We start from the raw sequence: 576,716 nt of genomic DNA, 5'->3' as shown, positions 1-576,716 counted from the left end.
GTCCAGGACTGAAGAAGGATCCTGATGTCACCCAGAATCAGCACGAGTTGGGGGTGGACAAGACTGTCCTTCTAGAGCATCCTCTTCCCCCTGGCACGAGGTCTCAGAAGATGCTACATGCATCCAGCCATGACTAAGGTCCTCATGAGAAGCACTTCCCATCCTTTCAAGCAGAAGGAGCCAAACCCTCCCCAGCCACACTCTATGTTAGACCTCCCCATGTTTTCTTCCCAACGCTGCCGCTGCCTACTCACGGTTTGGACCACCAGTTCTCAGCTGCTTCTTCAGCCACTTTTCGCACATCCACAGCAGCCTTGCTGTCCTACGCACCTATTACATAGGACCTGGCAATGATGTTAGCCCTCTTACATCACTTAGTGAGCTAGCACCCAAAGCTAGTAGAGCAGATGACCCTGTAAGGGAAGGAAAAAGCATTAAAAGTGTCCCCACATTGCCAGAGGCTGCCAGTAGGTCCAACAAGGTCCTTGTCCCCTCAGCTGGCCATGCTGCCCTGGCACTACAGGGGAGACTTGTCTGACTTCAGCCAAATCACTGCTGTAACCCAGGCATCTGGGTTTTTATTCCCTGCCTACTCATTGGATCCCTGCATCAGTATAAATTACCTGCTTATCTCACAGCATGCTGAGAAACGGGAGCTTCATGCCCATACAAGACCTCCTCGTACCATGCAACATCCCATGGACTTGTGAAATAATATGTGGTCAGAACCAGGAAATAGAGCAAGAACTATTGAAAGCCACTGCTGGCTCAGCATTTTTGTTTTCATCAAAGCAGCGGGTTTTTTTGGTAATAGTTTTTCCCCCTTTTGGCATTTTCATTAGAAAACCAACAGGGAAAAAAAAAAAGGAAAGGAAAAAAACCCTCAACAATCTCTGAATAAAAGTTATAAGCAGCCTGACACCTGGTAATGAGATATTTCAAGCCATGGCCTGGCACTTTTATAGTATTTCTAAACTATGCACTCAATCAAGTGAACTTCAGAAGAATGGAAAGTCTGTTACTCCCAGGCATATGTCTTAAGGTTTTTCATCTTATATTTCAGCAATGGAAGAATACAGTACAAATAAGGCAGGCAAGTAACTGGCAAGTAAATACTTTTGCCACACTATAATTATTTCCCTCAACAAAAAGACTTCCAAGACAGCTCCTGACACAGTACTCAGCACTCACAGCCAACCTGAGAAGATCCTGGCTCCTCTCATTTAAAATACTTCATGACTTTTCTTAAGGAAACAGAGCTCAAACATTCCCTTTGTCTGTCCAGCCTGTTGTCTTCCCTTCCCCAAGCAAATCTGCAATCCCCTAGCCAATTTCACTCAAAGTTTGAACAAGGCACTAGAGGTCCAAATTTTCAATTTCTGCATGTTTCCATTAAATCATATGCAGAAGAGAGAAGAAATCCTAGTGCCACTGCAGAAAAGCAACTGGAAGACGGGTACCCATGGAGCCACTTGTCCAGATTTGTCCAGAAGCTGCTGCAATGGGACCCGATGCCCCACACCAGTGTGGGCACAGTAAGGTGCCTGGCTGTGGCAGGGATAAACTCTGCTCCAGAAACCTGAAAACAAATGGCAAATATAGTAGGAAGCCCTCATTGAACCAGGCAATACTTTTAAGATTAATCTCAGGGATCAGGCCAAAACCCTGCAAAATCAGAAGGGGAAGCTCAGCAGCAGGGCTGACAGATCCCAGCACAGCCGGCAGGACTCGGCAGGCTCTGGGCACGCAAGCAACAAGCGCCTCCCTGCGGGGCCCCAGCACTGCTCCTGGATGCTGAGCACTGGGGACAGGGGCATCTGAAAGCACCCAACAGAGAAAAGCAAGGCAGGGAGCAGGAGACGAGCAGGTTCCCATCAGCAGAAACATGGGCAATGGGCGCACTCAAGCAGCCAGCCATATCGTCATAACCAATCTCTACTTGGAGCATGCAACTCATCATAAGACTTTTTTTTTTTTTTTTTCAAAAAAAATGTTTGTGTTTTCTCAAAGCACAGCCGTGCCTAGGCCACTTGCTCAGATCTCGCACGTGATGCCATCCATTGGTGCTAATTGTGGAGACAGAAAATCATCCGCATTCTGCCCATAACGATCCATTGTTATTTTTATGCATGCACACATAGACACGAGTAAAGAACCCTTCTCATTTCAAGCTGTGCTATTATGCTAACTACAGAGAAATAAATATGCCACACTGTAGCTAATAAGTGTCATTCACATCAGTATTTATTCCAAACATGCTTCCCCCATCACGTCTGCTCTGCCTGGAACTGCTCATCACTAAAGAGGAGACCTTTATTTCTAATGATTTAAGCAGACAGGAAAGAGTTAGCAATTAAAGCACGCTTTTGTACAGTTTAATGCTTTTTATTTCAGCTATGAGGGAGCGTCACCTGCCATCACGGTATCTTTCTATTTTTGAGCCACTGCCTACTGGCACTGGGCTCTTATTTCTCTGATTTGCAGGTTGGGTTCTCCCCCATGTGTGGGTGCCTACCATGAAGATAGGCTCGAGGTCATTTTTACCCAAGCCCTGGTATGCTCCCCATACTGCTGCCACCAGGTCCCTGCCACCAGGAGGTTGCTCAGTGATTCCCTTGCAGGGTTACTTCTCCACTCTTCAAAGGCTTGCTGGCAAGGACTGAACATCACTCAGGAAAAGTGTTTCAGAGCTGAAAATAGAGTCTCCTGATTTTTGCTTTCCTCCCAGAACAAACGTCTTGTCTGCCTTGCAGGTAGCAGATGACTTTAGTGGTCCTACCACCACAAACATCTCATCTTTTGCCTGACGATGCTTCACAAACACAAGCATTGCACCAAACTCAGAAACTCCCTCTGCCCGGACTAAACTATAATTATTTCTTCATTTTTTAAAATAGAACCAAGCCAGAAATCTTCCACCAGTTGTGGAAAACAAGCAAGGCTTTGACTCCTGCCCAGGAGGGACAGATCCACCTACCCATCCGCACCAGAGCAAGCACCAGCCTCTGCACAAACACAGCTCCTGGATCTGCAGCCTGCCCAAATGAAGTAAAAATGGCTTCAAAATCGAGGACTGCAGATGCTCAACTCAGGGGCTGATGTTGCAGCCCTAAGGAGTGAGTCTGAAGGACTGAAGGAGGGTCAGCACTAATTACCTGCTCAAACAGACCTGGATTGTATATTCAGGATCCTGTTAGGCAAGAATGTAGCTGGGCATGTTGCTGCAAGTGAGGAGACAAGCAGCCATGGGAACTGCAGAGGTGTAGGGAGGAAAGAATGAAAAGTTATGGGGAAAACTATTTTTTTTCTTATTATTAAAGGCTTGATTTATAAAGGTATTAAAAAGTATTTAACCCCAAAATTCTCATTGATTCTCCTGGACTTTACTTTTTAAAACAAACTCATACTGCATGAAACAATGGACCAAACTATTAGGTTAGGCTCCATCCATAGAGTTAATAAGACTGGGGAAGTCAAACAGAGGTGGGTTTCAGCAGCAGCTTTTATTTTAAACTCTCGTTGACTGCTTTTCTCCTGCTGCTCCCAAACATAATCCTTACTCCTTCCTGCTCACAGCCTGGTCCAGCTGAAAACACAATTTATGTGCATCAGCGGAAAACAACAAGAACGGCTACACTACGTTTCTTCCCCACAACAGAACAGACAAATCCCACCCTAATCTAGCTGTGGAGAAGACAGGCAGATGTTGCACACACATGTTTCTATCCAAGATCACTTACCAAGTGTTTTGCTAGCCCTGCCTTTTTCATATTTTCTTGTGTTTGGGCAACAGGGACATCTAGAGATCACAGGCAGAGGAGTGCAAGCTTCTGGAAAAACAGCAGTTTTCTGTAGAAGGGGTAGCACAACGTGATTACAGAACTGGAATAACAAATAAAACGAATGGAATTTGAAAGAAATCAACTGGTTATAACCAATGGGACTCATGGCTTGCCCCGAAGCTGTGAAGAGAAGCACCCCCCTGGCAGACCAAGCTCAGGTTGGGTCGCTCAGTGCACGTACCCTGCTAGGGAGCCCTGTCCAAAAGCAGCCGATATACAAGGAGTGCAAATGCAATGAAAAGTGCAGCACTAGTAGACATAACACCTGATAAAACTTAGCTAAACTAGACTCAGTACTTGAATCCTGCTCTTTCAATTCCAGTACATCTCTGAGAGCATCCCTTTGAGCTGCTGTTTTCAAACCAAGGCATTTTCACATGACTTTCTTACTGGATCAACATCTCCCCTGGTAGAAGAAGCCCAAAACTCTTCTAGAGCCATTTCGCTGTCACCAAGTTTGTGGCGTGTTAGTGCAGGTGCAGGATGTGGGGGGTGAGGATGCACAATGGGACTGTCACATGGGGCCAGTGACACCCCACAAATCCAAGCCTGAATATTTCATTGCCCCTGTAGGGTGCTGGGACTCCTCCATGAGCCGCAGGAGCTACAGAACTGCGAGCTGCCAGGAAGGCCTGGGCACTCATGAAGAGCAAAGTTGTTCCATATGTAATATTTTGCAAGCAGTCGTGGACACACAGCCTCATTTCCGATCAGCTACTGGGTAGCCAGATATATCCGAAAGCTGAGCATGAAAACGAGTATTGCTGCAGTGTAACAGAGCATTGTGCTGGGCACCAGGTAATTATATTTGCTTTTAACTAACTCAAAGAGTAAAAAACTTCCTTCAGTTTACTCATTTTTATATGCCTACAGCCAAACTCACAAGAAAAGTCATCAAGCAGCCCAGAGCAGGTAGAATAAGCTACCTATGTCATTACAATATGCACCAAGCCCATTTGCTTTTATAGAGCGTTCGGCATCGGCTTTAGCAATGTTTTATGTCACTATAAAAACCTAAGTGGTGGTTGCTGATCTCAAGCGCCCTGCATTATGCTGTTGCATGGCACTAAAATTTGATCAACTACAACCGTGCAGTGACTGTTGTCCTGGTGGCAGCCCAAGAACAAAATACATGTCCCTGGAGGTTTGTCTTAAGCAGCTGAGTGCCACAACCAGCACATGAAGGAGCAGAAGCAGGGCTGCAGGACACACAACACGGTTGCAGCACAGTCAGCTACAGCTAATCCATTACAAAGAGCAGATCTTTGATTACCTTGTTAGACTGAAACTTGTCACCAGCATGTACAAGACTTTCATAAACTTGCTTGATGCTTTCTGGGAGTAATTCCTGTAGCTTTGCTCTGCTTGTGAAGGTGGCTTCACCACTACAATATCTTCCTGTTCGTGCTCACACCTGGACGGCACCAAATGGGGTGAAATTCAACAGGAGTGAGGTCTGGGGCCTTTGTTACACAAAGTCAGAGAAGGTAACTGAGTGTCTCTTCTGGACTTACTTCCTAAGTCAGATGTTAGGAGGAGGAACAATTATCCTAACAACAAAAGTTTTATTTTCCCTAATTTTATGTGGTGTGCATTTTTGGCCCACAGTTTTCCTTCCTCCATCCTCAGCAAAACTGCAGCTGGAACGTGCGGCAGATGACGAAGGAAACCCATTTCCCTGCTTCAGGAGAACTGGCACACCAAGGAGTCAGCCTTCCTGAAGCACTAGAATCCAGCTGAAACTGGTGCTACACAGACTGAGCTTGATGAAAGTACTGTCATATCACAAGTATCGCATTTTTCCAGGTTGCAGTTTGGTTGTTAATCAAGTATCTGCTCATCCTTTCATTCCAGGTAAGGCATGGGGAAAAAGCAGGCCCAAAGATATTTTTTCACTGTTGTTTTTGAAGCATCCTAGCGAAGCACACATCCTAGCCACACACACAGCACCGAGTTATATCACAAACTCTCACAACGTGCAGTCCCATCTGTTTCTAATAGACACAACAATCCCGCCCTTCCCCAGCTAACAGCGGTGCCTCCCAGCCTTCCCAGGAGCAGGCCGAGACGCTCTCAAACACCACAAATGAGCAGGAAAAGCCACCGCTGTTAGCTGCAGCCTGTACAACAGTGGATGGAAAACCCTACTGATGTTCAAGCAGACGGGTCTGGAGAGCACTGACACAGACAAAACAAGCCCCTATCCACAGGAAAAGCTGCCTCTGTTTTGAGACCCCTGTGCTTTTGCCTCCTGGTGCGTCTGGAAAGCCTTCCTCACTGACCAAACTCAAACTGAAGACTATCATGGGCAGCCTTCAATGTTTTTTGCTGCTTACTCCAGCTGCAGCCACCATCCACCATCTCCGAAGCATCCCCTCCCCGACAGCTCCCCAGTGCCTCCTCTCATCTCCCAGGCCCTTCAGAGATAAATGAAGCCTCTTGTACTTCACCATCAGGTTCTCCTGCACATCTCCATGACGTGCCCAGCACTGCTCCCTATTTCTGCACCCTTCACTCAGTGCTCCCCACACCAACCAAAAGCAACTTCTCACTCTTTCACTGCCACAAAATTACTCGGTGCCAAATCCATTGAGGCAACTTATAAAGCCTTGTTTGTCACTTCAACCCATTTTGTCTCCCTGCTTTCTGTAGCACAGCAACATGCGTCCTTGTCTGTCGCTGCTGGGTTTTGTCTCAGCTCCAATAGGTGTGAAAGAGTCACTAAAATAACTGTGCAGACATCCACGATCAAGGTTTAATTACTGCTTGCATTTCTGGTGCAAATAACTGACACACAAGTTTGAGAAACAGAACACCCATGCTCCACTCAGAACTGAGCTGACTGAATTACCTGTGGCAGAAAACAAACACGAAGGAAACAGAGGAGAGAGGGCATTTCAGTGAACTGTCACATACGAGGGTTTACCCTGGTGCAGTATTTTGAAGGTCCATATTTATTCTTATCTCTCATATTATCTCAAATTAGGCTCTGTTGGATCAAAGCGAAGAAATTTCTTCGTGGACCAGAGTACAGGCCCGGATATTTAGCTCTGTACAAAGAGCAGAGGCCGGCAGCAATGCCAAAGCCCTCTTACGACTCCTCTCATGATACAGATTGCCTTCGAAGTCTCCAGTGATACAAAGCTGGATGCTGCCATCTGTTGACAACTTCCCACTGCAAAAATTGGTTTGTATTTCTCTTAACGCATGGCAGGCTGTTCAAACATGCTTTATTCTGTTCTTAAACAGCAGCATAACAGGAAACGGCAGTCAGCATCAGGAAACACTGACCACGTATCTGACAGCACCAGTGTGGCTGGGCTGTATGGGTGATGGATCACCAACCCTCTCCCGACTACACCCCTTAGTAAGCAGTTTTCCTAACTCAGACCAACTTCTGACTGTATCACCACGTAGGGCTCAGGCTGCTGATGCTTACTTACCTTGTAGTCAGCCAAACAGAGCAGGTACGGAGGGACCGCAGACAGCACAACGTTGCCACACACTGTCCGTAACACGGCAGCAGCCTCTCCCGCAGCACAACAGCTGGGCAAGCAGGCACTCTGCTGTCCTGCTCACACAGAGCTTGGCGTTGAGTTTGGGCTTAGCAAGTAGAAGCAGCACTCTAGCCAAAAGGCTAAGACCTCTCTCTACATCTTGTAGGGTATGGAGGTGAAACAACCGCTTCCAGATGGCCAGGGCAGCACCAGAATTAAAACTGTTAAGAAAGGGGTTTGCAGCACATGCACTTTCTGCAGCTGTCACTCACCCTCCCAGTTTTCCCCATATGAAAGTCAACTGCATCTGTCCCACCAGGGTCTCCTCCATCAGCACGCCCTTCCGCTCCATAGGTACCAAAAACCTTCTCTCAAATTAACGCTTTGCTTTCACTGCCAGTTGCAACCTGTACTGAACTTTCAGGTTTGTGCCATCCTACCTGTCACCTGTTAATCCTTTTGTTACCCCAAACGACAATGAACTTTTACCTACAAACATTGCTTTCCCAAGGTGTGCAGCCTCAGCTCAGAAAACATCACTGAGGCTTAAAAAAATACCCCTTTCAGGTTTTAAACGTCAGAAAATGAGAATTTCTGCCGACCCACATAAAGCAGCTGCATTCCAGGGCACGTCACAATCCTGGTGTCAGCTCCTGAACCCCACTTGAGAAGTTTCCTGGACCCCAGCAAGCAGTCACCACCCAGGGGCAGAGAACTCTCACTGGAGAGCTGCAGGCAATGTACTCAGAGAACATCTTATGAACTCAGACCAGCCGCATTAGATTCCACGTGGCAACTCAGCATGTAATTTAATTACCTTTGTTAGATACACTGCGGAAAAGGTGCATCTGCTGCTGCATGTTTCCCTGCAAGTCTTTCTGTTTACATTGGAGCTTTCATTTCCATTTTCTAGTTCTAAAAAAAGGTGTTGGGCTGGCCTGTGGAAGAAGTTAACACAGATTGGTCAGTTGAGGATATTAGAAACACTCTTGCTTCAGAAGTCTCCATGCTGGGGTCTTAACAGAGAGTGCACTTGTGCGGTAGCAAATCACGTACGCAGGTAAAGTTGTTCAGAAAAGCTCATGTGTTGTCACTAATTGGTTTAGAACATGAATGTCTGGGAATCATAGAACCATCATAGACGGGGTTGGGTTGGAAGAGACATTAAAAATCACCTATTTCCAACTGCCTTGCCATGGGCAGGACACCTAGCATGTCCTTCAACGAACTTGAAGCCCTAGCAAATTCATCTGAAGCCTTTTTGATGCACCTCTGATCTTCTTCCATCAGGGGTCAGGAACATTTGTTCTATTCGGGTCTGATACAAATCAAGATTTTATAAAAAGGAACAGAGGAGTCTGGGTACGATTTTCAGGGTTACTTTGAACAAGAAATGTAACAGCTCAGCTTATACTGCAGTCAATACTTCAGAATTACCTCCACTGTGGGTACCAAGACAACAAAAATGTACCAAAATAGCTTGATCTGGCAATAAAAAGGACCAAGAAATATATTGTTTTACTTTGTAACAACTCTGTAATAGCTTCAGCTACGCAAATTTGTCTCAAGTTAAACTGAGAACCATACTGATCACATCTGCATGTTTTAATGCCATCTGCAATTCAGACTTTGCAACCTTTAGCTGAATGTGACAGACAAAGCAGGAAAACCAGCTTTTTTAACCATTTCCCTGCTCTTCTTAGGTCAGTTGCAAGTCTCTACTACAGGACACTAGTGCACACCACGCTATTATTGTAAGCATGCTTTTGCAGCTCAGTTGCTAGCTTCTTGTTCCTCAAAGATCCACATTAGGCAAGACTCTATGATTGCCTGGAAAGAGTTAAGACCAGTTTGTTCATCAGCCAGCCACCACATCCTCCTCTGTAAAAAACAACAACAAAAAAAACCCTAACAGACTAATTTGAAATAGGTTACATAGTTACAAACTATAGTTTAAAGGGTTGTGCCTCCATCCCAAGCCTCTCTGAAAGCTCTATGAGGAAGCATTGCCTTCAAGGCACAGTACATCTACCCAAGCAATTGTACTCCTGACCAGAACTTATCACCAAGAAGGAAAATTGTGTCCAATGGTTTCTATCAAGAACCACAAATTCAAGCTGTTTTAAGCTGTTGAAACAGGTTTGCTACATTTCAATATGAGCATTCCTAAAAAATACCCCAAAAAAAGCAAAATAAGGCAAAGATTTCCAACTGGTGTTGAACAAGAAGCCTGCTTCCCATTCTCTACCATCTGCAAGCAGCTCTTCAGCAGTAGTCATCTGCTCTGTGTGCTGCTCTGAAGGAAGTTTGCTGATACTTCTGTATCGAGCACACTACACTGTCACACATCACATGCCTGAAACAAAGACTAACAACTCATTCCATACAAAACACACTTTCTTCCTCACTATGACAAGTGACTTACAGAAATCCCAGTTCTTTGCAATCATGCAAAGCAGACACACAGCAATTGCACTGCCCAAACTCTGATGTTTCACAGGACTATCAAACCAGAAATGCAAAGGAAAAAGAACACTTCCCCCCTGTACCTTAACTACTCCTTAACACTGTATGATTTAAAAGAATTCTGTGATCTCAAGTCAAATTTCAATCATCCAATTACTCCACAACCCCACATCTCATAACTTCTAAAATAATCTTAAACCACAAGCCTTGCCAGAACGCTATTTCCTGCATCTTCTATTACTTGGCCAAAAAGTGAAGCTATGGAGTTGCACTTTTGTAACCATGGTGACCCACATATCTAAGAGCTAAGAGGTGATCCCACCAGCGGGTAGCAAAGTGCAGTTTTGCACTCTGGTGCAAATGTGGTAACTATTAAAGGTATGTTGTATCATTAACAGAAATTAAAGTTGTAACCGGGAATGTGTGGAAACCAAGTGTCATCTGAAGTACAGGCAGAGCTTAAGCACTGTTGAAGAGCTTGCTGTTACAAGCACTATTGCAGATAGCATTACAAGTCTTTAAAATACCAACTGGAAAGACCAGAGTCCATTTGAACAATTTATTAGTAACCTCTTTTACAAGTTTTAGAAAAAGAATCCCAGGATTTTGCCTCCTGTGTGTTTTCGCCTAGCCTCCTCATGGTCCATGATGCCAGCTGAGGTTGTCAGAACTATGTACCTATTAAGAAAGAACAAACATTCAGTTTATTGTCAGTTTTGTTCTGTGCTTATGCAGAGCTGATGGCACTAACTTCATTTTTGTATTACAATAGTAAGATTTGATTCTTTCAGTAAGGGCCTAACATAGCTAAGATCGTGTTATCAATGAAAAAGAAACTCCTCTCACAACTCTGAAGCACACACAGCACATCCGCAGCCTTCTGTTCTCCAGTGAAGTTTACTGGCACATTCCTACCAGAAGTCAGGTTAGCTGTTCCAGCAGTAGCAAGTAACAGTACTCAAAGTCTGCTTCTATTTCACGCAGACATTTTTCTTGGGAGCAGGTAGAGTTGCCATGGTGCCAGACAGCTCGGCTCCGAGTGCTCTGTCACTCACTGTTCTGAACACTGCTCAGCCTGATGCAGATGAATATCTGGACCCAGACTGACAACTAAAGCAGCCTGAGTCATTTCTAATGCCATCATTTGGATTATCAGCATACTTCACGCATCTTCGTATTAAAAAACCTCCTGTCCTACCACTCTATAAATACTCTTGAAAAATCTCCATATGACAACACACGGTAGTAAGCCATATAGGTACAGCTCAACTAAGCAGCTTATCACCGGAGCTTTAAGAGAAGTGACAAGGAACTGTTAATCCTGCCTTTAACGGGGCAGAGTAGCTGAGCCACTGCAATTTATTACTCTTGACTTAGTGAGTCTGGGGAGTGAAAAACATACTGTAACATCTACGTTTTGGAGGTTCAAAATGCATTGAGTCTTGCATCACTTAATATCTAATTCAACTTGTACACAATCAGGAAGCGTAAAGCAATGCAACCTACTTCCAGTCATCTACTGACTTCCACTACTCCTCTCCCGTCTCTAAAGGGCCATTCATAAAATTAAAATGAGCAAGAGAAAAAGCTTATTTTCTTGGTAAACTACAGAAATGGTGAAACCAGAAAGTACCAAAGCCAAGCAAAACAAAAAAACTGTTCTTGCTTCATAGTGCCCCTTTAGAACTGGTTAAAAGGAGTATTTATATGGAATTTGAATTTTTAGGCTCTTACCTACTTTCAGACTAATGAGAGATGAGAGGTATCAGGTGACTAACTCAGGCAATATCAAAGTGTAATTTAAAAAAAATCAGTTTCACGTATGCCAGCCATGGATTCAACTCCTCTCCATACTTACCCAAACTGACGCGAAGGCAATAGGTTGTTCTGCCACTTTTCCAAATCCTTCAGCTGAACATCAAATCTGGGACTGATTACACCACACTATAAAAGAGAATTCCATTACAAACCGGAGAACTGTATAAAGTGCATTTGTACAGCTGTCATTCTAACTCATTATATGAAAGAATTAAACAACTGCAATTAAAGTATTTTGGCAGCAAAAGATAAAGCATGTTATCATCACCGTAGTATGAAATAGCTTTCCCTCAGAGAAACCACGGCTCACGCAGTCATTCAGCTTTTATTTCCTTAGCCTCGCCTCCTTCCCCTTGCCTAAACAGAGTGACACACACTGCCGCTGATGCTAAACAATTTAATGACTAGACCTGGGAGAGCACAAAAGCATGCTATAAACCATTAAAGATTAAGTAGTATCCTACTTCATCAAAAAGCTGAGATTATTCAAGGACAAACTACTTCTAATCATCATACGGAGTTAGCAAAACAAAACCTAGGTTTTAAACAGGGAGAAAGTAACACACACAAAGTCACCAGCATTGCCAAGTTAATCGTATTACTTATTGACCATAACCACGACTACCACCTCCAGTTACCTCACTGGCTCCAATTTTCTTAACTCCTAAGAGCAAAACAGGACACCTTACTGCAGTGACGGACATTTTCCTGAACCAAACAACTGTTCCCTTATTGTAGCTGTTGAGAGAAACATCACATACAGCTGCACCCTGCAAGATCTGCTACAAAATCATCCAGAAAGAGTTCAAGAAACACTAGTCTCTATTCTGACACAGATTATTCTTATGACAGACACACAAAACTAGTAACTGGGGGTTGGGTCAGAATTCTCTGCCACTACGCTGAGGCAGTTTTCAGCCGCATTATCTGTTCATCATGGAGACAGACCTCAACATGTTTTTGCAAATTAATTTTAGCTTTCTTTACTTAAAAACCACCTCTCATTCAAATAGCATAACTGGAAACAATGGTGCACGGCATGTCATCACAGAAGTAGAGAACTACTCAGCATCTTAAGTCAAATGCATTTAAAAAATGCCAAACACCTATAAGTACCTCACAGACCCCAGGAATCTGCAAAGCACTAATTAACATTTACTTTTCTCTCAGCCACAAGCAATGCCCGTCTGGCAGCAGCAGGAGGGCTTGTCTCTCACCATTTACAGGTATTAAACATCAACTGGAAAGCAACTCAGTTGCTCTCTCTTATGACAAAAGTCTCCTAGATAACTAAGGTGTCAAATAAACAGAGAAATCACTAGGTAGCAAGACAGTCCTTAAGAGAAACACACCGTACCTACAAGCTGACCTCCCTGAAGATGTGGCTTATTGTATGGTGTGCTTAAAAGAAATGTAATTAGCCAACTGAGCTATTATGAATCTAAAGTTTAGCATCTAATAACTACTGGTACCACCCATATTACTCTCGTTTACATGGACTTAATTAAATACCCTCTCCTCACAAGTAATTAACTCAGAATTGGAGCAGACAAACAAAAAAGCCTCATTTAACCAATCCCCCCAGAGAAATGAATCCAGGAAAACAGATCCTACCTTGTTGAGTCTGCCTGTGAGATTGACGACAATCTTCCCAGCTCTGTGATCGTCAATTATCTCAAATTCACCAATGTAACCTACAGAAGATCAGAAAACAGACAAATCAAAACATGGTAACTAGATCCAGTACAGCTTACTTAACTCACTTCAAGCATCTTGATTTAAGTCAAAAAACCACCTTAACGCTACAGCATCCGCAGAATTCCAGAAGTTTTTAGCAATTATGCTTTAAGTCCCTTTACGTGTGCCTCTGGTATGGCTCAGCTGCACCCAAATATTAATTGCTGTCTTTAAGTACACTCTGTAAAGGTGGAACCCAACTGAAACAGTGGAGAGGGAGGCTGGTTGGTTGGTTGGTTGGTTTTTTCTTCTCCAGAACTTGTCCTAGACAAGGACACTTGTGGTAGTTCTAATATCTGGAGTTTCTTTATAAAGAATACAGTAATCAATAAACTTATCCCCCCCAAAACAATTAACAGGCCATTCACCTAAAAACATGCCTGCATATGTAATTTATAATCATTCTAGAGCAACAATTACCACCAATTCACTGTGAAAATCTGAACAGAACCAAATCAATTCCACAAGATGCTCAAGTTTTACCCAAAGATCTCCTTCACTAAAGCAAACCAGCCACAAACCCTGAACCAGAGCAACATCAGCGCTGCAGGGTCTACACTCACCATGTTTCATCATCACAGTTAAAAACCGGACGATTACTTTGGAGCACGGTCTGATGAGAACTTGGCGTTTCCCACGTTTCTCTGCATTGTTGATGCTTTTGAGAGCATCGGCCAGTACGTTCATGCGCACCATGGTGCCTGGGGGGAAGGAGAGAGCCAGTTACGTACGCCAGGTTTCCACCAGGACCACACCGACAGCAGCACACCTTTTTAAGACTGATTTTAGATCTAAGAAACCTAAGACTGACAAAAAAAAAAAAAAGAAGTTGCACTAAACCTCAAAAGCAAAAAAACTGAAGCAAAAAAGCAAGTCAAAACATGCACTCAGGTGTGCTCAAGAGAACTCACAGCTACTGTAACTTGGGAAATCTGACAGTGTTGTTTATACTTGGACTTTATCAATAAGCACGTGTGAAGATGTGAAGACCACCATGCAGGCACGTCATCCATGTGACATCTCTCCCAGGTGGGCATTTGGGGTTTTAAAACCCAGTTACGCACTATTAGCCCCACTCAAGGACCAGCACGCGCATGGCATTAAATATGCTAGATGGTGCTTAGCTTGCTCATCACCACGAGAGCTACAGGACATCAGTAACACACTGCTCTTCCACCCAGGAGCGTGGGCATCAATTGTTGCACTCCAGGGACGAAGACAAGCCCCACAAGCCATGACATGCCCACCGTGCCACCCCCTAACCGAGCCAGCGCTGCCGCAACCCCCCGGGCAGCCGCCGGGCCCAGGGGCCGCTCCCCGCGGGCCAGCTCCCGCAGCGCTCGCGGCTTCACCGCGGAGCCGGGCAGCCCCCAACGCCCCCAGGGCCGAGCGCAGCTCCCCGCCGCGGGCCTCCCCTCACGGCCCCGCTCCCGCCGCCTCCCTCAGCGCCCTCCCGCATCCCCCCCCCCCCCGGTTCCCCGCGGGCCCCGCAGAGGGCCGGGCGGGGGCGGCGGCGGCTCAAAGCGGCCCAGGCGGGTCGGGGCCAGCCCCCGGGTCCCGGCGGGGCGTGCGGGGGCGGCGACGGGGCGCGGATGGCGGCGGCGGGCGGCGGATGGCGGCCGGGGGCGGCGGCGGCCCCCAACTCACCGGCGCCGCAAGATGGCGGAAAAGGAAGGGGCCGGCCGCGCCGCGCGGGGTTATGGGAAGGCCGCGGCCGCGGGGTGGCGAGGGCCGCCCGGAGAGATCTCGCGAGAGCGAGCGAGATCCGGGCTGGAGCCCGCGGCGCGCGAGGCTCGGCCCCTCCCCATTGGTCGGGAGGCGCGAGCGGCGCTTACGGGGCGAGGCGGCTGCCCGCGTTCCCGTGGCGACCGGGACGCTCCCGCTACGGCGGCCCCGAGGGGCCAAAAGCGGCGGCGGACGGCAGCCCCACCTCCAGCGCAGCGCCGGGACGGCAGCGGCAGGGGCAGGGGCAGGCGTTCTGCTTGCCGGCAGCCACGCGGGGTAGAGATCCCTGCCGCCTCCTGCTCCCACCGAGGCTCCAGCAGGGCCACGCGCAGCGCGGAGGCACGCAGCCACTGCCGCTGGTGACGCGTTACCCGCGGGCTGAAGGGTTGGGGGTAACCCAGCCGCACCGTGACGCGCTCATCCCGCTGCACTTTAACCCCAAATGGGCTGTCACGGACAGCTCACGCCCTCTGAGCCAGCACCAGAGGTGCCAGCAGAGCTCCCGGCTCACGGCCCCAGCCCCGGTTGCCTTTTCACACTCACCCTTCCTCCCCGCAATGGTTTGCGCCAGTTAAGCAGAGCATTTCCCAAATAAATACGTCTCTGCAGCTGAGATCTACTCTAAGTTTTACTTACTGAGCCTGTCTGTCCCCAGCCCCAGGGGCTTCCACCAGTGTTAATTAACCGCAGGCGGCGCTACAGCCTCACAGCCCTCCCCCTCCCCAGCAGGAGCTGGCCCTGCACTGCCAGGCAGGACAGGAGCTGTGCTGATCTCAGTGCGGTATGTCAAGAGGACCCAGCCACGCATGGGACTGCCACATGACACAAACACCACTTCCTCCTCCAGTTCTTCAGATGCACGCATGGGATTTTTTGTATGGTCGCAAAGAACAAGTCTGAGAGAAGTTTCTTCTTAGTCTGTATTTGCCTATTCAACAGTTACAATACACCAAGAGTTCATTTTAAAACAGTCAACTTTTAAAATGCATTAACACAGGTTTTAGCTTTTCAAAGAAAAAAGTTCGGTTTTTAAAAAAGAAGGGAGGTCATAGAAAAGCACAAAACTCAGACAGGCTTATTTACAACAGACAAACTTAGGATATTCAGGGTGATTTTGTGTACAGACAACATTCATAAAACCAAACGTGCTACATGGCTCCGTGACAACAGCAGTTTCAGAACAATCAGCTGTTAAGGTAACACACCTTACCTCATTATCTACAGTCTCAGTGCAATAAATTGAGGTTTACACTACAGCTACATAACTACAATTTATATATCCAGACCCCAATCTAGCAGACAATCTGGTCTATGCAGCCAAAAAAGCAGACATTCAGTCAGACAACTAGCTCACCTTCTGCCCCAGATGCGGGTACGCCCCCTCAGCTTTGGTCATTCTTTCCCAACTAGTTGTGCCCCTTCCACAAGGCTCAGTAGTAGCAAGCTTTCAAGAAGCATAAGCTTTCAGAACTTTCACACTTGCCATAACTACAAGACATTAACACCAGTGAAGCTACAGGTTACAAGAACGCTGTCGCACATTACAGTCGGGATGGGGCACTTATTGAAGGGGCCTCTCAATTTGCTGAAGAAACTAAAGCTCCGCATGGCAAAGGCCAGGATCCTTCCTATGAGACAGCTGCAGAACCTTAACCTGGACAGCAAGAGAGAGACAAACCCAGAGCAGCTGCTTGAGTGACATTTTCACTTCATCATGGAGCCAATAAAAAAAAGCAAGCCAGTGAGCAATACAACTTCTATTATCTTATGTATACATTAATTCTCAAAACTCTTTCCAAGGAAACCTTTTACAAGAGCAAACAGCAGTCAAGTCTTCATTCATTTTTCTTTTCCTTGTGCTTGAGAAGCTTGTTTATCTCCCTTTTTGCCATTCCAACATACTTCGTAATGATCCCATGCTGGTTTAGTCCAGGAAACAGCAGCAAGAAACTCACTGGAGAAACAAAACCAAAAATTATTTACTAACCCTTTAACAAGCCTCTGCCACCTTGCAATTCCTCACTTCCCTTAAGCCCCACTAACTGCTGGAAAACAAAAATAAAACCCCAGGCCAAAGTCCCCCCACAAATCAGATCTTACTTCCACCAGCCTCGTACCATTTTAGGAAGCTAACAAACCCAGTTTTGCTTTGCACACTACACACTTACCAATAAGATAGGTCAGAAAGAGGTTGTGAACTTGCTGTCCAATCCAGGCAACCACAGCAAGGGAACAAAGCATGGTCATGAAGTACTGAAAAAAGAAAAGGGAACAGTTACCACAGATCTCTTGGGAATTTTCCGCCTTCCCTTCAGCATTCAGCAACATGTCAAAGTATAAAACCTGCTAAAGCTCCCTGGGTCATCCCCATGCAATACTTACATGCAGCCTCGTTAGAATTGTGATTACACAGACTACATCTGTACATTCCCCTTTATTTTCAGACCATCACTATTACAGTAAGGCAGCTCTTTTCTATCCAGATATCCCTCACGCTTTGCTATCCCCATCGGTAAAGCTTCTGCTTCACTCAGCACCTGAAGCTTTATTCTGATCAGTGTACTTTGTAGCTCCTGGACTTACCCTGACACAGTATTAAGGTCTTGTTTTTCAGGCAGTTAGCGTGCAACCGAAAACACACCTATTTTACTGTGCTCTTTACAGGCTGTTTCTAAAAACTGGCCTATCCAAAGAAACCCAATTTATCTTTATTTTAACATCAAGGGTATGCTCCTAACTGAACAGTATTGCAAGTTTAACAACAGGTATCCTGCCACTCAGGGTTTGAATAGCATGTGTGACTGGCATTAAGCCACAGGCAGAATTGTTGGTTCTTGCTTCAGAATACTGGTTTATTCAGACATGTTCCTTGCTAAAGTACTTAGGACTGAACAAAGCAGAGATCATTTAAAACCAGCTCCCAGAACTCATTACCATTTTAGGCTTCTCTTCCTTTATTGTGAAGAGACGTTTCCACCAGCCAACAATTCGGCGACGAGACTTGACCAGGTTGCTGCAAATTTCATGAAATCTTTGCTGCTGTTCTGTAGTCCTTTTTTTAAAGAAAGGAAGACAGGAATAAGGATTCAAGTTCTTTTTTTTAATGTCCCATACTATTTCCCAGTAGAAAAAAATTGTCCAATACTTATCCTGACATTTGCTTCACTTTGTTTTGTACCCTATTTTTAACTGAGCATTATAATGTCTCTCAAATCAACTCCGAAAGAACAACCCCTATTCAAAACAGGAGAGCGCTGCTTTTAATTATTCAACACCAATGAGAGTTACTTTGGTACGCTAGACAAGAACATTTATCCACTAGTCAAAGTATACTAAAAATTTTTAACACACAATTTAGTTCAAATATGGTTCACCTCCAGCATACTGTTTTTATATAAGCCTTGCCCTTCTTTGAATCCATTTCAATCACTTATGATCACATTCACAGTCTTAAGATCCCTGTGCATCACTTTATCTTCTTCATATTTACAGCTACTACTTTTTCCAAATATAGAATACAATCCTCTTCATATTCTTAGCAGAACTAGAATCCTTAATGGACAGCAAAGAATGCACCCTGCCCCTTCAACAGGAACAATAAAGACATGTTGCAGTAGTTACATTTCAAAAAAATAATGCAGGACATTTTACACGAGTTCTCACTTCATATACTATAGGGATTGTCAATTGCAATGACTATATAGGAATCATTTGACACTTGCCAAGTGGGAGATATCCACTTTGCTAAAATTAATAATTTCTTTACACTCAAGCTATTTAAATTTGAGCTTTCCTCACCATTTATTAGAGCCAAAGATCCTAGGTGCAAGAGCAGGAACCAGGTAATCAGCCAAACAGAGGAACATAACGAAACAGGAGACACCTGAAAGAACTGATGGATCCAAGTAGTAGATCATCCTGGAAAAAAAAAAAAACAGCAATAATAAATACTCAACATATTCAGCCATCTGGACAGATTGGCTAGGGACTTCAAATAGCAGACCTACCCCCTTGCCCAGCCTCATTTTTTTCCAAATTTGCTTAACTTACTAATAAAAAGAGATTTAAGTACTTCAACTGCATTACAAGCAAATTCAGATGAAAAGATCAAAATACAATTTTCTGAACACACTAGAACATAAAATGCTACAATACAGCAAGCACAGTGTGATGTTTACTACAAGTAAAAACTCATTATTGCTCTCCCAGAAGTTGAGAAGTTGAGTTTGGGATGAGAATGAGTTAGGAAACACGTGAAACAACCAGCCAGGGTGAAAGCTCTCATCTTGTTGGTTCTTAAGTAAATCACAGTGTCCAGATCCACTCCAGGCTGCCATTTACTGCCTCACCTGTGACAGGTAACCAAACCTGTTTCAGACAAGGAGTCATAAGCCTCCAAGGAGGACAGCGCTGTGCTCTTATATACAAAGTTTGCCACCACTTAAATGCGGCTGTACAGGTAGTGGCCAAGAACTAGCTTTTCTCATAAGCCTGTTAACATTCCATTGAGCCCTGTGTTACTTATTTGCACTTTGCAGAACTTCTTGAACAGTAAAGAAGTAAAGAGACAAACCACTGCAGGGCCAGCCTTTCTACACATCTGGCACAGTGCTGCTGTGCTGAACATTCATCTTCAGTATAGCACCAATTAAGAATTCGAAGCTGTTCTATTTCCTCCAAGTATTATTATTCAACACATGGTATTTCCTGCAGTCACATTACTTTTTAAAATTACAATTTACAATTACTTTTTAAAATTACTCTTCAGTTTCATTTGACTTACACCCTCCTCACCTCTCAAGGGCTGTAAAATTTGTATTAACCAGAAGACAGACTGTTCCCACCTCACCTCATTTGATATTTGTTCATCCCCTCTTTTCCTTAGTCCAACAAACCATGCAGCTGCAACTCTCCAGCTGGTACAGACACTTACCTGTACAAGGTAGCTAGGAGCCACCTTGACCACTACCCCGGCACACAAAGGCATGTACACAGGCCTCCAGCAAGCCCATTTTGTATCCCCACTCAAAAAACAAGTAACATCCTCCCACTTTGACTCAATGCTGCATTCAGCCTGTCCTTCTCTTCTCTTTCTTTATCAAAGGAGAAAAGAGAATCTAGAAGGATCAAGTTGTGTGAAACCAACTGAATTTGTCACTAAACACCAGAGCAAAGATACAGAATAGCTAGTACGGAAAGTTTGCCCTATGGAAGCAGGTTTTCCCTTATGACCATAATGACATTGCTGGTAGCTTAGGGAAGAAGGCCAGAAGATGACCAGATCTGACAAGCAGAATACAAACATACCAATGAACAGCATACAGCTGAGCATGCTAAAGAGATACGGCAACTATGCCTGCCAAACAGCTTTTGCAGAATGCAGTGTCCCCCCAGGTAGGATACAACTTACGTTACTTCCTGTTCCCAATACTTCTAGGTTTTTCTTTTCAAAGTTTACACGCATTCAGAAATAGAACCTGAAGAACCTTCCCAGTAGATTTTTTAAGATGTCTTAGTAGTCTTCTCTTAGCAGTTTTGCTACTAGCCATGAGAGCACAGTGCTCATGCTCTCTCCATGAGCTACTTACAGGAAAGAAAAGGAAACAACACTCATCAGTGCAAGAGGAAACCAGGCCCTCTCCCAGCGAAGAATTTTATCAGTCATCAGAATCACTTCTCCCCATCCTTGCAACTGCTCTTCCAAGCTAGCAGTTTCCGCAGCCTACACAAAAAGAGAAAACGTTATTACTAATCAGAATCAGGTTAGTTCCCACACAGAGTAGCTGAAGAAAATGTCAGAGACCCCAGCCACAAATCCAAGTAATTAAATTATTAATAATGCACTAAGTGATGACACTGTAGGAGTGAAGCAGTAGCATATCTTATCAGACTAAATGATACCTCCTCACAGATTTTATCAAGGTATTCTCCTTGAATCTTCCCTCCATGGTACTCTCTTCCCCCAGTTTAGTGGGAAGTCAAGATTTAAAGCCTAGCTAAAACCTCTCAAATTTTCAGTGTCAACATCAGGAAAACACGTATTTTAAACAGCTCTCACATTGCAGTATTTTCAAAGATAACCCTAACACATTGAATCAGTTTTCTAGTTGTTGTCCAACACTAACTTTTTGCTATCTGGAAGATGGTTGAAAACACTCAGAAGTACAGTACGGAAAAGTTATCCAACTGATCACATTGGGCATGCAAAGAGATAGTTTTCCTACCAGTCGCCCACGACAGTGACCAGACAAGCCTTTAAATTCCTGTTCCCATATTATTCCTCCATTCCTCTCCACGTACCTTTTGCAAAGAGACCCTGTCTGCTCTGGCAGCAGCTTGCTAAGCAGTTCACCTCAGGTGTGCCACATTTAGCATGGCTTAATAGTTTGCCCTCAGGGGGACAATGGATCTCACAGATTACAAAATCCATGTAAACATGAACGGAGCTGACTTCCCCCACAGTAACGGGTTAAAAGTCTTCGAGACCAGCACATGTGCTGTGCAGAGATAGCAGAGCAGATTTAGCTCTCAACCACATGATACTCTTATCTTAAGTGAGAGGCCTGACACCACTAAACAAAGACAGCTGAGTGCAGCTACCACTGTAAGGCACAGTTTACTTTTGTCATACCATCAGAATTATTTGAAAACCACAGTTCAGGGCAAGAAAAAGAGCAGAAAACTATCTCCCAGACTGCTGAATACCCTTCAGTCATTACATCTACTTCATGTTATAAACACAAAACCTCACATAAAGAAAGCTGCTTTTCTCCAGAAATCATTTTATGACAAGCTGTTTTGGTTTTATTACCTCCGGCTGCGTGCGTTTATTGCAACCAAGAGAAAACTTAATGGGAAGCATACTGGGATGTAAGAGCATTATTGATCACGGTCAGACTACCACAAGTTGTCTTCCCACTACGCCAAGTCAGCTTTTGCAAACACTGCTCCTGTCCTAAACATTCCTGATGGCCAGGATCTAAAATGGGGTTGTTGTTTTTCTTTCCCCTCTTTAAACAAAGTTTCTATAAACATGAATTTCTGTTGTGAATAGGGCATCCACTCCTCTAGAATATTTGCATCTAAAACATAGACTTTTTCTGCAATAAGTCAAACTTCCCTTCCAGCTCTGAGCTGCTGAGGGTTTCCTTCACCCCTTCCCAGCTGAGGAACAACAAACACTGATAAATAATGCACTAGGAAGCTTCCCTTCTTCACCTGCTTTTGTATTTTAATGCTCCTCCAGCACCCATCGCTTCCTATTACAGACGCAAACGCATTTCTCTAAGTTTATGGGTATTTCAGCCCACCCCTACGCGTTTCCCGCAGACCAACGGCCCGGCCGCTGCCCCCTCCCTCAGCCCCGGAGCTGACAGGACGGCCCAGGGAGCCCAAACAAAGCCGCGGACGTTAAACGCTACACCTCGCGCACCGAGCAGGGCGGGATATCACCACCAGCTCCCGCCCGGGCGCCAGGAACACCACGAACATCACCTCGGCAGCCCCGTTACGCCCCCGGGAGCCCCCCGCCCGCTCACCAGCTGGTAGGCGCTGTTGTTGTCGCCCTCCGCCATCTTGTGCCGCCCTCCTCACGCCGCCGCGCCCCCGCCCCCGCCGCCTTTTGTAGCCGCCGCAGCCCCTCTCTCCGCGTCCTGACTGGCCGGCTCAAAGGCCGCGCGGGCCAATCGCCGAGCTCCCGCCGCAACCCCGCCGCAGCCGGTTGGGCGGTGAGGTTTGAAGCGAGGCTGCCGCCCAATCAGCGCGCGGGGGGGGTGCCTCCTCCCTTCTCTCCGTCGCAATGCGACGGCGGCGGCGGGCGGGGCCGGGCCCGGTGCGGGCGGGGGCTGAGGGGGCTCGGGGGGGGGGGCGAGGCAGCAGGGGGACTGTCAGCGCTCGAGGCGTGTTTTTAGTTTAAAACTTGGCCCCCCAGGGCCTGAAATGTCGTTTTTAAGAGGCAAATAAGTGAAGGTTCGGTGTTTTCTAAAATTCACAGAATCATTAGGGTTGGAAAAGCCCTACGATATCATGTGGCCCAACCATCCCCCTACCACCAACGTCACCCACTGAACCACGTCCCTCAGCACCACGTCCAACCGCTCCTTGAACACCCCCGGGGACGGTGACTCCGCCACCTCCCTGGACAACCCGTCCCAGTGCCTGACAGCTCTTTCTGAGCAGAAACGTCTCCTCGTTTCCAACCTGAACCTCCCCCGGCGCAACTTGAGGCCGTTCCCTCTAGTGCTGTCACTAGTTATCTGCGGGAAGCGTGGCTCCTCCCCTTGGCGCACACGGCTTGGGGATGGGTTTGGGGCTTAGGAACTGGAGGGCGCATCGCTGAAATAGCACGCTGCCCGAGCTGCACCGCCACGCTGCCCTTGGTGTAAAGTTGGCACAGGTATTTAACCAGCTCGCAGGGCAGCACAGCAGCTGTAAGGCAGCCCAACGCCTGTGTGTGAGATTCCTGGATTACCACACAGGAAGGCTGCCCGGCTCTGACAACCGCAGCTGCCTGACCCAGCTGGGGTAATTGACACCTGTCCAGCAACTTGCTATTTTTTTTTTTTAAGAGGCCAGTGCAGCATGGGAACAGACATAGGAGAAAGGCATTAGGATATAAATATTTTTTTTCTGACACAGCTTCTTAAATGTTTCAGTCACACACAATACGAGCTTAATCATAGTCTCTGCAATGCAGTGCCAAAAGGAGAGAAAAAAAAAACCCACGTTTTTAATTATTTCCAGCACAAAAACTGCAGTGCTTTTACACTCTTTCTCCCCAGCTTCATATAGCAGAAAAAATGAAGGACAGAGAGCAGGCTATCATCTCAGATGGTGCCAAGCATACTTTAATATGTGCCTGTGCTGAACTGTTTGATCTTTTCCAAGGTTCTCTTTGGACTCACTCAAGATTGTGTATAAAGAACAGATATATATTTTTGAACAACTTTCAAATTCATTTACATGTTATTGAAATCTAAGACTATCTTAGCGTACTGTTTTGCACTAAGAAATGGTGGAATCCACTCTCAAAATCCATAATTGCACCACAGCAAAGCTCAAACAAAAGCTAATTTCTTAAGGAAACAATGCCAACGGCGATTTTGATGAAAGTATTTGAGGAAGCATGGTCTCACGCAGAAAGCAAAGCCTTTACCATTCCTAGGAGCATGTGCAGCCTCCATAGCTACTTGATATAACAAGCCAGCTCCTGGTTTCATCCATCTGTGTGATTCTTGCTGAAAAACACAACTACTTACCACTGAAAAAAGCAGGAACTTCCATCATCTCTTCCGTCTCTTTCATCTCTTCCATCATCTGCCGCTGTCAGATTCATCATCTTCCAACTAGTCTTTCGAATGCCAGCGCCCGCATCAGTCTCCCATTAGAACTTTCCCCCCATCCAAGTGAACCCCCGCAGATGCCGTTTCCTTGTATGCTTCTCCGTGGCTGAGGGGCAGGTGGGACAGCGAGCCTCGTGGGACAACCTTGCCACCCTGAAACAGCATGCACCAGCATGCTGCAGAGAGCAGAGCACAGAGCCCTGTCCCACTGTCCAACGCTCCCCTCACTGAGCAGCCAGACTGTTGGAAGCACAGTGTAAAGCAGGCATTAAGCATCACCAATGCTTTTATAGAAACTTCATTCCAAAAACTTAGAGGATATTTTCTCATTTTCATTGGAGAAATGGTTCCCACCCTGTTTTTTTTCTTTTAACTGAAAAGAAAAATGAAGCAACTTAGTCTTAGTAAGAAACATATTACCTTTTAGAAGACATGCAATTAATGCAGTCTTATTTAATATGCAACATGCAAGTACAGAATCTACATTTTAGGTTTAACCAAGTCTGTACCAGTGTGCCATATTGTCACCCTTTACCAAGAAGAACATGTCAGCTCACAAATGCTGACAGTCCTACTAACTCCTAAGCATTAGGTGTTTAGGTGTCTCTTCAACATTAGGTAGGCAAATAAGTCTCTGTAGAATGCTGTTCTAATTTGGGATTTGTTTTAAATTAAGCATTTTATGCTCCCCTATAATTTTCAAAACCACAAGTAGTTTGACATAAAAGGAAATTATGAATACATATTTTATTTTTTAAAATTTTATTAAATTACGCAGTAAAGAACCCATCTCCACACAAGTGTTTCATTTCTGGATAGCAGAGGTATAATACATGAACCACAGGTGAGTGCATTACCCCTCCCTTCCCCCCAGCTTCCAAGAAATAAAACAGCATGTATAATACACTCTTGTTACTCCGGTACTCCAAACAGATTGTTCGTAAGGTCATTTTTAACTGAAGAAAAAGTAAAAAAGGACCAACAGTGTAAAGTGTCTTGTTCTGCATATGAACGTTCTTCACGCAACATTCAAATGCCTTCTTTCTTGCAATACTGGGCATGGCAGAGGGTTCAGGAAGCAACGACAGTGGAATGCATTTGCAAGGGTATTGTTAAATATAAAGCCTGTGATTTCCCTAGAGTTATTCAGGCAATCAGAACGCAAAAAAAAAGGCCGTATGTCTGTTGAAAATTCTTACACTTCAAAGTGCATGTCCACAAAAAATTGGCAACGGAGTAGAAATTGAATCCTAAGACCTATGAGGAGGCAGAGCAGTTAGTCAGCATAGTGCAAATAATGAAAATAATACAAGTTCTATTACTTATGCCTGGTGTTAATTTATATTATCTGAAACTAGCCACGCTTTCTACTCAGATGAACCGCTGCAAATCCATTCAATTGAATGAATATGTTGCCAGTAGTGAGCTTGGCTCAAATCTTTTAATACTTAAATTTTGATTGAAAAAATGCTGTATTTAAAGTGTGCTTTTACTCTGAAAAGTGACTAAAATGGCATAAAGGATCTTCCCATACCTCATTCTTCAGCAACTGCGTGTAATGAACTCACAGAGTTTACAGAAAAGAAACACTTTTCATATATAGCTATGCAAATTTATCTTGGTTGAGAATGCCAGTGTGGATTTCTGCTTTAGCTATCAGCACCTGTAAGATTCTGTTGTTGTAACTGAATTGTTAGATTTATCTGCTGTAAGAAAAAGAGGTTGCCTTTTCCTAGAGGTGTCCCACTTAAAAAAAGGAAGCAAGAAGTATTTTAGACAACTCTCAGACAAGCAGGACATAGATCTAAGAAGATGCCATTTTTAGAGAGACTCTTCCGATCATAATCACACTTTGTGTGCAGAACTGATTTGAAAAAACTTGGTGGAAGATTCGCTATGGATGCATTATTGAACAACCATCTATAAAAGCAATATGGCAAAGCAAAATTACTTTGCAGAAATCTTTACAGATCTGGTTGAACAAAAAATCTGAGAGTCCTTCATTTCTTGGATTATATGTATACCCCTGTGAACTGAAACACTATAATTTACAAGTGTGAACTAAAAGTATTAGGAAAGTGAAGTAAAAAGCGTATCACTCTACCTCCACCAGAACATCACTTTATTGTTTATCTGTCATCAACAATGTAAAACTCTACTAGATACTCTATCCTGGTTTTTAAAAAGGTAAAGATTACATTGGATTAGCTACGTCGTACGAAAGAAACTACAGCAATCACAGTAGAATGAGATTGGAGGGACAATTTGAATTACAAGAAAGTGTACACTGCAAGCAGAGGGAAGTGCACATTAAATCAAATGCCTGTAGGATTCATTACTTTTAAATGCACAGTGACAATTTTGAGAAACTGTACATAATAGAATCACAAAAATGACTTTAAAATAACCAAAATTACATTTTGCATTTGACCATCCAACTCATAAGTAATCATTGATGTTCCATATTTTCAGTGCTTTTGGAAAATTTGTTTACCAAACAAAATTTAAGTTGTTAATTTGACTAAACTGTGAAGTAGAAGGATTGAAATAAAAAGTATATTGGAAGTACGCCTAACCTACAAGAATAAGCCAAGAGGGGTGTATGCAAGGAGAGGCTGGGAGGGAGGAAAGAAAGGAAAGAGGAAAGGGAGAAGAGAACAAAGGCTTTTTCTTCTATCTCAGAAGTTCTTCCAATGCAGCGTATTCCTGATGTACAGCTCTTTGCTTTCAGTCCATTTCTGAAGTTTTGTAGCCTTTTTTCCATACTAACTGGTCAACTCAACCAGCACTGTTGCCAAGCAACAAGAGTAACAAGAATCTGAATGCATCAAATCTTCCTTGCTGTGATTTCTTCATGGCCCCATTTTTTCTGTTTTTCTTTGAACAGGGTTCGGTGTTTCCTGAATTGTTCACAGGGTCAGGTGGAATTGAGTTCCAAATCACTCTGCGGTTTGTAGCATCCCGATTTCTTTCTGCAGCTAACCCCCAGACACGTTTGCAGTTCTTCCAGAGCAGAAAGACAAACCGTGTTGTTCAAGCGGTGAACGTACACCCTTGACCTTGGGGGTTGCAGACCATTGTGTTTAGCGTATCCCTGAGTGCAGCTATCCTGCAGGATTCACTTCCCAGTGCACCGAGATTTCCTAGGTTTCCTCAGATTAAGCCCCAGTATGCATCACCACCGACTGTGGTGCGGCTATGGATGCCTGAGGCCGAGTTGATTCTGGTGGATGTCTGACCTCGCTGAACCAGACTGATCTGCTTTCTCCCTACTCATACCCAGGCAGTCCAACCTTCATACAGCTGAGCCAAGTTATCTAGATTAGTTGCTTCCTTAATCACAAAGTCAACCTATTAAAAAGGTCAAACAAGTAATTAAAACATGCTTTTTTTTTTTTTTTTAAGAACACAAGTGATCTTAACATTTACTGTCAAATTTCTTCACCTGCCCATACAAAATTTCAGTAAGAAAATCTATAGTCGCTGTAAACTTATATAACTTTCTGTATTCCAGATAAGAAATAAGAACTTGTACTGGAGGACCAAAAAGAGATCAAGCATCATCTTGTTCATAACCCCTATACTGAAAAGTCACAACGTTCTCAAATTTATGGGTCCACTGAGAACTTCTCAGAGAGAAGCGTGGCTGTGTTTGTTATATGCCCGTGAACAGATAAAGTCTTGTCCTTCACGCAGCTATAGAAAGCTAATATTCTCACTGGATACCAACAGCTGTTTAACAAATGTTAGCTTACTCGTGTACAAAAAGCCATTTCATCATTTCATTCGTTTATATAAATCTGATACAGGAAACAAAAATATTGGATAAAAAAATATTGGATAAAAATGCAGCAATACAAGGGAACAGCCTACCTTCGCTTGCTTTGGAATTTAAATAGCTTATCTCTAAAGGAACCACAAAAGGATTTCAGTCTTTAAGACTGAAATGTATGCATGTGTGCATGCATACCCACATACTTACTATGAAGTATCTAAAGCAAGGACTGGTACTTTCCAACTAACCTGTTCAGCAACAGACATTCTCCTGTTGGGATCCACATCTCGGCCCTCTAACTTGGCTTTGACTCGCTTCCACACGCTAACAGCATATGAATTCCTTTCCTGCACGGCTAAAGGCACAAAATAAAATTCAGTTTTACATTCCTGCATAGAAGCCAACCGAGGGGTTTTTGCTGCTGTTGCCCATGGTACTCCTGTATTTACCTTTTCCTGTTTTAGGGTCCCTGGCTGTCTTTTTGGGACTACAGGCAACACTTTTGCCAGTTCCTGGGACTGTGCTCGGAGGAGTATCTGCTGACGTGGCAAGATTTTTCTGAATTAGCTTTCTTGCATTCTGTGACATCACCTCTGGCTGAGTTTTCTGCCCCGTATTGCTACGTACAGCTGTGAAGAAAGTTTACGGGTGTTTAAGGCATTTTAAATAAATATTAGATAAAAGAAAGCACAATTAAATGTGTACCAAATGCAGCTACCAGTACTTCATCATAAACAAATGCACTTTACACGTGTAGTTTAAACTCTGCACCACTTCTCTCTTCAGTCTTACCATTTTCTAATTTCTTCCACTTTACGGAATTAAACAAGAGGTTTTATTCTATTGCAGAACATTTTCATTAAGCAGGGTTTAATGGGCTCTCTTAACCTCTCTAACTTGATTGTTTTATACAGTTCTAAAATGCAGTTATTGCTCTTAATGGAAGTCAGAAACTTGTGTTTAGCCCAAATATTCAGAGTAGAATAAGTTTTTAAATAGGAAGAAATCCGTACTTCAGAGAAAGTTTATTCATATTTTTAACTGTGAAGAAATGAAATTATTTTGGACATGAATACATTTGTTGGGTTTCATGATTAATTCTAAAGTTTAATAACTTCAACAGGAATTACAGTTCAGTTTATATACGTGACAACAGCTTCTGTGTATTCTGGGCTTTGTGGAGCAAATCCAGATCTCAAAGACTAAGATCAAATGGTCGTTCAGCCTATAAAATTCATGTCATTCAGCATATAATCGAATAAATTTTATGGAGACTGCATTTCAAAAAGTTAACTCCCTCTCTAATATGAATTCCTAGTATCTGCACTTCTTCAATATTACCTGCAGCAAATGTTGGTTGATATGTAGCAGCTGATGTTGGGCTTGAGCATTCATTTGATGTATCCGTGACTAAGGGTGATGCAAAACTCACTAGATTATTGTAGACACTAGAAAACATAATGGAGTTGATAAATATTCATGGCACTAAAGTTATTGAAAACTCAAAATGAAAGTTATAAGTCAAACTTAGCAAACAGATTTCTGCATTTTAAGACAACCACCAACTATGTACTCCTCATTGCGTTTCTGCTATATACAAATAGATTTGAATAATGCCTTCAGCTGACAGAAAGTGCCTTTCTTACCTTTGGCTCTGTGTTTTTAGTTCTTTCAAGGTGGGAGTTATTTCCTGCAGCATTTCAACATGTTCCTGACTGCGGACTTGACCCATAACCTGAACTAATGTAAACAAAACTGTCTGAATATTATCTTGCCACGATTTATATTCACCCAAGAACTGCCTAACACTATTCTCATAGGGAACATCTTCACCATCTGCCAAAGCCGCTTCTTCATCCTGCAACAAAGATGTGCAAAAAGATTAAATACTCACTATATCTTGGCAAACAGAATGAAACTGAACATTTGTTAGCCTTATTGGCCTCTCAGTTTGCCATTTGATTACAAATAACCATAACTTTCAGTAGCTACATTTCAAGAAAACAAATTTGAAAATGATTAAACGTTTTCCTGATGAAAATCCAAGAGGATTTTGAAAGCATGAAGAAAATCTTTGAACTAATAGATGATGAAACAGGATTTAATTTAACTGGAACCTGATTAACCTAACTGCAGAAATAAAAGCTTTACAAAATTTATTTAATCTTTAAAAAAAATCATGTATTGAACTCCACATGCATGAATGCATTTCACTGTTTTTATATACTTCAAAAAGCACAGTTACAAGTGCTATTTTTCTTCAACTGTACTGACATGGTTTTAAGCAATAAGTTCAATAAAGTTTCAGGCATACCTTTGCCATAGCTTTCAGTAGATGCTTGACATCTCCAAGTTGTCTATTATGACCCGTGAGCACAGTTTTAATACTATCCACCAGATTCTGAATTGTTTCACAAACTGTTTCTATTTGTTGTTCTCTCTCTGTCTGTACTGTTCTCTGCGTAGATATTTCTTGGGTCAACTGCTTGTGAGCCGAGTGAAGCCATTCAGAGCTGCCAATAGGATGTTCAAGACCAGTGCCCTAAAAATAAACAGAAACATTTCTATATCTCTATCCAGAGATAAAACTCGATTATTGTGTCAGTGCCACTGCCAAGTGTTTAGCAGCTGATGGAATAGCTACATAATCCACAACCCATTAGGAGGTACACATAATATTGACTTAGAATGAAAGACAAAATTGAGAACTCTTGATTATGGCAATTCTGTAAAGCTACATATTTTGTTTTGACTTTTACTCACCACTCTCTGAAGTAACCGAAGCTCCAGTTCAGAGACTGAGCTGTTGAACTGCGATGCAAACGAACACATTTGTTGACAGCGTTTGAGAAGTTCAAATAATGCAGCATCAAGATTTAAGGCTTCTGCTGTTCTAGTACGTAAACTTTCAAAATGGATGATATTACTGCAGAGGAAAGTAACCTGAAAATGAAAGCAAGAGTGAGAAAGAAGACATTCCAGTTAAGCTGCATATTACACAAACTGTATTTGTTCCATATCCTTAGGAGGGAGAATTTTAAATACAGAAGTAAAGCTGCCCTGTTACAGTAACAGTTATCATTTGAGGGTAATCCAGCCCTGTGGCAACTCTCCCTTAGATGATTCCCATTGCTTTTAAAGTGGGATTCCCATAAGTATTTGGTTGTCTGTGCCTGCTCTTTAAATGCTGAGTAGGCAAAATATCTGCTATGTAAATTGGTTACTCTCAAATAGGAAATACAAATTGAATGCACTTATCGAGTCTGTACTATACATATAGTACCTGACTTGCTCTTTGACTTTCTTTCAGGACAAGGTTTCTTCTTTCAGCAATAGTGGCATCAAAATCTTGCAAGACTGGTGCCAGCGCAGGATTAGCACCTCCTGCCCATTTTAAACGCTGCTCAATACTTGCTTCGAGTGCTGCTAGTTTCTCCTGCAATGGGGGAGGAAAAAAACCACAGGTATATATCAATAAGTATCCACTATATCATATTAAGCCTAACTTAAAGAGAAATTATGCATATGTAGCACAAGCAGATATATTTGCAAACGCATATGTTTAAAATACAGAGGCATTTATTAATGACAAATATTAGCCTATGCCGTTTAAAGGTTTATTTTCAATACACATCACAACTGGATTTGGTTGTTAGGGAAACTAAGTCACCTGTCTATATTCTACCCTGCCAGAAAAGAAAACACACAAAACCAAGTTACAGTAATCACGTTTCTAGACTAAAAATTAGATGAAAACTCAAGGAGTCCTAGACTGTTTTACAAATAAACTTCAAAAAAATAAAGAGGGTCTTCAGAACTAAAACCAAAATCAGAATTCAACAAGCTAAACAGTATACATACATATTTTTAAAACAATTAAATGACCTATGTTGCTGGTATCAAAAAGTCTAAGAAGATGAGCCAAGCGAGAGCATACAGGAATCTTAACGCAGAGTAAGTGATTTGCCCAGACCTACAAATGAAGCTTCTGACACTTGATAGCAATAAAAATAATAGTAAGGATGATTTAAGTCTGACATTCGAAGACTAGGGGCATGATCAGCCTTCAGAATCAAAAGTGTTTTGTTTATTTGTTTTTTTAATGTATCAGGGATTTTGCTCATGAAACCGGTATTCCAGAGAGAATATTGTGTATTAGGAGACAGCAAAACCAAACAATGTAAAAGTACACATAATCAAACAGCGCAACACTACACAATCAGAGCATGACAAAGTAGATAGGAAAATCCATGAAAATACCACTAATTTGTGCTTTGAGAGCAAGAGAATCTGAAGGTGGCAGATAAATCTTGCAGCAAGCACGTGGTTAGAGTCACATTCCAACGTGCTACTAAAAAAACTCCCCAGAAACAGCTGTACCTGGACTGTTGCAATTGAAGCTTCAATCTGACTGAGTGTATGAAGTTTCTTCTTCATGCTGGCTAAAATTGCAGAACGAGGTGGAGGAGTAACAGAAATGGCTTGAGGGCGACTAATAAGGAGATCTTCATGCTGCCACTTTAAGGAAAAAAGAACAACACTTGACTGTCAATAACTGTGAAGCAAAATATGTTGCAATGAGCAGACAGCAGTTCTAGTACTCTGGTGCACCTTTTAAAATGCTCTTACTTTTAAAGATTAGGTGTCAGAAGATGGAACCAGAACATCTAAAATTTTAAAACATTGAGTACTAAATTATGTAAGTAGTTGCGATCCATGTTTTGTTTGCTTGGACACTTATATCATTAATCAGTCATTAACTTAATAGGAGTTGTTTACTCACATTTCTTTGATCATCAGTATTTGGAAGCAATTTACTTGCGATGCATAACAACCAAAACAGACAAATTTTCTTACCAGTCTATGAAATGGCTTAGTAATCAACTTGGACAAAGCCTCTGACCTTAACCTACAAATCACTATAAAATGAAGATCATTGATACTACGATACAACTGGATACCAGCATAAAGTTCAAGGTACACAATGGTATTTAACTAAAGTCTCAGAACAATGCTTTCAGGATCAGTCCTGCTACTATTTATGTTTTTCAATGAGGCAACAAGGGGAGCAAGGAGAGATTTCACACATTAAGACTTAGAAGAAAAGGAACAAGATGACTTTCAACAACACACACCCTCTGTTTTAAGCAAGCTCCTCCTCTACAGTCATACTCTATATAAAAAAAAGCAGGAGGGAATGGGACAATATTGCTAGTATGAAAGCCAATGAATTGCTTCTTTTTTTCTAATAAAAGACTTAATGGTTACTGAAAAAAATGTGTATTCGCTCAAAGAGAATTTTCACATTTGCATCTTACAAGACAGGAAGTCTTCCAAAGAAAGGAGAAGTGTTACAGCTAGTTATGTATTTACAGAATAGTCTAAAATCTAAATATGTGATAAAGTCCATAAAAATACTCTAAAGCTCATTCAGCAAAATATACATTTCCTGTAGTGCTTAGACACAGTAACTACAGCTCATTTTCCACAGGCACAATCTGGAAATAAACACATGGTGTAGTCTTACCTGGAACATGGCAATATGCAACTGCACTCTCTGAAGACTGGTCTTGCAAGATGAAATACTAGTTTCAAGTCTGCGCACTAGATCATGCTTCTTCCATGCTGTATCATATGAGCTAGCTAATACTGTTGCTCTGTTCATAACCAGCTGTGAGAACTTGCCAATTTGGATATTGTGCTCCACAGCTTTCTTGCACAGGTCATCCACAGACACTTTGCTTTCTGCTCCGAAGTCTTTAGCTTCTACCTGAGCAATGATATCTACACCCAAAGCACTGATGAAACTGCACAAAGTAAGTCCCAAAGCTTGATTTGGAAGGCCAATTAAAAGCTGTCTCACAAAGTCAGCTGTAAAAGCCTTGATTGGTTTGGCCATTTGGTCTTCACTAAAACAAGAGTTTCTGTAAAGGGCTTTCACATTGACAATCTGAACAGGTCCATTTACTGCATTCTGGTCTTCAAGTGAACTGATTCCTTTTAAAAGAGAAGAAACATTTTTGTTATAAACATTTGATGCATCTAGAAAAATATTATCAGACATAAAACCAGCAAGATTACAGGAATGTATTTTTAACTTCTAGGTACTTGCCATATATGAAAGGGGAGTTACAATAAAAATGACTATCACTTTATGTTCTCCTCAAAAGAAAATGGGATGAACAGCAGACAAAGTGATGCTGCGTATTGCTAACATGCACTTACCTGACAATGTTTTCGAAAAGGTACCACAGAGTCTGAAAAATTCTTTAATTGTTTGCAATCTCTTCAGAAAGAAGATTTCCTCTAGAACTTGCCGATTGTTGTCATCATCAAAGAAGTTAACTTGAGTGCTGCGGGCTTCCCTAATTATGTCAATCTTACGCCAAGCAACAGGTATTTCCATCTTGTTTAGCTGAGCAATGTAAAGGAAAAAAAATGTTCTGATTTATAAAACTCTCATACTCCTGGCTTAAAGAGTACTTTAAAGAGCACTTAGAAAAGAACAAATCCATACCTTTTCAATTAATAAACCAAATGCAGTTTCCACTTGAGCAAACATTCCATCAAATGCTACCAAAAGCATCTGACCAGCTGACATTTTGGGAGTTTCATCAACAGAACCATTCCTTGGCTGAATCAGCTCACCATACTGCGCATGAAGTACTCTTAAAATAAATATTTTTTTAAAAGAAGGAAAAATTACATGTCTTTACTTAGTCTCCAACAAATAAACAGAAATAGGATTTTCTTAAACTCATTGTTCCTACAGCTAGAGCAGTTTAGAATTAAGCCAAATTTGAAAAAGGTGAATTTTTCCCCAGGCTCTTTATCCTCCCCTTTTCCATATGATTCTGTACATGAGTTCTGATGCTGGACTTGTGAGAATAGTCGAAGATATTATGTAATACAGGATTGTGTTAAAGAATCAACTATAAAGTCAAATTATAGGTAAAGGATACAGTCTGCACTTCCTCTGAGCATGGTAAAAAAGTTAGGAATAGTAAATAATGCAAATATTACCTTTCCTTCCTTAAAAAACAAGTACTGACTTTGACAACATACACATATATAATTAACTGAATGACATATGGGCTAGAAGTGTGGAGGATGAGATCTTAGGTTATGACTGAGATGGTTTAACAGCTTGCCACTCCTGAAAGGATGGTCTTCTTGTTTCCCTACCTTATATCACTTTTGACCCTCACCTACCAAGCTGAGGAGGCTTGCCAACAGGTTAAACAGGAAGAAAATTAACTTAAGAAGGAAAAAAGTAAATTGTTTTCAACTGGTATAGCAAGCTTCATTATACCGCTTATGGAGCCACTGTAACTGGCTCAAGGGAAGCAGCAAGACCACTCCTTTTACTCAGCAGGAAGCTTTTGAATCAGCTCAGTTGACCAGCAAGCACTTTCCTAGAAAGGTACTGTCCCACATTATAAGATGCATAGGCTTTTGTTTGTTTTGTTTTTAAATCAAGTCACTGATTCATTATGCAAAAGCTGCTCACCAAAGCTCCAAATGAGAGGAGAATGCCACAGTTGCATAGTGTCACAGTTACAAGCTCTCCTTTTTGCAGGTTTCTCCCACAAACTAAGGGGACCAGTTCCTATTTTCAGCATCCCTCAAAGACTTCATGCAAAATCCTAACTACAAATTATGGAAAAAGTCAACTACCAAACAACTCAAAAGTCTGTTTTAAGTAGATGTAAATGCACCTCTTACCATAAGCTCTGTTTTGCCGTAAGAACTATGCATACATGTGTGTAGATAAATATATGCACATGCACCCAGAGGAAACATACACATTTCAGACGTTGCACTTTGCTTAAGGTATTTTTGGGCAAGAAAAGTCTGCACTTCAAACAATCAAATTCAGACAAACTAATATGATTCTACTGTCTTCATTCTCTCTCACACTAAAAGAAGTAAATTACTTACCTTGCAACATCAATGTAATGAGTATGTGTTTCTTCCTCTAATCCCATAGCTGCATTTCTTAAGTAGGCTTGAAGAGATTCAACCAGCGTTTGCAAAGGGACCCCATCAGTCGTTTGTTCAATAAGGTTATCTAATTCATGGAGCATACTTTCTAAAGTATACTCTCCTTTCATTAAGCACCTCAGCGCTTCAGGAAAAATAATCTGCCGGAAGTTTGAGTTCAATTCCTGTTGGAAATTCAGCAGGAAAACATAAGAAATCTCCACCCTTCAAAAAGTATCATATGCAAAAGCTTTCTAAATTCAGTATTACACCTGCAGTAGATATTATCTACAATCTAACATGATGCTGGTCAGCCAAGGGTCTTTTTTTTTTTCCTGAACAATCAGGAATATTGTTCTCTCTAAATTTAGGTTTAGCAGCAGATTTTAACCACAGCATATTATAACCCAAACTAGCGCAAAGGTCTAACATTTGCACAATGCAGCAACAACTACTACAACAGCAACAGCAGCAATACCTTACAGCAATCCTCAGCAAAGGATTAGCGGTGCATAGACCAACCACACTTTGCAAATCAATTTTATAAAATGACATAGCTGCACCATAGAAAAGAAAATGTGAGTGAGTTAAATTATTAAATGTACAATTTGCTAAACTGTCTGAACTAAGCAAGGGAAAAGAATAAAAAGTTTTCCAGATAAAGACCTACTCATGCCACAGTAATCAATGCAGGTAAGAAAAAATACCTTAAGTGACATAAAACAACCTTCTACATGCAGAATACATCAGAAAGCTAAAGGCAGCTACAGAAAGGACCAGCCAATGCACCCAGTCTCCAAAGTGAGACAAGACACCAAAAAGATTAGTTATATTGGCTGCTTAGTGAGTGACACATCTTATCCCAAGAGCTCAACAGGGACTTCTTAGACACAACGATGTCTGGGTGAAGCATCTCAGCTGCAACAGTGAAACTGCATGCATGTTTCTGAAAAGAATCTGAAGTAGTAAGAAAATATTTTTCAGATATAACACAGTGGAACCAAAAGCCTCAAAGCACCATTTATAGCAGCCACAGTTTATAAAACCTAAGTCTTCAGCAGATATTTTACTCAAGCTGTCACTCATTGTTTTTGTTGTTGCTTAAAAGGGAAAATATTTCCAAAACTCATGATAAAAAATGAATTTTTTCTTCCCAATCTTGGAGATAGGGGCCTGTAAAACAGGTTTTCAGGATTTGCTTCCAACTACTTGTTTCAGCTGAGAATAAGTAAGGCTTGGCAAGAGCACAAAACAGAAAGGGCACAGATTAAACAATCTGAGAGCTGTTCTCGACCACCAGAGTAAAAGAATGAAAGCAACACATGAAGCCAGTGTGTCCACAGATCTGCCACTAACCTCCTGCTTGTGGTTACCTGACAGCAGTTTTTATAACTTGCCATATAAAGATCAAAATGGTTTCCTTCGACCAATGAAAATCTAAGTGGTAGTAACAGTAAATGGCTGGTAAACTCAGAAAAGTAGAGCAACCAAGTCTAAACCCCCCCCCCCCCCCCCAAATATCACAGCAGCATTGTAAACAATTATTTAGCTGTTTATAAGGACGAAGCTGTTAAGAATGGCTTAGATGAAGGCCTAGAAGGTTGAAGATGAGGGAAGAAGATATAACATAAAAACAAGTATCACCTGAAGTGAGATGTATACTCCATTAGCTAAATGAACAGCTTCTGATGCTTCAATTGGATTAGGAATATCCAAGTCCTGGGGTACAAGATGACACTGCTTCAGCAACTGCACAAGGCACGTGACATTCCCACTCATGCTGCAGAGCTCCTCCAAGAACCAGGCTCCGTCTCTTGAAGTCAGGTCAACTAGCTGCTCTCCAGCACTAGATGCTGCACCTTCCATCATCAGATTTCGCCTAGACAGATTATGACAGTTAAACAATCTGTCCGATACTGCATTCTCTGCATAGCTATGAATATTCCTTTTACGTGGTCTCAAGCATGAATGCATACAAAAAATTCAAAACAGGCAGCTCACCTCGTCAGTGTACAAAGAGCAGAGATGATAACGCTTGCTAAGCTCAGTGAGCCCTCCTCTCCATTTTCATGAAGGAAAACTTTTATGCAACGTTCGATTTCTTTCAGCTGCTCTTCACAGACAGGTACAGTAACTGCTTCCTGTTTCAAACGCTCCACTTGCCTGATAAGCCTGCTATTTATATCTGCTGCGTAGCGCTGCAGAGTCATTTCTGTTGCAGTTATGAACTGGCACATACTTGGAGGTGGCTGAGGAGCGTACTGCATTTCATACCTGTAAAGCAAAAACGCAATGACAAAATTTGCCCTTCTCAAGCTCTAGCATGCTGCATTCTGCTCTATGGGGAAGAAAATACTCCACATCTGAGCAATTATTTATATCACCTACTCCGTATCAAATCTGAAATACCACAGTTGACGGCTACCCAAGTGACACAGTTAAGTTCTTCAAACAATCCGTTATTCTGCCAACTTACTTCCTAAAGATATCCTGACAACGCTCTATTGTCATGTTACAGATGAGTTCTTCCATCCAAGTTTTCCACTGCTCTATTCGGTGCTTCTGAAACACAGCTTTTGGATACTGAAGAGCCACTGTTGCATAGTTGTGCAATTGTTCAAGACAACCACGTAGAACAGATCTTCTCTGCTGGAGAAGAGCACCAACCTCTCCTTCTAATTGCTCACACTGACTGATTAGATGTGCTTGGCCTGCATTTTGCAGAAACGCTGTTGCTGGTACATAACTTGGAGGACCTTTAAAGAAAGGCATTTAAAAATTAGGTTTTACTTATCTTTGAAACATACACATTTTACAGCATACAAATAATAAGCATTAACATCATTAAAGAAAACAACAGTCTTTTACCTGTGGTAAAGGACACATTAAGAATTCACATTGGTAATTTTGCTCTCAACACAAGTGAATAATCTCATATACAGCTAGGGCAAGATGGACAAGTTCCTTCAGACAGCTAAGAAGAGGAACCTTGAAGTACTCTAAATCACTCTTTGAAGCACCCCATTTTTTCATTTCATATATACAGGTCTTTGCCTTTAAATTAGAGGATACTCAAAGTCTCCTGATATTAAACTCTAGTTATTTTCAAACCATTAAGACAAACAAAAAAACCCACCACCACCACTTTATACCTAGGTCCATTTGTGTGCTGATTTCTTGAAGTAGACTTGCAAGTTGTGTTGCCTCTAAGTTATTGAAAGCAGCTTGGTAATGCGTTATCCACTGCTCAAATTCATTCAGCTTCACCTGAATTGCTTCCTGGACAGCTCTTTGTTGAGTTTGCAATTGTGTGTGCTCAGAATACCTGAATTAATGAAGCCAAAGAATCAAGTACTACAAGAAAATAACGCTTGGATGTACTAAATACAAAACTATATTGAACAATACTGCACTACCTTGTTGACTAGAAAATTAATACATTCTCACCTATTACATAAAAATTAAGTGTTGTTAATAATTGTGTTCCTACAAAACAACTGCACGTACACATCCATACAATTTTGAAATCATTGATCAATTACAACTAAACTTGAAGAATAAAGTTAAGAATTACAAACAGATGCAAGAACTTTTGTACTATATATCAATAGATGCATGTATCAATAGATGCATTATGCAGTTAATCCAATGGTAGCCAGCTTTCAACATACTCTGTCTTGCCTGGTGAGTCAAATGTGGAACATGGAATGGCAGAGGTTATACTGATGGAATATAAAGTCTAGGACATAAGAACATTCATCAGGAAAATGGATTTAATAGTTCTTTTGTAGAAGGAACAACTTGTTTACTGTAAGAATAGCTTTTATCCAGCTATTAATCTCTTTCATATACGCATTTTTAACATTTAACTTACAAGTACATACTAAACTAACAACTGTATTAATATGAGATTTCCAACAGAATTCCTAGCTCAAATGTACCTGTGCTGAAGTGTGTGAGAGGGATGATCCACTCCTTCTGCACCTTCAAGAAATTCTATCTCCTCCAGTAGTTTTCCTTGCAATTTTTCTACATCTGTCAACTGTTCTTGCAGGTTCAGATACTCTTCTAAACTACTGTCCAATTTTGGAAGCACGGCCAGCATTTCATCTCTGTTCTTAAACCAGTTAACCTATAAACAAGATACAGAACTTATAGAACTGCACTTAATTCAAACAGTAAGAGAAAATGTATGACAGCACTTAACTTCAGTGATGTAGTTCATCTAGGATTACCTCCAGTGCCACAGGTCTAAAGCTTAAGGGAAATTATTTAGATGGCTCTCTCCAAGCATCTATTTTTTATACCCCTAGCCTCAGGCCAAACATTAAAAAACACGTTTTATAGTTAAGCACACAAAAGTGAAAACTAAACACTGTCGAGTTCCGTATAAGCACCTCCCTAAAAAACAAATGCTGTTTAGCTCGATAAATTTTGTCAACTACTTCCAACAAATGACCACCTGTTCCACCACCCTCAAATGCAAATAAACCAAGTGTGAGCACATGGGCTACTTCAGTTATATAATGGAAAAGCACTGTAATGAATTCACCTTTATCTCAGCCACTCTTGAAGAGAAGAGACTACGTGTAATATCTCTTTCCATTTCTCTTTTGCTCTGTTTGTTTTCAGCCTGCTGGCCACCACCACCATAGACAGCTCCTGCAAATCCTGCTTCACCTCCTGCTGTCCAGTCCACCAGAGGATCATAAACAAAAGCTTCAAGCAACGTAAGCAAAGTCTCTCTCCCACGCCGCATGATATGAAGGACCTGTATCATGTATTTTAAACAGGCTCATTTTGATCTGGAGTTATCCTTGCAGATGAGTGGAATTTTGCATTTAAAGTATCATGTTTGAATAGGTACAGAAATTCATCAATTATTCCTAAACACCTCAAACACAGGGAAAGCACCACAGTACATACAAACACAGCTAACCTGTACTAACATCACTAAAGTTTGCATTCTAGCCTCCCACACAAACTCTAGCAACAGCCACTTGAAAAAGACTTTTGTTCAGAGCTTTAATAAAAAGGAACAACCTTCTGTCACATTTATAAAAGAGTCCTGAAAAACTTCAAGGCATTTAATCTTTATTCGTTTGGTGTCAAACAGTAAAAAGATAAAAAATGCTCATGTCACATCCCCTCTGTCCTCCCCCCACTACCTTTTTTTAAAAGCACATCTATAAGGCTAAGCCACAAAATAGAAAATTGTCACAGCTACAATCCTTATGAAAAGCCACCTTATCTACTTAGCATGGACGAGAAAAGAATAAGAAAGATATTACCAAGACTGAAAACACCTTTAGGGAAAAAAGAAAGCCCTGGAATGCACTTGTTAAGACTTGATATTAGAGCTCAGAAAAATACTCCCTTTAATGTGGCATGAATCAGTATTTTCTTAAATTACATTCCATCTGAATTCTTTTAGTAAACCTGAATATCATCAGAAACTTACCAATAATTTTAGCTACTTAGTAGTAGTAATTCACTCAATTTACATAAAAGAATATAGAGTGAACAGTCTAGTTTTGGGCCATTACGTTTTCTTCCAAGTTCATCTTAATCAAATGACTTATACTTGGCCAAATATGTGCTTTCATCAAGTATATATTCCAGAAGGGTAAATCAACCTGAATGTCAAGGCTTCTATTAAGCATTCTGCTGTTGATATATAAAGGTATCTAAGACAATATTTGCAAGTGATAGCCCTTTTTTTTTTGTTTTTGGTTTTTGTTTTTGTTTTGTTTTGTTTTGTTTTTTGCAAATTTTTGAGCTTACCTGTTCACAAGAAAGCCTGAAAACCCCTTCTACTCCTGTCACTCCAAGTGCTGTTTCAATATTGTGTGTCATCCGGAACGGAACCTTCTCTGGTACCCTAAGGCTTTTCCCTTTAAGATAAAATTTTAAGTTGCTTCTTTTAATTAAAAAGAAAGGAAACCTTTATTAGAATAACATAAGGCATTTTTTTAAGTTACCTTTTTCAAAGCAAACATTATAATCTATGTGGACAACTTCTCCTGTAGTCATATCTATAAGAACATTATCCAGATGTCTGTCTCCAAGACCAATGATGTAGCCAACCATGGACATAACTGCAGTGGATCTTGCATACGACTTTAAAGAGAGTTTCAGGAAAAAATTATTTGTGGGAATCCTCTGCCAACACACTGGACTGACTACCATCTTAAAACATTATTTTAAATGTAAGACAAATCAAAACCAACTTTTTCCAAGCTGTTTTCTATTTGATGCTATCTTACAAGAGTTTTCATTTCTTAGGCTGATAAACCTAGTTTAATACTGTAGAGCTATCAGGTATACACCCACTTTTTATTCCAGATGGTACAACTACAACACTTCCTACCAACATTTCCTGTTACTTGAAACTTCAGCAGTGCTAGCTCACCTAACTCAGAAGCATCAATTGATTGAACACATCCCAGGCCTTTGTTGCCCCCATCCCATTCGAAACATAACCTTTCAAAGGCAACAGATAGTTGTTTTAACTTACCTGTGTAACTCTCCACCATTCATCCGGCGTAGTACATGATGACCAGAGCTCTTTAGCTAGGAGGTTTGGGGGAGTTGCTTCCATCAGTTCTTCTAGAACGGCCCTCATGACATTCAAGGGCCAGTCACGACGTGACACATCAAGACTAAGCCCAACTGCCTTTAAAGCGGGTCCAATTTTACTGTAGTAAAGTTCACTGGGCCTAGGCACTATTCCAGGATTCTGAGGAGTCTGATAAGAATCCTGAGCCTAACAGAGGTTAAAAAAGTGTTAGTTTACATATCACAGCTCACATTACCACAGAGAAGTTTCCAGCATTCCACATGAGAATAACATGAAATAAACTCCTCTAACAACGACTTTTATGGCTCAGAGAATTATTTTAAAGTTCAATAGCTAAAAAAAACTCGAGATACCGATAACACTATGTTTTGGCCTGACTTTACTCTTGCCAAGGTCAATTTTGGAAAGACCACCATAAAAACTACACTGAAAATGGAAAAGGAGTGGAGAATGAGATGTGAAATTAAAACAGTTTAAACCAATTTTAACTACTTGTTCAAAAACAGTTGTCCTTGAATTGCCATCACAGAAAAGTATATTTATGTTAGATACTGTAATACATATAATACACATGTATATATATGCAATTTCTTTGACATCTGGTAAAATCCCAAGACATATAAATACACAGAACCATTCTGCCTAACTGTGAACAAACCCCACATCTTTTAAAACTGTGCTGTTTAGAATTGCAAAAGCAAACAAGAATAAATGCTGCCCTTCTGATTTGTCCTAGATGTCAGAGAATACTGCCATTACCTTTTGTGCTTGTAAAGCAGCTTCCCGCTGTTGCCACCGCTTGTAAAGACCAAACAAAGGTGTAGCTCCATCCACCCACTGGATCAAGCCAGATCTTGTTCCCAGAGGCGTCACAGAGTAGTGCCTCGCGTGGAACCTTGGTGTCTCTTGACGGTTAATGGTAGCAAACATTGTGTTCACAATTGATAAGAATTGCATAATTCTTTCATCTAGATGCAAGTCTTCCAAACCTGTGTTAATTTAATTTAAAAGTTAGTTTCTAGGCAAAAAAAATCCCTTTCTTGATGCCTAAAACTTAGTATTTTTTGAAATCTTATTTCATTTCAGACTATGAATAGCTTTATAAATTATGCAGATTAAGGGTGAGTTATTCAGCCTAAGCCAAAATGTTGACATATAGCATTTACATACTTGAATCAGTTTATCACAGCTGTCTGTGAACAGCACACACAATAACTGACTCAGTGAATAGGTCTTTCCCTCATGGGGAAGGCATGAAGTCTCAAAAATTCTCTTCTGGGTGCTACCTTAAGCTTCTGGAAAAGTGTGTCCAGATACTTTAATCAGTGTGCAGGCAAAGCACACTGATGCAACCCTTAAAAAAAAGATCTGGAACAACCCTGACTTACAGGTTTGGAAGGCAAAAATCCTTAAATATATGAGGCAGAACGAAGTGAAGAGTGAGCAGATAGACCAAACGTTTATTCTGTATTATGCAGGTAGATGCAACCACGCATCTTTCTAACTCTAATATAGTCTGTGTAGTTTGCAAAAAGAAACAATAACTTGTATGAGAAAAATAATTTCTTACCTTTGAACAGGTAAGGATAGTTCTTCCCATCTGAACCCAGGAAAAGAAGCTTTTTAGGTTTGGTTTTGGTAGGCAGAATTGTGATGGTGCTGCCCACACTATGAATTGTGACTGTGTCTCTGGTTGATACTTCTCCAGGGAGTGCTATTTCAGTATTCATCATGGCAGCCAACCAAGGACTGATTTCTTCAAGCCGTAAAATGTAACTAGCTCGTTTCTGTGCTCTTTGCTGCAAACTTAGCATAACCTATTACAAAGAAATTTTTTGATTTAGGTTGAGGTTCACCTTAACAGCTAGCACTAAAATGGAAAAAAAACTTATTGGTCTTATTGATCTCTCTCTTCCAGAGAGCATGGAGATTTTCTTAAACTGCTTTTTACCCCTGGCACCCTATTAATCTCTTTATAACTTAGGATGAAGGTGACAAAATCTAAGAGAATATCCTTTAAGCAGCAAGTGTATCCTGCCTTGTGATAAACACCAAAGTCACAGTAAACCAAACTCCTCAAGAGCTTTGCTCCTGAATTTCAGTTGTGGTCAAAGAAAGCAACCTTCAGCAACATCCTGTTTACGTATCTGCATGCCTGCTTGTTATGCAAAGCAGAAGGAACTACGAAAGAAGTCTGTTTATAAAACAAGTTTTATCAGTTTTTTTTTTTTTTTTTTTTTTAAAACACCTTGTTGGCTATGGATATCCAAGTGGACACCAAAAATACATATTTGTTGTAGTTTATTAGGGAACTGAAGAGAAACAAGATCACATAAACCTGAAGCTCACTGCCCTCTGTTCTGACAGGATCCCAGATGCCAGAAGACGGAGAATTTTAAAAAAGTAAAATAATTACGCTGGCTAGAGAAATGCAGTAAGGCAGACAGTCGAGGCATCAGTAGCATTCATTATAGAGTTAAGTCACTGTGCTTCAGTGTGAAGCATACCTATATGGTGATTGCAGAGGAGACAAAATTTCAGGCTGCAATTTTGAGATGCCAAGACAATAGCAATACAATACTAAGGAGCGATACAAACACATGCTGCAGCAATAGTGTGGAGAGTTTCTACATTACACTCTTAATCTGTGTATGTAATACCTCTTTAAATGGGAGCCAGCTGCTTCCAGGTTTAGCAGGATTCAAAGGATTCTTAAGTTTCTCTAGTGCATTTTCAATTGCATCTCCATAGGTATCCTGAAACCATTTCTCATGAGGAGTTTCTGCAGGAGCTGCAGTGATGCTCCGTACATGTTCCAAAGCAAATACAATGGGCTTCATTAGAGCTGTATGCTTTTCACGCATGATTGCTATCTTCTCCTCTCTATTAAAAAAATAAAAATCCTCTTAGCTCCATGAAAACAAGTTACTTCAAAAGCAGAGCATTAAAATAGAGTGCAAATGAGACACATCTGAGATCTCACAAAAAAATTAACCCTCTACAATGAGGTCTTTAAGAATAAGCATATTAAAATGGAAAGCAGTATTTCTTTCCACGTGAAATGACTGTTACACTGAATCATACTTTGTTTTTCAAACTGAAAATTTTGATTATTTTTTTTTAAACCACTGGAGACCTAAAGGAGAAGCCCAGGGAGTTTAAAGCATCCTAAGCAACTGATTACCATTATTAAAAAAGCTCTTAACTACTAATTCCTGAAGGTGTACCCCATCCTAAAGAAGGGAAAGAGGATGACTGATTGCCCTGTTCTCCCATTCCATGTCAGACTTGACTGTAGAATTCAAGAGGTGTTTTTAAGCTTAGCCAAGCGTCCAGTGAATGGCTTTCCTCTTCCATTAATCCATTCACAGGAGAACCTAGAGAAAGACCTGCTCAACACTGAAAACCAAAAGCAAATTATGATGTTCTGTTTACTCCAACTATGTGCATTTACTGTAAACTCCAAAGAGGTCACACCCATCAACACATTTGTCCTCATCTCAGCTGACTTATAAGAAAAACTGTGGAAATGGGGAACTATAGGAGCACAAACCACAACTCAATACACATTGGGTTCTAACACATTATTACTAATGAAATCCTAACACAGGTTCACAGACAGACTCTGTTGTTGCTTCTCATTTCACTGGAGTACTAGATGTATGTAGCTTCAAAATGCTTTCGAATAAGGTCAGTAGCTTACAAAGCAGCAGCTAGGACAGCAAAATTTAGGAGCAACAGTTGATCAGTTTGATGGTATCCTTCACTAACAACAATTTTTAGTTACTATTTTTACTTGAATTATTCAAAAAAGACCTACTTCCTTAGAGTGTTGTTGTTTTGGACCCTCTTGACTTCATCTTCCAGTTGCTGAATCCTTCTGAGGACATACATATGCTGCTGCAGTAAAACTCCCAACCAAAGTTCATCCCACAGAACTGTAACTCTGCGCAGCTCAGCCACTAGCATCTGAACCTGTATAAAATAAAAATCCAATCACTTTTAAGTACTAGTATTATGACTTATCATTGTATATGAACAACTTGAGAAAGATGACAGCCAAAAAGCACCTAAGATGCACCAAGCTTTCAGCAGCCCTACACAAGTTACACAAAGTATGTATTTTGTGGTTCGAAGTAAGAGCACAAGTAACATACATTTGGGTTATTTACCTGCAAGACCATTGTTGGATTTGCAGCAGAGAGTTTCTCAACAATTTTGCTGTAACAATCTTGCATCATTGCTTGATCTTCATTTAATCCAACTTTTGTGTCATCCTTACTGCTTTCTTGGGAAGCTGGGGGGCTCCCTCCATCACATTCACCACCCAACAGTTCTTCTCCTTGAATATTACCTAGCAAAGTAGGAATGGCAGAAGGAAGCTTGTTCCCTAAATTTGAAAAAAATGGAAATAAAGGACGTTAAAATATTATCTACATCAGGCGATACTTCATTTAGTATCAGGACCCCATGTTATATCATATACTTGGCCAATAATTAACGATAAAATTGAGAACTTATTTGCCAAACTGGTAAATCAAAATACAAGGCTTCAGTGAGGTCCCAAAATACCGAAGTTCTTAAGATAGAAAGTATCAAAGTCACTGAAAAAAATTAATATCACTTTATCCAGTATATTCAATATGGCTAAAGTATTTTTGAACATTTGATCTTTCCTCCTTACCTGAGGCCTGGGATTCACTGCTAAGTGAAATAGTTCCCACTATTGCAGGATACAGTATGAGATGAGGAGAATCTTGAGCCACTCGACAGAGTAGGTTGCAAATACTCTGACGAACATAAACTTCTGGGTGATTGAGGCGGGAGAAGAGCTGAGGAATAATACCTTTATAAACGAGAAAAAACATACTGAATCATTTCTGTACACTTCAAATCATGTTTTATTTTTTTTTTTTGCTTTTTAAAAGCCTCTCATGCATTAAAAGAATGTAAATGTCTAGTTTTCCAATAAAAGCTTTTCCTGGCTTTAAATAATTGTCTTTCACAATGTGGACAATTACTTGCTTTCTCCTTCAACTCAAACAAGCACGACATCAGATGAAATTTATAAATCCTTTAGTCAAACACTAGAAATTCAATTTCACACATTGCATGTCTTACGATTTTTCAAAAAAAAAAAAAAAAAAAAAAAGGGAGTCACACTAGTAGTTCCTGAAGTTAACATAACCGGATGTTTCAAACGAATGCCTGATTTTGCAATAGTTGGCCTCCTTCTCTGCTGCCTTCTAAACTTTGACTCAATAACGTTCTGTGGGAAAGTTCCTGATCAATCTGAACCAGTAGTGCAGTGACAGACAACTACTGAGACATCTGGCTTTAGCCACATATCTTTCTTGGAACTGTAGCTGGGAGAAAAAAACAACATTATTTTCAAGTGGTAAAATTATGTAATGCTTCACAAACTACACTTTCTCCTTTCAATGTCTCAAGACAGGTGAAGAATCAGTGCTGTTTATGTATTCTACAATCAGAATGCACGCCAGAAACTGGAAGAGCACCATGAATAAAGTTATTTACTAGAAAACATGCTTTCCCTCCCTGAAGTTTAAATCAAAATTTTATGAGAATGCAATGAATAACTTCCTGCTTATATTTAGTGAAGGCATGAAAAAATAATTTAACAGCTAAGTAACATATACCTACCTCTCCAAGGAGCAGTAGGTGTAGTTTCTAGCCCATGCTCTAGATACTGTCTAAGTTCTCCAGCATGTTTTACAAGCAGCCGCAACAGTCTTAAGGTTGCCATCACAATAACATCATCAGTGCTTTGTTCAGAAGTATTTCTTAAATGCAGCCTAGGATCATCTTCATCAAGTGGAACCTTGAAAGAAAGAAATACTTCTCTAAGCTAAGTATACAGTTCACATAATCATTTAGAAATGTTTGCAACTGAACTTTCCTCATCAGCACGACACTAACCTGACCAGCATTGAGTTTGAGGAAAGTAAAATATGCACTGCAGGAGAGCTTATAGAGACTGAAGATTCTGTCTACAACTTTCCTCCACACTTTAATTAACCCTTCTGTTGCATTTTCATCAAGATCGGAAAGCCAGGGACAACTTGTTAATAACAGACGCCATATAACATCCACCATATCATCTTCTTCATTGTCTTCATTTTCAGTGATTTGTAGAGTCATATCTTCATCCTAAATGCAAATAAAGAGAGAACAGATTTTTGACTAAATCTTCCAACCTTTTCTACAAGCATATATTAGTTGCGAATCCATTTTTTGTTTGGGCAACTCACCCAACTGTATTACATCACTGTTCTACCACAGTCCTTAGAACAGATGAGTTACCACTTAGTTAATAGCTGGTTTCTTCGAGAACTTGTGTATTTATCTGAATTTTAACTACAAAGCATTTACAAGTGTTAATACAAATGACAACTAGAGGAAAAATAAGTTTCACAGCAAAGTTGAACATTTAAGCAACCAAAATTTACACTCACTTGAATCCCAGCTGGACGACACACTGCCTGACCGAGAATCCCATAGATTTTCTCTCTATCTTCCTCTGTGATGTTGTCTGGAAGCAAGCTCTGAACCTCAGATTTTTCCCGGGGCAGCAGACGAACACCTTCTCCCTGACTGTAACATGTAACAAATTATTGATCCCCAGTATATTCATATTTGCAGAGCCCATGCACATTGTATATAAAGAACTTCTTTGAGGATAAATCCTCACCCTAGAACTCAAATAAATTTTTTGGAAAGGGCATAAGAATAGTTCCCTGCTCGTATGTGTCTTCTGACCACAGAGAACTGTAATAATAAATACAATGCTAGGTTTTATCTTAAAAAGGAAAATCAATTATGCTGCATATATTTAATGTTAGGATGAATTTACCTGGCGTTATCAACTACTTTACGGCCCCATCTATAAGCCCAACTAGCCAGGGCTGCCCAAGACTTGGCCACTTCAGGTGCCTGTACTGAAGACAAGTGATACAGCTGCCCCAAGATAAAGTCAGGTTCTCCAACTCCAATATTTACTGTAACAGAACAAACAGAACAACATATTTTATGATGCAAAACATACTTCTAATTTCCTCAACTTACAAAATAATAGCGAAGTATTATAAGTACGTAATTCTTTTTGGTCATGCTAGTTCCCAAAGAGTCAAATTTTCCAAAACACAATTATTTTTCAGTTCTGACACTGGCTGCAAAACACCAGTTTTCCATTTGCTAAAAACCACTGCCCGTGCTCTACAATTGCTTTCTCTTTCACAGAAAGCAATAGATTCACAACCTTCAAATGCAACAAATTTTATGCTTCAGAAAGCAGACTTCTATGAAGTACCTAAGGCAGCGTGTATGTTTACTTGCATATTTCATTTTCTTCTTCAGCATCAAATCAAAAAGCACCAACTACTTAATATCTAATAACAGTTCTACAAATTCTGACCCTGGAAAAAAGGTACTGAATTATAGGCTAAATCCACTTTTAAACAAAGAAAGAATTATCTTGACATTTGAAGAAAAGTCTGGCAAAAATTGGGAATTAGAGTGCATTTGATGGGAACACGAAAAAAGTTCAGATTAAGCGTAGATTAAAGATTATGAGAAAACCTAAGATAAATACTTCTCACATTTATCAGGGTTTTCAAAATATAGGTGTTTCAATGCTTAACCTAAAAGATCTCCTCTCATTCAAACTTTAACAAATGTAGAATCTGACAGGAGACAATCATAAAAATATTTGATATCCTCCTTCTATAAACAAATTCCAGTTTTTCCTTCTAGCACAAAATGACAAAAATACCAGAAGATATCATCTCATATTTTCTTCTCGTTACAAGTAAGTATCATTTATTTTTATTTTTTAAATTGTGGATACTTACCTATAGACAGAGGCACATTGTTTGTATGTATATTAGTAAAATAAGTACATAAGTGATGGATCGCTCACTATCGATATAACTGGTGCTATCCCTCACTGGAACCATCAGTAACTATTTATCAAAAAACGAGGAAGTAGGAGAACACTTCTACCTGTAGATTCACTTTCAATCCTGGGATATTCTTCTTCTAGTGTATTAACAGCTGGGAGATCAATCAAAGTATATATGTTTTTAGACAAGGTAGACAGACCAGTGTGATTCTGCTGCTGTCGAGCTCTATATACTTGTTTCAACTGTCCTGAGATTTCTTTCCATTCAGCTTGAATCCATTTAGCCAGCGTAAGAATAGATTTAGCAACTGCATATTCAGCCTTGGCAGATTTGCAAAATGATATGGCACAAGAACTCAGCATTTCCATGGCATGTGTTGACTGACCTGCACATCATGAAAAGTGTATTTTCAGTAGTGTTAACTTAATTCCAAACAAGTCTGAAATTCAGCATAATCAGATACAGCTTGTAACAACATATTTTACAGTGAAAAAGTCTCTTTTAAAGTCAAAAATAGAAAGTAAGAAAGGATTGTTTGAAGACACTAAGATTGAGACAACAGTTATAGGATGAAAGCAATTCCTAATGATACTGTCCTATTATGATTTACTTAAGGTCAGGAAAATTAGCCTGGTTATGAGGACAAGAAGCTCAAGAATCTACAACAATTAGCAAAAACTCACCTGCTGTGTATAACAATTTTGTTTTCTCAATATCAAGTTCAGGACCCCATTTTTCATCTATCTGACCTGGCACAGACAACTTTTTAAAGTGCTGGACTAAGTCCTGTGCGGTGGTGGTTTTTCCTAGCTGAACTTCACTGCATTGAGCAAGCAATCGTGTAGCTAGGGCAATATTTCCTCGCTTCCGTGCAAATTTTGCTGCTGTTAAGCCCAGCTCCATTAGATGACTTTTAATTGGGACTGTTGGTTCTGAAGAAGAAAGCAAGACATTCTAAACAAAATTATTAAACAAACAATATTGGACAGAAACTATGCCCCAGGTACAATTATATTCTGTACATGGCTATCAGTTAAAAAAACTTGCTCAACCCTTTTTTATTTCCTAAAAATTCTTTAAGAAATTTCAACTACTTCGTTTTTATCTAGAATATTTATCTCCTCTGATGTTATCTCCTCCAGACTGTCTGCTGGACGGAACTTTTGACTACAAGCACTCTTTTCAATTAAGAAATACACCTGTCCAACATTTTCCTTCCATTACCTTTTAACAAACTGCACATTTAAATCACTTTCACAACCGTTTTTAAAATCTCATTGATAATATTGAGGCATTCAAAAGTGAAGCATTTAAAGCATGAAGAGATGAGCAAGCAAAGCTTGATTAGAAGAATAAATGCAAAACTTTTTTAAAAACAGTGTTGGCATTACAGTACTAATTGAAACCCCTGGATGTAACGCAAGACACCCACAAACCTTGAATTTAAAAAGGAATCTAAATAATACAAAAGGATACAGATGCAGCTTTTAACAGAAGTTTTAAGTTCAAATTCTGCATTTACCTTTTGTAACACTAAAATAAGAGCTTAAATACCTTTAAGTTTTTCCATCAGTTGATTCTGGTACACTGTGTACCTCAGTGCATGCATCCATGGCCTTACATCATGCTGTTTGCACGACCTCAAAGCATCATTGAAGAGAGGTATAAGACAGTCCTGAAAGAAGCATAAAGGTTGTATAGTTGTCACAAGAAATATTTATTAAGATGCATTTTCATTTGTTAAAACCAAAGGCCATTTTAGTGCAAAGTAAACTTTATCATCTGTATTTGTAGCAAAACATTTGTAGCCATTAACTAGTAAAAAAAATTGAAGTAACTTTTAATATTTGAAGGTTACTTTAATCTTGTTTTTAAAGCTTTGTGAGCTGTTTTTTAAAGAGGTTGATGTATTTATTCTAAATACCACGTAACATTCTTATCACATAGCTGTCATTTACTGTAAATGCAACTGAAAGAAATGATATAGCTATAGAAGTAAGTCCAACTCAAGTGTAAATTGAAAAAAAGTCCAACAGTTTTAGAAAACTAAATGAGATCTTTTTACAGTGTGATTAACAAGGGTCAAAGGAAAGGGTCCCAAGTTGCGCTGGGGAGGTTTAGACTAGATATTAGGAAGAACTTCTTCATGGAGAGGGTAGTCAAGCATCAAAACAGGTGCCCAGGGAAGTGGAAGAGTCCCCATCTCTGGAGATATTTAAGAGACATGTGGACATGCCACAAAGGGACATGGTTTAATGGTGGGACTTGCTGATCTTGAAGGTCTTTTCCAACCTCAATGACTCTGATTCTGCATTCCATATTCAAAACTTCATTACATAACTACTCAATAAAAAAAAATACTCAAATTTAGGTTTTAAACACATAGGCATACCTCTGATGTCAGCCTGTTGGATACAGTGTTTTCTAAAGCAGAAGAACAGTACAACTGAAGAGTGCTCAACACCGGTAAAGACTGAGATACAGTGAGTGTGGAAAGTCTTAAAGGTCCAATAGCTATTCGTGATGTTTGCTTTAAGTACTTTATAACATTTCTGAAATAAAAGTTATCGGAGCAGTTATTTTCATTAGACTATTTAAGAGGAAATAATGATACCAAAAATACTGAACAAAAGCAAATTCAACATCTTAATTTGAATGATGAGGAAAGCTTGCAAAATCATGCACAAGTTACAATATGATACTACTATTTAACTGACAAGAAGCAGAACTCAAAGACCTTATTTAACTGACAAGAAGCAGAACTCAAAGACCTAACAATCTCCAAGTTAAAGATCAATTTATGTCCCTCAGCCTAAGCTAGAAACAATAACATAGATGCTGAAGTACAAAGCAGTGTATGTTTTTAATAGTTATGTTTAACAAACCAGAACAGCTTTTTACAGAATCTTATGTTCATAGCACAGCACGTTTTAACCTACTCAGATATTGACTGCCACTTTTGCTCCTGTTCTATGTGGTTTACAGCTGTTGCCAGACATACTGAACTTCTCAAAAGTTGTACTTCGACTGCTTTTTGAAGTTCTCTTGGGTCAGGACTTAGCATATTAGGAAGGAGCTTCTTCATGTCTACAAAGAGATTAAAAAATTGGAAACAACCAGAACTGCCAAATGTTGCAGTTTAAAAATGCATTTTTGAAAGCAGGGAACTTTGGAAATAAACTATTTTTATGTGTATATATTCATATTCATTGATGACATGTTACTTAAAACACATTAACTCCAGAAAACACAGATCTAAAAAAAAACCTTGTGACAACATTTAGAATTACCATTGCCAATCATTTTGAAGCTTGATTCATAAAGGTTATAGGTCAGTCCACTGAACAGAGCAAACTGCATTCAAAAATTTCAGTTTGTCATTTATACATACACACGTGAAAAAATATTTCTTATTCGAAGTAATATACCTATTTTTTCTTTGGATCCTCCTGCAAGTAGGTTGATATTTTCTCCTGGCAATAATTCTAGTTGTTCAGTGCATTCAGCAAGTTCTCCAGACTCAAAGCTGCTCAGAGATCTGCAATTCAATGTTTATAGGTTTATTTTCACATTTCTTTCTGCATTCCAGAAGCTTAATAACTTATATTCAAACAGCAAAAAATAAAGACTCAAATGAAAACCCTGAAGTTTTAACAGAGCATAAGTGACCAATTCTAAGCAAAAATCCACGTTTTGCAAAATGAAAGGCAATAATACTGTACCAAATGGTTAGATTTTCTCTCTAAATGAATGGAAGAATATCCTCTCCAGCTAAGCAGCTTTTCATGTTATCACAGTATATATACTACTCTTCAGGAAGGAAAGGAAAGTCTAACTGTGCAAGACTTTTAAAGACAAAAACTTTTTTTCTTTATGCATAGAAAAGTAAGCTTTTAGATAGAATGTCATGATTTTAACTTTTGAGTTTACATTAAGCTGAAATTGCAGAAATATTGCAATATTGTACATAGTTTTACACTAAATTGTAAGTATTACCTTGTAAAAACTGTACCATGACACGGATTTTTAAAAATTAAGTTGTATGAAGGGATTCATCTTCTGCCAGTAGAAGTAAATTAAGTTTGCTAACTTTTACTTCCAATTGAGATGTTTTTCTTGAACAATAAAAAAACCTCAATAGTCAGAAAGCCACAGCAACTATTCATAATATTAACAAGCCATACAGATAAGCATATTTGTCCCTCCTAAGGATACATTTTTCTTATCATAACTCTATTTCAATGACATCACTTCTAAAAGCCACAAAAACTTCAGTATTTCAGTAATCTAAGATACAGTTGAATAAATCGATTATATTCTTACTTTATGTAGTTAAAATCTGCTTTCAGATTTATTGAGGTATTACTAGTGCTTTTCTTCATTTCATGGACCATATTTTGCCATTCCTGAACAGCAGACCAATCAGCAATGGAAATGTAACATTCACATGCTTTGTTACCCAAGTAATTTATAACTTCAGGTGAAGAGTCACTTGGCTTAGTCAGAACAGTTTTTCGACTTTCTCCTGTGGAAAAATATAAATATATATTTGAGAGTACGTAACATTTTAAAGTATGTAACAAAAATTAACTTTATTATTTAAATGTAATTTCCAAATCTTTTCTCAAGAAATACACTTTTACTTAATGTTACATAACAGTTAAATACAAGTGGAGCAAGAATGGTTGTTTTTTGTTTGCTTTTTTTAAACACACAGAAAATTTTCAAAGGAGGTTTTGGAAAACTTCTGTCCATATCTCTAAAAAAGTTTCAAAACAGGAAAACAGAAGAACTAAATTAGGAACAAAGAACGTCTCTTCTCAAAGATGAAACAGAATACTGAAGCAAAGTCTCAGTTTGAAAAACCCTTAATAAATAGCACAGCTATAAGATTATGTCATAAGTACTAAGTCTTAAGTTATGATGATCTAAATAATTTGGAATTAAGCTACAAAAATACAAAATATTTTACTTATTACTTTTAATTTCATTCAGCTAGACATCTGTGTTGCAAAGCCTCATGTATAGATAATATTGGTTTCAATGGAATTAAGTAGTTAACTTTAACTGCAGACAGAAGCAGTTCTTCAGATTTTAAGAATTCAATGCTATAATTACTACATCTATATTGATGAATGTTCTACTTCTACACACATACTTTTCAAAAGAAACCAATAAATACTCACCATTCAAGGAATGCTTTGGGCTGGCATTGTTCACACTATTTGAATTGGCCAACTTAAGAACAGTTTTGTCAAAGCCTGTTATGCAGCAATCCACTCCTGTCATGGCACACAGGTGCTCCTGGTATTCCACAGTTGCTTTTTCAAACCTTAAGTGATTTAATATTTTAGTTAGCATTTTACAGTATCAATTTTCTTCTCTGGTAAGCTGAGTATATTTTAAGCACTTCTTTACCCAAAATAATGTGTCACCTTCAGCAAAAGAAAGGTTGATTAACATAGAATACTAGTTTGTGAGTTGAATTTCCAGGTTTTAAGAGAGGATAAAAGCTTTTCCATTCAGATTTAATGCCAACTTCAAACTAAGTACAGGCTGAAGGAGATGCACGTGTTAAATTTGACTATCACACCTTCTACCCGAATGAATGTGAGTTAAATATTATTTAATAGAGGATTGTAAAATTGGGTCTAGGACAACAATTCATATCTTAAATTTGACATTTCTGAGCAACTGCTCATGTATTATTACAAACCTGCACATTATTTAAGAAAGTTTATTTTAAGAAAGTTTACAAAGATTTTAAGAAAGCTTACAAAGACAGGAAAAATACTTAAATACTAAAACCTCAGGTGTGTTTGTTAGCAGATTGCAGCTAAATAATTAAACGTGTCCTTTTTTCATTTCACACAGGAGACAGTATACATTGCTTTAAAGAGATAACATCACAATTTAGGTGTACACTGTCTTGAACACTGACCCACCTATTAGTATTTGCAGCCAAAGATTCTACTTTAACAGATGTTGAAGCCACTTTTTCAAAGCAGACCTAAAAGTGTAAAGCATCTCCCTCTCGGCAAACTGTGTCAAATAATCAGATCTTGCCATGCGCCAGAAAGTTCAACAAGCGATATATACATTAATAATATTTTGCAATGGAAAAAAAGAAAAATAGTATTGCTATGTACAAGAAACTAAGAAGAAAGTTTATGGAAATTATCAGGACTTGAGTATAAATGATGTTCATAAACTATCTGAAAACCAATGCATTAAATATCTCTGAAAAACACGGTGACTTTAACATGGAAACTGTATCGACAACATCGATTCATGCCACAATTTAAAAGATTCAGAAGTATGATTAAGCGTAAGAAAGAAAGCCCAAATCTGTAACATCCCACTATCTGGAAGAAAGACTTACCGCCCTTCTGCTTGTTGAGCTACAGAACTGATCCAGGCAAGACTCTTCCCAACTACAGCAGAAGACCAGACAGCTATACCCTGAATAGCTTCAGGACAGTGAAGCTCACATAATGCTTCTACCAGCATCATAATGGTCACTTCCAATTCATTTCCCTAAAACAAATACAAAAAACCTTTAACAAATCTTATATGGAGTAAGAGTTATATGCGTGGTTAAATGCTTGGAAATGGTAAGGTAGTACTTCACTTCACTATAGAGGGATATAATGAAGCGTTCTGTGTATCCATCCATCACACTGCTTTTGGAAAAGCACAGATGCTCAGGGAAGAGTTTGTGCTATGAATTCCCAGCCTGAATGTCAATAGTTAGCAAACACTGTATGGTGGGTCTACTGCTATTTAAAAACACATACAAGAATTCATAAAGCAGCAGGAAGGTAATTAACAGCAAGTTTTGTTAAAGTATTTAAGCAGATCAAGTCACATACTGTAGGAACTATTCAACTTTTTAAAAACACTTAACCACTTTATTCCCTCATCCCACCCCTGCACTTATCTACTGCTTACTTCATATCAGAAAAATTCCCTCATGATACATTCCCCTCCTGCTCAGAGGAGCAAGTCAAAGACACTACCACAGGACTCCTCACACTAATACAACAGGAGCATCAAGCAGAACTTTCTGCTTAAGCAGGAACCACTCAGTTCAAATTCAATGAACTATATCATCCATTCATGTGAAGTATTTGACCAAATGCACACAGTACACCCTAATCTCCAACCTACATTATCACCTAAACGCAGAAATCTGTCAGTACAGAAGCAAGAGTTTAAAATGTTGCTTTTGTGTAAAATATTAAACCAGATGTTTTGTAAGACATTCTTAATAACTGATTACCTCAGCTTAGTTTTTATAATATAGTGGGAGTATTTTCATGACAGTCTACAAAATTTGAAAGAGATAGTACCTGAGATAGACTGTTATTAGTTTTCATTTCTGTGAGTAAATCAAAACCATGTCTGACTGTCACAGCAGGCTGGCCAGCCAGCAATCCAACTCTCATGATGGAAAGTCTAATCCGCGTCAGCCAATCTTGGCATGTCTGGCGATTAGTATAAAAGAACGTCCTGATAACCTTTTAAAACAGGAAAAATGTAACAAGTTTTACAATATTGTTCACGTGTATGAATCAAAATAATTACATTAAGTACTTAATATTTATAAACAAAGTCATAATAGGTTTTGCTGCTGCCATTGACTTCTCAACTGAGGGGTGAAGGAACAGATTAAGTTCTGCATTTTGAATTTTTTTGAATACAGGCATTCTGAAATCTTGCACAGCATGCAACTGGCCAGACATCTTAGCAAGCTACAAATCTTGAAGTGAACTAACTATAAATTATATTTTACTGTCACATTGAATTCTAGTAATTAACTGATTTCAACAGTGAAGAATGTTTTGCAGCTAAAACTACACAAAAATGTATGCTGTTTATAAATACTTCAAATGACAAGCTGGTCTCAAATAATTGTTTCTTTATACTGCTGATGACCTACAAGTTAGAGGTACTACAGAATTGCTTACTATTGTACCTCTATGCAAGTTGATATTCCGGAAATAAGTCCTGTTTTCACATGCTTTCTCAGAATAAAATTACAAAGCCAAACAAATTAATAGTCTCAAACTTGCGTTAGAAGCTATTCTTCTCCTTTAATTAGGGTATGAGATTAAATGCTAGGAAACAAAGCTTAACTGCAGCATCCAAAAAGTTCCACAGTTAAGACCTAGACAACCCTGAAAACACCGTTCATTCAATAAGACTGTTTCAAGTAACGTCATCACTGTAAGACAGACAAACCTTGGGTGGAGAAGTGAGAGCATTGGCACATCCTTCATATGCATTGTACATCAGTTTTTCCAAGTTCTCCAGATACTGTAGAAGGAGAACAAGCCGAAGCTGGTTGCTGCTGTGTCCTTCATCATTGTCTGCAGTAGTCCACTGGCTAACATCTTGATCTGGGTTTAATGTATGGGCTGCAAGGCTCCTAATAATACCTATGTATTTTTACCAAAACATGGAAAAAAATTACTAAATACACTTTAGAATTGCTATCTTGTGACACACTTAAAGTAAAATCTCTCAAAAATTAATAGTACTTATGCAACTGCTATTCTGGCGTTGCATCTCTTGGTATGTCAAATACATGCTAAAATCTATAATCACTGAAAAAATAAAGCCACTGTGCTTCTTGCCTTGAACATGAAGTTCTTTAGCTGCACAATCTCTTACATAAAAAGAAATTCCATGAAAATAAGCTATATTCTTTACATTACCTTCAATTGTTTGAAATGTATCTTGGGCTCTACCCAGAGGAGTTCGTAACTTCGAAAGAACAGTAAACTGAGCTGCCTCCCAAACAGCCCATTGCCAAAGAACAGCATCAGTCTTCAATAGATTACGAGGGATGGTTGGTTGATCTCGCTTATCTAGCCTTTGACAGCTGTAGAACAGCCTTTCTAACCAGTTATCTTTCCTGAAAAAAAAGTATCGGTACATAAACAGAAGTTCATATAGTAACAAAATTGTAATGTACACAGATCAACTATCTATTGCTATCAAAATCTCTCACAAGAATGTTTTCAGCAGCCATGTACATAATGCAAATATTTACAAAGTTGTATATTGAGGCTATTTATAAATACTTAAAGAGAAAGGTAAAGAACTGAAAGTAAAGCAATATAACTTGTAAAATAGTTATAAAATTTAAACTAGATACAGTTTGGAATTCTTCACTATCAATTCAACAATGATGAATTTCAGTTTTAAAAGAAGTTCTTACCCAGTTCGATGAGAGCTTCCATACAAAATAAAACTAATGACATCAGAGAAATCCTGCGGATGGAATGTGTTACTTGGAGCTTTGCTCATGTGACTTCTTATAGCCAACGAAATTTCTTGTATTTCTGTGTGGGTACGGTTACTGCAGGAAGAGGGGAAAAACAACTCATGTTATTGAATAAATCAGACACAAAGTTATACAAAAGAAGATATACATATGCATATATAATGACTGGAAATAAGTATACTCTTTGGCGATAAGACAAAGTGCTTTAAGAGTTCAGGTCTTTGAGACAGACTGCAGGGCACAGTATTGCTGAAGCTCTGAATAACATGGACCATAGAAGTATTCATATTTGCTGCAAGAAGCATTGCACGGTTTATCAAGTTTGTTAACCACTTTGTCATATCTACTGTTCTTAAATCTGTAACACAGTAGAAGAGACATTAAGACATTGTTATGCTTTTTGATTTTAAATTAGGAAAATATGGTAACATTCATCTGGCATTTTTCAGATAAATTTCAGGGAAGAAACCAAACCATTCTCTTATATTGAAGTTAATCTGAACAACTTACCTCAACACCACATCTAAAGGAATTGACTTCAGAAGTTTTCCAAAGGTTTGCCTTACACGAGCACCACTATGTACTAGTTGAACACGACACACATCAACACATCTGCATCACCAAAAAGGGTGGAAAAAAAAGGTCATAATATTTCCATTAACAGTATAATTCAAATCATATACATAATTCTGTGCCATTACCTTTGTAAAAGGTCATCTGGTAGAGACGAAGACAGGGCGTGGAGGCTACTACATGCTTGAAGACAAATATTCACATCTTCCAAAAGTGCTGAATTAAGGAATTAAAAGGAAAATGTCACTTGGCTTGAATTAGATAATTTACACATTACTCTGGTCATAGAGGAGCATCTAGACATTTTTACAGCACAGCTAGTATAGACACAGGCTTTATGTTTTATTTTTATTTTGATTTAGTTGACTGGTTTTACTGTACCAGGTAAATACTTAGTAACAGAAAGTCACTTGTCTTACATGTTACTTATGTGGCCTTTTCTGACCAATGACAAGATTAATTTCCTTATGGCCTCCATACACTGTCATTATACATAATATATTTTCAGAAAGAAGAAACTAAGGCCAAGTTAGTTAACTCCTAGCCTTGGGAAGTTATTGTTCTTGCTACTACTATAGGAACAAATGCTTTTGGTAGAAGCTCTCTATATTCAGGTTATTTTGAGATCCAGAACAATATAACAAGTTATGGAAATATTCCACTGCTTTTGATTAATACAAAATCTTACTTGCAGGATTTGGCACGTCACTGATGGTTTTGGAGATTAACATCACAATCACAAAGTATTATTTTAAGAAAATAATCGTTTGCCTAAATAATAGGTAGGGATGTGTTTGAGAAAAAGGACAGAAGGAGAGTGTAAGTTTTTGTGCCACACAAACCGGAGGTACCCCTAAAATTAATCATATAATCACAGTCCCTTATGTATGGAATCATGCCATATAAAAGACAGTTAATAAATACAAGTTTGTGCTATCTTACTGTTTGCTAAAAGTCCTTTACAAAACTTATGGAAAGATGGAAGAGAGAATAAAGGTGCATATGTCTCTGATTTTTTCATCAGAACAGCCACTTCCAAAGCCCATGTCATTAGTAGTTTCCTACAAAAAAGGAAAAGTATTAGTCGCTCTATGCAGTTACAGAAAGCTATCTTTCAATATAACTTAAATTACACTTCAGGTTACAGATCAGCATCATAGCATAGCTCTTGTTTTTTAAAAAAAAAATGGTTCTGTAACATCGAAAACATCCTTAAATTTCACATCATCTTGGTAATACAGGTTTGCAGTTATTGTAAAAGAGTTCAATTAGCAAAATCCTCCTTTCAGTAAAGTTTGATGGCTCTGCTTTTAATATATAGATCTTTACTCCCCCCGCCCCCCCCAATATTGTTATTTGTATTTCATACGAAATACATACTTCACTGGTTAAAGTTACCCTAAGCTTTATGGACAAAAATAAGACCTATTTTCTGAGTTAAGATATTCTATTTATTGATAAGAACACCTCCTGATTAATAAGAAAATGATAGTTACCTGGTATCTTGAGTAAGGTTATCCTTCTTAAGCAGTAGCCCCAAAAGGTTTAGTATGATTGAGAAATGTTTTTTTGTTGCTGTGGTTACAGTACTTATAACTGCTCCATCAAACAGCGAGGGAGAGGAAGAACTGAGGCTACTGGATATGAAATGGTCATGCCTGCATGGCAAAGAAAAAAATATAAAAAACAAAATGAATAATTCCTTCAAATGTATAAGAGAAAAAGAAAGTTGCAGAAGTTATACAGACACGTGGCATTATACGGACATTATGTCAAAACTCAAGTATTTTGATGCCTGGACTAAAAGAACAAATCTATAGTTTTACATCAGTCCATGCAGTCCAATAACCTGGTTTCAAAGGTGGCTGATATCAAATGCAGAGTGAAAAGTCACCCAAACTGAGATACGTACAAAGTAACTTTAGAACTAGCGTACTTCCTTTAGTTTTGACAACATTAACAAGGTCCAAAGTGTGTTTAAATCTGTTGTTTGCTTTTCACTGACCCTCCTAGATCTCACAGTAAGCAAAATAGTAACTAATCTTTCTTTATTCACTTTCATCAAAAAGTTCTCCCTTAGTTATCTCTATTCAAACCCAAGATTCTTAATCCCCACTTTGAATAAAATGTCAAATTTTAAGCCAGGATACACTTTCTTGGCATTTATCTACAAGTTATGGAAGTAAAAACTGATTGGGCTAGTTTGGGAACAGTCTCTTAAATTTATCCCCCCAACAATATATTCCATTCAAGTAAGTCCATCCTACTCCTCTTAAAATACTGATGAATTATTTGTCTTCATACCTTGAACAATGCGAATATAATGTATACAGTACTGCATACTGGACAGCAGGAAAATGAACTGCTATGTCACCATGAACAATCATCAGATTTTTACTCAGTAGTGCAAACACGGTTGGTGAAAGGGCCCACATCTGTAAGAAAAATCGCAACATAAGCACAGAAACATAATAATTAGGATCTATTTTAAACTGTAGCTTCCATACTGTTAATCATTGTATTTTATTTATAAAATGCTATTTTCTGTGACAATAACTCCATTAATTTTGTAATCTTCTCTGTTTAAAAAAGGGGAAAGAAAGTAATCACAATCTGTTAAAAGCAGATTCTTTTTATTTGGAATAACCTGTAACAAATATTTTCACGTGGCTGATATACTACCAGCAGACACACTGAAGATGCTTTTATCTGTCTCGCTTTTCACGAAGTAGAATTACTCTGACAATATTATAATCAATCCAAGAACAACCCTGGTAAGATACTCTTCCCTAGAAACTACTTCTCATTATGCACAAACTAGATATAAAAACCACCTGGTCCATTTCCTCCAGGTTTTAGTTCTGAAAGTCTTTTTCTATAACCTACTAGGAAACAAATATGATCATTTTAATTATACATACATACTACTAGTGAAATGTATTATGATATATTTTAAATTAAAGTGAGTTTGCACAAGAAGTATTAAAAACAATCTGTACATTTTTTACTCACCCCAATTAATGAATTTTTAGCATTTCCAATAGTACTTAGGGCACTGAGGTCAAATATAACAACAAACTTTGCATTGTCCACACTGAATACATGCTTCTTGAAAGACTCATGCTGGATTTCAGAACAGGCCTCGGGAAGATGTAAACTATAGAGAAGACTATTTAGGGCACAGGTCATTTCTCCTAGAATCAACCTGTATGCAGTCTCCAGAACAGGAATGTTCTTCAGGCTCAGTACTGCTTGATATACAGCATGGGCTGCTGCAACAACCTTGGGAGTATAAAAATACAGAAACAACTGCTTAGTCTGAAATTATGTCCTGGTTTCAGCTAGAATAGAGTTAATTTTCCTCCTAGTGGCTGGTATGGTGCTGTGTTCTGGGCTTAGGATGAGAATAGTGTTGATAACACGCTCATGTTTTAATTGTACAGCACTGCTTACGCTAAGCCAAGGACTTTTCAGCTTCTCATACCACCCTGCCAGCAAGGAGGCTGGAGGTGCATAATGAGTTGGAAGGGCACAGAACCAGGACAGCTGACCCAAACTGGCCAAAGGGATACTCCATACCATGCAATGTCATGCTGAGTAATTACATGGGGTGGCTGGCCAGTGGGGGAAGTGGGGACTGCTGCTTGGGGAAGGGCTGGGCATCGGTCAACAGGCAGTGAGCAATTGCATTGTACATCATTTGCTTTGTACATATTATTATTACTATTATTATAATAATTATTATTGTTTCTCTTCCTTTTCTGTCCTATTAAACTTTATCTCAACCAACAAGCTTTTTTTTTTTTTTCCCCTTCCCAATTCTCTCCCCCATCCCACTGTGGGGGTGGGGGACGGTGAACAAACAGCTAAGCACTCTGCCAGGTTAAACCACAACAAATCATAAAACATACTAATTGCCAACACAGAATTAAAAGCTGTGATTCTTTATCTATGAATAGCCTAGTCTGGTACTTGCACCTATCTTCATCTCTCTGTAATTAAGTACTACTCACTCACAGAATCTGTGGATAGTTTTCTAGACCACCCACATAGTGCACACCAAGTATGAATGCCACATTAACTACAGACCTCTCTATCTGGTATGACAGTAAACTTACCAATTCCGTATCAAATCTAAATGCCAAAAGCAAGAACTAGCTACATCTGTTTTCTCATAGCTTATTTAAGATGAATAGAATTTTCCAGCTTAAATATATTTTAACAAATGCACGAAGACTGTTGTAATACATCTGTAAAGTCGCTCTTACCTCTTTCTCCTTATGATAACGAAGTACAAGTAGTTTAGACTCTGGTATAAATAATTTCTCTACAAACGAAGATGGTAGTTTTGTATTTATTTGTTCAACGATCTGGAGAACAAACAAAATAAATACTTTTAATTATCCAATTTTTTATTACAACAGATTATTAAAGTTGAATCAAAATACTGTTTTTCTAGCCTGTATATGCTATATTTAGAAAAAAGCTTCCCAGTAACAAGTATTTTGTATTTGCTTTCCCAAATGCACATGCAGAGAATTACTTTCAGGCTTTAACGTGACAGCTAAGAGAGAAAATTGCTTGATTAATCTGCATCCATATAGGCTTTCAGAACTTATGGCCTACTTTTAAGAGCTATGTTTTGATTTCTCAGGTCACGACATAAGCAGATATGCAATAGATAAATAGAACATATTAGCACTAAGGTTCTGAAATTCATCAGATGGTGGTATCGACTGCAGAGACCGACATTCAAGCAACACAGAGGAAAAAAGCACTCATACTAAAAACTAAAAGCCATGTTAACAACCCAATAGCATGAACAAGCTAGCAGCATAAGCTATACAGTAAAGAATTAAAACAGAAGGATTTCTTGCTTGTGGTCAGGAAGAGTTTTAAATAAATATATGTAAAACATATGCAGAAAAAAACATTTTGCTTAAAAAATAACATTTTCCAATGGGAAAACATTAATAATAATAAATAAGTACAAACCAGTGTCAACAGATTCAGGACTGAAATGATATAATCAGTGCCACAGGTCTGACAGTTTTCCATTTGATCTAATCCGTATGTGATAACCATGTCACAGTGTATAGTCATACTTGGATCTAGACTACCAAGTAAAACACCAACACATTCATTGGCAGCTGTGAGTACTGCTTCAGAGAAGAACACTTGGTTTGCTGCAGTCACACATCTCATTACTCTGTACAGAACCTGGAAAATTAAAAAGAAAACACCTAAATTAAGATCAATTTTTAAAAAAAGAGTAACTACTTGCTATTTAATTATACTGAACTTCCATTTGATATCCTGTCTCACAATATCTGCGGCAAGGTATATTCTGTCAAAAGAATATTCTGAATAATGTACATCACGGCGTCACGCTCCAAAGGTGTAAGAAAATAAATGTACCTTTGCTTGATTTCTTACTCAGTTAAGGGCCTAGATAAACCTTCCTGCATCACCAGAATCCTCTGCAGATTAAGACAAGTTACATAACTATCTTGGCTTTAATTGGGAAATCCATACTGTTATTTATTAAAGAAGTTTTTCTGTCTCTAACAGAATTCTGTAGAGGAATATATTCCAATTGTGCTGCTCATCCAACAACAGCAACAAGATACTTTTACTCTGTTTAATCTATTTAGAAGTCATTTACACCCTCTACAGGTCCTGTTACAAAAGTATAGAAGTGACTTTTCATGTTGTACAATATCACGTAGAATAACGAAAACTCAAAAGAAGTTCTCTCTAGAACAAAAGGACTTTGCTGTTATACTTAGCTTAGATACAATTTCAGCATGAATAAAGTAAAAACTACATTTTATAAATCACACAATTTGAATTTGAATAAATGGTAACAGTATGGTTACAAAGACAAATAACACAGACACAAACCTTGCTACATAAAATCAAAATGCCTACAAAAATTGTTGGTTACTGCTACATGATTATTCCAATATGTCACTGTCACAATGTATGCCTTAATATTTAATACAATTCCCACAGCATATTTCTTAAAGGAAATACATTTGCTTAAAGCTGAGAATACACATTTATCAACTATCAAACATGCACACAACCTAAATAAACTCAACAGTAAAAAAACCTGTCATTGTATGGTGATAAATCATGTCAGCAACAAAGCAAAACAAAAGCTTGAATTCTTACGTCAGTTACATATGCTTCCGTAATTGGAGGTCCTCTAATTGGGCTGAAGCGTTCCCCAATACTCCTCACCACAGTACTGAACACCCGAAGAAGCGCAGCCAGTTTAGGCAGGGACACGGAAGGAGGAGGAATATCTTCATCTACTGATTCCCCAGAAGCCACATGGCTGAGGTCCTACAGTGCACGTTTTATATATCAGTATACATAATTAGCAGTTATAAATGCACATAATTATTTTTAATCACAAATTTTGATTTTTTATGTCTATTTCCCACACACATTATAGATATTACACAGTTGTAGACATATTTAGCCAACATATTTAACTTCACAGAGACAGGATAGAGGCACACAAAGATAAGCAAGTCACTGAACAGTAATGAAATTGTGTTCAGTAGTTTAGCTGCTGCAACAGAGTACTCTTAGACTGTCTTGTAAGTGAAAACAGAGGTTTATTTATAAGCCACTGTAGCACGTTCTGCTGCAACAGTTGCCTGCACACTTTTACCACTCTCCCAGGCAATTCCCAGCTTCAGGCTGGCATCAGGATGTTTGAGAGGCCATTCCCAATACACTGCTTACGTGCAGCTACCTTCATCTGGAGACTGAGTTTACTACCAGGCTATCTCATGCCAGCTGGCAACAGTGCTGGGAACCTTCCCAGAAGCACTGCTCTCCTTACGACAGATATTGCCTACCCCTCTGCAAAATAAAACACACTAGCTTGAACCACCTTCTCCGTGATTTAAGGTAACACATTACCTTAAGGCTCTTCCACAGATAATATGCACATTGCCCAGTTCAGTGGACAAGCTGATAAGCACTGACTTACTGTGCTAACTTAATAAGATAAAATCTAAGTGCACATATAAGTACACTAGCAGAACTGAATGATTTATTCTGCTTTTAGTGAAACAGACTGCGTAGGAAGCACAATCTTACCCATAGAATCTGCAGGTAAAAACAAGGCAATAGCACTTCTGTTAACATATAGACTGTAGCCCAATCTAGTTATAAGCATATATACATGAGCACACATACATTAAGATCCCTTTCAACAGTCTTGGTTTAATGACAGCTTCAAATAAACTGCATGCTGTATTAACAAGCAAAGGTTACAGTGTCAAAGCAAAGTATCTGTTAATTTGTGTTAGTTTTCTAACAGGTTTCAAAGCTCCTGCTACCTTATTTTCGCACTATATATCCTGTTACTTTGTTTAAAAAACAGCTTTACCATTAACTATGGAAGTATTAAGAATCTCTTTCCCCATGAAGAGTCACTTCTTCCAAAAAACTCTGAGGCTGGACAATTAGAAAAAATTACCAAGGAAAGATGGCAAAATGTCTTCACTTTAGGTTTTTAAAAATAAAAGTATTCCTGTTTTGTTAATTACTTTTATATACCTAGCTCCCCAACCTCATCAGGTAAATGCATATTCTTACTATAGGCAATTAATAATCTAGGTGCAAGGAAACAGCCTCAAGTTGGGCCAGGGGAGGTTTAGATTGGACGGCAGGAAGAATTTATTCACAGAAAGTGTTTTGGCATTGCAACAGGCTGCCCGGGGAGGCGGTGGAAGTATTAGCCATCCATGAGCATTCCAGAATTGTCATTCTATGCACTTTGAATACGCTCTGAATTTGATCCTGTTTTCCCCAGAAACATTCTATAATTTCCTTTTCTACAAATGTAATACATCCATAAGTCACATCCATGTATTTTTTTAATAAAATCTATAATAGTAAACACTGGTGTGTTTATATAATAAAGCCTTACTTACCTCAGCATATGCTTCCATATCTTCTAAAAACTGACCCAAGAGTGTGGTAGAAAAAGTAAGATCAGCCACCCAGAAGGGCTCCAAGCTCTGCAGCCACCCTGTATAAAAACACCAGGCCAATTAAAACAGGAGTACAAGTTAATATACAAAAACGACATTTTTGTAAAGTACAATATCGTCACCACAACGTATTCTGCAGGTGCATCGGACAAGCTCATTTTTTCCTAGTTTTTGAGGATTAAGACCTGTAAACCTACTAAAAATTGCTAAGGAGTCACACAAATGAACTGACGTTTACATGTAGTCTGAATAAACATCCCATTTTTCCATCTACAACATGAAATGGCAAACACAAATTTACTAAAACGTTAGGACCAAAATGTATTGTTACACAGCCATTTTGGTTTTGTCAACTTCCACATCAGTAGGACCCAACCTGTGTAAGTAAACCCACATCTCCTGCAAGCCAGACTGGACATTAGCAGCTGTGGACAAACTCACCGGACACCTGTTGCGTCAACGAAGGTTTCTGAGTGTGATCTATATGCCACCCAACCAGTATGTCCACTGTGTCCTGAAAAGCAGTTTTGGGGAAGGGGAAAAAAAAAAAAAAGAAGGCTGGTTACCCAATACGTTACAACAGCTTTTCTAACTAAGAGAAAACGAAGAGGACAGATTAAGCTTACCCTAAAATTGGTGCTGAAAATGTGTGGGTAACATCGTGACACCAAAAGTATGCACTTGACACATTTGCACAGTAACTCTGGTGTATCCACATTTTCTAGAATGGACTGCAGGCTGGTCATTACAAGCTAAAAAGTAAAAAGCAAAGCAAAGCTATTAGACGTTTCACTTCATTAACACATGTGAAACAGTTACAATGTAAAGACATGGATTTACTCAACATTCAACAATTTTTAGCAAGCTCCTTGAAGTCAAAAACTTCTCAACACTCTTTTTGCAGGGAGGAAAAGAGTAAAAAGCATCACATATAGGGCTTCAAAAGAACCATTTCAACTGGACATTTGCTTGAGTTATGGCATATCCAGACTCAAGGTTTGCAAATACAGTTTTCTTAAATTCCTTAGCCACAGAACAACTAGTAGTTTCTAAGTTTGTTTCTCCTGCTGGACCTTTTTGGCTCTGGAACTAGAATATTAAACTGGAGCACAGACCTGAATGCAGTTCTACACCCAAAATAAGACCCTAAAACTAGAACCATGGGATCAAGGATGCACACATCCTGTTCTGTCCCAGATCCAGAAAAAAATCAACCTAGACACTACAAATAGGAGGTGGCAAATCAAAGCAATTAACACACTAGGCTGTGCGTAGCATTCCACTTGTTTTTTGTGTGTTTTTGTTGATCTTTTTATTATTCTCAACAAGATTCTTCATCTTGGATCTGCAACATACACTAAAAAGTAGCATCACAATACGTACTAAGACTGACATTTTCTTCTAACAAAACCAAACAACTCCATTCAAAGTTCCCTGCCAGTTTTAATTACACTTATGTCAACATAGTATTACTTACTGGTCATCCTAGTTTAAGAGTTAATTCAAGCATTGCACTGGAAAAATCATTAATATTCCTGCTTAAACTTGTAGTCTTACCTGCATTAAAGATGAAAAGGCTTTCTTTTCTCCTACAGTCTCTAGTGCTTTGTAGGTTGCACACAAATAAAGAAGTTTAACTTCATCTTTTGTGGATGAGCTGAATTTGCTAAAAATCCATTTGAAGATCTTCTCAGCCTCGTAGCTCAGAGAAGCACAAAGAAGGCCAAGACAGCAAGCTCCTTCCTGTCTCAGTTCTTGAAGCAATTTGCTACTGTATTTTCAGGGAGAGAAAAAAGAAATGTAGAGTCTCCAGACATTAAAGCAGAACAAAAGAAACCAAGAACAAATTCAAACATTTTCTCAAGCAGAAAAATATATGCATAAATGAAGTTGCTTCCCTCCTATTTAACTGCTGCAGTGACCATAAAGTTAAAATAAAAACGTGAAATAAATTTTCAATGAAATACTGTTTCTATGAAATAAATCAAATTTAAATAAAAGAATAAATTGGCCTACCTACCTGCAACATGTTATTCGAGAAAGAAAATTCTTAACACAGAGCTGACTTCGGGTAACAGCACTGAACACTGAATACCAAAAGTTGTACAAAGCCTTAAGTTCAATTCTAAAACTAGATAACTACAGCAGCACAATACTACACCTAACCAGTTAAATGTAGCTGAGAATTCATTCTACCTACAGCATAAAAGCCACACATGTACAATAAAATTCTCTCCATGAAGTGTACTCTAGACAATCTAACAGTATCATTGGTATGCCTATGAGTCTTAACTTTCCTCCATTACTGTCCCGTTACTAATTTTTATCATGCCCAAGCAAAACTAGGGAATGAATTTCTTTTAACCTTTTCAATTTTTTGAAAATCAAGAACTTAATGCCATTACTTTTTTTCTTCTTTAAAACCTCTAAACTGCTTAAATTTTCTAGCTTACCTTTCATTGAGTACATCATGAATGGCAGTCAGGATATTATCCAGTTGTTTAACTAGTACCTATAATATAGGATACATAAAAGGCATAAACATCATAATGCTACAATAACTTGTGCAAACTAGGTCCTGTTTACACCCATATTAAAAACACCCCTGGCAATTCTGTTTGCTAATAGAATGCTATTATGCTTTCCATAGCCACTGCGGACTAGCAGGAACTATATTAAGCAATACTGCAATATTATCCTACATGTTGTATTTCATATTTATTTCCAGTAGCCACGAAAATACACTGGCAGCCTGCTATCAAGTCTTGTTCTAAATTTAGTTCTTGTTAATAACATTACATCATAAACGTAAGACTCACCATACAGCTCATCAGGAACGTCTCCTGAAGACCTAGTCTCCTACATTAATAACTGAGTGTATCAGCAGAATATTTAATTGATCTGATAATAGTCTAGAGTATTAGAATTTCTCCTTAGGCAACACTTACAGAGAAATGGAGTACTATTTTCTGGGGATGAAACATTACTGATGAACCACCAATTCTCAGTAAACATAATCAGAATTTTTTTCTTAATATGCACTGAAAAAACATTAGAGTTAAGTTGCAAAACAATACATTTAGCTACAACACTATTACAAACAAGGTATTATCAAGAAGCTCTTTTGACAGGTTAATGAAAAGGTCTGTTCTGTTTTGTTTAGAAAGACATTAATCTTCTAACAAAAATTAAATAACATCACTGTGTTAAGTTCTGAGCACTGGGGGGGGGGGAGGTCCACATACTTGGCCCCTTAAAACTCACACAGACATTTTAAAAGAGTACCTGATGCCTGCAGAAGCGGCTACAAAAAGAGAGGGGAAAAAAGACATCTATACAATTCAGAAGCTGGAGCACAATGCCATTACATGGCAATGGCACAGCCTAGTTACTTTTACTACTTCACTTTGTTCAACACACCTACATTTTGACCCCAAGACCGACAAGAACTCTGTTAAACTACATTTAATGATGTAAAGAACTACAAGAATGACTGCTAGGTTAAGCACCATCCTTTATAAAATGTTACGCTCAACATTGTGGGATCACTTGATAGCTGATCTTGTTCTCATTAGCTAGCTGGGATAAGTTTTAAAAAGTTTTTCAGTGACAAACTTTTAACATTCTGCCTGCTAGTGAGTACAAACTTTGTCACCACTGAGTTAGGCATCAGAATGGCAATTCCCATATGCCCCAAGAAATAAAATAAAAACGAACCTAACTTACAAAAAAATGTTTTGTGAATATAAGAACAAAATTTTTAAAAAAATAAAAATAAATTTGGAAAACATTTACTTTCCAAGCCCCTGTATTAACAAAGATTTTGTTTGAAATCGAAGCTGAACTACTAGCTAGGCTTGCACACAGTCTGTCTGCTTATGTCTATGTGCACAGAATCCAGGTCTTGCCGTTTCAGTGTCACACCTTTTGGAAAAGAGCAGAATTACCAATGGTTAACTGACTTAGAGAAATAATCAGCTTCTTTTAAACATGGATAGAAACAGTCAACTTTTGCAGACATTTCAGACAGGCAACTAAGCTATCACAACACTGCCTACAAGTGTGTATCAGGGTATTTAAACTTGCACCTCCTGCTTTTTAAATAATACAGAGGTAACTCCTAAGTTCCCAAAAAAACAAAAAGGGGGAGAGGTGTCAGAAAAAAACCTCTTAATACTTTACTTCAAAATAAGTAGTATTAAATATTCATACCCACACTAGGATATACTTTTATCCCCCCTGTATCCTTCAGAAACACTTGAGGATATTAGAGTTCAACAACCCATTAAAAACAAAACAAAGGCCTAATGAAAACAGACTGACTTTGTTCCTTCCACACAAAAGAGGATCCACATACAAAGGTGTTTTTTTCTTTTTTCATTTTACACAATGCCAAAAAATTGTGGGCTCCCTTTCAAGTTTAAAGGACTCGAAATACATATTCACCACCTGGAACATTACATCCTAGTTTTTTCCAAAGAGCACATTTTGTTCTCCTCAGATGCTTGATAAACATCAGGAGTCTTTAAGGGTTCAAGGTTTCCTTAAGTTCATTTATCAGTATCTAATAAGATGATTGCTATAACCAAGACAAATGAAAAGCAGAAGCCAGTACCAAACAATTATTTTCAAAAGATACTGCAGTTAATTTTTAATACCTGTAGACAGAGTTTAAGCTCACAAATTTCAAAAACAGATGGCAAAATAGATAAGTATGCATCAATTACTGAAAAACAGGGGCTGCAACTGTCACACTTTTACACTCCTCTCACTGTAAACTTATCTTTCTACATAAATATTGACAAATTCACTGCCTATGAAACAGCAAACCTGTAGCATCAAATCTCTGCAACTCCCAGTGTTAGGAATTGTTCCTCTGTCCAAAAGCAACTCAATGGAAGCAAAGCGATTTTTTGTATCAGCAAAGCTTTTGTGGAGTCTTAGCCAAAGATGTTACATGCAACAGACAGTTTAACAAAGATGCTGCCATCTTCCTGGAAAAATTCTGTATTTAAGAAAATTCTGCAATATTCCTGGTTTTAAAAAAGCTAATCAAAATGCAATTTCTTTTCCATGAGATTGCAGCTTTCTTCATGAAAACCAGTAACGTGCTGTCAGACTTGCAACCCAAATCTGGACAAATACCCATTAAAACAGCTGATTTAAAATAACCGTACACATGCCTTGAACTCAAATTGCCAAAAAGATGACCAAAAAAGTGGTGTGAAGCCTCCTACTTGCTCTACCAGTCTCCATCACAGTTATGAGCACACATTGACTATGTCACAAACTCTTCCTATTGAGCAGTTATTGAGGAAATACTACAGCAAAACAGCACTGCTCACTTCTCGTGTTCTCTGAAGTTAACCTCTGCTTGCAGTACCTTAATGGTACAAAGGCTGACAGTTAATGGTCAGTTAATTAACTGACAGCTAATTGCTTTGAGCAATTTTATTCCAGGTGAGATTCAGATTTAAGTGCAAATTACTGTAAGACTAATTATAAAAAGACTCTTTACTTGAATATAAACCATGGAATCAAAGTATTTTTAGTATTTCCATTCTTCCTCTCAAGAGAGCCTATTGGCTTGTACCACACAAATAATCGTCCTTCCAAAAATAAGGTTTCATATTTACTCCAAAGGATTAGACTGACTCTTCTTCTTCCTTGCCCAGCATACAGGAAGCTACTGAAAGAAACATTGATGTTCATCTGAGGATGCTACACAATCCAAATGGGGATAGCATGCTCCTGGATAAGACAGTGAGAGAATTTCTCCTGTAAATCAGTTTTTGTATACATTTAGCCAGAAAGCTCAGTAACTATAAGACAAGCTATGTGCAAGACTGTAAAAATATCTGCACATTTTTAATTTAAAATACAGAAAAAGTTCTTGAACAAGATAGCAGCATGTTTGGTTTGCTTTTTCCTTATTTTCTTGCTAAAGGATCTAGAGGATATTTAAAAGACCAGTCAAAAACAAACAAACGAATGCCAGATTTATTTCTGCAGCTAACATACTCAGTAGGGCAGTTTGTCATAAATAATCAAGCAAAAGTTTACTGAACGCCAGAGAAAGAACAGACAATCCAGGAATACACTTCCCTTTACTGTATATAAAATATTCCCCATAAACATGCCCCAATACTCAAATTATAAAAAAAAACACTTTTGTAAAAAGATAAATGCCCCAGTGCTGTGGAAAAGTAAAAACTACTAACCAGTTTGTTTTCTGGTTGCTGAATGAATTCTTTCAGTTGCTTTACAGTAGCCAGTCTTCGGTCTCTGTCGTCTTCCCGAGTAATCCTCCGAAGAAGATTTGACAGTCGAGACTCGTCAGAATAAGACAACGATCGCTCTGAAAAAGAAAAGGCAATTATTTCTTGTTTCTACAGTGTTCTATCAACAATAGATATATTGCCTGAAATGGGCATTTGCATACTCAGTAAGACTTAATAGTAATTTAGGAAAAAAGCCAATAAACTTAATTTGTTTTAAAGCTAATATGAGGAAAATAAAAAACAATTTAGCTACCAATATACTTCATCTCTTCCAGCGGACAGACTAGAACCTGGGTAGAATGATTTAACCTCATCAAGGTTAAAATGGATTTCTGGCTGAACATATGAATAAAACAGTTCAACAAATAATATTTAAAGCAAACCTTTTGGAAAAAAAAAAAAAGAAAGCTGTTTCTTGAAGCAACGAAACAGATTTAAGCTCAAGCAACCACCAAGAAACAGCGTTTTCTCTCATTTTGGCATGAGAAGACAGATTACAGTTAGACTTCTGAAACCTAGAAGGGTTCTGCTTAGAAAAGGAAAATGTATACACTTGATCTGTAGAGGAACAGAAGCATACATCTGTGCAAAGGTGCAGTGGCTACTCATTTAAGTCGTTTATTTTAGTGGATCATAATACAGGAGAACTAGCAGCATCCTAAGAAAATGGATAGCAGCATCTTAATAAAACACTTCCTGTAAGTTGACCAGCAGAGCTACTCATACTAGTGAAGAAGGTCGCAACGCAATTTCCCTGATTTACATATCAATTGCAATACATTCTTCCTGAAGTCATATGAGTTAACTCCTCTCCCTTTTTCGCAAAAAGGGAGCAAGGTTTCTTTTCAAAAGATTGACATTAGATATTTTTGTGGTGATAAAGATCAGAAGATTCATGGAACATGAAGATTTTCTTAGTCACTGTGACTATTACGAGAACACAGAGGGCTACCACAGATGACTGATCTCTCTGCTATGTAACACATCAGTCATTCCCACGAGAATACCTTCTGCATTATGGTCATTAAGAATATTCTCAACCTTACTTCCAGGTCTTTATTTTTTGAATTTTAAAAGAGAGTGCGAATAAAATCAGCTTTAATAATCAGTTTGTCACCAGGCATCAGTTTAAGCAATGAACTTTGAAGACACCTGACATTCTGAAAGATTAGGGAGGCTTAGCAAACATTAAAATAGCAAGATGAGTATGAGGATCAAATATACATTTTGTTCCTAGCTAGAACATCTACATAACACATGCTGAGATGTTATCTGACAGGTATGAAAAAAGCTTGTTTCAAGATGTTACTGATTTTACAGAAGACTAAGGCATTCATATCCACTGAGGAAGAATTACGTTTATTTTCCCTTGCTTTATCTTGAAACTGTAGTCTTCGGTAGTGGAGGGAAAGCTGCGTGGCTGGTGAGAATCACACAAGGAATCATGATCAGAAGAGAGATCTTCTGAAGCTATATTTGAGGTCTTCCTGGGTGATGCTGCCATCCCAAGAACTACAATCCACGCTAGATGATTGCTCGTCTGAGGATCACCTTTTATTCCTGCCCAGAGTTCAGCTAGCAGCTGTACCTGAAGGCTTGCCTGCCAATGGTCAATACATAGCCAAACTTCAGAAAAAGGGAGCTGGTATAGTGACCCATATGGGAAAAAGAATTCAAATCAGTCTTGGAAAAGAAAGGAAAGGACTGATACAAAGGAAGCAGCCTGCCCAGCAGTATCCCACGTCTACCATTTTCTTTAAAACTTGGGCAGTAGTAGGAGGTCACTAGACATTTAGGGAAAAATTGTGTTTTTTTGAAAGTTCAAATGGAATTGTTTGGAGACAAAACATACATAAACAAGAATGAAAGTTCTTTAAAAGCTTGGTTAGGGTGGAAATTAATTCAGACTACAGTACGCATAACAAAATGTGCAACTGCTATCCATAAATAATTCCATGTGAACACTCTACTAGGAAAGCATCTTGTCATACATTAAGCTTTCATTCAGTAAGCTGAACAGAATCTACACGTCCTTCACTGAAATGATGAATCTATCCTTGAACAATTCAATGCACTGACAGCCCCTCAACACAGTCCTCTCCTCTTCAAGAAAACAGATGTGGCTCATGAGAAAGAGAAATGTCTACTCTACGGTGTTTCCAGCTACACTCTGCTGAACGCTAACCAGGACCACAGTACGTGTCACCTGCCTCTTCCGTAACTCCCAGCTTGTGCTGACCCCTGACACTTCGCAAGCATGAGGGAAAGTACACCAGCATCAGCTGGGTTAGGTCACTAGATACTGCTCTTGAAGGGCAAAACAGGATACAGTGATTTGGAAAATACTTAAAGTCAGTATTACTAAACTTTTTTTTAATCAACAGACTCTAGATCTTTGCAAGTTATCTCCTATCCCCTGAAAAATGTTATTTGGCTCTTCAGTTTCAGAAGAGCCAATTTTTTGTTATTTTTTCCTGAATTAGTCCAGTTTTCTTGGAACCTTGAATTAGTTAAATTCACATCTTGCAACTTCTTAGCGTTGTCTTCTCTGTGTTTATCTTTTTGCTTATAATCTCTTCATGGAAAACTGTCTAATTTATTTTGAAAACATTGCAGTGTCCTACATTAAAAAAAAAAATCCTAAAACCAGAACTGTATAAATAAACCCACCAAGGTTACTGGTAGAAGAGAAACATTTCACTGCTGCTAGAACAAGACATCCTGTTCAAAACTCTTTACTAAAAGCAGCTTTTTTTTTTTTTAATCAGTTACTGCCTGATAAACATTGACATTACTCCATAAAACAATAACCATTAACTGTCTGTTGAGCCATAATCATAACCTAAAAAAAAAATATCAGAAGAGAATACAATAACCATCAACATGACTGACGCTACCCTATCAAAGCACTGGCCAATGTATAAGACTTTAATTTCAAGACTTCCATTTTGTGAAAAATCTGCAAAGTGTCGGCCATATGTAAACTAACTCACAGAAGACAACTATTTATATTTAAACTTTCTGAATGCACACACCTATCAGACAGGAAAATATAAAATTATTTTCAAGGATCCTGTTGCAACATAACCCCAATTTATTTACAGAAGCTATCAAAAAAATCAAAATGACTTACTGAAACCTAAAAGCATCATGAAGATACCCCAGTTAACAAGCAGACTCAAAAATCTGACATCTAGAGAAGGACAAAATACATACACAAGCATACAAGTCATAGGTAGCGACTTCAGCCATACAAGATTGCTAACATTTTACTGATTAAAGAGGTGCTCACATACATAGAACAGTATGAATTTTCTGCCAATACTAACAGCAAATTCCCTCACAATTTCACTACTACAAGTATTATTTATACTTAGTTCTGTTGGACAATTCTCTTTCCTCTGCATGTATGTGACTTAAGACACTAAGAACACTGAAAAATTTTAATATCAAGACATCAGAACAGGATTACAAAATGTGAGTTTAACCCATTCCAAAGATCAGGCCTTTGCGGCAGTAATGTCACTGCTTGCACCTCAGCTCCTCCACCTGCAAAGCACACTGAATAGGCCTTTCTTTCACTTCTAAAATGTAAAACCCCACGTACCTGTACGTTTAAAAAGTATCTGGCATAGAGTAGTCATAGTTTTTTTGTCAGTGGCTCAGCTACCGCTTATAAATTATAAGTGATGCAATAAATGACAGTGCTTAGTCATAACTGAGTTTCTACTTTCTTTCAAATGTCCTTGGAACAGCTTTTAAGAAACAAAACAAAAAATGCACTCCATGATTTAGACCCAAACAGTGGGAAAAGTAAAGCCTTCCTTCTCAAAATACGTGCCCAGCATTCTTGCACCCTCTTGCAAGATCCTTCCAGATTTCCTTTCGTTTCCTCCTCTTATGCCTCCAGCTCCTCCCTGATCTCTAATCTTCAGCTGAGCAAGAGGTAGCATGAATTGTGGCTGGTTCAGGAGTACACATCCACTGACTAATCAGTTAGTACGATGCGATGACTGTTGACCTGCAGGCCAGTGAGAACAGATAACGGCTGAGCTCGCCGTTATGCATTTTCCCACACTAGGGCCACTTAATTGGTGACTTTTTACCAAAGCATCAATTTTCAACAAATCTAAGAGCATATTCACTGCCCTGGAGCCCTTGGTCTCTTTGCCAAATTTGGCCACATTGATTAAGGTTTCAAAAGTTTTTAAAAGGAAATTGAAAAACTGATAGTATAAGCCTTCTAGGTGAGAGGTCTAACCCATGCAGGAAGTCTCGGTGCAGGGAACAGTAAATATACCTCTTTTAGCCTTTCTGAAATTCTACTCCTTACCTTTACAGAGGAATAAAACAATTTGAAGTTTTTTTTTCTTGGTGTTTCTTTTAGAAACATTTCTAAAGATGACAGTTTCTATCAACATCATCAAATTGCACATTACAAAAAAAAATCCACACAGGTTGTCTAACCATAATGAAATTTTCACATTCTGAACACGAAAAGTTGCCAAAAGAAAACCACCTTTTCCAGAAAAATTGTGGAATCCTTACCCTGTGATTTCCTCATGTCTTTTGTGGCTAAAGCACGATTCCCATGCGGAACACTGGTAAAATCAGGATTGGTCACATTGTTAACTCTCAGCTCTTGCCCCAACGACTTCCGACCATAAGTATTTTCCCCAGATCCTCCATTGACACTGTAGCCACCTGTGGGAAAAGCAATGTGAGATTAAAACAGGCTAACAAACTATATGTTTGGTAGGGTAGCATGTTCTATTTAATTCATATGCACAGCAAAGTTTCCCTTTTCACTTTCATATGCAAAATTGTTTTATCTTTTAAGTTTCCAGGTCACACATTCGGAATCTGATCATTCTTTCTTTGAAGTAAATATGAAACTATTGCAATAGCTTATTTTTAATATTTTTTTCATATAGATTTTGTTGTATTTTACGTTCTTATTACTTTTGACCTTTTTTTTTTTTTTACAAGACCTTTCACATCGACCTGCTATTAAACAAGGCCTAGATGCATTCACTTACTTGCTCCTTGATTATGCAAATCAAATTTCAACTCCATTTTCATTATAAATTCACAACACAGCGTCAGTAAAATGGCCAAAATAACAGAAAGCTTTGAGAAAGTCGTGGATTATTCAAATGATGACACACAAATTGAACAACTTTCCTTGAACATACAACAGTCAGTATTTTCACAAATTAATACTGACATTATCATAAATAATTGCATGCAATCCTACATTCTCCCACTTGAGATAAACAGTAAATCTTCAGTAATGATGCAAAATAGAAATAAGTGTGTCGTTTGGAGTAATGCGATCGTTTTTACTCCTAGATCCCCAAGTATTTACATACTCAAACGGTGAAACCAAGTGTTGTTTTTTTTTCCAGTCTGCCACACCACTTTGAGGGGCAAGTCCTTCCTTTGCACTGTAGACAAACGAAATTGCCCACTGAGCCTCTTCAGTACTTCCCTCCATGTGTTAGAGCTCACTTTTGAGGCCAGCCACAGAGCCAGCTTTCTAAAGTGCCCTCCCTGCTTGAGACAGTGAAAAATCACCTAAAAAATGAAACCCGGAACAACAAAAGATATGCAAAATTTCTTTCAAAAAAGGTATTTCCACAATTTCACCTGCAGTGATACATAAAAGTAAGCCTGGGGCAAGGAGAGGTGGCTCTGTGTAAGAGGAGGCAACCTTGTGAGACTGAAGGATGGATAAAAAACATCCAAACATCAAGGTGAATCTGGACTTCAGTAGACGTAAAAAGAAATGTCATCTTAAAGGCAAATTTTTTGATAAAAAGAAGCTGAGAACTATCAGTAGAAGTTTGGGCAATTTTACACTCATAAAACTACCTTACCATTACAGAGACTCATATTCAAAATCTCAGTTATAGTTAGTTACACCTACAGTAAATATAAATTGTTTATTTTGATTTACATTAAAATACACCTACAGTAAATATAAATTGTATTTTAATGTAAATCAAAATAAACATTTTTAAACAAAGTAGCACGTATGCCACCTTAACATCATTTTCTCATAACAAACCAACACCACCCTATGAAGAAAATGACTTCTAACAGCAATAATTGTATTTATGAGTGTAGAGAAGTATATCACTAAAATTCAAAGCAACAAAGAAATTAATTTAACTGGAGATGTCAGATAATCATGCATTCAGAGCAGATATATCAACTGTCAAAAATATACATGCTACCAAGTACAGAGTTCTTGAAGTTATTTCATACACTCCCTCTAGCGCACAAAAAAAATCCCAGTTGTTTTTGGTTGCTTGCTAAGGAATTGGTATTTGCTACAGCATTTTTGACATTATCTTAAATGAATTAAACCAAAACTACATTATCTCTTGATGTATACATAGTACATCTTTGGTAACAATATCAAACAAAATTGCCATTGTTTTGAGTAACTAGAAACAGCAGTCAATTAGGTTTCTAGGCATTAAGGCTCTAAATATTACATTATTATTCTCTTCAGACAGTTATCTGCTGGTCTGAAAAGTTTCTCAAAATCTTAAATTAAAATTACTCTTAAATTAAATAACTCAAAATATCAAATCTGAGACCAAATAAGAATATGATGAGCTATGTCACTTATTAATTTTAGCAGAAATACACAGATACCACAACATGGATACTAGTGTATTATCTTTTTTTGCAGTAAGGACTGAGCACATCATATAATAATAAAACCAAAAGGCAGAAAAATGATGCTGAAAGGGAGAATATCTCATCTATATAAGTAAACCCCAGGAGGCCTTTGATTTAGTTTAAAAAACTTAAATCTGCCAATTCACCTGTCTTATTTTGTAAAATAAAGGAGGGAGAGAAGACAAAGGGGAGAGATCTAGATGCAGTCTTCCACTATTTAATGTGAAAGATGGTTTAAAAAAAAACACACTGATCTTAGAGATGCAGAGCAAAAGGACAGGAGTCAGTCATAAGTTGTAACAAGGGAAATTTGAACTGGTTATGAGAAAACAATTCTTTACCAGGAGAACTAAACAAGCTGCTAAGGGAGGCTGCAGAACTGCCCAGCCTGCGGGGTTTTCAGAACAGAACTTCCCGAAATTATCAACTTGGAAGTCATTTTTATTATCAACACCAGTAACTGGAAAAGAGAAGAAGTTTCTGAAAGATTCTATGTCTATTATGACATACTGTCATCCCGGAGAGAAAAGCTACAAGTTCTTAAGATGAAAACTCCATGTTAGCAGACTCCAGCAGAATAACTGAAAAATCTCAACTAAAGGCACTACTCAGCATCTGTAAGCTTACAAGTTTCTCCCAAAATAAAAATGAATTAGATATACCTGAACTCTGGTTTTACAGCACAGAATATCCTAATCATCTCTTTTTAAGTCACAATCAAACAAAATAGCTGAGATAAGGTGCTGAGCTAGCAGAGCCTGTAAAATACAGTACGTGAGGGAGAGAGAGGTACATTTTCTTCTCAGCTGGTACTTCCCCAGCATCTTCACAAAAAACTACCTTCCTGAATTCGTATAAACCTTACCATTTCACTATACTCCTACCACACTTCTAAGTATTTAAGAATAACCTAGCACATTTGAATCACAGTAGAACTCTCCATGCTAGCAAACACACTGATAAATAAATGTATCTGCTTTCTAATAAGTTTCTCTGCTAAAATTAACAAGCTCTGAAGGTTCACAAGGTATGCATATAAACAAATACCTGTTTCATGCTCATTTATCCTACCTCACAGAACTTATTACTTGTAAAAAATAAATTTGCATCACTGCACTCAGCTATAACTTTCCCTGAGATGCAGAATGCAGTTGTTTACAGAAGTTACAGAGTAGACAAGATGGGGGAGTGTAAATGCTTCTGAGGTTCCAGAACAAAAACTTGCACACTAATATTACTCTGAGATTTGGAGTTCACTGATCTTGCATGTCTGAAGAAAACGTGGCCTAGGAAGTGATTGTGCAAGTAAAAAAATCCTCATATTTCATCTCTGTATTAGAATTCAGAATACAGGTTTATTTTTCATAATGGATACTATTTTAAATTTTCAGCTGTTTTCTAGAGAAAGTATTCCCCCCCTCCCCAAAGAAAAGACAGGCAGAAAAAAAGTAGAAGTCTCCATTCACGACAAAATATAGACCTGATCCCCAAACTAAGATTCCAATTTGCCGCAGTAAAGCTGCAAAAATAGTATATCTGAGTAGTAGTCCATTTAATCAGGCAGCCCATTTTCAATACCAGAAGCACTAGACACTATGCAGGAAAATATTACAACTTCCAGACCAGACATATCCAGAATACTCCTCAGGAAAACGTGCTTAATCTGTTAACATACTAAGACTTCTCTCATATTCTTCGCTTAATGTGATGGCATATTGTCTCACCACTCACATCAGCCACAGCTTTTCTTTGATCCCTGATAAAGGGGATTGTATCAGCTCACTGCATTTTTTTTTTTTAAAGGAAATAAGGTTTCTCAACCATTTCAAGTTTACTGCCTTTCTCTGAATGTCCCCTCATTAATTACACATGAAACAGCAATCTGTGTACCTTTTTCTTCATTCTGTATGTCAGTGTGGACTCTGATATCATCGTGTCTTTGTCGAGACACCACAGCTGAATTTGAGGGTTGTAATCCATAGGAGGCAGAACTGCCCCGATCTCTGGATGAAGAGTATTTTAAATTGTCCTGGTCAGCTGATGCACTGTCAGTTCTATAAAGAGAAAAATATTTTTTTTTATGTAGGGGTATAACAGGAGTGGGATTCACATTTTCACTTATAAATGCAACATACTTAAATGACAATCCCAAATGTATTTTCCTGTGTTAAAAAATTTGCATGTCTAACCTGCTTTTTAAAAGGTGACCTTAAATTCACATTGGGATTAGAATTGATTAATTAATACAACCGCATGCAAAGGAAATGCACTCCAGTGTGTCAGTGCCATGTGTCAGGACATTCTCAAGTATATTTTCAGTTAGATGTCCACACGAGATATAAGGACAAGTTACTTCCAGAAGTGAAAAATAAAATACAGTTAGGAATAGCTCTATACCACACTGTCTGCCATTTGTTAAAGTCATTACTAATCCACAAATGAACATTTACATAATACAATATGGGCCTTAGCGAGCAATGCAAAACCAGTTAGTAAATGGAGGTGTTACTAGCATGTAACTGATCATCAATATAGGAATAACATACTGAGTTTTCACAAAAAAAAACCCTGCAAAACAAGAAAACAGGCTTTACTGCGGAAAAAAATGTTATGTAAATTAATAGTTGTTATCCTTTAGAACAACACCTGCAAATAAGTGATTTCAAAAAAAAATCTGCATGAAGCTTATACAACTCATATCAGAAAGCCAGTTTATATCCCAGAATAAACTTTCAAGGAATAAGGTGAAAATTATCACGACAACTGGCCTCCCTGGACATACTAAATCATTTTGTTTTTAAAAATACCATTACTCTAATGTAGAATGAGAATAATGTTTGTATGCATGCAATTTCAGAGTCTGAATTCAACCAACCACTGTAAGTTCATTCTTACAAGCAATACTGGAGGTTTTACATTAAAACCAGTAAAACAATACCCATCCGAAACAAAAACTGGCAGAAGTTTGTACATCTCAAATATATCTGGAAGCACACTATTGAAGTTACTCACAGCAGTTTGTGTGTTTTGTTTTTTATGCGAACTCTAAAGCTTTGGATAGCTCATATGGTTATTTAGCAAAAAGCAGGACATGTAATTCCTTTTTGTTGCTGTAAATTAACTACAAGTTGTGTAAGGACAAACACCGCAAGTTCTTGGGAAAAAATATTTCATCTTTACTTTTTAAAAGAACACTCTGATTAGAACCGGTAGCAAAACTCGGGGAAAAGGAGTTAAATACATCTCAAGGCCAAAAGGGAAAAACAAAGTGAGATAAAGATTTTTGAAAGCTACTGGTACTTCAGCTATCTCAAAGGCCTGCTATTTTCAAACACTGTTCTTCCTCAGTACGACTGGAAGAATAATATCATGAGGGTTCATATTTGCAAAGACACTTGAAGAAAATCTCCAGCTATTTTACCCCTTTGAAAATGTTAAAGACAATACACTATCAAATTGGACAAGGGCTCAAAAGAAGAAACTTGTACTTTTGCCCTTTTCTCTAAATCACTGCATTCAGATCCCAGCTAACACTTCCACAGTGAAAGGCTGACCCTAGGTTAGCTTGGCAGGTGTGAGTGCCTTTTGCTCTGTAAGCAGGTTCACCTTTAGATATAGACATTAAGGCTATTTTCTTCATTCAGTAGTCACCCTGGCATCACAACTACTGGTCTGTCGAACACTTGCTGGGACTACCACATACAGCAGGCTGCTCCACTCAAGAGGCAAAGCCTTGCTGCAACTCTTGGCTCGTGACAGTCAACCAGGACTGCAGAAATACAGCTGGACCTCCATCACTCACCTAAACTATGTTGAACAACAAAATTCTGCGGGGTTTCTTCAAATGGTATGAGCTTTAAATGTGCTTACAGTGTGTACAAGTTCTCCTACCAGTTACACAGCCCCCAGATTTTCTCCCTGCCCTGAAACCTCGAGGGACTCCCAGCCCACTTTGAGGATGGGCAGTCTCTTACAGAGAACTCAACTTGGTTTAGCCTTTCAATGAAACAGACGGACAGATTTTCAATTAATAAACTTAAGTACTAATGGGTTCTTAATACCACACCTCCCCAAAGAGCATTGCCTTTTTTTTTTTAGGTGATGTGCTGTATGCTGTATCATCTCCAACTGCCAAGCACAGTCTGCAATTCTCAAGGCTGACCGCGAGCCATTAAGCATACAACTCGAGACTGCGTACCCCAATCAGCTAGAGGACGACACGTGTTCTCAGCTAACCTCAGCACTGCCTTTCAAAAGTTTGTAGTATTTCCCATTGTGGCAAAGTACATAAGGGTATTGTTTCTCTGGGAAGAACTCCACACTTAATTAGTCCTGTCTTTGGGAACAGCTTTCTGCAAGCTACCCAGCTCACAGCTCCTCACCCAACCAAAAAGGTAAGATCTTATTTAAATTGTATCGTTTCCCTGCCACATATCCCTGTAAGATAGGCTAGTTCCCACTGAAGACATTTTTCCCACTACAACAAATGTGCAGTTTAGATAACCAGCAGTTTCTGCCCTTTCTTTACGACACAGAAAAAAAAGCCATAGAAAGATATTGCTTTCCGCAGAACCAGGTTCTGGGACCCAGCTGCCTTCTAGGATCCGCAGTGACCTGAATGATTCTGCACGGAGAGAAGCCTGGAGTAAGATTCACCCGCTGCAGGCACCCCAGTGGACGCCAGGCAACACAAAGGACTGTGTTCCTGGCCACGTGGTGCCTGCCCGTGTTTCAGGACAGCATTTCTCCTGCCCACATGGCACGACTTCCACTTCCACTGCGCTGTGCCAACCGGCAGGTGAGGTTACAGGACAGACGCAATACTCACTGTCCTCTTTCAAAAGGTGTCTACATAAACACGGATTTATCACCTACATACATTGACACTGTCACTGAAGTGAACACACACGGCGCACCAACAAAGCCAACACACAATGCTAGCAACAGATGAGCAGAAGTACAAACACAAGCATGACATTAGACAATACTGGAATGGGAAACTGCAAGAATGAACATGACGTTATCTTGTACTGTAGCTTCAAAAGCTTATTTGCCACTTCATGAGATGCTATGTACCTTTATTTCCACTTAAAAAGCTCTCACTGATGAAGACCAAGCAAGTACTTCAAGACCTCACGTGAGCTTTTGGTTGTGCCTGGTCCTGGTGGAAGGCTTCCCGACACCCACCAACACAGGCCCAGCTTTCCACATAGGCTGTTTTCACAACGTCACTTACACAGAAGGGATTGCATTCAGTATTTCCCAGGGGGCAATTTTTAACTCTGTTTTATCTGTCAGGAAATAGTTCTCCTGCCTAAATACACGGAAACAGCCACTGCAGTTCCCTCAGAGAAGGCCACTTAATTTTCTGTAGTTTCGAGGACACGCAATAGGAAACCTACACACCTATTAGTGGACAAATCCATCCGATCCCATCAAAAGTATCGGCAAGATTTGCCTACACCAATTTGTACGACTGAAGAAAGCATGGCTGAGAACAGTTAGCTTTAAAAAAGTCTTTATCTAGAATAAGCAAAAATAGGCTGACCAAAAATAGTGTTTCTTTGGTTGTATGGAAACCTTAAGAATTTTGGTCCAAGAAACTTGTTACAAGCAATCTGCCATACTATTCATTATCTGTAACTCTTTCTGAGCAACTGTACCATATGGATATTATTTTGAGACAAAAATTGCTTAATTATTCTATTCTATTTTACTTTATTTCCAAGTACACACTTCAGATGAATGATTTATTCTGATACATCTATCGGGTACTAGAGATCTTATTTAAGTCAGTCAGTTTGATTATTTGCCAAGTTTATTTGCTATCGTGCCCATCAGTTCTTCACTACTTAAAATGTTTATCAATAAAACATCTAAAACAGAGTGACTGTACCCACTCAAGTTAACAGCTTCCCAGTAAGTTTCCAGCCCTCCTTCCACTGGCATGCAGAGCAAAGACAACCCTCTTTTGCTCTCCCCCTGCATTTACCTATTTTGCCACACTCTTCTCTCATAGCTTGAGCCAAGCCCCCAAGCCTGGCTGAGCACACCCCAAAGCCTGTTTTTGTTTCTACTCTTGTGCTCAGAGAAGCTTAGCAAAATTGTAAACGGCCACGTTTACTGAAGTAACAGCGAGTCCCCTCTTTTCCTCCTGCAATCCTGCCACCTCCACTGCCGGACAATGACCTGCAGCCACAGCAGCTTTTCCAATCGGCTCTCAGGCTGCATCACTGCTGCTTGCTCAGTAGCTCACCAAAACTCCCTTCTATCCTGGGATGGACATTAGGAGGGAAGGTCAGGGAAACATATTCTGTCCTTATTCTCCCACAGGCATCTTCTGATGGCCCCTTTTTGGGCTGGTTAAATTCCTGGCCTGCTCTTGTCTGGCTGCTCTTGCCTGGAAGACTATCTGCTCTCCAAGTTCCCTTTGCTTCCTGCTGACACACTTTCGTGTTCTTTCATCTTTCGCACATCTCGGTCTCCCCTGGCTTCACATTAAAAACAAAGGCTTTCACATTACAAACTTAGGCTCCCCCATTTTACCAAGGAAGAAAAAAAAACAAAAAACAACCACCTCCCCAAACCAAAAAAGCTCTTTGATCTCACACCTTCCCATCTTATCAGCATATTCAACAAACTCAGATGTGAAAGGAGATCAAGAATTACTTGTTACCGGTTCAGAAGCGAACCCATTCCTGTTCAACATCTCCCACACAGTCCACTGAACCTCTTCCCAAGGTTTCCCTTGACCTTTTCATAATTACTTGTCAAAACTGATACTGCAACTCATTCTCTAGCCATAAGCTTGCCTTTGACATCTGGGACTACATGGTCTCTCTATGTATGTACATATACATTAAAACTCACTTCCTTTTTTATTGCAATATACACAGTTATGAGTTCTTGCTTCTTGTAAAAGACCCACCTCTGCCCTTTACAGTCACAGAAAATGCACTGCTCCAAATATTGTTTTCTTAGCCCATTTCCTCTGATGGGTCTCTGCACTCTCTGCTGATACCTCCTGCTCTGACTCAAGTTAAACACAGGGTACTTGTCCAACACCGCTCTCCTGCTTAGGAGACAGCTACCTTGAAGGAGAATCATATTTTCCTGTCTTCTCTTATGACTTCTAGACTGATGGGGACCTAGAACGTAACTTGGTTTGTCAGGCGCTGTGGTAACAGAAATTAGGAATTCCTAGCACTGACTTACATTTCATGAGAAGGATACACTTCATTTTCAGGAACAAATTCCGAGACTGAATCTGTGTCTAATAAGCCACCTCCAGATCTTTTATCACATGTGCAAGACTTTCTTTTTCACCTCTCCTCCACATACACCCCTGCTAACCTGTATTATTGTCAGAGAGCCAGAGGTCCCGTTAATTAAAATCTTACCTCCTTTTCTCACTTTGGCCTAAGAACAAGAAAGCCATGGCGCACACAGCACTGGCTGCCCTGCCACCCTCCACTCTCCCTCCTGCTTAGTACTACAACAAGTGCATACGAACTGTTTTGCCACCCAGAGCATTTCCTATGGAAGAGAAGTATTACTTATTCCGCTGTATAATCAATCTTCAGTACTACATTGAATCTACTCTGCCATACCTTGACCTTTGCACTGACATGAAGTTATTTTTTTCCCCCTGAAGTCATATCTGGGAAAACACAGGACAACCTGTCAAACAAAAAAGAAAGGGAAAAGAATGAAAGGTCTAGAAAGCTGTAAAGATTGGAAGAGGGGGACAGGATCTCATTAGGCTTTCTCAAAACGGAATAAAATCCGCAACCACTGCCTTATTGTTCTGTCACATACACCCAGCATTTGTCCAAAAAGTTTTGTGTTGCTATTAATTTAGGGTACGGCACATCTCTGTGCACACACTAATATGTCCATATATATGAGCACAGCTTCTTCCTCTGTAACACTTGTTACTCTGTAAGGATCTATCAGTACACACACCGCAGTAAGACCAGTCCATATGCACCTGACAGATACAACTGCATTTATGCAGGTACAAAAAAATGCTCACGTTCTGATCAAAAACTACTCTCCCTTAGAGAATCGTCCAAGCTCCAACTTTCAGTTTGACCATTTTCACCCCAAGCCCCGGTGCTTATTAGCATTACTAAAAACTGAGGGGAGTCTAGACCTATAATGGCAATTATCTAGCCATTTTTACACACACATGAATGCGTTTGAAAACACAATCCATCTGATAACACATCCAGGCATCAGGAGCTTCCGTCTCCCCCCTCAGCAACTTGAAACAACAACATTTTTCATTATTTTAGCCACGTACATCCCTTCTTCTATGCCCTGCAAGAAAGCATTTACCAGCAGTATCACCTGTGCCAAAAGAAACTAACAGCCAACAGAAAAGAAAGAGGAAGGAAACTATACTTGGATATATGCTGCAGTGGGGGGCTGTCCAGGAGCACATTCAAAACAGAAGAGAAACACTCACTGCCCAATGTATGGAACACGTGTCCTTTCAACAGCCCATGTGAGTCACTTAAAAATTAGTTAATGTCAAAACAACAAAGATTAAATTAATCTCTAGTTCAATCTTAAAAGTTAGTGTAGACTCACAGGTCCCATACAGCCAAAGTTATCAGTTTGAGATTTAGAAACCCTACACAAAACACAAAGAAATGTGAGATCTGTGTTTGGGACCAGGTGAACATTTCTAATTCCTGGGTTCTCTCACCTGACTAAAAAACACAAATATTTAAAGGAAGGGGTAAAGTGAAACTCTTACAAGTATCAGTGAAGAGATGTTAGGTGTTTCTCCACAGAAGACCTAATAACACAACCTGATGGAAACAGACCTAGACCCCATCCACACACCATGAACTTCCCCTTCCTGATGCACTTTCTGTAGTGCTTTCAGATTTGTTTCTCACGTGGCTTTTTGGACAGTTATTTTAGCAATGCCATTTACAGCAACCGTACTTGAAAGTTAAACTACAGCATGAGGAAAGGAACAGAATCAGACACACAGGGAAGAGACTAACTTCTTAATCTAGCCTTATCACTGCACAAAGCATTTCTGTGGCTAGGTCTTTATTCTCACCCCTAACGCAACTGAAACCCCTGCAGGCAATGGTTTACTGGAAAAAGTCTTTTTTTCTAGATGCTGCAAGACATTTTTTAGGCTAAAACATAAAACCTGTGATAAGTTAATACATCCAACCAGGATGCATTTATAGAAGCCATCCACTGCAAAGACTCAAGGTGTACACATGATTTCTTCGACATGGGAACTGCAGGTGAACGGTTAGGGACTAGAACCCCAGGCTGCAGCCCACAAATCTGAAGCAAGGCAGTAGGAGAGAGACCAGACATCATACATGCCAAAAAATCTTCACTAAGAACTAGATGCTGTAAGGTGTCACCAATGAAGTTTGCTCCTTTTAAATGTGGAAAAAGTTATAAAACCATAGACTATCCCGAGCTGGAAGGGACCCACAAGGATCATCAAGTCCAATTCCTGGCTCCACACAGGACCACCCAAAAATAAGACCCTATGTCTGAGAGCAGTGTCCAAATCCTTCCTGACCTCTGGCAGGCTCAGGGCTGAGACCACTGCCCCGGGGAGCTGTTTCACGGCCCGACCACCCTCTGTGTGCAGAACCTTTCCCTAACATCCAGCCTGACCCTCCCGTCACAGCTCCATGCCGCTATGGTAAGTTATTTGACCAAGCAGCTCAACAGCAGAAGAAATTAGAATTTAAATGACCATGGCACACACACCATTAAGAACCGAATATTTGAGTCCTTAGCATTACCCCCGGAGGTGGCACCGCTAGCTGTTCAACCACAAGGCAAGCTTCTTTCATAGTAAATACTGAAGTGACATCTGTGTTTCGCAAGATCTACCTTCATACCCACCCGTTTTCCCCAGTCCAAATCACACGTGGGTAGGACTGTCATCAGTGAGTACATTCCCAAGCACATGGCCCTCTGTTCTGTGCTAGCAATTTTAAAAGCAGGATCCCATACCCCATTAGTTTCAGAAACAGTAAAAAAAAATTCCCCAAATTTCCACATTAAAAAAATAAATAAGAAACACCAACAATTTCTCCACAGGAATGTAGACTCCTAAAATAGCAATGCTGGGTGGCACAACAAACACACCGGCACAGTGTATAGCCGAGGTAATCGAGGCCCCAGCCACGCTCTGTACACCTGACCGAAGATGTCAACAGACCTGGAGTTTCACTTACTATGAATTAAAACACTGGGCACAAACACACCTTTAAACCCAGCGCATTGCACAAGCTCCCACCCTGCTCTCCTTACAGCTCAGCCACTTTCCCCAGCTAAGAAAACAATAATCTGGCGCTATTTCGTTAACCCGCATGAGCGCTCCTTTGGCCTCCAAGAACCAGCCTGCACAAAGCCCCCCCGAACCCCCCAACCCCTGTAGGCCCCCAGGACCCCCCCCACACCCTATGACACCCCATCCCACACCAGGACCCCACCAGCACCACAGGACCAGACCCCCGAGTCCCCCACCCCATCCCAGGACCCCCCCCACCACCACCCCAGGACGCCCCTCCCTCAAGACCCCCCCCCCCACCCCAGGATCCCACTTACCCGTCCCCCAGGACTCCCACTACCAACCCCCCCAGGACCCCCCTCACCCCCACCAGGCCCCCCCCAGCCTCACGGGGACCCCCGCGGAGCCGCAGCCGGCGGGGGGCAGCGCTCTCAGCGCCCTCCCCGCGACCCTCCCAGGCCGGCCGCGCTGACAGCCGCGGCCCGTCCCCGCGGCCCCGGCTATCCGCCGCGCTGCCCGGCTCCCGCCGAGCCCCACCGGCGCCCACCGCCCCCTCCACAACCACCGAGACCGGCCCGGAGGCCCTCACCCCCCCCCCCAGCCCCGCACCAGGCCCGACAGCGGCCGCCGCCCGCCCGTAGGCCCCGAAGCCAGGAAGCGGCCCCGCCGCCGCCCCGCTCCCTTCCCCGTCCCCCCCCCTTCGGCCTCCCCGGGGGCCCTGCCCGAGCCCGCAGCCCCGCGCCGGGCCGTGCCGCCCGCCGTGCCCACCTGGGTTGCCAGTCATTCCAGCCCCGCGGGTGGTAGTGCTGCCTGCTGCCGGTGCCGCTCAGCCGAGACCCCGGGGCTCTGCGGCTCATTACCTTGCCCGAGACGGCATGGCCGGCCGGGCAGCGGCGCGGGGCGAGGCGGCGGAGGAGGAGGAGGAGGACGAGGAGGAGGAAGGGGAGAGGCGAGGCGCGGGCGGCTGCTGCTGTCTCACACCGCAGGGAGGGGACGCGGCCGCCGCGGCTGCTCCGGCTGCTGCCCGGCCGCGCGGCACGCCGGGATGGCGGACATGGGCCGCCCGCCCCCTCCGCGGGGCAGGCCGGGAGCCAGGCGGCGGCCGCTCCGCCCTCGGCCCCGCGGGGACGGGACGGCCCGCCACGGGGCTGCCCCGCGCCTCAGCGCCGCCCCGAGCCCCTCAGCTCCTCGTGGGGAGGCGCTGGGCTGCCACAGGGGTCCGCTCTCCCCTCCTTCAACCGCGAAGGTTGAGGGGGGGGGTCGCCCTCATGGCGCCAGGGTTGCCAAGGGGTGAGAGGAGGCAGCCCCAACAGTGCCCAGACCGTGAGGGGAGCAGAGACCCTCCGGGGGGACTCTTGGTCCCTAGGGAGGAGCGGGCTGCTCTCAGCCCCCCGGTTGTGAGGGGAGCCAGCCCCCAGCTGGGGTCACTCCCTCATGTCCCTATGCTGTCACCTCTCCTGGGGCTGCCTCTTCTCACAGATAAATAGCGATAGGACCAGAGGGAATGGCCTCAAGTTGTGCCAGGGGAGGTTCAGGTTGGAAATGAGGAGACATTTCTCTCAGAAAGAGCAGTCAGGCATTGGGACGGATTGCCCAGGGAGGTGGTGGCATCACCGTCCCTGGGGTTGTTCAAGGAAAAGTTGGACACGGTGCTTAGGGACATGGTTTAGAGGGTGATGTTGGCAGTAGGGTGATGGTTGGACCGCTTCCCTCTCTTCCCTCACCAGTCACCCGTGCCCAGGTTTGTCCCCGTGAGGACATCACCCATGCATGGCTGCCAGGGGAAGTCTGATGCTTGGCAGTGGTCAGCAAAAAGCTGACTAATCCCATACTACTAGTTTCTCCTTCTTCCAGCTGCCAAAACGTGTTTCAAAAGCAGACCAAAAACACAGCCTCTTTCGAAGCCAGAATGACCTCTGTGTAAAGCAGCCGCCACATTTGCTGGGAGGGCGTTTGATGCATACTGTGTCAAAAGCCTACCTGTAAATTGGGAAGGCAAACAAATCTCAGGGGTGAAAAAAGTCTCTTCAATTTGTTAGATATTCTGGGCACATTTCCCAAAACATGATGTGAAGATTGTCTCAGGCGTATTTTTGTTTCTCCTGCAAGACCTGAAAACTTACATGAGTGTGTATGATAAACTATATTCCTGACTGCAGAATATTTCCTTATTTATGAAAAATTATAATAGCCTAGTCAGATATTCAGCAAAGAGACCTGAGTAGACTGAACTATTTTAACTACAGTATCCCAGATTTGCCATCGCTGAAGGATTGAAGGAGCCCTTTAAATTCCTATGTGCTTAATAAGCCAGGGTTCTGCTGGTGCTTTGGCTGAGACAGATGGCATACTGCCGCCTCCCTTGGCTTCTGCTGGGCAGCCATGATCCCACTGATACGGGCCTGTTGGCTTCTAGTCCATAAGTAATGCTTGCAAGACCTGCATGGATTTCAGAAACAGTTCCAGAACAACAAAAATTATATCACGAGGCTTCATTGTGGCACAAGTCTGTTTTGATGCAGTATGACCCAATGCCCATCAGACTACACTTCAACTGTCATACGCTTGTATATCCTGATTAAGTGAATTGGTTTTGCGAAAAGAATCAATTCCACAGGCCATGATAAATAATTTTATTTTTCTTTTTTACAATTGAGATGGACAGCCACAATTACACAACATGCAGCTAAACAAAGTTTTCATAAGTATAGCAACAATATCTGCTGCAAAGTTACTCACCCTTTCAACAAAGTCTAACAGATCCTCTGCCACTGGTGATGCAGCAGGAGGGTTTTTTTTTATTTCTTGACTAAGTAGTATCCTAATGGTAACAACATAAATTGCTTGTAGGGAAAGGTAATATCAGAAATGTATTTTTAACTACCTTTCAAGCTGATTTAGTGAGCGGAGGCAAGAAGGAAAGCTGGCACAAAATGACCAATAACTGCCTGCATATAGCAAGAGTTTAAGAAACACTGATTTATTGTTTGGTACAAGAAATTTTGTATCAGGAATCCTGTATTCTAGTGGTGAATTTGCTGCAGTCTTGTGGTCTAATGCAGATCACTTCTGAGTGTAGTTGTCTCTATTTGTCTAATGGATTGGTGATGTTTAGCTCTCTTAACTGGTGTTATACGCAGCCTTAAACACGTAAAATGTTATAGAGTTGCCAAATGCCATTAAAGGCATACTTGATCTGTTTCTACAAGGATGATTATGTTGTGAATTTCAATAGTATTACAGATAGTAGTTAATATTCTCATCATGATCTGTGACGTAGAGCAACAATTATTTGTATAGCGCTTTTTCAGTTGCAGATTTCACTTAGCCACTTTGCAAAGATGGATACGGCCATTCAGGCACCACTTTATGGATGAAAAAGTGCAGGGAGGCCAAGGCCTGGGTTTTCAAAACTGCCTTCTAATTTTCTGTCCTGAATTTTGGGACTGCAATTTTAGATACTTAGGGGCCAGCACTGCCATCAGTTGAAGCTGCAGGTCCTTGAGTCTTGCTAAATAAATAAATAAGATGTCTAAATGCGGACCCCCCAAAATAGAAATTTACAGACTTAAAAAAAATCCTAACTCTCAGAATGAGTCAATGACACTCACAGATACATCTCTGGTCTCTCTCCCAAGTGTGTGCTCAATCCACTCCATCAAACTGTCCACGTCCATCATAATGAAGAACTCTGGAGTGATGGAAACTGTGAACCACACTTTTCATAGTTTATAATTCACAGTAATGATTTCTCTTTTAGTATTTAAAAGCAGGCTGTATTAATCTGAGTGTTATTTTTAGTTGGAATAAAGTGTAAATTGTATATATTTAATGTGCTTAAATAGGGCATTAAGCACCATATTGGATCTTTTACCCCTTTCTGGTTTATTTCCTTACTGAGCAAGTATGTCTAGAAAAAATTAGCTAGTGGTGAAGATTACAAGTCACTTCCGGCCCTTGGCTCGCTCTGATCCATAACAAAGCTACAGATTGAGAAAAAAAGAAAAAAGAAGAAAAAAAAAAGAATCAGCAACCATGAGAGGGAAAGAGATGCTATTTCCTCTTCTAGAAATAGGACAGGAGCCAAGGAGCAAAACAGTACTTAACTAGAGCAGAGAAGGACCAGATGCCAAGATCCTGTGGCTTGAATATTGCAGATGGATGCCTCTTAAAAATTATAAAAAATTCCTAGAACAGTTGTTTCCTATACCTGCCAATTCTACCGCTTTGATGGTAGAATCCTGTTTTTATCAGTAACCCACCAGATTTTCAGTTGAATGGCCCCATACCCCACCAGCCCACTATTTTCTTGACATTGTGGACTCAAAGCACGTGTGATGTGTGGCCAATCTGCACAGGCATGGAGAGCCCAGGGTGTCCAAAACATATTGTACCGGTGGTGCAGGCACAGCTCGTCAGCGCATGCACAGGAGGTCCCTCAGGACTCCTACTGTTCTCTTCATTAAAAATGTCGGCAGGTGTAATTATCTATGGAGATAGTAGTGCTGAGCAAAGGTACTGTGTATCATGAGCAAATGGTGCAATCTGCATTGGGGTCTACTTTGTTTCATCCCAAACTGCTTTTCTTCCTGCATCCTTCAGTGTGTATTAATACAGAAATACAAGGAAAAATAGTCCCCAAAGCAAGGTATATTGAACCATTCTAGGGTTTTGTGTTGAAAATCTTTTTAATGAAAAGAAAAAAAAAACACATCAGTCTTACATTTTAGAATTCCCTAGTAAATGCACCGTGAATAGAATACTAACAAAAATCACTTACCTTCTTTTCTTTACATAAAAGACAAAGGAAAATATTTTATTATTCTGAGTATTTATTAAGCTACTTTGAGTGTAAGTGGGATAGCACATGGAGCCATCTGCTCTATTTCCTCAAGGTCTTTTAGAGGATACCTTTTACTGAACAGCATTCTTCTACATCAGTGCAATAGATATAATAAATTAACTTTGTTGCAACTCACATTTTTGCTTTACTGGATTTCTTTAAGGCTATTATTTTAAGAGGTGAGTGTTTTACATCTCTAGGTAAGGTAGCATTAGATACTTCTGTACACAGAATATGAGAACATATTTGAGTTCCTATCACAGATGTTCGTTATAGTGTTGTTACACTACAGACTACAGAAGTCCTTGGTTGTGCATATAAGCTGTTTCTTGATGCTCTGTTTATTATCTAGATGTTTTGCTTTTTATTATTTATATGCTATCTTAAGTGTTCTAGACACCACTTGCATACTACCAGCAGTAGTCATCAGTCACATATAATACATGAACTGAGCATTTCATTTAAGTGAATGGTACCTAAACAAGTAGTCGTTCGAGTTACGTTGACCTGACAAATCCATAGCCTGTAACAGGTTTAGGTCTTGCAGTATTTAGGTCTTGAAATGTCTAAGGAAAAATGGCAGAATAGCAACTTTTTTTGTTCATACAGTTGGTCATATTATGTCTGTTAAATTTCAGCCAGGGCAAAAGCAGAAAGACAGAAAGCCCAAAGTAGTAGTTTCCATACTGGTCTTCAGGAGAGCATAAACTGCAACTATTCTCTTAAGAGTTTTGGAACTCACACAGAATGCCTCAGAGGAAAGTCATGGTATGCATGCAGTGTCTTACGTAGTTCAATTGACAACATCAGAGCAACTCAGCTAAAAAAAAATTACCAACATCTCAGAAAAATCAACCTCTTTGTGAAACAATTTCACATACTGTTGGTAGACAACGCTGGTTGAGAATAAAGTATGCTTCTACTCATGCCAAATAAACGTGCGCCACAAGCAGCAGTCCCCTCTCTTTTGTTCCGTAGGGCTCCAACCACACTCTCTTTCCTGTGCACCATACCCATGGCCCTGCCCAGGGTGTTCTCTTACCTGCTGCAGGTTAATTCATATTACTGCACAAGTTGGCTCTTTTGATGGTCAGTTTGGGGAGATTTGTACTATTTGCATTATTTCTGGGGAGCCTAGACTGAAGCTTAATGAAATACATGGCATCCTGCAAGAATGAGAAGCTGAATCAGGACTTATGAGAAACTGCATATTACGAAATGCTGCACAGAGCTGGAACAGAGCTGGTGTTAACTGTACTGCACTGCAGAAAAAGACAAAGTTGGAGCAAGAAGCACTTTTCTCTTACTGTGGATGCCAAGAGTACAAGACTTACATAGTGAAGTCCTCCTCAAAAATTAATAGTGTACTTGATGCTGTGTTACCTTTCCAGGGAATCTGAGAACTTCCATCTAGTGAAATAGCTGCTCTCCCACATGAATTTTCAGGCTCAGTAGACCCAAGTTTATATCATGTTTGCTGAAGGGGCAATTTGAAAGAGGCTGCCAGGAAAGTATCAAGCCCTTAAGGCATAATAAGCCTAGGGAAATTTGTTTGGATGGTGTAATGAATCCAACTTGTTAATTTAGCTCAGTTTGGTGCTGATAGCAGAGAGCTGTGAAAATTAAAAGAAAAATTGGTCTAAGAGGTGTTGTACAATTAAAAGCAAAACACTCAGTAAACTCCCCCAAGGTATTTGTCCTTTAATCTTCTCTAATTTTAATTGCTTTTTCCAGGCTTATTTTCCTACCTTTTTTTTTTCACGTGTTCCAGGTCTCAACATTACCAAGTCCATATCTCTCAGTCTTTGCTCAGTCTCAGGAAAAGACATTGGTGTTATCACTAGAGACGTCACACAGGGTCATACTTCGAGTGACAGCTGGATAACCAGGTTTTATGACAGAAACAAAACAAAACAGTATTAGAGCACAATAGGGAGGAGTCATGGGGTGAGCCAGAGAGAGAGAAGCAGCAGATCCCCATCCGCCAGAGTACACTGCTCCAACCTGGGCAGCCTTCCATGGGACTGATTTTCTTTGTGAAATACAACAAGAGCATCTGCCAATTCTGCACACATTTCTCAAGCCCCACTTAGCTTTTCTCACAGTCCTGAACAGCGTTTTGGTGGAAACACACGTCGAGTCTTTTGACTACAGAGCTGGCAGTGGGTGTAAGCATTATTATCAGAGAACCCATGGCCCGAAAGTTGGTCAAGGGACTACGTAACTTCTGCTTCCTTAAGAAAGCAGCCAAAAATCAGCCTTTTATGCCACTTTGCATGGTCATGAGCTACAAGGATGTCAGTATGGGCTCTGGTGGACAGATGTCCCTGTGGTCATGGCCACCTGGCTCAATCCAGAGCAGCCCCAGGTGGGCTCAGAGTCTCCCCAGGGGGAATTATGGCCCCAGGAACAATCTGACTGAAATGTCACCTGCATAGCTGTTATTGCATGTTATTCTTGTGAGGAAGGCTGCGGCCATATCTGAATAACGACACAAAGCAATTCAAACTGAACCAAAAGAGTAAATTGTCTCCCACTGCCAGATACATTCAGTGCAAAGACTATACCAATTTAAGCCCACAAAAAGCTTGGTTTGAGGGAGGTGTCTAGCAGTAAATGAAAGAGAATCTGATTTCCTAAATAACACGCATGCATCATAACCACCAAATCATCTTCCTGGAGTACTCTATCTAAATCACTACAATTTCCAGCTTCTGCAACAGCAGCCTTACAAACCACAGCTTCCTCCAATACACAGCTTTGACTCATCCCCAGGCCAGGATGAAAAAAAGAGTAAGTGGTCTTGCACATAAAAACTCTACATTATTGATTTTCAACCTCAATTCTGGCTTTTTCCCCTATTTGCAGGTTTTGATTTGGGAACCCTCATAAAATTCTCTTAATTCAGCTTTTGCGTGTTTACAGAGAAAACTCCAAGGGTTTAATCAGAAAGAAACAGAAGGAAAACAGCGGATCTCATCATGCTATATTTACACACTCTTTTAACTCCTTTTGGCAATTTACACCTAATTGATATTCCTCAGTCCCCACTAATTTTAATCCAAAAACAGGTTATTCTGCAAAACTCTAAATTTTAAACCTTTCTAGGCAGAAGTGACATCTTTGCTTATGTTTAGCAGAGCAAGACCTTGACCTAGTTGGGATCTCTGAGCACAACATAACATCAATTTTAATAATTCTCCTACAGAAGAGCTCAAGAGCCTGGAGACAGTGGGAGCCTCATCGTTTGGAGCAGAGTGAGCTCTTAAACACAGCCTTTCCCTCCCTCCCTTTGTTTTTTTGGACTGTAGACTACGCCACACTTTAGCCCCATTCCTTGCAGTACAGCTGTCCTCCTTGGGGTCGCAGCTCCTGGAGCTGATGCACACGGCAGTTTGTAGTCCTTTAACCCATAGGACCTTTAGCAAACATGACCGGCCTTTCATTCGGCTGGAAAGTAATCAGTAAGTGTCATAAATTTATTGTCGTCTGTCATCTAGGTTCCTCCAAATTCTTACTTGAGATATTAATTAGATTGTTTTCAGTCTGCAGTTTCTAATTACTTAATTCTCTCAGCTCCTTGAACTTGTTGTTCTTCAGTCTTACAGATACGGAGACCATTCAGAATGAATAAATTTAACCTTGAAGTAGTCAGTAGCGTGCAAGGATAGTGCTTCATCATGGTGCTTTTTCTTGTTGTTTTTGCTTGCTGAATATAAAAACACAATGTTTTCCTCTCCCAGCTCATTCATTCAGATGTTTTTGTAAAACACTGACACTGGGAGCTGCAATGCATTTATGCCATGTCTGATGTGCCCATTAGTAAAACACCTACTCTCCAGATAAATGGATTTCAGCTTCATGCGTGCAGACCCAGACCACACACCCCATTAACGACCTGCTCACAAATCCATAAATCCTTTCACCAACACACGGTACCAGACAAGCTAAGCATTTAACCATGGAGAAGAAAACCCATGATAAGACAGAAGAGTGACACAGAAACGCAGCAGCACAAACCTCAGCTGGACAGGTAATTGCTGTTTCAGCACAGGTACCACTCTGAAATGCATGCAGTTTACATACATACACATACATTTCCACTCACACTATCTGGAGCAACATAATCAACTTTAAATCTGGAATACAAATTGCAAAAACAAAACAAAATGAAAATCCCACATCTGTTTGAATGAAATGTCCTCTAAATTTTGAACTTCATATAATTAAAAATGACACTGCAGCAAATTACAAAGCAACCCATCGTTTTTAAGATCTACTGAAATCAGTTCTTCAGGGGTATATTTTTAATGTGTTTCCCTCCTCTTTTCATTTTCTTCTGCCTGTGAGTGTCAACTGCAGCATGGTGACTCCCTGAGGATAACTCAGGGCATGCCTCCTAGACCAGCACAGCTGGGTGCTGAACTTTGCTGACATGGCTACAGTCCGGTGTACATAAACGCAGCCTGATGCACTTCAGGGAGATGCATATCACCACCTTAAAGCAGCTTCACATGTAACTCACTGATTTTTTTTCAATCAGTGAATAGAGAGCAATTTGCATAAGAGGCAGGATACATGTAATTCCTCTTCGTTCCCCAAACCCTACTTCATTACAAATCACATGCCTTAGTAAATATGTAAATTTAATGTATTTTTTTAAAATGCCTGAATTGATTAATTACATCATTTTATTTATATATTTAAATTATTTTAGCAGGCTTCAGCTGTTCATAATACCTGCTGAATATTTATAGGTCTGTATAGCACTAAGGTGATGATTTGGAGAATATCTGGCTCCTTATAGATTTCTGGATATGGGTTGGCTCTGATTTGTCCAGGGAGGGTAACGGAGTTACTGTCCTCACCTCAGAGCCCTCCTGTGGTCTTCTAGCCCAGTACCCAAATGACAGCATATCTATTCCTGAGTTACTGCAGGGCACAGACCAACATATTAATGTAAACTGGAGTTGAGGATTATGTTAATATGTCAGGCTGGGCACTGGAGTGGGGAAATAGGGCAGGGAGCTGGGAACTGCAGCCTCAGCTGCCATCTCTGTGAGAGCTGCAGAGCTCAGGGAAGGAGCTGGAACTCCCACCTTGAACGTGCAACTCTGTTATTTAATAGGCTGCCCTATTTATATCTAATTTTTGCCTGCTCACTTGCATATGGATTGCAAAGGGTCTTTCCATGGTATTGAGTCTCTGTTGGGCTGAGTCGTGAGGATTCGTCTCTGGTATGTTCAAACCCACTGCTTACTGACCATCAGCCCAGCAGTGCCTGCTTTCCTAAACATCAACTGCTGTAAACCCCAAATGATAACTTTACTTATGTCTTGGTTTTCTAAGTAACAGCCTACACTTTCTTATGGGCCGAAGTGGTTTAAGTGCACGCTGCCAGCACAGTTAGGTTTCTCCAGCCAGCCCCTGCCAGGCTGTTGCTGCTTCCAGTGCAGCTGCCCCACTGCTCACTGGGGGTCAAAGCACCACAACTTTACAGATATAACCCCACACACTGCCCTGAGCAGGGTGCAGCCTCTGCCTGCAGCATCAGGACGCTGACAGTCTTGGGAACTGGTGAAACCAACTGGCAGATCCTCGTGCCACTGCGTACCCCATGCCCCAGCCCTGCTGCGTGCCTCCCTCTCTCCTACCCTGCAACATCAGCCTACAGAGTCATTCTGTTTCATACTTTTACACCATCATCTTGGCATTTTCATTGGTTTGCTTCCCTGTTTTGCTTCATGTGGCATCCGTGAAGGACCATCACGCCTGCATTCTCTGTCCTGATCCTTGAGTCCGCAAGCTTCTCTGCTATTACCCCAGCAAGTTCAGTCCCTCTTGCTGTCTGGAAGCTTGTCCCTTAACAACTTTTCCTGTTTTTACATGCTCCCAACACGAATGATTAGGAAATCCTTAGTGTCTCCAGTCCTACAGTTCTCCTACACCATGCAAACACGTATTTGCTCGTCTGCAATGGCTTCTTTACCAGAGATAGCAACGGCACGAGAGCTCAGCAGAACACAAGGTGACAACCTGTAGAGGGTTTTGTATTTGGATAGCCATGCTGAGTAGCCAGGACAACTCTCTGAATGCCTTCCACACGTAAGGTTTGTCCCAGCTTCAGAACTGGCCCTGCTGAAGCCACCCTTTTACAGCCCAGCCCTTCGAGTTGTGCTGTGCCGGTTCAGAAGGTCTCAGCACAGACGGCCCCTTGTGGAGCCAGGCTGGGCAGTGCAGGTGAGAGGCCAAAAATTAAACAGCACTCCACGTTCTGAGCAGTGAGTTATGAAATACACATCCCTAGTGGGGCGCTGGGAGTTGCTAAATGAGTTTTTGATAGTCTCCATAGCAATGGAAAAGCATGCTAAGATGAGAAACCACAGAGATGATGTATGCCAGAGATAGGTCTCCTTGACAACAACCGAGGCATGGGACCGAGAAGCTAAAGCTGGATCCTCCCGTCCTCCCCTGCCACAGTGACTCAGGACGCCGTACGGGGGCTACTCTAAATAAAAGCAACAAGCACCGAGACGAGAATAGATGGAACTGCTAACATCAGCGAAGAAACCACCCATTTATACCGCTTGGAAATACGTGTGTGTCTGCATGTCAGTTCCTTTGCCTACCCAGAGATGTTGCGTGTTAACAAGCTGCAAAATCAAGTATACAAAAATTGCCAGGCTTACTATAAGCCCTGCAATCATATGCATTCCTCCTGTTTATTTGCCTTATGAGACATTCCTTAATTACATGATCAAATGAGATTTTTCTATAGGAACCCTGCCTTGTTCAGCATGCTAGGCAGATGATGCCCACTGAATTGGTGAGTCAATATTTTGTCTTTTCCTTGTTGTTCAATAACTTGCCTCGGGCCTTCTTTATTTCATGCTATACAAACATATTCACAAAGACAGAATAAATTCCCCCCTGACAATTTCTGCAGCAATTATTATAGCAGCAAGGTTAAATACTACCGAACTGGAATAATGCTAAAAGCACTAGCTAAAAAATAAACTCCAACTACAAAGGCAAAAAAGCAGGAAGAAGCAAGCCAAAAATGTTCTACAGCTGTGCTGTTCCCCAGCTTGCACGCAGCACTCCAGCAACCAAATGATCCAGCTGTTCCTTTTGTTCCCGTTTCCCTCCCCACTTCCCCAGATTTCAATAAGGTTTTATGGCACAGGCATGCCCAAATGTCCCGCTCACATCCCTTTGCCATGCCCTGCAGTCAGCAATGCCCTGCAAGGGACTAGGATACTTGGGGTGTGTGTCTGTGTGTTTAAAAACCGTAGTTAATAACTGATACCAAAACAAAAAAAAAGAGGTGCTGGGTTCTCAGTGGATGTTGGCACTGGAAACAGGTACTGCCATGCAAGCTTGGGGCTATAATGTAAAAACAAAGCGTCAGTCCCTGTTTGATTCTTCAAGCAGGTGCTGGGTATTGAGAAAAGTCCATGCCGTGGTTTGTCACGTCAATGGCAAGGATAAATAAAGCACAGTGTTCTCAGGCAGGTGAAATATCGCATAGCACAACATACTGTCACTTTTGTAATAAATAAAAATCATAGTTGGGTTGCTTGAAATTTTATTGAAATTAAATCATATTTAATTCCTCCAGCTTTCTTGTAATTAAAAGAAGTAATGGCCCTTTGATTGTTTAGGCAATTTTAAATTAATTCCATTGTTATATCCTACTTTGGTTGTTAGCTGAAGACTGCAGATCCCACAGGGCAGCTGAGTAGCTCTCCCTCTCCCCCTCCCTCTCTCACCAGCTGACTATACCCTGCACTGAGGATTTCAGTATTCCCTGGAAACCAAGAAGAATCTCTGAATCTTTCTGTAGTAATGTCAGCAGATGGGTTTTTCACCTTTGTAACCAGCAGTCAGATGAAATTAAAAAAAAGTAAAATAAAAAAGAAAAGGGGAATCAGGTCAAAACCCGGGGCCCAATAATCTCTAGGCTAGAAGCAACTGGTTCCTAAGACAGGAGGCCTGCCGAGGAGCTGTACCTTCCTCCAGGCCAGCTGCTGCCTAACATTGGAAAGTAATTTTGGGCCACAGTTTGCCCCCATAATGGGGAAAGGGCCACCAAGGTGCAGGGATGAATCCAGTGACAGCTGGGCCTCATCCTACGGATGTAGTTGCTGGTGCAGTGCAGAGTGTAATCACGTTGACTTTGGGCTCATCCAATGCATCATCTTCTTGTAGTCAATGTTGTTAATCCCTGTTACCTTTCTAGGCATATTTTTCCATTTCTGCACACACACAGAGAAGTTGTTTTGTAATTAGCACAAGGCTGCAAGTGCTGCCCCTGCTCCTGGAGGAAGTTTCTCTTCCAGATACCAAGGTGTCTCAGTGCCTTGGCTTTGGCCATGCTGGGCACCGCATGCAGACACTGATCTGCCAAATTAAAAAGAACAAAGGCAAAATATGTCACCGGCCACCAGCAAGACAGACTGCATCACATGAGGTGTCTGCCTGTGAAGCCAATTAAATGCACACCACTGGAAGAGAGTCTCAGAGTGCCTTCAGCATGAGAGTGAGTCCCAGAAAAGACAGCGCGTCTGAAAAATCAGCGAGATTTTCCTAATGCCTTTCATCCAGGTGTGCAAAGCTGGCAGCCTTCACAAGCCTTGGAAGAGATTTTGTCCGTGTTGTGTGAGGAATACCATTTGTCTCCTGGCAAGAAGTGCCTTGACATAGGCTTCAGTTTGACCTCACAGTTCTCCACGCTGTGGTTTCACCTGCTGTTGTGCAGTGCAGCCACCTCTGGATCAGAGAGCAATAGCCTGAAATACAGCTCAGCTGCTCCATGCAGCACAAGCAGGCAGGACACCTTTCCCTGCAGGGGGCTGCTCATGCCCTTCAGAAATCACAAGTTCTTCCTGAGGCTAGAAGAATCCCATAAACATCAACATGGCCCAAATAGCCTGACACAGACGGGGTTCTATTTCAAGCAGACCTCAGTGATCATTGGGATCACTAACACGAGCCCACAACTACCTTTTCTCTTCCCCTTGTTCTTCAGAGTATTTCTTTAAAAAAAAAAAAAAAAAAAAAAAAAAAAGAATATGAAAGGAGAACATAATTATATCAACTACGAACTCAGATTAAAATAAAGTATTTGTGAGTATCCTAATCTCAGGCTTTGTAACTGATAGACATTTGTTCTGTACCAGACACGACAAGTGTAACAGCAGGGTTAAATGCTACCAGGCTGTTATTAAACTACCAAATGAGAGAGGAAATCAGAACACAATTGGCACAAATGCTCTTAGGCTGCAGGCTGATCTTAGCCACGAGTGAAGACTGCCCCTTAGGATTACAGATTGCGATAAGACAGGATGCACAGCTTTCCATCCAGCAGTAGGGCAAAGGAATTGCAGTTTTTTTCTCAAAAGGAAAACCCCATCCCCAGAGGTCAGACAGTGAATTTGTCCCAGCAGCTCTATTCAATAGCACAGACACATCCTGTAGCTCTGAGACATGTACCTCGCTCTTCTGTATGATATCTCTATCAATTCCTCTGATATACAATGTATTTTTACTCTAGGAAAAAAAGCAACAAACAGACAAAACAATAAAGTGCCACGGGAAAACCAGCTGAACTTCATACTAGAGGGAACTCTGAACAAAACACAGTCCTGGCTGCGCTCATTTTAAACAGCATCTGGATCCAAATTTTTCCAGTCATTCACATCTTCAGAAAAAGCCAAGCTAAAAGCCCTTGAACAAACATCCCCATCTGAAGTGTGCAGCTCCAAGTCTGAGGATCTTCCCCATCACAGGGTGCAACGGATTGAATAGCTTCCAGAGAGACGATGAGAAATGTTAAACGAAAAAAGAGTTGGAAAGCAAACGAGCATAAGTGAGCCAACACGCTGCCTGTCAAATATAAAAGCAGTTTTCAAACTGGTGATGGTTGAAAGAAAAGAATTAAATGCACATATTTAACAGACACAACAACAGCACCCCTACCTGACATGAATTCAGTGCAGCAGTGGATGACCCTGGCCTCAACCGAGCTCTAAGGGTCTTCAGGTGGTAACTTTTGACAGATGATGATGATTTCTCCTTCTGCCCCCAAGAAAGCCAGCAGCAATTCACAAAATTGCTCCTCAAATCAGAAACGCCTGGTGCTGGCCAGCCCACTGACCATGTTCCTATTGAACTCCTCCAGTCCAGCATCCCTGCCACGTCCTTGTCCCCTTCCCTGATGCTGTGCCAGCTCTGGCTGCAGGAGTGCTCCTGTGTTTGTGACTCACGGCCTGCAGCTGAGCCCAGGGAGTGATGGATGTGTGCAGGACAGGCAGTGAAACCCGTGCCAGATGCCCCTCTCTCTGCTGGGTGGTTTTCAGGGCAAAATGCTGACTGTGCTGAGAAAATTCAGGAATAATACAGCAGAGAAAGATTTGAGGAAATAAGGAAAGTTCTGAAGAAAATGGCTGTGTTATTATTTGGTCTGTCTCTTCTAGAAACCTTCCCTGACTCGTTATGTTCGTGTGGGTGTAAAAGGCAAGTCCTCGTTTTTCACCTCCCTGGTACCTTGGGGTGGCAGGAATGAGAACCTCTGCAGGCTCCCTCTAACGGGAGGAGGATGAAATAATCAGATTTTGCCAAAGCTCACCTGACTCCATCCACTGAAGGGCTGTAAATTCACATCCCCTTATGGACCCTTTGGGATGTGCCCATTTTGTACAAACACAATGCTAACGTCCTGCAATGCACACATATGATAGGGGGAGAGCAGGAAAGGATTGTGAAGGGCATAGCACCGGGTTTCCCCTATGTGACATGCTGGCATGTAAAATGGGACAGCGGCCACAGGCAAAACAAAACCAGCAACTAAACCTTTACAAATTCCTTTCAGTTCTTCAGTGGAGTTGGGCAAATTTTGCCTGCACTACTGCTGTATGGTTCTTGTAGCTCTGCCCTCAGCCCAGCTCCTCATCACCCTCTAGCTCAAGGGTGTCAGAGCTCAGCCCATTTTCCCCAATGTACAGGGAAAGCCAGGAAGCTAGGATGGTGCTGAGACACCCCATGGTGCCCCGTGGGACAGGATGTCCCACAGCCCCAGAAATACAAGCATCAGTGCTGCCAGGGCTTGGACACGAGCAGAAACATCCTCCACCTTCTTCCCATCCCTGCTATCCCATAGCCTGTGCCCATAGGGGAAGCACAAGGGACTTCTGTTCACCTGTCATCCCACAGATGCTGTTACCTCCATGGACGCCTGCTCCCAGGACCCCTCGTCCTGCCCACCCCAGCACCCTCTGCTCCCACAGAAGCGAGCAGGAAGGGGCTGCTATGCCATGCAGTTCTTGCTATCATCAGCAGATGGCCAAATATTACCACACATTCCTCACATTTACATCAAAAAGGCCACCTAACTGGGTACAAAACTCCTTTCCCTGCCAGAAGCATTTATTTATAAAATGGCATATGTACACTTGGCATTTACTTTTCTATAAGCAATATTACAAAACGTGTGACAAATGTTAACACTCATTTCCTTTCTCACTCTTGGTGTGCTTGCCAAAGTAAAAAGCACTAAGCAAACAAGGAGTAGGATAAAGCTCTGCCCTCAAACACCTAAGTATTATTTCTTATTCCAAATGGATTTCAAAATCAAGACAAAAGCCAAGGCCCAGGGCCGGCGCCTGTGTTCTCCCAGCTGGCAGGAGGTGGCAGAGCAAAGGCTCTGTCACACAGAGCTGAGAAGCAAGAGGCATTTGAATGCAGAAAGTGTTTCATTAAAAATGTGGAAAAGGCCCAGTTAGGGCTGGTTTTTGGAAATACGTGGCCTGATCACATGTGCTGCTTTGAAGAAAAGCAAGCGAAGCGCCTACCACACTGCTGCACCAGGGTATAGGGGCTCCAGCTTCGTGCTTTAACATTGCGTGGTGTCTGAAAATAATCAATACGGGCACCGGCACCGATGTGACTAACAGGAGCAAAAAGCCAAGGAGTAACCTTTCCAGCATCACCTCGGGGCACGCCTGTGCAGACGGCTGGGCTGATTCAGCTGTGGCACGTGATGGGCAGGGGAAATGAGCAGCTGTAGCTCGCAGAGCACCAGGAGCTCAGGTCCCACATTGTCTGATGCTATGCCGTCTTTGCAGGCAGAAATGCATGGCTGTGGCCTGGGCTCTGGGGCCGTTGGCCTGCCAGATTCACCTTTGCTGGGGCTGGACAGGAAAAGCAGCTCAGGACCTGCCTCTGCATCCCGCCATCTACCTCGGTCCCAGAGGACAAAGGGAGAAGAAACAGCTCTGTCACTCAAGCGCACTTCAGGAGATTGATTTTCCTGAAACGCTGAGCTTCCAGTAGCTCAGGAATTGCCATTTAATGTCTAAGTGATGAAGGATTACTCTAGAGTGCCAACTGTAAGCAGACTGACATGACTCCCCCTTGGTGCAGCACTCTATTTCACTTCTCCTCAAGCTGCATGAGCTCTGTCCCAGCCAGCTGGGTAGTGATGGGGGCACAGGGAAGGCTTTTGGTGTCACCATCACCCGCAGGAAAGGCATGACTGCCCCACTGCCATGTCCCCACCTTGGTCCTGGATGATGTTTGTCAAGGCTGGTAGCCCATCACTCTTAGTTACATGGAGGAGGTGGGATGGCTTTCTGGAAACACAAAGGACCTAATCTGTAGACTGAGATGGCAAAGCAGGTAAAAAAGAAGGTAAAATTCATACTTGGGTTCTGCCTGTTGTGCTAAACCGTTAGGATTACATATATGTCCACAGGGCTTTCATGCTGGGAGACAGTGCTCCCACCTCTCATCCCTGCCTGCAGCCCAGGAGGGACTTGGAGATTCTCCAGGTGAGGAACTGGGCATAAAACACACGGACTGAACAGGGAGAGATCTTCAGAGATCACCTCCCTTGTATAGGAACCTGATCCCTGGCCTGGATTTGAATGCTGCAGTCATGCTCTGAGACATGAGTACTGCAACAGGAGTTACGGCACTTCCCGAGGCTCTTGGACTCCTCTGCCAGCAGGAGCTGGGATATGCTCACAGCGGTACATCATCTTGGGCTCCTGCCATTTTGGAAACCTGTCCCTAGAAGTCCTTTCTACCTACCGTAACTCATTTCAGGATTTTCTAGCTTTAAAAGAAGTCTGTCATGGCATGGAGACTTAAAAGATTTTTTTCTTCAGCTTAATGTATTTATAAGGTTATCTGTGGCTCAGCAATCTGATTTAATCAATTTGGGCAGATATAATTTAAGTACCAAACTTTTCAATTTGAGAAAATAACTCCCTTTGTCTTCTGAGAGCCCTATTATGACTAAGAGCATCACCGACTTTACGACAAACATAATTCCACCCAGAGACACCAGCAATCTTGGTAGGCAGTTTTAGAAACATGCAATTCTATATATGTCAGAGAAAACAGATGATCTGAAAGTAAAATGGCTCACTAAAGAATAAACAGAGCATCCTGCCAATCTTTTGTGCTTTGTGTTTTCTTGGCTGCAGGTTGGGGACTTCCAGAGGAATATTTGGAGCCCGAGCCCTGTTTTGATGCCTGGCCCCAAGCAGGGAGGAAAGGGGTCTGCTGTGCTTAAGGGGTGAGCACGGGACAGGGGACACTTAGACTCAAGGAAGGTGGGATGGAGGCAGAAAAGCATATCCCCAGCCCTGCACACCTGCAAGATGCTAGATTTTCGGACGGCGACTGAATGGTGGAAACCGCAAGGTAATCTCCGCACATGTGCATTAATAACCGCCTGCTCCCGTGCTAATCACGCCAGCCACGAGGCGGCTGCTAAGCAACTAAACCCCGGTGAGGAGGCACTTCTGAGATAATTCTAAAAATAGGCTCTGGCAGGCGAGACAGCATGAGCACCCGAAGCGGTGACGTCAGGCTCCTTGCTGCTGCCCGCAGCCCGGGCAAGCACCTCCGGGCATCCCCAGGGACTGGCAGCAGGGACTGACAGCGGTCCCCGACACGGCCAGCAGCCTCTGACATGCTGCTTCTGCACATCCAGCCCCAGCCTGTGCCCAAAGGTGGGTGCAGCCCCACGGCAGCCTTTGGCAATGCTGCAGGCCACAGGGATACCCCTGCTGCATCCGTGCCTGGATGGGAAAGGATGCCCTGAGCAAATCTGACGTTACAAGGAGCAATTGGATTAAACTGACAAAACCATACACGTGACTGGAAATGAGAAATGACATCTGGGACTTTGGCAGAACCTGTCCTGCCCTGCAGGGCTGTGGCGGGCGAGATGGTGCTGTGGCAGGAGCTGTGGGCAGGGAGGGCCGGTTCCTCACAGGTGGTGGGCATCCTCCTCCTCCTCGCTACACCACCACAGGAACAGGAAAGTCCGAGCAGCCACCACCCACACTTCAGGATGACTGCTGCTTTCAGCAATGCAGACGTTTCTCTCCTCCGAATACCACTTTCTGGTAAAACGGGAGCCTGAGGGAGCTGATAAGCAAAGCTTCTTGACAGCAGTAAGAGCCCCATGGTCAAAGGAGAGGAGGCAGATGAGCACCCCAACAAGCAGCAGGTCCTGTGCCACCCCCATGCAGACAGCCACAGACCAGTGCCTCCAGGAACCCCAGCAAGCACCTTTGTCATGCTTTCTCCTGCTCCATCACTTCTCCTGGGAGAGCAAGGTGCGGAATTTGGCACCAGCCATTTGGCTGCCCACTCTTCCCAACAACTTCCTCACCGAGCATAAAAACACACTCAAAAGTAGAAAGAGCAGAGCTAGAAACTTTCACACCCCTTGCAGAGGAAATGACCTCTGAGCTGTGGAAAGGTCCATAAATTTCTCAGCAAACATACTCTGGGCGTGGGTGTGCGTTCATCTCCCAAATACCAGCGTTGCCTCCAGTGGGAGCGAGAGCAAGCCCACCATTAACACACAGCGCTTGATCTCGGCGCCTCTTGTGCATCAACACTGCCAGTGAAACAAATACCAGGCTTTGATAAAATGAGTATGTGTCAACATACTTCTGACTCACAAGGTTTCAAAGGGAGAGTCGGGAGGATCCTGTTTCAGCGCTTTTTATCAGGCCATGACACAGACATCCAGGCTGGAAATCCTGCCGTGCCCTGGGCCTGCCTCGCTCAGAGCGACACTGAGATCTCAGCGCACTTGGAAGGAGATTTCCGAGTGAGAAGCCCTGTACCTATTCACTCTACACGCACCATCTCACAAAACCTCTCTACAAACCCAGAAGGAGGGCTCAGCCAAAATACAATGCCCATAAACATTTTACAGAAGGTTTCTCATCACCCATCCCTGTCACTGATGTGACAACATGACAAGTATCATGCGTGGGGTGACACCAGGATGCCCAGCTTGTAGCTGCTGCTGCCATGAATGTATTCACTGCTCCCCTTCATGGGTTACTCTGATTGCTTGTTAAAAAGCTGAGGGTTTGATACCTCCCATCTGTGAAGTACAAAGAAAACCTTCTGAGAGATCTTGAACCGCAAATGCACTTGCCTGTGCTGGTCTGTATCTGGGTGATAAATGAAGCCCAGCACACTTGAAAGAGCTTCTTAATCTTTGAAAAGCAAACCAAACCCAATAATCCTTTGTACTTTCATTATACGATCCACCCAGTTTCTTCTGCTCTCCTTCCAGAAGCGCTTGTGTCTCATGGACAGCCTGGCCTGGTTCCCTCGTGGGGTTGGTCGCACAGGGGCACCGGCACCTGGGAAGGAGAGGGGAGAGGAGGGCAAGAAAGGGGAGAAAAAGGGACCTGGAGGGACAGCCTTAGAGCAAGGAAGAAAACAGCCTCTCTAGAACGCAGGCACGGTCTGGCTTGATGCACAGCACCTACAGGCAGGTTTTTGCCCCGTCCCTCCTACCTGGAGGTGGAAGCACCGCGGAGCAGAAGTCCCAGGGCAGCCGGAGGGACCTCGCAGAGGTTCACTCCCCACCTGCAGTCAGCTGCTCTAGCAAAGGGTCTCCCCAGCACCCCTGCCAGCAGCACAAGCAGCGTGGTTTCTTTTTTACAAATGCCAGTGATCTTTTCTGAGAGATATTGTGGAGCCCTTGAGGCCGCCTCCGAACGTCCTGCTCCCCCCAAGGCCTGAATTCAGCAGGCCGAGATCTGCTGGTGTCTTCTCCAAACTGCCTTTGCCTGCCACAGCCTTGACTCATCCCAGGCAGCCAAAGGGCTTCTGCTCTGCTGTCTTATCACTGCTTCAGGGAATATAGGAAGAGATTTGAGCTCTCTGGCCTTGGGATGTTTTGAAAAATGACTCAAGGGAGCAGTGAGTTTGGCAACTTTTCCCTGCATCTCTTGGTTGAAGGCATTTTTACCCTTTAACCATCAGGGCAGGTTCAGGTTCTCAGTGAGTAGAAGGGAAGGAAATACTCCTAGGGCCAGTTCTCCATGTGTTTGCCAATAAGAGGCATTAGGATGACCATAAACTTCTACTTGCCAGAGCTTCCCTGGCCACCTGTGCTCTCCTGGTGACTCCTCATACATGTGCACAGGTCCCAGAGGCCCACCCCAGCCTACAGCTGTCCACAGCTCCCTGCAAACCCAAACCCAGCCACAAAAAGGACCTACCACCACTGCACCCCTCCAGCACAGTGGGAGGATGCTACAAAACCAGGAGCCTGTTGCTAGGCTTTATTTCCCCCCTAGGCTCCACCATGAAGTCTCTTCAATAACATTTTTATGGCTCCATCAATCTTATTTAAACTTCAGTATAAATAAATTGCAGCACATTCACAGTCCCATCACGGTGCTCTGACTCACCCAGTCCCAGCAGACGTTGTATATTAAATTAATTTTGGAATGTATTCCAAAGAAATTGTTTCAGCTTCTTCAGCTGGAGAACTCCCCATGCCGTTCATCAGGGCAAGGCAACACAGGATAGCTAATAGGAGGACTTTAATTAGGTGGTAATTAGCCTCATTAGGACTCAATTCATTAATAATGTAATTCACCCCCCTCTCCCTTGGCTCAGTAGAGGAGGGGGAAATAATTCTTACACTGATGTGGGGGAAAATGCAGCATGGGTTCACGGCTTCCTTTCCTGCAAAGGCCATGGGTCCCTTGTTGGATGTGGGGCCAAACTGCATCCCGTTACACTTGGGACAGCTCTAACACACCAGACAGACTTCATATTTACTTTGACATTACTCAGAGCAGGGTTAAGACCACAGACTAAAATGTTTACCAACTAGGTGGAAAAAATGTATTTTCCCGCTATTAATTTCTGCTTCATCCAGCACATGCAGCTTCACTTACACCCATGGGAAGCATATGAGACTGATGAGATCAGGGACAGAGGTAACCAGGCCACCTGCTGAACACAAAAATTTCTGTACAGCTGGTTCAGACCCATGTCTCTCATTAAAAATATTTGGGCTATTATTTTCCAGCTAGCTTTGGCCCTTGCAGACTACCACCCTGGTACAGCAGGCTGAAAGCTTGTTTGCTTGAGTTTTGTCTTTTGGTTCCATCCTTGAGATGTAAGTCAGGGTCCTGTGGAATGTAAAAGAAAATATATATTTTTTTAAAAGGAAAATGTAACCTGAACCCAACATTTTGTCCTGTTTTGCTCTGACACAAGGGTGCAGTGTCACCCCCGGGACCACGGGTGGATGCCAGGGCACCTTCCTGCAGCTCTGGGTGAACGGGCTGCAGCACCACAGTGTGCAGGGAGAAGCCGAAGTGCCCAACATGCTTAGAAATAAGAAAAGTGTGATTAAACTGAATCACTATTTGACTGACTGGCTGACAAGATAATTAGCTGTCCCACACAGCTAATTAGCAAATTCCTGAGGCTGCAGTAACCAGCAGACCTAAAGCATACCAAACTCCTTGCTAATTTGGCCTTGCTGCACATCTCCTCTTCTGACGCAGCCTTATCTCCTCCGAGCGAAGCCTGTGCGTGAGCAGGAGACACCTGCCTGCTTGGCTGCCAGCTCTATGGTTCCCAACCAGGGGACATCAGCCCATCACTTTCTCCATGGGGAGACGCCTTCTCCCCGCACCCTGGGCTGTGCAGCTCTGCTTGGGGTGCAGACACAGACAGCACCAGTGCTTCCACAGACCAGAAGCCAAGCTGTGCCTGGCAGCTTCCAGCTCTGCTCCCTTAAAGCCAAGCCCGTTTCCCAGCAGGAGATGGAGAGGTGCTGCAGAGACAAGGACTTCCCAGGCAAAAGGGCATTTCGACCAACCCTGACAAAGCTACTGAAATACATCTCAGTGCAGCGAGCCGAACCGTGCCCTGCCAGTGCGTTTCATCATGGTTTGCCATCTCTGGCTGTGCCCCAGGTACCAGCCTGTACTGCACAGCCTGCCAGCCAGCTCCAGCCACCGCCTGACCTTTGCTCGGCCACGCTGTTCGATCTTGGAAAACAACTACAGGCACAGAGGCTTTCTGCTTTTCCCTCTACATCACATCAGGCTGCTCGGCAAGGGCTGCTCAGCCGCATCCACCTCCTGCAGCTTTTCTGATAGCCCCTGGTCCCCTCTGGAGTGCAGGAGGCCGGGAGGAGAAGGCTTGTCCAACCCTGCTGCTCTCCCCATGAGGCACCTCCATGCCCTGCAGGTGTCCCAAACGCATCCTGGGGCACCACTGGGAGAAGTCCCCGGTTCCCCACCCTGCCTCCAGGCCACAGGGTGCTGTGGCACAGCCCAGCCAGCCTCGGACAGCTCCTGGCTCCCTCCCCTGCCCCATCTCTGCCCATCTCCCATCCCTGCGCAGGAGTAGGGCACTGCTTGCTTTGCAACTGGAAATAAAACCCAAGGTCTCTGGCTCCTGAAACCACACTTCAGTTAACCAACAGATTTTTTGGTGCCAAGTGTGGCCAGAATCAGCCCTGCTCCTGCCAGCAGTGCTGGAAAGCAGCGGGTTTGGGCAGCAGGCGCTGCGAGACACTGCGAACACCATGGCAGCTGACAACGTCTGCCCGTGATGACTCACCGCTGTTGATTTGGGCAGAGGCAAGAAAAACAGCCTGAAATGTGCCTGTTCGGCATTCATATCCTCAGCGATGGGATATTAGCTCTGAGCACGTTGCCGATCCCCCTCCCTCTTTCAGTTCAGCATCGCTGAAATTTGTTTTTCTGCATTGGAAAGGTGATACATTGACAGCCACGTATTTGGGGAATCAGTTTGTGTCACGGCCAGAGATGTCACATTCCAATGGATCACATCTGCATCAACAAAATACCTGGCACCGTTTGACCTTCTCATCTCCCCAGGCAATTTTTCTTCCTTTCTTTTTGCCCCCGAAGCTGCTCAATTATTAGCTTTGTCACCATAGGGGTGACTGACAGAGCCAATGCTCCCGATGGCTTTTCAGGGCTGTTTTTGCAGGGCCGTTCTCCCCAAACAGGGGGGCAAGGTATTTTGTCACAGCTGCCGGGCAGGACCCCGACCCCAGGAGCTGCAAAGGGGACCAAACACTGCTGCCAGCACATCATGGCCAGGGACGGGGTCAAACAGCACAAAGTGACCTCAGACATCTAACCACCATGCTGCAGCGTGGGCAGCAGCTCATCTCAAGCTGTCAGGTCACATTTCTGGTGCTCAGCCTCAGCGTACTGAGTCCTCGAACATTATTTTTCAGACACTGATATTTTTCCCCCTCCGAGAAGTAGCATCTCCTAAAACCATGGGTGTGAATGAGCCAGGGCTGCTCATCGCAGCTTGCCCTTTCTCAACCTCACTGCTCACCAAGAAATCAGGAGCTGCTGCAGTGACCACGTGGCGTCACAGGGGCTTGTGCTCCTGGCTAGCCCTTTGTCCTCTTCTCCTCTCCCTTTCTATCCTCACTTCAACACGTATAGCAGTGCTGTGTGAGCACGAACAGCCTCCCCATGGGAAGGGCGCAATGCAAGTATTCCAGCTTTAAGTACTAACAGGTTTAAAACAACCATCCAGGTGTAAGCATCAAAAAGTATGGATGGAGGGAGTTTTTCAAGGGGCAATGATTTCAGCTATGCCTGGAGAGCCCTGGCCATGATCCTGCAAGTCCGCATCAGCAGCCATGCTCGTGTTCTGCCCAAGAAGTACATGCAAGGTTAATGTTTCTCATAAAAAACTTATTTTTGCAATTATAAAATTGAAAACTTAATGATCCTTGTATTTGAGCAAAACTGGCCACAGATGAGCCACAGCCATAAAACCTTACTTGCAGGGAAAAGCAGCCTGTCCATCCAAATGACCATTTATCTTGTTATTACACGCATCCCTATTCATTTATATTTTTTTCAATAATTTCCATTTTCTTTTCCCTTTTCAAAAGCAAAGAACCACAGAGGAGCTATCTGAAACCACATGAATGAAGAAGAAAGGCTGCTGCACCAACGAGCACCCTCTGCAGCTGTAAAAGCATACATAACCTGTTCTCTTTGACAGAAATGGAGCTGGTGGGGCTCGTGGTTATCGACGGAAGGGAGGATGCAGAGCAGGATGCGTGAAGTCTCTGGTGATCACCAGAGGGGGCAATAAAATTCATTTCTGAAGTCTGTTGTACTTAGTGGTAGCATTTGCCATTCAGCCCTGGGCAGCACACACAGAGCAGCCAGCACACGTACCACGCAGCGCTCACTTCTTGGGTGGAAACTCCATTTACAAACCCAGGGGAAAACGCTTGCTACATGCTGCCAGATGTGCCGCCACACCAAACAGGAGTTTCCATCATCCAATAAGTAATTCCCAATTTTACACAGTCTTTATCCACGTTGGGGTGAAACACCAGGATAGGGACTTGGTGAAGCATTTTGCTTGGAAGGAAGGGGACGCCGGTGGTCTCACACAACAGCACGTTTGCTTGGAGGCACAGCCAGGGCTGTGTGGAGCCCCTACAGAGCATTTTGGTGAGCCCCCCAGCCAGCGCTGGGCCTGGGGCAGGGTCTCTGCCCCCAGGGTCACTTCACACAGTAAAGAGAATAACACATGGCCATGGGGATAACGGGCAAAACACACCAAACACAGCAAGGCGGCGCACAAGCAGCAGTCTCCCAGCCAACACAAGTAGCTGCAGGACTCCTGTGTATCTCCTCTACGCCTCACCTGATTTGCATAGCCAAAAGATGGCAGCACTTTCTCACATATGTGCCGCCGCAACGCTCCCTCTCCCCTAAAAATGCACATACATGTGTACAGCTCCAGACCAACCCAGCTGCCGCCACGTCCACCCATCTCACCTACTGATGGCCACAGGGCTGGGTGGGCTGCAAGGGGCAGCGACGAGGCTGGTGTTACCCACGGCCACTGGTGGCGGAGCCAGTGGTAACGATGGCACGGGCACATGGGCGTCCGCACCGGCACCCCGCAGGCACGGGGCTGCCCAGCCAGGCAGCTGCAGGAAAGGACTCGCTCTTGGTCTTCTGAGTGCTATTTGACCTTTTTACTATTATTTTTTAAAAAGGGAAAAAATTCAAACATCATTAGCCTCAGCCTGATTTGACATTCAGGAGATGCTGCATCCTCTGCCACGCTGCGTGGTGCGGCTCCCAGCACAGTCTCTGGGTTAGGTGCAGTGGCAGACAGAGAAAATGCTCAGCTTTGATTTTCCCCTTTCCCAAGGTGGCAAATCCACCCCAAGCTGTGAATGCAATTAATTCCACTTGCCTTTCCTCTGCCCCTCCTCCTAACCTGCATCCATTTCTTGTGTCAATCTGCTTCACTCATTTGCTGAGCATTTCCCGGCCGACCCCTGCAAACCCCCTGTTACCTGCATGGCTCTGCCAGGCGACTGCTAGTGCCCAGGACCAGAGCAACGCCTTCCTCAGTCAAACAGCCCCCTGCCACCAGTGGGAAATTTGGGGAGAGAAGCACCTGGGACAAATCAATTAGTGACATCACTAATTAGGAGCAGCAAGCATCCACAAATACTGCTGTGTTGTGGCCACCTTACCTAGCACTAAGGGAAGTGCTGCCTTGGGGCTTTTGGCTTAAAGAAGATGCCTCAGACACTTTCATCAGAGTGAAAACTTGTCACAAGCCAGCTGCTCCTTACACCCAGCTCCAGTTTTGGTTTTCTGCTCCGTGAGGGTGTCACAGCTTGAACTGCTACTCTCTGACTTATGCACATACAAGTGTACAGATGCATGTGGGGAAAGACAGGCTGAAAGCACAGATTTTCTTTACAAAATCAGAAATCTGGGGTTGGGACTAACTGTAAATCAAAGGGGGCAGAACATCCTGAGCCTACAGTGTGTAGTATTTTCTCCTTGATTCCTTGCAGATGAGCTGAATTTCCATGAGAGCACTCCCCAGGCCAGGCAAGGCATGGGCAGCAAGCAGGACTGCCACACAGTCACTGGTAATCTGTTCCCCTCCTTGCTCTCAGCATTTTCCATGCTGGCTGAGCTGCCCAAGCTGCTGGACACTAAGCTCCCAGCAGTGACCAGGCTGGGGTGGAAGCTGCCTTGCCCGGAGGAGCAGCAAAGCCAAGGAGAGCCCAGCGCTGCTCTGCCAAACCCAGCTGACAGCTCAGCAGCATTGCTAGGGGACAGGCAGCAACAAACATTACAGCAACCTGCACAGGAAACATGATCTGTACTGTGTCCCTTGCAAAATGAAAGCGCAATGTCTCTCAGCCTCACTCGTAGGGGCAGGCATTTCGTTTTGGTCCTGGTGGTGCTCGGGGATGCATTGCTCGCACAAACCAGGCAGCTGAGCTGCTTGCTTAACAAAAAGCTGCAGGGAAGCAATTTTGCTCCAACCTCCACCCCAGCACCTGCAGGTGATGGGCACCACACCCTGGATTTTGGGGATGTGTTAGCAGTTTTTGTGTTGCATCTGAAATACACGTTCAGAGCATAAGTTTGTGACTCCTGCCGTGGCTGCAAGGGTGTTAATCCCCAAAAGGGCCAAGGCAGACCTCTGGGATAAACATGGGTTCCCCAGGAACCCAGCCTTCTGGGGAGACAGAAAGCCCCAGCAGGGAAAATTGTTATCCTCTGCCACAATTTATAACCTTCGAGAACAGGCAGAGGCCAGCAGCAGTCATGGCTTAACAGCAGTGATTTCAGGCTTTGTTTTCAAACTGCTTATTTAGTATCATGTTAGGATGCAGATAGGAGCCTTTCTCAGTCTGGCACCATTTGACGCCCTGGGTATTTCCAGGGAAGTCAGTGGAGGGGCACAAAGTAAATCAGTGCAGAATTGGGCTCCATGAAAAAAACCTGTCCTTAGTGGAGAACCCAGTTCCCAAAATCAGCTAGCAGAGACAAACCACTTAACTAAAATAAATCACTGCAAAGGCAATTCAGAGAACAAGAGAGAAAATTGCTTTTGTTCTCCAGTCACAAACTGCAGACTGACAATCACACTGGGTACTTCCATGCTTACTCGCTGGCTGGCCCTTTCGCAGCTATAGGGTCTTGTTTACACCTAGTCTTGCAGTCCTCACATAGCAGAAAGAGGCCACTGGGCCAGATTCAGGTCACATAACAGTTTGGGTGATGGCAAAGGAATAGGAAAACAGGTGGCCAGAGATGCTGCAAGTATGACCCCACTCTTCCAGGGTTACCTTCCTGGCCTGACCTGGATCCTGCGGTGCTGGTCTGACCGCCCCGTTGCTGCCCATAAAGATCATATATGGTGATGACGAGATTCAGGATGGAGGCAGCCTCATTTCAGCAGTGGGAGCCATGATTCGTTTCCTGTGGCCTATAGCTTGTGCGACATATGGCAATGGTTTTTAAAACCCTGGGATGGAGACAAGGAGTGACAGCATGCGCTCAAGGAGGGTACACGACCACGTCCATCTGACAGCAAAGCTGGCACATGGCTGCTGATGGGCTTCTGCCTCCCTCCCTGCCCTGAGGAAACATGTGGACCCCATGAGAGCCACCTCCGATGCTCTCCATCCTGGCATCCCAACCTTCTGCCTCACCCAGGTGACAACGGAGCTGTGCTGCAAGTGCTGGCTTGGGTTTGATTTTGTGTTTTTAATGGTGAGTCCAAGCAAGACTCATGGCAAACCGTGTATCTTTTGGTGAACTCAAGGAGGTTAGGTTCCACCTTGAAAAAAGTATTTGGGATGCTTCTTGTCCTGTCCTGGGTGATCTCACTTCTCCTGAGATGCCAAAAGGTGGATTTAGCCACCCTGTGGAGTGAATTTTATCTCCATACAGGACCACTGCCTGGGCAAATCTGATGCAACTAGAACCTCTTGGGACTCCAGACTAAATCATTTAAAGAAACTTGAAAAAAAAAAAAAAAAGGGTAGCAAGAAGTACAGAGTGCAAGCTCTAATAGATTCAATAAGTCATTGGTGACAGCTGAAACTAACTTAACAGTGCAGTTGTGGAAGAGGTACTTAATTAACATTCTCATGGGTTCCTGCTCTGAGCATCCAGAACTCCATTCAAAAAGTGGCTGGAGGAAACTGTGTTGATGCTAGGGATGCAAGTATTAAGCATGTTGCATCTAAAAGTGTCCATAAAAAAATCTAAAAATAATAAATAAATAAATAAATAAAAGAAGCAATCTATCCTTCAAAAAATCCCTTACATAGATACCAATTTAGTTGCAACGGGGCGCAGCCATTTAGCATATGCTATTAATTGTGCAGGCTCCGTCACTGAGCGGAGACATGGCCACTGCCGGAAAATTCAGACATATTCCCCAAATGGCATATTAATAATGAGATCTTTCATAGGAGGATCCATGACTCATTTGAGAAGAAAAATGGGTCATTCACTGCACTGAGCCATCTGAAGAAAACGGCAGCTTTTTTGGGAGGGAGTTTTTCAGTTTCAACCAGAAAATGGAGAAGACAAAGGGGGAGAGCATGTGTGGCTGGTGCTGCTGGATGACATTAGCAGTGTTTCCATTTTAGAGTTAAAATCCCCACCCTGAGAGGCATTTCATGCCTCGTAGGGCTGGATGCTAAAAAAAATAAAATCAGGAATGGAAGAAACTGCGAGTGTCACTCAGCATCACTTCGCCCTGCCTCACCCAAAGCCACAAGCTGGCCCATCTTTCCCAAAGTCCCGTCCTGGTGGCCCCTGGGGTTGAAGGCACCACGTGCACAGGGATGCTTTGGATGCCTGCAGGTTCTCAGCTACCTTCCCAGGTAGCTGAGGTTCCCAGGTTTCTGGAATAATGTGCAATAGAGGAAGAGTTAATGGTAGATGCTGAATACACACAAAAATGTCAAATCAGAGCGAGCCCTTTCAGTGTCCTGCCTGTGTTTCTGCCTGCACTCACTCAAGCAGGAGCTGCTCCCTGCTCCTGTGTGATGCTGATTGCATGCATGTTGGGCCCAGGGTGATAAATAATACAGAAATCCTCATCGGCACAAGTATGTAGGGGGGATTGGATGGGTTACATGCAAAATGACAGCCAGATCCCCCGCACAGCTACAGCAGAGCCTTCGTGAGGAGTTAACGCATAATAACAGGGCAGGTTACAAAGCTGGCGTTTAAGATTTCATTATAGCCATAAATCTTACTGCTGCTATAGAATTGTAATCGCTTTCACAACCCAGATAAATCCAGGGTAACTTTCCGTATTAGATGAATGCATTCATCATTCCCATTCAGCAGTTACTTGGGCCCATGACTTTCTGTGATGCTTTGGAGATTAACAAAGACCACAAGCCCTTCCCGAGGGCATTTGTCCTCTGCCCTGATGACAAGACTCACATTTCTTTGCTTTATCCCTCCCTTCTGCTGTTGCCTTCCCCTCCCTCTGCCCTCGAATTCAGATCCATGGGCCCAGCCAGAGGGAGGAGGCGATGGGGAAAGGATGCCCCTGTGCTGCAGGCAGGGTGTTCCCTCCTCACACAGACACAAAACAACCTCTGTCTGTAGACCTGCTGCAGTGTCCTACCTCCCAATTTAATTATCTCAACAAGATAAAAGAGAAATTAATGGCAAGTGGATTTTCTCGGTTAAACAAGTACTTGACAACCAACACTGAGCTCTTAAACTGCCACTGGACTGTGGATAAATTGATTCTCATGAACCAATGGCCACTGAGTCTAAACAGCATCCAAATCAAATTAATTTCCTCTTCACGATAAAAACATCTTCCCCATCCCCTTCAACTGCCACCTCTGAACATTGGAGCTGGTCCTACAGCACCTTTTTCCCCTGGTGCTCCACAGCTTTGCACCACCAAGTGAAAATCAGTGAACATTTAATCCAGGCTGGCTCTTTCCCAGACCACAAAGCCTTCAGGCACTCTGGAAGCTGAAGGTGGTGGTTATTGCCCCTGAGAAATAACCCTCCAGCCCCTAGCTCCTGTCCCCATCACACAGGTGATGGTTATCCACCAACCTGCCTCCTGGTTAAGCCTCCCCACCTTCCTACCCTGCAGCACGCCCAGACCTCTGAGTGCACCAAGATGAGGATATTTTATTGCAGTCCTCTCCATGCTAACAGGATGCAAGAAAGAAATCTCTTCCTGCAAACCCTTTCCTTTCCTTAGCAAGGTCTCCAGCAACTTGGATTTACTGTTATCCCAAGCAACTTCACGATACAACGAGCAGACTTCAGACAGGACGTAACACACATCACACCCCAGCAAAGTTTCCATTTGGAAATGTGCTCTGTAGCCGTACCAGTCACTCGTGCACAGCCCTGACAAGTGCCGGTACATCGGCACCCTGACAGGCAGCTCCACAAACACCGCAATCAACAGCCGAGAATAATTTTCAAGAAATACAAATGAGCAAATATCCGGTTGCCGTGGCAACCCCAAGAGCCGGACGGTATTTTAACAGATGACAAAACACAGCTCCGATTAGCCAGTGCAGCAGGATCTCTGCATGCACAGCCCCCTCTGAGGACACCACCCAAAGGAGCCCGAGGAGCATCACCTCCCCCTGCTGAGAGCAGCCCCAGCCAAGGTGGTGGCACAGCGGACACAAAGCAGCAGGGTGGCTGCAGCAGCATCCTCATTAAGCAGCTCCGGTGAGTTCACTGTGCTGGTGCCAGTTGCGACTCCCTTCTCTACCACATCACCTGCCTTCTGGCACAGTGACCGTCAAGGATGACCGACTTCACCAGCAGGAACCAATTACTCTCTCATTAGATCTGATCAACAGCGCCTTGATGATTTGCAACTGGGAATGGAAGTTTCCAGCCAAGGTGCCAAGTCCCTGCCAAGCGAAAGCATTTAGTAGAAGAGCTGGTCACCCTGTCTACACCACACCAAAAAGGGCTGCGAACCCAGGGGCTGGTGCTCTTCATCATGTCAGATTCCACTGGAAGCCCATGCCTTCCCTGTTACTCCCTGGTGTGGGCAAAAAACACCACGACGCAGAAGGGAAGCCCCCAATACACTAAAGTCTGTCTCCTGCTCAGGAGCCACATCCTACTCAATGCCTTCTTGTAAATGGCTCCAGAACATGGCCGCACCCCTTTCCTGGGGCAGCAGCAGTCTGAAGGGCTTTAAAAAATGCACTTGCCTTCTCAGAACCCTGAGTTTGGCTTATCGACCTTGCACATAAGTGCTAAATGCTTGTGTGATGCACAGACCAAAGACAAACCGGACTCTGGGCAGGTTTTATGCATAATCCCAGGTTTTCAAAATGTAATGGTATTGACAAAGGGTGGTGCAGGCTGCTCGCAGCTGTACAAACCAAATGCACTGAGCCCAGCTCCTGCCCCCTGCCGCCCTCCCCGCATCACAGCGCCCATGAGCTGTTTTGGTGGCTCAGAGGCTGGAGCTTGTCGTTACAGCTTCCTCTCCTGGACATCCAGCAGTGAATTTCAAGAAATAAAAATAAAATAATGATAGGAAAAAGAGAATTAAAAGGCAGTTGGTCCAGGCAGTCCCATCCGTCCTGCCTGTCATGCCAGAGCTGGGGGCAACATCATCTCTACAGACCAAGAAATGGGGTACAGGAGGGCAAAGACATTTGTCATCAATAGGTGATTATTTTGTTTGCTCCCAGTGTATGCAACTGGCTTATCCTGAGTTTCACGTGTTACAGAGGAAGATATTCAGCTCCTAAAAATCTCAGAGGTAAGAGGAGCCTCCTGCATACACTGCTTGCAAGTGGGGGAGTCCCCTGCCTCCAGCCTCCCAGTGCCTGCAGCCAGCAACACAGAGACAGCCAAGGCAAGAGGGCAGCTGGGGATCACGGGCAGGGGCACAGAAAAAAAAAGAAAATAAATGTTCAGAAAAATTAAAATAAATGTTCAGCCTGAGGAGCTGCAGCTCCTCCCGGCCAGGAAAGCACCAAGGGCACGGGCACATCTCATCCTCCACCAAGCAGACCCCATGGATCCAGGAGTTCATCTGGGAGATGAAAACTCCCTTTTTTGTTTCACGAATTGGATTTGACTGCTGTGAAACAAAAGACACCAGCAATGGAAGAGGTGTGGTTTCTTTTTAAAGTAAGGATCCTGGAGCCTGGGGAGAAAGCAGGGGAGGTTTGCAAAACAAAGCCCCTGTTAACTCTGGCCCCAACTTGCTGGTCACGCAAGTTCACTTCTTTTTACCTGGAAATGAAGACATTGATTGGAGCTGACAGCTTCCATAGGCTCTCCCCATTAGCAATATTTTTAGTCACTGTAGGGTCCAACTCTTCAAACATTTTCCCAAGGGAACTTGTCAAACCTTTCCTTCAAAATGTCTGAAGCCACTTGCAGGGAAAAGTGGGGTTATTGGCTTGAGGGGTGCTGAGCCCCACGGTGCTGAGCTCCCAGCTCCTCTGAACAGGAGCACAGGGGAAGCAGCAGTGGGGAGGCAGCACCAGCCCCAGGCCCAGCACCGCCCACACCCAGCTGTCTCCTTCAGTGCCCAGCATTTTGCTAAACTTGTCGGAACCAGGAAGGCCCTGTTTCCACATCTGGTTCTTTACAAACCCTTGTTATCTGTATGCATTGTTTTCTGATAGCAGACGAAGCACAGGCCTGGAGAAACCGCACACATTACTTCCTGCCCCGCATGCCAAAACCATCCTAAAAACTTTATTTTCACACATAAAAGGAGGAGGAAAAGCACAGAGAGAAGGTAATGCATGCATGGTATCAACAATAACTGGTATCATTTTATGGGTTAACCCATGCATCGGTGACCATGGTGCCTTTGAGGAGTGGGGCTGCTCAGAGCACCCACCCAAGGATGCAGCCCCCTCAGCCCAGCTGCTTTTGCTTCCCTTCAGCACCATTTGTTCCTCAGCCACCAATTCCAGGAGACAGCAATTTGTCTAACCCACTAGCCACTAAAAGAAAAGCAAAGGAACCAACCCACAAAGGCTGTTCTCCATGGGGAAGCAGGGTGAGTCTTCCTCAGTTGACTCACTCCGGTTATGCAGCAGCAATAACTAACCAAATAACGGAGAAGGTTTGCTCTCCTGGAGGAAATAAATGGGCTTTGTCTTCTGGAATCTCACAGGCTGACAAAACATTGAGCGTGTGCCTGCCTCCTGTCCGTCTCATGTCTCAACCAAGAGTTCCTGCTGGGGTGCGAGGTTCCACATGCACCCGTGACTGAGGAGACACAGCCTCCAGCCCAGCGCCAGGACAGTCCAGCGGCACGAGGCATTCCCCACCTCACACCCTGATGCCAGAGGGGTTGATTTTCAGGGTGGATTATGGCACTGAGCCCCGGTCCCCGGTCTTGGGAAGGGCAGAGGCCAGGGCCAGCCAGCAGGTTCGACATCACAGCCTCCACAGGCCCAGGAGGACACAGTCCTTGGCCTCCTCAGCCCCTGTGATTCCCAGAGCATAGGGGAGCTGGAAAAGCCTGAACAGCACACACTTTCTCCCTATATATATTTTTCCCTTCCCTTCCCTATATATATATTATATATAAATACAAAATTATTTTATATATATATAATACATTTTAAAATGTATATCTTTTAAATACATACCAGGGATGATAACATTACCTCATTTTAGAAACTGGCTCCTACACACGTTCCCACCAACAACCACAGCCTTACCCCCACCAGCTTTCACATTTTCACTCCAAGCTCCCAGTTTAGCCAAAAGCAGCAGTGACACTGGGGGAAGCTGTGTCAGCCCCATTGCCCTTTACCTCATTGCACCCAATGTAATCACTCCGGAAAGTGTGAGCTTTCAGATGTTATGTGTTTCAGATGGTGACATCAGGGGCGACCAAAGAATTTTATGTAGATGCTTTTACTCATCTTCACAAGGGATTTGCCTTGGTTTTGTGTCAAGAGGTCCCTGCCCTGTCTGGGACACCCTGTGGAGAAACTCCTGTACCTCCAGGGAAGCCACCATGCCTTGAAGCTGGTTTTAAAAGGAGAAGGAAATTTGGTTTCTTACTTTATTATTGTGTGGGGAAAGAAATCTGTATCTCTATCTATCTATCTATCCATCCATATGTCCTATTCAAAGGACCTGTGAAAACGGTGATGTTTTATATGCCAGTGACAAGTTTATAGGAAGCAACTAGGAGGAATTAATATTACATTTTCTCTTTAACAGCAAAAAGTCGAACCTACCCACAGCTGAGAGGCACAGACATGCCGTTTAGCACGTGTGTGTGTTATATGCATACACATGCACGCAGATATCCCCTTACAGCACAGCACAGCTGCTCCAGGCACTTCCCTTCCACCCACACCGAGCTGCTTCACCCTGACTAGGCAGCGCCCAGCCCCAGCCCCAGCCTTTCCCTGTGTCCCCTGCCTCCTGCTCCTCCGCTTCTGCCTGAGGTGCCCTCACAGAGCTGCATGCTCTGAGAGAGAAGAGCATTTTTTTTTTTATAATTCTCTTTTTATTCTATCATTATTTGTATTTTTTTCTTTTTATTTCTTATTTTGTTCTTTTTTTTTAATTTAGTCTTTTGTTATTACTATTATTAATTTTTTATTAGTTTATTTGTCTATTTTATCTTTTAATTCTATCTTTTTTATTTTCTCATTTTTTATTTGATAATTTAATCTATCTTTTAATTCTATCTTTATTTTCCTTTATATTGTTTTTCTTTATTATTGTTATTATTTAGCTGTTGATTTTACGTTTTAAGGAAGCTCAACAGCGCTGCTCTCCCCTCAGGCACCCTGCTGGGCTCCCCCACAGCCCGTTTCACCAAAACCCCACAGATCCCCACGCACATGCAAGAAGCAGGGTGCCAACCCCTAGCAAGCGACTGAAACACAACCACCACCCCCAGATGAGCCTCCCCCATAACGATGCCCCTGCTGGGTGAGAGCACCCCGCTGCCCCCAGCTGGCACATGTCAGCCCCCTCCCACCCTCCTGTCGCACACCCAGCCCAAATCGGGTGTTGGTGGCCCAATGCTGCACACCTGCCCTTGGCCCTGGGGGGCTCCAGGTGAGGCAAGGGCCAGGCATGAGGCTTGTCCCGGGGGGGCAGGTTGGGGAACCCACTGCTGCCCCCCAGCTCCTGCTCACGACAGAGCCAGAGCCACCTCCATCACTTACTTCAGCAGGGAGAAAATAATGCCCACAATACAAAGGCATTTTGTGTAACTTAACAGAAAACCAACACCTTTTCCCTGCTCGTCTCACATCAGCAGACAAAATCTTTTTTTTTTTTTTTTCCTAACGGTTTGGTGCATTGATAAAATAACAGATTTCCTCCAACACGGTGCAATAGTTTATTTAAAACCCAACCCCAGGGTTAAATCTGGGTCCTCCTTTGCTCTGCAGCACGCCTCCTGTCACCGCTTCCATGAGGGGAGAGCTCCACGGCTCCAGCCTGCGCACGAGGCCTCCTCCATCCCGTGATGTCCCGGCCGGCTCGTCCCCGCTGAGGTGGCACAAAGCCGGGGTGCAGGATCAGTCCAGGGCCAGTGAGGGGATTTTGCAGACAAAGGGAAAGGCTCGGCTGCAGGCGTTGTCATTCCAGGAGCGCAGCGCTGCCCCAAAAACAAGGCGTTAGTGGGGACTGAGGTTCAGGGCCTTTAGGGTTTTGGCTTGTGGCACAGGCAAGGCCTCGCTGTGCTTCAGCAAGTGCCCGTGGTGTGAGTGAGGGAGGGGACACTGGCCAAGGGACAGGTTTTGCAGCAGGCCATGTGCGGGAGGGAGAGATGACAAAATTTGACCTTTGACTAAATTTAGGGATTCTCTAAAGTGATGTTCCCCTCCTGCTCTGGGAGAGGAGATGGGCTGTAAGCAGAAGGAAAACGTGTGTGTGTGTGTTTATAAAGAAAACACCCTTCTCTACAAAGAAAAAGAGAAAATAATAATAATAAAGATTTAAAATGCAAATCACCACCCTGCCAGCAGCCTCTCCAGAAAAGCCCGAGCAGCAGCTGGAATTTATTCACATGCAAACAGCACTCAGCGCGCCCTTGAGCGCCGCGCGCCGCGCTTACCGCTGCTGGCCCGGTACCAGATCTGCACGCAGTCCTCCTCCTCCGGGATGGAGTGGATGCCGTCGTCGGGCTGGCTGCCGTCCCAGTAGTTATAGTCGTAGGAGGAGCCATCCGTCCACTCGAAGTTACCCTCCTGCAGGGCATGGGCAGAGGGAGAAATGTGGCCACTGCAGAGCTGCCAACCCCCAGGCACCCATGGCCACGTGCCCAAGCAGAGATGGGTGCAAGACAGCCCAGGGACATGGGGAGAACTGGCCAAGCAGGGAAGTGAAGTTTTACAATAAATTTTGCGGGTGATGCCCGGGACCGCTGTAGGAGCAGAGGCAGGAGCCACTCACCTGCCGCAGGTCGTTGAGCCCCGTCCAGATGTCGGTGGGGATGCCGGGCACACGGCTGTTCACCAGGTCGTACACAAAGACATTTTCTTCCCAGCTGGCAAAACAGCACAAAACACAGCAGTTGAAAGGTTACAGGAGGCAAAGGGTCGTGAACATGCCCCCTCATCTTCCACCCCCGGGCTGGACAAATGGGCTCCTGTTTTGTGACTGCTGGTGATTTGGTGCTGGGTCTTTGCAAAAGGTGTGTAGGGTGAGGGAGAAGGAGCGTGTGTAATCGTATTAGATCTCTACCCCTTTTTCAAGGATAAAAAAATGCACTTTGCAGGGAACTTGGGGAATATAATAGCACTACTCCTGCCAGCACAGCTAAAGGCATTTTCTACACCATCTTTGCATGCCCAAGGCATCGGGCCTGTCCCAGTTGTAGCACAAAGGTTGTGCTGCCTCGGTGGCACCGTGCCTGCATCCCTATTTCCCCAGGAGGAGGACATGCCCGTGGCTCTCACCTGTGAATGGAGGCCAGCTTCGCTGACCTGATGCCGATGGAGAACTCAGCACAGTAGAGGTCGGCTTCAGCCCAGGTTTTGTTGATGGGGAAGTACCGGTAGCAGTGGCCTTCATACTCCGTCCAGAAGAGAGGGCAGGAGTAGGCGTGCACGGGCTCCGGCAGGGCTGGGGCAGAGCAGAGGACATGCAGGTGCTACGGGAGAAGCAGCGCCCAGCCCTGCTCCCCACCAACAAACTAAAGCCACATGCGTGGGAAAAAAGCAGATTTTACAGAAGCCAGGCAAAAGGTAGCTAAAACCCAAATAAATTTTGCAATAGCCACAAGTTTCCAAATTTTAGTGAATGCCTAGGAAAATCAGGAGGCTTGCAATGCAAGCCTGTTTGATGTGGCTTCAGGCAGTGGGTGCTTTAAATGGAGGCACTCACTTGTGGTACTGCAGATAACAAGATAAGGGCTGCTCTCACCTCCATCAGACAGCGCTGGGGCCACCGTGCTAGGACAGAGCTGGCGCTGGGGCTGCAGGGTCGTGGCCATGCGCTGCCCTCCTGCTCACACCTCCTATAAGACCAGATCGCATCTCTCCTCCCCAGCAACCACCCTCGCCGCCCCCTCGTCCTGGCCTGGTGGCAGCCGTGCATGTAGGCACGCCTTGGATTTTAGACCAAAAATAGCCCCGTGGAGGCCGCAGGGAGCGGTGCCGCCCTATCTGCCTCCCTGGGAGATAAGAGCTGGGGCCCCACAGAGCCACCACAGCTCTTCAGCAGGACAGGGGAGCTCCCCTAGATGAGGCTATTTTGGGGGTGCAGGAGGCATTTCTGGAGCCTTTGCATAATATAAACACTGCAGCAGTGTTAACAGGTCCCTCTGCCAGCCTCCTCTGAGCAGAAGGGAGGACACAGAGCACACACTATGCCCCGACAAATACTAACACATGAATGGTGCACAAAATCATGTAGTAAATGAGCTCCTGGTTTTTGAGCCTTGGGGCGTCACCAGTTCCCCCAGAGATGGCTCCTGCATCCCTGCCGGGTCCTGCCAGAGAGACCATGGTGCTGGGAGCAGGGGTTAGGGCACACCCCCAGTCCTTGGGAGAGGCAGATGCCACCAAGCTACCCAAGCAGGTAACAGACTTAAGCCCAAAGAGGTCAGGGCGCTGCTGAAGGGCCTCCTGTGTTGAAGGGCCTGGGGGAAATCGCTGTGACCGCGGGTCATTGGTGGGCAGAGCGAACCCCTGCCAACAGCCACATTTGATGTAGTAGCAGTGAAGGCAATGTTGGTATGGAGAAAAAGGAGAAATGAGAAGAATTCAAAGCTGAGTGGAGCTGAACTCTTCTCCAGCAGCTCCAAGTGGTAATTTCATGTTTCGTCAGCTCTTTGGTAGAGGGTCTCTGAGCATTTCCCAAACACCCCTCCTGAGGCTGCTTTAGAGCACACAGCAGAGGACAAGCCACAAAGGCAAAGAGCAATTTTGTTCCCCTGACGTCCGAGGCAGCCCCGCTTCACCCCCCTGCCCAGCTCCCTGCAGGAGCTGTGGCTTTGGGCAGCTCAGAGGGGCTGCAGAGCTTCTGAGGAGTAACCTCAAGGCACGCCTGGTTGGAAACAAGGGGAGAAGCCTGGCAAAGCCAAAGGCAGCTCAGAGGTGGTGTGGGGCTCAGAAACACATCCAGCCAGCCTTTCCCTGGAAAACCCTTAGAACAGCCCTCAGCAGGGCGAATTATTGCTGTTGTGCCAACAGAGCAGAAGGAGCAGGAATGCCACAAGCTGATGCGATTTCCTGCGGCATGGCACTGGTCAAGGGCCCCTGTCCACCGCCAGCAGCCCAGGGCAGGGGCAGAGGGCCCGATCCAGGAGAGGGGGCTGCAGCAGACAGACACAGCCAGCAACTGGCTCTTTTATAGAGGTGTAAAAAGCCCCGACGAACTCTTCACCTCCAGCAGCACAGTGGCAAAATTCACGGGGCTGAGGCCAGCGGCTCCCTGCCTTCCCATGGCACTGTGAATCACAGTGGGCCCCCAGCACCCCCCTCCTTGTCCTGAGGAGCCAAAACCTAGTGCGAGATGGAGACAGTCCTCCTTTGTTATTCTGCGCTGCTTCCCATTAGGTAGCATTAATTTGATGAGCTTCAGCGAACCAGAGGTGCCTGAAGGAATTTAAGGTTAAATATACCAAAAAGGAAAAGAAGGGAGGTCAGCATTTAATTAGCATCCTCTCTGTCGGGTCAGGATCAGAGGCTTTGGCACTCTCTTTGGAGGAGGACTTCTGCTCTTACATTTACAGGCAGCAACAACTGGGGGTGCTGCCCTGATCTGGGAACTGCAGGGGCTATTTTTAGCAGGAAAGCTGTAAGAAATTGTATGCATGTGTGTATGAGCATACTCACAGCTCTGCAGGAAAACCTCATAACCTAAGCCAGCAGCTGATAGTGATATTTGATGTAAAAAGAAAGGGGGGAAGCATTGGGGGGGATATTCAGACCAGATTCTCACCTTTAAGTGTCCCAGTAAAACATTGCCCTCAGCAGCATCAGCTCCTCTGGGCTGGAGCCGCACCTGCAGCAAAGCCACCACCCATGGGACCACGTCCCTGCCATCTCTTTGTCCCCAAATTTCTGGCAGAAAATGAGGGCATGAATCCTTCTGTCCTTCCTTCGCCTATTTGCAGTGCAGCAGTTTTATGGCCAGGGACGTGTTTAAATGCAGCAGCAGCAAAACGGTTGTCTAAACTTGGCTGAAGATAAGATCTGTGTCAGGCAGATAGTACTTACCCAGAAAAGCCGGAAAACAAGAATTTGTGGTCAGAAAAAGAGCTCTGCGTTCTCTGAATTTGTTTTGGTGCCAATACAACTGGATTCTTCCTAGTTAGTGATTTGCTGAAACCCAGCTCAGAGGCACCAGGATCCCCCTAACTGGGAAAACTCCGTGTCAGAGCTGTGTAGAGTCTGACTCAGCTCTGGCATAAAGTTTCACTTCCCCGAGTGGCTGCTTTCCAGTGACAAATTAATGAGGGAGAAAACCCCGGGCAGTCCAGTCCCATCAGCCTTTTTGTCCCGGGATGCTACTGAAGAAGCAAAGCACCGACTGCGTGACCCCCTGACTCATCAGTGAAGGTGAAGGGCAGGCTTTTCCCTACCAGCTCCACGCCAAGGCTGAGTGCTGCTTCGCCGGCAGCCAGTAGCTTTGGGAGACAAAGTCTGGGGCTAGGACAGGGTCGGTGAGAGATGTCCGTGTAGGGAAGACCCCTGGGGGGATGTGGCTCCACTGAAGTGCTTTGGACAGTGGGTAGGGTTGGTTCAGCAGCTGATGGCTTACCAAAAGCTTGTAGGTGCTAGGAGAGACCTCACTGACGTGCATGGTCTTAAAACTGCGTTCCTGGCACATCCGTAAGCTGATGCTGCCTTCTGACCTCAAAAAGAAAGCTACCCTGCATCTGAGCTGCTGACTGATGGGCAGTCAGAGGGGGGGCTGAGACTGCAGGGCCGGGACCAGGCAGCCCAGGACCCTCCAGGATGGCTCCGGCTGAAGCATGGCTGGGGGTGGGGGGGCACAATGCCACCTGAGGCAGAGCCCACGTCCTCCTTACTGACTTAAACCAAAGAATAAGGGGAGTTCGAGGGGCAGGAGCACGTAGCAGGGGCTAAGACAGTGCTACCGTGTGATGCTGATATGCCTCAGGTCACCAAGGGCTTTAGAAGCACGCCCTTAACACTGACACCATGCTCGTTACTGACGAACAACCCCACCTTCGTGCCATTTGTAACACAAATCTTTCATTAACAGATAAAAAAGTCTCATGCTCAGTGGCCACATTCAAAACAAGCAGCTCATGGAGGGTTTTTGGTCTCCTAGTGTCTGGGGGATGCAGGGAGCTGGAGGGGAGGGCAGTCGCTGATGGACACGGAGACCATTTAATGACCCAATGGTACCTTACACACACTGAAGTGGGGTTTTTAAGTGCGTGTTACAAATGTCCAAGTAAAACTTTAAACAGCTGTTGAAGCACGTTGGAAAAGTGACTTCCCTTCACGCAGAGTGTTTTGCCTTTTAAATCCCCGTAACAAAACCAAGCTGTCTCTACAGATTAAAATCTTCTGCCACATCCATTTGGAGATGCAAGGCTGCCACAGCTGCCCCCCTGCAGCTCGCAGTAACAGATAGGAATTATCTTGCATTTTTTCTCCTTAATTAGTGCTGGTGAAGATCGGCCAGCTGGGAGGAAACCCATAGCTCCTTTTTCTCACAAAGTCTCTGAACGACACTTAAGGGTCCTTTTCTGCTCTCAGCAGCCATAAATGTGACGGGGCACACCACGCGATGAGCACAGGCTCCCGCTCCCCCCAGCCCCATCAGAAAGTTTGCAGGAAACCAAAGTGACACAGAGCGGCTGCCGCCACACCGTGCTTCAGGCTTACAACCAGTTCAGGAAAAACAAACGGGGAATGGGGAGGGGATCTCACATCGGTGACCTTTTTTCAGGGACAGGAGGTGCTCCTCTGGCACCGTGGCACAGCAGCTCACATCACTACGGGTGAAAGCCCAGCTGCCTGCACACAAAGCCAGCGGAGAGAGCCTCAGCGTCCAGGGGAGATAGCAGGGCTGCTTGGGGCACCCAAGAGAAGAAAGTTGATTTCGAGGCAAGCCTGAGATTTCTGGAGCGAGACAAACTGCCGAGCCAGCTGCCGCCCCTCCAAGACCCCCAAAACCCCCCTACGAGGCCATCCCCATCCTGCACGGGCGGTGCGGGATTACATCCCCTCCTGGCGCTTTGCACTCACCTTGGCTGATCTTGATGTTGGTCTGGGGGAAAGCCCCGGCGGCCAGCAGCCCGGCGGCCAGCAGCGCGCACACGGCGCGGCCCCAGCCCATCACCGCGGCACCGGGCGGCTCGGCGGCCGCTGCGGGACGGGGGCGGCTGCGGGCAGGGACCGCCCCGCACCTCCCCGCTGCCGCCCTCCGCCCTCCACGACCCACGAGCGGGGGATGGGGAAAGATGCTTTTTGTAGGTCCCCCCCTACTCCAGAAGCAAGGCAGAGATGCTTTTCGTAGGTTTCTCCACCCCAGGAGCGAGGCGGAGAAGCTTTTTGTGGGTTTCTCCCCCCTAGATCACGGAGGACATGGTTTTCGTGGCTTTTACTTCTTATTTTTAAATCCGTTGCCGCCTCTTTTTGCACCTTCTTTAATTTTTTTTAGTGATGTCACAGGAACAAGCCTGCTCCATTCGCTCACACGCTGCCTGCGCTGTGCTAGTGCAGCCCTGTAACATCAGACAGCCTGCAGCAACAAACAGCAATGGGACGGAGGCTCTTCCACTTCTTCCTTCCATGGTCAAAACTGTATTTGGAAATAAACTTCAGTTTTTAAAAATCTTGTGTCAAGTCCTTCTTTAGGAACAGCACGCAGGTAAGGGGAACAGAATACACACACGTGCTATGAAATGCCACAGCCCTGCTCCACTTCCAATTTATGCCTTCAGCCAGCACTGAAGGAGCTACTCGGGAACACAGTCAGTGCCAGTCCCATTCTATTCTCATCCACAGATTAACATTTTCAATTTTTTCTGGGACTTGAGTTGGGATGACTCCTGTTTTTACAGGCAGGATTCAAGTAGAAAGAATTTGGGATGACACAAAGCTTTCAGTAAAGTATCCAGGCTTATTCCAGAGACAGCAGCTCATGAGATCCTATATTAGATTTTTTTTGCATTAAATAAAACGTTTTAAGAAAACTCCTTACCCTTTTCATTTTTAGTTCCATATACTGATCCAAAACTTTACTGCTCAAGGAAAAGTCTATTGATACACCAGACTATTACAAATGAAAGAGTTCAGACTTAACATTAGAAGACCATCGCATGCCATCTCCCTTCTCAGCTGTGTGCAATTCCCAGACAAAGCTGATATTATAGGCAATTATCAGCAAACTGTAGAACAAAACTCTGGTACGTGTTACTTCACTCAAAGTTTCCATCTCCAGTGCTTAAGCAAAGCACACAGCAGGTCTCAAGTTGGCTTCAGTGAAAGCATAAATCTCATGCTGCTGCCCATAGACCACAGGTGGAAGAACAGTGAGGCCAGTGACTGCTGAAACCACCAGCCCTTGCCCGAGCCTTTGCAAGCTGCAGGAACAGGTCAGCATCCTCCAGGGTGTTCGCCCAGGGCTCCCTCTGCACCGTGATTTAGCAATGAGATGAGCCGGGAGGAAAGCCAGAGAAGAGAAGGATTTGCTATTGCCCTTGCTGTGGGACAGGAGAGGAATTTCACCTGCAGAATTACCATTAACTCGCAGAGACAGACCAGAACTGAAATCCATCACCCATGGCAGAGAAGCTCGGCAAGGACACCCACAGGCAGCCCAGCAGCAACCACTGTCCCTGCAGTTGGGGCTGCCAACGTGCCAGCTGTGCTGGAGAGCAGCAGGGAGGGATCCAGGCATTGCAGCTATGCCATGAGGGTGGGCAGCCAGGGGCTTCCCCACGTGCAGCACGTGAGTGATGGCACGGCAGCGAGGCCACCACGGCCCTTTGCCACCCTGTGCCTGGGGACGCACGGCGCTCTGCCCTGGAGCTGCTGCGAGATTGCTTCTTGAGGCAGGGAGGCGAGGACATCTCCTGGAGGAAACCACAGGCACCCAAATCATCCCTTCCCTGCTCAAACCCATCATGGCTGCTGCTGAAGAGCTTCTGTTTAACAACATTCAAAGACAGTGGGCGCTCAAATACCAGAAAACAGACACAAGGGCTCACAGCTCCCAAGGGGTTTGGCTCCATCCGATGCCACCCTGCCCACATGCCATGAGAAAGATCTCCTGGTGCAGTGTCTCCGTGCTTGCACTTCGTGGCTCCAGCATGGAACTGGGTGCCCCTATTCCCCAGCTGCAGAGCACTCATGTTTGCGTTGGCTGTCAGACAGCTGATGGGGTTCCTTCTCCAAAATGAATATCCAGGAAGTCCTGTGTTGAGCCCTGCTGCCTTGCAGGTGACATCCTTCTGTAGTTTGATTTGTGAATGAGCTGTAAGCAAGATACAGATTTTCATGCAGACACAATGTTGATAAATAAAGCAATTTTAAAACTACATAATAATTTGGGGCCTACTCCTGCAGAGGACAAACCCACAGCCCCGTGCAAACGCACACATTGGACCCCTCTGCTTCAGGTGTATGTACACTGGATGGGAGCCCTGCCCAGCAGGAGCAAGGCACCGGGCTGGCCATCAGGTCACCAGCTCTGCCCCAGTTTCCCCTAAATAATTCCGGGATCACTGCAATAAGAAGGGGTGAACTCCAACCTCCCAGCTTTCTTTGTGCCATGGATGTAACTGAGCTCAACACAATGATGAACTCTGCCAACAAGTACCACCTCAGCATGCATGGCACAATTAAATAGATTTTTATTTTCAATAAATATACAGTCTGCATCATACCAGACAATATGCCGTGGAAAAAAAGAAAAATGTACAGAAGCAACCAACAGGACAGCCTGACTGCAGCTAAGTTCACGTGGTGACCTCGAAAACTACCTCGGTTAACACATACAACACAGAAAGAGCCACTGCAGTCTGTCAGGGAATTAAAATTGTGCATTTTGGGTGTTCTTAACCGCAAAAGTCCCCACAGCAGGTTTCTTTTGCACAACACAGGGAAGTATTGGAAAGTATAAGTGCTACTGGAGACGTTTACTTCGCTATATCGTCACGGTATCTACTTGACACACACAGACTGCTATGGAGAGTGGCAGACCTCACTGCTGACGGTACATCAGACCCACGTGCACGGGGCTGCGTGTGCCTGGCACGTACTAACAGGAGCTTAATTCTGTAGAAACGAGTACAAGGACAAAACTGGAGCCAGAATCGGTTTCACCACAGCTTCTACCATTTAAAAAAACATCCTAGCCTAATTACCACGTTCACCAACGAGAGCACACAGGTACGTATATCTCTGAGAGGACGAGTCATGGATTTGGACCGTAAGGAGAGCAGAGGAAACTCAAAACTCTTCCCCATCTTGGCATGTCCACCGGCACCTCCGCCTGCAGCCCGCCCTGCTCTGGACGATGCTCTCCATCGCTAAAAAACACCGGAGCCGGACACGGGTAGCAACAGGTCCTGCTGGCCAGGCCACTGGTGGCCCCAGGGAAGCTGCTGGCATGGGACCCGGTGGGACATGGTTGGTGCTGCAGAGGTTTGCACAGAGGCCAGTGCAGCCAGGCGGGTACCGGCAGTTGCTTCAGTCCAATAGAGCTGCTGTGGGGTGGGTGTGAGGTTGGGTGTTTTGGTGGTTGGGGTTTTTTCCCCCACCTCGTCCGCCTGCTTGGTTTGGCTGCCGCTGGTGTCACAGCTCATGTCACCTCCAGGGACGCAGGGGAGACGCGGTCGCACTCCTCCCGGGAGCGCAGGCTGTGCCACTGCTCCACGGCCGTCCGGTGTGCGTTGAGCATCCGGCGCCAGTGGTTGGACTCGGGGGCACCCGTGGAGTATTGGCCGATGACGATCCTCCCGATGAAGTCGTTGCTGCTCTTCACGTTGTGCCCGTACACTGCGGGAAGCAGAAATGGGGACAGGTCAAGGTAAGCGCACCACCCGTCCAGTCTGAGCCCTGCCTGCTTGAGGATGGCCATCTCCTGTGGCTGTGCCACCCCAGCACCACACGGGGAGGCTCCTGTGGCCTCCCCAAGACCAAATCCACCCTTAATAGTGGGCATCTCGCCTGCCACACACGGATGGTAGAACACCACAATTTTCAGCATGTAGCTCAGCACCTCAAAATCATTCAAAAGACCCGCTGAGCAGTTTGGAAGCAGTAAGAGAAACTGTACTACAGATTAAAATACAGCTCAAATAAATAGGGCCCACAAATCCAGGGTGATATTTAGCAAGAACATGGTGAACAATTACACCTTCTAAAGAACAGCCGGAATCTTTGTCCAGGCATACCGGGATGCTGAAACACGCGGAACAGCCTAGACCTGGGTGAATGAACAAGAATCATCCTCTGGAGCATGACATCCTTGTCATCCTTCAAATGCAAACGTTAATGACTCCTTCTAACGATAATCATATCATTCCCAAATTAAAGACACGAATCACACACACACAGGCTGTCAGCAGGATGTTTATACAGAACCAATTTTCCATAATTATCACTTGTTAAAAGTCCAGGGAAGTAACCAAGAGAGAGATGCAAGCCTAACACCCTGTCCTTTGTATTAGCCCAGCCTCGCGGAACAAAAGCTTGCAGACAGCCACAAACTATAATTACGGGCCTGATCCTGGCAAATGCTGCACACTCCTGTTGGACAGGCATAAAAGCACTTTGTGTTTTGAAAAATAAAGCTTCATATCATTAGAAAGTTGAACCAAAAGTCTGCAAAAGCTGAAGCCAGGATATCCACAGGCATTGGCTAGAATATTAAAGATTAAAAACCTTTCCCATGAAAGTGGGGGAGTTTTAAGAACAAACGTCTGCAGGGACTCCAAAATCCATGCAGGTTTGTGCAGCCAGAGGAGGTTCAAAGGTGGGTGCTGGCACAGAGCCCCTCCAGCACTGCCAAATCCAGGATCCCTCATGGCAGTACCAAATGCGCCCTTCCAGGCAGGTAGGTCACTGAGCAGCAGGCACCTGGCCCCTATTTAGGGGTGCATCTGCTATCATAATATATCCGGTGATTAATTAATATTGCTTTAATATGCTACCTAGCATATCTGCCATCTCCATCCTTACGCAAGTGCTGACTGCAAGCTGCTGTACCAGGATGGGACCTTGCTCTGGGTGACTCAGGTGCTGCCTGCTAGTACAGTCCCAAAATAAAGCCGCACAAGCTTGCATCTCACTTCATGCCTTCTGACAGCTCTGACACATGCAGTTTAAGGGCTGAGATGCTCTGCTCATCAAATAACCTGGGGATATTTTTGGCAACAGCACAGATGGTGCTCTTGTGTCCACGGGAGCCATGCAGGCTGCTCTGTGCCACCATGGCATGTCCAGCATCACGGCCAGTCCACTTACTGCTAGCTCAGCTGTCTCTACACCACAATGCTCTTGGCCACGTAAGCAAAACCGTCACATGTCCCCAGCAATTCTCCAAGTTAATGCAATAACAACATTGCATTAAAACTCAGATCATGTTAAAGAGGTACCTCCCCACATTAGGAAGTCCACGTCTGCCCAGATTGCCACCACCAATTATCTCAAGGTGATGCCATCAGCTCTCTGAGTGCATCTGCAAGTGCCAGTGTCCAGAGGACAGCTCTGTGCTCTTTGGAAAGGCCACCTTCTGAGGATGTGGTGAGGAACTTTAAGCCATCCATTCCCAACCAGTTTGCAGCCTGCCAGAGTTAAAAATGAGCTCTCCTACAAGGCAATGGATCACAAATGTAGCTAGCATGACTATGCTAAATGACCTGCTATGATTTATTATCCTAGTGAAAACAAGTATTATGATAAAATCACATAGAAGTACCCCCAAATCTTCCCTATTTTTTTCCTTTTTTTTTTTCCCCTCCTTCTTTATTTCAAGCATGAAAGAAGATGAAGCTTAATCCTAGGAGACGATATCAAATCAAACTATGAAGTCTTAAAGCCACCAACTACTCAGTTTAAATTAGCAATGGAAAAGTATCCCAGGCATACTGATTCTTCACAAATAATCCACGTCAGGACCGTAAAATGAGAAGGTGTGTTACAGCTCCTCATTTTGGGACAGTTTATTTTACCATTGATCCAAGTGTTTTGAATTCTTATAATGTAAAGCACCTCACCAGAAGTGTTACCTGTTAAACAGAGAAGGCTTTTTACATTTCTAATGGAGCTGTTTGAATCCATAGGACTCATCCCCTCATCTCTACTGGAGAATGTGACCTCTAATATCATCCTGTTGGGTAATTAGCATGCTGATTCCTTCAGGGTATTAATGTGCTAATTATACAAGAGTCGTTGCTTCTATCATTAACTAATTTAGATACCACAGAGGTAGACCTACTGCTGAAGAACAGAGGAGATGTTTTTCAAGGCCAAATGCTTATTCACAACACATCTGCGGAGCGTAAGCAGCAGCACTATATCCCACACAGGTTTACAGACCTGCAGTTTCCCATGGCAGCTTTCCCAAAAGATGACCTGCCATTTGTGTGCCCACAATCCAGATCCACAAGCCTTTAAAATTCTAGGACATGCCTTTCTTGGAGGTTAATTGCTTTATTCCGCTCTCAAAAAGGCCATTGTTTGCTGAGCAAGTTTGCTTACAGTTCAGATGCACAGAGCTCCTGCATGGACCTTACCCAGGAGCAGGTGCTGACAGTACCATCGCAAAAATAAGCCCTTCCCTTTGCCCACACTCAAGAGCACCATTTCCCCCGTTGCTGTCACTGGTTCTTCCAAGAACAGCTCAGAAAGCAGAACTGCAAAAGCCCACAAAGGCAGGTGAGGAAAGCTGAAAGCAGAGCCTGGCTCCGCTGGTCGTGCACGATGTGCAGTGGGCTGGAGCAACCCACTCCCGTTCTTCACTCCTCTTGCAGCCATTACTTTTCTCAGTCAAACAAACAAGGAACTGTTTCCTCAAGCACCAACCAGCGTGTGCCGACCACCACCTCGGGAGGAGGAAAGCCCTGGCTCTTCCTTTTCACCTCCTGCACCAGGCAGAGGAGCCCCTGCAGCTCCAGCCCCACAGGCCAGCGGCCGGGCACTGCTCCAGGCTGTGGGTAGGCCACGAGCAGGCTGAGCCACGCTGCCTGAGGTCTGAGCACTGCCTTCCAGTGGCCAAAGGGAGTTCAGAGGAGATTTCAGACTAAATGTGCTCCTAACTCCGTGGGGCTGCTCGGAATCAGACAATGAGGTAATTGCCATGTGGGTCTTTCAGAGTGACCCAGCCTCTGGTTGCGGACAGGTAGGCACTGCTTTCCAGTTAAGAAACCTATTTTCCTGACAGAAGCCACACACCTGATCTCATCAGCTCTCTTTCCACCATCACAGTAATTTACACAATAGCAACATCCATTTCCAGGCCAACACAGAGCAAAAAGCAATTAAGGAAGCAGAGGTCAAACCAATTCCTTCTGCAGCTGCTCTTTACTGAGGGATGCATTTGGAATCAGAAACACTTCTTAAAAAAAAATAAAAATCTCTTTCTAGTAGAAATGCTGGAATATAAAAGAAAATTGGGTTCACTCATGTCCATTAAAAGGGTTGAATTCTTGAGGACAAGCACTGTGATGTAAATCAAACATTTCTATGCTACCTGCTTATCGATGCATTGATCCTAAGTGATCCATATCAAACTAGTGGCAGCCTGCGTGCTCAGGGATGCTTTGCCCTGGGGCAGGGACCAGTGCAGCAGCCACACGATGGCCCATTCCCCACGGGGCTCCTGCACAGGACAGGCTGGATAGCGCCCCAGGGCCAGGCTGGGCACAACCACACAACCACAACTGCCATCAGCCTGATGCCATCGCTCCAAAAATTGGCTCTGGTGTGAGCTTTCCCTCCTCTCCTCCCAGCCTTTGTCACATCAAATTGCTTTTAACCGGTTGACAGCTTTGCCTGTTGCTATGCCACCAGGCACTTGCCTCTGACCCCTGAGTTTGCCTGGACGGCGTCAGCCCAGGCACTGGATCCAGCCAAAACGCCCTTTGCCTTCCTCTGCCTCTGCGCTGACACTTCCACACAAGTTCTTGTGAAGAGCATGACTGCAAGATATTAGTGATTTATGACTGATGCACACAGTAAAGTTTAAGCTGGCATTTCAAATATAAATTCCTCCTTTAACTGAGCATAATAGCAGCCCTGAAATAGCCGGGAAGGCGTACTAACTCGGAACATTTTCTTAAGCTATCTGCAGAAGCATCTTGCTTAGCTGGGTCCATGCAGCATCTGCATGCCCTGAAAGCCCCAGGCCAGATGTGCCCGAGCTTTTCCCAGCATCGTGGTGCTGAGCGCCTCTGCTGCCACCTGCAGGCGTGCTGGGCCCAGGGCCCCAGCCCCAGAGCCTCCCCCCAGGCACTGGCCCCAGACCCAATCCCAGAGCTGGCAGACAAATCCCAGCACACAGCAGCAGGTGGGCACAAAGAATATAACTTCTCCAGCCTCCTCCATCAGTTACCTGCAAGGCAAGGGGAACCTCACCACTCCGAGAGAGGGGACAAATGGCAAGCAGGAATCGGCCTCTGGTTTTTCATCTGTGTTCTCCTTCAGGTTAGACATCAAGCAGAACACCTTGACCCAATTTATACGTCTGCCATCAGCTTATTTACAGAATATTCTCTAACAAATAACCCCCAAAGCGTGGTGGTTTCACATTTATCAATTTAATCTCCACCAGGCTTCAACTTGCATGGGAAACTCATTTCCCAGCATCTCCTTCATCCTCTGTGGACGCCCAGCTGCAGCTGCAATCTGAACCAACTGAGCGTGTGGCCAAAGCCTAGCCATGCACGTACCCATCTGCTGCTTCACAGGGAAACCACCACCAATTCAAGGGAACTTTCTTTGGAAAACCATTTTCTCTCCTCATCCTGCTGCAAGGGCAGCCCCAGTGCTCCAGCTGGAGCATGTGCAGACAACTGAGAAGAGGCAAAACCAATTTACAAACTCCTGCATGGCTTTCTCCTGGTAAGCAGCACTTTGTGGCATTCACAACAGCAAATCGATTATACAAAGCCCTTTTTTTTTTCCCTGCATGTCCAATCATTTGTTTTCTAATTAAACAGATCTAATCAAAGCAGAGCTCCAAGTAGCCAAGTTACATGCAGAAATTAAAGCAGCGACCAGAGAAGCGTGTGCTGTCCCAAAGGGCGCTGCGGGGCTCAGCCCCCTGGCAGCTCAGATCCTTTCCAGGTCAGGGGCATTTAACCAGCACAGTATTTCATACCCAGTGGTTAGAAAGCAAATTCCTAACCTGTGCCAGCAAGGCAAGCACATTACCAGTCTCCTCACCTGTCATAGATGGCCCATTGGAAACAAATGAGGGGGAAAAAACAAAACGAAACAAAAACACTAAGACATGGAAATACAGAGGTCAGATTTATGCACAGAGCATTATGCCTTAATGCAATAGAGTTTTCATAGCTTTGGAGGCAAAGCAGACAAGGCAGCAAGCCCCAGCGCAGAAGCATCCCAGCTGGGAGGGGGGCAGCGTGCTCCCGCACCTCCAGCAGCCACGGGCATTTCATCTCCAGGCTGCCCCGCTGCCTCAGCAGCTAGCACCAAGCAGATTTCTCTTCATTTGATACACAGGAAGATTACACCCAGTGAGACGCTTCAGCAATTTCTTTCACCGTGGCATGAGCAAAACAAGATAAAGGAGCAAGGTTGAGAGAGGCGTGACTGTTTAAATTAATGGGCTTGGGAAAATCAGTGAGTGCTGGAGGTTGGCCTGGAGAGAAGCAGCTTTGGTTCTTTCCTTAGGAGAAAAAAGATTCCTAAAAAATTCTAGAGACGTCCAGAAAAATACTATTCTGCCATGCCTGCAGTGATGCACAGACTGAAGGCACAGACTTCTTATTAACAAGGTCAGTCAGATTGAAGAGTCTTCACTCTGCCTTGCTTGCAAGCAACAGATTGGCTTGGGAAGCAAAAACATCTTGGTGCTCTCGCCACTATTAATCCTGTCTCACTCATGAAAGTGGACAGTCTGTGCAAAAAGCTAAACCCAGCCCCTAGCATCTTCCCTGAGCAGCCCAAAATATGTGGTACAGGCAGGGGCTGCCGGACCCCTGGCATCACAGGGAGACCAGCATCTTCTCACCACAGCAGCTTGCCCACAGCCTCAAGGTCGTATCTGATTATTTTTATAATAATCCTGGGTGTGGTTGCTTGGTCCCATCACCCCAAGAGCGGAGATGCCCTCGCAGGACCTGCTGGGTCACGTTGTGCAGAGCAAAGCAGCAGCACCGTTGTTCTTGCTAGAGCTGGGCACAGACCATATGGTGCCCAGTGCATAAATGCATTTAGTATTTTATAATGCCAGACACAAAGGCCAATTTCTGATCTAAATTAAACAGGTATAAATCCTGAGAAAATCCTCTGCTGACATCAATGTTTTTCTTTTTATTCACTTTGACTAAGAATAGGATTACACAGATTTAAACACAGATTAGATTCCACTGCTGACCTGCAATATTTATATATTCCTGACATATGGAATATATAGATACCACAGTGCTTCAGAAGCACAGGTCTAACAAAAAATTTCTAGCATCAAATTACCTATCTATTCATCTAAGAGAGATTATGGTACCCAACATGATACCATTAAAAATCAGAAGCCACCTCTTATTCCTGTGCACCAGCACAGAGAAAAAATCATTTGATTCTTATTAAAGGGGACAATTTTTCCCCATACATGTGTGCAAAAGACAGTGCCTGAATATATATATATTTTAATAAAAAGCAATAGGAGAAACAAGAGATCAGCATTTGAAGCAACAAGTCAGAAATTAGATGTATAATGACCCCAAACAGATTGGGTTTTCCATCCCTGCAAATGGACACCTGAAGATGATGAAAGCATGATCTTCAGATGCCAACAAACAGCCAGGCAAATCAAAATTCACACGTATTTCCAGAGAAGCCTGAGGCCAAATCCATTATTTACCTTCAACCTGGTCAGCTAACTCGAACATTTGGAAATCAGCCTGTTAATTAAAAAAATACCACTAAAAAGCCTTGATATGTCTCCATCCCATTCCCGGGACTCTTAAAGATCTCATGCAGTCCCAGCAAAATCCAAAAGCATCACCCTGTCTCCAAAGCCTACACCATGAGTCTGACCACTCATCCAGAATGAATGAGTTAGTTTTATTTCAAGCTGCTTTGGGTAAACGTGGGTTTGGGATCTCTAAGCCTTCAGTACAAGGGTTTGCCTGTCTGCCTAGCTTTGGCTTGCCTGGAAGGTGTGGTGCTGATGAAGACCTTCAGCTTTGGCCCATCTCTTCAGGGTTTCTGCCCAGTGAAAGTTGCTCTCCCCTTCATCTTCACCAACAACTGTCCCAGAAATGCTGCCGTGTGGATCAAGAGCACCCCAAACCATTTTCTGCCATGCAAAAAATACTCAGTAGACAGTGTACAAAATCAAACGGATTTGTACCAGACCATCTCCACCAGCCACAAGAGCAAAGGGCTACAGTCGTGAGCCTGTGATCCCAAGTGTCTGTTTGTGCCTTTAGTGACTGCTTATTCCAGATCTTGATCCACCTGAAATATCCGCCTCCAGCAAGAAGTCAGGATTTCAAGGGAGACCCTGTTCTTCTCTTCTCATGCTGTAATGGCACAGAAGGAATGAATATGCTCCAGCAGGCAGTATTTCCTCAAAAAGAAATAATTTGAGCCAAAGCAAACTGAACTACCCCAAACTAAACCATTATCAACACATCCTGACAAGGATTTTTCTTCCTCTAAAAATTCAAATTTCATTAAATGGTCCTTAAATTTTCCCAAAGGCCAAGGGAAAGGGAAAACGAGGCAGTAGAGGAACAAGGTATATTGCTATTGAACAGCAATCTGTTATTTTAATTAAGCACTCTCTATTAACTGGAAGTTAATTAGAGCCACGGGATAAAGCATCAGCGTGATCTTGTGGGCTGAAGACATGAGTTGTAACAGCACTTGGTGTTGTTGTCAGAGCCCCCATGGTGCGTGGAAGCCCTTGAAACCACGGGTGTAGGTGTTCAATATCCCTCTGTTCAACAACAATTCCTTGAGAACTCAAAAAAACAAACAAACAAAACAAAAAAGAACAAAGAAAACCAGCTTGGTCCTAAATCATCATTAAAGCATACTGAACAGTGAAGAGACTCATAAAATCCTACAAATGGTTCAGAAGATAAAGTGCCTGCAAGCTGTAAGCGTTCAGAAGATGTTAACGAGTCACCAAGATGCGGTTTGCCCCGGAGCTCTGGTGGTTTTTATTGGGCCATCTGGGCTTTGCTGCAACGCAAACAGCATTACTGCCGATTGTTATTAACAACGTTATAATCATTAACAAAATACCACAGTGCTCAGATTTCAGGTGTCATCTTACCTCCTGCCGTGCAGCCGGGGCTTTCAGAAGGTTAGGCTGGGATTTAGAGGACAGCCTGCCCAAAACCCACCCGCAGGGAGAGCACACCTCTACACGCCAGCATCCAGACCTCTGGAGCACAGAGCCTGATGTTGCACCTCAAGTATCTCTTTCTGTGCTCCGAAGTGCCCTCAGAGCATCACTGGAAGGCAGCAGCCGACAGCCCTGCTGCTGGGGCCAAATTCCACACTCCCCTTACCAAGGGACAAGGAATAATTAATGCCTTTGTTCACAGGTATATCTGGCTAGGAGAACATGTTGTCCTTTAAAGCCCTGTTTGTCTGCAAGAGACAAATTCTGCCTGCACCGAAGCAGAAGATGGCCCATGGCCACACTGCCAAAAGAAGCACGCGGAACAAAGCACCACACCGAAACGTGCCTGTCTGCCACCATCTGTGAACAGATGCTCATCACCCAGACAAGGTGTTTGGTGGAGTAAATTAAAAATCAAACATCCTCCCCACGAGGTGTTGCCTCACTAATTGTCTTTTTACCAACTACCAATCATTTTCCTGGTTTTAGCCTCTTTTGGCGAGAAGCCATGTACAGCTGACATTCTGGTGGAGACAGCCTCCCCCTGAGCTCATCCCACCTCATTTTAGGCATCAGGGTGGGACACTGAGGCAGTGATACCTCCAGCAAGCATCCGAGGTAGGCACAGAAGGGAAGGCAGACAGAAAACTTGTACAGGGGACCCTGCCCCAACGGAGAAGGAAGGAGAAGCACTTTGGTCTGTAAATGCCAACAATTTCCAGCGTACAATGATGATATACCCAAGGAGGATAAAACATCTAAGAACTGGTCCAGAATGCCCCAAACCTCAGCTAAGGCAGTTTGTGTGCCCTGATCTGGAGGCACATACTGCCTGTCTCCCACAGAGGCTATACTTCAACCCCACGGTCAGTCCAAAGGACAGGACACCACAAGGAAAACAGCAGAGAGGTGGCTTTTAGAGAGCTGCCCATTTTCAGGGTTGGCATGCACTGTCTTTGGGAAAGCCACAGGAAAAACATGCACAAATTGTTATTACAGTGCACTGAAAGCCAGACAGTCTATTCAAGACAGAAAAAAAAAAAAAAAAAAAAAGCCATCACCACGGAAAAAATAATAATCATACTTTGTCTAGATAGCGCATCACTCTGCGGTGGAGCTACACAGGGAGGCAGGAGCCCCAGCTGATAGGGACTGGCACGGCTCCACTGCCTTCAAATGAAGCCAAGCCAATATAAAGACAGCTGCAGACTGGGTCCAAAATATGAAGCCACAAAAAGGGCTCCTTTAAATTATTGAAGATATACTCGATTTCTGGCTCCCGCAACAGCTTTTGCAGCTCCCTATCCATTCAAAGCATCATCAGCCACCCTTCAAGCAGGATTATTTTCCTTTTCGATTGGACTTTGACTCAACAGCAAATTTAATTAACTGACCTAATGGACTAGAGCTGTGGATTGAAAAAATAAAAAAATAAACATCAACTCCCACAAAACAAACAACAAAAAGAACCACCATTTCAGCAAAACAAAACAAAACAAAACAACCTAGAGCAAAAATGTGGCTTGTGCTCCTGCTTTGTAGAGATGCAAAATACCAAAAAGACCTGAGCTGTGCTCCTCATGCTGTGAGGTCCGGAGAGCTCCTCTGCTTTGGCAACCATTCTTTGTTGTCTTGTAATAGAAGATCCCAAAGCCCTTTACCGGCTTCCCCAACGTGCCAAGAGCAGGCTACGTGGGGAATGCTGCCTTCCCCATCCCGGGACCTTCATTTCACTAAAACCACAAAGATCCACCCATCAGTGCCGTGGTCCCTGCTGCTGACACACTTCCACCAGTGTACAGAGACTGAACGTGGCTCTCAGCCTTCACCACCACTACGTCCCCAGGACCACGACATCCCCATGATGCCACAGGTATCTGCGCAGGCTTCCTCAAATGTCCTCATGATGGGACAGGTCTTGGTTCCTCTGCTAACCGGACAGGAGGCTCGCAGCAGACCAGCGAGCAGAAGACTGTAAACACAGCGATGTGAGTGACACTTCTCTATTCTGGCGCCCACAAACCCCATGAGTGCCTGAGCTATCTCTACACACTTGGCTTTTGGACTCTTCCCACTGGTGCCTGCTAGCAGCTACTGCTGGAGACAGGACAGAGCTGCATGGAGCTTTGGTTTCTCCTGGAATGACAGATTCAGGCTGATCTCGACTTGCTGCATGACCTTGGGCAGTCTCTTTGCTTGATCCCTTCCCGTCTCATTCAGACGGCCACCTCCACAGTCACAGCACCACTCACCTCCCATCAGACAACAGAGTCCCAACTGCAGCAACGATGCCCACAGCCATGCCATGCCCACATCATCCCTCAGCAGCGACAAGAACTTGGCCCTGCTGCTCCTCTGTGCACTCCTCACCAGCTCTGGAGCTGCCATTGACATTTCTGGATTATTTATTGCAACTTTCAAAGCAAGCACTGCATTACTTAACAGCAAAGTGCCACTTAAAAGACATGCCACTGAGATCCGGCTGCATTACGTATGGTTATGAATCAACTAGCTTCCAAGTGACTTATTTTAAAATACATCCATTTGCACACAACAACAAAAAAAGTAAAATAAATCAGGCATCCACGCATCAATGCCAACTTCATCAGCTGCTGTGAGAAGCGTTGCATTCCACTCATCCTCCCTGATTGCGCAGAGCTGATACTGTTTGCCTTCTGTTGTTCTCTTAGAAAAAGGGGAAAACAAAGAAAAAGAGTCTTTCACATCTGTCACGTGAGCACCTGACAGAAGCTTCCAAGAACAAATTCATCACTGCACATGAAAGGTACAGTTGAGAATGATGTGCACGCAAAGCAGTGATTAATTAGGCTTTTTGCTGAGGAAATTTTCGTACATGAAGGGTAGGATTTAAATCACTGATCAGCATCACTTCTGCTATGACACGTTTGGAAACAAGCTAATGGGTTGGAATTAGGCTCGTGTGCAGGCTGTGACACTTGTATCTGCCACGTAAGAAATAAAGTAAGAAAATACTTCAAAATATTTTCTTTCACATGCAGATTCCTTTCTCTTCTTCAAAAAGACAGTGAGTAATGGGTGGAAAGCTATAAAAAATAGAAGTAAAAAAAAGGTTTGGGAAGCACAGGAACCCAGAGTGGCCAAGGGTGCAGGTATGTCCCCAAATCCACCACTTGGACCCAGCTCCTGGGCACCTGCGGTGAAGTTGTGCTGTGGGAGGAAAACCCACCACCTCCTGGGGGTCCCACACTTCCATGGAGCAGCAGAAAAATCCATCAGCCACAGCGGTCTCTACAGCAGCGCTGCCTGGAGGTCCACAATGCTGTCTCAGCTCTACCAGAGCTGCCCAACTCCCAGCCTACAGCACATCCTCATGCTGTGCTACATTGGCTCTGAACAGCACACCCAAGTGCCAGTATCTACTGAACGTTTTCATACCTAGAGAACAAAAATAAGAGATTCAGAACCAATATAAAGTAATAATTCCTATCCAAGCCAAGCATCTCCAGTGCTGGCAGAGCTCTCATGTGAGGTTAGCACCTGCGAGGTCCGGGGACCCCATCTGCGATGCTCCTCCGGGCTTTTCCCCAAATCCCAGCCTCTCAAAAACAGAGATATGAACGAACCCACTAATGGAAGAGGTGATATCAGTGTCAAACACCTGTACCTGCCTAATCTCCCAGGCAAAAGTTATCTTTGCCAATGCTTGGGCTTCAAGATCACTCAGTGCTCCTCTCTCATTTGTCCAATTTTTGACTTTATGTCAAGTTGGCTACTGCCAAGAAGTATAATTAATGCACAAAACCATTCCCAATGGCACCAATCAAGCACAGAACAGCCATGGCGCTTCCCCAGCAGCTCCAGCCTTCAGCTGGGAAAGGCTGTTGCAGAAGACAGCATGCTGACTGAGCTTCCCTGGAGACTCCAGCGCTGGTTGCCCCTTGCACAGCAGTTACCAGACAGGCACCACCCTGCACGGGTTCCTCTGCACACCTGCAACTACTTCTTCATTCACCTCGGAGACAACCAAGGCCATGCTAGACCAATAACAGCAGCACATTTACCTGTGAACACCAAGCTGGCATTTTCCAGTTCTTCTTGTGGAACCTTGAAGCTGAAGGACTCGTTGTAAAAGGGATCTATGGTCCCTCGCATGCAGGAGGTTTTCTTGGTTTTGGTTAACTTCAATCCATGAACAAGCTGAATTTTCACAAAGGGATCTGACAAAAATATGAAAAAAACACAGGCTGCAAGTTACTGGTGCAGTGATCTGATGCTCTGGTTCAGGAAGGTTCTGCACAGCTGGGCATGCGGGAGTGGGGCTGGACCACGCTGGAGAATGGCACTGGGAAAGGAGCAGGACTTGTACCGCCACACAGTGGAGAGACAAAAGTCGGGCAGCTGGCTTAAAAGTGCTCTCTGCCAAAACCACGCTGAGCACAATTAATGACAGCCTTGACTCAGACCAAAAGCACTGCTCTTTCTGGAAAATGCCAATGTTCTGGCAGCAGCAGTGGCTGGGGCAGGGAGCATGGCAAAAACCCATCAGGACATGTGCATGAAGCAATTACCAGCTCAGAAACAGCAGGGAACAACGCATGGACACTGTAAAAACTGAACATCGCCTCCAGAGCAGCTAGTTACCCTAAATAAAACCACTGCAATATTAACATTCATGCAGTGCTTGGCACCTGCAAAACAGAGCACAGCCTTAAATGGGCTGCCTTACAGCACGAAGCATCGGGGTAAGCTGGGCTCCTGGTTTCTCACTTCGCTCTGGGTCAGAGATTTTGACTTTAAGCAAGATGAAGGTATTCATACTCTCTATTTTTGCTCAGGGTAAGTGTTCTGGACACTGGTTATTGGTAGCTATACATATAAAATGAATATCTGGTGCCTTCTATTAATAGGAACTGAGCATCCAAACCCTCTTGGGTCCCCACCCAAATTGCAGGCTTGCTGCCAATCTGCTTTAGAAGTACATACAAGCTGTGCATGAGTAATGTGAGAAATACCCTGCCCTTTACCTGAACCTTGGCTCATGTCTGTCTGAAGAAGCTGTTTTGCTCTAATGATGTCCACGTTCAGTCTTCCTGCGCTGGGTAGGTAGTTTAGTGACAACAGCAGCTCCCCCAGCTCGACTTCATTCTACAGGGAAAAGGCAATGTGGAAATTCAGAACAAAGCTTGGAGGGGAAGAAAAGAGCAGGAAGATAAATTAAATAAAACCCATTTGCCTGAGTGCCTGAAAAACAAATTTTAGTCACACTCTAAGCTGCAACCAAGAACCATCTGGTGGTATCTTGTGCTGAGCAGAAACAAGAAACAATACTATCCCCAGACAAAGATCTGTTCCTTAAACCTCTGACCTCTCATCAGCTTTTCAGAAGACACTGCAAAGAGGACCTATAAGGAGGAATGAATACAGGGTCAGTAATTTCTACCCCCCTTCATTTTGAGTAGTTCCAGGTGGAACTACCTGTAGTTCCATCAGCCTCACCTCCTGATTAATGCACACAACATGGTCCCCATTGGAGAAGGCCTTCTCCTCCCTCCCCAGCCCCCACGGACCACCACCAGCCACCTGGGAGCTTCAGGTATGGTTCAGGCAGGAGATGGTTAATGCATCCCTGGGGCACATGAAGAAATCCAGAGATGTCCCCTTGGTACCTGGCTCTGTCCTATGCAGAGACCACAGCACGATGCACTGCTGCATGCCCAGCTTAACCCTGCCCTTGCTTCTTGTCAGGCTGTATCACAGCCATCTCTTCACTTGAATATAGCTGTTCCTTTCCTTTCACTTAATGGTGCTTAAAAACAGTAATTAAAATAAATAAATAAATAAATATGGAGAGCTGAAAGCACTGCTCCTCAGACATGGCAGCACAGAACAACCTCTTCCCCTTAGCACAACATGGCTCAGAGATGCTGCTGTTCTCGGATGCAAAATAAGCACAAGGAAGCAATGCTGGAGGTGCAGAGCACACCCACCTGCCCTGGCAGGTCACCGCTCCTTCAAAGTTGTCCCAGGTCCATGCAGGAGCCCAGCACTAGCTCTGCATCCCCCATGGCAGTGTAAGTCAAAGCCCAGCCAAGACATGACCGCCACCGCCTGCTCACAGGAGAAGAGGAGCTGCTGCGGTACTGCAATCATAGCAAAAGGCTTAAATATCTTTAACGGTGCCCCAAATATTAGATTACAGAAATCACAAAGTGACTGGCTAGGCAATAAAGAAAAAAAAGCTCTGAGACACAGCAACAACCTGAGCTGGCCTGAAGAACCAAATTCATCAGCAGATGGGTCAGCACAGCCAGTGCCCATCCCAGGCAGAGCTGTGAACACGAGCGCACCCAAATTCTCTCCAGGCACCCAGGTCCTCAGCGTGGCGCGGGGCTGCACCCGCTGCCTGGCAGGAAGGCAGCACACCAGCAGCTCCTGCTGCCCGCTGGCCATTCGGCTCCTCGCCTAACAAGCCCAGCACTAAATCTGACGTCAGGTAATCATATTAAAAGTTCTCCCCCAGGCATTTTGTCTCCTCTGTTCCCGTTGACTACTCCCGGCAAAGGCAGCAGGATGCACTCGGCATGCAGGAGCAGGTGGCAGGCTGAGGAAGCCCTGCACCTCCAATGCAATACAATCTATATTTATTTATTTATTTATTAATTTGCCTTCTATGGAAAATATGCCAACAGGCTGCCTGATCCTAAGCCAAAACCACGTGCCCTATTCATACACTTAACTGTCCCAAAGCCACGCCAGCAGCATCAACCCCCAACCAGCCATCCTGATGGCACCTCTACACCTCTCCTACAGCCTCTCTCCCATGCCATAAAAAGCATCTGATTTCTTAACCTTAACTCTTTTTGTCACAGCATCTCTTGGGTCACATTATGTGGCAGGATGTGATTACACAGCACATGGACTCCTATTCACCATGTGCTGCAAACCGTTCTGCTGCTGCTGCAGTACTTGTGCTTTTCCTGGAAGGCAGCTTGCTTCCATCAGCCTTCATGAAGCCCCACATCACAGTTCTCTTCAAAATATATTATTTTCAATTATTTCAATCAGAAATATATTTCCCAGCACCTGACCCAACACATACCCACTGCTCACAACCCTTGGAAGGTCAAGCCACACCTAAACAAACCATTGTGCCCACCTGTAGCACAAGGTAAGGATCTAGGAATCTAGGACAGCATCACACGCAAGGTAATTTAAATGACCAATTCTATCATCTTTGCTTTGATCTTCCCCCAAAACCTCTGACACATTTATCACTGAGAATGGTGACCCCAAGCAGGACCATGGTAGCAGACCTGGCCAGGAGCCCACGGGCAGCACAAAACCACCCTGATGCTGTCACTCGGGATGACTTCTCCTTCCCCCCTCCTGGCTAACAAACCACAAGGGTTAATCTCAAAGTTCACACCTGGCTTGTAAAATCTACTACCAGCACGGTAACAAAGCACTCAGCACCCACAGCACACAAACAGGATCCACCTGAGATATCCCTCAACCTCAGCTCATTTTTCTATAACACCAACAACGTTTTTAATGCATCCAGGCTTGTTTTCTGCTCGCATTCACTGCTGTGCTGGGCTCCATGCAGACTTTAATTCCTAGAAATTCAGGTACATTTAGACAGCACAAATTAGGAAACTAATTAGTGATGCTATTACCAGCTGGGAAGAGACAGTCAAACAGTTTAGCCTGTAAATATCAAGCTCCTGACACAGCCAGGAGGCAGGCTGACACTGGGCAGGAAGGTAGGACTTTTCAGATCACCTCAAACTTAGAGTGCTGGAGATCCACGTTAAAATTTGGGGTAATTACTTCTGGACCCACCCATGGTGGAACCTGTGGACCTTAACCAAGACATGCAGGAATTAAGAGGCTCCTCAGCCAAAGGAGAGGCTGCAGGAAGGGGTCTCCCTGGGAGGCGAGGGGAGGCTGAGCAGGGACACGCAGGTCTCCCCCAAGGGTCTGCGCCAATGGGAGCAAAATTGCTCCATTTTTTACACCCACAAAAATCAGGCTAGGTTCCCTTGAAGCCAAGCCAAGTTTATTCAAAGAGCTCCTGCAATGTAAGCACCATGGTGCTGCCCAACATGAGACCTTGCTGGGGAAAGGTAAAGCTAAATCCCTGATTTTCAGCAGGACCCAATCTGCCAGGGATATCGGCAGCTCTGCAAGAACCTTTTTGACTGTTTGGGCATAAATTTGAGTGAGGAGAGATATAAAATGCTATATTTTGTAAGTGTGATCCAACAAAGTCAGAAGACTACAACTGGCTTTAATGAGTCTCAGCTCAGGCTTAAATTCCCAAATCCCAGTAGTGCCTTCTGTCTCTTGCTGCTTTTCAAGTGTGTCCAGATTTTTGCTAATTATCTTAGGGGAAGTAAGGTACAAGCCAGCCCAGAAAGACCACGGCAGGATGTGTGTGCTCAAAAACAAAGCAGCCCCATGGCAAGGCGGAACAACAAAAGTGTTCCTGGTGATAACAAAAGGTGCTTTCAGAAGGAAACCCGAGTGACTCAGACCTTTAAAAGCACTTAACTCAAGCAGTGAACTGCCTCTGATCCTATAAACACATTATTTCTACTTTAGCTGCAATGATCTAGGAAACACGTCTCAGATCCTGCCACAGTGGCCAGGGGGACACCAAGCGCACAAGAAAACATCTGTGGTTGGTAGCTACCATGCATTTCTCCCCAGAACATCAGAGAAGCACCTCCACCCTGTGACGCCCAACCACACTCAGCAGCCTTCCCCTGTTCTTTGGTCACTTGTCATTTGCAGTCATTGTTAAGCAACAGGCAACGACGACCCAACTGGGTGCTCCAAGAAGCCCTAGGCACAAGGAGGTGCACCTCCTCAGGTTTTTGCTCCCCGCTCTTTCCCCAGCAAGCTCACACCAGGTGTGCCCTTGCTGACGTGACAGCCTCACTAAGGCATGCTGATGGCACGCTTTGTGTTGGACAGGGAAATGGGGATGTAGGCAGAGGAGCTGCTTAAAGGACTCGGTGCTCAGCAGGCAGAACAGAGATAACTGGGGAGCTTCTGGAGTTCACCGTCCAATGGACAAAAAGGACCCTTCTCATTACAGGACAGGCAGGAGACCCAGCTCCGGGTTGGATGCATGGATGTAGAGGCCTCATGTGGCTGGTGGGGCCCGCAGGGCTGGCCAGGGTGCTCCTCCAGCACACGGACCTGCTGAACTTGGGCATCCACACTGCGCTGCCGTAACCACTGACCCCCATGGCCACCATGCTGTTTATAGGTATTTTTATCAGCAAGAATAACGTCAAGACATGTTTTCCTGGGGAGACTCCAGGCACAGCAGTACGGCTGTTGTTCTGTGGCACACCGAAGCCTCCCCAAATCTCACACCTGTGTATCGGCTGAGCCCAGAAGAGAGGGATGCGAGCTTAAGCACAAGACATGTCACCGGCACATTGGTCATGGCAGGGGGGGAAGTGTCTGAATTTTCCTTTTCCTCCGTCTTTGCATCGGAAAACTGAAACGCTGCTGGTTTTGCCTATGTGAACACAAGATGTTCACAGAACACAATGTGCAGAGGTGCCCCTCAGGCACGGCTGCGCAAAGGCATGGTTGAGTTACCATTATTATGCTGATGACGTGCTGATTTGTGCCGAGATCCCAGATGACCCTGGGAAAGCAATTTCCTGTTTGATTAGGTGCCTAAGTGACACAAGCCTAGATGTCTGAGACTCTCCTGAAGCTCTCATTTACATTTCACTCCTAGCTGTTCCCCTCCACAGCCTATTTCACAGCCAGCCTTGTGCTTGCCTTGATCCAGAACCTTCTACCCTTACTACTTGGGTTGAACCAAACACACAAAGGATATATTTTTTTTCCCTCTTCTGTCCTCTCTGAAACACAACAAGGCTGTCCCAAGGGAAAAAGAGTTTTTAATTAATGCCACTTGCACATCTTGTTTGGATCAGGGCAATTCCTTACTCGCAGCCCCCCCCCCAGCTGTTCATTTCGTACTGCTACAACACCAGCAAAATCCTGCAGCTAAAAACTCTCCCCAGTTCCCGACGGGAACCAGAGCACATTACATCAGCACAGACATCTATGCAACGCTCCTAATGAAGTTTCAGATTGATTTTCCTCCTCAAGGTTATCTGTGATGATACCTCCAGGCACAGCAGAAAACTGATGGCTTAGAACAGTTTGCTCTAACAGGCTCTCTACAGCATCCCGTGACACACAGCAATTATTTCAGGAAGGCTGGGCTATTAAGGACCAGAACCTGAAATATATACCCACACATATCTACATATATAGACAGATATATATATACACACACACACCAATGGAGAAGAATGTTACCTGTGTAACAGAGGCTGAGCAGATACATAATGAAGAGAGTCACAAAATCCTTTCTAAAGTCTTTGCAAATTCACATGGCCATGAGGAAACCATTTATTCCCACCCACCCTCCCAGGAGATACTGCCCATCTCGAGGTTCTCTGATACTTTTGAGCTTTCTGGCAACAGGACAAAAGCAACTCACGAACGGCGTGTTTAGAGGAGCCGTGGCACAAGTCCTGCTTCCGTAAACACAGACCTCAGGGTAAGGGAGGTTCGCAGGCGTTTGTTCTCTGCGTGGCACCTGCAGCAATGCTGTGGCTGGAGCAGTTCCCCCAGCTCTGCCAGACCCATCAGCATCCTCTATAATGACACCAGCGAGGAGAAGCAGCTTCTCATTTTCACCTCACATGGGGAGGCAGTGCGAGGGGAACTGCCCACAGGGCCAGGGACCCGTCCCTAGAGGAAGGACTGTTTCTGATCCGGATCCCTGGGCTGTACGAGTCAAACAGCCCTGACGTTTCAGCCATAAAGCAAGGATCCATCTGGGAATCTGAAACAGGAGCAGAACGGCCACCTGCCACCTGTTCCCACCAGCAACTGCAAGAGGAGGTATCTCTGATTTGCCTCTCTCATGAAAAAGCCTCTGGGCACAAGATGGAAGGTTTCCTGCAGGGAGCACCAGCACCTCCTCTGGGCTCCTCCTCAACAAAATAATCCCCGCAGCATCGTGGTCCTCTGCAGAAAGGGCAAGGAGTGACTGACACACGGGTGAAGGGAGGAGGTGACTAGGTGACAGCTGGAAGCAGAAGAGACAGATGAGGGCAAAAAGAGAAAATGTTCAGGAAGAAAAACTTCCCAGTGCTGGGGCTTTAAAGACTCAAAAAGGGGGGAAACCAACCAACCAAAAAAAAAAATGTATCTGGAATGGACCTAGGGAAAAAAATAGAGAAAAGATACAAAGAAAAACCATAGGCCAAAAAACCATAGGCCAAAACACTACAACCAACCACAGGTTAAGAGCTGAAGTGTTGTCAGGAGACAAGGCCAGCTGGGAAGGGAGCGTGAAGACCTCAGAGCCGGCTGTGCTGCTGCTGAGGCTGCACCACGGCCACCGCCACTGTCCCTCAGCACCAGGCACCCAAGGGTGGGGGTAGCTATCCAGACCCTGCCTCCAGCCAGGCACGGGCAAACCACCAGCTGGACTTCAGCATCCCATTAATGAGCAAGTAGATATACATAACCAAGCCACGTTCATCAGCAGTGATTCTGCATCACCCCTTTAATTAAGCAGCTGCGAAGCTTCTGGACAGCTTTAAAAAAAAAAAAGGAAAAAGCCCTGACAATGTTCACTTCCATATTTAATTTCCTGCAACTCTGTTTTCCCAGCATGGAGCCTCCTTCCATGCCGACACACACGAGGTTGAACCAAACACTGCACCAAGGCTCTCTGAACAAAGTCTCCGGACACCTTTCCATCTGTCCTACGCCTGTATGAGAGATGTGTGCTGGCATGTTTTTTTAATAATACCCTGTGCTACCAAACGCAAAGCATAGCATGTTCCCCAAGGATGGCTCCTTCTCAGACTGCAGTGGGCAAGCCCAGGAGTGTCAGTGCCAAGAAAAAACGTGGTGCAGGCACAACTGCTGCGCTCCAAGCAGCGTGCCAGGGCCACCCACCTGCATGCCACAATTCAAGGTAATGTGCAAAAGAACTGCCCCAAAGTGAATCATTACCTGAATTTCAGATTCCCTTCTTGCTTTTCCTTCCCAAGCAAGGTATGGTAAGAACAACAGTACAATGCTTGCCGTAGGCTTATCCCTGAGATGGGAATCAAAAAGTGTAGAGCCCTGCCACAGGAGAGCTATTTGTGCAGCACATGCTGTTTTGAATGGACAAAGATGACAGCTCCTTAAAAGACTGTCACTCTGCTGCTCTCATAGAATGAAGTTAAAAAAGCAAGTCCAATACTTATCCCCTCTATTATATAAATGGCTTAATTTGAGGGGAGAAGGAATTTTTGTGCTATTTTCCCCAACTACAACCACGCAAGTTTTTTTCTTTTGCAGAATGATCTCCAAGCTCTCATTACTGCTGGTCTAAAACGTTTATTCCTGCCTACTCAAATCTGCCAAAAGAGAAATGAATCATATGTCAATAAAACTTGGGGTCCTGAACATGTGTTTTGGAATTAATCTTAACAGAGAAATGTGTGAATCTGAGCACAGCCACGGCAAGGGCTGCCAACTTCATTCATGGTAATTAAGCAAAGCCACACACATTTAAGGGGATATTTAAGGAGCGCAGAGCGTTCCTATGGGGACTGGACTCAATGCTCCTCTGTGAGCAGCTACTGCACTTTAGAAACACTCTAATTATCCTAGAAAAAAAAGTCATCCAGAACTACTAGGGATAACGAATTTGGCAGTACCTAAACTGACATCTCCTACAAGGAGTCAGACCTTCTGTGTATTCGCTGGCCCTGATCATATACTGGGCAGCAGCTCACCTGTGGATCCGCTTTGGACACAATCCCACCAAATGCTGCACACACTTTCCAAACCACAAAAAGTGCTTCTGTACAGGCACAGTCTTTCACCTGATGTTTAGCACTGAGTATCTCCTTGTGCTGATTCCTCAGGAGGACAGCATGCTGCTCGCCCATATTCAGCTTCTCTGGTGACACAATATGCTCCTGATATAACAACTGTATGTATCCTGGTATGATGAGTAGTCCGGTTCATCTGACTGGCTAGACCCAAGGTAATTTTTAGGCTGTCTGTTAACGAGCAGCTCTGTGAGGGGGTAATGGAGACGTTCTGCTACCAAACACACCGTGCCTGTGCCCACCCGTGAGCTGCACACACCATTGTGTGGCTTGCAGGTGGTTATCCTGGTCCAACCCCAGTGCAGCCGATGGAGTTGCTGCTGCAGGAGCTGGACCATGGCTCAGTTTGGGAGACAGCCACCTGTCCCACCAACACCGCGTGCCCCAAAACTCTGCTGGCACCCCATTTGTGGTCCTGTGCTGAGACACAACCCCACCTCTGGACTTGATGGGACTCATGGTGAGTGTGGGACCAGGGCTCAGCACCTGCCCTATCAGCATATACCTTGGCAATGGTTTCCAGGTAGCAAAGCAGATGGTTATCTTAGCTGAGCCCATTTAAGCTGCTTTCCCTGCTCTTCTGCAAACCCTGTCCCATCCCACCCCATTGGTATGAATCAAAACCCCTTCTCCTCAGCTCCTGCTGCCTGCATTCACTTCCCTCCATCTCAACGCGCTTCTGTCTATAAATGCCAGTTAAAAAACAAACAAATAAAAAAAAACACCACATATTTTCTGTCTTCCATCTCTACATTTCTCATCTACGCCTGTCTGTCTTTCTCTTCCTCTGTGGCTGGTTTTACAGGCACCTGTTGCAAAGCTTTCTTCAACACGGGCTCCATCACTGGTGGTGGAGCTGCTGCCAGCTGCTGCTCAGCCTCGCCGCCCCAGGCAAGCCAGCCCAGCCCGGAAAGTTTTCATCACCTAATCATCAGGGTGGCACCACTGTGGCTCTGTCTGGCTCTCAGGAAGCCCACAATACCTTCTGTAAAAGAAAATACCAGCGGCGGTGGGTTGCTCTGTCCCAGTCTATCCTGATCTCACTACACAAAATGCACTTGGGCAGCCTCAGGTTCAGTCAACAAGAAGTGAATAAAGGCTGCCCCACAACTAACCAAGCAAAAAAAGAAGAGAAGTATTAAAAAGAAAAAAAGTCAACATGTCAGATCTATCATGTCAAAGGCAGAATCTTTCAATTGGCAAACAAAAATTACTAATTTCTAGCCTAAGCATTACTGTTATTGAAAGGCATTAAAATGCAGATTTTCAAAGTAATAAGCTTTATTGTTTTACTGCTTCCAGGATTTATTTTAACCCTTTGATCGATGCTTTTATCTTTAATCTGCACAAGCAGAAAATGAACCCTAGTCAATGAGCTTTAAAACCTTATCAGTGACAAAACATGGAAAAATGATATAAAACATCCTCCCTGGATGTCCTAGTACAAGCACTGCTATTCTCTTTGCAGTCTGCCAGTTAGCTAGTGCCCAGCCAGAAAGAACAAGGAAATATGAGAAAACACTTAACTAAAGCCACAAAACAAGGCACTTATCCAACCAAGGTGCAAAGGACTTTTTGGTTAAATTAAGATTTGACTTTATCTGCTTGCTATCTTATGGAAAAAGTCTTGTAAGGTTAAGCCTGTCCATTCACAGGGAGTTTTCTTTTTCTCCTTAATTTTACAAAAATCAAAATGCCAATTCCCGCATAAATAATTTAGCTGAAATCCCGCTGGAGCAGACAGCACTGCTGAAAGCAGCAGCAGCATTCACTGAAACTTTGGAGAGGCCGGAGGAAGGGCTGGCTCCAGGCCAGGCACGTGAAGGCTGAGATGGTCTTGGCAAACCAGGGTAGGCATTAGCTGTGCAGTGACTCCAGGTTACTAATAAAGAGATGCAAAATGCAGAGACATGTTTGTCATGCAAAGGCAAAGAAAAAAAAATAAATAGCAAGGCCACATGGCATGAGTCACGGGAGGATAAGAGGGATGCAAAGAGACCTCTGTCCTCAGATACATCAATGCTGAGCCCATGATGAGCCACTAGTACCAAAAAGTAAAAAAAAAAATCACGTGCATTCATGAATAAACATTTGGGAAAAAAGGTGGTGAGGGGAGCCCAAGAATATCTGCTCTTGTTTATTTTCCTTATGCACATTTGCCCCTGCCTCTCCAACCATCATGCAAAGCAGACCCCAGCACAGACACCAGGGAGCCCACGGTTTTCACTTGCACTCAATTTTCACATCTTTCCTTTTTGCATGAAAAAATGTCCTGGCAAATCCCATAACGCCACTGTTTCTACTCCAGCAAATCCAGACAGCTCTCCTCCAGTTATCAGGGTCTTGTTTCTCTTCTCCCTGAACTCTGAGGAAGCACAAAGCTCTCTCCAGTCACTGCGCGCCCAGAGCTGGGCAGAGACCTCACCAACTGCACACAAATGCTGCCTGGCTTGCTTTTCTTCCCACCAGCACCTGATGACAATCCCCATTTCAAATCATGCTCTCAGACTCACTATAAAACAGAGGCAAGGTCAATGATTTGTCCTTCATCTCATCCAACACTTCTGGCTATGACATCCTTTCGTAGACACACAAAAATCAAAGGAACTGTGAACTGTCAGTGTTCACATGGGGTTTTTGATTCAGCAAAGGCTCTAAGGCCTAGAAAATGCACTCCCAGAGTTGGTGACACACAAACAGGGGCAACCATGTTAGACCAACCTTCAGCGATACTCCCATCCTTAGCACAAACAGGTAGGACACCCATGCCTGGCTCTTGGCTTGGCTTTTTAATTGGTCACTGCAGGTGATGGTGCTAAAAGCAAATCTGGTAGCTAAGGGCAGGTCCTGGTTGCAAAGCTCAGACCTCAGAACTCCTTCCCTTGCTGCAGAGGAGGTGGCACTGCCCGGGGCCCTGTCCTGAGAGGACCCTCTGCAACCTTCTCCCATCCCACCCAGACCAAACTGCAGACCCAAACCTGCAAGCATGCAGCAGGCCACGTACATCAGATATAATCTATGGCAAGTTTAATTTCCTTCAGGGACATGACAAATAAAATTATCTTGCAATTTTTTGCTCTGGGATAGATTTGTCTTCCATATACCTTCTTTGCATCAGATCATTACTGAACTGGTGCCAGTGGTTCTCCATGTGTACAACCACAGGAGTGACCCAGCTGGGACAGTGTCACTGCAGCCTCTGGGAAGAGATGCAGGTCACTGCAGTGACAAGAAAGATCTTCCACAAGGTGCAGATTTCCAAAGCAGTTTTGATTTGTTCTCATTAGAGTTGACATAGATCTTCTGTCACTCCACCTCCTCTGAATATAAAAGAAGGCAGCTCCTCTACCTCACCGCAGAACAGCTACAAGGCCAGCTACAGGCCCAACGTTATTTCAGCCCGGCAGATGCTATATTAACAAGATGACGATGACTAATCAGAAATAGTATCAACTGCCAACAAGCAAAGGAACTACACACACAAAAAAAAAAAAAAAGTGAGAAAAAACGTGGCAATAATCTGATAAATTCTGTTACCTGAGAACTAGGAACAAGGGCTTTCCACCAGTGACCGCCTTTCACAAGGTCTACATCACTCAAGGGCATTGACACTTTGCCAATAACACAATGGCGTGAGAATTTGTCAAAATCCACTACGGTTAAAAGCAGAGTTCTTCTCTGGGCTTCTAAAAACGGGATTTCAAATGTGTACCTCTCTTCAAACACTGGGTTCTGAGTTTTGCGCTTAACTCCGGTCTGCTTGGAGTTCTTCTGGTCTGGAAGCAGGCAGATCTTCACGTAGGGGTTGGAGTGAGCCATATCTTGCCTGGAGCCATCGTATGAAATCGGGGGAGGCAGGTCCTTAGCCTCAATGACTCGCACTATTAGGTAATTATGCAACAGGTCATACTGAGTGCTAAAGTGCAGCATGCCCAGCTGGTACTTCGATAAGATTTCCTCATCTGTTAAGGAGTCCATATCATCGCTATTTGAGTCAAGAGAGTACAGTCTTGGTTCAAATTTTCTAAAATAGTCATCCGGGCTATAGGTTTTCCGCAGGATAGTTGGCTGAACTATTTCTTTCTTGGCTCCTATTATTCCAAACTCAATAGGTTTAATGTCAATTAATGGAGAACTTGGCCTCCTTGACTCTAAACCTAAATGAGAAAAATGCACAAAAATGATTATTAGAAACTCAGTTCATTACAGGCCCAAGTCACATTGTTGTTCCAGCTATTCTGTATCCGTGCAATGCCTCGCACAGCAAACATTGCTAAGTGGGACTTTTCACCGTTACATTTGCGAACAGCTAACAGTACCCTTAGTTATGCTGCAGCGCAACCTCAACTACAAATTTTTCACCTTGTCCATTTTCATCACACATATGTTTCAGCAAGAAAAACAGGACTGGCCCTTTCCACTGTGCTCCTGTAGAGCAGGATAAGATTTTAATCAATGTATCTTCAGCTCTACTTGATTCCCTGTCTAAGAGATGAAAGAGCAGGCAATACACTCTGATTATTTTTTTTTCCACAAGAATTACATTAATGTTGGAAGGACGACCTTACTTGAAATCCGCCTGGTGAGGCTGTAAGTGGACCGTGATGCATCTGAAGATGACCGCCTTCTGTCAGGGGAAACATCCTGAAGAGTGGGAGGCAGTTCACTGATTGTATTATCAGAGTCTCCATCTTTGTCCTCATTTTGGCTGCTTATCCTGTTATAACGAGAGACCTTTAGGTGATTCAGCCCAGTAAAAGGACTAGTTACAGAATAGAAATGTATTCAGATATTGTGTCTAATCTTGTGTGCACATCCCTGGATGCCGCAGGGTATCTCATTCACATCTATTTGGCAAGCAAAAGGCTGAGCAACTGACTACATGCCTATGTAAAAGGGAGATGCTTTATCTTTCTGCTTGCCTTTCAAACAAGAGCATATCAGTACCAGCGCGTGACACAGGCTACAGAGGCACGTGTGACTTGGACCTCAATCAGCAATACTAAACTCATCTTTGAGGAAAATAAAAAAGAAAAAATAAAGCCCTAATAACATGAGCCCTAATAACAATAATATTGCTGTAAATCTACAGCTACCCTTTGGAAGCATGGCCATCACCAGGAAATAACTAGCATGGGAGCCACCATGCTCAGACACCCGAATCCCTCTCTGAGTAAAATATTACTTTGCAATACAACACCAAGGTTTCAAAACTCAATAAGTAGGATTAATTAACAGCTATCTATTGACATATTATTAAATAACTGGTTCCATAAACCAGAGGTGACTCTCAAAAGACAGGAATTTTACTGCCCAGGGGTCTTGGTGAGGGAGGAAAGGGACAGAGGGAAGTAAGCAGGATCTCACTAACAAAGTAAATGTCAGTGAGAGCTGTAGCATCCTTGAGAAGACTCAGTAGGAGACTTGGATCATAAAGAAGCCTGCATACAATTCCCATCTCAGCTTAGTTTTCATCTATAACAGCAGTTCAGTTAAAAAATCTCAACTTCTCACACCTGCTGTGGTTTGCACCATGGGCCAGGGCCTCCCAGCTTTGGCTGGAAGAAGAGCAAGAGCCAGCAGTAACCCAGCTGCACCTTCTGAGGCGAGCCGCTGCTAGAAATCTGCAGGTGGAAATGAAATCAAGCAATGGTATGAGACATGTAAACCATCATGCTAAACTAATCCATGAGACAGAGTACTCAGAAAAATAGCAGCAGATCACGAGGAAAGCATCAGCGTGAAATGAGCGAAGCAAGGGGAATACTGCTTGAGCCTTGCTCCTGATTCACTCATCCTATGTTCATGGCCAGGCTGGGTATAAATGAAGTATGTTGAATCGTTCGCTCTAGCAATCAATGACTGAACTAGAGCAATAAAAATGTTCTGGAAAAAAAAAAGTTGGAAACTCATAGAAAAGGCCCCCTGAATATAAAATAGACTTAAACTAGAATTTCTTATCCAAATTCACAAGATTCCCAGCAGGATCTAGCGTACATGCAAATACTCACCAACCCAGACTCATACAACTCATCCACATCAAAAAATAAATCACATCAAATCAAATCTAGGAATCAAAACAAAACCCTATATTAAAAAGGGCATGCAGTATTTGCACAATCCTGCAGCCCATTAAAGGCAATCCACACCATGCAGTTTGACATACAATCAGCACTACGAACACAAATAGCTTTTTCATGCCTAAATGCAGGTCTGCACAATCATATGTAGCATTTGGACATCTTTGCGTTTGAGAAGCAAATGCACAAAATGAGGAGAAGGCAGGGTGAAAAGGGAATCAGGAAGAGAGGTATTAAAGATGTTCTACAATGGGTAAACGTAATAGTGAGTTAATAACGTACAGATGACCTTTAGTAAGGAAATTGCTACTGAGCCACAATAATTTTTCCTCAAATAAACTTTGGCTCTGGTTAAAGCAGCTCTGTTTCTGTTTAATCAGAGCCTTTGGGAAGAGAAGTCGCGTTCTGATTTCAATTTAATCTCACAGAGTGTGCAGCATTTATCTTTGGGTTTTTAGGGAGAATACTCCATAACAGGCAGTGCAGACATACACCCTCCTTCCCAGCCCATTTTTGCAAGGACTGGGATGCAAGCACTCATTGTGAAACAAGAAGCAACAGCTACCATGCATTCAGGTCAATACAATTAGCCTCAATTCAGTAAGATTTTATTTATTTATTTATTTATTAAGTTGCTACTGGAGGCTACTATAAAAAATGCAGGAAGTGAGAAAAATCAACAGCCTCCCAGGAGGAAAGGCTTCAGCTTGCAGCTTTAGAGTCCCCTCCTGAATTTCCAGGACATCAGGTGTCTCACAGCTGCCAAAGGGAAAACCTCTGGCAAAACACAAAGGACAGGCTATCAAGCACAGGCATTCAGGTGTTTGCTAAGTAAGCAAATGAAGACCATAAAATCAGTTCTTCCCTGGGGACCGAGTGGGGAGGTAGAGAAGGATCAAACTGCACTCTCCATGTATCAGCATCCTGGGTGCATGAAGAAGTGGCAACAATGAAAGATCTCGGCAGAAAACCTGGATCTGGTTTTAAAACACTTGCAGTCTGTGAGCAGGGAATATAATAAATTGATTTGCTCCCAAATTCAATGCATGTATATAAATGCAGAATAGTGTTATCAAATCCATCTTCCACTTGAGAGGTTTCCATTGAATCTAAAAGCCTTTTTTTTTTTAGAAAAAAAAAGAGTGTGTGTGTGTATCAACTAGCATATACGGATGTCTGAGCACTTTAAAAACACACCCATTAAACACGTTATTCTGAGACCAATTCCAAGCCCCTGCTCTGCTCACACATCTAACCCCAGACATTGTCTCCTACCTCCAAAAATGCATAAGGAGATTGGAAAGTGTAAGATTAACAAAATGAAAGTAAAGACCTTCAACTTGTGAGCTGCACGCCAGCCGAGGCTGCGCAGCATCATTTCCACCTTAAATCCACGTGCACAAACAGTGCAGCCCTCCTATTGATCCGCAAACAAAATACATCACTTCTGTCTCCTGCCTTTTACTCTCCTTTCCTCTTCATTTTCCAGACCCTTGCTTCCCTACAGTTCCTCCTCTCTCCTTTTCCTCTCAGTTGCATCTCTTCGGCTCCTTCCTCACCTCCTCACCCCAGTCATTTGGGGCTGCCTCACCGCTTTCCAGCAAGGTCAGCCCAGAAGCTTAAAGCATCGCCATCCTTCCTGGCACCCCCCTGGGTCCATCCCTGCTGAGGAGCAGGAGCCAGCAGCCTTCTTCAGCAAGCAGAGCCCTACAACAACATGTGTCAACAGCCACACTTAGAGATCATGAGATTTACAGTAGTACCAGAGGAGATGGTGATTCAGTCATCCTAAGGCATGACAGCATCCATGCCTCCACTCCAAGCACAATTACTTGGCTCCTGCCTGCCCTTCCCAGGCACTGGCTTTGGGAACTTGCCTTCTCTCACTGCTATAGCACAGCAGAGAGACCCTAATTGTACCAGGCTGCCTGAAGCTGGAAGGAGAGATGTGACACTAAAGACACAGTCCTGGGATGTGACCCAGGCTGGGGGGTCCTAGGTCCATCAGTAAGTGCAGCATGAAGCATGACGTGGTTGAAGAACTGGGCTTTTTTTCCTAAGTGTGCTGCCTTCTGATTTTGGTCGCTGCAAGAAACCAACCACCAAGGCTTTCAGATAGAGCAGGACTGGGAGAAAACAATACAGGCTGGAGACAGCATTTTGTGAGTCCAAAGGTCACCGTGTTTTCAGCCTGTGGCAAAGTCCAGCTCATCCACAAAGTCACCACACACCTGAGTTTTAAGGCCACAAGAGGAGCAGAACCTCCATGCTGACAGTGCCCTGGAGGCAGACAGAAGGAGCCGGCAGCCCAAACCCATGGGGCCAGACACCCCCCACCTGCCCATCGTGTCCCTTCTGCTCCCCAGCAGAGCTGAGCAGCTCTGAAGCACCCTCTCGCACCAAGCCTGGCTGCTTGTTCCCAGGTATGTAATTGTTTCTGCAGCAATCTTTCTACATCCAATACTGCTACCTCATCACTGTGTTCTCTTGTGCCCAAATGCTTTCCTATTTAGCATTGATTTTGCTTCCATTTCCCACTAATTGCAGGTGAATCCATTTCTGGGGATATATCAGACTCTTAAATATGCTGCTCCAAATTTAAAAACCACTCTAACACATCTTGAGCATTTCTATTTTTATTGCTTCAGTATTAATTACCATCCTATTCTACCATGATTCAAGAAGGTATAGAGACAAGACTGTGATTTAAACATGAGACAACTTATTTCGTGCAGCCACAGCACACAGACGTTCCAGACCTAACAGAGTGGATGAAATTAACTGAGTGCCTTAGTGCCCAGGCACAACATCTCAGCATCGTGTGATGTGCTAATTGGGCAACTCCTGTGCCCCAGTTTCTGGACACAGTGAGGTTTAGCCATCTCTATCAAGTCATCTGCCCTCGCAGAAGACAGCCCGGCCCAGCAGACAGAGCCAGCATTAAAATACAGGAGACCTCTATTTTCTTCCTGGTTTCACTAAAGCCTCCACAGCCACCTCTGTGATTCCCCAAGGAGACGGAGTAAAATGGGGAAGACATCACTGCCTTTCTTTATATTAGGTATGCAAAAGCACCAGCCAAAGCACCAGGTAAAGCCCAGTGTTGTCACTCTCGTTCTTTACTGATTCAAGAGGAAATCTTGAAAAGTACTAAGGTGACGTAAGAGATCAGGTCTTGCTAATTGAACCTTTCGATGGATTTCCCCTTAGAACTCATATGAGGTATTCCTTTCATATTCCTAGGTTATAACCACCTTAATGCCAGAATAAGAAAATTTTCTGAAACAACCTCATCAGCATTTCAACTAAGCTAAAGTGCTCCAAAGGGCTGGTCCATGTGCAGAGGAAGTAGGACTTTGGAAGAAAAGCATCTTTAGATGCCAACCCAACAATTAGCTTGCTATGCTAACTTACAAGCTAACTTCTGTTTTACCTAGCAGAAAGTGTTTTACAGATTCCCGTTATTATTTGAGCTAATGGGACTGCTGGTTTATACCTTGCCATTGAGTAGCCTACATTTCCACCCTCAGCAGGAGACCCTTCCTTAAGATACGGCATCCTCTGAACTCTGAAAGTCCTCTCGCCATTTCATATCAACTTTCCCACCGCAGCTGAACAGCCCTACCCTTCTGTTAGAGCTGTGAGATTGTGCATCTAAACTTACAGCCAGGCTGGAGTCTGAGCAGGAAAAGGTCCCAGGATTTCAACTTCATCTTCATTTGTTTGACAACAGCTACAGTCGAAACACTTCTGACAACAATTTCTACAAGTCCACCGGCACAGCAAGAGATCCGAGATTCTAGCGAGCAGACCCTGAAGCCATTGGAAACCAAAGTACAAGATTACAACCCATCAATAGCTACTGAGAAATAACATTCAGCTGTATTTATGTTTGTGTTTCTGCAACAGCACATATTTATTTATAAAGAACTATATTTATTCCCTCTATATCAACAGGCAAGTGCTGTGCAGTTACTAATCCAACTTCAGGGATGCCATAACAAGGCAGAAAAATAAGCATTCATGGCAGGTACTTTCCCTCTGGTAGCGATGTATTATTACATAGGTTGGCAAAAGGGTGATTTGCAAAACACTATTGCGTAACAATGTGCTGGAGTGGAATCACGCTTATTCTACCACGCACATCAACAAACTAATAGATCGGCAAATGTATAACAAAAGGAATTTAAACCAGAAGGTAAGTGAAAGCCCCAACTTAATTCTGCAAGAGTCTATTTAATTTGAAAAGCTTAACATAGCAACATGAATACATTCCATCCCTGTAGATACATCAGCATGTAATATTCATATGACCCATGCGCATACAGCATTACAGCCCAATAAATTCACCGCCAAAATGGATTAGCAAAAGCATACTGTCCACGTGCCTCCCCTCTGCTAGGACGATTAACTTAACGAAGAACCTAAAATGATTTTTTTTTAAGTTATTTATCCTAAAAAAGTATTTCATTTGTGAGGTTTCCAGGGCGGCACCAGTAGCATTTCCTGTAGCAGTGCTCCTCTGCTTTCACAAACCCATCACACGCCCCATCGGAGGGAGGACAGATGCTGCACCATGCCCACACCATCCCCGCAGCCTTCCTCCTGCTCCAAAGCTCTGCTTGCTTCAAGCGGAGCAGAAAGCCCAAACTAAGGCCATTTCCCACCCATCCCAGCTCCGATTCTGCAGTAAGAGGCCTTACTGAGCGGCACCAGGACACTGCCAATGAAGGGCATCGCTCTGTGGTCCTGGGGGACACACAGCTGCGAGGGCACAGCATGTCTCCATCCAGAGTGGAATCACTTTACAACTGCATGGGAACTTGGAAAGTTCATTAGAAGCTGAACAAATAAAGCGCGTGAGCATTTCTCCATGGATATCCCGCAAAAGTACTTGGTACAAGGGCGCTATCACACTGCACCAAGGGTGTGATTTCTCTTGGGAATGCAGGTCTGCAGAGAAGACTCCACAGGAACATCTCTCAAGCTCCAGTAAAACAGTTTTTCCATAAACAATATCCGAGCCTTGCAAAAAAAAATAAAATAAATTAAAAATTACCAGCCCAGAATGTGGTGCATTACTTATATCTAGGACATCAGTAAAGAGTCAGAAAATACGAGACAATCCCCTCAGGATGGAGCGAGGAGACAGAGCAGAGAGTGAATCATCAGATTAACTCACCTCATTTATTGGTTCCAACTGTCCTTTTAGACATCCATGATGAAGCAAAGGGGAACAAAATGAAAGAGACAAAAACAGGTTAGCAATGCTCAAATAACTTCAAATGTTCTGCCATGGCGTGCCCCAGACTGGGATGGGCTTTAATTTCTGGCAGGATGGTCAACGTTCGGCGGAGGCAAGGTCTCCTGGGCAGGCACCGGCTTCTACTGCTTCCAGCCCTGTCCCGCTAAGCTCCCTCTGCTTCCTGAGGAGTGAAACTCCCAAATCCATCCTGAAGCATGAAAATCCTGCTCATTGCTCCCTTGCTAAAGGGCTATCACGTGCGACCACTTTGCTTTTTCCTAATAACCTGTCTCTAATTGCAGCCAACAGTGAACCGCATCCAAACATTCCAGTTACACGCCACGGTGGAAAAGGCTTTCGTCCAGATCCTGCCCTTATCAACAGAGCTTCAAGGGCAGCTCATTAGAGGCAGCATTTCTAGGAGCACCTCTCCGTTGTGTACACATCACTCGAGGCAGCCGGGCTTCTTCAGCCTCACCCTCCGACTTGACTCGGAGGAGACCCGAAGTCAAGTGCTCAAAGCCTGCGTCGCGCACTCCAGCTTGAACACTTGCACTGCAGCCACTTCCCCGAAGGCACAGAGAAAATCTACAGCAAAGGAAGAAATTATCGCGACCCAGTGTTTTAATCATGAAGCCATCCTTGCAACATTATACCCACCTTGCTTCAGTTATAAACAGAGATTTAGCAGCATTTCACGTGCCTGATGAAATGCTTTTCCCACCTTTCTCTCTTGCTAATGACTAAGAGTTTCTTAATTGTCCTGGCTGTCCTTCTGTAAAGGGGAAGCCCTAAAAAAAAAAAAAAAAAAAGAAGCAAAACCAAAACCCCTCTTCCCTACCCGTCCACGTGTACAAAACTATGCTCAGGGACAATATGGACAAGAGCCGGCTTATACGAAGAAGCCAGGATGCCTAAGTTGAGTTCAGATCCAAGATCACTTCCGCGGGCTGCCCTCCAGCACAAGCCTCCCTTCCAAACTTCTCCAAAACCAGCACCTGGCACGAAGGCTGCCGCTTGTTCGCAACAGAAATTAGAGACTGAAAATGCTGCAGTGCAATGTGACAAGAGCAATTAGATACCCGTGGACCAACTGGTTAAGGAAATCCTGAACGGTTTAAAGGGCTCATCAGTCCTTATTAATGCGAACTTGCAGCCAAGGTGCCGCAGCCAAAGCGGCGGTGGTTTAGCAAAGCTGCAACAAGAATATTTAAATTGCTGTAAAATGAACCTGCTGGATTCCTGCCACGCAATCAAACGCCGTAGCACGCGCTGTGCAAAAGAGGTGGCATTTCCGAGCGGCCCGTGGGGACTCAGGGCAGGCTGGTGTCACACAGCCATGCTGGCGGCCACCACCAGCCACCAGTTATGGGAGAACATTGGCGTGTGCCACCAAGCCACGGAGCATGAGTGCCACAGGCACCATAACAGTGACTCTGTGACCACCCCAAAATCTCTGCCAGGAGAGGGGAGGGCAGAAATAACAAGAGCTAGGCATTACAGCGCAACCGGGCAAACAAGTCAGTGGTGCCATACAGGGTATAAGGGCAGGGACCCATGAAAGGAAAGCAAACAGGAGCAGCTGCATGCATCCACCTGGGTGGCGCGGAGCTGGAGGTGGGCGCTGGGGAAGGGCAGAGGCTTGCAGAAGGATGTGACAGACGGCAGCACGGGGCTGGCACCCCCGGCAGCACCCACGGGAGGGAAATCTGCTCCAAGTCAGCACTCAGAGCAGGGTCGAGGCACACGGCAGTGTCCCCCAGTGATGCTGGGATGGGGTCTCCATCAGTGATGGCCATGTTGTGCCCCTCCTGCGACACCCAGCACAGCAGTGTGGGGACAACAGGGTGCCCCCAGCCCCACCACCCCAATGCCACAGCCTGGGGACAAGGGGGCGACCACCGCCAGCACCAGCCCGGGGGTGCCACTGGGGCGCTCCCTGAGACCCCTGCTCCACAGGGGGATGGCAGGAGGGGAAAGGCCACGGATGGCAGGGGGCAGCGCAGTGGGGGGCTCTAGCAGAGCTCCAGCGCCCGGACGTCTCATCCAGCTGGAAACGCTCTGCTAATCTTAAAATTGGGGGTGCAGCCTCCGGAGCTACAGAGATTGAAAAACAAGCGGCTGGAAACTGCAAGGCCGGAGGGACAAAATCGCTCCGGATTTTACAAAAACCTCCCCAATTCAGCCCAGCCTTATGGGGGGCTCGGGCTGGCCGCAGCCGGGGGCGCTCGTTTTTCCCCCTCTTCCCCAGCCTCTACCGGGCCATGCCCAGGCAGGGGGGGCTCCCAAAGGCACCGCCACCCCCCAGGCTGCCTGCGGGCTTCTGCAGCCCCCTTTGGCTCTAGGCACCCAGTCCTTGGGGGGGCCCTCCCGCACCCGGAGCCAGCCCGCTCCTACCGACGGACAGAGCGGGGCTGTCTGCGATGTCCGGAGCACCTCGAAAAGCCGAGGTCTCGCTGCCAGCCCCCCGCCCTCCTTGCCCGGAGCCCCCAGAAGTTCCCCCAAAGTTGCGCGCACCAAGCGCGCAGCGCCCCAGCCCCGCAGACGGCGCCTACAGCGCACGGCGACCCCCCCCCTCGCCCCCTCCCAGACCCCCTCCAGCCCGGATTCTTCCCCTCAGCACCTTCGCTCCGCACCCACCTGGATGTACGCCATCTTCCGCGGGGCTCCGCTGCGCCGCGCTGCGCCCCCCGGCACGGCACGGCACGGCACGGCACCGCCCCGGGCGGGGAGGGGGCGGCCACGAAGGCACCGCGGGGCCGGGGGGCGCCGTCAGGGCGGGGAGAGCCGCCACCGAGGTCCCCCCATCCCCGGCTCGTCGGGAAAATGCGAGGGGGCTTCGTGCTCCGGGGGTGGGGGGAGCTGGCGGGCGGCCACCCGGCACGGCTCGGCACGGCTCGGCGCGGTGCAACAGGTCCGCCGCAGCACGGGCAAACACTGACCTCCAGAGGGCCCGGCGTGGAAATTCAGGGCTGGGAAGCCCTCCTCGGACCCCGGGGGGATGCTCGGGAGAAGCCCAGGGATGTAAGTGTGGAGCTGGCGTGGCCGCGTTGGGTAACGCGGTTGTTGCGCCTGTGCTTTCCCCCGAAGAGCTGACGGTAAGAGGAGATGCCCTAAACGCACCTGAGCTGTGACAGGGACGCGGTTGTGGCAGGAGGTTGAGTGCACGGAGTTATAGCACGTACGCTCGCGTCTCCCCGGGTGAGGAGGAGCTGGAGGAAGGTGCCCACAGTCCCTGCTGAGCATCGCTGCTTGGCTTCGTGCCCACCTGCTGAGGGGTCAGTCCCCGGGCTGAGGTGGGGGCATGGGATGCAGCCCAGTGATGGGACCTCTCGGGCAAACCCCACCGAGTGGGTGGCTGGGCCTGGGTAGCATTTAAAGGGAGCTCAGTTAGGCAAGTGGCCCATTTTGAGGTCAATCTCCCCAAAATGAAATCTCAGGAAAGGTGGAGATTTGGGGCTGTTCCTCTTGAGCACCGCCTTGGCAGCACACAAATTACAGCTTCCCTACATGCCGCCCTAAACGAAGGCTCCTGCCCACAGCCTCAGAGGAAATTCTGTGGCTGGCACCTCCCCAGCCCGTGGGTTTCTGCAAAACTCTGCACAAAGCCAATGCTCGTGCTGTTGGAGTAGAGTTCCCGTGTCCATGTGCCGCTCCTTGGGGAGATGTACGACTGCCCACCAGGCAGGGGCTCGTAGCCATCCTGCTGCCAGCACACAAATACATACCTTCAATGGGAAATGGCCTCCCAGATGGAGATTTTCTGACAGATCCTGGCCCCAAGCTTTGGAGAGGACCAGAACTACGGGCACCTTGCATGAGAAATTGCAATGCAATTTCCTGCTTTCCTTCCTTGAGCAAAGGTGTGCGTTGAGAGGAGAAGAAAATCCCTCTTGTGCCCAACATGTTCACCATGGGATGCGGAAAGGGCCTGGCTTGTGCAGCACTGATGAAAGGCGAAGGGGACTTTGGTGGCCAGCCTCGAGCATGCCACTCTGAGCAAAGCACAGATGCAGCGAGGCCAGAGGTTTGCAGCCCAGCCTGGCCAAGCATTTGGGAGCCACGTCCCTGCTGCCCAATGCTCCGATGCATTGCAGTTTGGAATGCTGGCCAGCCTAAAAACACGAGTTGCTACTGCTCCTTGTGGCAGCAAGCTGGTCTGGGGGACTTGGAAGGCTCTCACCCCACTGATCTCATTTAACGTTTAAGCTCTCACTGAATTCAATGAAAAACTCCCATTGACTTCCGTGGGAAGGGTGGGAAGGGCCTTACTCCCAGTTAAAAGCATAAATTCTCTTTTTCCCCAGGGAGAGCAGCTACTGCTGTAGAAGAACTACCACAGTGGAGATAAGCAAGACAAAAACTGTAATACTTTGTTTCAGGCAGTTTTGAGCATATGATTAAACTGTGGTACAAGCTGTTTGTCAATTTGCACTCTTGGATTCTTTGTCATTCCACAGCCTCTTTCCAAGTGCCAGTGTTTAAAATGTCAGTCTTTACTTTGAATATCACTGCTCTTTTCATCTTGACTCACCACCGCCTTAATGCAGCTTGCAATAAGTGAACACATGGATTTTTTTTCATGTTACAACGTAGTAGAGAGAGGTTTAAACTTTTAAGACAGATTTTTTTTTGACTCTTTAAAGCCATAATGCTGTGAGTCACAAAAACTATGACACACTTCGCTATACAAACACGCACACGTTTGTACTTACTCCTTTGACAATGTAAAGGAGAGAGGAAGACCCAATGCCGTGGCCATCCTCCCTCACAAACCGGAGCTCGCTGTGGTGTATCTGGTATGTCCACAGGATCAGTGCTCTTCTTCCTCCTGAGGCAATGGGCCCTCTGGCTCACATGTAAAAGCATGAACCCAAAAAGGAGAGCAAAAGAATGAAGTTTACATGAGGTTTCACTAATGCTATTGATTGTTATGGGGAATGAATTCACGTGCTTTAGTAGCAGACTGGAGTACAAAGCTGCAAGATAGATGTGCCTCCACTGCACGCTCATACATATACATGCATTTAGGTGCCTTTTACACTGTCGCATGAAGGCTTTTAGATTACATTCTCTCAGCAAATATATTCAATAGTCAAACACTGCTCTAACCCAAAGAATCTGATGGATTCAGAACAGCAGACAGGTGGTTATTGTAAAATCTAATTTCAAATCTGCATATGGCTGATGCTCTGATTAAGCTCTGCTTCTACAGCATTCAGAATAAACAGACCCATTTGACATGATGACAACATAACCTTTGGATGTCCTTTGCTGTGCACACTCTGTGTCTGATAAGACACATTCCATGCTTCCCACATGCAGTGGCTGCAATGCAGATGGTGAGGCTTACAAATGCAAGATTTCAACACAGAAAACAATGTAATTAACACCGTTTTCACAGATATTTTTTTTTATGATAGATTTCTCTTCTTACTTGTATTAATACACAATGGGAATAGCATCAGCTACATCCAGAGGATGCACTTGAATCACTACAACCAGCCCAGCAAGTAGCAAAATCTACCTCCAGCATAGGAAATAAGTTCAGCAGCTTCTCAGGCAAACCAAAATCAGGACTAGCAGTATTCAGAGAGCCATGTCTGCATGTGTCCTGCCAGCACTAGTCAAAGACTTTCAGCTACTTCATGCCTCTAAGTTAACAGAGAAGAGCATCACTTGGAAAAAGCAGAGAAAGGAAGGAAAGGAAAGAAGTCTGAGGGCTACTTCTAAGGATTTTCATTTGAATCCTCCTAAAGCAATTGGCACCGCTTTCTGCTGCAACAGGGAAAGTGAGGAGAAAAGTGGCGGTGCAAGATAAGATGAGATGTCTTACTCTGCTGTTCATATGCCAGGTCCTTATCGTCATTGCTTGAGCCTGCTGGAATAGCCAGCTACCACTCTGCCTAAAAATAAGACCCTCATCTCCAGAAGTTTTTATAAATGGCAAGCCATGGTAGCTGGTGCTTCCCCGCTGCTGTTGGCAGCCCACAAAAGTCTAGATGCTCCTTTGATTGCAGGATTAGCTTTGTCCCCCCACAGCATCATCCCTCTAAAGGCATCTGAGATTCACGCTTCCAGAGCCTCCTTTAGCAACACGCTTGTCTCCTTGTTGGTTTCATGGAAGCGCAGCTTCCCTCTGTGGTTTTTGAGGCCTTTTTTCTGCCTTGGTGTTTGTACCCTGATCAGGCAAGTCCATGAGATTTCATTCCCAAAGCTCTGGACCACCAGCTGCAGGACTGTCCTCTGCGACCTGCACCCAGCAGAGACAGAGAGCACTGCTCGTGGCATGGCAGGGATTGATGCAGACATCAAGCAGTGAAGTGGCACACAGCGGGGAACAAAAGTGGGCAAGTACCTCTACTGGGGAGTGCAAGCCAGGCTCTGAAAAGCAGATCTGCTCTAGCTGCCAAGGTAGAAAGCAGCAAGCTCTGCTCACCTACCTCTGCCCCCAGCTGTGTCCCAGCAGAGACTGGACCTGCCTGCCCTGTTAAAGCCCACTGACTGCAAGCCTAAACTTTTATTTGTATTTCATCACACTCCCCTCCTCCTTTTGTGCGATGTTCCTAAGCTCTTAGCCCCTTCTGGCTTGGCACTACCTGCCCCAGGATCTTTCTCCTGTCACATCTCTTGCAGCTTGTGCTCTTCCTGCTGCTGTGCCCTCAAAGCACTCCTCTGCCTTCCCCCACTAACAGCCTCTGCTGATTCTGCATGTTCTGCGGCACAGCTGGGTTATTAACCAGCCACCTGGCAGCTCCCTAATTGGCAATACCGGTAAAAGCACATTTTTCTCTTTTCTTAAGTCTCCAGACAAAGTGGGTAAATTTGATCTAAAATCCTCAAATCTTCCTTGCCTCACATAATTTACAATGTCCTAGCTCATGCCACAGAAGTTACAGCTACTGTCTTGCACTCACACATTTTCTAGTGTGTCTTTAACATACATTTGGCAGGGAACCGAATGACGCAGCATAATCTCCTCAAGCTATTTCTATAGTAAACACTGATAAAAAAACACAGCCAAAGGGCACGCAGCCTCTGAGGAAGCAGGCACCACATATTATTTTATGAAGCCCTCGGATACAATCTCTGGCTCAAAAGAAACCCGTCACCACTGGGTTAAGTTGCGTTCGGTCACAACGTGCTGACCGCAGCCTGGTCCCCTCAGAGCGCGGCCCTCGGTGGCTTTTGGCTCCTGCAGTAGTCACTAGGCCCGAACCAAGTGTGCCAGCCAGCAGTGCTGAAGGCAAACATACCTGCTAAGTCACAAGTGTAAATATGAATTTAAGGCCACTTTCTTTCACCCACCTGATTTTGCAGTAAGGACAGGACCGTCACGGCCTGGCCAGCCTGCTGCCTCGGTGCAGCCACGGCAGTGCAAGCGTCCCATTGAGAAGGCAAAGCGCTGCCAGGCTCTTCTGCTTGGAACTCGCTCCCTGCGTTTAGGCCAAAAACGCTTGGATACGGAGTATGAAAAAAGCCCGGGGTATTTTCAGACTTCCGAGGAGAGAATGCTGTATTTAAAGGAAGTTCAGTTTTACAGTTGCTTTTACAATCCATTTTGTTTACGATTGGTTTATTCAAGCTGTATAGCTGCAGAGTTAGCTGCTAGATTTCTTTTCCAAGCTCCCATTTCTAACTGTTTGCAGACACAGGACAGAGCTATTTTTGTAATATAAATCATTAGAGAGAGAATATCTCACAGTCCTCACTGAAGCAAATTCCTAAGGAAGTGAGATCTATTTTTATAGAAAAATTCTACTTAGTGTTTGTTTTAATACAATGACTGAGAAGCAAGCACCACTGGCCTTTCTGAAGCAGAGGAGCAGTGTCCCCGCTTGCTGGCAGCACAAGGGACATGCTGCCAGCCCAAGGGAGCTGCAGAGCTGGGCTCCCAGCCCCAGGGGACACAGCACAGTGCCGGTGAGCAGGGCTGAGCAAAGAGCTGAACCGAGGCCCCAGAGTTGTACACCTTTAGAGAGAAAGATACTTGTGTCTTAAAAGCGAGAGAGTATCTTCTACAACAGCCAGGATGTGTAATTTTATAGAATAAGGCAAACTCGGTCTCTCATGCACTCAAGGTCATCTCTCTGGGACTCAAAGATAAAATTGTAAGATGAATGCTGAGAGTTTGGGCTGCACTAAAAACTCACAGAGGACTTATTCTAGAAGAACAGTTTAATCCTCTGCAAGTTCTTTCATATAACTGTGCTGTGACTCTTCCTATTTGATTCACACTAATAAGTCGCATCTTAAAATATTTCTTTCCTAATCACATGAACACTAAAAACCGTAACAAACCTAAAAGAGGAGGGGGAGGAATTGGCATCTACAGCTTTCCCCTTTCCAACAGTGGCCTAGAGATGCAAGTTAGCACAGAAACAGATGTGGTCAAATGCAGTTTCTTCAACTGAATCAGCAGAGCTTTTTAACTGAGCCCCAGGGCTGTACAGCTGTAAAATGTAGCAAAAATTATCCAGTAACATTTAAATACGGCTGCTAAGAGAAAAGCTTTTAAGTTATGAAGCAAATGACCAAAACAGAAGAAAAGAGATTGCTTAAGGGCTTAGGAAAAAAACAAAATCAACAGCAATGAAACCAGCTTCTGAGCCGCGAAGGAAGAGCTATAGAGATGAGTTTAGGATCATTTAGTTGCAAATACCAAATCATCATTTGCAAAAACATGCCTGTGTCTTCTTCACAATTCAACAGGTTCAAAAGAGCAGGACTGTTTTTATTGCAAAAGGCTCCTTTTACAATCATCCTGTCACACCAGCAGAGACTGTTACATCTGGTTTTCCCATCTCATTAAGCAGATGTGCAAATACAGTATCACACAGTAGACCTTAACTTGGTGGGTTAAAGAGGTAATTTGTATTCTAAAGCACTGCAATACTGTGGCTAAGAAATACATGGAATTACTGAATATTTCTGGCTTAGAGGGACCTTGGTTTCATCCATCTTTTTCTGTTGTTCAATTCTTTCTCCTTATACCTCCTTCCTAGGAGTTTCCCTGCAGTGTTTTTGCTAGAACATAGCTCAGCTGATGAGGGAAGCTTCAATCCAGCTACAAGGAACCAGCAGAAAAAAAACAAGCCCCTTCTGAACTAAAATTTCCTTCTCACAAGGAATCTCTTCTCTGGACATAAATGGAAACCAAAATCACCACGCAGAGGAACACGCTGTGCTCACTGCAGTCCAGATTCAGACGCATACTTTGAAAGGAAACCTGTCTTCATCACAGACTGAGCCAACATCATATGCAACAGTCTGCTAAAACCCAGGTCATAAAGTCTGTCCTTGCTGCTGGGTGTCTGGCTGCAGACACCTGTTTTAAAGATTAGACAGTAGCACTTTTGATCTTGGTTTTGGCCCTGCATTACATAGGCAGCAGCACACCATGTTCCTCCTCCCATTTGGGACCCCACAGCTCACAGCTGATGAAGGGATGCTGCTGGGAAAGATGTCTGATGCTGAGGGACCGTCCTGGCTCCTTCCAGGTGTGGGCTGAGCCCCATCTACCATCCCATCCTGCCGTGCCAGTATTTCAAACACTATCACCTGCCATCAAGGGTGACTGACTGCATGCCTCACTGCCCTCAGAAGGGCACTTTATGGAAGCCACGTATCATAGTAGCCCTAGGGCACAACGCTTGCTTGTCTCCCTCCCTGCAGCATCTCTTCTACAGTGTTGAACTGGGGACCTAAGTAGCAGAACAAATCAATTTCCAAGAAGGGAAAAAAAATTAATCCTATCTCATCCTGACCTCCTCCCCTGCTGGAAGAAATGGAGCGGCTGTAGGCAGAGCGCAGTCACCATCTTGTCTCTGTTCCTCCAGGATGCCATTAAAAGGTTATGAAAATACTGTGCGGGAGGGAGAAGGGAGTTATTTTCTGCTCCCTTCTCTGCAAGGGCCTGCCTCCTCCACAAGTCCTGACCCATCACAGAGGGGAAAAACTGCTGAAAACCAGCTCCAGTCACTCTCGAGGAGCAAAGGCATGACAGGGCAGCCAGGACAGCAAATCACTTGTGCTACTGTATTCAATCAGAGCACTGTGCTACCCACCCAAAATTAATTTTCTGTGCCACTCGCATGCTTCCAGCACAACATCGCACTGTCTGTGTGTGTGCTGTCACTCACTTGTTTATGAGGGGACCAGGGAGCAGAACAGGAGAATGTCGAGGGCGGCTGTGTTTGCCAACCACTGAGAGCAAGAATTTTTATTCAAATAAAATACCAGTGCACTTGTAGATACTATGCACCAGTAGCTGTTCCAGTGATGGTCTAACAACAGATACTCAAACTGCTGGGCTCCTAGAGCCCTTAGATATGAAAGTCTTGTTATAAGGGTTATTATCGACCAAAAAGGTGAACTTTGCCACTGAAGCGGCCCTTCCTCAGGCAGCAGGTGGCAGAGCTGGGGGAACAATGCTTTCACCAGGTGACATTTCAGAGGGCGGGGAGCAGAGCTCAGACCACAGTCTTCTACAAAAGTGACAAACCTTGACAGCTTTGGCTGAAAAAGTTCGTGCAAATCACAGGCAGCTCTCAGAAGTGCTGCCACTTTTCCTGGAGAGGGCAGACTCTTCTGGTGACAGTTGGGTTAGTTGCAGCTTGCTCCAAAGTGATGCACCTGCCTCCTCCTTGCAGCAAAGCTGCTGCTGCCCCTGCCTTCCCCTTTATCCCACCATCTCCCCTCTAGCTTATCTACATGGATATTTCTGTTGTCACTCTAAGTTGGATACTAATTTCATCCCACAGCATCTCATTATAATTAGCTCTTAATTGCCACTAAACAAAGAGATCGTTTTGGAAGTCTATAACAATCTTCCTTGAAGAATTATTTGAGCATTGAAAGCTAATTATGTGCCCCATATGCCCCTGTAAACATTGTGGATAATGAGAACTATTTCAAGAGGAAAATTTAAAGTGCTGTTACTCACACAAGCTCTGGAGGCCTGCGTCGTCTCTGCGGCTTTCAGGTGAGCACAGGCTGCAGTGTGAGCCGGCAGACCTCGCCCGGAGCAATGTGTTGGTCTCTTGGAGACTTTGTAGTGTTTGCAAGGCATAGACCACACCAGTCAGGGTGTTTTGTGACCAGCCTCCCTCCCTCTGATGCCCACCATCTCTTTATACTGAAAGCATGAACATTTCAAGGAGCACCTGTAAAACATGAGGGGTAAACACCACGGGCAGTTGCTCTGCCCTCATGGCGTTACTGCTGCTGTTGTAATTGGCACTCTCAGCCAGGTAAAAGCATGCAGAAAATCCTGAAGACTCGGCACTTCAGGTCAGGCAGCCACTCAAGGAGCAAAGAGAGAAGCAGACTGTTAGAAGAACCTCAACATCATCCTTTGGCAGACACAAAAGCTTTGTCTAAGACTTGCTTTGTTCCTGAACAAGCTAAACTCCTGCAAGATTTGAAAACCAACTGGAACTGGATGCAATTTGACAAATTCCTACCAAGAACCACTGCCTTTTCCAGGCAGAAGGTACAACAAAGTGCCAATCTGCTTTAGTCACCTACCTACCGCAGCAACAGTGAGACAGCACACAGAGGAGATCTTGCTCTGCCTCACACGCACCATGCCTCTTAAACCAGTCACCCTACCAAGAGACAGTTTAATGTGTGGTTGCAGATCTCTGGAAAATACCACACTGAAATAAAAGTACAGACATGGGTTTATGGTTTGACAGTCTACTGATGTGCTCTTCTTTCCCCCCAACCAATCCTTTTTTTTTTTTTTTCAGGAGATTTTGTTAGTTTTGGTAGGGTCTGGATGGTTGGTGAGCTCAGATAGCTTCTGGGAAAACACTTCCAGGCTCTGCACAGAAATACTTTTTGGAGAAGTGCCCATGATCCAGAATCCTTATGACTAGCAAGTTTCTCCTTTTTCAATTGCACTTAAACAAGCCTTCAATGGTTTAAGACAAAATAAGGTGCTCTGAAGCCACGCTACCGAAACAGCCCCCTCCAGCCACCCCTTCGGCAGCAGCCCATCTGCCTGTGGATGGAGCGGTGCTGAGCTGCACAAACTAACTGCACAAGGAACACCCTGGGAAACGCCTCCCTGGAGAAGCCAAGCCTGCACAACCTATTTAATACCCAGTGGAAGTCTGTAACATGCCTGTTAATATGCTGGTGCTTAAACCCCTGAACGTGGTCCTAGGGGGTGAACTTGCAAGAAGCCTTAAGAATATATTCCTAAATGTATCGTACAGCGCAGAGAAGTCTTTTGCAACAGAAATAGAGGAATGACTCATTTCCTCCGTAGCTGCTGCTCCAGCACTCCACTTGCACAGGAAACGAAGCAGTTACCTATGCCTTGCCGGCAGGAATGAGCAAACTCCAGAGCAGTTTTCAGCATGTATAAAAATACCTGAAAGGCCTAAATTTCAACAGGTGCTTTTCCTCTAAAAAAAACATTATCCCAGATGATAACGTGGGATAGAGAGGAGACAGATTAGCAAACAGTTCCCAAGGACTCCCTCCCTCGATAGTGGTATTGTGCTTCAGTATCTTCGTTCTGCAGGGTAAAACACGGGAACCCAGAGCTGGGAGTTGCCTTCTCCCTCGCCTTGCAGCACGGCTGGTAAGCCGGCTGGGTTGCCAGCGATTTCAGCTCTAAGTTTCTCTTCTCCCCGACTTGAAACTGGAAAGCAGCGGACTAAAATAGAAGTGGAAAAATGGCCCATCCTGTCACGTTTTGCTGTTCTTTCTCCGTGTCTTCAGCCAGCGGGTTTGTATCAGTACAGAGACTTGTCACAGAACTCTGCCATTTTCTCCTCTAGGAATCTATCACAAGAGGAATTTTTCTTCCTTAATTTGATAGCTAGTAACCTTCACAACATAATCCCTGTCACTTCTGTCATCTTGATTCCTTACCTCCCATCATTTTTTCCTGCCCAGATTATTGAGGAAACGCTTTGTGGCAGGGATAGACATCTATAGAAGACCACAAGTATCATGAAAACAGCAGCAAGCCATTATTAAACCCAGTCCAAGCCAGAGAACTGCTTATTCTTTATGCAGCTTTGGTCCCGGTTTTAGGGAAAAAAAAAGAAAAAAATCCCAGGGGTTTCAAGAAATGCAGACCTGTAACTTGAGTACACAGAAATTTTCCAAACCTCTGAATCAGTACTGCTATCCTTTAAAGGGAAAAAAAAAAAAAAAAAAAAAAGGCTTCCTTAACACAGAAAACTGGTACGCAGTGACATTTGATGCATATGCGTTTGTAACAACCTTTAAGAGTTCTGCATGTAAATCATTATTTGAACACTAACAGACTGTCGTGCAGATACAGAGCATATGTTATCTACAGCTCTATTGCTGATTTCATAGTACAATGCTCTGAGTCTCTTGTAAAGCAGCTGCAAATATGCCAATTCTTGGGTATGGATTTAAAATAGGACACTGTAGGCACACACACAAAAGCATAGGTAGTCTCTTAACTAGGCATACCATCAGGTTGAGAAATCCAAGATGGCAATACAATGTAGAGGAAGCTCTGTGCCAGCCCTCCATGTCCTGCTGATTTTGGGGTTGTGAGCTACTCAGACCCCTCAAGGAGAGCATCAGCAAGCGCAGAAGCTGAATCCACAAGCCTAGAGGGGTGCAGGCTCCTTGCCCTTATGTTGATGGCAGCTTCCCCGCACTATCAGCACAACAAAAATGTGGCTGGCTGCTCTGCTGCCAGCTCCTCAAGTTAATTAGCATCAGTCAGAACTTCACTTACCTCAGGAAGACTCAAGAGGCAGACATTTAAAGAGGTGACAGGAAATAAAACAGCCTAGAAAAGCATGTTTCTCCTGCCTGAACTCTTTGAAAAATGGGATGAAAAAAGCCTTATGAAAACTGGATGCATGCATAAGAGTCCTTTCCCCTCCAGGCAGCTTTAACTTGCATTAGCAGTACTTAATCAGCAATTCACTACTGACCTTGGCTGCATTACAAGGGAGGTATTTGCACAGGGGTGGAAGGATTTTAAACAATTTATCCAATGAGTTGGATGCAAACAGGCTTTTCTTTAAACACCAAGCATGCAAGTCCTTAGGCCAGTTAATTTTTGGTTAACAACAGATTTATCATGAAAGAAAATGCCTATGTTTCTCTGATGATTTTCTGCTGAATAGAAACTAAGGATTCAAATGGAGAAACACTTCAGAGAAAGAAATTAATGGAGACCAGAGACTTGCTACTGCTTTTAAAGGAAGCCATTAATATGAGATAATTTTATTAAAGAGGTAAAGATCTAAATACACTTCCTCTGTTCTGACTTGGGTGAGTGAGTGTTGACACTAAAAAACTGATATTCCTTAAATGTTTGCAAGTGAGAAGTCCATTAACCAGCTGGACTTCCTCAGTTTTATAAAATGCTTGGGCCCCCTCTTAGAGAAGCTACTGTCAACAATGTAAGAGGCAGGCACACAAAGATCTGGAGATAGTTATTTGCAACATAGTTTTGATTTAATGATCAAAAATGTAGAAATCTTGTTGTTATTCCATTCATTAATAGGGAAAATCAGCACAAGCCACAAGTGTTTAATTCTGGCTTCTTACCAAAGAGTAGTAAAGGACAGGTAACTTGCTGGTCCATCCACTCAACTCCTGCTGGCTTCAGCGGGAGTTTTTTCCATATTTAATAAAGCACAACCTACGTGGTTTGGAACGGAGGCGTGTTTGTACATGCCATGCTGAAAAGCTCACAGAGATACCGTGAAATGAAGTCCTAGCTCGTCAGTAAGCACCAGGAAAAGCAGATTTTGTGCAGTGACCCGAAACAGAAGGTGGGGAAGCAAGAACCGATACCTTCCTAACCTCAGAGCACTGCAGGCACAAAACCTCAGCGTGCTCCATTTCAGAATTCAGCAACACAACCACCTGTGATAACCATACTCCAGTCTCTCTCCTGGCTTTCCTCCCATATCTCTCTGCACAACTCCCAAGGCGTGGACTTCCTGGTTTCCCATGGTTTTGCCACTTTAGTAGTCTCCTCCTAAAGAGCATATAAACCTGCAGATCACAGTTTCACAGCTGCAGGTAGCTTTTACTAAGACAAAAAAATAAACAAACCAACAAGGAATTTCAATCTTGAGGCACAGGTGCTTTAAAACAGCTGTTTATTACCACAGTGAAATATTAAAACAAGAACACCAACTTTATGGAAACAATAAAAGTGCAAATGTATTTTGATATTAAATAGGAAATGAATTGATAAATGTTTCATTAAAATGGGCTGACATTTTGAGTCTATAAACACTTTTTTTTGAAAACAAAACAAAACAAAAAATAGCAATAGCAGCCAAACACTTCAGTTTAATCTTTGGTCTAATTATTAACCAGCAAAAATAGTTGTACCAAAAACATCTATTGCAGACAGACATTTGAAATTTACATTACTCTGTAGAGATTCAAATTCAAAAGAGGAGGAATGTTTTTGAGACATTTAGTCAGATAAGAAATAATGATGTCTTTGAGAAATATATACTATTTTTCAATACAACGAGAAGTCACGTATATGCATTTTGGCATTGCCATTGCATTGCCAATATGCATTTTGGCAAATTAACTTACTCTTTCGCAGGTGTGACTCCCCGTCCCAACCAATGTTCAATAAAACCAACTTCATTTGCACAAAGTCTCTGTAACACTAGCTTGCAGATAAAGAGAACCAAGAACCCACATTAGTGCTAAATAACATGCTCTTTCTTCTGCATTTGCGTTTCAGTTTCCGTGTACAGAGGCCACCATGCTGAACCTATAGTACACTGTAACAGCTATGACCTTAACACATGGCACATATTCAGAACCTTGGTGTATTTAGTACAGTATCGCCAGGTCAAGTTCTCTACACACCTCCTTGCAGATAAGGCTCCATAATGGCACCAGGACACTACAGTTCCTACCACTGTCACGTTTCTTGTGGAGTACGATGAACAGCGTAACAGAACCCAACTTCCATCAGCTCCTTTTGTCAATCAGACTCATGAACACACACTTTGCAGCAGATAAAGAAAATACACTTAATGTCTCAGCTGCCCAACAGAGCTGCAAGTTAGTCTAGAGGTCTTCCTCAGCCCTCACCCAACAGCATGCACATGGTCACCTCAAGAAAGGTTGCCCAGATGGATTCAATTGGTTTCGAAATACTGTCAAAATAACACCCAGTTAAATCTCTTTTCCCTCCACCCCAAGCCTGCCTAACTCTCAATAGATCTCCAACCTTAACCCCATGTCCCTTGGCTTATTTGTAGTGCGTCTTCACTGAGAGTTTACCATCAGTCTCACTCACCCCTCAGCCCAACTTTCATTTTCTATTTATTTTCTCCATCTCTCCTTGCCATGAATTGCCTGATGCAACCATCTCTTCCTTTTACTACACTTTAATGACAAAGTTCTTACCAGGTCTACTACCGACTCCCACCAGTACAGAATCCACACCAAACACGCATCCCTTTTCACAGAAAAGATCACTTTTCAGAGAGAGGGATGCACAGCGATGTGAACAAACCAACGGCTGACTGAAGCGGTTATGATGCCAGAATTAACAGCTGGAGTGTTTTTTCATGAGCTCAGGCAGCCACAGTACCCTGGACTGGCCATCTAGTCCTTTGGGCAGACCTGCATCTAGTCCATTGACTGCAGACCTGCATCACATTTCAATCAACAAATAACACAAGTCTGCAGAAACAGTACGTATCATGGTCTGCTACAAAAAAAACAACCAAACTAAAAAAAACCACCACTGACCAAGGTAGCTCACACTTAGCCTTAAATACCATGTGCAAAGAACATTTGATCAGTACTACCTTTAAATACACTATTTGTATTTGTAGAAAGAAGCACAGCGCTTCATGTATAAAAATACCCCAACTTGAGGGTGTGACCTACACTATAATTACCTGAAAATAAGACAGCAAGAGCAGTTAAAAAAATACACAGACAGAAGTAGGCAAACATCTGCCTGGGGAGTGTTTCCATTTAGAAAAATAAATTTTTATAAAGCTTCATAGATTTAAAAAATGTTTGTTTTGTGCTTTGTTGCATAGAACTGTGAATAAAGCACACCAGTATCTCTATGTACATCAGGGAGAGGAGGAGTGTATTAGTAATTTCAAGTTATCCTGAAGCTTCCCAGGAGTTACATTTAGTAATTTATAATTCATTTCAGATTGCTCACCTAGGACACAGTAGAGTGGGTAATCAGGCAAATGTTAACATCCTGAGCATCAGCAACTCAGTAACAGGTTTTGGCTTTCAATACATCAAATACTTGAGCAGGTGACCCAAGGTTTTAACTTAAAGCAAAGATTTGCCATTCTGCATTCGCTGACACCCTAGGATACATCAGGCTCCTGTACCAGGAACACAGGACACTTGCAGAGCTGCGTTACACCTCGCCAGGTTATTCCAGAGACCAGGACATAACCAGCCAGAGGCCCGCAAGCCCAAGCACTCCTTCAAGCTGAACTTCACCACCAAGACCAATGGGAGAAGTTTAGCAAACAGTTAAACGATGCCTGTTCAGCCCGGTAAGACCCTATGTGAAGTATTCTCAAACGCTCTTTCCACTACAAGTGGAAATTATCTCACTGATGCTTACATTTAGGAGACACCATAATCCATAGCCTAAGACTGCCCCACTGTACCATGAAATCGTGCTACAGAATTATCAAGTACCCTGAAATATTTTACTTCCTCCTCCCCACAACAAGATAATGATTTGCTATAGCACAGCACTAGAAAATCCCATCAGGTTATTTGGTCAAAACGCTGCCACAGTCAGAGAACTGGCTAGGCATTAATCCAAAAATCCCACCGCACTCTTACTGGAGAGCACAAGGGCACAGCAGTCAGCTTACAGCACTGAGATTTGGACTGGTTGAAGCTTTGTTCCGAAACAAATATAAAATGTCTTTGTTTTGTTGTTGGTCCTCGTATTAAAGAAAATTCTGAGAAAAAGTTACTCAAAAAAAAAAAAAAGGTACAAAACCAAGAACCCATAAATGGACTCCCGAGTATTTCTGTCAAAAGAAGGTTTTCTTGGGGATGATTCAAACATCATCCCTTTATGAAAATACTAATGCCTCCCCCATAGCAAGTATTTAGAGCAGCCAATTATGGTAGAATGAAGGCCTTTGTGAAAATAAAGTGCTATTTGTTTCTTTTTATCCACATTTCAATCCTTCAGTAAAACCTTCATTTAACACAGAAAGGCACAACTAGATTCTTCATACATCAGAGAGGTTTAACTTCTTTCCTTGATGCCGCATTAGCATGCATATTATATTTCCATTCAGCACGATGTATTAGATTACACAGGAAATTTAAATCATGTCATTGAGCATTTCAAACTGAGATCAGCACCCATGCTCTAACGCTCATCTCATTTTAAGAGCATCTCGGTACATTAGGAGGTTTTGTTTGCACTCATGGGATTTTTAAATCCCAAATGGATTTTGTATGATAAAAAGCAAATCTCAGAAAAAGGTCAATTTTGCCAATAAAACAACAAGTTAAGACAAATTTCCAGAATTGTTGCTTGGAGCTGACCAAACTTTCACACTTCCCCACTAAGGCATTTCCCCAGAAATTTCACAATTCTCCACGAACCAACAAGGATGAGATTAAAAAACTGAAGCAATCACAATTTCCTTGAGTCTTGGCCTTTGGTTTCCTAGTTTTCTCAGGTCAGGGACAAAACCGCAGAACATTTCAGCGGATCCCACCTTCCTCGGGGAGATGTGGGCTCTGGGCAGACGGGCATGCGGGCAATGTCGGTCACTCTCCGTGCAGCTCCTGCCGGGCCTCGACGACGTGCCGGCACGGGGCAGGCGTTGGCCGCAGGTACCGGGGTCTGCTGTACACCCTGATGAGGTGCGGGGCCTGGCTCCAGGTGTACAGCAGCTGGAAGGCGGCCATGTCCAGCGTGGGCCCGTCAAAAGGAGCCAGCAAGTTCACAGGGGCGGCTTCCTTGAGGAACCTGGGCAGCGCCACCGCCTCGGGGAGGCTGGTGTTGCCCAGGAATAAATGCATCAGCACCTGCTTGCGCAGGCAGTCCCTGAGGTACATCACCAGGTCCTCCAGCCGCTCCACCAGGAACCGCTCATCCCAAGCCTCCAGGGGCCCCTGCAGCAGCAGGGAGAAGAGGGCCGTCTTCAGCACGTAGGAGGAGAGCACCTGGCCCCACAGCGAGCAGAACGGCTCCTCCAGGCCCTGCCTGCGGAGGTCCCGCAGGCCCTTAAGGATCTGCAGGCACTTGAGGTGGCAGGAGGAGGCCGGGGCTTGCTCCTTCAACCAGCTCAGCAGCCGCTGCTCCTGCCGCGAGGCATTCAGGCCCCACAAGGCCTCCTGTGCCGGGGCTGCCTGCGGAACCTCGGGCGGCAGGGCCGTGAGGTAGAGCGCGTCGCCCAGGGGGATGGCGGGGATGAGGCGCACGGCCATGGAGATGTGGCAGCACACGTAGTCGGAGCAAGGCAAGATGTGAAGCGTCGGTGGGCGCCCTGGGCAGGCCGAGAGGCTGATGCGGCAGCGCTCCTGCAGCCGGTACCGCACGGCGCTCAGGCAGCGCTGCAGGTGGCCCTGGAACCAGCGCAGCACCAGCGCCGACGAGAGCAGGCAGCGGCCCTGCGGCTCCACGCAGAAGCCCTCAGTAAAGGGCCGGTAGCGGCGTGGCCAACCAGCCCCCGCAGGGGCCCGCAGCCCGCACACGAAGGCAGCTCCCGGTCCCAGTCCCGGCCCCAGGTCCCTTCGAGGCTCAGGCTCCAGGCGCGACGGCAGGCGCAGCGGCACCAGGACGTCGAAGCAGTCTGGGCTTCGCACCTTGTGCTGCTCGTAGGCGCTGCCGATGCGCACGAAGTCCCCTCGCAGGCTGAGGGCCAGCGGGCCGGGCTGCAGCCCCTGCGCCTTGGCAGCGCGCACCAGCTCGGCCACCACCCGGCCGACGTGCGCCTTGCTGTGCCCCAGGACGTGGGGCGAGAGCCGCAGCTGCCGGGCGTGGAACCCCTCCAGGGCTCCCCGCCGAGCCGCAGCAGCCCCCCAGCCCGACCCCGTGCCGTGCCGCTGAGCGCCCCCCGCCGAGCCGCAGCAGCGGGCCAGCAGGCTGCCCAGCAGCACCGCCACCAGCAGCAGCAGCGCCGAGCCCTTCAGCAGCGGCACGGAGCCCGCCTCCGCCGCGCCTTCCTCCTCCTCCTCCTCCTCGCCCGCCGCCGCTCGGCCCCGCGGGGCCTGGCAGAGGCAGAGCAGCGCGGTGCACAGGCAGGTGGCCAGCGGCCACAGGACGCGCGCGTCCAGGCTGTCGGACACGGCCGGGGCGCGGCGGGGGCTCGGGCCATGCTGGCCGCCGCCCGGCCCTGCGGGCGGGGAGCGCCCGGCCCCGCCGCCGCCGTCCCCTTCGGCCGCCCCCAGCGCCGCCGCCGCCCCGTTCCCCACCGCCGCACGCCCCCCTGCCTGCTGCCGCTGCTGCTGCTTGCTGCGAGGCTTCCTCTTCCGAGGGGAGCGGCGCCGCGTCAGCCGCCGAGTGAGCTCAGAGGAAATGCCACGGGCCCGGCCGCCGAGAGAGGGCCGGGGGCGTTGTCAGCCCGGGGGCCGGCCGGCACCGAGCCGCCCGCGGGGCGGGGAGCGGCGCCGCCCGCTCCTGCCCGGGCCTCCGGCGGGCCCGGCTCCTCAGGGCCTGTACCGGCTCCTCAGGGACCGCCCCGGCTCCTCAGGGACCGTCCCGGTTCTTTGGGGTCCGCCCCGGCTCCTCACAGCCTGTCGTGGCTCCTCAGGGCCCGTCCCGGTTCCTCAGGGCTTGTCCCGGTTCCTCACAGGCCGCCCCAGCTCCTCACAGCCCGACACCGCAGCCAGAAGATGTCCTCACACCAACATGCCCCCGGAGCAGAGCCCCAGCCCCTCGGCCAGCAGCCCCCTGCCCCTGAGGGTTCTGGCAGGCAGCCTCAGACCCATCTCGCCATGCCCCCATCACGGCCAAAGAACGTTTTGGGGCACACGTTTGGTGTAAAACTGCGTGATTCTGCAGCTCCCCGTCAAGGGGTTAGGGAGCAATGGGGCCAGGGCGGCGGGACAGCATCACGAGCTCAGCATCGTCCATTACTTCCACAAATAAAAGTGATAAAGGTCAGCCCCGTGGCAGGGGAGTCATAGTTGGTCACAGCTCCGTGGGCCTCAGTGCATACGGAACAGCAAAGTTGTTGCCATCAATACATCGGGGTGCCAACGGGCTGCTGTACTAATAGCTGCTTGCATTGCGGTCTGCTGCTCTACCCATAGCTGCTTGCAGCCTCTTCATTCAAATCATGAAAAAAGCCTCCTTTGTTTTGTTTTGATCGTTCCCCCTCCCCTCCCTTTTGCCCAAATCACTCATCGGCTGACAAACTAAAAGGGAAGAAGAAATAACCCTGGGAGAAGTTATTCATGTGTTGCACAGGGCCCGTTTCCTTGCCTGCTGTATGACAGCTGCCATGATGTCAGCGCTGCTGCTGTTAACGGCGGCTGTCTGCACAAACCAGATGGGAGAATTTGAGATTCATCAGAAATACACACCCAGGGCTACGGCAGGAGTCATCCCGAGCCCACAAGCGGCAGAGCCAGACAGGTTGGAAGACAGGCACAGAAACATCTCCACGCTCGCAAAGCCTCCGGCACTGCTGACAGTGTCATCGCCTTTCCCTTGCAAGCTGTGGTCTGCGGGGAGCGAGTGGCAATGTGACCTGGAGATTGCACCGAATCGCGCTGACCGAGGGAGATGTTGCTCATAGTTAACCCTGCCTTTTGTTGCCGAGAGCTGGAGAGTCTTGAGCTGAGCCTGATGAGGATCATCCTGGTTCCCTCGAGAACAGCAATGCTTGGGCCCTGTTCTGAGACCGAGCAAGTGGGGCCAGGTGTAGGAGTACTCACATAAAGCTTTTGTGGCAGGGTTTGCTTTTAGGAGAGGACAGTGTGGGCCAGGGATTGGGAACTTGTTTGCAGAAGATGTAAGGAAGCACACATTGCTTCAGACTGCATGGCTGGGCTGTCACAAGGTCTTTACATCAGCAACCACAGCCAAAAATGATGGTCTGACAGAAAGAGTTTCTTTGTTTGAGCCCTCCCTTGGCAATTCTTTGAGGTCCACTGCACGAGGAGAGGTTGTGAAGCAGATTCAGTTGTGTGAGCAGCCTGCTCCACAGGAGCGATGTACAAACACAACTGCTGCAACCGCTCACGTGGGTACTTCTCTTGGAAAGCAGAACACCCTGGAAGCAGGGTTACTGCAATAAATATGAATAATAGAGCTTGTAAAACCCCCAACGATAGAAACTACAAGTGTCGCTAGTTTGTTGCCTCTCAGAGGAGCAGGATAAATCACTTCTTTGTCTGTGGTTCCCTTCAATTTCTCAAATACCTGAGCCATGGGAAACTGAAGAGCTGAGGAATTATTGCTCTTCACTGGACAAGCTGTGCAGGTCAGCCAGGGCTGCAGAGAGCAGCTGTGGGCCAAAATCTGGGAGGAATAGTGTATGTCCTAGAGGAGACAAGGGGGGAAATAATGGCAGCATCATTAGTTAACCTGCGAGATGTACACAGCTCTGTGTTACCGGATTATGGTTCTGACCTTCAACACTCAGCATAGAAGCCATAAGCAAGATAAAGTGTTGGGTGTGAAACAAAAGATATATATGGCAGCCTACTACATTTAAAAACGTACGGCCATCAGTCCACGTGCTTGTAATTTGCATTTTTTTGTTTTAGTTATGCTTATGAAAGAGCAAATCAGATTCCTCCACGTTTCTGCCCGCAGCCCACATCAGTACTCCAGACTCACCAAGAGGAGGTTTCAGCAGTCCCATTAGGCCTCCGGGACTCATCTGTCACTGAGACCTCCTCACCCAACCCTCTCCCTCAGGGCGCTGCCAGGTCCTGATGATCTCTTCAGACCTGCTTTTCCTCATATCTCTCATAGCATCTCCCTTGTGGTTTGTACCAAGCCCACTCTAGCCAAGCTGTATTTTTGGATGCATCTGTGTCCTAACTAGCTTTTGCTTCAAGAGTCCTGTGGTGACAATGCTTAAAACCAAGAAATGAGCATATTGAGTTACTGCTCCTGAAAGACTGGCGTTTGCGATCGCCTGGATATCTGCAAGCAGCATCTCACATTTGCAGCCAAGGAAACTCCTGCCACGCAGTAACACACAAATCCAGTCACCGAGCTGGTCTGACAGTTCAGGACATGACTCCTTTACATAACATTTTCCTGTCACTGTTTCTCAACCATAAGGCCAGATCTTGTACTGCTGTTGTTTTCTCTAGAATTCCTCCCCTGCTTTCTGCACAGATAACTCAAGATCATTTTTAAACACGTATTTTGCTGGCAGTGTGTTAGCTCCGTCTCAGATGTCAATGCGGACAGGGCCATCATCCCTGGCTCCTCTTTGTTTAGTAAATGTTTACTGAGTTTTGAAGCTGCTTGCAGAACTTTAAGAAGCATCTATATAAACATCGCTTGTGGTTTCATTTCAGGTGATGGAGTTAGAACTGCATTTCTGCAACACAGCTGCATCTGCACAAGGCTGTGGGAGGCCCCGCTAAGGCATAGCAGCAGCACTTGGATGCAAGAGATTGAACCCAGTGAACTGAAAATGTTGTAACAATCTGAGAAAGGAGTTAAAAGAAGGAATGAGTCAGGGAAATAAGTGCAAGAGAAAGGCTGCATAAATGTTTTTGCAATTTGTCTTTATATGAAACAAAACATTACTTCGAGTACATAACTGTACTTTCCAGAAAGAAGCTCACACTCAATAGCCAATATGCTACGCGCTGAGACGTCAAACTGGGTAACCAAGGCCAAGCAGCCTGAATTCATTCCCAGGCAGCCAAACCAGAGTGAGACTGGAGATTATATTTGAGAACTACAGGGAGCTACTGCTCCAACACTGACCCTTGGAGTTATAATCAGGATTTTTTATTTTTATTTTTTTTAAATAAAGCAGATGAAAAGGTAAGGAAGCATAGGCTATGCTATGACATCTCAACCAGCAGAATAATTCCATGCTCCATGAGGATGTTGCTGACAGCTGAAGTCACAACCTTGCTCCTCAGAAACGTCCTTCCAGCAGTCAGATTTTTGAAAACAAACAGGAAATGAAAAGCACTTTTCTCCCCCACACTCCTTGTTTCACGCTTTCCTGTATTTCTTGGTAAAGCAGGACAAGAGGACCAAAGCATTCATCATGCTACTCATTGCCTGTGAGCCTTCACTACAAGCACTCTGTTCTGCACCCACAAACAGCAGAAGTGGTTAAAAAGCACTGCTGTGCTGATACAAAGCCTATCCTTTAAGAAGCCCTATTACAAAACACCATTGAACTATACGAACCCTTTGGACCATAGCTTCAATTTTCACTAGCCTGTGCTTTTTTACACCCTCAAACCCAACGTGTTTCACATGCCTTCAGGTCTTTGCCACAGGCACACTGATTTTTGACCCAGCCTGCGCTCTGTCTTCATGCAAGGCTGATTTGAGGAGCTGCCCCTCCACACTCAGCAGCCAGCCAGCCACACCTGCAGGAGCCTGCATGGCCACGCTGGGCACCCGCTGCCCTCGAGCTTCGCAGCACGGCCATTAGCACTGCAGGACCAGCGTACAGGGGAAAGGCTGCAGCCTCCCCCCAGTCCTACATGAATTTATCTCTGCAGGCTTCGCTGGACAGAGGAAATCCAGATGTAGGAAATCCAGATGTCACCTGCACCGGTGGGACACGAGCCTGGGGCCATCTGGCAGCAAGTGTGCATCAGCTGCTCCAGATGAGAATGCAAGCACGAGCTCTGCGCATGTGCCAGCAGCGCCGGGGCAGGCTTGCCCGAGCCACAAAATAGCAGCTTGTACTCCAATAACCGTGACTTTAAATCAGGACCAGAGCGAGTCTGCAACACTGATTTTTACTGCCATCGTTAAAGTTACCCGCCGGTACCTCCTCAGCCAGCAGCAAGACAAGAGCTGGAGAGCCGGGGGCTGATGAGGGATAGCCAACAGCCTATTTTGCAGGACCCTGGCTGCTTCTGTGTGTTCTGAGCACAGGTAAAAAGCTTTAGGCAAAAAGCTGAGTACATCAGAGGTAGGAGACTTCACAGGGGTGAGCAACTGCCCAATTTTGCTGTCAAGAGCTTACTTGGAAATTGCCAGTTTAAGAGTCACTCCATCTACCTGCTCCCACAAGCTAATAGCATCTGATGGCTGCTGTACCAGAAATAAAGGGGTTGTAAACACAAAACTACTTTCAGTTACCAAATAGCAGCAAGCATTGCTGCTCATTACCCATCATTGCCATCCTACTGAAATTACACTGCAGGGGCTGTATTCGCTTTGCAATGGAAACAGCTCATCCACGTTATCACCGTTGATCTGTAGTTCACATTTTACAGCCCATCACAGAGGAAAGGAAACAAACCATTTTATCTTGTCTGGAGTGCTTTGCTCCTCTTGTCACTTCGAGTACCAAGGTTACATTGAACTTGAGGACAAGCAGCAGGGATGTGACTCGTCCCTCCGTGTCTGGGAGCTGGACCGCAGGCAATGCATTTACTTCTGGAGTGGCTCTCCGATGTGTTTTCAGCCTCTCCTGGAGAAATAGCAGCTCATTTGTTTGGATTAAATTATCTATAAACTCCACTGCTGGCAAGTTACAATGCTAATGCTCCTTGTTTTTCACTTAAGCAGTAATCTTATTGTTCCTGTATAAAACAACAACAAAAAAGTTGATGAGGTTTTTAATAGCAATTGCATACCCCAGAAAAATAACATCATACACCAATAACCATAGCCTCAAAATCACAGAGAGAATCCACAACATTGATTTTTACTACCATTGTTTAAATCACCCATTGTTTAAATAAATGTTATCTAAATACTTGCTTCAGAATGCCCCCTATGCAGGATATCCTGTTAGCTAAATAAGGAATAATGTTATACTTAATCACGTACAACACTGAGATAAAAATAGATGTCCCAGTATATACCATCTGCATGACATCCCTGCGGGAGATTTGTGGAGGCAAAAAGGAGCGTTGGGTATATAGCATCCATTAAGTTTTCCACCGAGAGCAGTATTTCATACATCTGTGTAACTGATATGTCAGTGCTACAGCATGCCAGACACTGTCTGAGACATGGGAAAAGCAGCTTGCACCAGAGAGCTCGCCGTCTGGGCAGGCAGAAGAAAGGAGCAGAGAGGCAGAAGGCACACACAGGTGATGACATTTGTCTGGTGCTTTCATGATGTACCTGACGTGCGAGCCTTAGACCCCTGCCAGTACCTGCCCCGGGGAGCCCAAGCTGCACACGTAGCCTGTGGCAGGTGCAGGAGGCAATATGTGGGCATCCCTTCCTGCAGCAGGGAGCTACAGCTGCGAGTGGGTTATACCTGCTGCTTCATACCACACGCTATTAAACAGTCTAAAGCAGAAAAGTACAATAAATCACAAAAAAAAAAAAAGTGTCTGGAAGAGCAGTCAGACTCAGCAACCCAGGCCTCCAGAGCATGCCCATGGACATCCAGGAGTTTGTCCTCTCATGTCCTCTCTTAAAATATTTCCTATTTTGTAAGTGGGATGTTCCTGCCCCCTCTGCCAGTCTGTTTGCTCACCAGCTACCAGCAGGGTATAACACTGAATCAGAAGGTCTGCAAGCAGACCCAGCTTCTATGAACCACGTATAGCCTAATACAGGATTTCCTTGCTGCAGAAGGACAGCTTCCTGAGTAATTCATACAACACTCTCTTGTCCAAGGCAGTCCTTATTATAGCCAGAAATACCCTGGCTCCGTGCTGGTGAGCAGCACGAGCACCAGCGGGCTCACCTCCAGGTTGGCAATGCTGTTTGAAAGCCTTCAAGGACTCTTTTTTGGATCGTGTGAGCACAGCACTTATGCTTTCCCCTTACACTGCTGTTCAGGAAGCCATGCCTGTATGTTTCCAGCAAGGCAATGAAATGGGAACAAAGAAAAAAAAAACATATCTACATTAATGTACACTTGCATGCTGAATTCTGCCAACCAAGCTGTATGGGATAAGAACGTGCAGCCACATCCTCCAGGAAGGTGAGGCTGATGCTGCTGTGGAGACAGCCTCGGTATGTGTGTGTTCAGATGTAAATTTAATCACCAACTGCAACGGTTTAGCTTAATTAATGGTAAGCCACTTAAATTTGTATTTGCTTCTGCCTGAGATGCACCGTAACTTGCTGAACTAATGAAAAGTGATCGCATAGCTGATTTCTAATTTTCTGATTAAAGCAGAGTAATTTAAATGAGGATTATAACAGCTTTGTTGCACCAGTTTGGGGTTATTTTGCTATTTGATCGATTTAAAATCAATTTAGCAAGATTGGAACATTTTAAACTGGTCTAGATTGTTAATGTTTGTTTGTTAGCAAAGAGGGAGCCTAGGAATGAGAATTGAACACCAGTTTCAACCGCCTATTTATTGCTCAAATTACTAGAGCACATTTTCCCCTTTGCTTTCCAAGAAAACTATGCTGCTTGTCCTGAACTCCCACTCCAACTAACTCCACAAACAATTTGGTTGAAATTAGGGAAAAGAGCAGAAGTCCAAACCATTACTGTTCACATTTTTGTACAAGAAAGCTCCTACGAAGGTCCCCAGGCCACACAGGAGGTCGGCCCTGCCTGGCCCACTCCACTTGGGAGCAGCAAGGCCAGAACGGGTGCTTGGAGCATCACCTACTCTTTCCCACATTTAAAATAAAACTTTTCGCAGAGTATGTTGAAGCTTCCCTCGCTTTCACCACCACCTGCATAAATCCCATCCACAAGCATTTGTCAATTTATCCTGGCAGAAAGCCTCATGTTACACAGCAAAAACAGCTCCTCAGAGGTACTGATTACCTTGACCACCAAACAAACAGAAAACCAAAATCACTTCTGCTCTGAAAAAAATAACAGTGTGAGGGAGTTAGAAACAAGACCTCAGGCTTGTACCAAGGCTTCCTGCTGTTTTCAGCGGCGCTGAGGATGTGTCCATGTCACTGACAGCTTTTGAAGAGCAGCAGCCGCTGCCTCCCGTTGGCAATGCTCGTTACGGGGCGGCAGCCTCAGCCCCAGCTGTCAGCCTTCCTGGTGTCTTTTAGCTTTGGGTTTTTACACCCCTAAGTTTGAAATCAGAGAAGGGGTTTTGTGCCTGACCAATAACCTGTGGTGGTGCTGTGACCATGAAGCAATGCAATCCAGCACGCAGAATCAGCAGCACATCGGGTTGCGCACTGTTACTGGCTTGCAGCCTCCTATAATGGGACAATCCCGGCTCAGCCGACACTCCTGATGAGCCTGGACCAGATCACTCACCCAGGGAAAAGAAGGACAAACAGCATGGCAGGAAACCTGAGCGAGGAAGGATCTGCGCAGGGAAACCTGCTCGTCAACACTCTTCAATTAGGGTGGAAAAAGCAGGCCCTCTGCCCCCCAGCTCTCATTCTGTGGGGCTGGAGGGTGGAGGTAGCTTGAGGAAGCCTGGTCCTAGACCCTTACCTGGTCCTGTTGAGGACTGAGAGCACAATGACAGCTTTAAAGGAAAGCGGCAAAAGAAGGAAAAGCAACCCCAAAATGATAAAGGATCCTGACCAAGCAGTGTTTCTCACCCCTTCACTCTGAAGGGGCTGACAGCATAGGTGATGCATGTCCTTATGATGCCATCCCTCCACCTTTGCCATCCCTTCCCATCCTCCAAACGGGATCTCTGCAATGACTGGCACAAAGCAGGGCCCCAGAGCTCTACCAAGTGCTCAGTGTTTGTGTGCTGGCCCCTGTGCCAGCACCACACAAAGGCCCCAAAACACAGCCCTGGGGCTTAGCCTTGTGCCCCAGGGAGGATTCACCAAAACCCCACCAGCAAAGCCAAGCCTGGTCTCTTCCAGCATCCCCTGCGCTGATTTCTCAGGCTGCATCCCTTTAAGTAAGATTAAATGCTCCCCAGATCGATGCAAAGCAACACAGTTAGCTCATTAGTGATACAGAAAGTGCAGCATATCCCCATCTTTGTTTAAGGCCAGTTAGATGAGCTCATTAAATGACAGCTATTTTTACATCTGGTGTCATAGGTTTCCTTATTAGTACAGTGCCGACCACTTGAACAGAGGTAGGATCATCTTTCACATCCTACCTAATTGAATTTAAATCAATTTTCTCCATTTGCCATACAGAAAGCATCACTTTGCTCCCTGGAACTGCAAAGCGCAAGCCATCCTGCTCACCTCACACAGGCGCAAATGCAAAGCCAAGCCACCAAAGCAACAGACTCAGCACAGGCCTGTGTAAGCCCGAGCAGCCTCTACAACAAGCTAGCCCACAGCCATGGTCTGTTTCCTGCCTTCCCTCCAGGAATACGCTCTGTCCCCCTCTTCCCTTGCTGATCTCTGAAGTGATACCTGCATGTGGGGGATGAGAGCTCACAGCACTCCAAGAAACGCGTGGGAGGTTCTGCAGGTGGGGCAGCAGGGCGCCTTCCAGAGGAGTAAGGAGAATGCTGAGATGCCCTCCTTGGCACCGTCAGTACCCATTCCCACCGACATGAGGCTTCTCACCAGCGTTGGGCTCACTCTGCCCATGAAAATATCGCTTTTCCAAGCAGCTGGGGCACCCGCACCTTTGGGACCTTCGTAACTAGGTCCCCTCTGAATGGAGAAAGGACACGTTCATAAATAAAAGGGGACATAAACGTCTGGAGAAAGCATAGGGCAATAAAGACCATGCTGAAAGTGTTCAAGTGAAACAGTCAGGCACCTTCATAGCATCACACGCTAGGGACGGCGGATGCAGCGCTGCAGAGCAGACCTCACCAGCCACCCTTGCAACAGCTTGGTGGTGGTCATCATGGCAGCAGAAACTAGCGGTGTCCGTGGTGGCCTGAGAACAAAAAGCATGAATTGAAAAATAAAGAGGAATGGTCACCCACCCAAAACTCATACTTCTGCCCAGATTGCAGCTCTTAAAACAACACGACACTGTCCCCATATGCATTATTCGCCTCCCACAGCTCCGCTCTGGAGGCTGTCACAGCGCACCAGGTGACAAAGGCCTGGGGACAGACGCCTCGGGCTGGACAAATCCCAAGCTCCATTTGAGAGCATTTTGATACTGAAAGACACACACTCGAAATTTCCTTACCTTTTCCTCCGTTGTGGTTACAGCTGTTCTGGGAGCTGATCGGATGTGAGCTTTAACAATTCATCTCTGTGGGGAGGCTTGGGTTGTTCAAGAAACATAAAATACCGAGGGTCGCCTCTGAACTCACTGAGAGATTTCAGTTCTGACAGTTTCAGCACCAGCTTTTGGCTCTGAAATAACAGATCCTGCTTCTAGGTCAGGTTTATTGGTTATAAGCCTAGGAAATACATTTTAAATATGACTCCTAAACACATTAAAGCACAATGAATTATTCCTGATGAATGAATGCCTCATTGAATTCATTTCCCTTGCTTTAATGAATCATTCATGAACTTTTGGAAATTCATCTTACTTGAAATGTTCACTAAATACCTTGAATGAGCGATTTTGAAACAATAGGTTTCTTGGGCACCATTTGCCTCCACTGTCCTCTCACCATCATTTGTGGTTCGATTCCTGCTGTGTGTGCAGCTGCACATGTGCTACAGCCCTGACTTAGCTGCCTGATTAGATGACTAAATAAATAACAATATAAAATTAATCAAATGAAGGTGTTTGTACAAAAATCAGGCATCCCCCATCCAACCAACCAACAAGATCATTGATCAAAGAATACAGGGGAAAAAAATAGGAACAGATATAACCTGGTTTTAGTTGTATCTATTTTGTATTTAGTTGCTCAATGGAAAAATCATCACCAAGTTATTTTATTTGCTATAAACTCACACTAATAAAATCTACACCCCGTTACATCTTTAGGGAAGCATAAATAGTATTCCTTCCTTGCATGTAGCGAGTGTGTAAAATTAAATATTTCTTTCCTATATCCTTTCACTATGATGGAAAAGCATCCTCCAATAGAGCTCACAGGAATGCATTATCATTGGCTGGAGAGGAGATGAACTATAAACAAACAAACAAACCAACCAACCCCAAACTTACGTCCAAGGTAAGCATGGCGAGCCTGGAGTAAGAATAGAGTGCGGCACAACAACTGCCAGACACGCCAATGTTTGCAGTGGTTTTACAGTGTGAACAGCTATCCATTAGAAAATGTCCTCCTCAAACCTCTCCTCTTGGCTTTATGCTGTGTTTTCCTACCTCACACGTGCAGCTCACACTCGTAATTTGTTCTGTTGGTTTCTCTCAGCTGTGACAGTAAGTCTTCACAAGCAAAACGGTTTGGTGTGTCTTTACATTTGTTGGTTGGTTTGTTTTTAATTTTCCAACCCCCAGTGGATCAAAGACGAGCGTATTTGTTCTGCTGACTATTCTTAACTCATTGCAGCTCAGCCTGGAGTAAGTGCTCGGTAGAAGATGACATGAATGGTATATTATAATGCATCTGCTGAAAACAAAGGCACGTATTGCTGAAAACAAAGGCTCACGTATTTTGACAGCAGCAGGGAATGTAAAAAGGTAAAGTATCACCACAGACTTTCTTGTCATTAGGAAGCCCTCTGTAAACACGACACAGGGCTTTCACCATTGCAAGTGTGAAATTTATTTCACCACCTCCATCTAAACACCAAACCTACAGGCAATGATGAGTTGATTGGAAAGAAATGTCAAAGCATTAGGTCACTTCAAAGCCCCAACTTCAAGTAAGCATTTAGATCCCAGCCTTTGCCACACCACAGCCACGCAATGCATCAGGCAGATCCAGATAGCTGCTGAAGCAGTTATTAACCGCCAGCAACGCAAGCTGAAAGCCAGGCTGTATTTTGCCTGCTCTGTTTGGGATTTTTCCATGGATTGTGCTACAATCCACGGGAAGGCTCGAGGTTGCTTGTGTCTGCTTACCGGTACAAATCCTCTTGCTGGTCACAAACCCAAAACATCCCCTGAGCATTAGGATTCAGGCCACATCTGCAGGAGGGGAGCATGTGTTCCAGCTCATGTTGTATTAGTACTTGTGCCGCATGTGTCTGCATTTATGACAAACGATAGCATAACCAGATCTAGAGTTTGTCTGTAAACACACATAGCTGTCATTTTCCTTTACAAGGCTCAGCTCTCTGACAAGAGAACTCATTTCTCATGCATTATCCCCCTAAACATATGCCTGATGTCTTACTAGATTCTCACATTGTATGTAAACAACAGTACTCGTGTCACTTAAAATTGAGATGTAATTATTTCTCATTAGCAAGTATTGCTGTGATATTTGAGTGGGAGGAATTGAAGAGCGGACAGTTATTACTTTTTTTTTTTTTTTTTAAATCACATTTCAGCCACCCTAGAAGTTTGCAGGCACACTGCATTTTTCCTCCCAAAGTCAGACCCAGGAGGGCTGACAAGATGAGAGGCAGAGGCAGCACCTCAGCCATCGTTAGCAGTCAGCTTTCCAGGTGAGGGCTGGAAGCAAGCCATTAAGCTGTGCCTGTAGAACAACCTCACCAGGGACTTGAAGTCCCACTGCTGTTCTTTTGCTGGGTGAAAAATGCATAAAAGCTGCCAAGACTGGACATTTCTGCGAGATATCAGGAATGTGGCACAGGTAGTGCAGACACCCAGGAGGCCCAACTCCTCTCAAAGCATATTTCCATGAATTTCTGCCCCTCACCTGCTCGGTGACCGCAGGTGAGTTGTGAAACCCTCAGGGCAGAAGAGCTCTGCCATGGTTTTAGCAGTGGGACACTGGCCCCACGAAAGCAAAGCACTTGTGTCTTCCCTCCTGAGCAGCGAGGTGCCACCTCTGGAGCACGGCCCCTCCCTGCTGGGAGGGAGAGAAAGAGGGAATGATCAATCAGCAAGATAAGAAATTTACTTTAACCCAGATACAAAGATGAATGCAATCAAGTTGTTTGCCTTGGCACTGTGTCTGTCTGCTCCTATAAGCAAAGGCTTCTCACTCCTTGAAACGTTTTAGCCGTTTGCATACACAGTAAGCAGTCCCTGACTATCCAGCAGCCCTCAAACCACTGACTTGAGAAATCCATGACAGCTTGCTGAAATGCAGCTGGCAGAGCGTGCCTTCAGAACAGGCTGTAGAAAGCTATCACCCCTCTCCCCAGCTGCCTCCACTCCGAACCGAGCAGCTACTGGCAGGTGGCTGGCCAGCAGCCATAAAGAAACGTGCTTCTAATGCCAGTTGTCTTTTCTTATTCTGCAGTCCACAAAATGTATTTTACACAGCAGAAACACAGAGTGCATGTGTTTGGCTTGCTTTAATGGCTACCTCGGTGTACACGTGCCCATCTGTACCATCACATCAATAAATCCACACATCCTAGGCACACGTAACATGAAAGAACAAATCACTGACATGCAAACAGTTGGGTAGAAAATAACAGCAGGGAAAAACAACAGCTTCAGGCATTTGTTTGAAGCCTGGAGTCTAAAACTAACAGCATGGGAGACAGCCAAGTTGGTCACTGGATCCGTCTCTTGCTTTTGCATTTCTCTGTGCCAGCTCAGGAACCACACTGCAAGGGGAGCGTACTGCTCAGTGCCCTCCTTCCTTGGCACACGGTCCCACTGGCTCCTACCTTTTGTTGTGAAAGCCATAACTGCAGTGAAAAAGCAGCAGGAATGATGGAGCCGCACAGAAGATGTCTGCCCTTCTACCTTCTGTAGCTCCTTGGTGAAAGGCTCAGGGGGGACACATGCACAGGGAAGGCGAGATCTAATAGTAGCCTCCAACTTTCCGAAGGGTACTTACCCAGATGGCTGAGCCACTCTTCTCCATGGTGCCGCAGGACAGCAACAGCCGCCACCACCTTGGAAGGTGTAGGATGGACATCAGGACAAAAAAGCATCACTGGCAGGGCAGTGCAGCACTGCAAGAGGTTGCCCAGAGGAACGGTGGAATTTCTGTCCTTGCAGGTTTCCATGACCTGGTTAGATGAAACCACAGCTGAGGGACGTCAGTGCTGGTGGCCACAGTGCTGCTGGCACAGGAGGCTGGGCTGGATGAGCTCCAGAGCTCCCTCCAAACAGCGCTGCCGTGAAGCACCCCCAGCACAGCATCACTTACTTCAAGTTGAGATGGAGCACAAGTAAAGGCAGGGCAATGACCTTAATTCGTGAAACAAAGAGATTTACTACAAACAAACAAACAAACATACAGGTACGTATATATTATACACACATAACATTAATAGCATCAAAGGTATACTAATCTGCATCTTCACATGATGAAATGCTGCCATAAACTGTGTTACTGACAAAGAGGTAAAACTCACTGCTGTGAATCTGTTTAGATCTCAGATAACCACAGATAATCGCTGCCTCGATTTGGGTCCTGCTCTGTAAAACAGTATCATAAGATGACACTCCTCAAAAACACCTGAAGGTAACAGGAGGCTGCATTTATTGAAAGCACTTAATGACAGAGAGCAGAATTTTCCTTCGAATGCAGTCAAGTTGTTTTAGAGACCTGTTACCACTGTTCCAATTAACTGTTAATTCAGATACTCAGCACTAACTCACACCCCCAGCTCCAGGTGTAAGTGCCAACAAGCTTTCTCCAATGCAAGTTAAGATCTGCCACTCCAGGTGGGAGTTCAACTGCAGAGCTGCTGTCGTTCCCTTAAATCTATTCATTTTTTTTCATCTCAGTCATTCCAGGGAAACAGAATTAAGAAGTGGTAAAATGAATGGTGCTTTTAAATGCCCTCCTATCATCACACATTCCTCCTTTAACCTGGCCAATATTTTGGACTTCTACCTTTAAAGTCCTTAAGCTGAAAATACCTGCAGAACTCAATGCAAGTGACATGCCACAAATTCGAAGCTGCTGACAAAGAGTGATTGGCACCAGTCTGAAATGATATCTTCCCTGAAGTCAAGAAACCAGGCAGACAGAAAGGACCACACAGATTAAGTAAGCCCCTAAATGCTAAGGAAAATCAAAGAGGTACAATCCACGTCATCACCAGCATAAATTGTAGGCACATCCTCATCCGACCTACAACAAGCCTCGCTCTATTACACTCAAGTAAGCCACGCAGATTTAGTCCAGACAAAGCTCAAGCCCATTATATCTGGCATTCATCTTCTATCAGTAATATTTATCATCTCAGACAATGATCTAGCGTTCTGCCAAACAATCTGATGAGCCCCATTTTACATAACTCGCGGCATAACGTCCATTCAGCTTATGTCAGCATCATTACATTAATCACAGACACACAGATTTGGCTTTTGCTCAGCCTAGCTGCGGCAGCAAGAGACCAAAACACGTCCTGCCTACAGCCAGCTCCAAGCCTCTGTGGCGTCACACAGCTTTGCCATCCTGGCAGCTCTCTGGAGTTGAAGGGATGCAGATCTTTGGAGCTGTTTGGAATGTGCAGAACCATCCTTTGCTTGCATGACAGAGCTGCAGCTGTCTGCCCACTTCCCTTTGCTTGGCTTTCCCTTACCAGAGCCAGCAGCTGTGCCTGCGGATGGTGCAGAGCTCTCGGAACACCAGGAAAAGCCCTGAAAGCTTGGCACGAGACCCATACCAGCTGGCTGTCTCACCAGCCTGCCAGAGATGGCATTGCCTGCATCCCTGATCGGGAGCAGCTTCGGGGAACAGGGGCCGGCCCTGTCCCAGCACCAGCCGAGGCAAGAAGCAGCGTGAGAAGGCTCAGCTCAAGGCGCAGACCACGGACCCCCTGCACGCAGGGACCTTCGCCTCACTGAAGGAGGAGGAAATGACTAGCAAGTCCTGTGTTACTGCGGAGTTGCAAGAAGCCGTTGTTACTCTGAGGGGAAGGATTTTTATCTCACTGCATACTATGAGATACAAATCATGTGTTTATCTTCAGACTCCCCCCAACCCAAAGGCACCGCGAAGACCCCGCCGTCTCATCTGCACCCTGATTTGAAAAGGCAGCATTTCACAGACTCCCCGTCTGAGCCAGGTTCCTTTTCCTCTGGCAGCATGACCCAAGCCAGAGCAGAGTTCATTGGGAGTCACTACGACAGCAGACTCGTACAAGTGATATGCTTTGACTTCTGCATGCCACGAACCTCTACCGGGATGGCTGACATCAGCCAGCTTTAGTTCTGGCTGAAAACAATATACAAAAAAAAAAGCATCACAGCCTTCTTGCAGAAGCTCTGTACCACTCTGTACCACACGTCTTTTTGTTGCCTTTCATCACCTTTTGTAGTCTTTCAAAACCTGAAATAGGTTTTGAAGCAAAAAATGTCCACTTTGCATGACAAAAATGGAAACCAACTCCATTTTCTATGTAGAATAACGGAAGTGAAGAGTAACTGGCAGCAAACAGAAATGCACAGCCATGAAATTGGCAGAACAGCTCACCCCCACTAACAGATGAGTGCAAATATGCTGCTCCAGTAAAAAGAAGGAACAAATCCTGATCCAAAACATAAAGCCGAGTTGTTCTCCCAATTCCTCCCTCATGCTCACAGCTAGAGACAGCATTACTGTCTGACAGCCTCCTCAAATGTCCATGATGTTTTCAGCTGTTGAGGACAAAGAACTTGCTGTGAATGCTTTCACAGTTACTGCAGATATGGCCAAACACAATGACCTCATACAGTCATTTACTGATGTTTCCACTCTCCAGCCAAACAAAACTCACTAAAAATTGGATTTGTCTCTCAAGTGGTGTTGCTCCAAATGAGCAGTGTGTGATGGTCCCAGAGGCCACCCACGCTTGGGAAAAGGATCACATGGACCCTCCTGTGCCAGCAGCAAATTCCCCAACAGCACCACAGACATCCTCCGAGGATCTCTCTGACCAGCACCATTGAGACTATCCGGCTTTGGCAGTGTTGTCGATCTAGGAAAGCACTGCGCACACCTTGACTGGTATTCAATCCTGATGCAGCAGCTGGGAAAGCAAGCTGCTGGCTGGCTCAGGGCTCCCAGTTTATACCACAGGACCACTGTATGTGTGGGTGTGCGACTCCCAGCTTTGATTCAAAACACTGTTCTCCCTCCTTGATCTAATCATGGACAGTGCTGCCCCATGCTGCCCTGTTATTAAAGCCTTTACAATAGAGTATTCATCAAGCCATTTTTTTTCCCTTTTTTTTTTTTTACTCAATTATTAAAGTCCATGGCTTACAGGACTGCACTGCACATTCTTTCAGCACCACTTACTACCTCTTTAGCCACTTAAGTTAACTATTCCTTCATGCCAATTCCTCACTTCTTCAAATAATTTAGGAATTTTCCACACGCAACCAGATGAATGTTTCAGGGAAATTAAGGTAACAAATTCAAGAGATTTAACTTTTGTTCAACGAACTGGTCAAGCCAGGAAGACATCTTAAGTTTAACAGGCCCTACCTTTAATAAATTCACATTTACATGCCTATTGCTCACAACTGTCTGAGGCTCAGGCAAGAAGAATGAGAATCCCTTAGATCTACCCTGCTATTATGTAGTGCCTGAAAAAACAGTGATTTAGCTTTGAGTTCCTTACATTATTCCAGTGGATGTGCAAACCAGTCATTGATAGAGAACCAAATACTACTTTGTTTAGACAACGTAAATAACATCTGCAGTTTGAGTATAACCAGGCCAGCCTTGCGATGGTTTGATAGAAATTATTCTCAAAGAATGTACAAAGCGTCAGTCATAATAAATCATACAGGAGTTTCTATATTAAGACTTTTCTTTCAGTCTAAGCTCCTTTACAAAAAAGGGAAAATAATCCTCTTGAAGAAGTCTTTCATGACAAATTACACACTGATCAGTACCTACAAACACTAACAGAACTACTCAAAAAGGCAAACTCAGAGATGTACCTGGATTACATACTGCCTGAAACCTTACCAAGCACACTGATACAGGATGTTCTGGGTTCCTGCGCACACCTCAGCATTGCTTCTCCTCCTCTGGTCTCAAAGCAGCTACAACATCAGTACATAGAACTGGTCAGCAACGCAGGACTGGAACCATCGCACAGCAACTCAATAGAATGACTTAGCTTCAATATAATTGTGTAGATTTGTCATGGCATGGTGGCCCCGTTCCTTATTACAGTAATGGGCAACACTGCCACTGTTTTATTTCTTGGTTTCTAGTTCCTTTTCCGCTAGGTTTTCATCCATTACATCCCACATCCAGAACTGACCTGTTCAGTTACGCCTGGCTAGTACATTGTTAAGACCCAACAACCAAGGGATGCAATCTTGCAAGAAGTCATTTTCATCCCTACCAGTTTAAGACATACTAATTCCATTGTACTTTCATCACCACATTAGAGTTTAGCAGAGCAGATATGCAAAATTCTGTCTTGTGCATTCCCATCGGTCCTTGGCAGGATGTCAGCAAGAAGCATGTGGAAATTGTTTCAAAGTTGAGAAAGCAACAGCTTTCTATTCAAGAACCACTGAAGACTAGACTAGAGGCAAAGATAATTTTCTCTTACAGTTTTCAAATTTAAGTGCAATTCCATAGGTGCTCCAAGTTGCTCTCTCCTGCTATATCACCCATATAGTGCACACACTCAGGACAAATTCAAGGGAAGAAAAACTTCAATTAAAAAGAATTCAGAATTGAGCCAATAGAAAACAAAACAACAAAAACCCCACAAACAAGTCTTCAAATCAGAGTCTTATAATAACAATCTTTATTCAAGAAAAAACTGAAAAGAAATACTTACTAGGATTTCATGTACCCTGAAAATAGAACTCAAGAATATGCTACTTATTCAGTATTAACCATTTTAAAATGAGCTAGTGAGCTCCAGCTTATTTCAAGAACGTATAAATTTGAAAGCAACAGAGAAGATAGTTACCACTTTCATACATGTATATGTTCTATATACCCATACTCTCTATACACACATATATAAATCATGTATATACAACATATTTTACTGCCACCTTGTGAACAGTTTCTGAATAAGAAGGTTTAAGTCACATAGTCCCAATTCTATCATCATTCACATTTAGCTCAACTGACTTTAGTGTAGATACCTTTTGAACAAGTACTCAACGTGATGGCAGAATCAGGTGTTTAATGAAGAACATTTTAAAAGCCTGAATAAAATAGATTTTAGTCTTCCACAGTTTTCATAATCTTTGGCTTCACAGTTTATTGCCACAAACATTATGGAAAATATCACTAAATTCTTTCTGATAAAAATATTGCAGCTTTGCATCCAAGCTGTATTACTGTCTTCAGAACAGAATAAGCTGGTGCCTGTAAAACAAAGAATAAAAGATTAAATGCACCTAGCAGAGTGGTGTTGTCTTTGAACTACATCTATCATAAGGAATAGTAAACATTTTTAAAAATTCACCTATATTTTAGCCTAATCTACCCTACAGAAAACCAAATAAAAATTAATTCTAAAGTAATGGTTCCATTTCACTACAAATATAAGCCAAGAGGAAAAACAAGTGAGGAAGCTACACATTCCTCCTCTGATATTCAGGGGAGCACAGAATTTACTTCGGTATTTCACTCCTTCTATCGTAGTTGTGTTTATCTATCAAGATGATGCCTCAATTTTCCAGCTGTATTGATAGCATTTATTAGCCGTATTTTAAAAAATATTTAATCCAAACTTAAATAAGAACTTTATTGTCCATAGGACAAGTCTTAAGAAAACAATCACTAGCACTTGACATGAGTTTCAACAGATTCAAACTGTTCTAGAAAAATGAAAGCACTAAGACGCTGTGCTATGTCAGCATTTTCTTATATTTATCTTTAGAAAAGAGTATCAAGCCCCTTATTTTCTATTTCTCAAAAAAAAAGCTGCGTCACAGTCACTGAATAAGGAAGACAAGAGTGTCACACCTAGATCTTTGCTAACAGCACCCATCAGTTAACATTGTACTTACTCCCTCAGCATCGTGTTCAAGCCCAATGTCATGGTGCTCCCGTTCATCATCCCGAAATTGCTTTATTATCTTAAAAAATAGCAGTTAATTAGTAAATTTACTCTGCAGAGAAATCAAGGCAGCTAGAATACAGAACTACATCCCGTTGGCCATTGTATACACCGGGGCTGGCATCTGAAGCCCAGGTCTCTCAAAAGCTTCTCAAAATCCTGAACCTCCAATTGGCCAAGAAGGAGATTATTTACATCACCCCTAAAACCTATTCAAGTGTTCTAAAAAATCTTTAGAAAATTAAGCTACGGTTTAGTATATCCGTGCCTTTTTCAATGTTTTAAGAAAACCTGTAGTCATAGTGACTTGTAACACTAATTTCACACATACAACAGTTACTGACAATTTAATTAACAAAATTGAAGTCCCTGCCTTGCCAGACAATCAGTAACAGTGTCTTCCTGTAACTCCACAGGGTTTTTTTTAAAAGAATTTCCTCTTGAGATACCTACAGATAATTAGGACCGCCTTAATAATACGCTCAGAATTTACACTCAGGTGCTGTCCCTGCCCAAGGGGTTTGCATTGGTTTTACCTTCATTACTGGTCCTCCTCATACTGACCCTGCGAATAATTTCGCTGTTCGACTTTTTCCTCTGTATTTCACACTCAGTTCTTAGCCCTTATTTTCATGGGCAATATTCTCCTCACATACATCAGCACAATTTGATTACTTCCAATCCTATTTCAGTATTGAGACAACAATTTGGAAGGATACAGTCTTGGCTAAACATTAAACTAAGAACAACTGAACACAGTAACAGTCAGCAGAGAGCTGGAAATGTGCACAAAGGCCCCAGAGCAAGCTCCCACCATCCAGAGCACAAATGAGGTGAACATGCAACACTTGAAAGCCCCTCATAAGCACTCTACAGGAGTGTGTCCCACAGTGATGCTGGAAGTACTTGGGAACTAGTTCTCTTGCAGAGCTAACAAACGTTATCTCTGTCCATGCTCTGAAACGTTCAAAACTAGACAAGGTCATATGCAGTATAAGCAAAATGTTACTATGCAGTCATGCTTTTTCTTCTTGTTTTCCTCTAAACCCTTCCTTTCAATTAAAAGTAATCAAAATTTAAGTACAATTCTCCAATCAAACGGAGAGCGATGAATTAATGAAAGCATGCTGAAGCTAATCTTACATTTTAATCTTGTTCCTCGATCAATTTAGTGTCGCTGAAGGAACAGCCATCCTTTTATCCTAATGTTTCTATTGACTTTGGAATTCCAAATGATTGAACAAAGAAAGATATGCTGCAAATTCAACCAGCATATTGTTTTATAAGTCAAGTCACGTTACGTAGTTCAACGAATTTGTTATGCTAGTTTTCAAGTCATGGTTAAATACCTGCAACAGCTCCTTGTACTTTTCTGGATCTTCTTCCATAAGAGTTCTGATCTGGCTGTTATAGTGATCCGATATGCTCTCTTCCACTGCCACTGTGCAAGCCATCGCACCTTTCTTTCCAAGTAAAGCGCTTCCAGCCCCTGTGATTGGGGTACCAAACATATGTTTCAGATTTCATTGTTTGCAATGTGAAAAATTTAAGCACTTAAAAATTTCATAAAGCAAAACCAGCAACAATATGACAAACTCACCTAAAACAAAACCTGCTACATTCCAGAAAGGCAGCAAAACAGTAGGTCGAACTCTGTAGGCAATCATTAACTCGTTAAACTTTTTCAAGTGGTCTTTTCTTGATTCCACATTTGCTGCAACAAAGAAAAATCACAACAAAGCATAAAACCAAAACAAAAAAATTAAACATTTCAATACAGCTAATAAATGAAACAGTAAACTAAACAGCTGAGGTCACACACTATGACTGTAAAGGCAACACTATTCACATCACAAAAAGGAAATGGGCAAGAAGGGGAGGTGAAGAGCCGGCAGTATGCGCTTGCAGCCCAGAAGACCAGCTGCATCCTGGGCTGCAACAAAAGAGTAGTGGCCAGCAGGTTGAGGGAGGGGATTGTCCCCCTCTGCTCTGCCCTTGTGAGGCCCCACTGCGTCCAGGGCTGGAGCCTCCAGCACAAGAAGGATGCAGAGCTACTAGAGCAGGTCCAGAGGAGGCACACAAAGATGATCAGAGGGCTGGAGAACCTGTCCTATAAAGAAAGGCTGAGAGAGCTGGGGCTGTTCAGCCTACAGAAGAGGGGGGACCTCGCTGCAACCTTTCACTACTTAAAGGGGACTTACAAAAAACATGGAGAGCAACTCTTTGCTCAGTCGGAAAGTGACATGACAAGGGGAACGGTTTTAAACTAAAAGAGGGGAGATTAGATTAGAGGTTAGGAAGAAATTCTTCACTCAGAGGGTGGCGAGGCACTGCCCAGAGAGGCTGTGGATGCCCCATCCCTGAAGGCATTCCAGAGCGAGTTAGATGAGGCCTTGAGCAACCTGATCCAGTGGGTGGCGTCCCTGCCCACGGCAGGAGAGTGGAACAAAACGATCTCTGAGGTCCCTTCAACCAGAGCCGTTCTATGATTCTCAGATAATATAGTTATAGCCAACATAAGAGTTCTTTTTACGTTCCAAGCGTTTTTGTCAGAGCACCGCGACAACACGCTGCAATTCCCCTACCGAACAACCCCCCCTTCTTATAAACCTAACCGCCGACTGACTACAAGACACACAGCCGCGGCGCTCGGGGAGCCGTGACCTTCCCCGGGCGGAAGAGGCGCGGGGCAGGGGGCTGCCTGCGGGGCGCCCACCTGAATGACGGGCCCCACGGCCGACCGGCCCAGCACCGCCATCTGCCCGGCGTAGATGCGGTTGGCGCCGTACTCCCCGGCGTGGTCCACCCGGATGATGCGCTCCACGACGGCCTTGTTGATGCCGTCCGGGCCCGTCCCGGTGCTGCGGGGCCTGGGAGCTTCCCCCCGCGGCGGGCCAATGCCGCGGCGTCCCCCCGAAGCCCCCCCGGGGCCGCCCCAGCGAGCGCCGCAGCGCCGGAGCCAGGGCCGCGGCCGCCGCCATCTTGCTGACCCCGCCGCTTCGCGTCGCGAAGCTCTGACGTCATCACCGCGGGCCGGCCTCCCGCCGCCCCGTCCCGCTCATCCCATTGGCCACCCGGCGCCTCCGCATTGGGACAGCGGGGCTGTCAGTCAGAGGCGGCGTCTGCTGGTTGCCATGGGAAAGGGGAACGCGAGAAGGGGGGCGGGGGGTGGGGAGGGCAGTGCTTAGGGGGCGGGGGCTGCTGAAGGGGCGGCCGCGCACCGCGGCTGGGCGGGAAGCGGCTGAGGGGGCCGGCCCGCCTCACCACAGCCAACGCTACAAGGGGGAAAAATAAATCTATAAAACCCCACAGCGTCAACGGAACTTTTCTTAAAAATAAGTCAGCCATTGGGTTTAAAAAGAAGACTCATTTATTACACGTTAATTTCTTAGAAATGAAGACAGAGAACATAACAAAACATTCCATAAAAAGAACATGGTATCTCGTCAACTACCAGTGTCCTGACAGAAATTTCAAGTTATGTACGCATTCTTTACACAAGTTCTTGAGAAGAACAATCTTTAAATAATAGTAGGCTACCTAGAAACAGTATTCTGAGTCACACAGCTCCGTCACCTCAATTAACTAAGAATTTAAAGGATACTGCCATATAAGTTTCTGAATGCTGTATTTTTAACTACAAATAGCATAACTCTCAAATATTCACAGTTTAGAACAAGAAGAGCAGGCTTCAAGACATCTGTACACGAATGAAGGCAAATAATAAAGCCTTACACATGTTAAAAAAGGCTACTCTATGCCCATGAGACTGGCAGCGAGGACACCCCTTGGTGACCTGACAGCTGCCGGTTTCTCCCTACTCACAGTGTTTAGGCAGAACTCTCCTCTGCTGGTTTTCTCTAAACCATTTTATCTAGTGTTCAACTGGCCTTACTATCTCAGAGCAAAATAAATATCAAAGTCTCTCTAAAAATTTACAAAGCTGATTTCAAACCCATTACATGTTTCTTCTCCTATGGACTATTTCAAAATGCTGACATTAAGTCACTTTGCTTTGGTTTTATAAGATAAGTGAGTAGGAAACATGTAAAATCACACTTCTCCCCTCACCAGTTCTTAAAGCATAATTCATAAAAACAGTACAAACTTTTTTAAAAAGTTTCAGTTCTGATTACATTTTACCAGAAACACCTGAAAAAAAACAGGTACTTATCATAAACCTTAACAACCTTGAAATTGCAGCACCAGTAAGTGTCCTACTGTACAATTTTTGGTGAGGTCTAACACAGTACAAATAAGCAACATTCCAGTCTTGGAAACTTTAAGGCCTACTAGCATAATCAACATGAAGAACGTTAAGTATTCATGACAGAGAATGCAGTGCCACAGTGCCAGTCAGCTTCGCAGTTTTCACATTATGCCAATGTTCTCTTCTTACCTAGTGATTCCAGGAGTGTCAGGAAGTCAAGTTCTTCTGGCTTTTTGTGGTTTTCAAGTACACTTCTGAGCTTCTGTTATTTTTCTGATTAGGAACAACTTGTCACGACTCTCCTGGAAAGACAAAGTACACTCTAGATAAAAAGAAGTACAAGTTACCTATATACAGCTTATTTCTTTATTAGGAATAAATTGGTGCTCTCACTACATGGTACTCTAATTAGCAATTAACAACACTCCCTCACCTGCCTAAACAATTTTAAGTTTACAATGGTTTTGAATTCATTTACCTCACATTAACAGTTCTGCTTTGGGTCTAGTAGAAACATCTGACGTACCCAAAATCTTTGAAACTGTACTTCCAAGAAGCCTAACAACAGTGAGCAAACAAAAATAAAAAGCAAGAGCAGCAAGGCTTTTGCTCCTAAATCCATTATGCTCTTCAAAAATCTCTCTCCAGCACACTGTTTTTCTAAGGACAGATTGTTCAGTGTCATATCTAAAAGAAGCACTTCGCAAAACCCAGATTCTTCCTTAAGAAAGTGAGCAATAGTAAAAAGGTTAGATTTGGACTAGAGCAGTTTGCAAACACTATCAAACTGGTAGATGGCAACATATTTTGATGATGGCAAATAAGTATATCTATGCTAGTAACATTTTCCAGAAGACTAGTTAGTCGTGATTTGCTCCACCTTGAGTACCTATTGCAAGTAGTGCTGGGACCCACACTCAGGAGTAAGACTGGATGTGACAAAATAGAAATATAGGCCTGGAGAGAAGGGTAGTGAATTAGGTGATTGTGACAGTAGAGAAGGAAACAGAGACAGAGGTTGTATAAGATGGTGGAACAGACAGGAGCCACAAGGTCGAGGTTCTAGTTTGGCAGGAAAATACATGCATATGGGTAGATTTAAGCAAGACAACAGATAAAGAACAGTGACACCACTTCTTAGAGGCTACAGTTGCAGCTAATAGCTAAGCAAACCAACTCGACTGAAAAATGCTTCTGTACTTCAGTTATTTTTCCCTTGTAACCTGTAAAACATTCTTCACTGCCTGTCCAAACACCAGATATCCAGAACACTTTGAAAACTGTTGTTCCTCTGCATGCCTGATTACTGATACAACAAGGAAAATTTTAGGGGCACAGAAAAGATAGTAGGTCAAATCTTACCATAACCAGTTGTTCCCTCAGCTGCTCAACCACTCTTCTATGGGCTCCAGCCAAGGCAATAAAATAGAACATAATAAGGCTGCGAACAACAAACCAACATTATACCTTAGCATCATACAAAACAGAATTGATCAGACAAAGGCTGTTGTGGATCAGAGGAGATATTGTTTTGTCCATATGAGAAAAATACTGGGGAAATAAAAATAAATAAAAATAAACACAGAGCTGGGTTAGGTAGGGCATAGCTCTGCTCAAAATCACCTGTGAGATATTTGTGTTGTCTGGGACAGAGCTCTAGGAGATGTAGAGGCAGGGCCTCTACCAGATTTTACAGGTTGTGTTCAGACAGACCCAAACACACACAAAAAAGGGGACTCGATTTTTCCTGTGTACACAGCAACAGGTTCAATTCAGGAGAACATATTCAGGAGAAAAGGCTGGGTGGAGTCTGAGATAAATTGCATGGTTTCTCAAGTATAGAAGTTGAAGAAAATACTTGAAAACAGTCAGATTAAACTGAAATGAAAAAAAAATCAATTTAAACACAAGAAAACAAACAAGCAAAAACCGTATTACAGCAAGAGCAACCAAACACTGGAAAAGGTTGCTCAGAGAGCTTGTAGAGTCTCGCCTTTTAGCAACATTCAAAACCCAACTGAACAAAGTACCTGACAAACATGAATAAATGGCAAAGACAAAAGAGCTGATGCTTCATACGGGCTTTGATGCCTTTGACTGCAGATGGACAATATGGTCCAATAATTGTTTGGTATCAGTTCAGTAAGGAAGGAAATGAACCATGCAGCTGCATGACTAGATCAGGTCTTCTCACTACTCACCAGATAACCATAAAAAAGGGTACTGCAAAGGCTTCTGATGCTATGCCATTAAGGACCTTCTGTAGACCTGTTGGAAACCCGAGTATTGTATCTGGAACAACTGCCCATGAAGTGTTAAAATTCCTGAATGGCCCACATGCCTTAGAGGAGGGGATACTGTCAAAAAAAAAAAAAAAAAAAAAAAAAAAACAGAACAGAAAGGAGATGCTACACCAAAACGTAAAGACAAAATAATCCAACACAAGCCCAGCACCTTGTTGCCGATGGGGTAAAAGCGTACTTCATCTTAAACCCAGTAACCTTTGTTTATATGGACTACATAATAATTTGATTTCATTATATGCAAGTGTATTTTATTCTAATTTATCATTACAAGTGTATGTGGTGTCTGTTTTCTAGGGAAATTACAACCTTAAAGCAAATACCAACTTCGTAGAAGTTAAATTGCCACTTACTGTGCTATGCTGATTCCCAAAGGGATAAAAGCCAAGACGAGCCCAATCAACAGCACTACCAAGAAGAAAAAATTGGAACTCGATGCTCTGATAGGCCTACCTGGAGGCTTTCGCGTATGTATCAAGCTGATCTGGAGAGGAAAAGGGAGCAAGACTGTTGCCAGGTACATCCGTCTACATACATGCAAATATACCTCCCCCACCAACTCTATTCTCCCATCTTCAAATACACTACCAGCTAGCAGGTAACCATCATTCCTTTGATGGACTGAGAAGGGATAAGACAAAAATGATTTACATTCTAGTATAAATCATCATCTCCTGTTTTGTGGAAGGGTTTGATCCAGAGAGCCTCACACACTTGCACAGAGCCAAATGACATCAGACATATGGTATATGATCTATGGCGCAGCCTTTAGTTTTGATCTGCTAGAGCTTCATTGAATATCTCCCCTCTTGTCAAAATTAATGAGATCGATATGAAATTGTTGCACAGAAGGAGATGTCTAATCATAGAGCAAAGCTTCTGATACACTGAAATCACATCTCGTATCTAATACATCTTCCATTTCCCATTTTGCTTCCAAATTTGTAGCAGCTTGGCAAAATCTTGTTCAAGTTCAAAGCTCTGTTGACAGTAAACACTTTTTTGCAATGATTTGTTATATATTATTACCTTTATAATAAAAAGATATTCTTTTAAAAAATATATAATGAATTATATTGATGATGTAGTCATTAAGGTGCTGTTTTGCTTGATCTCAAAGGAAAATTCTACCTTGTCTTAAAAGCAAAAAACCACACAGAAAATGGAATTCTATTACCTCATTTCCAATATACTGCATCCTTGTTTTTTTGTTTTGTTTTTAAGGTTTTGTTTGCTTTAAATCACCTAAATATCTGTATTGAAAACCAAACAAACAAAACAAAAAACAAACCACAGATGTGCTGCTCAATTTTATTTACCACACACCTTCATTACCTTTTTAACGTAAAAGATGATGAAGTATTTTATAGTTGCTATTGCAGGAAGAAGTGGTGAAAAGAAGGTTCCAATCCAGCAGATAGTCTGTCCGTAAATGATTTCCAGGACGTTGTCAGAAATCCCAAATTCCTGCAAACCACACCACTGAACTGGCTTCCACGAGCAATGAGTAACTAATAACCTAAAAACAAACAAAACAAACATAATTAGTTCTAGAGCTTAGCTGTATTCTAACACATCTGTAATATCTGGAATACAGAAATTTAGCATTAAAGCATTAGACCACACAACATAAAAATGTGTAAAGAAGATTCAAATATCAAAAACTACTTCCATCTGAACAGCAAACAAGTACTCAAGTCACCAGAAATATGTTTTATTTTAAATTTTGTAATTGAGTTAGAAATATAGGGAATTAATAACTGAAAAAAGAAACATTTCATAAATCATTTTTGCAAAAGCATGCCCAAAAGGCAGAGATACTTACATCCTAGGAAAGTCCATAAAAAGTGTCACAGCAAGAATTATCATGAAATCAAATATCAACAGCTTATACATTTCTTGCCCAACTGCAGACTCCCAGCACTATAAAAGCAAGTCAGGAAAAAACAGGATTATAAGTCTAATAACAAGTGGGGAAAAAAAGATCTGTCAATCACTACAGCAACACACTTTTCAGTCAGAAAAAAACAATAAAGTTCAAGTTGTATTAATTGCATTTCTAGAGTGTTTGTTTTCAGAGCTTCCAAGCCATGCTTTTTGTCTGTTTTTGAAGACAGACAATTTGTCTTATTGAAGCAAAAAGACAGTAACACAACCGTCTCCAAAACACAGCTACCTCAAATAAACTTCATGTCAGTCAGAAAGTCTGAGATAAAAAACCTGTCACTGGAATAAGATAATCGGAGTTTTAGACAAATGGAAGTTGTATGAGAATTGTACTGGTTTGCATTAAGCAGTAAGAAGCAGCACTAAGTACAACACGAATGACAACCTCAAGTCCAAATCTGAATACCTCAAAACAGGCAAGTCTCATGGAAAAAGAATCTTTGTTTTTAATCATCTGAACTTGTGAATAAAGATAAATCTGCTTACAGGATAAAGTTCATAATTGTATCCACAGGCCTTACAGCTGTCATTGGCACAGTGGATCTGACTCCACAGTGAGAACAAGAGAACACCAATATTGGCCAACCGCACAAAGACACACCTGGAAGAAAAGCAAAACCCAATTTTAAACGTACCAAAACACAGCCATTCTGGCACCTGACTCAATTTGCATAGGAGCCCAACAAAGCTGCACAGAGCCCAGAATGCGAGAGCTTTAATAGAATAACCAAGCAGATAAAGCTTGCTTTCTTTAGTAACAGGCTAAATCACTTTTCACCTTCAGGATACAGTCCCTTAGTTACTTTTCACAGTATTGCTCATAGATCAGTCCTTTAAGTTGTTGTTCTTCAACCCACAGTGGGCTGCTATTCTCTCAAGTACACTTTGAGAGGCCAGACGACAACTCTGTGTGCAGCATTTTCCTCTTAGGTGGCTTCAGGCCTTCACAGACAATAAGCCACATCAGAAATAAAAAACACAGGGGCCTGACCAGAGTTCAGATGCTTCAGTCTGGATCTTACCACCTTAAGCTGCCAAATTCCAGTTCTTCATACTGTCACTTTAAGGTATCTTTTATCCCCAAACTTTTAACTTCTGCCTTGAGCTGCTGTACAGCACGAGTGAAGCTGGTTGCTCTGCACACACAACTGCTCATCCAGGGAGCTGCTGCACATAAAGCAGTGTGAATTGACAGCTCTGCAGCCAGCACTTTCCTAGTAATTTCCCTACGAACTTTCAGATTGTTGAAGATGTCCAGATTACACAACTAAATGGAACAGAGAGAAACTTGGACACTAAATGGCTGCACTGTACTGTCACCAAAGAGGAGATTGTTTCCAGATTTTAAATAAAAGCTTCCAATGAAACTTAAGTCAAACAATGCCTGCTTGGCTTACAGTGCCCAGGCCCTCCATTGCAGGGAGTCCAACCTCTCTGTGTCTTGATACTGGAATGTTTACAATATCTCTAACCTCTCAAGAACAAGTTGTTCAAACATCCCAGGCTACATAAAACCATCTTTACCTCAACAGTGTCAGCTTGATTTCAAAGGCTGGTGAGTAATCTTCAAATCTGATCAGAATTGAAAAGATCTGAGGAGCAACGAAGTTGGCCAACGTGATCACCATTGAAGGCAAATACTGAACTAAGAGATTAGTCTGCAAGTTCGTACTGCTGCTGTTCTGTACAAGAAGAGATGAGAGAAAGATGACGCTACATGCACAGATACATTTCTGACATTGTGTTCCTTTCAGATACCTACCCAGAACTCAGGTAGCACCTTTTTTGTCTTCAGCTTCCTCCTATATTTAGAACAAGCCTGACCACTGCCGTTTCTGCAGTTTGCTGCTACACACCCTTGCTTTCTTCTTCCTTCCTTCTGCTATGAATATTTTAGTGCTTCCCCAAAGCTTCTGTTGGAAGAGGCTGTTTTCACCAAGGCTTGCATCTGGCCATATCGCCTAGCCTAGCACTAAATCTAACAGCTTTTAGACCTATGCCAAAATGCCAACACTTTTCAAGTTATTCTTACAGGTGCCAAGCAGCTCCCCAACTTTCCCGTCATTTTAACAAGCTACTCTACCTAATAATTTAGGCAAAGTCAAGATATTAACCCTTATACATAAAGCTCCATTTCTATTAGGATCCTTTAACCCTGGGGTCCTACAGAGAACTCAGATACTGTTGTGAAACTGTTAAACTGCTGGTTGCTCATGCTGTTCTGCTTCTGAATCACTCTTCCTATTTGTTTGTCCTGCCAGGGATGAACATGCTATCAACTGTATTCCTTACACTACTGATGCAAGAACCTTTTCTTCTGCAAAGCGCTCCCTGCTCCAAGACTTCCTGTCTCACCACACAACTGTAACTCAAGCCACAATACAGATCATAATCTTTGCTCTCCCTTTCCCTTACTGTTTGTTTTTGCAGCTGAACAGTGAACCAGATCAAGAAACTGACCATAATGAAGTTTGTTTTGACCCAGTTCCCTGAGTCAGATCACTGCCCAGACACACAAATGGTTGTATAGCAGATCACAGATGTGAGAACAGTTACATGGCAAGGAAAGTGAGGGTTGCTTTTCCTTTCAGCTGCTTCCAAGGCACTCGAGACAGAAGCCTTTGTATCAAAGGAAGACATCATTGTGTTTTTTCTTGCACATGCTTCTTGATCCTTCTCACTCTCTGCTACTAGTAAGTATAGGCCTTTTAGGAAGCAAGTGTTTTCAGATCCATTACGTGAAAGGTGCTATATTAAGATACTTGACTCTTTCACGACACTTCCTCTTACTCTAATCACCAAACTCAATTGAATCTGTCCTAAGGTCATGTCTGATACTTACATTGGACTTCTCTTGAGAGAAGACAGTTGCTCTATAAATAGAGTAAAAACATCCCGATAAAACTGCAAGAACAATTATATTTAGAAATATTCTCAGAGAGTAGATGCGTAGCTTTTCTTTCATTGTCCTGTCGGCTATTTTTCGTTTAATTCTTTCTTCCTCCAAGTCTGTCTACAAACAAAAGAAAAATAATGCGTCATTTTTTGATGCAGCATATAACTTTTGACACCATATCTTCTACCTCTGGGATGTTCTGCCTCTGTGATATGCAAATCTACAGCCTGTTCTAGGAGGGTCACTCCACAGCCTGCCCAAATGGACTGAACTGAGAATGCCTATTCATTGCCACAAACATGTCCACGCAGGAATGGGAGCTCCCTGTGGGAGCCCAGCGTGGTTTGTCTCCTCAGTCTGGGGGCCCTGTAGCCAAAGACAAGCATCCTGTAATCCTATTACCTCTACTGTATTAGTAACGTATCTTCTTGATAAAGACAACTTGTCTATTGTGAGAGACTGGTCTCAGATAGCCTGGTGCTAAACTCTGAAACAGGCCGGCCCTCTCATCTCCATAAGGTAAGTTATGACTCAAACTTGTTCTACTCTGTGAAGGACAAGTGGAAGCTGACACAGAGAAAAACAAGCCCAGCCTGGAGAAGCTAGTCAAGTAAACTTTGTATGTTTCATCTTAACTCGTGAAAATGGAGTACTGCCTGTGAAGGCAACATAACCTGGACAAAAACAAGTTATCCAGGTATTTTCTGAGGACTCATTTCCTTCAAACAGTACTTCAAACAAAACAAAAATTTAACAAAGAAACAGAACTTCAAATATTTCCTTCAAACAAAAGGGACAAACTTTTTTGTTTTGTTCTTGGTGGTGGTGGTTGGTTGTTTTTTTAAGATATGAGTTATTGAGGCAAAAATGCAGTAAGAGCCTGCCTGGCTCTGGCTGGAAGATTTAAAAAACAAAAACAAAACTCTGAAGACGGCAACTGAACTTTACAGGAGAGGAAAGCAACTCACTGTAATTTATGAAATCAATAATTATAGCTTTGTGGCTTGAGGTGGAAATATTTTTTTTAGAGGTCACTGTTTCACTACACAAACCTCCGCTTCCAGTGTACAGATGGGAAAGAAAAAAAAGGTAACTGTTTTCACCAAAAAAGCCTTTCAGAGCTCTCTACAGATATTTGGGAAATTTATTAGCTCCCTCAGTGTTTTGAATGTGCACGTGTGTCAAAGACAACTAGTGAAAAAATTTTAGCATCTTCTCATGACAACAATGCACTGAATTTGTGAAGTATCCCTTCTGAATGTCATTCCTCTCATAACAACTGCCTACCACATTGCAGACTTACAATCCAACATATTCAAACTGACTCCCGACAGTAAAAGTTTTTTTTTTGCCCACAACTAGAATAGCTTTTCCTGTTTCATTACGTAGAAACTAACACAGGAAGCATGGTTGGAGTGTGAGGAAGAGGCAGATAAACAGCAAACAGGTTTGGCTTCAGTCCCCAGTGAATGGGGGAAGGGCCTTCAACGTCGGTACCAACTCTTGTCATGTTACACCACAGTTCTAGCTACCTAGAAAGCATGCAAGAGGATGTGGTTCCCTGGTTCCCAGTGTAAACTCCTTCAATCTTTCTTATCCTTATTCCATTACCTACACAATTACACACCTCTCTTTTTAGTCATCCAAATTATATTAAACAGTAATTGTAAAAAAAATTCAGTAGATTCTCACTTGGAGCTCGTACTGCAAGCTGCGATGTTTTAGCCGTGCTGCGTTTAGATCTGTAATGCAGAAGTCCCAGCCTGCAAAGACCTTGTTACAGTAGCTCTGAAACTGATCTTCATCATGCACCAAACTCTGCTTAAATCCTGACACAGACCTAAGGGAAAACACAACGTTACTTCATTCATTAAAGACATATTTTAGCCATGGGGAACAAAAATAACCCAAAACACAAAAACCCTACAGCTCAAGAAACCTAGCTGAAAGACTAAACAATTCCCTACGAGAAACCAGGCACATTTGTATTGTATCACTGAGTTTCTTAGAAAATTTCAGCGTGTGGTTCTGCAGCAAACAAAGTCAACTGAGGCTAACGCAGATTAATTCACTGTGCCGTTTAGCCACGGTCATACTTTCTCTTTTTACATATATAAAATATTGTTGGAGTTGTGTTCTCCCTTACTCCCCATTTCAACTCCCCAAAAAACAGACAAAGGCTACTGCGGTGTTGCAACCTCAAAAGATTCTCCATTTCCATATAAAACTGTTCTGTAATTCAGTGTTCCCTACAAGCAAGAACGCAATGTAAATTGTGCAACACATAGCAGTAAATGAAGTATACCAACATCTTCACCTTTTTATTATCCAGACAAGACTTAGTGCAAGGTAGGCAAATGTAGTCAGCAGGTATGCTAGTGGTAAGTTGTATCTCATGATACTGAGCAACGCAGCATCTATTGTGTAATAGCCATAAAACAAACTTGTTGTTTCCAGGAATCCCTGTGAGAAAATGCAAAGAACAGTTAAAAAAGAATTTATAACAGTAGCAACAACTGCTCGGCTCAATCCAACCTGGTTTGAACCAAGCGTTTTGTACATTTAAAATTTCTGTTGGGGCCACAAGCAAGCTACAACAGTCTGTAGCTTCTAAATACTGACATGCCTCTAACTGTCATGTGGACGCTACATACTTAAAATCCCTCCCCTGTCCAATCAAACAACACTGTGACAGGGACACTAACAAGCTACAGAAAGCATAAAAGGAGGTATGCTCTAGATCATGTAACATTTAACAACTGGGAAAGAGAGCACAGGCTGCAGTGTGCAATGACGCTTGACACTCAGTAAAAATCTGTTTAAAAATGCCCTTCTCACAGGTAAGGGATAAATGCTAATTTTACCCAGTGATGCCTATGCCTTAACATTTTTCAAAATTATCAAAGCACCATTCCTTAAGTAAAATATTTTTGTGTTTTACATGTTATGTGAAACTTAAAGGAAAAAAAATGAAATTACTTACAGTTCCAGTGAGCAAATCTTTGAGGTAAGTATAGAAGTAAACAAGTCCCTTATTACCACTAGGTGTATAAACTGTGCAGAGAGAGTCTGTTAAAAGAAAGGCAGGAAAAGTCACTCTAGTAGTAATGCCCACCAAACTGCAAGACCAAGTTAATTCAAGGATGACATGTTCTTACAGGAAACAAACAAAAACAACACAATATTTCTCTGTCCTGGTGGGTGAGGGAAAAGCTAAAGGCATACGGAAATCTTACAAGCAGCAGTACATAGAGAAGATGTTTACCTGTGCTCTTTGGAGAAATTTTAGCAAAACTACTGTTGAAAATTCCATATTTAGAGATGACAGTGGGAAGGGTAACAAAACCAAACATCAGGATAAATATTAAAAAATTCAGCAGGACCAGAAAACGGAGGAAGGAGAAGTAGGACTGGATGCCAGTACCAAATTTCCCTGGGAATAAAAGAAGCATGTGTATCACTAATTAAGATGATAAAGATCACTGAAAATTACAGATTAGAATTTCAGTTACACTAACAATAATAATAATAATATAACAGTAGTAAAGAAACATTACTAAAGCCAGTTTTAAGCACTGTGGGATTTTAGAAATAGAAAAGGCAATGTGACTTTTTAATCACTTTCACCATTATATTTCGATCTAGCCCATTTTATACAGTTAACACTTTCTCATCACCAGTAATAAGAGAAGCAGGTAACCGTTTAACCCATACAGGTACATCTGACATGTAAAACCACTAATAAAAGAGCAAGTTGAAAGAGGAGAAACCAAAAGAAGGTGAATACCTTCTATGCTGTGAATATCATGCCGCCAAAGCTGCAAGTAAGATAACGATTCCTTGATATCCTTGAGGACTTTTTTCCATGATTTACTACTAGTTCTTTTCCACTGATTCCATCCAGATAAATATTTTATATCGGCCTGCTGATAATCCCTAAGAAACAAGAAATACAATTACTGAGCACAAGAAATACTTTTTCATTGCATGTAAGAGGACCTAGTGCAGCGGAGCCTGCCTGGAGCCTTCAGAGGGATATCGCAGTGCTAGCAGCTGGAGTAACGTACACTAGCTGCCCCCATTTGTTCCTCTTCTTCACTGTGTTAACAGGTTAATTCAAACATAGCAAGTCCTCTCATAGAAAACACTTGCCTCTCCTAGAAAAAATAATCAACTTGACAATAGGACAACACAGAAAAAACGCGTAGCTGTAGTTCCTGGCAGGATCTTTGAGAAGTCGGTGTCAACAATCTCATATTCACAAATGGCTGGAAAAGGAAGAGAAAATTCTTCAAAACTAACCAGTATATCATTACTAAGTTGCTCTTAAAATTTTTATCTCTATAAGTTATTTACCTTCCCTCTTTTCATGTTATAAATGCACTAGAAAATTAATCTTTTTGTTAGAAAAATCAAGAAATCAAGAGATTTCAAAATCAGAATGAAGGTCAAAACATGTTGTGGAAAAAAATAGTTTTAAAAAAAACTTATCTAGAGCTATGAATAGGTTTAAATATTACATTTAGGTTTTATCGTTTTAATTTTTACACATTTCAGTGCATAATGTAAAACAAATGTTTTAAAAATGATTAACTTTTACTGATTCTGTTTTCCTAAAATTCACTGTAAACTGCTAACTCAATGACTTTGAAAAATTGTTTCTTTGCCAAATATGTACAGGTGTAAACCACTCTAAGAATAAGCTCCAAACAAATGTCAAAGATGACCACAAATTGTCTACAATTTTTGGTGATTTTTCAATAACTCCTCATAGATTTTTATACAATCTGTGTATACATTTTCAGTTTAAAAACTGCTACATAGCCAGCAACAGTGTCAAGGAGAATTCTGAGTGGCTCACTGTTTGCATTTTGTTCTTTATTTTAAGAAACCTTAAAAACAGACAGCCCCCCAGAAACATAGCTTGAAAACTGATTTGTTTGCAACAAATGCTGTTCCAAAGTCTGACACCCCTGAAGGGGGTGCAGGCACCCCTGCAGCAGTTAAATACCCATGAGGAAGGAGCACTAGAGCAGAAGACAAAGGCTCTGATTTTTTAATAGTTTGTACACAACCACTGCGTAAGTGGCCACTGCATAAGTGACTCACTGAACAACAGCGTACTGTGTCAAGACCACAGCTACTGCCACATGTGTTCTATGTTGACGTGGTTTCCATAACTTAAGGTGATATTAATTTCATTCCACTCAGCTGAACGTGAAATTAGGATTTGGATAGAAAACCTGATTAAACCCTGCTTGCAGCAATCAAAAAAGCAGCAGATGATCTCATTTTTAAGTGTAAATACTCGCAAAAGGTTTCATTGTATGGAAACTACAGGCTACAGCATGCAATGTTTTAAACAAACACTTCACAGAACAATCTGGCTTGTGTTTGCTTTGCATTTTAAATGCAGGCGTGGGCTGCATATTCATTCCAGACATTGAGTATTCAGCATTTATTATATCAAGCATTTTGTGTTGGCAGCTGCTGCACAATACACACACAATTACTGATCTGCGGAGGAGCCAAGGAGCCCCACCAGAATCCCATGGTGTTAGAAACTTGTAAACAAGCTCAGGACATCCCAACTCCATTGCTAACAAGCACCATGGCCACAGAACTGCAGTTCGTTTTTAATTGAGGAATCAAGCTTTATAAACTCAACTTTAAATAAAATTTGGCGTATGGAGAACGTTCCTTTATCATGATCTAGATCTTCTGCAGCTCCTTGTGTTCCATCTGCAGGGTTAAGCTTTACTCCAGAGGCAGGCTGCAAGAGCTGTTACCCAGGTCCAGCCACCCCTACCTGGTCCTTCCCATTTCCAGCTGCTCTTGCAAGCAATAGTTCTCTGTGGCGCATCTGTTTGTACTTTCACCTCTCCCAAGCTCATGACCACAACTACCAAGCACCTGATCTAAAGGTCCAAATGTGCCTAGACAGTAATGTTGTAAAACCAAGTAATGGACTCTCTCCCCAGAAGAGCTTTCAGGCTAGCAGCAGGACAGGAGACGACAGGTTACAAGCAGAGACACAGGCAGGGCAAAGCACACAACCTCTGGCTGAGGGTTACCGCCAGAGGACAGGAACTGCTCATGGCAGAGAACAAAAAAGAAGGGGTGAGGAAAAGAAAAGGTCTCAAAACACTCTTTCCAGGCATAATGAGACACATCAAGGAAAGCACGGTGTATTTGAGAAAACTGCCAACGGGACTGAGGAACAGCAGCAGACAGAGCAGAAAGGGAAGGGGCTAACCCTACTGACAGATGACCCTTAAAAGGGCAAGACAACAGAAGGAAGTGAATCGTTTCAGAAGCCAGAAACATGCTTGTCTGCAGCAGGTAATGCGCAGTTCTGACTGTTTTCTTCCAGCTCAGCGGGTCAAATGCTCCTTAATGCCAGCTAAGAGTCCCCAGTCACACCTCCGCAGGTGAGGATGTGACAGGGAGCCCTGTCTTGTGAGGGAAGAGCCTGGGGGACTTATTTTCAAAGCCGTACCCCACAGGGCCAACTAAACCCCATTCTATTTTTGTCTCCCATCATACGTGTGTTACACATATTTAACAGCGTGTAACTTTTAAAAAACTCAAAAAACGCGTGAAGACTAACCTTAACCTCCTCTTCTCCGCGATGCTCAAGGCGTGCTCCCTCACGGGGCGAGCGGCCAGCTCGGCTCCCTCGGGCTGCGGCCCCCGCGCCTCTCCAGCTCGGGGCCCCACCGAGCCCTGCGGGTCCTGGCCGCCCGCGGGGCCGGCCCGGCGCCTCAGCACGGAGCGGTAGCTGGGCAGCTCCTGCAGGAAATCCGCAGGTGCCGCGGCGTGCGCCTCCTCGGGGAAAAAGATCTCTGCGGGACGGAGGAAGCACGGCGGTGAGGAGCAGAGCTCGCTCAAAACATGGCACCCGGCCGGCAAGCCGGGAGGGCAGCCCTGTTACAGCCTCCGGCACCCCGGGGCGCTGAGGGGGGACGGGGGCAGCGCTGCTCCCTCACCCCGCTCCCTCAGCTCCCCGCTCCCTCACCACGGGCGCCCGCCGCCGCTCCGTCCCCACGCAGCCCTCACCCGTCCCGGCCACGCGCGGTGCCCGCCCGCCCCGTCCCGTCCCCGCTCCCTCACCGCCTCGGCCGCTGGGGCCGTCCGGCCCCCAGCCCGGCAGCTCTCCGGCAGCCCCGAACCCGCTCATCGCCTTCCCGGGGCCGCCCCAGCCCGGCGCTGCCGTTTCCGGGCGCTGCGGCGTCGTGAGGCGAAGGCTGCCGCGGGGCCGGGGCCGCTGGCGGGGCGGGGGCGAGGCTCCCCGCTCTGGGCCGCCTCTGTGGGGCGCCTCGCCCGAAGGGGGCGCCCTCAGGCTGGGCTGCGGGGGTCTGAGAGCTGAGGTTGGGGTCGTTCACGTCCCCGTCCCCATCCCCGTCCCCGTCCCCGTCCCTGTCCTTGTCCCCAAGCGAGCGGCTGTCCCCGGCTGAGGGCAGGGGGTGGCAGCGGCGGGGGGCTTCTCCTCACGTCCCCCGCCCGGCGGAGCCCCGCGGTGTGAGGAGAGCGGCTGAGGAGAGGGGGCTCAGCACCGTGGCTGAGGTATCGGGCTTCCCTCCCTCCTCGGCATCACTTTGGATGTTGAAAAGAAGGATTTCAGACTTTGGGGCATTAAAGTCTTTTTATTCCTCATACCCAAGGCTTACTTTAAAAATCACATGAAGAAACACACGGCATATAGACACTAATAAAAACCTTTTTTTGGAGTGAAGTGAGGCCCAAGCACCCCATGAGTGAGGGCAAGGCTGAGGCGCATTGGCTTGGAGATGGGTTTTGTTTACATGTCTTCTGTTACTGGTACATGACAGAGCGAGGTGCAGTAAAAACTCCTTTAAAAATGATATTTGGTCAAGTCCTGTCAGATCATATGGCTCAACTCCCTACCTTGTTTGCAGGAATTCTTACCTTTGGTGTGAAAATACCGTGTATGTGAGGAAAAGTGTTAAGTAAAATGAAACCTACAGTAGTTTCAACAGTACTATGTGAGAAAAAGTAAGCAAAGCGTTTCTGGCATTTCTTACTGTATTTTACTGGTAGTTAAACAGATAACTGGATTTTTCTGAATATTCCTCATCCACTTCCTGCAGTAGCTGTTAAGAAGAATCATCGTTAGGTTTCAGGTTGATGAATCAGACGTAAATAAGGAGATATTTTTAACTTCTCTCACCTATGCGTCATCACGTCAGGTATGTGATCTTCAAATTGATTTATTAGCAAGAAGAATCTATATGACTACATCACTTTTCATAATAAAACCATAAAATGTTAATGATAAAACTGTAAGCTGACATCTAAATGTACTCAAAGTAATTTAGGTGTACATGTTTATGATTAATAAGTTGATGTATTACTTGCAGAGGAAAAAAGATACAGAGAATACTGAGATGTAATTAAAGCACAGTGACTTCCTTATTGCACTGAACTACTTTTCAGAAAAACATTTTGTAGATGTTCATGTTTTCATGCTGGTATATCAGTCTACAATATAACTAATATTGTCAATATTGCTTTTTGGTTTTATTCCTTTTCTTACCCCTAAGAATAAAAAGCAGAAAGGTAATATACTTGCTGATTAATAAGATTACCTTTCTGAAATGCTGTGGGGTAGAAAAGTGTTGGGTTAATGACCCTGTAAGAACAAATTTAAATAAAGATTGTACAAATTGAAACAAGATTAACTTTCCCAGGAATTTTGTGAGAACATTCTCTATTCTTTCGTTTTCACTAGAGAAAGCTTTTTAGGTACTTGGCAATGTTTCAGTTAATTTTGAGGATCACAGCAATTTTAGGTGTGAGAACAGGAAGAGCAGCACGCTGAGGAGATGTGAGCGGGTTATAGAGCTGGAGTCTGTCAGTCACACAGGGAGTGCAGCAGCTTCTTCTCTCGTGTTATTTGTCCAGTGTACCCTGTTCACAAAAGCAGTAGTTTTTAGTCCATGCTGAGCACAGAAGCCAGTGCCATATACTATTTCCCACAGTGCTGGAGATCCAACTGCCTCATTTAGCAACAGCACGTTTCCAGGACATTTTTTCCTTCATATTCCTCTTCATAATGCCACAGCTTAAAATGGCTACTAAAGGTTCACAAAAGTTCTTAGTGAGTGTTTAATTCTGGGGCTTCTTGTGTTCAACTACCCTGTGTTTTCTCTGTGGTCTGTGCCACATGCAGGCAGCTCCCGGATCAGTACAGGAGATCTACAGACAGGTCCTCTGCAGTCACGTCAGGAATGTTGCTTTGGGCAAAACATAAAGCAGGACCAGGAAACTTCACCTAACTCTATGTTGAATGCACCTGGTACAGGATAGACATATTTTACCCAGTTTAGGAGCTGGAAAAGCACCATCCATTCGGTAAAAGTGATCCTCAGGCATTACAACAGCACAGCTTCTGAACATGGAGCAAATTGGTTTGTTACTGATTCCCCAGTGGCTGGTAAGGGCATCTTTAGTCAAAAAAAAAAAAAAAAAAAAAAAAAAAAAAAAAAAACAGAGAGGTATGTATCATGCTAAAGGTGAAGAAACTCTGTATGTTCCATACAGAGTTCAGCAACGTGAGGCTAGTATGAAATCCCCCACCCAGAAGCTGCTAAGTACTGCCAGCTTTAGTGTGAACTCACTATTTTTTTTTTTTTACCACTAGATGAGCCTTCCTGCAATACAGGTAAAGATGCAAGGTCAAGATTTTTCTTTATCTCTGCTCTACAAATGATTAATCCAACAATCAATCCAACATCACGGGTCTGGAACTAATTACTTTCTGTTCCTTTGTTGTGTTGCTATTGTGATCCGAGCCAACAGCAAGGCACGCGTTAACTCCTGGAGGGAAGGCGAGTGCCTGGGAGATCAGCTGGAAATCAAGTGACGTGTTCTGTACCAGGTAAGGCAAAAAAACGATCGTTTTGCTCCTTCCCTCTCCGTAAGCCTCAGGAGCAGGACTTCACTGGAGGCGGTCCGGGGCTGCAGGAAGAGCCGGCAGGGTGTGGGACCCAGGTGCCTGCTGTGGGACGTGGGGTGGCTGGCAGCATGTGAGGGGTCGGGGCTGCGCTGGGGTTTCAGTGGAGGCAGCCTGGGGAGCCCCCAGGGGACCCTCAGAGCCTTGCAGCTGCTCTCCGATGGTGGGGCTGGGCGGTGGTTTCTCTGTGCACCTTGAGCTGGAGGAGTCACCTGAACGGCCAGACAGCTGGCTGCAGTTTTCTAGGCTCACTGTTATTGTAGAGGGATATAAGTCTGAAGGCTGGGCTGCATGTGTGCTTGGGGATGTGCCCGGCTTCTGCAAGGTGGGAGGTGAGCAGCCACCTGGAGTGGTGTCCTCACCTTGGTGGCAGCCCAATTATGTGGCACCTCGCAGCTTCAGCTCCCCGTTTGTCACTTAAGAGCTTCTGCTGGCTTCAGCTGGAAGGGTCGATCCCATAGGGGATTGCCACAGCAATTTTCAGCCTTCCCTGATGTGTTCAGCGTGATGGGGTGTGCCACGCACCAGTCTGTGAGGGGTTGCACCAGTCGTGCTGCGATCACCAGCTTGCAGCGTAACGTCTGCTCTTGCTAGGTGCAGCTTGTGATTTGGAGGCTGCTAGCTAATGAATGGATGTGGCACTGCATTTTCTGAACAGCAGGTTGCAATTTTCGTAAATTGTAGAAGGTAAAGGGAAGTCTTTTTTTGTTTGGTTTGGTGTTGGTTTTGGTTTTGTTGTTGTTAAAGAGGCAGGGCAATCTCCCATTTAAGATTCATGTTCTTTGTGGTCTAGCATTCTGTAACACCCTCAAAACACACAGACTTACTACTTAAACATCGCTCTCTTTTCCTTCAGTCCCAGCATTACTTTTTTTTTTTCCTCTTTATCCCAAACCTACAAAGGTTTAAACTCTTCCATGCAGAAGATTACATCCAAAGCCCAATCTTTACATCCAAGATTCATTGCTAAACCTCTGTTCCTTCGAAACAGTCTTTGTTAAGCAAACTGCAAGGAGTCAGTTGTACTGGGTTGAGGCTGTGCTAACTTCTGCTTCCACTGACCTTGTGTCACCACAGTCTCCTCTGCCACTCATGGGACTCAGTGGCCTGATCCTTTTCCATGTAGTAGTGTTATACACCAGTGTATAACTGAAGCTGTGCTCAAGAATGATGGCTCAGATGTGAGTGCTATGTGAGTCCCTGCCCACGTAAAACAGCCCGACACAGGACAAAGATAGCAGCAGACTTCTGTACTAAGCAATGTAATGGAAATTGCGTCCTGTTTTGGCCTAGCACAAAGCAATCAATTATTTTCCTTTATTCTTTTTTTCTCCCTCATATTCTCACCTCTTTTTTTTTTTTTTTCTAGAGTAAACTTGTGGGACACGCATATGCTGGGAGGTCTTTTTTTCTTGCCATGAAAGTGGTGAGGTGTTGTGGTGTTGCTCTATCGGCTGACATAACAGGCACTAGCACTTTGTGGAGATGTCCCTGTTCATAAATTTGTGAAAAAGACTCTAACTGTGACTTGTATAGTCCGTAGCTTCTGTATGTTCACTGAGGAGTAGAGCCCTAATGTACTGACGTGTTACACTGTATTCTAATTTAGCTTCGCTTTGTCTGAAAAAAAAGGTAGTTTATACAAAATTAATTGTACAGCAATTTGAAAACTGCATGTAAGGCTTTTGAAGAGCTAGGAGAAAGCTGTGATGGAACTGACTCTGCTCTGCTCACTGGTTCTTCCCAGATGTTTTCTAGCTTCTTAGCTGACTTGCTAGAATATGGTGAATAGCTTTTGTTTTCCCTCAGGGTCATCATAAGTGCTAGCTGTGTAAATAGGATGAGATGACAATATCCTAACAGGAAGTTAAGCTAAAAATTACAAACAGAACGATAGCTTTTTGTCAGATCAACAAAATTGTGTGTCTTCAAAACACTGTTTTGACTTAAAATGACTGTATGTGTAGTTTTCGTAAGGTGAACTTGTAAATGAGACTCCTGTAACTGATACTGCTCATTAAAGTATGATCTGAAGGTTGCATTTAAACATAATAGGTGTCCATTACACGTACAGAATAAACGAGGCAAAACATTGGAACTGTTGTAATCTGTATCTCTTGCCTCTAATACTCTAATAGATCAGGTGTGATAGGCTGTCTTTCCATGGAAAGCAGTAAAGTCAATTCCAAACAGGTGCTCTTGCAAATTACTTCCTTTTTTATTTTTTTTTTATTTTTTGTAACTAGACATTTCCTTCAGATCTGAGTAGCTGGTAGTGTTGGTTTGTAGACAGACTTAACAAACTTGTTTTGCAAAGCAAGATTTAGTCCTCATATGCAAAGAAGGTGATAGTTTGTAGTTAGGAAATTTAGTCACAAGACTGACTTGCACAGGTATGAAGTGATGCTTGCCTTAGACTTTTTTTTTTTCGTGATAATGATCAGACAATGAGCTAGGTAAAGTTTTTCAAGTGTCACAAAAATAATGCAGAGTTCTGTTCACAGTTTCTTATTCTTGCTAATCTTTCCTCTGTCTGCCAGGTATACTGTTTTTACTCTTTAGTTCCCTATTCTAATTTTAGTAGTTAGGTACATCCCTGATTTCTCCTCTTCACCCAACGCTTAGGTTTCCCAATGGATTAAGCTGGCTACTTGAGGTAAGAAAATAAAAGCAACAGAGCATCAAAGCACAAGAGATTTACTGTCAAAAGGATCTCTTAAGAGGGTTAGATAATACAATTAGATAATACAAAATCATCACTGTATGTGCTTCAGTCCATAACAGTTGTGATTGTGTGAGCCCTTTTAGGTGGAGGAGCAGGTATTTGTGTGCTAGATCAGGGAGAGTACTTTGAAGTACCCGAGTTTTAATCCATTTCCATTAAGCAAAAATTTTGAAGTGTGTGCCAAGTTCTCGAGACACTTAACTGGACACAGAAATTAAACTATATGCTGTAATATTTTTTTTTAATGTTTCAGGAGCATGTTTATTGTAAAGGCATTTAAACTCAGATAGAGCTGTAGAATCCTGCTTGAGACCTGCAAACATTAAGTAGCTGTCGGTCCTTCTCCAAAAGCCTTATCTAAGCAACCACAGATGATAGAATTAGATTAACTTGCGAACAAAATGAACAGGATGAAAACGTTGTAGTGTTACTATATTTTGGGGTAGGAAGAAATAACAAGAAGACTACTAAATGGGAAGGACAAGGCAACCCAGTGAGCAGGTAAAAAATGGATATGCAGCAGATAAGAAGCTGAGCTCGTTGGGCTGAAGCTGTAGCTGGAAACATTGGGAGCAGTCAGCTGACAGCAGAGATAGTCCAGCAGTAGGATGTCCCCATGTCAGACAGACACTGTTCTGCCTGCTCCTGCCAGCCTGCCCAGCCTCTCTGCACCCTGCTCCCCCCCATCAAGAAGAGATAGAGGGGACAAAGAGAATGGGATCTGTATTCTGGTAGGGAGCGTTGAACTATAGGACTAGGAAATACCTTCCTTTGTGAGCTTGAAGTTCAACAAGGTGTTGGGAGAGGTAACAGCGTTGTGACAGTAATGGTGATGCTGTCACCCTTCCCTTCCCATTTTTCTTACCTGTAATTTGACTCTGCAGTGGTAAACAAATGAGTCTTTGCTGCTACTACATCTCTTTCACTGGGAAAATCTTTGGTAGCCGAGGCATGGTTTGCATTACTGAAACTGACTGAAGCTCTACCATAATAAAGCTCTGTTACTGTCTGTTGTGACCACAACAAAAACACAATAGAAAGCCAGTAAGAGGTGGCACTTGTCAGTGCAGACCAGGTACTTTGGCAATATGCATAAAAGCTAACCTTCACTTCCCTGTATAATTCACACTTATTTCATTGCTAATAGGTCGATTTAAGATCCTGTTTTCTCAAATGGAGTGCTTGTTTAGCTCACAGGCTCTTTAGATTTCTGAGAGACTTCCTAGTTTGTTGCAGCTGCCTTGAAACTGTTGGGGTAGAGATGGTGGAAGAGTAGCGGTTAGTACCAGACCCTTGTTACTGATGCAACATGTAATCTAATTTTAACTCCAATCTGACTCTCAAGCTTACTTTTCACTTCGAGAAATCAATCTGATGTTCAGTTTGAAGCTGTGTGGAACATGTTAGACAGGAGAGGGGTTCATGAATAAAAATAACATATATAATGGGGAAGTACCGTTCAGTTCTAGCCTACAAAATTGAAAGATCTTTATGCTAAAGGAACACATTCCACCATATGAATCATTTTTTCCATGAATTCTATTCCCTTCATTCATCACTGTTAGGTAAACTATGATGTAGTTCCGCAACTTACCGTTTGCATTTGTCTACAAGATTTGCACAAGTAGAATTTACTTTGTGTAATCCTTGTTATTGAGAGATTACAGGTAAATGACTCGAAGGTGTAGATGGCTTTCCTGAAACTTGATACCAGGACAAAGTGTAGTTAGCAAGACAGTCACGTTTGTTTGATTAATATTCTAAAAGAGGATTAGTGCCTATAGCAGTGAATTACCCGAACAGGAATAGGTGAAAGTAACCTGGAATATTTTGTCATGGCTGTTGGTTTGTGACGTGACAGCAGTTATTTTTTTCTGGGAATCGATCCAGAAGCGCGAGTTTGCATTGCTTGGAGTTTCCTGTTCTCTATCATTACAGAGTGTGTTGAATGATTTAAGCGGAAAGCACCCTTTCTCCACCTATCCTGTACCTTTCTTACGTATCTTTGATTCTTAAGCCCACTGACCTTAAACCCTTCTGTTCTCCAGAGGGAGAGCACAAGATTTGTTTAGTTGTTTGCCAAAGTACAAAATGTCATCCAAAAAATAGATGCCACACTGAAAAGGTTTGTCAAGCTCCTGCTTTCTTTTCTTGATACATAACCTTTGTTCTCCAGCTATTTTATTTATTTTTTCCTTCTGGAAAATAATTTTTTCAAGGGGAACGTAAGTCTAAACCTCATAGCTGTTTCTGGAGCTATGGTTCACTGGATCCAGTCATAGGTCAAAGAGAAGGAGATGATTTAGCTTCATACGTGCTTCTTTTTTACGTGCTTCTGGTTCCTTCCAACAAACTACACCTGATCAGAAATTTATAAACTGCCAGTGTATCGAACCACAAACCAAAACAATAATGTATGTACCTGATTTGATAGGAAAAGTTTCTCATGGTCTTTGGGCATGGGATGGAGGAAGAGGGTGGATTGGTGTGCTGTGTGTACACCCTCTCTGTGCTACCTGTGTAACCCTGGCATGCCACTTGTACACGCTTAGCATGCATGCACACACACACCTCCATCCCACTCTGCAGCACAGTGTGCACCAGATATCACAATAATCTTTGGGAAAGTACAGCCTCAGACAAAAAACATGGGTTATGCATGTTCTAGCTTGCTCTAAATGCCATTCAAGGTTTAGGATCTAATATTCTCAGCTAGCAAGAGAAAAATCTCTAGTTTTTGCAGGAGCAAACTGCAAAAATTTGAATGTCTCAGCATTCATGGGGAATTTATTTAAAATCCTCTAAGCTTCAGGAGTGCAGAAAAAACAGTGTTGTTTCACGTGCTGAATTCCTTCTTAGACTGTAAATGTCTCTGTGGATTTTTGCAGAAATCTTGGCATAAAGTGCATCTTTTAACTCAAAGGAAACAAAGTGGATAATGATGGAGCCCATGGACTGTCTGTCTTGGGCTTATTTGGGTGTTTTTGCAAGCCTAAGGTCTAGAGGTCTTCACAAGAAGTAAGAGAAAGAAGTAATGGATGTATTTTTTAGTCATGCTGATCTGTTTCCTCTGATTGGGTGTATTTTAGTGGGCTGGTTGGTGTAGCTGGGTGATGCTTACTACCAGAACAGAGCGCTTCTGGGTAGTGCTGGTTCTACAGAACCTACGTTTATCTGTCTGAATGTTTGATCTCTCTACAGTTTGAACGAAGACCAGGCAAGCTGATGAGCTGGTTAGATATGTGCTCAACTCTCCAGCTGCCTTGCTGGCAAGCTTCCCAGCTTTCCGGATGGCTGAAACCGAGAGTTTGGCTTCCTGGGAAACCAGTGTATTTTGGGGCACTCTTCAAAGGGAGTTGTCTGAGAGAGTTGTCTCAGAATTTTCTTCCTCTCAGAAAGGCATCTTTTCTTAGTTAGCTTTCCATTACAGTTTGAAATGCTAAATGTTCTTAGAGAGGGAAATTTAGTTTTCCAGGCAAATTCTTGCAGAAGGCCATCATCTTCTTCTTCAAAAATTGTGTTTCTATGCTTTTTGATGGAGTGTAAGGACAGAACATGCTAATTCCCGAATAGTTTGTATAAAACTCCATATATATTGTAAGCTAGTTCTCAAAAGCTCATCAGGGGCTAAGTGGTTTTCTGTCAAAGAAAGCTTAGCTCTCAGGACATTAAAACTTGCCATGACTTTTCATGTAAGACTCTTACATTTCCTGGAGTGATTGTTGGTTTTCTTTGGGGATAGGGGGAGGAGACTCTGCTTGTTACTTGTCTGATTACATGTGAATCTCACCCTGTCTCAGTAGGTTTTTGCCTGAAAAATACAAGTTTCACCAAGGGAAGGCTGTGTTTACAGTTTCTTGTTGGCAGGGATCAAAGTCCATTATTTACAGAAGCCAAGGGTGATAGAGCACATACCAATTGCCTGGTGTGCTTTTTTTTTTTAACTGAATAATTGCTGAAGATGTGGGCATCATTAAAACATGCTGCATCATGATATAATGAAAGCGTAGACAATTTTCTAATTACAATGTAAGAATCAATAATCTATGTTTACAGGCAGATCTCTTTGCAAGTCATTGTGCAAAACCTGGACAATGTTTTACAAATGTATGTCACACAGCATAATTTTAGAGTATCTGCCAAAATCCTTACGTGTGTAAATGACACGACAGTAATTTAAGAGTTAGGGTTTTGACAAGCCTTCAAAAACCTTAAAAAGACACTACAATTATCCATTTGGAAGATACTTTTCTTCATGTGATACTTTCTTTACTGCACTAGAAATTAGAAGTGAGAACCACTGAAGACAGAAAAGCTGTTTGAGAGGGTAATGTTAAATGAGATTCAGCTTCACATTTCTAGGAGTGGAGCTGAGATTAAAGCATGGCATCGGATAGATTTTGCCAGACATGTCCTTTGGTTTTATTTTATTTTATTTTTCTTCCCTGTTGTTGGATATCTTGCCAGCTATCAAACTTGGCATGACGCCTTTAAGAGGAAATGCTAAAAATTGCTTCTTTTTCAATTTTTTTGAGTATGACTTCTGAATAATTTCAAGAATTGCTTGTTTAATATGGATTCTGTCTTTAATTTGAGTATGAGGTTCTCCTTTTGCCAGCTTAACTGCATACTCCCATTCCTGTAAATAAAGTTAAACTCTGAACAAGTCTGGTTTGTTTAACGGTAAAGTGGAACACTGTAAGAAATAAAGCTAAGAATGAAACTATTTACAAGATCAATACATTAAGTCATTAGAAGAGCCCTCATTACGAATGGTTCTCTAAATAATGTCAGCTCTGTACACAACATTAATCCAATGTGTCCTGTGTTCACAACTAAGGCTTAGAGGTGCTGCTGCTAGTAGGGAAGTGGGGAGACTTCACCTGCTCTTTGGTTTTTGGAATCACAGTGATCAGAGAAAAATTGTATGTCTGGCTTATTCTGTATGAAGAAGAAAGAGAATTTTTCTCCTTAATGTTTCAACATGTTCTTACTTGTCTGTCAATGCTGGGGAAACGTGCTCAAGGTCCTTAGTTTTTTGTAGAGATAGCTATAGAAAAATAGTTCTCATTTTACCTGCAACTTCTCATGGACCCTAATTTCTCAATGGTAAGTAGAATAAAACCAGAGAACAAAATTAGAACCATTTCCCATTTATATTGTTTCATGTTACTTGTTAGAAGAGTGACATAATCTAACTATTGTGCTAAAATGAACTTCCTTTCTTTCCATTTCATATGTATATGCATCTGTTTTGTAATTAGGTCTAAAATCTGTCTTGTCATGAACATATTACTGAAGCAGCAGAGACAAAAATAAGGAAGATTTCTTCCATCAAACCACAGACTCGTCATGTCTTATTATTACAATGAAGCTTTTGAAAATCCCGACTACCACTTCTCAGAGACACTGGAAATTGATAGAAAGTGAGTTTATTTAATTCTGTTGTTGTGACTGTGCCATAAGAAATGCAATTATTTATGTGCAGGGGAAACTTTTTTCCAGAGTTTTGATTTAGAAATTCTTTTAATCCCTCCTTTTTGCTTGCATTCTCAGGCACAATTTTTTAAAGCTGTCATCAGGAAGGTGGCATTTAAGAGAAATGGCTTGCTTGCTTTTTACATGTTCATAATTTATCAGTTAAATTTATTTTAGGATTCATGGCATAGATATCATGGATTTTTTTTAGTTCCAGTAATTTTCACAGTGTGTTATAATCTCGCATGTCCTCGTTTTCCAAGCACTTACTCCTGTTTAGGCAGACTCCATGCTAATTTCAAGTGGAGAAAGTTTTAGTCTTTCTAATTCAGTTGACGACCAAACCCGAGTTATGACATTGAAGTTCTAAATACAAAATACCTCTTAGTATCTGAGTTTGTACTCAGATTTAATGATAAGAGGTAACATTTTTTTAAGGATATCTATTGAAAGGTTTTATGGCACTCAAGTTTTTCCTTTTTATTGCTCACACAGCAGGAGATCTCAAAGGAATCTGTTATCTCACCAAAACCCCTATGATTCTTCACCATATGGTAGCTACGGAGAGCCCAATGGAAGAAGAGAGAATTACTCTCCAGCCATACCAATGGCCTCTGTGAGACATGGCTCTGAATACAGAGAAAGTTTTCCAAGAGCTGATGTCCAAAGCAGAAGTCCATATGGAAAATTCTATGGTATGTAATTTCTCCTATCAACAATTTATATGAACATTGAAACAAATTATGGCTCACTCTATCCTGAGGGAGTCCTGTAGCTCCAGAAGGCTCAACTGTCTGCATATATTGTACTTGGTGGCAGTGTTTTTGTTTCTTTCTTTTTTTTTTTTTCCCTAGAAAGGAGTTCTGATAATATATTAACAAGTAACTATTGTAGTAACAGATTGGTAAATACTGGCTTTTATGGAGTGCATGATTCATTGAACAGTAGGATATACATAGTAAAGAGGGAGAATTTTTTTTAATAGGATATATTGCCATATTTGTAGTAGAACTGTATTTGGTCAAAAGGCCTGATATTGTGTGTGTGTAAATAATCCATAGCAGCACACGACTTTCTGTATAATTCTGATTCCCTTCAACAGATAATCGTTCCTTTGAGCCTGAGCCAGAATGGGCATACAGCCCACCTTCTCTCTTCCATCCATTGGATGGCCCCTATGCTTCCAGTTTTTCCAATGTATCGGAAGGTAAGATACAAGGATTGTGGTGAATCAGAATACTGAATGTTAGTCTCACCCTCCATGAAATAATGAAAATTATAAAAGCCTTCTTGTTCGGGTATGAAGATTTTCACATAATGAAAGGAATCAGAACACACAAATTCTATTTTACTATCCTACATCACTGTAGCTGAATTTTTCAATATCTTTCTGAAAGTGATGATCTTTGTTCCTTGAGGAATGAAAGCTGTAATACCTACCCATTTTAACTCAAACTCACGGTAAGTGGGTCAACATAAAAAATAAAACAAACCCCAACTTATACAGTTATCTGAAAAGGTTAATTGGAGAAGGAAGTAAGGGGAGGATAGGATGCATTTTTGAGACTGTTTTTAGTGAATTTTTCTCTCTGTTGTCTAAAAGTAATTTCTGGACTATAACAGTAATTCAAGATTTATGTTCATTAAAATATAGGTGGACTGAAATAGTACAATCTGAGTTCCCTTTTAGCCTAGGATAGCAGTTTATTGTTCATTTTCTGGGTAGGAACTGTTCTTCCCATATCCTGTAATCTTATTGTTACAGTCAGTTTGGTTCCTGCCTGCTGAATCTGGAATGTAACTAAGAGTTCTTTTCTGCAATTGTAACCTAGATGCATTGAAAGAACCATTTTTCTGTGCTCTCATAGTGAGATTTTTTTTTTCCTCTTTTCATCATAGGAACATGGTCTGTAATTTAAGATCTGATTTGGCAAAATCCTGTTTGTATTAAGGTGTAACAAATTTTATTGGTATTTTATTGTCTTGCTCTGTAAGTGACCATAGAGATAGGACATTTCCAAACATAGCTTTTTCCATAGCTTTTAATACCTGGTAGGAAGGAGAGTGTGCATTTCCAACATAATCAACTAGAGGTTAAATGTGTAGGTGCTGAAAGTTCAAGAAGTACCTCCACAAGGAGATACAGTTACTTTTCTTTTTCTGATTAGTTTTAGTAGCTACAAAGGAAGTTGGCTTAAAGTAAAAATGACAGTAACATCAGGACACCTTTAGACCCAAATAGTAAATCTGGTTGGGGGCCTGCAACATGTGCATCAACTAGCAGACACTTCAGTCAGTTGGGGCCTTCCAAACTAGAGGGTTGAGCTCAAAAAGGGGGTGTAACATTGAGCAGATTGCCCATTAGCTTACTGGACAGCCAAAGTAAGGAAAGCTGTGGCTAAACTCATTGGCATCATAGCTGGAAGATAGATGCACTTAAGGAATAAAGTTTGAATAATTGGATGAAAGAAGCTTGACATATGGAATACCTTGAGAACAGCTGCAATTTGGCCCCAGGGAAATGGAAGCTGATACATATATTCAGCATGATTGAATGTGATTCTGAAACAATCTCTCAGTCAGGAGAAGGATTTTGAAAGAGAGGAGGTGTCTTCTAGGAAGAAAACCTTCAATAATCAATGTGGACATTTATGAATGGGTTTGATGAGACAGTTTTCCATGACAGCTGAAGACTGGGCTCAATACCATTTTTTCCAGTGTGTATCTGAAAAATTGCATGCGATCATCAGGCGTGACCAGGGAACACGTGAGAGGGAGAGCGTACATTTGCATGTAGGTAGAGAGATTGAAGAGTATATTTTTAAGTTCTTTCTGTGAAAGTCAAATTGTCCTAAGACAATTTTGCCTAGGAGCATCTGGCTTATTAGACAGTGTATGTTATTTAGCTAACTTTATTCAGAGGAGAAACAGAAGGCCATCTGAAGAGATCTTCATGACATTTTCCACCCTGTCTGAAACAGACCCAGTGTAAAGAAGGTAGGAGTTTAGAGAAGTGGTTTAATATTAAATAACATCTTGCACAAGGATGGTTTAGTTGGTACTGTTCTTGGTTTATCATCAGAATTGCATGTACAGTCTTTCTGTGGTTATGAGAGCAACTTGTTTTTTCGTTAATGCTAATACTTCAACTTTTATTCTCCAGTGGCACACTAAAGTCCCATGATAAATGAAGCACAGTGAAGTGTGATTTTTTTTTTGCTAAAGTTTAGCTTTTCTTTTTACAATTTATTAGGATATGTTTGACCAGCTAATGAATTGTCTTCAGTCACTGTATGTATGGAATTAGCATCAAATTCCAGCCATGTGAAAACAAGCTGATTGCCAAATAATACCTTACTATCTATTTCATACAGACTAACATCAACTAAGATTATAGAATAAATAACACAGAAGTCTAGCTTTCAAATCATTACATAGTGTCTTAGAAATGTAACTATCAAATGATGATCAGCAATAGACCAGAACCTTGGAGTTTGTTAGTATTGTGTCCTCCTTTATATTACAGCTCCTTGTATTAACATTAAACAAACAGTAGATGAGTAACACTTATTTTTTAACATTCAGTATTGTGCTATTTCCATACATCTGTGTTGTGGTTTAGCCCGGCTGGCAGCCAAACAGCACACAGCCGTTCGCTCACCCTCCCCCCTCCCTCTCCGGGATGGGGGAGAGAAACGGGAAAGTGAAGCCTGTGAGTTGAGATAAAGACAGTTTATTAAGACAGGAAAAATAATAATAATAATAATAATAATAATAATAATAATAATAATAGTATTAATAGTAATAATGTGGACGAAATAAGTGATGCACAATGCAATTGCTCACCACCCGTTGACCGATGCCCAGCCTATCCCCGAGCAGCCGCCCCCCCACCCCGGCTAGCCACCCCTATATATTGTTCAGCATGACGTCAGATGGTATGGAATACCCCTTTGGCCAGTTTGGGTCAGCTGTCCTGGGTCTGTCCCCTCCCAGCTCCTGCTGCACCCCCAGCCTGCTCGCTAGCAGGACAGAGCGAGAAGCTGAAAAGTCCTTGGCTTGGTGTAAGCATTGCTCTACAACAATTAAAACATCAGCATGTTATCAGCGCTCTTCTCATCCTAATCCAAAACATAGCACCCTGCCAGCTACTAGGAGGAAAATTAACTCTGTCCTAACTGAAACCAGGACAATCTGTATTAGGGTACTGGTAAGGATATTCTGAGCAGTATCATTAAGTCTCAGAACCTGCCACATGTTAGTGGCAGTGAAAGTGGGGAATGTTATTATATCAATTTCAGATTTTTAATAAAAACTACTGTTTTATCATCCCAAAATTTGGATTTTCATGTTTTTTTGTGCAGAAGAAAAGTTAGTTGAAAATCTTGCAAGTATGTCCACCCGTGAAAGGATTAAAGCAATCCAGAAAATGCCAGAGACCATGAAAAAAAAGAGAGAAATCAGGTAAAAATAGAAGTTTATCTGTTTAGCTTTACAAGCAGTATAATGTTGACACCTAGTTATCAAGCATAGGTTGCCATCTGCTCAGCTTGAGTTTGTCACTTTGAGTATGAAAGAACTGAAAGCACTTTTTTGTTCACATTTTAAAAGTTAACATCTTGCAAGGAACAATAATTTAAAGATGTTTCAACATCCTTTCTGTGAGTGAGAAGAATCTCTTATGTAATATAAAATGAAACAGCAAGGCAATGCCTTTCAGCATGCAGGAAGACTTGTGATTATTATTCAAAGGGAACTTGGATGTTGGCCATTGCAAATGAAGAACAGACCACATGATCTCAGCCATCATTTTGTCTAGTTACATATATTTATTTAATATATGTGAATATATATATATATATATTTCCATCAATGAGTTAGTGGAGGGGCTAGGATATGCTGTCATAACTCAGCTTGTAATGGACAAGAGCTATGGTATCAGCTAATGCAAAAACAACCATTAGAACTGTCTCCACATTCATGAGCACGTGTGTTTGCAGCAGCTTCTTTGGCTTCTTGTTTTAATTACAACTTGTACTATGATGCTTGTCACCCTCTGCCCTGCTCTTCCTCAGGAATAATGTTCTTAAAGAAATAACAGAAAAATCAGGGAGACGTGGTACTCAACTTGACTGCTGTACACAGTGTCTGCGCAGAACAGAAGTGGTAAGTGTCAGACACTTCCGTGAGTCGCAATCAAGTAAACCACTACAGCTGCAGTGTTATTACCATCTCCAGAAGTATTTGGCAGCTTGCTTTCTTACTTACCAAAGAACCAATTCATTGCTGCAGTGTTCATTAGTAATGACTTGCATTATGGTAGCCATTAGGAACACCAGTTCAGCATCTTACAGTGCATGTAGTGGGGGAAATATGTTCTTATCATCAAAATGGAACTGTAAAAATGTGAGTCTGTATTATGTGAATTTGAGCCCTGTGTAAGACTGCTTGCTGAGGTTCATCTCTCTCATATCTTTGGTACTTTAGTCATTTCGACGATTTAGAAACAGCTTGTCAGAACATTTTCACCAACTGTGGTTATGGCACAAGACTCTGAAGATCATTGGTGGCGAGTTTGGAACAAGTGTTCTTTCGTATTTTATTTTCTTGAAGTGGCTGCTAAGTTTCAACATCTTCTCATTCCTCATAAACTTCAGTTTCATCACAGTCCCTCAGTTTATTGCAGCAGAACCAAATAACCTTTCATTTAGGGGTCTGGAGCTGCTCACTGGAGCTGTAAGTATGTAACAATGGATTTATGTTATTACTCTCTGCAACAGATCTACTTCAAAAATCATGACAAAGTAAAAAAGCAATTATTTCTTCTTAAGAGATTGAGTTAGATGTTTATATGACTAGAAATGATAGTTAGTATGTATTTGAAAAAAAAAAAAAGAAACTACAACAAACATTAACCCAGGGTGGAACTCATTCTGAGGAATGTGTCTTACTGCAAATGATTGCTGTGTTCAGCAATATATCAAGATTTTTTCATTGTTCTTCCAGAAAGGAGTGGAAGTCAGGCCTTCTGGAGGCGGATACAATAGTCTTTAGCAGAACATTTTTCCCATGCTGATTTTCCTCTAAAAATACAGTGCAGATTTCAGTATGTGTTCCTGTGAGTTTTGCTTATTTCTAAAGCTTTATTCTTCCGAGGAGGGCACAGATCTTTGTGTGGCAACCCACCAACTTTAGTGTGCCCTGTAGACAGGAGGATCTTTTCACTATGCAGAGATCTTTATATTCAGGGAATAAAATCCCAGGATATTTATAAACAAAAATTTTGCACTGCTCTAAGTTTAGTAGTATTCATCAACTACTTGATCTGAGAAGACTTACTCTTTTTTCTGTCTTTGACAGTTGTAAAAATTGTGTCAATTTTATTGTTGTTGAAGGATTTCTCTGGTTAATAAACATCATTCTGCTCTTGCTAACGCTCTTTTTCAAAGGAAAGGTGTCCACCCTTTCTTTCTAAAATTGGGTTTTAAAGTGCTGTATTTTATAGTAACGTTGTTTAATTTTGCAAAGTACAGTCACCATTGCAGGAGGTCAGCTGTGATGTAGTAACTCACGTATTGAATGTCACATGCTTCCTCCTTGGTTCCTTTGCAGTTGTTACAATTAGTCAGTTCAGAACATTGCTCCGAAGAAATAAATGATTAATGCTTTCCCTCTTCAGGAATTTTCAGAGAAGAGCAAATCCTGCAAGCATATTGAATGCTCACAATCATCCCAAATGATGCAAGTCATTTATATACCTCTAAAAGTTCTCAAAAATATGGAAGTTTATAGCTGATAGAATGAGAACAGGGTCCAATTTTCACAAATTTAATCACACCTGATTTTACAGCCGGGAATGGGACAGCTACCACATCTGAATTGTGCTTCAGGTGATGGTACTTCTCTCTACATGCAGGTACTAGCAAATATTCTGAATGATGTCCATATATTTTCAGGGTTATTTTCAACAAACAGTACTCTACTATGGCTTTTACACCAATGCTACAATCAGTAAAACGGAGAATGGTGCATCTTATAACATGCAGCTGGCCTATATTTTTACTGTTGGAATATATTTTGTCATCTGTTTGCTTATCTTGTTGTTCAGGTAAACTAATCATATATTCTTATTTCATTTATATTAGTCAAAAAAATATGTAAATGTCTGGCAGTGATAATCACCTAAGTGTGTTTCTGTAAGTCCTTATTTCCAGGTCTCAGGTTTAAGCAGAAGATTCTGCTCAAAAGACAGTCTCATACATCAAACTTTTCTTAGGCGAAGGAAGAATAACTGCTGAATAGTGAGGGCCATGCAGGTGAATCCCAGCTCAAAGCAATTTACAGCATTATCTCCCTTTTGTAATCTGTTGCGGCTGATAACATATGGTATTGACATGGCCTTCTAATAGCAATGAAGTAAAGATTGTCAGCAACAACTGGGAGAAAGAAGTGTGAGAGTTCTCTCTTACGTTAAGATTTATTTTCCATGCCTTCTTATGTGAGATGCTCTGACATAGGTCCGCTAGCCAAGGGAAGGGATGGAAAAACTGAAAAATTCACACACACACACACCCTTTTACTGTTGTGAAAACTTGATCTATTTCCCCACTATGCATCTCACTTTTTTTTGTTGTTGTTGCAGCATGGCAAAATCCTTCTGCAGGAACTTCATTAACCCTCAGACATACTCTGGAAATGCTAGCAAACTTCTCTGCACTTGGGACTTCAATGTAACTAATGAAAAAGCTGTGAAGCTGAAACAAAAGAATCTCAGCACACAAATAAAGGTACAAAATCCAGGAGATGCAAAAAGGTGCAAAGATGCATAACTAGCATGCTTGGATCACTCTGCCAGAATGTATGCACAAATAAGTCTCCAGAACAGTGACTCAGGCACGCTAGTCATGTTTCTAATAAACTTAAGTCTTCCTGGCTGTTAAATTTCATTTGATTTGAACTTCTGGAGTTGTCGTAGCTACTTGTTTTTCTTTTCTCTTTAAGCTACACATAAATATTTATATCCTTTTGTTCTACTGAATGAATCTCTATGACTATTAAATATATGCTAGAATATTGCTTTTTTTTTCTTTTCCTTTTTGCAGTTTAAATATTTTGTTAACAAAAAGCAGACTTATGATATTAAACGTTAAATTAGCATAAGTGTTGAGAGAAACAACTTTTAGGACAGGAACACAAAATTGGCCATTTAATTTTCCCAGGATATTACTGTGCTGATCTTCTAGAGAAAAAAATCTTTTATTCGGTCTCTCAAGTAGTTACTTGAAACAGGTTTTCCTTTATGCTGCTGACTAAGCAATTCTTCATTAAGATTTGTTTCCTTGCAGGAAGGCCTCACTGATGTAAACAAGGAAGTTCTAAATTTTTCTGGAACGGAGATACTTGTTCATATTCTTATTCATCTTGGTGCCTGGGCTGCTTCCCTGGGAATAGCAGTGGCTGCTTGTTCCGGTGTTTACTTCCTCTCCATTAATAATCTAGAGGTAAGGACAGACTTTGCAGCCTGTTTTTGGAGACTTATTTTTCCACATGGGTGTCTTAGACAAAACGCAAGCTGCGGTCTGTTCGCTACTAGGGACAGTAGGAAAGCATGGGTGTTGTTTCTGCCAATACACGCACACGTTCTGCTGTACCTAAAAAGCTGGTTTGCAAAGACTCACACTACTGGGGACTACGGCAAGACTGTAGGACCTGAGGGGTCTGAGCAAATCTCCCACTTCATCCCAGCAGTTGCATGCCTGGACCCATGTCCAGCTTAGAGAGAGCACAGCTGGTGGCCTTGAAAGAAAAGTGCAAGAAGAAGCCTCATCAAGGACTGCCTCTCCTTTGCCCTGGAACAGCTTTTAAGCTGGGGCTCCCACCTGTGGTCCCATGTAACACAGTGGAAGGGGAGGGTCATTGTGCTGGATATGGACCAGTAAAACATGGTAGCCTCTAATCAGAGAACAGAGATGTGTGTCAGGTGTGTGGGCACAACTTGAGGCAGCATTTCAGGTAAGGTTCTAAGTTCGGGGTTGGTTCTTTTTGTTTTTCTTCTCTCAAAGCTGTTTATGGAAGGGCATGAAAATGACCTGGAGAGCCAAGCTGCCATGTTGGTGCTACCAATTGTTGCATCTCTCCTCAATGTGGTAATCCCATTCTTCTACTCATGGCTTGGACACCTGGAGAAATTTCAGAATCCCAGAAACAGGACATATGTCACTATTGCCAGGTATTTTTTGCTCCCTCCTCTTAGTGTTTTTTGCCTGAAGTTGGCTGACTCATCTTTTTACTGCAAGCTATGTCTAGATGGTGTGGTGGGCAGTAGTGAGGTATGGAGCACATGAATTCATCTTCTCCAAAGGTTTCTGCACACTCTTCCCTCCCTGTTCTGTTTGCCTTCTGAGTCTTCCGGAGTGTTCTCTGCATGAGGACAGGGTACCCCTCCCAGTTAGGAATACTGTGACTCTGGGCTTGGCTTTGTTTGTAGCTCCCACAGATACCTAGTGGGCTGCGGATCTCCTGGGGAAAGGAAGGGAAGTGGAGAGAGGAGTGAGGAGGTCTAACTTTGCTACAGGTGCCTGGAATTAACACTACATTACCACCAGTGCCCCTCAGGCCTTCCTCTCCTGTGGAGCCCACACACCCATGTGCAGTAGCATGTTTAGGCCTGTGTCAAGGTCGTCACACCTGGCTTCACTTCTGCCAGGACAATAGAGTAACGTGGCACCAGAGCTCCTGTTAGTCCTGGCACTGTGCAGGGCTATTGTTGGTGTGTAAGAAGGTAGTAACATGACCAATGGCCATCTTGCCATCGTTCCTTCCCGTGAGCTTACAGAGCGGTTGTCAGTGCAGTTACTGGTATTTTTCTTTGTAGAAATATCATCCTGAAAATATCGATTATTGGAATACTGTGCTACTACTGGCTTAACATTGTGGCGGAATCGAAGTCCCAGGTAAAGTTTCAAAAGTATGCATCTCTGACTTATGATAACTCATTAGGAACCACTTTGGTAGTAGGCCTGCTTCAGCGAAGAGAAGTACATGGAGTCCTTTGGACAGCTGAATTTCCCACCCCAGCATTTCTTTATTAGAGTCTCTAGAGAAATGAACTATATGAGAATGAGTCACCCGATTTGAGTCTCAGCTGGTTTGCAGCATTCTTCAATGAGAGGTCAACTGTGACTAGTTAGGGTGCCAGCAAGTCTTTGATCCATAGCCCAGATTTCAGATGCCCAAGCATTTGCATTTGGGAATGTTAGAATCATGTAATTTTTTACTTCAGATATGTTTATTTATTTATTTATTTCTACCTCTTAAAGTGCTGGGAAACACTGATTGGCCAAGATATCTATCGTCTTATTCTGGTCGACTTCATATTTTGTTTGCTTGGCTCTTTCTTTGGAGAATTTTTACGAAGGTGAGTATAATGTTTCTAATCTTGTTTTTATTCATTAGCCAAAGACACAGTTCCTTTGGTTGGTTGGTTGCATGCTTCTTCCCCTCCAATGTGAGAAAAGGAGAGGTCCAACAGGATTATGTCTGGGATACAACTGAAGCTTTCTCAGTTCTCTCTACCAGGCATGCTCTCTGGGTACGTGCCTTGGGTATATCCCAGCTCCTTCTTAGGAGAGGTCACAGTGTGTACTGTTCTACTCTCCCAGTGTGTCCTTGTTCCCTTTGGAGATGGAAACACAGGCAGGGAGGAGTCACACTGTACTCCAGTAGGTCTCCTTAACGGGTGCCAAATGACCAGGTGTCTCAAGCAGAAAACCCTGCTTTTCTGCATGCACACAGATGCATTGCTGGCTTTTCTTGGTATGTCCCTCTGCCAATGTTTTTTCTTTTAGTTATCTCACTCTACAGAGTGCATGCAAGTTTAAAATCTCATTTTAATCAGTCTTATTAAGGATGTAATATGACTCCCAAGTGTAGAGGTCTGTAGTGTGGTATGTGAGAGAGTATTTTTAACTGAAAGTAAGCTCAGCTAAGCATGTAAACAAAAATTCGTTTAATTCTGTAATCTGTTGCGTGTCCCTTCCTACTGCTAAACATTATTTACGACTACAGTAATAGAGTACTAAATGCTTGCCACCTCTATAGAACATTTAGGGATCCTGGCTATATATAGGAGATCCTTATGATTGTTTGCCCTTCGCATGTGATGAGAACAAGATTGGTTTACAAGTTAGGACTTTGGCTTTTGTGTCAAATCAACACAAAGCAATGTTGAGAAGCCCTTGAAGACTTTCCCTTCACAGCTCTTGTCAGTGTACTTTAATCCTCCTGTGTTATCGTTCTGTTTAGACAGAAAACCACCTCCCCACAAAAAGTCACAGTACTAAAACCGCGTCATCAGCCATTATGAATGTTCTCCACTGAGCTGTGTGAAAGCACCAGACTTACAGTCATAAAAGGTTGAAAGTACAAGTACATTTCATTACTTGCATGTCTTCAGAGTAACTGGAACACAGCCCTGAAACGTTGATGATGCAGCTGATTAGGTGGTACCCAGACCTTTACTCAAGGCAAGATGGGACAGTAACCAAAGTCCTCCCTGTTCTTGCTACAGAAAGCAGAAACTGAATCTTCCCAGTTCAGGAAAAAAATAAGTGATAAAATGAGATTACGGGTCCTCAAGAGGAATCCTTGGGGTACTTGCTTACCTGTGTGTCTCAGCTACCTGCCACCTTGGTTAGTTTAAAGTAGAATATGCTTTAGGATATGTTGCAAATGTCAGTTTAGAAGATTCATTTTTTTTTTTGATTAAAGCTGAGAATTTTCAGGAGGTGGGAACTGGAAAGCTGTTAGGTTTTTGTAATGAGGTAAACTGTCATTTCAACTGTTAAATCGTAAGCGTAAGCATACTTTTCTGATATAGTTATAAATCCTTTTTTTTTCTTTTGGTCTTTTTTTTTACTTGCATTAAAAATGTCCTAAGCCTTTCTTACTCCTGCTGTGTGTTATGGGAATTTGCTTTTGCCAGATTCTTCTGTTTCATTTTGATGTGCTGTCTAATCAACAAGCTGTGGCTGCTTTGTGTGACGTGGTTAATGGAACCCCTGAATAACCTGTCAGTGATGTATTCACGAGGTCATTTGCAGAGGTTTTTACCATTTAACAAATGCTATTTTTTTTCCCAGAATTATTGGAACTACAGTCTGTGTAAGCCTGGGAGTACCAGAATTTGATATTGCACGAAATGTTTTAGATTTGATCTATGCACAGACTTTGACCTGGTAAGTGGTAAGTTTACAGCTAAAACTTCGTTTGCGTGTAAGGAATACCATGGAACATCCCGATTCAGACATTTATGGGTGCTTTGCATCATGAAAGAAAGTGTAGGATAAGTGAGAGATGATATATATCAAGTACCTTTGTAAGGATTGTGACTCATCAGTTCTGTGACTGAAATTATTACCCGCATAATTACAGTAATTTAGATTGTGGCCCCTGGTTTGGGAGAAAACTGTAAAAGGAATATCCAAAAGTTTTGTTTTAATCCCCACTGGAATAGTGTTCCTGTTGAAATAATCTCAGTGTTAAATACCAGAAAAGCTGCCTTATTTCCTCCTTATTTCTGAGAATGAGTGCAGTACTCCAATTATGAGTTTTGCAGATGTGTACACAGATGTGTACATTTACAGTTGCATGTTTTTAAAGGCTAACTTACTGTTACAGGATCACTATTAATATAATTACACATTTGCAAATAGCCAAACACTAACTGTATATGAAGATAGTGTGATGCTTTCTATTTTTGGGGAAACTGAGCACTGTGTAGTGTATAGTGAAGATGTAATTTTTTCTTATAAATCTTTTCTGTTAGGATTGGTATTCTCTTCTCACCTCTGCTGCCTGGTATCCAGATGATATCATTTTTTATAGTATTTTATACGAAAAAGGTAACAAGCTTTACATGTGTTCATCATACAGTACCATGCCATTTACGCTGCTTGAAATACGGGCAGGATTTATTGGGTTAAAGTGCTGGGTTTGTCTGGATGCTCTGGTTTTGTGCCCAGGGGAGCAGTTTGGTTGGTTTTGTTGTTGTTGCTTTGTTATTGTTTTGTTGTTGTTGGTTGGTTGGTTAAAGAAACAACATTTGGATGCACACCTTTGAATTGCAAACCTGTAAAACTTGAGAGGGGAGAAGTGTGAAAGCACAAGAATTAGAAAGGGGAGAGAATAAAGGACTAAAATTAAAGCCTAGGGAACTAATGGTATGTGCATTTCATATGCATAATGCATATGAACTGTACGTTAACTAAGTGCATGTGCCAATATAGACACTCATGCTGTTGCTGTGATTTTGGATTCTCTTTCTCTTCCCCAGCAACCTGTTTACTCCCCCCGAGTTATCTAGGTCTAAGTGGGGTGATTCAGCTAAATATCATTGTGGAAATTCTCCTTTTCAGAGTTCTTTGTCTCAGCAGTGTGATTAGACAACAGATTCCTTGTTAGGTGACTGAACAGTTTGTAGCATTGAATGCAGAATAACAAAGCTAGAAGCGCCAATTCAAACTTCCCTGAATCATATCATAGAACCACTTGGTTTGGAAGGGACCTTAAAGCCCATCCAGTTCAACCCCCCTGCCACCCACTAGACCAGGTTGCCCAAATCCCATCCAGTCTGGCCTCAAACACCCCCAGGGATGGGGCATCCACAGCTTCTCTGGGCAGCCTGTGCCAGTGCCTCACCACCCTCTGAGGGAAGAATTTCCTCCTAACCTCAAATCCAAATTTCCCCTCTTTTAGTTTAAAACCATTCCCCTTTGTCCTATCGCTATCTGCCTATGTAAAAAGTTGTTCTCCATCTTTTTTATAAGCCCCTTTTATGTACCGAAAGGCTGTGATGAGGTCTGCCTGGAGCCTTCTCTTCTTCAAGCTGAACATCCCCAGCTCTCTCAGCATTTCAGGTGCTTCAGCCCTTTGATCACCATGAACATTGGGTTCATGTGTGCTGCAAAACCAAACTACCCAATGGAGTCTTGTAGAATCCATCAGAACCTCGCATTGCCTCTTAGTATTTGAAAGACTGTAATCTTTTTCTAAAACTACACTATATATATCAAGTTCTTATAATAGAAGTCCTTGGAAACTTTTGATAGATGCTATTCCAGCAATTGCTTCCAACAATTTCAGTAGTATTGACTTAAATCCATTTAAAGTGATAAGTAACACTGTTCTGAGAATGAGTATATTTTCATCTCTTAAAAGGTCAGCCTAATGAAGAATTGCCAACCCCCTCGCCAAGTCTGGAGAGCAGCTCAGATGACAACGTTCTTCATGTTCCTGCTGTTTTTCCCTTCCCTCACTGGAGTCCTGTCTGTCATTGCAGTTACTATCTGGAGGTAGGGAAGAGCACTGACATTCAGTTCCACTATGTTATGCTGTGACCTTATACCAGGCAGAAGAATCTGCATTGTTCTGTAGACAAATTTGTATTAATTGCTAAAGGAAGGTTTCAAATGTTCATGAGATGTTTTGTATTCTGAAAACATGCTCGGAAAGTTTGCAAAAAAAATGGTTAATGCAGAACTTGTCCCATAAGAAAGTGGGAGGGGAAACTTTGTTGCCTTCAAGTTTTAGTATTCTATTTAAATGTCATAGAAAATTCTTTGATTCGTCCTTTCCTTCTCCTGAAAAATTTCTGTGACCCAGCCTGTTCCTGGGATTAAATGTTATAGGCCATACCAGGCCTATTAAATGTTATAGGCCATGACTGTCTAGATTAGTTCAATTTCATAGCAAATAATATTTTCCTCTTTCTGTCTATCTGAAAATGTTAATTTTTGCTAAGGAAACTACCTTACTTCACCACAGCTTGTTGTTACTGAAAGTTTGCAGTGACTCATGTCCTGGAAGGCAAGGTGGGATGATGGTTCCTTTACACATCTGTTGTGCAACTTGGGAAATTCAGATTTTCAAATTGCTGTAGGCTGTGCTACACTGATTGACTTGTTACATTTAGGTCAAGATTATGTACACAGGTTGGTGCAGATCCATTGCGGCAGGGTGTCTTAGATCTCTGGCTGCAGTAGTCTCAGGGGGACATTGGGGTGGCATTTTAAGGTGTGGGAGTTGACCCAAGTGAAAAATCAGACATAAATGATGGAAGTTCCCTGAGGCTCCAAAGAGAACAGAGGGCTATATCAAACTAACAAGCATCTTCATCAACAAAGTGTTTAACTAAATCATGTTAGTAAATGAAGCTTTAAATAGTTGTTTTCTCACACTTTCAGGTTAAAACCTTCAGAAGAATGTGGTCCTTTCAGAGGTTTGTCTTCTATGTTTGCAGCAGTCTCTGAGTGGATAAAAATACTGGAAAATTACACTGGCTCAAAATGGGTAGTGTGGATCTACAACAACTTAATTACAAGTGAACTTTTCTTCTTCATCCTCTCCATCATTTTCCTGTAAGTATCTGCTGATGAAAAGCACTTGAAAAGGACCTGAAGTGGAAAAACCTGGCTATGTCATAGCCATTCTCCATAACAGAGTTGCAAAGTACATTCTAGAGCATCAGAAATGATTAATAAATTGGAACATCATGTCTTTGAAGTACATAAATAAGTTATAAAATCTATTCCTTTTATGTTAGGATGCCAAAGCTCTTTGCAAACCAGCTTCATTCTAACTATAGAATATGCTGCTTTCAATTGAATGCTTTTAGTTTAGTGATGCCTAGGCTTCCAGATCTTAATACCACTGGCTTACTTAGCTTTAGGAACATCAGCAAATGGGAACATGCTGCGTACAGTTGGCAGGTGAAATTGCTTTTTTCATTAGTGTATAAATCAGTAGGAAAAGAGAAATCATTCACAAGCACAGGTAGTACAGGCTAGATCTCTACTAGAACCTTGGGCAACATAAAAAGTGGAGGTTCAGAGGGTGTTTTCTTTGTCTTTTCTGACCATGGGGGTACTGTGGTAAAGGGCATGGTGGTACACAAGTGGCACGTTAAAGTGAGCACACTATTTGGGGACATGCTAATACGTATGTTGCAGTCTACATCCAGCTAATCTCAGGTAAATTCACGTAGTGTCTTCCTGACTGAAATGAATTATACTGGCAAAACCTGCATGTGCATCTTTAAGGTATTTGCCTGCTGGTAGGGTTTGAAGTTGTAGCTGTGCTGCTTGCTATTTCCATCATAGCCTGTGCACATGTAAGAGCCCAAACCTGTTCACATTAAACAAGCTCCCAACCATTCTAGTGGAACCAGAATTGGCCTGAAAACAATGAGTGTTCAGTATTGTGATTTAATGTCCATGAATGTGTCTAAGCAAATGACACAAAATTGGTTAAGAACATTAGGTTCATGTTTGTTATCTTAAATGCAACTTGTATTTTTTACTTACGCTAATTGTACCTCTCATCTTGAGTAAGTCTGTAAACCTTTGGGTCTTTTCCAAGAGAAAGCAATTTCATGTTTGCCGTTTGATATGCAATTATACACATACAGACATATACATGTGTATATTATTAAATTTCTAGTGGACAAAATGAACAAGATAACTTTCTGTTTAAGCAGTGACTAGGAGGAAATACACACGGGTATGAGTGTCATCTGTTGTACTTTATTTATTTTTTTTAGAATTATTACTTATCTTTACTGGCAAATAATAGAAGGAAGAAAGACCATGGTCAAGCTCTTACGTAAGCAAATTGTTAACGTAAGTTCATCTTTCAGCTTTATCTTGTTTAAAGTTTGGCTTCCTTGTTGATTTTCTCATACTTCTGTTATGCAATTGTAATCTGCTTCTCCTATAACAATGCAGAGGAGGGTGGAAGCCCTTCTGCATGTCAGTTGCAGGGAAACTTACAAATAGAGTTGTTGCAAAAAATTTTTACTTCCAAGCTGTGCTGCTGCAGCTCCCTTCATAGACTGATTAAATAGGAATCTTAATGAGTATTCTGGTCAATGGTTACTCACAGACCTTGAGCCTCCCTTAATGATTACTCCATTCCAGCTAATGATAAAGAATTTCTTGACCACAGGGAGGAAAAGATAAAATGTTTTTACTTCGAAAACTCCATTTACTACAGAGGGCAAAACAAAATCCATCTGTACCAAGAGGACGAGACCAGCAGGTCAGTTTCGTAGTTCAGATACTCCTGTTTCAATTACATGCTCATTACGATTCTATGGGATTTCTCTAGTCTTGCAAATAGGATGTCATTTTCAGCTATGTCTGTGTTTAAAACTTCACCTAAATTGCTTGCTTGCTAGTTAGCTCCAGCCAGCAAAAGGATCCCTGGGAAATTCCCTACTTGCTCCAGAGAGGAATTTAACTTGGGAGGATGTAGAAGGTCCTTCCCCTCACTAAATATTATTTATGATTATGAAACTGCAAGAAAACATTTCTAATCTAGGTGTAGTGATGGTCAGAAAAGGGTTCAGCCACACTTAAACCTTGCCTAGACTAAGAAGGAAGCTGCATTCCTCCCCTGACTCTAGATTTCCTTACAGGTTTATGTTTTGTGTCTTCCTCACCCACCTTTGCAGACGAGTTAAACTGAGTGCCCTGATCTAACCTGATTTTAAATCCCACACAACATCAATAGACATCTAACATCTTTAAATCAAATTTATTTTTCAAGTCAGTGGTGCTTGCTGAACCGTCAGATTAGTGTACATGTAGGTGCTGTGTAGTGTTTTCATTTAGGCTGAGTGAAAACTCTTTGACCTACATACCTGGGCAACAAAAGGGTTTGTTAGGCCCAAATAAGTACCTGTCCCATGGAGAATAGCTTGTCATCTGCAGTTGCTGCTTTGCTCTTTGCCACTTCTCATTGCCATTTTAGAGATTTGAAGTAAGATAGGACCATTTTTTTTCTTCTCCACCTGTTAATTCAGGTTAGTTCCTAGTAAGTAGGTCTGGATGTCACTCTCTGCTCCACACTCTTCCCTGGCATGTACTCACCTGCCACAATCTCATATAATTGGCACTAAGTTACAAGCACCTTTGTCCTCACAGTCATCCTGCCTCCCCAGGCTTCCCTTCCCCTAGAAGAGAAAGGAAACAAGCTAACATAACTGCAATAACAATCAAAAACACCAAGACAAAAGTAGTCTCTTAAAGGCAGGAAGCTCCATGTATCATTTTTTTGGCAGCATAGAGAGACCGGGCTACTTTGCACAGCATCCAGTATTATGTCCCAGCTCTGTATTTCCTCTGCTGTGCACAACTGTATCTGCTTCTGTTCCGTCTAGTTATTTGTGAATAAAGAAATACAAAGTATTCTAATAACAGCTAAATCACCTGCATAACTCTTAAGGTGTCAAAGAAGCCAGTCCGAGAAAGAGAGGCGTTACCAGCTATAGTGTCTAACAACAAGAGTCTGAAAAGGAAAACCTGAAATTTCATTTCTGTATGGGTGGCAAACCAAGAGCACCTAGGTCCTTTTTATCTCAGATTCTTCCCCACCCCTCCCGTTTATAAAATTGGGGTTGTGACGTTATCTGACTAGGTGATAATCTAACAAAAAGTACTGTGCAGTTTGCAAAGCACTGAGGCTGCATCTCTGTGTCACTATGAGATGGAGTCCTGGGCTGTACAAAGGACAGTGCCTCAGAACTCAGGCAGGCCCTGGTACAAGTGTGCCAGGTTGCCTTTTGGCTTCTAAACATCTCCCAAAACCACGGGTAATAGATGTGGATGTGGGTACTGACCATAAGGCCAGGACTGAAAGCCATAATATATTACTGCTAATGTCAAATATAATGTCTTTCAGGGAAGATCTTCATACCACCCATCCATGCAACGTGCCCAGCAAGAGCCAAACTACCCAGGCAGGACATTTGACAGAAATCAAAACGCATCCTACAACGAGGTGAGATAGTCAAAGAAGGAAATCTCTGCTTGTTTTCCCCATATATAAAGTAGGGCATGTCCCTATATAGACAATGGGCATACGTTGGACAAAGAGGACAGACAGTCCTGTAAGTGTAGAGATCATTTTAAAAGATTGAAGAGATGAAAATATGTAATCAGAATAGGTGTTGGCATATTTATGTTCATAATCCTGCTTGAGATCTGGAGAGAATGGTTTTGTTACAGGAAATGCATAATTAAATACAAGATAATAAGCACACGAGGGAAACACTGACTTAAATCTACTTGTGAATTTTGTTTTCAGTATCCCTATTCTGCTGGCATCTTGAAGAGGACTGGCTTCCCACCTGGTAAGCAACAAATGCTAAGCACTGAGAAAGTAACTCTATCAGCTCAGCTCAGTAAAAATGTTTGATTTAGTATAGACACAGCATACAACAGATTGAGGTAACAGACACAGACTTTTAGCACCCTGTATAAAGAGAAAACAAAGACTGTGTTTCTGGGGCCAACACTTGCTGTTGGTAGCTTATTGTTAGCTTGCTGCAATGTTGGGTGGTGACTTCTGAAGGCTGATCTCAAGGTTCAGTATACCTGAGTTGAATTTCTTTGGGTAAATAAGACATTTTGTCTTATGGGACCAGCTGTAGGAAAGAATATTGTGTCATATTAAATGAGTACTTAACCACTTCAGAAGTGGTTATTAACAACATGGAGTCCTTAGCACATTGTACGTCCAGAATAAAACACCTACGGAAGCCTGCCTGGCAGCTTGAACCATTCCTGCTTCGTACAAACATGTTCCGTCATTCTAAATATTTGACAGATGAGACTTAAAAAGCATGGGGCTTTCTAATACAGGACAACTGTTGTACCCACATCAACACAGTTAACATTACTTCTCTTGTGAAAAATAGATATGGAGACATCCCAGCCCAGCAGCAGCCCAGGGGTGTCCGAAGCAGTGGCACTTGCTCTACGTGCCAGACAAGCAGCGCAATGGGAAGATTAAGAAGACGATGTAGATTTCCAACTGCGAGCAGGCAGAATCAGTGGTGAATGTTGTCATTGATGTTCTGCGGAAAACAATACTGATTCACATTAATGACTGAAAGAACCACTTTTTCCTCCCCAAATGGAAGAAAAATAGGAGACTGCAAAATGCATCCTCTCTGCAGTTTATTGTAAGACAGGGAACGCACTGCATGTTTGGTTTGGTTTTGTAGTGAAATTCTGGTGATAATATGGCCAAGCCTGGAGGAAGTTTTTATCTTGTTTCAGTAAGGGTCACCCCACAGCTAGTCACTTGTTGTTGTCTAAATGTAAGAAAAATTGTGCCTAATTTTAAGTAAAAGCTTTGATCTAAAACTATTTTTGTGTGTTAGGTTGTTCAAACAGCTTTTATCTGATCTAAACCAAAGGTGGAGTATCAGTCAAATAAAAAGAAAATAAAACTAAAGTGCAGTTGTTTTGAATGATTGAGACGTTGTAATGGCTGTAGACTAACTTGTACGAATGACCGTAAAGCTTTTATTCCATCTTCACTCTTCTGAGCTGTTTTTACAGGGTTTATTTCAGCCATTCAAAACCAGCTTGATGAATGCTATTTTTTAAGAATGACTTCTTATCAAACATCTCACCTGTGTAAAACAACATTGTGAACAAAAAAGTTTGTGACCTCTGTTCCAGTAAAGAAGGGATTGGAAGTAACACAACAGGGACTTTTTTATCATGTGACTTTGAGACATTCAGTGCAGCTGCTTTTTACTCATAGCCCCAACTCTGCTACGATGATAAATCTTAGCTTTCCTTCTTTTTTTTTTTTTTAAGCTTTTGTTTGTTTTGTTTTGCCTGGTTTATTCCTCCCTAGCTACTTTGGGCATAAAAATGCCAAGGAAAGAGATACACCTGTTTCTCAGGCTCATAATTTACATTAAAGACAACCCAGAAAGAGACACAAGAGATACAGAAAAAAGGACAAAATTTACATGCAAGACCAGAGATTCAATTTTATTATTTGTTTCTGCATGCATAGCCCTGAAGTCTGGCTGTGAATATTTCAATATGGATCCAGTGTTGGCACTGAGGACAGCGAGATTCAGCAGTACCAGCAACCCAAGCAGCAACAAAAAAAAACCAGACCTTTGTAGAAACGATCATTTGCCGTTAAGCCAACTCTTCTGATTAGAGATTTGAGAACAACTGTAGAACACAGCAGTAAAGACAGAGGTTAGAACTCAGGGCTGGATAGAAACTGGCTGATGGTATAAGTAACAGACACAGATACAGGATGTGCACCAGAAGGCTGAGACTGTTGGTTTTGCAGTACCTGTTAGAAAAGTGACATGGAGAGGTTCTCGTAATCGTGACAAGAAAACCCATCTCAAGGAATCCAGCATGCCTCCTTACTCCTATGTTTCTTTGTGCTTATATACAACTTAAAAGCAAAAAATAAAAATTCATCACCCCTTGCAAAAGATAGCATTCATTGGCTAAATAGCCTTACACTTAGTTGCCTGAGTAGCAAGTTTGCTTGAAAAATGGTGTAATAGTGTTAGTGTCCATTTGACACCACCTCGAGCAGCCCTCATTGTAGCTGCGGTAGTGTACAAGGCTATTTACTTCCAGAACGTATTTCATCTTCTCATCAATGTGTTCAACTATAATTGCTTCTGCTGCTGTCTTCCAGAAGAGAGTATGTGCTGTAGCAAATATCCAACTCACAGAAGTAAAAAAACAAAACAAAACACAAAAAACACACAAAAACAACAACAAAAAAGCTTTTATAAACAGACTGGAAAGATAAGATTTCCTGAAGCGTGGCACATGCCAGGAAGTTTGCAACATCCGTGCCAACCAAATTCAAGTATTCTCTTAATACATGAAGGGGAAGACGCAGTTCATCTGCCACTAATTCAGAAGTCTGGACTTACCTTAACTGGGACAATTGTGTAGTTCTTTCCACTGGTGATTTAGTGCACCAACAACACTTATGTAGCACAAGGATCTACCGTACCAAAATACAATTACACTGTCTAGTCAAATATGCACACTGCTACATGTGCAGTCTAAGGTAGCTTGTGAGATTACATCTGACTAACCTGTAGCAGATAACCAACCCGTTAGGTTTGAATTCCTCATTTCTGTTGAAATTAATATGACATTGTTCTGAAATGAAAGTATTAAACTTCCACATACTGGCTATTAAGAACAGGTGGTCTCATTTATGTTGGGGCTGGCTCCACATGAGTTTTATGCTCTTTGCTAATCATCGACAGTCTTCTCTAACTACCAGCTCCTTCCAGAGCAGAGCCAAAATCATTCATGGCATGTTAACGGCAGCTGTGATGAGAACACCTAAGAGTTTTACTTAAGAAAAAATATCAAGCAACCTGCACTCATTTTGACATACCACATCAGTCTACTAGTGCACAGCTGGTAAGTATACTGTACCCTTAAGCTATCAGGTATGTGTTTATTGTAACTGCACTCTTTTTTGATTTCAAGTTAAATCTGGATTACAGATTCTTATGTATCCTTGTGAATGTCCTTCAATCATGCAAACAATTTGCAAAGAAAAAAAGACAGCTCTATTTATTCTACCACTAGCAGCACTCGGTATGTACCTTGGTTTTATAAATAAATACATTTATGTGTAGTATTAATAGAAGAAATAATCTAGCCTCCCTTGGTGCTTTTAAAAAGACTGGAGCATAAGAAGATAATCAAGTTTTAATCATTAATTCTCATAGTCTTCACAAGGAACATGGTTTGTTGACTTTTCTTTCCCTATTAAGATGCAACACAGCCGTTTTTCCATGCAGCAGGAGGGAAATACACTCGCCCTCTATTTTGGCACCATTTTCACCGTTGTTTTCAGAACAATAGTGTAGATGCTTTTAAGATACCACAAACAAACCTCAAATCATTACACAGTTATAGAACAAACTGTTTCAAGTACTAGAATCAAAGTGCAATTTTACATTATGCCATCAAAAAGGCTGATATGACTTTATAACCAAGATTTAAACAAAGCAAAGGAATAGTCGGAATTATAAAGCAATCTGCACATACAGAGATTGCCCAGTTAGCTTATCAAAAATGACCCTTTTACATTACAATGCCATTTCCCCAGACTACCACTGGCTGTACGTCAGCTTTGGTCAGCGTTGCACCAGAAAGTTTTCCTGCATTCAAGACCTGATCATATAGCAGAAGTAAAATACTGTTCCTCCTCTTCCCTGAACTATCATTAGTAGTCCCATCTGCATTAGTGGATACTGTCTTGATGGTAAATTCAGACCTGCCTGAGTAAGAGAGCTTCTTTAAGGTGGTGAATAATTAGTCACAGGCCTAGTAATGAGGATCACAGTCTTCCACCAAGCTGTCTGTGATGTAGCTGGATTCAAGGACGTTTTCATAATATATTTTTTCTGCAAATGTGTTCACTGTCCAGGCAACCACCTGAATTCCTTTTGAAGACCAGTGCCTCACATAATCTCTGAAAGGAACAAACACACTGTAAGAGGAAGACAGACACTATCAGAGTCAAGACAGACAGCACTAAGGTTAAAATTGAGTTTCAGTCTTACAGTGGTAACCCATCAGGAACGATGGTTGCATTATCTTTTGCAACATGACATTTTTTGGTGTGTGTTGCTACTATAAACAGGCAAAAGCAACAGTATTCTTTCCCTTTGAGATTAAACTTAGCATCTAACATAAAGTAAAAATAAAAGATAGAGGCTTAAAGAATAAAATAGCATGCAATAAAGAAACCATCTATACAACCTTACACAATACCAAATAGAACATACTGATTAACACACTATTCTAGTGAATGATAGTGCCTCCTGATATATTAGCAAGCTTCAACACTCACTGAGAAACAAAATTTTTCTGTATGAGGAAAGCTGAAACCCCACATAATCTCCATAAGAAACTGTGTAGGCTCCAATCTAGAATGACATCCATCATCATATATAAATAATGTTTCCAGAAGGAGTCAAAACGAGGCGTCCCATTTCCAAGATGACTCAGGTGCCAAGGCCTGTGTGTCAGGGCTGTTACCACATTTCTATCAGCTTGTCTCATCTGGAAGATCAAGGTAAAAAAGACTAATTCAAACAAAAACCAAGTTGCTTTAAATATAAATTGGGAGAGGTTGGATACAAACTGCTAGCTTAAATTTGCAGCTCTGCCACAACCCTTCTCCCCTTTCCCCCCAGATCCTTTTGTAACACTTTTAGAAAGCTGTATATGATCCTGTACTGTTGTTTTCTTAAAAATGGAATTAATAAGCAACTGCTCTTACGTAAGAAATAAAAATTAAAAAAAACGCTGGAGCAAAACAGTCAGGCAACGCAATAAAATAAATGATAAATAGCCTTAGCAACAAAAATTAGGAAACAGTTTTAAGAAAAGTCTACATTTACACCAAAATATGGTATTTGTCAGTTATCTTGCACATAGATACCTGGTCATGTGCCATCGGTAAGGGTGACACACTTTCAGAATGGAGGGAATCGCTGTAGATTCATAATATGTGCATCTAATGAGCATAGAGCAATCTAATAAGATTTATGCAGGATTTATGACTTATGCTTCATGTGGTTTTAATGTCTCCACAGTTTTAACAACTCAAAGGTACTCTGGAAGTTGCATATCTTACTGAAATTCCCAGACAGAATTAAAAAAAAATCCAAAATAAATTTTGAGGAAACATCACCTTATAAACAACATCTGGCATGAAAGAACAGACTATGCTGCTGTTATACAAACGAGGAAATTCCAGGTAGAGTTGTTTTAGGGCATCAACTGCCTGCCAATTAGAGATACACACAGTTGTTATATTTATACAGACACATATATTTACTTTACACAGCAAAGTCATTTTAGAATAACCCCCTTTAAAGTACTTTCCTGTTTTGTGTAGCAAGATTGAAATGGAAAGGGGGAAGAAAAACAGTATCTTGCTCATGGCATTATCACACAAATGCCGGTTTGTTTTTTGCAACAGAAGTCCTTTTTATGATTCTGTTTAAGAATGCTACTCATTGTTCTAGTGTTTGAAATACCCTTAAATATATTGTAGAAAACATTCTGAAGTACTGTCTAGGGTTTTGTTCGAGGGCAAAAATGAATTTATTTCCATATTTTGCTATGCTAGAATAAAAAAAATTAACTTAGAATAAAATATTCAGTTGGAAGGGGCCTTCAAAGATCACCTAGTTCAACTTGCATAAATTGTAATGATAAATCATCTAGTTCAACTTGCATAAAATGGTAGTGGTTCATCACCTGTATCTCCCTCAGTAATGCAAATTACAGACAATTGAGATCCCCAGTTGGAAGCTGAAGATGAGACACTAGGTCCTCTCAGCACAGGTGGGGAATTTACTTTGCTTTGTTGTGTGGTGGTGATGTGACTCAAGTCACATTCTAATTTTAAGTTGCCACTTCCTGGGTCAAAGGAACGGGGTGAAAGAACACATTGTCTTTGGTTTTGACAGGCCCATTTTGCATTACCTAAGTAGCAGACCCAGTTTCACTCATGTTAGAGAGGACTGTACCACAGATATCAGCTTGAGACCAACAGAAAAGGGTGAAAACCCAAAGCAAGGGTGAAAGGAGGTGTCTCAGTACAGTATATATGGTACAGTAAGCGGTACCTGATTTGCATGGCCTTTGACATCGAAGTAGATTGTAAGGTCGTGATGCATAGACTCCACAACAGCTTCTCTCAGAGTTGGTACCTTTTCACCCTGGAATTTGCTCCTGTAGGAACAGAGAACTACTCACTAAAAGTTTGTACTCTAAAATGGATTCACTTATAATACTGTAGAAGTTGCATTGTTATCAAAGGTTTAGTAGTAACATACAATTTTCCCTGCCTACTACTGGAAGGGACTTAATCAGTAAGTGGGGTCACCAGTCCTGTCTGAGACTACCCAGTCTGATAGCTCCTTTCCAGACGTATAATCCCAATACTTAGAAATTCCCCAAAGCACAACCAGTCAAGATATATATGTGAATAGAATTTCAGAAGTAATTACTGAAGCCAAGATTGACAGATAATGAAACTCCCAGTCTCTTTAATGTTCTGCAGTCACTTTAGGGGAAGCTGATGTACAGATAAACAATTAGATACCAGTAGATTTTCTCCTTGAAACCAAATTATCCTGACTCTGCTTCACTGCTCCTATGGCAAAGACAGATAAGGAGACATAGTCTCATATGCCTCTAAAATCAAATGAAAAGTAACATATGGGACTCTAAGTTTTAAATTTACACAAATTTTAACTAATTGATCAAAGCAATCATTTTATCAAGGATTTTTAGGGTTGAAACAATAGTTTCAGAATAGCAATATTTCATTTACCATAGCCTATGTTTTGCAGATGGATTAAGCTTCCTAATTTCATCAAAAGTCAAGTCACGCAGTCTGCCAGACCCATCAGTTGTTCTTTCTACTGTTTCATCATGCATTAGAATAGGAACACCATCCGCAGTAAATTCAAGATCCAGCTCAACACCTGTTGCTCCATTCTCAGCTGCCTTAAAAAGAGAGAAGGAGGAAACCACTTACACAACAGAAGAGACAGCTTGATAGAATTAACATAGGCACAGGTATAATTCATTTGTATCGTTAAGAAGTAATAAACTACTAATGTTCTTTTCAGTAAGCCTGATCTGCAAAACAAGGTAGGTTTTACCCAAGTTATTGTGAGAAGCATTCGTTGATCAGCTGAATGGATGTAATCTACGTTACAGACAAAGTGATAATATCTTGCTCTCAGGATTGGGACTGTTTCGGGATAAAATGCAGAAAAAAAGCCCGCTCTCTCTTTCTGGCCCAGTAACTCCCGACTCCATAAGCTGTGTTACCTTCTAAAAAGCAGGGCAGCAAACGCCTTCAGTTCAGATATTTTATTACGACTCGGGACAGCACACCTGATGACAACGCCTTACCCCAACCCAGAGGGCTGTGCTCCTGCCCCCGACTCCAGCCTCCCACCCACCACACGGGCAGCGCCAGGCTCCCCACAGCCCCGGTGCGCCCCGACCGTTTCGCTCCCGACCCGTCCGGGGCCAAACGCACCCCGGGGTCCCCGAGGACCCCGGGCAGGGCTCGGAGAGTCGGCGCTGACCTGTCGGATGGCCGCCAGCGTGTTCTCGGGCGCGTCGTGCGCCCCGCCGCGGTGGGCGATGCGGGCGGCGGCGCCGCGGGGCTTGAGGACGCGCTGGGCGCTCTGCGGGGCGGCGGGCTCCAGGCTGCAGACGTGCAGCAGCAGGTAGAGGCCGGCCGGCAGCACGCACGACAGCGCCGGGCTGCGGCTCAGCGCCAGCAGCACCACCAGCAGCGCCGTGAGGGAGCCCAGCAGCCCGTCCCCGCGGCACAACATGGCGGCGGCGCGGGGCGAGCCCAGGCCCAGGCCCCGCCGCCTCACCTCAGGGCCGGGGCGATGGCGGCGGCGCCGTGAGGAGGCGGCGCGGGGCCGGGGCGGGCCCGGGCTGTGAGGCCGGGCGGTGGCGGTTAGGGGGCGCTGCGGGACATACGGGGTGGTGCAGGCGTGTCTTGGGGGAAATAGCAAATAATAAATAAATGGGGGCGGCCGAGGGAAAGGTGCTGCTCCGCAGGGGGTTGCTGGAGGTTTGTGTGTCTGGTTTTGTCCTGTCAGCTAATTAGGAGTGTAACGTTGATAATCTTAATTATGCTCCAATTATATTCCCAGCTAGCTGCCTGCTCCCACCCAGAGCGAGCCCCAATCCTATGAGAGGCCAAAAGCCAAATCCATCAGAAAGCATCGGAGCAACGAGATACAGAACGGGGTGAAGGGTAAAGAAACGGGCTTGTCTGACGTGGGATAAGAAAGGCAGAGGAGATGGTAGTTTGTCTTGACATAAATAAGGATTTGGGGTATGATGTGAGAAACTCGCTCTGTAGCGAAGAATGCTTTCCAACCAGCAGCGGAACAGGTACCAGGGAAGCTTCTGAATTGGATTCTAATCCGCTAACACAAACGTCTGTCACGCAGCGTCCCAGCTGGTTCTGAGCATCTCAGGTGCTCTTTTGGTCTGTGGCTTTGTGCTTGTGCCAGCTGTACACAAAGGAAAACCAGACATGTATGCACAGACACACAACTAAAGGAACATCTTACATATTTAAAAATATTTTGATAAACGATGGCATTTTTAAGATTAAAGATGAAGATTTAAAAAGTAAAACGCAATGTTGAGCGTGATAGCAGTGGCGAAGGAGCTGTTTCCAGAAGCCAGCTTTCACATCTCGGGGTGCTTGCTGGGATCCAGGCGCTTCCCCCACCCCAAGCGGCTGCCGTGCGCCGGAGCGCGGTGCGAGCCGTCCCCCTGCCCGCCTTGTCACCGCCTGCCCTCCCGCTACGACCCTGTCACCGCCCGGTACCCGCCGGGCTCTCCCGCCCCGAGGGAAGGCGGCGGGCGCGGAGCACGCTGGGAGTTGTAGTGCCGGGACGGGCGGCGGCTGAGGGGCAGCAGCTGCGGCGCGGTACCGGGCAGGCCGCGGCGGCGGGGGGCAGTGGGACCGGGGCCGGGGGGGGGCTCGGGGAGGGCGGCAGGAACGGGCCGAGGGGAACGAAGCGCCGGCAGGGCCTCCTGAGGAAGCCGGGCTCTGGTGGTTGGTTTGTTTTTTCGGTGGAAGGGCTGGTCTGTGTTGCTACAGGGATATGTGAAGGAGGAGGGTGGTGGGGTGAGCTACCTTCCTGTCAGCCCTCTGAATATCGGGGCTGGTCTTGCCTTAATATGGACTTAATATTAGTATTGTTTTAGTTTAGCTGCATTGTCTCTTTTAAATGGCTGATGGGAAGTAACTGGTCGTAATGGGAGGCCTTAAAGGTTTAGTCTTTGATGGAAATTTTTAAGATTACCTGTAGCACATGTAATTGTGTGTGTCTGGGTTATCTCAGTGCTTGTCTCATCAATGTATCTACGATTGAACATGTTTTTTCATTCGTATATGCAGATCTTATAAGCAAATTAGCTTTGCTGCTTTTCTTAATGGCAGGAAAAAGATCAAGTGACATTTCTAACGTATCGTTTGTTTCCCAGATACAGTGATACAGACATAAAAACTTAAATTAGTTGTGTTGTTGTTTTCTATTCATGGCCTTGGAAGTACAGTAGCTTAATTTTATTGCTCTGTGCTGTTTAGTTAGATGAAAATGGAAGACTATGAAATATTCTGTAAGAAGCATCTTTCCAGAATCCAGGAAGAGGCAATAAAGACAGAAAGCCTCTTTCATTGTTCAGCACAAAAATATCTCCTTTATTCAGTTCCATGGAGTTCCTGTGCTTTCGCCCCTGGTAAGGCTTCTTCTTTTTCTTTTCTTCCCTGGTGTGTTACCTGTGCTTTGATATGTGTGTAGTGATGCTTCTGAAGGTACAGTTCTGTTTTAAGGTATTACCAGACCTGCTGCTTAGTGTAGTCTAGGCATTCCTAGCTTTAATTTTACAATGTAAAGGGTAAGTTTTTTTTCAGTTGGTTGGTGTTTTTTTTTTCTGTTTGTTTGTTTCAATGACTGCTATCATTTCTTGACTTCATTTATTATTTTCACATGGAGAGTGAAAATATTTGTAGTCTTAAATAGATAAATGTTACTGCTGGGCTTAACTTTAATATTATATTGATATTCCAAATATCAAATAATCTGTTTGTTTAAAACTGTCCAAAAATAATAATGTGACAGTAGGAATAGGAAATACTGAGGTTGTTAACAAGCTTTTAATTATACTTCTTTTCCTCATATATTTGCACCTTCCTCTTATATATTTTACAGGCTCATCAATTATGTTAAAGCTATTCTATTCTTAATTTAAACCGAGCCAATAAGAAAGCTGTTGATAGTTCATGTAATGCAACTGACTTCCTTTCAGTAATGAGAACTACGAATGGAGAGTGTCTGACAATGATCTCCAAAAGTTGTGATGCAGATATACATTAGAGACTAAAAGAATATATTGCAATATTTTTCATGTATAAAGGGGTACATTTTTTGAATTATCATAGAAGAAATGTATAATTGGCTAGAAACTACTTAATTTTGGAGAACTTTGTGAAACCACTTTTTGGAGATGAAGTTTTGTAGATTTAGTTTTGACTTTTATCCAAACTATATATTCTAAAGTAGTAACTTGGAAGATTTTCTGATATAGTTTTTGATAGGATCCAGAAACTTGCTAGCTTACATTTCTTTTTTTCTGTCTCATGAAATTCACCACTGGTTCAGAGGGCAAGTGCAAGCTAGTCCTTCACAGAACTTAATAGATTGAGTGTAGGTAGGAATGTTGGTCACAGGGCTGCCAAAACCTCCCATCTCCGTGGAGGACTGGGAAAGACCTGTCCTGCAGTCTCAGTCCTGTGTCATTTGAAGTTGGCATTGCAGCATGTAATGCTCATAAAAAAATTATAAACTATCTTTTAAATTCATGTTCATTAGCATGTATGCCAAAAAAGACATTTTGTGCAACTGCATAAAAAAGTGTAATTGGTTAAAAAGAAATTGGCATTTAAAGTGTGTGCAAAATCTCAGCTTAGGTGGTTGTTTTTCTTCTGTTCTTTGTTTTTGTGGTTTTAATTTATTTTTGTAATTCTGTATTGTAACTTGCATTTAGTGGTATCTTACACTCTGTTTTGCAGCTGAACTTTGAAAAGAAAAAGGAAATAGAGCAGTATAAACAGAAAGCACTGGATCTAGAGACCTGGAGACAGAACTCCAAGAAGAGAGCTTTACTGAATCGTGTTCAGGAGATTCTAGAAAATGTTCAGGTAGTGTTCAAATCCCTTCTTATAGCTTTAGAGGAAACATCTCCTCATATATGTTTTGAGAAAGGGCTGGGATTTAGGTATTCACTGGTGAAATTAATAGCAGTTAACTCTTCAAGAACCAGCATTTGCTAGTATTTGTGCTGTGTGACCAGATGATTGATTATTTAGCAGTAGTCTCTACATTCATTGTAATGTATGGCATTTGCTCTTCACTGCTTGTTTTGCTGTATGCAAAAGGCAGACTACACTAACTGACTGACCGTTGCTTTTGTAACTCTCAAGCAACTAGATTATAAAAGCAAACAAACAAAACTACTGTTGTTACAGCAACTGGCTTGCTTTATTTGCAAACCTGTAGTTTAATAGAAAAATGTGTGTATATATATACAACTTTATGATTACAGAAGTAAAATTACCTTTGAAACAACTTGTAGTTCTGCTGGGTGCTTTGTAATTTTACTGCAACTATTTTTTTTTCTTTGGTTCTTCGGTGATGAATTCAGTAGGGTTTTAACTGAAAAGAATATTAAATACATTCTAATCAAGCAGTATTATTTGTCTTTGTAACATAGCTATAATACAGCCTTTAAATTAACCTTTTGATTGAATGGGTACAGTTAACGCTGAGTGTGTTGAGTTACTAAGGTGGCAAACCTCTAAGTTACCGAGCTCGTAGTGTTTACTGGAGCGCACATGGCAACAGTCATCTGACTTGGGATATGAAGAGCAGACCAGGAACTTACATTCAGTACAAAAACCTTATTTTTTTTTTTTTTTCCAAGGATGTCCCCTTGATAATTGAGTTGCAACGTGTAGGATAACCTGTATTTTAGTGTGGAAATCATTTTAACCAAATGCTGGCTACAAGTACCATGTAATTTTCACTTAAATAAAAGAGAAGCTACATAATGCATGACATGTAACTAAAGTTGTTTTTACAAGTACTTGAAAAGTTGTATTTCATGTCTCTGGATTAGTAAAGAAATGAAAAAAATATAGTTCCTCTACTACCTTTAGGAATTATTTTGATTTGTTCTTAGTTGTCTGTAGGTTAATCTATATTTGATGTTGATTTTTTTCAATTACATTTCTTATTTAATATGAACATGATTTCATATTTTAACAGGAATCTTGCAATATAATTTGAAGCCATAAAATTATTTGAATGTATCCAAATTACTGTGTGAAGAAAAAAGCATCTTTGCGTTCAGATATTTTGTATCACTAAAAATTTTGAGTGGACCATTATCAACATTTATATTTTAATTCCAGTAACCTTTTTCTCATTGCATGGAGCTTTATATTGTAAGTAATTTGAAAGAAATTTGCAATACTCAAACTGAAAATTTTTATGGGTTTTAAGGTTGTAGCATTCTCTTTTAAGTGCAGATGAAGTTTGCATTAATTTGAAAATCAGAGATTTCATCCAAAATATGTGATATTTTTCAATTTTTATTTGCAGATCAGGAAGGGATCTAGTGCAAGTGATGTGAACATGGGGGAGGGTGAGAATACGTGCCCTGCTTCAGACTCAAAAGCTTTGACTGACCTCACAGCTCCATCTGATGCCAGTTTGCCATGTTCTCCTAAACAGCATGGTCCCACGGAGCTTGAAAAGACTCCAGAACTTGTGTCATCAGATACGGTGGGGCAAGTGACATCAAATGTGACAGAAGTTCAAGCAGCTGAAGATAACGTTTTTTCAAAGCAAAGCGAGAGTCACTTCTCCGAAGACATACCTTGTCCAAGGGCTGCATCTCCTGACAGCACGCAGAGTAAGCTTGTGTCACACGCTTTGCAAAAGCAAGAGGAAGCAGCAGTGCCATCATCTGACAAGGAAGTCCAAGATCCGTATGTAATGAGCCTTCAGAACCTGCTGAAAAAATCCAGGGAGTACGTAGAGAAAGAGCAAACGAGGCGTGGCTCAAAAAGTAATTCAAAGAGGAGTATGAGTGAAAGTCATTCAGACAAAGAAAATGATGCAGTTAAAACAACTGATTCTGTGAAAGAGCGAGCGAAGATTACAGGCAGAAATTCCACTGCTGTGCCACTTGATAAGCCCAGTCTTAATAAATCAAATACCCTTCTCCAGGGTACCTCTTCTCATAGCAATAACACAAGTATGTCAACTTTATCCAGTTTTTCTAAAGTGGACATTCCTGTGAGAGTTGGAACACCCCCGCTGGTGGATTCAGATTCAGATGAAGAATTAAAAAATACTTCTGTGGTTGATCGTGACAGTAGCATTGTCAGGAGCCTCATGGGATCGTATACCAAATTGCCAAGCCCAGAGCCAAGCATGAGTCCTAAAATGCACCGAAGACGCCCAAGACCTCTGTCGATGGGACACATAGTTATAAATAATCCTGTGAATGCTTATGAATTGAGCCCTAAAGGCAAGGGGAGAGCGATGGATTTAATCATGCAAGATATTGCTGATAAAAATAATGTGTCTGAATCAGTGCCAAAGTTCATGGTGGACTTCTCTATGCTTTGCCCTAGCAGAGTTCCTGGTGTCATCAGGAATTCTGCAGCTCCCTGTGATGGGTTGGTGGTTGGCAAACCAATTCGACATTCCTTTGGGCCCTTGGAAAGCAAGGGGCCGTTGTCTGCTACAGTGGAAGGACAAGTGGCGATGGACAGCAGGGGACCATATAAAGTAGAGACTGCTGCTAATACTGCAGCTCCAAAACTGAATGAGCCATTTGGCATCAGTCAGTCTACAGTAACACAGAAGCTCCTAGCCGTGCATGAAACTAAACCGTCTAGTTTGCTCGAAAATACAAAATGTAATTCTCCAGTAGAACTCAATAAATCTTACGATGTAGAAAACCCATCCCCGCTGCTAACACAGAGCAAGCATATGCGTCAGCAGATGGATACTCCAAGTGCTTCCCCAGCAAATGAGCAGTTTCTGGAAAATACCTTTGAAAAGGTAAAACGTAGACTTGATTTGGACACCGACAATTGCCAAAAAGAAAACAGTCCCTGTGCTGTAACAGTTGGAATGGAAGAACAAGAGAAGCAGTGGTTGCAAGAACAGAAATATTCTGTGGGATCAGTTTACATTACCAAGAACACAGCTCCTGATTCAAGTATAGTAAAAGGTAAAAGATTCCTGTAGTTGAGGGTTTTTCCTTCAACTTCTCAGTTTAGAAATCTTTTAGGGAGAAACAATGATAATTGAAAATGTTATAACGTAGTCATTGGTGGTTTGAAGTATATATATCAAAAGACAAAAGTTTGATTGTGTCAGTTATCTTTTTTCAGTAATCTCATTATTTTTCTGGTTTTTAATGACAAATTCTGAAATTTAACTTGCTACCTGAGCCTTTCCTAACTGCTACAGAATGGAGTCATTGCTGACTTAGGAGTCGATTGGAGTCAAAAGTCTTATAACACCTATCTGTAACAAATACTTGATTAAATAATTTATGGGGAAGGGTCAGATAAAACATTGTTTCTCAGTTTGGTGAATTCTGTATTTATTCTCAAGAGTGTCATTTAACCACAAAATAATACTAAGTTCTCATCTGAATGTAGAAGTTTGAACTTAGTTTTAATAAGAAATAATATTCCATTAGATATAAATAAGCCTACTAAAATACCCCTTTTAAATTAAAAGAAAATACCTTTTAAAAGGTAGGTTGCAAATTATTGTATGGGTATTTTCTTCCAATTCAAGACTCTTACATTTGTGTGTGTCTCTACCATGTCAAGCCAAAGTGGCTTAAGTATTTTTTTTTAACTCAAGTGAGTGTAGGTATGCTCTTCTCAGAACTAGATTTTTTGCATCTGTGTTTTAATGTAGGCTCAGTTGGTGCCACTGCTGTTCCATCCACATGCTTATCCCGCAAATATGAACATGCAAATATTTTGAAGGACTGAAGTAACTGATAAAGTTCTTTGTAATACATAGTGGCAGCTTGATATCAAGGTTCTTGCAATACATAGTGGCCGCTCTATGTGAAAGATGTCATGCTTTTTACCGATGGTGCAAATTACTCCTGTTAAAGCATGTATATCTGTGGCAAAGATCGCATAGAAAATGTTTAATGCTTGATTCTTTGTATTGTATATATCTTCTCAGAAGAGATTTTAAAAACTAAAATGTTGGCATTTGAAGAAATGAGGAAGAGGCTTGAAGAACAGCATGCACAACAACTGTCGATTCTGATAGCTGAACAAGAGAGAGAACAGGAGAAACTGCAGAAGGTAAAGCAAAAAAGAGGAAAAATTCCAAGCTAAAGTCAAGTGTGTTGAAGTTTGTCAGGAAGTAGTTGTTTTTAACATGTATATTCTGTTGCTTTGGAGTCTTAGAAAACTAGTCTTACAGTTGATTCTTTCTTTTGTAGGAACTGGAAGAACAGGAGAGGAAGCTGAAGGGAAAGAAGGTTGCTACAACGGAAATAGAAATTTCCAAAGTGAACATTAACAGTAGGATGGAGTTGGAGTGGAGAAAAAGCGAAAGTGGCTTACTGGAAAGCGTGCAGTCTCAGCTGGAGACAGTCCATAACACAAACTCGACCAGCATTGGTAAAACTTACCACAATATTTAATTATATTCTATGTTTTTCTCTACAGTGCTTGACTGGAGCAACTGCCTATTGTACTGATAGAAGCAGGGCTCCTGTTCAGGCCTCTTGTCAGCAGATCCTGACCAACAGCTGCTGCCTTCAGCTGCTGACAGCATATGTAAAACAAATTTTCTTTCGCATGTTTGTCTGGGTGGCAGTTTCAGCCATTCTTGTACTGTTCCAGGTGTTGCATCTGCATAGAGTTGTTAAGGGGAATATTTGAGGAAGGCAAGTTAAAAGTCAATCGATCTGGTCAAGGATGAGGACATGAATTTGCATTGTGTCACAGAACGTTCATCGTGATGCCACGTAGCTGTGGTCTAGTGCTCTTTTTTGTGTGGGAGGATTAGAAGGGCTCTACCAGGGAGTCTTGTCTGTAAGGATGTACAGCAGTAGTCAATGGCATGTCTTGCCTGTTCCAGTGTGTTATGAAATGGTTGTTTTTTTTTTTTTCCATTGGTTTATCTAATTTTGCTCTGAAATGAATCAAATTTTCAGATTGCTTCTTGCCTGTAATTGACCTTGTAAACAAAGTTGCTACTTCTGAGCTGCGTTCTGTTTCTTCACTGTTTTAACATGCACTTTGCAAACACAGATGGAAATCTGATGTTTTAACAGGAGAAGAGCAAAGGAACTTTGAGAGTAAAATTGCTGAACTATATGATTAAGATTGTTTAATATTCATCTTTAGGTTCCATGTTAGCAGCATTAAACACTTCAAAACCGCTTTCTTTGAGATGCTTTATGGATAAGATTTTGTGTAGCAACTTTAATATTATGTGAGTGGTTTTTTTTTTTCATGGCGTAGCATACAGATATTTTTTCTCCCAATATGTAAGTATTATAGTCCACAATTTGAATAAGAGTAGCTAACAGCACTGGGAACCTCTCTGTTCTCTCCAAAAAGACTTCCTGACTGCAGCCTGAGTTAAGTTTATGTGTGTGATTGAATTTTTTTTCTTAATTAGTTATTTTTATGGAGTGCTGTCTTATGTTTTTTTTTAAGTATGATGATTTTGTATATAGAGCATCTGTTTTTGTATATAGAGCTCTGTGTGTATTTGCATGCATAGTCATTACTTTATGGAAAGAAATCTGTGTGTTAAACCATACACTTTGCTTTGCGTGCAGGTTTTGCTCATACTACAACACCTAACACCTTCACTTCAACAAGTGAAACTTCATTCTACCTCTGGGGACCATCGGGTAGTGGAGTTATAAAAACCTCAGTATCTAGGCCAAGTAACAGGATCAAAACTAGGTGGACTCAGGTAAGGAAAAAGATTTATTTGTAACTTAAAACGCCCTTTAGTTTTTGTAAGACGCTGGCAATTTTGTAATAGCTGTGTAGTAATAAATTTCACTGAAAAGATCGATATCCCTTCCTATATTGATTTAAATTACATGGGACAACTGTATAGCATATTTTTCCTCCTATTCATATATGCAAAATAATCATATAACAGTATATTGCTTCTGCTAAATTAATACTGTGGTGGGTACTTCTGGCATAGCCAAAACTTTTTACCCTTATCAACAGCTTCTTTCTTACTTCAAAACTTAAGTAACTGATGTTATTTGAGAAATAATTCTTAACTTCTGCTTTGTTTATTCAATGTTTAGAAAATGCTACTTTTCTTTTAAGGTTTTCAGTCCAGAGATACAAATGAAGTTCAGTAAGATAACTGCTGTGGCAAAGGGATTTCTTACTCGTAGACTCCTGCAGACAGAAAAACTGAAACATCTTAAGCAAACTGTAAAGGTAAGATCCACATTTTTAATTATGTGGCTTCTCCTCCTGTTGAGTATGTTCTTTTTATCTTTCTTTCTGTCCTGTTGTCAATTGACAGTTGAAATCATGCATTTTCTGCTTTCAGAAGAATTTAGTAATATCTGCCATTTGGACATGTTTAAGTGCTGCATTGCTTACTGTCATAAGGTCCAAGTAAAAGACAACCAGCACTATGCAAAAAGTTTGTGATGATTCCTTGGTTGTGAAGGATTACGCTCAGTGCTTAATCTCATTTCCCCCTCTCCGCCAGGATACTATGGAGTTCATAAGGAATTTTCAGTCTGAAGCCCCATTAAAAAGAGGAAGTGTTTCAGCACAAGATGCATCCCTTCATGAAAGAGTAATGGCTCAGGTGACATAATTTAAACTTCCTTTTTCTTTCCTAGCTATTCTGCTTTTGTAAAAAGAAGTTGGTTGTTCATGTGTGGTAGTATAAGTACCTGAAACTTTCACAGTGGCTTTATTCAAAAGAAAAAGTGTAAACTCTGTGAAGAAAAGATTAGATTTTTCTGCTGACGCGTTAAGAGGGATTTCTAAATTACCTTTTAAAGCGTTTTGTCTAAACGGAGCTTGGTGATCAAAACCATGGGAAAGTTAACTATTTTATGAATTTTTTAACTATTCTTTCCAGCTGCGAGCTGCTCTGTATGACATCCATGACATATTTTTTACAATGGAGGCATTTGAAAGAATGAATATTCTGCGTCACGATCGTGAAGTTCGTAAAGAGAAAATGCTTAGGCAAATGGTGGGTTATAGTCACGACAATGTAAACTGCTTTTTCTTTTTTTTTTTTAAGTGTTTAAATACTGAACCATTTTCCTTTTAAGAGACTCTTCCTGACGAAGTAAAAAATTTACAATCTTAATTGTTAAATTGTGCTCGTGTAATTATTAAAAGTTAAAAATAATAATAAAAATCACTGCAGTAGGAGGTATCTGTCTAGAAACGTTTAGTGCGTAGACATAATAAACAGTGAAAAACATGATGAAAGTGATAACAAAATTTCGGACTTTAAGAATTTATTATGCCACGCAAGCCTTCTTAATCTGGTAGTATAAGGAAGATTCTTTGTTTTTAAAGAAGATAGAAATCTTGGATTTAGCCTGAACATGAACTTTGTACTGAAAAGAGAGAAATTTAAAATATATCAATATTTTTATTTGTTTGTTTTAAAGTAGGGTCAGGTCAGATGAGGTTAAGCTCAATTAAAACAGTAATGAGTGTTCCTGTTGGTTGTTTTTGCTTTTATAGGATAAAGTAAAGAGTCCAAGAGAGAGAGCAACACTTTCAACAGCTACGCAGAAATCTCTGGATAGGAAAAAGTACATGAAGTATGTGCAGTTCTCCCTTTGGTGGGTGGAGGGTGCAAGAGGATGGGTAGGAAGAGTAGGAAATAGTCAAAATAAGTTTTTGGAGAAACAGATTCTTTGGAAACCAACATCTCTCCTAAGAAGAATGAATAAAAAAGCTTCAGGCATGTGGTGTGTTACCACTTGTAGCAGTTCCGTCTTACTTTTCAGAGGCTTCTTGTCCCTATGGGCAAAATGGTTGTTCCAGGTTGTGCATTTACAGCATATTTCAGTGGCGATCAAAACAACCTCTGTGCACTCAATTTATGGTTGATTTTTGTAGGTTATTTTATCAACCTTTCCAAAGTGCCTAGCAAGAGAGATACTTGGTAGAATATCTCTGGCAAGGAGTATTTTTGGGATGGTGGCAGACATTATCTGTCTACTGCAACGCAGTGGACAGAATAGAAGTGTTACGCTTGCTCACGTGTAAAAAGCGGTAATCCGTAGAACTATTCTGGCAGTATTATATGTAGATGTAGATTCTGTTGCTGGTTTTCTCTTGCTATTTATGTTTAAGACCTACATGATGATTTTGTAACTTAAATACGCTTCAATGCTGTTGTTTCTCTAGGGCTTCAGAAATGGGAATGCCAAGTAAAAAAATAATCATAAAACAAAAAAGTCCTGAAAGCCGGTGAGTGAAGATTACTCTTATTACAATGCTTCTAAAGAACTGTCTTACAATGTTAGATTCTTTGGTCTTTGTTGCTTGTTTGACATCAATCAGCTTGATTTTAGCCATTATTATGGCATTAATGAAATCGGATTCAGTGTGGTCTGAGAAAAGGGGTTATTACTTCTAAAGTTAGAAAAAATATATTTTTTTGTTTTCCTCAAAGTCAGTTCAGAAATTATTTGTTTACGGTTCTAACTCTGTATGTTCAGGTACAAGGTTTCTCTCAGATATACTATTAGTATCTCTTAAGCTTTACTTTTGTGTGTGTGTGTGTCTTTGCTTTAAATAGCTAGTGAAAGTAGTATTTTTACTCTGGAATTTTAATTCCTGCCACTTTCGCCTACATGTCAGAGCCCTCTAGCCATTCTGAAACTTTCTGTGTGAAAGATGATGCATAGTTCAGTATTCCTTGTGAGATTTTTATTTTATTTTATTTTATTTTAAGAGGGGAAAAAGCACTAATAGAAGTTTGCGTTTTAACAGAGTACTTCAACCAAATCAAGGACAGAATGCCCCAGTTCATAGATTGCTTTGCAGACAAGGGTAAGGACACAGCATGTTCTTGACCTAACATTAAAAGTAAATGCAAAGTGCAAAAACACAGTAATTTCTGAAGTAATATTTATACTTAATGGTGCAACTGTTTTTCAAAGGCAAAATAATTCTCACAGTATTTTGAGAGTGATAAAGCTTTATTTTACCGTATACTGCAAGAAAATACTTACTGTTATCATCCTCTTGTGTATTGTCTCCATTTACACCGTGTTTTGACATTTCTATTTGTAACATTCATTCCATGAAGCTTTGCTTCCACTTAATGAAATATATGTATTTTTAAATGTAGACTGTAATGCCACAGTATCTGAACTGAATCAGTTTCTTGAACAGAGTTTTAAAATTCTCTGGAGAGATGTTCTCTTATGTAATGTATCTTCTTAAGCCTTAATAATGTCAATAGGTGTTGTGCACATAGAATCATTAAGGTTGGAAAAGACCTCCAAGATCATCTGGAGGAGCCTATATGGGACGGTGTAAAAATGATTTCATGCCAAACAGTTTGATAGTGTCTTTATATTTTTGGATACGGTCTTTCAACATTGATGCAAGTGACTTATTAACTCTTTTATATTTAATTAGAACCCCTAAGACCTCAATGAAGGGGGTTGATCAAAATAGAAAGAAGGCCTCAGAGAGCAGAGTGTCTAACAAGGCTGTTCCAGGTGTGTAGAAAATTGGTGCTTGGATTGTATAGTAAATAAGTTACTAGTATCAAGAAAAAATAGATGGGGGATATATTGTTTTCCTTTTCTTGACCACCTGCTTTGCTGTGTCTTAAATCTGACCTGTCTCTTCAGACATGCACTGGTAACTTAACCATCCGCTGTAAAGTTCTGTAAATGTGGGGTATAGAATGTACTACATAGCTCATTTGATTTCACTTGTCAGATGCCCAACCATAAGTATTTTTTCCAAATATATTCACTGTAACTGTTTGAGAGGCTAATAGTAGTCAAAGTAGAGTTGGATCGATCGTGTCGTTGCAGTTCTGTACATGTGTAACTTGTCCTTTCAATAGGTTTTGTTTCAAAGACAGGACAGTTTCAGAAGACTTGCCAGTGGGTATTTAGTCTCCGTATGCTGAAACTTAAGTTTCTACTGTAGAATCTTACAGAATGTGTGAGTCTTAATGAGACAAAAATAATACTCCAAAAGTGGAGTATTCCTGAGCTTGCATACAGAGATTACCAGTTGGTTACCTTTTTAATAGGAAGGTTTGATAATAGTGCCAGACCTCTCTGTTTTCAGCCTGTTCAGGCATGAAGAGAATAAAACACTATGAAATATCTTTTGCAATTTCCATTTTTTAATTTGATTTCAAATTTCTTAAGTGACAAGCCTTTATTTATCAACAGATGAGTTGATCTGGAGTTTTAAAAGCTGTTTAAGATTTTATAACACTTTGCTCTCAAAGGAGAGTTCCACAAGTCAAGTATAAAACAATTAGGAACTTTTGGGCTCAAGAAGTCAAACTATAATGTAGTAGAATTTCAGCTCCTTCTCATGGTGATCTGAAATAACGTTGTGTATTAAGTATCAAACCTTTCCTAGAAGGAAGATTCTGCATTTACTGCTGACCTGGAGCAATGCTATAGGGAGTATCTCCGTACTTCAGTACAGAGTGTGCACTGTTCAAGTGTTCTGTTTTCTCAGAAGTGATTGTCCTTGTACTTTGTGAAGCCAAGAGAAGTGGCTGTAGAAGGACATACGCTAATAAGAAACCATGCATACAAACCATGCAACATCTTTAGCATTTCATTTTGAAAGGAAATAAAGGGGATGGGGGGAGGAGTAAATGATGAGATTCCAACCAAGGTTGGTTTGTTTTATTTTTCAGTTACCAATTCTCCTGGCAATGTTGTCACCACTAAGGTGCAGCAAAGCAGTTACTCAGTTGCACTCAAAATTAGCAAAGATTGTAAATAATCTCTCTGAAATAGAAAGAAGAATATTAAGTAAGCAATGTAACTGTAGCAAGCAAAGGTAACCATATGTCAGTTACTATTTGCAAGTTTGATGAAACAATCAGTAACCCTTCCAGTTACAATATTTTAGAAGTTGTCAAGAGTAGTAATGAGAGTATGGTGTCAGTATCAAGCTTAGCATTGATTTGGGATCTGGATGCTTCCCCACTCTCATGTAATTGATGCTTGGGGTGTGATAATCTATTGTGTTTTTTACATTTAAGTCTGACATCCAGTTAAAACGTTCTCTGTCACTCTCCTGCATTGGCAGTGCGTGTTGCTCTGCTGAGTCCCCAAGTTTATCTTAGTTGTAATTACCTAAGTCCTGACAGTTAGTACCAGGCAATGAAAGGAATCCTTTGGAATACATCTCTAAATTTCTCGATTCCATTCTTTATTGCTATTTGTTGACTATCTGGAAAGCTGTATAATGCCTCCTGTAGTGACCTTCTTTGAACACGAAGTAGATGATTTAACCAGTTGTATGCTGTCTAGTTCTGGTTACACAATATAACCTCAATTTAGTGTTTTGACGTCACTTAATTTCCTGTGGTATATAAAAGAGCATGTGGAAGTACTGGTATTAAATAGGTTAGACTACTTATACCACGTGAGTAGTAGAAAGGCATTCTGAAATTACTAGATGGGGGATGTTTGGCATGAAAGAAATCTGCATAACTTTGCATAATGAAGAATACCTTAAGTTGAATATATTTAATGTGGTTTTCTTTATACATGGATTAATTTGAATAGTGAAAGGTTTGGCAGTATGTTGAATATATTTGGTTTTAGTGAAGTAAGTTTCTTTTCAAGAGAGATTCTTGGAAGTCAACTGTAGTAAGGCAACAAGTTTTGTCTGAGAGAGACCATTGAGAAACTATAATCTCAAGTCATTTTGAAAAGAAATGACATACTTATATCTGTAACTATGCTAAGTCTGCAAACTCTTAACCCATAATATTTCTATTTTGTTTATTGTCCTCGTTCATCCCTAACTCGCAGCTTGTTAGAGGGGCAAAAGGGAAGAAGGGTTAGTAGAATACAGATATTCCAGATGTCACTTAAGCATTCAAAGTAGGTATGAGAGAGAACTTCAGAAGAAGACAGTGACCTAGCCATCAAACTACTTTTTTTTTCCATTCTTTTGACTGTTCTTTTAACTTTTGTCAACAAAGTGCTTTGTAGTTCTGATACCACTCTGATTGGTGTCTTTTTCTAGCACAAAGGTATTTTTCTTTAATAGGTGGTCTTAAATTTAGTTTTTGTTGTGTACTCCTTGAATCCAAAGGTCTGTACTAAAGAGAGAACCTAATAAATCTATGAAGAGTCATCCTTTTGTTTGGTTGGTTTTGTTTTAATAGGGTAATGATGCTCAGTCAGTAGCTTGCAAGCTGTGCTAGGCAGGGCATTTACAGGGAGGGACTAGGCAGGGGGAGAAAACTAGCTTGAAATATGTCCATTTATTTCCTAATAGTAAAACATTATTAAAGGTGGGCTGATTCAAAACTATGTGGTGTTCAAGCACTACTAAAGCATCATGCTTGTCAGCCTGGTTGTTTGTCATACGGGATCACAGGTGAGCTGAAGAGTATAGCACCGGCGAGTGCTGGGCCAGCGAGAATGCCTTTTTGTGTAGTGGGAAACAGTGTTCAGATGTGAGGGATCCTGCTGTGGTAAGGTCTCTGGGGGCATTTCCAAAGCTGCTTTGCACTGTACTGAACATAGCTCTTGGGCACCTGTAATTAACCACTGTGACGCTGACAAAGAGTAACTGAAAATCATTAAAAAAAAAAAAAAAGACTTGCACTTACTTTGTCACATTTGTTTAATTGCCTGGTAATTATTTCTTTTCCATGGCTGTCTTCCATTTTCACTGCTCTGCACCATGTGATATAACTTTCACTGCTTTCATATAAATGTTTGCTCACATTGCTGGACACTCTCAATAACTTCCTGAACCTAATGAATGCTGAATTGTGCTTCTTTTTAGCAGCCTGCAGTGCTAAACCCTTATCACTGGAAGATAATTGTGCTACGCATAGTGTAATATGGCTTTCTAAATATGTATATATTTAGAAATTTGTTACATGTGGAGAGATTTTTATTTTACTTTTTACTCTTAAGCAGCTTTCTTTTTATTATAAGGGCTTTGCCTGATAAAGTTATTCATACTGCACTTTTAATTCTGGTTGTGTTTGTCAACATATGGAAACCTGCAACTGTTCTCCTGAAAAGACAGTTCACTTTTATTAAGATTTGAGTATTCTCTGGCACATATATTATTTTTTTAATAGTTTATTGAAGTCTCTTTATGCTTAACAGCTAAGTTGCTGCTGAGTTATAGTTATCTGATAGCTAATTACTGCATTAGAAGTGTGCCTGATGCAAAGTATATAATTCAAGTCATGCAAAGTAATTTAAATCAAAAATTCCTATAATATTCTACCAAAGAGGTTTTGGCAAGTGGGGTCTTTACAGTGAAGGTGTGGTGAGTGCAAGATTTGGTCCCTTCCTCTGTGTAATGCGTGTCTGGGATGTTGCAAAAAGACGAGGCCATTGTCGTGGCGGCACAGGTGCATGTTGGTTTTGGCTGCTACTTCTTTGTGTCCCTTTCTCAGTTCTGGAGCTCTCTTTCTCAGTTTTAGCAAGAACTTCTTCCCATTTGCAGCTGCTTTCACAGAAAGTTGGATCACAAGATGGGAAAGGAGCTTATCTGTGAGGAGAAGAAACTATCAGAGTGAAACTTTACATTTTGCCTATGCCTTACACTTGCTTCCCTCTGGCTCATGCACGCGTTTCTCCTGAACCTGAAAACTATTCACCTTGGGGGCAGTTGCTATGCATTAAGAACAAATGTAACAGAAGAGAGATCTGTTGTGTGTGGATGTCTGAGGAAGAAAGTTTAGGCCCACATTCCAAGAAACAAGAATGAAGATAATTAGAAATACTAAGATCAACTTACAGTGTTAACTTCGTATGCTTTGCATTACTCTTGCTCTGTCTCTACCTCTTCGTTTATTAACATGGGAGGTGGGAAAAGAAGAGAGTTGTCTTAAATATTTGACTTTGTAATAGTATTTTCATAATTGATATTATGTTTAAAAGTACTACATGGAATAGTTAATCATATTTAATCTGTCTTGATAATGTTACAAACAGACTTACCTTTTAAAAACTTCTGAATTATAGTTGTGGATGTTTTAGATTAGCAGAAAAGACAATGGAACAATTACTGAGGAAGGAAAAACTAGAACGTGTTGTTACTTTCAAGCCTACTAGTAGTTTTAGTAACCTGTTTCACTTACGTGTTCATAAGGCATTTCAAGTGTAACATTATGAAAAGTGTTGTTTTCAAAGTAGGCACTGAATATATAATAATGCTTTAAAATTTTGTCTTTTCAGCTGTATTTGTTAGATAATCTTGTTGCAAAAAGCAGTAGTATCAACTGTGAAATGGTAATATTTCTACTTTGTTTTTAGGAGCATATGCAGGAAGAACCCAAAGAAAGAAGCCAAATGTTGTGACAATTTAAGACGACAGCACTCGCTGGGATAAACAGGCTATTTTTTAATGATGGCATTCTCAGTACTGATTCAAGTATTTCATGCCCTAAATTTATATGTATATTCAGAAATGATAAACATACTTTGTTTTTTCCAGATGATGACATATTCATACAATCATATTTAAGTAATAAAGGGCTGCAAAGCTCTAATACTGTGGAAAATTGCATGTTAAACTTATTAGATCTTCATACTACTGTGTACACATAAGATTCATAATGTTATTTAAAGAAGGCCGTAGAGCAACATTAAGTTAATTCATGACTTAACACTCTGTAATTCTTGTATCTCTCATACAATTTTTGCAAATTGCAATTTCTGTGTATGGTTGCCACCATAAATAAGTCACGCGTATATATTTTTAGTTTCATACCATAAAGTTGAATCAGTTAAATAAGCAAAAATATAATCCTTAAACAAAACTGAGCTCTTCAGTCAGTGAATTTGTCAGCAACCTTTCTGGATGTATTTGTGTAAATGCGATTACCTAACTTCATGGCTGCTGAATTGAACAGATACGGATCCAGATTAACTACTGGACAGACAGATGTACTTGCAAAGACTGTACCGAAACTGCCCCTTTCTGCACATGGTAGATCAAAGCACTGTGCTGGAAGTCCTTTGACTTTTTTTTCCTTCCTGTCTGTGGCACTTTGTTACAGAAATAATTTTAGCCGAGATTAAGAGAAGTATATGTTCAACACAAACGTAAGAAGGCAAGATTTTAATTGTTTTATCATTTCAGACTTGCACATGATTGTCTATAATAATAATTCATATGCCTTATGTTTTCTTTTTGACAACTGCAGTTTTTCTGAGCAGTTTCTCTTGTACCATGATCTAACAGCCCTTGTACTGAAATAACGTTTCCTGGTTTCAGGGGGGGTAAAAACCTCTACCAAAACCCAAGAAAAACAGTCTCTCATTTAAGAAAATCTAATACTGAAATATCACGTTCATATTTTGTCTTGGTTGTCATACTGATGGATATTATTCTTCAACATGAGGGGAGTGGAAGTCTCTAAGTTCTTTCTCTTAATGAACTGGTGATGGGATGTTAACATTAGAAACCAGAGGAAAAACTTGGCTATGTAAGTCTTTGCAGCGCTTACTTCTTTGCTCTTTTACCCTAGCACTAGGGAACTGATTACTTAAATGTGAAATGGGTTATACTTTGTTTTCTTCCTGGTATCAGTACAATGCAACCTTGGAGGCTTTGTAACATACGAACACTGATAAAGGAGAAAAAGGACTGATAAATTTTATTGGGTTAAACAATAACTATAAAAGGAGGATTAATAGTAGGATGAAGAGAGTTATCTTCAGCGACAGCGATGAACAAATTGGCTTGCTTGTGGCACTAGTTGTGACCTCTATCAGTAAGTGTGTCCTCTGCAGCTAGTTACATCGTTAAAAACAAATGTTTTGTACCAAGCAATACCAGATTGCTTATGTAGAAAAGGCAAAGTGCTTCCTAAATACTTTGAAGATGTCACTGCTCAGTGGCTCTGTGCTGTAGCTTTTATTTGAAAGCTTTGGGGTGCCTTCCCTAATGGTGCAAATGTAACAGTTTACACCACTGGAGAACCTGCCTCCTTCATATAAATTCTATGGCTCTTTAAAATTTCAGATGTAATCCAAAAAATGCCTGAGACAAGCTTCCTGCTTACTCAGTAGTCATCAAAATGCTGTTTTGATTTCCTTTGTTTGGAAACTCCAGAAACAGGAGTGGAAAACATCTCAAAGGGGAAAAATACTGACAAGTGTAACGTGTGCCGCAGGTGGCAAAGCTTGCTGTTGATATATCAGAGCTAAAGACTGATGCTTTTAAAGGATGTTTTATATACTGTATTTATTATTAGCATAGGCAATATGTTGACATAAAGATAGGTTTAGCGTGTGAGTAAAAATGAATGCTTACCTTCAGGTCAGGTGTCACACCTGAGCCTCTTTTACTTTAAGCATGTTTCCAATGTGTGTAATAAGCCCCTGTAGCACAACTTCATTTGTTTTTAATGAACTTTCATGCGGCCTTTCTCTTGACAAGTGCCAGAATTTGTTTTTTGTACTTGATCAATGTTTTTTATTTATACATATTTAATTTATCTGACTTTTTATTTTGTGTGCGACTGTAATATCATTACAGAAGTGTATTTATTTTTGTACTTTCATTTTCACCGGTCTTGCTTTTTACTTAAACATATTGCACAATAAACCTGCAATCTTTCAAAAGACCTGTACTGTTTGTTTGTTTTCCCCCTAATTTTAAGAAAATCGCCGCGTTAATTAGGACAGAGCCGTTGGATGGGGCGGGGCGGGAAATGGCGGCGGAAGGCTCGGCCCGGCCGCGGCACCACGTGACGGGGGGGCAAGATGGCGGCCTTCCCCTGGTGAGTCTGTGGGAGGGGGCCGGGGGCGGGCAGGGCCGGGGGCCGAGGCTCCTGAGGGGACCGCCGGGCTCTGCGGCTCAGTCAGGGGGGCACGGCGGGGGGGGGGAAGTCCTCGGGAAGCGAAGCCCCGGCGGGGCTCGGGGCCGCTGGGCCTGAGGGGGCTGAGGCGGCGGCGGGGGGTCCTGGAGCGTCCCCCGGGGTCGTGGCGCCGCGGTCCCCCCTCAGGCTGCCGCGGAGGGCGGGGGGGAAGGCGGCTGACGGGGGCGGTGGCTGAGGGAGCGGGCTCCTGAGAGCCTTTATGGGCCTCTTTGTTTATTTTCCCGGAGTAAGCAAAATAATTAGTTTAGAGCAGTTCATTTTTGGCTTGGTGTAATCCCGCTGGATTTTATGATGCCCCTCTTAAGAGGAAGGGGCAGCGGAGATAACGGAGGTTCAGTCCCGTCGTGCCCAGGGGATGTCGCTGTTGATCCCCAGCAGGGCAGGAGTTGGAGCCGCCTTGGTGGGTACCGTGAGGTGAAGATTTCTGTGGAGAGGATTTAAATTTGCTACTAAGAGCTTTAGTTTCCATTAATTATCTTCCACGAGCTCACTGGGAGTGGTTGCTGTGGTTGTGGGCACGCACTGAAGAAGCAGAGTCCAGGCAGCAACACGAAGCGTTTCCACAGGAGCACAGCATCCCGACGGGGAAGCTGCGCTTTGTAGGAAACAATAATTTACACAGGTTGGTGGTTGTTATGGCGAGGAAGGATAAAGGGGGCTCTGTCACTGACAGAGTGAAGGAAAATATGTTTGTAGCTATCTTTTTCTCCAAGCTTATTTTTCGTTATAAATAAGCTATGTTTCTGGAAGGCTTGCTCTCCTGATGCAGCTGATTTACTAGAGTCCTGAGCAAACTAGCAGTCGAGCCTAACGTAGAATCAAGAAAAGTAAAATGCAGTTATTGGGTTGACATAAATTTCCCATATGTGTATATATTCATGCTGAAAGTCATCTCTTTTTTGTTATTAACATGAGCGAACACTTATATTTAATATGAAGTGGAAATAATTTGTAGCTGTAAAAGTTTGTTGATGAAACCAGTTGAAATTTTACAACAATGTCAGAGCCATGCTTTTTAAAATAAAGCATTTTGCACCGCAGTGAATTTAAAACTTCTATTTACACAGCTAAGAAAATCTGAGGGTGTAAGACAGTTGTAACCCATCAGGTGGCTGTTGGAATTGCTGGTATGCCCTTAGTGTGCCCTAGTGACCCTGCAGAAACTGCAAGGAACAGGTACGGCTGCAACTCCTGGATTTCTGGCGGGCTGGGAGCCGAAACAGCTCCAGTAGCCTGTGGGGTAAGGTAATAGCAGTCCCAGGAAAAAGTACCATTTGCCATGAGGAGGCTGGCCATCTGGCAGGCGTTCAAGGTTGATGGCAACCTCAGTAATCCTCCTGTGTGGAAAAAGGTTGAAAACTGCTGTGGAGACAGTACCTGCAGGCAGGGGCGTATCCTGCTGTATGCACTGCAGGTGAAAACCTGACTTGGCCTGAGTCTTGTTTTCTCCTGGAAGCTGGCTGTGCTGCTGTGGCCGAGAAAGGAAAGCTTAATCTGCTCTCCCTAGAGAAGAGGCAGAACATCATGGCAAAGCGAGCTTGAACTCCTTACTCGTATTAGTTCCATTACAAGCTGCATTGATCACTTGATCACATTGTAAATGCACTTTCTAAAGACTTATTTACAGGGTAAACAGCTCTTCTTCATTCCCACACGTGTATTCGACGTGTATGCATGCCCAGTGATGCTTTATGGTATGGTTAGAATACAACTGATTTTGGCCTGGGAATGGTGTGCCAAGGGAAAGCTGTGAGCAGTGTCTCTCTTTACTGTTGGTGTGGAAATATAAGTAAAGGAGGGTATGGAAATACTGACAGAACAGTAACAGAGCAATGGCAATGCTGTAATTAGGAAGCCAGAGTTTGTCAGAAGGATTGTTCACCCAAATGCTAATTAACCCATGAAGTAAGTGAATAAGGAGAATAATTGAAGCATGGGACAATAGTAAATTACAGAGACTATTCACGTGTAAAGACTGATGCATACAGTCGACATCTTTTTTTAGTTTCTTTTTTGTCCTGCTTTTACTTAGAACTCTAGGTGAGAGCAAGCTTTACCTGGACATCTGCGTTCTTGCAGTACCACAGGAACCAAGGGCATGAGAGCTGAGGAGGGAATTTTACTCCTCTTTAACTGTTTTTTGGACAGGATTTTTAAATTCAACTTTTTTTTTTCTTTTTTTAAACAGAGGGGTGTATGGTACGTATTTATGTTAGAGCTGGCCCCTTCACACAACTGAAATTTGTACTAATGACTTTGTGTCTGAGTAGGAATAGCCATATGCATTAGATTTTGTGGGAAGGATGTATGTTATGTGGGGCGAGTGTTTTGTTTCTGTTAGGAGCCTGATTCAAGACACCTTTGCATATCCACTGTTTTCACTCATGGATGCTTTACTTACGTAAGGCCTTAGTGCATGCTATAATCTTTCTCAAGATTCTGAATGAAGCAGGAAAGAACAATTGACTGTGCTGTACATCTCAAAACTTAAAAAGAACTGAAGAAGTTGTGGCAGGCGGAATGCAGAGAAAACCTTTTGAAATGTGTTTTTTTAGATAGTAGTAGTTACTGCCTGGATCTCTTTCTGCCTTAGTTCTTAGCTATAGCTGACGGAAGGTGCCATGTGGTAGCTGTGATGTTACTTGTTTGGGGAAAGCAGCTGTCCTATGTGTTTTTGTGACCTTGTGTTTTCAGTTCCCTGCTTTAACAGTACTACTGTTGCATACATTAAAGGAATTCATTTCATATACTGATGTGTTGTAAGAGATATTAGAAAGCACATGGAACTCTTCATTCTCTTTTAAAGTTGTCACCAGTGCTAGTCAGGGAAGTTGTGGTTTCCCCTTTTCTACCTTCCTACATTGTCAAGCGTTTTTTTAAAAGCCTTTTAAAATATAAATTTATATTTGAGCAATTAAAAATAGGATGGATGGTGTATTGTAAAAAAGAGCAGTGTCCTTAAGCTGTTATTGATAAAATGTATTACTGTTAGTTCCTAGTGGCAACATTACTTTACTCCAATATTTTTATTTATGTTGATTTCTGGAATGAAGTCATTTTTAAATTAGAAATGGAGATGGTTCTCTTTTAATTTCAGATTAGAAATAAAGATTGAAGTGCCTATGGTTTTGTGATTTATTTCACTTAATGACATACTTAATTTTGTAGGAGAGGCAAGGCTTTTTATACAAGGGCTTGTCCACAGTGCAAGCATACAAGTACTGATAGTTTTTTTCCTCATCATTTTACTTTTTTGACTTTCATTATGAGTACAGTGAACAGATGGAAATAGATTTCCCATGAAAGAGCTTTGCAGCTACACAAATTAATCTGTGCAGGCCCTCATTATATCTGTGCACAGTCACTCAGATTTCTTCCCTTGTGTTTTCACACTTACCTTTTTCCTTCACTCTGACAGCTCAGTTTAAAAGATGTGTTTAATAATCTCCATCAGCCTGTCACACAGTCATATGCTTGGTTAAATTGCCCTTTTTGTGTTGATTGGAACAGAAGAGAATACAGCTGAGAGAATACAATTGAATGGTTGCAAGTAAAATTTCTTCACTTTTAGTTTATGTAACTGTAAGTAAAGAGAGAAATTTTAGTCTGTCCATTGACTTACTTTCCAATATGCATTTTTTTTGTAAACATGCTTGCATCTATGTAGACATAAGAGCTGTTTCTCTGATCATAAGTATGTGATTATTTATATGCATATATACTTACCTTTTAATCTTGCTTTTAAGGCATGCGAGATCACGAAACTATGTTTCAGAATCTGACATGTGCAAACTGGAATCCGTACCCGTGGATTTTGGCGACTACCATCCGTTAAAACCCATTACAGTGAGTTTCCTTTTGAGTGGAAAATGAATGCAAATTAAAACTGATTGTGTTCCTCCCTTACTTCTGTTCCTTTAAAATTGAAAGGCTTTGAAACTGGTGGTGGTACTAGCTGCCTTCTGTGTTAGTGGCTTTTTGTTTTAGAGGCATGAAGGTTTATTCTGTTTTTTGTCCTTTACAGAAATTTGCTGGTCCTGTTATGTATCAAAAATGGTCTCCTTCTGACTAATATAGCATCACGACTTGTGGGTTTTCTTGGTTGCATTAAATGCTGAATAATGGATAAGTTTGAAATCAAATTGTTGCATTACAAATAACCTGCATAATTGCTTGATGTAAGATTTGTTTTGGGTTAACTTCCAGTCAGCTGTATGCTTTAAAACATTTATCACTACTTCAGTGTATGAGAGGCTTTTAAAAATGCGGATGTACAAAAAAAAAAGCTTCAAAGAGACGACAGTCATACGCTAATGAATGATAAATGGACAGCAGCTTCTACTTGGGAAGGTCAGCAGGGAGGATAAGATGAAGTCCTTAAAAACGGATTTGATGTTCAAGGTTCGTGTATTGTGAAGGAAAAGGAAAGATCAGACTGGCAGAGGAAATGAAATAGCAAGAAAGAGGTTGAAGGAGAGGGAGGACCTGATAAAATAATGGAGAGGTACTAGAAAGAAATTTAGAATGGATGTTCTTAGGGTTCTGTACACCCAGAATGGAGAAGAAGGAGAGGGGAAAAAAAAAAGTAACAGAACTTCTCCCAGATTCAGAGGGAAGAAGAAGTGCTTCAATTTAAATGCCAATGCTGATTCCAAAGACTTTCTTGTAGACGGGTCTTTGCTTTGTTGCAACAGTTCAGTGTACGTAATCCGTATTTTGATGATTTACTGAAGAAAAGAGGGGGAAGACAAAGACTTTTTGTTAAATGGTTTTGAACTTTTCTTCCAGGTTACTGAATCCAAGACCAAGAAAATGAGTCGGAAAGGAAGTACTTCATCTACCTCCTCTTCTTCTTCGAGTTCTATGATGGATCCATTGAGCAGTGTTTTGGATGGTACCGATCCCTTGTCATTATTTGCAGCAGCTGCAGATCCTGTGATTACTACTGCTACCATGGTAATAACTAAAAATGTAGGACAGTTATCTCAGCTAAATAGAAAGAGCAAAATGACAAAGCCAACCCTGGATAATGTAAATTTGTCTCACTAATTAGAAGTGTAATGTAAATAGAAGATATACTGTGTAAATAGAAGGAAGTATTGCCATTTACCTGTTTTATGTTAATGTATATTTATTTAAATAGGGATTTTTTTTAGTGTGGTAACTCGTGGAACAATCAGTAAGCACTTGAAACATCAATCTTACCTTTATCAGTCTTCTTTTCCAGATTTGTATTTAACATTTGCACTCGTTCTCTCCTCATAGGATAATACACGAAAGAAACGAGATAAAGATGACAGCCCAGCAGTAGGAAGTGACTTTGAACCATGGTCAAGCAAACGTGGTGAAATCCTTGCTAGATACACAACAACTGAGAAGCTCTCTATTGTAAGTGACAGCTTCTCCAATTTTATTTATTTATACTAGACCTATAATGGATTTTGGATGTTGCTGTTTTGTGATTTTGTCCTGAGTAAATATTCTCTGAAATTTCAGTTTTAATGCTGTAGAAGGCTGTACCACAAGCTTCCACTTCTAATTGGTTGTTCAGACCAAAAGTCTGTTGATATTTAGGAGCCATCGCTTTGTCTTTTTGTAACAATAAAAATAACCTGTCTTATGTCCCTTTCTAAATTATTAGAGGCTTCATTAGCAATGTTATTACTCTGTGCATTCTTGGAGTGCTAGCGAGAACATGTTTTCTAAAAGTCTGCATTTTCTGTTTCTTCACAGAATCTGTACATGGGATCCGAAAAAGGTAAACAGTTTCTTTATATCCAACAGTAAGAGTTGTTGCTTGAAGTAGGATACAAGTGACAGATTAGTAACCAGGAGTAGTTGAAATATGGTTTCCACACATGCACACCCACACACCCTTCAATATATGCTTGGATCTACGCTTTTTTATGAATAAGTCATCTGGATTTTTACTTAAAACGATTACTGAAAATAAACCAACAAACCACCTTGTCTTGAGTTCCTGTAGGCTAATGAATTCATGATTATGTGTTGAGGAAGGAAATGGAATTCACTGCCTTTCACTGTAGCTTAAAACTTTTTTCCATTTAAAGTGAGTATTGATGATGTTTTGAGGATCACGTTTATCAACTCTTCTGCTTGCTGGAGTGAAGTTGAAATCATTTCACTTGTATGCTGAGTGTTTGAAAAATAACCAGATCTTAAATTTTTCATAATTTTTTCCAGTGAAGCAATTCTGAGCTCTGTAGTCATAGCTGATTGCGTAGTAAATCAGATTTTTTATGTATGAGTAAACATGCAGCATTTAAGCTTCTGAATAAAATGAAATACTTTTTTGGAATGAGAATGGTCAAGAGCTGGAGTAAGAGGTCTGGAGAGGGTATAAAGTCTGTCCTTATATATCATTAAATTGATTGGATAGCCTGTTATAACTTCGAAGTTGGACCTGCTTTGAGGAGTGTAGTTGGCCAAAGACCTCTGGAGAGCTTTTCTGACCTAAATTATCCTATGTTTCTATCCAGTCGTTCTATCCGTACCAACAAAACTTGCAAGAAAATCTCAAGCTGTATTTGTATGCAGTTTTGATTACTTGTCTTTCCATGTTCAAAGCAAATGAAAGTAGGATTAAAATGTTTTTTGTTTTTTTTTTAAAAAAAAAAAAAAAAAAAGCAGATGTAGGTAGGATTAAATGTTTGTCTTCAAGGAATAGCTACCAAATGAATTAAACTGCCTGGCTTCTGTCATGTAAGCTGACTAGTTGTGTGAGTTTGTCAAGCTCCTTCAGGTTTGTTTCCCTTTTGAAGTCCAAGTCTAAAACATAAAACCCTTTACAGGAAAAGGTACAACTACTGGCTCAGCAGTTTCTGAAAAAGTGAGAACTAGGTTAGAAGAGCTGGATGATCTGGAAGAGGTAAGAAAGGTTTTGGTCCATTTACATTGCTGTTTGAAAAGTGAAATAAGCTGGTGAAATAAAAATCTTCTGTGAAACTTTTTAAGCAGGTCCTGAATCTGCATGTGCTTTTGCATTATTTAGATAAATCTATTCTCCACTGTAACTTCAGTCTTTATAGAATTTAGGCCAAATCACTATATCTTATATCACTAGAATTTGTGATCCAAAAATTCACCTGATCTACCAATGCTGATTAACATTTGTACTGTTTATGGTCTGCAGCTGCTATAAAACTTCATGGAGCCTAACATTCTGAACATTGGATAATTTTGTCTGTTTCTAGGTTGTGGAAACTGCATGTTTTCTACCTGAACATAATTGTGTTGTGTTTATGTGTTTAGTTGAAACACTGAGTTTTCAAATTATTCTCAAACAGCAGTATTTTTCTGAATCAGGATGAAGTGTTCTGTAACTTACTTTCCTAAAACCTGAATCTGTAGGTTACTGATACAATTGCTTTGGATAATGTTGTTTTGAAACTTCTTAACTAACTTCAGCTTGCCTTTTGCCTGAGCAGGCACAGTTATAATAGTTATGTATCACAAATAAAGGATTGGATTCTTTGAGTAGAAAAATACAGTATCCCTTACTGTAGGGTAAGGTGTAGCCTTGTGTGAAACTGTAACTGCATTTGCATTTTCTCTCTTCATCTGTGATTGTTTCTACTTTTGGTTGTTTTCAGATATTTAGATATTATGAAATCTGTTTTGTAATACAGCTTGATAATAAATTTATCAGAATTTGTCCTAAAGGTATTTTTTTTTAATGTCACTGGTACATTTACTGAAGACCATTACAAAGTTAAGAAGGGCAAGCGAGGGAATTCTCTAATAAGTTGGTTTTTTTCGCATTGATTTGACTCTATAATAATGGATCTCCAATTTCCTCTTCTTCCCTCTCCCCCTCCTTTCCTCTCTTATTAATTAGACTTGTGTTTTCTTGCAAGGGGTCACAAAAAGAGCTGTTGAACTTGACTCAGCAGGATTACATGAACCGAATTGAAGAACTCAACCAGTCTTTAAAGGATGCTTGGTCTTCTGATCAGAAAGTAAAAGCTCTGAAAATAGTCATTCAGGTCAGTGTTACATTTTTGTAGTAATTGCAGCTTGCTACCTGCCTGCTCATTATTAGCTCTTAGTGCTCTGTGGACGTAATTGTTAAGGACATAAAGTGGCAGTTCTGAGGTTTTTGATTAGGGTATGTGGGGTGGAACTTCCATTAAAAAGAGTGGCCAAAAGACAGATGTGTAATTTTTACCTGATTAAAGAGAATTATAATAAATAACATGTCATTGATACCAACTTCTCTAGGACTTGGAATTTCCTTTCCTTTTCTTTTCTTCCCTACCTTAGTATGATAATGTCTTTTTGAACCGTCAGTGTTCCCCATTCAGATCTGATATAGGACCCTAGCAAAGTGCAGAAAACTCCTTGTTTGTTTGTTTGTTTGTTTAATCTTTTCCACAGCCTTCCTCTTTCTCTGTCTCATCTGAGGTGATGGGCTGTGAGGGAGCACAGGGAGGAATGGGACAATTAAATGTTCTCTTGTTTGGCTTGGCCTTTAAAAGATGCCACAGGCAGAGTGCATCAGAGGACAGAGGAGATAATGACATCCTTAAAAGCTGTAAAACTGATGTAATGCTAATAGTCATCAAGAGGGGTTATATAAAGTCGGGATTTTTATTTTTTTTTTCATGCTGGATACTCTTGTGAAAACTGTTAGCAGCAACTTCATCTTAAATTGTGGTAAAGACAATAAAAGAAATGAAATGTAAATAAAGGGAAGTCAGAAAATGATACGTAACCTAAAGTGTCTAATGTTCTACTGTAATATGGTGAAATCAGCAAATTATTCTGAAAAAGAAATCATGTCATTTGTGAAGTGTGTGAATACTTTAAAGAAAGATAATACAATATTAGGAGTCTTTGGAGGGGGAAGAAAGGGACACAGAGGCACTGTATTTACAGTGCACTAATACGTATATATACAGTGTCTCACATGCACTGATAATCTGCACATTCATACTTTTTAATATTATTTTACAAATGGTGTCACTAATGTTTTTGAAATAACATCGTTTCTAAGATGGGGTTCAGTACTTCATTTTAGGAAAGTGGTATCAAAATTGCATGTGCTTCTCTATATGTATTGTTCACTTTGTGTTTGAATTTTGTACTGCAGATGCTCATCATTAATTGAAAGACTGGTAAGAATGAAAGAGGTGCTTGGGTAATTAGCATGAACACAAAAATCCTTCATAAAGGAGTCTCCCAAATAACTAATAGTTAATCCTATACTTATAAAGCAGGATAGGATAGAAACCTGACTGAACTTTTCTTGTTGGTGGTTCTTCTTAGTAAATAGCATAATTTAAAAAATCTTGTATCCTCGTAGAAAGCTCAGTAGTTTCCTTGACGTCAGGCTGTGATTATACATGAAGTCTATCACTATTAGTGTCACATACTCATCAGTCTGCAATAGGAGGAGTAAGTTTGGCTTTTTTATATTTTGATTATTTTCAGAAATGTATACTGAGCTGGAAAAAGTAATTTAATTTGCATGCCAGAACTATCTTGATTTCAGAACTAATCATTGAATTACGTGAGTTATTTGGCTATGGGGACAGAACCTTCATTCTCTCTGTGAGAGTTTTAAAGATCTTGAGTGCAGAAGGAGTTCTGGTTATTGAGACAGGATCTGAATTTATAGCACAGTAGCTCCATGTGAATTCCTAAGTGCCTTTATACAAGATGCTTTACTTGTCAAGACAGAATAAGCTAAGCTACTTACTCAGAGTAAGCTGAAATAAGTTGATTATGTGTGTGAGCTCTAAGAGCAGTGGTACGTGTTCGTGGGATGTGGAGGCACTAACCAGTGACCGAATTGCCTTTCTGTGGGGGTGCCTCACTGACCACGCAGCAGGGACGATTTTCTTTGGGTGCAAGATGTGAATGCACTCACCTGTCTTTCTGGTGCGCTCCTGAGTTCCTCCCTGATAATAAAGCAAAGAGACTAAGGGTGCCTGTCATTGAAATAAGCTCAAATGTTATCATTTACTTGTTTTAACAAAGCAGTTGTGGGATATCAGATTGCTTCCTGGATTTTTGGAATGCAGTGAAAACTTGCACTTTATTTATTTATCCCATTGAAGCAGGGGCAGAGATGGCAGAGAATGCTGTACTTGGCAGTCTTAACTAGAGACCAGAGAAGACACGTTGGGCTCACGCAGGGATGAGATGGAGCGCTCTCCCCTCAGTCATTTGCTTCTGCAGGCAGAAGCTGATTCTTGTGAATAAACTTCTGCCAAAGTTTGCGACTGCAGTTTAGTCTGCAGCTTTTGCATAACCTTAGAAAACAAGGTATAGCTTGATTAAATATCTTATAAATATCTAAATTCCTCACTGTGTGTTTTAAGTTCCTATGGTAAATTGACTTGTTCCTACCAGGACTTGCATACAGCGGTGTTAGAACTAAGTTGACTGGTACATTTCAGATGTGACTCTGCACCAGCCGTCGTTGTAGGCCAAGTGCCTCAGTCACGTTGTGTGCCCGGGTGTGGTGATTGATCAGATTCCTCCCTAGAGCTGACTATGGACCAAGTGGCTTGTTTCCAAAATGTTAGAAATCGTTATGGGAACTGTAAAGATGTGTTTAAAAGCTCATTAGCTAAACTTTTAAAATATTTTCTTAGTTTACTCTGTATCAAATTTTGTCTTTCGTATGGATGCTTAGGGCAAGGATAGGAAACTGAATAATACCCTTTAAAAAGTTGTTTTAGAAAAGTGCCTTTTTATGCTGCTTCTGGAAGAGAATTTGTCTTGTCTGAATGAATGCACAGGTCTGCAGGGTCAGCTGAAATTCTGCAGTATGGATTACCTTGTGTAAAGGAAAAGCAGATCTGTGGCACTCTGCTGGAAATGAAGAATAACCTGAAAAATACAGAGTAGCATGATTCATTATGTTAGAGATTCTTGCGCTTTTTGCTGGATAGTTCTTCATGCTGGTTCTTTCCATCTGTAGATATTAATTTGGTCCAGTCTGTCAGGAGTGAAAACGCAAACTTGAATTGCCCTCTAAAACTGTTTTTTTTTTTTTCCCTTGTAGTGTTCTAAGCTTCTTTCAGATACAACTGTAATCCAGTTTTATCCAAGTAAATTTGTTTTAATTACAGATATCCTTGATACTTTTGGTAAGTATCTAATTTACAAGACTTACTACACAGTTGTTAATAATATGAAATAATGTTTTCATTATTCTAGAAAACATTGAATAAAAAAATACAAAATACCTTTGATTTCCCAGTGATTTGCTATGCTTGTGTGTTTTTGTTTTGTTTTTGATGTAGTGAAAGTGCTGAAATAGCTCTGCTTTAATAGTGAATGTTTTCCAACATAAGTGCTTGGAAACCAGTGATATGAATGTGTTATACAATCGTTCAGAAATTCTTATTAGTGAAACCTTTAAAATCAAAATACTTCTTGTAGCAGTTCTGTGTTTTATGTCTTAGCGAACATGTAGAACAAAACTGTAGGAAAAAACATGATCTCTGAATTTCAATGTCTAAAATGCTATAGTTGTTATGAAAATACTTTTGGCAGCCTCTTGACTCTTAATGTTTCATTCTGTATTTGTCTGAAAGTCTGAAAGTTTTCTTTAGCTGAGTGAGGACTATGAAGTGATCAAAATGTAGTTACCAAATTATTTAATCTATTTTTATTATTTTTCAATGATCTTTTAGGTGAAATTGTCATTCAACTCTATCTGACTTCCTTGTTTTTCTACTGTGTTACAGGAAATAATTTATGATGGCATTCAAAGTTGAAGGGTATTGATGTTTAGCAGGATATGCTGTGACATAGAACCAATTGTTTTTTCAGGTCTTGCTTCCTCTTTGTTCTTTCCTAATTTCAGCAAAGTTGCTGAAGATAACATAATATCCAAACCCTGCAAAGACAGGACACCAGCTGTCCTTCCCTGGCCTGGGAGAAACCTGACCTGTGTGCTGCTCTGCACTTTATGGAGCCAGATACGGTTTTTTGTGTGTGTGCAAAGTGCTGAACTCAGGCCATTAAGATTTCAGCTTCACTAGAGGGCAGCATGATGTTAGCATTCTAAAAAGTTTTTTTCCAGATGATTTCAATGCATGTTGGAGAAAGAATCAACATTCAGTGTTTTTGCTGTTTAAAAATGGCTTGTATTGTTTTCTTCTTTCTTGAAACAGGTAAACTAGTGTATGAAAGAATTCTGTCAATGTGCATGGACAATCGTGTCTCTTTGTCAGGTATCTTTATTTCTAATGTGCTGCTGGAATAAATCATGTCTGAATTGATTTGAGGACAGTTAACTGGAACCCATGCCTGTATCTCCCGTGAAAAAAAGTTCTGCTTTGAATGCAATAATTTTTAGTTTAAAAAAGTATGATATCCGTTTCTTACAGCTTCCACCATTCAGAATGATTATGCAAGTTTACATTTTAACTGTGAAGAACATACCTAAAGCATAATAAAATGTGCGTGTTTTTAGTGTTGCTAAACATAAACTGGGTCTTCCTGAGACTTGAGTTCACAAATAATGATCGATAAGTAAACAGAGTTAAATATGAATGGCCAGATTAGATGAGGAAGACCTCTTTTTGTTAGCATATGCTCTCTTCTGGAAGTACTGTTTTTTAATAGCTTAAAGTTAATGATAAAATAAAGCTGAGGCTCTTGGTTCTCAGTAAATAGATGTTTTTGTTGTTACGCTGGAAACTATTGATAATTTTGCTTTAATTAAGAATTTTGGAAGAGGAAGCAGGCGTTCACTCGCTTTACTAAGCGAGTGTGATCTTTTGAGCTTGGGCCCTTTTCATGTTTTCAGTTGAAATTCCAAAACAATGTACAAGTGTAATTTGACAATTACAGTACAAGTAGTACAAGGAGGAACCTCTTTAGGAAGTCTCCTAAACATTCTATTGAAATATGGGCATGCCCTTGTATACGAAGTGTATTAAGTGCCTCATCCTGAAACACAAAACTTTTTTATTCTGTACTTGGCACTGCAGCAGTAACATTAGGTTGCAGTTAAATCCATAGGATTTGAGCCAGAGCCTGAAAGCAACCAATATTGAAGTTTGAAATAAACTTGCAGTAAATCCTTCAATTTAGCTGTTGTAGATCTGACAAACATTAATGAGGGACAGACAGTTCCTGTACCACAACCTAATTACTGAGCACAGTTCTGGAGAGTTGAGCTCGTGCTGCAGCTGTATTGCTGCCCAGGGCATTGCTGGTGGGAGCTTCTGGAGCAGCTGTGGCAGTGAGAGGGAGAAAGAAGATCTCTGCTGTGCTTGCTGTGCACAGCTGTGTGAACCCTAGGGGATTTCAGGCTCAACCTCCACATTGGTCAAGAACTCCTTTGGTCCTAGCTGAGGAGGAGTGACTTCCTATGCTCAGTCTGCATCTATAACGCAGCTTCTCTAGTCTTGGAAGTGGGACGCTTCTGTGTGGAACAGGGCGTTCTTACCTTCTGAGAGCAGGGATGGGAGACGACTGCTTTCTAAATCTGCTTCAAAAGGAGTTTATAAGCAGATATTCACAGCAGAAGCTGCTTGTGTAGCTTTAGCACTGAGAGAAGAGGGACTCAGCCTTCCCAGCCATCCTGCTTCAGACTCGGGTGGGTTACCAGAAGCCTGTTTTGCCTTCTGTTTCAGGCATCCTAGAGAAAGAGGAGGCAGTTTGCCATGCAACTGCATGCCCACCTGACCAGAGTGCTGTCCCCATAACCCATCTGTTCCTCCCCAGGATGGCAGCTTTTTCCTGCTGGCAGCTGATGTAATTAGTCCTGGAGCTCATGAGGAGACTGCACTGCAGTGCTAGGTGCTTAGTGAAAAAAGCAAGTGTTCTCTCCGTGCTTAATATCGCCCGCTCCTTCCAATATGGTTTTAAGTAATATTCTTTTAAAATACATTAGACTTCTCAAGTAAATAATTAGAGTGCTTAAACCTCATCTGACCGTCTGTATATGTAATGCATTTGGTATAGATTACCTATCCATTATTTTATAATTTCTGCTTTTATGGGGAGGCAGGGGTTAGATTTTTCAGGCAGCAGATCCAGGATTAGCTTTGGGTGCTTGACTTCAGCTTCTGATATGTTACTTAATGCAAGTTGTATTTTCTAGCTGCCCATATACTGAGTTCTTACTGCTGCGAGAGAGAGCTGAATCAAGCATATTACTTAATTTATTATGGTGTGCCTCATTTCTTGCTGAAAGGAAAGAGAATACAATTTTAAATCTAGACTGAAAAGCAACTTGTTTCCGGAAAGAATGTACCTATTTCTGTTTCTTTTTTTTTCCCAGATAATTTTTCTCCAGAGAACGTTAACGATACTGCCAAAGAAACATGCTTAAACTGGTTTTTCAAAATTGCTTCCATCAGAGAGCTCATTCCCAGATTGTATCCTTGTCGATGAGACAGGTTTTTCATAGACCTTTCCAAAAGTGAACGTGTTTACTGCAGTAAAACACACAGTAATCTGTTGTTTATACTAACTTGGTTTTGTTTGTTTGGGGCTGCATGTTTTCCATTTAACTTTGAATCATGTTTAATAGTAAACTGAATGCTGAGTTATTGGCTCTGAACAGCACGGCGGTGGTAGAGTGGATGTGTGAAAGCTGGGAATAAATGAAAAACTTCTACACAAATTGTAAAGAATAAGTGTGGTGAGGTTAATTACAGGAAGTCTTGAAGGAGTTTGTTCAATATGTCTTCAGTTTATAATTTTGGTGTTGTGTTTTTAAATGGCATATTCATCAACTTTGTTCCTTAACTTGGCTTCATTTTAGTTATGTGGAAGCAGCCATACTGAAGTGCAATAAGTTCCTATCCAAAATGTAAGAGTAAATGTTAATTGTGGGAAGGAAGTGAATGGGCAGACGTATAAGCTAATTTAGGGAGTTAAGCATACAAGTTCCATTATTAATAGTGGGTAAGGTGTTAATAGGTCTGAGAAGAAGCAGTTGAGTTAAGTTTGTGGTGATAATACCATGGAGTAAATTCACAGTGGACTGGGGTACAAATTGGAATGCAGCGGTGTTTGCAGGTTTGGGATATGTGTATAATTGTGACATCCAAGAGTTTGCAAATTAGAAACCAGTGGCTTCAGATGGTGGAGAGGAAAGCAAGGTTGTTGAGATAAGTGAGGCAAAAAGAAGGAAGAGAAAACTGAAGGGAAAAATATTGATGTATCATATTAGTAGAGGCAGAGTTGGAAGAACAATTTAGGAGCAATGAGCCATTGTCTGTTGAAAGTCTTGGTATAAGCTTCATATGTTGCCAAACAGTGTCAACTGCTGAGCTGAAAATGTTCCTTTGCATGTAATTGTCCTTTTTAGTTAAATTTTGAAATGAGTGTTGTAAGCCAAATTGCTACTACAGTGACAACTTCATTATCACTGAAAGGCAGTTCTTGTACTGGAATTGATGGGCCTCATCTCCAGGTACTAGTACAGCTCTGTCAAAAAGAACCTGTGGGAAAATGGGACATACAAGGAGTTCTGCCAGTCCTTTAAACGGTTGCTTTTTTCACATTGAATTACAGCCCTTCCAGTGCTCTGCTGTTTCTCCGAACTAGAGGAGGCATTTCTCACTTGCACTTCTTGCAATCCAAGCATACAACCTGGCTATCTGGGCAGCTCCTAATGGCAAATAGTGTAGTTCAAATATAGGATATCTGTTAGCATTCATGTTAAATTTTACTTTTGAAATAAAATTTTGTGCTAATATGCTTCACCTTTGCTAGGTGTTCCTATAACTCATGCTCAATTGTCAGTCTACTGGGCAGCTACTCAGGTTATCTGTCTGTGGTATAGTTCAGTTACCAGATGTTAAATCTCGTTTTCATTTCTGAAAAATCTTAACAGGGGGATTTCCGAGTGTCTCCCACGATTAACGTCTATGATTAGAGGAATTGGAGATCCACTGGTTGCAGTCTATGCGAGAGCATACCTTTGCAGGGTAGGCTACCATTTAGCACTTCAGATCTGTATCAAAGACTTACTACAGCTAGCTCTGCTGCTATGGGGGAAAAAAGAAGTAACTACCATTTTTATCTGAAGTAGTCAGAAGCCTGTCTCTTCCTTCAGACAAACCAAAAAAAGATATATTCTCTTTGTTTTAATAATGGGGGATCTTTCTTTAAGTTTTTATAATATGTAAAAACTAATTTTATGTGCTGCTTATGCCAGCTTTTTATCTTCAGGTAGGGCAAAAGCCAAGACATACTTACCCAAGAAGAGATCCTAAAATGATTCAAAAAGGCATCAGTAGTGGAAAAGTATTTGTGAAATACATTTTTGAAGTAGTGGCGATGATCTTGACTATAACTGGAAAATATAAGGGCTGTTAATTGGCAATACTTGCACAAATTCAGCTGCCATTATAAATTGCAACAAGTCTGTCCTGTGTTGATATATTTGGTATGTCTGAATAAACTGTCCGGTGTGCTTTTGGTATACTCTTCAGGGGTGTGCATATGAATTCCTGCATCGGCAAGCAACTGCTAGCCTCTGCTTTATTCTGAGAGATGAGCTGCTTAATTCGTTTGATTCCTGAAATACAGTAATGCCTGTATTTTTTTCTCATAACCTAATCATTCCTGCTACATAGTGCAAAGTTCCCAGAAGTTTTTATGAAACAGTTTATAAGCATAGTCTAGCTTTTACTACTCCTGATACAGGTAAAAGAGATGCATAGAAGAGTTAGGGCTACATAATTGCACTTACTGTTAATAGATTATTAGTGAGGAAGAGCTTAGCATGCTCCTTTTTGTTCATAAAGATGAGTATACAAAATAAATAGTGAAAACTTTCTTGAAATAAAATATCAGTTGTTCAAATCCTGACTTTTCCTTAAAATAAGAAAACTTAATAGGAAGTTTTTCAATTGAAAGGCTTTTAATCTTTTGTGTTCCAGGTACACACACTATATTAATACTTCCCAGTGAAGATGGGGATTTTCACTGATTTTCTCCAGTGAAAATAGATTTTCAAAAATATAAATCCTTAAATAGGAAAACTGTAGTACAGATGTAAGTGATGTCTAAAGCCACAGCATTTTACAACGTGGGAATAAACGTTTGCGTGAAACCAGAGAACCAGTTCTGTATGCAGTGAGGTGACATATTTCTCTTTAGCCCCATAATTTGAAAGGAAACGATACGTAAAGAGAAGTGATAGATGACTGGCTTGGATTTGTGCCAGTAACCTGGGCTTTGTGATGAAGTGAGCTGGAATTGCAAATGTTCAGGGATCCCAAAAACTCAGACATCTGAGTCTGATTGAAGAGAGGATCCTTAATCTGTTGAGATTTATTTATTTATTTATTTTATTTATTTTATTTATTTAAGGCTGAACAGTTATTAACTTCTTGTATTATGCTGTGTTTTCATTTTTTGCCATTTTCCGTGTTCTTGAAAAGAGTTCTGTATGGATTTGTTCCCTTTGCAGTTCCAGCTTTACTATGTAGGCCTTGTATTTGTGTATATCAATAACCTTTATTATTTATCAGTACTATTTCTTTATCTGTGCTAATATTTTCATTTGAGATCTTTGATTCTGTGGAAAGAATGAAGCAATACAATGAATACAGGCTGTTGTAATGCAAGTACTAGTATTTCCTCACTGCTTGTAGACACATGGAGTTGATGTTGTGAGAACTGTGTTTAAATTCAGCTGTAATTACCTCAGAGTAGTTGCCAGTGGACTCGATTATAATAGCAAGCATGGAGATAATCAAAAGCATGTGATTCAATATTGTTTGTTTTTTTAATGGATGTGACTTGGTATATTCCTCTGGAAAATATATTTTGTCTTACAATTGGAGGAGGAGCACGGGTGATAGATGCAAATAAAATCTTCCTCTTTTAATACAGGTTGGGATGGAAGTGGCACCTCAGCTCAAAGAAAGCCTTAACAAAAATTTCTTTGACTTTCTTCTAACGTTTAAACAAGTAAGCAATTGTTTTTTATTTTCTGAATCACATAAATATACTTCTTAACCAAACTACCATATAAAGACTTTTCAAAAAAAATTCAAGTTCTTAAATTTAGATTTAGGGATATTCGTGTACCCAGTTGTAGCACAGGAAGCATTACATTCATGCTGGTTAAGTTTCAGTTGCTCTATTTGTTTCTGTGCTTTAATAATGTATGCTGTGAGCTTGGTATTTTGCCCAGCTAGCAAGGAATGCCTCAGATTGTCTATGCATCTTTATCATAGAATCAAAGAATCATTTAGGTTGGAAAAGGCCTTCAAGATCATCAAGTCCAACCATCAACGTGAGCTACCAAGTCCCATCACTAAGCCATGTCTCATAGTGCCACATCCACACATCTCTTAAATACCTCCAGGGCTGGGAACTCCACCACTTCTCAGGGCAGCCTGTTCCAATGCTTGACCACCATGTCTGTGAAAAAATTCTTCCTAATATCCAATCTAAACCTTGATTAGGAAAATATTCCTAGTATCCAATCTTATGATCTTGTTTGTCATAGTTTCAGTTCATAAGCAAAATTTGTCATAATTCTGGTTAAGTACCTCTTCACTGCAATGTATTTTTGTGTTTTTTATTTCAACAGATTCATGGGGATACAGTTCAGAATCAGCTGATAGTACAGTGTGTGGAAATTCCTTTGTATTTGACTCTATACTCTCCTGCTATAGACTGGATTTTACAGTGTATTGCATACCGTGCTCCTGAGGTAAGTGTGCTAATGCTTGATTCTAATGGCAGTGTTGCAGTAGAGAGCTAGTTTTACTAAAGAATTGATAAACTCATTCCTACGTTTTTCCCCACTTTTTAACTGCATAATGCAAGGGGTGATGCAATGCTTCGTAAAACTTAAGGACACTGAAAGCATCTGATGTAAACACCATGTATTTTGTGCTAGAAATTCTTGGAGAAGGTGTCCAATACAGAAGCATAAGTATTAAATATGAAATTGAAGTTTAGGCAACATAAATGCCTTTTATTATAAATTGCAGAATTCTGTGGCAAAATGTGCTGAATCATAAGTGACACAACTTAAAATACCAACAGCAATTTCAGCTCAACTGCTCAATTTTTTACTGTTGCAATATTCAGGTTTGAGTTTTTTCTTTGGAATGATAATATAGAATTATTTAGAATTACAAAAAAAGTATTAAAAACAACCCTTAAAAAATACAATGCTTAAGCAGCTGAGGAAGAAAAACTTATGTAATTCAGTGGTATCAAATATTTAAATCTCTTTCCATCCTTTCTCTAACCCTTCTTTTTAAAATGAAAAATAAAAAATCTGTCAGTACTTATGTGAATGTACAAGTTAGTATAAAGGGGCTGGATCTGACTGCTTGCTTTTCTCTTTTGTACAGGAAGAATGTTTGTTTCCCCAAAGCCCAAACTAGACCACTTTAAATTCATAGGCAGTATGTCTGTTTGTTTCTTGCTGTCCTTTAGCTAGTTTAATTTTTATTTCCTGAATTCATTAGTTTCTTCTGTCATGCAGATATAAAAATGATTTGGGTAAACTGTAGCTTCGTAATTGCTTAACATAGTCAAGAGGCTATTTTAGTCTCAAATCAGTCTGTTCTGCATTCTACAGAAGAGGGTTTGTAATAGTCATCTCTTCTGCCAGAGGTAATTGACCTTGGTGGCAAATAGAAATCGTTTTGAGAAATAGCACGGCTGAAGGATTGCAAATTTGACTTCCATAAAATAGTGGTTTTGATTAAAATGTCACTGTACCCATTCCAGTAGGTGTGTTTTATGTTGTAGTACACTGTTGTTTGCTTGTGCTGTAAATACAGGATAAGACAAGATTATTGGAATGAGTTGGGTTGGTAATTAAAACAGCTTTTAGTAGATTTTACTACAGTGATTAAAGCTGAATTTATTTATGAAATCTTACTAATTTTCGTAAGTAATTCTTACAGGTTCTGCTTACTGAGATGATGGAGAGATGCAAAAAATTGGGGAACAAGTAAGTATCCTGTAATCCAGAAGATGTGAGTCTGTAATGAGTGCCCATGAGTCCCTGTAATAAAACTCTCTCTCTCCATTTTGAAAATGTATCTTGGATGCACAATATAGCTTTTGTTCTTCCTGTAGCTTACTAAATCATAATTATGAAGGTCTATTTTCCAGAGATGAATTCTAAAGTATGGCAGATTACTTGTAGAGCAAAAGTTAAATTAATTTAATTCGGTTGCTGCTCCTAAGCCAAAGTTTAGGATGCACAATGTGTTCTATATCAGCCGTGTCTCTGATTCCTGGTTATGCTTCATTTTTCTCTGATTTTCTTCCTTTCCTTCCCCTCTCGCCTACACTGGTTACAGTTAGCCCATACATTCATTTTGCAAGGGAAGTTGTAAAGCAGCTGGCACCTTTGGAAGACTATTTAGATGACTGCTTTTTTCGAAACTAAAATTAGTACCCAAATGTCTCCTTGAAGTCTGCGTGCAGGCTAATCACATTAAGTGAATAATTCAGGAAGATTGAAAGTTTTGGATGTGCTTTCTGAGCTATGTGGATGTGATTTGGCCTGCTCATGAGCTAATCTCTGTTCGTTTTACTTGGTAGGTAGGCAGAGTTCTATGAAGGTTTTCAGTTACCTTTTTTTTTTTTTTCTGATGTGCTTTGTACAGTCTAGTTCTGCAGTGGCTGAGGAACTAAATTATGTTAATCACTTAAAGAGGAGGAATTGCCAGCATTAGCATTCTGTTACTGAACTAAGGACTGGGGTAGAAGTGTGATTTTAAAAACGAAGGAAAGACTTTATTTTATGAGTGTGTGTGAGTTCATGAGTTTATTTTCTGTGTAATATAGGTAAAATAATCTGCATACTCTGCTGTATTAATTATTTTGTATAGGTGTTGATTTGTTTTGTGGAACATATTTTTAAATCAATTTTTAGCATCCTGTTCCAAAGATGGGCCAGGTGTCTCATCTTTGTAATCATTTGTTCTTTGAAGGAAGCACAAAATGATGAGTATAATGAGGTGGGTTTTTTTCCAATTAAATGTTTTTGGGATGTCTTTTATTGGGAAATTGAATAATCCAGTTGAGATGGTCTTTAAAGTGTGATAGTTTTCTTTAAAACGGAGTTCTGTGGTTTTATGTCTTCTCATGGCTGTCAAAATACCACAAAGCAAGTCACATCAGTTCATAAATCTTTAAATAATCTCAGTATGTTCCGAGAACTGTGTTGCAGCCATCTAAGTGAAAAGTGACAGCCTGCTTGTCTATATTGCAAAGCACATACCTGGTGAACTCAAAGTACTTGTCTAATGAAAAAAAAAAAAAAAAGCAAATTCTAGTCAAATTGCAGTGGGACCACTAATGCTCAGTCAGAAACAGAAGGGTTGCTGGGCTATTTTAAGTGCTCTGTACAATTTCCCTCAAGGTAAACTGCCTCATATTCAGAGCGTCTGCTTCAGAATAGTGAAGGACACAGCGTTGCTTGGATTGTGAGACAGCTTCTGTGCTAACTTGTGGCTGAGTTTGCCCAAAGGAATTGCCTTTTGAATGATAGCAGATTTTGTTTCCTATATTTGCAAAGTAGTATCAGTAAAGTGGGTTTTACAGTAATGAGTTGAATCCTCCATTTAAGTTTGGATCAGTAGTAATACAAACATAGGTCTAAACAGTTTGTTATAAATATCTAAATATATCAGTGCCAACTACTGTATAATTGCTGTTTGGATTTATTTTAATCCTAACAGTGCTGCTACTAGAAAACTGACTTTTATAATGCATACATTTTTTTAATTCAGTGAGAAAAACTTTAAAGAGATTTGCCCTGCCCAAGTGTACTTCTGTACTGTAGTCAAAAAGGAGAGTGGGTTTCAAGAACTTCTCATTGCTGTTGAACTGTATTGATTTGTCTTATGTTCATTGTAGTGCTCTGCTGTTGAATTCAGTAATGTCAGCCTTCAGAGCAGAGTTTATTGCTGCAAGGTCTATGGACTTCATTGGCATGATTAAAGAGTGCGATGAATCTGGATTCCCAAAGGTAACTTTTCTGGGGTAATTTATAACACTTATTTTTTGTCTGGCTGAGTTATGATCTACTTTTATCTTTTCTTTTACTTTCCATCTGTACGCTATTTATACTAGTTGCCGACATAAGTTGCATGTTATTTAAATAAAGGGGAATCCAAACAATCTTTCTGCACACTGTACCTGCTAGAGGAGTGCTGGACGAACATGCGTTTTGTGCTTTAAATTTAAATTTTCTTATTATATTTCAGCACCTCCTCTTTCGCTCTTTGGGATTAAACTTGGCATTGGCTGATCCTCCTGAAAATGATCGCCTTCAAATATTAAATGAAGCCTGGAAGGTTATAACAAAGCTGAAGAATCCACAGGTGAGTTACTGACAGTTGTTTCACTACTGATCCTTTGCTCAGGGTAAAATTGTAGCCATTGTTCAGCAAGCTGTATATTTTGCATGGCATGGTTTACGTTTTCTAGATACATGAAGTTGACAAAAAAAAAAAATAGGACCTCTGTTTACAAACATAAGCAGTACAGTTGTGGAAGTTTGTCATTAGTGCTAGATCTTTAGGTCTGCATGAATCATACCTCAGGAGTAATTACTTTAAGTGTAATTTTTGCACGTATATTTCTTTCCTGTAAATATTGGTAGTCATTAGAGACATGTATTTCTAGGATTATATCAACTGCGCTGAAGTGTGGGTGGAGTATACATGCAGACATTTTAAGGTAAGTGATAATTACTTTGCTTCCTCTGAAGGTTTTCTGATGCAGACTAAGTGTGTGTATTAGTAACTTGGTATTAAAAACAGAACAGCTATGAGTATTTAAGATGTCTATAGGACTTGTTTAGTGTACGAAAAATGCATTTCCTTTCATGAAAGATGAATAGGGACAAAAGATGTGGCTTTGAAGCAGTCTTTCATGCCCCCGAACCCTGCATGATATTTCTTACCTTTTATCAGAGCAGTTTAACTAAGAATTTACCAGAACTATAGCTAAAATTCCTTGCTTAACTGGAGTTCTTTAGAAAGCTGATGCTCTGGCAAGTGGGAATAAATTATCCAATGATTTTGAATCATTTGATTTACATGCTGATTTTATTACTGTATTTTGTAACTTCTATTTCTCGCTACACAGAAACGAGAAGTCAATACGGTTTTGGCTGATATTATCAAACACATGACTCCTGATCGAGCATTTGAAGATGCTTACCCACAGGTAAAGAACTTATTTTTCCAAATCTGTAAAATCTGTGCATTTTCTTAGATTAAACTAATTCTTAAACATTTCTGATGTCTCTTAAAACAATATAATTATTTTTAAAGGCTGTCTATAATTTGGGAAGCTTTTTGGAACAATATAATGCTGTGGTTTGTTACTCTTTTTCTCTCTCAGTCCAGGAAAAAAGTTAAAACAATGATTTATGTGTTTAGAAGTAGCAATATCTAATTCTCAAGTCAACAATATTATTCTACTGAAGAAAATCAACAATCATGGCAGCCTGTGAGAACAGAAGTAAAACGTAAATAATGATAAATCTACGTCTACTTAACATTGCTAAGGCTTCAGTGGATTGTAGTGTCCAGTTCTTGAGACTGTATGTCAGGTGAGATACCGATTAGTTGGAGAGGATTCTAGAAGTGTTTTGTGGTTACTTGGAGAGTAGAAAAAGTGCTTACAAAAGAAAATTTAACAAACTGTACTTCTTGTTTTAGTCAAGCGAACTGGAGAGGATGCAGATTATAAAACAGAAAAATCGTCCTAACTATAGAAAGTAAAGAACAAATAAAGCCTGGGTAGGCTGGTCATCCCCTCACTTCATGTGAGTTCTGAAGAGTATGTTGGAAAAACATCTGCTAGGAATAGCATAGCTGTAGTTGATCCTGTTTAGGGGAAAAGAAGTGGCATCAATGAACACTTGAAGTGTCTTCCAAACCAGTTTTCTATAAATGATCAGAGAAGAATACTCTCTGGTTTAGATAGTTTTAATGTAACTAGTATTACAATCATTTTCCCTTTCTTCTTTTTCTTTTTAGCTGCAGTCAATTATTCAGAAAGTTATTACCTATATCTATGATTTCTCTCTGCTTTTTTCAGTGGTAAGTAACGTTATGCTTAATAAGTTTTTAGGAGGAACTATTTTGCACTGTTTTTGCAAGACAGCTAACCTGATTTGCATATCTAAGTTGTTTTCAAATTAGCATGGCAAGAGGACTTTTTATCAAGTAGATAAGTGCAGAAACATCTTGGAAGCTCTATGCTGCTTACTACCTCAATGTTTTTATTTTTTTTATTCAATTATTTTAATTTCACTTTTCCAATTTTCTACACTTTATTACAGCATAAGAGACAATCAGTGGGAAATAAAATACCATTTATTTGTGCGTGTGTGTTTGTGTAATTGCTGATAATTGTTTTTATGTTCTATTATGGGATTTAGGTTTGGTATTGAAACAAAGTGAAAATTAGGTAAGAGAATGCATAAGAGGTAGAGAAAGGAAAGAAGACAGCAGGTGTAAAATTGCTGAAACCAGCTGAAGAATAAAATTGAAGACTGACTGTGGCTTTGGAGTCAAGTCTTGTTCACAAGTTACTTAGATAATTCTGAAAACCTTACCTTCGCTATATTTTTGAGACAATATCAAAACTACATATCTCAGTGTCTGAACAACCTAAGCCCTTGTCTTTGAAGAAAATGTGAATGTCCTAGACCTTCTTAAGTTGCCATGGATACATCCACAATGGAAAACAGGCATTTGGCCTGTTTTAATTGTTTTAATACCGTAATGTTTTTTCCCAAAGATGTCTGAATTTCAAGTGATGTTAAGCTGTTTCAAGTGTATGATTGCTTTTTAATAGTTCACAACATTTGGTTCAAACAGGTTTAGTATTTTATTTTGGATCGCTCCAGTCAGTAAACTGCTAAAACCCTTCAGCCATCAGTGCTTTGCCATTTGTTTCCCTCTTTCATGGAATGGAAAGATGGTTCTTCAAGATAAGTTGCTGTCTTCAAAAAAAGATTAAAATTATTTTCAATAAACCAGCTATGATTATAAAACTTATCCAAAATATTTATACTTTTAATGTGTTGTTTGTAAAAATACCTAATTTTACTTATTTATATATTTGTACTTCCAGGAGAAATTCTTGCCATTTCTGGATATGTTCCAGAAGGAGAATGTGAGAGTGGAGGTTTGCAAGTGCATTATGGAATCTTTTATTAAGTAAGTGGAGATTATTCAGATTAAATGCACTCTGGAGGATTTGGGCAATGGATTGAAAGATTGTTTGGGAAGATGGACTGAGCCAGTGTTTAGTTTAGTCCACTTAGCTTGTTGAGGATGTTCCAGGGTATGGAGAAGGAAAAAAAATCAGGTGTCAGTTTTGTTAATCTATTGATTCTCTGCTTAACTGGTCATGATTGAAAGCTAAAATTGAAGTAATACATTGATGCTGACTTACTATTGACCAACAGATCAGTTGTTCCCTGAGCCTTTTTCATTTTATGTCACTTTAGTTAGCCTATGAAATGTTTTTGTATTTCATCTGATATCACAGTGCAGAACTGTTACCTTGGTGTAACAGAAGAGGAGGAGAGGAGAGGCAGACTCTTGTTATAAGCTCCATTACATGGAAAAAATAGATATTTCCCCAGTTGAAAATGAATTTCGAGGATGAGGCTTCATCTTCAAATATTGTAAAAGTCAAGCAGACTTCTTCAATTAATTATCAGGTGTTTTTCTGAAAAAGAAATTATCACTTTTTTTATTTTTAAATAACGATATTGCAGGCAGATGCTGAATTATGATAATTCAGTGAGAGAGATTGGATTGAGTTCTACTTTTTATAAAAAAAACATCTTCATGCATTCAAAATACTCTTTTTTCTGTTTTTTTTTTTCATCATTTGTTAGTTTGGGGAATATGAAAATAATCATTTTCTGCCCAATATAGAACTGATGTAACACAGTCTCAGTATAAGAAGTTTTTGTTAGCAGAAACTTTATAAGGAAATAGCCTTTTAGCGAAAAGCTGCAGCATTCGACTGTGAGAAATACAATCAAAGATAGCTTTAAACAGCAGAAAAAGCACAGGGAATGGTAAATGCTGTGCGGGTTCCTAAGTGGGTTAGATACTCAGTATATGAACAGACACACTGGTCATTGATTCCTTCAGTCCTGTCCTCCATGTGGTAGAAGTTTAAATTTGTGATAACCAGTTCTAGTTAAAAGGAGGGAAACCTGCTTTTGAGTTTTTACGCATTTTTGATGTTTCTTTCCAAGCAATTGAAATGAAAAGCTTTTAATACTAGGTAGCCACAGAGCCTTTTTTGTGTATGGAAAACAAGTATTTATATTTGTGTTACTTTCTACCACCAAGGTACCAAATAAGAGAGGACAGGCAATTGACTGCCATGTTATGCATCTACTCCATTTGTCTAAATGTTTAGCTATGCTTTTAGGTTTGGTGGTTGTATGTATATATTTTGATGAGATCCCTCACTGAGTCTTCTCATCTTAGTAGTGCACATGTACCTCTGTACCTAAGCATGACACTTATCCATCCTGTCTGTTCATCAGTACCTGATAAACTATATTACTTTTGGTAGATCTAGGAATGTTTTGTTTTGACATTCTTAGATTGATTCAACTTATCACATGTCTAGCTTGTTGTGTCCCTTAACAAGTTAGATTCCATGGCTTGGCAGTAAAGCTGCATGTATTAAGATAAAATTTCTTGACTGGTATTAATTAGTACTCTACGTCTGTTAGCCATGTGATCTTTGAATTCCTGAAGGCTAGGAAAAAAAAAAGGAATATAAAACTTCTGTAGATTGTTAGCGTCTTACTGCATTGCTGGTAGGAATTACTCGTTGGGTGTCCTGTTCATTGTTTCTCGTTTTGACAGCGCAGGATTTTTCATCACTTTTTCTAAAACATTTTATAGGCATCAGCAGGAATCTACAAAGGATCCTGTTATACTCAATGCTCTTCTGCATATCTGCAAGACAATGCATGACTCTGTGAAGTAAGATTAACTTTACTCATATTAATAACTATCATTTATGCAAAGTTTGGCTGCTTGGTGTACAGTTTCACACTTCTGAGACTGTTTTCATGGTGGATTAAGACATGAATCCAATTAGTAGTGAGGGAAGAGCTGTGCGGTGAAGTGGTAGCACATACTATTTGTTCCTTAATTAGTGCTTTATATGGAATACTGAAACAGAATTTTAAAAGGGAAGTAGCAGCAGTTTTGTAGAGGTTTTTGGTAAAGCAAAGACACTCAAAAACATTTAAAAAAAACATTTCTGGGAATGAAACCAGTGTCATCTTTGAGTTATAGTGAATAAGAGATTTTATGAGCTTTAAATGAATATGTACCTATTAAAGCACAGATTACCATATTTAATTTATACCTTTATACCCTGCTTTCAGCCATTAACAAGGGGTGTGAAATCTTTAAAAGTACAGCTGGAAGACTTCTAGGAACATCAGTAAAGGAACCTAAAACAAGGGAGAAGCTTTTGAATCATCTTTTCCCCTAAATCCTCCTCTTCCCTTTTCCCCTTGATTTTGAGTGCTGAGGTTGTTAGGGATCTATTTTGTGCCCTGTTGCAAACCCCCCGTTTGAATGGCAGTTGTGTAAAGGTCAGGGCCTTTTATTTTCTGTGCCAGATGCCTTCTGATATGCCAAGTTCTCAGCAATTGTGACTTGACAGTGTACCTGTAATTTCAGCTAATATTTATTTAAAAGATGTGTAAATAGGGAAAAAAAAAAAAAAGGGGGGGGTTTTGTACGCCAAATGTGGGACTATGACAACAGTTAAGTTTTGTTCCATTTTTGTAAGTTTCAAGTAGAGTGTCTTAGAATATGAGCCAGATGCTTGTGAATCAAATTTCAAAAACTTCTGTGTAATGTGGAAAACAAATGTGGTTAGTAGCTTGTTTTATTTTCCAAAAATCACACAGAAATCTGCATCTGATTGAAAAAAGAACCACAATTACCAGTGTGAAAATTTTATCTCTTAAGAGCAAGAACTACCCCGCATGCACACTTTCTGGTTTGAACCCAGAGCCTCTTAGTATGGCAGGCACTTCAAAGGAACTTGTAACTTTCTCAGCCTTGATATGCCATGAGTACAAGATTTATTGTCAATTACGAAGTCAGGTTTGGCATGCAATTTCAATTTATACCAGTCTGAGTGCTTTATTTTGAGTTAGAACACTGCATTTGTCTGTATGTTGCACTAAAAGCCTCTTCAACCTTTTAAGTAGAAGAATGTATTGAAGCTAAAACAACTTATTAAAAAAATGAAGCAGTATATGGCAAGCCATATTTGGTATTTCCTCCGACATTTTGCCAAAACAGTTTTGCTAGTTTTTGGAGCTCCTTAAAATTCCTGAAACCAGCAGTTCTTTTAGCTGAGACAAGATGATGTACATCATTTGCTCGGTTCTGTCTGTCATCTTTTATTGGCAAATCATCATAATTCTAACTACGTTAAAGTAACTCCTGCATCTATTTTTGCATCCTGGTTCAGGAAATTCCCAGCCCATTGTGTAGGACTCATTAACCCAATAACAGCTGTTGGAGGGTGACAGCCTTTAGACTGGCAGTGGTATGATTCAAAATTGAATTGGAAACCTATAATTGACCTGGAGATCCCATTACAACTCTTCTGAGCCTCTCAGAGCCCATCAGTTGACTCTCTTGATTGGCAGTGCCCTAATGAGCTAATCATGCTGAGATTTTCTTTCTTCCTTTACTGAATTTGTATAATAAAAGTATTGTCCTCTTCCCATCTGGTGTCTACGCTAGGAAAATGGTAATTGCTACACTAAAGTTCAAAGCTGGAGCCAACTACACAATAGTAGAAAGATTAAATTGTATTAGTTAATTGTTATTTATCTTTTTATTTATCCATTTTCAGTGAAACAGGTTTGATTTACTGGATTTTCATGTGATGTAAATTTGCTTCAAATAAGATTTAGACTCTTTCTATAGAATAGGTATCCCTGATAATTGTAAAAAGAATCTTGTTTTTATGTATCAGTTCTTACAGTGCTGCCTTTTTGATGTTTTAGTAACAAGGTGATGTTAAAGACAATTTTTAAATTATGTAACAGGGTTAGTCATTAAAAAAAAAGTAAATATTGTTTTTTCTAAAATAAACACATTGACTATTATATACTATTTTAAGTGCATATTAAAAGCTTTTCCCCGTTAATAGGATGATTTTTCTCCTAGAAATGGCTTCACTAATTTCTTTAGGATTTTATAACCAGTTCCTACTCAAGTTCTCATGTTGTAACAAGACTGAAGCCATTTTCTTGCTTGCTGCAGTTAAGAACCTTAGCTTAGCTAGCTTCTGTTCATGCCGAATCTAAGTTTCTGTAAAATCTAAAGACTTTGCAATTTTTACAATTCTTAAATTTAGAAATTTAGTTTGGTGCATGGCTGACTTGAAGATATGTGCATTAAAATTGTTCTCATTTTATAACTAAAATTATGAGATTAGTGGTCTTAGTATGCAATAAATAATTTATAGAGACATAAAATTGCATAAATTAGCATGTATCATTCGAACATTTACAGATAAATAGTTAAGCAATATTCAGAAATTTGCCATGTACATTTTCTGTTATAGTGCACTGACACTTGAGGATGAGAAAAGAATGTTAGCAGCTTTGATAAATGGATTCATAAAAATGGTGAGTGACAATTGTATGCAACTGTTGGGGAGTACCTTACAGCTTGGACTTTGATGAGATCCCCATGAGAAACAGGTGCCTATGTAACTAAATTAGAGACGGTATATGACTTGCCAAAGACTGTTGAAAACCCCAACCAGTGTATTTTAGTGAAATAAGTATGTGAGTGTTGAAAGAAATATACAGTGGTGAAGCTGGCATGGTGCAGTATGTTAGTTTAAACTGTACATGTATATTTAATCATTTTTTCTGCTATTTTTTAATCTCATGTAAAACAAGCTAAGTATTTAAAAGCTAAACAGTAATCAGTCTTTATATTACAGCCTCAGAGAGATCACGCTTTTGTGAAATCCCACTACCCATCCCTAAATGAGACCATTTATCTCATTTACAAATGAGATCATTTCTATCATTAAATCAGTAGTCCCACTAAAACTCCAGTTGACTTGAAATTAATTTTTAACCCTTCCCTCCTTCTAATCCCAGTAAAATCTTTTGTTCTCGTCCCTTGTGTTTGAGATGTCAGGTTGTTCTAGGGAGATATTTGTAAGCTTTTGTTGTTGTTGCTCTTCTTATTCTCTAACTAGGTACTTTCAACCTTGCTTTTCTTTGTATAGTAATAGCTGACAGGCTTTGTCTCTTTGTCCCCTTTATTCTTTGTTGTAATTCTGTGAATTTATCTCTAGATGGTTGTTTTCTCTTCAGTTTTCATATTTAGCTATATAATAGAATGTTTTTAATATATTTTTTTCTTTATTAAGGGTTATATGCAATATAATGTACAATTTTCTTCTAGAGGATTTCGCACATTGAATAATATTTGATGTGGCTTTACAGTCATGTCTGGGGGTAAGAATCCCAGAGCAGCAAAATGACTTGGTACAATTTTTAAACAGGAATACGTTAAGATATGGAGGGAAAAGTAGTTATAAGTCATTCTTACAGCCAAGCTTTTTAGTGGAAAATGTTATATTTTTAGAGAAATTTTCTTAAGAGTAGGGCTAGAGAATCAGCAGTTGCACAAATATAAGAAAGGCAAGACAGTTAGGTCTGTAACACAGGATTGTCTGTAACACAACGCAATCTGGTGCAGATCCTTTGATCTTTCACTGTATGGATTAAATGCAAGTTTTTACAGAATTTAAAGGCAAATTCTTTCACATGTGACTTGAGAAATAAGGAATAATGCAACCATTACTCTTATTAGAAAAAAAGTGATCCATTTGAATACATAAATGTAGACTGTCTGGAGACTGTTTCTCTTGCTAGGCTTTTGATTGACAGCTGAGACACTCTAGCTGACAGTGCTCAGTTTTGAAATCCGAAGGGTTGGAAGTAGGGTGTTCTCACACAAGGGCTGTTTTTGACTTTTCTTTCCTGCCAGCATGCAAGGTTACAGGCTTTTGCCATACAATATAAACATTTATTAAATAAACTTGAGGAAAAAAACTCTTGCTACTGGTATACCTAGTTACAAAAATGATCATTTTTCTTTGAGGCCCTGTAATGACTGGGAATTAGGAATCTGAATACAGATTCACTGATTTATTTCTGTGGTTTTTTTGTGTGTGTTTTTTTTTTTTCATTTAAGTATAGTCTATACCAACCCTATATTCCTGGTTCCATAGTATCATGAATTCTGCTAATTTTCAAACTACTTTTCACAAATCTAGGAGATAAATTTTGATTCTTGATAAGTGTTTGGTTTGTTAAGTAGACCATGTGGAAAGTGAACAAAAAAAAACAGCAAAACCTTCAGGTTTTTCTTGGAAAGCAGTTAAATGGTTGTACAATGGTAAAATAAATTTTTGTTTCTTCTATAGGTTTCATTTGGCCGTGACTTTGAGCAACAGCTGAGTTTCTATGTTGAAGCCAGATCAATGTTTTGCAATCTGGAGCCTGTTCTAGTCCAGTTGATTCATGTAAGCTATAGTTTATCTACATTATCTTAATACTTAGGGTTATATTTGCAGTTCTCTCATTTCCCTGCCCAGATTATTGTGCAGTATTTGAAGTCTTTATATCAGGCGTTTTAAAAGTAGACTTTGATCTCGTCTCTCATTTTTATCACCCCAAATTCACTGAAGTTCTTGCTTGACTCTGAAAATCAGATGCATGTTATCATTGCTCCAAAGAAAATTAGCTATCTTGGGAGAGATTTCATGGCCAATAAAATAAATAGTACTTTTATGCATTCAGATTTTGGGTTCTCTCTTCTATAATCCTCCATCTAGAAGAGATTAGACTGTGTCTGGTCTGCAGACATAGTCAGAATCCTGCTGTGATTGGGAAGCTTAATTGCTTTTCTGTATTGAGTCACATGACAGGTGAGCACTTGCTGCATCCGATTCCTTTGTATGATACGATAAATCGTATATCCTTTTAAATCCTGTTTTGTTTTTTACTAAATGAGTTTGCTAGAAATGGTGATTTCTGTACTAGGAAAGTGATGATGACAGCACCTCAGCTGGGAAACAAGGGATGATCTAAATTCTTGAATAAATCAACAAATCTATCTTGACAAACCTTCGGAATCACATTTGCTTTAAGGAACAGTCACTAGAATTCTCAAAGTGGAGAGGAAGTAAAAACTAAATAATACAGTGGGAACACCATATCTGGGCCCCTTTTGACAGTTTCTGTTCTCTAACTGCATGCAGTCAAATGTGCAGTTTATTTGCAACTGACCTAATAAATCTGTGCATTTTTCTTAATGTTCTGCTTTTGTTGTTTTTCTTTTTTTGTGTGTGCGTGTGTAGTCTGTGAACCAACTAGCAATGGAAACAAGAAAGGTGATGAAAGGAAATCATTCCAGAAAGACTGCTGCGTTTGTCAGGGTAGGTCTGAGTAATAAATTTTGAGCCTGCCTTCTAAGCAGATAAGGTCCCTTCTAAAGTAAGTCATTCTATGATATAAGTGCTCCTTTCGATTTTAGTGCTTCTAAGTCTCTGCAGCTATTGTCATATGAGCTTTGAAATGCACACAGGCTATTCAAGTTTTCTGGATTCCCATCATCTTGCCTGAAACACGTCAACTAAGATGAATTTCATCTTCATGTACTGTGAAGGTGTTTGCATATGCTATGGTTAATGAATGGATTTTCATTGGCAGCACCTGCACATGATGTCCTGGACAGAGAATAGCTAAGGTGACATTAGCCAGGTTCTGTATGCCTGGGAGCCACTTGTTCCATCTAGATGTTTCAGCTGCTCCAGTGAGTCTACATCAGCAGCATGTTGTGCTAGATCTCCTTCCTCCCAAACATACAGTGCCATTGCTGTGACCTGTTTGATACGCAACTTGTCCCTGAGGACCAGAAATCTGCTTTGCTAGTTAGGTTTTGGTCATGAGCTACAAGCTGGTTACTTGAGAGGGACTGTTAGAGCTAGAGTCACAGACTAAATTTGGATCTAATCTATTAGTAATAACATTAATAGTAAATATAATTATTGAAATAGTAAAGAGAAAATTGAAGTTGCTGATTTTGGACTTAACATAATACTAGCTGTTTAGGGAAAGTCTTTCCCTAAACTGATTTACAGATTTTGTTTCCTAATCAGGTATATAATCAGTAATGATTGCTGTAACTCTGAGTTAGGAATTTTGTTCATTTTATTTATTATTTTATTTGCTTTAGGCTTGTGTTGCCTTTTGCTTTATTACAATTCCGTCTCTGAGCAGTATCTTCACACGCCTTAATCTGTATCTACACTCTGGACAGGTTGCTCTGGCAAATCAGTGCCTTTCACAAGGTAAGACAAGAGTTTATTTACTTAAAGGTTTTCCTATTTCAGAAATATTTCTAGCTGTGAATAGTAACTTGGTTGAAAACATAAGTCATATAAGTATATTTATTATGTAATTAAAATACAGCCCTGTTTTAAGCACTGTTAAAATGAAAACTTGTAATATTAAAGCAACTCTTCAGTTTCAGCACTAATTGTGTTGAGTAAATAACTAAGACAGCTGACTCTATTTAACATAGTTGTGGATGTGAGGCAGGTTGTCCTAAATTAAATAACTTTAAAATTATGGAAACATGGAATGTTTTTCTCCTTCATAATTGTCCAAGTGCTCTAATAGCAAATAATATGCTTTAACCTAACTGTGAAAGAACCTAGTTAATCTGTGTAGTAGTGCACAGGCTGATAAAATCACGGAAAGAGCTGGAAAAGATTTAAAACTTAGGCCAATGACACTAGAAACTTGCTATCAAAGCACGGGAGTGATAAACACTCAGCTAAAGATATGCCACTGTATCAGAAGGAAATGAAGAAGTAATACCAGATAATGTGAAGAATGAAAAAGGTATTTTCTTTTTTTGATCTGAATTATTGGCTGAAACAGGGCCTGAGTACAGTTTTTGGCCATCCTGTTTGTTCAGTCTTAAGTAATTTGAAATTCTGACAAAAGGTGATTTGGGGAAAAAAATTAAGCTACTCTGACAACAGTATGAGCATCACATATGTATCACTATTTAAACATGATCTTGTTCCTGTTCATATTGCAAATGAGAGACAGTTACCTATTCTGAAAGTCTTCTCCTACTTTTAACTGTTTCCAGTATCTTTCTTTTCCTTTTCAAAATGTTGTCTTTCTACTTTGTTTTGCGATTCTAATATCAACTTGAAATGCGTACTTTCTAATGGTAAATGCTTTTCTATAGCTTTTCTCAATGTAACAGTGAAAATAACACACAGGATTACTTTGCAACATCCTTTGTTGTGGCTATTAATTCTGTGTTTTAGCTCTGTGCTTCTTTACGAGACAATTAAAAACATTTTTGTTGTGATGATTTTAACCTATGACCACTACATCTTTACTGTCCTTGTGTGTTCTGCACTTGTTTCATTCTGCTCTTACTGCTACCATGTTTTGTTGTTGTTAGCGCTCCTGAAATGAATATTCAAAATTCAGGGTGAACTGTGTGTGTGCACATAAATATCTGTATATTTTTTACACGTGACAGTTGATCTGATTGTGAACCACCTGAATTTGACATTGTGCACAGGCAATTCTGATATTTGGAGTTTGCATTTTTCCTATCAGGCTGACCCTTTTATATGCTTGATGGCTCACCTGGCCGTGAGTTTGTGCTCGCCTTGCCTCACTGTGGTATGGTGGGCCAGATAATATTGTGCTGCTGTGCCACATGTGAATATTTATGGTTACTGAAGCAGAGGTCAATCGGGCATTCTTTTGAAGAAAAGAAGCATAGGCTGAGTGTATTTAAGTCTTGTTAGCTAAGCTTTGTTGCTTCAAGTCACAAAACATTCTTATGTTTGCCAGAGGAAGGTGTGAACGTGGTAAAGTTGAAGTTGTAGCTGGATTTTTTTGTGCTCTGCCACAAAAATCATAGATTAGACCTTTGGAGAGGCCTTGTCTATGGGAAGTAAAGAGAGAATGCTTCAAGTAGGTTTAACTTGCCAGAAATTAGATGCGCGCAGAATATTGAAAAGGATAGATTTTCAAGTAAGGAGATGCATCGAAATTTGATATGGGTCTGCCAGTGGAAATGTCTGAGATAGCCTTTTAATACTGCTGTAGGGAATGTACTGCAGGGACTACATTCCTGTTTACATAGAGACAGAGCAGGGATTCATTACCCAGCCTGACTTCTGCGACGTCGTATGAATGAAAGGTGAATATATCTTTTCATTCGCTTACTTGGGTTTCCTTTTCAGTTTGATGTTTTCCAAGCTCTGCATTTACCAGTAAATTCCAGCTGCACAAACAAGCTGACTTAGGATGCTGATTACGACTTTTTAGTACAGGATGGCTGTTGTATTTCTTTGTTTTGAATGCAGTGCTGCCCGTACAGCAAAGGCGAGGGATTTAGAGTAAAGCTTTCTGTTGTGTCCGAGTATGTTGTTCAAATAAAAGATCTGCAAAGTTGGTTGTTGTGAAATTAGTATTATGCAGTTTTATTGTACATAACTGAGTTAACCAAAAATGGACTTCTCTTTTCTTCCTATAGTGTTTAGTTTAATTGACCAGCTTACCTTCTCTGTTGCATCAATTTTTGTTGTTGCTGCTGTGTTGCAGTGTATCTCTTGTTGGAAACAAATCCAAAGCAGTTTTTCTGTAATATTCAATCTTTGAGGACTGTGCTTTGCTACTGTTGGGACCAACTCTGTGATTTAAAATTTTTTCAATTTCTAAACTGCTTTTCTGCTGTTTTTGTGACCTATGTCTTGTCTAACTGAGACTGCTGGGCCCCAACAACTGTCCTTTTTTTTTGTGTGTGAGAGGTTATGAATGTGCACAGCTGTTGTCTGACATGTGAATGCAGTGCACTCACTAAACAATGAATAGGCATCCCCATTCTGAAATCTTTTAAGGTAGCAGGTGTATGCATAGTCAGTCTTGAAAATGCTTATTTATTAACCACTCTCTTCTGAATTTTAGACCCCCAAGCTAGTGAGAGGAACATTTGGTCAAACTCAGCTTTTGTGGAAATGAAGCATGTTCTAAACTGGTGGATGTTCAATAACTTGGTTCATTTAGCAAGGTTTTATTGTTAAACACTTTTTTGCTTCCTTAGAAAATTTATTTGGGGCATAATTTGTGTTCAGAGACATGTCGTTTGCATGAGTAATTTAGCATTTGTTAAACAGTTAAACAACAGTGGCACCAGTCTTCGGACATTTTCCTGAGCTATCTTTGCATGTTCTGGTGTATTGTAGTCAGCTAAAGTGTTCTTGAAAATTACTTTTAACACAGTTTAATCCGCATCTTAACAGAATGCGTTTCATGTGTGTAAGAAGTAATGATTAATTCATAACAGCAAATTCAAATCCAGTCAGCTAACTGATGCCAAATAGATGCTGATCTGTTAAAACCAATGCGGCATGAAGTTTTAAGAGGGTGCAGTTAATGAGAGTATTATGCTAGGAAGTGAAATCTTGTCTTATGTGTAACCTTTATTTCATTCCTGATCAGAACTAGCTTAACCAGTTCAAAACTGGGAAGAGAAATAAAACTGGAAGGCAATGTACCTGATCTGATGGCTCAGTCAGTAGCAGGGCATGCGTATGTGCATATAGTTTTTCTTTAAGAATTCCAGCTGTTGTGTTTAGCAATTTGAGTTCTTGGATTAAAATTAAAAAAAAAAAATAAAGTCCTACAGGGAGTTTAGTTATTTCAGTTGGTTGAGTTTTCACTTAAATATGTAATAAAATTGAATTTTACGGGGTAGACTTCTGTAGATAATAAGATGTTTTCTCTAAATTGTTGAGGTATCTCACTCAAGAAGGGAGTAAAGTTACCTCTTGAGGTAGATAAGGGGAATTAAAAAGATTCTTATAAAGAGGATGTACAGATCGTAACAGTGAATAGAACTTGCTGAACTGAGGATTGCACTGATAAACTCCATCAGCTGGAGAGCCACAACTAACCCGGTTACAGTTGAAGATGTTTGTATTCTGTCTCATTCTCAGTATGAAGGGGCAGCAGCAGGAGACTCTCAGTGTCTAATTGTTCCATTTTGGGTCCAAGGATTGCCTGCTGAGATTTGCCAACAAGTGAATCAAAGCAACTGTGTGGTGCTTGGTTGAACTCACCGAAGTACTTAAGTATTAGAACCGTAACTGTCATTTTTCTTGGAATAGATTTTCTTTAATACAAGTGAAATTGGGTCAGAAACATGAATTTGTAGGTGCATGAAAAGGCCAATATTAATAAACTGACCTTGTACGCAGCTGTTAGCATTCAGAGTTTTGGCAGAGGACAATGAAGAATGTAAAATGACAAAACTCATTGCGTGGTTTGGAGACGTAGGCTCCAAAAGTTCTTACAAATTGTTTTTAAACCTAGTGTGTTCTATAAAACCAGTGGGGAGAGGACAGAAATCAAAACTAATCTACCAGAGAAAAACAGCCTTATTTTTATTTTGGATCAGTTCTACAATACAGTGTTGTAATACCGCATCTGGAGGGAGGAAGGACACTGTCTGAAATTGACATTGCTGTTAGAAAGGAATATTCAGAAAACGACTTCCTTAGTTAACTGTACAAATGCAAGGAATTTCCCTGAACACAGATCTAGTATGTATTATTTCTGCACATCAAGCATATATGAAAATGTCAAAGAATCCTGTAGGCAATGTGGGCTTAAAATTTGGTTATTTTAACTTGACTCACAGGTAGAAATATTGAGATGAATTGTTACAAAGGATGCAGATCCTGTGTCTGCTTCTGAGGTACAACATTGGAAAATATTTTTTTCTTTTTTTTTCTGGAACTTCTGATTATTCCTTCTCTTAAAAAAAAAAAAGAAAGTATTTACATCTTTACCGAGCCTTCCAAGTGGCTCTGTCTCTTGTTTACCTGCTCTTCCCTGCAGTGATAACCTGGAACAAATGCTGGAAAGAACTGCAGAGCAGGAGTAGGGAAACAGAATTAGTCTTTCTAATATGTTCTTTGATTGTACTAAGCTTTTTTTTGGAGGGCCATCTAGTACAGTGAGTCTTCACCCACATGGATGTCTGTCCAGGTATGCTGTTCAAAATGTATTAAATTTGAATACCATCTCTTTTGTCTCCAGCTCACAAGGAGTGCTTTAAATAAAATGGATCTATAATTACAGAAAGTTTTAGGGGATTTTTTTTCCTGGATCCATTACTTGTATCTCTGGAGGGCCTATTAAGAGCCCACCCTAGGAAGAAGGACACTGGATTTTCCAGAAATTGTGTGCGCTTTCTCTTTTATTTTTTTACTTTTTATTTAACTGAGTCACAGAACTGTGCTTTGTAGAGGCACGCTGCCAGCATAGAATAATAAATTCTCATCAGTCATGCTTTCTGTCATAGGGAGTGCTTGGACTAAATTGAGACTAAATGCATGCTTCATTGTGTCACTCTTGGATTTTGAGACATAGGTATTATTTTAATTGCACATATTTCCTCCCTGTGGAAATGCTGCTTTTGGCTGTCAAAGAACAGACAGCGTGATTTTAATTATTGGTCACAGCATTCAGCAGGTGGGTAGAGATGACGCAACATTCTGGTAATGCATGTTGAGTGGTGTTTTCATCTTAAAGGCTTGTGAAATCCTTGCCTTGCTTCAGAATTAAAGTAATTAAATTGATTCTGTGTGACTTATTTAAAACGTAATGTTGTCAAACAAAAATTTGATAAAAATGGAGAGTCTGTCCCCAGAATCAACTGATGCATATATTTGCTTTAACAAATGCAGATTTTAATTCTGAAGCATACAGTGCTTAACATGCTTCTAAATATTCATTGGGCTGTTTTTTAAATTTAACCGAAACACATTTTCACTAGTGGATTGCAAAATTATTTCGTTTTCTACTTCAGAAAATGTTACTTTTCCATGAATATTCTCTAAACAAGTCAGGCTTCAGCCACACTTTGGAGAAAGAGTAGTATGGAATTAGTAGTGAGTATTTTAAAATCATATTCTAATCATATTTTAGCATACTTTCTCAGTACTATTAGAGAACAATTTTATTAGTAAAATTTCCTTCCTAATCTAAAATCTTTATAGATGTGAAGAATATAAATAGAGAGGATTTGACTTAAAGAGTTCAAAGAGATAAGAACCTAAAGAGTTTTTTCTGGTTACAGTTAGGTTTGAGGACTTCCCAGGAACATGAAGGAAAAACAATAGTTGTATAGAACTGTAAAGCCATTTAGGTTGGAAAAGGCCCTTAGGATCATCAGGTCCAACCATCACCTACCACTCAAGCCCACTAAATCATGTCCTGAAGTGCCACTTCACATGCCTCTTAAACACCTGCAGGGATGGCGACTCCACCACTTCCCTGGGCAACATGTTCCAGTGCCTGACCACTCTTTCCAGGATATCCTGGATTTCTATCAGGAAATCCTTCCTGATATCCAGGCTAAATTTCCCCTGGCACAACCTGAGGCGAGTTCCTTGTGTCCTCTCACCTGTCACCTGAGAAAAGAGACTGATGCTCATCTCAAGGCAATCTCCTTTCAGGTAGCTGTAGAGTGTGATGAGGTCTCCCCTCCATCCCCTGGAACACATTCCAGCAACACGATGTCTTTCTTGTAGTGAGCAGCCCAAAACTGAACAAAATATTCAAGGTGTGCTCTCACCAGTGCTGGACCATCATTTCCCTCGCCCCATTGGCTGCACTACTTCTGATGCAGGCCAGGATGCCCTTGGCCTCCTTGGCCACCTGGGCACACTGCTGGCTCGTGGTCAGCCGGCCGCCAACCAGCACCCCTGGGTCCTTTTCTGCCGGGCAGCTTCCAGCCACTCTTCCCCGAGCCTTTGTTGCTGCATGGGGTGGTTGTGCAGCACGATGTGTCCTAGCCTTCAGCTGCAGCTGGTCTAAATACAGCCTTCAGTGCAGGGTGCCTGGGGACCATGGTATTTATTAAAACAGATGGACCAATCCTTATGAATTTAAATTTGTAACCAGTTTTTACTTTTTGGCCTTTGTAACTTCATGTTGCATTGAGTTCCACAGTTACGTGCTACTTTGAAATGTACTTCACAGGGATTTTTTTGGGATTTTCTTGAAATGTGAGTGCAGCTGATCTACTAGTGATATTTTAAGGAAATCAATCATTCTCAGTTCATTTTCTACATTACCTATGAGAAGTTGAAGTTGATAGGTTCCTGAAGAATTTTTGTCCTTGTAGTCTTTTCTAATGAGGAAACAGATCCATGCCGTAGCACCTTTTTAATCTTCTCTTTATCCTTTTGGAAATGGGAAGGTCAGGACTGTATTCTAGGTACAAAAGCACATCAGCTATATAAATGATACAACGACACTTTAGTTTTCCATGACTGGCCTAATGATTCTTATAATTGCTTGCTTTTTTGACAGCTGTTCAGGGTGTATTCTTCAGGAAACCAACCATAATGACTCCAAAATCTTTCATGAGTGTAAATAGCTTATTTAGAGCTTATCTTTCTATAGTAATAGCAAGTGCTGTTTCTTTCCCCGCATGCCGTGCTAATATTAGATTTCATCTGCTGCTTTATTGCTCAGAATCATGAGCTCCATCTGCAACTCCTTGCAGTCATGTTCCGGAGTACTCTGCAAACATTGTCACCTCCCTGTTCACTGCTCTTCCCAGCTCGTCGGAAGGATGTGTCTTTCTGCAAAACCTTAAGAAATTCAGTAGTCGTTTCACTCTACTTTGAGAACTCTTATTCCTGCTCTTTTCCCCCTCCACCCCATCCTTTACTAAGTTATTAATCCTTAAGAGGACTTCCTTCTTATCTTTTGTCACCTTGGGGTAGGGTTTTTTTCTTTTTTTTTTTTTTTTAAAGCCTTTTCCGGAGGGGCATTGTAAAACACTTTTTAAACATCCAAGTATTTGCGTTGGCTGGAACCCTTAACACAGACTTCCAGGTTCTGTGGAAAACTTCAGGGATTGGAGGAATGATTTCTCTCTGCAAAAACCATACTGACTCTTCAGTGTTGTATCATGGTGGGGTTTTTGTTTGTTTGGTTGGTTTTGGTGGTGGTGGTTTTGTTTGTTTTTTAACTAGTGGAGTTCTCTATAAAGACTGATGATATTTTACTGTACAGTCCTTAGAGATTACATGGAATTTAGAGAGGCAGGCTGAAATTTGTGGTTGTATTTTTTATGTCCTTTGTTTCTGTGTTTACTGATTACAGCTTAAAAATAAAACATCTTTTACCCAGTGTTTTTGCTCAGACTTTATGATCTCCATGTATGACTTTATGCCTCTGTGTGCCTTTGTCGGGAAGTACTAAGGCCTTGCAAAAATCAGTTTTATAATCAAGCTTTTCCTCAAACTGGCAGTAGCAAGGTTCATCCACGTAATTACATCTCTGTGTGTGGTTAATTCATGGTATGGATTAACGTGGTACATTCCAGTTCACCAAACAGCAGTGCATTCATTTTCATTTTGTTACTTCAAATAATTATTTGTAGTTTCTGGATTGGGAGTGATGTTTAGAGGGTTTTAGTACTGGAAATGTTCAATAACTCAATAGCTTAAGGGAAAAACGCATTTCAGTAATGTGGGAAATCTATCACAGTGGCCTCAGCAATGTTAAGAGAGTTCCAAATGTTTGCAGTGCTTTGTCATCAAACCAGCAATGTGCTAATTTATTTAAAAACAACAGCAGTGAAAAAACCTGCTTGCTTGCCATTCATTTTTGCACTAGAGTATAAGGCTTCATTCAAGTTCCAACATCTGTTGGATGTGGAAGCAAAACCTCTGAAGTACGAGGACAGGCTTAACAGTGTTGTAGGACATGAAGGTGATAGGGAATGCAGATGATGTTGTATGGTCCCTGTTTTTGTCCTTTGGATAGACTTAGCCTTTTGTAACTGTATCTGGGACTAAAAATAGTTCGTGTAGGTATGTTGAACCTACTCACTTTTACTCATTGAGGGTATACTTCGGGAGCTTAATTGTTTTCCTATCTCTAATGGCTTTGTTTCTCCCTGTTTTTTGGTGTGTGGGTTTTTCGTTTTGTTTTGTTTTTTGCTTGCCTGAAATCTTCAATTAGTACCATTTACTCGTCTGTCCTAGATGCAGCAAGTACAATGTAAGTTATTTTTTTGTATGCAAAGATTGATACATAGAAACGCAGGTAGGTACCATCATGAATACTGATATAACAAAACATTAACAGCTTTCTCACTTGTTTTTTTCTGTAGCAGAATATTACTGGAAGTGCTGTCTTGGGTGTGACTGTTAGTTTCCCTAGCCTGAAGGTCAGCATGTAAGCTCAGGGGAAAGATTTATAGGATTATGGTCAACCCAAATGAAGGAGCTGCACTGAAAGGATAAATTTAGCGAAGCGTGAAGTTTGTCATGTTCGGTGCACTGCACAAGATATTAACAGCAGTCTGGGAAGACTTTATCATGATGATTTGTTGTAATGAGCAGGCTGCTCTCCCCTTAACCAACCTAACAGTGGTTCACTTTAGAAGCAGGATCCTACTTTTGGTAGGTAAGAATACAGCATCCCTCATTGGACGAAGCCTTTTTCATCTTTTTCTTGTTTTGTTTTTAATCAAGAACAAAACATCACTGTGGCTTTTTTGGTGCTTTTAAGATTGCTCCTTGCACCTTTTGGAAACCAGGAAAAGCTGGTGCGTGGTTTTATCTTGAAGTATGTCTACAGTAATAGCTCTATAAATTGACTTTTAAAAGATGCAGAGAAAGCACTGTTGCATAACCTCATAATTAATGTAATTCAAAATTAAATACTGATGTTTTTTCATACTTATTAAGAAAATAGCCAGTGCTTCCATGACAACTTATTAAATGAACTTTTACTCCAAACTTGGAGCATGTGATACATAGCCTGTCACTTTTCCACAAAACAATAGGGCGGTAGTGGTTGGCAGACAGTTACTTTTCTGCAAAATCTTTAATAAAACCTTTGTATTAATGTGAATTCACTTTCTCTTTGCTTCTTATGAAGTACACACACTTTGGTTGAGTATGCTGTAGGTGTTCCGGCATGAGGGCAATTTTGTGGTTAGCAAAGGCTGGCAGTACTCTTAACAGAATGAATGTATTCACATATTCCCCTTTGCCAGAACTTCTGGATGTGCCTAAGTAAAATGTCCTCATTGATAGAAAATGCAACTAACTGCTTTTATGTTGTATTGCTTTTTTGGCTTACCTTGCTGCATTGGGGTCATGGAGGGCGAGGCAAAGAAGGAGAATCCAGTGCAAGGGAGCCAGAGCCCTGCAGTGTCCCCTTTGTGCTGAGGCGTGACAGTATTTGGGTACTTGCAGGGGGCTCTGTGGATGCAACCAGGCAGCAGTGGTGGGTCTGAGAGGATGGCAGTCAAATCTCCATTTGCATCCACAGCAGGGATGCAGCAGCCCTGTGGCTGCTGTGGTTAGGGAAGAAGAAAATGGAAGCACTGAGGATCTTGTTGCAATGACAGGGACTGCTGAGCTTTCTGTGGTGTGGACGGGTCTCTCCTCATCCCCAGCAAGCCTCCAGGGTGGGGCTGGGAGTGCTGCCGTCACCAGCAGATCTAATGAAGTAGCTCGTCTCAACCAGGGAGGAGGCAGTTCTTATTCTCAGCAATGTCAGGAGGCCGAGAAGAGTAAATCAGGTCAAATTGCGGTGGTTCATTGTGAAGACGAGAGGTTTTAGTTTGGGGCTGAGGTAAGTTTTGAGGAGAACCTCTAGGACTTTGATGGTTGGGAGAGCAGGTGTGAGGTACTCTGCAGCTCTTCTGTTTCGTTGTAGAGACTGCTGCACAGATCATTCCTGTCCTCTTACAAAATAACTACAGAAGGCAAGTTCCCTGCACAGACGTGCATGCTTTGGCATGCAGACTATTTTCTGAGACATGCTTTCTCATTTGTCTGGTCATACATTCTGATTATATGGTGATGTGGGGCACGTACTTTTTTTTTCTGCAGAGACAACTGTGGAAATGATAGCAATTCATTTACTTGTGCTAGAATGAACATCTGCTGCTGCTTTCCTTCCTCTAATAAAGGAAAGGACAGATCACTTACCTTCCTTTGGGTTGCCTGTGTAAACTAAGATGTTCTTTGAAATAAATAAAAAACAATCCTTCACCTCAAATTAAACGTGCAAGATAAAAGGAAATACGAGGTTTGACTGAAGGAGTCTGTGTGCAGGCACTGAGAAGTTCAGAAGTTCTCAAACACTCACGTGCTGAAGCGAAATAAGAGTCAGAAGAATTAGTTTTTCCAAAGCACATGTTTCACTGGTATTCCTCATAAGCTTAAATTAGATATCAGATGGCACTATATTTAGCAAATTTGCTTGGAGTATCATGTGCTCAAATGAATTTTTCCAGAGCAAGCTGCACTCCTGAAAATGACCATGCATGCTTGTTAGTGGTTATCTCCATCCCTGCCTAACACCTCTTGTCTTTTGCCAAGAATTATCTTTGCTAAAATTTAGTTTCATGGCTTCGGTCTGTGTTCTTGTAAAATAAAGATGAATATAGCATTAACTCTGAAGTATGCTTCCAATTATATAACTAAACATCTGGAAAGGGAATATGACTAAATAACTTGAAACTTGGATACTTGGATGTTTTGAAATGTAGCCAAGAAATTGCAAAAGAATGCTGCTGTCAGATATTCAGGCTGCATTTCCTTAGGATTTTAAGTCTTTTGTGAATGGATTAGTGAACAAGTTAGAATGATCTAATATGTACGACCCTACCGCCCTTCTGGTTCCCCATTCTCCTGGCATAAGTGTTTCTTTAGATAAGTTAATTTTGAATTGTGTGATTTTTTTATTTTGTTTGTTTTTTATTTTTTCCATATATGCCATATACTTGAAACAACAATGTCCTGCTGTTAAGTAAAGTAGAAGACTGTTAATTTCAGAAGTCTCCAGTGATGTAGGAACTTCTGTTGGAAAAACAGCATTGCTTGAATTACCACAGATTTTGACTGCTGAGTCTTGAGTTTCTTTAGTTAAGCATATGATCATTTTCTGGAGTCTATTTGAAACAAACTGTAAGAACCATCAGATCATAGGCTTGAGTGCTATAGCAGTTGGAGTGATAACTATAACAGCAATTATATTTTTATTTTGTAGCTGATGCTTTTTTCAAAGCTGCAGTGAGCCTTGTTCCTGAAGTGCCAAAAACGATCAGTATCGATGGAAAGATGCGACCTTCTGACGCCTTCCTCTTGGAATTCCTTTGTAACTTTTTTTCCACATTATTGGTTGTTCCGGTAAGTCCCTTTTTGTGTGTGTGTGCATGCTATATATGAATAGCACACAGTCTAGTCAACTTCCCTGTTTAAAAGTTTACAGTAGATCTGGTTTAATTTGAACTTTTCTCTTTATTGTACAATGAGACAAAAATGTCAAGTTTCTTGAGTATTATCTGGAGCGTGCTGCCTCACAATTTTGGCCAAGGAGTGCTGTGCGCTGAAGCTATGGGTGTATTAGCAGCTAATCTTTATTGAATCTAGCCTTCCAGTTTTTCCTTTCCATTGGTCATCAAAAAATGCCTCACCACAAGTCCAGAAAATGCAGTGTTGTTGGTTAAAAGATGAGGAAAAATTGTAAACTAACCTGAAAGATCTGAGATAAAACTTACATAACCAAGGTATTTTGTTGACCTTAGAGAAGGAAGAGAGGCCTCTGTCTCACAAGATTTCATTGCAATAGAAACCAAACTCTTGAAGATTTTACTTCCCTCTGTTAACAGCTCTAGCCCTCTGTGAGAAGATTCTGTTTTCCCTGCAAGGATAGGTTTAGTATCATGGCATGTTTTTTTGGTTTTGTTTTCTTGTGGCTTTTTTGTTTGTTTGTTTTAATGTTTGAAGGTTTTTTTTTGTTGTTTTGTTTTTCATCAAAGCAAGTAGGCCTTTCCTCTTCACTGAAACACTCTTCACAGTTTCCTCTTTTATTCTCCCTTTTCTTTGACTACGTGTTTGGTGAAGCAGCATAGTGTTACTGTCTGAATCCTCATAATTAGAGAAGCTTATTCTCCTTTTTCCAGTGGAAAGGGGTCTCCTGAGCAATTTTCAGCAACGTGGAGGTGCTGGGTTGTTAAAGGGGAAAGGTTCATTGCCACTGTGATGTGTCAGTGTAGTCCACTGACTACAGAAGTAAGATGTTGAAGGAAAGTTGTGTCAGAACTGGATGCTCCTCAGAGAAATGACTCAGACTAGTAACAGATAGCTGGAGGAGGGAGATCCATCCTCTTAGATTCAGTAATGAAGAACTTGCAATGAGATACCAGGGTTCAGAAATTAGTTTCCATAATTTCTCCTATTTACTTTACAGGGTAGACAATCAGAAGAAAATGTCCCTAGTGGATTGAGACTTGTCTTACAAATATTTGTGTCATTACACCAGCTGCAAGCTGGAAATAAGCTGGGTGCAAGTATCAAAAACTGCTTGCAAAAAAAATCATGGTTTATATAAAGCAGGTGTCTTTATAATTAAATTCCTTTCATATTAAAAGATTGTTGATTGTCTGTGACTTTGACTTCCCAGTGTAGGTGTTCTTCTAAAACTCATAATTATGAGTAATTTACGTGCTTCTGTAACTTACTGACATTATTTGAATTTAAAAAAAAAATCTACTATGAGTGTGTAAATTTACAGGCCTAGCTGTTAAAAAGCTGACAATTCTGCACTACTCCCCCGTGGATAGAAAACAAAGCATTTCAAAGTTTGTCTGTGGGGGCTGTCTAGGTCAGGTTTATTATTATAGATCAAATGGTCATTTTAGAATGAAACTGGAACATATTTTTTTTAAAATAAATTACTGGAAGCACACTTCAGAAAAGGAGTTGAGCTTTGATTGTATTGTAGTTTTTGCTCTTATAGAGCTAATATTGTGACTTTAAAATACCAAATGGCCCCTAATAATCCTCATTTTGTTTTGAGGTTCGTTGAGGTTTTGTTTTTTTTGACTTTTTCTTCTTTTCGATAGGACCACCCAGAACAAGGAGTGTTATTTCTTGTGCGAGGATTACTAAATGTGATCCAGGATTATACTTGGGAGGATAACAGCGATGACAAAATCAAGATTTATACTAATGTTTTGCATCTGCTGTCTGCAATGACTCAAGAAACATATATCTACCATGTAGATAAAGGTAATACATGAGGGTGACCCTGGATTGTGTGTTCCACCATGCAATTTGCATTATTGCTGTACCTTGCTAATGAAGATCAGTGGTAGTAAATGTTACACGATGGATTATTTTCCTGGGAAATGGATTTAAAATAACCACGGGAGGTGGCTGCCAAGCAGATGTCTAGTCTATTATTGAAGCAAATCTATGAAAAGTGGTTTACTTTGTTTATGGTGATGGTGATGCAAATACTTAGAACCATAAACATTTCAAGTAGATATTAAAACTTTGTATGTATGGAGTGTTTTCTTTCAGTCTAAAGTATCACCTTGATTTATATCTATCACTGGTGTTTCATTTGCATTTATTAACAACGGTAGTTCTCAGAATATGATTTGAATATCTTGTTGTTTGTATTAGCTAAAATATAAACTGTTTGGCCAAGTCCTGCTGCCATTGAAGATGATGCCTAAACTCTTCTAGACTAATGAAAGCGAGGAAAATGTGAAAATTGACACTATTTGTTGCTTTGCATTTGGGACTAGCAGTCATTTTTGGACCTGGCTGCACCCAGGAATATAGGACTGGCTTTTAGCTAGGAGATTCTTTTTAGCGTTATGTTCCTAAAATCAAGTAGGGAACCAAGTGGCAGTCACTTAAATAAGATAGTTTTGTTTGCATTTCACAGAGGAGGGTCATTTTATAACTTCCAAATCTGGTCTTCTATAAATCGCTGATGTTTTCAGTAGCAAACAAATGCATAGCTCTTTAGCCAGACCTAAGCTTCAGTTTGTCTCTGCAGTTGATTCTAATGATACCCTGTATGGTGGAGACTCCAAGTTCCTGGCTGAAATTAATAAACTGTGTGAAACAGTGATAGCACAGATCCTGGATCATCTCAAAACCCTTGGAAAGGAAGAGGTATGTCCTTACTTTAACAGGATTTAATGTACAACTAAAACTACTTTAAAATTGAATAAACAGACCACGTTTTTGACCAGGGTTGGTCTTTTAGAAAGCTCTGGGAACTTTGCAATGAGAGGGAATTAGTTTTACTTATTTAAAAAAAGGGAATTGATCATGTAGGCAGACTTGGGGTAGAAAGATCTAATGATGCAAAAGAGATCATGTAGCATTTATAATATGTTTTAAGATACAGGCTAAAGTTAACTGCTTAACCATATGCTGTGCCTGGATAGTCTGATAGAGGTGACAAATGTCAGAGGCTCTGTCCTACTGATTGTGGTGGTGTACCAAAGGATGCAATTCTGCTGTAGCACAGAATGGTGTCTGCAGAGCAGTGTAATGAGGTTAGAGTTTGTTTTAAATTACACTAGGACTCAGGGCAGTTAGTGTGGGTTATGGAAACATGATGCTCAATGTGGCATAACTTTTTTTTTTTCATTATGAGGGTCAACTGAGCTCCATGTTGCAATCATTGGCCTAAGCTAGAGAATTGGAGTTGAGTGCCACAGCCATTCCTTTGATTGCTGTATAAGATCTGCTCCTTGTCCATCCTGCTTGTTTCCTCCTGGCTGTCACCTTTCTCTCTCTGTAAATAAACCATATTTTCTTGACAGCTAACAAGTTTCCGAAAATGTCCAATTCTGTAATGAACAAAATGAGAATTCATTGTTAGTCTGTTACTGGGTCAAATGCAATGGAAACCTCCTTTAATTTGGAAAAGCTTTGGATCCCAGACATTAGGATGAGAAGTGCAGAGGGAGAGAAAATGTGTTTATTTTTTATCCTGTTGTGTTAGTACAAGGTCATATTTATTCAACATAAGAGAATGAAAACTATTTTGGTAGTTGATTGGATTTCTTTATTGGAGTTCAGAGGGCCTGAAGGATCAAATATAGCTTAACTGACCGGGTGTGAAAGACAGATGACTGTTGGTTTTGACTATTACTGAAATCACAAGAACTTCCTGTTCTGTTAACATACGTGTTTCTGAGATTGAGCCCCTCCACAGCTTTCTAATCGCTCCTTCCAAAGTACTCTATATTGATTGCAATCTTGTGGCTCGTAGGCTGAAATGGGAAGGCAGGAGATGATAATTTGATGGCACTTTTAAAGTACCCTGTTTGCACAGTAGCTTGTAGTGTTTACCTCTACAGAATGTATGATGTGATGCATGTTTGGAGACTGCTATACTAAGTTGAGCCTTTTCACTGCTATTACTATCTTTCTTACCTTTTCTTAAAAGACAGTAGAGATGTAAGATAAACAAGTCCTTTGCTGTAATGCCTTTACATCACTGTATGTATGACCACAGTGAGCGGCATATCTTTTTTCGCCACAATAACAGCAAAAAAAGACACCTTTCGTAGGACTCTGGGTTGTATATTAGGGATGGTTTTGCTTCTGATTCCTACATGGAGTATGTAGATGAGAATGCTTGTAAGGCTTCAAATCTATAGTTTCTGAAAGGCTTTTTTTCATCTTTTAAGCTTAATACTTTGAGTGATGAGATTCCGTGTTATTTCACGGATGCATTTGTTGCATAGGAAACTGGATTTAAAGCTAAGCAGCATGGATGTAGATCCTTGCCCTACCTTTGTCACTGTGGTCTTGGATTTACTCCTAGGTCCGTCCCTACTTACCAAGGGGGAGCATTTATTTTGCTTTGTTGTGTAAAAGTCCTTGAGAGATTTCAGTAAAAAATGTCATGTAAGAATGAATACTTTCCTGAGGAAGCTGTTGTTGCTGAAGGAATAGAGGTGATGAGAATATTGTCAAAGAGACCTCCCTTTGTGCTAAAGCAGCACCTATCATAAAATCACTGTGGCATTTGGACTGCTTTGGTGTTAGTGACCTTTTATTGTTCATCTGCTTGGCTGCTCATTTAAATGAAGAAGCCTCTGATTACACTGGGTTTTTATTGGTTCATTTGCTTTAAAAGCTATAAAGGAAAATAAATTTTTCTCACAATAAAATGCTTTCACCAAATGGCAATTTGGAGGAGAACAATGCATCTGATGTTAACACAGTGTGATCCTTTTGTGTTATTAAAGAATCCTTCATCTACGTTGCAGTGCTTGAACTAAAATTTTCACTTCTGGACAGTTCTGTAAAGTTCAAGCTGCTCCTGGTGATGAAAGTATGTACCACTGATTCCTCTCTCTACCCTGTGTGGTGGGTGGAAGGCTTCTCTTAAGCTCCAAGTTTCTTAGAAATGTAAATACCTGGCCTCTCGCTGCTCAGTGGTAAATGTCCAGATGGAGCGTGTTTTCTTCAAATGCCACTCTTGATCCAAAACATTAAGAGCAGGTGGTTGTTGCTGTGCCAGTGCCGTGTTATGATGGCAGTCTTCCCATGTGCCATGTAATAGATACTGGACTTTTTATAGCAAGTATAGAGATGGAGCAAGAGAAAGCAATTCCTGGGTACCCTTTGGAGGCTTCTCCTTTCAACACAGCTAACTTTTAGGTTTATAATATGAATCTTATAAAAACTTCAGTCAATTTCACATGTGTTTGAGCACTGAACAACAAGCAGAGTTGGACAGAGTTCTCCTTTGTGTGTGGGTGTGCTTTAAATTGAAAAGATCTTGCTCTACCTGAAGGATTTTGTGTCCTCGGCCAAGATTTTCTAAAGGTGGTTAAACATTTTGTTCCTCTTATGGGAAGAGGGAAGCAAGAGAATTTACCTGTTGCAGTTTCCAAAAGACATTGCAGGTGGCGGAGGTGCCTGTTTTGGCATGTTTGCAGCTCATTTGCTGCTGGCTCGACAAGAAGGATGGGTGCATTGCCACGAGGAACTGTAGCTAGCTAGCACACAGCAACTCCACTTGTTTTTATTACACCCTTGTCCACATGCTGGTGGAATTTAAAGACTAGAAACAATTTGATTGGGAACATTGCCTCTGCATGCTCCTAAGATAAATGGTGGAAAACAAAATAAATTGGGATTTTGCTAATGGCCCAAAGCAGGATTACTGAGTATCGTTTTTGGAAAACATGGCCTGGTCCTCTATAAGCCTCCAAGTTCCACATGGAGCACATCTTTTGTTGGGTTACATTTAGAGAGAGAAATGTAGCTGGTGTGAGCAGCACCGTGAACAGTGAAAGATTTAAAAATCAATTAATGACTTTGAAATAGAGATGAACCAACCATGGTGGCAGTCTAAGAGCTGGGATTAAAACATTTTAGCTTGCCTTCACTACAAGGTGAATTACTGCACCCTGAGCCTGCAGGGACTGCCACTTGTACTCCAGTTGAGTATTCCGGGGGGTGCTTTTGGACTGCTTTTTTAAGGATTGTATCCAAAACAAGGCACATTTTCTTCTGATCATCCTAGTGTGCTGGAAAAGTGGTGAAATAGGGGCCACATGTCCTCTTGGATGGTCTGTGAGTTCCCAGGTGCAGCTTGGTTGTTGCTGCTTTCTCTGCCCAAGTCATTATTCCCTTTTGTTATACATGAACTCGTTGCGTGAGCTGCAGTTTGTGCTAGGGGCTTCATTTATCCCACATTAGGGTAGTTGTGTAAGGCAACCTGGCCTCCCTGATGCAGCTCCTGCTCTTTCCAGTGAACTAACTGATGTTACAAGGTCCCAGAGGGCTTCCCATCAGAGCTTTTAAGGAAAGGAAAGGCTGCCTGTCAAGGCTTCCTTCAGGCATATCTAGATGTGGATCACAAGGACATAACCAGCAGCATCACAGTGGTGCTGGAATTAATTTCTGGCTAGATAGCTCTGGTAATCCTAGCAAACAGATGCCATATCAGCATGGAGACGCGGCCTAGACCGATATATTTAGTACCCTGAAGCAGCTTTGCAGCCCATGCTGAGCTCTGTGCTGCCACAGATGGACTGGTACCAACTCTCCGAGCCAGTTGTTTTAAAGCTGTCCACGGGAGCAGCAGTAGACTAGATTTACCTTCAGATGAAGCAACGTATCCAAATGCCCAAAGGCTTTTCCAACAGAAAGCTCACGGTATCCTTATGTCAGAGGTGTCTGGCACAATTCTCTGAAAGACAGGAACATGTATTTGTAGCGCTAGCCAGCATGCCATGAAAAACAGAGTTACATGGTCTCTTTTATGAAAGATCCCATTTTTCTCTGATAAGCTGTATGAAATTTAGACTTTGCACTTTGGACAGGCTGGGATACAGGGCATCACGTTATGGGATGATGTATTATTTTGTTTCATAGTCATCAGCATTATCGCCAAGAGTTATGGAAAAGGCAGTGCCTAGAAGGCTGGCAGTTCTTTTTGGTGTGGGAATTGTTAGTCCCGTGATGTACGTGGTTGCCAAATAGCTGAGCTGTTCTTTATCCTTGCTGCCTGTAAATTCCTCCTGAGCTGGAGTGCCACCCGCAATTCAGTCTCCGTGAGGCCAGCAGAGTCGGCAGCGTGCTGGGCTGGAGGGTGGTGCCGTGCTGCACAAACATTGCTGCTCATTGTCACCTGAAGCCTTGTCTGACTCTTGTTAGTTTGCAGACACAGGGGATTTAGTGCATACCTGCACTTGCCTCCCTTTCCCTTCGCCTTGCGTTGTGTGACTGGTGACAGGATGCCAAGATCCTGTCTGTGACTTGCACCTGCCCCCAGTATGATGAGAGTTAGTGTGCGTCTCGTTCTTCCAGCTTTTTCATGTTTCTAGATACTTTTAGAAGTACATATGTTTCAAATTTGTCAAAACGTCGTCCTTGCTTTAAAGAATGGATGGTATGTTTGTATTCGTACTGCCTAGAAAACCTCTCTAGTTGATAGTCAGGCTCCTTGAGCAGAGCTGCTTTTGCAATCTGCCCAACAAAGTAACTGTCCCGCTTCTTATGAGGATACAGCCCACTGCTTCCCAGGAACCCCTCTGAAGGTGATTGTCAGCAGAAGATGCACAGGTGTCAATAGGAAAAAATGTATAGGTAACACCTTATTTTGTTAATTCAGCATATATGGTGAATGTGGCAGGAGGGAGGCTGCCTTGTGAATAACATGGCAAACATTGGACTAGCAGGCAGTGTGCTCTATCTGCTTTTCCCCCAAAGATGCTAGTCCTACAAGAGAAATACTGTAGTAATATTTAAGCATTGATAACTGCTGCTACTCTTACTATGCTTCCGAGTGGCATTTCTGCTCTTCCTGTCACTACTGGACGAGACTGATTGTGTTTCTCTGGCTGGTAAGGAGTACAGTTCAACACTCCGTACTAATGGTGGGTAGTTTTGGTCTGTAAACCAGTTTTGGAGCTGCTGGGATGGAAATTGCCAAAGTAGATAACTGTTAGAGGAAGACCGGTCGTTGTGGTAGTTCCATGTAATTAATTTAGCGTTTAGAGAACTTCTCCTGGGGCCTTGAGCAGCTCTGGGCATTGCACGTGTGTGTGTGCACGTGTGGTTTCTGCTGCGTCAGATTTGCTTGGCACGTACTGCTGTGTGGCTCACATACAGTATCAGCCTTATGCGTCTTGTTTGGAGCATCCTGTGTCCTCTTTTCTTGTTAGACAATTCTTTAATGGCACGGCTTTCTCCTTTTTCATATTTATCTGGGGGACTGATAGCTCAGTGCGTGCCATTTCTTTGATTAATAGCATCTGACCTCTCTTCTGCTGGCAGTGAGAAGTGAAATTAATTTACTTTCAGTTCCTTAGGGAAAGGGCAGAGGCTGTGTGACTGCCTTGGTATGGTGTCAGGAGAGCACGAGTTGCAGCTATCACTCCTCTCTCCCAATCCATGCCTCGTTCTCTCTGTAGCTTTGTATCTGAGCTCTGTATATTCACTACCCCTAACGTACATTTAACTGCAAGGGCCAAAGTGAAGTATTAAATTCATTAATCAAGGTGATGAGCTGACAGATCTAGCTACTACCCTGCTGCTGCGGTTTCTGTGTAAGATGGAGTTTTGCTTTTCTCAGTGGTCTTTCTTGAGCCAAAACCAAAGGACAGCTGCAGCAAAGCAGTATAAATACATACTACATCTCAGATGCATCCAATAATCATTTGTCTTTCTAGCCTTTTAAAACATTTCATAGGAATGGGCAAAATCTGCAATAGGATTTTTATTACTTCTATTTTCCACTCGCTCCAATTTGGGGTGGGAGTACCCTGTAAGTTTAGTGCAGAATTGTCTGTGCCAGAGAACTCCCCTGCAGAGGCTGAAAGGCATGGCTCTCCTCCAGGGTAGAGCACAAGTCCTCCTCAAGGTCCTTCCTCAGCAATTTTAAGAAAAGTAAATGCAAATATGGTATAAGTACGTTGGTATCATCAAAGCTTCAGTGGAAGAAAGCAGGAGGAAAATGTCTTTATATATTAAAAAAAAAAAAAAGAAAGTAGAAGAAATTGTTGAAAAATTTGAAATTGTATACGCCTAGTCTTAGACTGATGATCATGGTCTCTCTAAAAAATAAAGAACAAAAATTGAGGGAAAAAGTGTGAAGTCATGCCGATCAAAGTCGGTTGGTGGGACAGTGATTTCTATGCAATTGTGCGAAGTCCTGAATTGAAAATGTCAGAGCTACGTACTATGCTGTGCTGAACTGGTGTGAGATACAGGAGTCTTGTCTAATTTTGCAGAAACTTAGGTTGGTTTGTGATTATCGGTTCTTGTTGTATTTTGAATGGAATGTACAAACTGTCTGTATTTCTGTGCCTGTAATTATTGCTGTGTATTACAGAACGGGTGTCTGTCCCTTGCACTTGTAAGTGAATTTGGAGAAATTTTGCTGGGATGACTGTATAATAATACAGGAATTCTTTTTTTTATTATAGACCCTGAAGCGACAGAGCCAGTTGGCACTTTATTTATTTAACACAATTTTAGCTCATGGGGATCTAAGAAACAACAAACTAAACCAGCTTTCAGTAAATCTCTGGAATCTTGCTCAGAAACATGGCTTTGCTGACACCAAGACTATGGTAAGGAATACTGCAGAGATTCTTTTCCAACTCCTTATTTGGGAAAAGGTTGCACTACTTTCTTGATCTGAATAAAATATAAATCCTGATATAAATCTGAACAAACTCTTTACAACTCGCTGTCCTTTTTTTTTTTTAATATGCGTAAATTAGGTTAAAAAACAATGTGTTTTTTTCATGCTTCTTAATGAATAAGCAACTTATCTTATTTGGAATAGTCTACTGTCTTTCTTGCATTTTTAAAACTATTTCACGTGTTAAAGGACTTAGAATTGTTGGGTGCTGCACTTTTCTTTACAGTACAGAAAACATAAATTTCAAAAGAAACAGAGCATTTTTATTTAGTGGAGGAACTGCATGGTATAAACCTGAGAAGTAGGCGTTTTAGAGCCTTTCTTAAGGAAGATATACACGATAACAAGCTCTGGAGTCAGAAATGCCAGCAGTTGCATATCCAGTGAAATTTAGGGAAAATCACAGGAGTGTCTATTAAAATGTCTTCACATAGCATACATGATGGGCTCTGAAATAAGGAAAGACAAAAAAAAAATCTCAAAATGCCTTTCATTTCATACCCAGGTAAAAACGCTAGAATACATCAGGAGACGAAGCAAACAACCTGAGATGAGTCACTTTGCAGACTTGGCTCTTCGGCTTCCTCTGCAGTCCAGAACCTGATGAGTGCCTCTTTTCCAAGGAGTCAAATGTAAAGTGAGCATGTAGCCAAGGCTATAAATCACTGATTCTTCTGGTTTTTGACTGGAGTTCAGTGTATTTTAATTCTACTCAGTGTGACAGATTTACTTGGACACAGGTAAAACTGTTCTGAGTGCAATAATTTAATCTGAATTTGTTTCCAGATCTGCCATTATATACTCATTTTAAATCCGATTTAGATTCAGTAAAGGGTACTTTGAACCTCTGTGGTTGCAAAAGCCTTTCCAAATCTAATCTGTTGTCATTTTAGTGACAAAGGAAGAAGATAATCTGCATGGATCAATTCACAGCCTCCAAACTTCATCCTGCTTGCAGAATAGTCTTTCTCCTGTGTAGAAAGCAGTATTTCAATATAGTAATCCTACTAAGTCATCTTTCTGCTTTGGGATGCTGCCAACATTTGTTTGGTCAGTTCCAGTAAAAGAGAAAAATGGCTGAGATGTTACTGTTCTAATTTCTACCATACATGCTCACAGACATGTTTATGCTTTCATTTTAGTTCAGTGGTGTTTTGTAAAATGGAGGGAATCTTTAAATGCTGTTTGCAAAGGAAAATGGAAATGTATGCAGAGTACTCCATGATCTCCAATACACTGTATCACAGAATAAAACAATTTTCAGCTCACCTATTTGTTCTGGGGGATTTTCTTTGTGTATACAAATTTATCACCTTACCATTCCGTAATTTAGCTGTATGTACTGCTTTTATTCCTAATAAATTTCACTCTCACCACTTCTGTCCCATGGTAAGGAATCATGTTGAGATCTTGCATCTATTGCTACTTCTGCTTAGTGGTAAGTATTTTAATGAGCTAAGTCATATATATTGAGATGTATATTTGCACAAAAATGTTTTATTTTGTTAAGGTTAAACATATAATCAATTTTGCTAGAACCATATATTCAAGGAGTTAGCAGGCTGTTAATAAATACCACCCAAATTACTACCTTGTTCTTGTTGTATGGTTTTCATCTCTTCAGTGGCTACTGAAGCAAGGTACGTATGAAATATGCATTTTGTGTTCAAAGTTGTAAGGAACTCAACTAGGACCCTTTGGTAACGTAGTCTTGTACAAACTATATATATGTGTATCTATATATATATATGCAGAGTAAAATTGCAGAAACACAAGATAATTATGAAGTAGTATCAACTCGATAGAGAACCCTTCTGACTTGTAGTGTCCATTTTAATTATACTGGCTTTCCTTAGATAATTCTGTATAGTGCACACACGTAATGATATGGCAGTACTGCATGTATTATCATGCCTCAGTTTAATTTAGCTTTCCTTCTTGCTGCAGCTGCACAAAACAACCTTCAACAGCACGTGGCCGATTCTTCCTGTTGAACTTAACCCACAAACTGCGTAAGTGGTATTAAACTGTGAGCTGTCTAAACAGCCAGGTGGGTCACACTGAGAAGCGGTTGTATGGCAGAAATTGCCCTCCGGGGCAAATGTCCTGCTACAAACCCAGTATGGAGATTCTGTAGAATGGGAACTCTTACAGCAGGCTTATAAATGGCCCAGCTGTTCCTTTTCACCATACAGACACCAATTTTTGCCTGTTGTCTTTTGAGCACAGTATAACTTCATTTATTGATGTAAGACTGCCATGAGAAATGCTTTCAAATGTTTTACTGATGTTTTTATTGGTGCAAAAATAGCTCAATGACATCCAGAAGGCTCTAGTTATCAGGAGAAAACGCAAAACATCTAGCTTAGAAGCTAACACCGCCACTCTAATCAACTGCTTTTGGCTTACTTCCATGTGAGAGCAAAATTAATTCTAGTTAAAGCACTCCACTCACTATAGACCTGATCTTCTGTATATATTAAATATGCAGGCTAAAGCAAGTTTGACTGCTTGAACAGGTTATTTTTCCCCAGATGTCTGTCTTGTTTTTCAAACTATGATGTTTTCACATGCACAATGTTATCAAGAGCAAGGTGCCAGAAAGTTGAGCAATGCATTTATACATGATATGATCCCAAAGGGGGGAAAGAAGTCCTCCTCCAAAGGCAAGTCCAGGACTATCACCACCTTCAGCATCTTCATTGGTGGCAATGCAAGAAGACCGGTCACTACATATCCAAGACTAGCACTGCAACAGAAATCTGTACGTGCTCTCCTGTCCCACTCTTCTCAAAGGAAGTCATTAGTTGAAATTTTCCTACCTGTTCCTTTATAACTATTTCTTTGCTAGGCAAGCAGTTGAGGGCCAGAATTCAGCATTTGTCTTAAATCAGAAAACAGAGCCTCCACTACTTGAGGCAAAGCAACAGCTGAAGCCTAGAAAGGCTGGCTGATGCCAGTCGCACAGCTTTGAGAAGTACTGGTGCAAATCAGGCTCATGCTGTCATAGTGGTGGTTTTAAATAACACTTTAAAGGTGATGGTTTCCTTGAAGCCAAGCCTGTAGGAAGTGGTTCAGCATCTCCTTCTCAGGTATGGGAGAGAATTCATGGCAACTGCTTATGCTGGAGCCTCTGTGTGATTTTTAATTTCCCCTTAGGAGTTGCCCAAAATGCACCGGAACAAGTGCTGTTTTGCAAGTGTATTTTCTCCCAGGAGTCAGCTGCTTTCAGGCAGAGCAGTCCAATTGAAAAGGCTATTGTGGAAGGTAAGGTTGCTTTAGAACAAGAAAAGTACCAGATTAGTAGGCGTGATCTTATGAAAAAGAATAGGTAACTGCAGGAAAACAGTGAGCTGGCTAACTAGAGAGAATAACCTGAGCTGGGGCATAGGGGGGTTCCCCTGCAAGGAGGCCACTATTACTACAGCAGGAATAGACACGAGATGGTCACCTGATCCTGCTCAACAACGAGAACTACACCAAAACTTAGGGAACACTAGCTCCTGTAACAGATGGCACACAGTGACAAAATATGTGACAGTTTTCCACTATCTCTGTAACTTCCCACAAGACACTGAGACTGCTTTGGACCCTAAAGTTCTGAACACAACATACACAAATGCACTCTCATACTTTGTACTCCTAAAGTCAGAGTGCAGGTTGTCTGGAAGTCTGAAGATTAGAAATTTCATTCAAACTGATTTATACTGAACCCAGTAAGCATATTATTAAAATTACCTTGCTTTCTATAATTTAGAAAGCCTAGATCCATATATTTGGTGCTGCTATCTACAATACATTTAGCTCTATTTACAAATAACAGCTGCTTCTTGAAAAATCAAACTGCACAGTTAAAATAAACAGGATGTTCAACAGTATTTGTTATTATATTGAAGATACTAATATTTAAGAAACCACTTTCAGAGTTGTTTCCCCGATCAAATCTGTAGGCATACCAGTAGTGTTTCTTCAAAGTAAGAAACCATCACTTTGAACCACTCATTGAGTTTAAGAATGTGAAGATTTCACAGAATGCTAAAATCCTTCTGAATCACAAAGATGCAGCTAAAAATAAGCCCATGAAATCAGCATTGTTTTTTCTAAAAAAAAAAAAAAAAAAAAAGTTTCAACTTTCTGTAGGCATTGTCCATGTATCTTCAGTCTTCGAGGGAGGCTGGGTCTTGACTGCAGAAAATATTGTAAAGGTTTCAAAAACTTACTGTTGAGCTCAAGTGAGGATCCATCTCCACATAATCTGGAGCATTCAGCTGAAAACTTGTACTAAAAAGCCTTACGTCAAATTTGTTGAACATTTCAAATTTTATTTCAAGTTAAAAAAAATGTGAAAAGAAATTTACCCATTAAATTTTCATTCCTTTTATTCCTTCAGAGTTCTAATCTTCAAATTTTATAGATCTAGATGTATATTTGTCTATGTACACTTTTTTGTTGGCAGCAGGTTGAAATCCAAGACCGATTCTTCTATGTTGTTTCAAGTCCATTGCTTTATCAAATTCCATCTTCAGAGCCTGCTGTAATTTTTCCTCCCCTTCCTTGTTCAGAGCCATGTTCAGTTTGTTTGTAGTTGCTGAGAGATCTTGGGTAGGTGCAGAGCCCTTTTTAAAACCACCCATCAGTCGAAGAAATTTCATTCCTCGCTCAGAACTTTGAAAAGCAGCTGTACTCCACTGGCCAATCTTTGTATCCTGTGAAACAAAACAAGACGAACACTAAAATACCACCTTGAGTAAGGAAGACAGTTTCCAGCTGTGCACCGTGAGAACACAACCATTCACCAGAACCCAACAGGGCTAACAATGCTAGGAAGCAGTCATTCACGTCTTGAAGGGTGTAATTAAAGAATGACATAACCCTGCATGGGTGCATCTTCATTAGTGTATCAGCTCATTTAACCTAGAGACAGAGTTTGACGCACTTTAAGAATCTCTCTTCCCTGTGTCTTTAGAAAACCTGACTTTTCTGCTCTCTGGATAATATTCCCCTAGCTCAGAGTGCCAGACCTTGCCCCATCATTTCTCTTACTTTAAGACAGCTGTAAGTTTTACTTTTTTCTCACTTTCACGGTTACCTTTTCATTTTCCTGCATCGGTAGCTGTTGCTTCCAGACTATTTTGTTGTATTAGTTTAAGAGATGGTATTCCATCTGGCTCACATGCATTAAGGAACAATTCTATTCTCATCCCCCTAGTTAGCAATTATACTGCAAGGGTGCAAAAACTGAAGGCATACCCTTAACCAAGAGGACTAAATGTAATACTCTTAAAACCTCACCTCCATTGCAGTTTGCCCTTCCCCTAACTCTGCCTCTCACCGTATTCTTTACCTAATTCACTCCAGGATTTTTTTCTTGCCTGCAGATATTGGCTCCTTTCTGAAACTATAGGTAACATCCAAGTAAAATCAGAATTCAACCACTTGTGCATTTGTGTATAACCCAAGATACAGGGTACAATTTAGAAAGCTTATGAACTTTTGGCTTACCTAAGACCATGCTTCATTACCAAAGGATCTTATTTGACTTCTGAGCTATAGCTAGGAGCTATGCAGTCATTTGTAACTACTTTTGGCAAGAACTGCTACTCCCTTTTTTCTTTAAAATTGGGGGTGATATTAAATGGTAGAATGCTTGATCATCAATTAAGCAGACTGATCTGGCTACATCAAAGGAAAAAATGAATCTAGTGCTGTGTTTATGTGAGCCTGAAATCCTTCCAACTGAACAGTTGTGGTTTGCATGAAACAGTCATTCTCTAGACAGCCAACACAACACACAGCATGCTACACAATATTGCAGGCAAGCTGTAGCAGGTTTTATAAGTTATAAAAATATAGGGCTGGAGTATCCTTCAATATCACAGGCCAGAATACTTCTCATAAAAGAAAGTTATCCATAATACTTTTGATAAAAGAAAAAAACTTGCTGTATAAGCCCATGTCTGTGACATAGAAGCACACATGATAGTCCTCCCTTTGGAATGGGACACAGATATCTGCACAGATGCAGAAATAATTGTGCTTGTCAAACCCTGTAATTTTTTTTGAGTGAACTGAGGGCAAACACTACACACAACTTTTGCTGCATCATTTCAGGCTTACTCCTTGTGAAGCTCATAATTTAGTTTTCATAGCTTGTATTCTTCTACGTACTAATAAACAATGATAGATTAGCTCAAAGAAATGGGATCCCCTGCCAAAAAAGTAACTTTTCCTCAGTGATTTCATAGACTATTAGGTAGTTGCAGTTCCACAGCTCATGGCAGTCTGCCTTCCACAGCGTAAGAACGTACGAGTTATTTCTGGGATTTTGTTGAGGTCTTACTTTCTAGGCAAACTGGCACTCCTGAAGAACAGTTTTGCAGACAACTAAGAATCCTTAATTATTAGCAAAGCTTTCTCTCCTCCTGAATCTTATTACTTCTGCTGAACACTGTTGGAACAGCTACATTATTGTATGGTAAACCTGCCAGGAGGCAAGCTGTGTAGGATGCAAAAACAAAGAATAAAGAATCATCTTTCAAAGAGGTGCAAGAAAGATGTAGAAGTTAGGAGAGTACTGCCTGTAGATATCACAGATGCATTGTCAGTTATCATCTCTTTCACCTTTTCATGTACATCCTCATTTCTGAATGTCTGCAAATTCTCCCAGATAGCAATTCAGATAAAATTCAGTGACAGCTATGTCCATGGCCTAGAATCATATATATTTCACAGCAAGCAGAAAACGTTTTTGTAGCAATTCACCGTGGCTAGTTCTCTAGAGGAATCAGAGAAAATGCTGCTTTTGAGGACTGATGATGGGAATCAGACCTCTGAACAATTCCAACTCACACTGGAGTTTCACTGGTCAGCTCCCAGATTGCCTTAGTATTCGTTCCATAGCATGACCTTACATTCAAGCATGAAATTTGTTCTATAGCATGACCTGAAATTTAAAATCAAACTGTTGTGCCAAGCCACGTGCATGAGCTGCATACAGAAAACTGCAATTTTCAGTGTTTTTTTTTCAGGAACTTGCTCTGGGACACTGTTTCCATCAGATCAAGGTCTAAAGTCATACATACCGTTTGCATTTTGGAACCATAAACTTTAGTTTTTCCAGATTCTCTATCAATTTCTTCTTGTAGAGCCTGCCGCCTCGCCTAGCATGCAGAAAAATCAACGAAAGTCACTGCCTTCAGTGTGTTTAATGACAATTTAATTCAAAGTAAAAAGAGGAGGGAAGAATAAGATGGCTACTTATCTTCAGTATTTTGCAAGGATAATTAAAAAGTTGCATGTGAACCCCTTTCACACGCAGCTTAAGAACTATGCTTTTTCTTGTGGTATTTTAAATGGATGTTTTGTAGTATCAGGTATGTTTAATCTTCTAACTGCAGGTAACAGCTACACTGAAAATGCCAACAGTGATGAGAGGCAGAGAAACCAGTATTTAACCAAATAAACTGCTCAGAAGCTTCTGACATTGACTGGAGTTGCACATTTTGGATTTAACCCATAAGAGGTAAAGCACATTTTAAGTAGAGCTCTACTTAGGAACATACTGGCATAGACTAGCAACAAAGCAGTCTTTTTGTTACAAATTCTAGGTACACCTTAAATACTTATTTGCTTTAAATCACACATAATTAATACGAAGCATACCTTGTCTATATTAACTTCATCACAGTTTCCTTTTTTTTCCTGCACAATAGTTACATCATCCATATATTCCTGTAAAATGGAAAAAAAAACTTGTATAAATATTATTATCCATTCTTGTTAATTAGAATTTATACAAGAATAAACAATGAAAACACTAAGCAATGCAGTAGTATTACTTGGGGGCCAGAAGAAATAGACCTAAGCTGGAAATGCCAGCTAAAACCGTGCATTTCTTTAGAGGGATTTTCTCCCAGAGAAAACTTTCACAACAGAAATTTAGGGAGGTTGTTTGTTTGTTTGTTTTTAGCAAAAAGGATAAGGAACTTTTTAAATTCACAAATAAAACTGGACCTGCCAACATTACTGGCACGCACGGTAACGTTTACAGACAGGGTCATTTCAAATTAAAGACTTGTGTAGGAGCTGAAATTGAAATAAGGGGCAGAAAGAGTGGTAAAAAAATTAAACCAGTGATATTTGTCAAACAGTAATACAATGGCCCCTCTAAATGCACGTGACAAGCTCGGATCATGTTGATCCCACTAGCCACTGCTCAAAATAAACAAACAAAATCACTCAAGAGACAGCTGGTTTGTACTTGTCTTGTACAAATGCAGAATAGGTGATGGTCCCTAAGGAGCTTCCAGTCTGGAGAGTATGGGGAAAGGCATGACACGTACATAAACTTTCCCTGACAATGGCAACAAACAGCACATTAGTTCCACATTTGAGAGTGAGGAACAGGAACCTGATGGTAAAGACAGAGCAGCTACAGCAGGAATGGATGGGCAGGATGGCAGGAGGTAAATCCACAAGCAGTTACTGGTAACTTCCACACAGTGCAGCCCTACAGCAACTTGTGCTCCTACTGACTGAAGTTTTTAGATCACTGCCCTTGGTCTTTCTTTTCCAAATTTGTAGTAAGGATAAGATTGTTGGGCACCCAGTGTAATAGGTAAGTTTTAAGTCCAGGATAGTGGTAAATTAGAGCCATAAGCTTTAGACCAGCCTGGAAAAAGCAGCCAAAGGGAAGATCTATTGATACAGCTAACACAATAATCCAAGCATGAAATAGCCAGGGAACATTAAGACAAGGAAAAGATTTGTAACATACTTCTGCCAGCAGAAGCTGCTGTTACTTTTTTGAGGTTTACAGTTTTATTTAAGGCCATGAATGATTTACCTCATTTTCCAAGCTACCTTTTACACACTGATTTCACAAGTATATCCATTTACAGAAAGGAGAATACTGTCTGCAATGAGGAGAGCTTACTCTCTTAACTGAAAAAAGAAAAAAAAAAAAACCTTCTAGATGGCCTGGTACTGTCTTTTTCAGATCTCTTAAAACAAGCAGGAAAACTGTCATGACAAGATTCTGCAAACAGCTGCACTGGATTTTTTTTTTAGCTGGAAGGGTAAGTGGCAGACAAGCAAGAAGGATTGGTTTGCCCCCTTCCTTGCTAATTCACAGCATGTTTTTGACCAGCTGCAGGTCACTGAATGGCAAAAATAAACCCCTGTCTGGGAGTGAGCTGATCTCTTCTTCCTCAAACTTCCTGGAAGCGGAACATACTCACACATGGAAGGGTTATGCTATCTGCAGACAAAAAAAAAAAAAAAAATCAAAGTAGTAAACTGGGCCCTTTAACATTGGATATACATATGTTGTACTTGTCATTTGACTCTTCTTGGACTCCCTAACAGTATGAAGTCTCTTAAACACAAGGCATGCCAGACATTGTGGTAGTACCTCTGCTGTGAAGCAAGGAGTGCTTTCTTACAAGGGAGAAGATCCTGTGCAAGCACAGTGGTAATGTCCTTGCCAGAATGACCACCCAAGCACAACACCTGCCAACCACAAGGACCACTGTTTGCTCACTCTCACAGTTATTTCCATCTAATGTCTACAGAAAAACTGAGAAGTTCAAGACCCCAGACTGTTCCCACAGACATCAGTGGCAGTATTCATTCAAGTGAAAGAGGACTGAGCCTTGGATGCCCATGGCTGGCATATGTTCTCCTCCCACACGCCCTAGACTGGTAGCCCAGTGTGCTTGTACCAGCTTCCCGTGTTGTTCTACAGGCAGCGCAGTTACATCTGCAAAATGAGTGAGTGCTAACAGTGACAAATAATTATTGGCAAAACATTTTCAGAAGCTGTCAGCTCTGTTTTCATATTTTAACAAAGGGACCGAACACCACCTGCTCCATACTATCAAGGTTTAGCACACAGCAGCCTGAGAAGTGATGACAGCACATGACAAGTTCACTGTCGGTGCAATCAATTCACATTCACTTTTCTCAAGAATTTCCATATGTTAGCATACAGCAATCTTAGAGTTAATGCTGTGTATGTTCTGTATTAACTGACATGTTTTGTATTAACTGTCTTTTTTCTCTCTCTGGATTATCTCAGCCTCCTTACTTTGAGTTGCCTGTAATCGTATCCAATGGGGAAAACACGAATCTTTGACACGAAGCGGGTAGCATTCCACACTATCTTCATAAACTTGCTACTCTGCTTGCTGCAGAAGCCCAACAGAGGATTTTTCAAGGCATGCAGCAGTGTGTATGATGCAGTGTAGCCTAGAAAATGGTTCAGGACTGTGGCACAATTAAATGCAAGACTGACATGATCAGCCATTTATTGCAGTGGTGTCTTTTGGCCTGGCAGGAACTAGATTTCTCTAGAACAAAGTAAGTTACCCAGAGTTTGAAATCTTGAGAATTTCTCTGAAGTAGCTTTTATAATGTACCGAGCTGAATATGGGGAAGAGGAATAAAGTGTGCACCACCCTACCCCCTTTCTCCTCAGTAGTTTGCAGGGCATTTGTTACATTTTCCATAATTGGATAGCACCATCAGGAAGGTTACTTATCATTGTAAGGCTTATCTTGCCTCTACATACATGAGCAGCTACAAGAACCCACGTAATGTCCAACCATCTCAAAAAGACAATGTAAATTTAATGAAAAGATACATCCCAGCAATAAAACCACCGTCTTTTCCAATGTCAAAAGGAGAAACCTAAGTTAAAAAAAAAAAAAGCATCTGCTAGTCTAGACATCTCGACAGTCTAAATTTCAGAAAACTTTGAACAAACCCCTGTATTTCAAATCTTTCATCTTTTAAATACATCAAACAGATCTGTTATCCCCATTATTTCATCAGTTCCTCCCCATGTTTACTTCACCTTAGAAATAGCAGTACTCAAAGATTCCTGGATGCAATTTCCTTTAACAGCCTGGATACAGTTCCATTTACCTTGAGTTAAATTTACACAGCTCTTAAAATCTATTTATTTCTTATTTTGCATAGTTGTTTTTTTCCCCTCCAAATTAAGAATTTGTGTTCTAGTTTTTGTTTAGTTTGTTCCCTAGTACTTTTCTATCACAATTTATACATTAATGCTCTTGGTCTACTCTATATTTAAGATTTTCTCTTAAGTTTCATCCAAGTTAGATGACATGTTTTGGCTAAAATTCCCCCCTTGGTTTCTAACACTATGCAGTTCCAGTAGCAACAGCAGCAAAGTCTCAAGGAAAAGAGCCTGTCTGAGTTAGAGGTACTCATGCCACCACTGTCACGTACCTGCTCTGGTTAAATGACACAGTATTAAAATCCTGTTTTATATGATTGTTACCACTTTTTATTTAAAGAGAAAATGAAAGACAAGAACATTTATAACTGTATATACCAGCATTCTTTCTGTTCCACTACTTGCTGTTAAGCGAGTTATGCATTTTGTATTTTCACAATTGAAGCACTAAATTACTACAGCACTGGGCATAAAAAATAACTTCCCTGTGTTTCACAAATATTATGGGCTATAATCAATAGATGATCTGATGCTGTGTGCTGTTTCTAAAAACCCAGAGGAGGCCCCCATTGACCTTAGTGTAACCGACGGGTCTGAACAGGCAGAACAGCCTGCAAAATAGGGAACTGATGATGTAAGATGCTTTCAATTCCTTAGCAGGAGGGTGCACAGATACCTTCTTTAGAACTTACCAATGCCTCATTTCCCATGTCTTCTCCTTTGATCTTCTTCTGTTTTATATTTGCTTTTGAACCTGACTCTTCTGCAGAGTCCTGGGGTACTTTTTTTCTTTTTTTCCTTTTTTTGTCACAGAGCATGTGATTGGAATTGCATAATACCGTATCTACAATGTCCCCTGTGACACATTCAGCTAGCTTCATTTCACTCTCTTTGTTCTTTTTGTTGCTTTCTAATAGCGTTATTTTTTGGCTGTTAGATGTGTTGTCATTGCTTAAAGAAACTTCCGAGTAAGTTGTTTCCTTGTCCTTTTGCATCTTCTTTTTTTTCTTCTTCTTGGTTACTTCACTATTATCCTTGTTATTCTTCCAACATTTTTTTCCAGACATCTCTTTCTGCTCAGACTCAACTTCTTGTTTATCTTCACACATTAAGGAGAAAATGTCTTTGCTTTTCTTGTTTTTCTTCTTCTTCTTGGTCTCTCTGATACTTTCAGAGTTCTCAGTAGTGTCTTCTTCCTCTTTATCTGTGAATGTAATTTCCTTTTTTTGTCTTTTTCTGAAGTCACTTAATGCAATGGGTCTATCATGAACTCCACAGATGCCTTGATTACCTGCTGGAGGTAAAAAGGAGTCGGACTTCTTTTTCTTTTTCTTCCTCTTCTTTCTTCTCATACAACCTTCCTCATCACTCTGAGTAATATCTGTTCTATGACTTTCATCAGTAACATCTTTTTCTTCTGAAATGCGTGTGTTTGTTTTTTTACAGTCTTTTTTAGAATGTTTATATTCATTGTCCTGGATGTCCTCTAATGCTAAAGAAAAAACATCTTTCTTCTTTTTTTTCTTAGTTACTTCACTATCCAATTTCAAATTCAAAGTGACATTCTTTCTGCTTTTTCTGAAAAAAAGTTCATTTCCCTGAGTACCATCTGTATAATGATTTGAAAGCTCCACATGACTACTGTGATTACTCTCCAGTGAGGAGGAGGCAAGACGTCGATCTTTTTTTCTCTTCTTTTTGAAAACTTTAATTTGTTCCTCTGATTCCTCTTGTTGTTCTAAATCCAGATGGCTTTCTACATTCACAAAGCTTTCTGAACGTGTTTCTTTTGGTAATTCAGAGCCAACTTTCCTTTTTTTGTTTTTCTTCTTCAGATTTAATTGGTCTAAACATTCATCTTCTTTTAAACTTTCCTTTTTCCTGGCCTTTGTTTTTGTCTCAAACCAGTCATCATCTCCTGCTTTAATGACACTCTGAACACCTTTCTCAATGTTAATGATAGTCTGGCTCCCACTACGTTTCACTCTTTTCTTTTTCTGTGCAGGCTCCTCATGAATTTGTTTCTTCTTTCTCTTTACTGTCATTCTGAAAAATGAAATAAAGATGTTAGTGCACAGCTTCAACATGACAATGGAAATCCTAGCCTATTTGGTCCTCCTTTATTCTGAAAGCATTCAGTACCTCTGATTGCAAACCTGGAAAAAAGCGTCAAGGACAATCCGCTTTCTGCAATGGAAACAACCAGAACTGTCAGCAGCACTGAAACTATAGTTACTGGAGTGGTGAAGGGGTGACTTTTTGTCTTAGTGATGCCCTAGTTAGTTTTGTTAACTTCCTATTTGTCTTTTTGACAGCTGCTGAGCATGACTTTTTCACAGAAATATCCACGCTCCAGAAATCCTTCCTAACAAGATATATACGTACAAATAAAATCAATCAGTAAGTATAGTGAAGGCGCATTTCCACACAGGTATACCCTTTCATTTATGCGTGTTGAACTTCTCGTCACTTCACCTCCCACTTATTTCCACACGATTCTTTCAAGGCACTTGAGCCATCACCTTGAATTTGCTCCTGCCTGCAGCTCCACGGCCTTGCTCTGTTTCCTTTCTTGGGACACTTACACTTACGAACAGAGAAGCCTTTGGGACCCACGTGCAACACTCTCTCCCTCTGCTGAAAACCCTATTTATGCCTGCTTTGGCTCCCATCTTTTAACCAATAATTAATCCACAGAAGAATTTCTTTAGGTGCTCCTTGTCGAGCACTTTTTAAGGACCCGGTCCTGAGGGGAGCACCGCACCCGTGTGCTCCGGGGCCCTCCCACACCCCCAACAGCCCCGTGAAGGGGCCGGGGCACATCCCCGCTGCCGAACCCCACTTTAATTGATCCTCCCCCCCCGGCACCGCGTGCTTCCCAGCGCGGGGGGCGGCTAAACCGCCTCCAGCTCCCGCTTTTAGGCGGTTTCATCCCGCCTCCGCTCCCCTCCGAGCCCCTCACACGCCCCGCAGGCACAGAGGAGCCCTCAGGGCGGAGGGGCTGGCACCCGGCAGCGGAGGCCGCCGCTTACCTGCCGCGGCCCATGTGCAGCGCCTGCCGCCCCGGAAGGGGAACGGGGGCCGGGGCTGGAGCCGCCTCCAGCCCCGGGTAATGGCGGCGCGGTTGCCGTGGCGACACGGCGCGGCATGGCGGTGGGCGGGCGGCCGCTGGGCCTGTGGCAGCAGCTGTGCGCAGGTGGGCGCCGCGGCCGCCCCTTGCAGCCGGGATTGCCCGCTGTGTTGTAGTGTCCTGCTGGGCGGCCGCACCGGCACCGGCACGGCTCGGCTCGGCTCCGCAGCCCCGCGGCCGCTCCGTGGCGGCAGGGGCAGGGGCAGGCTCCCTGAGGTCGGACCCGAGCTCTGCTGAGGGGCAGGGCAGCAGAGCCGGCCCCGGGCAGGCAGCCTCTGGCCTCAGGAAGCCCTTCTGCTAAATTATGTCCCGCCTAAAAAAGCCCTTTTTGCTAAATTTTCTCCTGCCCCACAAAGCCCTTTCTGGCAGCTGAGAGCAAGTTCCAAATGTGTTTCTACTCAAGAGCGTTAACGTTATTTTGATGGCCAACATCTTTTAGAAACTTAATCTTAGTGTCTGCTTCTGTCCTGTGCTGCCTATAGGGCCGAAAGTATTACTGCAGGCCTAAGGAAGCAACAGCATTGCCTCTGTTTGGCGAGGTGGTAGTCTGCTCCACAAATGAATTCAGTGCTGTGCTTTGTGGTGGCAAGGGAGTTAAATTACTGCCTTGGGAAAGCAAGAGAGGCGACAGGATTATTGCTATTATCATTTGTATTCAGCAAAGGCAAAACTTACATTATTACAACCTGACTCTAATAACAGTCTTGGTCTTTTCCTGTAATCTGAGGTGACTGAGAATGTTCAGGAGCTGAGACTCCAGCTCTGTTGTTCTGTGGTGTCCAAATGATGTTTTCTTCCTTAGCGCTTTGCAATGCCTTAAAGTAGGTACTTTACGTAAAAATGGCCATTTGTAATGTAGGAATAAAGTTTCTTGTTCTAATGTGACTCAGCTGAGGCATCTGTATTACCTACAGAAGTGACGATGCCAGTAAATCTCATAATTAAAATGGTGGAATGGTAAACCTGCTGGTTTTGTCTGTAAGAGTCTTCTGTCTTCTGTTTTTGTGTAATCTATATGTGGTGGCTTTTTTTTTTTTTTCATATCAGGTCCATTGTCCTTCTCTGTTCTTTTTCTTATCCTGATTCACTCTAACGTAAGTGGGTCATATACTGCTTTTGCATTGTTTTTTGCAAGTGGAGAGAGTAAAACTTAGCAATGTCCTGGGCATTTCAATGCTTATAGATGAAGTTGAAAAGCAGTACTATATACTAGTAAAACCAGCAATTAATGCCATGAAAGCATCTGCATTTTACTTTCATTAAAATATCCTAAATTATTATTTTGGTCAAAAATCTTTTTCCCAATAGAGGGTTGTTTTATCACTTAGAACCTTGAACTTGAATTAAAGCCAAGGCAAGAGGCTTTAAAGCTCTCCCTTGTTTAAACACGTTAGGTTCCCTATTAAAAAATACTGATTTTTATTGTTTCAAACTAGAATAAATACCTTTAGAAAGTAATACTTATTTAAAACAAAAATAAGTGTTTTTAAAGTCTTTTGGATAAATGCTGTACTTCTTTTTACTCTTAGAGTATGAAGCAGAACAGCCTCTGTTTCCAGATATTCCTGAATCAAAGCAACAATCTGTGAGTATAGTTCTTTTAAAAATGTTCATAAGGCTTCATGTTTTAAATAACTAAATGGGAAAATTAGGTACCCACAGAGTAGTCTTATTCAGAAAATGAAAACAAAACTACATTTTATAAACAACTTTTGTGAATCGACAAATGCAATATTCCAAATCATTGCTTTTATTTAAAGCAACTTGGGTACTGCTGTCCTAAAATTAGATTACCAGCTGTGTTTGGTTTGTACAGCTCACTGTCTTTTTGCTACGACTGTCTGCTTTGCAGGCAGGAGTCAGAAGTATGCAAGGATCTCTTTCTGGTGGTGTCGCAAGCAGACTGAGTTGCAAAAGAGGAGTAAGCACAGCAAAGGAGTTATACCCCAGTTTCACATACATGATAGGGCACTTAGATGCGGACATTGAACTCAGTGGAATTAGACTTGATCACACTTGTTTGAAGTCTAATTTTGACCAAATAAAATCAGTCTAGGAAAACTTGTTTGGCAGACAGAAGCAGTATGTAACTTAAGAAGGACAAACCCATTTATCTCTTTGTCCCCAGCATTTCTATGAGCAGCAGAATTAATTATTTTCAGCATCACATATCATTTAAGCTAGGTATCTTTTAGATGTTTTATCTTATTACGCTGCATTTAGGTTATTTTGTTATTTTAAAAATCAAGACCTTGTAGTTCAAATTGTCTGACACTTGGTAGGTATAGACCTTTATATAATGTATCCTGTTTCCCTAAGTGAAACAAGCTTCATTACAGGACATTATCAAATTGGAATGGTGAGCTTTGTTTGGGACATTTATTAGTCTGGGCATAATTTATTGATGTATTTGCACATTTAATGTCAAAATGTAATAGTATATCTTTTTATGTTTATGTGTACTTTTTTTAATTTCCAGAAGGATCGTTTTATGAACTTTGTATATGCTACTGCATGTGATATGGCAGTCATTGACATGCAGAGTATAATAAGTTTGGTGGCCTGATGACATAGTTTTCACAACACATTTTCATACCAAATGTAATGCTAGTGCATTCTTGGGTATAATAGGAGGTATCTGAATTTCTGTGACAGTTATAGTTCACTGTCTATTAAGAGTACTCTTCTGGCTCAGACTTCTGTAACAGTCTGTGCGCTCCTAAAAACAGAAGTAAAATGATGAACTTTTTTCATGGTGTCTATAATTGGTTCTGCATGGGGAAACGTAAGATTTGGATTTGCATCTGCTCTGAATTTGTCTGCTTGTGCTTTGTTTAAAAGGAAAGTTTATTTTCTTTAAAAGGTGCATGTCATGACTTCTGAACAATATAGAAACAAATATTTAAGCATCTGAATGGAAAAATAATTATTCAGAAAACAGTGCCAATTTTAATTTTCAAAAAATTACTAATGTTTACAACGGCTAAATTATTTTTTAAACTACAATACCTCAACAACTTCTTTTAAAAACATTCACATACTTTCTGTTAGGTTTGGATTTTTTATTGAAATGGAAACTACAAAAAAATTAAACTGATTTTTTTTTTAAGTATGCAGAAAATACTGAAATAAATATTAGAACTATTTTTTTTTAACCGAATGATGTATATAGTTCTTCCTGTTGAATTGGTTCTATGTTTTTTACAGTTTGATTGGAGTATTTTTATAGGTTACATTTATCTTACATTTTTCTTGAACAGGTGTCTTTGGAAGCAGGAATGCTGCAGCCATTATGTATGGGACAGTTTTACTCAGCCCCTGCAGCTGATACTGTTGTCCAACAGTTGCTTCCCAGTCCCGAGGCAGCCCCCCTTCCAGAACCACCTGATCCAAAAATGTGTAAGTAGGAGTGCGTTATCTTGAACTCTGCTGTGAATATTTTTCTTGCATTTGGCAAGGATTTGTCATTTGTTGCACCGAAAGTGTTAACAGCTACAATACCTTTTCTGAAGTGGAATTTGCGCTGGTCTGTATGCAGGGAGCCAGCTTGAGCTCTTTGTCAGTGGAAGAAAGCTCAGATGAGATGGTACGCATTAGAAATCTGTAACGGTGTCTAGCTGTTAAGGTAGTTCTACTCTCTTCTGATAAACTGACTTTTTATTTGGCCACTTAAATGAGAGAAAGACAAACATTTCTGCCTTTAAATTAATGATGAAAAACTAGGATCAATAGACTAAACAGATAATTAAATCTGAAAACTGCTTTCAAAATATTATCTTTGCCCAATTGATTACAAATATGACATAACTGATTTGAATGGAAACAGCTCTAAAGTTTTGTTCTTCCATTTTTAACAACTTCTATATTTTTTTTTATCAATTTATGAAGTAGTGATGTCACTTTTACTATGCATTTTAGTCCTACATTTGTCTTTTTTTTTCTTCACCGTTTTCCATCACTTTCTCATTCTGTGTTTCATCTCTTCCATTCATTCTTGCCCATTAGGAATTCCTGTTGCTACTCAGAAGCAGTGTTACCCTCAGCTTTTGTATATGTAGTGTCTTTCCAATTATGAACATTTTCTGGCAGTATATGAACCAATTAAAAATATGTAGCAGAGAAAGAAATTCAGTGTTTCAGCTGTGTGTTGCCAGAAGAGGAAACTTGCATGACTTAATCTTTATTGCACACACACTAAAACCTGAACACTTACTGAATGGCAGGCAGTCTGGCTATAAATTGAGGACGATGCTTAGGCCAGTAAGCCAACTCTGCTTCTCTGAGATCCTAACAGGTTCTATTTTGTTCACCTTTCTGAGAGGGTGGCTCTTACAGCTTCCTACAGGGTCATGCTCACTTCTCCCTCAGGCCCAGTAAACTTCAGTTCCTACACGTGTGGTATTTTCATTGTAAGGGATAGATTTAAACCAGTTTATAAGTCAATGGTGAAAGGTCTTGTTAGGGAAGATGGGAATGTGGGGAAAAGCTGAGAAAGAAACACAACTTGAGTCTCTTGGGAAGTGTTTAACCATTAGCCTGTATGTCAAACATATACAATAGCACCACTGCTTTTTGGTTTGGTTTGGTTTGTTTTTGTGATGCCAACTGTAGCTGCCTTCTTTTGCATGGAACTCAGTGACGCCAATGTGCACAAGCACTTAAGAAGCATGGCAAGTAGACCTCGGTGTAAGGGCAATGCAGTCAAATGAGAGATGCCAACCTAGACAGACCTTTCACTGTGGCAAAATTGGGTATATGGAGTAATGTTCAAATTTCTGAAGGATCTGGGTAGGAAGTAGTTATGAGAAAGAAGTCACAGCACCACTAAAATACAACCTTTTTTCCCCCTCTGTCTAGAAAGTGAGTTTTACAACCAGCTGTATTACTGCAGATTGTAAAGGGCATGAGTAGAGATACCCAGAGAGTCTAGCTGTAATGGCACTGAGTTTAACATAGGCTCATTTACTTTTCTTCCTGTAAGGGTAAATTTGTCTGCATTGCTCCTCATTTTCTATGCTAAGCTGCTCCTGGCATCTGAGTTTACTCATTTAAAACTAGTCTGACATCTCTGAGGCACACTGTAGTTTGAAGCGTTGATGCACCTTTGGTTTGAAATTTACTCAAGTTTATGTGTTCTTGGCTGAAGGAAAGGGAAGACAGATCTGTGGCTGTATCTAAACTGAAAGAATCTGTGTATAGTTCAAGCTGCAATGGTATTGATAAGATGACTGATGCTTGATTTACGTTATCTAATGTTTGTCTTTTTGTGATGTCTAAGTGCTTCCCTCTAAGTGAAAGCTGTGCTGTTTTGCTCAGGTTCTCCTCGAGAATACTTAGAGTATTACATCTTTCCAGTGCTCTTACCTGGACTGGCTGAACTTCTACATCAAGCAAAGAAGGAAAAGTGTTTTGAGGTTAGTTCTTAGTTTTCAGTTCAGATTACTGTCAGGAAGTCACAGCCTTTTATTTCACAGGCTGTATTTCTTTATTTAGTCTTTTACAAGAAAACCGATGACAATACTATGAAATAACATATCATGAGTTGTTTTGGATCTTGCCAGCCTGGAATGTTCTTTTGTCTGGTAATTCAGAACAGATTGCATACTCACCACACTTGGTCATTATGCCAATCTCTAGCTTTCACCTAATTCTCCTTAAATATTCAGTTATATCTAGCGTAAGTAGTGTAATATTCCAGACAAACAGGCTTACTTTCAGATTTGTACATGTCACTCATATGAGGGTGATATAAAGAACTTGAATTTTACTTAACTGAGTAATGAAATGAACTGTGTTATTTTTTCTGGTCTAACATCCTAAGATAGTTGTATTTTCTATTTTAGCTTTATAATTCTGTATAAATTCTATTTAAGTGGAAAGCAGAGTTTCATTAATGAGCTTATACAAATTGTACTTTTAAAAAATCTTCATCTTCTATATGTATTTACAAATTTGTTTGTGTGTGTGTAAACATATCTAGAGAGACATTCTTAATTGTATGTTGGGAATGCTTAAAAATACGTGAGAACTGATACAAGATAAAGCTCACTGTATCAGCATAGCTTAACTCAGTGGTAGATTAGGAACTGGGAGTTGTGGGGTTTGCATCATTTCAACTATTTTCTCCAACTGTGGAAGTAATTTTTTTTCTATTTCTTTCCTACTTTCTGCTTATCATGAACACTTTTCATTGTATGGCTTTGCTCCTCTATATTTTTATGCCTGCAGCTGAACCTCTTCTTACTTGCTTCATAATATAAAGAGCAATTAATATAATTGACAATGAAAGTATCTCCCTTTTTGTACATGATGCATATCTGAGGAAAACAGTCTGTGCTGTTGGGGTTATAGATCAAAATGAAAACTATGTGAGGATGATTTTGTGTGGGTTACTAATCATCTTAGGTCTCAATCTACCTCCACTCCAACTACTGGCATATTCCTGTTACGGGCTTATATATATATATGGCAATAGACATCATGGAAGAACTTGTAAAGATTACATATGTACAGTTTGACACTGACTTACATGTGCTTGGCACAGCCAAAAAGTCACAAGTTCACATACCAAAACTCACTTACCGTGCTTGAATGGACACCTCAAACTTGCATTTCAAATCCAATTCTATATTTTTAATAAAAGTATGTTATTTCCATTTTTGCTTAGTCTTCACAAGATTTGTGTCTATAAGCTGATTGGTTTATAGATGATTGCATATCTATTTATAATTTGTGATTAGTACAGGTGAAATAGGAAAGTGGTTCATCTACATGCCATTATGGCATGACATCTCTGTACATTATTCCTGCCATCACACTTACATTATCTGGCCTAGAACAGATTTGATTGAACATATATATTATTCATCACATTTTAATGAAATTTATATTGATTTTATATTTTTTTATTATTTTTTTAAGGAAGCAGGTCTCCTTTAACAAAAAAGGGAAGTCTTAAAGCTGGCTTAAAATACTAAAGAGATCTTACATATTTTTGAAAGCAATAAACCAGCACTTACTACAAAATATGAGAATTCTCAGAAATACTTTAGTTTTCAAACTCAGCACAAATCTCAGATTACTTTGTCTATTTTTAATCGGAAATATTTTGCAGAGTTTCAGTGGTCTATAGGTTAGAAAGTATCTGTTCTCAAAATAGATTTTTGTACATTTCTGTGTTGCTTTATAGTAAACCAAAAAAAAATCAAATGTGAAGTTTAAGCAATTCTTTTCTAATATCTAGATGCTTCATAAAAAATAGCACAGCTTATCAAAAAGACACTGACTGATTTTAGTTTTAATTTGGAGAAATGTCCTGCTCTTGGTCAAGGAAGTTTAGGAAAGCAAGTTTATGTCCGATGATCATTTTCAACCATGACATCATTTCCTCCTCCTTTTGAACAATAACTAGTAAAACAATAGCTCTTGATGCTTGCCATATAACTGAATATTTGTGTTCTTTTCCATTACTGTCCAGGTATTTGTGCTTGGACACTATGTTTCCTTATCTGACTTAAATGGGTAATTTCCAAGTATACTGTTATTTCATAAGAAGTGTGTTGTTCCGTATGAATTTGAAGAAAAGACCATGCCATACCTTGCATTAAAATAGAACTGATTTTTAGGATTAACAGCAGAGCCCTTAGACACCCTGGAGAAAGTTAAGGACAGGGAGACGGGTTCTTGTGATAAACACAGCAGAAAATAGCTTTGAAAATAGGAAGAGAGCAAATAGTAGAAAGATTCATGGAATTCATGAGAGAACAACAGAGGTAAATGATTAATTGTGATTAAGGTAACTGAAATCATAAAGGATGAGAACAGAATACTGTATTTGAATTTTGGCTAGACAAAAGTCATTAAAGACCCTTTACAAAGGGCAGCTCCAATAGAATAAACCTGTGGAAGATAAATGGAAGAAGCAGTGGAAGAAAGGGAGGAACAGTAGAAGTGACTGCGGTCAATGTGGCACAAGGCTGGAGGAAGAGAGAGAATTCTGAAGGAGAATGAATAATGTTTTTTATGAGAGTAACTAAAGGTCTTCATGTTTTGAAGGTGAATGAAGAAGAATGAGAAGAGAATGAAGAATGAAGTAGGAGAGTTTAGAAATTGAAATTAGGGTAAGGCAGATTGCATCATGGGACCAACTGAGGAATTCAAGGAAGAGATCAGAACAGAGATATCCATGCCCGGGAAGGAAGCATTATAGAATCAAAAGGGAAAGTCGGGAAAGGAAAGGGAAAAGATTATGCTGAAAGTAGTCATTTGTGTAGGAAAGAAATCTGCAAGGTCTTAGTTGGAAGGTGACATAGCAACTTAAACACTTCGTTTAAAATAGGCTTTTTTTTTTTTTGCACCATGTAGTGCATATAAAAAAATCTGAAAAGCAAAAACCTAGAAAAACTATCAGCTTCCAGGTATATTTGCAGACTTCAAACTAACAGCAATATGAGAACAGTCTGCAGAAGCTTCATTTTTAAGTTAGGAGTGAAAGAGACCTATTAGGTTGTCCAGTGTATTCCCATGCTGAATTGTGTGGGTTTTTTTCCTACCATAATTTCTCCTGTGCTTTATCCTATCTGCTGTCAAATGTCTCTGGGGGAAAGACTATTTTCTTAAATCTTTGCTCTCATGAGACTTAAGTAATGCATTCATTTTTCAAAATCAAAACTGATCAATGTTTTAACATTTTTATTATCATAACTGATGTTTCTTTCTGGTTAGCAATTGCAGAAAGAGGTTGCTGTAACAGACTTTGTAATCGTAGAGTCGTTTAGGTTGGAAAAGACCTATAAGATCATCTAGTCCAACCTTTAACCTATCATATGGAATATGTTTTATTTTAAAGTATGTTAGATCAGGGAAAGTGAATGGAAGATGATCTTGTGATAACTTTGTAATGTCCTGATCACCAATATTTTTGCATGATTATTACGAAGCACATCATACTTAAGCTGAAAAATGCAAAATGAATTCTGATTATAATTAGTTCACAGAGACATCTGCAGGTTAACAATGCACATTGTGCAGATATTTCCTGTGTTTATCCTGATTCGTGTAGCATAGGAGGAATGTGTCAAAGACAGGTCAATTTATGTCATTTTTTCCTTCTATAAATGTTCACTGCTGTGCAACTAAAGATTTAATTGACTAACAAAGTGAACTGTTTCCTGGCAAAAAAATAACAAAAGAAAAAATGTTCAGATTGAATTCCTCCCTGATAAGCTCACTGAATCTGACAAGGATAAACTAAAATGAATTTGTTTCCTTTGATAAATGTTTTGACAACACTGTTCTGATTGCTGCAAATTCATTGCAAAGGAAAAACAATTTGCTTAAAACAGATTAAATTACAACTGCTAGATTAAATTGAATTTTGTTGTCAAAGTATAGAATTTATTCTCTGAAAGAATTCACTAAGTAATGGGACCCAGTTTAGTACTGTGAGAATAGCTGTATGAGGATGATCAGACGTGGTTGTTTTCAGATTCTGTTCAAGTAAAAAATGTCCATTTATCATCTAAAATAAGCTGTAGAAATCTCTCCGGTGAAGGTGTTGGTCTCTTAAATCCTAGGTGTTTGGCTTCTAGGAACAGTGCCTGGTATTATCCTGACAAGTGTGAAAACTCGTTAGGGAGATGTGTGTTTCTATACAGCCAAGCACTGTAATGGAGCTCTATATGAACCCTGAAGGTTTTTTTGTCATGAAAGAGATCATCAAGACACATGGGGTTCAGGACTGATAGCTGTGTTGTCATGTTCAAAGCAGTTTTTTCTGTGGAAGCCGCCCAAGTGTGTATCTACCTATGATAAGATTCACATTGGAAGGTAGATGCTTTCTGGGGAATTATCTAGGGCTGCCAAACAGTCTAGCTGTAAACCTCACTGTTGTCATCCCCTAGTTACGTGACTACCCCATGTCCTTCACCATGAAGTCAGCACCTCACGTAACATTTCACATCCACTCACTTGTGGCTGGAATTCAACAGTGACCCTCAATTTATGCCATGTGCTAATATCCCAAACCGTGGAAAGAATTAAGCCATATAGAGCACTTCTTTTCTGCCTCTGTTCACATCCCCCAGATTTTTTTTGCTTCATACTCGTGCAGCACAGGGAGTAACACGTATGATGAAGGTAATACCTAGAATCAAGTCATCCTTCATGCATTAAATCTCTGATTACGTAGTTAATTCTACTTTTCTTAGCAAGTGGCAGTATTTCCATCATTTCTTATATTTATTCAAAGCTCCAACCTCTTTCATGATATCTAGCAGTTTCACAAGTGTATTTGACCAGTTTTAATTGTTTTCCTAAAAAGTAATAATTGCAGTTGAGTCCCCCATCTGACAGGGTAAGTGTTACCTTCTGGGTGGGGATAGCCTTTCTCTTTGCTAAACGGCGTTATTTTGATAAAGCACTCAATGTCTCTCTTCAACGGGGGCTAAGTATCTTCTAGTATTCACTGTCTGGTTGTGTATGTCCATAACACATCTTGTGTAAGAGTGGTCTGGAAGAAACTAGGTAAATCCTGTTATTCTGACCAGCAGTCTAGGTTGTGTTTTCTGTATCATGGCTACTCTGGTTTCTGAAATGCTGAATAAGCACCTGTAGTCATTTGTACACTTAATCTGCAAGGATGGAATGCGGAGAGGAAATCTCTAAGAAAAGAAAGGCTGTAATCAATTCTGTATTGATCAAAATTCATGCTTTGAATTTTGAACTCAAAAAGTATTTTATAGCATGTAGTGCAGTCCAGTTAAATAGGGCCTGGCTGCGTGAGTCTCTAAGGATACCTAGCTGCAAAGCATTTTGCCAAATTCCCTTTAGTGATGAAGATATCTCCGAACTGGGAGCAAAGGGCACAATCATTTTGCTCCAAGACTCCAGACTTTGAATTTTTTGCCTGATTTTAATGTGTACGGTATCTGTGATTGTTGTTGTGCATGTGTTTGGTTTGTGCCTTCCTTTCGGGACTAGCCAGCGGGTAATTTTGTCTGAGCAGCCATACAATATGCTGGGGGGTGTGTCTAAGTATGCACAACGCCTTCAGGCTGGTTCCATGCAAGAGAAAACAATATTCATCAGTGTTCTTTCTAAGCCTTGGAATCTATGAAGTATTTTAAGTATGATAATAGAGCTTTGAACAAAATGGCAAGTAATTTACAACAGATTTTCATATATGAGTTCTGTTAATTTCTTTGTGATGAGATTGCCACTAAGAAAGATTAACCTTCAGAGATATTTGTTATAGCTATACTGCAGCAAATATCAAGATAGTATATGTAAAATTTTCTCACTCATTTTTTGACTTGGCTTGAAAGCATTCCACAAAAGGTCTAAAATTTTGGCTGAGCCACTGGCTGTTGGCAGTAGCAATATTAAAGTAGACAGAGTAATGTACTGTATATTTTATTTAATAAAAGCAGTCAATTTAGCTTCTGTTCCTCTCCACTAGTAAAAACATGTGACCAATCCAAAGATAATAAATAATTTGAAACTATCTTCTATCTTTAGAGAAAAAGGACGAAATTTATTGCCTGTGATTTCCTAACTGAGTGGTTATACAAGTAAGTTGATCATGGCTTTTACTATTAATTATGCCCAGTGATTCAATTACATTAATTTACAAATTGAATAGCTGCAATTTAAACTGAGTTGTTTCCTTTTTTTTTTTCTTTATTATCAGCCACAACCCAAAGAGGAAAGATGAGTCATTCACAGAATTCTTTTCCATTCCTTTTGTTAACGACTGGCTAAAGGACCAGTAAGTTATTGCAGTACTCAGAGTAACCTTTTCTCTTTTTATTCTTTTCCTCCTGTTATTACAAAAAAGTAATAGAGCTTCAATGCATTATAATTTTCCCCTCTGAATGCCCTTTATTGTGTGCAGCAGAGAACTATGTGATGCTTTCTAACTTTGCCATGCATTAGTTACAAGGTATTTTGTACCGGCATTGTTCCCAGATAAATTGGTTTAGAATTCTTACACATTTTAATTGTTGCAGAGTGTGGGACATCCGAATAGCCTGGTAGTATTATGAATATCTTTCTATTAAGGAACAAAGCAATGTTTTCAGTGTTGCTGTGGAAATATTTGAGGATACGCAGTCTAGAAATTCTTTCCCTAACTGTAAGCAGCAGTTCTGAAAATACCTTTAATAATCCTTGGCATTAGAATGCATTTATGCTGATATTTATGACTTTGCATTTGAGAAATGAACATTTCTTTTGGCAGTCTTAGTCTTAGGTTCCTCATTATTCCTGTAGAACCAAGCTACACATCAGTTTTGAGAATATGTTACTTTCCTTGAGGCTGCAGTTTGTTTTCAATCTAGCTGTTGTATGAGAAAAGAAGAAAAGTGAAGGAATACTCTACAGTGAGAGAATAAAAAAATTATGAAGGTTAGATTTGGAAGAATTTTTCTGTTAGAAAACTTAATTGGAGACTAGATTGGTGGTTGGTTAAAACTTAGAGATGAGCGTCTTTGCAGGCATGTTTCTTTCATTATGCTACTTAAGTGGAAATTGAGCTTTCTTGAACTCCTGTCATGTGAAACTTAGAATAAAATCCTTTGGAGAAGCTTTAAACCTTGCGTCCCTGACCCAGCAAGAGGAAAGCTCCTTGGCATTTACTGGTCTTTGGAGACAAATTGGTGATTGAGGCACAGTTACCTTTGGCTACCTTAGAGGTAGTCATGTAGTCAAAGCTGTGTAAGAAGCTTCTGAGCTTCCTTCTATGATGACTCAGTTCATCTCAACTCTGTTACCTTCAGGTACCTGCTGCTACATCGTACTGCCCAGCCACTGTTGTTCAAACCTACCACTGATGGGGCTCTTGTAATAGTTTCATTCTCTAAATCACTTGGCCTTGCCAAAAAAATTCCTGTTTAATGCAGTGGGGTTGTCCTACTCATTTCTTCAGCATACTGAAGAGCCATTGGACAGTAAGGCAATTCTGATACCATCGAATTGTGAGGATGGACATCTGTACCTAAGATAACAAAGATCGGTTTTACAAACATTTCCTCATGGAAGTAAAAGTGACCTAAGTTGTTCCCTGCTCTCTCCTGTTCTTCAGCGTGCTTCTAGTCAGCCTGATTTCACCCTGTTGGGTAGGATGCTTGGTTATTCTGATCAGGGACCTCCTCTGAGCTAGAAATGCCTCTGCCAAAATATGAGGGGTTTGTATAGCTATTTAGATTGTAGATTGTTTCTACAATCTGGTTCACCTGGGAGCCAGGCAGGCCTTTGCATTGGCACAAATGAAAGATTAAAATGAAGGGCTTGGGGCAAGGTGAAGAGAACAAATGAGCCGGTAAGATATAGAGGTGGTGGCAGGAACTGCTTAAGTCAGCTTTGCCAACAAGAGAAATACACTGTGGAATCACAGTCTGAATGACTCATAGCTTCTGTTCGGACTTGGGCTCCTGAATAACGTAGTGACAGCTCCACAAGGACACTGAAGAGTCAAAGTGCTATTTAAATTGATACACACTTGATCTTAAATCCTCCAAACAATTAGGCCTTTAAAAATAATTTATTAAAAAGCAACTTTTTGTGAACACACATTAAAATTACAGATTTCTTGACAAGTATTGCTTATGAAGTAATTGTTGTTAGAGCAAACTGAAAGATTGCAATATTAAATAGGAATAAGAATTTATTATTATGTCCTGGATATGACATTTAAAATGTAATTGAATCCGTACATTTTATTGCCACTTCCATTTTTAACTGTAGTACAGGTTTTATGTTTTAATAGGATCTATGTGTAACAAAATATGCTAAAAACTGTTGGTCAGATTTTGATGGGAAACATCCTTATTCCAACCTTTTAGATGATATAGTAAAGAAACAAGAAAAAGGTGTTGCTACAGGTTTAAGGAGTAAACTCTTCTGTCGATTTTTTAGTTACATGTCTAAATTTGAAAAGCATAATGGAAGGTCTGTTAAAGAGGAACACATTTCTATACTGTATTAAAATAGGGTTTATGATTGCAAAGCCGTCTTCATGCTTAAAAATAAATAAATAAATAAAACAAAAAAAGAAGGTTAAATATTTCTTCTGCAGAGATCCAGCTTTTTTAATATATTCCATACTTGAGTATGACTTTTTTTTGGCTCTCTTCCAGTGCCTCCAGTTTTTTCTTTGAAGTTAATTTTTTTTTAAAGAATAGTCAAAGCCACAGTCTTATGAGCCTCACTCCCCATATGATGTGTTTCTAAATGAGATCTTGCAGCCTACTTTTTCTTTAAAGGGAGAGCCAAACACTGCATCAGCTTCCAGAATTTTGAATGCAAACATTTTAGTTTCAAAAGCTGGTTGCTGTAGATGAAGAAGCTTGTAAAATTACTTCAAATTTGTTTCCAGCTTTAGTATTTACAGTAATTGCTATGACATCAGTAGATAAAAGCCTTAGTATAGTTACCTTGTCTTCCGCTGTGCCCCATATAGTACCAACAGCACTGACAAAATATTATATCCCGTGGGAATCCTTGATTACTGAAGCAGATTTCAAAAGCAGGAGAAGGAGCAGCTTCAATGCTGACTGGTAATCTACATTTCACTTCCAGAAGAGCACAAAGCATTTGTGTTGTCTTAAAGGATAGCTGTACCTTTTAGAAGACAAAAAACTGTAGTTTTAACAGGCAACTAACAAAAGTTTTTGGAAACTTACTGGCATACATACTGATGTCCCTATCCTACATTCAAGACCACTGATATAGTCAAATAAATACATCTAATTAAAGTCTTGGATGTTTTTGCACTCCTTCTTTAAACATGTTAATGAGGAACACAGTTGCCTTTTGTCAGTATTTGCCAATGGTGTTTCTGGTTGAATAGCAGTGAAGCTCAATCACAAGTAACCAGACTGTACGTACTGAATCAGGGAGAAGGAAAGAGCTTGACCTGTGTTTATGCCCTGATCCTACTTCAACTTTGCTTTTCTGGCATTGATAGGCTGAGATTCTGAGCATCACGGGAGTATCATTAGCCAACCCTCTTGAGTCTATTAATGGAAGAAATAGGTAGAAGACAATTTTAAATAAAAATGCTCCACTGCTCTGAAAAATACTGGCATTATAAAAGTCTGCTGTCACATTAATTTAATAATATGACAGTATCATTCAAGTTCATCTTCTAACTTATGTTCAATGAAGGAAAATGGTGTATGGATCTGGGTTAAGAATAACTGTGTGTATTTTTCTGGCTTTTGAAGATTAGTCTTTGCTTATATTACAGGGATTATAGGAACTGAAGAAGCCTTTTATAAATAAACATTTGTTTGCAAGAGTTGATTTATCTGCATTTCCTCATTTTCTGTATAAAGGTATTTACTTGATACTCAGTTCAGAAGGTCACATTTCCTGGTTTAATATCTGTGTATACCAAAACAAATATGCAGATATAGAGCAAATAAATTTATCATTGCTTTAATGAAGTGGACAGATTATTTATTTATTTATAAATGATTACTATATCTGAAGTAGTGGCTTTTTGCCAAATATCTGCATATGAATTTATACACATTGATTTTTTTTTATTTTTGTTTTTTCTCCCCTTCACCCATTCCTGGTATTCTAATTAGACAAAGCCTGCTGGCCTCAGCTGCCTTTACAGTTGACTTCATTGTCAGTTCTCAGATGGCCAATAGGGGTAATTTTGCATGGGTGACTGATTTCTTTCTTTCCATAACATGCCCATTTTCTACAGGCTTTGCTTTCTGCACACTTGTATTTCACTGGTCTATGTCTAAGCTAGCCTTTTTTTAGCATAGATTTCATTTGCATTATGTTTTCTCTTTATGTTTTTCTCTTAATAATTTGAGCTTTACCTTTTTTAGTGTAATGAGCAGCACCTTTACTTATAATAATAGAAAAATCCAACAAATATGTTTGTATGGATTTTATTCTTTGTGGATCTAAGCAAAGAATTGACATTCCAGTAATGTGGCAGAATTCAAGTTAATGAAGGAGAAAATTTTTGACTTAAAAACAGTGTTTTGGAAAATTGCATTGTCAGAACTTCTTCACAAAGTTTACGTATAAAATATTTATATTGCATAATGGTGTTTTATGAGACTGAGGTTTTATGGCTACAAATCCTGATGCAGCATCATAACTTGCCTTAATTTATGTAAAGATTGTCAAAATGGCAATGAGAAAATTGAAAACGAATTAATGGTTTGTGATGTCTTCCTAATGTTGCTGTTAGAGCACTAATTGGAGACTATTTATGCTGCTGTTCATTTTTCATGTTCACAGGATATGAGGTCTGATTTAAAGTATACAAACATGAATGGAAATTTCTCCACTGACATCAGTGGACTTTGGAATAGGTCTGTGTTTGGTTTCCTACAGTCCAGGGCTGCACTCTTAAGGAATGCATAAATATTGGTCCCACAAAGGAGATAACTGAGGCAACAAAGGGAGGGCTGAGTTTTATCATTAAAATGGGTAAGTTCTGCACGAGTAGAGAGCATATTAAGGGGGAAGAAAGCCACTATAGTTTTCAGACAGAAGCTAAGACAGAAGATACTTCTTGTGTAGTTATTTTGGCTTCTTACTGTGCTTTCTCTTATTCCTCTTCTTTTCTTGTCCTCTTCTGTTCTTGTTACCATTCACCTGTTCTACCTCATTCTCTGTTATATGACTCTGCGTCCCTACTCACCAAATTTCTCACATTAGTTCCATACCATCTTTTCTTTTTACTACATCTTTCCTTCATTATAAATAGGTAGATAACTATATCAATAGTTTGCGTTAACAGTTGTATACGTATTATCATTATGACCACTTTGATAATATTTCTGAATGTCTTTTTATAGTTTTATTATACTGTAATATTTTGGGGACAGTAACTGTTTACTTCTAAATGTCAATAACTTACCTAGATATTTTTTTTTGCTACTACAGTTATAGATGATAACGGATGCACAAAATTGTCCCCATTCTAAGGTCTTTATGTAGAAGTAGGTAATAACCTGAATGAAACTACATGTAGTAGATATTTTTTCCTAAATGTTTTGGAGGTGAAACGAGTGCAGGGCTAAACTCTTGGGGTTTCCAGCACTGTGAATATGGAGGTGTGGAAGGGGTTGAATATCTAGCTGACACTAATGTATTTTACATTAGATTTATTCATCCTTTTATATCATCAAAAACCATAAAATTAATCAAGACTGAAATTTGCATATTTTTTTTGTTCTTAAATTTGTGAGGGATAGCAATTAAACAGGTGATTTAAAAGCGAAATGTTTTGTTTCTTCACAATCTATTGCCTTTATGTTTGAGGGTTTTCAAAATAAAGAAGTATGAGCCAGCAAAGCTGTGGAAGATTCGGAGAATAGAAGCAGGCAAAAGGGGTCAAAATATTGTGTGTTTTTTATTTTTTTATTCTTCATTTAGCTATTGACAGCATCAAGGAACTGTTACTTGGAGAAGGTGATAGAGAAGAGTTCAGACAGTTAGCAGGAGTCACACTTCAAAACGTCTGCTCATTTGCACTTCCTTTCTTCAGAAAGTTAAATTGGGTTATGCCCACATTCACAGTCCTTCAGAAATATGCCCTTCACATAATGCACAAAAATGTTTTCTTAATAAGGATTTTTTTTCTTCAAATGTTTTCTCTAATTATAGTGTATTTAGATTACTGCAAAAGAAAACCAGTGGTTAGTGCTTTCTTTCTGACTGTCAAATGGTTGCGTTAGTACTAATAATGTTAAGAGAGGTCTCAGTTCACACTCAGTTTGGCCTGTGGAAATGTTCCAGGAGTATTTTTATCAAGTGTCTGTAGGAATCTTTCCCTGGAAACTTGTGAGGCTCATGCAGTGATAGTGTAATATGTGGTTAATATATCTAATTGCTTTTAAATACCAGGTCAGATAAATCAGTACTTCAGTCTCACTTTCTGTCAGCAGTAGTCTTCCTGCTTTTTAAGTAGATATTACATACTTAATAGTATGTATAAGCACAGATTCTATAGACCTTTTTTTAAAAACATTTCTAGATTATTATTATTATTTTTTGGCTATAATATTTCTAGATTCTCTGAGTGGGAATAAGAAATACTGGAAATATAAAAGAAATCTACTTTGACAAATTTACAGAGAAAATCTTTTGATTGTTTAGCCCAACAATCAAAAGTACTTTCCAAACCTAATACTTTATCAGAATCCTTTTTTAAAAGTTAAGGAGATCACCATGTTCATTTATTTGTCTGTCTTGTATTTCTCCCTATTCTTTGGTCTGTTCTTTTGTCTTTTAGATTATGAATTCTGTAGTGATTCTGTCATTGCATGTGTTCATACATGATATAAATATTCAAGAACAATAACCATCACAGTCAAATTAATTGTGGAGTGGTTTGGGCTGTCATCTTGAAACTTCCAGGCCTCCATAGGGCCTGATGCTTGTTGTGAAGGGTTACTTCATTATTTCAAGAGACTGGCTTTCTGAAAAGAGAGAAAAACGCTCATCATTTATTGACTGCGCGTGGGTACTTCACTGTCACCTGCACTCCATCCTGTCACAGGTACTGGTGCTCTGTAGCTAGCACAGTGGTCCTGCAGGCACCTTGCTGCAAGACTAGACTGGTGGTTAGATTTGGAGGTTTTCTGTTACTGTTAGGAAATGGATTGGAATAAAAAGAGCAGTTACAAAATCCTGAATTAGACATGGTGAATTTTTCCTTGATTATTTTTTTCTTATATTTCCTTTTCAAGGAAAGAATCAGACCTATATGTAGGACAGATGGGAGCTTAGTGACAACTGAGGTTTTTGGACTGTACAACAATACTGACTGTATACAGAGTCCATCAGTGTGACTGTGAGCCTGCTCCTGTTTGCTGACAAACAGGAGCAGGTTCCTTGTCTGTTTTGCTGACAAGAAAATGGAGGTTCTTCCCCCTCCTTGAAAGTTCATTGAGAAACGCAGATACTCTCCAAGAGGAGATGAGACACACATAGAATCATAGAATTTCATGACTTGGAAGGGACTCACAAGTCCAACTCCTGTCTCCACACAGGACCACCCCAGAATCAGACCCTATGTCTGAGAGCGTTGTCCAAACACTCCTTGACCTTCATCAGGCTCAGTGCCATGACCACTGCCCTGGGCAGCTGTCCCAGTGCCTGACCACCCTCTGGGTGAAGAACCTTTCCCTAACCCCCAGCCTGACCCTCCCTTGTCCCAACTCCATGCCATTCCCTCGGGTCCTATTGCTGTCCCCAGAGAGCAGAGCTCAGCGCCTGCCCCTCCGCTCCCCTCGTGAGGGAGCTGCAGGCCGCCATGAGGCCTCCCCTCGGCCTGCTCTGCTCTGGGCTGAACGGTAAGGGATCTTATAACTCTAGTGTTGCTCTGACAGCAATTGTCTGTCAGTTATGGCATAGAGCCCGTATACTTGTTTCTTGTTACCATGTTTTAACAGGAAAGGAACTAGTATGGTTAGTCCATCTTCATGTTTTTTTTTGACTGTAGTCTGCCCAGGATAAGAGAATTTTTATGAATACTTCATGCCTTCAGTAAGAACGTCTTTCAATACCTCATACATCTCTTTAAGGCAAGTCTTTTTTATTTCTTCTGGGTGCTATGTTCCACCTGCGTAATGTACTGTAATTAGTAAGTATCTCACATAATCAGGATCTGTAAAATCTTGATTGCTCAGAAAGCAAGAAACACATTTATTGGCATTTAACTGTCCTCTGGTCAGTGCCTGCTTTATTCACATTTGACAAAATATATACTTAAGAAAAAACATTTTACTGATGCTTTTTTACAGGTGCAACTTACTTTATGCAATATATTATATACATCAAAATAGATATTAAAATGTTGAGTGTGTGGACATTTAAGAGTGTGCATAATCAAAGACCGAATAAGCAGAATATAGCTACTGTGCATTTTACTGTCAGTTTTAATCTTCGTGGAGTTATACAGCTGTCTTCTGCCACAAATGACATATTCCCTCTTTTCCTTGTTCACTGCTGATGGGTGATTACCTCTGCTCAGATTCTATTTTTATTTGACCTGAAGCCAATTGCATATATTCTCTTAGATAAAAATGGACCTGACATGACTTTTGTTCTCTAAAGCCGCCCTGCTGAAATGATTGATATTTGCCAGTGACTGTCATACTGAAAATTAAGTCCTATTTTTCATGCTTGATTTTATATTGGTTTCTCAAATTTAGTGTGGGATTCTAAACTACATACTTTTATAATTTATAAATGAAAGCAATTCAATGCTAGAGTTGGCCTTGCCTATGTATTACTTCTTAGGATAGTTCAGTGTCTTTGAAATAACTGCTGTAAAATATGTAGGTCTTCCTGTGATTTTTGCGCTCTAAGATTTGGTTTTCAAAAAGATCAAAAATAGAACAGTGAATGAAAGCCTATCAGCCAAACCAACACAGTCTAACTTCATATTTTTAAGTCTGATTATCAGAAGGAGTTAGCTCAGGAAGCCTTGCTTATCTAGCACTTATAAATTCCCTTGAGCGGTAGAAATGCTAATTAATGTTCACAGAACTAAAACTGTTTAGCTTAATGTAAAGACCTCTTTTTATTTTTGCCTGATTTCCACTCTTCCAAACAGAGTTTTTCTTTCACATTGAAATAAATGTAGGCCAAAACCCAGCTGACATGACGATGAGACCAATTTAGCTGAGTATACTGACTCAAACGGTGTAGTCAGTAGAGCACTAGATAACAGTTAAGGTTGTGCTCAAAGTTGAAATCTTCCTTCAGTGAAGACAAGCCCTAAGAGAAAGGCCTCAGAGAGCATAGGAAGCTTACTAGGGCAGAGACTAATAGAAATTAAATTAAGTGAAAGGAAAATGTAAGATGTCAAGCCTCCTAGCCTGAGCTGGAATATATTTATATTTCCTAAAGAAACGGCAAAAGTAATGCTTTAGCCAGTAAGTACAGGACTGGATGAATAGCTTGTTTATCTATGGTCTTCGTAGTATATGCGTCTTTATAATATAAATAGTATAAATAATATTCCTGCAGAGTTTGCGTGTCACTAGTTTTGTTCAAGTAGACATAGTTTAAGACTAATACTGATAAAAACAAATTTGGTAGTTAAATCCAAATGATTGCTGAATCCAAACTCATGTTGTGGACTTCCACGTCAAAGCTGTGATCAGTCCGTGTCCCATGCAGGGAGAGTGGCGCCATTCTAACACTGTGCCAGGTCTACTGCTTATAAATGGTCTTTTCATAAATTGCAACATTACTGCTCTATATTACTCTATTGACTTTAAAGACTACATATTATATTCATTATAAAAGAAATCCATATAAATTAACATTGTTTCCTCTTCCAGGTAGATGTTTTGATCAATGTATGTGAGAAATAAATCAACAGCCATAGAAAATGTTTTTTGCAAAGCACGGCTTGATACTGTGATTTGAATTTTTGTTAGTGATGGCTGAAATGTAATTATACTTTCTCATTAAAAATAGTTGCAACAGAATCACCAGAAATGCTCTCAAATTACTGCATATTGTGGCTGAAAATTGTTAACTTTACATATCTGTTCCTTTCTTTTGTCACCAAGCAATGTGTATACATTATCAAAAGTAAAATTTCAGCCTTTTAAGAGCTTCTTTAGATGTTTCTGAGCTTGGATGCATGTTTATGCCTACACAATTATCGTTTTTTTCATTTTTCAGTACATTTCACTTTTAACTGAAATTATAAGGTAGCTGAACGTGCTAAAAAGTATTTGTTGTATGATTTTAATAATTAAGGTATAAACATTTATGTGATAAATTTGATCATTGTTTCATGCATACTAGAACCTCCTCTGCTTTACAAATGACATGTCTCTATCTCTCACTCCCTTCCCACCACCCCCCCAAACTCTACCATAGTGGTAGGAATTCCAAATCCATGTAGAAGAGTAAGAAAGATTACTGCACTTGATATGCTATTTGTATATTACTGTTTTAAGGAAGAAGTGATTGTAGTGTACATAAGATATGTTTTTAAAGGAGGTATTCTTTGCACCTTCTATCTCAGCATCTCAGAGCAATAAGATATTTTAAGTTTCAAGCACCTGAACAACCTTTCTCGTTTTTGTAAAATATATTGCTAAAGAAGACAGTCATTTGGTTGTAAAGGCTGTCTTTTACAAAATACTATTATTTTTTATTTTTTATTTTTTTATTTTTTTTAGTCCTAGGCAACCAATGCCTCTGTCTCTCCACCTATCAGAAGAAGAAGCAAGCATAATAATCCAGTCGTTTTGGAGAGGTTATCGGGTAAGAGTAATCTATAATTACTTTGCTTGATGTTGAATCTGTAGGACTGTGAAGGCCGTAGGGAAAATCTTTACATAAATTTTAAGTAGGGGATACTATAAATAGCTGTGGAGGCCCTCATGGTTCATTGGCTTTGGATGTTGCTCTGCCTTATGCCTGGTGACTACAATTTCTTCACAGGCATTTATGCTGATGTAATCTCCCTGTTTTCTTCATAAAATCCACTGAAGGTTGGAACATTTTTTTTTTTAATGAGTTGATCTTTGGCTAGTTGCTAAAGTGTTACTCGGCTTCATTCAGGGATATTTAAGTGAGTGTAGAGGTACACAAAGAGGACTGGTGAGGTCTGTACAGAAATAGAAGCGTATAGAAACAAAGATAAAATTGAGACAAAGAACAAGACAGGAGATACAGGAAAGGAATGAAGGCTGTTATTCAAGGAAAGGAAAAACAAAATGGTAAGCAGATATGGCAAGCCATACTAGTAATATAGCACTAATGCGGTCTCCAATTTAAGGGAGAAAAGAGAGGAACATAAATTAACTCTGAAGAAGATGGGCTCATACTATTATTTTGGAGTGCGACAGCAGTGCTAAGCCTAGGGTACGATATAAATGATTTTGAAAATGCTGAAAAGATTCTGGAAGCCTTTCTTAGAAAGGCTGTAACACCTTCATGCTTTGTGAAAAAATGGACTTAAAATCCATGTGACAAAAGAAGCATCTTTGACTGCCTTTTTCAAAATTTAAGGTTGTAAATAGCCTCCAGCTATAGCAGTAGTTTCATTGTGATGGACAGTAATGCATCTCATTGCATTCACATCAGTTGTTCTACAACTACAGAACTACATCAGTTGTTCTTTAAATCGCAGTCAGAACAAAACATTCTCTGTTAAGTTCTTTACTATTTTAACAAGCATGAATACATAAGAGTTGCTACTCTGATGTGCCATGCAGACAAAGATGACGAAATATCCTGAAATGATCTTCTTGACTGATAGATTTTTATGACACTTGCTGTTTTTCGTTTTCCTTGATTTTTTTTGTTGTTCTGAACAGAGATGGCATTGACACTAACATTAATTAGCATTGACAATATCACTGCAGGCATCCTCACAGTGGATTATTGCAAAGGCAAACATCCAGTAACAGTTCCATTAGAGCTGAGCAGTGCAAGGTTGCTCAGATACCTTGTGCTTCAACCAAAGGTTCCAAAGGGCACTGTCCCTTCTCACTGTGTTAAATTTAGAATGATAAATACTATGGTGAAAATTTTAAACCAGTTCCTAGAAATGAGAGGGTAACTATAGCTTAAAAAAGCAGAAGACAGAGAAAATAACTCAGACTATAAAATTGGCTGTTACATGTTTTAACTTCTTAGAGCTGAAAGAACTTAGGCTTTTAAAAATTAACATTAAAATCAGAATATAAAGTCAAAATCATTAGTAACAAGTTATTACACAGGGTATTATGTTATCTTTGATTTAAATGAGAATTCATCACAGTAATGATAAAGTAGATTCCAAAAAATTAGAAAATAGTTCAGATGATATGCTTTTAAAATAAATATCCCAGACATGAACCTTGTAATTTTTTTTAAATTTTATTCTTAAATGATGTCATATAACGTGTGAGAAACCACAGCTGGTAATTTTTCACTGACACATCGTGTATGGAATCACTGTTTTTGAGTTACTTTGTTAGCCATGTTGATCTAGGCAGTAGACTTTACTTAGTTGTATAACTGACTGAGCATTGCATCTTTGCATGGATATTTCACTTGTTTCTGCCACATGTAGCTGTCTGCATGTGCCAGTATCAAAACCACATGAGATTCAGCAAAAACAAGGTGTCAGGCAGTAAGGATTTTTCTATGTGAAGAAAAAGAATCCTGTAGGTACAGAATATTGAGCACTTTCTGATAACAAAAAGTTAATTAAAAGGGTACATACGTCCTTATCTGAAGCAGGTTTCAGAAAAATACTTGTTGTGGTAATAATAATTAATGTCTGTCATCCACAAAGTCTTTGCTAGAATCTTTCATACAAAGACATTTATGAGTACTTATTTCAAGTTTAATCAAGAATTAAATCCCATAATAAAAAGCTGTGTTGGCTACAGAAACATTAGGCTGCACTCTGAAAGACAAACAGCAATCCAATTACTTTCATAACCATTTTCTGGTAAAAAGGAGAAAACTAATTAGACTGCAGAATGTTAGATTAGGACCTAAGCAGAAGAAAGCCACCAGGAAGTGATAGTAGCTATTGTGTGACCCTAATGGAAAAGGTTTCTGGGTGTAGAACTTGTCATAAAGAAAGGTGTAGGGGGTTTTGAGCAAAAAGGCAGTTTGCTGTTGCCACATCCATTGTGACTGTGGAAATCTTGTGCTTGATTTACAAATATGAAGGCTTGCTCCAAAGAAACTTTAATTAAAATTATCTGTTTCCCATTCCTGGCAGAAACAGTCTTGAAGTTCCAGGACTAAATAACATAATATTGGGTAACCACTGTAGTCCAAAGGAGTAATGATAATGTCATTTGTTGCACGTGTATATATGAGACACACCAGAACGGTCTTGCATAGTACTCTGAGGAGATCAGAAAGGAAGATTTCATCTTGAGAGGTCTCTTTGAGGCAAGCAAGAACAGCTGGAATAAGGCTTTTGACAGCTCTTTCATCAGATTTTTCTCTTTACTTCTTACTTCCTCTGTTATTGACGTTCCATTCATCTGTCATGGGCCAAGGCAGTACTCCAATATCTGATGAAAACCCTTGATTGGTAGGTATCAATTTTCCAGTCACTTCTCCAATTCAAGAAAATGTATATCTTCACTCTTCTACTGCTGAATATGTGCTTAGTGCCATTTATTCTCTGGGGTCTTTTTAATATTTACAGTTTGCATAACTATTCTAGGCAGAAGGAATTTTTCATTAATAGAATTTTATCTAATGTTTCTGTCCAAAGCTTTAGTGTTATCCTTCCATAGTGCTATCCTTTTTTATATACAAGCATTGAACCTAGTATATTTTGTATAACTGACATATATTGATATATTGAACACAGTATATTTTGACTATGTAAATCTTGTAATACTATGGAGCTTAGACTGGACAGCATTAGGTAAATATTCAGTGCTATTTTGTGTATAAATATCGTTTGAGCAAAAATTAAATCCAAATTGAAGTGGGTTTATCTTTATGTCTTACAAAGAGTTCTCATGCTTTTGCTGTCATAATTTGTTTTCCTTTCCAGGAAGGTGTGGTGACTAGCAAAGGCTGAAACCTAGAAGGTCACGCAAATATTTGCTGTTCTTAACAGCAAGTGTAGATTCAGTCGGGTGACTTGGGTTTTTAAAGAGACACATTAGGCTTTCTCTCAGTTCTTTGTTAGACTCCTTCAGTGCTTCATGCTTTGTTGATCTGCAGGAGAGTCATCAGCTGTTTGGGCAAGATTTGAACCTTAGATTACTTACCTGGAGATTTGGCTGCTGAGTCATGGCTTTTTAATCATGCTAGAATTGTACTCTGATTTACAAAATAGAGGCTACTTTCTGCTAAATTATCAGAGCTGTGCTAAATTAGAGTTCGTTAAGAATATTTGGAACACATAGATAGGATTCTGCTAAGTTCCTATCACCTGTTTTACTGAAAGTGACAGATTTACATTCCTTTTTCTTTCACATTTCTAAAAATCTGGGAGCTCACGTTCATTTCTTGGTTTTGATATTGGACCTTGCAGTATTTTAATATATTAATATATTGTATTTTTTGAAACATTATTTGATGGTTTTAATTAAAAAAAAATAATATGTTTTTTTTAGCTAATAACATTGTAATTAATTTTAAAAATTTTATATTAACCTTGAAAGAACTAAATATATCTTTTATAGAAGATAATACATACCTGTATTAGTATGATGGGATATTTTAAGAGGCCTGAGAGGTATCTGATGTCAAGTCACTAAGTAAAAGTCTTCCCTGTCTGTACTGATCATACAACCTTGCATTGTATTTCTGCTCTGTCAGTGCACTGAAATATATATCTGAAATCTGGCAAGTTATCTTCTCTGAAGTGGATTGAAAACTACGCTTGGAGTACAGTTGCTGTCTGTTGCTTTCATGGTTGCACCACAAAGGAGAAATTCTGTGTGGAAAGAATATTTTTGCTAAATAATTCATATTGTTTTGTTTAATGTTTTTAACAAGTGGAAAACTGCATCCTTCTCTTTTGCGCTGTGTGCATTTCAGGAAAGCATGTGAAAACTGGAATGTAATGGAGTGGAGTAATAGAGTTCAAATCACACAGCAAACTCATTACCATATCATGTAAGAATAAAATAAATATAAGAAAGTCACTAGAAAATTTAAGTAGTCAGCTTCATGAAAGTAGAAACATGTCCAGGAGAAACCAAGCTTATTGCTGCTTGTTTCTACCATGTTACGCAATTTCAGCCTGAATAACTAGGACATTAAGTCCTAAAGCGTAATGACATTTCATCTATGTAGCAATTAGGAAAAAAAAAAAAACAGAAACTCCATTTTAAATAATTCTATTATAATTTGAATGTGACTCTAAGAGAATAAAAACTTCCCATTGTTTAAGCAAATACTAGCATGTCCCCTTCCTGCTGTTGTCCAAGGGATGGTATCTATTCTGGATTTTTGCTCGAACACTGGAGGTAGTAACTGTGTGAATGCCAAGGTATATGACAGGCAACATACTGCTATTTAATCAAGTCTTGCTTAGAGCAAGTTTAAGTAGACTGGTAAAAGCTAAATTCTTTCTTATGTTAGTAGAATCCATACCAGTACAAAAGCAATAAAAGAGGAATTCAACTTAAATGGGGACAAGGCCTGTTACTATTGTCATTTTGACTGGAAGCAGGATTAGGCTCTTCATAGGAGTGATTGCCAAAGAATGGATACCATGTAATGCATTCCAATTACTTTAAATAACGGATTAATGGCCCTCCTGTTTGTGAAAATTGTGTGGCTGAGACTGTCGGTAAGCCTATTTGCAGCTGGTAGCAGGTGTGAATCAATTTGCTGGAATAAATTTCCTGCTGTATGACCCTTCATGTGCCTCTTCTGTTCTATTATGTTGGTCAATGGGCTGGTTTTATAGTGTTGTGGTTTTCTAAAGGCACTAATACCCTTCAGTATAATGCTTTAAATTTTAATTAACTCAAAGAATGAGTGTCTCACTGCAATCACATTCTCAGGAGTCCTCGGTAATCAAAATGATCCCCTAATTGGCATATTTATGTTTTCAAAGGAGTTTGTCAATTATGTGGCTTTTATTTCTGTTTAAGCTGAAAACTGTAAACCTCTGGGATCATACTTTTATATCAAGCCCTGCAAAAAGGATGTATGTCACATATTTGCCCAGCCACAGAAAAAATACCTCTTGTCATCTTGGGTAACACGAATGTACATAATTTTAGTTGAATATTCTGTTTTCCTCTTCCAGGTCCGCTGTAATATGGAAGTGCAAGAGCTACGTCAGTGGCAAAAACAGTTGAGAGAGGAAGAAAACATTTCTCAAAGAGTGGAAGAATTCTGGACTAAGCAGGAAGCCAAAGGTAAGTGGATTAAATTACTGTAATGATTTTTTTTTTTTTTTTACATTAAATGTTTAATTGTTATACTTCAAGTTGTATTAAGAAATAAGACACACGGTGGAACACTGATCATCAGTGACAAAAGAAGGCAATGTCTGGCGGAAATGCCTGGCTATTTCTTTACCGTTACTGTGTAAGTTAGTCACTTGTCTAGCGGAAAGTGCCCATGGAAAGTATGATACAGGGCCAAAGCTCGGTAACTTCACAGGGCTATGATAACGTAGTGGCACAGTATTTCCTAGGCCAGGATTAAACTTCTACCAGCTATGCAACATTTGAGTACTGATTTTTACCAGACAGGTTGTATTGTAGTTTTTCTGAACTGCAGTATTTCTATCTGGTAAATGTTCTACTGGCATTTTCCTGTAGTTATTTATAACAGAAGTTGGCCTGTACTGTTCTTATATATATATATAATTGCCAAGGGATATGAGGCCAGGTTGCTTTAAGAACCAGCACTGCACCATGTTTCCTTTTTGCTCTGATTGTGTACAAGGCCTTACTGACAGGGCTGAAGTTATTCTTTACTTACTCAGACACAGTGGTATAATAATGATTTTTCTGCGCCTGCTCTCTTTGTCTAACAACAACGCAGGAGGATTCGCTAGCTCCTCAACCAGTCCACATTTTTTCAGCCTCTGTGGCTAGACTCACATGTGATACACGTAGGGATGTGAATTACAAGTCAGTAGAAGAGGTCATTCAGCTATATGGCTCGTGAGCTCTTGAGAGGGAAAATTCTGTTTTACCAGTCACCATTGTGTGGTCGTTCATTCTGACCTGCCCGAAGGGGTGTCCCACCCCGTATCTCTTACATCAATTTCAGCCATTGTGCAAGTGCACCATGGGTTTGGATCAGTGAGAGGTTTTGCTGTTAGTTTCCTACAACATCGTTTCCACGTGATCCCTGTATGTACCACAACAGAGGAAGTGAGCTCGGGGAGAGAGGAATAATCCCTTTCAGAAGCCCACAGCTTGGTTAAACGGAGCAGAATTTGAGGTGGTATTCTCATAGCTGGTTACTGTTCACAGCTGAAGAAATGCCAGCCTCCGGATGATTGGTAGGAGCTAACAGTCAGGGGCAAGTCTTAGACCTCCTCAGCTCAGACCACAAAAGGGTCAGTGGCCTAATTCTGAGCCTGGCGTTCGTGGGACTTCACTGGGAAAAGAGAGATTTACGTTTGAATTCTTGTAGGGTAAGGGAGTTTAGAATCAGTTTTCTGTGAAAGTTTTTAAAAATACTGAGAGGTGGTCGGTTAGATACCAATTATCCAGAAAAATCAACAATTCTGGATTTCAAGAGGCAGAAAATCGCTGATGCGCAGTCTGGAATTGGGCAGCTTCATTGTAATGGGTTACCTTTGGTCTCAGTGTTGTCAAATGACCTAGGCATTTTTACTGAAGCACTGCATATTTGTAGGTCCGCATTTGGAGCTGTTTCTCTTCACTGCACCTACAGGCCTTGTCACTGCTTTATTGGTTAGACTTCTTGAGCCACATGCCCGATTCCTAGACATTTAAAGTCCAAGCTGAGACATGGAATTTTTCCTACTGTGGCTTCATTCAAATGTTGTTTCTTTCAGAATTTTGTTTGCAAGCTAATTCTTCTTCTTAATTATGTGGAGTTATTGTATTCATGCACATATACGAAATAGGGTATTCTGGAACTGAGTGCTTGACATTCTCACAGTATGCTTTGTTTTAGAAACTACAGTAAGGATGTCCGTACATAAAGAGTACTTAGTAATATCACTGCTGTAGCAATTAGGGCTTGCTGTATATAATTAGAGTCTTGCAATTCTTCAGTAACTTCAGTCGTCAAACCTTTTGTGGCTACTGCTAATTTCAAAATCGTCCTGCTTTTTAATAAATGATACAATGAAACTTTTCTACCAAGCAGTTTAATTATAAAATAGTCCATGCTCAGTAAATGCCAAAGGAATTAACAGCAGTCAAGTCATTAACCTAATGCACTGCAATTATTCTTTCACTTTTTATTGTGCATCCAGTCTATCTATCCAGTCACAAGTAGATCAGGCTTAAAAGGATGACATGAAAGTTCCAAACATTTCCCTTTGTGCTTGTAATCTTCTGTAGAAAAGTTTGCCTAAAGGTGAAGGGGGAAATCTGTCACTAATAACAATCATTGTAACAACTGGAATTACAAAGTAGCACCTTGTTTTCAGCTTTCCATATTTTGATGTCGTTTTTCCTTCATATAAAATAAATGTAATAGGCGCTTGGGGCTAATAACAACATTTTAAACTAATGCTAGATTTTTTGTGTGTGAAATCCTGGCAATTCCAGATGGGCTACATTTTCATAATACCAGCAAACACAAAGTTGTAAATGGGTAAGGTCTCCATATTTTCAAGATTCCCTGTTGACAAGCCCTTGATTCCTTAAACTTCTTTCCAATTGTTTCCTAGTTACACTTGTATAGCTGTTGGATAGCACTAGTTAAGAAGCGATCCAGTCAGGGTAATGCTGCAGTTTCTCAGTGTTAAGTTTGCTGTTAAGTAGTCTGAAGTCTATGTAAAACACCAACTATTTCTGCAATCACAACTGGGTGAGTAGGTATTCCTACTGGATGTTTCTAACGGACACAAGGTGCAGTAGTTATAGTATAAATCTTTCAAATAGAGGTCTTAATACATGGTGCTGTTGTACCACAATTTCTCCTCTATTGTGTGAAGTGGAAAAGTATTTAAACCCACTTGCAAACAGGCAGTACTGGAAGTGAATGTTTTAACTTGTTGCTCTGGATTTCTGAAGTAATCTACATAATCACATAATAATAAATTTTATCACATAATACGAAATGAACCAGTGGCAACTGTCATCCTGTCGGACAAGGTAAGCTGTTAAGAAGCTGCCTCTATGTGTCTCCTCCTCTTGTCATCTGCAGCGCTTACCTGCCAATCACATGCACAGGCTGGTACCACCAGGTGATTTAATGTTGGCAGATGCAAGAGTCACGTCCTAGTACTGCATCTGCCATGCCCAGGGCCTGGACAACCTCAGCAACTGCTCCCGGCTTACCTACATTAGACAAAGCTCTTACACAGAGGGAGGTCTGACTCCGGTTCTGCTTTCCCTGTACTAACAGATGGTGATAGCAGCAGCAGCCACTGGATAGTTCTGTGGTTTGCATGTTTGCAAGTGCGAGGAAAGCAGTTTCCTGTTGGAGGTGGTTTCCTGCCCAAACAGCCATTCTTCATGATATCCAGGGAAAATGTGAGCTGGATGGAAGCTCCTGCAGGCTAGCTTCAGCTGCGTGGTGTTATTTAATGGAATATGTCCAGTGAAATCTGCTTTCATTGTGATCTTGGAAGATTTATGGTGTATGTATTAAAACCTCAGTTCACTAGAAAGTATCCAATGGAGAAACCTACTTGTCTAACACTGATGGCAGAACTAGTTGGTGTTCTGCATACACTCCAAAATGCATGACATTCTTCCAGTGCTTCTTCCCAGTATTCACTGTTGTTTGCATAAGAAGGACTGGCCTGCATTGATAACAGTGCTGGTGCCAGTACAAATAGGAGTAGATTTCTTTGAGGGGGTATTTAGATACTCTGAGAGGCAGTCCAGAACTAACAAAGACAGTAATGAATGACAACACCCTTATGGTTCTGCACATCTCTGCCAACAGCAAGGACCACAATCAAAGCTGTTCCTGGCTGTTCTATTTCAGCTGTGAAGGCTTAAGTGTGAATATGGTCTGCAGAAGCCTCACAGTAGAATTTTTTAAATAATAAAATCAGTTAAGTATCAGCTAGGAGTATTTGCACACAATGAAATCTGTAAAAAGGAAAAAGAAAAGTTAAAGCTGTCATAGAAGAGTAATTTTTCAAAAGACATCATGTTCAAAACCTTCCTTTATGTATCATGGCCTCCTTGGTTGCCTTGCTATTTCAGCATTATATAATGCAAAGTGTTATGAGCTGGCACACTTTTCTGTGTCTGCACTTTGCTATATGCAGGACTTTTTGGTCAATGCTTCACTTCACTGTGAAATGTTCAGAACATGAAGAATTTTCTTCAGTGCAGTATATGTTTTAGTACAAATACTGAAAACAGAAGTGTCATGATTTTATTTTTTTTGTGATAGCAATTTGTTATGAGAGCTGCATAGATTTTCCAAACATTTATTCATATTATATTGCAATTTTAATCCACAAAAGTCAGGTTTCATTTACCAACCCATGCAATTGCTCAAGGGATATTTTATAGCTGAAAATAATTCATTCTGAGGAGTGAAATAGTACATAACAATAGGGAAAAAAAATGCATCTGTATGTGTGTGTATATATATGTGGGGTGTTTGCATGCAGAATTCATAGTTTTAGTAACTTAGAGTTGGCAGATGAAATAAAACAGTAATTAGTACCAGTATACAGAAATAATGAAAAATAAAATCCATCCAACATAAGTGCTTGTCTTCTAGCAGACCTAACTATATGTAAAGAAAATTCTGGTAGAGTGACCAACATTTTATTTAAGTCTTTGTGGGATTTCATAGCCTATTTACTACGGTTTAATAAGAGTTTTAAGAATGTAGATATCTTTAAAAAAAACAAGATACAGGTAGATCTTTTTTGAAATTCAAAGTATGTTTTCAGAAGATAAGATGAAGCCATCTTCAAAATGCTGGGAGTAAGAAAAGTGGGGACTGGGGGAGCGGCCTGTGCCATTTGGCAGCTGGATTCATTCAAAAAACTGTCTCTGAAGAAAATGAATTTTTCTATAAACTGTACTTAGGTTGTTTTGGAGAGTAATGCAGTGATAAGATTTCCTTTGCCTTCTTTACCAATTATTTCAGAAGGAAAAACAAATTTCCTTTTAATCACCCTCATAGAGCTTTCCTGTCATCAGATTAATTATTTTAGGACTATAGGACACATAGCTGTACCACCACTTCAAAGTATGTTGTAAAATTGCTCCTTTTCATTTTTTTTTCTTAAACCAGTGCTAATTCTTATTGTTTATATCACATTAGGTTGCAATATTATGAAATTGTTTCTGTAATGATTTAACTGAGCCCTGCTAAGTTAATTTAAGAGTATCCGTACATAAAATAGCCGGGGGGCACAGACAGATGGCTATCTGGAAACAGCTGTACTAGTTAAAGAAGTTACTGTCCAGGGGTTTTCATTATCCATCTCAGCTGTAATGCCTTAATTAATTTTGTTAGTGCTCCAGCTGCTCTTATTTCTGCTATTATTATTCTGCTGTTTATTAACATTGTTAAACCCTGTTTCACTCTAAAATCAACAAGTTTGGGTAAAGCTGCCTTCATCAGTGATTCAATCTAACCCAGCTGGCTTTGCACTGAAGTGGGTTCTGAGTGCTCATACAGTAATGAATAGCATAACACAACTACCTTTTAAGCTCGTCTTTCTAGGCATTTGGTTGAACTGAGTTACTGTGAAATCTCCCGTTTAATTAAACGGCTGAGCTCTTTGCATTAAACCGGACAAAGCGCTTGTTGTTACAAAAAACTCAGATGTCACAAATAGAGCAATGGGATTCATGATCAAAAGAAAAAGGAGAAAAGCTTTTTTTTTAACAAATATATCGATGTATTACAAAGTTAACTACATTAAGAATAACAATGAAGTCTCTCTTAAATTTGTGTACGACTAACTCTGTTTAGTAGATGCTGTAAATAGTGTTGAATCTAACTGTAGGGGATGAATGGTGAGCTGCCAAATAGCTTTTAGAAAACGCTGACTCAAGGAGTAATGCGATTCTATTGACACTACTAGAAAGATCAGCATACCTTCTGTGAAAATATCAGCCAAAATGCAAGCTAACAGTCAGATTCTGCTGTGTTGTGGCTTTCAGCACAATGCTACATGTACCTTATTTCACGGGTATGTTTCGGGCAAATACTTATAATTTTATAAAAGTATGTTTGTATGTTCTTGACCAGTGTGATGCTTAAAAAGGATATCAAAAGGAAGTTAGAAATGTAGATGTATCATAATAAAAAAGTCCAAAGGCATTATATTGTAATAAAAAAAAAAAAACAAAGGCATTCTTAATTTATTTTCTCATTTTCAGTAAGTGTATTCATCATCATTGAAACAAATAGTGAAATTATAATTTTTGTTAGAATGTAACCCGAACAAAACACTTTTTGAGTGTTGTTTATTTTTTTTAAGTAGGGACCCGAAGTATGATTTTTCTTGGGTGGCTAGGGTGACCAACAACATGCCCATTGAAAAGGTAGTCCTATGCTTCCTTGACCACGGTTTGTGCTGTCCTTTCCTTTTCCCAGCTCTCACAATCATGGCTGTTTGTGGTGAGTCGGTTCAGCTGGCTGACCTGCCACAGCACTGCTCCCAGCTCTGCTCTTCAGCCCTCTGGGTTAGTGTTCTGCTGGATCAGCCCGCCCAGCTGACTGGCCCTGTAATGACACAGCCCTCAGCTCCAGTGTAAGGGAAATGGTGCAGCAGTAATAGAGGCAAGGAAAACTGCCCACGTGTGATGGCAGCTGGCTTTTAGATCAGCTAATCTGTCCTGTGCCTACTGTGTCATATGAAACCATACCCTACGTGGTATGTCTGCTTGGTTCGGTAGGCCAGGATGTAATGTAACCTCATATAAACCACTGACTCTCCCCACACTTCAAAACACATTTAAAAGCATCTCTCTCTGTCTCTCCCTTTTCTTTTTTTTTCTTTTTTACTTTGTAACTCATTATTCTTCTTTCCTTATATCTTCTATACTAGTTATTGGTAGTTTTGAGGAGTATTCTAGGATATAATGTGTGAAAACTGCATAAAAATTACTGTAGAAAAGGAAGTGGGGAAATGAATAGCATCCTGCAGGACTGTGGAACTCTTAGTACATAGAGCTGCTAAATTTCTTTTTGAGTGGAAAGAAACAGGTATGTTTCTTTCAGCCCCTACCTGAGATCAGAAAGCTATAACGTACTTAGCTGGCACTTTGTTTGCTCCACTCTTCCACTGCTGTAAAATTCCATTCCAAAAAAAAGGTCTATATTTAAGGTGTGAAAGTACTTACTCTTAACAGTTTCTACTTCCAGACTGAAAACGTAGAGGGAAGCATAACACTCAAGGCTCAGTTGAGTGGCTTACTGAGTTAGGCTTGTAGGGAGAAACAGAAACCTCCTCTGTATAGCCCCACTGGTTTAGCACAACTGATGGGATAAATTTGTTCCAAAACGTTTTACAAAAGTTTTTAAAAATATTCACTTCACCATAAAATACTGCTACTAAAAACAAACAAACAAACAAAAAACCCTCCGAAGGATATGAGTGAACAGTAAATGAGCTTGTTTTGTTTTCTTTTTTTTTTTTTTTCTGAAGATGATGGCCTTTCTGATTTCATTATTCCAGTTTGCTGAAATTACTTTAATGTAAATGTATTCAAATAGCTGCTTCATTTACCTGCCTGTTGTCTGGGATCGTACTTGGCAGGATGTGACAGTAGCAAACACCATAGGAAGGGCTGCTTTTGGTTTCATGAGGCTACTGATCTACCATTAGATTGTTTGTTTAGGAGAGCTTCTTTTCCCAGCTTGCATTTATGTAGGGCTGCCCATATTAATTTTGTCAATACCTGCAGCCTAAAACACCCATTTCAAACTGGACATAATTTGCTGTATTTTCTTGCTTTCTAGCTGGTATCCCGCATAGCTCCAGATGTGGTTTTGCTTTAGTGCTTTTAAAAAGAAATAGGTCTTTGGTTAATGGCCTGATTGATCAGGTCTGTGCCTCTATGCAGTGGATGAAACCCGTGCCATTGTGATGCTGAGCAGTACCTTCTGCAGATGCAGTACTGATGAGACACTGCTGGAAATGAAAACGTACATGTCGTACAATGAAAGGAAGTTGAAAATACTTGGCTTTTGTTTTTGAAAATACCTGAATCTTAATGCATTGCTTAGGTGAAAGACAGACTGCTACAACAATTATTTCTCTCTGCTGGTGTGCTGTTGAAAAAATTAGTTCTTTACATACACTGTCTAGTACTTTCTGCTATTTTTTTCGTAAGGGCTTTCCTTTCTTCTTCTTACCTGGGTAAAATTAGTAAATTTTTATGTTTAAAAAGCATTGTTCTTAGGAGGAGTAGTAGAAAAAATAAACATTCTTGGTTTTATGTTTAAAAAAAAAATTTTGCAACCCTATTAGCTACCAGTTCTTAGACGTCAACTGTAGTCTTGGCTTTGCAAGGTGCAGTGAATGTACACAGTGTGTGGAAAATCTACTTAAACCAAACTGAGAAACAAAATAATCTTCACAGCAGGTGGGGAGAGTTGATTTCCAGATCAGGGAGGGAATATTCCTTTACGCACCATTTGATTTCCAAGCTATATTTCTCCTTTAGCAGTAGAAGTTATTACTTACCTATACGGAGAGCTTGCAAACAAAGACTTTTCCCTTGGGAAGATGCAACCAGCATCGTGCTGAAGAACTCAAAATGTAGGTGTTCTGTCATTGGAAAATCCTTGAAAACATGAATGAGGCTGCAGATAAAAGGGAGAATAGGCTGCATATTTTAGGAGCACATCTTGTGCTGGAGCAGGAACAGATGCACACTGTCAAGAAGCAAGGAAATGCAGTCACTCCTACAGCTGTAATGTGTCTCCACCTGAATTATGAAGTAGGATTTGAAAATTGAATAGGCTTACCAAGTCAAGTCAAACGGAGGAAGTCTAGTTTGTGTACTTTTGAAGGACGGCTGTGTCATAATCGTATTGCACTACATAATGATGTCATATCACCACAGAATGAATTGAGGAAGGGAAAAATATTAAAATTGGTCCCAGAAAAAAAAAAGTTTACATAATGAAACTTCTTGGAATTCATTTCATAAACAAACCTGTGACCTACAGTTGCTTGCATGTTTGCAGACTGAGTAGTTTCCCCCCAAAAATACCAAAAAGGGGTTATATGCAAATGGAGCACCTTATGCTAGGGTTTAAAAATATATTTTAAATGTACTGTAGGTGGTAATGTTGGATTAGCTTAAGAGGCAGTCCGAGTAGCTAATGAATCTCTTAAAAACTGTACCTCTGTGGTTTATGAAAATTCAGCTCCATAAAATGTAAGGAATTCATCATTTTTATTTGACCATCTCCTCCTTTCATATTTTTTTTCTGCTTTGATCGAAGGTGGTTGAAATTTAGTCATGTTTTCAGGTGATATTAAAGTGATTTTTTTCTAATTTTATCTGCCCTCCTTTAACTGTAGCTGTAATTCTTTAATTCATCTCATTATGGAGCTCTTATAAGTGGGGACCTGCCCATATTCCATGGTTTTACACTTTTAAGGTGCTATATTCAAAATGATTTTAAATGGATTCATATATGTTATTGCTTTTGAAATAAAAGTAAACATTTAAGCTTTCAGTGACACAAAAGACATTACAATTTCTTTTTAAAAAATGAAAGAAAATCCAGGAACAAAGCAGTGAGTATGTGGTGTTTTTCATCAAGCCTAATTCAAGATGCTTGGGATGTTTCTGAATGTTTAATCTTGGCACTAACAGCTGAGAATGTAGTGATAAAAGTCATAAGACTCATGATGTAGATTCTGCTTTATTGGTCCACACCCCAGACTCAGACATCTCTGAAAAGTTACAAAGATTACAGGAACATTTCATTTCTGAAACTACAGTGGGAATGTTTGGAAAAGAAAAAAATTGAAGATGGCAATTTAGATAAGCTACAAAATATGTGATCCTCTGAACTGAGCTTACACAGGCACAGCAGTTATCTGCCAGCACAAGTCTGAACTATTCCTCTAGTGCCATAATTGTGCTTTTACCCATCATTGCAGTTTTTAATAACAATTTGTAATGGAAAAAAGACGATTGCAATTTGGTGCTTGTTCTGTGATTATAGAAATATATTTTGTTGGATTGTTTTTCTGTTTTAAAGGAGAGCAGAAATTCTTCATGGGCTTTGCAGGTTTTTTCTTTTGGCCTTTTTCAAGATAGTAGTGAAAAAATGCTATATTTTTACTGAAAATTCAGAGGGGTTGTATTCAGGTACGCAAATTTCTGTTTCTAACTGTGAGATGTATTAAAAGCCTGAAGAAAAGGATGGTATCAAGTAAGAAGTAAAACCTCCAAATATTTCTGCAGCAAAGCTAGACTTGAGACTCTTTTGGTTGAGGAAAAAAAAAAGAGACGGGAAGAAGGACCATGAACCAAGTGGAATCTTAAAATATGACTTGCAGATCAGTGAAGAAGCAGATGACAGATTGCAGAACGTTCAAGCTGCTTGCCTCAAGTTTCTCTTTGGTATTACTCGTGTCTTTTTTAATGTAACTTTTTTTTTTTAATTATTATTTTTTTAACCTGATCACTTGGTTTAGTCTGTGAGAGTTTACGTTTAGTGACTTTACAGAACTTACCATGTTTTCCACATAGGAAATGCCTCAGAAAGAAGAGGGATTCATGCGTGTAAGTGCAGCATTTGTGAAGCTGCCCAGCAAATCTGGCATTCTAGTTTTCTGCCCCAAATGGCTTCTGCCTGTAATTCCCCAAATGCTTGTTGCTGGGGTCCTGGCACTCTGGAATTATTTCTGTCTGCTTCTTGTCAGCTTCTTTCCATTTTCATGACTCTTTTTCAATCTCAGCTATTTACTTGCAAAACCCGCATTGATCGATTCCTGCTGAAGATGTGCTGGTTGCCTTCCTTCTGGGCTTTTCTCTGCGTCCTGCATCTTCTTGCTTAACCTGTTGTGTTTCTGGGGCTTTCTTTTAATGAATCTCAGGTCACTGAGTGGTTTGGAGGACAGTTGGGCAGTCATTAGCATACAGTCCCCAGTATATCTAGTTCTTTGTAGTTTGTTCTCTCCTAAACTCAGGTGTCCATCTCAGTTGTTCATGTAGTTTAATGGGTGTCAGTGCTTTCCTCTTTGTACACCTTGAACGGGAAAAATGCCATCCAGATATTTAACAAATTTAAAGATTTTGAATAATGAATTCTTAACTTTCCTGTCCAAATATTAGGAAAGCATTATGTATTCATAGAACCACAGAATGGTTGGGTTGGAAGGGACCCTAAAGCCCATCCAGTTCTACCTCCTGCCACCCACCAGACCGGGTTGCCCAAATCCCATCCAGCCTGGCCTTGAACACCCCCAGGAATGGTGCGCCCACAGCTTCTCTGGGCAGCCTGTGCCAGTGCCTCACCACCCTCTGAGGGAAGAATTTCGTCCTAACCTTGAATCTAAATCTCCCCTCTTTTAGTTTAAAAACCGTTCCCCTTGATCTATCACTGTCTGCCTGTGTAAAAAGTTGCTCTCTATCTTCTTTATAAGTTCCTTTTGAGTACTGAAAGGCTGCAGTAAGGTCACTCAGAGCCTTCTCTTCTCCAGGCTGAATATCCCCAGCTCTCCCAGCTTCTCCTTGTAGCATTACATACACAAATACTGCTAGACATCTTTCAGTCCTTTTTCTCATCTGCATTGCTGGTTGTTGGTGTTTGGGGGTCTCCTGTATGTCATCTTACACTTCCCTAATTTGATCCTAAGTGAATAAACAAATTCCCTGACATTGTTTGTTCTCTGAAGGAATTAAATGCAGCCAGCATGACTGCATGTGCCTGGTATTTTGGAAAAATTTTGGGCAGACCGGTCACCAGAAAGCAAGCTTTCTGGGTGGTGGGCTGCTCTGGCATCACCTGTGCTCTGCTGCTTTCATTTCAGACTTGGTGCTGCCTCATATGTGGCTTTGCAGCAAGTGTAATTACGGGAAGATGAAGTATTTTACAAACTCTGTTGTTGCTTTGGAGAATAAGGTTTGTCCTATCACTTTTCTGTGTCCTTTTTACAAAAGCATCGTCTGATGAGTGATCTGGTGATTCCATTAAGGTTCATGAGTAGCAGGCATGTCTGTGGGCATAGGTTTCAGTGTATTTTATTTTTTTAAGTATCTTTTTTATAATGTATCACTTTGCTATTACTAGTGACTGAAGGTTTCCTGAAGTGGAAGGTTTCACTAATAATTGCCTGCATGTTAACTTCCAGTAGTAAGAGGCTAAAATTATACACACTTTATAAAGAGCTGTCTCTTTAAAAGTTGGGTCTTATTTCAGAGAGATTGCTGGCAGCTCCGATTTCATGTTCAGGCTTCTTTGGCATTTCATTGGGAGGCTGGGGTGAAACTCCTTTCTATATATATATTTTACTCAAAGCCCTTGCTAATAAGTTATTCCAATAGATTTTCTTTTATGGATTTTCATCTTCTTATAGCCTGAGTCTGTGGTATTTTTCATTACTGTTTTCACTTGTTTAAATTACTAAATGTAATTCTCATAGTTCTTAAGATTTAAACAAAATCAGGAGTGTGGGTATAAACCTTTCATAAGCTACTATCACAAACCAGTTGTATTACACAGTAGTGTATAAAGTAGGTCAGAGTTTCTTCACTGTTTGGCTGAAACAGCCAAGTCTTAAACCAGAACATCAGTCCTGATTCTGTTTTTGTGCATTGAGATGAGGGAAAATTGCCTCTGTTATCGAAAATGGATGGTAAAGATGTTTGAACTTAATGCATAGATAAAAAGGACAAAGGCTAAAGCAGGCAATCCTCAAATGTCTAACAGGAGTTTCGCAGATTTTTGAAAATCCTATTCCAAGGAGTTGCCTCAAACAGTAAATCCGAATACATTCAATGCCAGTGCCGCTTTTAGCTGTCATCTGTGCCTCAACATTGCAACACGTATACAATAAACTGCGTTAAATGAGCTGCATTTCCAAGGAACGTGGCAAACAAACAAACGGATAAGTTTATTACAGTAGGAACAGCAAATCAAAAATATAACAGTTCTGCTTGGAGAGACCCTCACCTCACTTCCAAGGAAATTCAGCACAGTCTTCATTAGTGCTTCTTACTGTAGTGATGGGTTGAAGTGTTGTGTGATTTAGAACATGTGTGTGACTAAAGTGGGGTTTAATCAGATTAACACTGCATTTTAAAATAAGAATTGTTAAAATCAGTAATGTGACAGCTGTATACCACCACCAACTTCAACTGTCCTGACAGTAGAAACCTTATGACCTGTGCAGATAGAAACCATAACATTGGAAATAAGTGAGATGCCCAATACTATTTGTCAATTTCAAAAGTGAGCATCACAAGTAAATCTTCAAGAAACAGTGAAACTGTTATAAATGCATTAGATTCTGTGGGAGAGATTATTTGCCTTATGTAGTTGCACATTTACACTGTTTGTGTCACATCCTGAATAGTAATTGTAGAAATTCACCTGAAAAGTTCTCTATTTTTTCTTGCTTGGGCTTTTCTTTTTTTTCCTTTCCTTTTTTTTTTTTTTTTTTTTTAATTACTGTCATAGCACCTAAGGGTTTCAGTTGCTCTGTCTTAGGTCTTGAAACAGGAGTAGATATTTCAAGACAATATGAAATCCTGTGATAATGCCTCTCATTCTCATGTTTTACTTGTATTTAAGTCTTACCTTACACCTCCTATGAATGCATAATGAATGATTAGGCATTCTCTGTAGATCTTTTTCATGCATTCTGTTAGGCAAACAACTTGGGAGATAAGGTGTGTGAACTTTTGGGACCTGAATCCAGCCTCCAGTGAGAATGGTTTTATTGGCACTGCCCTGCGACTGGCAGCAGCAATCTCCCCTGCATAAGTGGCGTCCTCAGGCAGTATGTTCTGCCCAGCTATGTCCATATGCCTTTCCCCAGCCTGCAGGAAATCTAAAGAAAGAGAGGCTGTCCCCATTGCAGTAGAACCACGCCACTGCAGTGGCAGTAATCTGCTAGCAGAACTGCAGAGTGACTAAGGAGGTAGAGGGATATAACAGGAACTGTGCTGCTCAACTTTAATATGTTCTTAAGGCAATTGAAAGTAGAGATGGGTCTTTCTCTTGCTCCTGCTGAACGAATGGCAGGACTCCCAAGACTTAAGTGGTTAAAATTCAGCATATGAGTAGCAGGGTGGTAAGCTAGTTGTTCATATCGGCATTTACAATATTCACTGCCTCTAGATACATGTTGTCTGAAAAAATGTGTTGGATTATCAGCTAATGTAAATTGTTCTAAACTCCATGGGAGCTATGCTGACCTGCCAACTAAAGATCTTCCATAGGCCTTTAAAAATATCAGAGCAAATTAGTTCAGTTTGAGGTGTCACAACCTGAAAAATACATTTTTCCAATGGAAATTTCTAGTGAAAGGACTTAGCCAGGCAGCCTTTTTCCCTGTCTTTCCAGCCTATCTGAATCCTGAGGACATCTTTTCTGTCTGCATAGGAAGCAAGTATATGTCGAAAGCTATTTAAATAACTGTCTGCAATCCAGATTCATGCTGACAACCTGTGCTTCCTGTTTAGTGTGATGTGATTCAGAATTGTTATGCTTAAGTAACACAGGTTATGGTAAGACGTGGATGCCCCTGACTAAAGCTAGAAGCTCCCTAAAACACCTGCTCATTCTAATATGGAACAGCATGTGTGAGCCCGGGGGTGTCTGAACTTGTTGCATTTTTATGAAATAGTTGCAAAGGCCTCACCACCAAGGAAGGTTAGGTAATTAGATATCTTGCCACCGTGGTCATATTTGGGGTTTCTAAGGCATTGTCTGTGCTTCCTCCTCATCATACATCCCCTTTCCAGTATGTTTTCTACTAGCAGAGATCTTCCAGGTTGGTAGCACTCTGAGCACCACAAATTAGCACATTTGCCTGTTGCAGCCCAATATTCTGGGTGTGTACCAAGAGGGCTTTGTTTGCTGTTTACAGTTGCATAGCTCAGAAGAATAACTAAACTCTCCTGAAACTGTATGTAAAAAAGGTGATTTTTGGGCTTGTTTGGCCTTCTTTCCCTTTAACATAATGTTTATAAATATTCCCCAAAAATGTGCTTGATGTGAAAGGTGTACAGTACAGACCTATCTTCTGAATAAACATTTTTTTATATTTAAAAGTTAAAAAGTGGTTTGTAAAATGTTGAACTATTAAGAACAGAATATGACAGCTGAAGGCTCTATCATAGAAGTAGACTGAGGAACCAGACTGTTGTATCAGCAGAAGAAAAACATTAGGTTAATCTGTATTACAGCACTCTGAAAGAATACAGAGCTTTGAAAACAGCTTTCACTAGGGGGGTGGGACGTTTTACTTTTATGTAGAGCTTTTGTTCATTTAGAATTGTTTACTCCAGCAAGCAACCCTGTGCTCTTTGTTTGACTGATTTTTCCCATTTGGCAGACCCTTTGCAATCACATGGATAACATTCTTCTTTCCACTGAGACATAGAAAAACTATTCTTTATTGACTTTGCTTGTTGTCCTTAATGGCAAAAATATATTTACATACTAGGTGAACCGTATGACTCATTGCTGACTTTCAGTGAAAATTCTTCGAAGCAAGAAACTCAGTTGCTTTCATTTTTATTTTATTTTTTTTAACAATCCAGTGATTTCTTCCTAGCAAACAACTCTGCCCTCAGCTACACATGCCTACCTCCCACAGCTGGCACTGAGAACTATGTACCAGTATCTGAGGGCTGAAGTTGTCTTAAAAGAAAAAATGCCATGCATAGAAATAATGTCTTTTGGGTTGGGTGGGGAGATTTTTCTCCGTTGTATTGAACAGCAGAGTATTTGCTGGGGAAGTATGGATGTGTACTTTTTCATTTCTGTGGATGTTTTAGAAAGCTAAATATTGAATGTTTTATTTTGTATGGTTGCAGTGGGAAGCAAATTGCAAGACTTAGAACGTACACAAAAGCATTCACCATTTCAATTTTAGTTTTCGCACCAGTATCACAAAACATGGATTAAATTGTGTGGTACTGATTTAGAAACACATTAGCATTACAGTTTTACTTTGACATGTGAATTGTTGTAAATCAAAAGTTGATTACATAAGGGCCCAGCATGCCAAGATGAAATTGTCTTAATATGAGCAAAATTTTGTTGAAACAGATGGAATTGTGCACATTTAGCCAAATTGTGTGTCCATATTTATTTGTGTTTCTGAATGCTCACATAAAATCTTTTCTGATAGACATAAAACTCTGGATGAAATAAATGGGCTCTCTAGTTAGCATAAACTGGAGCTGTTTTACTGACTTCTGCAGAGCTGCAGCAATTTGTGCAAATTCAGGCTCTGCTCATAACAGTCACATTTTCAGAAACACTGTTTCTGCAATTCCAACTGAAGGCAAGGAAAGCTAGGGTTGCTCTGAATTTCTCAGGGGAAAACTCGAAGGGCCTTTTGTTATCGCTTAGCACATGTGCTGAGAAAGTGTAAAATGAAGATCACAGGGACAGTGTTTTCAATGATCTCGCATACGTGTACGTACTTACATAAGGCGCAAGCAGAATGAAAAGTGGATTGGGCCCCCTGCTAAGGTCCCCTCATTATTTTTTAATTCAGTCTTGTCAAGCTTAGCCCTACTTAGGCCTTTAAAATTTCACAGAGAAGATACTTGCAGTTCTCCTACTAATTCCATACAAGTCCAACAATGGCCCAGTCAATTTCAAGAAAAGCATAATAAAATGCGGATACCAGGTAGTGCTGCTGTGGTTCAACATGAATTTATTCCATCACTTAGGCAGACTTCATCTGCACTGTTATACCAGGACCCACCCCCCTTTTTTTTTTCCTGCTTCATGATGCTGGTGTTTTACCAGATCCGGAAAACAAAATGTTTTTTGAGGAAGAACTCTGATAAAACATCAGGGTTGCCACAGTTCTGTGTTCTTCAACCACAGCTGTATGGTCCTGTCCCCCCCCTTTTCACAAGCGCTTGAGCTGGTTCAGGAAACTGCTGAGCCAACTGGAAGAATCAAAATTAGTTGTAATTTTAGGAGCTTGTCTGCTCAGCTCCTTGCCTGGCTCACAGAGGGTTTGAGAGGTGCCAGAGCTAGGGGCAAGCATAGGAATGTGACCAAAGGTAGAGGAATCTTGCCCTAACCTTTAGGAGAGAGTTTCCTTTATTTCTGCAATATGAGCAAAGTTGAAATGAAAAAAGGTGGATTTTAACACCAAATTAACACAAATATTGTAAGTAAATAGTAAAGCCTTTATTCTCGTTAAGAACAGCATTTTGAAAATAAAACATTTGCCCATGCTTTACAACCTTTGTAGTTTTGTATACTTATGTACAGTCATCATGGTACACATTGATTGTCTTGAAAATCCTTTAAAGATGTACTTAATAAGATACCAGTATGCAACAATCAGCGGGAAAAAAAGGTACGTTATAAAACACACATTAATACATTTAATAAATATATTATCTATCAAAAATGAGCTTTAGCTCTTATCAATTAATAAAAAGCACCTGCTTTGTAATCCTGTAAGTTGGTAGAATAGTCCAATAGTTTTATTATAAAAGCTACAGTGCTCCCTTTTGCTTTGCCTTTGGTTAGGCCCAAGGCATCAAGCTCCAAAGCCAACCAAGATGCCTGTGTTTACACTAAAAACAGAAACATCTAGTTCTACATCTCATGTACGTTGTTTGTAGAAACAAGTGCATGTACTGAGAGTGCTATTCTGAAGATGCTACATATTTTCTGGCAAGTGTCAAACACCCTCAGCTCCTCTGAAAGCAGGACAGGACCTGTGAAGTATGGCTTTGGACTCTTTTCTAGCCATTGATCAGAAGCCAGTTATTATAAATCTTGTTTTTCAGATGCTTTACAATTTCTGTATGGAAACACCACAAGCACATACCATCAAGGGACAACATAGTAGCTTTTATAGCGTAAAAGCTAATTAAAATTAACTGAACAGTGAAAGGCTTGTGCTTACACTTACTTATCTTGTTCACAGATGCTCTACATTCTAGATTAACTCATAAAAGGCAAAAGTAAACAATGTGTTTACTGTAACAGAAATATAAGTTAACATAAAAGTGCCTTTCTTCAATTACATTTTTATTTGGGGCATTTTACATAACAAATTAGTGACTTACAAAAAAATTGCTTATTACTAATTGTATGAAGTTGGAAAGTAAAGACCCTCCTAATCTATTGCCACACCTTCACCACAAGTTAAGCCCAATCCTGCTACTTTGCAATGGTGTGAATAGTTCATGTGACCAACCAAGGACAGTAGTCATGTGAATAGCAGATTGTAGGATCTGGCCATATTTTTGTATAAGGCCTTAAATTCCAATCAGCTTCATTATGAGCAGGATTGGGAACTCTATTTATCAATTCAGTCACATCTAGAAAAAGAAAAAAAACACTATGTCTTAAGAGAACTATATCTCATACAGTTTTTGTCCAAGGTCTGTAAAATGTGTATTATAGTTCATAAATCTCGGCTGTAGCATGATAAACCTTTTAAAAGAAAGCTGGCCTACCATTTATGCCATGGTCATCTTATATGTTTTTACAGTAGTTTTCTGATTTTTTTTTTTTAAAACAAAACCCTGCAGGCAAGTGATGATAAGGGGTTTTATATTCTTCCAAATGATGCAACTTCTGGGTAACTATTGCTATCATAAATGTTACCTTATTTGATCAAAGCTTTGCTTTTAACAAGCAAAATGTATTTCTAAGTCACTGGATAGCATGCAATATCCACCCCTACCCTACTTGGTTACCTAGGCCATCTAGTTACTCACAAAGTAAAATAAGCAATCCCTACAACAAGCACATGCTTCCTTTGCCTTGAGGAGGGAAGGGCAGGGGGGAATATCTGACATGGAGCTAGCGTGCTCCTTTATTCATGCATGACAGAAAACCATTGCTTCTGGAGGGGAAGGGCTGTGAAATAAAACCCTATAAGATGATCATGGCAAGAATGGCAATATATATTTTTTTCATATATATATATACACGTATCTGTGTGCAACACGTAGGGACTGGTCTTGCAGCCTCTGTACCTGTATGTACTCCCACGAGCAGTCTGGGTCTACAAGTCTGCAGGACTAGGTTCCTAATTCAGTAGAAATGGAGGTACATGGAGAATCAGGAAGACTCTTGAAAAATAAAACGCTTATTTCTTTTGCAGTATACAGCAAGTAACTTCTTTCTGTGAAGCTACTAAGCTATTAGGTTATTTGTACATTATATTTTTTAGTTTGAAAATATATATTTTTATTATAGCATATGCAAAGTTTATTTGTTATATGTTTCCTATGCCCTCAAGTAAAAACAATTTCCTTTTAGTATCGAGGAAAGCTAAGATTAACATTGGCCAAACAGTGAAGATACAATGATGTTTTCAATGTCTGATATGTATTAAATGTTAAATAAAGGAATGATTGCTTAAACGTAATGAAAACCATGGCACAAACAATGGGCAATGGGAACCTTTCAAATAACCTGGAGAAAACAAAGATAAAAAGCTTTGAGAAATTCTGCCTTATATCAACTCAAAGAAGTGGAGGTGGGGGGGAGGACAAGGGAAGAAACCACCTTAAGAAACAAAAACAACGACAAACCACCTCCAAAAAGGAGATTCTACCCACTAGGCACTAAAACACACAACCACATTTAAATGCACAAACAACTGCAGTCAATGGGACTACTCATATGAACAAGGATTAGAAACAGAGGCCTTGACCCTATATGCTGCTGAGTTTCTCCTGACAGGTGATCAGTACTTTTCAGCTGCCACCAAATTCCTGCTCGACAGTATCAGCCTACCAGCCCAGACTAGCTTGTGTTGTGCGGTGGGTCGCCCATCATCCACCATCACAACGAACATACTTCTGGCAAACGCGAGTCATGTTCTCTCCCCAGCTAAGTCTTTGCAAAGCATATCCCTCCAAAGTTTCTTTTCATGGCTTCTTCTGTAGGAGAAGTGACAATGCGCGTGGCTCTGCTCGCACCTGGGGTTGAGGAATAAGAGGGAATCCGATTCCAGGCTTCTGGAGAGAGCTGACTATGCTGGACCTACACTTCTTCTCTGCCTCAAGAAGCTCCATAACTCCCATAAACCGTGCACAGACCTTTTGTCTCTCCAGAACTGCTTTCATACACGGGCTTTTTAAAGAGAAGAATATCAACCTACAGTGTAATGGTAATTGAGTTGCCACAGAATGACAATGCTTGACTGCACATGATGCTACATGATGTTACAGTACAGCTAGATAATGAAGCGAACAAGGTACTTTTCATGACATTGGAAATGAAGGTAAAAGGAGCAAAATGGAAAGAAATCCTGTATGTTTTCACACTGTAGTGGCAATCTTTTGTGGCAACGTGAATTAAGTTTAGGTGAAAGGAAGGTATTTTGCAAGCAGCTGGCAACCAAAATCAGGGTTGCCTCGCACACTAGTTACAGACAAGAGAATATCTTACATTTCAGAATACAATATCCCTCTCTTTCATTTTGAAGTGTGCATACTTCTATTTTAAATCAGATTCAGCTTCAGGCTTACAATTTTGTTTTTGCAATTAGTTTATCAGTTCAGTGGTGTTCACGTTTACACAAAATCCTCTGTAGGATTTCACAAGCTCCTGGATGTTCTGTTGCTTTGTTCTGGTACTGCTATGGATTCCTCCCTCAAAGACACACTGCCAGGGAACAAAATCTGCAACAAGGATTCTTATTCTCTACAGCCTACAGCCTTTCACCAGAGGTGTCGTCCAGTGTAACTTGGCGGAGCAGTTGGTATCTGCAAATAAGGATAATAAACCCATAACTGAGAAATGTAGTGTGTTCAGACATCAGTGTTACCATGCTACATGTACACGTCAGCTTTAGAGCCAGCATTTCCAGAGCAAAATGATGCAATGAAACTCATGTTCAACCCATACAGTGCATTTACCTCTCTGTAAAAGCCATGACTATAAATGCATTTCTCTCTCATTTTACTATCTAATGCTCTCTAGTAAGCTCTGTATCCACCTCAGAACAAAACAAATTCTCTAGCATCTTATCATCCTTAAACTGCCTTTTTCCTGAGCTGTATATTCTGGTATCAGAAAATACTGGAACAGATGAATCCAAGTATCGAAAGGAAGCTATTCATTACTGACAGCAAAGCACAAGCCTCATTTTATTCAAGTCAGTATGTTTCCCACTGTATTACCCACACTGCAGAATCCTCGTACCTAATCTCTCTTGCTTACTAAACCCAAACAAAACTGTACTTAATTACAAACAAAAGAAGAGACCTGCAATCAGATAGCATTCTTTGGCTTTAAATGTAGAGGCTGAGTTATGGAATCAGCTCATGATTCAAAATAAAAAAGCCCAACTCACATGAGTATAAACTGGCTCATGGGTAAATTTTTAACAAGCGTGTTGGTATGCATGAAAAAACATGGGGATGAAAATTATTTTTCAACATTATGCCTACTATATGCGATTTCTTAACTGCAAATTAAACATCATGCGAAAAACATTTAGAAAGCCTGTTTGGCATCAGATCACTAAGCCATTCTTACAACTGCAAGGCTGCAAAAAACAGGTCTATCAAATAACAGCATGCCAAACTATTGCCTTAGAGAGAAAAATCTATGTTGTTATCATTAAAATATTCTATACTCCTCTTTTATGAATCTCTTTCACAGAGATCCACACATATGTAACTCACAAAGAATTATGGACATTTTACAAGAAAATGGAAGATAGGTGAGAGACCACCGTTATCTGCAACAATGATTGTTATTTAAAGTAAAGTACTGGCTTGAAACACTTGTGTGACTCACAAAATGTTGAAAAAAATCAGGTGGGAAACTGTGTCACTTACTAGTTAACAAACTTAACACAAGCCTAGTTCAAAGGGGTCATTTAGAGTCACCGAAGAACTTGGATCACCCAAGCTACAATGCAAAATGTGAATGGCTAAGTAAGGAAGTAAAAAATACTTTGTAATTACATCTTTTCTAGAGGGGAAGAGGAGCATTACATGCATACTTGCTCCCTGAATTTTCATTTATAGCTTTCACCCTGCTATGAATAAGCTAAATGCAGAAGGCTTTTCCATTAGGAGCAGTTGCATATGTATCAGTACAAAGCAAAGATTTCTTAAATCATCACGTTTTGATACTTACAGTCCCACCATTTAGCACAACTGCCATCTCAGTTGGCTGATAAACATTGCTTCTAAAGGGAGCACTAGGTCGGCTTCCCAAACTGCCGTTTCGAAATCCTGCCGTCCTTAGCGCTGTGTTTAGAAAAGAGAGATTGTTCTTAGAACCCGGTCAGAGCTGCGCATCTCCTTTTAAATCATAAAAGTTTAATCTTCCAGTTTAGTTACTGGGAACTGTGCCATTGATTTTAACTTTTATGCTGCCATACTAGTTTTCACATTGCTTTTGAACAGCAGGTTTTTGTACAGAATTGGGGATGGATTGCAGAAAAGAAATCAGTTTTACATAAAATTAACTGTTTGCTGTGGAACAGGAAAAGTTTCTCAAACTTTGCTTAGTCTCATTTCACCAGGTGTTTAATGTCTTCAGTCAGTGAACCTGTGATGCATCTTGCACAGTGCTTTCTGCAAAACACTTCCTCTATCAGTCTGGATACTGTGGGGTTAAGTAAAATGATATTACCCTTTGCTTTCTATCAAACTCAGAGGACAGAGATCCAAAACATTGCTTGAGCCAGCAAGCATGCTCACAGTCCCCATGAGCATTACTTCAGCATGATGAGCACATAAGGATTTTCCAGATGTTTCAGATTATATTTACTCTGCGAAACTAGAAATATGAAGTAAATATTGCTTTCGAATAGCTTAAACACGGCAATTAACTGAGACAAGAGAGATGCTGACTGTCCTTCTGAGTGTTTATAGCAGAACTACATTAGTGTCTCCATTAACTGCAGCACAAGTTTGGATTCAAGATGTATGTTCTGAATGAGTGATGCGTAGTTAGGGATGTGCTTCTTTCCCTCTAAACCAGTCTGGGGACTGACACACACATACTCTATTTTACTTCAGGGGTAAACAATGGCTTCACTGAATTCAGATGTGGCCAGGGAACAGAGCTCATTTATACACGCTGCTTGAGCGGTTACAGCGGGCAATACTCATCTGTCAGCTGGTAAATAGAAACATGCCTGGATCTAGCACCTGGGGCAAGAATTTCTCTGAGATTTAATTGAAATTACAATACTCAGCTCTCTAGCTGAAATTGAGGATGAACTGAAGTTTAGAGGAATTTCAGCATAAACTTCAATGAAGTCAGGATTTAATATCATTGCACTGTGTGCAACAAGATTTAAATGGATCCTACTGCCATACACATTCCTCTGTCCACTGCTGCCCTTCTCTTTGGGTGTTGTGCACAGAGATGAAGAATAGTATTCATTTAGCACAGATATTTAGAAATCCAGCTCTGCAACTGCTCAGCTGTTTTCTTTAATTATATACAGAACCCTAACTGCTCTACATTTTAAGATTATATATATACACACACTATATAGATACATTTTGCAGAACACCGAGAGGACAAAAGATGAAACCCTCTACACTAGATTATGTATCTTTTATTTTATATTTAACTACCTCAGGGTCAGTAGTATTCCTTCTTTGTAGTTTTGCTTCTTATTGTGTGTTAGGCAACTGATTGCTCTGATATTTGATAGTACGCACAAAGAAAAAAGATCTCTCTATAATGCATATGACCATTAAAACATTTACACGTTTCAGTATATAATTTACATGTTCATTTCAAAACTATTTTTAAGTGACAGTAAATTTAATTTCAGATTGCTGAGTTTTCCTTCCCTATTACTGCCGTTAGTCTAAAATATTTCCAACATGAGAATCAGAGAGAAAGTTGCCAAGAAGGTTTGAGTAAATGTCATGTCATAGTCTCCTTTTAACACACATTTTAAATTTAGTTAGCTTTGTTTTTAGGCACTGGCTCAGAGGATGACTTTTAGTACTAAAAGTTATTAAATGAAATTCAGTAACAGAGCTTATTGGGCTTGGGTTTCTTGACAGTTGTAGCACTCCACATTTCTTATCCAGGTTTTTCATGTATAAGACAAATCCTATTTGCCTTGCAGAAGTTGCCCTGTTATTGAGCATTGCACTTTGAGAGAGCACTGAGAATTCATTTAAGTTGCCCTTTTCCAGGGATTCTAAATACTTTACTAATACTTTTTAGAAGACATGGGAATGAAAATAATTCTTCTAAGTAGATATTTCAACATATCTATCACATGAATATTAAAAGCCCAGATTAGTATGTTGTTTAAATAACTGAATTTAAAACTGTTTTGCTTTATTAATACTTAATGGTATTCCTGGAATAGAACAGCTCTTGTAGGTATGTATAACTTGGAGCTATTTTTTAATGAGAAAAAGGAAAAACTGAGACCATATGCTTATTTGAACCAATAGTTTAAAGCTTATTCAGATTCTTAGAATGCTTATTAAAGTCTTAAAAGAAAAAAAGGAAAGCAAATTTGCTTTATACAGAATGAATTAATGGAAAATACATTTAACCAAACATGTTTTCCATTTAAAGCTAACCACTTATTTAAACAAATTTTACAGTCAGGGAATCAAAAGATGTTTTCTAGTCAGAGAATCACAGAATCACCTAGGTTGGAAAAGAGCTTCAGGATCACCAAGTCCAACCATAAATCACATCTTCCAAAATTTACGTATCGTTGTTATTCTTAAACGTCATTATTATTATTGAAGAAAGTATCCCTCCTTTAATCCCTGAACTCTTAAAGACAAATTCTTGAATTGAGGTTAATTAAACGAATAGCAGAAAAGATTATTCTCTATATACCTCCAAAGAGTCAATTGCTAATGGATTCTGGGTGCTTAGCCACTGACAGCCATCAGTGCAGTGATGTGACTTAAATTAACACTTGCAGCCATAATATGTGACTTGAATATTTTTACTTGTATTTACTTTTACTCTCTACCATGTGAGTAAGTTACTTCTACTCTCTACCATGTGAGTAAGTTTTGTCTCCAAACCCTGTCATTGTAATTCTGTACATAAGTTAGAGAACCAGTAAAAAGGAATAATGAATCTGTTTTGGTTTATTAAAAACATATCCTTCTTCCACATGCCATGGGAATAGGAATGACGTGCATTTATTATGATAAATATTAATAAGGGTATCAGATAAGGAAATCTATTTTGTATTCAGATAGATTAAAACATAACATCATAAATTACACTATAATACATACTATAATTATTTTATAGCTATCATACATTAATCCATTTCACTAAAAAGCTTGATCACTGAATGACTAGATAAAACAGGATCTTCTGTTTTTTTAAATGTATGCATGAATGAGAATAATACAGGGTGAAAGATCCAATTTTCTTCTTATATCTGCCTTAGTCAGAAATAACTCCACTGAAGTCGCTGCAGTTACCTTACTATGAAATTAATTTAATGGGAGTTGGAGGGCGGTAAAAAAAAAAAAAAAAAAAAAAAAGAAAGATGAGTGCACTTACAGTCAATGGTGAAGCTGCCTCTGCTTCTTTGGAACAGTAGTAATAAATAACCATTCTTTCATCCTCGTGACTTTTGTTTGTTTTATCACTACCTGTGTTACATACTCACAGGATCTTAACTCCTTTCTGTTCAAAGCTTCCATGCAAGGAGGAGACCTTTAAAGTTCCTGCTAAAGCACTTGGAGGGAAAATACTTTCCTGACCCGACACTGTCACAAACAAGAGTGCTCTTTTCCTACATGTCTGGTCTACATCCATAGGAAACATCAAAACCAGAGGAAAACAATGATGCGTAAAGATGAAAACAAAGGTAAAGTGCCTGGATAGCCATTGGCTGGGATGCCAAAGTTCTCGTGTCAATTACAGTGAATAAAAAGCAGTTTGTGTAGTACCAAAATCCTTTGTCCAATTGTGGGACTTCACCAGAACACAACCTACCCTACACAACACCATCAGGCTAGTCACATCACCGGTCACATAAGCATCCCTGTATATTTTCTGATGTGTGTTAAACTTTCAGCAATGGTTTGGATCTCTTAAACAAACAGTTTGGCTCTGGCCCTTTCGGTAATCACTCAAACATTTTCATTGCAAATTTTCATTACGTGTCACCAAACAGCTATGACAAGGAAAGCAACCATTACCTTGAAACCTGTCTCTGCATATTCTGTTCACATGTTAAAATCTTCAGGACAAAAACTGTCTTTGAACTTGCCTGTATGCCACCTTGCATTTTTTTCTCCAGTGTCACAAAATAGCAAAGTCCTATGCTATTACTGGTAGCATGATTACTATGCTAATGGTAGTATGATTAGTAATAATTATTTTGTCGCTGAAGAGACTGAACACTTTGTAACATGGAGAACTTACTTGATTTTTTTCTTGGGTTTTAAAAAAAAAATACTTCATATAAAGTGTTGTTAGTAATGACAAAAATGTTATTCACGTTATTTGAAAATAGAAGTTATATTTCCAGTGTTTTCCTTCTGCTTTTGGTGTTGTTCATTTTTTCAATGAAAAAAACAAGAATCATTCTAACCAAACATATTTTCTGTATTGTTTTTCCTTTACTATTTTCTTAATTGATTTCTTAAACGTTTTAAAAGTGAGCTATATGCAATGTAAAAAAAAAAAATGTAATGAGCCTTGTACTGAATACCTGAAAAACATCTCATACAGATTATTTTCTTTGCTACTACAGAAAAATTGTAAATTCTTACCTGCATTATGTTCATCCATTGAAAAGGCTTTATTTTCCATGTAGCTCCGAGGAAGCTGTATATCTTCCTCAAAAGCAGTTTCACGCATCCTTGGCTGTGAAGTATCAAAATAATTGGGAGTGTTTTCCTGCTGTGATGGAAGGATGGTACAGTGGACCTCAGGGATAGCATGAAAAATAACAAACACCCAACCACTGGACACCAGTGCAATAGCAAGAGTGGGATCACTCCATTTGTCTCTTCTCTTTAGTTCAGCATTACCAAAGAGGTACATAGTCATCCAGGCTACCCAAATCAGAATGGAAAAAAAAAGTGTTATAATGAGACATACTCCATTTTTCTTCCATTTCTTAAACTTTCCACAGAGAGTGAAAAGAGAAAACCCCATGGTAAATACCATCAGGAACATAACGTAAATCAAAGCCATAGCAAAATCCATTGGTTCGTAGCTGCAGGCCAACTTGTTATCTCTGACAACTGTTAGTATTAACCACTCGGTTGCAATAATGACCTGAACGAGCATCAGGCATATTGCCACACCAGCTAGATGCCAGCCAGATGGACTTTTCCCATGTCGAACTAGTCTACGAAGTCTCCAGGCTTGAGCTAGCAAGCACGAGAAGCACAGAGCAAAGATAACTCCCCATAGAAACCTTCGGGTAGAACACACCATTTCATCTTCTTGGATGATGAAAGCAAATGTCAGCCCAAACAGTCCAAGAGTCCCAAAAAGAAAGAGGAAGTGCATTCCCAGGGGGCTCTTCTTCTCTTTCTCCTTGATGAAGGGCAGCCTCACCAGCAAAATCAGCATCAGCAGTAACGTTGTCAGCACACCTGCTCCCGCAACTGCCTCCACAACTATTCCCCAAATGGCATCCAGGTCACACAGGTACACGTACTGCGGGAGGAGATCCAGTCCGCACCCTCTCGGCATGCTGGAGTTTTCAGAAGAGCCATAGCTGATCACGAAGAGGAGGAAGAAACCAATGGCTGGGTAGGTTTTCATTTTTCTGTCTGAGACAATAAAACATTTGTTTGTTTAGCTACAGGTCACTTTGGAGGATTTCACAGGAATTGGAAGTACAGCCTGTTTTAGTAGCTTACGTTTACATTTTTTTTTTTTTGCACTGAATTTCCAGTTGAATTAGCCTACCCCTATCCCCTTGTGCTGCCCTCCCAGAAAGTTACTTTTACCTTGTACGCTGAGCACAAACTGATTCGTTTCTGCATTTGCATAGATTGAAAACGTTTCCCATCACCACCCCTGCAAATATCCTAAAACACGACCAGAAGAAACAATTTATCATGTTGTGAAATCATACATTATCTACAGTATTTTACTGTTCAAATTTGGCTTCTTAAAGAATGTGCGAATTGCACTGGACCTGATACAAGTGTAAGTTGTATCTGAATTAGACTATTTCAGAGGCTTGCTCCTTTACTGGAATAATGATAGAGTTACCCCCTCTCTCCTCCCTCCCCCCATCCCCACCCCTCTTTAAAAAAAAAAAAGAAGAGAGAGAGAGAGAAAGAAGTCTGAGGAAAATAAACATTGGGCTTTTTTTTTTTAAAAGGAAAATCTTGTTTTCATCCTCAGTCAATAGGCAGTTATGATATTCATTCCTTTCATCCTCTTCCAAAGCCCAGGTATTAGATTGCATTTGCGAATGGGAATGGTTGGCTAGAGAAATCTCATATTCTGCAACAATGGTGCACACATGTAGTGTCATCAATCAACTCATCAAAAATGAATGTCTCTTTGTGCTTCTTAGCAAATCTAAAGCCATTCAGTGAAACAAACAACAAAAAACAGAGCATCACTTTCCTCAGCCTACAGAGTGAACAACTGTAAACTCCCCAGGAACACCACATATCACGCTCAATCATCAGGACCAAAAATCTGGACAAATTCCAGCAAGTCAAGACAAATTCCTAGTTTTAAGCAGAACACAGATTAGGTGATTTAAAAAGATATATGTTACGCCATTTGCTTTTACTTAGCAAAGCAGGAGATTGTTAAAAATGTAACGTTTAAATGAACAATCTGTCTCAGAGAGAGTAAACACTACGTGTACCAGATATGAAACCTCATCCTGTTAACCTTCACTTGCATAATTAGTGCTGCAGATTTCAGTAGGATTACATTCAGTGATATGAACTGCATGCCTGGGTGAAAATGCTCAGAATAAGAATTTCATTATATGGTGTATGGAGAACGTATGGAAGAAAAGCACCGTGGAAGCAGGCACTAATGTTACTCATGTAGCTCACATGACATGTTTAAGATACACAGCGAAAAAACAGAGACACTATCAGTAGCTTTTTTACAACTTACACAAAGCCCTAAATGAGTACTCATATAAAGGTGTTTTATAAATCAGAAATGTGTTTAATGAAAACATCAAAAATTTTAATGAGTTGAAAATGGTTTAAAGTAACAACGCAATGTTGTTACATTGGACATAATCAGTCCTAACCAGTGCCAAAACTATTTACACGCACTGCACAAAACAGTGCAGTGTCTATTACAGATCAGCACTATGGGTTTTCTTCTGGTGCATTATAATCCTATAACAAGCAAAGTTAAATCTTGAGAATCTCAATCTTTAAGCTAATGTTCATCCCCTTTTGCTGAATAATGAACAGTGCCCATTTTAGGCTACTGCCAGGAGACGAATGATGGAAATTACACTTTCCTATTAGAGGAACCAAGACAGCAAATGTGCTAATATAAATGCGTAATGACTTTATGATCTTCATTTATGCAACAGACAAAAAAGCTTATTACAAAATTTCATCTCTGAAGCAGAAGCTGTGACAAATAAGGTGATAGGGCATTGGACAAACAAGAGAAGAGTAATGAATGAGCTGTGCCTGCCCACAGAAATTACAGTTATCCTCACACTGTTGGAAGGGCTAAAATGTTCTAACGATACAATGACTGGCAGCTAATGACTGAAGATTTTTTCCTACCTAACTGTAATTTTCTTTATGGTGAAATGGTAGATGATTTACTTATTTGTACCTGATTTGTATAACAGGTTTCTCAATGACTGTCATAACACGGTAAAAACACTGACTTTACAGAAAGAAAATTAATCATCAGTGAAATATATTCATTTTCCTATTGGAAATGGTTATGCTCAATAAATCTCTTTACGAGTACAGAATTAACTAGAAGGAAACATTCTGAAGGTAACTTCAGAATCCCTTCTACACATAGGCGGTTCTTACTCCAACTAGTGCATTTACTTTTTAGGATATCCAAAACATCCAAAAAAAAAAAAGTGGGGAATGGTCAGCACCTGCTGGTACAAAGGGAGGAAATCCACTAGGATCTAAGGCAATGCTGCGAACCATGGGTACCAATTTCAAGAAGCAGGAGGTCATGTGGAAAGTTACTCAAAACTCATCCTCAGACAATGTCTCCCAAATTGGAAACAATAAACAGCCCTTTAAATGAGGATCATGTTAATTTTCCACTACCCTATCACTTACTTACAAATGATGATATACATGCACTAAATTGGTTTTAATACTAGCTTTGTTTATTCACTGCTCTCCAAAGACCTGGGGGGGTAATGAATTAAGTGCAAGTATCTCTAGTTCTAAGATATTTTCCAGTTTTCTGGTTACTTTATTCATGTCATGTAACCCTCATGTGATTGAGCTATTCTAGGACAGTCTGTTTCCATGGAGATTGTGCTGCATGGGTAAGCAGTCATATTGTCAGCCCATCATTTGTTTCCTCTTCCTATTTGGAAGTGTTTGCGAAGGGAGGGTTAATACATTTGGAGTATTTTCCCCTGCTTGAAGGAGTAGTCTCTTTAGGAAAGAGGGAAACACAGAAATTCAGAGATGTTCAACTCGGGAGTTTTCCCAAGTTTCTTCCATCTGTCCAATTACTTTTGCGACAGAAATAAACAGTAGTTCTCTTAGAAAGCTCCAATGTAGTTACAGTATAAAACAAGAAATCTCTAGGATTGCTGACAGGTATTCTTGGTGTGCAATCACATTCCCATCACATGTCAGCAAGTCATGCTGAACAGTAGATGCTTTCTACATCAAAGCTTTCAAACTGGACTTCCTCCAAATGAGGAAGCTTCTCCTTGTCACTGCTATATATATAGCCACATTTGCAACCAGTTTACTACATACTTCTGCCCGACTAGGTAAGAACTGGCAACATTAATATGCAAGCCCCATTATGATACCAGCCCAAAACCTCTTGCTAGCACTGTTACTCAGCACTGAACTCTCACTGGTATATAGACGAGGAAAAACTGCATTACAACACTGAAGTTTTAGCTTTAGCTGAAACCACAAACTCAGTAAGTAAAAGGGAAAACTATAAAGCCTTTTTTTCCAGAAAAGTTGTTTTGGAAAAGCAAAGTATATCAGTATGGGTTTCTTGTTAATATAATGCCTTCCTCAAGCCTGTGTTGTGGGTGGAGAGGCAGAAGCCTGTGCATCTCGATTTTACTACAGAATCTCGTCTCTGCTTATTATTCCCAGTAGCTACATAAATCAGTGACTGTAGGAGAGTAGTATTTTTACCTCTTTATGTCTAGATTAGCTCTCAGCAAAGTTATGCAACCTCTCAGCAGTAACAATAGCTCTCTGTTTGACTGGCACCTCACTCCTACTACCACCAGAGAGCTACAGCAGTAGTATTGCAGAAATGCCACAGAAACATTCCAGCACAGACACAGTCAGCGACACCAACGTAACTCCAGCAGAGTTGAATGAAACTGTTAATACAGAAGGAAATCAGCTTGATTTTTTTTGTCCCCAGATCCCCCTCCAAATTGCAGTACAACTGGCTAAGCCAACATACCTGGACCTGAGAGCAATCACAAGCACATAAAATGAACCAAGGAGCTTTAGGTATTTCAGGCATAAGCAGCAAACAAACAGTAGGATGGCTTGCAAATCCAGTCCTCAATTTTCAGTCCAAAATCTGTACTCAGTTACCAAGCACAAACTGCTGTTTGCAGCAGAGTGAAGTCCCCTGCGCTATCGGGTGTAGGGGACAGTGCGAGAACCGGTACAGAAATGGCAGACACGGAGCTGCCCCAGCGGTACAAAGTACAATTGCAAGCAACTGAGCAGAAAGAGAAAAATCTCACAGTTGTCATCAAAAAGTTGTCATGGTTAAAAATCAGCGAGGCTTTCAAGAGCTGAAGCCTTCTGACCAAAGACTGCAAATCTCTTACCTAGTCAAACACATGCTGCTGTATGCTGTTAGAGAATATCTATAGCAAGAATAAATCTGTAACCATGCAAAGGTTTATGTTATTTACGGTTAGATGCATTGTCCGATCCCCTTTTTACAGTCCTAACGTTAATCAACTGACACAGGAGAATGCATCCAATCTCAGAAAAGGAAAACAGCCCAGTAAATAAAAGCAGTAGTAGCACAAATAGTAACCTGCTCTGCCATGCACAGGCAGAAGACTGGTTCACTGTAGCATTTCCAAAGAAAACCGCCCCCACCACCAAGTGTTGTGGAGAGATGGTAGCAAGCGAGGAATTAATCACAACACAGGATCTCTGCCAACTGCTTTTGATCAGATTTGAAGAATGAGCTCCAAGACTGATAACAGAGGAGCAACAGCCAAGCCAAGATCAGACTACTGAGGAGATGTATTTCTAGAATAATAATTAATAGTGCAATTGCACTTTGTATGCAAAAACACAACCCTGGTTCGGATTTACCCTGCGTTGGAATAACCCACGTAATGCTCACAGCTACAGAAAGCATGACCCCACTCCAAAAGATGTAGGAAGATGTGTTTTCATTTAGAAATACTTTGCGATGCTGAATGTAATATGAAATGATCTTTCAGCTGTTCTAGGTGCTCACCATTTCCTTTGGTCAGACCCTGTATATCCTCTGTGCCTAAATGCTTATGACTATAAAGTCTGGTCTTATTATGCTACTATCGACCAATGACACCAATCAATGTTTTTTCTTTGCTTTGCTAATTCTCAAAACTGTTTCTCTTCATGTCACAGCCTCGTGACAGAGAGGTTCCCTTCACCTGATGGCCCTGATGCAGTGAGACAACACCTCAGCACCCACATTCCCGGCTGATAAGCAGCATGTAAAGCATCGCACAGGCTCCGTGCTCCAGCAACGAGAACCCACCAAGGTGTCGAGGTTCAGCGGGCAGGAAATCCTGTTAGCCTTGGGATAAACATTAGGTCAGGCGTAAACAAAGGGTTCACATAAGTGCTAAATCCTATCGCTCTTTAGCTTTGGGCAGAAGCAGTACAGAGGGAGGGCTTTTTATTAAGTGGAAATTAAACCGCTGGCGGTGCTTAGCCCTCCCGAGTCGCGCTGCACCCCGACCTGGGGCTCCCACCTTCCAGCTGAGGCCGGGACCGGGCAGAAAGGAGCAGCCAGGGGCCAGCAAAAGGCTTCTCCCCCCGGTCCCGGTCCCGTTGCCCGGCCCGAAGCACAGCGCCCGGTACCGGGGGGCGCGGGGCCGGGCAGCCCCCGCCTGCAGCCGCTTCCCCGCTCCCCCTTAATCCTCCCGCACCGCCTCCTCCTCCCCGCCCGCACCGAGCCCGCTCCAGCCCGCTCCCCTTCGGCCCCCCGCTCCTTCCTCTCCCCTCTGTCCTCCCAGGCTCTCTCTCCCTCCCCCAGCCTGGCTCAGAGCCCCCTCCTCGCCAGCCCTTCCCGGCGGGGGCAGCCCCCTCCTCCGCCCCCCTCTCCTGCCCTATATCCACCCTAATCCCCCTGCCGGACTCCCTGCAGCCTGCTGTCTGCTGCCGGCCAGCGGGCTAATTCCGCGGGCACAGCGCGGGGCCGGCACCTCCGTGGGCCGGGAACTGGGGAATAGGGACCGGGGAATAGGGACCGAGGGCTGGGAAATAGGGACCGGGACCGGGGACCACTCACCCGCTGGCTGCTGCAGCCGAGGCCGGAGGGGCAGCTGTGTCCGCCTGCCCGCCGCAAGTCACATCCCGGAGCCTGCGAGCACCGAGCCCCCCCGAGGCTGCTCATGGAGCGCCTGGCCCCGGCACGGCACGGCACGGCACGGAGCGGTGCGCTGCCCGCCCTGCTCTGCACCCTCCGCCCCGCTGCGCTACGACCCGGCGGCCAGCCCCCTCCCACCGCCCCGCCCCGGCACGGCTCGGCTCGGCACGTATCCACCGGCACGGCACGGCTCGCCCCCAGCCCGGCCGGATTGCTGCTGCGAGGTGCGGGGACCGCGGGGCACGGGGAGCAAGCGCCGTGCACACCCAGGCGTGCGGTCCTCCGCGCCCCGGTGCTGTGCGGACGGGGTGCGAGAAATACGGGCTGCAAACCCATCCCGGCACGTCGGCTGCGTGTGCACACCTCCGGCTGGTTTGGGGATGTCAGGGGAGGGAGGCTTCGCAGTTCCGTGGCAGCTGGGGGTTTGCGATGGGCTGGAAATATTCACCCCATCTGCCTCCAATGCACGTGTCCAACCTGCTGCTACCTTAGACATTCAGAAGAGAGAAACTGTATTGAGCAAGCGACATTTTCCAGGTTGCTTATGCAGCACAATTCAGGAATAGGCCCTGTGAGCGCATGGGGCCCCGCAAAGGCGATGCTTGGAGCCGGTCGGTGCCTCCCAGCTCGCAATGAGCAGCTCATGTCCCCCTTCCCAGCTTCTGCACAGCCCAGCTCTGGGAAAGCTGCAACCCCTCCGAAAGCAGATGCTGTGTTCACAGGACAGGGCTTCCTGCAGACTTCAGAAGGAGTTATTTGTAGCAGGGAAAGACAGCTTCAATTGGTGATGTTCATTGAACAGCAGAAACTTGTCTGCCTTTTAAGCCTTTAGAGTACATCTGTGTGACGCCCCTGTGACTGGCAGCCGCTGTGTGTTGTGCGTCAGTGTTCTGATGCTTTCAAACTGCTAATGGGAAACTGGGCAGACACAAGTGCAACGGCGTTGTCAGTGGGGAGCGATGGACACGCGTCCTTCCTGACCGCAGGTAGCGCGCTGTGCATCTTGCCAGGCTTCCATATTCAGAGCCTTTCAAAGGGAAACTGCCGAAATGTGTTCTCCAACACAGATCTGTAACCTTTAAACAGCCTCGTGCTAGCATGCATGGGTTCATTTAGATGTCACTTGTTATGTCCTGGGGGGTTACCTGAACTTCTCAGGGTAGCTGACGTGCGGTAAATCAGATGGTGCAGTTGCAATGCAATTCCCTGTGTGTAGGCTGGGCAGCAGGAGGAGAACAGCTGCAACAGAACAATTTCACGTTTCTGCTCTTTTCTCCCTTGCTGATTCTGGATTTTAGGCACTGGCGTTATTTGAGTCACATGTAAGCAATAATACCCTGCCCTTGCATCAGTCGATATCTACGCGCTATACAAAGTAAACCAGGAAAATTTTACAGAAACTGAGGCAGTGAGAAGTGAAGTGGCTGTGAGCTACCCAAGGTCACTCGGCAGCCTGGCAGGAGAGTAAAAAGTACTGATTCACCAGCTCCGCCTGTACCCCCGCTCCGACTCGGGAGCGTGAGCCAGCACCCGCGTACTACAGTAACAAGCAAAGACCTTCTTGTATATAAAGAAGGACACAGAGTTCTCTGTACCGCGCTGGATACAGCGAGGTAGACCAGAGGGGAAGATGAATCACAAGAGTTCATGTGATAAAGGTCTTGGCCTGTTCACAATGGAGCAATGTACTGAGCCCTTCAGCAAATGCAAATTTTTGTCATTGTTCCCTTCCCTCTGTGCATCCCTACCACAACTCTTGGTACCAGTAAAGGAAATGGCCTCCTCCATTTGCCTTTTACTGGCAGAGCAGGGAAGATAATGCTCCTCTCAACAATTACTGGTGGAGCATTAACAAATAAGCCTGATTTCTGTCCAATGAAGCATTTTTTTAGTATTAGCTGCCATGAAACTGTGAAGGATAGAACACAGAATTACCAAGGACTATTGTAGAGTAGTTGGACTAAACCATAGCTCCCTTTGCATTACTTTCTTCTGGTAGTTAACTTTAAAAATATGTTCTGAAAATATGTTTTTATTAAGGGGAAAAGAATTTTCATCAGCAAACCACTAGCTCATTCCTTCCCCCAAGAGAATGAGAAGGTAGAAGGGTGGAGCAGCAGCTGTGAGCCAGGTGGGCCGTAGGAATTCCCTGGTTGAAAGTGGTGCTCCCAGCTCCTACCCCACTTGCTAGGACTGCCCATGAAGTGCACCCTGCTGTGGCTGCAGCTAGCGGCTGCCTGCATGTGAGCACTGCTCGGAGGAGGCTGCAGAAGGGGTGAGATGTGCAAGGCCCAAGTAAAGGGGAAATTCAGAAAACTGATTATGCCATGCAATACTTCTCAGAGCAGAGGACTTAAGAAGTAAACTCATTGCTTTTGTCTGTCTCTGAAAGACTGATAAAACCACATAATACTTATTTTTCTTTACACTGGGCATATATTATGCTCAACTTAAAAAAAAAATACTGTTTTTATCTTTTTCCAATGTTTGACTTCCAGCTTATGGTAATATGTAAACAGAGAGCCTGTGTGACACTGCATATCCCCAGATTTTTCTCTTCTGCAGCACTGCTTTTAGCAGTACGTGACAGCAGAGAGCGAGAGTGCATTACAGCAGCCCTGAGTGGATGGCACTCACCTATCAACAAATGCCAAACCCATATTGCCACAGCCTGTCATCCTTGTTTCAGAATTTCTTCTGTCTCCCAACCTGAGATAAAGGCAATTTCCATCCCCTATTCTCTCCCCCCCTTCAGCAAGCCAGGAAGGTGTCATGCTTCCTGAAAAGCTGTCAAACAGTATTTCACCAGCAGCTTTCTTGTTGTACAGCAAGTCCTGCAGAACCTGTACACTTGGTAGAGTGATTTTGTGGCTCCTACCAGCATGGGACTGTGCTCATGCTGGTGTAATTTAAGCAGAATATTTCATTGCAAGATCAGCAGTAGGTACATGGAAATGGTGGGGATTGTTAAGTCTGCATTGCTTTTTTTTTTTTTTTTTTTTTTTTCATTATGGGAGCATGTAGAGAGGCCCCAGGCAGAGACAGGACTGCACCACATGAGATGAAGCCAGCCCTCCTGAGCATGGTTCAGTCTATGAAGCAGCCTCCTTTCTAGCAGTCTTTGGAAGAAGACCCTGAGACAATCCACGTGGCTTCATCACAGGGTGACCAGGCTGTGGTATCACTTCCTAGATGTTCAGATGCCCCAGTGATGAACAAAACTGAAGAGAAGAAGGAGATACTGGATGGACTTCCCCAGTATGCGGTTGATTTACACCATTTCTGACCCACAAGCAGAGAGGTACTTGTCATTACACAAATCCCTGCAGCATGATTAATTTGCCTAATATTTGCCCTGCTTTTTGTCAGGGCAAGATACAAATCCTGATGCTGTCATTGATTAGCAGCATCAAGGAGACAGCAAGATTTGTGTGGCCACTGCAAGATGATTTCTCCATAACTGCAGAGGGTTTCACACATTGCTCTTTGCACTGCCAAGGCAGAGTCTGCTGTCCACAGGACTCTGTTAAATTCAGGGAGGAGAAGAGGAGAATGGGAAATGAAAGAAGAAAAGAGTTTCGAAATCAATTGGAAGCAAAAGATGGATGAAAGGAAGGAGATGGACACACGGAGGAGAAAGAATTACTAAAACATTAAAGATAAATGTAATCCAGTACAACTTGTATTCATAGTACAAAAGAAAGGTGCATGGATAGTGTGGGAAGAAGGCCATGGTGTTGGATGTCACATCCACATTCAGATCCCAATTGCACCTGTTTTTCTACTTGGGTTGGACAAACCAAGGTAACAACACGCTTTTTATAGCATTGCACCTACCCATCGCTTGTCTTGACTCGCAGTATACGCAAAGGCAGTGAGTGTTCACCACTTAGCAGTCAGCTCTCAACACCAGGACAAGAGAGCAGCAATACAGGCCAAGTTTACAATGCAGTCAATATGATATTTGTTTGTTTTCTCAACACATTTCTTTACTACATGAGTGATGAATAAATGCTGCAAAGAAACATGGACAAGTTAAAATCGAATGCACCTGGCAGAATTTGATTAATGCACAATTCAGATCAAGATGTTATGTGGCACCAGACATAGGTGGTTAAAAATCTTATTTTTGTATACCTTCAAATCCTCATTTCGCAAGGAAAAGCTGCCATAGATATTTAAATAAGTACATCTCTTGTGGAATTGTGAAGTTACACGCTGTCTGAGGCTCCAGCTAGACAGATACCTCTCAAGCTGGCCAAACCATTCAGTTTTTAAAAGTTTGTACTTGACCTTTGCTCAGGCAAAGTCCCAGTTCTGTTAAAATAGATCTGATGAGACAAAGGATGTGTGGCTTTCTCTTTCTGGCCTGAGAACATTGCCTTAAAATTGCATGTGTTGGGGAGCTAGTGACCCTTGCCAGAATTGGTAATTTCTGTTTGACACCATAGAGCTTCTTTCTGGAGATTAGCTGTGGATGCTGGTGGGTGCAGTGGGGTGTCTCAGAGTGCCAGCTTTACGTTAGAAAGTAAATTAAATGGTTGTGGAATAGAAAACCTCGCTCTACCCATGGGTTTTCATTTTTCCCTTAAATCACTCATTATGGTTCTTATTGATCCATTCCAGCATTTTTTATTTTTTATTTTTTATTACTATTCCTTTGGATTTTAAACAAGGTTCAGCCATTCCAGTAAGTAATGTGCACAGTGGCTAAATGAACAAAGAGAATATTTTCTTAGCTTTTGCTACAAAGGTTGTCTTGGTCACTGCAAGCAGTTGTGTTGTAGACACATGACTGTGTTCATAGGAGGAGTTTGTGTTCCAGACACAAGCTCTGCCTAAGGCTGCAGCAAAAAAAATGTTGCAGCCACCTAAAATGCACATACAGGTTTTGTACGTGCTGTTCTCTCACGTTGGAGGTATCAGCTGGTATGACTGTGCCAGCTTGAATGTGCTTATGTTTCATGTGAGTTTGATTTTTAAGATTTTTTATTTTTATTTTTTAACTATGCTAGCCTTGAACCTGCACTGAGACGTAAAGGTATTTTTTTTTCTGAATGCAGCTAAGAGTTGTGTTAGTGCCTCATCTACAGTACCATTAATGTCCTCCTTTGTCATATCTCCTCTTGGGAGGTCAGGAAACCACACTCAAGAGCTTTGCTGACCTTACCTTTTACTGGCATGCTAGCTGAAAAATATTTCCCCCGTTGCGGACTGTCTATATGTATAAGCAGAAATAAATAGCATTTACATTCTGACAGAACAGGAAACAACCCCTCTTTGTGAGCTGCCCAGGTTTTTTCTGTTGGAAAGACTGTCACCTACTGGCCACCGAGCTGCTCTCCAGCATCTCAGGAGCAGAGTCTGATGAATGAAAGATCCAGCTTTTTTTCGAAATGTCACCACCGAGATGGTCCTGCTTTATCTAACCCTAAACAGAGCAGTAATTCTGTGACTGGAACTAGATTAAGATCCCAAAAGTCTTCCTGTTTTGGAAAATGTCCAGGTTTCATGGAGTTATATTTCAAAGGAAACCAAGATCTCATCACAGTGGGGGAAAAATCTTGTCCCAGTAAGCTTAATGAGAGCAACCAGTAGTTTAAAAATAAGCCATAACCAACACTCAAGGGAAAGGCAAAACCAACCAAACAAAACCAGCTATTCTGCCTGCGGTGGATTTTCATTGTATTAGGCTGTGGATGCAACAGGACCTGAAGAAAGGGCCAGATCTCAGTATTGCCCTGCAGAGTTCAACGGGAATCAAAGGACCTTTACAGAAGATCTGCTCTGTAGCTTTCACAGGAAAGGAGGATAATTGCTCTAAAAAGCTCTTTCAGGCTTGTCCTAGCCCCTCTCTCACATCTCTTTTCACTGGTGGCTCATTTTCTGCCAGTCTTTGGGCCAGAACCTCAACCTACCTAAACAAGAGATGGTCTGAGTTCATGGCTGGACTATGGGACTGGGGTGTGCTCTGTTCTCCCCGTTGGAGGACCCTGCTCCTCCCCACACCTGACAGCAGGTATGTACTGCCTGAAAGATGCTCTTCAGAGGGGTTTTTCTTCTGTTTAAGACACAGAAATGAGTTGCTGAGCTGGACAGCAAGTGCTGAACTGCAAAACTGCCTCTTTACCATTTATTCCGATGGAGCATCCCTCTGCATAGCTCTTTCTAAAATCTGTATATTTTCTTATATGTACTTGAGCTGTATTGCTGGCATTCTGCAGGATTGCTGATAGGAAAGGGAAGCTACTGCCATCGAGGCAGATTCATGGCAACTATCCTCAGCTCACTGGGTGTTACACAAGGGTATTGCAGCCTGAAAGCACATCTAAAGTAACCCTCAAGCTCACTGCTGTATGTCATACTGAAACTTTAAAGAGGATGTTTTTCATATGCCTCTTAGTGTGCATCTCTAAAAAATAGATTTCTTGTACTTTAAAAATACTTTTTGACCATGTCTGGAGTCAATTTGTAGTGCTGAATATGTTCAAACTGGCCGTATATTTATTTCTTACTTTTTTTTTTTTTTTTTTTTTGTGAAATGGGTACATTATTTCCTTCACTTCATTCCTGTGCTTGGACACTTACAAACTTTAGTTGTTGTCAGAGAACACAGGGTGCCTGGACATCTCTCCTATGAAAGAAAGTGGGAGGTTTAAAAAAAATCCACAAAACTTTACAGAGGTTAGAGTCTGAAATTCCACTGAATTCAGTGAAAAGGGTCATTTCAAAGATTTTAGGATCAGATTTCAAATGCTTTTTGTGAGAGTCATTGGTCTGGTGGATTAACAGAGGATGCTGTCTCAGTTTCCCCCCCGTATAGGAAGGATAATGATATTTTCCTCCCCTCTAAGTTACTTCTCTGCCCATTACTCGTGCTCTGTTGTAAAAGAGTAAAACACTTCAAGGCCATGCAGTGTTGAGATGGCTTAGAAACCTCTGGCTCGCAGCCAAGGAGACCCTGGAGCCAGCTCTCACAGATGTCAGCCGTGAGCAGCCCCAGCCTTTCCAGTTTCATTGAGAACACAAGCCTTTGCCTGAAATGCTCTCTTTTTTTTCAAATTTATGAATGCAAAACTAGAAAAATCCCTCTGGCTTCCTTGTCTGTGATCCACCCACACTTCTCAGTAAATAATTTCCTTGAAGCTGGTGATGTCTTTATTCAGGCAGAGGATGGTCTGGGAGCGCTGTGTGTGTGAGTGCTGTGGAGGCTGAGGAGGGCTGCCTCTCCAGAGGCCATCGCGCAGCCTCTCCAGCCCCATCTATCACTTTGTTTATGACATGGAGATGTTCCCTCACCATTGGAGAAGTATTTCCTTTAAAACTACTCATTTTCTGGTGGATTTACTTTGTACCCAGATACGACACAAATTCATGTTTTTCGGGGGGGTAAATAAAGGGCAAGGAAGATTCCAGCCCCAAAAATGTATCCTACGAGTTTTATCACTGCACTGCGCACTCATTTTAATGGTCCTTGCTGTGTGCTTTATTGAGGGCTGAGTCATAAGCAGATCTTACTGCTTTGGAAGGAAGGAAATGGAGTTTGGGCAAAAACATTACAAGTCTCGAATCCAGCAAACGGGGACTGCTCAAGCTGTGAAAACATGATGATGTATCTTAACAAGTGGGAGAACTGAAGGTCAAAAAGAAACTCCTTGTGCTGCGTTACAGATTTCATCACCTGAAGCTTATCTGGACTCTGATTTTTCTGGTGACAGGGCCATCGCAGTGAGAAGGGCAGATCCTGCTCCTGCCCCTCCCCTCAAAAAAGGAGCTCCCTCCTGGCTCTCATATTTCTGTGTTATGATGATAAACATTTCCTCACCACTTGGGGCTGAGTTTTGCATGCAGTTGTGGTTGGGACCTGGTAGAGGCAAAGCATTTTTGACTGAGCTTGTTGGGGAAGGTGAGAGAAGCTCTTCTGTTAGGGCAGCACCTCCGTGGGTTATATGAAGGTCCCTTTGCAGATGCCCCTAGGAGCTCTGCCCTGGGCTGGGGAGGAGCCCTACAAGCTGAGCTGTGCAGATTGGAAGAAGGTGCGGTCTGTAAGGCAAAATCAGCATAGCATCCACCCCTCGTTAGAAGTCATTTCCATCTCGTGTCGTGAGTAGGACGAGTCGGACTGGACTGTAGTATAGTGCAAGAGTTGATTCAAAGAGTGATCTTTCATGCCCTTTGTAACAAACAGTACCTTTTTTTTTTTCCCCTCCTCTCTTATGTTTGTGTTCCTTAAGGCAGAGACTGGATCAGGTGTTACCTCCATTGCCCTTTCTCTGGGGTGCTACTGAGCACATTCAGAGGGAAGATAGGAGAGATGAGCAGGGGAGCAAACACCAGGAGCACAGCCCAGCAGCAGGAACAGCTCGGGCACAAAGATAAACTGCAAAGAGAAATGGGGAGAAGGTAGCTGGGCTCAGGGTTCCCTGGGGATCCACGTGGACAGGCACAACTGGCTGCAGCTCAGAACGTCCCTGACTTGCAGCCAAGTCTTGAAATAGGATTTGTAGAGAGCTGTGTGTTCAGTCACTGATAGTTTGACTTTGAGTTTGTTCGGAAAGTTAAGTTTCTTGATTTTTTTCAGATAAAACCTGGCTATTGGAGTTCAGAACCTTTTTGGTTTTCTTCAGGAAGCACACGATGGAGAGGTTTAGATGTATCTGATTCAAAGCTCTGGACAAGCTGGGTCCTTCCACCCCCTTTTCTGGTGCAGGATGCCACTGCTGTCACATTCTCAGATGTAGTTAAAGACCAAAGACATTCCTGTGGCAGGATCTCTTTACAGGAGCCACAGACATGCTCATGAGAGGTGGCTCAAGAGTGATCCCCCCTGCATCCCAGGCAGGACTTCATGGTCCATCCTCTGCCTCCCCTGGACTTGTCAGGTCGTGGTTTGCTGCAGTCAGTCAGCAAAAGTGAAGAGCCTGAGGCCTTTCCTCCTTAGATATCTGCCCAGGACTCAGCAGAGCGAGTAGGAATTGTGTGGTCCCCTACGCTGAACTCCAGCACCCAGGGGCTCCTTGCAGGATATAAGACCCAGCGCTCCTCTGTCCCCAGTTCAGGTCCTAACCAGCAGTGCCTGGGACCTTCCCTCCTGGGAGCACTGGGTCTGTGTCTGCAGTGCTGAGACACCTGGTCTGAGCAGTTTCACTGCGCTGTGAGCTGAGCTGTTGCTGTATTACTTCAGGGGAACATTTCGGGGGACACCATTCCTGTGCCTGGGAGCACTGCTTGCAGACAGCCTGCTGCTTCTTCTGAAGAGTCACTCCCAGTACCATGAGACACGGCCAGACCACTGCAGTTATTCATCAGATTATTATTAGAAAAGATACCTGTCAAATACAGCTGTGAAAATGTGGCCTCTTTCTTTTCCTCCCCTCCCCTTGGCCATCTGGTGTTCCTCCTAAATGCTAGGTACAGAGGAATTTTATTTTGTTAAGGTTCAGGGTCGGGCTGCAAATCTGGCCAATGTTCAAAGGGGCTTTGGGGAACATCTGATGTTTCTGAGAGTCCTCACCATAAAGGGTCACATTCGTCCAGTTTCTAGTATGGGTTTTGTATTGCAGAAGGGAGGAATAAAAGGCCCTTTCCATCTTTGGGATGGAAGATGAAGGAACTGAACAGGAATAAAATTATAAATTTAGTTTTAGTAATATTAGTAGTTTAGTTTCTTGAACTTCTTGACTTTAAAGAATGATATCCAAACAGGCGGTGCACAAGCAGAAGGTTTCTGGTTTAAATTGAATGTGTGCACACAGGCTGTCTCTGTAGCATCCCTAGACTTGAGGCATTTATTGGTCTGTGTACCCCAAATTCATACTGATTGCAGCTGGATCTCAGGACCAGGAGCTCTGCAGTGGGGCAGAAGTTGGGCTGCCGCAAACCAGTAGATCAGGATATTTAAGTGCCTGTAAGATATCTTGATTTTGCAAATATTTATACAAGTATCATTGCATTTAATTAGCAAGCCCCATAGGTGTCGTGGCACTTCAAGTGTTTTCAAACCCTGACTTTACATCTTAGTAAACTGAAGAGTCCCATTTCTGATTTTGGGCAAGAGGCTTCCAGATGTACTTGTATTGCAAATACAGGTCCAGGTGCTGCACACAGCTATGTACAGACATAATATTTGTACTTCCCTAGTCTGGCAGGTGGATTTGTATATCCATATGGGAAGAAAAAAAAAAAGAAAAAAAAAAAGAAAAAAAAAAGCGTCTGGGTTTAGCCACTATTCTGTTAATGTTGGGGGGAAGGTTATTTTCATTTGCCTGTTGTTTATCATTGTAACATCAGAAGATAAAGGTCTTTAGTGAGCAGGATGAAATGTTGCTTTGTTTTACTCCTTACAGTGTTGTATTTGGCTGGAGAGCTGATGCTGTAAGAGCGAAACAGCATGTAAATAACTTGTTTATCATCAGATGGGTGCTTTGTGCTGTAACAGGCTGTGCTGTTGACTTGACCTAGCTTTACTTTCCCAGAATTTGGGAAGCTGACAAAGATAGCTGAGGAAGACTTCTAAAACAGCCAGCTTTTGATTTGAAAAGTGCAGTTCCACAAAGAATCACAATGCTTTGATCTTGTGGTATTGATCACATGAGAAAGGAAAGGAAGGTGGGAAATGGAGATATTAAAATAAAATGCCCAAACACAGGTTTAAAGATACCACAGCAAAATTTAAAAGCAGTGTTGAGTAAGCAAGGGGGATTTGTGGGGTCATCAGGGAAGCTGGTGACTGGCAACAAAAGATAGCTACTTTGTTAAAAGGTTATTTTCTGTTCATCATGAAGAGACTTTTTCATACCGAAATACATACAAAAAATTGTGTGAATCAAACATTTTAACATAAGCCAGAAAGTCAGTTCCTTTTCAGGCTTTTTTAAATGCCTAAAAAATAAAATCTTCCTCAGTTCAAAAGCAGGACATTGAAATTCAGTGGAGAAATTTTCTTTCTGGATGCATGGAAGCAAAACCTTGAAGTAACTTTTTTCAGGACTACAATTTCTCAAGTTTTGGCCAAAGTTGATACTTTTGGCTTTCACCAAACCATGCAGTTTGTTTACTAAGTTATTCGTTTAAAGCTTACTTACTAATCCTGCTGTCAGCAGGAAGAGCACATGATGTTTCTCATACTGAGGGACTGAGCACCTGTCCTGAAATCAGCAGGCTGTCTTCCACCGAGACCTTCTGACAGCCCTGTTGGTTGGTTCTGATGACTTACCCTTGGTTTCTGTAGCTGAGCACCCAGTGTGACTGAGATATTAGAGCATGTTTATAGTAATGTCTCATGTAATTGCCTTTCTGCATGTTTGCACAAAGATACACTGATCCTGAATCCCAATTACGACTTCTGAGAATGTGGATGGGTGGCTCAGAGATGAGGGAGAAAGAAGGAGATGCTTAAACCCCCCCCTTGTTTCCCATTGTTTAGCAGGCTCTGTGCAAGGCACATTGTGCCTCTGCTCCCTTCCTCTTCTTAGTGAAACACGATGAATACTGCTCCCCACTGGGGCTGTTTGTGAGGCTTAATCTGGTCTTTATAAGCCTCGGTAGAGGAGGTTCCACAAGAGCACAATCACATTAGAAGAATTATTGGGTTGGCTGGAAATTTCTTTTGTGGTGTGATGAGAAATGAATACATCTCTTAAATAGCTTCCCCTATGAAAGGACTCCTCTCTGGGATGAGGAGAACATCAGTGCATGATTGTGCTTCTGTATAACCAGATGTGCTGGGGGAGGTCTTAGGGCCGGGTTGCTGTCTCCATGTAGCTGTGCTGATGGAGCTGCCCCGTGCGGGGAACTCCTCATGAAAAGGGACACAGATCTGAGATCAGAGCTTGCAGCTCATGTCTGGGAGGCAAGGTTGCCTGGCCTCACTTCTGTGCTGCTTGAAAACAAGTGAGCCCTGTTTTCTCTCATATGAACAAATCTATACATTTTTTTTGTGAATATGACTAGGTATTTCCTGTGCTTGATCCTTCTTACCACTGCATTTCAGCACATGCAGTCTTCTGTAACAGTCCTGTGCTTTTGGGAGCAGAAGCGTGGAGGAGCTGCAGGAATTCAGGACTCTTTCAGGAGGGAAGCAGGGTTTGGCTTGTGTTGAGGTCTGCTTTGTGCACACGCTGTTGTACTTCCCTCCCCCTGCCCAATGTTTGTTTTGCTTTAACTGAGACCTACCACGAGAATATGATATGCTTTGGAAAAATGCAAGAGAAAATTTTATGCAGTATCTTGTCCCAGTGTTATCAGTAGAAGAAAATGCTTAGAGTAGTGCTTGGCCTGTTAGTCCTTCAGAATGTGTCTCTCTTACTCCACAAAGTGTAACTTGTTAGGTAAAGTAACTGTCAGGGTTATATTATCCTGAGCAATGGGCTTCTAAAGCTTCCAGCAGATTTCTTATCTCAGGCCACTGATAGTATGCAGAAGTGTCCAGATGAAATATGTGCTGGCAGTCTCAGCTGAAGCAGAAAAAGCCCGTACACTTTCCTCATCGGGAGGAAGGTTCTGGATGTACACAAACCCCAGTAGCTGCACCTCCTGTCTCCAAACCCTCCAGCACGTTCAGCTGGATGCAGACCCGCGTTTTCCTGTAATTTCTGCTGGGGTGACTGTGCCAGTCAGGTGTTTGGGCCCAAGCGGCAGGAGCAGACATTAGGGGTGAACATGGCTCCTGACAGGAGCGGTCCTGCCATAGGCCGTGTGGCCAGTGAAGCGATCCCTAAATCTCTTACTTACCTCCAGCAAGCATTTTAAGTGTGTGAGGAACTTAATTAATTAATGCTTGTGAGGCAGTGAGCTCTTCAGAGAAAAAAAGCAGGGAGGGGGAGGGGAGGTGAATTTTCACTAGAGCTGGCAGAAAACTTTCTGTCAGAATACTGAGCAGTGTGGTTTCTGTCAGAGACAGAGCCAGGGTTAGGCCTGCTTCTCCTTAGCCATTTATCACCACCAAGAAGTGGATTTTTGTCACAGCAGCACTCCATCCAGAGCCAGCAACCAGCCACGTGGATCCCTGTGCCTCAGGTAGGGCTGTCAGTCGGTGGCTAGCTGGGTTGTGCTACCTGAAACATAGCAGTTTTCCTGAATGTGGTGACTTTTCCAGCATCTAAATTAATTATTTGTATTTAGTTCTACTCCAACCACATTCTTCTCATTTTAAAAAAAGGAAAATTATCAAAAAATAAAAATAAAAAAAAATCTCTGCTTGGAGCAGTGCTTCTCCAGGCCTAGCCACCCCCAGCCCTACCCAAATCAAGGCAGGAGAAAGCCACCATCTCCTCACTTCTCTGTCAGTTCTCCGCTCTGTGGAGCCAGGCCCTGCAAAAGCGGATTTATTTCAGTTGTGGCAATACACAGTGACCTTCAGTACTGAGCTGGAAAAGTCATTCCTGTGAGTAAATGATTACTAACTGACTGGCCTCTATCTGGTGACTCCATGGTCACCATCGTTTTCCCTAATACAATCTGTGATCATTGCCTGAGAGAAAATTAAAACAATTTCCATCCAAAAAGACCATCATTAGCTGGACTGATGTCAGCAGGGCCTCACAACTCCAAGACTTTGACATCATCTCATAAATTAAGACGATGTTCAGGCCGGGCAACACTCTAGCAGTCTACGTGGCCATTAAAGGGCTGTGATAATGAGCCTCGTAAAATGAAATGCCGACTATAAAAAGGAGGAAACAACTGCTTGCCTTCAGCACTCAGAAACATGCGTGAGGGCTCTCAGCCAAAATCAGCATAACAGATGTAGTCAGATCCCAGCTCCTTTTAGCATAAACCTGGAGTTAGCAGCTTTACAGTTTCTAATGCTAGGGGTGAGAAGAGACACCTGCCTACCACACATGCAAAGCAGTGGCAGACTAAGGAGATGAAGAGAAGAAAAAACAACGTAGTATTGCTGTCAGAGTGAAGTAAGGTTGCAGTGACTGCTTAGGTGGAGTAAATGTCTCTTAGCTTTGCGAACAAACCATGACCTTTGTTATCTAGGCCATGATCTTGCTTTCCCTGCAGCCAGTGCCAAAGTGCTCCTTGACTTTCCTGTTGCCAAACAGGCTCCAGCTTGTTTTGTCCGTGAGTGACACTGCCCCTTGCAAATGATCTGTGCGAGCAGAGTGCTGAACAAGTCAATTTGGTTCTCTCTGCCAGTGATAGATCTGATCTCACAGGATGTTATTGTGCCAATGCTTTTAGCCAGTAAAATTTTGGGCAGCAGTTATGCAAATGTTCAGATTCATTTAGCTGCATAAGTACGCCGGGAAAATCAATGAAATCACTTAGATGATTAAAATTACTCTGTCCGAAGTGTTTCTAGCCTCTGTACAGGTCCTTGATCTGTATGGATGGCTTGGCACTTACAAAGATAAAAAAAATTAAAAAAAATGCTTTTTCCTTAAGAGATCTTGCTCTGCTTGAATGCAGAGAAGGTGACTATGAGCAAAGCAAGTTATTTTTCTACTGGCATATGTCTCTATGTCTCTGTGTTGTAACATCCAGATACTATCTGTGGGAGACAAGAAAAACTATTATGCCATGCTCAGTGAATCCCTGATACTTGACAGTGTGTTTTCTTTATTTTTAGTATTTTCTGGAGAAGGGTTGAGTCCATCCATGTGCAAAATATTGCAACTGACAGAGAAGGGAGGCATGCATGTGTTTCAAGACATGTGCCTAGGGTGGCTGTGGTTATATAAGGGCTCTTTTGACATGGCCAATTACATAAAATAGTAATACTGGAAAAGAAGGCAGTAAATGAATGCAGGGAAGGAATCTATTTGCAGCAGTAGAGCTGCAGGTGACAGGAATGGAGCAGAAGAAGGTTCAGTAGGTTCCTTGTGGGCTGCTCTGGCATTCTGCTCGCCTGTCCAGTGACCCCAGGTGCTGCTGACTTCCAGCAAGTGAAGCAGGAACCCTCCTGGTGCAGCCCCTGTGTTGGATGGCCACAGGCAACCATATGTTAATGCCTCTGCAAGCAGGGGAGAGGAATGAGGCCATGAAGCCTCCCAGTTAATAAGATGCAATCTTTGGAAAGCTGTTGCTTTTGTTACATTTTTAAGAGAAATGTCCTCACTGAGCTGCAGGACACACAGCACGGCCCGTTCTCCCACTGCAGTGGTAGGAGAAGGACAAGTGCTTGCTTAGTGACTCAGTGTGTGCACAGCAGAGGACGTATGCAGAAATGCCCAGTGAAGCATATGCTCTGGCTGTGGGAGCTCATCCCCCAGGGTAGGATCCGTAGCGCTGATATCCCTGAAGATGACACATTGCAGGCTTTTCTCGGTGAAAAAGAAGCTCAGAATTGTCTGGGCAGGCTGTGGACTGTCAGCCCAGTCCAAAGGTGGACACCTCTCGACATACTGCGAGGTCATCGCCGCTAGACCTTCCTCTCCAGGTATCGCTCTTGCTCGGACATCGCTGTTGCCTCACTGGTTTAACAGCACTGTGCCTGCTGGCAGGTGGGGAGAGGGGAAGGAGGTTTGTATGCTTGGACTATCCTACTGTATTGCAGGTAATAAATCATAGATCTCCCTTGAGAACAGCCTCACTGCACATATATTTCGTGTGCTTTCACCTATGTCAACCTTTCTAGATGTAAGGGCCACACTGCAACCAACCAAAGGTGTCACAGCGGGCAAAATTTGGGCCACAGAGCAAATATTTCATGGTCTGCCATGCAGGTTCCAATGAGCTCTGCTGTCTGTGCAGCTTGTAGCTCAGGGCATGGTGACCTTTGCCCAGTTTTCCTTCATAAGACTCCTTGGCCTGGCAGTTCTCTGCTGAGGACTGGCTTCATTACAACCAGGTGTCTTCACACGTACACGGTGACCAGGTTCAGCAGCAGGAGGGACCACCCAGGTGGGGGCTGACACCAGATTTGGTGGAGCTTCAGGAAGGTTGCCTGCCTGGGGAAATGTACATTTATCAGCTCACCTCCTCTAGGCCAGCGGCTTGCAGGTTAGCCCAGCTTTTGGTTAGTAACCATCGGGATGACCTGGGGAATCAGGTTTCTATCCCCGGACTGCCCACTCATGCATATAAGCATGAAATGGTTTGTGTATGTCTCAGCATCGCTGAAAACAGAGTGTAGGCTAGCCAATTTTAATGCATTTCCAACAGATGGTGCTGCAATGCCACCAAAAGCTAAACGCGTGTAAGGAAGAGAGGTTTTAGAGAGCGCACCCTACTCGCCATGCTTTCCCCTCCCTGGTTTCCTAGTTGAATTGCAGTGTTTCTATGATCTGCACAGATGTTCCCTGGCTTTCGAGTTTATTCCTAACAGCTTTATGTTATTTACGCTGCCCAGACCGCAGCCTCAGGGGAGGAGTGCCACAACAGGACACTGCCTAGAAGGAGCCTGAAGCTCTTCCACTTCTCCGTCCCTTGATTTAATCCATCTGCTCTTGCAGCTCAGCTGTCACCCACTGCAGAATCATGTCAGCCTTGACACGGGCCCCACTGCTGCGGTCCACCTCTTGTGACGTGGGAGTAGCTGTGCCACTGCCAGCACATGCCATCAACACAGAAGCTTCAGCCAGCTTCTTGTACCACACGGTTAAGTGTTAGATCACTGGCAGCCCTCTTTCTGCCTAAATGTTATTTAAGTTGTTGAGTTCTTTCTCGAGATGGGCAGGGCTTTTGGTGTCTCAGGGTGTTGAAGACCTGTGGGTTTTACGGCTGGCGGCAGCAGGGCCTTCGCTTTGAGCTGTAATGAACACTCGTGTTGGCAAGGGAGCCACCCTTGCATTGATGGGATGCCTCAATGTATGTTCCTTGTCTCCTAGCTTTCCTCTATGCCCTTCTTTAAATCTTACACTCCTACTGGAGGGCTGATAAGAGCCCATTGCATGGACGTTACCCTGGCTCTGCAGCCACTGGGGAGCTCAAACGGTCACCTAACACCTGCAGTCTGGGGTAGGGCAGCCTCTTCTGCAGCTGCAGGTCAGGGCCTGAGCACACTAATTGGTCCTAAGGACCCTGATCCGTCCTCACCTGGGCCCTCCCCTTCACCCAGCTGTGGACTGGGAGCTCTATTTAAGGTCAGCTCATGGGCTTTTACCCTCTTTTGAGCTATTTTGTAAGACTGCTGGTTTCTGGCTCAGTCACAACATGTGTTGCTTGGCCAAGGAGCTGCTTCATTGCCCTGGACTTGTATGGTAACCTCAACTCTTGCTTGAACCTGGCCGTGAACTCTGCACCTGCTCTGCTCACCATGCTCAGGTACCGTTTCTGTGTGATTTTAGAGATGATTTCCTTCTGATGAGATCTGATAAGTCTTTGGGGGATCAAAGCTAACAAAGAGTCTGTGAGCAGTGGAGGTCTCCCACCTTTTTGGTGGGGGAATGGTTATGGGGACATGCTGTGGGTCAGGCTGAGACCCCAGTGTGGCACTGAGTAGTTGTTGGTGGCCATGTGAAAACCTTGGTGCAATTCATGGTTCTGAAAGGCTGCTGGGGCCAACATGTGTGAGTTTGCTTCTTACCTTCCCTGTAGTTTAAAACTGGCATTGTTCTTCTATTTCTTCTCTTCCCAAAAGACCTGGTGCATTCATATGCCTTCACAAACAAGTCAAGTGATCTTAATGGGGTGCCAAAGAATGACCCTGGGAAAGTGAACTAAGCTTTTTTTTTATATATAGGCTGAAAACTTTGTTCCTTCTCTTAGCCTTGGCGAGTGCATAGGCAAAGCCAGCAGTGCCTGTGCCTAGGGCATGCTCGGTGGTGGCTCTGAAGCAACCCTGACTTAGAGGCTCTTGTCTGTTCTCCTACCTTGCTGTGTGTTTCTCCAGTGCAGCCTCGAGATGGATGCTCTGCCCCCAGGGGTGCTGAGGAGCTGCTGGTCTGCAGGAGGGGGCCTGGGATGCTGATGGGGTTCTTAAGGTTCGGTGCTTGTGTCTTCCATTGCCCCTGCCAGGTGTCTGTGCTTGTTAGGATGGACAGGGGCCAAATTCTTGGTTTTCCTTTCTGAAAATAATAATAATAATGAAATCACTATTTATTAGAAGTAAAACTGTAAGGAAGGAGAAGCCAAACAGGGCTGTGATGGGGAAGAGGCAGGAGGAACAGATTCCTCTTTCCCTCCAAAGCCCCAAAAAGAGCCACCAGGAATTAAAGGCTGCCATGTGTCCCCTGCTGTCCTCCCACTGCTTGTCACTGCCCTGGGAGGCTTGCCTACCGCTTCCTGAAACAGGAGAAGTCCCCATTCCTCCTTGCTCAGCTTCCACGCAGCCTCCAGTGCCCTGGGCAGGCAGTGCTGATGGATGGGGCCAGCCCTGTGCTCTGAAGGGGACTGCAGCCTGCTCACACCTGCCAAGACTCTCTTACTCTGGGACAGCAAGTAATTTCTTACTGGAAATGCAGCAGCCTACACATGTCACAGGGGAGGGAAGAGCCTCCTTCTTCTTGGCTCATGTGAGCTCTGGCTGCAAGACCTCTCTGCGTGGGAGTTGCTGGTTTGCTGAAGGAATTATCAATTTCTACTACAACTCTCTGCTTATTAGGCACTGAACATCCTTTTCTGATTGCTAGACAAAGCCCACTTAAATCTTCTGCTTACAGATCTGCTTGGCTGAGAAAGCTGAGATGTGGAGGGAAGTTATGGACCTGGTTTAATTGCATCATAGCAAGGGCTGGGGATGCAGGGAACATTGAGCTCAGGTAATGAGTGAATTGGTGAGGTTCTGACCTGTGGCATGTGCTGGTCCTCTGTCCCTGACCTGAAAGACTATGGGAATGATGTGATTTACCCCAAGCTCTGTTGTGGCACGCTGCTGTGACATCTGTCCCTAGAAGCACTCAGGATTTTTCTGTGGGTGTGACTGATGAGCCTGTTCCCTGCTTGCCAACCTCAAACACTCTGGGAATATCCTGTGCCTAGTCTCGCCATGGTGTGATGCCAAGTTACAGGGACATTAGCCCTGAACAGGTGCTAGTGCAGGGACAGCAGGTCGGGAAGGGGCAGGAGCTGGGAGCAGTGGCAGGGCCCTGCTGCCTGCCATGGTCAGGGGCTGTGAGCGTGGGCACAGACCTGCACAAACACCCCACGTGGCCTCCGTGTGCCCATCCGTCTGGGAACCGTGTCCTTGAAGCCTGTGCTACAAAATGAATTTGCTGTTCTTGAATGGAGCTTAAAGACAAGAATGGGAAGAGTATGAAAACACATCCAAATAAAAAGTTGAAAATGGAATTTCCCTTCCCAGTAGGTCATCAAGTTGCTATCCAGCCCCCTTTCTGACTTCTGTCACCAGAAGACATTTCTGAGATTAGTTGCACTGCAGCCCTGAACAGCCTCTCAGAGCCTCGATCAAATCCAATTATTAACAGATCCAAACAGCAGGTGAGGCATTGATCAGAGCTGATGATGCTCTGCTGGTTGGCCAGGACATTGATCTAAACGGGCACCTCATCTTTCAGACCCAACTCCACTCCCTTACAAAAGGACAATTTCAGTTCTTGGTATTTCAAGGCTATGAAATGAAGTGATTCCTTTTCATGTCATTTGTTCAGGTTGATTTCTTCAGAAACCCAGGGGAGCCCTTGAACAAATACACGATTAAGTGACCAGTTTGTCTAATTGATGCTGACAGTAAAATTTGATCCCACCTCCAAGTAGAGGAAATAATGTCAAGATCAATTCACCCTAATTGAGTTGAAATTACATGGTCACACTTCAGAATACTGAGAACATTTTGGCTTTATTTTCACGTTAATATTTTCCTAGGTGATTCAGTCTCATTGCATTCAGAATAAGACTTGAATACTGTATGCAGTTTAAAGAACTGTCTGTTAAAATGATCCTCATTTTCTTGGGCCGAAGTACCATCCCGGGGGGAGAGCACTGGTAGCAGTGATGGTTTTATTGTACTCGTGGGGCAGGCAGAAAGCTCAGCAAGCCAGCTAGTCTCCTTTGTTCTGCACTTGGCCTTTGAGTCGTGACTTGTAGCATAGTGAGACCAGTGGGAAATCTCTGCTCAGCTGGGAATAGAGCAGTAATTTGTCTTGAGACAGCCTTTGGCACACAGGACAGCTTTCAGGACAACCAGGCTGCTTCGTCTTTTTTGCATCCTGCCCTTACAGGAGCAGCGGTGAGCCATGGCTGTTGTCCTTGTGGGGCTGGGATTTCACTCTGCCTCCTGGTTTTGGGGCTTTTGCCCCTGCCTGTATGGACACGGGAACACTGAACTCCTATAGGGTTCTACACGTGGTCCTCCTCATGCAAAGCACCAGAACTTTGGGGCTTGCTTACACACCCTGGCACTCTGTGCAGACCTCGGTGTTTGGGATCTTGGCTCCTTCATCCAGGATTGATGCTGTTTACAATCCCAGAGCAACTGTGTCATTTTTCATGTGGCTCTGCTGCAGTCATCTGAGCAATGACTCCATTTGTCACATGCAAACCTCCCACGGATGGACCCGTCAGAGGTTTGCCTCTCTGCTGCTGGTGTCATTGCAGACTCATTTCCTTTTGGCCCAGTGTGCCTGCACCAGCCCCCAAAATCCAGCCCTGCAGCCCCTCTTAAAGATGTTAAGCCTGTGATTCAGGGAGGTCTGGCAGCTAAATTACGTTCTGCAGGTTTTTAGGCCTGTAAGGTAGGTTTTTAACCTATTATATCTGATCTGATTCGTGGCCATTTGTGGTCCAGTCCTCCTGGAGGGCTGCGAGCAGTGGCTGGCTGTCCTGCAAGAGTGCGGTGAACTTGGCCGAGGTGTGGTGATGGGGTGATCCTTCCTCTAACCCTGCAGACACTGGGCTGAAGGCAGGCAGCGGGAAGTCAGGTTACAGTCTACAGTCGTGGTGGGCAGGAACACTTCCACAACTGCCTGAAACAAGCTGGAGCTCAGGGGGTTTGCTCCTGATGGATCCCTTGCTTGAGCACAACCGGTGCTGGTGCGGGACAGATCCCATCCCATCCCATCAATGGCTGTCCGCTAAGAGAGCTAGGTTGGACCCCAAGAGAAGCCGGTTTGCCCAAGAGAGTGTAAGAAAAGCATTGCTTTAGGGAACGTTGGGCTGTCCTGTGCTAGGGCCGGTGACACTAGGTGGCACCATTGAATTAGGAGTGAGGAGATGGGATGTGCAGGGCTCGGGAGCTGCCCAAGGGGACTGGGAGAGGGAGCGCTTCTCGGGCATGGTCAGGGCAGCCTCCTGCTGGGGCATCTTCTGCCACAGCTTTAGGCTGTCTTTCCCATCACAAGCCCCTCATGGTCAGAATAATTAACTGGAGACCAGAGCTGCCCTTTGCCCCTGCCTCCCTGTGCTGTGTTCCCTTGGATCTTCTCCCCTCTCTCCCCTGTCCCGAGGAGCGGGGGGCAGCTCGCAGCAAGGCTGGGGGCTGCGCCTTAACCTCAGCAGGGGCAAACCACGGCTGCTGAATGTCGCTGCCACCTCTGCATCCCTCCCGGCACCCCATGCTCCTGCTGAGTAATTAGCTCTTCTGTCAGCAATTTGCAGCAGTGGGAAGGAGACTTTTTCCTCTACCTGCTTGACTTTCTATTTCTGACTTTTTCTTTCTCGCTTCCAGCATTGCAGGGGCTTTACTATGAGCTCTTGCTTTGCTCAAAGCCACCCTGTGCCCACGGAAGTTTCCATGGACATATTTACAAAGACAGGCACCACCAGCAGCAAGAGCTGCTCCAGAAAATACTTTTTCTTACAAGATACTGTGATTAAAATGTTTTAATCAAAGTATTCCCTAGAAAATCTAGTTTTATGGAAGCAGAAACCAATATTGTCTGGGGGTGTTTTGTTTGTAAATATTTAACATCAGAATTTCCCTGTAGGAACAAAGCATAAAGTGATGGAAAAATAGAGCTGAAGAGGGATAATGGACTGCACGCAGAAAATTCAAGGCTAATTATCAAAACTAATTAAAATGAGAAGTTGCTCTAACTGACTAGCGATTGATTAGAATTTGCTGTTATGTTATGAGGACAAACATATGCAAAACATTCTTTTGTCAGGGGAGAAGTCATTAGAAATTGTGTTGTGCTTCTGCCACGAGCCGTGGGAGCGTGCCGGGGGCCTGGGGCTGCCCGAAGCTGGTGGTGACAGCACCAGCACTGGGCGGGGGGTTTTGCAGCCCTGTGTGCTGGTGGGCATCACTGTTTGGGAGTCGGCTGCAGGTTTTTAAGGCAGTTGCACTTGTCCTAAAGAAAAATGCTGCTCATCTGTGCTGACTCAGCAGGGTGATGCTGGTGCAGGGCCTGGCAGTTGGTGGGGCTCTATGTCCTCTGGGTTGTGCTGCTGGAAACAAGGCATGGCTTTGTAAGCCTGGGTGTAATCCCGGAATGACCTTCTGAACCTGGGTGTAATCCTAGCCTAGGAAAGCAGGTAGCTTGTGCAGGGGCTCCAGTGCTGTGTGCATGCAGGCCTGGGGGTACCTGTGGGGCTGACCCAAGGTGTCCACGAACACCCGAGTGTCTGGGGAGTGTGGAGGAAGCTCTACATCGATAGCCCTGGTGGAAATGAGCTGCGAAGCTGATGGACAAGCTTTTCCTTGTCTGGGTTTGTCCAAGTCAATGTACTTCCCTGATGGACCCAGAAAGCTGGATTTGTGCCCAGCTGCCCCCGCTGATGCTCCCTGCAGCAGTGCTGGGTGGCCATTGAGCTGGGAAACCTGAGGTGATGTGGAGGAGCCCGTGCATCTTTCCCTCACGTGCTGCTGAGCAGCCCCAGAGCTGCCTGGGGCTGACTCAGTGCAGTGTGAAGAACCTGGGATTGCTGCTGAGGTGGTTATACTTATTCCATAAATACATTAGCCTGTTACCATTGTACTCCTGTAAGTATAGACTGATATGTCATTACCTTACACTTAGGCAAGCTTTTCTTACTCGGGTTCAGGCTTGTCCATCTTCTGAGAGTCACCGTGAGCTCCTGCTGCCTGGTCCCTGCTGCCTGGCCCCGCACTGACCCAGACTTGCTTCTCCTGATGCCCCTCCTTGGGAAGCACACCAGTGGAAATATGGTACAAAAAGCTCCTTTCCCTCTAAAATATAAAATATGTCAGTGTTTTAGAGCAGTTGCTGCTGTTGATGTCAGTGCATGATTATATAGGTTAAAATATGCTCAGTGTTTGTCTTCTCATTCAGAAAACGTGTGGCAGAATAGCAGTGGATGAGTAAGCAGAAGTTTTTGGCAGCTGTAGTTAAAGATGTGGAAAGAGATATGGCATCAGGAACTTTTTAAAAACAACTTATGCTATCTCTGTAGTGCCATGGAGCATCAGTTAATGCTTGGAATAGACTGTCATGTAGGGTGTCAGGGCCATGATTAGGCAGTTTCTCAGACTTCACCTGTCAGCAGGAAGATATGTGCTTGGCATCTCTTCCTAAATAGTTCACTGGAACTTCATTTCACGGAGAAACAGATAAAGTTTTCACTGTTTAGATGAGGGGAACTTGAGAAACCAAATGGCAGAAGTGATAAAAACTGGTGTGTGATGGGGGAAATGCTGCAAGGGACAAAGCTAGAGAATCAGGTGGGGGATGGAGAGGATCTGAAATGAGCTGGAAAAATAATTGGCATGGTTTGTTCCTCCTTTCTTCCTATTTTTGCTCTTTGTTCATCCTCCTAATTGGTTAGTCAGACTGACCCATCCTTGTACGAAAAGGTTATTTCATCTCTAAAGTGTAGCAAAGGCACTGAAATCAAAACTGTGCATGCTGGCAGAAGTATTTAATGCTGCCTGGTGTTAATGACACTGGCTGGCAAGGCTGAGTGTACCATTTCTTTCTGTAGCTGTTATTTCAGAGTGAGTTTGAGCTTGCTGGATGTTGCCTCCTTGTCCCAGCTCACCTGAGCTTTTGTTCCTGTGGTGCAGCTCCTCTTCATGATTGTGTTGTTAGGGGTGAGCCTTAGCTTCAGAGTAGGGATGCCCAAAGGAGACCCGGGGACGGGGGCTGGGGAACACTTACTTCTTGCTGTGCTTTCTGAGAAGCAGGGGCTTAGGGCGAGCACACCAGAGGACAGTTCTGTAACCTGTTCTTTTCAGCACCAGTACCTGTGTTGTGTGCCTATTTCTTTTCTGACCCTTCCAGGCATTCACTGAGTATCGTGGCTAGCAGCAATCACTCACCTGCTTCCTCCTCCCCCTTAGGAGAAGCATTGACAGTGAGTGTCTTGCAAGCTGCTCTTTTTAAATGTACAGTCATTTGCTAGCAGAGGGCATGCCCAGGAAAGCTGCAGCTCCTTAGATCCCCTTGGGTGAGAAGCTTTCTGCCAGTGCTGTTGACCAAAGAAACATATCTCCCCACGGGTGGAAGGTGATCTTTCAGCGTGGTGAGGCATGGAGCACATGGAAGAGAACTCTTCAGGGTCCAGTGTGCAAGAGCTATGTTCAGAGGCAGACACTTGTTTGTGTTGCTCAGATGCCCTGTGGTCTCCTGTGCCTAATGAGCTGATACTGAGGTCCCTGGGGACATGTGGGGGGTTGACAGGTCTGACAGCAGGTGATGCTTTACCAGAACCACACAAAGCTCCAGGCACCAGTCCCAGTGTGGCCATGGAGGTCCCAGGGAGAGCACGAATGGTTCAGCTCCCACATGGATTGCAGGGGTTGGAGTCTGGCAGCTGCATTAGCCTTAGCAGGGTGTTGCACAGCATGGATGTCCCAGTGTTTCAGGGTAAATAAAAGAGAAATAATGGTCTCGTCAAGGCCAGGGTTTCAAAAATACCTGGCCTTCCACGCAGGCTCTGATGCACTGAAAGAGATGGTTCAGTGGGCACCTTGATCTACCCAGAAACAGTCTGTGCTGCTGAAAGCCTCTCCAATCTCATTTCATGCAAATGTTCCCTGTTCTCTGCATTAAGATGCTGTCCCATTTTTACCTCCTTTCCTTTTGAATAGGAATGGGAAATGGGCAAAAAGACCTTGAGAAGTGTAAATGCTGTGCTAAGGGCCTGTCAGTCTGGTCTGAACTAGGGTGCATGCAGTGATTGACACATGAGATGGGCTGCCCTTTTTGAGGAGGCTCATTGAGAGGTTGCACCTAATTCAGTTATCTCACGATTGAAAAAAAAAAAAAAAAAAGAAACCACAAACCCTTTCTAATCTAACTTGGTTTGACTTTCCCATTGTTACAATGTGCACCAATTTGCTGAGTATTGTTCTGTGTTGCACCGTCTAACGCTGCAGGATTGTCTTCTGATTTTCCCCATGGAAATGTTCTTTACAGGGTGCTGCAGTACAAGTGATTTGATTGTGCCTTTTAATATTCAGCCCTGACCCTCTACCCAGGTATCAGTGGGAGCTTTGTTGCCCCAAGCCAGCTTATGCTGCAGGACATGACCTGGGTGAGAGCGGGTCCTGGTGCTGCTGGATTGGTCCCAGTACAGGGTGCTGGCCTCAGGGGCCTGCACTCCTCCTGTTGTGATGCTGGGTCTGCCCAGCTTTGGCTGGCCTGGCTGTGTTAACCTGTCCTGCCTCTACAAATCTGGGGCCCAGCGTGGTGCTTCAAGGGCTGCCTGGTGCTGCCATGAAATGCTTCCAGAGGAGCCATTACAGCTCGCTGCACCTTCTGTTACGGTACCTAGCAAGGGTGTCTTCAACTTATCTCAGGTGGGTGTTTTACTCAGGGCTCGTAACAAACTATAAATAAACCTAAAGCTAATGCCTACAAGAATGGCAAGGTAGGTAAGTCCAGAGGGAGGGTGGCAAAAGATCCTGGTGAAGAGATTGTGTGCTGGGGGGCAGCTGCTGGCAGAAACCATTACAGGTCGATGTTGATGGCTTGAAGTCGTACATTGATGAAGTGACATGATGTTATGCTGATGAAGTTTCTCAATAGAACACAGGGATTGCAAAGGAGGATTGGGATACCTGACCTCAGGGTGGACTGAGCAGAGGTGAGAGGTGCTGTGCTCCTCAGGCATCTGAGCCAGGGTGCCCCAGCCAACAGCAGGAGCTGTTACACTGGGCACACAGCGCTGGGCTTTGGGTCCCCCTCAGAATTTCTTATGATACCTGCATGAGGTGAAGTGTGGGGCAGCAGCAGGCTGAGGAAAGCCATGTCTGGGCTTCAGCATCTCTGTGGCTTCAGGAAAGGGAACAGGGCTGCGGGGAGCAGCTCGGGTATTCTGCACGCTGCTGCCTTGGACTGGGCTGATAAGACATGACAGCTGATAAAGGGCTGTGTTGACAGGTGAGCACATGCTGTTGGCTGGATATCTGCTAGTGGGAAATGGGAATGGCGCTGCCGTATCACCAGATCTGTGAGGCCCAGGAACAACTTTTGGACAGTATTTCAAAGCAAAACCTCAAAATGCCTCAGAGCCCATGTTCCTGATCCCCATGTTCCCACTGCTTGGCTGCCGGCTTCTGGGGACTTGGGACCTACTCCTGCCTGTGCTGCTCTGAGCTGATGTCCTGCAGGCATGGCAAGGACAGTAGGGAGGACAGCTCTGGGAATTTTTCTAAGGAACTTTGGAGTTTTGGTCCTGACAGCCTTGGCCAAGCTGAGGGGTGCATGGACTTACCAGTGGGTGCTGAACTGGTGCTCTGCCTGCTCCTCCATCCTAAATCCTGTACGCGCTCATCTCTCTGCACCCTGGATCAGAGCACTTGCACATGTGCTTTCAGGCTGCTGGAGGGCTTGGTGGTGATGCTGCATGGTTCATTGTCCAAGAGGAGTGGTGCTGAGCCCAGGGGAGGGGTTATCTCTAGCCTGAAGCTGGCTCTGTGCTGCTGAGCCCTCCCCTCCAGCTCAGCCTCTTTCGTTATTCACTTTGTGGCATCAAATCACAAAGGGATGAGGGAAGCAGAGTCCTTTGTGCAAGTGGCCCACAAAGCCAGGCCACCTGAAGTGCTGATGTGTGTCTGAGAAGGGACTAACCTTTAGCCAGGAGGTCTGAGCTTCATTAGAACAGCTGGAGCTGTACTGACAGGTGGCTTCCCTGGGCACTGGCAGCATACAAAACCAATGTGTGCTGCTAATTGCAGATGCTCGTCTTGCACTGCGAGCTAAAGTCTTCTAAGGGATCAAGCCACCCCCTGCCTTCAGCGTGGGCAGCGCACGGCAGGTCATAGCATGGCAATGCAGTTAAGCAGGTGTAAGAAGTGTTGTGTGAGCTTTGGCTGTTGCTAGTCATAACGTGGCTCACCATTTTTATTGTAGAAAGAGCTCAGTGTAAGGGCAGAGGGCTTGAATGCTCCTGGTGCTGTGGCTGGGAGGTGGGATGTGTGCAGGTCACTCTGTCCTGACACTGTAGGGGAGGTGGAGAGCTTGCAGCTTGTGGTGACACACCAGAGAGCTCTGGGTACCTTCCAGAGGGAGAAGAGAAAATGGGGAGCCCCAAAACTGCTCCAGTGTTAATGAACTCTGGTGTTTCTTTTGTTTTCTGGACTTAGTTTTCTGTGCTGAGCCTGAGTATAAACATAAATCAAATATAAATGCTTATGCGCTATAGCAGTGTCTTGTTTTCCCCACCTCTTCCCAAAGTCACTCTGCTGTAGTGGGAACCCCATCATATTGTTAATTAGGAATGGATCAGTGTGCCTCTGATTAAAATTCTTCTTACTTCATGCCTTTTAACTAACTACAGTGTCTTTGGGTTTGTGCCAGCTTCAGTTTTATACCTTTGAAGAATCTCTAATCTGCACAGCACAGACCCGCCAATTATTTCCTTTATAAACAGTAAATATCCACTGAGGCTTTTTGTTGCTGATGAGGATGCTCCTTAAAATGAGGTCCATTTTTCCTCCATGTTTTGCTAGGGTAGAAAATACCTGAGATGTACTACCAGCCTTATACCGAGTGTGTGGGAGAAAAAGTGATGGAAGAGCAGCTGTTGAAGAGGCTCCTTTAGGCTGAATGCATCCAGGCTGGAGCTTCAGAATGAGTTCACAGCAGAGTATCTTATCTGGAGGGGTTGGATGCTGTGCACAGGTTTTTCTGTTTATGCATGTTGGAAATGCAGAGCAGGGCTGTGACTTTTTCAGGAAGGGTCTTTTGTATGAGCCTGATCCTGGCCTCTGGGTCAGACCTTGTGTACCGTGACATCTCTTGAAGAACAGAACACTGGTTAGCAAACACTTGCTGCTTTATCAGGCTCATTATAATTTTATAAGAGCTGAGCCTTTGGGACATTTTTCCATGTCACCTTTGCATTTTGGGAAAGGTATTAATTTGCTGCATGAAGGAAAAAGAGCTGAGATTCAAGCAAAATCATGCCTGTCCTGGATGAGCGTGACCACCTGACAGTATCTCACATGTCCTTAAACAATCTTCAAACTATGGAAGATTCTGCAGCTTTGGTTCCAAACTTTGTCTTTCAGGATGTTATTTTCTAAGCTGTAAAAGCAACTTCTGTTCTCTTGCATTTTGGTGTAAGCAGGTCTGTCCTCATTAGCACAGAGTTCTTATTTCCCTCTTGAAGGGGTTGTGCCATAGCAAAGTGGCTTCATACAGGCAGAGCATGAAGGCTCAGATGGAACCCAGACAAAGGAGCGGTTCTGACCTGTGGAAGGGTGTTTGTAAGTCACTTGTGGATGTTCTTGCTTTGTTTGGTGTATTACTGAGAAGCAATGACCTAGTAAATCTCCTGAGCTTCTGGTGATGCTTCCCAAAACTGATACTGGGTCTCTTTATAAAAGTGTGTTAAATGTATCTTCCTAACAAGCTTTGCTTGCCTTTGTTCTTCACTTTCTGGTTGTAACATCACATCAAGAAATAGCAGGCAGTGTCTGACCCACTTTAGGTAAAGCTAAAGCCAAGAAAATGCGTTGTCATCTGTTAAATAACTGTAAGGGGGAAGCCAAAGGAGGAATAACATCCTTGTTCTTCTACCAGCCTCAAAACTAATGGTACTAATACACTTTTCTCCAGTTCTGCCACAGGACAGTTGCTCTGCACTCCTACAAGGATGTCAATCAAAGTGCTTTGCTGCAATAAACAATAGCTCCAATTATCTTGACAGCTGATGGCAAGAGCTAGGAGGCTTAAAACTTTCCCAGAGGAGTAGGTAAAATGAGAGCAAGCAAACAGAGCTAATAGCCTCCTGTTGTACTGCCTTGATGAATGGGGAGCTGACACGCTGCATCAGTACGGTGGGTCTGAGGGCAAATAAGAAATAGTGTCACTGGGGGGCTTCCTCCCTGAGCAGAGCCAGCTAATTTACTGTCAGCAGCGTGACTGCAGCAGAGATCAGCACAAGGGGTAGCTTGTCAGGAACCTGCCCTGCTTCCCAGGCAGGCTGCCTGCTGCTCTGCCTGTTGTATTAATTTCAGCTCAAGGTAGCTCAAAATGTGCTCAGGTGCGGTGCTTGACCCTTACTTGAGTCATGCACAGCGTTCTCCTGGCTGTTAAGGGAGGTGGTAAGGAGGTTAAAGTGCCATGTTTGCGGTATCACCTCGAATGTGTTCTGTTCAGCCTTCCTCATCAACAGAAGTGTTCGCTGATTCCCAAACCCCTATATATATATATATGTATCCTTGTGGGTGTTAACACCTTATATTAGAAAGCACTGGGACTTGGCGGTGGGATGCTTATTCTGCTATCTTTTGTGTTCTATGTGGACATCCACATAAAACATGAACTCCCTCCTAGAAGTGAAGTCATCCTCGGCAGCGGTCAGCTGAGGAAGCTGGGAAGACACATTTAACAAGGTGCCTTTAGCAGACTTAAAATAGGTCTGAAAATGCTTTTAAGGTCCTGGAAAGACTTATGTCATCTTGCTGGGGCACTGGGGGCTGTGTAGGGGAGAAAGCTATATGGAAAGACAAAAATGGAAAGTAAAATGGAAGGCAGTTCTTATTTAGCTTTTACTGATCATTTTAAGTGTTTAGGGGGCTGTAGAGATCCGGGCTTTTCATTTGATTATAGCACGGAAAAGGTAGTTAATCACACAAATGAGAACCTTGTGATGCTTTTAAATAAACAGTACATACAATTTAATGTTTGTGGCTTATAAGCGCTACAAGCTTTGTTACTGCCTTTAGAGCAGGGATGTGTGGTTTATAGATTGGTGGTCAGTGGTGCTCTTAACTGAATGGGGACTTGCGCAAATGAAATCTGGATGCTGCTCTGGCAGGAGTGCTGCTCTCCCCAGGAACAAATTGTTCTGATGACTTTCTGGCTCTTCAAAAGCCCTTCATGTGTAAAGCCCTGGAGAAGTCCAAGTCTGTATCTAAAGATGTTTGGGGGGACCCATTACTTTGACAATGAGACATTTTGTCTTAATTAGGTTTTCTGAACATGTATTTTTGAGAAAGAAGCTGTTTCTATAGCCTTTATGTGCAAGTGATCACAACTGGTGTCTCTGGTATGAGACAATTTTATGAAGTTTAAGATATGATGTGCAGGTAAAATAGACATGTAACTGTATTTGTGGTGTATTGCATGAAACGTTCATAACCTAAGAGCATCTTGTACTTCATTACTAGCTCACAATAACATGCAAAACATTGTATAAATTCACAATGTGTTGGTGTGCATCAGCTTGTTAGAAGTGCGCCTTTTTCAGCTTGGAGAGAGTTGGGCAAAAGGAGAGAAGAAGCAGAGGGATGGTTAGGGTGTCAGTGGGTGGATCCGCACGTATCTGCAATGTTTCCAGTCCTCTGAGTTAGTGGCTCTTGAAGCTGGGGGCATCAGCAGTGCTTTGGGCTTCCTGTTGCGTGATCTCTGGCCTCCTACCTCGTCCTGTTACCTCTTTCCAAACTTTTCTAGGTCAGCAGCAGGAACTGGCTCATGCAGAGAAGTTGAAACCTCTTCTGCCAAAATCTTTCTCCATTTGACTTTTCCAAACTCAGTTGCTGCTCTCTGCAGCTCTTTACTTACCCTCTTCTCCTGGCTTTTCAGTTCAGTTCCCTAAGCTACTTTCTAAAGAGGTTGGCTTTGGTTGCTCTGGTGACTAGAGCCCAAGTACTTTAAGAACTGTTTTTTTGGTCCCAGACTTGCCATAGCTCTTGTGTGGGACCGTCTTCATGGAACGACAGCTTGGGTGGCTCAAAGACTAACTGGTGGCAGGGTCTGTGAGCAGAGGATGAGCTGCTGAGGAATTTCTCAAGCTGAAACCATACAAAGAAAGATTGGGTCTGTTCTTCCTTCTTTGCGGATCCTTGCTCTGCTGAGAACAGAAGGGGCGCCTGGTCTGACTCCCTGCATTAATGTGCCTTGTTCCACTCTCAATCTGCACTGGAACTGTTGCAGCATCTCTTTTAGGCTGTTGTTATTGTTGACCTTCTGGCTCTGGATGGTGAAGGGTTTCTTGGTAAGCCAGTCACTTGTTCATTTTGATTTGCTTAGAGTTTCTGCCTTCATCTTGCTTTGTGCAGGCCAGATGCTGGTGGTAGGTGTGTGGCGTGGTGGTCTGAGGGCAGACTTTTCTTCCTGATCTCTGTGGAAAGCTCTGCAAGTAGGAGTAATGTTACTGGGCGAGTGTGGCTGGAGATCTGGGCACAGTGACACAGTAGTTCCCCAAACCAATAATAGTTTGGCAGCTACTGCAAAGGTCTAATAAATCAGATGAGTCTTTTCGCCTTCCTTTACCCCTCAGGCGTCTTTACAGTAGTTCACAATTCATAGTGAAGATTAGAGTCTTTCACCTTGTGCCTCGTGAGGACATCGTTGCTGGGATGGATGGTACCCCATGTGCTTCAGCATGTGGCTGCTGTTACTGTACAAAAGACCCTGAGAACAGGGAGGTATTCAAGCAAATGTTAAGTTTTCCCAGAGAAATGGAAACTAGCCAATGAGATAGAACATCTTTCCTACCAGCACAGGGAGAAAAACAGAGCAAAAAAGGATGGCAGGAAAGAAAACTAAAAAGCAGTTAAAAACGCAGCCCCTTCCTAATGCCATCAACTTCTGTGATATTTGTGTGAAGCAGTTAATGGGGCTGAAGTCTGGGTCCTTACTGTGCTGGGGGAAGGCAGAGGGTGATGAGGGCAGGCAGGGAAGGTACAGAGCAGACCCCAGCATCCCCCAAGAGCAGTGCTATTGGTGACAGGTGTGTAACCATGAAAGTGGCTGGGACCAGAAGTGCCCCTGACTTCTGTTCCTCCACTGCTGTGTGGAGTAATCCTGGTTGTGGGGCAAGCCTTTAATCAGAGGTAGCAGCTCATATCCTGTTCCCAGCCCTGCAGTGTCACCCAAGTCCCAGTTCTTGACTTTCACCTCTCTCAGGTACAAACATGGCAAGAGGAATCAAATTTACAGCCACAGTCCTACTGCCAAGGACCTTCCGCCTTGGATTTTGTTCTTTCCAATTTGTTCTCCTCGTAGCCTTACCCACTTGCTGCTGCCAGTAAAATGCATGCTGTCAGTGTCTGACTGTGCCAGATGCAGCATTTGATTTCCAAAATGATTTTAAAAGCTTAATTTGTTTTATTCTCCATTAAAGAAAACTTTCCTCTGTAAGGAAGACATAAATTAGGATTTGGGGATGAAGAGGTCATACACAGGAAGGCAGAAGCTCTGACTTTCCCAGTAACCTCAGACAGGAACTAGCCCCATGCTCTGTTGCTGTTGTGCTGTTACAGGGCCAGCAGCAAGTCTCACCCAGGTCACCACCTCTTGCCTAGACATGTGTTCAGTATGTTTTTCCTCAAGCTAGCTTTCCTTGATCGTGGGTATTTCCACCTCTGAGCTTTGGGTTTGAGATGAGCCTGGAGGACTCAGCTGCACTGCTTTAAGGAGAGCTTTCTTGCTGTGCTCAGCTCGCTGTGCCAGGTCCTTTGAGTGGGTTTACAAAAGGGATGGGCAACGTTGCCTTGGACCTGCCATCCAAAAAGCTTTCCTGGGCTATGAGAGAGGCTCCGGAAGTCTAGGTGCGTGAGTCACCCTGACAGAGCTGAAGAGCTAGCGTAGCGCTCTGATTGGGAAATGTCGCATGAAGCTGGAGACCTGAGCACTTGAGGAACATGAAGACAGATGCTTTCTGGATTTTTTTCCAAGCAATTTGCAGGCACGTGACTGTTTCATGTTCTGTGAGAAGGAGGTGGGACATGTGAGTAAATATGCGAAGCAACCACTGGAACTCTAGCTATCCTTGAGGGTTTCCCTGCTCCTCTATTTCTACCAGACAAAACTCTTCTATCAAAGCGGTCCTGTCCTATTCTAAGAAATTTGGCCCATGCGTTTCATCTTGCTAAAACAGAATTGCAAATTGGGAGCATTTGGCTGAATTAACTTCCTGAATAGAATCACAGGATTGCTTTTCATTGGGAAGAGTGGCTGTAGTTGTTCTCATTTTTATTCATTTATTTTTTACAAGGTGAGCCTTTTTTTTAGAGGTGCTGGTATAAGTGAAGCTGACTTACAGATGAAAACTAATGAGTGAAATTACTGTGTTAATGAAGAAAATGCTACTAGCAAGTTGTGAGAAGTACTTTAATCATAATGAATAGGACAAAATTAAAACTTAACTTTAACTCTTCTCTAGTGTTTTAAGAAATTAAGTTTAATATTGGTTATGGAACATATCTATATGCTTCAAAGTACCTGTGTCAGGGCTGTCAGGAGAACACAGCAGTTCTAGTAACTTCTACAATGACACATTTATCAGCTTTGATCTGGAGGGGCTGTTATGATCAGCTTGTCTCATCCAGTATAAATAACCAGTCCTATAAGAAGTGGACTGAGATGTGACGTGGCATGGTGCAGCACCTTATCCATGAGACAGGTAACAGTTTGATGGGGCAGCTGCTTCACAAGCTATTTCTTCTACTGTTCAGCCAATCTGGTTTGTATTAAATGAAAGCTTTCTCAGAGGTTCCATTTATCATTCCTTTAGAGCACTGCAGACCTCCTACAAGATATAGGCCAGTGAATGCTGTCTGGTGATTTTTTCCATCCACCTTGAGCTACAGGCTACTTTCCAGAAATATTTGATTGCAAGATACTGTTGCTGCCTGCAGAGGCCAGGCGGCAGCAGGTGAGCTCCCACACAGTTTGCAGTGGTGGGTTTTCACAGTGCTCAGCTCCCCATCCCAGCAGAGCACCTCTTCCCTGTGTTCTGCTCCGTGGGAATAGATTGGAACTACTTCTCCTGGGGGTGTCTGTTTTGTCTTTAAGCTTCCTTCAGAATATGCCTGGGACACGAAATGTGATATACCCAAAGGTGATGGGTGCCCAGGAGTTACGAGTGGGTCTGTAGCACAGGATGTTGTAATGAGCAGGTTCTACAACATGGTTTGAGGATGGATGTGAAGCCTGTGGGCAAAGCTGATGGCTTGGCAGGGAAAAGCACTTAGAAGGTGGCAGCTTTGACTTGCAAGGGCTCTGCTCCAAAGCTCTGATGATGCATTGCCAGGCTGACTGATGTTTGTGGCAGTGAAGTGTATTTGATGGCCACTCTCCGCAGGATCACAAAATAAGATGCCAGCTGCATCACAATGCAAACAGTGCTCTGTTTCTCTGCCACAGAATTTATTCCCAAATTCAACTGAGGATTTATCTGAGGCTCAGTTCTCACATGTCATAGCTTGCCTCTTCTGAACTTCCTAAGCTATGCAGTCTAAAGTCTGTGGGGAGAGCAATATGGCATTTTGAGATGCGGCTGGGGTTACAGGCAGTAATCTGGAGACAGGGGAGGTACAGATGGTGTTGCCTTACTGCCAGCTGGGGGCTGTTGGGGCCTGAGGGCACCCATAGGTCTTAACTGCCCCAAGCAGCTTCACCTGGGGCCTTCACATGTACTCAGCCCATGGGCCCAGTTGTGGTCTTTGTACTCTTAACAATGCTGACTGGAAACTCTTCCACTGGAGATTGAGAGGAAGCAATTGTCTTCAAAACATCTATATGTATATATAGATATAAAAGCCAAGAGGGAAAACCAGTCACAGGATACCTAGAAACTCAAGAGGTGAGAACTGTTTCTGGCTGGACAGGGCTGGATGGAAATGCCGGGGAGGAGTGGAAGGTGGGAGACATCCTGTGCTGCACTGGAAAGGGCTTACAGAGGGAGGGGGATATGGTTTTATTTTACCTATAGTGCGATGAGCATTCTCTCAAAATGTGGGCTTGTATCTAAACGGCATTGGGTATAGTGGGAGTGCTCCTGTTTGATTTCAGTGGGCTGTCTCCCATGTGGAAGATGCTTTGCTTATATATTTTGTTTTCAAATATGTTCACCTTCAAAATGGAAGATGCTTTGCTTATATATTTTGTTTTCAAATATGTTCACCTTCAAAATGAAATGGGTACATGTTAGGGAGGATGAAAGACTGGAGGCATGCGAGGTAGCTGAAGGCCTCATCCAGTGAACAGTACGCTTTTAAATTCTTATGAAATTAGTGCTTGCTTAATGAGGCCATTCCTATCTATGCAGGGAGATGGCTGTGAGAAGAATGACATTGCACTTGGAGCAGTTGTTTTCAGGTCTCTGCCTTTGTCCACAGGTGCTTGTGAAAGGCTTAGATTACGCTGGTCCAGAGGTGAATGTACCATTTGGAAGCAAGGCTAGGAATTGCTGGATCTTTCTGGCTTTAGGGGAGTAGCTTCAACAATAGCAGTAACCTCAAGCAGCTCCTTACCTCTTCCACCTTTTACCTGCAAGCTTCATTTGTTTGTGCTGCTTCTGCATTCTTCGGTCTGTGAAGGAGTGAATGAGATGCAGCAAGCTGTAAGGAACTATTAGAAGTTGGTAGAAAGTGAGCTTTGAGTTTACAAATGCAAATAATCATCCTGAGATGGTGACTGTTGTTCCCATCTAGTTGGGGAGTAAACTGCTATTGAGTTACTTGTCAAGTCTAAATTGTGCACCAAAGATTTGAATTTCAAATCTCAAACCCTTACAATGCAGTGCTCATAAACAAGTTATGGATCAGGAATTAGTCACCAAAATCATTATGACTAATTTTAAATAACTTAGATATGGGGAGGGGGAGAACAAATCTGCTCACAGATCATTTGCAGGCTGAAGAAAATAGTCTAAATATTATTCATCAAGCTTATCAAGCTTCTTTCTTGAGTAATGTTGTGTCATCACTGGCAGGTGGTGGGAAATGGCATAGCATACCATAATTAGTAATAGCCACGTATTTTTGATACTAGTTTATCTGTGTGATGCGCTTCCAGATGGTTTTGAAAATGGAATGAAGATGAAATAAATTTCCTGGATCAGAATTTGCTTTGTAGATAATGAGTTAATTCAATGCTTATTAGAAAAAAAAATCTAGATTACTAAGGAATGGGTAAATGTTGGGATCATTCTGGCTTTATCATTGGATTCCTTTTTAGATCAATATCACACATGAGCACTACTATGGATATGTGTTATAGTGCTGTCTTGCTACGCGCCTGCATACAAAAGTTAGCTTGCAGATGCTTGCCATGTAGCTTTGCCAAACTTCACTTGCTGACCCCCCAGAAGTTACCAATGACTTAAAATGGATTTGTTTGAGTGGTGGGCAATAGTGCTATTAGCCTTGGTTTTAAGTATGTGTAAATAGCTGTCTTCCCATGAAGGTTCAACAGGTAGCGTGGTACTGAACTGACAACAGCAAGAACTTCCTCAGATGGATGCGACCCTTTCTTAAAGAAGTAATGCTTATTCACAACATGAAGTGTGCTTGTTGGGTCACAATGTTCTCATCTGCATGTCTGTAGCCTTTGCTAATACAATTTTGCTTTCAAGTAGCCTTCAGTTCCGTCAAACGTTTCTCAAGTCATGTCAAAATCTCTTGACCTGGCATACTTGGACATCTTTTGCAGCAGAAGTGCTGTCTTCCAGGAAATCTTCAAGCAATTTCTTCCCTTTTGATCCCTGTTGGCAAGTCTGTAAACTTGCTTGCATATATCAGTGCCGCCATCTGCAGATGACTGTAGTGTAGATGTGCAGAAATTAAGTCCCTGTCAATGAATGCGTGCTCTCTTCTGAATGAACTCAAAATTTGTTCACTGGAATTTAAAACTCAGGTGAATAACTTGCTCCTGGGCAGAACAAGAGCAGACCAAAAATAACCCGTGGAAGAAGGTGTCCTCCTGAGACACAGGCAAGGGGGCAAGCAAGGCACCCCCTTGGGAACAACCGCTCTTGTAGCGAAGGACCACAGGTCTGTTTCTTAGCAAGATGAGAAGTGGGCAGGGTAAAAAAAATAAAAATTGTTTAATCACGCTCCTCTTTCTACTTCCAGAGATTCTGGTGCAAGAAATGTAGCTTCTAACAGAAACCATGAGTGGACGTGTTAAAAATGAACTTGGGAGAGGTAGCGAGGCTAGAAACAGGAACCCCCCAGGCACGAGTAAATGTGGACTGTGTTCTCAGGAAGTGGAGGGTAGGGGAAATCCCCACATCTCTGGGCCTGAATTTCAAATGACACATCCCTCAGCTCTTTCTAGTTTTTTCAGCACCTGTTGCTTTCAGCTGAGCTAAGGTGAGCGTTTGAAAACCAATTGAAGTTAAAACAGATAGGAACAGGTCTCTGTAAAACATCTGCCTTATCTTTGCATTTAATGAATTAACAAAGATGAGCTTGAAAGAAATGTAATAAATTATTCAAAAACCTCCTATGCTTTTGAAATGCTAACAAGTCAAATCCTTTGAGACAGCTTGATCAGATTATGGTGTATCATACAGCAAATCTAATTGGTTATATTCAGTCCTGAATTATCAGATTTACTGGTTGGCCAAACAAATTTGAACAGGGCATATAACACAAATGCTGTGTAGAGCTGAAATAATGCTAAATGGCTTAAATATAAATTCACTCTTGCAAAATAAGGAATTCTGCCCAAATTCTCTTCAGTTTGGGAGCTAGGATGCATTTGTTCTTTTATCAGACCTCTGCTCAGCTGCAGTGCTCACAGTTTTTCTTTCCACTTGTGCATGCCCAGCTTGAGACTGAGTGAGGGGCTGGGACTTTATGATCACCAGGCTTTTAAGGCAGATATGCAACCATAGTAAAGACTAAAAATTCAAATGGAGTTTGGATTTAACTTGATCGCTTCTGACCTAACCATTAGCAGTGTATATCCTAAAGTGTTTGGCGTCATGACCAGCCATGTTGTGTGGGGAAGAAAGAAGCTTGCTGTGGGACCCGTACTTTAGCACCTTCTGAATATATTGGGTCAGGACAGATACTTGAACGCAACTCATTCACACTGAACTCTGAATCACATTCCTCATAATGACCTAAACCAGCCAAGTATTTAGGTGCATATCTAAGTACTTTTCTGTACAGAGCTGACTCTACTGAATTAAAGCCAATAAAAGAAGCAGGAGGAATCCTTCTCTGCAATGCATAGGCTGTCTTCCCTTTTCAGTAAGCTTTACGGTGCAGCTTCTGACCAAAGCCACTCACAAAGGACAGGGCTGTGGTTCATGCCAATGGGAAATCCATAATGGCCGGGGGCTTTCAGGGGATGTGTTACATGGGGCTCACAATGATGTTTCCAATGAAACATTTTCCTGGATGAGAGGAATGTATAAAATGTGGTGATTGTTTCCAGACCTATCTAGTTGCCAACAGACTTCCTTCAAAGGTTTTAGCTGTGAAAGGGCTTTTGAGATAGCGTTGCCTGGCAAAGAGGTCTTAGGCATTGCTCTTCATTTTCTTTCTCACTTAAAGCTGCCTTGTTTCCATCTTTCAAACCTTTGGGACACGCTGACACAGAAGAGAGAGCATCCAGTTCTTAAACCGGGCAAAGCTGCTGGGTGTGTGAGGATGGGCAGGGGCTGACAAGGTGAGCCTGACAGCCAGCCTGAGGAGGGGAATGGGGTGCTCAGCATACCTACAGCTCGTGGCAGCGTATTTATTACAGCTCACCCTATGAGGCTTGGAGCATCTCTGAGAAGCCTTAATTATCACTTTCCCTTCTAAAGCATATAGCACAAAACACTGCTTAGGAGCTTCTTTTGTGCTTCTGAAGGCTCTTGATGGGATCCTCTGGTTATCTCTGTGTGAAGAAATAATAAGGCTTGAACAGTAAAAGCATTCTGCTTTAGAAATGTATTTTCCAGTGCTTGACCTATGGTGATTGATAATACATGTGCTGAGTGAATGAATTCTTCTTTACCAGCCTCAGCAATCTCAATGCCAACTGCATTTGTTATTCAGGAGCACTTGACGCTGACCAGTGCTCTTATCTCATTGCTTGGCAAAGAGGAAGAACGAATGCATCTGTCACCTCCATGGATGGCGAGTGTTCAGGCTCAGAGCACAGAAACCAGGGGGAATTGGCTGTCCTTTGCCTGGGTGGGCCACCCCGCAGGGGCACAGGCAGGCATTTTCCCTCTTTGGAAAGGTGGGAGGGAAGAATGCTAAGCACAGCTACACCCGGAAATGCTGACGTCCTCCTTCTCCAGCCATCATCCAGACCCTTTGGGTAAGTTGTAACGTGTCAGTGTGCTTGGGCATCAAATCACAGTGCTTTTGTGAGAAATTCAGATTGAAAACCGAGGTGCAGAGGAGCCCTTGGGTGTTCAAAAGGCATTATGCTTATAAGAGTATTGGGTGCTAAAGTCTCAGCTCCTTGCGAAGCTCAGAGGAATATTGTGTTTGGAGGAAACAGGGTTTTATTGTACAGCCAGTTCTCCACTGGTGGTGTCTCCTTGGGTGGAAGGTGTGGCTCTGATTTACGTAGCAAACTTAAATGAAGTTTGCTGTGCAAACTTAGACAAAGACTGTAGGCTGTCCCCACACCTCCAGCGGTCACTTTCATCTATTGATGCAACAGGGTATTCCAGGATCATCCTGCTGGGCCCCAGTTCTGAGCTTGGGCTGTTTTTTTGCCAGATGTTAAAACCTTAAGTCTGGTGCTTGCTCTGCTGCATTGGTGTACAGTTGGTACAATAAGAGTATCTTGGCCTGAATAAGCCCCTGCCTTGGCAGATGCATGCTGCTAAATGCAAAAAGGAGAGGTGATATAAAGCAAAAGCTGTTCACATGTATGCCTCAATCCACAGGGAACAGGCTCTGCAAAGACAGTGCTGAGTAGCACGAAGAACTAACAGCCTGTGTGCAAACAGAATAATGTGTAACGAGACAGCTAGACAGACAGAGGCGCAACCAGTGTGGTTAAAGAGAGGCTAGGGTGTTAAAGGCAAATATTGTGATGAGCGCTAGCGCTGTGCGGGGAGTGCTGCGGTACAGCCTGTGCTTAAGAGCAAACAGAGAGCTCTGCAATGCCTCCTGCTATTTCGGAGACAGGGCATGCAGTGACTTGGGCAAACAGAAGAGAACAAACCTCTTGGTTTGCTGCCCCGAGGCAGGTATGTTCTCAGTGTTTATTCAAAAGCATCGCAGGTCTAGTCCTCATAGGTCTCCAGTGTAGCTTGAACCCAGCCCTGCTGCACTGGGTGGTGTAGTGCTGCTGGAGATTGTGCTGCATGCGTTTGGCTGTGGCACTGGGTAGGTTTGAAGCCTGAATGCTTGGTTTGCTCTGCTGGTGCCTGGGCTGGGATAAGGCTTGTCCTGGGTGCAGCAATGTGCTGTGCTTCTGGCTGCACCAGGGCTGGCCCTGCCACACGAGGGGACCTCCTGCTGCTTCCCTCCATGGCTGTGAACTGCCACGGCCCCAGCACTGACCTGTAACACACCACTGCTCAGCATGTGGACAGGTTTGGCCTAAAATTAGTGTTTTTTTTTTTAATGAGGCTAGGGACAACTCTGTTTTTTGGGCACAGCCAGGTTACAGTACAGGTCTGAGGGTGTTTGCCCAGACCTGGGTCCGTGGGTGTCTGCAGCAAAGCTGGGCAGGGCTGGGGCTGCAGCCAGGTACTGCTGCTGTCTTCCACTGTATTTGTCCATTCTGAGATTACATTAAAAAAAAAAAGCTCTTATAGACATCTAATTAAGCATGGTAGGAAGATAGAACAAGCTTGGTTGTAATGTCTTTTAAGCACCAGTTGAAGAGACAAGGCTGGTCCCCTGCCTTCAGAGCAAGTTGTAGTTAAAAGCTGGCCATCTGCAGTGAGTAGCAGACAAGTGGGTGAGCACCTGGCAGATGTTTAATCATTTTGTGGATTCTGCCCTTTCCACTTAATTAAAAATCTGCCTGCTTGCAAACCTCCACTGGAGAATACAGCTCCTTCTGCACTTCTGCTGGGGAGAGGTTTGTTTTTGCTGTGATGAGTGCTCAGATGATAGTTCAGCTGAACGGGGCTGTGATGGACTATGGAAGTTCTGAGTTCATGGGGACTGCATGTTGTTTCTTTACATTAAACTGGCCCACTCCTTTGTGTGGAGGTGTTGGCCAGGGAGGGCTGTCTGTTGATAAGATATTGCTTTCTCTAGGAAAGCTTGTCAAGTGTTTACATCCTGGGGCAAGAGAGCTCTTTGCAGAGGGATGGAGTGGCTGGAAAAAACTTGGAATGATACAGAAGGGTATAATGGCTGTTTAAGGGTGGATGGCCTGGTGCAAAACTCTCCAACTTAAATAGCTTTCCTCTCCTGTGGTGTGCTTTTATCTTTGTCCCCCTTCTGTGGGAAATGGGATGGATGGTCTCCTTTGTGGATAGACCTGGCAAGGGGATGGCAGAGCTGCTGGAGACTCATAGTGAGGTGACAGCGCAGGGAAGGTGTCCCATGCTCTGACTGTGGTGTGGTCACAGGTGGAAGCAGTTGGTGCTTGGAGGGAGTGACACTGGTGCCTGCAGCCCAAGGCTTATGCGGGCTGGCTCCCCTGGCTGCCTGTTGCTGGCTGACAGAGGTGCGAGGTTTTCCCATAGCTGTTTCCTTTTGGATAGGAAGCAGTGGCTCACCCAAGTCAGCTTGACAGCCTGAAAAAGAATTGAGTGCATCAAATTCGCTAGCAGAAGCTCACAAAATCGTAGGCTGTTTCAACTGGTCTGCACAGAGCTATGAAATCCATAGGGCTGCAGTGGAAAAATGAGATACGTATTCCCAGCTTTAAGCTCAATATGCCTCGGTCCAAACGGCTGGAAATCATCCTGGCCATGACAGATGTCTTCTGTGCTGTCTGCCAGGGTAACTACTGGAAGCTGGGGCTTGCCAGAGCAAAAGAAGAGAGATGTCCTTTTACATTTTCTACTTACCTGCCAAAATTGCTTTTAGGTCATTGCTTAACCTCTTCAGCCCTACGTGTTTGTTTCAAGTAGTCTCTTCATCTCTGTTTTAAAACAAGGGTGGTAAAAACTGAGTTTGTTCCTGCTCCATGTGATAGCACTAGAGTGCAGGAGTCCCTGAGCTGCGTGGTACCTCCTGCCCATCCCAGGCTCTGGTGTGAGCGGGAAAACCTACAAAGCCATGGGCTTTCCATCCCACACATGGGGGTGGGAAATACTTTGCTGCATCTGCTCTGACAGAGAACATGAAGGGGAGCTGGGGAAGGGTTCAAGGAAATATTGAGCTGACCTTGGTGGACGTGGCAGAAGTGCCAGCTGCAGTGTTTCTGAATACAGTTCTCTTAATCAAGAGGTGGTTTTGTTTTACAGCCCTGTGGTGTGAGAAGCAGACATTAGTGGTGATTTGCTGCCGTGTGGGCTGCTAACTACTCAAAACGAACGGCTGCAGATCTGCTCGCTGCAGATGTCATCAGACCTTGCTTTATAGGTGACTTGAAAATAATATAAAAGCTTCTTTAGGCTCCTAGTGGGGAAAGATGCTGCTCCAAATCTTCAGCTAGTGCGAATCAGTGCAACTTCACTGAAATCCATAAAGATTTATTGACTCTGTTAGAGGAGCTGCCCTGCTGGCCTTTACCGAAATGCTGCTGAAGTTACCGGGCAGTTCACATGGGCTTTCACTCTGGGGAGGACACAGAGTGGTTTGGAGGCAGTGAAATATTGATTTGGAGAGACACCAATAAGCAGTTTGTCCTAATAATCAATCCTAGCAGCAATATTAGCATAAGTCAGGATTAAAGCGGAATGTGTCATGGTGAAGCATGTGCTGCTGGCAGAGAGACCCCCAGGATGGGCTGTGCATCTGTAGGGAGGAGCCCTGGGCTTGAGGCATTCAGGTTTGGTGTTTGGAGAGGGAGTTTAGTCAGAGATGCACAGGAAAGTTGTTTTAAATCCCTATTATCAAAGATGAAGTGGTAAACTTGCTGTTTGTCCCTGCATCTCTCTACCCCTTGACGTGGGGTTGAAGGCAGATGTGATTCAGGAGTCTGGATTTGGGTGCTGGCTTCCTACCTGGCTGGCTGTGCCTCAGAGTGTGGAGTGGCCCCAGGGCATGGAGAGATGGATGTGGACCCGGGCTAAGCCAGGGAGCAGTGAGGTTGGGAACTCTGACCCTCTCACATGGCAGTTATCCTGAGCAACAGATGCTGCATACAGGTTACAGTCCTAAATATGAGCTGCTTGCACTTGTGCTCTCCTCTGCTGCTTGGCAAACCTCTCTCAGATGAAAGGATGGGCTGTACTGGGCAAGGGTTAAAGGCAGGCTGTCCTGTCATATCAAGCATCCTCCCTTACTTGTCTTGGGGCTGAAATGCTTAGGCTGGCTTCCATCAGCATGTCGTCTGCTTAAACTGAGGGGCCCAGGGCGGCTTTGGGGGTTTCCTTGCTATGCACTGCATGTTAGAGCAGATTCTTGTGCGAGTCTGCATTGTCCTGGCAGAGGAATTCTCTGACTTACTAGTTGGTACTCTTATTTCAGACATTCATTAGGTTTAACTTCTATTACATTTTTTATAGCGGCAACTTCATGCTAAAATAAATCCTGTTAGTATACTAAAATGCTGGATCTTTTGAACTTCACATAAATGAAATGAAGAGCTCAACAAATGACTGCAGACAAAGCCATGCAGTCTTGCTGACGTCAGCGTGGCTTCAATATGTTTGAAGAAGGACACTTGTCTCTGCACTAATACTGCTGCTGATGAATAGGCATTACCAGAAAGCTTGCTAAACATGTGCCTGGTGCATGGAAATCATATCTGGTGCAGGGAAAGCATCCATCAATCCTGTTGCCTCAGCTAATGTACAAGGAAATACAAGGAGTGCAGTGTGTGCAGTGCAGGCTCTGCCAGCTGATGGTTGCTGGCATGTAATTTGTACTCAGAACGATTCTGCAAAGATGAATTTGACAGATGGTGGGGGATGTGGGAATTCTCTGAATTGGGAGAGATTGTCCATGGGATTTCTTGCAGTTGCAATTATTGGAAATCTGGCTCTGGTAAGATGGCAGGATTTGTCCCTGCCTTGCTAATGCTGGGGTCCTTGGCAATCTGGACTTCAGAGGAATTGTCTATAGCAGTTGGCTAATGCACAAATGGAGAAACTCTGGAATGCAGGGTTCTAGTCATTGGCAAAGCATTAGTTCATCAGGGCCCTTTCCGAATTGTTTTGCAGTCCTTGAGAAGATCTATTGCTTCAGTAAGTTTAGTTATAGCGTGTGGAGAGAGCAAACGAAACCCCTTGATTGTTGTGGTGTCTTAGGAGGTAGATCCCTCTGAGGTGGTACCTACAGAAAACAGCTGAACCCATAGCTATAAGCCATAAAATACATAATTATTCTGGGGTGTGAACTGAACAGTGCTCAAAATGGAATTAGCCTTCCCTCTTCTCCCCATGTCTGAATCGTGGCACCATCAGGTGATTTGGACAGCAGGCTGCTGGAATTTGATCCTGTAGATTCAAATCCATGGTGGTATGTATTTCACAGAACAGAAGTCAGCACGTATCCTCAAAACTAAAATACATTTCTGACAGGCAGGAATGTGAGATAAGGCACATAAAGGCCAACTTGCAGTACGAGTTTGGCTGGGAGAGGTCTACCAGGCTGCTGCTGCTGCACGTACTTAACATGTGTCAGCTGTTAACATGTCCCTGTACCCCACTGACATGCCTAAAACCCAAAGCACAGTAACTCTTCAGCCTCTGTAGGAAAGCAAATGCTGCTGATATTTAAGGTCTGTGCAATAGTGGGAACCTGTTCAATTGGAACAAATGTTCCTCCAGAAGTCCCTATTTCACAGTATTTGACTTCATGTGATACCACCCCATGCATTATAGATCATAGCTGTGATTAAGGGGTTATCTTGAACATGGGTTTGGATATTGCTGAAAATCTTTGACCTCAGCATGGAGTTGCAATTTTTACTTGTCTTCTGTTTTTGTAAGGGTCACTGTACTGAACTGTATGAAAAACTCTATCCTTTGGCATACTGTTTCCACCACTGGCTAGTAGGTGATTAAGAGTACCTTTCTGCTTTTACCTGTCTCTCTTTGCAGGGAAAGGGTTATCAAATCCTGTGCTTAGCATCTGAACTTGCCTCTCAACAGGGGGAGTAGTGTTTCTCTTCCAAGCCCTGTGATGATTGCTCAGGTATTACTCAGTCTGTGCTCTTTGGAAAGGTGCATTTTCAGAAATGAGTCTTCCCATCTTTTATCATGATTTTTCCCATGTTCCCTTTGAATCAAATGCATGTGTCCTCTCTACACACAGATACAGCCATGAAAGGAGTGGTGTGACTGGAATGGGAGTTGATCTTCTGAATGTAAACAGTAAATATATATTTTTCTCATGTCTACTGGTTTCATACATGGCTACTCTTTTGTTATTCCTTGTCTAACTTCATTCCCCCCCCCCCCCCCCCCCCCCCCAGATTCTGGCACCTGGCAATAATTGATTTGGGACTTTTTTCTCATTTATTTCCTTCTGCAGACACGGTAATTTTCACTTGTCCCAGGATCTATATTATTGATCTCTCATGGTCCGCTTCACTCTAGCAAATGCTTCTGTCCCAATTCCAATTGGATTGACTTTGGTTTGTTGGCCAATTTGAGAGCTGGCGAGCTCCTAAGTGACTCCTAGTGTCTGTGTAATACAGTGAAAAGCAAGATTCAGCTGTAATGATTCTGAAGGGGGCTATTTATTAAGGCCACTTGGTGTTCAGAGGATCTTGTACTGCTCTCTGACTTTCCAGCCCTCAGGCAAATTAAATTGTTGACTGTTGTCAGTCTCCCATAGCTTTCTTTGGCTGGCCTGTGTCCTGGGGACTATTTAAGTTACACAACCTGCACTGTGTCCTGAGAGCAAGAGCTTAGGCAGAATGTCAGGAAAATCTTCCTGAAGTTAACTGTATAAAACCACTATGAAAATCTTACATAAGACCCATTTGTGTCAATAAGAGTTTCTACGCAAGATGTCTTTTTCTATTTTTATAAAAAGAGCTATTGCATTTTGTGGTGGTTGTGGGAATGATGGTGTGCTCAGTCCTTTCCCAGCTCAGCCAGAGTGTCAGAGCAGGGACAGGATGAAGCCCACCTCAGTGCATCACTGAACTCTCCTGTGGTTTGGAAGAGCCACTGAATTAATTAGTTGGGTTAACTTCTGCTCCAAAGCTGCATTTTGGGGACTTGTACCCTGACTTTCCATTCAATTTTAGCATAATTGTTAGTATATTCCTATACAGACTGGAAAAGCTGACTTGGTTTCCCCATCTTGAAGATGTACAGGTCTATTAATGGGAACTGCATCCAATCAACAACATCACTTAGAAGCTGCAGCAAAGGTCCATTGAACTTGTCTGTGTTTTTTCAAGGAGAGGCATCAAGATCAAAGTCTCAGAAAACCATTTGATCTTCCAGCTGTAAACAACTACTAAGAGAACATATGCTATATTTAATTAGTACCCAATGCAGTCCTTGCATCCAAATTCTGCTGAGTTGGTTGAGTTTAACCATTGCTTAAAACGAGGAGAAAAGAAAGATGAGCACTGCAATAGAAGACCAGTGCAGAAAGAAGAGGCAAAACCAAATTTCAGTCCTTTAGTACTTTGTTTCCTGCAGGAACTGCTAGAATGCACCTGGAACACTGGTTTTGCTTTGGGAATGTAACTGTGGGTGCTTGCTTTCCCCTTTGTTTTTCAACTGGCTGTTCTTAAAAACAACATCCAGAAAACTCTTGTTAACAAGCCCTTATTCTCAGAGGCTCTCTTATATGCACCTCCCCACCCAATAAAATGAACAGATGGTTAAATCTGAACAGTAGTTCCCAATTGTAGTTGATTATCAAAAAGACCTTGGTATGCTTCTCTCCTTCTCCCCCGCTTGTCAAATACTCTAAGTTGATGTGGTGACCTGATCGCACCAAATCCTGGGGAGTTTTGTAGTGAAGGTGGAGTTGGGGCTCTCCAGGAGAACACTTGTGTGTGGAGCTATCAGCACATCAGTCTCTGACCTTAATGGAATTATTTGTATGCTGAGGTTCACATCTGTTTTTGCATTTTAATGGCACCCAGATGTCAAAATTCAGTCAAAGGCAGTGGATTTCCCAGTCATTTGTGTGAGTTATTGAGTCATTATTGTAATGAGGAGTAAATATCTACGTGGTCTTGGAAGGTCGGTTCACTTGCTAACTTGATCAATCTGGAATACTTCCAATAGCTAGGAGCATTTAAAAAAAAAACAAAAACAAATTGTCAAGCAAATAAAGATCTAACACAACAGATATGCTTATCTTCCTTGCATGAGGAGGCTGGCTGGATTGTTCGTTGGGTCCCTATCAACCAAATTTGTGAGATTCAAGGCTTAAATTCTGTCTTGCTGATACTCTTGAGAAAAGAAGGTAAGTAGTGAGGCTACATTACAACTCTGGAAGCCTGTTTTTCCTCTTCGTTCCACCCTCTCCCAAGCTTCTTAGGTATGATTTTGTTCCAAAACAATGATGCATAGCCATGAAACAGCTTTGTCCTTTATCACTAATAAGAAAAGATAAACTGAACAGACCTGTTTATTCATTTTGGAGGAAAAAAAAATTAAAAGGCTTCTGTGTATTGCAGTAATGTAATTCCTAATCAATGACAGTAGGTTTAACAGATTTATGGGTTTTAAACTTCTAAGATTAATGGCTACACACATTGATGCTGTCAAAATGACAGTATCATGGTCACGTACTTCGTGAAACAGATAGCAACCTCCTGCCAGACGTGTCCTTAAGGAAATGCAATTATTGCTGCCCATTTTACAGTGCTTAACTTTTTTCCTCTTGGTAAGTGACAACAGAATGGGTTTTGAGAATAAATTCTAGATGAACTGTTAACCCTTCATGCCTAGCAGCTAGTTTTATTAACTCAATGTGTTTTCTGGGGTGGCCCTGGCAAACAGAATAAATCTGTGCCAGAAGTACCATCTGGAGCACTCAGCTCCAGCAGCCATGTGGAAGGATCAGATCTGCAGTGTGACTGTCTCATGTTGGATTTCATTAGTGTAGCAGTCACTGACAGTGCACTTGGCATCACAACTCTTTGGTGTGCATGTGTATGTATCTGTATATGAAGCGTAGCAGGAAGCTTCTGCATATGCTAGGTAGCTAGAAAATGCAGATGTGGGAGAATATCTGCTCTGACTGTGGCTATGCTCAGGATAGTGGAGTCACTAACTTCTGCTTACGTGTGGTTAGAAGATTCTGTGCCCCAAAAGCTGGTGAGGTGCCAGGTCTGGTGGGAAACACCGTGCTGACCTCTCTGAGCTGGTCTGACCTTCACATATCTGCTTCTCCTACTGCTGTTAACTCCTGAGCACTTAAACTGCAAGTCTGTCACTTTCATTTTAGGTTATTTACATATTGGGAAGGATCAGGTTCATTTCAGCAGGCTTTGCACACCACCAAGGTATTTATCTCCAAATAATAGCCTCATGGTAGTTTCACACAGGCAACAGAATGTATTGAAAAATAAGACTATTTTATCGGGCAGAGGAATTTCTAGCACTTGTGTTTGAATACCTGTAGAATTGATTTTCAAATAACTAAATCTATCTCATCAGCAGTCAGTCAATGAGTTCCCATGTTGGGAAGCAGACTCTGCTCTATAGGCAGGTCATCAAAATATTATAACTTGTGGGGAAATCTGCAGAGAAATCACTGTCAGGAATGTCAGTGATAAGCAACAACACTGGAGTGCCTTAAAGACCCTGAGAAGCCAGGAAGCGAAGTCAGTGATCAAGAGATGTAATTTGGCATAATTTCCTGCATCTTTTTCTTGTCTATGGTACTTATCTCGCAGAAGTGAAATGCTTGAGTATGCAAAGAAAATCATAGTGTCCTAAAAGGCTTCTGGTGAGATCAGCTTCCTCTGAGAGCTGAGGGAGGGAACTCGAGGGAGGTGTTCAGGGCTGTATGAGAACTCAGTGGCAAAGCTGGGAGGAGCTGTTTAGTAACCTAAATTCCCTCACTGGCACCTTTTGTGTGTGTTATTCCTCCTCATCTTCCATGCAGACACTTTGCTCCAGTTACTGGCACCTGCCAAACTTGCTGCAGAAAGTGGCTTTTCTCCAGGTGAGTTGTCTGCATGGTATAATGATGGTGAAGTGTTCTTGGAATTGGGCATTTTGTTGTCCCCAGAAATGTTTTCTTCAGTACAAGTTGGAATTAAATACTTACCTGTTTTTTGATAATAGCTGGTCCCCAAAGAGTGACTGGTCTTCCTGGTTCACTGGTGATTTATACCATTGTCACTTCTGGCAGGGTTGCACCTGCAGAGTGGGACACAGTATGCTTGCTGCTCTTGATATGTAATAAATCTCAGGTGCTCCTTTCTAATGCATGAGAATTTACAATTACCCTATTAACTTGTTAAAACTGCAGTTGGTCTCCTTGGCTTTCCTTATAAGCCTTGGAGGTGCTTTAAGATAGTGAGCAATTGTAGACCTTATTTTTGTGCTTGAATATCATGTTTGTTGACTCTGGACTTGCAAGGTTGTACTCCTCCAGGGGTTTTGATATGATAAACTCATATCCATGTGTTAATAGCCATCTTGGAAAAGTGCACCCTGTCCTGGTCTCCAGGATTTTATAGCCCTGGCTCCATTTTCAGTCAGTAACCTTCATTCCATTTGTAGCTTCTCTGAGTGTTTTCATACTCATCTTTCACATGTGTTCAGTGCAAAAAGCTTAGCACGAAATCGGCCTCTCCCCATGTCTGACCTGCTTTTGCTGTGTATTAAGGCCCCGTCCTCTGGTGCCAGCTGCTCACTTCAGATCTGAAGACAGCGGCATAACAAGGCCAGTGTGACCTAAATTGCTGACCTGGATGTTGGCACACGTTCCTTGGAAATATGCAAAGTTCTTCCTAAATCTTTAAACCATTGGAGGAAAAAAAAAAAAAAGGTAACTTCTACAGTTAAGCTACAGTCTTGATTGTATTTCCCATAGAAATTTGTCCCAAGTGACCAGACACTGTGCTGGCAGTGTTTAGTATTGATGGAGGCACATTCAGTCTGGTACAGTACTGTCAGATCACACTGACTTTAGCACAACTGGTCTGCATACAGGGCCTGTATGTGTTTTGTGGCCTCCTGGTCAAAGGCAGGGCTCTTCTGGGAATCAGGCCTTTGCTTAAAAGAGGTGTCTTAATGGTGGATCATCTGTTTGCAGTAATCCTTATGGCAGTTTTCTACATCAGCGCAGTTCTCAAAGCATTTATAAATTTATAAAATGTGGTGTCAGTGCTGCTTGGGAGTAACCAGGTATGAAAAGCAAGCATCTGTCCTAACCCCAACTCTTGAAGTTGAAGTAGATCTCTGTACCTGCTGAGAGCCCCACCTGGGCAGTGAAACCTCAGCACTGGGCACAGGTTGTGGCAAACTATATTCATAAAGTATTAGTGCACCTTCAGGTATCAGTGTGTTCTTTCTTTTTGTACTAATTCAGCTTTCAGTTCCTGTTTATTTATGTGAAGGAAACATTGGGTTTAGGGATGGCAGATGTTTTGGCAAAGAGAGAGGGTCTGTGACTGGAAGGCCTGATCCAGATGAGCTGCTTCTCCTGATCATTCATTGCTTAGCTGAGAGTTGACTGGAAATTAGCAACTTACATTTTTGAGCCCCTGCCTGTTTGAACTGCATCACAAACTTCATCAATGAGCATCCCGTGGCAGGTGGGGATGTGCTAGTGTTGACTGAGGAGACAAGACTTGCAGGTGCACAAAATGGCTTTCCTGGGAGGCAGGGTCTGGGTGGTGGCGCACAAACCAAGAGAGGCTGCTGTGGTGTGTTAAGAACTAAAAGCAAAATCCATTTCTCCACCTGCTTCACCCATAATGCGAGAACTGTTTGAGGCTGCCAAATTCTCATGGCCCCTGAGGTTCGTGTTGAGGCAGTTGAATGGCTGGCTGCAGAAGGCTTGTGTGGCTCCATGTAAGGCTGGGAGCACTAAATATCCAACTGACTTGGAGGAAAAAGTCAGAATACCTTCTGTAAGGAAAATCCAGCTTTTACATTCTAATACTTGCTGTGATAAAGGACTACCAAGACACAGGGCTGTGTTCCTCTTTGTAGACCACTGATGTGTTAGGGAAATGGCTGCGGAGGGAGTGCATTGTGGTCCTGCTCTGGCTGTGGGGAAGTGGTGGCTCATGCGGGGAGAAGGATGCCTGGCAGCCTGGGCAGGGAACCATGTCCCCGGGGGCAGGATGCACATAGGGTGCAAACCAGCCGAGTTCCAGGAAATTACTAGAAAACACATGCAATGTAAATTGTCAATGTTCAATCTCTTGTGAGGATATGAAGATGAGTTTTGTTGAATCCATTTAGTAGTTAATATTTTCACTTGGAACACCTAAAGCTTTAAAACCTGGTATCACACACTGTAAAGTTAAGAGGGAAGCAGGAAAACTTTTTTTTCCCAAGCATAATTTGCAATTCCATCTTTGGAAGGGAGTTTTTCACCTGAATGTATCCAATTCAGAAATTGAAAAAGGTATTTTTGTAGTTATAGTTCAGTTCAGCCCTGGCTACCTTGAAAGTATGGAAGCCTGAATGTTAGAAGGTGTTAAAATAATTGGTGTAAACACAGGTAACACAGGGAACGTGTATGGTAAGGGATGGCATGCCTAAACTTTCTCCTGCAAGGCCTTGTGTCGGTGTCCGTTGTTCAGCACAATGGACACAAAATAGAGGCTGTGGTCACCTCCTCAGGGTGCTGATGGCAGCAGCAGCTCCTGGGTGGGTCCTGGGTGTTTGTGCTTGAGGGTCATGTCCACGGAGCACCTGGAGACAGAGCAGGTCTGGACCCATGTTGTTTTGTAGGTTATGAGGGTCTGTGTGGTTCCAAAAATAGCTTTTTCAGTCTGCATGAACTGAAAGCTCTGGTGGGTTTAGGACCGGAGCATGCGTACAGTCTGTGCTCTTGGAGCCTTATAAACCTCTGCTATAAAGGAGAGATGGGGAGACAATTATGTGAAGCTTTTATATGCACTTTTTGTCATAAAAAAAAGTATTAAAATTCTCCAGCTGTCCCTCAGTCAAGCCATTACTTGTGACTGATTTCTTAGAGGCACCCAAGCATGAGTGGGGCTGGAGAAGCAATTTCCCTTCACAATTAGTTTTGGGAATGGTTTTGGTAGTGAAGTGCTATCACATTGAGGTTTAAAGGCAAATCTTTGAGCCAGTAGCATTTCTACCCTGTCTAAAGCCGAGAGGAGGGAATCTTGCCTGGTTTGGGGGTGGTGGTTTTTTTTTTTTATGACAATCTGTGGCCACATGGTGCAGATCAAACCTTCCACTGTTGTTCCCATGTCTGTAAGATTTGTTTTGAGGGAAAATGCCAAGAGTTCTTGGTTTACATTGGGATCTGAAAGCAAGTGCATCTTTTGCGGGGCTTGTCTTTGTGTAGCACTTTGGTTACCAGCGGTGTGCAGAGCCTGGTGGCTGCTTTGTGCTCAGAAACCTGGTCTTGGGTCTGCAAGCAGGTCCCATGTTGCTGAAGGGAGGCACGAAGGGGTGCTGGTGGGCTGGGTCTCCTGCCACCTGAGGCTTTCTCTCTCCAGTGTAAGCCAAAGCTCTCTAAGTGGACACAATGAGGGGTGGCTCACTGCTGAGAGAAATAACTTGTCCTCATACATCTACCCAAGGTTTTAGCAGATGGGGAAAATGATGACGAACAGCTTTAAAAGAGAAAAGCAGGGAGGTCTGTTTGGTAACTTCTCCCTTGTGCTTTATGAAGCTCAAGAGGAAAACCAGTGCAGAGACACCTGAATGGTAAATGGCTTATTTTTTTAATGTACATTAGCATCAGTGATTAGTTGCCATTGCTGCCACTGCCTGCACCCAGCAGGCTGTGGCAGGTCCCTGCTCTGGGGACACCTTGCAGTGTGCCAGCTTGGTGTGTCACAGCACTTGCCCTGTCTGGCAGCTGTGGGGTGCTTACCAAACAAGCACCAGCTGCCCTGTCTTTAGGGATCCAGTTGTCCCTTGCTGCCCCTTCCTGAGGTTTCCTCTGGCCTGGAGAACAGCAGAGCCTCTTTTGGCAAATCTCCCCCTCTGACTCTTCTGGAAGATGTATGGCTGCTTGGCCCAAACAATTTCCTTTCAGCATATGTTTCAGTTCAGATTTTCTTTTTACAGTTAGTAAAAGAGAATAACTAAATGCTGTGAAAATATGGGTAAGAAACTGCTTCTGTGTCCTGTGAGCCATCAGCTGCACGTCATTCCATGGTGGGGCAGGTTTGCAGGTTTTCCTAGTGAGAAGCAGAAATGTGTCTCGATGGGTTTGTGCTGCTGCTCCAAATGGATGTGGAGCATGGGAAGACCCCAATAAGGCTCTGTGGTGCTGAAAAGGGGCTGCTCAGGTAGTGAAGGACCCTGGCTGTGTGGGCTGGGTACTGCCTGTATGGCTCTTTCCAGAGCTCCTGGTGAGGTGTTTTAATATATCTGCTCTTCTGCGGGGTGTCAGCTTTTTGGCACATCTGTTAAAGGTCTTGGGCCCTTGCCAGCCCAGAATGGACCAGGGGGCTTTGGCCAGGGTTGGGGTGGGATGCAGGGAGCAGAGTAAGCACAGGTGCTTCTTTGCAGGGGCAGAGCTGGAGAATGTGAACTGGCAAAGTGGAAGGAGCACAAGGCTGAACAGAGAGCAGGGGTCCCAAGGTAGCTCTGGGAAGCCCTGTCAAACAAGGGCTTGATGTCTTGAATTGTGCAAGGATATGAATTTGATAGTAGGTGTAGTGGGTGGTGTGACCATTGCCCAAACTGGAGACTTGCTACAGCTGTGTATACCCAGGCTGTGAGGAGCATGGGCCCTTTCAGACAGAAAGGAAGTAAATGACGGAAGTCAGAATAAAGATGCAATCAACGGATGAGCAGGACAACTGCTTTGCTGAGCAGCAGAAAGAACAGCAGCAACTCCCAGGCTCCAATCCTAGTAGTGTCTGGCTAACTCCAGCAGTTTTATTCATTGTAATTACACCTGTTGATCCTTCAACTCATTCATTGCTATAGCTACCAAACTGTGTTAGCCTAGGTAACTGCCTCAGTGGTGCCCATGTGTGAGCTCACAGAGGCAGTGCCCTGCTGAGCATGGGAGCACCCCGGTGGCTTGCAGACCTCAGCTGGTGGAGGGAGGGAAGCTGCTGAGTTGCCTCCAGGCCCTGTGTGGACACAGTGAAGTTCTCTCCTTCACTGGAAGGAAAGTTGAGCTGGTTGAGGCTGTCTGATATGGACTAGGGTGTGCTGTTCATGCGTGATGCTGCCTTGTCCTGCTGTGCTTTTATCCTATCCCTTTTTAGGAGACTCTCCAAACTCCTCTCTCCACCATTCCCTCCTGGACGTTCCTTTCCCCCTGCAACCCAGAGCAGGATGCTTTCCATGTCTGATTTTGGAGAGCTGCTTTTATGCTCCATCCTTCCAGTCTGGTAAAAAACTATTTTCTTCAGCTGTAGCAATTGTTGGGGCTGCAATTGCAGAAAGACCTTTCTGGGACTGTGGTCCTGTTGCAGGTCACCATTGCCATGCTGTAGATCAGCCGTGCCCTTGTGTGGTGAGGCAGCCTGAAGGGAAGCCCCTTCTCTGCCCGTGTCGCCCTTCAGCTCTGCAGGGGTCTGGTAGAATTCCTCTGTTTGACCCAGAGGAATGCCAGCATTCCTGCTGCTCTGCGCCATGGCAGCCTTGTTCTTGTCTGCTTCCTGGGCTTCTCCCTCCCAGAGACCCAACTAATGTTTTTGGGGATTTTGATTTTTTTATTAATACTCATGTACTCCTGTATTAGTGGACAGTTTAGCAAAATGGCCACTGCCTGTGGATTCCCCTGTGTCATTTCCCTGATTTCCCCCCATTCTTGATAATTCCTAGTAGTTTAATTAAACTGCAAATTTCATCCCCTGCCTATTCATTCTCCTCTCTGAATCACTGGAGCAATTGCTTGTGTTGAGCGTGATGGTTCTGCATGTTAAGCAGGTCTCTCCTTCAGCTATTCTGCAGATGTGTATCCTTATCTTCACCCCGTGAGCACTACCACCCTCTCAGTGCTCACAGGCACAAAGCACTGCTCCCATATCAGCATCTGCAGGGTTTGCCTTGGAGAGGTGAATTATCAGGCACGAGCCTTCCCCCATGCAGCTGCTGAGCTGTAGTGCTGTTGATTGCTGGAGTTTACACATATGCACTCTTGGAAAAGGTCACACCAGTGCAATATTGGCTTAAATGAAAATCTGTTTATTCCATGTGTCTGTTCCTGCAGGCTGCTGATGAACCAGCCAGCTGTGGCCAGTTGTCTCAGATCCTTGGGGATAAATGCAGCTGTAAGATCAGAGGATGGTTCTGAGTTGAGCATGGTGGGACTGGTGGTTTTCATGTGCTCAGGCATGGTGCTGTATCCTCACCGCTGGCTCGCGGAGCACCAGGAGAGAAACCCACCTTTTGTCTGAGTACCGGCGTGCATGGCTGTGCTGAGCCCTCCTTTTGAGCAACGCCTTTTCTTTCTGCATCTATCCAGAGGAAAAGACTTCAAGTAGTGCCTTGTTTACCTGCACTTTGTACTTCTCTAACCTGAGTCAGATGAGATCTATAAAGCAGCTTTCAGCTAACCTTTTCCACACAACTGCTGTTAAAACTCATGATAAAAAATAGTGAATGCTATTTTAAAGACTGATCAGAAAGATGTAGGTGTGGTGTGATTCACCTGATATCTACAATTTGCAATAAAAATAGTAGCGTTTTCTGGTCTGTTTCTGCACCCCTGGGCTCTGTGCTTTATGCTTTAGCGTTTGCTGTCAGCGTTGCCTTCCTGAACTTCCATGTTGCCCTGACGTGAAACCATTTAGGACACTGGGGCTGTCCCCTTCTGTGGCAAGGAACAAATCGTGTATTTCATGCCATTCACCCCTGGTTTGGCAGGGCCTCTTGGGGATCCAGAGCTGGGGCTGGGTTGTTCCTGTTGAAGTGGAACCCCCCGTTGATACAGCTAGAAGGGGAGGCAATGTGAGCGGTGCCTCCGCTGCTGCTTTTGTGTTATTGGCGTGATTATCCCTTCCTGAAACTGCCTCCAATTCAGTTACATAGCTTTTTTGCAGAATGCTTAAGTAGATTGAAAAAAGGAGGAAAAACCCCACAGTGCATGCCCTTTTTCTTCATTAAAGGGACACCCCCTCCACCCCCGATCCTTTAAAAACAGGAGAAAATCAGGAAAAGATCTTTGCTAAGGCCATTGTAAGCAGCATTGCTAAAACACAGCTCACTTTGGCTGCATCCCTGGGTGATTTTGTAGTCCCAATACCTGTTTTGTGTGATAGGCAGCCAGAGGCTCTGATGGTTTTCCCCACAAATGCAGCATACCTCACCTTTGGACTTCTTGTCTGCTTTTTTATCCCAGAAACACAGCGACACTGAAGGTCAGTGCTGTCTGTACCAGGGGGACAAAGCTGGGAGAGCTCAGCCCAGAGCTGCTTCTGTGAGGGCGGTGAGTTGCTGGTGCCTTCACCCAGCAGGGCCCACCTGGCCTGTGACACAGAGTCCCTTTGCTGCTCTTTCACTTGAAGAATGCGAGGCAATCGCTCCTCCCAGTGCCTTGCTTCTTGATCTGCAAAACGAAGATAGTAAAAATGCACCTGCGCTCCGCTCCTGCTCCTTTCCTCTCTGGCTGCAAGATCCTCAGGTCAGTAGCAGCTTCATTTTGCTCTGGCAGCGGACAGCGTGAGGTGCCACTCTCAGCTGAAGGCCTTTGGTACTGCACATTAATCTTTTGCCTGTGATATTCAGTATCATGCTCCTAGCAGACTGGATGGCGAAGCTGCTGAGTGAGAAATGCATGGTGCAGGGTTTCCAGACTGTCTGTGAGGCACTAAGACATAAGCCTTTAATTTTTTTGGACACATTTTTGTAATTACAATAAATATTTATGTTGCTTTGGTCCACTGTGGCAGCTAATAGTAAATTCATTTGCAATGTCTATTTATTACAAAAGGCTGGAGCCTTTCAACCCCCTTGTTGTGTCTGGCAACTCCCGGGGATTAATTGCATGCTGTCAGAAAGGCAGCTCTGGCAAATCCAGCCCCAGCCTGCTAATATTGGGATTATTATTTAACAGTTCAAGTCTGAGTGAGGCTGCTTTTTATTTGCCTCTGGTGGGTTTAAAGAGGTTTCTGAAGACCTGAGCAGCTGACACAGAAGTCAGTGCTAGTTCAACAGGGAGTGTGTTAGCCCTGGTCTGTGCCATCCTATGTGTGCTTCCAAGTTCACTGTAGCTGGGGTGGCTCTGACAAGCAGCAAGTGGCTTTCCTGCCTCTTGAGTTGGATGTGTGTCCCCTGAAGCAGCCCAGGTGGGGGGAATGGGCTTGGGGACCACCGTTGCTGTCCTTAGGGACCTGCTGAGCTGTGCGGGGACCCAGGGAAGGGTCGGGGTGTGGGGCTGCCAGCTCTGAGGATGCCTGGTCCTTGACATATCCTGTTGCTGGCTTCGTCTCACCATCCTGTTTATGAACCCACTGAGCTCCATTTAAAGCCACGGAGGAAATCCAGACTTCTGGGCAGGCTTTTGCAAAGCCTCCCTGCTTTGGTAGAGATGATTTTCTGACTTCAAGGGTAAATGTACCTGAGGGAAGTCCATAACCACTTATTCTTGTTCCTGCTCTGTTTTTTTTATCAAGCTCTTCTCTGGCTACTGCTATTTATCCCTTGATATGGAATATGCATATACATATACATATATATATATATATATATATGTAAGTATTAGTTGCAAAATGCAATTAATGCTCTGCTGTATCTTTAGAATGTCTTTGATTAAATCCTGGGATTTTTCAGCTGCTTTTTGTTGGTGACTCATTGTCATTCAAGCCCAGCTGGCATAACTGGGTTCTTGGTTGTTTCTGACTACTGAGGTTTTATGGCAAATGCATTGTTACAGGCAGACAAGTGGAGAGCCTTGTGTTTATTACTATTGAATTCATCCAATTTTTATCACTTGAATCTTCAAGGTCATCCGGTTCTTACATGAAATACCTTTCCTTCAGTCCTCCGCTGGCAGTACAATGCCTTTTTAATAATCTCTGCATTTCATCGGTACTTCGCATGCCGCAGCCGTTAATGAAAATACTGAGACAGGCAGATCCCCAGCTTTCTCCTGGAGGAACAACTCCCTGATAAGCACCATCAAACCCAACGCTACCCCTTCCAGCAGTGTCCCTTTCCTACTGATTTGTCTCTCCTTGCTGCTGCCCTTTAAAACCTGCTCTAAAGCTGTTCATGCAGCAGGAACTGGGGAGCGGGTCTGACATTACCTGGATCACACCTTGTACACGTGCCAGGGCTCAGTGGCTTCAGAATAGCCCAGCAAACCTGTGCCATTCCCCATCCACCTCCGATAGTCCGGGGAGGAGGCTGGAGGGGTTCTGGGCTCAGCCCCAACACCCCTTGGGTTGCCTGCGCTCCCCTCCCTCCTGCCTTGCCTGCATCCTTGCAAGCCTGCCTTTGGCACTGGGCTGCCCTGATGCACACATCCCAACAGAAGTTTCATTAGCTTCAAAACTATATCTAGTTCATTCCTAATTTTGACTTCATTAGACTGCAAACTTTTTTTTTGTATTGCTGACAAACCAAATTTGACCACCAAGCCTTTTGCAATGCAGTGTCCTGCACAAGACCCGGCTCAGCTTTGTTCAGGGCAATTTTCATGTTTACCTTGACCTTTCTCAATCTGAGATATGTCTTTTCTGATCACTTTCTTTATTCTGTTCTCTGCTTGCTTTTAATTATCTAAGGTCCTACTACTTTGGAGAAGCAAGGAGCTTGATCTCACAAAGTTTTACATTTGATTGGGGTACAAATTCTAGGTGGTGTTGGTATTTTTCATTTGAAGAAATGTTGGGCTTCCTCCACACTCAGTCCCTGTGGTCCTGAATCCAGCCCACTTCAGTTGGCTTACCAAACTGTCCTTTTAGGAAATAAAAAGTAATCTGTGATTAAGGTTTTAGTCTTTCAGATGAATTTAATTTGAGGTCACTTGAGCTAAAATTATTTTCTATTAGCTGGGAAAACCAAGTCAAAAACACTTATTTCTTAAAACACTTATTTTTGGCCTGGTTACCTACTTGGTGAAGAAATTCTGCTTTCTGTGGAAGCTGCGAAGTTTGAGCCTCACCATTGCAGCAGCAAACAGTGTGGTTTGTTTGGAGGAAAATTCTGTAAGCTGATGGAACTGCTAGGAGCCTGTCTCCCAGCGTGGGTGGCTCCTGCAGGCTCAAAGCCCCCTGTGGCTGTGGGGATGTGATACAGCTGCTCAGGCAAGAAGCCTTGTCCCTTATGTCAAAGTGTAATGCAATTTGTCTCTAGTAGTTTGTATTTTACCATTATGGGTGGCTTTTTCTCATTTTGTGTTTTTTTTGCACTTATTTCTGGCAAAGGCTATGATATATTTATAAAGTTCATGTTTAACAAGATATAATCCTTAAGTCCAGTGTTTCATGACAGATCCTTATCACTTGAACAGACTGGAATACCGTACAGGAATGAGTGTATGAATGACGCTGGGATCACCAGCTGATGGAGCGGGGGTTCTGGATGCTCCCCTCAGAACAGGAGTTGCCTGGCCTGTAAAACACACAGCCCCTGGGCATCCCCAGGCATGTGGACTGGGAGGATTTCGTTTTTAATAATGCCTTTTGATCCCTGACTTGAATCAAACTGCTACTTGTCCCATTTCCACCAGCTCCTCTAACTGAATACAGCCTATCTGCAGGGAAGTTTACAAAATTGATTTTGTCATTGACCAGTGTTGGGACTTGAGTTTGTGTCTTGTTCTTCTGGACCCAACTTTATGGATATTTCAACACTTCCAATGTCCGTGGGCAGCAGTACAATTTCTTGGCATCACACCCACTTTGGTCACATGTAAATGATCTCTGCAGGTCAAACTTTGGACTGGTATTTGGGATGGGAGTTTGTTGACCTTAACAGCTAAACTACACTCACAGCAGCTGAGATGTTAACTTAAAAAGAATTGGGCCAGTAGTTGTTCGTACATCATGCATTTCAGATTTTTACTTGCAGCAAGTGAATGAACACCTGTAATCCAAGGCTGTGTTTTACTCAGTAACTGTCACAAGGACTGGTCTTATTTGCAGTGTATCATAAGTATTAAACCAGAAGTATATAAGAATCTGTAAGTCAGACACAATAGCTCCAAACACTGTAATAAGTTATGCACCATCTCATAATTTATTACAATACAAACAAGTCTGTCAAACACAATATATTGTCTACTTACGAAAATATCAATATTCACAATTTAAATAGGTGATAGGTCTCATAATTTTATATACCAGCAACTCATCTAAAAAGTACTTTGTTCCTAGCTGTGGTCTGGAGGGACATATGCCTATAAGTAATCATAAAACTGTCCATTCACAGCATATTTTTCTAATTGTAGATGCTTGAAATATAAATTAGAGTACAAAAGACCATCTACAGAACAAAGATGGTTTTGTCTCCAGGATACTTCCCTAAATAATGACACTATATGTGCTTGGTTAAGTTTTTACTATTGGAAAATCTGGAGGTATGAATAATACAGCAAGACATTGGCTAGTTAGCAACAGTCATTGCAAGATGCTTCACAAAACCAAAAATAAGGCAAGTATTATCAACAGCAGCTCCCATATGGCAGACTAAAAAGTCAAGGCTTTATTATCCAAACTGGACTCTAGGAAGGCTTCAAACATCTGTTAACAAGATACGGCTTGATCCAAAGCCCTCTTAAATTGATGGGGATTGGAAAAATCAACCACAAAAGCCACAAGCAACCTTCCCTTTGACTTCAAGGGGCTTTGGAAGTAAGCTCTTAAAGCCCTAAGTTATCAGAAATGAAATGACTAATTCACTGTACATGAAAATTGCACCGTGTCATTTCTAAAATGATATGGAAAAAGGTTGAGTTGTTTTTCAAATGAAGTTACAATACTTTAATGAGTTGTATTTAGTTGGAAATAAATATTCACACAAAAAGATTTTATTTTTAAATATGGTAATTTACAAAAATACATCATCAGGACAAGAAAAAATCAGATGACTGCTAGTTTGCAGGATAAACATCATGTTACAAAAACTGATAAATCACACCATGTGTATGGCAGCATATGCCATGCACTTTATTTTTTTTAATAAATAAAAGCCCTAAACATTCACTATTTTCTGTAAGGTTACTATTATATTAAGTAGAATAGTGAACTTCTTGTATAAATATTTCTTCAGTAGATACATTCTCAAAAATGAACCACTTATCTATATAGATATTGCACTTCAGACTCATTCACATGTAACTCAAACTAGCATTCGTCAGAACAAGTTTAGCATAAAAATAAGTTATAAATACAGTGTTTTCCCCCAAATGAAACATACAGTACCTTTTTCGTAAGGTAACTTTGGTTACTATCAACTGACACAAAGAACAGAGGTTTCTGAGTCAGGTAGAAGGCATGGCCACCAGACAATTTATGTAAAACCCTAGTAAAGGGAGGAATCATATTAACCTTGCTGTGATAAATACAGCAAGGCTGAGCATCCCTTTTATGCTTTATTATTGCAAGTAACTGTGATGTTTGTTGAGATTAGAGGGACAAACAGCCTAGAAGATGAGGGGGTTCTTTGCTTCCCTTCGGGTCTGGGGAGATTGAGGCTTGTAGCATTCCTTTGGTTGCCCAGGTTGGCAAGGCTTGGCTCTCGCTCTGCTAGCCATGCCCCTCTCCTGGCTCTAACCATCGCGGTCCAGGGGTGTTCGAGCACCTAGCAGGGAAGTGCTGAACATCTCTGGCTGCGGGCTGGCCCTTGCTGCTGCAGCCTGGTGGCTCTGCTGCTGGGAGAGGACCAGGTGGCACCTGCTCACTGTCCCCTCTCTGCTGCTCCTGACCGACCTGAGAAGTCTCGACTTTTCCTGAGAAAGCCCCTTCATCTGTAAGCCAGCCTTTGCATGGGGCCCCACTTTTTGTGGCTTGTGCCTTCTGCTACCATTTCTTCCCAAAGCGTGCTCGGGTTTGGGATGGGTTTTGGTCTTGCAGGATGCCAGTAGGAGTAGGTGTGCAAACGCATGGCAGAAGGAAACCAGGCTGTTGTCCTCAGCAGGACTTCTGCAGATTTCTTAGGATGTGATAGTGCACCAAAGCTGAGCTACCTAGGTTGTGGAGGGATGCCTTCAGCCCTCAGATCCCACCAAAGCAGAATAGACTGGATCCCTCCTTGGGGGATGTCACTGTGTTAGTCCTAGATGCACCGTGAGCTCCCTGCTGGTAATGGAGATGGGCACAGACACAAACACACTGCTAGCACCGAGCTGTGTTTCGTTTGCAGTTACTGAGAAGCTGCTGTGTTCACTGACCAAATTGTGCTTGTGTTCACCATGCAAGGAAGTCTGCCCTCCCGGTCAGTAAGGCTGTACGAAGTGCCCAATTATAAGTAAAAACCTGGGGTACGTGATTCTGAGAGACCACATGCCAAGATCTAAAAAGGAGATAAAAGAAATGCCCTTTCAGCCTTTCTGTAAATCTCATTTTCTACACCCAGCATTGCTGGGATGCTGGTTTTTGAGTGTGGAGGAAGAGAAGTTAAGCTGCTTTAAATAAGGTAAATATTTGAAACTGATCTATGCTTTTACCGTTGAGTATTTAACGGATTTAATGGATTTCTTTCACAAATAGTCTGTTAACAATTAAATTGCAAATCTGCAATAGGATGGTATAACCTGTCAGGAAAAAAAATCTTAGGTTGAGGTTTTAAATATATATATTCCCTAATGGCCTGAACATGGGGGATAACTGAGAATCTTCACTGGTTAACAAGGAATCTGAGTGCTGTAATCACTCCAAACCTCGCAGGACCAGCTTCTGTGGGAGCTCTGCATCAGGCAGGATTTGGCCTCACACTTGAAAGTCTTTAGACACCTTAATTGAAATAGCTGGGAAAATATGCTGCTTTTGTTCTTGGCTCTAGAAACCTCCCTCCCTCAAGCTCCCCTGTCTTGGTCACATCTCAAATAACTTAAAACATATGAACACTGGCAGCTTGCAGGGTTGCTTTCCGTGCCAAGGCTGTAACAGGCCATATATCGGTCCTTGAGCTCGCTCAAAGGAGCTAAAAAGGGCTTGTCACAGTTCGTGTCTCAGAGACTGCCTCCTGCCAAAAGGTCTTGACAGCAAGTCTGTGTGGCGGTATTTCATGTCAGAAAGAACACATTTTTGGCAAGTGCACGCAACAGAAATGGTACCTTCCACAGTACTTAAAAGCATCCATTCGCTCTGTCGATGGTGAACTACATGGTCAAGTAAGACTTTGGTGGTGGTTTTGAAAGGTCTTAATTAAACACTGTTGTGGGTTTCCCCCTCCAAAGACTTTGGACTGCACTGGTGTTTGGATGCAAAACATTTGAGTGCGACTGAACACTAAGACTTGAACTCTGAAGCATATTCAAAATGCTATGTAGGAGACGGAGGCGTTTGCCTTCTCGATCTTGCTCCTAAATCAAGTGCTCCTGTTCCCTCCTAACAGTCTCATCTGCCCTTAGCCTCCCAGGGAAATGAAATCAAATGACCACTCTTTAAAACAGCCATTTCAGCAGATTACATCCTGAAGATGTAACCACTTGTAAAGAACTTGCACATGGAAACTCCAGCTATTGCCCTCTTCATGGTGATATTTTTATAGGCTTTCCATTCTTATCATACTGGTAAACAAGCATTTTGATGCAATGAGAGTTGGCCGGGGAAATCCAAGGGCTGCTTGTTATTGAAAAGTTATGGTTTGTATAGAATTGCACAGGTTGCTTCTGACACTTAAAGAAGGCTTTCAGTGTGGCAGCTGCCATTGTGCGAAATCTTTTGCTAATAAAACAGTAGAGGAAGAAATTAATTGCAGTGTTTAGCAATGCTAGCATATTGGCAATGTCTGACACAATATGTACCACCCAGCTGTTGTTTATAGGTGATACATAGAGGTGATACAGTATCATGATTATTCTTGGTGCCCAGAGTATGGCAAAAATAGAAGTTATAGTAAACAAAATGGCTGTTGTTTTCCCTGTGGAGTACCCTCGCAGTCGGAAATTACTCTTCCGTCGCAGCTTGTACACGATGATCGAATTAAGGATGAAGAAGATGGAGCAGGGCACTAAGTAAACTGTAAAGCAGTGGATCCAGATGAGGACATGATGCATTGATGTGCTTATGTAGTCTTCAATCCAAATGTTGGGCCACCAGTAGTAGGGAATGCTGGTCAAAAAGCAGGTGATGTAGACACTTACAATTACTTTTCGAGTGCGAGCAGGGTAGGAGACTGTATGATACTTAAGTGGATGGCACACAGCTATATACCTATCGATGGTTAGTGGAACAGTAATCCAAATGGAGGTATGGATGGAAGAAAATTCCAAGACCTCAATTATTTTGTCCAGTACCTGAGGCATCTGTTTATTTAAGATGAAATCTTCCATGAGGAAGTCAACAAAGACGATGAAGAAGAGAACCAGGATGTCAGCAGCAGCTAGAGCTAGAAGATAGTTATAGGAGGACTTCTGCCTGCGAGCCACGAGCTGGGAAAGGATGATGACTGTCAAGATGTTTGCTGTGGGGACAGAAACACACAGTTAGGCCATTAAGACATAACGTTACCTTTTCTGAGCAATTGCTTGAAGCAGTGGCTCTGTTCAAACACTTGGCAACATGACCTTTATTAAAATCCAAGAAACCAAAAGGAAAATGCTGCAGCTGGGTCCCTCAGAGCAGCTGTCATGCTGAGAGGAGCATGCGGCCCTGCTCCCAGCTGTCCTTACACTGTCACTCTTTGTCCCTGCGCACCAGGTCAAGGGACAGAAAGCTAGGACCTTCAGCCCTGATATGGGGTTAGGCAGCGTCCAGCAGCCCTCTGCCACCTCCTCGGGGCTGGCCTTGCAGCTGCAGGCACAGCAGGAGCATCCTGAGCAGGGAGTGCTGGGTGCCCCCACCCATGCGCGGGGTGGCAGGAGGGAGCAGTGAGTTGCACTTGATGCCGAGACAGCTGCTGTAGGACAGCAGCTCTCCTCTTACCTGCTGTGCCCAAGCTGGCCCTGTATCTGGCTCGAGTGGGATTGCATTGATCGGAGGACTCCCAGGGAAGCATGTGTCCCTGGCTCTTCCTGAGAACTGGAGGCACTTTGCAAGGCTTTGAGAAGTTCCCAGCTCTGCCCAGGATGTGCCTCCTGCAGCTCAGCCCTGTCTGACCTGCTCTCCTACAGATGGGCTCTGGGGAAGCATCTCTCTTCCCACCGCTGGAACAAAGATCTGCTTGCTGGAACAAAGATCTGCTTGCTTATCCAGAGCTGCTCTTCAGAACTCAGCTCCTTCCCCAGCTTACAAGGTCTTTTGCCTCTGGAGTGATATAGCCTTTAAGGAAATCCTGCTGGTCAAATCAGATGTGATGGATGTTCTGGCTCAGCACAACTGTAAACATCCCTGAGTTTCCTGAAAAAGCTTCTGCTTACAACTCTCTGGCCACAACACAGACCCATCACCTAACCCATGCCTAGAAGTGGTATGTGACACTTAAATAATAATGCGGTGAAGCACTACAGTATCTTGTCTTTGCTGTTTTCACTGTCTGGTTTGTTTCAGACTTCTAAAGCTGCGACTCAGCTATTCAACTTAAAGATAAACTTTACTGGCTGGTTGAAAAGGGATTTTAAAATATGTAAGTGCATGTAAATGCTCAACGAAGGGCTTGGTCCTACAGCACCCAGCCTGGCAGAGCTTCCCACGATGGGTACGAACAAGCCTTGCAGTCCTTGAGAGCTTTGCTTTAGCAGTAAGGTGTAGCCAAATTTTAACTACTTGCTTATGTTTGCTAGAACTTACTGGGTAGTCTTGAATCGGGACAAAAAATCCTGTAGTTCCTACTAGCAGCATGGCTGGAAGGAGACAGGCAAGATTGTTCCCATCAGAAGTTTAAATCACTTGGCTAGAATACCTGAAGTAGTGCTTAAAAATCAGAGCACTAGCTTACAGTATAACAGACTGCTAAATGTTTGTATTTGACATTTTCATAAGTGCTCTATAAATCACCTCTTCTGTGCATTCACTGCTTCAAACATTTCTGCAAGCTTTGATGGGTTTCCCAAAACAAATCAGCAATAATAGTAAGGATTCCTTCAAATTGGAGAGAAAGGAAGTTAAAGGCATTACAGTAACGGTGACCTGAGACTTATGTCCTACAACTGAAAATGCACATTTTAAAACTGTTTTACTTGGTACTGGAGAAAACTTCCTCCTTCGCAAATGCCTTCAGAAGTCTGCTTTCTGAGAGCACATTTCTGTCGTCAGGGGAATGAACTGCAGCAGAGTGAATGATCTTGAGTAATAGCCCTCATAAGTGTCACCTATTTCTGTATTAGCTGAATTTATTAATTTTGTATCTTGGAACAAAACTAGACCAAATACGACAATCAACTGAATCCTTCCCCAAGTTAAATTATGTAATCTTCCTTCCCCAAGTTAAATTATGTAATCTTCCCAACAGTATTGTCTGAAATCACCTTCAAGAGAATTTTCCTGAATCCGTCCTCTGTTAACAGGAATGCAACCTCATGGATTTCAGCTTGGAGCGGACGGGGGGGTGATGCACTCAGAACTGCTGTGCCATTTTTTTTTGCTTACTTGCTTACAAAATGCACCTGTTGTGCCTGCTGATGAGCCCTAGAGGTACGGTGAGTGATGTACTGTCAAGGAAATCCTCGAGTCAGAGGATTTGACTCGACTGTGCCAGTCGCTGTTGGTTTTGGCTAGCTGGGCTGAATAGCTTGGCTTTGCAGATATTGGATGTGACCCACGGTGCTCACCTCCGCTTTAAATCCTTTGGATTTGATTCACTCCAGCAGCTGGAGCTTGCACACAGCGAGGGGGACAGCTGGGGACTTTGGCCCCTGCTGGTAAATTCTGGCCACGCTTGCAGAGGAGCTCCTGCAGGGATGCTGGAGGTGCGCTGTGCCCAGGCACAGCAGCATCGCTCCCCATCCCTTCTGCCCTTTCTGGGTGCCCTGCTGTTTGGTCCTACACCCTCTTTTTTTCCTACAGGAGCAGATTTATGAGCAGGCCTTTCCTGTCCCCTCTCCCCCGCCTTTCTCAGGGTTCCCAGCAACGGCAGTAACAGCATGTACTGAAATGCAAGTTATCCATCTAACGCCAGCAAGCTTTGCTTGGTGAGCCGGATTAGAAAATTGATCTGACAAAAGTACATGCAAGCTCTGTCCAATTTTTCTGCAAGGGTTACAGTATCTTGTATTGGAAATGCTTTCCCTGGGATCACATTAGTGCTTTTTCTGGCTGGATGATATGAAATATAGTAACGTCATTGACTTAGTGAAAGCAGATATATAGTGGGGTGCAGCAGAAAGCTGCCGGTGTGGCAGTGTCGTAGCACAGGGTTGGAGAGTATTTCTCCTGCTGCAGGCTCTATAGGGCAGAGCAGCTACGAATAAGTCTCATTTGGTCCTTCGCCTATTTCCTAGCCAGTGTTAAGTTGGTTCTTGGAGTGTCCTCAAATGCTGCCTAATGCTCAATAAATGGGGAATGGGTGGGAACGCTGTTCCGTGTGAACAACTGTGCCCTTGCGCCATCACCTTCGTGACTCCTGGCTGCCTACTCAGTGCCCTGCGAGTTCCCCTGTGGGCAAAGGCGACCTACTGCAGATGAAAGGGGACAGGAGCATTTAAGACAGAGACCACATTTTAACCATATTTACCCTAATTCTTGTTCTAATATTGTAGTCGGGGTGAAGACGGGGATGATAATGGAGATATAAAAATATCTCTGTGCTATAAAATGCATGCAGCTTACAGCTGCTGGATAGGTCAGTGCCCTTAAATTGTCCTGGATGGCAGTATCCATTTCTTGCAGTGTTTTTTCTGGGTATTAGGTAGTTGAGATAATCTGAAATTGAAAAAGATTGATCACTGTGCTGGGAGTTGATTAGGGGATGACAGATGGGAATTTATGCCAGCGTTGCTTGCTGCAGTGCAGTATTTCAAATTTATAAATATTTAGTTGAGAACTGGGGCTTGATTAGGGAGTTGCTGGCTGGAGCCTCAAGAGATGTCGCTAGCAGATGATGAGAAGCAACTGTACGAAATGGTGGAGTCTTGGTTCTTCCCCTTTGGTCGCAAGGGTCTATTGCCTTTGAAAGACAGCATCTGAAGGTCTCCGACACCCAAACTCCATCAGTCTGCGCTGCTCAGAACATGGCAACCTGTGTTATCAGAGGGATTGTCCTTTAGCAGTAACCTTGGCTCTCGTGTGGGTTTGGGTTTGCTTTCCATACCAAAGCCACGCTGCCTTGCTGAGCCTCCTGCAGCACCTGGGCAGTCTTCTGTGCTGCCTCAAAGCAGTGCCTGCGACCTAAAGGCATCACTATTTCCCCAGCTCCTTGTTTTGTGGATTACAGTCATAGCTCTAATAGTGTCTGACCATGGCTTTTGGGGGGGATTCACACAACTCCTTCCATTATCACTGTATGAGCTTAAGCAAGAGCAATTTTTTCTGTCTGAAGAAGAAATAGGCATATTTCTTGGGTTTGTTTCTTTTATTGAGAGCGTTTTGCATGTACGTGGCAGGCTGTGTGGTGAAATAGCCTTTACAACACAAGTGGAAATGCTGCTGGGCTGTGAATAAGGCCCACTGTGTGGTTCAGTGGCTCAGGATCATAAACTGCCTAAATGGAGTAGCCATGAGGGTCGCTTACTGAGTGATAAACATTAGGTCACTGGATATAATGGACACCTTTTACCAAATACAGTTGTTGCTAGGATCCCTACGAATCATTGTGCAATGTATGAAACTACCAGCCATGCATTAGTCACCTGACTGGCACATAGGCTGTTTATGAACATGAAATTTTAATTGCTTTGGAAAAATATGTTAGTCACACCTCTTTCATAGTTTGAAACAGTGAGACTTTAACTTCAACATACTAAAAATGTATGCTGAAAAAAGGGATGTTTTGGCTTGGTGGGAATAGATGATTTCCCCTCAGCTAGGAGGCAATATTAAAATGTAAACATGTACTGTGTTCAGCAGGCTGATCTGACCACGGTTACTAACACAGTCATTTGCAAGTGGTTACCAGATCTGAGATGCGAATGGCATTTAGCCTTTACTTTGTGTGGGAGCTCTCTGGAGACACTGATGACAACAGGTGATTTCTGACAGAGGCTACATGGCAGGAATGATTTTAAAAAACAAATGCCATGGCAATGCATACATCTGTTTATTAGGGATGCTGGCTGTAGCTGGTTAGATGTTCTTTTTAAAATGACCCCTGCATCTCATCTGTCATTAAAGAGGACAAGGCAGTTCCATGTTTTTCTCGTGCAGACGGTATAGGTTGGACTCAGCACTTCAGCAGCTGGGAACAACCTTTTGAGCGATGCCTGCTCATGCCTAATGTAATTTGTTCTTCTCCTTTATAATCACATCCTGAGATCCTTTCTTAAACAGTTGCCAAGTGTAAAGAGATACTTTATAGAATATAATTAGTGCAATACAAGTTTTTCCTTCTCTGAGAGTCCCTGTGAGGACTGATTTTAAAATGAATTGATTTATTTGTTGTGCAGTTGTCTGAGCGCTGCTGAGATGTATGCACCCACTCACCCTTGGGAGGGAAGAGCCATCAGCCTGTACTGCCGGTGCGTGCATCATCTCCCAGGGGATGGGGAAGGATCCAAGCCAAAAAAATGAGCAGCACAAGAGCTACAACATGAGTGCGTGCAGGATTGCAACTTGAGAAGGTTTCACACCTTCTAGAAAGGCTCTCATGTGATTTGCGCTTAGAAATCCCACGTGCACGGACAGACCATGCCAGGTTGGAGGGCAGAAGTGAAACCTTTAACCTGAAGACTTAGCAGCTGCCAGAGAAGACGTAGCGTAGCCTTGCCCTTGCAAGTCACAGGTGAATTGATGAGTTGGTGTCACCAGCCAGACTTTGACGGTGAGATCTGGCCTCCAGGATTGTTTTTTCTCAGTGACAGTGTTTATTAACTGAGGCACCTTTGGGAAAGAACACTGAATGGGGCACTCTTCTCAATGGCTGGCACTGGCCGTAATTGGGTTGTTGAGGCCAGAGAAAGATTTTAACCAAGCCAGAAGCACTTCCTCCAGTTTTCAAGGGCGCAGACGCTGTAATGGTGCGGCGACGCCAATGGCTGGTATTCATTTTGAGCCCTGCCAACCACTCAGGCTTGTTAAGTGCAGTAACTTGTCTGGCAGACAGGTGTAATTACATTGCATTGCTTTTGGGTTTCCTAGACAGTTGGAGTAGGCTTTTGCTCCTAGTGTTCATAAAATAGAACCGTTTTTGCAATATGAAAACAGCCAGAAAGAAGACTGGACTAAGACTGCATGGAAGCCCAGCAGACACTGTCTGGTGGGGACATGTGCTTTCATGTCAGAGGGATCTGTGGTTGTCCTCTTCTTGTCTTAATCCTCTTCATCTATGTGATGAGTCTACCCTTAATTTGTGCAACTGCATTTGGGCCAGAACGTTACTTTCACTCCACGGTCTTCTGCTGCAATCTCCAGAGCAGCACCATAAGCCATTCCCAAGCAGGTATGATCTCTCGAAGACAATTTTTGGGAATATTTTCCCCTTCTCTTTTGTGACACAGCTGTATGGTTCCAGAAAAAGTGTCGAGGGTGGTACTAATAATGGTTTTTTGTTTTCAGAGCTGTAATGATAAGTCTAGAACACCTCATGGACACACCACAAAGTATATTTGTATGTTTCTAATAACTGGCTTTTCATGCATTCCAAAACCACAGATGGAAATGCAAATAGAAATAGGCCTTGCAGGAGTTAAGTTGCTGGACATTTTTAAGGATGTTGGATCAATAGTGAGACAGGACAGGCAAGGATATGCCCTTTCCTCAGATGGGCCTACAGTGCAGAAAGCCTCTAATGACCTCAACATTCCTCACACAAAGCCTTCCTCAGAGGCACCTACACAAGGATGGAAATGTCTAAAATTTTCATCTCAACGTCTAGCCTCGCACCATGCTACTAGGGCAGTAAAGCTTTTTAATGGAAATCTGTGCTGGGAAGAGAAAAAGCAATCTGCAAAATAATGCAGAACTCATAAAAGGGATTTGGTTATTCATGTGACATAGCTGGACAGACAGAATTTCAAGGCAATTTGGGTGTCTCACTTGGCAGGTGTCTGAGCTTCTGAATGTGGGCTGTCGGCAAAGTTTTAGAGGTCTCAAGCTGGGTAACTTGAGCTTGAGGATAACAAAACCATTCCACATGCTTGAAATCAAACATCAGAGCACTGAATTAAGTGCCAAAGGTATTCGATGGGATGACTAGGATGGAAGTGGGATGTGGTGATTTCTTAAGGGCAATATCATGAATTCTTTACTGAACATGAATAATTAAGAGGATTTTACCTTTGACTGCGGTTTTGCTAAAAACAAAGTCCTCATGTCTTCCTAAAGCATTAGCTAATACTACAGGAGTTTGTGCTTGCAAGACCCATGGCTGACCTTTCTCAGAGACAATGCCAACTTTACACAATAAGCAGGAAGTTACAGACTATGTAAAACCATCCCAATTTGGCTTTATTTCCCCCACTGCGCACATACTGCATCCACGCTAGATACATTGCTCTTCAGTGTGCCAGCCTGGACATTGAACAAACCACATCTGGAATGCACAAATGTTTGTGAAACGTCCTAATTGGAAGGAGCTGACTGACAGGCAATTTGTCTTGAAACCAAGAGCAACCTTCAGTGCACCTACCCATGCAGTCAATGCACCCGATGATTGAAAAGTTGGAAAAGTGTCCAGGGGCTCTCTGTATCAGATGATACAAAAGAATTTCAGTGAAAAAAAAAATCTGTTAGGGGTGTGTTAATAGGCAGGCTTATCTCCTCTTCCATGGTTAAAGGGATAAAACTCCTCTTGGCCGTCTTCTACACTGCTAATCGTGGTCCTACTTAGCTGCTTCTGCTTCATTCCCTCTGCACGACCATACTGGTGTCCTGAGAAGCAACCCAATACAACCTTCTCCTATCCAGTCACCCCCTGAATGGCTCAGACAGTGCTCTGCATTTTGGAGTTTAAGATCTTGACGTAAATATGTATCTTTACTGCGAAGAATGAAAACTGTGTGAGGTCCCCTGTGCTCAAGGAAATATTTTTGGCTTTGTTTCTTTTCTTTGTGTCTCAAAGTTAATAGGAAAAGAGATTAAAGTCTCAAAAAGACCACCTGAAACAGGAGGTGAAAGCCTTTGTGCCTAGAGATTGTTTTGCACTTGGCCTGTGAATGCAGAGAGAGCATCAGGTCAGGAAATCTCGGTTTTGTTTGTCTGCCTACAGTAAATTGTTTTGACGTGTGCGGATGAAGGCTTTCTCCTGCTGGCTTGTGTCTGCTGATTCACCCCGATTTTACGGAGGGGAGCAGAAAGAGGAGGAGGAGAGAACTAAGTAATGGGGTGGATGAAGAACAGCGGGGTATTAGGCTGCCTAGTGCTTCTGAATGGCTTGACTTCTTAACAACTGGGGGCTCCGCATTACCCACCTACAGTGAAAACTGGCTGTGCTCTCTCTTTTGTATCGTTGTCATACCAAGGAAAAATCTCCTCCGGAGATTTTCCTTCCCAATCCATTTTTGCAGCCTGCCATACAAGGTTGTGCACTTCATAGTCTACTGAGCCTCCCCAGTACCGCACCTCGTTATCATTACAGCCCTGACTGTGTTGTTTCCTGCTAATGTGGCAGAACAAAACCGAAGTTAGCAGTTGTACTTTGTAGTGGTGTTCAGAGATGCGCTATCAAGACCTCTTCTGCATCAGCATGGGCTCTGCCACACGCTTCCTTTCAGGCTGCAAGGCTTTAAGTGGGCACAGTCTCCAGATAGATGGACCAAACTAAACAGCTTCCATCTGCACGCCTTGCCATCACCGTTTCTGTGCAGGAGCACTATAATGAATCTATTCTTTTTCATAATGATTCTTCTTTCCTTAAAGAAAAAGCATTCATTTTACAATAGGAAGTGATTCATTTTAAGCGCGTTGGCTGAAGTTTTGTTCCCCTCTCTGTCCACCTTGCTACTGTACCGTGCTGCAGTGCCCTTTGGTTGCTCTAACAGCTGAGTGAAAGTTCTGCCAATTTATTTGTTCTCCTTTAGCAGGATGTGATGTACTGGCTTTGGGTCCAATTCAGATTTTAAGTCAAAGAAAGTATGGTCTTTGAATAAAATTGGGGTTGAATCAGGCCTCAGGAGGGTTCAGTTCTTATTTACTGTGTGAAGTCTCTCTAATGAGCGGCAGCTGAAGACTGCTGGTTTTTCAAAGTCATAACTCTGCATGTAACAATTCTCCCACTCATAGTTTCAGCTCTTCTTTTGGTACTTCTATTGTTCAGGCGTGCTGTTATGAAGGGCTCTTTATTGAGGTGTTGGAAATGCTCTCTTTAATCAGAAACCTGTACTGGGGTTGCAGAAGAATATACTAAGTAGACAGTAAAAATCCAAAATGGGTCAGATGCTCCTGAGCAAGTGTGCAGTGTGTCCACCTTCCTACCACCCGCTTTGGTATTTACTGGCTGCTACCTGCTACCTGTCACCAACACACATTGCTACCTGCCCCTCTGCCTACTCCTCCTAACTGGGTTGTGCCGGTAAGCACAGAGATGGCAAAGCTCTTCAGGTCCTGTTCCCCTGACACCACCGTGGAGCTGAAGGAGCTGTGCTGTGCACACGCTCAGCTTCATTCTGTTTGTTCCGTGTACACCACTACCTCATCTGCTCCCCTCTTCCTTTCTTTACATCGTCATGCCTCATCAGATTTTTTGCTCTTAGTTTTTATCATCTGGTAGAACTTCACCCAGGTGACTTCTGTGCATTCTTTCCTCTTTTCCAGTCTACCAGTGGCAGCAACCGAAAGGGAATGCTCAGCTGCTTCTCCCACCTCCTGTCTCTGCTGCTCTCTTCTGCACAGTTCTGTTCTCTCCTGCATCGCTCTCTGTCTGCTTCCACTTCCCACCTCAAATGCTCCTAGAAGTCAGCCAACTAGTAACAACCTGGATAACTGCCGCGTACCATTTGTGCTTATGTCTGTAGTATATACAAAAACTTCGTATATGGGCCGCAAATCTTTTACCACGCAGACAGGGCATTGTTCTCTTGAATCAGGGATGCTCAACCCGCAGCCCACCAGCAGTATGTGCCCTGCCAGGACCATTACCCTGGCTTGCGTGCCTCCCTGCACAGCCTCCTTACTCCAAGCTGCACACGGGGAAAAGGCTCCAGAAGGACCACTCCTCTATCATTTCAGCTTGCCTGCATTTTGCATAGGTGCAGTGCAAATGTTACGCACCTGCGTGCTAATCTGACACCCTAGGAAGCATCTGCCTTGCTGTGTGAGGACAGCCAGCTGTCAGCTGTTAGGGGAAGGTCTGCAAGGTGTAACCCTCCCCTGACAATGTTAAAAAGGGTAGGCACCCCTGCTGAGCTTACACACTCCTCTAGGTCCAGGCTACAGCTTCTCCCCCTCTGCATGCAGCCCACCAAGTGTGCTCTGTGCACGGCTGGGTCTTGAATGACCTGGGTTGTCCCCATCTCCGTGTCACCTTGCTCAGCAGCAGGTCTGACACAAAAGCTACCTGTTTGTGCTCTCCAGTCAGAGGTACCCTTCTGCCACGTGTGTTCTGCCACTGCTTTCCCGGCCTTCCAAAGTCCCGAATCTGCATTTAAGTTGGTTTTAAGCAGAAGCCTAAAGCATGAATGAAAGAAACATCTGTGGAACAGACTCTCCAAGCAGCCACTTTGGAGAAGTGTTTCCCTGGGGCACCTGTGTGAGTGTTAGCTCCCAAGGGCTTCAGGGTGCTGGGTGCGTGCCCTGTGCTTTGTGTCAAAGTGAGCCAGACATCGTGCGGTGAGGAAGCCAGCCTGCACGCTGCCTCGCAGCACTGTGAGGAGGAGGAAACCCCGGGAAGCATGGATCAGGTCAGGCTCTGATCTAGGAAATGCTGCCACCGCATCCTTTTAGCAATACACTATACCCCCAAAGGGGAAAGGGATTGCACAGCAATTCTGTTACTGTTGCACCTCCTCACGAAGCAGGAATCAGGGTCAAAGCCAGCTGTCTGCAGTGAGCACTGCTGCTTCTGTGCCTGACCTTTCTGGCTGCGTTCGGAGGCACTGCTGCAGCCAGAGCTCTTCGGCGAAGCTGCTTTGTGCAGCTCACTGGCAGAGATGGACGGAGAGTTGATACTTGTTGCTCTTTGCTTTCTACCTTACCAGCCTTCTCCTTGACTGAATCAGAGCAATTCCCTCCCCTGCATCCAACAACACCTTTTCTCTGACATTTTTTCTAACTAAATCAAGAAATGCCTCCATTAAGCCTTCCAGCAGCCCCTCTCTTGCCTCCCTGCCAACTGGAGGTGCTTCAGAGGTCCTCCTCGGCTGACAGAAGGGGCGAGTGTAGGGAAGGCAGCGCTGGAGCTGCAGAACAGCTTTCTGAATTGTAGTACTTCCCCTGCTGTGGTAGCATCACCCCAGTTCCAGCACCACCCCAGTTCCAGCACCACCGCCTCTCTGCTCCTCACTGTCCTGTGCAGTCTGTTCCCACAGCATCCCAGGGGTGGAACCACGTGCTTGCCAGCCACCTCTCTGAACAGGAATTTGCACATCTGAACTCAAAATGAGTTTCAGAAAGCAATATGTTTCTCTGTCTTGTCAGCCTGTGCCTAGAGAGAAAAGAACATACCTCAGCTGGGTACAAGGCACAGTCTGGGAGGGGTGTAGGGGTGCAGCCACCCCAGCGCGCGGTACCTGACTGCGGAGGGTTGGCGGGCAGTGGTTCATCTGCTGCTGCGCCTCTGCAGGGGACGGCCTCGCTCTTGTCCCTGTGTGCACTGCCATTACACCGAAGGGCAAAGGGAGTTCACTTTTCCCTCTGTTGTCTCTGCCTTTTCCAGACTTTATGGTGCCTGCTGAACGGAGGGGAGAAAGAGCCACTGCTGAGAAAAGGATCTGCTCAGATGCCCGGGTTACACAAGTGAGGGAAGCGATGCCTTCTCTGCATATACAATCAGGCCTGGCATAGCTTGGCCTCAAAGTGGAGTTGTTGAGTTAGTGAAATTTCCTTCAGGCACCGGAGCAGAAAAGGCAAAAACAGTTAAATGTTTTCCCCTCTCATCGGTCCTGTCCAAGACTTGTAGCAAGGAGTTAACCATTGCCATGTCAGCAAAACACTGCACTGGTGCTCTGTTTGAGGAGAGGTCCTACATGATGTTTCTCTCAAATTGTTGGCACCCTGCAAAGCTGATTACTTTGATCCCACAGACTTCACGGCTCTTTGTCTATCAGGTAAATATGTGCATTACCTCTACCTCTAGAGTTTTCTAATGTTAGAAAACTGTGGAGTGGCTTCAATTTAAAAGACAAAAAGCTCTCTTTAGCACTGTTCTCACCCCATACCACATCCTCAAGGAAGCGTGGCTATATGAGTCTTCCCCTAAACTTACCCCACTAGTTTTCATCTCTTGCAATGTCAAGATGAGAATCTTAAGTTCCTCTGGCATGCAGCACACTGCGCATTTACTCAGCATCCTGTATGTGTACGGTGTTTCCAGGTGTTAGTGCCAACGTTACCCTCAGATAACACGCACTGAACAAGCTGATGTGCTGACACCTGATGTAAATCCACTGAGCTCAGCAGTGTTGCACCACCAAATGTTTTGGTTAGCTCTGTTAAGCGCTATTGCTGGTTCTCTAATCAAACGGATGTCTGAGCTCTTCAGAAATGCGTGTCACCACTGCTACTTTGGCTCCTTCACCGATTTTAAGCATGTTCTTAGAATGGCAGCGTTAGGTCTGTAATTACAATGTAGTATCCCTAGGGAGCTGGTGCAAGTATGTGCAGAACACTTAAGTGATTTTTCTAGTCTACACATGTAAGATTTTCCCCCATTTAAGAGACATACAAAGGCAAGCTTAGCCACAGACCGCTCACGACAACTTCTTCACTGGATAATCTTGAGAGGGTCCTGGTCAGTTCCTAGAGGATAGATGCTGAAATTGGAGCCTGTCATTACTGTGGAGATCTGAGCAGCCCCTGAGGAATCAATGAAGAGGAAACCACCTCCTCAGCCCTGCTGGCTGGGTCCCTTCAGGTCAGGGCTGAGGCTCACTGATGCTGTGGAGCACAGACACTTGCCAGTGCCTTGCATGCTCTGTGGGTAAATGCAGGACTTAACTTTCAAGTTCTCTGAACTATTAGCCAGTCTTCAAAATTTAATTATAAGCCAGGGAGAAATGAAAAAAACACACAAAGAACATCAATTCATATGCAGAGTGGTAATTGCACATGTGCTGTTCAGAGGCAGGCTTCTCTTCATGTCTGATTAAAAAAATTTTCTGTGAATTAATTGCTTGGAGAATATTATTTTCTAAGCCAGAGAAATTAAGGTGAACAAAACATCTAGAAATTGCAGACTATTAACTACCAGTGCTGCTTTCCATCTGCATGCCACTTTAAACGTGCAGCAGCAGCTAGACACAACCAAACTCTCCCAAATTGCACCCTTTGAATGCTGCCTCATCTCAGCAATGCCGATCGCTCTAACTTTGCCCGACTCATTCTGCCTGTCCTTGGGATTGCTGTAAGTCACTCTGAGGCTGGAAGAGCTGAGCCAGGGAGTAAGCCTGATATTAACCCGCCTGCCAAAGCCCCCCATCTGTAAGTGCAGAAGAGGTGCTGCAGGCACAGCTCCCTGCAGTCCTGCACTGTCTTGCTGACAGCCTCAGACAGCCCCCTGGGAGGAAAAACCTGCTGGGTCCTCGGCCAAGACAGGGATGCCAATTTGATGCTCGTGTGGCATCTGGGCATTTTGAGCCGTGGTACCCGTGTGTGGCAGCGGTGCCACACAGGTGTTCACACGAAGCCTGGAACTTCCCTTCCTCCCCACCCATTCTGGGGTCTCTCTTGGTTTTTTCATCCTCTGCTTCCCCCAGCATCTCCACCTTGTCTTTGTCCCCTTTCTAAGTGGGAAATAGTGCTGCGGGTCGCACAGCCTGGAGGCAGTGAGCTGGGACTGCCTGCCCAGCTCAGTACTGTGCTCAGGGATCTCGGGATGGACATTTCCATTACCTCTGCAGAGCACAGACCCCAGGAGCACACTTTCCAGATGCCTCTGGCTGCGGGCTCCCAAACCCGGTGCCTGGCTAACCCTGAGCCTCAGGCAGGGCGCTCCCTCCCTGCTCCAGCTCCTCCGGGAAAGCGCCAGAAAACCCGGACCCTCGCACTTCTGCTTGCCCCCGGTGTGACAGGGGACAGCCCCAGCGCCCTCCTGCCCGGTGTCGCTCCATCTTGTGTGTGGTGGAGGCAGAAACTTCGCTCCGGGCCGAGGCTGGATGCCGAGGGGCGAGGGGAACCGGGCGGGCTGCGGGCACCCTGGCGGCTCCCCCCGCAGGAATCCCGCAGCCCCCGGAGCCCGCAGCCCGCAAACTTGGCGGCGGGGAGCGGCACTCACCTGGCAGCCCGAGGCATAGCAGCAGGCTGTAGTAGACGACGGGCGCGTACCCCAAGCCGCAGCCATAGCGGTGGTGCGCCAGGAGGGAGCCGTTGTGGAGGTGGAGGTGGTTGTGCTCCATCGACCCGCTCTCCCCGCTTGCCGCCGCCGCCGCCCGCCCGCCCCTCACACGCTTGGTGGTGGCGGCGCGGCCCCCGCGGCGGGAGGAACCGGCACCTCACGGAGCGCCCCCGGCCGGGCGGCGCAGGGCCGAGGGGCGGGCAGGGGGCGAGGCCAGCCCCAGCCCAAGCCCCTGCCCCTGCCTCAGGCGGCCCGGCCTCGCCCCCCGGCCCCGCCGCTGCCACCCGCCGGACGGGGCTCGACCGCCCCCAGAGGCGGGACCGCGGCTGCTGAGGCGAGGCGGGATGAGGAGAGGAGAAGGGCCCTTGGCGCCACGGGTGGGTTGGAGAGCCAGCGAGCTCTTCCCCTCAGTGAAAGGCAGCAAACATAGGGGAGGGTGTCGAGGGGATGCAGCCGGTCTCTCTTTAGTTTTCCCAGTGAGAGGAGGGGAGGCAGCGGGCACAAACTGAAGCACAGGAGGTTCCGGCTCAATAGGAGGGGGCACTTCTGTACTGTGAGGGTGACAGAGCACTGGGACAGACTGCCCAGAGAGGTTGTGCAGTCTCCTTCTCTGGAGAGATTCGAAATCTGCCTCGATGCCATTCTGCACAATGTGCTCTGAGTGATCCTGCTTGGCAGCAGGTTGGACTGGGTGATCTTCAGAGGTCCCTTCCAACCTCGGGCAATCTGTGACTCTGTTTCTGTGATTCTGTGAAAAAGGATTTCTTTGCCAAGTCAGTGTGCAATCACCAGGGCAAAAGAAAAAGCTCTGACAGGTTTTATTGGTGGCATACCTGCCTGTCAGCCCCGTATTGTGCTTCGAAACCAGCTAGGAAGAAAGTAGTAAGTCCTGACATGAGGGGTTTCATCTGTAAAAACTGAAATACAAGCCTGGGGTTAATTACACTGTCGCTCTCCTCCCCACAGCACCGCCTGGACTGCCAGCAGTGCAAGATGCCGCGCTCCCCCCATGACCTAAGGAAACGCGTGCAATTCAGGTGTGGCAAAGCAAAAGGGAAACTGGGATTTTGAAAATGTTCTCCACCAATTCCATAGCATTTGTGTGTTTCAGCACATAAAGTACATGTAATTAATAAAGGATTTGGAGGTAAGATTGTTGTGTTAAGCTGGTGGAGTACAGTACTTTGTGCTACCTATTAGCGGGCTGGATGGCTGATAGCGTATTGATAGGTTCAGGAGGTTGTTGTCTAATGATAAAATAGGTGCTTAATTGCAGTGCACTTTCATTGGACAGAAAACAAGTTTGTATCACCAAATGTGCGTGGGGTTTAAGTCCACAGCCTGGCACTGTGTGTGGGAAGAATCCCACTGATTTCTATGGCTGCGAGTATGTATGTATGTAATGTATGTGGAGTTTGTCAAAGAAACAGTTCTGTTGGGATTGGCATAAGAAGATAATGTGTGATTTGCAAAACTAAGCAAAGATGTGGTCTGGGCATAATACAGCATAAAAAGAGTGTTACAGATGAGAAGGCACCATTAGGACAAAAACTGTAACAGATCATCAAGTTACTAAGCAAAAGCATGAATGTCTTTCGGTTTCCATGATCTTGTTTGAAAGGTGGTTTAGCTTCTGTTTGGAAACACAAAGAGGGGGCAAGCAAGGCTCTGATCCTGCAAAGACTTGAGTAAGTTACTTTGCTGGGAGACTTCGTGAGATTATTCACATGCTTAAAGTATTTAATAGAAGAGGACTTTTTGAACTGTGCTTAAACTGTTGTCAAGCATCTCAGGTTAAACGTGCTGGAAAACGAATACATTTTTCCTCTTCTTTTTCAGTAGATGTTTCTGTGAATGTAGCCTTAAAGATGGTTAGAGTCTGCTTGTATGACCTGTAAGTGAATGTGTCCCCTTTAAAAAGAAATCTTTTGAACCAGTTCATTCAAATAACCCACAGAGTTGCATAAAACAATGTGTGTGGTGGGTGTGATAATAAGATATAAAGCCCTGTGAATTCAACTCTTCCTGTTTTTTCCAGATTTCTAACCTAAAGGTTTTCTTCTTGTTATTTGAAAAAGTATAGTTTCTTCTTGTGCTCCTGCAATAGAGCTGATGAGGAAAGATCTTTTACTGCCTACTGAAAGTGAAGTGGTGATTCCTGGAACCTTTTCTTAGGCAGCGTAAATGCATCAGCAGGACTGAAAGCATGACTCACTGTTTTGAATCAAAGTGAAGTTTATCAGCAAAGAAACGTACAAAAGGAGGAGATGGCAGTGGAGTAGTGGCTTGGCACTGTGGTAGTGATGGTTAGAATGCCTCACACACTCGGTTTGCAGCTCCGTGGGTCTCAGCTTCCTGATTAACACAAGTGAAATCCCACAGAAGCTAGAGGCTAAGGAAGCGTCACCATCATCCATTTTCTATTGTGCTTCTGCCACTGTTCTGTCTGGCCTAGTTTTAAACATCCTGAGCAATAGGACTTCCCTGGAGAGGTTTCTATAATAGTAGCATTAGTTTCCTCAGAGTTAGAGTTGTCTCCGGGGCACGGTTCAGGTAGCTGCTTGTGTGCCGGGAACTTTTGGTCATAAGAAAATTGATCTTTTCCCATCTCTCTGCCTTGAACTCTCACTACAGTCTCCAAGTTGCATGGGACTCTGTTGCATCTGATGTGTTTCCTTTGTATAAAGGGAAAAACTGGAAAATGTGTTCATTTTCACTAACCCTTCCTCTGCCCTGCCCTGCAAATGGAGAGGCAAGAGAAAAGGATTTTTCTTCTGGTAGCTCAGTTAACTTGTTTAAAGCTCATTGAAGAGCTTCTCTGCCTTCCTGCATGCAAATCTGCACAGAAACAGATACATTTCGTGGTGAGCCAGGAGCTTCCAATGCAGAGTGGACCGGGTTTCCAGGTCTGATTTGCGTTTGCTTCACTGAGGTCAAATTAATGAAATAATTTGGAATATGTCAGAGTGAAAGCCCCAAAGTAAATGAATGTTAAGATTGCTCTTGTGTTCAGAGGGTAAAAGATGATTTGAGTTGTTTTTTTTTTTTTTGCTTGTTTTTTTTGTCCTTCAAACAACTTCAGACAAATTTTTGGCCTAAATGAAATGATTTTGATTATTCTACTCTCTGATTTCTGTAGTAACAGAACCTCAGACGTAAAGAAACATCAATAAAGCCAATTCAGAAGTAACCACAATGCTTGCTTCTACTTAAAGATGTTTATTTTTAATGTCCTCACTGTTTTATAGCCACTTTCCAAAGGGATGACATTTACATGTATCATCAGGCCTGCAGTGAGAAGGGCAGTGGTCTACTTCTTGGATAACAGCAATAGGAGAAGGGCTCTGGAGTTTTGACTCTCATCTCATAAACAGTCATGTGCTCAATGAGTGATGTTTATTCTTTTCCAAAGAGCAGTTTATTTCTTGCATGACACACTGCATAAGAGGAGCTTATACTTTGCTTTTAAAATTCTAGAGCCACTTGAACTGGGTTAGCTTTATATTTTTCAGAGGAACTGAGTCTCCCCATAAACTCACAAGCAGTGAAGAAAGCTTGAGTGACATGCTAGTCACATATACCACCTTCCTCTCAAGCTGTGGAGCAAGGCAGTGGTGACTTCAGGAGAAACAAGGAGTTGACTCAAGTTATCTGAAAGAACTAAATGTCATATTGTTGGAGGACAGCGGCATGAGTTTTGCTTGGAAGATAGCAAAGGTGAAAATGGAAGACTAATATATGGTCTGTGTGTGAGGGATTAGGAGAGGCAGTGGAAAGGTTGAGAAGTCTCACAAAGGAAGAGAGATTGGCCAAAAAAAGGCAAGGGACATTGGCAAGAAAACTGGTTTATGGCCTGATCAAGGTTTTCTTAGCTGTGTAGCAGTGCTGGAGGGATTCATCTCAGAGCTACTGCAGAACAAATGATACCTGTAAGACTGGCGAGTCTTAGATGATATTTCATTTCATTAGATGCTTGTATATAATTTTGCTGCAATTAAACCCTTTTCTTCAATATTCTCATCTTTTCTTACCGTTAAGCTGCAGAACAATTGAGTCAATTGAATCAAATTTTACTTTGGGGTTAACCGACTGTCTTTCTCAGTAATGTCCTGCAGGTTTCTCCAGGCTTGCAAAGGGAGGAAGGCCTTCTAGCATTCTCATAAGAACCATTAGAAGGAAATGTCAGTATGAAAGTTCCTTATAGGGGCCTCATCAGTGCCTCTGAATAGACAGTTTTACAGGAGGGCAGTGAAGATTTGTTCATTTTTAAGGTGAGAAGTTTTTGTTGCGCTGTTGGCCACTGCTAGGGGAAGGCTGTGGGACCAGATCATGAGTATGTCGTGGCTCCTTCAGCTTGTTCTGTTAGTTCACAGCCGGCACCCTCGTACCACTTCCTTCACAGCCGGTTTTGTACCACTGTAGACACCTGCTTATCCTTTGGCTTTGTAGCTCCTTGGAGACCTGAAGGTCTCAAACAGTGGCTGCAATGGAGCCTTGCCAATCTGAGCCATCTGAAAACATGTTTAAAGCTGCTAAATGCTTTTCCCCCCCTAAAATTAAATGTTTATTCCCTGAACTCCCTTTTAGGTTTCAACTGAAAAATCTTATTGTAATTCATTTGAGCACTATTATATTTTCCAAGGGAACAGAAAGTAGCTGTGATAAATGCCTGAACAGGAGATTTAACCTAGCATCTGTTGTTTTAAAGAAGCATTAAAAAACAACAGAGGGTAACCATGTTTTGTTTGGGTTTAATTGGTAGGTGATACACCTGATTTTCCTTTGTATTCTTTTCAGGTCACCCTGAAAATATGGGGCAGAAATGTGCGTTGAGATAAACTCAGTATGACCCGTCCAGCTTGCAGTGGTTATGACAAATTTGTGCTATTTTTGCAACAGTCAGCGTATCGGAGGGGTTTCAGATAAAATTAATCCCCTAGTCACAATATAAATTAGACTCTTTCTGCAAGATAAGGAAGTAAGGAGAATCAATGGTGGTAGATACTATTGCTCTATAGACCTAGAATCCATGCTTGTCTGACGTACTTGTATGATGCTTAACTACAAAGTTAAGGGGCTAATTCGTATGTTTAGCATAAGCATACGCTTAAGTGCTGTGCTGGATTCAGACATAAATAAATCAGGATCGAAATATAACTACTTGACAAATACTTCTAAAGATGGAAGCTAATTTGTCCTCCTCAAGGTGAAAAGAAAACACATGGCATTCACGTCACAGAGATTCTTTGCATTTTTACTATCATTCAACTTTTAAAAATCCCAATTAAATACTCAAATATTTATCTTTTCATTAGGTCTTGAAATGCTGCATGGCTTAACCGTAGAAAAGGTAGCATGCAAACAAACCTAGCAGTGCACTGCTGATAAATAGAGGTGAAACTTATTCTGCTACTGAGCGGAAGTGAATTTCAGCCTGTGAATACTAAGAAAAAGGGTAAAAGGGTGAATGTAGATCAGATTATCTTGTTTTAAATTAATTATACCTGTTACTTGTACTAATTATTGCGAAATTGATGTATGTCTTTTGAAGAAATATTAGGACTATACTTCAGGATTTGCGATTGACACAGGCTATATCTGGGTTAGCAGCTGATTTTTCTAAGCCTCCTTTTTACTTTCCTGAAAAAAGAAAATGCTGTGAATTACCTTGTCTGTACTAGAATGCAAAAGACATTTCAAATTGAACGCTGGTTACTAGCAGCATAACTAGACATTCATATTCATCTTGCTAAACCCCATTAGACCTTATCTGAGGGTCAGATCACAAAGTTACGTACTTCATTCTGTAGTTTAGGGTTTCGCATGCAAATGACCTGTAGTTCGTCCAGTTAAACTCACCCTCTATATCTCAAGATAACGGTACGATTTTTGTTTAGATTTGGGGCTCTTCTTTGCTTTAAGAGAACATAATCCTTCCCCGTATCTACTTGTTGATGCCTTTGCTTTACTGGAGGGTAATGAGTGCCAGCCAAATCAATGCTCCTCTTCATGAGAGCAGGGAGTGTTTTCTATACAGAGCCGTCGTCACTGGCTGCTAACGAGGAGCCTACAGAGCCCGTCTTGTCAGAAGTTGCGGCTGCCGTTCGCGTGCTTGTCACAGGCATGCACAGAGGCGAGCCGTGCAGCTGTGGGAGCTTGGACGGCGAAGGCAGCTCTTCCACTGGGGCTTCTTTCTGAGCGCCTGGCAGAGCTGAGGGAACGTCTTGCAGAGATGCCTTCATTTTCCATGGGGAGGACCGGGAGGCACGAAGGAGTGCAGCTCCATGGACAAAAGGCTGATGCATACTCTGATCTTTTGGCCAATTAAATAGATTGCAGGGCCCCTCGTTAACTTCTGCCCGTCTACCAACTGAGCAGCCGGCCTGAGCAGAATAAGATTACTTTCTCATTTTACATAAGGCTTTCATATGCTATACCCCCTAGTAATTAACTGGATTAAAGGGTCTGGCTGCCTTGAACTCTTTTCTTGTCTGATGCACTTTGAATTAGATGTAACCATTACAAAAGGTATCAGAAGCAAAATCCTTTTTTTTTTTTCTCACTTTCTAGGTATAGTGGGTATTTTGAGGTATCACACTTAGCAAACACTGCAAAAATACCTTTCTGCAGGTGGATGCTCTAAGTGCCATAAAAACCCCTGTCTACCTGGCTTTATTTCCTTGATGTAAAGGTTCTTATTTTAAATTTTCAGCAAGAGTAATTTGTCTGTCAGTGGACATGCATTTTCCTGCTTTGGGCTTTTCATATTTATTTATTTGTTCTAGATAGAGTTAGTGCTTATTAAAAAATTAGTGCTATGAAAAACCCTAATGAGCTTTGTATCCAGTCTTACCTTCATGTAGTTCCACTGACTGTGCCTCAGTTTCTTTTGATTTACCTTGAGGCATAAAAGCAGAATCAGGCTCAGTTTAGCCAAAGATTTACTGTAATCCACAAAGCCAGTGAGAGCGGAAAAAGAAAGAAGCTCTACATAATCAGAAATCAAATAATGCGGTCTCCCTACATCTCTGGTTGGTCGCTTGCTGGTGATATCAAACGCATGTACAAGCCTACACTAGAGGCACAACGAGCAGTTGCCTAGGGGAAGAGCAACAAGACCAGTAGTGTGTCTGAGCCCTGAACCTAGAATTGGTTTTGATTAAATTCATGTCATTTTACAGACAGGTGCAGTGCTTTGATATCCTTATGTTTATTCTGCAACTCACCTACCTCAGTGTAGAGCAGGAGGAAAAGATGTTGGAACATATCGCTGAGTAAAAAAAAAAAAAAAAAAGAAAACAGAAAATTGAACTTGTCAGTATTCCAGGGAGAGTGATGTAACTGCAAAGTAAGTGTTGCAGTTCAACTCACCAGGGACAATCAAGCGATTCTCTGGGCACGGTGGCAGAGCTGCAGTAAGCCTATCTGCTACGTGGGGACCAGTTTCGTTAGCTTCAGTAAAATTGCTTCACTGAGTAGGATGAGTGGGATCTGGCTTTTAGAAAACTGCAGAGAATGTTATTGCAGGGTTCTCAGATTTTTTCCCCTGTTTAAATTGGCTCATCAGGCCTTGCAAAAATCCCTGTAGGTTTGAACAAAAAATGATTTGCAGTTTCCTAGAGGCCGACAACTGTTTCTTCTCTAATCAGATATTGCCCTGAAGGGAGATTTGGTCTCCCTGTGGATCAGGCAGCGATAATCCAAAGTTACTTACATGGGGCCAAATCCTGCTTGCCAGCACGTTTAGCAGAGGGTTTAGCACTTTGCTTTACATCTTAGTCCACAGTGGCTCTGGATGATATACGGAGTGTGGTAAGATTACATGGCAAAAGTGGCTGTCCTTGATGATATTAGTGCTTGGGCACACTTTTGACAAAGACATACGGCAGTGATTTTCCTACCTTGAACTTGAAAGAGAAGTCAGGATTTAATTTTATGTCAGCACCCGGAGGCTCTTTATTTCTTGCCTTTGCTCTTTATTGCTCCCACACTGCAAAAACATACACCAGACTGAAGTCTCTAATAATACAGTCCATGGAAATCACAAATGCAAGGTCACACATTGCTTTCTATTGGCCCCTGAAGTCCAACTTGGGCACTGCTATAAAAGCAGAGACTCTTCTGCCATTGACTCTTCTCTCTCCCACTGCTCTTGGCCTGGGAACACTAGAGCACTTACTAGACTACAGAGCTTTTCTTCCAGATACTTGACAAATGGAATGGTATCTTCCAAAGGGGCCGCTGATCTTTACCTGGAGTCTGTGGAAGTCATCAATGGTCAACATTTCCAGTGAAATAGCAAATAGTCATGTGCCTGCTCCTGAAGGTTGATGTGCAAGGGCTTTGTTCGGACCAATGGCAGAATTAAATTCCAAAGTCAGCCTTAAATTTATTTTTTTGTCAGTGGAGTTGGGTTTATGTGAGAGGGGAAAGGAAAGCAAGCAGCAGGACTTCATCCCTTTTCCCCTGGTTGTACTGACTGGTGCTCCTGGGTCAGATAATGCAGGTGGCTCCCTTGGTAGCTCTGTCAAGTTCCTGGGGAATCACGCAAGCATTGGAGTGCTGCACCTACAGCCATGGGTTGGATACTTACTGTTTAGTCTTTGAATGAACATGCACATTTCTGAACGTTACTTCTCTTGCACAATACTCATGGTAGATTTTAAAAGATACTTCAGATCAGACAGCTGAGCGTTTCCTCCTTTTCAGGGGTTTGTTCTGCCTTGTGATGGCTGTACAATGACGGATGAAAAAAGCATTTGTGTTTCAGTTTGAGGTAGCTAATGGATTTCAAAGCTATTTGCTATTGTAATTTTTTTGCCTAATTGTTTTCTCTCTGTAACCATATGCCTTCACTTCTAGGATTTACTCTTACATTCCCATGTAGTTTGATGCAGATTCTGTGCACTTCCACAAAATGACTCTCTGTTCAATAGCAATCAGGGATGCAGACAGGAAAGACAGAGGCTGCAAGAAGATGATTTTCTTCTGCCACTTGAAATGTAATTTCTAACCTGCTTTTGGAAAAAATGACACCCTAAACTCAGAAAGTGGGTATCATACCATTTTATGTGGTAATCTTTTAAAACCTGGCAGCTGACTAATGAAGCAGACAGACAAGCCGTACATAAGTCAGATTTCTGACTGCTTTACAAAGGTGTTTTTTGCACCGGCACCAGTTTATAACCAATGCACTTTTTGAAAGATGTGGTATGGCAGGTAGGGAGGTTCTTGTAGGTCGGCACCACATCTAACACTAGAGTCGTATCTAGTTTCCGTAAATATTGATTTCTCTTTAAACAGGTTGACTTTAACTTGTTTTTAATTAGTAATGGCAGATGTTCAGCTGGAAGAACAGCTAGGGATCATTATTCTAATAATGTCCTATTAGCTTTTAAACTTTCCTCTTAATGTAAATCTGTAATTAGAGTGCTCTGCCTATCTGCTGTATCCTACTTCAAATTCTATCTGTAAGCCAATATACCGGGATGCCCAAAAGCTGCAGGGATTGTAAATTGTGCCTTATGACTCTGTGTTTTGGGTAATTGCACTCTGAGGACAAAGCGGAGTAACGCAGCAGAGCTGCGGAAGCGGTCCCCACCTTCTCCGAATACCATAGGAAGGGTATCCCGTAGTGATTCGGAAAGCTGCTCCAACTGCAAGAGCAGCCCCAAGCAGATCAGGTGCAGAATAGCCATTGAATTAGAAGAACAGAATTGATGGGGGTGTCCCCTGCAGCCCTGTGAGCTCCCCCTTTCCAGGAGAAGCTGGTGGCAAGGGCAAGGCTGGGGCTGGGGTAACCCTCTGTGCCAGCAGGGCAGGGGGGTGGCCCTTGGGGGGAGGATCTGCGAGGATTAAGGCAGCTTCATGTGGATCCCTGGCTATGTGACTGGAATAACGTGGGGTGGGTATCTGAGGCGGCTTTCCCTCTGCTGGAGGCCTTTGGCTCTGTGTATTTAGATGCAGGTTTTCCCCCTAAGTTGTTGTTTCCCCTTCTCACACATGTTCACGGCTCTGTTGCAACACAAGGCACTGTCTTGGCACTTCCTTCAACTGATTTTGTATCTGTGTAACTCTGCTGAGTCTCACCACACCATTCCAGCCCCATCCTGCTATAAACCAGCAGTGAATCCAGCATGAGATGTCTGTCAGTGCGTGTGTGTAGAATTTAGCTGGTTTGGTTGTTTTATCCTTGTAACATGTCTCTTACAAACAAAAAAACAGCCTGTTTTATTCACTGCCCTCTGGTGGCATACTCACTTTTCCTCATATTAATCCTCCTCATGTACAAATATATCATCCATTTCATCTGCTGGTCCCAAAGGAGGAGTTAATAGCATTATTTGCACATGGCAAATGTGCAACAGAAAAACAGATGCGCAGACCTTATTAGTTGCCTACAGCAACATCAGCAATGTCCAGACCTTTGATGGCCCCCGGGGATTCAGGAACAGATCAGCAGTCCTGACTCCCACCCCATCTACCGTGAGAGGTGCTCTTCAGTGTGTTATTCCCGAAACCCCAATCCCATTCACATTCTCAGTTGGTATAGAAAGTGCTAGTTCTTGCCATCAGATAGGAGGGCACATGTGATTGTGTCTATATATTTGATGTTTCCCTCAGGGATGTAGTGTCGTTAAACTCCTTCAGTATCGAGCCTTAATCATATACCCCACTGAAATAAAATGACATTCTAAAAAGCTCGCTCCAACTTTCCAGCCTTCTGGAGTCAAGCCCAGAGTGGCATAAATCTGCCACGCTGTCTAGAAAAGACTACTTTCTAGTCCAGCAGTTACACAACCCTGTTGACTCGTCTGCAAAGATTTCCTTCCTTGCTGTCTCCCCAGCCTGATGACCGTATCTTTCTTTTCTCTTCCTGAGGGCACAGCGCTTAGTTACCGGTTCGATTTAAAATAAATAAATCACACTCTAATATATCCATCAGACTCTTCTGGATCACATCTGAGAGGTCGTTCCATCCTTACCTGACGCGTTGAGCCTGCTGACCTGCTTCCCTGTCCTGCAGCCTTCACACCGGCAGTGTCCGCCTGTACTGAGGAGGTCTCTGCACAAATGGAGTTAACAGGCAGCAAATACCATACCGCTGTGAGACAAGAATCAGATTCCGTATCTACCTCTGCGTTACTTTTCGAGGACAAAGCTACCTGACGCTTTTGAAAGCCACCAGGGCAGCTGGCAGTGCTAGCCTACAGGTTGCCATACTGGTATGTCCAGTTTCATTCCCTTAAATTCATGTCCTGCTCTCCCTCCGGACACCACGCAGTCTTACTCGAGGACTGCCCTGTGTGTTCACCTCTTGCTGTTTCCGGGAAGAAGGTATTAGGGATCTTTTTTAATTACTTTGTATTTCTCGGTGTTTAACTTCATTCTTTCATTCAGGCTGTGCTTGAAGCATATCCGGCCTGATGTGACTAAGCTGTTGACTCACTTCTTTTATGGCTGTAATAAAACTAGATCTAATGACCAGTGTCTGGATATCAACCACCAGCAGCATTTGCAAAAAAATCCAGGTTGTTCCTTCTCAAGGTTCTGTGTCCTGGTATAACATTCATTTAATTTAAAATGCCTAGTGAGCATGGCCCGGTTGTAATCACATTTTTGTCTTCTTTTCTAGAGATTCTCTGCCTGGCGTTAGCATTATCCCAAACCCTCCAGTTCGGAAAGTTTTAAATAACATTCTTTTGGAATCTGTCCCTGCAACCATTAGCACTGGTAATTGCACTCAAGGACTTAATGTAGACAAATAATATTGCATGAGGCTCTAGGGATTTGATAATTTTAGGAATTAGCATCTTGCCTCAGTGTTACCATCCATCTGGTGTAATTTGGGTGCATCTCAGCCCCTGATGTCATCTCAGGTGGGCATCTCCTGTGATTCCAACACGTCTGTGCCATGCAGTGTTGAGGAAGGGCAGGCTTGTAGTTTTTGCTAGAAGCAAAACCCCACAGCTTGTTCCCCAGATGTAAGGAAGGCTTCAGTGAGCATCCGCATGAGAATGTGGCCCTTGCACTTCTGCTCACGTGTTTGCTGAGCACAAGATGAATTTCATGCACAGGAATGTGGCATGAGAGAATCCATTTGCTCACTCTAAATCCGTGGTAGTTTCCTTGACGGTGGCAAAACAGTGGACTATTAAAAATAATACAGAACATAGAAGGGAAGGAGAATTGGGGACCTGGAATTGGTTCCCTGGAGCCTCCACTATCTGCTGTACCAGGGAAAGCCCGCAGTAATTCTACCCAGACAGCCCGGACTCAGAGAAATGATAGGTTTTAGCCCTAGGACATCTGCAATTGCAAGGCTTCCAAATTGAGATTGTATCGCAATATTTGATGCTGGAGTCATTCAATTACATAAGGTTCTCAGTTTCATTTTAAAGAAAAGATAAGTTTCTGTACTGCACAGCAGCAAAGATTAGCTTGCGCAGATCAGCTGAGGGGCCAGGAGAAGCTCGTTGTCCAGAGACTGAGCAGTCCTGCAGTTATTGTTTAACGTCTCCTGGTTTTAGAATCTATCACACGACAGAACCAGTCTCGTAATGGAAGTTGCTTTCAGTGAATACTAAGTTGTGTTGGTTGGTTGGTTGGTTGGTTTTTTTTTTTTTTTTTTTTTTTAAGCCCCAAGCCCAACAACTGCAGTTTCAGCAGATCCGAAGCTCTCTGTGAATTCACAAGATATTCAGCAAACACTTTGGGAGTGAAACTGGGGACATTTGCTTTGGAGAAGCTGAATTATTTTTCTCAAGCATCCTAGCTTTTGCCTTGATATGGGGTTTGCATTCCAGAATCAAGCTGTTATTTAAAAAGTAAATTAAACAAAGAAGATAATGAAACAATAGGGGATGATTAAAAAAAAAAGGAAGGTGCAGAAGTTTTGATTTTCAAATTATGCACCCATTGTATGCACAACTCTTAATTTGGAGATCTGTCTGGCAAGTTCTTGGTCTGTTGGGGATGAACACTGCAGGGAAAGCTGCCCTGGAAAAAACAGATTAAGACTGGGCCTTGAACTCACTTAACTGGCTTGTGCCCTTAGTACCAGTGGAAAAATCCAGTTTTTCTCAGAGTCCGCCCTCCTCTTTCCTAAAGAAAGCAGCTGGTGGGGCATGTGTACGTGTACAAGTGTTGCATGCAATTTCCTTTGCTTCAGTTTTCTTATCTTGGCACTGGGTTCACCCGAATGCCTCACCTTTCAAGGTCAGCAGGGAATTAAATACACATAAAAACCCTGGTTCAAAAGGATTTTTAAGTTTCTGAGGAAACTGAGAAACTCGAGGGCACTGAAGTGCTGTGCTGAGCCCAGCAGTGCTGCCCGGGAATTTGGCTCCTCTGGCTTCTTCTCATGAGCTTTCCCTCGTGTTGTCATCCCTGTAGACATTGCTGGGGTTGTGTGGAGGGCTGGGGGCCAGGAGCAGCACTGGAGCCCCCTTTCCCCTTCCTGCAGCGTGGCCAGTGCTCCTTGTGAGGTGGCAGGGAACGGACCTCGTCCCCCTGCGGCTCTGCCATCACCACCACCATGGTGGTGGTCGCCTTGGCTGATGTGGCCAGCTGATGGAGGAGGTAACAGCCGTGGTACCAGCTGCGTGGGTGAGAAAAGCCTTTCCTCTTGTTTTCACCATGACTGGGTAGAATGGAAGATCTCTGGGGTGGGGATGGCTGGCTCTCTTTCTGTATGGACTTCAGACCTCCTGGGCATTCCCTGGTGGCATCACTCATATTAACAAGGCAGCGGGCACATTTCCTGTGCCAGTACCAGTACTTATTGCTGTAACTCTTGTCCAGGCTTGCAGGAACCATCAGACCCCAGAGGAAACTATCCATATACTAAACCTATTTGGAGAAGGATGCTTATCCTGTATCTGCATTATTTCATGTGAAGTTCAACCTCTGAGATTCAATAAAGGAGCCAGAGAGGCAAACAGCCTCTTGGAAGTTTGGGAGAGAGTACAGCACCCTGGTTTCCTCTGATAAAAGTGAGTGATGATCCCCATGGAGCCATTTGAGCACCATCGGATGCACAAAGGTGTGCTTTCTGCACACCTGGGCTTCCTTGGGTTCCCCTGGGTGCACTGAGGGTGGCCGTGGACCCTGCCTGAGCCTTCCTGCAGCCAGCATTGCCCTCGGGGGGGGGCTCAGTCCCGTGTGGCTGCTGGTGGGCATTCGGCCAGGGAAAGCCACGGGTCTTGTTGTGCTGCTGCAGCTCTCACAGGGACCCAATTTCGTGAAAAAGAACAGACTTTTCCGTGTAGCCCAGTGAGGAGTTTTTATGCTCAGCTGTAAGAGCAGCACTGGCTTTTGATAAGTGGTTGAGTGGTTTTAAACAATGAAAAATTAAAACAATCATTCAATTAAATGTGAGCACATGCCCTGAAGTGAACTGGTGTGGCTAACTTTACAGTTTTATTGATGATAAGGCTTGAAAGTATTTGATCATTCTTATTTCATGACTCTCTTGCTTAATATTATCCTTTTTTATAGCTGAGGTGGTTTTAAAACCTGAGATAAATTTTTGCAGCAGCAATACATTTTCTGAAAAAAAAAATATAAATGCAAATCTCCAGGAACAGATTGTTTAGTATCCCCTAAGCCAGAGGGGGGTCTTACTCCATTTCTACATAGAGCAAGATTCTAAAAGATATTTAGGTGTCTACAGAGCAGACTGACAGTTGGGATTTTCAGAATCACTTAGGCAACAGCCCCCATGAGTGTGATTTGAGGACTGGCTCTTATTTCACGCAGAGACCCCGTCACCAAAGGAGTCACAGGGCCTTTGCTCCCTGGGGGAGGGAGCTGCTCTGTCCCTGCTCCTGCAGGGACCAGCATGGTGTGACAGCAGAACCACGGTGAAAGAGAAAGGTCCCCGTTTTAGAAATAAATGTTTTATTTGCCTACTCCTTTACAAAAACTGAAAACTTGCCCCTTAGCTGCCTTCATCCCCAGCTCCCCCTTAAATGTCCTAGACAAATTGATACCTAGATATTTTTGAAGGTCTGGCTTTATTATTTTATTCCGTTTTTAAACTCTGTGAGCTCTCTGAGCTAAAGGAAAGTCCTGGGAAGAAGCCCCAGTTTGGGGATCCTTCGTGTCCCTGCGTTCAGGGCAGGGGAGATGCTTGCTGTGCCCTGTGCTGTGCCCCGTGTGCTGGAAATAGCCACGTCAGGTTCAGAATGCCCAGCACATCAAGGATACACGGGGCTGTGTCTGAGGGGTCAGAGAGCAGCTGGCTGGCCTCATCACTGCCAAAGCGGGACAGTAATGAGGTGGCTTTTCTTAACGGCAGCTTGTCCTGTCACTGGATATGACCCTTGGCTTACATCTGGTCCATAGCATCATTTTCAGTAGCATTTTGTCCTCGTTTCTGTATTTACTGTACTGTTTCTGCTGCATTTCTGAAGGAACCAGGTGGTCGCTTCACCCCTCTTGCAAATGAAGAAGGTGGTGCAAGTACTGAAAAGCAGAAAGAGTGCAAATAATGACTTCCTTGGAAAGGTGAAGCGTGGTTTACCTCATTACAGTAAACTAATTAAAGCTGGACTCAAATCTTGTCCTTGGGGCTGTGCATTGACACCTGGTGATAATACGGCTAAGTACACATAAGTCAATGGGAAATAAAAGTCCCTATTTGTGTTAATATGGCAGAATGAGCTCTATGCCTTCCTTTTGGGTTTCTCAGATCTGGCTATTAACAATTTTGAGGGAAAACAATGTTCTAATGCTTCTACCTGACCTTTCACAGTAGCACATGGCAGCGGGGTGGTGGTGTGGAGTCAGGAAGGAAATTCACAGATCTGGACCAGAATTTAGTGTTCTGGAGGCAAAGCCTGCAAAGATCCTGCCTGCTAAAAGCCAGCTCTGGCTTTATTTCTCTTTGAAGCTACCTCAAATCCCAAAGTGCTCTGCACTGCTTCCTCAAGCCAAATTGATTTCCCCATGTCTTGGTTTTGTGCCTTCTTTTCCTAAATCCAATCCCCCAAAGATGCTGAAGATGCTTCAACAAGTTCCCTGCACAGGCTGCACCCCTCTCCTTGGGCAGCAATTGCTCCTCACATCTCCTTCTCTCTTGTCTCTTGATTTCAGCAGAGCTGTGTTTTGTGTTGAACTAGCCCCTAATTATCTGTATGTCCATGCTGTTCATTCTTGGCTTTGGATCCCAAAGGGATGCTCTAATCTGGGCTGCTGTGGTGCTTTTACCTTGCTGGGCAGCTGAACTCCACCGCATGCGCTCTCTCACTCCCCCTCCTCAGAAGAATTGTTGGAGAAGAAAGTATGCTGGAAAGAAAAAAAAGGCTCATGGGTTGAGATAAGGATAAATTAATTAAAGGGAAAAGGAGGGGGGAAAAAACAAGCTAAGGCCGCATGGAAGCACAGAGAGTGGAAAAAGAAATTACTCTCTACTTCTCTGAGTAATTTCTACTTCCCCAACTCACCTGTCTGTGCAAGCGTTGGAAAATAAATGAGATCAAGAACACCAGCGAGGCCAGCCAGCAGGTTGCATTTCTGAGAACTGCAAGGAGCGTGAAACTCAGTTCCAGTCTGAGCAGAAGGAGCTGCCTGAGAAGCTCTTGCATGCCCAGAAGTGTCATTTTAAAGATACTGCCGATATTACTGGTTTCTTAGCCATGCCACTGCTTAGCAACTGCACATTGAAATGTCCATAAACCATGTGTTAGGTTGAAAGAGGAGAAGCAGAGAGAACTTCAAAGTGGGAGGCATCAGTTTGAAAACCCCATGAGAAGGACAATGTGGGCTGCTCCACTCGTCTAGGGCCAGACTATCAACCCAGCAGCGGTTTCTCACAGATAAACTGGCTTCTTAACAAAGGGAAGAGACAAATCCACCTCCCCATCAGGCTGCGAAACATTTGCTGGGCTAGTCCATGGTGGCTCTGGCACTGCTGCTGTCCCTGGCATGGTGTCAGCTGTGGCTCTGAAAAGCTGGCGTAGCTGATGGCAGACGCTGGCCAGCTCTGATCCGTGCCAAGCCAGGAGAAATTTAGCCAATAATTAACCAAAAATTAAGCATAGCGTTAGGGGCTGACTGTTGTTTCATTAGAGAGCACCAGGGCATCCCTCGCTTTGTCCACCAGATGTATTCCAAGGGGTCTGTTCTGCAGTGGTAACTCCTCAGGTACCGTTTGTCATAGCAACACATGATAAAATCACAGAGACATGAAGAATGTCATCCTGAACGGCTGTGTTTGGGGAGTTATATGGGAACATTTCTTAACATCATTTGGGATCCCATCCTGCCAGGAACTGAAACGCTCCCCTAAGGCAAAATGAAAAAGTCAACATGAAGTGTGGAGTCTGAACTTAAATACTCTGATTTGGTTTTGAACCCATAAACTCATCCTTTGAACACATCAGTCAGGACTGTGATTTTGACAGACCATTATTCAGGGTAAAACTGCTCAGCATATTCAGGTAGGAGCACTTTGTTTAAAGAATTCCTTCAGAGATGCGTGAAGTGGAGGAATACCTGCAGTCTCTGCTAAGTGGTGCGGGACATTGTTCGTGATAGGTCTAAGAGGTTGTGTGTTGTCTATGTTAAGTTACTTCTCAAAGGCTTTTAAAATGAAGGACTGTATATTAAAGAAGAAATGTCTGTGGAACTTGTTCAATGACAAAAGCTACATCTATAAGGCAGAAGTGTGCCTTCATCCCAGCAAAGGCTGTCAGAAAGGGTAGCAGTACTTAGAAATTATGTCACGGTCAATTGGAAGCTTCTGAAATACTGTGTGAGGAGATTGGGTGGTAAAAAAGAAAAACTGCCAAATGGCAGACAGGGAAAAATTAAGGTGAAGGAAAGCTGTGCAACGCAGAGTGCAAGTGTGAGCCAGCGCTTTTTTTCCAAATAGAAAGACTGCAGTTAAACAAAGTTAGGAAACATCACTTGTCTGAGTCAGAAGGTGAGAAGGCTGTAAGAAGAAATCCTTTCAAAATGCTTAAAAACCACAAGGGAATGTAAATCCAACTTGAGATTTACAAGCTCAGAGACACTGGTTTGGGCTCATATTTTTGTGAATGTCTCTGTACATATTTTCATGGTGTCCCATGCGTTTTTCCCTTTTTTGGAATAGTGGCACTGATTTCTGTGCTAAGCAGAACAGATTTTAAAGAATCTTTCAGTGAATGAGAAGCTATAAAAGTCTACTTGTTGCCACAGAGTTTGTAGTTACTAGGAATAAGTCCACATGAGAAGTCGTTCTCTGGCTTAAGTGTATGGGAATTTTCCAGAAATCTAGATTAGTAGTTTTTCTTTAGTTCAGAATTGACCATACTGGAGATCAGTCTGTGTCCATACATGATCGCAGCTGTTCTGAAAAAAAGTTCTTTAACAATAAAAGAAATGTTTCTGCAGGAGGGAGCGCCGTGTTGGCTTGTGGGGAGTTAGAGGACAACCTTAAGTCCCAGCCCTTTCCCATCCCCGTGATGCATTGTATGCAATTAACGGGAGTGATGAAGAGACTGGAGGCAGAATCCTCCCAAGCAGAGTGTAAGGTGAAATGGTCTCTGTGTACTTACTGAATCTAATAATTTACATCTCATTGAATCCAATCAAGTTAGCAGTTCATCACATTAAGATTGCATTAAGTCGGCTGTCTCCAGCTAGGCTGAATTACTGCTGGAAGGGACCCTACAGCTCCGTGCTTGGGGCCTTTCTATTCCCCAGGTAAAGGGTCCAACTTGGCTGGGACACGTACGGCCTTTGCAGTAGCCAGCGTACTTGACCCAGCTCCAAGCTGTGTTTGCTAGCAGTGGCAGAAAGCTGTGGACCATTGAAAAGAGACAGCCCCACACTTGCCTCTTGTTTACCCTCAGGCACTGAAATGTCACTGGGATCAGCAGGGTTGCTTCTCATTTTTGTCCTTAGAGCTGATTATTGATCAAGTCTGGTAATGTGGCTTTATGACAGTAGGCTCTTGTTAGCCGGGCCTGTAGGTGGATAACAGCCGTAGCACTTGTGTAATGCCACTTTTTCTTCACGTATTGAAAATACAAAGTTATAAGTTTGTTACTGGAATATTTTGAAATTCAAAACCTTAAGCTGTTCAATGGTAATCAGAAGAAAAAACAAACAACGAGGTGTCCAGTTTAGTATTGATTAAGATGTGGCCTACTGCTCACAGAAACCTACAGCGGAAGTGAGGGACAGGGTTAATCTCAATGCTGAGATTTGGAAATTATAAAACGAGGTTATAATATCCCCAAAATACCAAATATTTTCATAACTAACATAAAAAAAAAACAACAAACACAAAGGAAGACTATAGTTATGAGGCAGCTAGTTCCTCTGTACAGTTTACAGGTGTAAAGACAAGTGTTTTCACTGGAAGTAGGCTTTTAAATAGCAGATTGCAGCTGCTCGTTGCCCAACAGCATGAAGTCTGTTGGGCTGATTCCCTGTTCCCTCTCAGCTCAGCCATTTTCCCACTGCTTTGCAGCCCACTTGCGTTCTCCTCAGCAGTGCAGAGAAGGGTTTTTTGTATTTTTTTAAACAGCTTGTGGGCAATTGATCTAAGATTACTAGTATCCTGCAAATTGCTTGTCATTATTTAAACATCAGATTGAGATTTTTTGCCCTAGGCCCTGGGCCAAATAAATAGGGTTTCGCTGGAAAATGGGTTTCTAATACTAATGTGAACATGAGCTGAGGAGAGGGGAAGGCCTTCATCTCCCTGCCCATATCTCATTACAGCTCACCCCAGTGCAACGGCTTGGGAGCCATCAGGAAAGACAGCTCAATTCCTATCAAATGCTTGGTGTAATTTTTCTTGGGCTTGCGGTAGCCTAGGTGCGTTTTGGACTAGGCTGGATAAAATAGGATTCCACAGAGGCTGAAAAAAAATCCCGGTGTTCCTAAATGGTAATTCTAGGATTACCAGAAAGGCACTGAAATATATACTGTATTTTCAGAAAGGAATGCAGATTTTTAGTAATTCCTTCTTTCACTGCTGAAACTATTGAAAGTCAGTGGAGTTGCCTCTTCATGATGCACCCCTGCTCATGCCTGCAATGAGCCCTGTGTGAGTATTTATGCAGCTTGTTGTATCCGGCCGCATTTTCTAGAGCTCTCTGGACAGCCTGACTGCTTTGCAGGTCCTGCAGTCCTGAAATTAGCTTGATTTTTTTTTCAACTGCCGTCTTACTTGTAATCATGTAATGCTTGCAGTCCTTGCAAAGACCTTTCAGGTTTCCAGGAGGGCTCACACCTATTTTAATGCAGCCAGACTTTGGTGCAGAACCGGGGCTGCAGGGACATGCGCATATTGCAGCTCGGCTGCTTAAATAAAGGTGACTTTGAGCTAGCTCTGTGCTCTGGTAATTGTGAGGTTGGGGAGCTCCAAAGGAAAACTGGAAGGGACCAGGTTATATCTGGCCATGAAACCTTTCTTTTCTTAGCCATCATTTACATGTTTCTGAGGCTGGGGCCCGACTAACACTTCCAGCTGATTTTATGTAAGGAATCATCAAGTAGCTGTATTAGTCTTGCTGTTTTTAAGTCTGACTGTTACCATCGTAAAATAGATCAAATGCACTAACGAGTAGAGTCACCGTGTTTAAGATTTGGCCAATGAGCAGCTGGGCAGGAAAGACTTTGAGAAGTCATCACGTTGGTAATGATGATTTTTCTCTGCTATTTTTGCTTTTTCACTGGGGTTATACAACAATAAACATAATTAATTTAGTGGCTGTATTCCAAATCATCTACATGTTACTCACAGGGAAGTAATACGAAATGCTCAGAAGTGTCATTGCAGTGAGTTCTCTTGGTGAGCAGTTTAAAACGGCTGTTGCATTTGGGCTAGATGGAAAATCCAATTTCCCAGGCTGGGAGAATACTTTATTTTTTAAAATCAGGCATGTTTATTAAACTCATAAAAGTTAATGGAAACAACAAAAAGCCAATAGATCCGGGGAAGCAATAAGAAGGTTTCTCACCTCAATAAAACCACCCTTTGCCTGGGATGGCATTCTCCGGTCGTTTCTGCAGGGAGCCAGCCTCCTGGCACCAGGAGGAGGGAGTGGAGGCAGTGGCAGGACCTGCAGGTGTCTATCAGGACATAGTGACTCTGGAAAACCTCTCGCAAGACAAGACATGAGCAGCTGCTCACCCTCTGAGTTGGTCATTGCAGTGACAGCACGGAGGTGAGGTGCCGAGGGGTGAGAGCGAGCTGCTCGCCTGCATTCAGATAAGCAGCCTCTCCCAGGAGATCCCAGAGCCATCTCCTAGTGAGATAGGTCTGCTGGAGCACCTTCCCGAACCTGGGCTTTTGCTTGTCTGTGCTCCCAGGTGAATTTCTGCAGCTTTGAAGGGAGCAGAATGAGGCCAGTGTATCCCCCCTGGGAGATCTGCTCTCCTGGCAAGGCAGCAAAGAGGCAGGGAGATGCAGGGCTCCGGCCCCGCTTCTTTAGGGCTGGATCTGCAGAGATGCTGCCTAGCGTCACCTTTGCTGTAGTCCCTAGCTAAGGATAGGATTAGCTCAAATACAGAGAGCAAAGTATTAGCTTGTTTCCGAGATGAAATTGTATTTTATCCAAGCAGATGCTGTGATCCTGCTGAAGCATTGCCTTCAAGAAAGATCAGCAAGTACAATTCCCACTTATTTCTGAACACGTGGTAGAGATAACAGCTTGCTGGCTATTTACTCCACTCTGCTTGCTTTTAAGTTTTTCTTTCTAGTAGCCTTTACTCACCACAAACTTGGCAAATGCCCCAGAAAACAAAACACGTGGATTAGCTCTCGTGTAGTGTTGGCAATGGCAGCGGGAAGGCTCGAAGAACCAGAGCAGAGCCTGGTTAAGTCACAGAAACAAGCACTCGTGTAAAGCAGGGCGAGGGCTCTCATATTTCTCCAAAGAGCAGACATTAGTCTGAATTACAAGGAGGAAGCCCATCTTCTCTTAGGCATGTAGAGAAGACATCATTAACCATTTGGGTCACGGGAAGCTCACGAGGGAAGAGATGTATTTTAGGGTTGTGTTAGAGCTGGGGAAGATTAATAGATTCCTCAGAAACAGCTGGCTGAGATTCGGGTCGGAGCATCCTTCAAGCAAGAGGCCAGCTGTGACCCCGTTTCTCTGTGTGGTCGTGCTGGCTGCCAGGTGCCCGAGACGAGCGAGGAGCCACTGCTGGCTGCCAGGCAGGCCGGCCGCGGGGGCCCCAGTCGTTAGGAGAAAGCCTGGCTTTATTCCTTTTCAATTAACGTCATCACGTATAAATCTGCTGTGGGACTCCAGTGAGAAAGAAAACTGACGTGCACCGCTCCAGTGCAATAAATCTTTGGGCTCTGGCTGTGGGAATGCCAAACCCGCTCGTCAGCTTGTTATTCTTGAGCCCATCAATTGTGCAGCGCTTGGTGCTGAAGTCTAAACACCATTGTTTTGTGCAGGGCCCGAGCTCTCTAGAGCAAAGGAAAAAATCCTTGAAGTGTGAAGCTCAGGTTTTGCTTTCCTGCACATCCTCGGTTTTCTATAACCCAACACATTCCCATGATCATGTTAGGACCCTGAAATTCACTTTCCCACCCCATGTTCAGTGCTGAAAATTTTAGATTTTTTCTACAAGACATGCATGTACATGGGGCATGTATGTGCAGAAGTCCTGCTATACGGTTGACTCAGGACACTTGTACCAACAGCAGCGATCCCCCCAGCGTGGCCGTGTCACCCCAAGGACTGGCACTGATCACGCAGGAGCCCCAGCCCTGCAGCGCCGTGCCTCTTGGGGCAGCGCTTTTGGCAGCGACACCGGGATGCAATCAGATGGTTTCCCAGCCCAAATGATTCATTTCTACCCCAATGGTTTTGCACCAGCAGTCCTGGTTTGGGGGCGAATGCAGGTGGAAGTGACTCAGGTCTCTGCTGTTGGTGTATTTCTATAGGACCCAGGGTATTTGTGTATTTTCTGCGTGCTCATGGCTGGGGCTCCCAGTACGCCCAGGCTGTAGGTAAGGGCACTCTGAGTGCAGCCACCCACAGACCAAGGTGCAGCTCGTAGTGGTGAACTCTCTCAGCCCTGGGCTCAAACAGATCCCCTCCTCCGAAGCTTCCTGGTATTTGGGAAGTTGGACATGATCTTCCCTTAAATAAATTGAGTTGTTTTGCCAGAGACATCAGTGTTTTGTCCAGTTGGTGTCAGGTTTAATCCAGCACATCAGGCTGGCTGAAGCATTTGCAAAGGCTGTGCGGTTCCTAGTGATGGACCGTTTGGGGCTTCTTCTCATTACAAGCTTTTTTATCATTGTTCTTAAAGTAGAAGCCTGCCACAAATAATGTATGTAGTGTCTGGCGTGAGCTAACTAATGGTCTGCTGGCAGGCGGCTGCTTTGCTGCCCACAGTACTTTGTGCCTGAATATTCTAGTGGGATGGGAACTGTGTGATGTTAACTGTAGTAATGATGGGCTACCTGTACAAGCCTTTGTATACGTCCCAGAAAACTGCTCCCATCGGTACTCATTTGTTCTTTAAGTACCATATATAGGCTATAGTAACACTGCAATTTAGTATTAGAAAAATCAGGGGGAAATTCAAAAAAAATTCAGAGACATAAAATTGCATATAAATCATATTATTCCATTTTTCAGAACCACCTTTATTTCTTGAAGGGAAGGTGAGGGACTGTGAGATTTGAAATTTCCCTTCTGAGCAGTCGTTATAATTATTTATATTACATCAAGACAGCAGTCCCACTAAGGGATGCTGTCTTTATGGTGGCTGTACAGTGGCATGAAAGATGATGTACTGCTGCAGGAGAGCTGTGACAATGTATTACAGTACTTGGAGAGCTTGAGAAGTGAATTGGGTTTTGGGAAGCTTGTGAAAATGCTGTAGAAGGGAAAAGACCCAGGGGAAAAATGTTTTAAAAGTAGGGGATTTTTTAGCATTTATTTACTGGCTATTTAGATTTTTCAAAAATCCATTGATTACTCAAAATTTCAGCCAACTCCACGGCTGAGCAAGCAACTCCAAAATGTTCAATGCAATTCGTCATTAAAATGTTGGATCTTCAACTTTTCCTCCTTTACTTGTCCATTAGCTATTACAGGAAAAAAAAAAAAAAAGGGGGGGGGGTGAGGGGCAAAAAAATCTTCAGTTTCTCTCTCAAAATTTCACAATATTTGAGCAGCTGCAGGGTAAGAGTTTTGCTGAAATCATCCATTGCATCCATTGGCATTTCTGTATGAATACCAGGAGGTTTCAGTAAGTATTTTTTTATGTAAAAAGGAAAAGTTACGTGATTTTTGAATGAGGGTATAGGATTTTAACATAGAGGTTTACATTTTGTACCTGCGTTATAATTCACATTGTTTAATTTTGTGTGTTGGTGAGACATGAAGCACACAGCATTAACGACAGAGCTTGTAGCTTCTCTGAGAGCAGGAGAGTTTCTTTGATATGCACGCAGCCCATCTGCAGAGCAACTGAGTAGCATGTACCAGTGTTGCTTGTGTCTTCCTTGTCCCATCTATCAGGAAATCCCATCCATAGCCCTTCTTTTTCCTTTTACATGGTCCAAAGTAAATGTGATTGAACAATTCATACAGTGTGTTTGCACTCTGAATTGAATCTGCTCAGACTCATGATATGCAAGTGATGCAAGGTCAGTTTCATAAACTTTCTGGAACTTGCTGCTACTTTCTGCATGTATTTAGACCACTTAATCTGGAATCAGACATTAAAAGCTAAATGCTTCAGAAGCTACCACCACCAAGTAATGTATCAGAAGGCTGGATTTGTTAATGGTCTTGCTGCATTACGATAAAATTGCACCAACACAGAATTTTCCAATTTTTGTTTAATTACCCGAGTCACTTTTTAATAAATGAGGATGTTGTTTCCCTTCTTGTAAACATGCTTATTTGCATAAAGCTCCTTTTAATTCCAGGAAACCTGTCAAACCTTTCTTGCTTGAATTTTGGGTGTCACTTTTTATCACTGTCAAGATGATGGAATTTAAATTGGTGATTAAAAAAGACTCCCTTAAGGATCTCATTTGCTTTTAAGAACCCTGCAAAATACAAGTGGTTCAATTCCAACCTGCCAGTTAAGACAACGTTGTTACAGTTTCTGGAGATGTGAGAGACACCACTAATCAGAATAATGCATTGTGGCCCCACGTGATTTACATTTAGGTTTCGTTTGCCTTCATATGCACCCAGTGGGGATCTTCTGAGCTGGATGCAGATTGGTTTGGGAAGGTATTTAGGTTAGCAGCAAGAGATTGGAAATTGGGATTTCTAGGACAAAGCTCTGTGTCTTGTAAAGTCTCTGTTTGCTCTCTGAAGGAAGATGTCATGTCCCTGGCCGCTGCCACCACAGAGGTGGGTTTAGCTCCTTGGAAATGCTTTGGAACCATGCTTGCTTTAAGGTACTCAGCAGGCACAAAAGATAGAGCAGACACCATCTGGGACACATTTTATTTCCAGTCTTATTTTTTCATCTTTTCAGTTGCAACTTATTCTTAGCTATTGTAATAATTCCATAATTAGTAAGCACCTAGATAACCACATACATACATAAAGAAAGAAAAATAAAATATTGATGCAATCTGGACATGCTGTGCTCTTGCAGAAATAAAGTAAACTATTTATACTACTCTGAATAACAACATAAATTATAGATCAGGTAATTATACTGGGCAGGTATGGGAAATAATAGGGTAAAATTAACCAAACCAAACTGGTGGTAGAGCATTGGCTTTACATGGCGTGAACTGCGAACTGAAGGAAAAGGTTCGGGTTTTGCTGATGCCAGTTAGGCAAATAATATCTGTTGCCTGGGCTGCATCTAAATCTAGCTGGTGATTGAGAGCCTGTGGCATGAATACTACCTGGGATAGCAGCTTTAAGGAGGGATTTTGGTCCAGGAATTTTAGTTCAACACCCTCCAGATTTCTAGAAAATCTCAAAAAGGCATGGTAGTTTTACATTTCCTTGTAGAGATTTAACTAACAATTCTGCATGGATTTTTTAATTTTTTTTTTGGCCATGGGTATGATCTTTTAAAAACAGTGAAATGCATTTCGGCAACAGCTTAATGAAAACTTTCTTGTATTTGGTTGGCCCATTGGCAGTTTTTAAATGGAGGTGAGCCTCAGAGGCTTGCCAAGACAGCACATTACTGATTCTTCCTCCTTGTCCTTAAATGACCACATCTCCAAAATGCCTGAGAGAGAAGGCTGGAGCTATGGCGTGCCAGTAAAACCTGGCCTCTGGCAGCAAAAGGTGAAAAGCATTCTCAAAGGGTGCAGTGGTTTCACCGGTAATTCTTTGCCACTGAATGTTCTTGGCTACATCAAAGCATCTCCAGTGCAGATCTCAAGTGCAGCAACAAAAGCGTGGCCTGATGGCTCCTGAAAGCTGAAGCCTTCTGTTGACTTCATTGTGCTTTGAGTTGCTCTGGAGGAAACGTCGCCTTTCAGCCATCCAGCCCAAACCACAGGGGGTGCAGAGCATTGGGATCGCTGTTACCTGTGTGGGAAGGCTCCATGCAGTGTGAAGGAGCTCTCTGGCAGCCCCAGCTGCTGGAGCGAACCGCCGCACCTCAGCCTCTCTAGTACAATGCTTGCACTACTTTGTGCTTCACGCTGAAAACCAGCATTTGGTAACTGATAATGATGATCTTGTCTGCCAGCTGCAGGGCGCTGGGGAGCCTGAAACAGTGAAGCTCTTCAAAGTGGTAATGCAGGCGCTTGTTAAATGTCACTGTCAGGGTTTCGTCCTTCTGCTGGACCTTTGTCCAGAACTGCTCCGTTGTTTCCATTTCTTCCCGATGTGCTATTTCAGTGTGATGCCTCATGGATTAGATAGAAGTGCAATAATAAGTTTAATTGTTTAATCATCGATGAGATATGGCTAAATCAGACATGAATTCAGTTATGTAATTGAATATAGTATTTTGAGATTGAAGTGAGAATGGAGCTGGTCGAAATCTCAGCCTGCAGCGGAGGCATCTCCTTGTCCCGGGGCCTCTGGGAACTGGCTGTAGGAGAGGTGGGGCTCCCCAGTGGCATGTCCTGACTCCTCTTACTAACACAAAGCTGAATTTTGCCTCCGTTCCTGGGAGATTCGGAGGTGGCGCTGCAAGTCAAACAGGTAAACATGGTGGTCATGGCATGCTGTTTGGACAGAAGGTAAAATAAAGCCTGGGCTGTGGAGTAAGTGAATGTGAACTTAGCTGCAGTTGCTCGCCTTTGGGTTGCGACACTTACTGAGCAAATCAGTAATGCCTGGTGGGGGATGATCCCCTAATGCAGACACAAGTAACCTGGTGGCATCTTAAATGAACAAAAGGAATCTGCATAGATCAGTATAACAATGTAGGCATAGATTTACATGAATTTATTAATTTGATTCATAAGAGCCTCCTGTGTCCTGGTCCCCATTTTTATTGGCTCTTGCGTATGCTGATATGCTGGAGTTTGCTTTTCTACAAAGGAAAAATAATAAAAGACAAACCTGCAGGTATTGTTGTTGTTTATAGCTTTCATACATCTTTGCAAAGCAAAACTGGTTATTAGAAAGCCTAGCTACAGAGCTACATTACCTGCAGCATGTAAGATGCTTTTCCAACCAGTGTGGTAAATACACAGAGCAGCCACAGCACAGCTGTTCCCTGACATTAATGAACTAACCCAAAGCTACGAGTCTGGTCACTTTAAAGTCCCATATAGGTAATCTTGCTGATTTACAGTGGAACTTTTGAAATAATTGAGTTATTACTGAGACTTTTTTTTTTTCTTCTGGAGCATTTTATTCAGCAGATTTACAACCGTAAGTATCCGCAGTGAGCTGCTGCATCAGCTGGTGCAGCTCAGGACAGCTCCGCTGAAATCACGGAAATAGCTCCTCTAGAAGAGATGCCCCTTGTCTGTAGGAATTCATTCTTGATTCACTCGCTGCAGACCTAAGTGTGAGGTAAGGGTCATCATCTACAGCGAAAGTCCTCTGTAGCTGGTAGCTTAGCACTGACCTAATAACAGAAATTCTTGTAGGCATCTTTATGTGTCTATACGTTGATATATTCACTTTTTCAGTTGTATGAGTAGTTTTGGTTGGATGCTAAATATTATTTCAGGAGATAAGGAGAGAAACTGTATTACCAATTCTTCATCAGCCTGTAAATATGGACCCGTTCTTCTTCTGCTAGGTAGGAACAGAGTCTAATTTTAATCTGCAAACCTATCTGGATGGAAAACCCCAAGGCTCAGAGATGTGAACTGTGATGATTTGCTGGATTAAGGTAGCACAAGAGGCTGAATTCAAGATCACTTTGTGTTATACAACAAAAGAGGCTGTGGTTTGGGGGTTAAATGTATCTGTAGCTCTCAAGTATAGTCATATATAGAACATTATGAAAAAAATGAGAATCACGTAGAAAGAACTATTAGATATATATTATGGGGTGGGGCTAACAGGGTGGCAGTCCACCCCCGTGGTGAATAGCACTTCAAAGCATCTTGTGTGTGGTGTTACAGGGAGGGCTGCAGTGGTCTGTCCCGATCAGATCACAGCAGTATTGGAGCTGTGCCTCCCCCCCATCAGTAACAATTATGAAGACCTTTGCAAATTTGAACTCACTTGTCCTTGCATCACCCCTGAAGAAATATTATATCCATTTTACAAATGGGAAGCTGAAGCGCAGAGAAACTGGATGACTGTCTCTAGCCTCATCCTCAATCAATGTGTATCAAATTAGCTTAATGTTCATCCGAGTGCTCAGATTTGTCTAGAAGAAAGTGTGATCATCACCAGATAATGTCATTCACTTGTCATTATGGTCAAAATGACTAGACAGCATAAAGATGTGTTGCCGCTTGTCCTGAGAGCCAAGTCACTCAAGCTGTTTGTTCCAATGGTAAAGTTTCACCCTACAAGTGATCAGGTTGCAATCAGGTTCAGCTCCCCAGCTTTCAGCTGAGGACATTATCTGCTAGATCTGTTTCCCCCCATTAGGTGCAATTAACATAGTTTAATACAAGTACAATAAGGCTGTCTTTTGGATGATGAATGCTATTTGCTGTAAACAGCATACAGGCTCCCCAGTTCTTAGATCCTGGATGACAGATAGATAAGTAAATGCGGTCACTCCCAGAAGGTCACCCCTGGTGAGTGCATGGCTGTGCCTGCTGGGACAAGGATTAGTGTGTGTCCTAATAAAGGGAATGATGAAATGAGAAAAAAAACTCATTTTCAAATCAGAGATTCTGGCTAAAAAGCAATTATTCTACATGCTTATAGAAAAGTAACTCCCTACAGGCTATGATTTTTGCAGGGCTTTGGACCTCAGAGGCACTGCATGCTTCCATGGCTCTGTGCTTATAAAGAAAATATATATCAGCTAATCTCATTCTGTGACTTACAGCACATGGGCCGTAGCACCGCAGACACACCAAAAATACCGCACTGAGAGTGCAAATGGCTGCCTTCAACACCAACAAACTGCCTGCCTTTGGAAATGTTTGAATGGGAAGTGGTTTCCTGGTATTATTCGCCACAGATTTTCCCAAAGACATTTTGAAAAGTGGATGTCAAGACTCTCGACCACCATGATCCAGGTATGTATTCGAGTTAGACTAGTTTGCATTTAGAGACCTACTGAAGTTTGTGGACCTGTGTATAATACTTTATGTCCTGCCTATAGATTTGTTACTAGGCTCTCTTTATAATAGTAGCCGTGGTATTTGCATATTATGCCAAAGAGAGAATAGGCAAATTGCTTCTTTAGTAGTCAAAGGGTTTCGTTCCTCTGCAAGGGTTAGCTCTGACTAAGCCGTGTTTTGTAGTTGAGCTCATACCTGAAAAAGGGTGAGTTTAGGTGAGAAAAACAACAACAACAAAGGATTTATGAGTGTCTAAAAAACTGCCACTGCAGGGGGGAGAGAAAAATTCAGCCAGAAGCTCCTAGGAAGCAGACTGAAATCGAGTCACCAGTGTCTGGGTTGCTGGATTTCTGCTGACAAAGCAGGCATTCACTTAGGCTTGCTACAACAGTCATGATCTGTTCTGGGTTGTTTCCACTACAGCATTTAAACCAAGACTTAAAAAAAATATATGCTTTAAGTCCTCTAAAGTATCCCATGTCATGGTTCCAAATCAGAAAATATGGAGGAGGACAAACCCATCCTGACAGATCTGTGTAGCTGAGACCAGGATAGCAAAAATCACAGATAAAGGCAAATTAAAAGATTAAAGATGGGAAGGGTGTTGTTATCCTTGAACTATAGGCTATGGGTGTCTTTTTTAGAGAGTATTTTAGGACTTGTTCTAATTGAGGGCTCTGTTCACGGATTTCTGTGTGCATTGCCATTTCTTCATAGAGCCATGGGCTTGATAATCCCCTTTGTCGTCATCAAGGCATGCCCTATAGTAGATTTGTGATCCCACTCAAATCAGTGGAAGACAGCCTGACTTATTCACCTCTCTCTTGATGAATCATTTTCCTCTGAACTCCGATAAGGCTCCCTTCTCAGTGCTACCCCACGACTGACACCTGAACTCACCGGTCAGGTTAAGTGCAGGTGCAGAAGTTTGTGTCTTCTCACCGCTTGTGTTATGTTTCCCTGCAATTAGATTCTCCCCTAGGTGAATGTTGGGGAGAGACGTCTCAGTTTACCATGCTCAGGAGGATTTTATATTCTCAGGTAAGCCCTGGATATGATGAAAAGTTTGGAGAATAGTTAATGGACTGTGCAGTAATCCTCATTTCTGGAATTTGTGTCTTTCATTAACTTTACCACCCAAGTGTTACCTCCACTACTGAACTTCTGAAGCCAGGTTCAGTGTAGTTCTCCCATCACCTGAACTCAGTTCCCTTTCTAGCCTACTGCTGGATTGTTTGCTTTTCCCCCAGTAAACAGCATAAACAGCACCGAGTAATAGTACGCACAGGCATGCCGATAGCTGACTTTGCTCTGGTGTAAGGTGGATGAGTGGGCTGCGTTTACGCTCTTGCTCTCGCTGGGTTTTGGATGGCTGTGAAACTGCAGCACACGGGGAGCATCACTCCAGTGCTCAAAGCTGTCCTCTGGGGGGCCATGTGATATCACAGCTATTTCCTGGCTCTTCAGCGGGGACTATGTAGTGCTCTGTATTTTGGACCCAAAGGACTGCTTCAGTGTGTATTCTGGGAGTATGAATGAGATTCCAATCTACAAAGTGAGTTTGAATATGTACCAAAGGAGTCGGTCTCTCCTGAGAAAAGCCCTAGTGATGAGCAGAGGGGGGAATTAACATCACCGTCAGCCTCCTCCTGGGTAGGAGCATTTTGTACAGCTCTTCTCTGATACCAGCCTAGTATATATGACATGCATGAGGAGGCTGTGCCTCTGAGATCAGAGAGTCTTTAACTCTGGGATTCCTCATCAAGGGCAGAATAAATAAAGATCAATACTAAGATGTAAAGTACAAGATTTGGCAGCCGTGATGAATACCACAAATGCTCACTAACATGGAAATGAAACCCAGTGAAACAGGGAGCAGTATATACCATCAAATAAATGAAAGGCAGTGCATTTCAACAAAGAATGTTGATCTGATCTCTCATTGTATTTATTTTGCCAAATCATGTTTCAAGAACACAAACAAAGCAAAGACAGAATAGCTGACGAATTTTCAAATGGAATAAGGAGCCCTGCAGATGTGTCTTGTAATTGCTATTACGTATTCAGCTTGAGTTTCTCTGCATTGAGACATATGTATAAAGATCTGAAAGGGCTGCAGTAACATCTGGATGCTGTTTTGATGGCCTAATGGGTTGGTAAATAATGTTTTTGAAAGTGAGGAATGATGCTCTGCATATCTTTTTTCTGTGATTCCACTCTCACAGTAGTTTCCAAAGAGCACTAAAACAAAGATACCTGATTAATGACCCATCCGGGCTCTTGTAGCAGATTTGCAGTGGGGTTCTCAAGGGTAGAATTCATTAGTAATATTTGTTCTATACAGTTCCTAAACTAAAGTCTATTGACCTGGTGGAATCATAAATCCTGAGCAGGAATACTGCCACACTTCAAAGAGATTTTGTAGCCTTGATGATGCTTCGCTAGCTACAAGGCAGATTTTCAAAGCTAGAAAAAGCATGAGAAGCAAATAAGTGGAAGCATTCACTCTATGTAAAGCTAATGAGAAGATGACAAGATCATCCATCATCAGGCCAGTTTGTGGAAGTACACAGTGGGAATTCCAATGTGTACCTATCCTGACATCTGTGGCCAGTGCTCAAGTGGTATAAGCCAGTAATTTCGGTATAAACCAGTATTTTCAGCTGGAGTTGTTACCAGTTTACAGCAGATGAGAGCTGGGTCCTATACTTCAGCAGACTGTAAAGGTCAGATCTTACATGTAGAAATATAAAATATGGAGCACTACTGTGATGCACTGAGTGATCTTCAGCCCTTAATCTACTTAATCAAACAGAAATAATAGAAATTTTGGCTAATTCTAACACCTTCACTGTTCCTTTCTTGGGAAAAGTGTTGACTTTCTCAGAGATTCCTGTACTAGTGAATTTTTGCCAATACGACAAAAGGGGAGAACAAATGACTGTGAGTTTGTTATTTGCATATGTTTTCCTATCATACAACATGAAGTTAATCCCAGCTATTCATATAAAGGTATGTTCTCATCCTCAAATACTTCACTGCATCATTTTATTAGCATTCTGCTGAGACATTTCCTATGTAATCCAGGACTGCTTTATAGTTACTGACAGTGAAAGGGCTTTTTTTTTTTTTTTTAAACTAGATACAAGAACCGCAATCTATTTAGAAAGCAGTGAGTTAAATTGAGTCTTGAATAAAGGAAACTCCACAGGCTCCAGTTAATTTCATTCCATATATATTTTCTTCTATTCATTATACCACTGCAATACAAAGGGTAGTGTTCCTTTCTCTTAGCTATAAGATAGACCTTGACTCTGATATAATTCTTTCCTGCACTACCTCAAACTCCTACTGAGAGCCAGGCATCACAGTTGAGATCCTCCAAATGGAGCTTTGAAGAGATTTTTTTTCACACTCAATTTTTATTTATGCTCCTCAAAGATTCTTACAGCGTGGCGAAAGGAAGGGCAGCTCTTTCAGGTACTGCAAAGTGTGGGCATAGACAGTGCAGTGAACATGAAACGTCTTTTGTCTATGGAGAGAGCTGTGCCTGTAGTATTCAGAGGGAGCTTTGGCCTCATACAAGGCAAATCTACAGAAATCTTCCTAACTGATAGAGCTGTGAGTGAGCTTTTAAAGGGACAGGGGGCAGAGAGGTGGTGGAAACCTTCCCAGAATGAAGGAACAGGCTGCTTTTGAACCAGAGAGTACCACATGGCATGCTTTTACCAATTCATGTATATCCTATCCTAGAGGAGGTATCAAAATATTTCTAAACATGGGTATTGAGGCTGCATATTCTGATTCAAACGCAGAAGCAGATACAATCAGTGGAAACTCGAGGCCTACATCATTAGGGAGCCAATCAAGTAGATTTTATGCAAACACAGTTAGGGCTTGCATGACTCAGTAGCTGGTGCTCTTGCTATCTTCTTCCCGCATTTATTCAGAACCCACTGTTAGTGCAGCTGAGCATATACCGGATACTGAGGCATGCAAACATTGACTTTGTTTGTATAAAGTCACTTTTTTTGCCAAATTAGCTTCATAAGCTCTGATTATGCATTGGTAGTGTTGATATGTGCAGTCAGACTAAACCTGAAATACCGCAACAGACAATGCATTTTGAATTAAAAGATTGCTGAGAGAGATGACATTGTTATGGGTGAGCATAGGGATGTTTCATTAAAAAGCCTTAGATCTTGCTGAAGTTATAACACACTGATGTAACCCTCTGAAACTGCTAGTGATGAATGATTTCTAGTATCAGTTTCAGGACTACAGCCTGTTAGCGAAAGAGGAACTTTTTTGGCATGTATCCTTGCAGCAGTTAAGAGCTGAGACTTTCTGAAAAGGCAAATGGAAAGCTTTCTCCGAGTTGTCTTCAGATATAATATGTACATAAAGTACATGACTTTAAGGTTTGGTAAGTGACTCTAGGTTTGAGAGCAGGCTGAGGCTTGAGCTATACGGCAGTGAAAGCATCTTACAGGTGCTAGCAAAGCTCTGGGGTGTAGCTAGACATCCATTCCCTCCTTTGAGATATCTGTGTAATAACTGTAGCAGTACTGGATGTCCAGGAGCATTTTAGAGCAAGGATCATAGCAGTCTCAGCAAGGTTTCTCTGGGTTAGCACAACCCTTGCTGAATTATAAAAATGTGCTTAAAACTGAAGATGTTACAGGAGGAGTCAACAGATCAGGATGCAGGATCTGCATGTTCTTGTGAAGTATCTTGCAAACTGTTTCACAGGGCATAGGTGAGACTGCCTGAAGCCTGGTGTAACCTCTCGTTGGGCTGGTAACGAGGGTGCTTTTGCTGCTCTGAACACAGTAGTTTTAAACCTTCAAGTGGGAACTTTCAGCAAGGCATGATGTAAATATACTGCACTAGATATAAATTAGGTTTTAAGACTACAAAATCTTCTAACCTTATTAAACTTATGTTTTGAAATATGGTTTTCCCTGTACAGGAAAATTGTGTGTATCTAGTGAGCATGCATTGAAACTCAGTTAACTCTTGCATTTATTCTTTTCCAGAGTATCATTGGTATAGTATGATATTATTTATACAAAGTCTGCTTGGGCTTAGTGTTTCTCCATTTGCAAGCTCAATTTTATGTTCAATAGCAGGGAAACTGCGTCAGATGTATTTACAACCCATACAATGTGAGTCTTAAAATTGTAATGATTCAAGAAGCTAAGTGACATAATATGCGATGAACGAACGAATGCAGCTAGAATGGTTAAACATCTCTACAGCACTAAGTATTCATAGAGAGACACAGGGATCATGTTTGAGGTAAAGCATTCATTTTTGCTGACATTTAGATGGCAAGACTGAGAAGCAATGATAAGATCACAAAAAGGACTTTTTACAGTTTGTTTCTCTAACCCTAGATTAAGGTCAAAGAGAGCTTGGCTTCTTGGCAGTGACAATGGCTGGTGAGACCAGGTGAAATATCTTTCTAACACTGCCAAAATTAGTGCTGGCAATGGCAGCTAAGGTGTGCAGTGAAGGGAGAGATGAGCAGAACACACTGGGTCAGTTCCAAACAGGGCATGAGGATGTGTCCTAGGCACTAGAAGCTGTGTCCCACAAGCTGGACGTAGTGTCAAGACGACAGCAACGTTTACTGCAAACCGCAGATTTAGCAGATGGAGACAGTTAGCTGGAGCGCTTTGGTCACGCGTAAAGTCATGATGAGCTGCCAGTGTGTCCAGCCTAGGACAGCTGGCATGATTCTCAGTTGCATCAATTAAAATATTTTTGGTGATGATGTGAAGAGTTTGTACTGTAGTATAAGATATTGGCAAGGTATCGTTAGGAATAATCAAAAATACAGTAAAAGCTACAAACAAGATCAAGCTTAAAAACATCAATGTTTTAAATAAACTAACGAAGTGTCAAGTCTGTTGGACACTCGTACATCAAGGACAAGGTCAGTTCGTAGCCAGTGGGGCTCTGTCCAAACCACGCTTCTCATTTATTATAGAACATTTCTCAGATTCAGTGAATTAACCTCTAATTAGAGGTCACCCTTTTATAAACTAAACATACTTAGGAAAAAAAAATATGGCGACTTACACCAAGTCATCTTGAAAAGACAAACTTGGGGGAAAAAATAAATGTTTTCCTATGTGCAGGAAATATTACAGCAATTTATCTTTTCATGTCATGGTGAACCTCTTGGAAGGATGTAAAGCAAGGAAAAATAATGGGGATGCCAGATATTAAGTTTATTGTAGCACTTCATTTATTAGATGACAGAAATCAAAATGTTCCAAAATGTCTATTTTGTCTCAAGGCAAATAACTTAAAACAATCTCTGTAATGGTTTATTGCACTGGTAAACACTTTGGGAAGCTTTGTATGGAGAGTTTTGTAAGGAAAATAGTTAAATTAAATTTTGCATAAAGAACTCATCATTTAATGACTCTCTGGAGAGCCTACACACTGTGGAATTTTAATAAATATGAAAAATAGATTTTTAAAATTCTGCTTAGCACTCAGGGCCTGATTGTTACCTTGCTGCCAAGAAAAAGCTGTGAAAATGGGAGACATGCCTTTTCAAGAAAACAGAATAGGCTGTAGAATCCACTTTTGCTAGGCATATATTACCAGGGAGTAACAAAGGATGGCTGCGCCTGTACAGCACTTCCACAGATCTCTTACTGTTTATGTAAGATATCTGCATGCACTGTTCATGCCTGTCAGTTTAGGATTGTTTATAACCACTTGCGTGCATCTTTAAGAGCACAAAGCTGCATTGTCAAATTATGCATTTGCTTGCATGTGGAAATTTGTTTGCATGGGAAATCCCCAGTTTTGCATGTATGTATGCCAATGCACGTGGGTGTGAGTAGCAGGTATTTTAAGTAAACTTTTTAGGCCCTCCATCTATCAGGTCAAAATGAAGCAGTGTGGTCACAAGATCTCACATCCCAAACAACACAAGCTGTAAAACCTCATTTACTAGGCAGAGAAATATTTTTCTGTGCTGCTTAAGAGAGCTCAGTTTGCATGCAACCAAGAGCACATTGTGCATTCCTAATGATACAGCTGCATGGGCACAGATCGGGCCGAAGGGCTTAACCTGCGGCATGTCCCCACTCCTTTGAGCACCAGGACCATTAACAGCCTCGAGTCAAGAAAATACTACAGCCAGATTCTGGTTCTCAGGCCTAATAATCAACTGAAACAGACTCAGTGAAAATAGTATTTAAAAAATTGTTTTAAATCAAGAGCTATAAAAGAAAACTATTTACATGCAATTGCATGAACGCTTACAGTAAAAAGATGAGGAGAAAGGAGAAGCCAACCAAAACTGTTGGAATGGTATAATATCCAATTACCGCGCTTCAGGGCAATGGCATCGTGCACATTATTTAAACAGAGTAAAGGCATTAAGCTGTATTCAGAGCTGTAATGGCAGCCTCCAAGTTTAAAACATATTGGGCCCTATCTTCCGCAAGTGTAAATCAGCCTTGCTGTGGTGTTGTCAACGGGGCTGCACTCATTTGCGGCTGCCAAGGATCTGTCTCATTAGGTTCGTCTGACACGCCATGCTGGAAACCCGTGCCTTTTGCAAGCTCTACAGTTTTTGCTGCCAAAAACTTTTCAACCTTGAGAGAGAGAAAGAAATGTGTGACAAAACAATTGCACTTTGGGATAAAGCTTCTCCTAAAAAAATCTGGTTTTCTCTGTCCGGTTGCCAAACGCTTCCTCTCATGTAAGCAATTGAAAAGTCTCATTTGAGCAACTCCTCATGAATAGCATAACTGTTCCAAAGAATGTATAGCCTGAGAGTCCATCTTAAGTATTTAAAGCAATATTTTCTCAGGCCCAAGAGAATAGCTGCCAACCTCTCACAGACAAGTCCTGGCCAAATGTGAGGTTGCCAATAAGTCCAGCAGCCACTTGGAAAAGGATTTTTTTTCTGTTCTCTTCCTGGTATCATCCTCCACACCTGAACTCTCAAACAAGCTACAAGGCTAGTCACCTGCTCATTCCCTTTCTGTGGGCAGTCACTGGGCACTTGTAAGAACAAAGAGTTTCTTTGGGTCACTAACAGAGTTTTATAAGTAACAAAGGAGTGATATTTATTTATAATGGAACAGAAACGTGACTGAGAGGTAGTGCTATCCTCATTTAATGATCAAGATTTGAAGTTATCAGGCCAAGATCTGGCAGGAATCATGGGGTAAGTTCAGAGTAACACCATGTTTTCGGCTCCTCAGGAAACCATGTTCTTCTGTTACCTCCAGCCTAACTCAGCCAGCCATCATGGCGATGAAATAATCAGAGGGAAATGCAGGAGGACAACTTGCTTGAGCAAGGAGCTCTGATAGAAACTTGCTAGAGTCACTGAAAAACAAGAAGGGAAATGCAAGATAGGAGGAGGTATAATATAGGTCCAGGAGTAACAAATATGTTATTGAAAAGTAATGCTTCATGCACTTTGGAAGGAAAAGATAAATAAAAACATATTATCCCAATGGTGGCATCTCATTTAGTAAAAGAAAAAAGTCAGTTGGTGCTTCTGTGTGCTCCTGGGACAAGCCTGGGGAGACGTCCCCCAGGGGGAGCAGCGTGGGTGCAGCAGAGCTTGAGCCTGATCGCGACAACAGGCATCAGTAGCACTCCCAGTACTCTGGAAAAACAGTGTCTGTGGAAAAAACACATACTGTTCAAAATTTAGAATGGGAGAAAGGTGATATTTTACCTTGCCTCTTATAACTGTAGTAAAAAGTACATTTCAACTGTTTTTATCATCTGCCATACAGGATTTTATGTACTAAAGGCTCTGTTATTGTAACATTTATATAACTGGAGAAGTTCTAATTTATCCCTATTGATTTTAACTTACTTTTACATGTGGGCAGGCATCTTCAAATATCAATATTTTTACATTTTGACAGATCTGCTGCAAATGGATTGTTTTACCTATCAATCCTTTACTTTTGAGTAGCAACAAAATATGACACAGAAAGGAAAGGCTGTCAGCATAAAACTTTCCCCACCTTACTTGAGATCGCTTCCAGTAAGCCTCATTGAACGTATGTGGTATGTGCCTCTGGGTTTGTCTTTAAGGCCTCACTCGAAACAATGGTGTTGTGGGACATCTTGTACGTCAAATGGGGTAATTTAACAATAACTCTAGGGAGAAACTTTCCAAGTGTATTAAATTTAAAAAGTATGTATGACAGCTGGCATCCTTGTTTTACAGGCAGAGAAAAAAAGGACTGGCAAGGTGCTGTGGAGGCCACATAGCAGATCAGTGAATTTTCTCCAAGTAGGTGTGCAGCTTCTGCCTCCGGCACCGTTTGCTGGAGGACATCCAACTGGGAAAGAAACTGGCTGCCTGCACAGGACCAGAATTCCTCCCAGTGTAAGTCCCCCAGACTGTGCTCTTGCACAGGGCACTTGCAGACAGTCTCTACAAGTTCTGCTTTGTTGCTTCCCTGAAAGCTGTGGGATTTTGCCATTGACTTCAACTGCTGCAATGACAACTCCAAAATATTTTAAAATTATATATATATATATATATATATATATATTTAAATAGGCTGCTTTCACGAAAACTTCCCTTAGGCAACATTAACTTTTGTGACCAGCACTTAGCAGGTCATCTTGGGTCCCACTGACATTGGCAGGGATTAAGCAGGTCTTAATTTTAATAACGAGAAGCTGTCAGACAATTTCTCATGCTGTTTATTCACGAATGTAAATTCTTTTAACAGCCATTTCGGGCTCTGAAGGACACCTGTTGTTGTTTAATTTCTTTCAGCAAATACATTTATTATGATTATGCAGCGCTCAGAGGCAGGAGCACCTCCCTGCCCTTTGCAGGCAGCCCAGGAGGACAGGACCTCAGCTAAATGCAGTTATATCTGCCCAGGAGACATGCATCTCGGGGTGCTGCGTGCCTGTCCCCTCAGGACAGGTTCTCTGGCCACTTTAGGGAGAAGTAGCCGTGATCACTGACTTCAGCTGAAAATTGGCCATTAGCTCACAGTGTTACTTGGATGATTTCCACCGAGCCTGCTCCTGCATCCCACCCGAGTGAGGCCAAGGTTGGGGAAGCTCTTGCTGCAGTCATGAAGGTGCTTTCAACCAGCCCTGTTCCCCTCTGCCTTGCAATAAGCCCTGGCTGCAGCCCAGCTGAGCAGGGGCAACTTCTGTTCAAAGCAAGGGAGAGGGTGTCCCCCTCGATGACACAGTGGAGCAGGAAACTGTTCTCCTAATGAAGAGTTAATATCAGGTAAACTTCCCTGTGAAATCCGCCCTGCCTTTTTCCCCGCTGACCGGGTTGTTGCAGGGTGCACGCCAGGACTGCACAAAGGGAGAAGCTGTCTTTCAAGCAGAATGAATGCTGATGGCACGTAATGCTTATTGCTACATCCATGCTGTGTCTGATAGCATCACACCAGATAGTTGCGCTTACTTCTCCATTATTCCCTGTCCTTAACCAGCAGGAAGAGGAGTGTTCAAGAACGAAATACAGAGTAGCGCAAAGTAAGGTACAGGCTTGTTACAATGGGAGAGTGAATCAAGAGCATAAAATGAGGTCTGGAGCCCTGCAAAATGAGGCTCTGAAATACACATTGCTATTATTTAATGATGGTATTAATCCAGCCAGCCAGTTCATTGCTTCCTGCTCTTACCCTACTGTGCAAGCCATCATCCGTCTATTGTGCCGAGGCAGTTGCTTTGGAAAAGTTTCTCCATCTGACAGAGAAAACAAGAAAAACAGCTGGAGACTGCTCTGTTGTTTCTAAACGCAAGGAATTCAGGGTCTTGTTCTGTAACTGTAGAGGACGAGGTCCTGGCGCCCTTCCTCCCGGTGTCGCTGGAGATAGCACTGGTGCCAAAGTTCCTGGGCTGCTAAAACACGTGTTTTGACTTCTGAGATGTTCTCTGTGGTAGCTACAGTGTCTTTCTAATATAGATCCCAATTTCTTTTGAGATTACAGGACAACGCCTTGATTTCTTGTTTGAGAGGGGTGCCCAGGGTGCTCCAGCCTGCAGTCACTTCAGTGCTGCAGTCACAGAGGTCTTGCTTTGACAAACAGGAATGGGGAGAGCTTTCCCAATTTCTAGAGCATCCATTTCTGCAAATCCAGTTAGAGGCTAGGAACACCCACAGGCACGAGGTATGTGTGAAAATCCTGCTTCTGGATTTTTTCATCTGGGCCACAAAAATATTTCTGTGTTGCCAAATGTTGTGCTTTGTTGTTGCTCTTTGTCATTTCTCCTTATCAGTAGCTGACATGAGCTGGGTATCAACTGCCTTGCTGATTTAGGGGATGGAGATCATTTGTCTAATGGTATAGTATTACTCTCTTTGTAGTTACTAATATTAGCTATATATAAAATGATAACAAGACAGTGATTGGACAGCTTTAGTGTGAATTATTTATACATGGAAAACTACCACAGATTTTGGTTATATCCTATCTCATTGCTATTTTGTAGGATTTCCTGGACCCTCTTGAAGTCTGTGAGCAGTCCTACAGTTTCACATCAAGCTGTGTAGTGCTGCACTGCTGAGACCATGCTATATATCACATGAAAAATCAAAACTGATCAAGGCATGAGCAATTCAGTGCTGAGCTATGACATCAGGAGTTAAAATCTAGAGGCAGCTTTTCTAGAGGTAAGAGAATGGCTTAACAGCACTTTTGGGTTTATTTCTCACTCCAAGAACAGGATTCCACTCACATTCATGCCCTTTTTGTTTTTAGATGCAAGATTGAATCAAGCCAAAGAGATCTTGTTTTGCTGAGATGTTAAGCATTTTTTTTTTATTTTTTAAATAAAAGGACTTAGCTAAGTAATTCTGCCTATGTAATTGGAAAGTACTCTGTACTGCTCTTGCTGACCCCTCTGAACAAGGCAACATTATCAACAGCATGCAGAAAAGTCCCTGACAGAAAGCACACATTCAGAGTATCTTTAATACAGTACAAATAAGGGGGTGGGACTGAACTTTGGGGTGCTCTTGCAGTCATGCCATCTATTCCTTTGAAAGTGCATGCCCTTCCGCCTGCTTCCACGGAAACACCAAATTGCATTATCAACTTCTCTGAATGCACATAGCTGGTGCAGTGATTAGAGCAACTGACAGCATCAACTGTTTGTTCTGCATTCAAGAATATAATTCTCCACAGATGTCCCTTATCTACAATATTGTATATTTTGGTCAGTACATTCAAATAATGCCACAGAAGTAAAATACCTGGGGTGGAATCCAAACTGGGAAGCACTTGGCACAGACTGAATCACAACAGAGCTATGAAAAGACCTTTTTCATTTTAATTCTGGACAGTAAAACCAGAAAGAATACAATGAGTGCGATGTAAAATACACCAGTTTCTCTTCAGTGGTTTGAAACTTACTGTATGCTCTCTTTCAGTTTGCTTGCTAACTCTGTCACTAGGACCGAAAGCTGTTTTCATCTCCATTTGAGTCAAATGAGTGTCAGTACCTGCAGCCAGCTGGGGAGGGAGGACAGCCACCTGGATGCGTGGTATGTGGGCATTTATTCCCCCTACCCTCTTTGCCCTCACTGCCCCTGCAGTGCTCCAGCCAGGCACCAGCATCCTCATTGCTTTAAACAGGGTTTTAATCCTGAAGCATATTCATTCCCATGGGAGAAGGCCTTGCCTTTTTTTTGTCAAAATGGTGACTGCTGCTTTTAGGCTAACAATGTCTTTCACAAAAAGAGTTTTAATTCCAGAATGCAGAAAGCACCTTGAATGTTGGTAGCTTTGCTTTTTGTTATGAGTGTCATCCTTGGTTGTTAATATTATAGGCCATTGCTCTTCTGTCTCCTCTGGGGTATGAGGCATCACTTTTGTTATAAATAGGAAACATGCAGTCATTTTCTATGCATAGGGGAAGCACTTTGTTCTCAGAGAAAGGTGAATTATGTAGTCCAAACAGGTGACACATAGTAGATGTTGTTGCTTTCCATAACCTGAGATGTAACCCAGCTGTGCCCTTTGCTTTTGCAGATGTCAGCCCTACCATCTGCTACTGAGAAAAAAAAAAAAAAAAAACATGCATCGCTGTGGAAACCCTGAGCAGTTCTGTGGTCTTTTCTGCACTCTGGTCAGGCCGGGTATTTTTAAATAGCGTGACCTTTATTGATTCCTACAAAAATGAACTGCGCAAAATGGAAAACCTGAAACGCATACTGTCAGAGTTTCCTTTTAGGACAAAGAATACAATTATATTACAGGAGTGTTAAAACTAGAAGATACAAAAATCATTTTGTTTCCTCTGAAAACATTTGGGAAGGCCTCAGAGGAAAAGAATGGGTGACAACAGAAAACAGAGATCTGATCAGAAAGATAGTGGAAGGATGGGAAAAACACTTGTTCCATTGAAGTCAGAGGTAGTTATGGCATTGCTTCAATAGAACAAGCTTTTCATCAACTAGAATATTTAATAGATGACAATTTTACATCCTTCTGCCTAAGAAGAGTGCTGCAGCCTGAAGTTGTTCTCACTGCTGTAGGTGTGAGCTGGCTCCTGGTCGCTAGCTGCTGGCAGGTGCTGGCTGGGAAGTGGTGAAACAGCCCAGGAAAGGGAAACCCGCAGAGCCATACGAGCCTTACTGCCTTGCATTCCTCCCCTTGCTCTGAATGTCGCTGTCCCATTGCTTTTTTAACAGCAAGAAGATAGGCCAGACAACAGGAGCCCTTTTGCAGTATCTACTTCGTTTAATATCTGCTCCTTGTCCCAGCTGGATAGCCTCAGGTCTTCGGCTGCAGTCTGCTGCTGGTCTCCAGTGAGAGACGAACTTGAGTAAGTAAAACATTGAAGCAATCACTTTGTAGTGTAAAGCATGTGTCAGTGGTTTTGTTTCCTCTTCTTTGTTTGATCTAATTCTAGGTGGCTCTAGAAGGAACACTAGTACCATGGAACAGCAGGTAACCAAAGCATTGTAGCGTGCAGGAGAGTGCAGTGAGTGCTTTCAGCTCCACAGACTCGTGCCGTTCTTGGCCACTGCCAGCATGGCAGTGCTCAAAACAAGTGTGCAAGTACTGAAATTAAATCACTCAAACAATTCTGAGAAATGTGATTGTTTTTCCTGAGTTTAAGATTTGCTCTATCTACATTATTCTGTGGCTAAGGGCACCAAACTGTTTCTGCTCTTGCATAGCTTTTAGGTGCAAACCCCATTTGGATAAGTACAAAAAGGCTAGTCTTAACAGACTAGCTTTTCTAAATCAAAGGAAATGGAAGACAAATTTAAGGAGTACTGCGCTGTTTTGTGTCACTGTGAAACATCAGGTATTCTCCAAACAGGTACCAACAATGTTCTCCAGACTTCTTGAAAAAAAGGAAAAATGGGAAAATCTGAATAAAAATGGGAAAATAAGGACTTATACTATTAGGCTGTTAGTCTGGCTGGTCTAAGGGGGGCTGTCTAGCAAAGGGGCTAGTTGCCGTGTTATTCATCAACTTTGCTTGCAGCCTGAACAATCCTTATAGCTGCCAAAAAATCAGGACAATTTCCTCCATCTGTTTAGGTGAAGGCTGTTCAGGCAAGTTATGACACTTAAATTTGTGAGAGATATTTCTGAGACTGTTTCTGGGAGATGATATACCATAATAGCAGGTGAAACTGCAGACTCCTCCAGAAAAGAATATTTGATGTCTAACACAGACAGATGCTGATGTAAATGTTTATGAAGAGTTTAAGTATGTGACATTGCCTGTATGGCAATGCAGAAATTATACTGCTAGTGAAAGATACGTTATGAAATAAAAATCAGTGGATGAGGAATGGATGAGAATGGTGCCAAAGCAGGACCACTGCCATGACAAATGTAGTGCCAAGCAAGTGCAGCAAGAAGAAAATCTATTAATTGCATATATTCACTGTTAGAGGCATATCTCAAATCTATCATTTTAAGATGCTATTAAAATTAATGCTGTCCTGAGTGGTAACTCTTGGAACTGTGTATAAAAGTACCCAATTAATTAAAAAAAATAATCCAATGAGATACTAGATTTTGAGAGAGAAGCAGTGAGCAGCTAAGCATACAACCAGGCACTCATAAAATGGACTCTTCTTGGAGAAGAACGCTTTGTCTCTCATTTCTGAGAGCTGCCTTGCAGCTGGAACTGAACTGGAGCAGGAGCTACAGGAATTGAAGATCACATTTGCAAATCTTCTGCAATTTTGAAAGGTATTCATTTACTTATTAAAAGGGCATTTTACCGAATAGTTACATAGCAAATACCAGTGGGTTTACTTAAGTGAAATAAATTACCCCCCTATTGAAACACTCTTTCATTTATAGACGCAGACCCTGGAGTCACTGGTCACTAGTTTCCACATCCATGATTTAATCTGACAGTGAAAGTTGGGGAATCCCTGAGATACTCAGCTCTGGCAAATGAACTACAAACATTTTTCAGCTCTTTCTCTTCTTCCCATTCTAGTCCACTGCAGGACACAAAAACATACTTATGACCTGGCTGTGTGTGGTAGGATCTGTAAAATAATCAGAACAACCAAACTTGTGGCTCCACTCCTTCCCCCACCACTTAGGAGTTTTGAGTGGGTTAATGGTAGGGAGGGAATAGACCGAGCATTTCTGCAACACAAACAGAGCTTCTCGTGTCCCTGCACTTCACTGCTCTGGACGTGCCTTTATCCTCCTGGCTGTCAGAGCTTGTGAGATGTGTGTTATTTTATGTCTGTAACCACCACAGCAAGGCCTACATGTATAATCTCTACTGTGGCAGTACCCAAAGTCAGTAAGTGAAATCACAGCCTTGTATTAATTTTATGTACTGCTGATAATGAATTTGGGAATCCTCTGGGATTAGGTAAACGTGCTGACATAGAGCTATGGGGTAGGCTCCTATATTTCTTTTTCACAGCAGGTAGCCACTATTGACATACACATTTTTGTTACAATGATGTATTAAAATTCAATATGTGTGTCTCGTCTTATTTAAAACAAGGGGGGGGAGGAGTGGGGAGGCGGATGGGATTGGCCTGCTAATCCTAATAAAAGGAAACCCATTCAAATAAGTAATTTTATAAACTACTGAGCACTTGTGCTGAATGAGAAGCGAAGTCTCTTGCTATTAGCTTTGGCAAAAGCAGAGCTGCTTTGATTATTAAAGCCACCATGAGGGAATACCTAGCAGCAGATGCTGCCAGTGAACCACATAGACTGGTCAGGAAATCCTTTTGATATGTAAGTTCAGGGAAACATTTCATTTAATAGATAGAAGAGAATCAAATTCCCACTACATTCAAAGCAAAACTATCATAAACAACAACAAAAAAGGCTACTATTCATGTTCTATTATTTATTTATATATTTATTAATTTTCCTTTTCTATGCCAGGAGGTATACACTGCATGGTATGGACACACCATCTCACCATCCAGTGCTGTCAAATGCTTAGAATACATGCAGCAGAGATATGGATAAAAAAGGAAGAGGATGTGCACCTGGAAACCTGGAGGTAGATCCCTGCATGTCAGACCCTGCCTCAAGCAGCCACGGTTCCAGCCCCCTCTCTGTGAGTACAGGGGGACACAGAACAGGAACCCCATGTGAACAGCTACAGAATGTATCAGAAACACTTGAGAACTGACTTTAATAGTTAAAATTTAATTTTGTATTTCAGCGATTTATATATTATTATGTCCTGATTCTTGATTATGGAAGGCAGTGCTTGTAACATTTGCAAAGCTCACACAATCCTCAGAATTTGCTTAGATAGTGATTTTGAAGGCATGTGCTGCTAATCAATGTGTTAATGATTTCTTCCAAGCTGTAATCCATCATTTTATCACAGCACACAGTTTAGCAATTTGCTTATGCTAATTATTACAACAGCCAGAGCAACCTGAGCACAGCTCTAGGCTATGTTTGCTGTTTATTTACATTTCTTCCATTTACCATGGGGAAGGCCTAGAATCCAACAAACACCAAGAAAAATTTACTTAGATACCAAAGATATGTATCTTGCAATTAGCAAATCCCTGTTGGTGCTCACTGCAAAGGTGATGTACAGAGAAAGCTGCTCTAATCTCCAGCACCCACTGCACTCCTGGGCGAGGATATGAAAATGAGACAGGCAGGAATTTGAGGTAAAAGGGGCTTCTTGCACTGATGCTTGTACCACAGTAAATGCGTTCAGTGGTCAAGACTGTTAATCACAAGAGCAAAGCAGTGAGTCAGCAGTTTTGCAGATAGAGCACTAGGCGGGCATCAAATTAAGGCTTTATCTTCTAGCTTTTGTTGCAGTGACTGTTTAGGCTGTTTTGACCCTTCCGAGGGCAGAAAGCATTGCCAGGTTATTCTTCACTTGTGAGTGTATTCCTAACTGAAAGGATCTTAGCAATGCAGTCAGCAGTGCATGTGAAAATATGAATTTGCCCATGCCATATTCTGTGCATGCGCTGCTGTTCATGAGGGTAAACAGAGTTCCTTTCCTTCCCACCTGTGCAGTCTAAGTGTGACCTGCCTGTTTTGTCCAAGAGGGGCATTCACTATATCTAAATATTAGTGCAGCCTTCCTGTACAGTGAGCTGAAGGTGCTTGTGAGTGAGCAGAAGCCTTCAAGGTGTCCTGTAAAGGGATTTTAGTTGGCAAGGGTCAACCGTGCAGTGTGTCTGAGGGAGCTACCAGCAAGGATAAAGGCAGAGACACTCTTCTCCCTCCCATCCACCCTCGGAGAGCCCAGCACGTATTGGTGTAGGCTTGGGAAGTGTCAGACGTGCTCCTGGACGGAGCTCTGCGTTTTGGGGCATGCTCTAGAGCCAATCATCCAAGACAGTGAGTGCTGGGCAGTTGTTTCAGTGGGCAGATGTGTCCAGAGGGCATTTGAACCTTCTGCCATGCCCCTGGCCTTGCTGAAAACCTGAAGGTAATTTTGAAATTGCAGCCTGTCACAGAACAATAGTTTTCAACCTCCATCATAATTGCCCTCTTAAAAGTAGCACAGAAGAGTTTCCTGACAAGGCCATTACTGCTGAAAGGACAAAGGGAAAGTAGTTAGTCGGCTGTGTTCAGAACTGGGTTATCAAATTAGCTTCAGCCACATTCAATTACAGAATCTCATGGTTTTGAAATGAGTTCTAAATGAGGGGCTATAATTCGCTGTCTGCAGTGAGCAAAAGAACATAATCATCATTATTTAACAGGGGCCTACAGTCTAGCTAGCTCTGGGATAAGTTCGTCCAAAAGAAGAAAGGATTCAATTGGTGTGAGCGAGGCAGAAGATTATCAACTGGCCAGGCTTCAGTGCATTTCTTAGTCCTGCAGCTATGGAAGTGACCTTGGGACTCATCCAGGAGGGATTTACTCCCAGAGCCATTCCGAACTGCTAGCTAATGAAACATAAATACCAGAAAAATTAGAGCAGTTCAGGTTGTCCCACACATGCATCATTCCACCTTAAGCTAGGGCTTTGCTCTGCAGTGGCTTTGATTCTGCCTGAAGAGCGTTGTCGTTATGAGGGTGTTAAATCCTACCTGTCTGGTGGCTGTTTGGTATTACTGCAGCTCTGTGTCACAGGAACAAGGAGAGAGAAGAGCTGGGCTCATGCCAATAGAAAGGAGGTTCATCTGTGGGATCAGGCAGCCTTCTGGAATGAGCCAGTGCCTGTCCTGCTGCACCTTGTTTTCCTCAATGAAGCAGATGGAGTAGCCTTTTGCTATGCTGTGCCACTACAGCCACTTTGCCCCGCTGAGCCAGGGGTTCTGGGCGCTGTAGACAAGCTTGGCTAGGGATGACTGGATCATCCAGCGCATATAGGATGAATGGCAGTGAGTGCAAAACTTCTAGAAATGCAAGGGAACTGTATAGGGTCTGTGCAGGAAGCCAATGCCATGCCATGACCATCCTCGCAGGCCACTTCAGGAACCCCTGCAGGTTCAAGAGAATGTCTGTCCCTGTGCAGACTTGCAGCCTCCCTCCCCAGGCTGTGGTTAGGTGGCTTGGGGTGGGCAAGTCCATGGAGCCAAGGCAGTGACTGGGACCTCTGAGGCCATCTTCCAAACATAGTCCTTTAACAATATGCACAGGCAACATCAGTGAAATCATCCAGGCTTCTTGGTCTCTGAGGGAGCTGCTGCTGACCTCCAGATTGCTTTTCAGTGCATGGTCGAGAGCAGCTACAGCTACATAAATTGCAAGGACACCACTGTCATGCAGGCACTGGTGGGCCACCAAAGGAGATCAACAGATATCTTGGCAGGCTTCATTGCACACTTCATGACATCTATGTTCTCTGTAACTCAGGCCCTGAAACCAGTACAGATTAAAGAAGTTGAATTATGGTCTCTCTTTTTCTCAGTGCCTCCATCTGGAAATAAAAGACACTGTTTCTTCTTTATATCTCAGGATGGCAGCTGCAAGGATAAGAATGAGAAGAAAAAACTTCACAGATGGAGTCATAACAAATACTGGCTTGTCTCCACATGGAAGTAAGCAGTGTGTGGTACCTGGGATGTACACCACATAAACTGGCCTGCATTGATTCCCTCGCTGCACACTCCTAATGCAAAGTAAGTGTGAAATCATGTCACATCTTGAAAGTAAATTCTGATCTGGCTTATCTCACACTAAGACATGTATTTACCTCACTGAACTCTGGACTGACACATCTATGTAAGGAGCTTACGGTATCTCTGAGGTGGTAGAGAAAGAGGGTTCACCAGATTATGATGAGGTGAGGGTAGGGAAGCAAGTTTGGAGTGTTGTCTGATACATTTTCAGGAAAGATTTACCAAATAGATGGACAATCCAAAGACCATTTTTCTCCTCCTGTTCACTGGATTTCCAAGGTCAAATTTACTCTCTTTTGGCTGTTGATAAGTTTGGCCCAAATAGCTGGGGAAAAATTCTGTCTCTGATGAAATCAAGGGAGTTCTATCATTTATTTCAAGAGGTCATTGATTCTTTAATTTTTGTTCTGTGTTTCTGAATCAACATTGCCCTCAGGCTTATGAATGTATTTAGATTTACACACAGTCATGAATATACACACAAATGAAAGCAACAGAGAAAGAAAGAATTTCTTTTCAAGTTCTGCAGCTTTTATGAATTTGTTCAGTCCTTGTTCTGTACATTAATTTTATTTTCAGCAAGATTTCTATTCTATACAAGTTACAAAATAGATATCTGGGGAAAACTCATGCCATTTCACACTAGATTTGTTGTTATTGATGCTGTCAAGAATTTAGACATTGACTTTCTTGTTTTCCTTGACAGTTCCATGGGTTTCATTCTGTTCTTCATCATAAATGGAGTTTCAATGGCAATGTCTAATAGCTGCTGAAATTGCTTATAAATTTTCCTTGGAAAACATCATAATATTATGTATGAAAATTAAATGATTGTAAACAGTGGGAACATCAAGGTCAGTCAGTTGTGTAGTATAAAATCGTATCATAAAAAAGTGCAAGATGTCTCCTTAATGGATGCATTGCCTGACTAAGGGTTATAGCATTTACGCTCAACTTGCTGCTCAGAATGGCAAAGAACTCAGTTACAAAAAAATGAAAGTTAATGGAAAAATTCATTTTCCAATTAGCCCTGGAGAGGGAGGATCTCTTTTCTCATCAGAGAGATGGACGTGAGAAGAACAGTATCTAGTCTGGGCACACTGGAGTAGAATCCTATGAGGACCATCATAAAAGGAGTTTCATTCAGGTGTTGAATGAACAAGCAGGCCTTGGGTTGACTCCTGGATTTTTCACCAGGGTCATGTGCTATTTCACTGCCTTGGCTTCACCTCTCTGAAATGAAGTTTGGCCTTCCTCCTTCCTTGTGGACTTCTCTGTTTTGACACTTGGATTTTAGATACTTTACAGGAGACAGAGTGAGTCTCGGGGCCTTGATTTTGTTCGATCCCTTAACACTGCTATGAATCAAAGTGTTTTTAGTTATAGACAGTACTGTATACATCTGGCACATCCCCAAATGCTAGCTGGCTCATGGAGAATGTGTTGTCAACACAGTGCAAGCAAGCTAGGTCCAGTTTTGAACTCTAAACACACTGGAGACCATTAGCAAGTCAAAACCTCTCTCAAGGGATCTGTAACATTCCTTGCAGCTTCTTCTTGGCTTTCAGCAAAGAGAAATCCCACTGCCTCCTCTTGCCTCCATGACCATGGTGCATGCGTGCCCTCCTGTGCATGGAGTGCAGTACACGTGCACCCACAGTCTGTAAGAGGAATTAGCACTACAGTGCGCAAAACAAAGGGGCAGCTGGTGTGTTGCTGTATTGTTTACACACCTCATTCATGCAAACCTCTGTTACATAGTCTAATGAAACAAGGTGCTCTGAGGGAAAAGCCCATTTAACAGAATAACAAATCCCATTAAGCTCAGTGGAGCTGTAAGTCTACTGCATAATAAATTAACTCTGAATTCGTGGCTCTGAACGTAAATTTCCAGGTCTAGACTGATAATTTTTAAGTTTGCATGCAACTTGGCTAATAAGCTCAGCATTGTTTTTCCTTCGGATACATTTTACTGATAGTTTTTCTCTCTTTTAGTTTCTGTCAGAACAGCAGTTTAACTGCTCTGATCTAATTTTACAGAAGGAAAAGTTGTCATATTCAAGCTTTAGGAATACTTGTGCATTCCTGTTCATGAGTGAGGCAACAAAATGGAAGGTACCACCCAGACTTGTAAGCAAGAGACTGTTCCTGTCCCAAAGGCTTTGCAGTCTAAGGCACTCAAATCCAGACCTCATACCCATGTTGATCAGGGAGAGAAGAAATGCTGTTTCTGAGTGACCCAGTCAGCTGTATACAAGTCATTTTAGACTGGGAAACAGTATGGCTGTCTATGACTTGGTAGAGGGCCCAAACTAGTAAGTCAGGAGACATGTTTTACTAATCTGGATGCAATTCAGCACAAACATGGCTATACAACTTCCAGGCCATATCTGATGTGCCCACTACTCTGTGGGAATCTACTGGTGGCCTGTCCAATATCTCAGCTTGGGATTCTGTCATGCAGAGTAAGCATATGTTGTCTCCAGTGCAGTCTGCATCAACCCTTGTCTTGAAATGGTCACACTGGCATGTTATCCAGGAGATAGAGCATATTCAGCACATTCTCCTGGTAGGAGAATTAATCTGAGCAACCTCCCTTTCAGTTATTGCTTTTGATTGATCACAGCAGCTACATGCATTAAACAGTGAAGTCACCAAATCAAACCACTTGAATAAAAGCTGAATTTCCATCCTGTGAAGCAAGAATGCATCCTGCAAAGCTCTTTACTGACAAGGCAGTTCAGGTTATGTAATTGGCAGCTTCACAAGCTTTTCATCTTAGTCTGAGTGGTACTCAAAAAGGAGTGAAGTTCTCTTCTATCTCTTGAAAATATTGATGAAACTCAAAGAAAGTGCTTACTGCTGAATGTCCCACTGATCAGAAGCAGCCAAGGGCACACTGCCTCACTACCAAAAAGAAGAGCGACTTTGGAAAGTCAACTCCTCCCTCCCCCCTTTTTTTAAATGAGTGATCTGCAGGAGCATGCTCACCAAAATTATTTAGATTCTTTGGGTCACTAAGTCCTACTCCATGAAATAGAAGAGCTCCAGATCTGATCTGGAGGCTTTATAACTCTTGCAAAAGCAATCTCAGGAAAAGCTGTCTGCATTTCTCTGGCATGCCAAAGGTTTTGTACAGCCTGTCTGCATGTGCCAAGTGGCAGTGGAGTGAGACCCTCAACAACCTCCGAAGGCACTGGGTAAGCTTTGGCATGTGGGCCAGCTCTGCCCAGCGGTGGGAGCACATTTTAGTGAGTTTGAACAAGCAGTGAAACTGTCCTTGCAGGCTGACTGCGCACACCATTTTGAAGGGCAACAGGGATGTGGAGAACAAGCTGAAGTCTAACTTAGTGGGGTGAATCAATTCTGATGTAACTTCATGCATGTCAATAAAATTACACTTGGTCTGGGATCTGTCCGTGCTGAGTATGTCACTAAATTTATTGCTGTCTTCTATAGAGCAAATGAGACGTTTCTATGGGGAGAATTTTCAAGGGCAAGCACCAACATCTCTCCAGGTACATTGGAAAGGTTATCGGGATGCTGTCCTTAAATCTCCATTAATTTTAGGAGTTAGCAAACCCTTTGCAGAGTGCAAGCCCACAAGGAGCAGGTACTGAGGTTGAAGAGACCTCTCCAACTGAAGCCAGAACTGGGGCAGTTAAGAGAAAATCACTGTTCATTAGTTAGTGGTTTTTTTTGTTTGTTTGTTTTGTTTTGTTCTGGTTTTGGTTTTTACATCTAGGACAGACTGACTAGGCTCTTTGCTTTAGTGTTGTTATTCTCAATTCCCTTCAGCTTGTTGCTTTTTCTGGGTTTCTTAAATCCAGAAAGGTGTCAACATGACGAACTGGATGAAAGGTGTCAGAAAGGTGTCAAGAGGATGAAGGAAATCTGTTGCGAAGGACGAGAGAGCCCATTATGGGCTGAAAGGGGGATGTAAAGAAAACACAGGACAGAGAAAGGAGCTGCAAATGCTCGGAATGACCCAGCTGTCACAGGAGCAGGTCGCTGGGCCACGCTGAGGGGCCTCGCCATGGCGGTGCGTGCGGGGATGGGCACGGCCGCAACGGTACGGCCGGGGCTGAGGCGGGAGCGGCTGAGGGAGGCGCAAGAGCCGCGCTCCTTCCAGGCCCGGTGCCGTCGGGGAGCCGGGCCGCTGTGGGGCTCAGGCGGTGCTGCCCGGCTCCTGAACTGACGGCCCGTCCTCGTCGGCCTGCTGGTGGCGGTAAGGCGGCATTGCTCCTGCGTTTGCGGGCGTTGACAGCGCCACAGGTAGCGGGTGCTGCCTTGCAGCAGGTGATTGGCTTACGTGAGCTCCTTCAGCCCTCAGAGGGCCTGAAGTTAGCATTCTGTGCCAGTTACTTTCTCCTCTGGTTGCTTATCTAAGGCAATAGAAAAGCAAAGAGAAATTGGCCCGGCAAATTAGCAAGCTTCTACTGATGTGCTCTCTGGAGGATTTCTGTCTGTGGCCACATCCCTATTGTGACTTTTCCCTTTTTCTAATGGATGTTTTCAATATCTTAATGTTTGAAGGTAAAATTATTTAACTCCTGTTTTATTTCCTGGAATTAAGTAGGCTAAACCAAGAAGTGAAAATTGGAGAAGATTGTGGGGAAGGGGATGTTGCTGGTAGAGTGTTTTTGCAGGTCTTTATGGCAGAAAAAGGGACATAATAATATTATGGGGAAAAAAATTCATGAACAATATTTTTGTTGTGATGCAGTTCAGCTTGGTCAAATATTTCTGCTGAAGAGAAGAGGAGGAAAATGGCTGGTGATACTTGGCAGAAAACATGTCCCTGAGCTGTATCTTAGCTCATGTTGCGGATCTGATACCACATTGGGTGAGTTCCTCAGAGATGGGAGAGAGGGACTGGAACTCCAGAAGTCTGATCTGGGAATTTAAATGGCCATTGCATAAGGAGAGTTTATCATTTTCTTCTAGCATATTATGTTTAGGATGGTTCCTGAATAGCAGAGCTGAGTATGAGCAGCTGTCCTTGAGTCACGTTGTTGTCTTTAGCAAGAGCTAGTTCATTGTTCCAGCTAGCCTCAATGTCACAGAGCAAAGCAGTGAGGCTTGTGAAATTTAACATTCCTAAAAATGACAATCATCATCGCCCATGAAGTTCACTGCACCATGTTGTCTGCTGTCTGCATTTCTACCACAGCAATTCCTACATGGTCATTTTAAATAGTGAATATTATCAGTCTCCAAAGCAATTCAGGTACATTTTTGCTTATTGAAAAGAGTCTCTGTGAATATTCTCTCTTTTCTGCTTGTGAGAGATGCACAGACTACTTTGACCATAGATATTAAAATTGGAATTGAGCTCGTCCATATTTCTGAATGCATGAAGCAGAGATGAGCTCACACAGGTTGTGCTTCCCATTTCACAGAAGGAGACTCAGTAGCTTTTCTTTTCACAGGAGGGATCAGTTGATCATTTTGGCATTTTAAAAGCATAAAACATTGAAATGCATGGCTATGTTTTAAGAGTTGTTGGTTTTCCAACTTTTTTTAAATAAATGACACACGGTATTTCTTATGTCAAGGCAAAGTTCAGATAGAGAAAAGTATCGTGTTCCAGTATGCATTTTTGTGTAGGAGTTGTCTTTTGAAAAGCTACTAAAATAAAACTGTTTACCATAACCTTCTCAGATAAAAATCATTTCACTTCTAAGACTAAGAATTAGAATTTACACATCTTGCACTTCATCTCTGATGTGCCTGGCTCTCATACTTTGCCCAGAGGTTAGATTATTGTTCCATTACTAGTATAAATGGGAGCGTTTTTGTTTCAATTCAAGCTCAAGTAAGCTCTTTTCAAGTCATCAAGGTCTAGCCGTGGTACTCTTTTAATCTTTAGCTCTAACTTTGTTTTTTCCACATAGTGTCTAAAATCTGTTTTCTGATCACTCTTTTGACAACTTGCATGTAATAGTATTTTCCTCTTTTCATCACTGTTCTTGCTTGCCACCTTTCTTGCTTATGATGGTTTATATTACTTGATTTCTCTGCAGCCCATCTTGTACCTTGGAGTCTACACAAGTTTGTTGGAAGAAAAATGTAAGGGGATAGCAGTTTGCAATACCCCAGGGAACAGCATTGTTTATGCTTCTGGAAGGCTTATTGCAAGATACTACAGGCTGGTGTGTGCTAGATACTACAGGTTCGTGTGTGCATTCAGCGAGTCCAGTTCTCTGCCTGTCAACTTGGTATGTAATTAATACAAGCAGTTGTTACTATGGTTCATCTGCTTGTTCAGTGTTTCAGCACTGCAAACGCATTGTTCCAGGAGTTGCCTCAGCGTACTCTTAAATGAAATTAAGAAATGTCTGTTGCCCTGCACTGGATGCAAATGAGGGATGAGTTTTTTCTGACAGAAATTTCATAGTAGCAAAAATGAAAGTGTCGCATACTCATTACTGTAAACAGCAAACTTTCTCATCGACACTGCTGTACGGTTTTAACTGTAGCATACATGTACAAATTACAGCTCTGATGAACAATTATCAGGGGTGTTACAAAACCCAGTGCAGTATCTTTTTGTACTTAGAACATAAGAATCACATTAACTACATTGGTATATGTCAGTCTACTGAAGTGAAAGTGTCATTCTTCTAACAGGGTTTGGGTCTATGACTGTATTGCTAATGGCCTCTTTGCCCTGCTTCCTAGGAACAGCCTAATGAAAGGTTTGATGTTGAAAAAATGATTAAAATTTGCATGAAGAGGTATTGAAGGAACTTTTTTTCAGTGAGTCAATAAGTAATAGCATGCATTGTTGGTAAGTACTAGAGCTCTCATCTAATGGATGTGCTAGACAGAAACATCTATTCAAAGAATGTCCTTTAATTGTAACTTCTTTGAGACTTAAGCATGTCTTTAAAGTTAAGCAGGTATTACAGAAGATATCCTGAATAGGGAGTGAAAGCTGTGTGCTAGCATTTGGCAGGATCATGCCCATAACTCTGCATATGTATTGCCTTTTGACTATACCTTTGGCAGTTTAAAGGATGGTCCTTCACATAATGTAATGGGTGAATAACTAATACTGGGTAGACTTTTGCTGAGTGGTACATGCTTCATCCAGCAGCACCGCTGAAGTAACAAACTGTCAGAAACCTGCCAGTAATGCTATTGGAATCTGTCTCATTGTTGGCTGGCTGAGAATATCAATATTCTTCGTGCTTGCTTTGAATTCACCAAAGTATATTTAAAAGGCACTTGTTTCTGCAACAAGCAGGGAACAGGCCTTAGTGTAGACACTGGCATAATTTTTCTTCCCAATGCAAAAGTATTGGCCTAGGTGAAGTTACAGTAGTCCAAATTAGTCACTGATGTATGTAACAGAAGCTGCAGTACTACTGGAGGGAACTTTTTTCCTGCTGTTCTGTTGTCATAGAACTGTTTCATCTACCTTCCCTGCCATGATATACAATGGTTCCGAAAGGATTCAAACCTGCAGGCAACTTCTGCTCTTATCTCTAGAGCTCGAAATGTGACATGTAAATCAACTAACGGCAATTACAGGAATTGCCAGGAGCCCTGCAAGCACATGGCTGAATGCTTATAGGCAAGAACATACTGTGCATTGCATGTCCATGGGGTTCAGAAGGGTAAATGCTTCTTTCCTGTTTTAGAGTTGTGTGCGGGCATGTGCAGACTTCTGTGTTAGTTAGCTCAGGGAGGAAGGAAGGATTCACTGGTCATCAGAAACTCTAGACTGGGGACCTTCATGAGCAAAATAAAATAGAAGGTATCTCAAGGGGTCATACATTCTTGTCTTCCTTTCTGTTCCTTTGAAGTGTGCCTGCAATTTGGTTTTAAGTATCTGTAACAAGAATTTAGGCTCTAGCATATCAGGCTTAAGCAGAGCAGCTTCTTGTTGCAGTCCCACTGATGCATTCCATGCTCTGGGGAGTTAGCATGTTTTGAAGACTTCAATCTTGAATCCAAACTTCTGCTGAGTAATTACCTGTAGAAACATAAAACCTTCCATATTAAGATCTGACACTGTTCTAGCAATGAAAGCTGTATGTTGGAGTTTCACAAAAGGCAAGTAACCAAAATGTTAATGAGAATCATTTGGGAGTTACATTATTTACATCTGGGAAAAAGCTCTCTCGAGTGACGAGGGTCGTTTCTAGCAACTCCTGGCATTTCTTGAAAACAGTCTTCTCTGTTACTGGTCATCCTGCACCCTGACCTCTCTGCTGTCCAATTTTAGTCACAATTTACCTAAGTATGCTCATCCAAACAAAAGAGGTAGCCACGTGTCAAGGTAGGCATGTTTTACTGATCTGTCCTGTACCTATGTCCCCTTGGATAATTACTTCAGTTGCGGATAGCCAGAGTCTTGAGAATGCTGGGTGGGACCCTGAGCGTGGCTTCTGGTGGGTATGTGACAGAGAAGCCACAAAGTATATTTTCACTGTAGCTATGAAGCTGCTTTGTGGGGCTCATTAGCCCCGGTTCTTTCTTATTGTCCATGCTGCAAAGAAATGTCCCTGTAGCAGTGTCCTTCCTCCCTCCTTCAGCAGGGTCCTCGCATGCCAGTGTGAGCAGAAAACCAACCCTGTGCGTCCCTGCTGGGAAGCTGTTGTCCCATATGACCTAAGGTAGTCAAATAGCCAGCCTTCCTGCCTGCCTTCTCCACCCTTTTCTAAGCTTTAAAGCAAGAAGCAAATGTGATATTTGTTGTTGTTGTTCTTTTTTTTCTTTTTCCCCTGGACTTTCTTTTTCTGTGGACTAGCATCAGTTTTTCTTATGATTAGCAGTATGTAAAGGACATAGAGGAAAGTCATTCCTGAAACTAATAAGCTTTTTCCCCAAACCAAAGATTAAAAAATAAAAGTAAAAACTTCCCCTCACTGGCTGGAGATGTTCTTCTTGAGCTGTTTGGATACGAAGGTGTTGCTTAGTCAGTGACAGGGCTCTCAGGGATGCTACAATGCAAATCAATGATGCCACAAATTGTTTTTTCCATGTGCAGGGATAGAGGTAGCACTATATCTGCATAGGCAGGGTGCTAGAGTGAATTAATTCAACCCCTGCAAAAAATAAAAAAAATCTCCATTACACCCAAATGCAACTGAACAGGAATGCTCATTTTTTTCGGAGGCTTATTAAACTTTGAAAAAGCATAGTACACAATAGAAAGAAGATGTGCTGTGCATATGTAATTGCTGGCCTTAAATGCTCTCTCTGGGCACAGCTAAGGAAAAGGAAGAAATCTGCACAGTGGAGCTACAGTGAGGTAGAATGCATTAAATGTCAATGCCTGTCCCACAAACTCCCCCAAGTCTGAGTACTGGGGAGGGTGTGGAGCCTCTGCATGCTCTGGGATAAGCAGTGAATGCAATAATTGAAGACTTGGCAAACAAGCCTTTTAGCCTGGGAAATAAATTTTAGTGGCATGCAGACTTAGATTCTACTTGCCTGTATTCAGTAGCTGTCTTTGCCAAAAAATAATGACGGCATGAGATTCAAGCAGAGCTGCCTGGCTTTGATACCTCTTTTGCATGTCACAGCACTGTTCCCCCCAGCCTGCTCCCCAGTGCCACTCACCTGTCCTCTGTGAGGTGCACGTCTAGCACAAGCCTTGGTGTTTGCTGGCTTAACTCAGTCTCCCCAGTGGTCGTAGTAAATGAGCAGACATGGGACTTAGTGGGCAAAGGCAACTCAGCTGAAGTGGGTAATGCTAAACATGTAAATAATTCACTTTCTTTATGCAGCCCTCCCTGTGTCCCGCACTGTGTGCAAGTGAAACCTACTTTCTCCTGTAATTTTAAACGTGAATATGGGAGCAACCTTGTTCACTGTTTTTCTACCAGACACATTATAAATTCTCCTTATACAAATTAAAAATGGTGTTGTTAATGATGCTGCTGAGAATCCATCACTGTTATTCAAGGCCCGCTATGGTAGGCACTGTACAGGAGAAAGTAGCCTTGACTAGAAGAGATTCTATCGAACTAGGGATGCCAGATGGATATGGACAGTGAAAAGAAATGCTGTGGTTAATAACTACCCTGGGCAGCCTTAGCAGTCTGCCTAGTGAGTGTTTTGTAGATGTCCCAGGAAAAGAGAGGTTTGAAAAAAGAGCACAGCTGATGTCTGCACATGCAAAGTCTCTTTATACAATTACCGTTAGGTACAAATGCCTGAGCAGGAGGAGGAAATGGCTCTGCTTCTCACTAGCACATGGTGTGTGTTGGTGGTAATTACACTGTGGAGAAGAATCATAAATAATGAAGGAAGAATGAGCTTTAGGCGACCTAATTAAAAACCTGTACAAAGCTCTCTTTATTAGTTAGCAAGGTAATCTAAGTCAACCTCTGGCTCTAAAGATTTTCACTGTACTGCAATGGAAATTAATCATCTGTTAGAGTATTTTCCTTAACTCTTCACCTTGGCGAAAGAGCATTGTCTGGGAGTGGATCTTGGAACAAAATGAATGGGTGCAGCTGCGACTTTATTTTCTTAATTCTAAGAAATAACCTACATAATGCTTCTTGCATGGGTAACTACTAGTCTGAAGTGCTGCACAGTACACAACTTGCGTCCAAGGCAAAATCTTCACGTTTTCCCTCGTGTCTAGTACTTCTGTTGACAAAGCCTTCTCTCAATTTTAACTTCAATTAACAGATGAATTGCACATCCATCAGTCTAAGAGGCTTTACATACTTATTTGTATTTGTGTTTTTGGTAATAGTCCTGACAGGGAGATGTGGGGGAGGAGAAGGGTAGTCCCTTAGAAATACTGATGCTTTCATATGTTCTACTTACTTCAGCAGAGAAGGATCTTCATTAAAAGTTACTGTGTGCAAACACACGTGAACCAAATAGTAAAGCTATCTCAGTAGTTGAAGTCTCCGCTGCTTTGTAGCTCTTGACTTGGATTTAGTAAGATATCTAAGGTAGATTTTCAGGTCCTGTTTCCAATGTGAGGACGTGTAAGAAAAATCTTTGACTAAGCTGATTCCTCATGAAAACAGGCATTACTCCTTCAAAATCTGTAGGATTTTATTCAAGTTTGCATCAGCTGCAAACCTGACCCAGGGTGTTTTCTGTGTTGGAAGTTGCTTGCCATTGCTACTTTTTTTCTTAAAACATTTGTTTGATATTTCCAGTATAACTTTATATTGGGGAGGCGAGGGGTACTGGAAGAAGAGAAAGATAATTAGCATTTATGTAGCAATCAGGCATGCCAGGTTCTCTTGAATTATTAAACTTAATTAGTTTCATTTATTATTCCTGCAGGCTACAAATATCTGTATTAAATGCCAACCTAAAGCGTGGTATGTTTGATCTGATGGAAACATGGATTCGGGAATATACTGCAATGCTACTAAACTTCAAAATAAACTGATGGTTCTGCTTTGCTCTCCCTTTAGAAATAGCGTGTATTTTTCATACAATGCTGATAGAAAATAAGATCATCATAAAATTTACTCAACATTGTTTGATATATCAGTAATTAAGTGGATGTTGCAGCCTGTTTCTGAAATTATTTAGGTCCTGATTTTGCCAAAGCCTGTATGTGTGGAAAATGTAGATCACTGATTGCAAATACGTATGCAAAGCTTTGCTATAGATGGCAATGCTACTTGTAAAACCTGGCTTCTATTGCTTTTCTTCAGCTCATAGTGACCTATAGCCAACACCCCTGATATGTCATGATAAATAAAATAGTTAAAAGAAAATACTTCCTCTCATTTCTTACCGTGTAGATGATTATTTGATTTCTGTGCCGTGTTAATTATGCTTCTGAAACAAAAGAGAAAAATACCCTTTTCTAGCTGTTGGGAGTAGTTGTACAGAGAGCAAGGGACTGATACTGAGCTTGTCAGTGGAATGAAGAATTTTTGCCTGTAAAAAGTTGTCCTTGACAAGTGGGGAGATTTCAGGTAGCAGTAGCAATAAATCCTGGCTACAGTGCCCCAGTCGTTACCACAGCATTGGTTTCCAGCTGCAGGTTCCTTGTAGACGGGTGTTCATGGACACCATGTCTAACATGCCACCACTAGCTTGTTAGCCTGCAGCTCCTGCGTAAGTCTATGAGCATCCTTCCTGCCCTTGGCAGCTAATGACCCTCTGAAATGAAAGCTTTTATTTAGGCAGGATATAACTGTATGTAGAATAGGGTGTGGAAATAACTCCATGTATGGTAAGAGTAGGCTTGTTGCATAGGAAGCTTTTTACTTGCTTAATTTTTCCTTTCAGAATTCTAATTATTTATTGCAAGCACTGACTTCTCAAATAGCTGCTGCTTCTCATCCTACTTTGGACATGTTTTATGGCCTTCTGGAAATAGCTAAGTACAGAGGTACAGTTAGAAGGGCAGAAGTGTATTGAAGCAGGCCCAACTTAGTCACTTAAAAATTGAAGCCTACAGTTACTTGATTTTGCAAAGAAGGAAATCTCCCAGTCCAGCTGACATTTTAGTACTTTATCTTCATTTTGTGGCTCAGGTGAGATTTTTTCTAACCCTTACAAAACAGTGATTTGATTCAACCTCTTTTATTATTTCAACTTGGATTTGGTTAGAAGTATCTTTCTAGAGCTTGTGGCTCCATTTTACAGATTAATTTGTAGGCAAAGGAAGGATAATAAAAACATCTCTAAATTGTTGGCCTGGGAATGTCAACTGACCATTTTTTCTCATTGACTTCTGTTTTGGCAAGATGTCATGCCGCTGCACCTTTGTGTGAAGACCGTTCTCTTACCAGAGAGCTAGCTGGAAGAGTAGTCCATTTAGATGGAAAAGGACGTGAATTTTGCCACACAATTGACAGACGATCTGTACTGGGGAAGGGATGCAATGCAGGGGAAAAGAGGATAATGAAATGAATGAAGAGATTTTACTACTCTCCAGATTTTCAGCATAACTTATATCTGCAGCCCCGTTCACTGGATGATGCTTTTACAGGCTGGCTTTTGAATTATTCTCATATTCAAGGGATTTCAGTATTCCCACATGATTGCGCTGCTTTAGTGTTGTAATAATGTTGTAGTCTGCCATTAATTACCCTCCTGTACTGTTTTAGTCACGATAGATCTAGTGCTAGGCTTTAATTGGTCATCCTTCTTAATTATCAGTTAATGGTGTGTATTTCTGTATTGGTTTTGGTTTTGATCCCATGTTGGAATATGCCGAGAGATTATCAAAAGGCTGCGTAATAAGAGATTGTCTTTAAATGAAACAGGGAGGGTGGAAGGGCAACAGTGGCGAACAGGAGCCTCCTAGAGCTGTGTCCTCCAGTCTCCTTTCTGAAGAGCAGAATATGTGCAGTGTCAGAGTGCCTTTAATGACATGTGGGGCTCAGGTTGCAGAGCATCCTTAACACAGCATTAAAGCACAAAGATGTCTGCAAGGAGTCTGTTGATACCAACTGCAGAGGTGAGACAATGGAGAAAGTCTCAAGCAACAGTGAATTTCACAGTAAGCAGGGAAAGCGTTAAGGAAAATGACTCCTAATGAGCACAGAGCTAAACTACTGATAATAGTATTGGGAACTTACCTTAATTTGCCTTGACAAGGAAATAAATTGTTATGAAAACAGCTGTTTAACAATAATTATCATGCTTTGATCTATTTATGTTATGGGATACCATAGAATATCTGAAGTCCATCATTAAAACTGGGCATGATACAGGCATGATGCTGCTAGCAGGCGGCTCCTGCTTTCTCTGGAGTAGCATGAAACTCCACCGTGCTGATACTGTGCTGATGTTAAGACTCGTGCAAAAGCTGCTTAGAGCAGTAACTTGGAACATCTTCAGTATCTTTACATTAGAGTTGGATCACAAGCGGTCCAATTGTGAATGGTTCTGAGTGTCTGTAATATTCATTGAATTCATTTAGGGCTACCTTTCTTTTTTTTTTTTGGTTCCTTCCCAGTAGGAGCTGGGTCTGTGCTCAGCAGATACTCAGTTTCTGTCAGAAAATTCATAATCCCTGTCTTGAATGTCTTTTCTGGCTCTTTTTCCAGCGTGGATGAAGCTCTTGAATTTAAAAATACTAATAAGCACATAGTAAGCACATTTTCAAATGTTTCTATGTGAATCAGCACTAATCTGTGAAAATAAAATCAGAATTTCATAGAAAATTGAGTCTGATCATTCACCACATCTAAATTCCTCCACAAACACAGAGTCAGACTTCAGTAGATGAGGTGTAACACTAACCAAATCTACTTAGTTAAATGTGCCATGAATACATGTAAATTGTTGATGGAAACAGAAATCTTCTGGTGCCAACTTAAAAAAAGCTAAATTGTTTCAAGCCCTTGGCAAACTTGTTGGAGAAAAGAAACATAGGAAATAGTCTAGAATAATTCACTATATTCTGGGACCAAATTCTGGTGTCCACAAAGCTCTGTCTTAATTGTTACTCATCCTGGATCACCACAGTATCATTAACTGTGAAGAGCTGTGATCAATGGCCAAGGTACTCTTACTTAATTTGAAGTCCAAATGGAACAAAAAAGCTATACCAGCTCTCACAGCACTCTGCAGTCAAAATGCTCAGTGCCATGTTAGTGTAATTTGGAGGGTTTTTTGTTTGTTTGTTTGTTTAACAGGACCATGTAAAAAATGGGGTTCTGTCTGGGTTGATCAGTGTGTGGCTAACTGAAATGCAGACTTTATGAAATACTTAGTCATGGAAAATGTAGCACTCGGCACCTCTTCCTAACAAAATGACAGTCAGATAAAACAGGCAGAATGGGTTTGTGCTATACTTGTAAATAAAAGCAGAAATGCAGTGGGAATGAAATGAACTTGTGAAAGTAGACCCTCTTAAAAATAGTCATCTAGGTGTCAAAAAAAATTAAGAGCTGCTGTTCTTCTGATGGACTTATGTGCCATTTACTCTGGAGGTGAAAAAACAGCAAGCAGGACAGTCTGGAGAAAACAGGCTGGTAAATCTGCTCACTGAAATCTAATGCTTCTGTATTAAAAGTAATGAGCTTTATTAAAGGTAGTGAGGAGTGAGCAACTGGCAGGTGAGACTTTCGGCAGGGGGCAGAAAAGGGAATATGAAATTGGATTTGGGAGCATCACAGTGCCTGAGCATCGTGTAACCCTTCAAACTGACCTCTGAGTTTAAAAAGCTTACTTCTATAACACCTGTGGTGTTATTGGAATGATGCAAGTATGAAATGTTTAGTATTTCACAGGAACTCTACCAGTTTACTTACTAAGTGATTTGCTCTAAAAACTTCCTAGAGAAAAGCCTCTTACAGTCGTTCAGTAAACTTACTATTCATTACAGGTTAAGGACCAATTTATTTCTGATACAAAATTAAAAGCCTGAGCTCACCCAGCAGAGAAAGATTTGATCAGTCAGTGGAGAGATGGTCTTAAAGTTCATAATTCAATACAATATAAGCAGGGCTGGGGACAGGGAAGCCACTTGCCACAATGACACTGACTCTGCTGTGGGTTCCAATCAGAAGAGAGGGTGTAAAACTGTGCAGGTGTTAGTAGGCTGTTGATTCGAAGAGCAGCCATGAGCCAGAGCACATGCTGACTTGTTGGTGTGGTCTCATTGGTACTAGATACAGCAAAAATACAGGCAATGTCATGTCCCCCTTAGTCTGGGGTTGGCTGATGTCCTGCAGGATGGCAGTTAATATCCTGCTGTTATCAGCAGTGTTTGCATTAGATGTTGAAAAAGAAATGCAGGGTTTTGTTTTGTTAAGTTTAAAACTGGCCCTGATTTCCCTGAAGTAAGAATTGTGCACCTTAAACTAAAGGCTTAGGATAAAATCATAAAGGGATAAACAGGACAAAAATAACATCCTGACCTCCCTCCCCACTTTCAATTTCTCCCAGTGGTGTCTGGAGCGATGCTGTATGTGGCAAACGTGTCTGGAAGAAAGGGCATGCTATCTGCGTCTAGAAGCATGGAGGTGCTGGTATGTGAGGAAAATGTGCCACAGAGCTCGCAGTGCTGGAGGTAAGATGAGCCCACCCTGTGCCCTGTCAGGGCTACGGGACACTTTCTTTGTGGGTGTAATACAGACTTACAGAGTTGTTCAGGTTGGAAAAGACCTCTAAGTTCATCTAGTCCAACCTCTAATCTAGTACTAAAGTCCACCACTAAACCATGCTATGAAGTTCTATATCTACGTGTTTCTTGAAGACCTCCAGGGATGGTGACTCAGCCACTTCCCTGAGCAGCCTTTTCCAGTGCTGCACAACCCTTTCAGGAAAGAAATTTCTCCTAATATCCAACCTAAACCTCGCCTGGCACAACTTGAGGGCATTTCCCTTCGTCTTATCACTTGGATATGAAGCTTGCTGTGTAGTTGGCAATGTGGCAAAACAGCTGTCACCTGCAAGAATCTGTCAGTCCTAAATACCAGAATATCGTTTTAAATTGCTTTTTGTGATTGCCCTGTTGTTGCATTGAACAGATGTGCAGATTAGAACTACTGAAACGTCTCTTAAATAAGGTCAAAAAACGCATGACCAAGGAAGTATGCACCGGGACAATCTTGAAAGCATGACAAGATTAATTCTGAGCCGAATTCTTGACTGGTGTCGAGAGGAAGAGTTCCATTTACTTCAGTGGGACCCAGTTTTCACTTGGACAGACCAGAAGTGTTTTCATGTAGCTTTGCCCTGAACCTTTCAGTAGCACATCCGTGGGTGTGTTTGCAGCTAGTGGTTCAGCAGAGCCCCGCTGGGGGAGCATAGCTGTGCTGGCAATCCTGGCTCTGCACGTTCGAGCAGGACCAGGTCTTTGTCTGCATGGAAAAGTTGCTTGCTTGAGGCTTTGGGGTGGAGTTTCCATTGCTCTGAAGAAATATTTTATTCTTGAAGTGGAGAAGGAGGTTAGTGAAGCATTCCCAGAAGTGGGTAGGATTGGTTATTAGGACTGAAGTTCTGCCTCCACCCTGCATGGACATGCATTGCAGGGCCTTGGTGACTGGAATAAGTCAGCTGTGTTATATCAGATCATCCAGCTGCTTGGAGAGAGAGGAAAAAGATTTTATATATTGAGTTTCAATATATGCTTGCAGCATTGCACATTTTATAGTGTGCTCCTTCCTCTAAATGCTGGTATTTATCCTCTGCATGGGAAAATTGCCATACAATCTGTTATAAGCCTATACATCGATAAAGTGTCATAGTGCAATATCTCAGGGTATAATACCATCTTTTTCTTAAGAACACCCTTTGCTGTCCAAAACAGAAAAGTTAGCATCTTGACAAAGAGAAGCTTTGGGGTTTAGGTTTTACAAACTCGCTGCCTGACACCTCATATGAAGTTGTTAATCTCTTAGGTCATAAAGCAAAAATTGAGGTGCAAAATGGCTTCTGGGCGGCTGTTGTATAATGAAATCTTAGTTCAGGGATTTGTTCTCAGCTCAGTATTCAAGGCTTGAGTCTGATTCCTCAGATGTGGAAAATGTTCCGTGTTTCCCCTGTAAGACCAGTGAAAGGGAACTTAAATATGAAAGAGGATGTGTTGCCTGTCTGCTTGTCCCATTCACAGTTTTTTTATTTTGCAAGTATGTTTCTTTCTAATTTCTAATTCTCCCTGAAATCTACAGAATGAAAATACATGACCTATTGCATTTGCCTACTGTGCTCTGTAAACAGTGGTGGGAGGCAGAGTAGATGTGACCTTTTCAGGCTGCTAAATAACTCTGTATGTTGCACTATCCTGGAAACTTAAAAATGCTCCATAATGTGAAGATCACAGCTCATTCATGTCTCTAATGAGAGTGGGAGGTTTTCTGTCTTACTGTAATTGTTTTGGCCCTCAGCCTGCAAGCTGGGTTGCAGCATGTGGCAGACACACGAGGCAGCAGCTTGTGAGGAAAAGGCAGAGTTCTCCCGGTAGGTCTTGGCCCCTTGACAAATCCACCGGACCCCTGCTTCAAGTCACACCATGCTGTATTTGTCTTCTTGGGCTTCCCTCAGTTTGAGTGGGCTACAGCTGTGTCTCTGCTTGGAGCACCCAGCATGTTTCTGAGCACAGTGTCAGTCTGTTAGCTTCCTCCACGTGGAAGTGGTCTTTAGGATCAATGCCTGTTAGCGGAGCCCTGCTAATGGTCCTTCTCTTGGCACCCATTTTCTGAGCCTGTTGTGCTCTGGTTTCAATGTCCCCAGCACATGTCTAGAGGCTACCTGGGCAGTTCCAGAGTTGTAAATCTGCCAACAATGTATGGACAAGGTATGATTTGATCTTCAGTAGTCTGGAATTTCCTTTGCATTCAGCACCATGAACAGAGGGGTTTGAAAAGAAAGGGTGAGAATGAATGTGCTTTTAGTGACCCATTGCCAGGATCTGCTGTGGGTCTGGCTCAAGCATCAAACTTTTCCTCTACTGACTAGGAGCCATTTCAGTGCAGAAGGTGGTGCTGTCCTGAGTTCAGAATAAGTTCCTTTCCCTCCCCAGTCGTTCTTATCACTTAAAATCTTGCATGAATGCCGTGTGCTGTCAGTGCCCAGACTAAGCAAAAAACCTCTTGTGGCGAGCTCTGCATCAGCAGGAGTAGTAGTTCCATGTCTATGGAGACATCTGAATTTCTGGTTACCTTCCAGTGCATTTCTGCAAATGGCTGATACTCAGCTTCATAGCACATAAAAAATTTAAAGAATCACTAAACGCTAAGTAAAAAAAATACAATGGAGTTCTCTGCACTCAGTGAAATTATTGAAGCAATAAAGAATAATGCTTTTGCAGATGAGGCTCCAGACCAAGCAGTGCAGAAGCAAATCAATAATGTCATACTTCTTGCCAGAATCAAAATACTTGTGGAAATAGCTGTGGAGTGAAAAGGGAAAAGGTTTGTTTCAATCAATCATTCTCGTTGTATAATGCAATATCACAGACCAAACTAGCTTGCTTGCTGGGGACTTTGAGCTTGAAAAGCATTTAATCAAAAATGTTGAGGTATTGTTTATCCTGAAGGCTTGTTATAAAGGGAGCATGTGATGGATACAGGGAAGGCAGAGTGAACCAGCGAGGTTGTATCGGGTCCTGGGCTTTTTCCTTGTGTGGCCTCATGCAGAAAGGAGATCGCTAAAGCTGCAAGCCTGCTGCTTTGTTCAGAGCATCTCACTGCACGTTCAGCAGTGACTGCTGGTGGAACAGTGGGAGAAATGTCCAGTCAGGGTGTGCTAACAGGGAGGAGCTTGTTTGGTATCTTTATGTTGGTAATATCACATTGAGCTGGAGTGCAGCTACCCAGTGCAGTGGTTCCCCACTCTGCTGGCTGCTACAGGTACGCAGTGTTAGGTGCTCCTCTACTTGAGTAATTTGCAGTTTAAGCAACTAGAATGTGCTTAGAGTGGAGCAAGTTCTAATGAGGCTAAATGACCTGCTCAGGAAACTTGTAGTGGCACTGACAATGGAATACAAATCTCCTGAATCCTAGTCCCATACCTTTATAGGCAAGCTGGCCTTCTAATTGAACCAGAAGAGTTTTGACGGCTATCTTGCAGTTCTCTTGAAGGTTATCTAAAGGCTTGAAGCATTTTAGTTTTTGGAACAGAAGCTGAGTAATAGTGGAAGGAACTAGAATTATAAATTCAGATTCAGTTCTTCCTTCAGCTTCTGAATAAAAAAAAAATGTATAAAATGAGATCCATCTTCTGATTACTCAGAACAGGATTTTCAACCTCTCATAAGGCAGGTCAAACAATGCCCGGAAAGTTTTCCCTCCTTTCCTTAGGCCATTAGAGAATTAAATTGATTGCATCATTTTCAGCATCATTTCACAACAGTCAATAGTCCATCTTCCAAATTGTATCAGTGCCTCATACCAGAATACCCATCTGGGAAAAGGAGCAGCTGCCCCTCACTGATACACAAGGCATTTAAAATTCTCCTACAGAAAATTATTCAAACAAAACAGTAAAATGGCAGTAATTTTCCAGCTCTGTTCTCCTGCAAATAGATTCTTTTGTAAGAGTGAAATTATTTGCTGTTCTTTTCTTCTTCCCCCATCAAGTAGTCTAAATTCACCATTATGTGGAGATGTTTAGATCAAAGGAGAATACACACAGTAATTCTGCTGAAATAGTCATAGGCACTAAATGAATAAAGTAAAGCCAAGAAGTCAACATAAGGGCTGGGGGGAATCAATTCTGACAATGTACTCAGTTGCACCACTGTGCCTTGTTACCTGGAGGCTTATTTACTGGTAGAGAGGGGAAGGACTGCCAGCCTGGCTGGTGTGAGCCTTGGGAATAAAGCAGGAAAGGCAGCAGGAACTGGAACATAGCTTCACGCTTCTGGAGGGTTTTTTCCCTCCCAAGCTACAGCACATTTTTCATAACTGCTTCATGAAAAATACTTTGTCCCTGGCTGACTCCTTTACGGATGATCCTCCTCCTCCATAAATTACAGCGGTGTAAAAGAGCTACTTGTAGTCTCATCAAGATTGCCCTGTAAATGTATTCTGCATCAGCAACAGGGTGCAGCCATGGTCCAGAGCAAAAGTTAACTTTAACCTTCCTGCTCTTGATTCCCAAATATAAAAACCAAAGTAGTTAGTGTGTATGTTTTCAGTGTTGGATCACACCTGGGAGAACAGCTGTCAACAGACTTGCACCAAACAAAGCCGCAGTCTTCCTTCCAGCTCCCACCCGTAGGAAGCCATTGCTGGTGCTACCGCTGAGGTTAAAAGGCAGAGAAAGCATTTTGTCGCATGCAGCAACAGTTTATCACTTACTGGCCCAGTAGTGTTGCCCAGAGGCCAGCAAAGATTGGACATCATACTCTTAGATCAAGTCATTTCTGATTATTTTTTGTTCTGGAGGCCTAGAATCCTCAGAATATTAAGAGTGGGTTGAAAGCGGTGAGACAGAGAGCATAACTTCGTGCTGGCCTGACCTTGTTAACGGAACAAGCCAGCATCTGGACTGTAGGGATTTTTGGCTGCTCAGCCAAACTTCTCTTCCCCAACCCCAGAAGTTTTGCTGCAGCACTTGGCGCAAACAGCTCAGGCTGAGCCCCTTCTGCTGAGGGCTTTCGGTATGCTTATGGTTTGAGGAACCCCTGAGCTAGGAAACTTCCTTTCCCAGCATATCAACAGGGTTTTCCAGAGCACTGCAAAAGCAAGATAATTACTTGCCTCTGGCTCAAGCTGGAGATGACCCCAATGGTAAGGTGAGCTGCTAGCAATCATTAGGGCTTAATTTCAGGCCCAGCTCCGTGCTAATGCAGTTATTTGGCTTCTGGCTTTGGCCCGTGGGTGATGGCTACTAGTTCAGACATCACTGCAGTGTACTTGGTTTGGTTTGTAGATACACCCTAAGCATAACAGAGCTCGAGATAAACTGATGCAACACTGCTACTGGTGAGGTAGAACCTGGAAATATGCAGTGGTGTCAGTGTTACCTAACCTGTATCCTACCTGAAGATGCATACCCTTAGACAGCAGAGTAACATCCTCTCCTGTGACTGCAGTGCGTAAGTGAAGTCCTCACGCCACAGAAAACTGCTGGGTAAGCTGACAGAAATCCTCCTGCCAGACCATCTGGCTGCAGGCACCACATTGTTTTGATCCAGACCACTGTTAACAGGCTGGTAACAGAAAACCCCCTGTGGGATTGAGAGTTGAATAAGAAAAAGTGCGATCTTGATTTAAAAAGGTCTTGATAGTGCATTAACCTGCCAAATGAGGAGGTCCCCATCCCACTGTGAACATAAACATGCTCTTAATGAGAGCACAGGAACTGTCAGGGACCAGTTTAAGAGAAAACAGCTACTTCTCCAAGCACCACCTGGTAAATCATAGGATTGCTGTTTGAGGTGATACAGGAAGCGGAGAGGAGTCCTCAGCTTGTCTAAGAATGAAAGCTGTTTCTGGTAAGGTTGCTTGTAACAGTTCAATCCACATAATTTCAGTCTTCCTGGGTGTTAATACAGAGCCAGAAAACCATTCTTCAGTGTGTAAAGAGGGAGGTACAAAGCTACTAGTGACTTTATCTGTTTGCCTACAGCTACTCCAGTTGTGCCCCCTCATTTTCCCAGAGGCACATCTAGGCTCATGTAAGAGATGTGCTTCCATATTATCTGACTGAGACAAATCTGTCAATACAAATTTTCTCCCTCTTCAGATGAGAGGATGAAGTTGCTCTCTCAGGAAAAGGCAGACTATTTTTCCTGCATAATTTGACTGGAGCTGACAGTGGCCATTCCCTGGCTGTATTACCCATTTACCAGCAAGTGGAATATATCAAAGGCCAGTAGGGGAAACAAGAGGTTAAACATAAATCTCCTCTTCCAGAACCCGTGGAAGTCTGATGTATAATGTGCCTGGGAACATACCGTATGCCTCTGGTAACTGAGCTTCTCCGAGTACGTGATGGTGTTAATGGGGCTCTTGCTTCTTCAGATACTGCTCCAAAGACCTTCAGAGACCTTCAGCACAGGCTTTGCTCCACAGCTGAAAGCAGCTGAGAGGGCTAACAAAACACATGGGGGTAGTGGGGGGGGGGGGGGGGTATTTGCTGTTCTTGTTCAAGGGTCAGCTTGGAGAGAGGAAGCATTTGTTTCTACAAAACCTGGAGATCACAGCTGTGTTCATTGTCAAAGAATGAAGGGATTAGTTCAGTCCTTTATTGTTCTCCATCCCACAAGTACAAAGGAGTATATGGCTTCAGGTTTGGAAGCCCTGTTTGTCCTGCCCTGGGTCAGCTCCAGAGGCAGGAGCTGCTTGAATTGGAGCAGCATAGCTGGATCTGTAGGCTTCTGTTTGTGACCAGCAGCCTGCTTCATGTCTTGCTGGGCAGTGCTGATGGTGGGCTGATGCCATGAGCCTCCTGTTCCTAGCCTGGTATTTCTCCCTTGAAAGCGATCTGGGCTCTGTTCTGTGCGCTGCGGAGCTCTGGTTGCAGGGGAGACTGGAAAGAAATTGGAAGTGCAAATGACTGCGGTTGTGACGTGGCACCTGCAAAAACTGCTGTGACCTCAACGAGGGTCTTCATGGCCCACCAAGCTCACCGTGGCTCTCCTCCAAAAACCAGCAAGAGATTGTCACGCTCAGCTTCCCTTGGAAGCAGGGAGGGGAGGGATTATACCCTGTGTCACTGGCAGCTATATCATGCCCCTCAGAAGGTGAATGATTTGCATCTCCTTGCATTACTTTAGCATTTTAAGTACCATTATTTCTTCCAAAATGCATTTGTATTGACCAGCAGAGACATCAGGCATCAGCAAACCTAGATATTCAAATATAATTTCTTGCATTTTGTTCCTGTACTCGAAATGACACTTCCCTCTAATAGCACTCCCACAGCCTCTTTCAGAAATTATAACTGCTGTAGACTGCATGCCCCAGGAGGTGATCTCTGTAAATTGGCAGCTTTGCCTCTCTGTAAATCTTCCGCCAACTTGTGGAGTTCGTGTGGTTCATCCTTTAGGCTAACAGCTTCTTTATATTTAAGCACACACACACGCTCACCCTCGGTGAGTTTCTAATCTTAACTCAGAAAAGCATTTCTTGCTGTTTCATTACCCCCTAAAATGAAAGCTGGTGCTCCCTTTTATGCTATAGCCACTTCATTTGGGCAGCCGCTGTGTTCGAACCTGTGGTAACTTCAGTGGGAAGAAGCGTTCTGGTTTGGGTCTTTGCTTGTGCTTATGCTGAGCTCCTTAGGAACAGCAGTTAGTGTAAATGACAGCTGGTGTGAGTAACTAAACTAATACACCCAGTGTTACATCTGTTAAATAGGGGAAGTACATTGTACTTGAACTATGCTGTGCCATAAGCACATCTGTGTAGCTTGTCTGTGCATCCCACACCCTGTATCATTCATCTGAAAACCTATACCAACCAAAGGGGCAAAGCTTAATGCTGTTTGTACTGTCACCATCAGTAAATACTCTTAATTAGTCACAGGCCAGTTATGCTCCTTGCTTTCAACACAATTCATCCATGGCTATGTATTGCTCTCGCTTCTTGGAGTGAGTTCTGGCAAGGCAATGCTGACTGCACCACACCACGTATACCTGACATACTCGTGGCAAAGGTAACCAGTGCTTGATTTTGCACTACTAAACATCTTGGGGTTGTTTAGGAAAGTGATTGCCTGGGATTTCTCTGCCTAGGATATGGTTGGCCACCTGGCCAAGCTAAAAGGCACTTGGTGAAGGGTTCGTCTCAGAAAGCAGGCTGGCTCAAGGCAGTAGGAACTGTTGTGAAGGGGATAAAGGTGAAATGCCTGCACTGCCAGTACTCAGATGATCTATTCCTCAAAGCAGTAGCCATAAATTTGTTGAAATAGGCTTGGCTCCTGTGGTCAAAGCTTCATTTATGTAGCTGGTGATCTCTGTAAAATCTCTTTTGACTTTGCTGTCACTTTGACTTTGCTGTTGTGGTAATCCTGCCCTGCATACCAGTAGGCAGAAAGAGAATTGGGTGCCTGTTGTGTGTGATAAAACACACATAACATTTGTGTGTGATAATGTGTGATAACACATCCACGTGCTAACCAGATTGACCATCTTGATGCATCTGCTGCTCACAACGATTGCTCTTTCAGGGATATCTCCCCATGGTTGGTGTTGTGGTGGCAGGACCCTGTAGCTCGCAGTGCTGTGGGTTCTCTTGTCTCAAGACACTAGAAGTATTTTCAGAAGGTCTCATGGGTCATGCTGAAAAGGCATTTGCTGAAATGGCATAGGGAAAAGACATGGGGAGCTATTGGATCCACAACTTCTTTAGCAGACCGACTGATGGAATAAATAAGTCATTAAAAATATGAAAAAGTTATAAACAGGACATGAACAACTCTGATGGGGGGTCACATAGTCTGTTATGCAGAGTCTTGGACCTTTCTACTACAAAATGCTTGACAGTAACCATCCTGGCAAACTTTCCTTGTAGGTTCTGCTTACATAACCCAAATTAATGTATGTATTCTAGTACTCTGAGTAACATAAGCTTTACAAGGGGTATCTTTTGGTGTAGGTTTGTACCTCTGCCGTTGGTATAGCTGGCTAGAGATGAAATGTTTTTGGTGTGCGCTGAACCTCCATGACTATGCAACACAAATGAGGAAGTGTGGGCCATGTCTTATTTTGATGCAAAGGTTATCTCAGAGAGGTAACAGTACGGGACTTTGTAATTATCTTTAATTAGAAACACTGATAATTATCTATTGCAAAGTGGATAATTACAGTACTTCTAACTAAAACTGACTTGGTGACTTCTAGAATGAGAATGAGGGCTGTTCTTCCTCTGCTGTAACATGGGTTATACCTGTCACTCAAGACGAGGGGATGTACTGATCTCGCAGCTGTGCTCAATCTGTTTCCTGACAATGTGAACACTGATGGATTCAGGGAAAAATAACCCAGCACAGTCTGGTGTAACATATCAGTGGTGCACACTGTACAGTTTTAACAGAAAACCCATGGTCAAAAAAATTTCAGGGAATTGCTTTTTTTATCCTATCGGCAGATTTCACTTTAGGTTCAGCTGGAATGTTCTCCACTGTCTGGCAGTCTGGGCTTTGATTAAAACCGCACTAAAACTGTTACCCTAAAACACAGCCTTGTAAATCACACAAATAATTCCATGCTGGAGTCTGAAGGCTCTTCTCAGAATACAGCAGTGCAGGGTGGCTTGCACTGATAGTTGGTCCTCTGTGTGTGTGATACGTCTTAGAGATGGAATCACTGTGTATTTAGGACTGGATGGAGGAGCAGTCAGCTGCAGAATGTCTCTCCTCTTATAAAACTTGTACTCTTATTCTTCATGCATGCATCTCCTCTCATGTTCTTTTAGCATGCCCTATGTATTTTGTTTTCAATGTTGGGAAACCACTAGCATTTAGTTAGTGGTTTGCTCTTCCACCAGTCCTGGGGTAGCTCTTCATTTCACACATCCCCGTTGCACCTCCGGGATGCACTCTGCCCTTCCCTCTGTATTTTCTTTTTTTTTTTGTGACACTAAAAGAACATGGGGAAGGAGGAGGAATACAACATGATGAAGATGTGTCACTTATCTGCCGTGCTTGAGTATGAGGTTGAAAAGTAATATCAGCAGAATGAGTAACTTAAATAGAACACAACTCTTCATGTTGTCTGCTAAAAGAGATGCTGAGAATCCATGAGATTGAAAGGGTGTCAGAAGTTTTGATCAAATTCATTCTCTTCTGTAAATGAATGTATTGATAGTATTAAACTTTGAGAAATGCTGGATTCTTCTGAAGAAGACGCTTGTTGTGTCTTGCTCTGAAGCCTTATCCTACTCCTAATGCTACATTCAGTCTGCTAAATATAGATAATTTTCTGATATTCAGGCATGAAGAGAAGGTAATTAGTGGTGTTTGTGTACAAAGAAAGCTGATTTGTGCAGGGAAAACACAAACTCTCTCTCCCTCATTTCTGTGATGGAGAACAACTGTAAAACTGTAACATACCCTTTTTCTGCCTTTCTAAGGAGAAAGTTAGCTTCTTTAGTCAAAAATGGACTCAGAAATGTGAAAAGTTGATCCAACACAACAACTTGAGCAACTTTTAATTGAGCACGTTTAGTAGCAAATCATGTTCATGAGCAAATGAAAATCAGAATTTGAATTAGGACAATACCAAGTCATACTAGCTAAAAATAATTATCTGGTCTTCAACGTGTATTAATCGGCCTAGCTTCATCAGTTGAAGAGCGTGTCAGACCCTGTTGCTGTTGTCATCAAAGCTCTCCTACAACAGGAATGTAAAAATCAACAAATCATTAAGATGGAGAAGAACCAGCAGCTGGAAATTCTGTTGCTCCTGAAAGCTCCAGAAAGTCCAGAGATATTTCCCACATGTAGCACGTCTTCAGGTGTTCAGTTGTTTTAAATTTGTAGAAGTAGGCAAAACATTTTAATACCACTCAGGAAGACACTACTGAAAGATTTTTGAAACCCTTTTTTTTTTCGTTTCAGAAATATTTTTTTTGTCTCAATCTTTTAGTTTAAGAAAAAATATATCTATCAGTCTACTTCCAACAGGCCAGTTACCCCTCTTGTGAATAGCTCCATCAGCTTTAATTAACTGGAAGTCTCTGGTTATTTGCATTTATTGGAAAACGTACTTAGTGCTTAGCTGATCTTTCCAGCAATGCTAGAGCTTGGTAAGTGTTATATATGGATGTGAATGATCTGGTGGAACCTTCGTTGAACACTTCGGTAATGTGAATACAGGGATGGGATCCTTAGAGTCCTCACGGGGTCTGCCCATGAGGTCTCTTCCCTTCCAAGTATGATCTTTGACCCAGTGGTGCTCGTGTTCTGTTCGCAGGTCAGCGAGTCCCCCAGGGAGTCAACACAGAAGAACAAGATCTTGATGTTTACCAGCAGGTGGCATTAGTGGAGCAGTCAGATGTGCTTTGGGCATTGCTAATGAAGAAACTTGCTGCGCTGGCTTCCTGGGAAGTTAGGCTTATTGTGTCCTTTTTACTTGCCAGCTCACTCACTAAAGCTCTGCCTGGTTAGCTTTTCTGACACTTCCAAATCTTGTGCTGAATGATGGCCTTAAATTTGTATTGTTTACCACTCAGTGATTTTTTTTCTTCCTGAAGTCATACCACTTTATTTCTCATCGGCCTGTATGACTGAAATGTTGTCAATACTAGGCTGGAATACATTACTAGGAACCAGATTATAAAAGAATAAATGGATTTGGAAAAGCCCTTTGGATGGTTCCAGCAAGAATGAGAATTTGTTTGCAAAGATTTGATCATTCAAAAACAAAAACCCCAGTGACTGTCAGCTGGAAGAAGAGACCTCAGGTCACAAAATGAAATGAATTTCAAAATGAAGACATTAGTTTATCCAAATGGATTTTCTTTTCACATATCACAAACTACTGTTCTCTTTCAGCAATGACTACTCAACAAAAAGCCATCTTCCCCACGCAGTACGAAGTCCCCTGGTTGCTTAGGAGCACATCCTTCACATTTCCACCCTGATGTGCCCTCTGAGGAAATGTTCTGATTAATTCTTATGCCAGCCAGCATCTTAGTTCAAGGTTTCTTCTGAGCAAATAAGCAGAGGGATTTACAGCAAAGATTGTCAATCAAGAGTGGACTAAAGTGTCCAAGTCTCTTCCTTCACTGAGCCTTAATAAAGGATTACATGGGAAATTATCAAGGACTAGAAAAAAATAGTATAGAGGCATATAGTTAACGTGACTGGGAAGGTGGTTAAATCCCACCCTTAGCTCTTACAAAGGCTGTAGTCGCCACACATAAAACCAAGTATTCTGTGAGGCACTTGCTGCTGTACAGCCCGTGTAAAACAGCGATACAGGTTTCTGCAATGTGGCCAGAGCAACTGTGGTTGCCTTGGTCCACTGAAGTCAGGGAATTTTCACTTCACCTTCAGCAGAGCTTTTTTTCCCCCTTATGCTTGCAGAAGGCATCTGAGCAAGAAAGGCACATGAGTTCAAACTCAGTGCTGAAGTAAGTGGTAGTGCACGGAACTTGGAGTGCAAAATACAGAGATGAACTTAAGAGGACGTGGGTTAAGGAGCCAAGCCTCTTTTTGCCTCAGTAAAGTAAGGACCAGAGCCACAACCAGCTACATCGACTGGAAGTGAAATTCCCATCTCTGGTGAGAAGCCTGGGCTCCTGGCTCCTGGCTGTGAACGCTGAGGGCTGTGGGACTGCTACACTCAGTGCAGTAGTGGTTAGGCAGTCCTGCAGGGAGAAATCCTACCTTCCCAGCTAGAACCTGCTCCAGCTCTATAAAGAAGGCAGCTCAGCTTATGAACCGGTAGCTTTGCCTCTGAAGAGGAGAAATACTCAGCACCTGCTCAAAAACAAGGCCAGGGAAGGAAAAATTAGGTAGAAGCCCCACATTATCGTGGTCTATTAAATACATGCTTTGAAAAGCTCATGCTTGAGCAGTGATGTTTACGCATGTGCGTACCATAGCCTCTAATTACGATTCTACCTATGCTGTACTTGGCAAGGAGACAGCATTTGTTCGAGGGGGCTCTTGCCAGCTGTGCCGGTGAAAGTGCTTTTCAATAAGATTCCAATTAAACGCTTTATTAATATTTATTATTCACTGGCTGCAGCTATTGGTAACATGTATTTGCCCAGGAGAGCTGAAATGAAATGCAGCAAGGTCTGACTTGCTGGGGAGGTGGAGGAAACGATGCTTTAGTTGCTTGTTCTCTGCATGGTGGGTAAGCGCTGATGCACAAATGCAGCCATGTGAAGCGTGGGGTCCCCGTTCAGTAAAACCCTCAGCCTCGGCGTAGCTTCTGCCCATCGGCTGTGGGTCAGGAGCCCATCCCCCCTCGTCCTGCCAGGAGTGGGCAGTAGGGCTGGCATGGTGCTAGCCCTGCTAATGTTTCACGTAGAGCAAATACTTTCCAAGGTGAACCTGGGAGCTGAGGACACAGCGGGGAGGTGTGTTCATCTGGATCCAGTAGTGTGCCATGTGAAACAGCCGACTCCTCCAAGATTAATGAAACAGCAGAGTTTTGCCTGGCCTTTGTCACACTAGTCCCCAAACGTAGTGAACCAAGTGTGAAACGTGAGCGGTGAAATCTGCCTGGAAACCTCCAGAATTGGCCACAAACTTGTGTGGGTTATTTGAAGACTGTGTAGCACTGTGGGTGCACAGGGGCAGTGGTGTAACCACAAGCCCAGGGCACAGATAGATTTAAAGCATTTCCAAAAGTCAGCATTTAAATGAATGCTACCTTCTTCCCCCGTATCACAGTTGATGATAGCCAAGCATGGTTTTCAGATGTGAGCTGAACTAGTAATATCCATCAGCTACACCCCACATGTGTTAACACAATAACATATTATTAGTAAAGTAAAGTATTAGTAAAGTATTGTCCATTCTCATTAATGTTCCTGTTATACTCTTGGAGCTATCTCCCCTCTTTGTTATCAGAAGTAAGTGTGAGAGAAAGGCAAGGCAGAGTTAAAGGCTTCCTAACACGAAGCTTGGCAATCCAGGTCTTTGAATT

The 576,716-nt window shown here is 42.3% G+C and overlaps 16 protein-coding genes across 23 annotated transcripts; 4 read left to right on the top strand and 12 right to left on the bottom strand.

The window, feature by feature from the left end:
* Positions 1-10,350: 10,350 nt before the first annotated feature.
* RPS15A (ribosomal protein S15a) lies at positions 10,351-15,143 on the bottom strand. Its single transcript, XM_035548625.2, has 5 exons — positions 15,008-15,143; positions 13,924-14,061; positions 13,238-13,317; positions 11,664-11,749; positions 10,351-10,483 (listed from the first exon to the last, which is right to left on the bottom strand). Exons 2-5 carry the CDS (start codon positions 14,054-14,056, stop codon positions 10,390-10,392), a joined length of 393 nt encoding a protein of 130 aa, XP_035404518.1. The 5' UTR covers positions 14,057-14,061; positions 15,008-15,143; the 3' UTR covers positions 10,351-10,389.
* An 844-nt stretch (positions 15,144-15,987) lies between these two features.
* On the bottom strand, positions 15,988-22,843 carry ARL6IP1 (ADP ribosylation factor like GTPase 6 interacting protein 1). The gene is made up of 6 exons (XM_035548623.1): positions 22,624-22,843; positions 20,674-20,807; positions 18,884-19,003; positions 18,020-18,137; positions 17,254-17,338; positions 15,988-17,039 (listed from the first exon to the last, which is right to left on the bottom strand). The coding sequence occupies exons 1-6, from the start codon at positions 22,657-22,659 to the stop codon at positions 16,921-16,923; spliced, it is 612 nt and encodes a 203-aa protein (XP_035404516.1). The 5' UTR covers positions 22,660-22,843; the 3' UTR covers positions 15,988-16,920.
* A 2,328-nt stretch (positions 22,844-25,171) lies between these two features.
* Positions 25,172-92,922, bottom strand: SMG1 (SMG1 nonsense mediated mRNA decay associated PI3K related kinase). Its single transcript, XM_035548781.2, has 63 exons — positions 92,600-92,922; positions 83,434-83,597; positions 79,399-79,554; positions 74,791-74,927; positions 71,023-71,081; positions 70,127-70,340; positions 69,196-69,321; positions 69,011-69,083; positions 68,510-68,607; positions 66,729-66,902; positions 65,547-65,771; positions 64,820-64,921; positions 63,564-63,833; positions 62,856-62,986; positions 62,048-62,209; positions 61,494-61,612; positions 60,680-60,767; positions 60,489-60,590; positions 59,913-60,053; positions 59,407-59,606; positions 58,931-59,127; positions 58,039-58,206; positions 57,069-57,223; positions 55,873-56,018; positions 55,010-55,211; positions 54,115-54,224; positions 53,626-53,773; positions 53,079-53,238; positions 52,241-52,361; positions 51,370-51,618; positions 50,787-51,071; positions 49,639-49,783; positions 49,241-49,379; positions 48,705-48,935; positions 48,429-48,606; positions 47,449-47,610; positions 46,937-47,154; positions 46,585-46,739; positions 45,425-45,647; positions 44,335-44,581; positions 43,524-43,753; positions 42,702-42,950; positions 42,166-42,304; positions 41,969-42,078; positions 40,737-40,955; positions 40,126-40,316; positions 39,337-39,509; positions 38,661-38,940; positions 38,186-38,458; positions 37,829-38,063; positions 36,143-36,369; positions 34,719-34,869; positions 34,427-34,616; positions 33,729-34,198; positions 32,582-32,719; positions 31,485-31,637; positions 30,965-31,144; positions 30,516-30,743; positions 29,848-30,059; positions 29,543-29,649; positions 28,651-28,830; positions 28,450-28,556; positions 25,172-27,777 (listed from the first exon to the last, which is right to left on the bottom strand). Exons 1-63 carry the CDS (start codon positions 92,686-92,688, stop codon positions 27,700-27,702), a joined length of 10,989 nt encoding a protein of 3,662 aa, XP_035404674.1. The 5' UTR covers positions 92,689-92,922; the 3' UTR covers positions 25,172-27,699.
* Positions 92,923-128,370: 35,448 nt separating this feature from the next.
* On the bottom strand, positions 128,371-134,617 carry CLEC19A (C-type lectin domain containing 19A). Its single transcript, XM_035548983.1, has 5 exons — positions 134,527-134,617; positions 129,754-129,919; positions 129,248-129,341; positions 128,910-129,042; positions 128,371-128,450 (listed from the first exon to the last, which is right to left on the bottom strand). The coding sequence occupies exons 1-5, from the start codon at positions 134,615-134,617 to the stop codon at positions 128,371-128,373; spliced, it is 564 nt and encodes a 187-aa protein (XP_035404876.1).
* Positions 134,618-138,088: 3,471 nt separating this feature from the next.
* On the bottom strand, positions 138,089-173,739 carry SYT17 (synaptotagmin 17). The gene is made up of 8 exons (XM_035548968.1): positions 173,725-173,739; positions 171,022-171,039; positions 169,504-169,652; positions 164,328-164,476; positions 163,297-163,916; positions 151,840-151,960; positions 150,877-151,032; positions 138,089-138,285 (listed from the first exon to the last, which is right to left on the bottom strand). Exons 1-8 carry the CDS (start codon positions 173,737-173,739, stop codon positions 138,089-138,091), a joined length of 1,425 nt encoding a protein of 474 aa, XP_035404861.1.
* Positions 173,740-186,189: 12,450 nt separating this feature from the next.
* ITPRIPL2 (ITPRIP like 2) lies at positions 186,190-204,933 on the bottom strand. Its single transcript, XM_050713900.1, has 2 exons — positions 204,907-204,933; positions 186,190-191,571 (listed from the first exon to the last, which is right to left on the bottom strand). The coding sequence occupies exons 1-2, from the start codon at positions 204,931-204,933 to the stop codon at positions 189,868-189,870; spliced, it is 1,731 nt and encodes a 576-aa protein (XP_050569857.1). The 3' UTR covers positions 186,190-189,867.
* A 4,835-nt stretch (positions 204,934-209,768) lies between these two features.
* Positions 209,769-214,047, bottom strand: COQ7 (coenzyme Q7, hydroxylase). Its single transcript, XM_035548783.2, is given in 7 exon segments — positions 209,769-210,360; positions 211,008-211,076; positions 212,407-212,546; positions 212,658-212,756; positions 212,759-212,771; positions 213,774-213,981; positions 213,983-214,047. Coding segments are annotated over 7 exon segments (663 nt in total). The 5' UTR covers positions 214,039-214,047; the 3' UTR covers positions 209,769-210,282.
* A 359-nt stretch (positions 214,048-214,406) lies between these two features.
* On the bottom strand, positions 214,407-229,627 carry TMC7 (transmembrane channel like 7). Of its 3 annotated transcripts, none has more exons than XM_035549012.2 (16): positions 229,527-229,627; positions 229,024-229,258; positions 226,201-226,349; positions 225,679-225,846; positions 225,397-225,482; positions 224,731-224,876; positions 224,106-224,253; positions 222,360-222,530; positions 221,042-221,199; positions 220,004-220,118; positions 219,396-219,493; positions 218,906-219,089; positions 217,924-218,054; positions 217,469-217,624; positions 216,630-216,708; positions 214,407-215,569 (listed from the first exon to the last, which is right to left on the bottom strand). In XM_035549012.2, exons 1-16 carry the CDS (start codon positions 229,591-229,593, stop codon positions 215,510-215,512), a joined length of 2,151 nt encoding a protein of 716 aa, XP_035404905.1. In that variant the 5' UTR covers positions 229,594-229,627; the 3' UTR covers positions 214,407-215,509. The 3 variants fall into 3 exon arrangements, with proteins under 3 accessions (XP_035404905.1, XP_035404906.1, XP_035404907.1); XM_035549013.2 differs by having other exon boundaries at positions 214,478-215,569; positions 221,042-221,157; XM_035549014.2 differs by lacking the exons at positions 220,004-220,118; positions 221,042-221,199 and having other exon boundaries at positions 214,478-215,569.
* Positions 229,628-240,463: 10,836 nt separating this feature from the next.
* Positions 240,464-260,861, top strand: TMC5 (transmembrane channel like 5). Its single transcript, XM_050713899.1, has 23 exons — positions 240,464-240,540; positions 241,088-241,287; positions 241,695-241,799; positions 243,499-243,580; positions 244,822-244,865; positions 244,957-245,056; positions 245,668-245,758; positions 246,080-246,328; positions 247,549-247,700; positions 248,235-248,379; positions 248,938-249,093; positions 249,655-249,821; positions 250,467-250,545; positions 250,912-251,009; positions 252,733-252,828; positions 253,419-253,494; positions 254,810-254,943; positions 255,835-256,008; positions 257,190-257,268; positions 257,594-257,686; positions 259,331-259,429; positions 259,736-259,781; positions 260,349-260,861. Exons 1-23 carry the CDS (start codon positions 240,467-240,469, stop codon positions 260,441-260,443), a joined length of 2,634 nt encoding a protein of 877 aa, XP_050569856.1. The 5' UTR covers positions 240,464-240,466; the 3' UTR covers positions 260,444-260,861.
* Positions 260,862-261,414: 553 nt separating this feature from the next.
* On the bottom strand, positions 261,415-267,915 carry GDE1 (glycerophosphodiester phosphodiesterase 1). Of its 2 annotated transcripts, none has more exons than XM_035548915.2 (6): positions 267,582-267,915; positions 266,813-266,988; positions 266,103-266,208; positions 265,160-265,252; positions 264,314-264,525; positions 261,415-263,932 (listed from the first exon to the last, which is right to left on the bottom strand). In XM_035548915.2, exons 1-6 carry the CDS (start codon positions 267,834-267,836, stop codon positions 263,785-263,787), a joined length of 990 nt encoding a protein of 329 aa, XP_035404808.1. In that variant the 5' UTR covers positions 267,837-267,915; the 3' UTR covers positions 261,415-263,784. The 2 variants fall into 2 exon arrangements, with proteins under 2 accessions (XP_035404808.1, XP_035404809.1); XM_035548916.2 differs by having other exon boundaries at positions 266,813-266,984; positions 267,582-267,881.
* A 1,715-nt stretch (positions 267,916-269,630) lies between these two features.
* CCP110 (centriolar coiled-coil protein 110) lies at positions 269,631-287,943 on the top strand. Its single transcript, XM_035548906.2, is given in 15 exon segments — positions 269,631-269,711; positions 269,713-269,772; positions 271,106-271,234; positions 272,697-274,341; positions 275,325-275,449; positions 275,590-275,770; positions 276,943-277,082; positions 277,457-277,573; positions 277,854-277,955; positions 278,235-278,351; positions 278,858-278,937; positions 279,530-279,592; positions 280,118-280,177; positions 280,772-280,854; positions 285,637-287,943. Coding segments are annotated over 15 exon segments (3,036 nt in total). The 3' UTR covers positions 285,690-287,943.
* A 91-nt stretch (positions 287,944-288,034) lies between these two features.
* VPS35L (VPS35 endosomal protein sorting factor like) lies at positions 288,035-344,935 on the top strand. The gene is made up of 31 exons (XM_035548907.2): positions 288,035-288,110; positions 291,956-292,055; positions 292,998-293,165; positions 293,475-293,597; positions 293,943-293,967; positions 295,022-295,098; positions 296,087-296,215; positions 299,245-299,329; positions 300,362-300,421; positions 302,482-302,578; positions 302,968-303,015; positions 304,045-304,138; positions 306,054-306,131; positions 306,760-306,882; positions 308,096-308,142; positions 310,062-310,173; positions 310,412-310,528; positions 310,833-310,886; positions 311,298-311,378; positions 312,197-312,259; positions 313,299-313,384; positions 315,107-315,187; positions 317,811-317,874; positions 319,698-319,796; positions 320,634-320,711; positions 321,512-321,626; positions 333,412-333,551; positions 335,270-335,435; positions 336,217-336,335; positions 343,127-343,273; positions 343,853-344,935. Exons 1-31 carry the CDS (start codon positions 288,094-288,096, stop codon positions 343,949-343,951), a joined length of 2,892 nt encoding a protein of 963 aa, XP_035404800.1. The 5' UTR covers positions 288,035-288,093; the 3' UTR covers positions 343,952-344,935.
* A 688-nt stretch (positions 344,936-345,623) lies between these two features.
* Positions 345,624-357,477, bottom strand: KNOP1 (lysine rich nucleolar protein 1). The gene is given in 6 exon segments (XM_035548908.2): positions 345,624-348,053; positions 350,430-350,507; positions 351,010-351,078; positions 355,021-356,374; positions 357,361-357,386; positions 357,388-357,477. Coding segments are annotated over 6 exon segments (1,929 nt in total). The 3' UTR covers positions 345,624-347,741.
* Positions 356,388-411,120, top strand: IQCK (IQ motif containing K). 4 transcript variants are annotated; one of them, XM_035548914.2, is made up of 9 exons: positions 356,388-356,728; positions 358,988-359,043; positions 360,719-360,857; positions 362,775-362,872; positions 368,976-369,028; positions 369,148-369,225; positions 379,646-379,730; positions 385,204-385,315; positions 410,860-411,120. In XM_035548914.2, the coding sequence occupies exons 3-9, from the start codon at positions 360,737-360,739 to the stop codon at positions 410,883-410,885; spliced, it is 573 nt and encodes a 190-aa protein (XP_035404807.1). In that variant the 5' UTR covers positions 356,388-356,728; positions 358,988-359,043; positions 360,719-360,736; the 3' UTR covers positions 410,886-411,120. The 4 variants fall into 4 exon arrangements, with proteins under 4 accessions (XP_035404807.1, XP_050569875.1, XP_035404806.1 ...); XM_050713918.1 differs by lacking the exon at positions 356,388-356,728 and adding an exon at positions 357,430-357,524; XM_035548913.2 differs by lacking the exon at positions 356,388-356,728 and adding an exon at positions 358,201-358,283.
* On the bottom strand, positions 402,275-419,033 carry GPRC5B (G protein-coupled receptor class C group 5 member B). 2 transcript variants are annotated; one of them, XM_035548910.1, is made up of 4 exons: positions 418,851-419,033; positions 411,944-412,957; positions 407,337-407,449; positions 402,275-405,952 (listed from the first exon to the last, which is right to left on the bottom strand). In XM_035548910.1, the coding sequence occupies exons 2-4, from the start codon at positions 412,947-412,949 to the stop codon at positions 405,908-405,910; spliced, it is 1,164 nt and encodes a 387-aa protein (XP_035404803.1). In that variant the 5' UTR covers positions 412,950-412,957; positions 418,851-419,033; the 3' UTR covers positions 402,275-405,907. The 2 variants fall into 2 exon arrangements, with proteins under 2 accessions (XP_035404803.1, XP_035404804.1); XM_035548911.2 differs by having other exon boundaries at positions 402,415-404,265; positions 418,851-419,011.
* A 63,613-nt stretch (positions 419,034-482,646) lies between these two features.
* GPR139 (G protein-coupled receptor 139) lies at positions 482,647-497,634 on the bottom strand. The gene is made up of 2 exons (XM_035548966.1): positions 497,514-497,634; positions 482,647-483,581 (listed from the first exon to the last, which is right to left on the bottom strand). The coding sequence occupies exons 1-2, from the start codon at positions 497,632-497,634 to the stop codon at positions 482,647-482,649; spliced, it is 1,056 nt and encodes a 351-aa protein (XP_035404859.1).
* Between the last annotated feature and the right edge of the window lie 79,082 nt (positions 497,635-576,716).

This window comes from Cygnus atratus, chromosome 15 (assembly GCF_013377495.2).
Source record: "Cygnus atratus isolate AKBS03 ecotype Queensland, Australia chromosome 15, CAtr_DNAZoo_HiC_assembly, whole genome shotgun sequence".
NCBI classification, from domain to species: Eukaryota; Metazoa; Chordata; class Aves; order Anseriformes; family Anatidae; genus Cygnus; species Cygnus atratus.
Note: the sequence above shows the minus strand (reverse complement) of the source record. Positions and strands in the feature narration are given on the sequence as shown.

What these genes read in the sequence shown, in the direction of transcription:
- RPS15A (XM_035548625.2), bottom strand. Translation starts at nt 14,056, where the DNA reads ATGGTGCGCATGAACGTACTGGCCGATGCTCTCAAAAGCATCAACAAT. An exon ending in AACTGTGATGATGAAACATG is followed by an intron (nt 13,318 to 13,923) that starts GTGAGTGTAGAC and finishes GATCTTCTGTAG; the next exon opens with GTTACATTGGTGAATTTGAG. An exon ending in TTGCCTTCGCGTCAGTTTGG is followed by an intron (nt 10,484 to 11,663) that starts GTAAGTATGGAG and finishes CTTTCTTAATAG; the next exon opens with GTACATAGTTCTGACAACCT.
- ARL6IP1 (XM_035548623.1), bottom strand. Translation starts at nt 22,659, where the DNA reads ATGGCGGAGGGCGACAACAACAGCGCCTACCAGCTG. An exon ending in ACAACAGCGCCTACCAGCTG is followed by an intron (nt 20,808 to 22,623) that starts GTGAGCGGGCGG and finishes CTTTTTGTGTAG; the next exon opens with GCTGCGGAAACTGCTAGCTT. An exon ending in ATCTTTGGCTCTAATAAATG is followed by an intron (nt 18,138 to 18,883) that starts GTGAGGAAAGCT and finishes CTTTAAAAAAAG; the next exon opens with GACTACAGAACAGCAGCAAA.
- SMG1 (XM_035548781.2), bottom strand. Translation starts at nt 92,688, where the DNA reads ATGAGCCGCAGAGCCCCGGGGTCTCGGCTGAGCGGCACCGGCAGCAGG. An exon ending in AGGATCCAAAGAAAAAATAG is followed by an intron (nt 53,774 to 54,114) that starts GTATATTACTTC and finishes ATCTCTTTGTAG; the next exon opens with ACATGAAGAAGCTCCTTCCT. An exon ending in CTAAAAACACAGAGCCAAAG is followed by an intron (nt 29,650 to 29,847) that starts GTAAGAAAGGCA and finishes TATGTTTTCTAG; the next exon opens with TGTCTACAATAATCTAGTGA.
- CLEC19A (XM_035548983.1), bottom strand. Translation starts at nt 134,617, where the DNA reads ATGGGCTGGGGCCGCGCCGTGTGCGCGCTGCTGGCCGCCGGGCTGCTG. An exon ending in AAGCTGGCCTCCATTCACAG is followed by an intron (nt 129,342 to 129,753) that starts GTGAGAGCCACG and finishes CTGTTTTGCCAG; the next exon opens with CTGGGAAGAAAATGTCTTTG. An exon ending in CTGGTACCGGGCCAGCAGCG is followed by an intron (nt 128,451 to 128,909) that starts GTAAGCGCGGCG and finishes TTTTTGGGGCAG; the next exon opens with CGCTGCGCTCCTGGAATGAC.
- SYT17 (XM_035548968.1), bottom strand. An exon ending in GCTCAGACTCCAGCCTGGCT is followed by an intron (nt 164,477 to 169,503) that starts GTAAGTTTAGAT and finishes TCGTTATAACAG; the next exon opens with GATAAGCAGCCAAAATGAGG. An exon ending in AGACATGAGCCAAGGTTCAG is followed by an intron (nt 151,033 to 151,839) that starts GTAAAGGGCAGG and finishes TATTTTTGTCAG; the next exon opens with ATCCCTTTGTGAAAATTCAG.
- ITPRIPL2 (XM_050713900.1), bottom strand. Translation starts at nt 204,933, where the DNA reads ATGGAGAAGAGTGGCTCAGCCATCTGG. An exon ending in AGAGTGGCTCAGCCATCTGG is followed by an intron (nt 191,572 to 204,906) that starts GTAAGTACCCTT and finishes TCCCCTCGGAAG; the next exon opens with AGGAAGCCTCGCAGCAAGCA.
- TMC7 (XM_035549012.2), bottom strand. Translation starts at nt 229,593, where the DNA reads ATGAGCGGGTTCGGGGCTGCCGGAGAGCTGCCGGGCTGGGGGCCGGAC. An exon ending in CTTGTCTGGATAATAAAAAG is followed by an intron (nt 224,254 to 224,730) that starts GTGAAGATGTTG and finishes GTTTTCCCTTAG; the next exon opens with GTCTGTGTCAGGATTTAAGC. An exon ending in TCTCTCAAGAGAAGTCCAAT is followed by an intron (nt 221,200 to 222,359) that starts GTAAGTATCAGA and finishes CTTCTTGTACAG; the next exon opens with AACAGCAGCAGTACGAACTT.
- TMC5 (XM_050713899.1), top strand. Translation starts at nt 240,467, where the DNA reads ATGTCTTATTATTACAATGAAGCTTTTGAAAATCCCGACTACCACTTC. An exon ending in AAAAAAAAGAGAGAAATCAG is followed by an intron (nt 245,057 to 245,667) that starts GTAAAAATAGAA and finishes GCTCTTCCTCAG; the next exon opens with GAATAATGTTCTTAAAGAAA. An exon ending in ATCCTCTCCATCATTTTCCT is followed by an intron (nt 256,009 to 257,189) that starts GTAAGTATCTGC and finishes TATTTTTTTTAG; the next exon opens with AATTATTACTTATCTTTACT.
- GDE1 (XM_035548915.2), bottom strand. Translation starts at nt 267,836, where the DNA reads ATGTTGTGCCGCGGGGACGGGCTGCTGGGCTCCCTCACGGCGCTGCTG. An exon ending in TCAAAGGCCATGCAAATCAG is followed by an intron (nt 265,253 to 266,102) that starts GTACCGCTTACT and finishes TCTAATTGGCAG; the next exon opens with GCAGTTGATGCCCTAAAACA. An exon ending in CAGAAAAATTTTGTTTCTCA is followed by an intron (nt 263,933 to 264,313) that starts GTGAGTGTTGAA and finishes TGTTCCTTTCAG; the next exon opens with AGATTATGTGAGGCACTGGT.
- VPS35L (XM_035548907.2), top strand. An exon ending in CAATCGTGTCTCTTTGTCAG is followed by an intron (nt 300,422 to 302,481) that starts GTATCTTTATTT and finishes TTTTTTTCCCAG; the next exon opens with ATAATTTTTCTCCAGAGAAC. An exon ending in TTGAAGATGCTTACCCACAG is followed by an intron (nt 311,379 to 312,196) that starts GTAAAGAACTTA and finishes TTTTCTTTTTAG; the next exon opens with CTGCAGTCAATTATTCAGAA.
- IQCK (XM_050713918.1), top strand. Translation starts at nt 357,476, where the DNA reads ATGGCGGTGGGCGGGCGGCCGCTGGGCCTGTGGCAGCAGCTGTGCGCA. An exon ending in CTGAATCAAAGCAACAATCT is followed by an intron (nt 359,044 to 360,718) that starts GTGAGTATAGTT and finishes TTTCTTGAACAG; the next exon opens with GTGTCTTTGGAAGCAGGAAT. An exon ending in CGTTTTGGAGAGGTTATCGG is followed by an intron (nt 379,731 to 385,203) that starts GTAAGAGTAATC and finishes TTCCTCTTCCAG; the next exon opens with GTCCGCTGTAATATGGAAGT.
- GPRC5B (XM_035548910.1), bottom strand. Translation starts at nt 412,949, where the DNA reads ATGAAAACCTACCCAGCCATTGGTTTCTTCCTCCTCTTCGTGATCAGC. An exon ending in AATGGATGAACATAATGCAG is followed by an intron (nt 407,450 to 411,943) that starts GTAAGAATTTAC and finishes TTCTAAACACAG; the next exon opens with CGCTAAGGACGGCAGGATTT. An exon ending in TTGTGCTAAATGGTGGGACT is followed by an intron (nt 405,953 to 407,336) that starts GTAAGTATCAAA and finishes CCTTATTTGCAG; the next exon opens with ATACCAACTGCTCCGCCAAG.
- GPR139 (XM_035548966.1), bottom strand. Translation starts at nt 497,634, where the DNA reads ATGGAGCACAACCACCTCCACCTCCACAACGGCTCCCTCCTGGCGCAC. An exon ending in GCTATGCCTCGGGCTGCCAG is followed by an intron (nt 483,582 to 497,513) that starts GTGAGTGCCGCT and finishes CTGTCCCCACAG; the next exon opens with CAAACATCTTGACAGTCATC.